The 470899-nt window shown below is 49.3% G+C and overlaps 2 protein-coding genes and 1 long non-coding RNA gene across 3 annotated transcripts; 2 read left to right on the top strand and 1 right to left on the bottom strand.

The window, feature by feature from the left end:
* The first annotated feature begins 10253 nt into the window (after nucleotides 1-10253).
* PRKCA (protein kinase C alpha) lies at nucleotides 10254-371914 on the top strand. The gene is made up of 17 exons (XM_037070270.1): nucleotides 10254-10519; nucleotides 13759-13790; nucleotides 158641-158723; nucleotides 263732-263843; nucleotides 267007-267135; nucleotides 294437-294593; nucleotides 295672-295806; nucleotides 296045-296141; nucleotides 322481-322612; nucleotides 323321-323494; nucleotides 325485-325576; nucleotides 327851-327913; nucleotides 328711-328849; nucleotides 344622-344702; nucleotides 352756-352863; nucleotides 354513-354653; nucleotides 365630-371914. Exons 1-17 carry the CDS (start codon nucleotides 10347-10349, stop codon nucleotides 365792-365794), a joined length of 2013 nt encoding a protein of 670 aa, XP_036926165.1. The 5' UTR covers nucleotides 10254-10346; the 3' UTR covers nucleotides 365795-371914.
* On the bottom strand, nucleotides 140650-146644 carry LOC119003730 (uncharacterized). The gene is made up of 4 exons (XR_005070014.1): nucleotides 145563-146644; nucleotides 144421-144478; nucleotides 141554-141609; nucleotides 140650-140818 (listed from the first exon to the last, which is right to left on the bottom strand). It is a non-coding gene; the product is annotated as an uncharacterized LOC119003730 (long non-coding RNA).
* An 18077-nt stretch (nucleotides 371915-389991) lies between the features above and the next one.
* On the top strand, nucleotides 389992-421629 carry CACNG5 (calcium voltage-gated channel auxiliary subunit gamma 5). Its single transcript, XM_037070232.1, has 6 exons — nucleotides 389992-390142; nucleotides 413988-414240; nucleotides 416219-416305; nucleotides 417239-417379; nucleotides 419450-419595; nucleotides 419865-421629. The coding sequence occupies exons 2-6, from the start codon at nucleotides 414045-414047 to the stop codon at nucleotides 420120-420122; spliced, it is 828 nt and encodes a 275-aa protein (XP_036926127.1). The 5' UTR covers nucleotides 389992-390142; nucleotides 413988-414044; the 3' UTR covers nucleotides 420123-421629.
* Nucleotides 421630-470899: the final 49270 nt, after the last annotated feature.

The following is a 470899-nucleotide window of genomic DNA, read 5'->3' as shown; positions in this document are numbered from 1 at the left end:
TTTAAGTATAGAGTTCAGTGGCTTTTTCAGTTCAGACTTTTATTGAGACAGTTTCTATATCATATTACAATTCGCCCATTGAAAGCATACAATTCAGTGTTTTTTGAAGTATATTCACAGATATACTGACTGTAGAGCAACCATCCTACAGTCAGTTTTCTTCAGCTCAGAAAGAAACCCAGTGCACATTAGCTTTACCTCTATTCCCACAATCCTCTCCTCCCTAGGCAACCACTACTTATTTCTATTGACTTTCTCGTTCTGCACAGTTCATGTAAATGGAATCATACAGCATGCGCTCTTTTGTGTCTGGCTCCTTTCACTTAGCATGCTTTCTGTCTTCATTCATGTTATAGCATGCTTCATTCCTTTCTTCCTTTTTGTGGCCAATTTTCCATGGCATGCATCTACTGCATCGTATTGATTTGCTCATTGGTCGATGAACATTTGGGTTGTTTCCACCGTTTGGCTATTGTGGACAGCACTGCTGTAAACATTCGAGTACAAGATTCTGTGCGGACAAATGTGAGCTTCGGTCTATATTGTTCCTCAGCTGTTCCCCAGTGGGATGGAGCCTCGGTGCCCGAGCCATAAGCAGCTCAGGGAACACACCCTTCCCTGGAGCCTCCTCCTCCACCATCGCTCCTGCAGGTTCGCTCCCTGGCTCACCTCCAACATAAACTCTCACACCCGAGTCCTTGTCTCTGGCTCTGCTTTTAGGCAACTCAAACCAGATATGAAAGCCCGTTCTCGGTCACACCGGCTCACACACTTGTCTTCCATGTGTCAGGGAGAAGCAGCAGGTGTCCCATTCACTTTGCATGAAGGGAGATGGGGCCTGCTGCCCCCGAGACTCATGCCTGAGTAAGAGGGCTTTTCTGATGTAAGGTAGGAAAACCAAAATAACACCACAACCAAGAAAAGACAAAAGTTCACTACAGGGCGATCCTAGTGGGTGGAGAAAGAGAGCCAGCACGTTCGGTGCACACCAGGCACTGCAGGTGAACAGTCCTATTTAATTCCCACATGGGTCCGAGAGGTAGGTGCTCTCAGAGAGGCTGGGGGTGAACAGTCCTATTTAATTCCCACATGGGTCCGAGAGGTAGGTGCTCTCAGAGAGGCTGGGGATTTGCCCAGAGTTGTTCAGGAAGCGGAAGAGCTCCTATCGACAGCCAGGTTTGTCAGGTCGCCTCGGCTCTCCCCCTTTCCCTGGCCCCGCCACTCCTACAGGGCTGCTCACAGCAAAACTCCCATTCCCTAATTTCACCCGAGCAAGAGTGCCTCTTGGGCTCCACATCCACTGCAAATAAAGCCAGAGGCTTCTTTCTCAGCCCTAAGAACTTCCCCTTCTCCCTGGACAGAATGCAGTTTCCATTCACTTTTCAGCAATCTTACTGATCGAACCTGGCTCTAAACATTTTCATCCTCGACACATTGCCTCCAGTGTAGCCAGCCCTGGAGGGCAGGGAGCATCTCTGCCGAAGAGGAAAGTCCTCAGGATATGGTAGCATTTCCCGCGTAAGGAGCTGCTGTCGCTTATTCCCTGGTTAGACTGGGCATGCCATTTGTTGCTATTCAACTCTGACAGTGTCCAAAACACCACTCCTTCTCACCGTATTCTACCCATAAATTAAATTCCTGCAAATAAGAGGAGCATCCCCCAGGTGCCTGGTCACAAAAGCTCACATCTGGTTCCAGTTCTTGGTTGACAATTCTTTGCTGCTTAGGCTTTTGGGTTACAATGGATATAGTTTTAGAGTAACAAAGTACCCAGCGTTAGAGGGTGCGTTCACTGACATCATCTTCGCCTAGTCTAAGTGCCCTGAGGTACATTAAACATTCTATCAAAGGAGAGAAAATAAAGCTACTAGCAAATGGGCAGTGCCTGCAACAGTCGTGTTGAAATATTGGTTTTGCTGATTTCTTCATTCTTTGAGCTGCCCACAGAAGCTCCACATTCAATCGCCACAAGTTACTCTCACACCACTAGATGGAAGACTGGCTTCTTGCTCATCCAATATGTACGTTTTGGCAGCAGCAGCAGCAGCTTTGGTTTGTCACCAAAATCTCCTAAATTAGAAAAAAAATCCCACTCTGTGCCTGAGAGGACCATTTTGGAAGAATTCTTCTTGTCAAAAGCATAGGGTTGACGTGAAAAATGTCAGTGATACTAGCCATGGATGGCAGACCACTTAGCAAATAGTTTAGGGCATGGGCTAATAGGCCAGGCTTCCAGGGTTCAAATCCCAGCTCTGCTGGTGACCAGTTGTGTGATCTTGGATATGTAGCGTCACATCATCGTACATCTCAGTGTCCCCTTGTCTGTCATAGGTTTCATAAGGATAATATTAACATTTATTTCTTATGATGTGAGTTAACACTTGCCTATAAAGAGCTTGAAATAATTCCTGGGACACAGTTAATCACGCTATAAATGTTCAATGCATTTCTCTCTTATTAAACTCTATAAGTCATTACATCAGTTTAGGTCAGTTAAAGAGAACGAAATTATCTAATATCAATTCAAGGTATTTACTAGACACAGTGTTTAGGAATTTAACCCTGATACTGGGCCCCAAAGGAAGGAAATGCCGTCATCTGCTGGGCTCAGCAGGCCTTCCCTGGATGTCATCGCTTTCGTGGGCGAGCTGCTCTTATGGAACAGTGTGCTTTCTGTATCCACTTAATTCACTCCTTTGAAATTCCACTAAATTTTTTTTAAGGTGATGAAGCAATTTGGTGGGCCAGATTCTTTCAACATTAAACCTTCATTTCTCTACATTTTTCTTTTTTAGCTCCAGTCATTTTTCACTAACTGACACCCAGACTGTTAGAGAAGCAGCCAGTTCCAAAGGTAATGAATCAAGATTTGACAACTTTAGTCCAATTCACTCTGAATGTGTGTTTGATACTGTTAGAAAAACAAGACAAGCCCTGTTAGAAATGTATGTGTTCATGGTCCCCTAGCTGCGAGAGTTGGGCTTCTCCGTGGTTTCTGGACCCCTGTTAAAAGGGCAGCGGGAAAAAAATGACTTTAAATAAATAAACATGGGTGTAAGATGAAATTTCACACAAAACTGTCAGTGTGAGTTTTTATGTCCCTGAGGGCGACTTTTGTCATTCTTTTGTTTTGTCCAGAAAAATAGTCTCGGAAGGACATATTTTTAATATTCATGTTGAATTCACTAGAGTTACAGACTTTCAAATACACTTATTCTGGAAACTCTTAAGTTCAGGTTACAACTCTTATTCTTCTGTTTAAAAATCACTTCAGAAATGCTTGTGGGAAATAATAAACAATAATAAATGGCCAACTGCCTGACAAACGAAGGTCTTCCGGTTAAGACTTAAAACTTAGGTAAGTTTTTTGTGTCTAAAATATTCAACTTACAAAACTGGTGAGTCTTAAAATTCCCTTAAGTGTTTTAGTACGATTTACCAAGTCAGTAAGATCTCAACATAAAGTCACAGTCTAAAGCCATTACTCAGTTGCACATTGTAAATCAGAATCACAAAGTAAATCTCTTAAACCCCCTGATATGCGGAATTCTCATGAACACAGCACATGGTCTCTTTCTGAACTTAACTAAAAAAAAGATTTAAATGGAAAATAATAAAATAAAGACTAATCAAAAAAGAGATTTATTTTAGCATCTGTACAGTTTATTCTAGATTTCCCTCTTTTAACCTGTACAGTTCATTCTCGGAAAATGTAGAATGAACTGTGTAGATGATAAAATAAAGTAAACACTTACCATCGAAGAGAAGACATTTGCACTATACCTGGGACTTGAGGGGCTGTCCCCACCTGGCCGTCTCCACTGGCCAAGGCTGTTGCCGGACATTCCCAAAGGAACCGCAGGCTGGAACTGTGACTCCGAGAGTGGCTTTTCTCGTGCCTGCCCCTGGAGTTGGGCTTTTTAAAAAGAGTCTCCCTGTTATAGACTCCAAAATATAGGATATGCTACTGTGGCATACAAAGTATTTTGAACCGAAATCATTTGAAAATTGACAGTTACAGGAAGAGGCTTTTTTCTCTGAATTCCCTGTCTGCCCAAAAGCAGAATTTTCCAGAAGAATTTGGCTACCATGAATCCCCTCCCGATGTGTTTCACGACTTCGTCACCGGAGCGAGGTCTCTGAGATCACACACACAGATCTTGTCACCGAAATGGTGTTTTCTCCTGTTTATTCTCCTGAGGGTCCCTCCACCTTTCCCCCAAGTCATTTGCTTTCACCCAAATGCTCTTTCTCCCTCTTCCTGTCCATATCTGGACAGTATAGAAGCCCCAGAGTCTAACTATCCTTCTGAGTCACACTTTTTTCTGTGTGCTTTGTGTGTGTATGGGAATAAGAATTGGTCTTTTTTTCCCCTGTTCATCTGTTCTTGGTCAATTGAATTCGCGCACCCCCTGCACTGAACCTAAGTGGGTGGAAGAGGAGGCTTCCTTCCCCATCACCTATCAACCGTACTGAGTCACCAAAACGAATGGACGTATCTATTTCTAGTCCCTCTCCAGGGTCATTCCTATTACCATGTAAACATAATGTTATTTATTTGTCTCATAAAAGATGTATTTGGAACTCACTGACCACTCCCCTCCAGTTTTTAAAAACTCTTATTTGCAACAGCAGTCTGTGATTTCTGACTTCAGTTTCTCTTCTAAACCCCCTCCAAACAAACCCCCACACCTCTCCACCGAAACAATTGGGTTCACTGTTCATTTCCAATCTCTGTAACAGTGCCTGAGCATGTAATAAATGCACAATTCGTATTTATTTAATAAAACGTGTTTCTGAATACTTCTTTTATATTTCCTTTTATATTTGTTAAAGCCACACCTTATGTAGGTGTGACTTCTGAGTGACATTCAAATGGATTCCAAGGCTCTGGGAGGCGTCACCACTTTAGTTCTAAGGCCAAGGCAATCACAGACACAAAGGCAGACCGTGCAGTTTGCCAGAAAACAGTAAGCGTACATTCAAAGGAAACAGGCTGGCATGACCGCTCGGTGCTCGTGAAACGGCCCCACCCAAGGGGAGGCTGGCATTCTGCGTCCCCACTGATTTGCCTATTTAACCCTGTTGGACACACCTTCTGAGCTGCTTCTCCAACCAGCTGTGGGAGGTGTGCTGTTTTCACTCCATTACCATGTGCAGCATGAAACCTCCTAAGTAAGGCAAGATCAAAGTTTTGAACGTGTATTAAATGACGGGTATCAGGAAAGCAGAAGGGAGCATAGGTAATGCGTGAAATTTTGCTAGGTGGAAGTGTCCACAAACTTCCCTCTCCCACTCACACCACCCAAGAGAATGTAAATCACATAAAGGCAGAGATTATGTCTGTTTGGCTCATCACTGCATCAATATACAGTAAACACACACTATATTAATATTCCAGGACCTAGCCTTCATTGTTGAATCAATAGATGAGAATCTGGTAATTGTCAGCACTCTCCCTTTGCTCAGCTATCCTGATGCTCGCTTGCACCCTAACTGATCCTGTTTAAACCAGTTCCTAGACTTTTTGTCATGCAAGATCATAGGAAGAGTACAGAAGGACTTTTTCTAAAGGGAGAGGTAGGGAGCGGTCTTGTCAAAATTGGTAAAACAACAAAGTGTACAAAAAATAATATTCATGGGAGGAGGGGGAGTCAAAGCTGATCTAGCTGTGGGTAGAGGAGAAAACATTTTCTGGAGGGTGAGGAGGTTTCTGAGATGCTCCTGAGAATGTGGGAGGTCAGAGTGTACATTAGGGGTAGGGGAAAAAAGAAGAGAGGAAGGAGGATTGAAGAGTCTCGTCTCAGGTTCTGACTTGCATTTTGTTTGATGCTGTTGAAGGACATGAGAAACAAATGAGGTTCTTTTGTCTTTACCCACCTCCTTCTGCCCAGTTGTGCCGCTTTAAACGAGACCCTACTCCATGTCCGAACCTCTCTCCTTCGCAGCTGAGGTCCTGGAAGGCGGGAAGCTGGTCTTCTTTGTTTGGTATTTCTGGGGCTAGTGGAGTGCCCGCCGTGGAGTTGGAGCTCAGTGGGTGTTTTTGGAACGAAGCAAAACTTGAGTCTCATGCCTACTGGACAGAATGGGCTTATTCTCCCTGCCCGCTCCCCACCCCCAAGGGAAAGGCAGCTGAACGCCCCATGGGAGGGCCAACTGGTTCTTTAACTAGCTTTCTAGTTTGTCCATAAATAGTGCATTTAGCTATTTGGCTTTAAAAAGTCACAGTTTTGTTGAGGTATGATTGATTTACAGTAAACTATAGATATTTGAAGTCTAAAATTCAGTGAGTTTAGATATGTGAATATCTATGAAACCAACACATAATGAACATAGATGTTATCTCAAAAGTTTCCTCTTGGTGTTGATGTTTTGCTGTGTTTCAAGGTTTTATTGTCTAGAGAGAAAGAGAGAAGGCAGGGGACAGATAAAACAAGATTCATAAGGAATCGGTAACTTCTCCCCAGCCAGGTTTGGGAAAGCACCATGAGATATAACTCTTACGTACCTGCTCCCATTAGAGGGAATGGAAAGCAATGGGAGTCACTTGGGTCCTTGTGCAACTTGCATTTTCAAAGAATCCAAGCATTAGGACCTTTGCCAAAAAGCAATTGAAAAGTGAGGGTTGAGAGTGATGTTGGAAGTTTGAAACGTGGACTTGCAGGTAAAATTTGTATACTCCCTCTATCTGTGAGCTCTTGCTTCCTAATTCATAGCCACTGTTTTGGAGGAAGAATGGGCTTAGAAGATGGGAGCCCTTGACTCAGTTTTTCTCAAATGCAGACTTGGTAAAGGAAAGGAGGATCAAAAGTACCTTGCATTCGTACAAGATTTTAGGATTTACTAAACACTCTTTTCTACACCATCTGGTTAAAGTCTTAAGAAATTCCTAGGGTAGTTATGAATCTCTCCATTTTTAGATGGAGAAATACAGACTTGAAGAAGTTTACTTATCCACATGACACCACTTTCTCTGCCGTGGTTCTTCCTGCTTCCCCTTCACTTCAGTGCACCGAGGGGGTTTCTCAGGTGGATGGCATGGGCCAGCTGTGGCTCACATTCCCATCAGTACTGGCTAAGGGCAGTGTTACACGGATTGATAATTCCCTGCTCCAGGTGCACCCCTCCCTACAACTGAGCTAAGCTATAGGCAATTGACTACTCAAGCTCAGTCCAGCTATCAATCAACAAACTTCTAGTTAGTTCTCTCCACAAGGAATAACAGTAATACATGAGGCAAGAAGGCAAAGCCACAACCTGAAAGGAAAGATATATTGTCTCCATCTGGTCTACTCACTGCTGCAGTCAGTCACTCTGTACACACATCTCCAGCAGTCTGCTGTCAAGGTCCACTGGTTCGTAGCTCATCTTCCCTACGACTTTGATGAGGGATTCTGCCACTAACACCCCCACCCTCCACCTCCTCCGTATTCTTCCTCCACTGTTGCATCGAGGCTTCTTGGAAGTAGAAAGAAGCTCATTTTCATAAAACGTGTGAGAACCTCTGTTTAGACAACGATGGCTGTGAGGAAAGAATTCTGTGTTTCATTCTACTGTGCTCTCTTTGATTTATGATTACTAGGCAATTAACAAGCATGACTTGAGATGCATACAGTGTTTGGTGGAGAATTTGATCTACTTTCCCAATATACTCTGCTTTCCATTCTTTTCCTTGCCTTTTTTTTTTTACCTCCTTGGACTAGAGGAGGCCACCAGAAGTGGTGAAATTTCTGATTGAATAAAGTTTCAAGAAGGTGCAGTCTCTTTAAGTACCAACTACATTGGCTCAAGAGATTAGACATGGGACAGCAAAGTGCATGCCCCCTGAATGGCCAGTCAATAGCTTACGCTTGTTAAAATATAAAAGTCATTCCTATCAGTTAGCATTCAATGAGGCCATCTTAAAAAAATAGTAACCTGACTTGGTCTATGTGAATGCTTTAAGATAGTATATATCTTACAAAAGCTTTCTTTCTTTTTTTTTAACTTCTTGAAGGGTTAAACAATGTGTTTTCTTTTTCTCTTCCTTTCTTTCAGTATTTATGGATGTCAATGGCATTTTATGATTTTTTTCCCCATCCTCCAGCTCCCTCCCCTTTGGCAACCATTAGCTTGTCCTCTGTATCTGAGGGTTTATTTCTGCATTGTTTACTCATTTTTTTCTTTAAGATTCCACATATAAGTGAAATCATACAGTATTTGTCTTTCTCTGTATGACTTATCTCACTTAGCATAGTACCCTGTGGGTGCATCAATATTGTCACAAATGGCAAGATTTTGTTCTTTTTTATTGCTAAGTAATATTCCAGTGTGTGTGCATGTATATGCATATCTCACATCTTTATCCACTCATCTATTGATGGACACAGGCTGCTTCCATATGTTGGCTACTATAAATAATGTTGCAATGAACAACGGGGGTACATACCTTTCTGGGTCAGTGTTTTTGTTTTCTTTGCATACTCAAAAGTGCAATTGCTGGGTCTATTGACAGCTCTATTTTTAATTTTTTGAGGAACCTCCATACTGATTCCTGTAGTGTTTGCACCAACTTTCAATCCCACCAGCAGTGCAGGAGGGCTCCCTTTTTTCCACATCCTCACCAACACTTACTTGTTGATTTTTCTGGTGATAGCAATTCTGACAGGTGAGAGGGGGCACATTCTCTTTCTTGATGTCTTCAGCTTGTAAAGTCAATTTGGGAACCTAGTGAATCTGACTGTGAAATGAAACATCAGACACTGGGAGATGATTGTTTCCCTTATGTATTTTAGCATCCTCCAGGCAGAACTGATAAATATTCAACAAGTGATTAGTTGGCACATGGCCCGTGCGTCCTTTGCATATGCATACAAGCTACCCGTTCACAAGCAGTTTTACTTGGTAATTTACAAATGGACTGGCTGCACCTGCCAAAATTGAAGTAATTAGCTTAGATGCGAACGATTTCTGAATTAAAGTTCTGGACTTGTAATATAAAGAAAGGCTGATGATCCACATCATAACTGTGGCAGGCAACAAGTACGGGGATAAACAACTAAAGACAAGTCCTTTTTAACTAACCTACGTGCAAATCAGAGATCTATAACAAGGCGCAGCTGAAATACAGGACAATCGGAGGAAGGTGAAAGGGTCAATATTCAATGATTTATTTTTTATTTTATTTTCCAATTAAACTTACTGGTGTGACATTGGTTAATAAGATTATCTGAGTTTTTGGTGTACAATTCTATGACACACGATCTGTATATCGCATTGTGTGCCTACCACCCAAAGTCAGATCATCTTCTGTCACCATACATTTGGCCCCTTTTGCCCTTTACTATCGAACTTCGTTCCCTCTGGTAGCCACCATACTATTGTCTGTGTCTATGGATTTCAGTTTACATACCACATGTGAGTGAAATTTAAAGTCTCTCCCTTTTTTCCTGCCCTCCATGTATAAACAGCGTGAAGGTCTGGGGTTGGGTTGGGCATTTTAGGGCATAAACAGTTGGAGTGGTTTACCCAGGTGAAACTTTGATCGGTAGGAGCTGATAAAACCTGGAAAACCCGGGAGGGGCAGCTGCGGTGCGTGCAAAGCGGGAGCTGGTCGGACCAGGCGGCGGGAGGTGGAGGCAGCGTGGATCCCAATCCCGGGACCCGGGGCTCCTCTCGGCCCTGCACCGGCAGCGTAGACCTCCCACTGGAGAGAAGAAAAGAGTAGCGAGGAGGAGAGAGGAGCTGGAGACAGCGAGTGGGAGTGGGAGGAGGAAAACGGGGGAAGAGCGGGCAAAGCGAGAGGAGCGGAAGCAGAGGCGGGAGGAGGAAAAGAAAAAAAAAGAGGCGTCGGAGGAAAACGGGTCTGCCCCGCCCAGCGTCCGCCTCCGCTCCCAAATTCGGCCTGGCTCTCCCCAGGCCGCCGCCGCCTCCTCCAGTTTCTGGACTGCTTCGAAAGCGCTGAGGCTCCAACTCCTCCAGCAGGCGCGTTCTCGCCGCGCCGCCTCGCGCGCTCCCGCCCGCGCGCCCCCGCTCGCGCGCGGCTCCGGCGCTCCGGGCATGCGCGGTGGGCGGCGCCGCTCCGGGCCGCCTCTGCTGCTGAGAGTAGGAAGCGCGAGCGCGGGTCGCCGGGCTGTCAGTGAGCGTGGTGCCAGCCTGCGAGTGTGCGGCTCCGGCTCCGGCTCTCGCTCCGCTCCGGCCCGACTCTCCCGGCTGCCGCCGCCCCTCCTCGCAGCGACCCCTGCCACCAGCCCGCGCCCCACGCCCCACGCCCGGGGTCGCCCGCGGCCCCGCTGATCCGCCCCCGCCCACCCGGCCCTCCCCGGCTGCTGCTCCCCGGCGGAGGCAAGAGGTGGTTGGGGGGGACCATGGCTGACGTTTTCCCGGCCAACGACTCCACGGCGCCTCAGGACGTGGCCAACCGCTTTGCCCGCAAAGGGGCGCTGAGGCAGAAGAACGTGCACGAGGTGAAGGACCACAAATTCATCGCCCGCTTCTTCAAGCAGCCCACCTTCTGCAGCCACTGCACCGACTTCATCTGGTAGGTGCGCTCGGGGCGCGGCGCGTGGACCGCCGCTCGGGACCCTGCTCGCGGCGCCCCCGGGTGCGGCCGGCCCCTCGCCCCGGGCCCTTTCGCCCCGGGGACCCTCGCTCGCTCACCCAGCCCGGGTTGCAGGCGTGTCCACTCCAGGGCTGACTCACTCAGGGAACTTGGAGAACCGGCGGGAGTCCAAACTCTCGCTCGGAATGACACGCGCGCGCCCGACCGCCCGGGCCACTTCCACACACGCGGGCAAGACTCTTAGAGAAGTCATCGCCCGGTCACACACACCCCTGCCGCGGGGGGCGGGGGGCTGGCCGCGCGCGGTAGTGACATTGATCCCCTCTACGGGTCTCGCTGCCCGGCTTCCCCAGGCGCGCCCGCCGCCTTCCGTGCAAACAGCGAAGCAGCCGTTTGCCGGGTGTGAGCGAAGGGTAAAGTGGAAAGGAGAATCCAGAGGGCAGAGTTTCCCGGGGAACACGCCCGGGAGTCACCGGGGCGGCCGGCGATTGCGCCTCTGGGTCCAAGGTGTTAGCGAGCCAGGCTGGGCGCGTTCGGGGGTGTGTATTGTATGTTTCCCAGCGGGCGTGGACTCCACTGGAACCTTGGGTTTCTGCCTACTGTAGTTTGTATCTACTGGGCACGGAAAGGCTTGGACTTTTCTGGGTGAGCCCAAAGAGAAGAGAGGCAACAAACTGTTGAAAGCTTGCAGCGCGGGGGGGGGGGAGGATAAAACAGCAGGCAAATGGCAGAAGGACAGAGGGAGTAATTTAAAATAGACCCTGTCAACACGAGATTAGATCTGTAACCCTGTGGACGAGGACAGAGGCCTTATTTAAGGAAAAATACTGTAGGAGCTAAAGGTGTCAGAGTTCAGGTAATTCCAATGAACTCAGCTATTCTTAATTCAGGGACCTTGGGGTGTCTGCGAGGAATTGATAAATGAATGGGCTTCAGACGCCTCTGAACCCTGTAAAATTAGGTGAAACTGCATGTGCTTTTAAAAATATTTTTTCTTTTTTAAATAAAATTTATTGGGGTGATATTGGTTAATAAAATTATAGGTTTCAGGTGTACAGTTCTGTAATACATCGCCTGTATGTTGTTTACCACCCCATCACCATTTATCCTCCCTATATCATCTTCCATCCCCCCCCCCGTTTGTGCTTTTCTTTGGTGAGATAATTATAGCTTCATTAGTAGATTCTGGAAAGATCGGTGGCACCCCTTCCCCCCAAACCCCCAAAGTTTAGAAAGCTGGAACTCCAGGTGATGCAGTTTGAGGACCTGTAGTTCCCTCCCCCCACCCCCAGGTGGCCAGATACCCTGCCTGTTCTTACCTTTTGTGCCTGCATACCTTTCCAGGTCCCCAGGTCTGAGCCGTGGCTGGCGTCCCTGAGCTCTTCCCTCACAAAGATGGATGGAGAGCTGCACAGAGTGCACCCTGCCACCAGCTGGCTGCGTGTCTTGTTTATCTTGTTGGGGCCCTAGGGAGAAGTATGGGTAGCTCTGTGTGAATCCATCCCTGCTGGGGAAAAACACCTCAAAGGGGGAACCCCATGAACGTGGTGCTAATCGTGTTTAATTTTCCTCTTATGGGTGGCTTTATTTGAATCCATCACACCTGGGGAGTATTACCTCTAGGGGAGAGTCCCCCAAAACGTGGTGCTGATAAGGTGCTTAGTTTTTGTGGGGATGGCTTTATTTGCATCTATCACACCTGGAGAACATCATCTCTAAGGGAGAGTCCCACACTCGTGGTGCTAAGGTGCTTCACTTTTCCTTTCCTTTTTAGAAATCTGTTCAAAACTACACTTACGAAAAGCACAGCTTCCTCTATGAATGATTTCTGTCGTGTAGTCAGCCTAAGAAGCGATTGAGCTCAAAGGAGTAGTTAATTGTAGATAAGGCCATTTAAAATAAGTTTTTGGAGCACCAAGGAAAAGATCATTGGTGATCTGTCCCTTCAGTTAAGGGCAGGTCTTCAGCCTCCCCTGTCGACTGTGAAATCCAATGAAAAGGGACAGTCAGACTGCTCATGACTCCTGCAGGAAGTAGGTAAGTTAGAAAAGGGACTGCAGCACCGTATACGCAGGGTAGCAAATGTCTTTCCACTATCAGTTGCCCTGAAGGATTAGCCCCTAGTGGACTGATGTGGGGCGTCTGGTCACCAGGTATAAGGTGAAGTGGAAAATAAAGGTTGCCCTATCTTCTCTTCCCTGAGTAACCCCTGCAACATTTCTCCACTTAACTGTAAAGCAGCCACTCACAAGTTCCAGGAAAATATCCCCCAGTCTCGTCTAGCAGTGGTTTTAATTTCTCAGTGTGCTTTCATCATTGTTTCTCTGGGCCCTTGAGTTGAGTTTTATTTAAATATGGAAGCACTGATAATTTAAGTGTTTGGGTTGTAAGTATGGTTTTTTGGGGTGTGTGCAAATGACTAAGTTAATGATAAAAATATGTGAGGTGCTTTGTAAATGTAAAAAGCTACACAAAGCAAGACAGTATGACTAATAATCTGAAAAAATTAAAGCAGTTCATCCTAGTTAGGACAGTGTTGGCAATTTAATACCCATGTCAAGTTTCTTCACTTAGAGAGTAAATTCTCTAAAGTAACTTTCAAGAGCAAAATAGCCTCAGTATGTTTCAAATGCTGTTTGGTATACAGTAAAAATTAAATCATAATCTCAAATACAAAAATAAGAATACTTTATAAATTCTGGCTCCTTTAAGCCAAAACTTTAATACCTTTAATACCTTTAATATTAAGAGGGGTGCTGTTTGGCAATTTGTAGACAAATATTTTAAACAAATTTGTTACAAATGAGGAAGCCACTTTTTAACTGTCTTTAGGGAGAAAAAAATAATTTTCAGTTGGTCTTTAGGGACCAAATTAAGCTGCTTAGGGTTTCTTTTCCCCCATGAGGTCCTTTATGTTATTTGAATAGTGTGGCCAACAAGTCTGAATGTATAATTATGTCCTTGCCTTGAAATGGAAGTATTGATAGCAGTGTAAAACTTGGGAAAGAATCGGGTGCATCGACACAGTTCCGGGAGCCTTTTCTGAGTTGGATTTGCACAGTCCTCCGAGCTATTTAGGCGTGTGTTTCCTATCGAATCACTGGGTTTTTCGTACATACCTTTAACTCTGTAAAATGCTTTGTCACATAACTGGCTTAAAATGATGGCATCCCACACAAAATATGTTAAGATACTTTGTTCTCATTTCTGTTTTTCAGGGGGTTTGGAAAACAAGGCTTCCAGTGCCAAGGTAAGCCGCCACACTCGATTTCCGCTTTCCAGCACGGTATGAAGTAAGCATTTCACACAGGAACCGTCCTTCCAGCCCTCCTTTCTTTGTCATCCAAAAAAGTTATTTTTATATTTTCAAAATATGAGGGCTGTGCGTTAAATTTGGCCCTTAAAAAAATCATGCGGTATTGCCTAGTAATCTACATATAGAATTGCCTTTTTCTCATTGAAAAAAAAATTTTCCTGTAATTTTATCTTTTGCCAAGAACATTCTTGTCAGAAACTGCTGTCTTTGTGTGGGTGTTCAGGGAAAAAAATGGAATCACTTTACCGTCATGGGGCTTTTCTGGTTCTTCCTCCATTTTTTTGTTCATCCTTTACCCATGTGTTAAGTTCGACTCCTAATTTTAGGCTGCACGTTAATTATACTGTAAGTTGTTTGCTATTTGATTAGTGATCATCATCCAGAACAAAGTTTACGTGTTTTAAAGTTGTGTAGATCCTTTGATGACTCTTTGCTGTAGTGGGAGGCACATTTTTTTTCCTTCAGCTTAAATATGTGACAACATATGATACTATCCGTTTCATCCAGAAAGAAATCAATTATTCTTTTTCTCTGATTTGTAGTTGCATTTTATACATGTCATATATATATATATATATATATATATATATAACTTTTTATGCTCTTCATTTCATATGTCACATATATAACATTTTGTACTTCCATTCTATTTCAACTTTTTAAAGCATTTTCTAGGTTGTGAAGGCATCCTGGGTTTATTAGCCTACCTTCTGGCTCTCCTGTTCACTGTCTATATTATGTTTATTTAGTTCTGGTTACATGTCCCATCTGGGCATAGGTTTATTAATAGGGCAAGTGGAAAGTACATCCTAGCCTGGAAAATATTATCCTAACACTGTTTAATGTTAAGTGCATGAGAGGGAGAGAGAGACACTGTGTGTGCTTTTTGTACCTTTACAGTTATGTACAGTTACAGTTTTAAAGGTAATCAGCTAATAAGTTGATTACCTTTAACATTTTCTGCAAATATGTGAACCTGTTTTCTACATAGAGGTTGGGCAAAAGTAGGTTTATAGTTGTGAGTACACAAATCAGTTTATTTTTATTTATTGCATTTTCCATATGAATAATTACAAACCTACTTTTTGCCTCACCCTGTACATTTTCTAAACATTTTTAGATGCAGCTATTTTATGCTATAATTAATACTTTATCTCCCTTTACAATGTTGCTTAAAACCCCTATTGAATAAACCATTTTGAGAGTTACATGGGTTGGTGGGGGGGAATCAAGGAATATTCCTTTAAGAAAGAGAATAAAGAGAAAGGTGTGTCACACCAATATCTTTATAAAAGATGAAGGTGTAACTCCTCCAACTTCTGAAAGCTGTAGACCCCAACTTTGTAGGCAACGTTTGAGTCTGTGCTTGAGCGTGACTTTAGGTTGTTTACAGATATAAACTTGTGACTGGGCTAACATGGTTCACATCGGTCATGTGTTCGGTGGAGACCCATGGAAACTTATAAGAAAAAGTACTTACTCAATTTCCTAAATAATACTGAGTGCAACGTGGTATTTTATTTTATGAACTATGATTTTCTGCATATAAAGAACCTCAGGGTCACGTTGGTCCCTTTCAGGCCTGTTGTTCTGAGCAAACTTTGTTGGTAAAATCAGAGCGGCTGCGTTATTAGGCTACAAGGGAGAACCTGAATGGTTTCTCCCCATGGAGCACCTATTGAACTTTTAGTGGAGGAGCAGGTTAGTAGTCACAGCATAACTCCCTTCTACCTAAATCACACACACACTCACAACACACACAAAATGATAGTTGCAAAAATTCTGAACACTCTAAAAATGTGTACCCTCCTCCCTTCCCACCCTCAGTGATAACTTCTGAGATACCTATTTGTTCACTCGATCATACATACTTAGTGCTTTTAAAAACGGATCAAACTTTTAATCATCTTGCAACTTAATTTTTTTGCTCAGCAGTATGCGGTGGGTATCTTTTTATGTCAAAACATCAGTTCTACCTTCCTTTCGCTAGTGGTTGCGTGTGTGGCTGTAGCTCTTTATTCACCCATTTCTCTCTTGATGGATATTTAAATGGTTTATATGAAGTTGTTAGTACAAATACTACTGTTGATAAAATGCTTGGACACTTGTATAGGTGCTCCTATAATAGATACCTAGAAGAGTGTGTATGCATTTAAATTTTAATGAGTACAGCTAAGTTGCTCTCCAAATAGTTTCCAATTTACATTTTCAGTATTAATCTATGAGAAATACTCTTTTCCCTTCACTCTTACCAGTATTGGCTCATATCGGTCTTTTTCACTTTTACTCTGGTAGATGAAAAGGTGCCTTCCCTGCGCCCCCTACCCTGGTCGTCCCTTCCGTCTCCAGGGTGAGGCCGAGCCTGTGTTCAGGCATGTTTGAGCCATTTGTATTTATTCTGTGAGTTGCCTTACTTTACCTGTTGTTTGAATGAATGCAGGGTTTACAAATGAGACAAATTAGAGCAGTGTCTAGGTACTTCATGCACTGTTCTTTCTTCCTTTGGTGAAGAATTGAAAGTCAAACATCGTTGACAAATTCCCCTACTGCATTTACAAATTTTTATTCACAGAAACTATTTCAAGTATGTCTATTTGTAACATGCTGTCCGCTTGTCACAATTTCAGTATGTATCATTTGTATTTAACTTTGACATGCTAATCAATCCATTGTATCTTGTTTGTTGTAACTTAATGATCTGTTAGCTCTGTACAGTGGTTTTTAATGCACAATAGTTACCCAGTGTTTCCTATTTTGCTTCTCTGCTTGAAATTTTTATAAAATCTGACCATTTCAGAATGTTTTCTCAATGCTCTTCTCTAATTTGAAGCGTTTCCTCTTGGTTCTGTTTGATAGTCTCATTCTTATCCAGGGGAAAACTCATTCTCATCCGTGCCTTTGGCGGCACACCCTCTGACCAGGGCGGCTGGAGGGGGAGACTGCTTTTTGTCTTCCTTATCCATCAGCGCGTTCTCACCTGATGGAGGCAGCATCTTCTAGCTCTCAGTATGTTCTGCTGCTTCGTTCAGTAGGTACACTGTTTCTAGGTGCATGTGCTCCAGGTGAGTCCCACATTCATGCAGTGAGATAGCTTTCCATCCAAAATATTTGCCATCGTTTCACTTAGTAAAAGTCTAGTGAGGATTGGAAAACTAAAATGAGTGAGTTTTGGTCCTTAAAACTGGGTTTGTAATCTATGCCCAGAAAGCATCATGAATCATTTAGAAAGCATTATGTTTTACAAACATGTACAAAACATGTAAGTTTATTTCCCATGTCTTCCCTTCTCCAAGATACAACGTAAATGGAAGCAAGAAACTTTACTGAAGAGGGATTGGTGCGCTTGAAAACGTATTACAAGGGCAGGGAACACAGGAGGGACCCCATTGTGAGATTTTGCTGTCTGAAGTAGTGAAACCAAGGGCCTTAAACGTGGGGGAGAAGAAGGGTTCAGGCTACACCTTGAAGCCATGAAACATTTTTCTTAAAGTTTTTAGAGATGAAGACAAGCTTTCCCTTTGTAGATCTGAAATAAGCCTTGAAATGACATGACTTGAGTTTGCCTTTTGATTTTTCTCTGGCGTAATGTGGTTGCTTGGCTTGGTCCGCCCCATGCTTATTTCATCTCTGAGGCTGGCTGTCCCTGCCCCTCTATTTTTTTTTTTTTTTTTTTGAGAAAGAAACGTGGGCTTGTCTGGCTTGGTCGTTGATGAACCTGAGATTCAAACTGGAAAGGTCTGCCTCCAGTCGGGGGTTCCCGTCCTGTACCGACTACTGCCAAAGGCAGCCCTCCCAGATCGCAGGGCTGGACGATGCACTGAGCTGCTCCGAGGTTCTCTTCCCTGGGGGCAGTGGAGCCCCGGGCCATCTGATCTGCTGCTTTTACTATTGGAAGAGGGGGTGAGCCAGCTCGCTTTTTCCCTCCTCAGCATCAGCAGGACCCACGTGCTTCTCTAGTTACAGTGATAGAAGCAGCCTCCCCAAGTGTGACCTGCTTAGGGGACGTGCCAAACCTGCACCCCCGGTCGGTTACCTCTGGTTCACCTCGGCTTGTTTTTCCTGCCTTTTCTATTCTTTCTGTCTTGTTTAATGGTCACAAATGAAAGCTCCTGCTGAGGCTCTTTGATTAGGATACCCTAAAGAGAGAGCATCAGGCTTAATCCCTGTCAATGACCTTGAACAGCAGGGGACCGTTGGCTCTGAAGAGGAACACTGGGATGTTTGAGGGGGTCTGCCTGCAGAGGGGATTAATTTACATTTGTGTGCTTTCAGTCCGCCACCGGGAAGCACTTTTGAATCTTGAGGCCTTTCCCTGCTATGAACATACCAGATATTGCACTTACCCTGTGCCTCTCACTAACTCTGGATTTTTTCAGTATTTAAGGGTTAAGAATCAGCTTCCCTTCGCCTCTGCGGATGACATTCCATGTTGAAGGCCTGCTTCGGGCTAGATATTTACATCAGCTCTGCTGAACAGGATGGTATTTTATATTCCTTCTGTAAGAGTGAAATTTGACGTTTCAGGGAAGAAAAAAAAAAAAAGAATGCGTCTCCCCTGGCTGCACAAGCTGAGGAATTCCAGAAAACCAGGCCAATTTAAGGGAGGGTGACCTTTAACAGAACGGAGATTTACTTGGCAGCTTTTCAGAAAAGGATGTCTAGTTATTCTCATCAGTCTTCAGGGCCTGGGAGCCAAGTGCAGACACCAGGTGTCAGGAGATAGAAGAGGGATGAGGATGGAGTTGGGCGGCATGTGAGGTATTTGCCCTTCCTGGGGGCGGCCACCCCTACACTTTGACAGGCCACTGATCTGCAAAGTTGAGGCCAGGACTTTTTTTTTTCTTCCCAATTCAAGTTAACATTCACTGTTTTTATATTTGTTTCAGGTGTACAGCATGGTGGTTAGACATTTATGCAATTTACGAACTGAGACCCTGATAAGTCTAGTACTCACCTGATGCCAGGATTTTCCATCCTTCAGTTTCAAAACGGGGGTCAGCCTCTCGGCACCCCACTTTTCATGAATTACCTCACATTCGAAGCCATGCGAACCATAGGGGAACTCTTGGGGTTATCTGGAGAGTTGCAAATAGGCCCGTGGAAGAGCAGGAACCATGTGAACCTGGGACGTTTTCCCACTGAGGTCAGATCAAAACGTTATTTCAGCTGTGAACGTGAAGTTGTCAGTAACACCTAAAATACGGAAACGTGCCCTGGAGGTGGGCAGTTAAAGCTGCTTTTGTTTTCACCAGTTTTATTTTTTTTCTCCACAAAGATGCATGAACACGTGTTAGAAATAAGGACACCTGGATAAAATGAGTGTCGGGTGTCCCCGTTTGGTGCTCTGTACTTAACCGGGAAATGACTTCGGATTAATGGCCTTTGGAATCATACAGGGTGCATTCCATCCCCAGCAGAAGCTGGTGCTGTGGCGCGTAAGTGGCTATTCTTCCTACTAGGCAGGAGAAACTTAACATTGGGGGTTCTTTTGAGGATGCATCTGACTTTTAAGTTTCCATTAATTTTATGATGAAATGATTTCCTTCCCTCTGAGTTTTTCACTCCCCTGGATGTTTTTACAATTTAATTTGGGGGGGCACATTAACCCTTAGCTTGCTCATTCATTTTCCTTCAGAGTATTCTCATTTCGAAATAGCGTTCATTTCAGAGCTTCTCTGTCAGATGCAATCTGGCTCCTCAGCAGGACATTCTGTCTCTTAAATCCTGCTGTCTTGCTTTTTCAGACTCCTCTCACGAACTTCCCATCCTCCCAGTCATTCTGAGCAAGTTGCACTTTCCCAGAAAGGGTTTCTTTCTTTAGCCCTCGCCCGCCCTCTCTCTGCCCAGGTAATGCCCGTCTCACCTGCGAGTCCCAGCCCAGGCCTCTCCGTCCTCCTGCCATCCTGGCCACCCTCCCTGTCGTAGTGTTCTCACCGTGTATCTTTTAAAAAAAAATTTGCCCCTCTGCCAGCCTTGACGCCAAGAACTGAGGCTTATTTCTCTGTCTCCGGTGTTGAAGGCAGTTCCTGGTGCTCAGAGGGCGTGATGTAAATATTAGGAGAGGTGTGACTGTCCATAATCAGAAGGGTCACAGTGACTTCTGCCCACCTACTATTTTTTAAAATCTAGTTCACATTCCAAGGGTGTGTCAGCTAGGCTAGATCTTCCGATGGCTTAACAAAAAGTATTGTACTTTGTGAAGCTAAGCATACTTATTTGAAACATGGAGCATGAAATTTTAGTTGTATCTGTAAAAAGTTATATGTAATTTGTGTCTGTAATAAGTTATGTGTTAATTCTAAAGTTACAAAACTAGGGCAGTAGGAACAAACCACTTCACATGCTATCCTTCTGTCTTTAGAAAGGAACCCAAGCATCAGAAAATGAATCTTATTGGCCCTGGCCGTGTGGCTCAGTCAGCTGAAGCGTTGTCCCATAAACCGAAAGGTGCCCGTTCAACGCCCCCGTCAGGGCACACACCTCAGCTGCGGGTTCAATCCCCAGCTGGGGTGTGTGTAGGCAACCAGTCCGTTTCTGCGTCACATTGACGTCTCTGTCTCTCCCTGTCCCTCCCTTCCTCTCCATCTCAAAGCAATGAAAAAAAATTGTCACGGGGTCAGGATAAAAAAGCGTTCAAACAAAGAGAAAGAAATGAATCTTATTGTCACAAACAAAATGAGCTTGTTATGGGCCACGGCAGGAGGGGGAAGTGTCCTGGGTAGTGCGGGATTAAAACCAGCTCCAGTGCTCGTCTGGTGCAGTCACTTAGAATGTTTTCTTTTGTGTCAGACTGCTAATAGCTGAAACCAGACTGCCATGCTCCAGAGGGAGTCGCAGTCACTGGATTGACTCTGGTATTCCTAAAACTTCTTGTGCCCGAAAGGTCTCTGTGCCTTGCCGTGGGAGGAATGGATGTGAGTGGCAGTAGGGGCACTGAAGGAGGAGGGCGACACCTGACTTACAATCACTTTCAAGGTTTTCTGCAACCGAAAGGAAAGACAAGCTAACGTGAACTAAGTGGTGCAGTATGCTGGACCTTCAGGGGCTTTCACATTGTATACACCTTCATTCCCAAAGCACCGCGTGAAGCCTGGGACATTATCTCCCTTTTAGAAACGAGAGTGCTGAAGAATTCACCAGGCTGGTGGGTGGTGTAGGGCCTGGATTCCTATTCTAACGGTTCTGCGGAAAACATGTTTTAGAGCCAAGTGGAAAGTTTTGGGGGTAAGTACAAAGCCTGGATTTAAGTTAGGGAAAGAAGGATGATGTTAAGGGAAACATGAACCGTTTCTTGGCGACAGAGAATTAAGGCTTCACTGTCCTCAGTCAGAATTTCCATGATATACCCTTTATTTAAGGTCTTGTTTTCTACCAAACTTTGAAACCTCATGTTAGACTTTTTGACACATAAGCATCTCAGTATTGGTGTAGTGTTAACGGTCAAATCTAATGGAAATAACTAAGGCTACATTAAAAACTCTCTATTAAACTTTTTTAGACTTTTAAATAATGGTTATGCTATTACAGTTGCCCTGATTTTTTTTCCCGTCGCCCTCCTCCACCCAGCACCCCCTCATTCCCTCAGGCAATTCCCCTACCACTGTTCATGTCCATGGGTCACGCACATAGGTTCTCTGGCTACTCCACTTCCTATCCTGTACTTTACATCCCCATGGCTGTTCTGGAACTACCTATCTGTACTTCTTAATCCCCTCACCCCTTCACCCATTCCCCCTTCACCCATTCCCCCCACACCCTGCCCATCTGGTAACTATCAAAATGCTCTCTGTATCCATGGTTCTGTCTCTGTTCTTGTTTGCTTAGTTTGTTTTTTAGATTCAGTTGTTGATTTGTATTTTTTGCCATTTTATTCATGGTTTTGATCTCTTAAGTACCCTTAACATTTTGTATGATAATGGCTTGGTGATTATGAACTTCTTTAGTTTTTTTCTTGTTTAGGAAGCTTTTTATCTGCCCTTCTATTCTAAGTGGTAGCTTTGCTGGGTAGAGCAATCTTGGCTGTAGGTCTCTGCTTTTCATGACTTTGAATACTTCTTGCCAATCCCTTCTAGCCTGCAAAGTTTCTTTAGAGAAATCACCTGATAGTCTTATGGGAACGCCCCTTTAGGTAACTAACTTCTTTTCTCTTGTTGCTTTTCAGATTCTCTTTAACCTTTGGCATTTTAATTATGTATCTTGGAGTGGGCCTCTTTACATCCATTTTGTTTGGGACTTTCTGTGCTTCTTGGACTTGCACGTCTATTTCCTTCACCAAATTAGGGATGTTTTCTTTCACTATTTTTTCAAATAGACTTTCATTTTCTTACTCTTTCTCTTCTCCTTCTGGCATCCCTATGATGTGAATGTTGGATTTCTTGAAGTTGTCCCAGAGGCTGCTTATATTATATTTTGGGGGGGGGATTCTTGTTGTTTTTCTGATTGGTTATTTTTTGCTTCCTTATTTCCATATCATTGATTTGATTCTCGGCTTTATCCACTCTAGTTTCCCTGTAAATTGTTCTTTATTTTAATTAGTGTATCCTTTGTTTCTGACTGGGTCTTTTTTATGCTGTCGAGGTCCTTACTGAGCTTCTTGAGCATCCCTATAACTAGTGTTTTGAACTCTGCATCTGATAGGTAAATGAAATGGAGATAAGCAATCTTTTTCTGGAATTTTGATCTGTTCTTTCATTTGGGCCATGTTTCTTTGTCTCCTCATTTTGGAGGCCTCCCTGTGTTTGTTTCTATGTATTAAGTAGGGCTGCTTTTACTTTGTGTCTTGGTAGTGTGGTCGAATGTAGTAGGTGCCCTGTGGAGTCCAGTGGACCTGCCTCCCCTCTCACCCAAGCTGGGTACTTGAGGTGCACCCTTTGTGTGGGCTGAGTACACCCTCCTCTTGTAGTTGAGACTTGGTTGCTGTTGGCAGATCAATAGGAGGGATTTATCCAGGCCAGTCAGCTGCAAGGACTGGCTTTGACCACTGACCACAAACGTCTGCCCTCTGGATAGGATCAGCTGTCAGGGACTCCATGTGGTGCTCTGACATGGTCTGTGGCTGTCCACTGGATGTGTTGGCCTTGCAGTTTACCATGTAGTACAGGCCAAGGTCAGCTTCCACCTATGTTTTGCCCAAGGCCATACTGCCTTAGCTATAAGGCAATCTGAGATGGCTGGTACTTGTGCTGGGCTTGGAGATTCCCAGGTGAAGCCAAGCTGTGAATCTAGGCTGGCTGTTGTTAGTGACTGGCCTGGGGCTCACTGAGGCTGGCTATTGCTTATTTGATAGGATTTAGGAAGTTGTGAAGCATGAGCCAAGACCAGCCATTCAAATGGAAAAGCAGCTTGGGTGGGCCTGTAAATTGGGTTGGGCAGAGCTTCTGGGGATCTCCACGGCAGGTCAAATAGTGTTAGCTAGGTTGATGGAGTCTCAGATATGGCACCAGCCTGCTGGCTCTATGGGGTGGGGGGGCAGGGATTTAGAAAAGGGACAATGGGCTCTGCTCAACTTGATGCCAGATACTTCAGTTTCTCCTTGTATACCTTTGGTGCCTTTCAAGCTGCTACCCCCATGTTGGAGGTCAGAGGGAGTGAATCTAAGTCAAGAGGAACTGCTTGGGACTCCAGAAGTTTCTTTCATTGACTCAGTTTCCACTGGTTTTTGTAGCCAGAAGTTGTGGGGACTTATCTTTCTGGCACTGGAAGCCTGGGCTGGGGGGCCTGGTGTGGGGCTGGGACTCCTCACTCCTGAGATATCCCTTGTGAATTTTTATGCACACACATGTGGATGTGGGACCAGCCTGTTCCGTGTCTGTGCCCCTCCTACCAGTCTGGATGGATGTGGTTTCTTTAATTCTGTAGTTGTCAGACTTCCAGTCAACTCAGTTTCTGATGGTTGTGTGTGCTAGTTCTATATTTTACTTTTAATTTTGATGTGGTTGTGCAAAGAGGTGAGACATGCCACCATCTTGACCGGAAGTACCCTCTATTAAACTGAACAACATGCAAGATGGTTTCTGGAAATAGATGTCTATCAAGAAATGGATGGAGGGGAATGATTTGATTAGTTGTCAACACAAGACAAGAATTATTTAAAAGGGAGTTCGCCAAGTAAGATTAGCATGAGGGCAGTTCATCTTTAATGCTGTTACTTGCTATTTTTTTCCTGTCATATCTCTGCTTTTGGCACTTTGGGAAATATATGCCCCATCTATATTATTTGGGGTGACTCCAATAGTCAGGAGATAGTGAAGGTAGAAATACAAAATTGAAGGCATAAGTTTACCTCCAACTTGGACAAACCTGTATGAGAAATGGGATGAGAGGAGAGTCCAGTCAACAGCTGAATCCTGAGAGCCAGGTTCTTTTTTAGAGATGCTCTAATTTCTCTCGCTGACAGCATAACTGGTGGCGAGACCGTGACTGCTGCAGGCGTGTGTGTACCAGCTCGTGCACAGCAGTGCACAGTCTGACGTCGGTCACTTCCTGTCCTTGAAGTACTAACAGCCACCCATGCGCTCACTGTTCTACACTGTTCTAAGCACTTCTCATTAACCTGTTCGATCCTCACAATTCTGAAAAGGATAAGCGGTGTTATTCCCCACCCCCCCAATTTTACAGATGAAGAATCAGCCACTGAGGCACAGAGAAGTTTAGTAACTTGCTCAAGGACACACAGTTCAAAATTGGTAGAGTTGGGATTCAAACTCAGGAAGGACAGGTCCAGACTCCATGCTGTTCACTCAAGTGCTCTGTTGCCTCGCAGTTCCCCTTGTTTCAAACTTAAACTACAGCACTAACTGGATTGTGGAGGGTGGAAGGATGAGGAGCTGTTCAACTCAGTAACTCTTACGTGCTTGCTCGCTGTCATGGGCACAAGGCCAGGAATGTGGACCTCCACTGTCTCCATTGTGCCAGACACTGTAGGGCGTGGGGCAGTCTGGTATCGGGGAGCTTAGAGGGAAACAAGTTTATGAAACAACTCGTTGTAATATATCTGAATGAGATAGTGTTGAAGCAGGTGAGGAGGAGGAGGATATATTCTAGGCTCGTTAGGAGGTGGCTTTGCTTTGATTTGGGCTCTGTAGAATGCATAGAGTTTCCTTTGGAGGGGTGTGGGAAGATGTTCTAAAGTGAGAAAAACAACAGCAGAAAGAGAGAGGGCTGAACGTGACTGGTGCATTCAGGGAGCCGTTTAGGCCAGGAGGGAGGTCAGACTGAGATGTCAGTGCCGAACCCCAAGCAGAAGGACGGATTGGAGAAATGCACGTGGGGTACTTTGTGCGATTCCCCATATATTGGTTCTTCTACAAAAATACATAATTTTCTTTTGTGTCTTTGTATTTGCATGTCATGCTTCCCTTTCAGAAAAATTTTGCAATTATAGGAGATTAAAGCTTGTTATCTCTATGAAAGATCTATTGTATCAAAGCGTGGAAAATAACTTGTTTTAGAAAGTTTGCTGCTTCGATGCTCTGCCAAGGGTCTCTATTACCAAACTGTTGCTGTTGATCACAGCATCACGTTGGAAGTCTAGAGTCTCACTGCATGGAAATTGTGAGTGGAAGTGATAGATACGTTGAGTTATACTAGATATGTTCATATTCACTAATGAGGGAAATGATAAAACATTTGCATATTTAAAGTCAGCACTTTCTGTTTGAAAAACTGCATACTGACATATTCCATCTGAATTTCTGGTTCATGATGAATACTTATGCCTTCCTTCTCTGTGGGCCCAAACTCAGGAGAATGTGTTATAACCCTAATCAGAAACCTTTGTAAAGAATGGCAAAGGGTACCACACAGCACCCCAGGTTGGAGCGTGGGGTGGATTCTTATCTGATTTCAGGTTTGCAAAATAAAACTTCCCGTCAGCTTAGCAGCAGTATTATGTACTTAGCGATATGCCACCGCTGTATGGGAGCGGCATTCCTGTGCCCACTCTGCAGAAGCAGATGCTGGGACCTGGAGTGGTAGTTGCCTGAGGTCTTGGGGCTTTGAGAACAGGCAGATTTAGTGTGTTTGATGGCAGTGGATCTGAAGCTATACCCATAAGTAGCTAATCCCTTTTACTGTTAATTTCATGTGTCTTTTTCTTCCCTCAGGTTTTCTAATAAAGTATGGAAATGGTGCTGTTTGTTATAATTGACAAAACTCTCATTGATTCAGGAAGTTAGGCTCATGCTTGTAAACGCTTCCGGTAGCTTTCATTTGCACGTGTCTTGAAGTTTAGTGGCAGTAAGTGACTTTAAATTATTTTCCTGTTGAATTTATGCATCTACCTAGGTGTAACTATCCTAAAACATGAAAACAAAAGTTAACTCATTAAAACAACCCCAGATACTGTAATTTGATAACTATTTACAGAGTAAAAAGTAGTTTAAATCATATTTTCTTATATTCTAAACAAAAATGCTTTTAAATGCAGTCATAATCATAAAAGGTTGTGTAAGGATGTTTACCATTTCATATGTGGATTATAAAATACCATGTTGTGAGTCATTTGCCGACTAACTACTTTGGAATCTTCTTCTGAGTAAATCTAATTCTTTCACAGGCCGAGTTTGTTTGGTCACTGAAGTGATTTTTGTCGCCTTAGTTTCACGTTAGTTACTTTGATCTGAGTGACTCATTAACATGGAAAACTTTGTCATTCTTCTGTTTTGATTTCATTTTATCTCTCTCCATACCACATGTGTGCCTTTAACAATCAAATGATCACTTATTTTATTTTTATTTATATTTATCCTCTCCTGAGGACTTTTTTTTTTATTGCTTTTAGAGAAGGAGGTAGAGAAAGAAACATCAGTTGGTTGCTTTCTCATATGTGCCCCGACCGGGATCGAACCTGTAACCTTGGTATGTGTCCTGACCAGGACTAAAACTCAGTCTTTCAGTGTGTGGGATGATACTCCAACTGAGCCACATGGGCCAAGGTGGTCCATTTTAAATAGTTCAGAGAATGCAGGGCTGATTTTATTTATTTATTTTTGCTATTCATTCATTCATTCATTCTTTAGGTCCAAAATCAAAGTTAGGAATAAAGACTGAGATGTATTGTCCTTATTTTTCCTTTGTAGTCTCTTAATCCCACCACAGCACCTGCTGGTATTGAGCCAGATTTGTGTTCCTGGGGTGCAGATTAATTTGCAAGATTCCATTTTTTTTTTAAGATGAGTTATTGGTTGGGAGCTGGAATAGTTGGTATGCTTACGACTTACCTTAGTGTTCTAAGAGGAATCTAACGATTCCTCTTGCTGTTGAAGGATAATTAAGATAAAAGGTAAAGTACTAGAGAGCATAGGATCACTCGTGGGTGAGGCTCTGGGCTGATTAAATTCTTCAATTACTTTGATAATGAGAGGTGTAAAATGCTTTTCACAATTTATTTTAAATTTACAAGACTAAACTTGGGAAAGATAAAGCATTCCTGCTACTGAGTTTGATAGGATCATTTGTGAACAGAGTGCTTTTGGCTGACTTTCCTATCAGTGGGGAATTAATGAAGGCCCACGTTTTGTCTTAACATTCTGAAGAGCATCATTAACTGTTGGCCTGTTTTTACTTATTTCCTATGTGTTCCTTTAATGTCAAGTTATGTTTAATATTCTGTATATTTTGTCTTAACATCCTGAAACTGAGGAAGCTTTTTCTTAGGATTTTTAAAAAGTTATTTATTTTGTTGTGGTAGAATATATTCATGTCACATGCACAAAACTTTTGGTCAATGAAAAAAGAACCTGGATAGCTCTCTTGGTAAATATCAGCTTTAAAATTGCTTAAGTTATATATTTGTAGGTGATAAAAATATGCTTGCGTTTCAAAGCAGGTTAACATCTGAATTCACATACATTTAAGCACTGGCTTTTCTTGACCTTTCTGCTGAATTCTGGAGTCTCAGGTTCAGAAAGAGCCGTGCTCTTAGAACTTAAAGCAAGAAAGGACTGTGGGGACTGTGTAGCTGAGGTCCTTGAATCTACAGCTGTGGAGCTGGCCAGGAGAATTAAGTGACTTGCTTTAAACCCACCCACAAGACTGACCACCTCCATCTCTGGCTGCCAACATCCGTGTAGTGATGCTGCCTTCCGATACCTTTCAGCTTCTTGTAGCTCAGAAACCTCTGTGCTTACCTGCACTTGGTTCGCAGTCTTGGATCTGAAGGGCTATTGCCAGTGAGGAACGGTGCTCATCCAATAATCTCTATTTTTTAAAAAAGTATAAGGAAATCTGCAAACAAAGAAGGTTCTTTTTATTTTCTTTGAAAACTAGCAGTGTGTTTTAGAGGTAAGTGTGTATTTTGCTCTAAGTGTTGGGATTTTACTGAGTAATCATCGTTTTTCTTCGATAACTTATAGATTACCAGAATGGAAATGACATGTAAAGACCTCATTTAAAACATTGTTTTAGAAATCCTTAAGTCTTTGCATTGATGTTGGAGAATTCACGGGCAAGGAAGATGAGTCTATTTGAAGTGATGTTTCGACTTTTGCCTAATTTTAACTTTTACCATGATTTTTGGGGAACAGGCTACATCTTTGTGTTTCTTACTCTACTTATTATCTTATATTGAGATATTACATCAGAGCTGATTTTCTATGTCTTACATTACCTGAAAATGTATGTGTAAATTAGTGTTTAATCTGCAAATGTAGTAAAATATGTTTAGTAGCCTCCTAAAGAAGATTCATTCCAATGGTGACTTAATATAACTGTAGAGTTTAGTATTTGGTCATTTTGCTTTCTGTAGTATAAGTAATGCCACTCTTAGAACTGAAATTATTTCTGGACAGTGGAACAGCCAAATACAGAAATGAAGCCTTTATTTCATAGCTTTAGTGTTGATTTGAGGTTCTGCTCTAGGAAATACCGATACCGTAAATGCACAAAATATACAAAGTGACAGATCTAATGATAACAAGCATGGACATTTATGCATGCCTCTTTCAATGTGTCTTTTTCTAAACCCATACACAATGTATATCTTAGAAATGTTTTCTTGGGGAATTTTCCTTCATGTCCCAGGTTACTAAGTTGCTTCAGAAATGAGCCCAAGAAGATGATTGCTTCTCTACCCGCCCCTCTTGGTGAATTTCCCAGCAATACCCTTGGCCATATTTATTGTCCCAAAAGTCTTTGGACCATGCCCAAAATTAAGAAATGCTAGCTTAAACATTACCAGGGCTGATTTGATATGTATGAATAATTTTAAAAATTTCTTGATAGGACTTAAGTGCTAAGGATAATCACCCCCCATGTCACCTTTATAGCTCCTTTGTGCCTGCTGTATGAAATTTATCACCAGCTCAGAATAATACCCTTTCTCCTCAATTCAGTTCTGTTTTCCAGAAAAATCTGATGGGTCTGGGGCAGGGGCAGGCGCTGACACCAACCACACCCCATCCTTGGCGCTCACTGGGGTTCTGCCTCCCTCATGCTCACTCTTACACCTTTGGAAGAAATCTTTTCTTCCCTTCAAACTTTTAATTTGAACTTATTTTAGATGCAGAGAAATTGAAAATGATACAGGGAGTTTACCTGTGTCTTTCACCTCACTTTCCCCACTGTTGACGTGGTATAGTCATCAAAAGCAGTGGTATAATCATCAAGAACAGGAAACTAACTTTGGTTCAGTATCATCAACTAAACTACAAACCTTACTTGAGTTTCCATCAGTTTTTCCACTCCTGTCTATTTTCTGTTGTAGGATTCTATCCAGGATCCCAGCTTGTGTCTAGTTATTTCTCCTTTGTCTTGGAGATAACAGGTTTTTGCCAGTTGTCTGGGGCGGGGGTGGGGGGGTAGTGTATCTGATCATGCATCTGAACAATCAGATATTTTCCTTGATCATACATCAGCTCTGGCTGGTGTGGCTCAGTGAATTGAGCACTGACCTGTGAACCAAAGGTTCGCTGGTTCAATTCCCAGTCAGGGCACATGTCTGGGTTGCGGGCTAGGTTTTCTGGTGTGGGGAGCACAAGCGGCAACCACACATTGATGTTTCTTTCCCTCTTCCTCCCTCCCTTCCCCTCTGTCTGAAAATAAATAAATAAAATATTTTTAAAAATCAGACCACTCCCTTGAAAAAAGAAGAGACTGTTAGTTGCACTGGAGTAACTATTGCATCACTGCTGCTATTCCGGGTGGGGTCAGCCTTGTGGTTGCTGTGGTTGCTGGGTGGCTGTCACTAGAGTCCATGTTGCTTCTCATCAGTGGGATCTTATTTACAAGCAGGAGAATAGGAATGGAGGCTTATTCCAAAGGTCAAGGGTCCCATGCTTGGTCTTTTCTGGGGAGGGGAGTTAGTAATTCACAGAGCTTCAGAGACCTGGAAAGCCGGCTTATTTTCTGGACAGTGGCTGTCCAACAGAATTTTGTGTGAGAATGGGAATCTTCTTTAATCTGCATTATTTAGTGTGTAGCCACTAGCACTGTCTGTTAAGCACTTGAAGTGTAGAGCTGAATTTTTGTTTTATTTTTAAAGTTTAAAGTTCAGTGGCCACACGTGGCAAAGTGGCTACAGCCACTTTGGAAGAGTTCAACTTTAGAGCATCCTTAGGGAGTAAAATCGAGTGATACTTTAAAACCTTTCCTTGTAAAAATAAAAATAGATGTATAAAATGATACAGAATGTGTGGTTTAATGAATTGTTTTAAAGCTAGTAACTCCTGTAACCACTACCCAGGTCGAGTGGTAGAGCTTGGCCAAGTCCTCCATCTGCCTTGTTTCTTCCCCCAGAGAGACCACCGCTGTGCTTTTTAGATTCATCAGATATGTGCGTTCCTTTTATCACCCGAGTGGTTAGGCTTAGACACTGCAGTGTAGTCTTGCACATTTAGAAATAATTGTAACGTCCTTGAGTCTTGCAGTCTGCAGCGTCATCCTCTGTCCCTTCTTTTCCTTGTTATCTATCCGGTGGAGGGTTGGGGGAAGGTGGCGGCCCTGGGCCTTAGGACCTAGGAGTGTCCTGGGGACTTTTGCGATGACAGGCTTATGGTGCAGTGCATGGCATCCCTCTGCACATTTTGCGGATTGGCAGCTAGATCAAGAGAGCTGATTGACTGGACTCTGATTCAGTCTGGGTCAGATAGTTTTTCTGTTTTTAATTCTTTAAAAAAGATTCTTGCACACCCCTTATTGGGAACCTGGTCTGTAACCCAGGCATGGGCCCTAAGTGGGAATTGAACCAGCAACCCTTTGATTTGCAGGCTGGCATTTAATGCACTGAGCCACACCAGCCAAATCTAGGTCAGGTAGTTTTTTGTTTTGTTTTATTTAAATTATTTTATTGTTCAATTACAGTTGTCAATATATTCTCCCCACCCCTCTCCTCCACCCCTTCCAAACCCACCTACCTCCCTTGCTTCCACCCTCCCCCTTGGTTTTGTCCGTGTCCTTTATAGTAGTTTCCCGAAAACCCTTCTTCCTACTGTAGTTTTTAAGATGCCTTTTTAACTTCATGTGATTGTTGGTTACATGTATGTCAATGTGGAAAGAACACCAGTGGAGTGTTTTTCCATTAATTAAAGTACCCAAAATGGAGAACAGTCAACCTAGTTTAACTCGTGTATGCTAAATTTTGCAGTGTACCATGGAAACATCTGCATGCTACTTGTGGGAAAACCAGGTTGTCAGAGGTCTTTCTAAATGTGTGGTGTTCATAATGCCTTTATGGAAATTTTAGTTTTTAGTAATGAAGTACTTCTATGAGCAAGAGGTGTGTTTGTGTGTCTGCCTATTGGGGGTGGTGGAAAGAATTGCTAATTGAGTTGTAATATAGCCATTCACCTCACCCACATGGCTGTACATACTCTTTTTGTTGTTGTTGCTCTTGGTCTTTTAATTTTCGACAGAAGACCAAATCAGGCTTTAGAGTTACTTTTGTGCACTGTGCTATCTAGGGGCAAAGAGAATAAGCGTGTGAAAGGTGCGTTTGGTGTGTTCTTACTTGAAGAAGTGGATGGGAAGCAGCTCCTGGGCCTGCTGGGCACAGAACCACACTCCAGCAGTCAGTGTGGAGGAGGAAGGGGTTTCTTGAGAGTTGGAAGGCCTGCTCACTTTTATCAGGGAGTTTAAAATATAACTAGATAAGTATGACTTAGACACTGAAGAGTTCTTCTATTTAAAAAAAGTCAACATGTATAAGTGTGTTTAAAAAAATCAAGAGACCTTTCTATGTGACAAGTGCTAGAGGAGAAAGTAGTTAATCTTGGTTTGAGCTTAGGCCTCTGTCCGCTTTGTAATGGGGGAGTTAGACTCTGTTAATGGTAGTAAATGTGACATTCTTGCCAGTTGCTATGGCAGGTGACACTAATTCCAGTCATCACGGTCCTTTTTCAGCTTTAGAGCCCGTCTCAACTCAGTACTGCAAGCAGCCATTACATATCATGTGGTTGGAATTGACATGGAAGAGCAAATCCATTTGTCAGTCCTGGGCTGGCTTGTTTCCAAGCTCCCTCCTCCTCGTCAGTCTCCTGAGGGTTGGAGATCCTTGGAAGCATTCAATCCCCTTGTCACTTAGTTTTCATGTATTTCCCCTTTTCTTTTAATTCTTCCATAGAAACATAATAGTTTAAAAAATAATCATACTGAAATTTGTTCCCTAAAAATATTATCATGAAATATTGAAAGTTTCATGCAAAAACAAACTGTCGTTTCTGGAAATTGGCTGTAAGCCAGAAATTGAGTTGGTTTAGGATGAGGAAAACAAACCGTGTTCATGCCTTGATGTTGTTTTTCTTTTATAGCAACATGTAAAATGTTAAATATTTCTGACTTCTGCTGAGTCCAAGCCAATGATTTTTTACTATCCAATTTATGTGACCTCCTTACAGTCGAAATCCGGTATTTGAGTCATGTTTTGGTTTCATGGTGTTTTACAGAACTCTGTGACCCAAGCGATCACTCTGTAGTCCCTCTTTTCCCCCTCTAATTTGGAGAGGAAATAAAATACTAGTAGAGCTTTGTGTTTGATCTTGTAGGAACCATAATGAAGGCTGAAATAATGGTACACTGAGCCCAGAGATGGCTGCTGATAGTGAGGATACAGATTGCTCTATTCAGAAATGCATGGGAGAGGAAATTATGTTGGAAGCGGCAAGCCAGGATGCAATGTTCCTAAAACTGTTTGAGAACAGAGTTGAGGGAGAGGAGAAAAAACTCAGAAGGATGGGTAGCTGTGATTTTTTTTTTTTTTTGAAAGCTTGCTTACAATCCTTTGAGCCAGATAGAGCCCCGGGATTACTTGGAGTTCGTGAGACTGCATGCTTCTGCATGCACAAATCCTGTTTATGCGAATTTGACCTTTCAAGTGATTCCCATTACTGTCTCCTATCCCTCTCCTCCTTTTCCCTTTTTAAAAAAGCTGGACTTTTGTGTGAAGTTTTAGGTTTTAGGGTTAATGTTAAGTCCCTAAGACCTCCAAGTACATATAGCTGGCTATCAACCATCTACTTAAAATTGTATGTTCAGTACATATTATCTACCAAGCACTGTGCTAGTTGCTGGGAATAATAATACCTAACACTTATTGAATATCTCCTTCATGTATGGTCCAGTGTTAAGCATTTTACATATATATCTTATTTAATAGTCACAAGCAAATGAGGACAAATTATTTTATGGATGAGGTCAGAGGTGATTGCCTGAATCACACTACTAAGAGACTGGTTTATGTTAGTATTGGAATGTAGATCTTGATTGTTGATTCATTTTTGTTGATTTTTGTGAAATGTCACCTAAATTATTATTTTCAATGGGTAAATTCTTCATGGATTTATAGATTTTTTCAAAGTAATTTCCCCATTTTTATAACTTGGCTGCAGGTGTTGTCTTCTCCCCCAGCAGCCCCCAGTACCCATCACACAGCCGACTGCAGAACACCTGTCTGTGAGAACATGCTCTTTGAGTTCCTGCTGTAGATCCTGGTGGTCTGCGGGGACGTGGTAAAACAAGTGTGGTCCAGCCCAGCAGACGTGAGGCGGGGGAGGTTTCAGAGACACAGGGAATGGATTTATAAGTTAACAAAAGATAAATTCAGTCCTAATACTTTATTTGCTAGGAGCATTCGCTTCTGTCCTTGGCCAAGGTTGGGAAACAACCGGATGATTGTCTGTCTGCTGTGTGTCTGCTCTGTCTGTCCTGGCGCCATGGAGATCAGTTTTGCTGAACTTAGCCTGAGTTGGGAGGGAGATGCACTGTGGGCACTCACTGCTGCTGTGCTCCCCAGGGTCCGCGTGGGGTTTTTATTTAGATAGGCTCCTCACCTATTGGCACTAGTACAGTCTTGTTTTAAAGTTCATGAAGGGGAGCTCTGCTGAGAGTGATATCAGATGGTCCCTTCCTTTTACATTTGATCATTTATTTGATAAATAGAAGTTCATTTAAAAATAATCCTCTATTTTTGTGTCATTTTCTATTTCCATAACCCCCAAATATTTAGAATCAGCACTGTAATCATGACTTAATTCTCTAGTTAAGAGAATCCTTTTAGCTCTATATATCTTTTTATTTCTCATTTCTCATATTTTTTATTTAGCTTTTATTTAAATATTAATATGACAGATTTGGAGGAGAATTAAAATGAGGCCTAAAATTTTAGGTGACTGTTTATATATAATATATAACATATATTTTAACATTGCTCTATCTGCCAGGCATGGTGTCTAGTGCTGGAGATATAAATAATCCAAACTGAGACTATTTATGGTATTATCCCTTCAGTAATGGACCTGGCCACTGATCCAGTAATCGGGAGGGCAAATAAGGAGAGGCTGCTTATGGAATCATAAAGGAAAGGGCCTTAGGCCTCTGGCCGTGAATAACAAATGAGGGGTCTAACTTAGTCTGGGGGTCAGGAAACTCTCTCCTAAGGAAGCAACATTTGAATGAGCTCTGAAGGGTGGAAGGGAGCTATCTAGGTGAGGAAGAAAGGAAAAGCCTACTACTGGGCAAGGCAACCAGCAGTGCAAATACAAAGGCTGGGAAAGGAGGCTGTGTGTCCCAGGAACCAAAACAGCCCTGTTCCTGGAGTGATGAGAGCTGGGTGAGAAAGGGCTGGAGAGGAAGGCAGGGGCCATCTTGCAGGTCTTAGGCCACTTTGAAGATTTCACCCTTTATCCATGGGAATCCATGGAAGGGCTTTAAGGAACGAGGGATGGCCTGATCAGCATTTCCTTGGAAAGGATTATGCCTGCTGTTATATGGAGAACTAATTAGAAGTGGGCAGGAGTGAATGGGGCAGTTATTTGCAGGCCAGTCTTCATTCTAGTGAGAGATTTGGTTCCTGAGACTGGAGGGGTGGCAATAGAGAGATGTTTACAAATCCAGGGGCTGTTGCGGTGAAATCACCTGGGTGTAGAAGGGACGAGGCAGGTCAGCAGAAGGGTGGTGCATTCACTATTGTGTAGCAAGCCAGAGGAAGGAAGACTAGGTTTTGGGGAAGAGCACGTGGCTTTGAACCTGTGGAATGAGAGGTGCCTTCAAGGTCTCCAAAGTGGAGGGGGAATGCTAACTGGGTTCAGGCACTGGAGAGGGTGGGCCAGAGTCATCTGCTCAGAGGTGGAATTGAGTGAATGGTAAGGATTAGCGTGCCTGGGGAAGAGGGCACAGTATGTAAAGACGATAGGGCCAATGCCGTCAGCACAGTAGAATCCTGCCCTAGTAGAATTGGTGTGTCAGCAAGAATGAGCCTTAAAAAGAGAGGGGTGGGGCCTGGGGGCCAACGAGGCAGGAACAAAACCAGAGGCTGTGGATGAGGAAAGCAGAGGGAAGAGGAGGACCTGTTGCTGTAGGGAGGGTGGGGTTTCCGGACAGGAGTTGTCTGTCTGGAAACCGGTGGGGTTTGGAGCTTTATTGTCGTGGGGCTGAGGGTAAAGGAAATAGCAACAGTATCTGAGCAAGAATGCTGTGAACAGTATGAGGATCACTCAATGAAATGCATCCCAGTTGTTTATTGGGATCATTCTTGCCTCCCATGCATTGCCGTTAAGGGTATGGCCCGTCTCTATCAGCCAATCAGGGTAAACATTGTTACCCTGCTTTCATTCTTTAGAAAGAAAAAGCTAAACTTGAGTTTTAAAAAAATTTTATGCATTCAACACCCATTTTTTACTGAGCTGATCTCGTTCAACCTTTTGTCTGTCTCTTGGGTATTATATTAACACAGAAGGAACAGCTGGGAGGGTAGGCTGTTCCCCGATAATTAATTTGTATGTGACTCAGGGAGGTACGAACCCCAACCACAGCCCTCTGCCTTTATTTGTTCAGCCAGAACATTTGTATACATCAGTAAAAGGACTATTTGATCATTTTTTTTTTTTTAGTTAGACAGCTGCAATGCCTGCTCATCCTATCAGAAAAGATAAAACGGATCAGTAGGCAAGCAAACATTTGTCAGTGTTTGGAGGAGATTTTATTAAGCTAGAATATAGTATTAGAGACTCAACCCCAATTTCAAGTATTTTGTTAAAAGGGTCTGAGGATGATTGCAGAAAAAGGGGTATTTGGAGGGTCATGTGCCCTGGCATTAACTAGATGACAGAATTCTGTACGTCACAATGGACTTTAAATGGCCATGGGGGAACCGGTTTTGGACTTGTGTTGGGGAGGGGGCGGTGAGGCTGGTCGGAGTAGGATTAATGGGCTCCGACTCTGTGGGGATCCTGGGAGGAATGAAGAAGCCACATGGTTGCTTCTACTTTCTTTCTAATCTTAGACTATTTATTTTTGTTCTTTGTTCCTAAGAATTTTCTCTGCGTTGGCAACTGCTCCATATTCTGAGTCCTTGAAGCCCTTCCATGACCTAACAAGGGGGCATGTCTAAGATGGCTGTTGATAGAAGCAGCCTTGAAGATGTTTGGTTAAGTGCTTGGGGTGATGGGTAGAGATGAGATGTCAGAAAGAATAATTTGGAATCACAGCTCCCTGCTTCTCGGGCTGAGATTATCAGGGGAAAGGGGTTGGGTGTGCGACTGTTTTAGTTGTGTGTCCNTTCTCTGCGTTGGCAACTGCTCCATATTCTGAGTCCTTGAAGCCCTTCCCTGAACTAACAAGGGGGCATGTCTAAGATGGCTGTTGATAGAAGCAGCCTTGAAGATGTTTGGTTAAGTGCTTGGGGTGATGGGTAGAGATGAGATGTCAGAAAGAATAATTTGGAATCACAGCTCCCTGCTTCTCGGGCTGAGATTATCAGGGGAAAGGGGTGGGGTGTGTGACTGTTTTAGTTGTGTGTTCCAACAACCTGGTCTTGGTAGTTTGGGTGGAAAGACCGTGTGGGTCCCATGCTTCCTGTCCCCCAGCCATTCCCTAGCCTTGATTCATTCTTCTGAGCGTAAGTACAAATAGAACCCCTTTGCATCTCCCCTCTCTTTAACCTCTGAAGACTCTCACATACTTTTAATTGTGCCCCCCCATGTTGGGGTGGATGTCGTGCCGTGTGTTTTGTAATCATTACACTCTCATTGTATTAGTGGAGATTGGTCATCTCTAGCAACACATTAATCCCTGAGTCTCAGTGGCTTGACACAACAGAGGTTTGCTTTTTCCTCTCTGTACACATCCACTGTGAGGTGACGAGGGTGCTCTTCTCCTCGGGTTTGTATGATTTTAGCATCTAGAACATCAGGCTGCCTCCTTCAGAAGCTCTGAAAAAGGGTAGAGTATCACGCGGGGACTTTCTGTTGCTTCAGCTTGGGAATGATACTTCCGCTCACAGCTCACTGGTCAGAGCAAGTTACATGGCCTTCTGGTACGGGCAGGGGAAGAAATGGAACATGCAGGCAAGGATGGGAGTATTCCCGTGTTTTCATCCCTGTCACATCTGTGATATATTTCTCTAAAGGAGGTTTGTGACAACTGTGTAATCTCTTGGTTGCTAAATGCATTGCCGTGCCTTTTCTCAAGGGAAACTGTCTTAAAGGCAATATAAAAGCACACATGCTCTGTCTTGTCAAAGCACTTTCATGGTTATTTTTCCTGTTATTATTGAATATTTGATCCGTATTTTTCTGTTGCATACAAGGGTAGCAAGCCAATTGTTTTTGGTTCAGAATAGACTAGAGCAAAAGAAAACATTTGCCACATTCACAACAGGATGTATGAATGCAATACGTCTTGGACTAGAACGTGTGAATTCTGGCCATGCCAGGGCATCTGATTTGTTCAAGCGGTTTCGGAGCCTCTGCTGTAGGGTTTGGTGAGGTCGGGGGGCTGTGGGGGAGTTGGAGGGAGAGGGACCTTAGCATTTAAGCCTGTTGACTGTCATACAAAGTATGTTCATTCTTCCATTTTCTATGAGGTCTAAGTCAGGTTCCTGGTATTCAGGGATCTGTTTGTGATTTGGGTCTGGCGCTATTAAGGAGGCTGAAGCCTTTGTTCAGGTAAAGTGAACCCTCGGGTTTTCCTTCAGCTGCCTGGACCCACATGCTGTGCGTGGCAAGACTTTGCCCAGTGCAACCAGCGTGGAGGTGGGAAGTCTATCAGTGGGGCCTACATTATAAATAACTTAAATATACTAGGGTTGACTAATAGAGAATCTAAGAAAATGTAAGAAAGACAAGTGATTGTTAATGGAAATGGTTTCCTCTAAACGCTGAAAAGTTCGCCCTCAGTTCGTACCTGTCTCGTTATGGCTTGAATCATCGAGCTGTTTTCTGGTGAATGTTCAAGGCTACAGTGGTCTCGTCTGAATCATGGGTCGCTATTAGAGGGGTCTTCCTTAGTACGATCTGAGGCACCTGTTTGTGTGGTCATTCAGTTGTGTTTTATGTAATATCTTTGCCAGTTGTTGACAGTTTCATCTTGTTTGATCTCACTTTCAAGTTCTGTGAGGAGAGAGAACGTGTCCCATCGCCCTGTGCCATGTGCTCATTTGTGGGCTGAGGGGGGCAGAGCCTGGATTATGTAAAAGGCGGGGTGACCGGCCTGGGTGCTGGCCAAGGCAAGCACTCTGTCAGCGTCCCCCAGAGGTCCTGGAACCCCTCCAGTGCCTGGTCCCCTCCCGGACAGGACGGTCACAAGTGGAGTCTTTCCTCCTCCTGAAGTCCAGCTTCAGAAACCCTTTGCTCTTCAAAGACACCTTGACTTTGTGGTTGGGTTCAGGTTTTAAAAAGGCACTTTTAATACCCCCTTCCTTCCTGATTGTACTATTCATAGATGTTCCTTTTAGGAACATTGTAAATAAAGTGTATAGAAGTTAGTCATACATAACCTTCCTATCCAGAAGCAACCATTCATCTTGTTATGCTTCCTTTCTCTTTTAATGTACACATGCATAGTTTTCTCTGTTTTTAGACCCTACTTCTGTCACTTAATGTATCGTGACAATCCAATTAAAAAAGGCCAGTGGACTTGGATAAACATTTCCCCAAAGATGTGCAAATGGCCAATAGCACATGAAAAGATGCTCAGCATCACTAGTCCTCAGGGAAATGTAAAACGAGACTACAAGGCGATACCCTGGCACGCCCATTCCAACGACTGCTGTTAAGAAAACAAAAACAGTGTAGGTGAAGGTGCGGAGGAGTCGAACGCTTGTGCTTTGCTGGTGGGGTTACGAAAGGGCGCCGCCTCTGTGGAAAACAAGATGGCGGCTTCTCAAAAAATCAAAAATAGAAACAGCATTTGATATCACATTCCTATTCTGGGTGTATGCCCCAAGGGACTGAAAGCGGAGAGATGAACCGATATTTGCACATTCATGTTCATAGCTGTGTTATTCACCATATAACCACAAGGTTGTTGAAGCAACCAAGTGCGTGTTGATGGAGGAATGGATAAACAAAATGTGATATGAGCATCCATGGAACATTATTCAGCCTTAAAAGGGATGAAATTCTGACACCCCCCACAGCATGGATGGACCTTGAAGACATTATACTAAGTGACATAAGTCAATAGCAAAAGGACAAACTGCAGGATTTCTCTGAAGAGGTACTAGAGCAGTCAAATCCAGAGAGGAGGGAAGGAGGGCGGTGGTTTCCAGGGCCTGGGGGGTGAGGGGGGCTAGTGTTTAGTGTGGATTGCAGTTTGGGATGAGGTCTGGGGAGGGCATGGTGATGGTTGCAGAGCGCTGGGCATGTGCTTAATGCCACAGCACTGCCAACTTAAATGCTTAAAATGGTAACTTCTATGTTATGGGTACGGTACCAAAATTAAAACAAATAATTGCCCTTTCCCACGTCATTAACTATTCTTTGAAAACACAATTTGTATGATAGTGCATTATATAGAATATCTCTTACCATTTTCTTTACCGTTATACATTGACAGTGTTCCATAACATGAGCAATGCTGTGATACATGTCCTTGTGTATCAGTTTTTTCTTTATAGCTAATTACTTCTGTTAGGTCCTGAAACCTGAGATCACAGGCTACGTGGTATGAACCTCTCGAAGGCTCTTGATCCGTATCATCGCTTTACCTTCGAAGGGTTATTAAATTGTATTTCAACCAAGTGCTCATTTCATCGTATCTTTCCAGACACTGTGTATTATCATTAAAAACAATTTGCCTAATTAAGCCAAACAATGGTTTGTCACCATTTTAAAAATGTGTATCCACTTTATGACTAGTGACTTTAAGTAGTTTTCTCACTTTCATTAATAGTGCCTGAAATATAGGGAGCGCTTTATTTGTGGAATGAACTTGAGGACCTACTAGGTGCCAGGTCCTTCTGCAGGGGTGCTACACATACTATGGAACTGATGCATGTTATGCTTTCCTCACTGTGCTTACAGTCTAGTGGAAGCGGCAACTAAGCAATTATGGTAACATTGAAAGGTGCTGTCAGATGAGAAGTCAGTCTGCCATGGGGACAAGTATTCCTGGCTCTTAACCCAGTCCATAAGAGATGGAGAAGGCGTCTGCAACTTAAGGGTGATGGGAAGTATCCAGGTGGTGAGATGGAACCCAAAGGAGAAGGGATGACTGCCCCCCTAAAAGGACTGGCCATATGTATGTATGTGGATTTGGCTACTCATTGTTCTTTGCTCTGCCTCCATCCTCCAACTGACTTACTTTTTTCCTGGTTAATTTTTAAGTACCCGTATAGTAAATTATTATCCTTCTGCCATCCATATATTTTAATTATTTATCTTTCTTCAGCCTATTTGCCCTCCCACCCCCTCCCCGCTGAACTTTTGCATGTGATTTTTTTCATGGCAGTCTGTGGTGGTCTTGCCTCTAGAAGAGACTTGAGAGGAGGGGACAGCCCCAGTGTCCTTCCCTTTACCTCCTGGAATTGTCTGCAGTGTGGGGCGAGGACAGGCCGAGTCTCAGGTGAGCGCCTGTGTGCTGGGGCTGGGCCAGCACCTTCTTCCTGCGTGGCCGACACTCCTGTGCGAGGCCGTGCACTGGACCTCTGCAGTGTGAAGTCCGCTTCTCCCAACCACCCGTGCTCCTCAGGCTCTGAGCTGTGCTTCGTTCGTGCCTGTTCTGCATGTGTTTCTTCTTCCTGGGAGTGAGTGACTGCTGACGGACATGTCTCCTTGATGGTTTGTAAGAATCTGTCTAATCAGAGTACATAACTATTCTCACTTCTACAAAGTCAAAGCCAAACATGCTGAGGGAAGGGAAGACTTCGGGGACAGGGGGCCCTAGGGGACCCTGAGTTGCCAAGGGCTGGGAGAGGATAGTAGGTGAGGGAGTGGACGCAGAAATACAAGCCGTTGACCGAGAACCCTTTCATGTTCTCTCAGTCCTTAAATTCTAAGTTTCTCCCACTTTACAAAGTAGGAAACCAAGTCTCTGTGAGGTGTAAGTAACTTGCCTGACCTGAAAGAGCTATTGTTCATGGTGGCCCAAAGATCGAAACCTGGTTGAAATGGATAACGAAACTTAAATCTTTTTCTGATAGACCTCAATGCTTTTTGTTAAAGGAATCCCAGCAAAGTTGCCATTGACCTTTGACTTTGAGCATTAAGAGCTTGATTCAATGTAATTCTTGAAGAAATCCTAAATGCTGAATCTGTAGTCAGTGATGATTAATCATTTTTGTGCTTTCCCCTGAAATGTGAGAGTCAGTTCTTTAACTCTTGTTGCAAAAATGTGAAAGCAACATAGGTATTTTTTTAATCTGGGCTTTCTGCCCCCCCCAATCCCCCCAATATTCCCACTTATTCTTGGTGAGTTAGTTTTAACCCTGTGGATTCCTCCAGGAAGGCATCCAGTTCTTCCTAGTGGCTTCCAAAGGCATTCCAGGGGAGCCTCGCCTCACCCTTCATCTTTCTCCCTTGCGGGGACTGTTTGGAGTGGGTGGTCTGAGGCCGCCAGGTCTCTCTGTTGCAGTCACCAGAAAACATTGGGTTTCTTTGGTCGCTCACCAGACTTGTTGCTTTTCCTTTCTGCCTGGCTCTAAACTTTTGATCCATCTTTTAGAACCGGCTGTTTTGACTTACTCTGCACAACCTCGCTCTGGCCGTGACCCACGCTCTCTGCACATCAGCAAAGGCCCCTGATGGCCCTTCACTGAGTTGTCCAGATGAGGTGATGACCAAAGGCTGGCATTGGGAGTGTCTGCCCGGGCAGTAGATGGTCCTCGTGTTGGGTTTTCTGACTTCGAGGACTTTTTTCATTATGCAACTACTAAATAAGCAAACTCGGTATGCTGAGGACATCACATTTCCCCCCACGCATTTTAAACATACAGGGCTTGGGGTTGTTGTTCAAAGCTGTCTTATGGAGTAAAATTTTAAAATATAAATGAACCGAGATTCTGCAGCTGCATCTGGGCTTTCACAGAGTCCTGAGGAGGTTACAGTGGGAAGAAAGGGGGGGAGCATATTTTGTGGAATGGACAAATCAGATGTTTTTGCAGTTTTCATTGGTTCTTCCTGGGAGAGGTTGCAGACAGCTGTTTCTCAGACACTGACCCAGACTGTTCACAGTGCAGGTGGCTGTCCTAGATAGCCACAGAATTCACAAGCTCGCCCATTACTGCTCCTTTCGGAAACGTGCCTCCTGATGTTCAAGGTAGTAGAAGGAAATGCGGAGGACGTATTTGCGGCCACCATCTGGGCTTGCCTATGTCTAGCTGTGTTTTAGTTTCATATTTATTACATGTTAATTGCTGCAACACTCACACAGGCTTTGATTGATCTTGCTGGCATTCCTTAGATATTTGTTGAAGAGAGAACACGTGTGCTTTAATCAGAGGGGAAGGAGATAGGCAGGGGCGGGGGGTAGATGCTCACTCTGCTTCCGATAACTAGCCAAGTGGAATAGGCACAACTTAAATGGTTGCTGCTACAGTGTCAACTGGAAAACGGGGGAAGGCTGGATCTCGAAGCCGACTCTCAACACTTAAATCTGGAGCTGTAACCTTCCAGAATGTCACGGGAATGTACTTCGTACATCACTGCCTCAGTGAGCTAGTGTTGTGGCTCTGCTGTTTGTTTGTCCTGGTATGTAATCCATCTTCCCTTTAAAATTAGGCCTTCTGAAAACTCAGTGGCTCATAGGGGAAAAGGAGTCTTTTGTAAAACCCAAATTTGTTAAGCTTACATGTGGACTAAGATCCTTCTCATTAACTGAAGGGTTTTTCCTCTCTTTTTTTCTTTTCTTTTACAAACCACTTTGAAGCTGACTTAATTTTACTTTTAGCTTATGCTAAATTTTTTTTTTTACATGACTCCTACAGTTTCCCTAGAGTTATTGAAGAACCATTCCTGGGAAGGAAACCTAGTTTCTCTTCCGTTGTTCATTTCAACTACTGAATATTGTTTTGCCATGACTACTTGAGTGGGACTCAGATACAAAGAGACGTGACAGCCATGAGCACCGTAAAGATCTGTAAACTCCAGAATCTGTTGTTTTACTTTGACTCTCTCTCTCTGCCCCAAAGACCTTTAAATAGAAGCTGTTTCCTTTTGCTGCATTGACCCCAAACCCTCTCTGACTTCTTCCAGTTGCCGAGCAGAGAATGGCAGCTCGCCTCTGAGGGCCACCAGAAAGGACAAAAACGTTTTATGGAGATAGACCTGATGTTAACTTAGGTCGTCAAACTGGAAAGTTCCCCCAAAGCAACAAAACAACCTAATACTAAGGGCCTATGTTGAAATCTGCCAACTATGACATGAATGCACGCTTAATCAGATTTTCAAATGCTTTTACAACAGAGGCGAAAGTGAGAGGTCTGAACTACATAACTTTGATAGCATGAGCTACAGGAAGCCTTAACGTTGCCGGGTACTTTACTAATTCCAGGCTTAACGGGAGGACCGTTTTTGGGGGGGTGGGGTAAAAATGGTGTGGATTAGTTCTGTGTTACATACACATACCTTCATCTGCTTTACTTATTGCATTAAACTCTCTGGGGGAACAGATAAAAAGGACATTTAAGCCTCAGAGCAAGCCGTACACAATAAAACGTTTGTATCAGGCAGTCGTTCAGACAGTAGCAATGGACTTTCGCTTGAAGATAATCTCAGTAATGGAAAACAATGACCAAGGCCTCGGGGAGCTCGACTGGGGTGGGCGGATTGACCTGGGGCAGGCACTGGGGGATCCTGGCTGGTATCAGCAGCGTCAGATGTAGTTTGTCAGAACATGAGGCCTGTTTGGGTTAGGTTGTGAATATTCCAGAAGCTCTCGCAGCAGACAGGCCAGTGGAGACTTGGTGCTTCTGACATGCAAATGCTGTTTTCCCTATAGATGGACTTGGTCTAAGTAGAACCGTGGTTCCATAGTTTCTTTAAGGAAGGGAGAACATAAACATCCAGGGAGAAAAATCAGAGCATAAATATTAGGGTAGTTAAAATGTTAAGGGAGGGCCAAGAAAAATGTCATAATTAGATGGTGGTATCTGGTTTCAGCAGGAAAAGCCTGTCTGAATTTGAACATCGCAGACATCCTTCATCTAAAAGTCATTCCTATTTATCATTAATAAAGCAACTGTGAGCGCTGTTAGGTTGGGGCAATAATTCTGCTGAAATTATTTGGCAATTAAGAAGGAGCTATTGTAGCCATGCAGGGCCCAGGAGGAACTTGACAGTGAGTTCCCGGTAAAAGGGCCAATGCCAGGAGTCAGGGAAGCTTTAGGCTAGTTATGTGGGAGTCAGAGGAGGGCCTGGGGCTCCTCAGGTCCTTTACACCTGCAAGGGGGATAGATACAGTCTTACAGATCTGAAAAATCACGTGCATGGGTCTTCGTAATTCTTTATTCTTTTTTTAGGAAGACTTTAAGAAAAACATCTCAAGACATCTTGTTGAATCTATCTTTTGCTGGTCCCAGACACCCGTGTCTAGAAGGTTGCCAGCTTCCTACTTGGTGACACAGTCGTTTAGGGATATATGGCAAGGCTCTTGGGGAGTTCACCATGACACTGTTTGCTGGCAGTGAATTGAAGCAACCTCTGCAAGTTTCGATCATGGCCATTTTTCTTTTTCTGCATTTAATCTTTAAGATGCAAATTGATAGGTATTAAGTAATTTAAAAAATTAATATCTTTGTTCAGTATGAAGTCTCCTTTTAGAGAGGTGCAGAATCGAGCCAGGCATATTGTTCAGAAGTGTGTGCTGGTGACTTGCAATGTGACTGCTTGTTAATTTTGAGTATCTTGCCTTGAAAGACATCTGAAAGGGTCAAAAGTACTTTATAAACAACCTTCCAGCTTCGAATTTTTGAAGAGTGGTTATAACTAAGGAACTGTTTTTGATGACATGAGTTATAAATGGTAATCAGTCACAAATAATTAACTAGATACTTGACCGTGCCAGTATAATCCTAGCACAGTGTGATAGCTGCTTGGAATTTGAAATTGAACTTGACCTGGTTATCTTCTGGATGTTAGTTTTTCTTTAATGTGAAGAAACATCTTTTTTGCATGTTGCCTTATGCATTTATATTTAAAAAGCCGCCTTCAGTATATTGCAGATTTATTAAAGAAGTCTCAAACAGGAGGCAGCTTATAAAATTCTGATATTCTTAGTGAATTCCTTTCTTACAGCTCTTCAACAAGGAGTTCAGGATTTTGAATGACCTTTTACTCGTGCCACAGTTACAATATGTGTCATTAACAGATAAACTATTCTCACACTGTTCAGCAGTTATAAATTCTACCATATAACATTCCTGGGGCACCTACTATACACAGTAAGAGTGCAGTGGAGGGCCCTGTGTTTAAGAGTTTGCTGAAATCCGTGCACTTCCAAGCTGTGAATCAAAGTCAGGAACCCAGAGGTGGGGGTACTATAGGAGGCAGGCTGAGCATCTGAACTTATTTAAATGTAGGGGAACCAATGGCAGGCAATTAAGGGAATTACGGGAACACGACAGTGTGAAAATGGCAATTTTTTTTTTTAGTCTTTAGCTTTGTAACTGAACAAAAGTGTGGAGGCAGAGAGGTTAGCTCGTGGACAGAGAGGATAATGTGCTGAAGGCCAGGGTGGGGGACGCAGGGACTGGGTGGAGTGGGGGGGAAATGAGGGTCATGTGTTAATAGTGTCAATAATAAAATAAAAAATGACTCCAGTTTAATTTTTTAAATTATTTCTTCATCTTAAATTTTATTTTGCTATAGGCCAGCAAATTTAAGTTTAATATATAAAAAAATAAAATAGCATGTGGAATGTGTTCCCATTTTCATAACATTATTTATATCTACCTATAGCTTTATCCATCCATCCTTGTATGTATGTAGAAAGATGCCTAGAATGGTTTTTGCCTAATGTTAATGATATTATTTTTGTATTGGTGTCTGATTTGATTTATTTTTGCATTTGTTTCTACTCTGCATTGTATAGATTCTTTAAAAAAATAGTTAAAAATAAAAATGTGCAAATATGCCAAGAGCTTAAAAGTAGATAATTCCCGGTATTAAGGATATGAATATCTATTTTTTATCTTTTTAATTTCTAAAATTAGAGAAGGGGGAAGTGGGAGGGAATATCGCTTACCATACTGCCCATTGGTTGTGTGTAACATAGACCTAAGTATCCGAAGTAACGGAGGATGGCTGTTATTTTTGATACATGATTCATTGCTTCCCTGCCATGTTTAATTTTTTTCTGCATCACTTTCCTCCCTCCCGCCCCCAATCCATTCCAGGGTGTGTACCACTCAGAATGGTATGGCTTCCTTTCAACTAAAACATTTCTTTGTTTTAAGTGGGTGTGGGGTGGTTTTGATATGAAAGTTTGAGGAGTTGGCTCAGCCTGCTGTGCAGAGACCAGGTGACAGGGAGACCAGAGAGAGAGAGTAGACCAGTTACGGCATTACTGAAGCGGTTTTGCTACAGGGGGACAGTGACTCGGACAGAGGGGGTGGATGTGTGAGGCCATGCTTGAGAAATGGACAAGACCTGTTGGAAGATCAGTTGTAGGAGGGGAAGAGTCCAGAGTGACTCCTAGGTTCTGAGCTTTCGCAGTAGGATGGATCGTGGTGCTGCACACGGAACAAGGTGTGACGCACAACAGCCTTGATATTGGTACCCCTGACTCACCACGCTAGGTCAGGTGACCTTGGGGTTCATCTCAGAATCGATAGCATCATTGTGTGTAACACTGTATGTCTTTATTTAGTTAAATTAATTAATTTATTTTAGATAGGGAGTGACAGGGAGAGAGAAACATCAATTTGTTGTTCCACTTATTTATACAATCATTGATTGATTCTTGTATGTGCCCTGACTGGAGATCAAATCCATAACCTTGATCATATTGGAACTTCCCTGTAACCAGCTGAACTACCTGGCCAGGGCCTAACATTGTATGTATTTAGCTAGGGCTCGTGAATGAACTTTTTGGGGCCTATCCCTCGCAGACTTTGAATGATTGTCATCAGCATTTTCTGGGGAGAGGTTTATTCCATATCTTTTATTTACCCAGGGAGCACCATTTTGACTCAGGAAAGGTGAAGAACCACTAAGTATGTTTCATCACAGTTACCATTCAATAAATACCAGTCGTAGGCTCATGAAGCACGAGAGACAAAACTGATGAATGGGAACTTCCTGTTCAGCTTTGTAATGGAGTATGAACGGTTCTTCCCTGACCACCTGAGACCAGTGATCTTTCCACCTCTTAATTTCTTTAGCAGTTGTTATGTTTATTATTTATTGCCTTATTTTTATTTGAGTGCATTCCTTAGTCTTTGGAATAGAAACAGCCAGCAGCAATTAGCATATCCCTGTGAAATTAGTATTGGCATTCCCATTTTATGGATGAGGAAACCGAGGCAAAGAAAATGCAAGTAAGTGGTAGGCAGTAACAAGTGGCAAAAGTAGGATTTGAATCAAATCCTGTTGACTCCGAATCTCACTGCTTTCCACTATGTAGTCAAGACCTGTTGGCTGGCAAAAGTGATGTGTGTTCTTTATATCTTAACTAGCGCTCTGTACTCAGGTCTTTGCTGAAAGAACGAATAAGCACACTGCCGTCTGATGAAACCTCTTTTATGCAATGCCCAGAGTAGAAGATTACCCCTTTTATTTCTCTAATTTGTTTCCTCTATCTTGTGTAAACAAAATGCCCTTTTTTATCCTCTCTAGCTAGGTTTTCTTAGCAACTTACATGCCCTATCTTGCTTCGGCAATAGCAAACTTATTCAGATTCACAGAGTTGTTATACCCTGTGTCACAGATGCAAGATTTATTTCAGTGTGACCAGCCTTCCCACTCCAGTTTCTAGCCAGTTTTTATGTACATGGTGGTGCGGTTGGGTTTTTTAAAAAGCTGTGATTGAATTAAAAACCTTGTTAGGAGGTTGAATTTCTAAAGTGCTCATTTAAGTTCAGCCTGTGTAACTAATGGACAATTATCTTTCAGTTTTCTCTGGAATCTTTAATGATGTTCGGAGTCGTGTTTATGTATGCCGCTGCTTGCCTGATTGATTTTATAAGGAAATCTCTGCAGTTTGGGGACAGCCTCTGTTTCTCTTAGCCCTGACAGGTGCTCTTTAGTCCCCCTTGAAGTTTTGCAGACTGGCTCTTCCCAGGCCTCCATGGAAGAAGGGAGCAAGTGAGTGACAGGGCTGGCTGAGTGTGCCAAAGTCTTTCTAATTGTCAACGAATCTCTTCCTCTTACCATGAAACTGTGTCTGTCATGAAATTGTGGATGGCAAAAGTGAATAGAGCAATAGCCTTCAGATTTAGGGTGCAGAAATCTCAACTCCTTAGAAGTGTGGAAATGAGCAAAAATGGAGAGCATTTGGAAAGTATGGGTAGCTCTGATGAAAAGTGCAGTGAAGTCCATCAACACCCAAACTCTGAGAAGGTGGCCAAGCTTAGTTCCTGGCACATAGCAGGTGCTTAGTTAATTGTATTGCGCGAATGTTGTGTGAGTAGATAGGTGGTAAATGCCACTGGAGCGTGAGCTCTGGGAGAGCAGGGGTGGCTGTATTTTTAGCATTATGTAGAAGGTATTCAATGAGTACAATGTGAATGCTAACTGAATGCATGCCAGGAAAAGATAAGATTTGTTTTAGTATAAAAACCACAGAACCTACAAGATAACAAAGTATATTTTAAAAAGTCAAGCTTTTAAGACATATCACTATGTCATATCACTGTGTAGTGATATCGTCGATATCACTTTATCATAGTGCAGAGATGCACTATGATACCAGAAACCTATTTCTATATTTGGAAATAACTAAACTCACATTTTGGATTTTGGATATAAATTGTATTAAGGTTGTAGTTCTTCAGCTTTTTGGTCTCAGGACCCCTGTGTTTTAAAAAGTTATTCGGGACTTAAAACTTACATAAACAAAGCTCTTTTATCTACCAAAATTTACCTCATTAAAAAGTAATTCGCCCTGGCTGGTGTAGCTCAGTGAATTGAGCGCGGGCCTGCGAACCACATGCTCGCGGTTCGATTCCCAGTCAGGGCACACACCTGGGTTGCAGGCCAGTTCCCAGCAGGGGATGCATGGGAGGCAACCATACATGGATATTTCTCTCCTCCTCTCCTTCCCTTCCCCTCTAAAGATAAATAAATAAAATCTTTTACAAAAAAAGCAATTCGAAAACGTCCATTTTATAACAAAATAAAAAGGCCTTTTACGTGTTAACATAAATTATATAATTTTATGAAACAGGATATTTTTCAAAACACAAACCAGTTTAGGGTGGTGGTCTTTTATACATTGGACGTCTCTCTGGTGTCTGATGTGAATAAAACACGGTCAGACTTGGCTGCCTTTGCGTTTGTTCGGTTGTGGTCTGTTGCTTTGGGTGAAGTTTATGTCTAACACAGCTGTGGTACTGGAAAAGGGAGCAGTATTTTAACAACCTTTTCAGATGATTGGTGACATTCTTCTTTGGTGTAGCGATAGCTGGCAAGCGAGCATCTTAACACTGAGTTAGAATAGGAAACCAAGAAAAAAAATGAAACCACATCTGTGCCCATTGATATGCCCGGAGAGCCTCTCTCACGTGCCTGTGTGACCTCCTTCTCTTTGGTCTGGGACACGTGGTATCACTGGGCTCTGCAGGCCTTGTCAGTGTGGACACATTTCATTACACAACATCAAACATCGGTTGTTAGAAGATTGGCATCAATCTCATAAAAAAAAAAAAAAGTACGAAGGAGCTGTTAACCTCAGGTTTTCCGAAGTTCTGTTTTTCCCTTGAAAGCTTGCATTTCATCATTGGCTGTAAATACTGTCAGTTATTTTCCATGAAGTGACAGGCCCTCACTTCATTTCGTTTGCAAGAAAGTTATCTGCCAGATATCCTGGTCTGGATAGGTGTAGCTTGTAGCACCTTCAAATAATGGTGGTTTCCCACAGGAAGAGCGACCATCCTACTCGGGGTGCAGCCTGAGCTGAGCGCTTGGTGTGGCAGACAGAATATTAGCATAAGATGAACAATTTTTAATGCACCATCAAGATGTTCCTGAACAGGAAACTGGCACTAAACCAAGCCAAACCCTGGGGCTTCATGGCGGGAGGAATGTCGCGCTGCACAGTAAGGGGCCGCCACCTTGGTTCTTGCTAAGTCCCCAGCAGGCTTACCAACATTGCTTTCCCACCTTCGGGACAGATATCAACCCAGGGAAGATGGCAAATAATGACTTAGCAGTATCAGGAAAATAGTTTCGGTCACATTGAGCTTTGGAGGTCTGAGGGGTATACTCTAAGAGTTTGTGTGGAGCACATTAAAATTCATACATAACAAATCAAAATTCTACCAATTGTCCAAAATTCCTATTTGTCTCGGAGAAATGCATTCTAGGCATTTGGCATCACTGCCTTGTTTTGCTTCTGTGTGCATTGGAGTTGGTTTGCGTGCCCTTAGCCTACGTCGGCAGGCCGTGGACACGTGACCCAGGAGCAGGATGGACTACAGAGCAGGTGGGCAGCCTGAAGTGACGATAATCGGACCAATGAATCATCCACATGTGGGTAATGGAGCTGTAAATTGCTCTTAGCTTTAGTCAGCAGCTTAGTTGAAAAGCAATAAAACTATATATAGTTAAAAATTACAGGTCTCCAAAACGGTTTGTTCAAACTTTTAATGTATCGCTTAACTAAGAATGGCTCTAGGGTTGGGTTGAGAATTTTCATAAAGCCTTTTTCTTTTGGAATGTAGCTTTGTTAGTGGGAGCTTAAGTAGTTTCTCTCGTGAAGCATTCAGATTGCACCAGAGGCTGCACAGATGTGAAAAGCTGAGGTCGCTTCTCCAAGGATCTCCCTCATGTAGAGAACACTCGAACCTCTTCCTGCGGGTGATTGGAGAGGCCCTGTTAACTGTTAGTGGACAGTTGTTCAATAAAAAAATTACTTTATACCTATAGCAGCAGGTATAGAGCAAATATTTTATTTTTGCCAGCCACTAAAAATTTGACAGTAAGGTTTTTCTCTCGAGATCTGTATTTTAAAAAAGGAGAAATGTTAACATTCCTGCAGCTTCTGGGCCTCTCAGAGCACCCCAGCCTTGGGCATGTGGCGCGCTCCTTAGGCACGAAGCAGCAACCCAGTGGCTTGCAGTGACCCGCCTCTCAGACCCCTCTCAGGGACTGTGGGGCTGTGCAGTGGGTTGCACGTAAGTCGTCACATCCTTTGTGTCCCTCCTCCTGTGTTTCACTTTTCTCAGGGCCTGATGGATGGAGGAAATGAATCATCCTTTTCTACTGGTTTGGCTGTGAAGGGCTCGCCCACGTGGTGGACTTTGGCAGGGCGGAGAGGGTTTTCCGGGGCCTCCCTGTTGTCCAGCTCCTGTGTCCTTGCACCTCCTTTGGGCCGCTGACTGCGCACAAACCCTGAATTCATTCCTCCGGCAGAAAAACGTTTGGCCTGCTTCCCAAAAACTGCTAGTGCTCTCTCCTCACTTGTACAGCTGTGATTGAGTGTTAGGTATCTCTTTGGCTGCCTCCAAGTGTCTTTTATTTTTAGGGCCTTCGTTAATGTCTTCTGTGTGTGAAACATGAAAAGTGAGCCATAGTTGCTGGAACTGGAAACTTAGGGTTTTTAGGCCACCGTTCCCTTATCACATGGCCCTATCAGGTTCTTTAGTTACCGAGGTTAAAAAAAAAAGTCCACCCTAGGAGCTGGTAGCTGTGTGTGTGTGTGGGGGGGGGGGTGAGCACCCAAGGGGCAGTGAAAAGAGATATTGTAACTAAAGCTCCACCAAATGTCCTCAGAGCTATGGCCTTTCAGGGGCTGGCAGGAGTCTGCTTTCAGCTCCTCCCAGTTACAAATAAGGGGACGAATTTGGGATAACAGTACTTTTTCTCTTTGGGAACTGGCTTTTCACATGTTAAAATGGTGCTGGAAAAAATAACTTTAGATGCTCAGTAAGGGGCATGTGTTTCTCACTTGAAGGGCTCAGGAGAGGCACAGTCAGGCGAGCCACGTGGGTGGCCGCTGGAGCGGTCAGTGCAGCCCTGGGCACACCAGGCGGGGAGCTGGGCTCCCTGGGGTGGATATTAGTGGACCTTTAAGATACAGGGAAGGGTTGGTTATAGGGGTGATGATTTCATCCTCACCTCGCTAAAACAGAAAAATGAAACAAAGTGAAAATATTTAAAATTTTACTTTCCACTTTCGGAAGGCTGAGCAACTTCATTGGGGCCAGCTCGTTGGTAGTCGCTGCAGCAAAGTGGGATCCATAGGCAAGTTCATAGAGTCCCACGGCCTGTTCGTTCTGCCTCCCTCCCTGTCTCCCTCCCAGCCTCCCTGCCAACCTGTGGCGCTGCATACCGCTTGCTTTCTCTGTGTCCTGTGGTATGCTGTGCTTCTCTTCTCACCTCATCACAGACCACAGCGTATTGTAATTGTGTCTCTGTTTTCTCTCTCTGACCAAAGTGTAAATGTCTGATGGAAGAAACTGAGTGGACAGAGCCTGTATTCCCTACTACATGGTACTGAGCCTGGTAGAAGGTGGGAGTGGACATGCAGTGACTATCTGTTGGGTGGGTGGATGCTTAAATAAGTATAGCCACATTCACCGGCCAGGACAAGCATGGAGTGTCAGCATTGTTCTGATTTTGTTTCTCCCTCTGACTGTGGCTGCACGCCCTTTACCAGGACAGGGGCTGTTATGGCTGGAGGCTGCATAGTAACCTAACTTACAGCGCAGTTTGGGTGCCCCCTGCTTCTGAGACTTGAATAGGCTTTTTCATCATTTAGCAATTTCTTTGGTCTGTGCTTTAAGTCTGTGAGACTCTCTGAATTTGAAGATGTGGAAGTAAAACCTTGAAAGGTTTAATAGCTCAACCTTTGGGACAAGGAGAGTGAGAATAAATACTTACTTAAATATCCTCTCAGGCATGTGGCTGTGTTTTAGAAAGGGCTATAGGGAAACTATAAAATATATTTTGAAATTGGATACATATATTTCAGTATATGCTGCTAAAGAAATAGTCTTCTAGGTTCTACTGGGGGGTTATAAATCAGTAAATGTTAGCTTTTAAATGATTAAACATTTTAGTACATCTGATTGGTTACAGAAAAACAAATGTCTATTCAAACCAGCATAAGCTATAAAAGAGTTTATATAAGGATCCATGGGGCCCTTTACAGGGGCAAGGACAGGAAATGCCACTGGCCTCCGGGGGTCTGGAAGCGCCAGAGCCAAGGACCTTTCCGCCTGAGGCTGCCTGCGGCTCACCCAACTTCCCTCCCTGCATTGGCTACATACTTCTCTAGGGTACAGTTGGGCTTTCTCCACTTCCCTGCTTATAAAATCCAAAATGGCCAGGTCAGATCCTGAGTGTACCCGCCCCCAAGTTCGAGAGCAGACAGATGCAAGTCTCAGTTTAAATTCTTGGGGGAGAGAGGCTAGTCAGGCGCCTAGCTGAATGCATGGAGGAGTCTGCGGAATTAATGTAGCTTAGAGAGCTGGAGTAAGATCCCAGCATTTGGAAGCCATCTATCAAAAGTCTGGAAAGAGTCAACCGGGCTGCAATACTTGCAGCAAGCCACAGGGTCTGGCACCCCCTTAAGTCCTTTCCTCCCAGCTGTTTTCCACGGTTTCTTTAGGGAAACTCAGTGTCTGTCTGGAGACCCGTTCTGTGCGTGAGATGGAACTTTCAGAGCTGGCACGGGTTATGCCGACATCCCAGACCGTCCCTGCCACAGGGTCATTGAAACAGTCATTCTGTCAAAGTGGTAGAATTTCTGCGGACAGCTCCTGAGTGAATGAAAGGGGAAGAATGGCAGGAAGGAAAACATGTTGAGGTTTTCTTTTAATTTTCTGAGTTGTGGTGTTTTAGGGGTTTGGGGAGAAGGGAAGTGGGGAATGGTATGTGAGGGGCGTTCTTGAATTTTCTCTCAGACTACATAGTTTTATCAGCCACTTTATGGTTGAGAAACATTTCTTAGATATGACCCTTCGGTAATGTTTTTAATATCATGTTAGACATTTGTCAGATTATTGTTGATTGTCAACTCACTTTACCTGGCAGCAAAGGTACTTTTGTTTTCATGCCAGGCTCTCGGGCAGCTATGGTGGCGTCAAACTAACAAAGTCCTCTGGTTGAAGGGGTGTGTCCTAGGGTTAGCATGAGAAATCCTTCCTGTTAAGTGTGGGACAGGCAGATTTTTCTGCACATTTCAGTGAAGCTTAACCATGTCTGATGACGCACTTGGATCCTAATCTTTATTTTAATTTTTATAATGGCTCCCGGGAACCTCCTCTTCCAGCTCTCTGCTGAACCTCATAACAGGCGTCCCCGCCTTTTCGCAGCAGGTGTGACTGGCTGGTGTGATTCAGGAAGGGGAGTCTCCTTCCCTCCTGACTTCGATTAGGAAAGCGCAGAGGAATCCCCAACGGAGAGACGAGTAACATCTAGAAATGAAGGACTCGAGTGTCCAATTTCCATGGCCTGCTCTGTGTCCTGTGGCCCTGGGGAACTGCTTTCAGAACCTGGGAACAGATGCTAGCACCTCTATTCAGGCCTCATAGCGTTGCCCCTCCATTGTCCTGAGTTAGAATGTCAAATAGAGAGAGGCTCATTACCACTTCACTTGTATTGGTTTGTGAAAACTTCTCATTTTGAAATTTTCTGATGTTTTGGGTACCAAGTTCTTTTTTTTAAAAGATTTTATTCATTTATTTTTAGAGGAGAAGGGAAGGAGAGAGGGAGAGAAATATCAATGTATGGTTCCCTCTCATGTGTCCCCTGCTGGGAACTGGCCTGCAACCCAGGCATGTGCCCTGACTGGGAATCGAACCACGATCATGTGGTTCACAGGCCCGCACTCAGTCCGCTGAGCTACACCAGCCAGGGCTACCCAAGTTCTTTAAAATAAACTTGTGTTGCCTGTTTTTGTGGGCAGATCTCTCGGCTGGGATTATAGACATACACTCCTTGCTAAATTTTGTTCTTGAGTTAGTCCACACACATCTCTGGGCTTCCATTTTTTTGTTTATCTTTTGCAAGATGTAGGAGGGTGGCTGTAGTGATGTGAGAGACAGCTTCCCACCCCACCCACCAGGACTTGAGTTTGAGATGCTTAGTTCTGTGTCATTAACGTTCTTACTGGGCAGAAACACCAGTCAGTTATGTTCGCTCTGCTCCCTGCAGGTGGGCTCTGGGTCTTGCACCCCTGGCCACACAGCGCCTCGCTCATGTGGTAGTTGCCTAATAAGCGTCAGCACTGCCGGTTGAGCGAGTGAGTGAACAGATGCGTGGTGGCCATCCTGAAGCTGCATGGTGAGACGGAAGCTGTGTTTTGAGCCAACCTACACCTGACCTCCGTCATTTGGAGTCTGTTTTGAAAATGGAAGATTAAAAATCCTCCCCACATAAATCACAGTCTGAAGTCCTGGACCAACCTTGGATTGAGCAGGTCTCACTCTGCAGGACATTTACCCACAGAAGACCTGGGCTGCTCCTTTTTCCTGCTTATTTGCCCGGGGACTGCCTCTTTGACTAATAATCAGTTTAAGCTCTTCCCTCTTAGGCTGCTAATCCTATTTCTCCAGCCAAGAAGCAGCAGGATAATAGTAATGTGTCCCGCAGCTATTAAAACATGATATTGCCTTACAGGTAAATAAATAAAGTGCTTTTTTTTTTTCCTCTGGAAAAGGATGATTAAGCAGGAATTTAATTTTCATTTGTGCATTGGCCTTTTTTGTGATACTTCTTTATATCTCCTAGTGTAGTCAGGGGAGAGACATAATTTTTGTTGTTGTCAGTGCTGACTATATCCTGCCTATTTTCAGTGTCATGATACAAGGCTGCTTGCTTTCTCCTGTGTTTACATTTCACCAACCCCTTGGGAACTCGAGTTGCCAGAGGGGAGACGACAGTGAACATGGAAGTGATGCTTGGCATGTGGTAGTTTCTGAGACACGGATTAATTTGAAATAAGCACATTTCATGGCATTTGCTAATGACAACATTCTCCAAATTCCTACAGGTCAAATTCTCTTTTTTTCCAGTTTACATATGCAGAAAGGGCTTCATTAAAACTGAGATCATTCTAATTCAATCGTAAGCAGTCAGCCAACCCAGATCCTTCAAAACCCTGCTGTATGTGCTAATGAAAACCTAGAGAAGTGCTAATGGAAACAAGGTGGTGAGACTCCTCTTGGTGCCTGTTGCTTTAACCAGTACGTTTCTAGGATTCTGGGGAGCGAAGTATTGCAGCTGCTTCTCTACTGGTGATGAAGTTCTGCTGTTCGTCATCTTTGGCTCCTGGGCCTTGAATTCCCGTCATTCAGTTTCTGTCCGGCAATGAGTGCCTGAGTGTTTATTTCAGCAATTCTTAGAATTTTTGTGTATGTCTGAAATAGTCTTTCGTTCTCATTATCACGGTCATCTTCATTTTGGTTTGAGAGTCATTCTTTCATCTGATCCAGCTTCTGGGAATCAGCCCTTATGAAATAATCTAAATTATGGAAGCTTTTGCACAGTTGCTTGTCCATGGCCGGGTTCCTTACAATAGCAATAATGTGGAAACATCTTTATTGTCCAGTTTGGGGAGAAATGATTCAGTGATGATTGGTACTGCGTGTTCAAGTAGTCTGCGGCTGAAGTCTTTCAAGTCACTGCCTAGAAGGAACACGGGAAAATACTCATGAAAATGCTCTGCCACTTACAAGATGTTAAATTATATTCACAGTGTGGTTACAGCAATTAACAACAAAATCTGTAGGTAAAAGCCAAATGGTGATTGTGGTAACTGATGAAATGATGGATGACTGTTTCTCTTTTCATCACTTTCTATACTTTTTGTATTGTCCAATTTTTTTAAAAAAGAGGACATTATTTGTATAACGAAAGGCCATAGATGAATACTTGAAAATGAAAAAGACAGACAAAGCAGGTAGAAATGGATGCGTTGGTAAGAAAAGTAGCCCTTAGAATGGATCCTTCTGAGTGTAGAGGTTTTGCCTTTTGGGAAGAGTTTTATGGGGACAGCGTTGCCAGGAGGCGAGAGTTCCCATCTAACAGCCCTGATGGTATGTGTCCCAGCTCCTGAGTGCCGGCCCTGGTCAGGGCTGCTCCTGCAGGTCAGAGGAGGCCACCAAAGGCCACTGCGGCCTCAGTCACACTTGTGCCTTGGACCAGCTATCTTGCTTGCATTTAGCTTTCTGTTTTTATTGCCATTATATTTTTATTGCAAAGTGAGCCTGGAATTATAAGGATAGTAAGGTCTGTCCTGATAGTAGAGGTAGCAGAGGTATAAACTAACAAATCTCAATAAATAATAACCCCAAAACTTAGAATATATTTTGATCTTTATAGAAAGTGTCTATTTCTAATTCTATTTAATGGAGGTAGAATTTCTCCAGGACTTTGGGATTAGAATAGGGTTGGACACTGGCCCTGCTACTTACTAGCTCCAAATTTTGGACAAGTTACTTAACTTTTCTTATTTATAAAAATGGGAAAATAATACTACCTTTCTCATAGGGTTGTGTGCTTATTAAAGAAGAGATAATGCACGTTTAAGCCTTACGCAGAGCCTAATTCATAGTGTACTTGATAGATGGCGGTTATTGTGAACAAACAGTGAAGTGAGTGCTATTTAAAGACCCGCCGAATGCTGTGTCACCAGGACCACGGTCTGTACTACAGTAGCTCAGAATAGAAACCGGGTCCGCACTCCCAATGTGTCCTTGGAGGTTCAGTAGACAGCAGAATTATTGCTGATCTGTTCCTTCTGAAGGCAGTCTTTCTGGTGAACTTGGAAGCCAAGAAAAGTGTAACAGACTACGCACCGTGTAAGGGTGTTAATTAGAATTGATATGACAATTATGATCTACTGATCTTTTGTTTTGCTCTCTATTCCTATTTCGCGATTTATAATTCAATCTCTTGAGCATTTTGAAAAGCAGAAATCTGGTGAAATATACTTGCTTTAAGTGTTGATGTTTAGGCAGAGTTCTTACATATTTTTTGAAGACTGAGTTTAAACCTTTTTCCCAGGAAGGCGAAGGGACTCCTAACTGTAACGGGAGTAATCCATGTCCTGCTTGGTACCAGGTAGGCTGAACTGGTACTCTGTGTGGGTGCTCGCAAAATCTATAAGTTCTTTGAGGTGGGAGACCAATCCATTCACATTTTGTCCTTCCAGTATCTAGAATATTCTTCATGCACAGGAAGAGTAGATGGCAAACTCTAATGGTGCACGCAGTTCCCTTCGGACATGTTCAAGCCCGAAGCTAACCTAATACCCAGAAGGAGAAGAAAACACAAGCAACCACTTTACTCCTTCCAGTGCAGTGGCAGCAGCAGATTCAATAATCTGCGGGATGACAGTACTGTTGCTCCTCATTCACTCACCACTTTACTCATTCATTGGCACAGAAGACGTGTACCAGCGCCTTCCTGCTTGTTCTTTTTCATTTTTTTCCCCACCCAGAGTGATGTTGGCACATTTGCTCTGTTCACATAAATCCAAGATCTCATCATGGCTGATTCACTTTGTGATTAAAGTCCCAATCGCCCCACTCCCACAAAGAGAAGTGTCTCATTTTCACACTAACAAGCATATTCTTCTGTTGATTTCCGTGGTTTTATAGATGGTGTCAATCTGAGGAGTCAAAACGAAATTTAATAGGGTATTAGGATGAGAGGACCTAAATAAATAGTTTTGTTAAGGAAATGTTTCACCTCTGTGAATAATGAAATGAGCCTGAAATTTGCGATGGATTAATTATGACTTTTGACCTAGTCTTTGTTATCCTCACCTTTCATTGGTTGGTTGCCTTCTCATCTCAGCTGAGCTCACTTTAAAACTGAAAGTTGTCTGGGAATTTAGTAGAAGATCTCATTTGTCTACAAACTTGCCATTCCCAAAACACATCTGGGAAGAGCCAAGTAAATTAAAAATGTGCATTTAGACATTAGGGAAACGGAGATGGTCTCCAACAAAGAGAGCTTCTCAGAAGTCTTCAGCAGGCACCAACTTTCCTCACGAACAGCTCAGGATATGCCTCGGTTTCATTGTTTGAACACCAAACCTCATCACAAGTCATACATTTGTAAATGATGTTGGAATCTGCTGCAGGTGTCTTTTAAAAAAAAACCTATCACAGTGTCTTAATATATTCAGAACTGAATTCAACACACTGAAAACTGGTTGTCCTGCCTCCTGACAGATACCATGCCATGTAATGGCATAGACATTTCAGTAGCTGTGAAATGGATGGGATTAAGGTCTCATTTATAGAAGAGTCCCAGCCTGGCCACGTGGGCCTTGAAATTCTGGAGGTCTCACCATCATCTAAAGGGAAGGCTACTAAAGGGTATCTAAAGGGTATCTACTGCATCTAAAGGGTATGCAGTAGAATACCTATGGGGTGTGCAGATTATGCAAGGGGTAGGGTGAAGGGTGTTGATGGACAACTCAATAAATTGTGTCCCAAATGCTAATAATAACAATTCATTCTAGGCCAACACCAAAAATATTTCAGAGGTTTTTTTTTGGCTTCTCTCAAGGAGCTGGGAGCAGAAAAGGATTATAGAAATATTTATAGTAGGCATAAACTTGCACATAAACTCAAAGTACTTTAAGCAAGCTAGTTGCAGTTCTTTTAGAAAACTGGAACGAATAATTATTCTTTGTAGCCTCTATTTAACTCCTACTAAACCATACTCACTGCTTGAGTGTCTTATTTGGCCCTGTCTTTCATCCCGTGAATGCAGTGTTCTCCAGACCAGAGTTATAGCGTGATGGCCAGGCTGTCTCCAAGGACAGTTAGATTGTGAGGAGAGAATTTGTATGTAGACCTGGAATGTTTTCTACTTCTCTGTGGTTGGATCAGCATTTCAAAAAAACCCCTCATGTTTCCACTCAAACATTGTCAGACTTGGTTACCAAGACCCTAAATGTATTTTGCTTTGTATTGTTTGAACTTGGAGGAAAAGCTTTCACAGCCGTCAAGTTCAGCAAACCAGGAGACCCTTTCGCACTGGCTGCGGGTGAGTGGGTCTTAGAAGTGATACTGACCCAAATGTGGTCCTCCTTAATTGATGGGGACTCCCCTTCAGTATGTGGGGGTGGGGCAGGGGAGGAAACTGTGCTCCATGTGACCCTTCATTGCTAACCAGATAAATGCCCTCAGTTTCCTTGTAGCTGGGACACAGGAACCCCTGATGTGTGTTTAGCAAGCGTGGCCCTGGGCTTGGCCCTTTCCCTCAGCCCTGCTTAGAAGCCGGGAGGTGGGGACAGGGCTCAGAAGAAGCTCCACAGTGGATGAGGAGCCCTCAAGCATTGCTTGTGGCAGCAGGGAGCACGGGCGATGGGAGGAAGGACCAGCTTTGACACCCGTGGTTCTGGAGTGGCAGGCAGGTCAGATCCAAGGGGTCAATGGGGCTTATTTGCAGCATCTTTTCTGTACATTGCTTTGTGGAACGTCTCAAAGCTGCACTCACAATCTGAATGGATAATGCAGTTCTCTGCTCTGCTAGCCCTCGGTTGAATCCAGCGCTCAGAAACAGTTTAGCTGGTGGGTGGTTGGCGCTAAGGTGGCAATGAGAGAGAGTGAGTCCCTGAAGTGCAGAGGGAGCTTAGGGATGAGTTGGGAGTAGTTTACTGTTTGGGGGTAGAAGGAATTTAGGGTGCAGTCTTTGTGTGGTGATGCTTGGCTTTCCCTTTTGTTTTGGGTAGGTGATTAAAAACAGAAAGGGGAGAAGGAGACAACGTGAGGTTTCAGCAAGCACTCAATGGTCTCTGACCGTGTTGTTCTCACGAAAGGCCATTTACAAGGCTGGGAGGCCTTGAATGCTGCTTGGCTGGGTCCAGGGCATTAGACCTGGGGAGTATCCTCGAAGGGGAGCAAATCCCTCTGAGCTGGTGAAGTTGTCCATGTATATGTCAGCAGTTACATTCCAGAGTCTAGATACCAATGATCCATTCACATGAAGCCTCCTTTTTGGATCTTGAGACTTTGGAGGCCAGACAGATACTCTTTATCCTTCTTTTATGGTTCTCTCCATAAATGCATACATTGGACTCCTTTTTTTTTTTTTCCTCCAGTTTTGGCTGACAGCATGGTATCTACCCAGTCTTCCTTGTTCTGCTTTTCAAATAGTTGCCTTTTGTTGAAGGTGGTCGCTGCTGCTTTAGTGTTTATAGATGAGTAGGTTTACTTTTTCTTTCTATTAAGACAGCGAGTAAATCAGAAGTATTGGTCTTAACATAATTGAGACATGTCATCTATAGGTTCTGCAACTTGATTAAGGAAACCAATTGCACCGTAGGCCAGTGGGTGAAAACAGAAGTCCCTGCATGTGTATCAGCCCCACAACGAAACAACACTGAATGGAAGGACGGTTCGAGGACCTGCTGTAGTAATCGTGGTCGTAGTTTGTGCTTCCTGAGCACGGTCTTTGTGTCGGGCAGTGTTCTGAGCGCCCTTGGACTCGGTCCTCACAGCATCCCTGTGGGACGAGGTTCACGGAAGACAGCAGTGTGAGATCTCTGTTCACCTGCGGCCTCTCTGCCAGGCTCCACCTCGTGGTGTCTCCACTCCTGCTCTCCTGAGCCACCTGCATATTCTAGGAGGAGGTGAGCACTCTCTTCTCACTTCTTTGCCTTTTATGGCTGCTTCCTCTGGGTGGGACCCTCACGTCCCTCCCCACCAATCCCTTGCCCCCCAACCCCAGTCTGCTGGCTAACACCTCTTGGCTCTTCAGGTTGAGTGTTTTTTTTTCTGTCCTCTGCCCAGTTGTCCCATAATCTGCAGTGTCTGCTGCTATGCCTCTATGTTGTAATCACCTGGTGTCTCCCGCCTTCACCTAATCCTGAGCTCCTTAGGGTAGAAACCAAGTGTTATCTTTGTGTCTCTTGGGTCTGGTTCACAGGAAACAACAAGTAGAGTCTGCTGACTGTTACTTGGTGGAGAAATGTATTTTTCTGTCCCCGTCAGTGAGCATGGGGCCATGCAGGTTTGCAGGTTCCTCCAACATGTCTTAGTTTATGATGACAGCATCCAAGAGACCTTGTCCCAGAAATCTGATATGTTGGAAACAGGCTCAATGTGCCCAACACGCCCAGCAATCATGTTTTCTTTCATCACCACTTAAATTCATCTTGTTTTGCTTCTGTAGATGAGAGCGGTTAGATTAAAAGACATTGCAGAATTCAGTACGGGCCGGCCCAAGGCGTGTGGCAAACCCTGGGGTATGCGGTTGCATCAGCCAACCCTTGCGTTGTTTTTGCCAATTTTCTTTACACAGGACTGTCTTTTCCCTTTGCATTTGCATGGAATGAATCTTAGAAGAACAATGAAGTAAAGTGTGAAACTAAAAAAAATGAAGCAACTGCTTTTTTTGAATTATTGTCCTTTATTGTTGGTAAACAGACAAAGACTAGAACTAGCCCTCTGAAGGAAGACTTCTCCTTACATTCCACAAGTAATAAATCATGCTGCTTTAATGAGGCAAGCTGTCCATTAATGACTTTATAGTGTTTATTGCAAGTAAATTCATTAAGAAGGAACACTGTTCCAATAACGCCAGTTTAATTTCACAAAAAAATAAAGGGGCATCTTCCCTGTGCTCTGCTCTGTGCTAGCCGTGGGGAAGACTGAGATGGGCAAGCCAGCGGTGGGCTTTTTGAAGATCATTATAATTTCTTGGGATAACAGACAAGGAGAAAGCCTACAGCCAAAAAGGGAGATCATGATAAATGCCACCACAGACATAAAACCAAAGTGTTCTGGGACCAGAGAGTGGGAACTGAGGAGGTAACATTTGAACTTGGTCTTAAAGAATGATTGTACTTTATGCAAGTAGCCCTGTAGTTGGGGAGGGGACAGCGTGAGCAAAGGTCAGAGGGGCAGGCTGGAAGACACCAAATGCGCCAGAAGAATGAACAGTCATTCAGTGTGGAGTCAGTGTATTGAAGTGTAGGGCATGTGGGAGAAGGGAGCGTTCGATGCCCCCCCGCTGACCGTGACGGTGACAAGGGTGACTCTTCCCTGAGTTGGGAGGCTCTCCTTCTCCGTGGCTGTTACTGCTCCTCGTGCGCACGCACGTAATGTATTCTTCCAGCCGGCGATTTTGGTATTTTCTCTCATTTCCACTTTTCCATTCCATTGTGGGCTTGTGCAAACATCTAATTTTAGACCAACCAATGTGATTTTTTCCCTATGCATGCACAGCTCCATGAACCCTTTAGAATAAGGGTGTCCAATTCATTTTCACCCGGATCCACATCAGCCTCACAGTTGCCTTCAAAGGGCCAAATGTAATTTCAACTCCTCAACAATGAAGGAGTCGTTACATTTATACAGTCCTAAAATTATTTCAGCCTTTTGAAGGCGATCGTGAAGCCAGTGTAACCCCCCAGTGAGAATGAGTTTGACACCCCTACTTTAAAATACTTTCCCCCCTTGCAGACTATATCCTAACCGAAGAGTATGCAATCTAATCTCATCAAGTGATGGTTTTCATTATATATATTTTCCAGATTCAGCCAAGGTCTCTCTGTAAGACTCTGATGAGGAACAATTACATCCCAAATGTTAGGAGAAAAGAAAAGGGGACTCATGTTACAAGCAATATTTATCTTCACGTCTTAATGTTCCTAGGATAGGCTCTTGCCTTTATTGTGAAGGTTTCTTGAGGCTTTTGGGGTGAAGACCAGCTGGAATTAGGAGGGCAGATGTTCTGGGCAGTCTCCAAACTCAGCGTTATGTTTGGATATGTGATGTGTATTATGCAAGACAGTGGCTAACAAGCCATGGCACTGGATACATACTGCGTGAGAGGAGGAAGAGGAGAAAGCTTTTCCAGTCTTGTGGGCTACTTGCAGCCGAATGCAGGAGAAGCAGAAAACGCAGAGGGTGTGAGCGGATGACCCTGCCCTGGACTAAGCACTTTGCACACATGATCTCATTTAATTCTGTCAGAGGAAATTAGATATATTTTGACCCAAGAATGTACGCTGCTTAACCACCGAACTCTTCTCTTCACTAATGATTTTACTTTTTCCTTAGTGGTGTCTTTACTTTCTCCAATAAATGAATTCTGTCTTTATTCTGTACCTGGAATAAGTCTGCTACCATCCTGAATGTTCAATGAACATTTCCTGAAATGAAGACAGTTCTCCTCGACAGAAAACTGATTTTCTTCATTGTATATCCATTGAGAAAACAGACTTACGGTGTTGCATCCTCCCTGATCACCATAGACGTCCTTAGTTAAGCAGAAGCACGGAACTCATGCCAAAGCCTAACCTAAATAATTTATTATGCACCATTTAATGTTATCCGAGCCATGGTGTTTCATTGTTGATATGAACCGAGTGTTGACAGTAACATGTCACTCATGTTCTTTTTGTTTATATACAGAAAGCATTTGAAGTAAGTAACTGTTACCTTTCCCCAGTAGTCAGAGAAAGTATAAATGGAGATGTGTATGTTCTTATGTGTCTGTATTGGGACTGTGATACTTGTGTACTTTCCAAGTGGGCTGTGTAGTTACAACTGTGGGAGCTACAGATGTGCCACTGAAACCATTGCCATAGTCTTCCCCATGACAAAAATAGCTGGATTCCTGCATTTTTTGATTTTATAGCATTAAAGATAACTATCACATAGATGACCTTTTAGATGTTAACACAGATGACTTTTTTTTTTGTATTCATGATACAACTGTAGTACTTTTAGGGAAAAAAATGCTTCTGAAACCGAAAGTTTTAGAAGATTGTCAATAAATAAAACATAGATTTTTACTGATGGAAAATGTGCCTTAAAGCAAAACGTACTCTGTTTTCTGAGTAATTTTCCCAGCCAGGCTTCATGTAGTGATGTGCACCTGACTAGCTTATTAAAAATAAATTGCCCTTGGGTTCTCATTTTCAGGTCCTGGTACTAAGGTTAAAGCAGATTGAGAAGTTTTCCTTTCTATAGCGAATCCAAAAGAGACATTATAATTGACTTGAACTGAATTGGGCCCGTGAATTGTTGGAAGTTTGTCCGAGTTAAATAATTGCCGTGCATCTGCAGGGATGAAACAGCAGGACTAGACAAAGCGAAGAATGCTAAATGATCGCAGGCAAGCTGCTGCGGGGGGAAATGACCGGTGAGCGGCCTGCCCACTCCAGCTGGCTTCCTGGATGGGAGGACAAGGCTGCGCTAACTCCAGTGAGTCTCAGGAGTTTCTCATGGAAGAAATTCCCGTCGACTCAGTGTGCTTGCAAATCAGAACAAGCAATGTGCGTGATCCTAAAGTCAGTCTTGAAAGGCCCTTCCTAGTGAGCAAAAATTTTAATTAACTCATTATCTAGATTTATTAAATAATTTGAGAAGCACATTTGGGATTTTTATACTGTATTGGCCTTTATAGAACAAGTGTATGTCAAAGTGGTCTTTTCAGGTTGCCCTCTTCCCTGCCCCTCCCATCTTTTGAGAATATTGCTTTCATGGCGCTTAAAATAAAGCATGTGTAAAGTAGTCTCAATTTGCAAACAATTTGAAAGGTTTTTTTTTATTTTTAGAGAGAAAGGGAGGGAGAAGGAGAGGGAAAGAAACATCAATGTCTGGTTGCCTCTCACGTGGCCCCCACTGGGGGACTTGGTCTGCAACCCAGGCTTGTGCCCTGACTGGGAATCAAACTGGTGACCCTTTGGTTCGCAGCCCCCGCTCAATCCACTGAGCTACACCAGCCAGGGCACAATTTGAAAGTTTTTAACAGGGTCACACTGAGTTGGAAAAATTTGATTTCCTTAAAAGAAACAATAAAGGCCCAAGTGTTCTTTGTGGAAATCAATGTTAGGAAGTAGAAAGAAAGAAAGCTGCTGTCCAGTCCTTTGCAGAAGTGGCTGGGCCGTGGGCCAAGTATTCCCTGCCCTGGAACCTGAGCTAAGAAAAAGCCCTTGGTCACGATGGTGGATAAAAGACGAATGAAAGCTTGCAGACAGGTGGACAATTACGGTCTGAAAGCCAGAGGCTGTTAAGTAGAAATCCGGAGGTAACAAAGATACCCAGCAAAAACCACAGCCATACTTAAAATAATTTTAAAATTCAAAGTTTTAGAAATCTGGGGCTTTGGTATTTCAGTCCTGTTCTGAATTCTTTACTGAGTCCTTCAAAACCTGTTAAGCTGTTGTCATTCTAGCAGGCAATCTTGCCAGTAAGTGGGGTGAAATGGCCGTATAAGGTCTATTTTTCTCGCCCAGTGAAATGACCAGTTTGGGTGAAGAAAAGCAATTGTTATATTTGAAACAACTAGCTCTTAGTGTCCTGACACCAGGGCTGAATCTCAGCTACGTCCTTGAGGGCCTTATGGTACTGGGCAGGTGGTCCGCATTCGGCTTTGCTAATTTGCCTCGCCGATTTGCAACCCTGCGTGCAGTGATGGGTCAAAATGATGTATGTGAAACGCCCTCCTGCGGAATGGGCGCTCAATATGCTGGCCTGCGTACTAACCCTAAGTCAGCATCAACCCTTAAGAGTATCACTTGCAATAGTGTCCCTTGGTAATGAGATCCTCGACAAGTCCAGTCACCCTTCCGGGGGGTGTAACGTGAAGGAGAGGACAGGAGATTACGGTGCTGTGCTCAGACGCCCGGCAGGTTGTCCAGGCTTCGGGGGAGTGTGGACTCCGCCCCCCAGCTCTTGCTCCCCAGCTGACTGCTCAATGGCATTTCTGTCAGGACATGTTTAAGGCAATGAAGATCATACAGTTTTGGTGTTTCTTACCTTATGTTGAATTCTGTGCATTTAATTTAAATTGCTGTGGCCTACTGGGCATTTTAAAAATCAAGGCTCAATCATTGGGTGTTCCAAATCTCATTTGGTGTTTTTCATTCATAGTATAAGGAGGCTTTCTTTGTATTGGGGAAGGTGCATGTGAGCATAACTTTTTAAAATAATAAGTTCTATAGAAACTCAAAATACAGTGGTTTCACATTGAGCCTGCTGATTGGTTTAGTGGATTTCAGAGTGAAGAGGTCAGGTAGGGGCCTGGGTCTTGTCCCTGGGCCCCAGCTGTCGTACCCAGGGAAAGTGTCTACATCTCTGAAGCTTCAGCTTGCTCGTGAGTGAATTAGGGAGTCTGGCTAGCCAGCTCCCCTGAGCCCTTTCTTCCACCTTTCATTCTAGTCGATCCCAATGACCCTTGGCTGGCGCCTTCTCCCCCAGGGTTATAAGAGGGTGGCTATGTCTTATCTGAGATTTGGATACTATTGTTCCTAACTCAGCTTCTGTCGATGAATCAGAAGTTCTGCCCAAGAAAAGGCCAGGAGAAACAGGTCAGTGCCAAGGCCACATCCCAGAATCCCACTCCAATGTTTAGCCTCCCCTGACTGTCACCGAGCCTCAGCGACTGTCCCCGTCTAGTGGAGTCTAAGACGTTTTTACATTTCTGTAGGAGGGGTGTGTGAGGACTGTTCCGTGGTTCCAAGATTCCCTCAGGAAACAGCGGGAGAGGTGTTTATGGGGAGGAGAGACCAGTGACAGGAGAATTGATTTCTTCTCTTCCCCTTCTGAGTAACGTTAATTCCCTGAGGCTCACTTCAGCCAGATGCTGATGAGATTAAGGCAGTTGATGCTGAGATGAATGATTGATTAACTTGGGGGCCTTGAGAGACCCATTTAATCTCCCAGCATTTTCCATCTCTACCCCACATAGTCCAGTAATATTTGTGGAATCCTGTGGCCTCCCCCCCCCCCGCCACCGCTGTTGAATGTGGTACAGTCCACTCTTGCTGGGCAAATGGGAGAAGTGGAGTGACATATAGTGTCATCTTCACTCTCCCCCTGAGCCGCCTGTGCCCAGGCCCTGAGTACCTGCCGAGGCCTGGCTGAGGCAGCCCCTCATCCCAGGGTCCATCCTGGTTTCCGTCCCGTAGAGCGTGAGCAGCCTGTTTGCGTCTCTGCTGTGGGACCTATTAAACACTGCCAGAGAGTAGTGGTTTTTTTTTCAGGTATCTTATCACTCGGGTGCACATATAATTTATTATCCAAACCAGGACACTTTTGACAGTGCGCCGGGCTGTGCTGTGAATTGTAAGCCGGGACAGCAGGTGTTAACCAGGACTGTCTGGGCGACCGTAGACATATGGTTTCCCTGCTTGTCCCTTGTATTGATGGAAGCCTTCCTGATGGGAAGGACAGTCCTTGTGTGCCTCACCCTCCACAGTGGCACAGAGGTAATTAGTTTATTGAATGAAATAAATAAAACAGTTTGGGAAACGTTAGGAACAGGGATGGTAAGTAACCGGGGTGGTTAACAGTCAACGGGCAGTGTCGCCAGGTATCAAAAGACTTGGGTCGTTAGGTGGCACGTTTCTTGTCCTGCTGGATCACCTAGCGCCTTTAAAAGGCAGCACGTGAGTTAGACGAGACGGTTCCAGCACTTTGTGGGGGGGGCTCATCCATACTGAGCACGTACCCGGTGCAAGCTGCGAAGTGGGCACTTCATATAGACCAATTGAATCCTCAATAACTCTGCAGACTAGGCACTATTATAGTCTCTGTTGTGTGGCAGAGGACACTGATGCATAGAGAAATTAACTCACCTGCAAGTGAGTAGTAAACAGCTGAGCTGGGGTCAAACCCATAGTTTAAACCTATAGTTGCTTTATTATACAGCTACTACAGATATGGGGGGAAATGATACTCAACAAAGGAGTATGAATTTCTGATTATATATAATTGTTGAATGCAGGTAGCAAATAAATGATTATGCATTTATTTTTATAGTTATTCTCTTTGAGTTCCCCATCTTTGGTAAAAATGTCACATCTTAGACCTGTGGAGAGTTCAATCTAGAGTTAATCACTTCAAATCAACAGTGAAGCCAGGGTTCTCATCTCCTGATTTCAACCTGCCAGCCCTACCCTGCAGTCACTAATGAGGTTGAGAGGCGTTTGAGAATTAAGAGAATTGATTGTTGTCTCTCCTGAAGTTCAGGAGGTGGCCATTTTAAAAGTGATCTTCCTCAGTGGAAATTGGGGGTGATCTTTGAACCTCAGAGAGTCACTCTAGGCTGGTAGCGAAGAGTACAGCCCTGAACCCAGACTGCCCAGGTTTAAGTCCCGTCTCTTCTATTTTAACTCTGTGATCTTGGATGGGTCCTGTGCCTCCCTCTTCCCTTCAGTTTCTTCATCTGTGAGACACAGAAATACCACTGGCTGTGTTGGCATTGTCATAGGAATTAAATCAGCCTATGGGAAGATCTTAGAATACTAGGGCCCAGCATAGAACTCTAGAATTGTTTTGTCTGTAATTCACATGCTCCCTTTTAGGGGACACGAGGTGATGCAGTAGAACAAGAAAGGTGCCGTCTAATGGCTCAAATCTCTGTGACATCTGCCAGTGCTGCCTAAACACCAGATGGTGGGTTTTCTCCTTAAAAGTGTTTCTTTGGGCGTGAGGCAGTGACTTGAAAGTCCCTACCCAATGCCTGGCACATAATAGGCATCGGGTACTTTTTGTTACATTCAGCTGAGGATTTAAAAATGCTTAGTATTTAAACAAGTGTGGGAGAGTAAGAGGCTATATCCAGAGGCTGAAGTTGGAAGGATCCAAAAAGTGAATACAGGAGGGGGATGCCAGTATTTGTGTAATCACAGGAAGATAGCACCTGCTGTGTCTTACTGTTTAAGAGTCTCCTGGGGCCTCATTTAAAAAATGCATCCTCAGCATCTGAGAGTCGGACTCGGTCTGTCTCAGTGGGACTTGGGAATCTGCACTGTTACGGGGACCTGTGGACCAGGCGTGGAGAAAACTGTTTCAGGTCCAGAGTCCAGCATCTAGGTGCACATGCACAGAGAGAAAGAGAGATGCATATACAAATGGAGAAAGCTACTGAGTCTGCTTATTAAGAAAGCGTTTCAGAGCCAAGTTAATAGATGCTTGGCACTGATGACTCTTTGAAAGGTAAGCAGTGATAGTGGGTTGGCCAAAAAGTTCAATGGGTTTTTTCCATACACTGGCTCTAGTGACACTTACTTGTCTTTAACTTCATTCGAAACAATTTTGTTAGATTGTATTGTGACAGCTGTCACATCAGCGTGCTTTAAAAAAACTTATCAAAATTGAATTTTTGTGTAGCCATTTTAATACCGAAAGTGGAAGAAGTTATGCAACATTTTCAGCATGTTTGTCATTCAGCATATGCTTTATTATTTCAAGAAAGGTGAAAATGCAACTGAAATGCAAAAAAAAGATCTGTGCAGTGCATGGAGAGGGTGCTGTGACTGACCGAAAGTGTCAGAAGTGCTTTGCGAAGGTTCACGCTGGAGATTTCTTGCCGGGCGGTGCCCCTCGGTTGGGTAGAGCAGTTGGTGTTGATAGCGATCAAATCGAGACATTAATTGAGAACAATCAATGTTATGCCTTGTGGGAGACGGCCAACATGCTCAAGATATTCAAATCAATGAATGATGAAATCATTAGCGAAAAATCATATTCAAATCAATGAATCATTGGTGAAAATGAAAAATGCCTTTTATTTTATGGCAAAAAGTAACCAAACTTTTTGGCCAACTGGATACATTTACAAACACTTGCCTGAGAAGCAATGGCCTTGGTTACACAAAAGTGAAGGAACTTCGGCTGTTGGCAGAGTCTTGGTGACTCCGGTTCATTTTACGTTAGGTGCATTCTTTATTGGGAACACCTTCAGCAGTCCTTACATTTTGCCTCTTAAAAAAAAAAAAAAGGCCATGTAACTACGTAAGTATATTTTTTCTCAGCAGTTCTCTCTGGAGAGTTTCCCTAAGAAATGAACTGGCTGGCTGAGCCGAGGTGGGCGAAGGGGGGGGCTCATTGCTGTCATCTCTCATAGGGGAGCAGTCAGTGACAGTGTTGAAAGGGCAGCAAGGGACACAGTTAATTTATGGCCCACCCATGCAGCAGGTACTGGTAGCTACCACGAAAACGCAGAACTCCATTTGTCGTCCTGGGAAGATGCTTGACACCTGGGCAAATGAAGAAGCAGGGGAAGGAGCGTCATGAACTGGAGCACCGAGAGAGCCAAACACTCAATGGGCACTTCTTGTGTGGCAGACACTTGACATGTGTCAGTCACCTCCTTTAATCCTGCGCTAGACGATGAGTTTGACGTGTTGTCCCTGTTTTCTTATGGGTAGGAGGCTCAGAGCGGGAAAGCGACTTGCTCAAAGTCACACAGCCTGTAAGTAGCCACCACCGCTGGGTGCTTGAACTGTCACATGACACCGTTGCTACACTGATAGGCACACAGTTTCCTGTTTTTAAAGGCCTGTGAGGACGTACACCAAGATGTCCACAGTCTTGGGTAGGAATATGGTGATTTTGTTTTTTCTGCTGCTGTGAATTTTTTTGTTTTGTTTTTCTCCTGAACCTCCAGGTATTACTTAAATGAACCAATAGATCATCCTAAGGGCTTTCTAAATGTGTGAAATTGGCTATTGGTATGGCTTTTGTCATTCGGGGATTTACAGGGAGACCATCACAGAGAAGCTCAGCCAATTAACTGCTGTAAGGAAGGTGCCCTGTTGAAATCCCTCCTCCTGTTTTCGTTATCACTTTCCATCCTGTGCGAGATGGTAGGTTACCTCTTAGTTTGTAGCATCAAATAGTCGAGGCTATTGAGACTCAGATGTAGGTGAGATGCCACATTAAATGGTCTTCGGGTTTTTAGCAGCTAAGCAGTGAACCCCAGGCCATAAGCAGCCCTTTGACTTAGTAAAATTGTCTGCCTCATTTCCCAATGCGGGTTGGGCCTGGGTTCCCCCTTCCCTCCCCCTTCCCTCCCCCTTCCCTCCCCCTTCCCTCCCCCTTCCCTCCCCCTTCCCTCCCCCTTCCCTCCCCCTTCCCTCCCCCTTCCCTCCCCCTTCCCTCTCCCTTCTTGAGTGCCTGTCCTCTGTCCTCATGAAGAGAATACTCCCCTTGCTGGTGCTGCCAGATCTGTCTCTGGGGGTAGGGGGCGAGCACCCGTGCCATCTGGATGGGCCCCAGCCGCCTTTGCTTTCTCTTGGGGCTTTTTCTTTACCACCTCCTCCAAGTCTCCCCACTGGACCAGCTTCCTCACCCCCCTTGTCACCTGACGTGGTGCTGAGTGCTTTGTGTACCTTTAGAGGCTGGTGTGTTTGTCCTCATAAGAGACTGTTAAAGGCCTGCTTCTCCCCTCCTGGGCTTAGTGCTATCGAGGTCATGTGGATGTATCCTTGCTCTCCTCTGCTGTTCACATGGCCTCTTGCACATTCGTTACCATGGCACCCATCCAGCCTAGAGGAGCCTCCACAATCTAATTTCCTTCCTCGTGCTCAGTCCTATCTGTACCTCAGCCCCTGAATTAGTTACGCAAGCAAACAGGTTCTGGTTGGCACTGTAAAGGGGGAGCTGGATTCTGGGGTCTGAGGTCCCAGTCCTCAGGAGAGGAAGTGATGATGTCATTACATCTGCTGTTTTACGGAAGGTCTGCTCCGTGCCCCACACCTGCGGAGTGCATTCTTTCTACATTGAGTCTGTATCCCTCTGCGTGGTGTGTGGCCTTGAGGTGGGGAATAGTTTCATGGAGGTCTTAGCTGTGTAATGGAAGGATCTATCTTACCTGTGTATGCCGTAGAGGATTTCTGGGCACCAGGAGTTCTGGGAGGATTTGGCGTGGGTGAAAAGCGGTTGGGCAGAGCTGAATTAGAAATTGTTCCAGTTGTAGGTAAAAGCATTTGAGGAAAAGGAAGTTCCTAGTTCTAGTTAATGAATATTTATTGCCTGTTGCCTGGAAACACCCACGTCTTTAGACGTGAAGGGCCCTGGCTTTCCACACGGGCAGCTTTTCCATTTGACTTGCTAGCTGAAGACAGGCAATGACTCAGGGGCCGCCTGGTGATGCATGACTTATATCCCCCGCTCTGTTTTTTCAGAAATGGAGCCAGTGATGCTCTTGGCTGGGCTTCTCACCTGTCTGCGTTTTGTCCTGTTAGCTGCGAACCCCGTGGTGAAGCCAGTTTAGCATCCCACATACACTGTGTTCCTACTTTTCTGCGTGAGCCATACGTTTCTTTTACAGATCATGTGTTATTACAGCTTTTGAGGCTGTGTGTATCTTTCCTACCATTTTTAAGAGTCAGTTTTGTGTTTTTTCTGGGCCTGTTTTACCACTCGGGTCATCTACCAGGGAAATGCTGAACTGGGGAGAAACAGGTGCAGTGAAGAGAAATACAGAAAGATGCGGGGGCTCAGGGTAGTGCTCATGGAGACCGCCCGGTCCCTGGCTTCTCAGGCTGGTCCTGCCCATCGGAACCATATGGAGTTGGCACGTTGCTTAATCCTTCTAAGCCTGGGTCCTTCAGGCAGCTGTAAAGGGATGCTGGTACCTGCCTTGCTAATGTGTTGAGTGGTAAAAATCGGCCGAGGTCACAGACAGTGAAGTGCTGGACACTTGTAACACATGATTTATGATATGGGTGAAGATCCCTTTATTTACTCAACACACATTTATCGACTTCCTTCCGTATGCTGGGCAGAGTGCTGTATACCAGCTCCTCTCAGGGTGCAGTCCCAGCCACACCAAGTCAGCTTGATGGACGTGCCAGTTCAGGGGCTCTGCTGGAAGCTGCTGAGTCGGAATCTCCAGGGCTGGAGCCCAGGACTCTGTGTTTTAGCCAAGTCCTCCTGGTGACACTGACACGTGCTTGAGTTTGAGAAGAAGGCCTGGCACAGGAGGATGGCTACAGAGACAAAGAAGGTAAACATTGTGGACAAGGCAGGCACAGGTAGCAGGAGCAGGCAGGTGGGTCCCCAGTGTAAGATACTGTTAGTCTGATGCACTGTCCTGGGCATTGAGTGGGGAGAGAGGAGATGGATGGCGGGTCCTCTTGTAAATCCTCACCCCAGGCTGCAGTACCTGCAGGGCACCTCACCATGCGTGGAGAGCGCAGAGATTTGGAGTACACGCAAGGCAAGTAAGTTGAGGCTCCTATCTGCTGGCTTCAAATGGCACAGGGAGCAGAGAAGATGCTGGAAACACATCAAGCTAGTGTGGAGCTTGAGTTGAACCTCTTACTAAAGGGTCCCCCCAGTCACCACCACCAAAGCCTCTCTTTCTTTTTGAAGAACAGTTTTAGGCTCACAGGAAAGTTGAGGGGAGAGCAGAGATTTCCTTCCCTTCTCCCCACCACACACATGTAGCCTCGCTCACTCTCAGCATCGCGTCACCAGAGTGGTACACTTACTGCAATGGATGAACCTACTTGGATACACATTTGCCAAAAGTGTTAAGTTTACATTAGGGTTCATGCTTACCGGTGTACATTCTGTGGGTTTGGACAGATGTATAAAGACATCTATCCATCATTATAATATAGAGAGAATTGTCGCTGCCCTGAAAGTCCTCTGAGCTTCGCCTGTTCATCCCTACCCCTCTATCCTCTGGGAACACTGACTGTGTCACTGTCCCCACACTTTTGCCTTTTCCAGAATGGCATGTAGTTAGAATCCTACAGCCTGCAGCCTTTTCCAATGGGCTTCTTTAACTTTGTTTTATGCACCTAAGTTTCCTCTGTGTCTCTTCACAACTCGATAGCTCAGTTCTTTTCAGTGCTGAATGATACTCCACTGTCTAGATGCACAGCAGTGTCTGTATCCATTCACCCACTGAAGGGCATCTTGGTTGCTTCCAGGTTTTGGCAGGGATGAATTCTGTAAACGGTTATGCCTGCTACCGTCTCAGAGCCTCAGATTCTAGAGTATTGTCAGTCCCCTCACGCTGTCACAACCACTTAGAAAACTGAGGCCAAGGAATGGGACCTCGTGTCAGGTCCAGTGGTGACTGGGCTGGTGTAGAACCCAGGTACCCAGCTGCTACTTTCTGATGCCACTGTTCGTGCGACAGGATAAAGGGGACGTGAAGAATCATTGACAAGCATAGTTGCACACACCGTAGTTGAATGTAAAGCTTCTTCTGACTTTTTTTTTTGGCACATTTGCCATTTTAAATAAGGTTTATTGCTATCATTCACATACCATAAAAGTCACCCTCTTGTGTGTACAATTTAGTGGTTTGTAGTACAGCCACGGGGTTGTACAACCATATCCACGCCACCTAATTTTAGAACATTTTCATCATTCTAGAAAGAAACCCCACACTCGTTAGCAGTCCCTTCCCAGTGCCCACTCTTCTCCAGGTCCTGGTAACCATGAATCTACTCTCTGTCTCTTTGGGTTCGCCAATTTTGGACGTTCCATATAAATGGAATTTTGTAGAACATAGCCTTTTGTGTCTGGCGTGTTTCAAGGTTCACCCATGTTACGGCATGTATCGGCACTTCGTTCCCTTTCATAGCCCCGCAGGGTGTCAGTGCGTGGTTATACCAGTTTGTTTCCCCTTCATCAGGTGGTGGTGTTTGGGTTGTTTCCGCTTGTCGACTGTTAGCGGTAACGCTGATGGGAACCCTCACGCACAAGTGTCTGCGTGGATGTGTTTTTCATTTCTCCTGGGTGTACGCCGGGGACTGGAACTGCTGGGCCACGGTATTTCTATGTTTAGTGTTTCCAGGATCTGCCAAAGTGTTTTCCAAAGATGCTGCCCCACTTCACTGTCCTACCAGCAATGAAGGCCCCAGTTTCTCCACATCCTTGTCAGCACTTGTGATTGCTTGTCTTTTTATTTAGTCATCCTGCTGGGAGTGAAGTGGTGTCTCGCAGCTTTGGTTTTCCTGATGACTTATGTGGTTGAGCATCTTTCCATGTGCTTGTTAGCCATGTGTGCTTTGGAGAAATGTCTCTTCAAGTTCTTGGATTGTCTTTGCTACTGTGCATTCTCCATGTAGTCTAGGTACAAGTCCCTTGTCAGGTATGATTTGTAAATATCAGACCCCGTTCTATGGGTTGTCTTTCTACTTTCTTAGTGTTGTCCTTTGAAGCACAGACATTTTTCATTTTGATAAAGTCTAATTATGCATTTTTCTTTGATTGATTATGTTTTTGGTGTCAGATAAGCAACCATTGCCAAATACAAGGTCAGGAAGATTTATTCCTTTGTTTTCTTCCAAGAATTTTACAGTAATAGCTGTTGTACTTAGGTCTTGGGCTCCCTTTCAAGTTGTGAGGCTTTTCTTTGTTGTCGTTACTGTTAAAATAATCTTTGGTTGGGGCTATTGAAAGTACATAATGGATAAAAAATAAAGCACTTTGATTTTTCAGACAAGGATTGATGTTCTGCTCTGTCCTGTTGTTGAAATTACTAGTCACAGGAGACCAAAATTATAGGTTTTGTTTTTCAAAGGAATAAATAAATGCCCCAGTCTCAAATTAGTTTTATTCTAAAATTGAGCTGCCGACTAACACAAGATCCAGTTTGGGAAGTGTTTTGACATGGCCCCCAGTGAGCGTTTCAAGAAACACATGTTATAAAATAAGAATGTAAACATTCATGCGGGTTGCTTCATAGGGAATTTTATGAGTATTGTATTTGACTTTATGGGAAAGACTCGAGAGTGTGTGACTTGGTCGTCTGCCCACACTCACGTGCTCCTTAGATGTGGAAATGGACCACACGGTTTTAATCAGTAGCACATACAGCTACTCGGGTTCCTTATAATCACTGTGTTTCATGGGAAGTTAATAGTGCATATCTATGGCATTGCAAGGGTTGTATTAGTTGACATATTAAAAGGCTTAGAATAGAGCCTAATGCTTAGTAGATGCCCAAGAGCTTATTGTTAAATGTCATTTATTTAAAACTATTTCTAGTATACCATTAAGCCACCAGCATGATTTGTACTTCCAAGTTGAATGTTAAATACTACGATAATGTTTTTGACTTGTTGGGTAAATATATGTTAATTATTAATTTTGCCCACAGGAAACGTTGCTTTTATGAATAACTTAATGAGATAGTCTAATAACATTTCTATTATTTATAACATTTTTTGCTTCGTTATAATCTAGGCTCAGAAGAGCAGCCGTAGAACCCAATGGGAGAACGAATTGGTGTGTCGGGTTCTCGTCCTTACTTATAACAGCCCGAGGGATGGGTGCTTCTGGGGCTTTCGGAATGGCACTGATGATGGTCAGAAGCAGAGCCAAGCAGGCAAAAATGCCGTCTTGTTCCTTAGAAATCACCTTCAGGGAAGAATTCTCTACCAAGGTGCTCTTGTTCTCCGAGCCCAAACATGAGGAAGGTCATGAATTTGAGAGAGGAGTTCATAGGGCTTTTTGGAGATGGCTTAAGGTCAATTACAAGTCAGCACTTGCAGTTTGGGGTTCCACCTCTGTCCTCAGGGAGTTCCCAGTTTTGGGGCGCTGGAAGGGTGTGTCCGGTGGGTGACTGTGGAGGTAATCGATTCATCAGGTGGATGCATGTAAGGGGCGAGTCCATGAGCATCTTCTAGCCAGGAAGACCTGACTGCTAGGAACGGCCTGAGGAGGAGGGCCGAGGAGTTAACACCGAGGGGAGGAGGAATGAGCAATACAGTGGCGATGGAATCTGAGGCCGGTTTGGACTTTATTGTACAAGCCATCACAGGGATTTACCATTAAATGTCATTAGTATGTGGCAACAAAATGCACGTGAATCTACCGATACATGAAGTTAAAGTGTAATGAAGATGCCCCCCATCTCATCCTACCGTGTGTAAAGTACTGATTCACTCACCGGGTTCTGAGAAATAGTTTAACTTGTTTTGCCATCATTTTTTAGCGCTTTGTGATTTCTCTCAGACCTGTTAACTCAAAAGCAGCAGTACGTGGCCAAAATGCTCTTTCATTCTTATTCGTGGAGTTCAGGAGTTAGGAAGGGCTTTTTGAAGCGCCTTTTGAAACGTGCACTGGAGACACGGTCGTGCGTTTCGTGGTTTCTCGGGAGACAGCATGGCAGCAAAATACCAAACGCTGTGAAAGAGGCGGTACCATTTCGTGACTCCCTGCGTTCATTTCCACTGCGAAAACTTTCAGGTGTGGGTTAGTGTTGTAGGAGGGGAGTCCATGGAATCAGGAAGGGCTGGACTGGGAGAGCTTCTTTGGTGGAGAAAAAACCTGGTGTCCTTCCAAGCCTCGGCCTTCAGAGAGGCCACAGGGATGGGCCACAGAGAAGGGCAAGGCCCTGGGCGGAGGCTGAACAAAGAGCCCACCCGGCTTGGGTTCTGGACTGGAGGCAATGCACACAGGCTTTCTGCTCGGACTACAGGATAAGTCATTACATGTTGGCTTCTGCTGCTACCCTTTTTATTTAAAAGTTCAATGATTTTAATACTATAATTGAAAAATGAGTAGAGAGAAGAAAAAGGAGCTTAAACCTAGTAAGTCGTACTCTGGTGATTCTGTCCTCCCCCAGGGACAGTTGGCAGTGTCTGGGGATGGCTTTGTCACAGCTGGTGGTGAACGTGCTACCGGCGTCTGGTGGGTGGAGGTCAAGGGATGCTGCTGGACATCTTTCACGCGCAGGACAGCCTCCCCGCCCCCCAATGGAGAACGGCCCAGGCGCAAGTGCCAGNTTCTGCTGCTACCCTTTTTATTTAAAAGTTCAATGATTTTAATACTATAATTGAAAAATGAGTAGAGAGAAGAAAAAGGAGCTTAAACCTAGTAAGTCATACTCTGGTGATTCTGTCCTCCCCCAGGGACAGTTGGCAGTGTCTGGGGATGGCTTTGTCACAGCTGGTGGTGAACGTGCTACCGGCGTCTGGTGGGTGGAGGTCAAGGATGCTGCTGGACATCTTTCACGCGCACGACAGCCTCCCCGCCCCCCAATGGAGAACGGCCCAGGCGCAAGCGCCAGCAGTGCTGAGCTAGAGAAATCCTGTCATAATCCCTCTCTAACACGCAGTAATCCCGCCTCTGGTTGCATCGCCATATTGGCTTATTTTCTTTCACTATTGTGTGTGCACATATATAATCGTGCACATAGCTTTTCATCCATAGGTCTTTTCACCAGGCACTGTATCCTAGTTAAAAGGGTTGCTGTGCAGGCTTCCAGACCTAGTAACCCATGTCTCCTCACTGCAAATGTTCTAAGTTACTGCTCTTGTGAAGGGCCTGCAATGACCAACTTTGTGCATTTGGCTTTCTGAATTCCCAATTATTTTCTGAGGGTAGGATTTACAAGTGTTCATATTTTTCTAAGGGGTGAATTTGTTTGATGGTTCTCAGTATATATTTCCAAATTGCTTTCCAAAAGCGTAGTCTTGATTTCAGAATATCATTGGCAATGAATGGACTTTTTCTGGCCTGTGTTTTTGTCCACATCAAGCATCCATGCTATGAGAAAAAAATTTTTTTTTGCTAATTTAGCAGGCAAAAAAATAGTATTTCTTTGATTAGTAGTCTTTGTGAAGTGCTTTTTTGAGACACATATGCTTTTAATTGTCTGGTATCAAATGTCATCATGCAGCATCTGTGAGCCTCCGCAGGGTCAGTGGGCCAAGGCCCGTAACGACTGCGGGCCATTGAGAAAACTGACTGCAGTTACTGTAGCTGTCCTGGAGGGCTTCGGAGAGAGTCAGAATCACTGGGTGCATGATGGGGAATCCTGTCGAATTCTGAGAACATAAAATGGACTTTGGTGAAATGATTACAGTTAGTTAAAATATACTTAAGTAAAAGTTTGGGTTCCATATCACTTTCCTATTTTGGGTTAGTTACTTTGGTACTTTATGGGCACTAAGCACTCTCCGGCATTTCTTGCATGGAGTGTCTTTGGCGCACAGAATGGGCCATCCATACGTGTTAAACACGAGTGAGCAAATTGATGGCCACACTGCAGGACTTAGAGTATAGCTGTCAAGGGTAATGGCTTCACGGGGTTACAGGTGAGTGTTGCCTTTGATGGACTCTCGGTCCGGGCTATGATTTATTCGAGGTCGAAGTGTTGATAGAGATAAGATTCCAATTATGTCGGGGTTTTTTCCCCAGTGGTAAACCTGTTTCCTGGAAAGGTGATTGGTCTTAGAACAGGGCTTCAGGAATTCATCAAAAGCGCAGCTTTTCTCATAGGTTTTCTAAGTTTCAAATGTGTAGGGAGAACAGTACAAATTCTCTGGTTTCTGGAGAGTTGGTTCTTTTTGCAATAAAACAGCAAAACCACTCCCAAGTTTTACAAATACTGTTCTTTAAATGTTTGTGCTTGGAAAAGGCTGTTTTTCTCCTCAACTGAGTGCTGGTGTGTGGAAACAGATGCCTAACTGGGATCTCGAGAAAGGCCTTCCTCCTCCTCGACTTCCAAAACGCATTTCTTATGCGGGATCTTTCTGAATGGTGCAGCGGTTTGTTTACTGGGGCTGAGGTGGGCTCACGTCTGCGGGACAGCCATGTGACACCGTACTGTTGGGACAACTGCTGTGGACTGGGACTGTCCCAGGCAAACGCTGTGAGTGGGCCATCCCCTTGCCGTCCCCGTGTTAGGTTGTGCACCCCCACCTTCTGCTACTGTCTGTCCTTACCTCATCAATCTGGACGTGAAAACAGGAAAGAGCGCACTGAATCAAGTGTTTATTTGCTCTGCTTTGTTTCACATTTGCTGTAGAACATCTTTGAAGGCGATGTTTTTTGCCGTTTCGTGGAGCCAGGTGCAAGACTTACTCTTTAACCCGAGAGTGGCTGCTTCTGCATCACACACACACACACACACACACACAGGATTGGATGGTATTTTATAAGACTTTGCCCTTTTTAATACTCCGTGTTTGTAGCATGAAGCTCAGAGTTCTTTCTCCCTCTCTGATATTATGGATAGATATCTAATTTTTTTGTAAAAACACTTTCAAAAACTAAAATGCATAAATACTCTTGATAAAAAATGAAGCGGATGGAAGAGCACAAAATGTTCAAGCTCCTTTCCCATGTCACAGACCCATTTCACAGATGTGACCACCAGTGAGTCCTCCCGTGTCCTTAGAACTTTGCTTTTCACGTGTCTGCCTCTGTTTTACTCTCTCCCTTTTGGTTTTTAACCCACGGGCTACCGTACGAGCCCCCAGTTCTGCAACGTCCTTCTTCATCAACAGTGTGGGCCCTGCACCTCTCCCCACACCGGCACATAGAGACACAACTTCTTTCTGTGGTAGTTATGAAGTGCTCCGTTACGTGGATGTGCCGTGACTTATTTAGCGGTTTCTTACTGATGGACATTGAAGTTACATGCTGTGTGTTGCCTTTTTGAACAAACAACCGGCTGGGTTTGAACCTTGGCTCTGCCAGCTGCTAGCTCCTTGACTTTGAACTAGTGGCTTTCCCTCTCTCGTCCTTGGGTTTCTCCTCTGTAAACTGGAGGAGGTTATGAGGAGTGAAGTGGCCGATGCACTTAGAACAATGCCTGGGACATGGGGAGTGCTCGCGGTCACTAGCACCGGCTCTGACTGAGTCCGCCGGGGCACTCTGGACAGTATGTGCGCGGGACAAGTTTCTGAAGGCAGCTTGCTGGTTGAAAAAATAGTGCTGTTCCAACTGTGATGGGTGTTCCTGGGTGCCCTACACAGATGTTACACCAGGTTACTCTTCCACCAGTAATCGAACTTCTGAGCTTTACAGAGCGTAGTTTTTCTCCCAACATAAGGAGGCTTAGAAGCTAGCAAGTTTATTATGTCCTTTTATCTGTCTCTCGTTTTGAATACATAGTGGCACCTGTTGTGAAACGCCGGTGTGGCAATCCGAGCGTTGTGTGGCTCTTCGTGGAAGAATGGATGAAAAACATGAAGAAAGTCAATGGTGCTTGGACTTGCAGTTGAAATGTTCTCCTTCATTGTTTGAATACAATGGGCTTGACTAACAGAAAAGGTTATTTCCTGCATATTCAGGGTTGATTGACATTTGCATATGAGCAGGTTCATCCTGCCTGATGAAGTGTGGAGACCTGTTGGGATGGTTGATATCAGCTCACAGTAGAACAGGAACCCGTTCTTAGGTTCGTTTTCCTCTTCACTGGGTAGGGTTGGAGGGCAGACATAAGTGAGATGCCATGCCGTGGTGAGATGCGCCGTCTCTGCTGATGAGGAAGAGCATGGCAGCCCTGTGGGCAGGAAACTGAGGTTTCTGCGTGCCATGCCTGGTGTGGCAGGCCTTGTCGTCCATCACCAGGTCAGACCAGGCCTGCTAGCTGGCCGGCCCCACTGTAAGGGAGAACAAGGGAAGGGAGAGAAGACTGCATGAGAAGCAGCTGAGGGGCTCTTGGCAAAGCCTGGGGGAGGACCTGGCATCCGGGGAGAGCTGCCGGGTCCTGGAGTTGGTGACAGCCTTCTCCTTGGTGCAGAGACTCCTGCTGGTCCAGTCAAAGGGGCTCTTCATCTTGACTTCCCTGCAGGCCTACGAGGGAAGGATTGTTGGGAAAGTGGCCTTTAGCGAAGAAGAAAGGTGGTTCTCTCACCCACTGGCCTTGCTGCTGCCTGTTCTACCACCATCACCAGCATCTCCCGCCAGTCCCCGATTCCCTCTAAGCAGTGGGGCTCCTAGCTGCTCACCCCGTGGGAGCCTTCAGCCGCTGTAGTAGCTCCCTTGCTGAGGCTGCGCTCCAAGAGCAGGGAGAAGGTGGGCGGGAAGTCAGAGGAAGCCGTGGCATGGTGCTTAGGGCCTGCCAGCCTGTGCTGTCCATTTTCCAGACTCCTACTCATGTCCCCTTGGGTGGGGGGCCATTCCTCCCATGGCGCTCAGCCTGTACTGCCTCATCCCTGGCTCCTGTCCCACTGCTCCTCCCCCACGGTGCCTAGACCTTTGTTTCCCCTGTTGGCTGTCTCCTTTCTTGGTTAGGCACTAGTCTCCTCTTGAAATCTCAGCTTCCAGGTAGTAAAGCAGAAAACCTGTGTCTGAATTTGGAGAGGGGGACGTGACCATGGAGCAGGATGGGGTGCAGTTGAACCTGCAATCCTTGTCTGGGCCAAGCCCCAGCTGGAGCTTCCTCCACAGTCAGCCTCATGGCCAAATGAGGCTGTGGGCACGGAGGAGACAGTGAGGGGTGCGGTTTTAGCTTCCCCGGGATCATGGACATGCTTCTTTTTCTTCTCCATAGTACTAAAAAATTTTGGAGACAGATTGGACTTTAGAGATAATGGGCTCAGTGATACTAGCTTATTGGTCGCAGTTCTCTTGCAGAATTTAGAGAAAACGGTGACCTTCTACCTGGAAAAAAGGCATTTACATACACATACACACATGCACACAAAAGTGTGTGCAAGTCAGAGCATTCACAAGTCTACAAAGCTCATCTGCACCTGTGCTGGGTGGCCGCACCGCCCCCACAGACAACTGAGGGCAAGGTAGGGTCGGTGACTGGCCCAGGGTCTCAGTAAGAGGTAACGTGCCGGGAGGCATCAGTGCAGAGCCCTGTCTCGGCTTTTCTACTCTGCCGTTTACCTCACTGGGGAGGGTAACATCATTTTTTGTTTAATTTTAAGACCTGAGACTCATCACTAAAGGACATCTTATTTAATGTCAAATGATGACATTGCTAGGAAAGAAACAGAGTCGTGGAAGGAAAGGGAGAAAAGTGTGGGAAGTGGTGAGAAGCTCATTTAAGCCATTGGTGGTGACTACTGTGATTTCATTTAAGAAACAGCATCACATACCCAAACTGTTTTAAATACTGTGGCATCTTCCCACTCACCTCACAGCTGTGAGGCTGGCCTGAGATAGAGGCCAGCGTTCTTTTCCTCATGTCTTCCTTGGGACATCCGTCAGCAGGCCTCCCACACGGAAGGAGCGTGGTAGGTAAACGTCTGTGGGGTTGAATTTCGCTTTTGTAACTGGGCTGGCCAGAAGGGGAAGGAGGAGAAGCTAATGGCTCCCTGCAGCCTGTGTCTCTGTAGAGATGGGCCTCCAACCCCCTCCTGCAGCACGGCATACATGAGGGACATCGCTGACCTTGGTTAGACTCTTGGGTGGGGGTCCTCCCGCTCTGTGGCCTGTGGACTTCTGCCTCAGTGTCCCTCTCTGCAGAAGGGCCCCTCAGGAGAGTAACTGTAGAGGGGTAGAGAGAGTGTGCGTGGGGCAAGGAACAAAGCCCAGGTAGTATCCGGTTCTTACCAGGGCTCCAGGAAACAGGGGCCAGCACCAGCTTCAACATCAAGTTTTAGTATCTCCGTGGTTGATGTCCTCACCCTGAGCCAGGGTGGTTGACAGTGAGTAGGTGTGCTTTGCGATGCTCTGGTCGTGTTTGAAACACGTGACCATTGTTGGTCATATCCGGGCCAAGGTGCAGAAGGTCACCTCTGGTGACCTGCACCAGGCTGATTGGTTTGAAATAGTCATCCATTTGACTTGGGATGAAAATTGCTGACCCTATAGTTTCATTTTTTTATATACAGTTTTAATGTTCTTTTGTAGAAAGTCAGAGGTGTAAGGAACTTACTCATGTCAAGTGCACACAGTGGTGGCTTATCCAGTGTGGATAATTGTAGAGAAAATAAATAGCTTGGAACAACGTGAAGCCATGAAGGGCAGGCCACTTTGTAGGGTCTGTTTCTCCTGTGTTCCGGGTGCCTGTGACTGTGATGTACGTACAGTAGATGTTCATATTAGTAGTTGTGCTTTCCTGGTTGCCTTTGACTGCAAAAGCCAAAGATGGTTCCTTAGAAGTCATTTTCATAACCGACATCCGTGAACCAACAAAGCACCAAATAGGAGAGAAAGGGAAAACATAAGGTCGACTCCCACTCAGCTTTGGGTTTAAGGAACACAGCTTTTTATCTTGGTCGGGAGGAGAAAAACCAACCCGTTTCCCCACATGTGCTTCTCTGTGGTGTCGGCAGCACCTGCTGTGACTTTGTGAAAGGTGCAGGGACATGCCGCAAACTTTGATTTTAGAATACCCTGTGTTGGGGCCCCCAAGAGGAGTTTCGCAGGGACTTCCGTGGGCCTCTCCCGTGTTGGAGACTTTAGGCACAGCTAGCAAAGCCATCAGGGGCTTATTCTCTAACAGGACAGGCAGCCGTGAGGCTCCAAGCAGGAGGGAGGGTGTGGGCAGCTCTACCAGCCCAGCTTTGGAAAGGGAGGCTGGTCTCACCTCTGTCTCCAGGAGCAAACAGCTGGGGACCACTACCTGGGGCTGCTCACACTTGAAGCTGAGGAACCAGATCTGTGTGCCGGTGGGGAAAGCAGCAACCTCCCAGTGTTTGGGAGGTGAAATCAGACCTTCCTGAGGGCTCCTGGTGGAATCCAGGAATGAAAAGGGATTTCCCATTTGACAGATCAGGTGGCCTTGTCTCCGCCAGCCTTTCATCAGGGTATTAAAAGCCCTAACGAGCCTACAGACATTTTCCACTCTCCACCCCACTGGCCATGAACCTTGGCTGCTTGCTGCTCTGTGTGGGTCCCCCAAGGGGTGGGCTCCTAGGATGGAGCGTCAGAGCCATGTGCAGGAGGAGAGCAGCCTGTCCCTTCTGCTTTTGGTTGTGTTTCACCCTTTCAGGGGTGCTCACCCTGTCCCCCATGCAGGGGCACAGTCTGCTGAATGCTTCGAGGTGCCGTTCAGCTTTCACGTACTTTGTCTTCATTCATTCATTCATTCCATGGATGTTGGTTGGTTGTGATGTGTTCCTTGAGTTTCATGGCTCCCTCTTCTTACCCCAAGAGAAGGTGGGTGCCTCCCCCACTCTCCTTGCACAGCACCTCCTACTTGCCCCCAGCAGAGTGCCTGGGGCCTGACTGATCGGGTCATCTGCTTCTCCCAGTGGCCTGGTGGCCCCTGGGGTTGGGACAAAGGCTGGTTCGTGGTTTCATCTTCTGTGTCCACGCCAGTGCCTGGTGGCGGGAGCTTCCATGCTTGTTAAATGAAAAGCCCCCAGAGTCCTCTTTATGCAGCACTGAATGGTCATCTGGCTGTCAAAGTACAGCACTCTATACTCTGCCAACCAGTGTTCCTACTGTGTGTCACTTTACATTTTTCCTTTCACTTTCGAAGCTTTCGAACTGACGGAAAATTTGAGAGAGCAGTGCAGTGGTCGCCTGTGTCTACTGACTGACTACCTGACATTCTCACTCTCTCCTCCTATCTCCACGCACACACGCATGCACTGACACACGCATGTGTGTACCAAAACACATGTGCACTTGCACACACATGCACACACATACACACATGTGCACCGAATCATCTGAAAGGAGGCTGCAGGCGTGGGGGCACCCTACCTGCCCCTGAGTATCTGAGTGCTGTGAAAGAAACAGGACGCCCCATCAGAAACTGCCCTGCTGAGGGTCCCAGTAGTTCGGGAGTACAAAGTGGGAAAAACTACTTTTTTAAAAAACTGGAACAATTAGAAATAGTTTCATTGAGAAGCTAACATCTGAACTGAGCTGTGTGCCCAGAGGCCTTCTGACAGTACCATGTCTAAAATTCTACAGCCTTTCAAAGAAGAACTTACTGTCTCCCTGAAAAACTCACTCAACTTGACCATATTTGGAGCTTTCCCTTTTACGATTCCTCTGTGGTTTTGTAATAACCACACTCATTATTTCCCTTGCCTCTCGGGGGCTGTCATTGAAGAAGTGCCTTTAATTTTGCTTGCGTTTGCTGGCAGGTTTATTAATGTGCGGAGGGGCTGTGTAGACCAGCAAAGTGTTTAGTCAGCGGGGTTCTCCGTGCTGCATGACATGCCTGTGAGAGCTTAGAGCCTGGAGCAAACCCAACTTCTGCATTTTAATATCAGCTGTGGCTTGATTTTGTGATTAGGCTTAGAATTCTATACATGCATAAATAAAAGGCAGTTGTAGGTCGTTGCAAGTAGTCAGAACTTCAGTTGTTTCCACCATGGACTAGAGGGCTTTGCTAAATCTAAAAACGTGTCCTTGAAGCTGAAAGGCTACCTCTGAAGCGCTTTTGGGGCGACCATGTCCGCTTTCCAATTTCTAGAGGTGAGCAAGAGATGCACCAACAGCCTAAACCTCAGACGAGCAAGAGAAAGGTACTTCCAGACTGCTGGGCATTTCACTGGGTAAATAGACAGGAAACTGTGGAAAGTAACTATTCGGTATCAGTTTCGGTATCAGTTGAAAGTAACAACTAGTGTGAAATGGAGGTAAATCCAAACATGGACCAGTGGGCTCTAGGAACATAGTGAACCTTGAGGACAGACAGGTGGAGGCCACTCCCGGAGAGCCTGGGTCTTGATTTTGATGTTCCAGACCTCTGTCTGGGTTTGGACCGTCAGAGCAAGACTAACCACTGTGGGGTTCATTCAGCACTGTAACAGGCTGATTTCCCCCCACCGGGAGGAGATAGGTAGAAGGTATAGAGAATGGGGAGATGTAGATGGGCGGACAGCCGGTCCTAATTAGCCCTGGCTTCTGGTTCTTTCCCTCACTCCAGGTGTGGAACCCTCTGTGGGCCTCAGGCGCTAGCCTTCATGACCTCATTGATGTGTTTCTCCCAGGCACACACAGTGCGAGTTGTCACCCAAATCCAATTTGTGATTATCTCAATTCAGTAGGAGAAAAAAACCCACCACCAACAAAAAACAACAAAAAAACCCCCAAAAAACTAGTCCACCTTGCTGATGAGGGAGTGGCCGTGATGGACAGGAAGCGGCCTGCGGTTTCCTGTCACAGACCTGAGCGAGAGGCCCAGAGCCCGAGTTCGTGCAGAGTGCAGGGCGGAGCCCGGGTCAGGACCTTATGTCCCCCAGGGCCATGGGCAGGCATGCAGGGCTCAAGAGTCAGAGCGATGGAGGCTCCCTGGGACCCCTCCAGGAAGGGACGTCTAGTCCATGCTTGAGAGAGGGGCTTCTCAAGTCACTGGCCTTCAGAACAGAGGAGACCCCCCGGTGCCAGACCGACATCTGCAGAGGGCACTCTGAGAGGGACGTGCGGCCCCCACAGGCGTTGTTTTGCACCGGGGGAGGCAGCGGCCATGGGTGGGGGTGGAGGATCTTGGTTTACATTTTACTTAAAGTATTACTATTGCTTCCCGAAAGCAGAGGTACACAGAAGCCAGGACATGGCTAAGCTCAGAGTTCTCGCAGCTGATGCTCGTCTCACGCCCAGCCCCGGCCCGTCTGGGATCTGCTGGTGTGGGCGCGGTCAGAGAAGAAGTGAGAATGAGTTTTCAAGGGTAACTCATATCCAGAGGAGCAGGTTAGAAGATGAGCTTCTGTTCTGTGGGTGGGGGCCTTCATAAAATAAGTCATCCCCACACGTGAACAGGGTCGACTCCCCAGGGCACAGTCTGAAGGAAGGAAACAGCCAGGCGGCTGAAGGCAACTCTGCTAATAGACACGCAGTGTGAGCCACATGGAGTTTTATACTCTCTAGTTAGTAGCTGCGTGAAAAGGAGTAAAAAGAAACAAGTGAAGCTCATTTTTAAAATATCTTCAATCCTATATGTATATATAATGTTATCATTGTAGCATGTAATACCAAAACAATCAAGATTTCTTGCACCAGGCCTTCTAAATCTGCTGCATATCCTACACTTAGACCATCTCCATTGGGCCAAGGCTGCATCTCAGGTGCTCAGCGGCTTGGACAGCACAGGCTCGGAGAGGGTAGGGGGCAGGGTGCAGGCCCACTTTACTGCGGGTGGTGGTCTTGTAAGTGATGTTGTGCCAATGGAGGACAAGGTATAGTTCCTACAACTCCCCTCTGTTGCATGGTGTTTGTCGCCACTACACCCACACATCACTGTGGGTGAGTATTCTCATCTCACTGCCGCTGATTAGAACATCTGGCTTTCCTGTTTTTAGCAGTCTTGCGCTGAGCCCTGTTGGGGGGGGACACCGTGAGGACAGGCAGTAAGAGACTGCTCAGTGTGATAGTAGGTGACAGAAAGCTTTGGGGCCTCCGGGGGCCACCTTTGGTCAGAGACCTCATTTCTCACACAGGGAAGCTGGTGTCACAAATCCTGTGCTCTCCACCCCCTTTCCTAATGATGGGAAGGACTTCCACTAACATTCATGCTTGACCTGAAAAGTCTCCCACTGGGGGAAGTCATTGGCGCAGGCCGTGGACTATTTTTAGCATTATTTCAGTACAAGTTTAAACTGTTATTTTATTGACTATTGTAGCTATTCATTTTGAACTGAAACGAGGGTAAGGTTACTAAGTATAGTTTTCCTCCCACCTACTCAGTCATTTGGATGGATGAAACACTGTTTGTCAAATGGCATTAAAACTTCCTTTTGAATCTTGTCGGTTCAGCTGCAAATCAGGGGGTTGGTGTAGAGTCCATGGGTGAAGGAACAAACCCCAGATGAAGAGTGTGGTGTGTGCAGGCCAGGGCTCTGGGGTGAAAGGAGCAGCAGAGAACACTTGCGAATAAAAGGCAGACAGTTTTTACAGATTACCTTCCCTACCTTCATGTGTAACAGTGAGGTGTATTCTTTGGAGCCAATTTGAAAAAGACAAGAATGAATTATTTATGATCCCTTATCTTTTCTTTTTTCCCCAGTACCTCCAGTCATCTATTTTACAGTGTGATTTTGTGTAGTTTTCATCCTGCTTGTTTAATAGTTAATGTATGATCAGTATTTATTTCATTCATAAGTATTTTTTAAGAATATAATGGCTGCACAATAGTCTATCTTACATTCTGTCATTGATTTAACTTTTAATGATCCTCTTGTTATTTTCCTTTTTTATTGTAAATAAGTCTGGGATGAACGTTCTTCCACATAAATATTGATGTGAAAGTTGAATTACTGCAGTATAAATTGCTAGAAGCAAAATTATTGAGTTAGACAGTATAGATTTTTTTATACTGTCAAATTCTCTCCCCATACCATAGCGCAAGTTTACATTCTTTCCTTCACTTAGTGTGGGCCCTTTTAGCCCAAGCCCAGCCTGTGCTGGGGTTTCCAGTTATAAAGGAATTCCTAAACTGGTAGATGGCAGGCATGTCATTTTCATGCAAGATTTTAAAATTAAAAAAGATAATACATTAAAGGCACATTCTCTATTTTTCTTCTTAGGCTGTCTTTTGCAGCCCTTGTCCTTGACTGATAAGGAGGGAATGTCTTTCTGAGACTTATCTGAGGGATACTGGGACGGGCCATAGTTGGGTTTTACTGACTTTTTTTTTTTAAGGTGTCAAGGTACTCTAGGGCTTTGTGGTGACCTTGACACATATAATCAGTAATATGTCACACGGAGAGTACGACCCACTCACAAGGGGTTATTCTTGAGAGCAGCACATTCGCGATGCAACATCGATGGCTGTGTCCTAAAGATGCCACTAAGTCTGACTCCTGAGTTTGGCAACGTGTCCCTGGCCTCTGCAGGGCGCTGGAGCTCAGCAGGAGCGCGCTGTGACATTGTGTAAACTCCAGGGGACTGTAGCTAGCGTGCTCCTTGAGGGATCAGGTGTCCTCTCTCACTGACCTTCACTCAGTGACTCTGCACCAGGCCACGAACCTCCGCACTTCATTCTCCTGACCACTCCTACAACGGCACATGTGACAAGTACTGTGTTGTGGTTGATGCGACTGAAGCTCAGGGTGGTTAGGTAACTTCCTTGGAGTCACAGAGCTGGGAATGTGCAGGCCTGGAGATGATATTGGCTCCACACCCCATGTAAGAGTCCAGGCCCAATGGCCTTGATAACTGGAAGGGAACGAGGCAGGGATGCAAACCAGAGTGACCCCCAAAGACGTGGCAATTCCAGCTCAGATATCTTCTCTGCCACGTGCTGACAGCTTATCCCCATAAACGGGTGGGTGGCAAAACCTCATTTTTCAAGTGGACAGTGGTTCGGGTAGGGTGGCTTTCAGATGTTGCTGGAGAAGCACCCGTGGCTGTTGGGTTAGTTTGGAAGACTAAGTGGAAAACATAAGTGGGTAAGAAGAGGTGGTTGGGGAGAGGAAGGTGTTTGGGTGTGGGGTGCAGTAAGGGGTGGGAAAGTTCCGTGAGCCTTGTAGACGTTGTAGGGAACTAGCATATTCATGGTTGGATCAGGCAGTTAGGAAGCAAGACAGAGAGAAGGTTCCCTGGTTAGGAGGGCGTCTGTTAGCATTTAGGATAACCAGGACAGGCGAGGCGGAAGCGCGTGCAACCGATGAATGGGAAGAGGCAGATGGATGATGGGAAGGTGGGCGGTGTTACACTACTCATATGTTCTTTTAATAAGTAAAATTATAGCAAAATTCCACGGACTCTTTTAAAACAAGGTCATGTAATTGGAGCCCTGCCACTGTTAAAAGCTTCCAGAGATTTCAGTGTGCTAGGCAGACAGGGTTGTTATGTTTACTTTAAGAATCACTCGTGCTCCTTCCAGAGACTTGATTTCATTTAATGCTCAGTTTTTGTGTTTACTGGTTCTTCCTGTTGTCTTGTAGATTCAGATCCAATTTAGACATGAAATGTGCAGGTAGCTTGGCTGTGAAAGGGACGGGGACTGATCCTGTGGGCACGAGGGACCGCTTGTTGGACATCATTTTCATATGGTCATGTGGAATGTTTTTACGATTTTTATAAGAAAACAATGGTCATATGCAAAAAAAGTCATAATTTCTTTAAACCAGTACGTGGAATTTTTGGATGTTTTGTTTGAATTTCTCAAATTTTCAGTCTGCAAGGTTGTGTGTGTATGGTGATATAACACACAACACAAGATTACCGTCTCAGCCATTGTGAAGTATACAGACCAGTGGTGTGCAGTGTACAGACCAGTGGTTCACATTGCTGTGAACCAAGTCTCCAGAACTGCTTTCTCTTTCAGAGCCGCAGTGCTACGCCCACTAAACAACTCCCCATTTCTCCCGCCCCATAAGTCCCTGGTAGCCACCGTTCTACTTCCTGTTTTCATGGATCTGACCACGTTAGGTGACTTGTCCAAGTGGAGTTGTGCAGTATTTGTCTTTTTGTGACCGGCTTAGTTCACTTAGCACAGTGTCCTCAAGGTTTATCCACGTTATTGCAGGTGGTTTTCATCGCTTTTTTTCTCTTTTAAGCTCTGTCACAGGATTTCCTTTTTAAGATTTAATAACTTATTGCACGGATAGACCATCCTTTGTCTACCCACTCATCTGTGGTTGGGCAGTAGGGTTGATTGCGCCTCTGGCTATTGCTAATAGTGCTGCTGTGAACATGGATGTGAAAATATCTCTTTGAGACATTGCTCTAAATTCTTTTGGATATATACCCAGAATTGGGAGTGCTGAGTCATACAGTAGTTCCACCTTTAATTTTTGAGTAACCTTTATACAATTTTCCAATTCCACCAACAGTGCACAAGGCTTCTTTTTGTCTACATCCTTGCCAACACTGGTTATTTTATGCCTTTGTTAGTAGCTGTCCTAATGTCCTAGTGGGTGTGAGGTCCATCTATACTTACATAGCACATCAATCTTCTACTCATCGTTATAAGCAAATCTTAAAATATCATTTGAGATTCATCTGCATTCGCTGTTATAGTCCTCCAAGGGGCAGGATGTTTATAATGCATCAATATGTATTTGAGTACTTAATTGCACAAGAATATTCCAACACTTTTCTCCAGTACTTAACTACATGGAATTCTTTTTTGCTCATTTAGTGTAAAAATTGAATTCTGTAAATAGTCCTGTTGAGAACACAAAGATGACCAGGACACAGTTCTTGCCCTCAAGGGACTGAAGAGAAGAAGCCACATGTTGTGGAAAGAGGTAAATGCAGTGACAAAGGACGCTTGGCATGGACTGCAGATGAGAAAAGGGGAAGGGAGACACTAACCAGGTGAGTTTGTTGAGCGAGGGGCTAGGCAGGTGGAGCCAGAGCTGAACTGTGGAGAGTGGTGGGAGTTCGCCTGGAGATGTGGGCTGGAGTCCCACGACAGCCCAGCCGCTTCAGCAAAGGTGGGCTGCGTGGGAGCCCCCGGCAGCCATGTAGACTCAGTGCTCGAGGAGGCGAGGGGCAGAAGGGGAGGCCCCAGGCGCTGGTTGCTGCGTGCCCAAAAGCTTGGGTGTTACCCTATCGCAGGTGGAAAGCCAGTGAAGCATTGCATGATGGGAGCTCACCAGTCTGGTGGCAACGGGGAGGTGGAGGCAGAAACATCAGGTGGCTGGTTTCTGTGAAATTTCAGGGGAGGCAACAGGACTGAACAAGGCAGTGATGGTGGTGGGGATGCGGAAAAGGACAGGGGCTTACGGAACACTTGGAAAAACCAGCAGCCGTTTGCTGAGTGAGTGAATGTGTGGGTGGCAAGGGAGAGGAAACTCGAACACAGTGCCCCGCTTCCCGTAGTGGTTCCCCAATCTGACATGAGGGACGGACGAGTGGGAGCTGGGGCAGACGTGATCCATTTCTCTTCGGGCACAGTGAGGGTGGTGGGTCTGTGTGAGACACAAGTGATCACGTCCAAGTCACCTTGGGTTTGCGTGTCAAACTTGGCCAGGAGGTGCATTCTTGGGACTCACTGGCTGTACACAGTGGTGCTAAAACAATGCAGGGGATTAGGGAGCCCTCAAATAGGACACAGCAGAAGCAGTGGGCCTCGGAGCAGATGCTGCGCTGAGGGAGCCGGAGAGGGAGCCGTGCGAGTCAGGGCTGGAGCAGTGTCACAGGGCTGAGAAAGGAGGCAGGTTCCAGAAGAAATGGCCTCCACCCCAGATGGAGCAGAAGGTCCAAAATGCAAATGCGAAGTCATCTGGACTTCGACCCAACCCGTTTTCATAGCTTGATGACTGGGGGAAGCTAATTTCAGTTAGATATTTAGTGAGGAAGAGGAGACTGTGTGTGTAAAGTACTCTTTCAAGAAGTTTAGCTAGAAAGGGAAGAGGGAAAGATGAAAAACAAGTCAGGGGATTTTTTTTTATTAGGAATCGGAGAGATGAGAGCATGTTTCAGTGGAGGAAAGAGGTCGGGCGTCACTAAAATGGCCCACACTGTAAGGAGCTTGCTCTGTGTCCGCCACATTCAACAGCTGCACATGAATGAATTCCTTTAATCCCCACAAGTCTAAGAGATACAGGGTGGTGTTGTTCTCAGTTTATAACTGAGTAAACTGAGGCACAAAGAGACTGAGTGGCTCGAGGTGTCACAGACAGTAAGAGACTCCTGGGTCATATAACGTGTAGCTCTCACTTAACTACAATGCTAAAAATATTTTCTGCATTTGGGGAAGAGACTGAAGATTTAGGATAAAGAGAAAATGGCTGATAGATAGAGGTCCTAGGAGATTCTGGAGAGGGTGGGCCAAACTCGTTGTGAAGTCAGTATTTTTTAAAAGAGATCTTGGAGAAAGACATTTAGGGAAAATGAATGACACTGGGTAGAGGAAAGCTCCTGAGTGTAGACGGACTCAGGGGTAAAGAAAGATGCTTGGAGGGTCATTTCTGTGATGAGTTAGTTCCTGAGTCCGGTTTTCCGTCAACAGCATTGTCACCGGCCCCCGCAGCAGTTCAGAGCCCACTTTCTGCCCATCCTGCTATAACACCCTCTGCAGGAGCGGTGGTTTGACGTCTCCTGCCGCGTGTGGTGACCCTTTGTTTCATGTTTATGGATTGATTCTTTAGTGCCAAGATTCAGCTGTCACAGGGCATGTGGCACTCTGTCATTTGAACAGGCTTGTGTCAAGAACCTACTGGGGTTTCCTTAATAGCCTAGTGACTTAAACAATAGCATACCTCACATTTCTGTCGGTGACCTATGCTGAGAAATGTTATGCTGGGAGCATATTGCAATTATTGTAATATAGTTTATTATTACGTGTTTTAAATACTAAGAGGCTCCTTATACCTTCTGAAACATACCTTCATTCCAGTCTAGCCTACAGAAGAGATGTTATTCCTGATCCTAAGTTGGTGGGAAAAATAAAGGGATGCCCGTGTCCGACGAGGTACCCTTCCACAGACCCTGGCACAACGCTGCAGTGGAGTGCTTCATTCAGTAATGGGCAAATAAGTGTGTGCCTCTCACACCGTGTTATGGTGCCCAAGTAAGATGCCGGCACTGTTTAATTATGAATTTGCCCTGTGAGCTGTAATTCAAATCCTGGCCAGTCAGATGGAAGAATGAATCACTGGGAGGAGTGCTTTACTAAGAACCCATTAAAGCCATTTAAATGAAACTTTTCCAGGCATGAACGCCCAGCTCTCTGCAGGAGGGCAGGTGGAGATGTAGGAGTGTCTAGGATGCTCTTGGGGGGAGAGGGAGAATGTGTACAGTGCAGGCTGTCAATGGACCACAGCCGTAAGTCCATTTAAGAACCGTCCAAGTCATACAGCTTTGTGGCATAGTGCTAGTTTTCAATAATGTCATTAAAAGAAATCAGAGGTTTAACTACGGAGAAATGGGACCTTGTAAGTTTTAGTAAGTATGTGTTCATTTTCAGTGGTTCGTGCAGATTCCGTTGTCATTATTTTATTGTTCAGGTTGTTGAATTTAGGTCGTTCAAATAGAAGACGAGGTGGATTCCAGAGAAGAGCCCCTGGCCTCTGCTTTGTGGGGGAAAGGCCGGCTGTGGCTTTCGCGGAGCTCTGCGCACTCCACCACGGTGCCGGAGAGCAGAGGAATTGAGGAATTCAGTAGTCCATAGGCCGTTCACTTTGTAGCCCAGGAGCTAGGCCGCAGGCGAGCAGTGAACGTGTTATTCACCCTGAAATCTCACCCTTCGCTCCTGGTCTCTGACCCAGGCACTCACATGCCGGGCACCCCGAAGGAAAGTGCAGTGGGCATTAATTTATTCAGTTACAGTATCCAGTCTTGGACCTTGCAGGGTCTAAGAGACTTCCAGGAGATGTTCGTTGGTAGTTTTCCCTTTGTGTTCCTGGGAAAGCCTCCCCAGCATATCTCTACCTGTGAAACATCGTTTTTTCAAATAATCAGGCAGGCACTTCCTATTCCTGACTCCTCCAGGAAAAAAAATTTTAAAAACTGTCTTTGATAATGCATCGTAGCATTGCACAGCTGAATGTGCCGATTGTGGCTGGGTATTAGTCTTAGTGCGTGTGTCTTGAGTTCTTGTTGGCCTCTTATTTTTGTCAGGTCGCTATTTATAGGCTATAGGAGGTTAGCCAGCCACAAGCTGGTCCTCAGCAGCACTAACGTTCATGGAATCTATTCATCTTGCTATTGCTACCCCAATACTACATTGCTTGCAAGGCCATTTTGATGTCATTGAAACCCATCTTCCTGGGATTGCAGCCCATCCCTTTCCCTCCAATCAGGAGGGAAGGTGGAGAGCAGCGATTCTCCTGTGGATAATGTCTTCACTTTGCCGAGAGGGCCTACAATGCACACGTCCCCGGATTTGTGCGAGGCTGGTGTGAGAGAAGACCTGCATGCGGGCTGGGAAGGGTCGCATGGCTAGCTGGCCACCACGCAGTCCCTGGGTGTCATTATGGACTGCCCTGGGCAGTCCCTGGGCGCTTAAGCTCCTGGTTTGGCCGCTCACTTCTGATTTGCCTCAAGTGGCCTAGGACACAGTGATGATGAGCTGTGTTCCTCTGTTGTCCTTGGGCGTACCTGTGGACCACCCTCCTCTCTCTCGTGATGCTTTCTGGATCAGGTCCAGCTGTCATTTCACTTGGAAATCTCCTGCTTATATTTAGCATCACCGCGAGATCTCTCAGCATGGGTGTTCTGTTACTACATATTCATTAATAACAGGGAAAAAACCCAGCCCTCTGTGTAATTGCTATTTGAATTTCACAATTAGACCGGGCATTTAAAGATTTAGTTGGCTTTAAAAAGTAAATTTAGAAGTTTTAATCCAATGATTCAATCCCTGTTCTTTTGCATGTACCTTCCCAATAGGTGCTGATGCCTAAATGGCAGATGGCTGTCTGGGCTCTTTATGAGCAACTTCTCCTTTTTCACTTGCAGGGGTTAAGCATGTTGGTCGGAGAGTGCGCTCTGCTGGGCTTCACCAGGCTTTCTGTGGCTGCGTTCCTGTTAGTGGGATTGGGGGCTTCCTGTGGGCCGTGGTTATGGTTGGTGTGGAGGAAGAACGGAATACGCCATTCTCACCTCCTCACCCAAGAAGGAGAAGAGCGCAGCTTCCTTCCCCCTTCCCAGCCAGCTGTCGCGTCTGAATGCCCACCCCAGTTTGCGGTGTCACTCACTGAGTCCGAGGCTGAGCTGGGAGAGCTGGCAGCGGCCTGTGAGCGGGATTGCCAAACACACCCCCAAACCTCTTTCTGCAGATGTCTAAGAAAACAGGGTGACAGGCATTTGTGTTGGGGTTTCAGTGCAGGCACACCTCGGGGACAGTGCCAGTTCGGTTCTAGACACACCACAGAAAAGCAAGTTATAACTTTTTTGCTGGTGGAGGGTCCTGCCTCCAGTTTTTAAAAAAACACAAAATGCAACATATGTGAAGTGCAATAAAGCAATCACGACAAACCAGGGTCTGCCTGTACCTTGAGGTCTTGCTCACTTTGATTAGCGGTCTCCCATTAACACAAAGAAAAGGCTGCTGTGAATTAAAAATGTGACCTCTTTACTGGTTTCGTCTCTTTCCTAGGATGACTTGCCATAAAAAAGTTTCATTGGATGCTCTCAGGTATTTATTTGGTAAAAAATAACCCCACTGCACAGACGCTGACAGCACTCCATGAACAAAAGACCTGAGTCACCTGAAGGTATACGGTTGGATTCCAAAATAAAATTGGCTCCGGTGGCTAATTCTCACCTTCTATATCATGCCTGCAAAGTAGCCGCTTCTCTTGCCAGGAGCGGGGTTCTATGGCAGGGCCCAGAACGCTGCCCAGACAGCTTCAGGAGGCTGTGGAGAGCTTTTCTGGGTATTCCAGGCCTTAGAAGAAATGAGGGTGGATAGGAATCTGTTGTGCTGCTGTTAGACGTCAATTTTAAAGTAAAAACTTAAAATTCAAGAAATGCATTTTATCATTTGGACTGGTTTCTGTGTTTGGTTGGGACCTGATACCAAGGAGGTCAGAATAAAGGCCACCCACCTTCATTCTCTTTTGCTCGCTCCCGATGCCGTTGAGTGGACGAGGAGCCCGGGAGTTGGGTGCAGAGTTTTGTCACTGCCGGAGCGAGAGCTCACGTCTGCTGCTGGCTCAGAATTCTTGGCGGCTTCGTCTGTAGAAGACACTTCATTTCCAGGAAATCTAATTCCAAGAAAATGATTGCATTTCTGAAAGTCTTTTCCATGCAACCTCTAAACCATCTTCCTTGCTTAGAAAAATGCAAGCCTCGGTGCTAATATTTTACCCCACTGTGCAGATCCAGTGAAACTGATTGTGTGCTTATCCAATGGGCACCCTGTTGAAATGAGTTAAATTTATGAATTACGATCTTTAGTCACATTTTTGTTTTATCCACCCATCTCATATTTATTTGGACTTAAACATGTACCAGGAATTGTTAGAGACTCAGTGTAACTTTGTGTGATCCTGCTACTCCGGGAAACCTTTCTGCATTTCTCGTTAAAAAAGTTATAAATAAGAAACATGTCCTTTATAGTTATATCAGCACATGAGTAAAAGTGTTGCCTTGAATGGTACATGAACAGAATTTTACAGTGTCTTATCTTACAAGGCTTATGACGTTCATTCTTGAACATTGCAAGCAGCATTCAAAATCTGTCTTTACACATAAAAGTAAACACTTTACTTAAAAACACTGTTTTTAAGTAAACACTGTTTCTTAAAAATAGGCACTGGGTAACAGTTAAAATCATTATTTTAACAGCTGAAATCCATTGTTTTGAAACGGGGTAGGTAGGATTTGAGCGTTTATGTAATCTGTTGTTAGAACCACCCATGACTCTAGGAAGGTTACGCTCAATTACATATTATAGAAATTGGCATTGACATTAATTCACTTTCTGTTCTTCTTTTGGGTAGCTGCGTGATATGCAGCATGAGAAAGATTTACTGTAGTCAAAATAGACTGTCAGAGGCAACTGTAGATCCACAACATGTTATTGGTGGGTAAACTGAAAAGATGCGAAAAGAAGAATATTTGGAAGGAAAAGAATTTTAGTATTTTAATATTATTTCGTGTTTAAAAAGATCCTCTAGTTATGAGAATGTGTTGACTATATTTCAATTGTTGGTTAATTAGTGCCTTTGTAATGGCAGGATTTATTCAAATCACTGCATTTTAGGACAGCATTTTAGACTAGCGGGTGTCAAACATTTAATTTCGTAACCGGAACTTGGAAGACTAGTTCGTAAAAAGAGAATACATTTAATCTATACCAACCGGCCATTCGAATCAGTGGTTTCCAATCCAGGTTGGGTACCACAGCTCTGTACGTGTGCTTGAGTGCACCCATCCAAGTGGGGATGTCCAGACCCAAAGTCTGTTACCTCACTTTGCATTTTTTGGTTTATCTGCTTTTTTAAAAAAAAAAATTGGCTTTCGTTTCACTCCCTTCATTTCAATGCAAGTATTCATTTTATTTTACTTTCACCAGCGATTAGGGCAGAGAAAGAGAAGGTCAATACCGACCGGTGCACTGGCTGCTCATAAGTTGCTTTGATGTGGGGGGAGTGGAGCACTTCGGATAGAATGTGTAGTAGTTATCAGAAAGCTTTGAGTGTGGGGACCTTTTGGTTATAGCTGTAAGGGATGGCTGGAGGAAGTCTAGAAAGCATTTTTGAGGTCCACTCATGAAATAAACGCATGGACTCATGAAATAAAGGGGGGGTCGGGGGGAGTGGGGGTAAAAGGGTTTGGGGGCCTGTGCCCCCCGTCCCGGCTGCTTCACTTGTTGAAAACCTTGCACCAGGTCTTGGGGTTGTCCTGTGCATCTTGTGCCTTCTCTGTTGGATTCATTGGCAGGTACAGTGTTCGTTCCATTGATGAATCATAATTTATAATAAAGATTATTCATTTTTCTAGGGAAGGGAACAGTTAGGAAAATAAACGCATTAATACATCCAATAGACTTATGTAACATATCTTCTCTCTCAGATGTATTGGAACTGCTAGAGATTATTTGCATCTCAGGAGAATAAATATTTGAGAATAGTTTAATATTTAGATAGATAGGTGTTCTCCAGTCCTTTTTAAATAGATGAAATCAGAAGTCCCCCGAATCCCGAGAGCTCCCGTCGCAAATCAGGCTGTTGCAGATCCTGCCGGTCTGTCTGCCAGCATCCACTGTGTCCATTCATTCACTTGTTGGTTCATTCATTTGTTCAACTAACAGGGTGCTGATGGGACTCCCGCCAGTGTGCCGGGTGCGATGTTTGGAGGGAGGGACGGCGATGACTGCCAGCATCTCCCTAGTCCTTTTCCCAAAAGGTCATGCTCTACAGGACTGTGGATTTTTTTCTGCCTTAGCACGTCATTGAGTTTGGTAGGGCTTATTAAGAGGGATTTTAAAAATCACCAAAAATCATATCTATCACCGGCATTTTCGAGAATGCTTTTTCTTTTACATGAGAAATATCTGTGACTCCTGTAATTTGTAAGCATTGCAGAAAGACCTCCCAGTATGTCCTAACCACTCCTGAGTGGCTTTGCAAGTGGAGACTTGGAAATGGCTCGTCTATTACTTTACCACTGAAAATTGTGCTAAGTTATTCACTTTTCTGGTTTGAAAGACAGTGTACAGTTGTTCAAACTGTAAACTTTTAAATACTTTAAGGAAGCTGCGCCTTAGACTTTTTTAAAAAGTGATATATTGTAACTTTTGGTTTCTGAGAGCAATTGTGTAAGTTTCGTTCCAGTTCATTGAGGTTCTCAAGTAGCTGCACTTTTGAACTTGACCAGCAAACAACTTCCTCAGATGTGTGCTTCCCAGGACTGAGGGCTTACTGCTGCTTCAGCTTCATGACGCAGCCAGCACTCACTGAACCAAAGTGAGCCGATCTTTGCATGGAAGTAGTATTTTCTGTGTTTGATTATTGTTTGTTGTTCCAGAAGCCTTAAAAGAGCAAGTTTGGTTTTTTTTAGACACCCTTAAACATTTAAAGGTTATTTATGGACTTACTATAAAAATAAAAGGAAAAACCATCCTGAAGTTCCTTTAGTTTTCCTGCCCTCTGGGCCAGTGGTCCTCAGAGTGTGGTCTGCAGATCCCTGGAGGTCTACAATGACGTTCAGAGGGTCCTCGAGGCCACACTTATTTGGATTACATGCAGATGCCTTTCCCTTTCAGTGGTGTTGACATTGGCCGTGATGGCGCAAGTCAGCGCTGCAAGAGCAGGTCGTGGACAGAGCTGCCGGTTCCTGGGCCTGCACTGCACCAGCAGCTGTAAAAACGTCCACTTAATATCCTTGATGAAGCAGCAAAGATGATTTATTTTATTAAACCTTGGCTCTTGAGTTACATTTTTTCACATTCGTTGTAATGACATGGGAAGTTCATATAAAGGGCCTCTGCTGACGGATGTGTGCTTTGAGAGAGAGACTTGTACGAAATTGAATTATCAGCTGCTTTTCTCATGGATCATCATTTCTACTTAGAAGTGACTGATAAACCGTGGTTACTCAGACTTGGGCATTTGTCAGATGTTTTCTTTAAGACGAATGAAGCAAAACAGCTGCTAGTGTCTGTCCTGAGCCCGAAGTGTGAAAACTGCGGCCCTAGGAAAAAACGAGGTCTCCACACAGGACCCCACAGCTGTATGAAACCCTTGTCTGAGTCTCGTTCAGTCTGCCTCCCGGGGTCCTTCCTGGGTGAGTTTGCCAAGCACTCCTTACTGATGTGATTTGTGTCTTGGCTAATAATCTCATCACAATATACTGCTTTTCCCTGTTACGTGTGTATATAACCAGGAATGTGTTTGCATTGCATGAGTAGGATGACCAGCTTGACAATGGTTCTGGTCTTCTGGAGTTTTTGCTCCTGATTCTGTGTGGTTTCTGTTTATGGATGACAATGTTACAGTTGACAGCAGGCGTGGTCCAGGCCAGGCATTGTTCTAGGTGAAATAACCAACAAAAGAGGCTGTTTTAATACATTGTGACATAGTATGAGGCCACTGAAAATTGTTCTTAAAAACTAGCTAGTGCCATAGTTAATATTTTTTTAAATGGCAGGGTACAAATCTCTGTAAACTGACCATAAAGGAAACATATTTACATATACTCAGGAAAAAAGACTGGAAGGAAACATAGCAACATGCTAACATTTATCTTTGGGTAGTAGCATTTTTTCCCTTAATATCCTTATGCACTTTCCAAATTTTCTAAAGTGAGCTTGGGTTACTTTTATAATCAGTAATTCAAGTAGGTTTTTTTTTTAGACCAGCTCATCTGCATTTTTTTTAGTGAAGTCCATATCATCTTTGCTGACCTTGGGTTTAGCAATATTATATATTTAACCACAATTGAGATAAAAGATGTTGGCATGTAATTTAGATTTTGGTGTGTGATTTTCGTTTAGAAAATAGCAAGGTAGAAGGGCATCTCCTGTGGGCTTTCTTCCTCTAAGAGCAGCGTATCAGATTAGCATGTAGTTGAGTCTCAGCTGGCTTACACTTAAGGACACGCACTCCATAATTTTCACAGTGATCCATGGGAGACTAGAAACCTGCTGTAAAGAGGCAGTTTACCTACATTTGCTCAGCTGTCAATTATTAACTTTTGGCCCAGAAGCAACCGTGAGTGTCTGAAGCTATTCATTTAGGATTACCTTTGTCAGGGCCCAGAAGTTTTAAAGACCAAGCTGCCATATTTTAAAAGCATTCTTTTTTATAAAGACCAAAGATTGCCTCACATTGGTGTTAAAGAAGGTTTATCTTCACAGAATGAAGTCTTACTATTTGTTACAGCATGGATGGACCTCGAGGGTATTGTGCTAAGTGAAATAAGTCAGGAAAACATCATAGGATTTTGCATACATGTGGAATCTGGAGAACAAAATAAATTAACAAACGGAACAGAAACAGACTCATTAACGTAGAACAGACTGATGTCTGCCAGATGGGTAAGAAAAGTGAAGGGACTAGGAAGTACAATGGGAGTTACAGAATGGCCCCGGGGATGCCAAGTACAGCATAGGAAATATAGTCAATAATATTGTAATAACTATGCATGGAGCCAGGTGGCTACTTGAAGGATCAGGGTCATCACTTTGTAGAGTCTATGTTTGTCCAATCACTATGCTGTACATCTGATACTAACACAAAATAGTACTGAATGCCAACAGTAATTGAAAAATAAAATTTAAAAATGTAAAAATTGCTCTTCATGGCAAAAAAAAAACCCCACAAAAAACCTAATTGAAGCCTAGGCTGTTGTGTCACAGGCTCTAAGATGCACGGACCTGGGATTTATTTTTAAAACTACTTCGCTCTTCTGTTTCTGTTCTAATTCCCACACTAGAAATGCAAACCACACTGACTTGCACAGCAACCTTGGACACAGTGTGCACGTTTCTGTTCCCCAAATGATCCACATTTGGGCGTGGTTCTCTCTGCGGTCAGTGTAGACAGCTCGGCACACATGGCACTGGACTTCAGTGAGCTTCAGTTCTGTGTTCTCCTGAAGCGACGTTCTCCCCCATTTGGAAGGAAGGGTGGGAGTAAAGGAAGGATGATGGACATGACTTGTTGGGGAAGATGAGGATGGTTTAAAAGCTCGCAAATTTCTGTGGATTAAGAAATTCTAAAAGCCCCAAGAGAAAACCGCCTACTTGCACACAGACCTAGTTTAATGAAGTCTTGGAGACTGAAGTAGAAATCATGGGAGGTGATAGGGAAAGTTTTCAAAGCATGTATCTACCCATGTATGCCATTCTTTATTTGCGACCACCTGTGCCCAGCACTTACTGAGCTATGCAGACACGCAGTAAACATAAGGCGTCCTCAGTCAGTATTTGCTGAATGAGTAAAGAAACTGCCCCTTTGTCTGGGGACTGAAACACCAGCTTTGTCTAAATTTGGGGGTAAGTATAAACTAGTTACAGTAAGAGGGAGAGGAGACATTTGCAAGGCTTCTGACAAAGTCTTACACTTTGAGGCCAGTTTTGGGTCAAGAAATGTTCAGATGGTCTCTGTTGGCCTTTGCTTCGGGAATTCAGTAATGTCATTGTACCCTGCTCTCCTCCCTTTTCTTTTCTCTTGAAAAAAAAATGTATTGATTTTTAGAGAGAAGGGAAGGGAGGGAGAAAAAGAGGGAAAGAAACACCGATGTGTGGTTGTCTCTCCTGAGCGCCCCACTGGGGACCTGGCCTGCAACCCAGGCATGTGCCCTGACTGGGAATCAAACCAGCGACCCTTTGGTTCACAGTCTGGCACTCAGTCCACTGAGCCACACCAGCCAGGGCTCCTCCCTTTTCTCATGTTTCAAAATCCTCTTTACACCCAGAACTAATACAAATAACATTGAAGGAAACTGTAATAAAAAATAGTTCTAAAAACCCCCCCACCAAAAGAAAGGATTGGAATTTCTGATAGCTTATTGGGAATGCATTTCACTGAAATGAAATATTCTTAGGTTTTAAATGAGGACACGAATGTTTGAAGGTCACAACATTGAAGATGGTGAATTTTGTCCCAGGAGCCAAAAGAACCCACCCCACCTCTCTCCCCCCGTGAGTCCATGTGCCGACCACCTTCTTCTGCTTTTACTCTGGAAGAGAAGTGAAAGTGAGAGCATTGGGCTAAGTAATTGGGGGGGGGGGCTACAAAGCATCTTCGGCGTTTGTCACAGGCGTTCCCAGGCTGTTCTGACAGACAGGGACAGGTGGGTGCTGGGGGCCGTTTTCAGGCTCTGTCCCCCCGGGAGACAGGGGCAGTCCCTTTGGCTGTCAGTTTGTGTACATGCGGCACAGTTTGGCCGAGGGACTTTTTTAAAAGTAATTTTCGGAGTGGTTTTCTGTTTTACAGGGATGTAGTTCTAAAATACCCTTTTCCATGCCATTCACTTTTTACTCTTCTTCCTTTTGCTCTGCGAATCCGTCACTCTGGGACTCCCGACGTTGGCTTCTGTGTGTCTCAAGAGCTCAGTTTATAATTACTTGATGTGGCAGGAACTCAGAGGTAAACACCACGCGGCAGGGGTTTTGTCTGCTTCAGTCACGCACCGGTGCTCCTATCACCGAGAGCCTGGCGCAGACCCGCAATAAATATTAAATATTGTTGGACAGATGCCCACAAACATGTAAGAAAGTTACAGGAGTGCCACGAAACCGTGTTAGTCTCCAATTTCTAAAAAAAAAAAAGGACCCAAAGGCAGTGACGATTGTCATCAACCTCAGGGCTCTATGCAGTGGTGGTGTCCTTGCACTGGAGACCACAGGACAGACTAGTCTTAGACAACCTTAGCTTTATTGTGTCAAGAAATACAGGATGTAAGAGACTCCATATCAAGTCATGCATTTTTTTTTTTTACTGTGATACGATATTTAAAAAATGGTGATGGGATCATTGATAAGCAATCCGTAAAATTTCTTGAACCACCAGAGGGAAGATGTGCTCTGACCTCATTTGACTGAAGCATGACTGTGGGGGAATAGGTATCGTTGGGGTGGTGGACTCTTAGCAGAAGCGCTGGTGAATTATACTCACGATACGGAGACGGTGCCGCCCACCCACCCAGAGAGCAGAGCGGATTTCGTCCCTGTAGTTATCCAGGTAGAACTTCCTTTTCCGCCCAGATCCCTGCTTCACGCAACCTTTTATGCACCGTAGAAAAGAGCTGTGCTTATCCTTTTTATGATTCCATACTTGGACATCTTTGATCATTTGAAATTTGCAGGTTTGAGACTTCGATAGCTCAGGGAGATTAGACTGAAATTCACCTTTATAAATGAGAGATTTACTGATGAAATTAATATTATAGAATGACACTATTATGAGAGGCTTAGGTTCATTCCACATATCTTTAGAGGCATCATTTACATACAATAATTGTTAGCCTGACTCACAAGACACCACCTGAGAGACACCACCTGCCAGTTCCGGTCGCCTGCCTGTACTTTAAAGTAGGCTGTTACTGAGGCTTTTAATGCATCCTGGTGTTCCTCCCAGGTGATCTGCAGTAATTATCGTTTCCTTCAATGGCCTGCCCCCAGTTGAGAAACACAATCATATTACACAGTAAAAAATATTTAAAGCCCACTTCCACTTCTAGAATGTTGCATGGATTGCTCTAATTAGCCTGGAAGCACTTCTCTGAGCTGAATGTGTTCAAGAATTCAGTCTTCTAAGTGCTGGGGATGTCAGGTTTTCAAAGAGCAGCGTGCTGATCATTCCACCGTGAGTCCTCCTCTAGCTGCTGTGCACTCTAGCTAATAGAATCAAGTGCTTGTGTTCAAGTTTTCCAGGAGCATGAAAACCCCGTGGATTAAAACAATTCTCTTTGGCACTCTATAGCATTACGCTAATGCTGCCTTCGCAGAAGTGCAGGGGAGCTGGGAGCTGCTGCAGGAGGCTGGCGAGGAGGGCGATGCTTTCCTATGGGCCGACTCTGGGAGAAGCAGCATTTCCTCCATTTCTCTCCTTCGCCGGGGGCTGTCAGCTTGCACCCTTTCAGGGCCTTTCCGGCAAGAAGGAGCAGTGAGCACTCAGAGATCAGCCATGATCCCGTGCTTATGTAACATACACTCCCATTCTTCTAGACATTTCACATTATTTCTAAAGTAATGTTACTTGGGATAAGAGTTGGTGATAGGGCTGTGGCCTGCTAGCTCAGCTGGTTAGCACATCGTCTCGGGGTTGTGGGCCTGATCCCCCGGGAACATGCAAGAAGCAACCAGCAAATGCTGGGAAGTGGAACAACAAATCAGCTTCTCCGTATCTCTTCTCCTCCCCCTTTCTCCCCAACTTCCTCCCTTCCTGTCTCTCTCTCAAATAAATTTTTTAAAAACCTAGTGTTAGGGAAAGAAGTGTTGTAAACCTGCGAGTGTATTTATGGAAAATCCATAAGCAGCCCGAGTTGCCTCTTGTTCCTGTGCACCGTGCACAGGCCTTTGCGGTGTGTTCCTGTGTGGTTTCCACGTGGAACGGTTGAGTGAAAATGCCCCGCGTATGTGGACATCCAAACCACGGCCACTGGTCCTGTTGCTTGTGGGAACTGTGTAAAAAACTTGCACGATTTTTGAGCCGACGTAGCCGAAGCACGCCGTCACTGAATGCTGCTGGCTTCTTCCCTTTTCTGATTAATGCAGAAGAGTGCCATCCCTGTGAGGGGCTTCTCTTCAGCCTCTGGCAGCATCCGCACGCATCTCACATCAAAGCCAAACCACCGGGCCTCTTCCTGCTGCCACTGTACCATTCAGGGGACTCACCTGAGTGTGGTTTTGTCCGCCCTGCCCTGCTCACCCAGGCCAGGGCTCCCCATGGTGCCTGGACATGAGTATTGCCATTTACTCGCTTACTGTGGGAAGGAAATTTGTCGGCTCTACACCAACCTATTGTTCAAGGCTTTTTCGTTTTCATTATCAGAGTTGTCAGAGATTGTACGGTGGCAGTTTAACTGGAAAATCACAGCTGAGGGTTTATTTGTGATGGCTTCTAGGGTGAGAGGAAGCGTGGACTTTCTGTGGCCCATTTATCTGATCCTGAAACTAAACTGGACTGCGTGGAAAATGACCACGTGGAGCTCAGAAAAAAGTTTTTGTATCATTTTTCAAACCCTGTGATTCAAAGTAGCATACTGTTTGTTTGCACGTAACTTATGCTTTGGAAAGCCCTCAGGTGTCCACAGTAGGTTAACTCTAATTAAACATTAATGTTAATTGTGGGAGCAGGAATGGTCTTGAATCTTAGCCATAGCGTGAATCTTAGACACTCACTGCACAGTGGCAGCGAGTCCCGCTGGAAGGGTTGGTTGGTGCAGGGCTGGGGAAGGAATGGCTGGCAGGAGGAGGTCAGAGGCTGGTGCAGACTGAGGGGTCCGTCTCTATTGGCTCACCCGTGTGACTTCAGCGGTGAGTCCTGGTTGGTCTAAGACAATGGGAATCCTCCTCAGGCTGGGCATGTGATTCTTGTGAGACAGACGGCTTCTAGTAAAGGTTTCCTCACCCTACAAGGGGGCACAAGGAAGAAGCCATTTGTCTTTCTGTTGGATGTTGCACATGCTTTTTGGAGTTGGGGCAGCCATCTTGTGAGCATGAGAAGAGCTGACTTCGCCAGGTGGCCAGGCAGAAAGTGGAGAGAAGCAGGACCTTAGGATGTGGTTGAGTGGCTGAATTAAACAACTGTGGGATTTTCCTGCTTCGGGCCTTGTTTTGTAAGATGGATCATCTTTTTTTGTTTGGGCTAGGGGTCAGCAACCTCTGGCCCGTGGACCACCCCCACCGGTTTTTGTAAATGAATCGCATTAGAACCAAGCATCGTTCATCTCTTTATGTGCTGTCTGGGGCTGCCTCTGATCCTGACAGCAAAGCACAGTGGCTGGGAAAGAACGTAAGGTTCACAACGCCTGCAGTATTTACTGTCTGGCCCCTCATGTAAGGCATTTGGAGATAGATTTTCTACTTATTTGCAGCCAAAGTTTCTCCTGTGAAGGTGCTGGCCTTGTTTGGTCCATGGTAACTGGACATTGTTATGTAGACAAGGGCTTTGTAAATTGCACACACAGCCAGACTAAACATGCACCTTTGGGAGTCAGTAGCACGTCTTGCAAACCAAGTGAAAAAGAGTTTCCAACAAAGGGTTGTCAAGAATGTGAAGTGCAGACTGGTTGCAATTTCAATATGATGGTGCAGAGCTGGAGGCAGACGGCAGGTGCTTCACCAGAGCAGCCGAAAAGAGTAGGAGGAGAAAGCCAAAGGGGAGATTAGTTTGTTCTGAATTGAGATAAGAGATCCAGACATTTCAGCCATGAAAGTGAGACATGTCTTGATAGTATTGATATGAAAATTAATGTTTAATCTGATTGTCCCAGACAAGGAAAAGTACATTTTTTTTTTTACAGTCTCATGTCCTCTGACCCTGTGTTACTGGCCCTAAGAGTTAAGAAATTCATGTGACCCTCAGTTCAGGACCATTGGACTGATGACCCTTAGCTTTTATGATCTCTGTTATTGTAAATAAGACCTTCTCCCTGCAGTAATGGTCCAGCTCACAGGGTTGGCTTCAACAGATGCCCCTTTGAACACCTGGCACTTCCCTGAGGACATCGGCACTGGGGCGCTGATGGGTGATGGGCTTGATGGCAGGGACGTGGGACCAGAGCAGGCAAAGCCGCAGGCTTTTGCAGGAAGCAGTGATTTTAGCAAGAAATCGAGCTGTCTTCAAAACACTAATGAACAGTCACTGTGAGATGTCAGAGGAAGACAGCCCGGATCAAGGGTGATGTATCTGATCACTTCAGCGGGGAGGCTGGTTTGTATCGTATCAGTATTCAGGGGAAAGCTGCACAGGACGTTTCAAAAAAAAAAAGTCAAAAGGTATTCCAGAAAAGTTAAGTGGAAAGGTGGAAGCGGAAGGCTGCTCTACTAGCGACAGATGTACTCTCGGTGCAACAGGGAGGAGGGAAAGTAAAATCAGACTTTGGCTTCAGCTTTGACCTTCTAAAGACCTTCCGAGCTGATCACACACATTGAGTTAGTAGCCAGAAGTTCTAGACGAGCTCTTATTTTAAAACATGGTTGGGTGGTCTTTGGGGATTATAAGGAATGCCTTTTTGCTTTTGGGAGCTTTATTTTTGTGAGTGCTTCTCTGCCGAGGCCCTATATTTCCAGGGAGTAGGGATGATGTCTGATTTGGGGCCGCTAACCTCTGGCGTAGGTCTTGGTAGACAGCAGGAGCTCCATAAATACATATCAAACGAATGTGTTGACTCCTCATTTTTCAGGAGTCCTATTTTAAGGTGCTTCTGTCAGTATAGCTCCATGTAACAGTAACATCCTCTGAAGTGAAAATTTCAGCCTGGCTTTGGTTCGGTTTGGTTTCATGAGTGTAATAAATGTGTGTGGTGCATATGTTGGGTTTTACTGTCTTTCTTTCTTTCCATGATCAGTGTTGGCACATTATTTACTCTGGTTTGATTTGGGATTACTTATTGAAGAACCAGTTAGTAGCAAGGGAAAGGTTGTGCGGACACTGCATAGATTGCCAGGCTGGGGGTGGGGGTGCCTTGGTGGCGGATGCATCACGTCTCTCTGATCTTCAGATGAGGAGACCGATGCTAACTTCCTGACCCAAGGTCCAACTGCCCGTTGTTTTTATAACAGACAAAGGAAGCTACCCTCTGCCTGGTCCCTTCTGTCCTCATTGGAACCGTGTACCTGTCTCCCTTGGCCCCACTGCCAGCCTGTACCTCCCTGCAAAATTCAGGCACAAGTATAGTGGGGTCCATCTCCGTAAGGGTATAGGTTGGCGAGAGGTCTTGATGTGTGTGGGAAAGAATGACTGTAGGCATGTTGAGGGTAGGCAGTATCTGCCTGTTTTCTGTTTAAGGTTTTTTTCTAAAGTGAAACTTTTACACTTACCAGGTTGGGGGACTGTGGATTTAATCATACACTCGGGACTGTGGCCAGCATCCCTTTGGTCTGTACGACAGAATGCGGCCTGTCTCTGCGTCCTCAACGACCCCGGAGCTGCACACTATTTTATGCAAAGATAAAAATAGAGACACACATGTCCATATTTTGGGTTGTTCCCTTTTCTTTCTGTTCACAGCCCCTCATGAACTCTGTCCTTCCAGGACCCAGTTACTCCCCAACGTCCTTTGGCTACCACAGTTCCTCTTCAGGTGCTGGATGAAATTCATGCAGAGGCAGAAAACCTCCTGCCTCTCTCACCACATGTCCCCCGAGCCCTGTGCTCTGAGGGCAGCACTGCACACAAGGGCAGAGAGCACCATGCCTTGTCCGGCAGCATCGCCTGCTGCAGCCCCAGTGTTCCAGACAGACAGAGACCCCTGGCATGCCTCAGGTCACAGCAGGTGTTCCTGCACAAGCACCAGCATCATCCAGGTGTGGTCAGAAGCTGTGCTCTGGCTCTGAGAGGTGGAGCCTGAATCTGGGGCCAAGGGGCTCTGCAGGGTCTGGGCGGGGCCAAACGCTGTGGCGCACTGCACCCCAAGAAGGGTTCCAAAACTGCCTCCAGGACAGCTTGATTTTCATTCGTGGGGAGAGAAGCTGCAGGAACCGAGTTAATTTACAGCTCTCTGCCAGTGCTGTGCTGCCCACACAGCTGAGAAGGGAGGGGTGGGTTCTGGAGACTTTCTGGGAGCACCAGGGAGTAGCCAGGTGGGCATAGGGTTGAAGATGGCTATTTTAGGTCCAGGCTCCCAGCAGCATCCCCCAGTTACTGTAGATTGCTCCCATTCATTTTCACCAATCCTTTGCTTTCCACACAGAGAGGAAAAGTCCAGCTTGCTGACTGGCACAGGGCTTTCCCAGGAAATTGCAGGACCCATGGTGAAATGGAATCTTTATTTGCTTCAAAGGTTGGGACTGCTTTGGGGCACAGGGTCTGGACCTCAGGTTTGTAATGAAATCACAGCCAGCCCCATTATTCACGCTGGCAAATATGTTTGTGTTTGTGCACCACGAATAACTAGCTTACAGAATGCTGAGTTTCATCTCATAAATGCCCACTAATTCACTATCTTTCTGATGTATTTGGTCACCACTGCTTCTACAGTGACTGGGTTTAGATATTTCAAACACGGACCTGAATGTGGTGCCATATTCATATTTATTAGGGCTATTTAATTGCAAATGTAAATGAGTTCAGTGCAGTTGTTCTGGACAGTAGTCCAGAAAATGAGTTCATTTTGTTGCCTTTCTTTGTTTTCCTTTAATAGTCCAGGTCTTTCCATATTTTTCTTTTTTAAAAGATATATTATTATAGAGAGAGAGAAATATCAGTCTTCGTTGTTCCACTTATTTACCCAATCACTGATTGACTCTTGTATGTGCCCTGACCGAGGCTCGAACTCGCAACTTTGGCAAATAGGGGCGACACTAACCAACCAAGCTGCTCCTCCATTGCCTGTTCGTAGTCTTCCTGATGGGAGAGACCAGGCTCTCAGGAAAGGTGACCTCGTGTTTTCCTTTGCCTTCAGGGAAACAGTTTGGGTTTCATTACATCCTATGGTTCCTGAGTAGAAATTGCTTACATCAGAAATATTTTGCAAAAGTTTTGCCTCAGCTCTCCAGAGGTCTGCAGGGAAAGCTTTGCTCTGAATAAAGCCAAGTGGGGCTTTACCCCTCTAGGTGCCAGCACCTTTACAGTTTTGTTAATGGCCCAATCCTGACTGTTACAATTCAGTTCCTTTTGAAACTGAGACCTGAGGACTAAATGGAGTTGACTGCTGAGCTGGATGGGTATGTAGTTCAGTTTTTAGAGTCCTCATGTATTATCTCCCTTGGTTGCCGGCTTCTTCCCTCCGCCCTATTTCATTTGCAGCTTTTAATCTTCAGTGAGTATTGAAAGCCAATAATTGAGCATGTTGAATTATATCTAAAACATAGCCAATTTGGCACTGGGTGAACCTAAGGATTTGTCCTATGAAAAATCCAGTAAGTTTTCCCCCACATCCTTTTGTCATTTGTATATTCAGCATTTCCAAATCACGTTCAGGTTCATTTCTCATTTCATCCATAGACTGAAATGTACCCAGAGAGGCAGGCAAAAATGTTTTTATGATTCATGCTCAAGAAAGAGACCTCCACTCCGTTGTGAAGCAATAAAGTGAATTTATTACTCATGTGAGTAGCAGGGAGAGGTCTGCTTTGCAGACAGTTTCTCTGAGCCAGTCTGGGAGCCGATCCTGGGGAGGGTTTGGGGAAGCATGAGGTGCAGGGCTGGGCAGGCATTGGGAGGTGGGTCTGACCGGACTTCAGCTGTGTCAAGGTCATGTGTGTGCACCTGTTGTTGATTGGCCCCCTGACAAGACTTGGAGATGGCACAGCCTGTGTACTAGTGCTGAGCTGTCATTGATCATTTAAACTGGTTTCTTGTTACCATGACTACAGTTGTTGTTTTTTTTTTTTTGCCACCAGGCACACACCTCTCTCCCTTTTGGTGTATTCTCAAAGCTGCAGGAGACTATTAGGGAGAGTCTCTCTGTCGTTATTCACTCTCCTTCCCAACAATATTTCGTATACAGGGGTCTGATTTTCATCACACTAAATATTTGAGAAAACTGAGGCAGAAAGAGATAACGTGGCTTTTCTAGGTTCCCACAGCTGGTCATCAGGTGCACACAGTCACTGTAAATTCTCTGAATCTTAAGCATCCTGATGTCAGGGCTGTGCCTTATTCGTCTGCGTCTCTTTAGCGCTTCTCACACAGTGGGTGTGCAGTTCACGTCTGTTGATTGAATAAAGCGAGGCTGCCAGATTTTATCTCTTAAAGCCTAAGATGACTGAGGACTGATGAAACCCTCATGCACCCACCTTCACAATCCACATACTGTCTACCTTTCAGTAGGTGAGAGGGCGGCTGGGCAAGCCAGGCAGGTTGTGAGGTGTAAGGTACTGAAGGCGGAATGCCCAGAGCAAGCCTGAGATCTGTGATTAGCCCAGGGAAGGAGGAAGCCCCATAACGGGGAGGGCGGCCGACTAGAATTAAGAACTCCTAACCTGGATATATTATTACTGCCTTACTTTTATTTTTTTAAAGCAAGGAGAACTCTAGAGATTAAGTGTTGCAATAGCTGGGATGCTTTCCGGAGGCCATGTGTGAATCAGTCTGTGTGTTCCCAGCAGTTTGTGCCCTGGAGGAAATCCCAGAGCTTCCCCTGGCCCTCGCCCCGGGCCCCTGAGGCATCTTGTAATGAAATTACCTCCATGGAAGTTTCTCATAAACACGGTCTGGAGCAGCCCCTCTGCCTGCTGAGTTATTATGAGCCTCTCTCCCTTCTGGTCTGTTCTGTGAACACAGTGAATTTGTTTTAAGCACAGAGGAGCCGAAGGACCAGGGATGGGGCTTGAATCCCTCTGGCCCAGAGGTTCCCCCAGGAAACCCAGGAAGTGTTTCTAAAACGTCTGACTCAGAGCCTCTGGTGGCGAGGCCTGGGCACTGGCTTGTCTTTGTAGACCTTTCCAGTTGGCAGACCTAGTACCNTCTCTCCCTTCTGGTCTGTTCTGTGAACACAGTGAATTTGTTGTAAGCACAGAGGAGCCGAAGGACCAGGGATGGGGCTTGAATCCCTCTGGCCCAGAGGTTCCCCCAGGAAACCCAGGAAGTGTTTCTAAAACGTCTGACTCAGAGCCTCTGGTGGCGAGGCTGGGCACTGGCTTGTCTTTGTAGACCTTTCCAGTTGGCAGACCTAGTACCTCCTCATTAATGGGCTCTGTTCTAGCCCCTGAATTGGTGGGCGGAGCAAGTGGGGCCCACGGGGGTGAATTTCCTGGCCCAGGAGCAGCGCAGCTGGGGTGGAGCCTGACTTCTGCTCTTTCTCTCTTAACCAAAGTCTTCTTGGGGTTCTAGCGGCCATCGAGGGCATGTCAGGAGCCAACAGAGCCAAGGGGGCCAATGGATCTTTATTCCTGCTTGAGCCTTAAGGTTTGAGCAGCGTGAATGGGAGACAAGACAGTACCTGGAGCCTTCATCTGTGCAGCAGCTTTATTTCAGCCCAGTGGACAGTGCTTTGGTGCCCAGACTCCCATCCCTTGGTGAAGGGCTGTGAGTGTGAATGAAAGCCAGCCCCTCTACACTGGACTTTATCATTGAATGCAGTTTGCGTGGACCTCATTAAGCTGTCACAGGCCTCACAGTGCTGGTGGGGGGACCTGAATAAAAGCACATCTAAGGATTAACATGATGATTTGTGAAAGGCAGATAAATGCATTGATCTGGTCTTGTAGGCCCTGCCCACGGGTGCAGTCCGGGAGTGCAGAAGCCGGAGGGACTCACTGCAGCTGCTAGAATGGTCTGAGTCAGGCCCTCATTGCTGTCATCTGCCCTGGCATTTTGATGATTTGCCCCTTTGTTTCAGTAATCGGGAAGTACAGGCCCCCACCGTCATTTGGAAGTTGAGTCGTCCATTTCTGACATCTGCTCTACATACAGCTTGCTAGCTGCGTGGCCCTAGACAGGTTGCCCAACTTCTCTGTGTCTTGATTAAAATTACAGCACCCAGCTGTCACAACAATTTCTCAGGTATATGGATACTGTCTACCTCATGGGGTGATTGCAAGGATTAAAGCACAATAATAATGTCAAGTGCTTGGAGCCTTCTTCAAGCACAGTGACAGTCAATTAATGTTAGCAGAACCACCACCACCGGGGAATCTTAGCTTTGAATATCTGAATTATTTCCATCTCCCAAACTGGATTTTGGTTTGATCCATATTTTTCCTAATGCTGATTTTCAAATGTGTTTGTACTTTGCTATTTGTATTCTTGTGGGTGACCATGTGTGAATGAAATAAAAATAAATTCAAATACCAGGCTCCTGCTGCAGAGTCCAGTGTGCTTCGATTCGGAAGGAGGAGGAAGGCTTTTCTAAGCACCAGGGCAAAGATGGGCTGGCACTGTGTCCTGACCTCCTTACCTTAGGACTGTTGTCTGGGTTTCTGCACCATCCCAGTCCTGTCCCTTCTTTATTCAGGCCCACATGAGGTCTGGACCCACCCCTCGCCACACCTAGCATAGACTGAGACTTTTCCTTTCTTATTCTGGCCTCCTTTGAGAGTGCAGTTTATATTGTCAAATAAAAATCCCCAGATGACCGTGGCTGGTGTGGCTTTAGTGGATTGAGTGCTGGCTTGTGAACTAAAGGGTCGTGGGTTCGATTCCNAGGCTTTTCTAAGCACCAGGGCAAAGATGGGCTGGCACTGTGTCCTGACCTCCTTACCTTAGGACTGTTGTCTGGGTTTCTGCACCATCCCAGTCCTGTCCCTTCTTTATTCAGGCCCACATGAGGTCTGGACCCACCCCTCGCCACACCTAGCATAGACTGAGACTTTTCCTTTCTTATTCTGGCCTCCTTTGAGAGTGCAGTGACCGTGGCTGGTGTGGCTTTAGTGGAATGAGTGCTGGCTTGTGAACTAAAGGGTCGTGGATTCGATTCCCGTTCAGGGCACATGCCTGGGTTGCAGATCAGGTCCCCAGTAGGGGGCGCACAAGAGGCAACCACACACTGATGTATCTTTCCTTCTTTTTCCCTCCCTTCCCCTCTCTCTAAAAATAAATAATTTTTTAAAAAGCCCCAGGTGTTGTGATAATAAGGCTTGGCACTCTTTACGCCTGGCAGCTTGTCCTGTTGGTGCAGTGGTGCGTGTGTGCTGCGTTCTTACGAAAGCTATGGGTGGCTCACTTAGGACCACAGGCTGCCACAGGGATCACTATGTTCTACAGACAAAATCAGGCTGTTAGCTCCCGACTGGGGGAGGTGGACAAGTACAGAAGAGGAACCGTCTGCTACTTGGACGAGGGGGAGGATATGTTAAATCGGGGGCATATCAGGTAGTAGAAACAAGAAACTGAATAGATGTATTTAAAACAATACATACTAAGCACAAAGCCCATGGAATGGTTCTCATGAGCAGGGAGGGAAGACTTTTTAGGAGTCAGTGATTCTGAGCTAGATCCTGAGGAGAAGAAAAAGGAGGGAGAGCCTTTTGGATGGAGAGAATGGCACGTGTTAAGTCGGTGCAGGCAGAGAGCAAGAATGAAGGCGGGTGTTTGACAGGACCACCCCAAGGACCCGTACTCTGTTGAGCCTAGTAGTGAGGGGACAACTGGGGAGGCTGAGTTACAAGGTAAGGAATGGAGACTTGTCATCACGGATGAGGGGAAACCACTGGAGGGGTCCATCTGTGATGCGAATAGAGGTGCCACGTGCAAACTTTCCATCAGCAGGGAGAGAGCCGGAAGCCGCTGTCATGAGGCAAGAGGAGGCTGATGATGGCTGCGCTGGGGTGCTGGCCGTGAATAGGCGGGACCCACTTTTCAGGTGTCTTGGGGAAACGCCATCAGGATTTGTTCCGAAGTTGAATAGCAGAGAAAACAAAAGCGGGGAGAAATATAATTCTAAGTCTCCAAAGCTCAGGAGTGACGTGTGGTGGTGGTGTTGAATGAAGATCACATGACCTTGCAGGGGAAATCATTGACTCTTTTCAAAGGAGGAGAGGAAGTTCATGTCCTTGATTAGAAGCTTGAACCCTGAACTCGAAATGCCTGGGTTCAAACTAGTTCCACCAGCTATTAACTGTGCAACTTCAGTCAAATCTACTTCTGTGTGCCTTAGTTTTCTCGTTTATGAAATGGGGGAGATGATAGCACCTACCTCATAAGGTAGTTATGAGGATTAAATGAGAGCACGTGAAAAATGTTTGGAACAACACCTGGCATGTAGTAAGTGCTCAATGCACATTAGTGCCGTGCTACTATCAGTACTTGTCATCCTGAAATCCAGACGAGTAGGTATAGGATCAGATGCAAGGGTGAGGATAAGGAGTCTGGATTTGGGAGGTGCAGACGATAAAGCTCTGAGAATAATGGATATTCCCAATGGAGTGAACACAGAGGTTGGTAAATGGGGGGATCAATGCAAATGGTGCCTTGGAGGAATACCCCTGTCGATTAATGGGAGGACAATAAAGAACCAGGAAAGACACGGACGATGAATAGCTGGAGAACTAGGAGGCAAATCAAGGGACTGTGTTGTCATGGAAACCAAAGAAGAGGAGCGTTGGTTTTTTTTTCTTTCTCTCAAAAGATGTCATCCAAGTCAGATACACTGAGAATTGAGTGAAAATGGCGAGGGGACAATGTGCCACTGATGAGGCCTGGAGGTTGTTAGAGATGCTGGAGCAGCTCAGCCGTGGGATGATTTACAAGCCGAGTTCAAGGAATATGAGAACCCAGACGAGAGGTGAAAGGCAAGTGATGAAATGGTGTTAGAGGAACCAGCAGAGCAAATGCAAACCCCGACGACCCACGAGAGAGCTCCCTGTTTTAAAGGACAAGGGAGAAGCAGCCCTATGGAGAACCAGAGGCTGGAAATGCAGGAAGGAACACGTGTGGGCTCCAGGTCGGGAGTTGGTAGCACAGTGCTCGCAGAGGAGGAAGAGGGGGTGAGGAGCTTCCCCTGCAAAATGAGGGAGAGAACGCAGGTGTGCAGGGGGAAGGCGCAAACAGGTTTTCTCTCTAGGGGGAAAAAAGCATTTTTGACTTGCATGTTGACGTGTCTCAAGCCTTAAAAAAACTTCTGGTATTTTCCTTTTTGCAAATGATGTTTCTTATTCATAATGCTTCTAGGCACTGGGAAAGAAGTAATTTGGAGAGTTTTAAAACTTTTATTTTGGAGCAGTCTTCTCCTAGGAGACGCAAGTTGGGAAACAGTTCCTGAGTCTGTCAACTGGAACAGTGGAGCCAAAGGCCCTGCCTGCTGGGCGGCCCCAGTACAATTTAGGAATAGAGAAGCCAGGCGTACCTCGAATCATGATGCTGCAAATTCCGGAAATAAGTGGGCAGTTCTTTTAACTTCCCTTTTTTGACTTCAAATAGATTGGCCAGATGAGGAGGCTAATCCCTTAGACAGCCTAAACCCGAATAGGTGAACTCTCCCTCCCTCCCTGTTTCTGCTTAGTTTTCTGAAAATCCTTTACCTGTCAGTCAGTGCTTTCTAAGAACTGACTCACGCGTATAAATATCTTTTAGCAGGTCCCCTTCCTCTTTGGACACCACGAATAAACGCATCATGTGACTTCACAACTGTGCAGGCAGGCTTCTCGAGGAGGCCCTACTGTGCTGTTTCTAGGGGCTATTGAGAGTGGACAGCAAATTCCCAAACCTGCAAAGACGTCAGGGAACAGTGTCCTGGAAGAACAGGGCTTAGTGGGCAGCAGCTAGGGGTCCCTTTCCCTCCGCCCTCACATTATGAGACTGGGGTTGAGACAAGCCCACAGATTTTCAGGACCCGCTGATCTCGGTTCCGGGTCTTGGGTGGCACTGAGGGTTCCGAAGCGTCTCACTCTTTCAGTTTCCCCACCCGCAAAGCAGCTCTGTGGGCAAAGGGCAAATGCAGGCTTCTCAGTGCCTCCCACACTGGCAGCCTCGCTATGTCCGGTGGACACTGTCTGGACAGGTGTCCTTAAGAGATGAGTGATTGGTGTGAGAACATGGCCCCATGGTGGGAAACAGCCAACTGGGCCTTTTCCTGGCCATAAAACACTAAAAAAAAAAAGAGTACTTCAGAAAGGAAACACATTTTCTTAACTTTGCTGGCCCAGCTTTGATCATTTGTGGTTAGTTATTCTTTTACACCAGTTGCTTCGTTGAAACCATACCATAAAGAGAAGATGGCGGGGGCGGGCACCGGAGAAGTAAGCACCCCCTCAAAACCTGACATTTAGTGAGGACCTCAGTGCATAAAGCATCATAGAATCACTTAGAGTTTGTGTCTCGTTTGGTGTCCTTCAACCCTCCCCATGACCATAATAAATTAGACGACATCGTGCCTGTACTTCATAGGTGGAAAACTCTGTTGCTCCCAGCCTTCCAGCCCCACAGCAGCTGGCCTCATGCTGTGTTGGTCTGCAGTGGGTTCTCTTAGGTGGCTTCGCAGTTTTTACAGGGCCTTTCATTGTGCTTTGAGGTTCCTGCCTGAAGGTTGGAGATCCTTTGAGGTTTGTTGGAAAAGAGGGTGTGGGAGTCCCCGCTTCCCTCCATCTTTGTCAAAGACTGTGACGAGCCTTGGCTCACACGGTCTTTTGCGGACGTCCTTTCCAGCCAGAAGCACCGTTGTCATCACTGGACGAGCAAGCTTGTCGGCCGTGTGAGCTGAAGGGCCTGATAAGCTTAGGCAGAAAAAGGGAATCAGCATCGCTGTTTCAGGAAGTAAAATAAGGGTGTTTATTTTGTTTTGTTTTTCACCTGTGCCTACACTCCCTGGAAATCCCAAAATTAACGCAACAGCCTTCTGCTGATGGATTTTCTACATCACACCCAGAAAGAGCTTGGCGATATGTAGGCCCCTTCTAAATAAGAGGCTTGCTTTTTTTCCCCTCTCCCAAAATGTCCTTTCCTTATGAAATACCAGAAACATTGAGTCCTAAAATATCTTCAGTCATTGACTTCTAAGTGAATGTAACTGCACTGAATTGATAAGCCCAAGTTTCTTATGAGGTAAATCAAAGCAAATATAATTATGATATATGATATGATATATGATATAATATAATATAGTTCAGGCCCCACAGTTTTAAGAGCCCCCCCACCCACCAAAGCTACAGGACAGAGAAGACTCTTAGTCCTCTGTAATTAAAGGGGGTGGCGACTGTAACACGTAGTGAGTTTTCATTCTTTTTTGATTTTATTCAACTTAGTCACTTTTGAATAGCTTGGTTATTCAACAAGTGGACAAATATTTACTGAGTTCCCATTCTCTCAAGTCCTGTGGTAGATTCTGAAGACAGGAAGATGTGGCCTCCCAGATTTTTGAGTTCAGCAAGGATGGATATGTGACCATAAATCCAAATATTTATAGAGTCCTAATGACAATGAGTGACATGAGGGTGAAGCACAGAGCCCTGAGCATGCCTCTGATGGGGTTGTGACCTGAGCTGGGGCTAGTGGTTGGGGGGCATGGGGAGGCCTGGACGTGGCAGCCAGGGGCTGAGGGTGGGCTGGCGAGCGCCAGTGAGGTGACACTGGTCCTCGCAATGCAGGACAACAGCGCTGACCTGATCGGGTGTTCTCAGTTCACAGCCCCCACCGGCTCCTTTCCGGGGCAGCTGGGGAATGCTGTTCTCAGGGGGCGGAACCCACATTCCCCTTTCTCCTTAAAGTCTGCTTCTGCATCTAAAAATGAAGTGGGGTCCCATCTGTCTTCTGGTTCTTTTGGAAGCCCTTGAAAATGTTTGTTATTTTTACACAGCTCCATGTGACTCTCCTGCCCCCGAGAGAGCTGCTCGTCCCCCTGAGGTGGTTTTGCTGTCACACTGTCTTCGCAGAGGAGTCGAGAGGCCTGGAGTGCCTCCTTCCAAAGGGGCGGGGCGGGGGGTGGGTGGCGAAGTCGTAGCTCCTGGGCTGTACACAAAGCCTGTTTTCCTGTTGTCTTTGTTCTGACACAGTGAGCTTAATCCAGACCAAGACAGAGCATGACCGTCACACAGAAACGGTCTGCACCCTAGCACGATCCCTGAGGTTCTGTGTGTATTTGCGTCATAGGAAACACTAGTGGGTCATCTCTGGGTGATGGTTTTCTTGGAATGAACCCACGCTGGCTGTGAGCTTCTTGTGTTCTTATCCTATACGGCCTCACGCCCCACTAGGCAGAGTGGCCTCTGGTGAGTGGTGGATGGCTGGCTGGACAGGTCCCAGCCAGGTGGCTTTATGGCTCCAACTCTACCATGGGGTATTTTTTATGTGGTGTCATCTTATTTCTTCATGGTGTGAGTCTCTCTTCTGGGTCTGTCCCCTCAGCCTCTCAACGGGTCTCCCTGCCCCCCAGTCTCTTCTCTAGCAACTGGTCTTTAAAGCAGCCAGCCCCCTCCGTGCTTCCTGCTTACAGTGATTGAGAGGCTTCCATTGTTTGCAGGATGAAGGTCAGAATCCTCTCCCCGGCCTGCAGGCCGTGCCACCTGCTCTTTTCTGAACCCCCTTCCCTCAGTCTCCAGGGGCCATGAGGGTGCCCTGCCCCCTCCCTCTGTCCCAGGCCTTCACTTGGGCTGTTCCATTGGCTTTGAGTGCTCTTCGCCCACCGGTCACCTGGTCCTGGTGGCTGCTTCCCTCCAGTGCCCAGTGGAAATGTAGCTTTACTCTGAAGACCTTTCTTTCCTTGGGTCCCAGGCCATCTCAGGTCCCTCCCTGATTTGCTCTTGTATCCCCCACATCTTTTTCTTCCTAATGATCACGCTCGGTGTGATTATATTTAGTCTTGTAATTATTTAGTTGACATTTCTCTCTCCTATCAGACTGCAAGCTCAGTGAGGCCAGAGGCCATCTTGCTGTTTTTTACCCTGAACCCCAACACTTAACACGTATACCTGCTCAACAAATACATACCCAATATTTACTTTGAATATGCATTTTTGCTTTTTCGTACACACACATGCACACTCTTACGTTTCTGTCTTTGGGGAAAGCTGTTCTGGAACTGGGTGGCTGTGAGCAGTTCCTTTATTCCTGTTTGCCTGGGAGGGAGCCACGTTTCCACACTGTGGGAAGCACAGCATCGCAGCCGTGGACGTGAATGGGAGACAGCTCTGCCCGTGGCTCTCCCACCGCCTCTTCCCGGTGACATCCCAGGCTGATGTGCTTCTTGCACGGGGCAGTTAGATCCCCTGGAATTCCCAGTGGTTATCAGGGACCTCATTTTATGAGACCAATAGCTGGAGCTCAGAGAAGGTCAGCCCTTTCTCCATTGTTGCAAGTGGTAGATGAAGGTGTTGAATCAAGGTTTTCCAATTCCGGTCTGATGCCGGGGCTGCCCTTTCTGAATGGTTTCCATGCTGGTCAATTACATTCTATAACGATGAACAGGCTGGTGCCTCACAAGCTCTGCACTTGACTTGAGGCTTGAAAATAATGAATGAGAAGTAAATTGGGGGACAACTCTGATGAGGTGGTTGGCATCTGCCCCTCCTGGGAAGAAAGCCAGCCTTGGTACCAGAGACTGAAAAATATGGTTGGACCTCTTACATGCCTTCATGTACGGAACTGAGGTTGTGTTTGCTCTGGCTGCAGAGAATTCCCCTGAGAGCCGGTGGGAGGCAGAACTTAATAAATAACTCACTAAATAGGTTATATGCTTTTCTTCAGCTGCAAGTAGATGCCTTCGTCCTGATGAGTGACAAACTGTGGCATGTTGGGATCCATGAACCCAAGTCAACACAAAGCCTGCTGTGAGCCTCCCCACCCCTGGGAAGTGGGAGAACTGGGCCTTGGTAACTGACTCACGGCCACCCGGGCTCACTGTCGTGACGTGCGTGGCCCACTGAAAGGGAGGAATAAACCGTACAGTGGATGGAGGAGAGGTTGAGCTAATATTAAATTCCTGACCACACACAACCTAAGGAAAAGGAATACTTCCTCGTTGCCAGAAGCCATGAATTGGGCTGACAAGATACCGAAGGAGAAGGGAAAACATGCAGGTAGATCCCTGCTTCCCCTGGAGAAAGGCCCAAAATGCAGGCTGGAATGGGAATCACGGGCTTGGCACCCAGACAGACCTGAGTGGGAATTTGTGACCTGCCTCCTACCAGCCTCGGGAAGTGATTTCGCCTGAGTCTGCTTCTGATTTGGTAAAGGGGGAAGGATGAGCGTGACTGACACCTCCCCGGGTCGTTGTGATACTCAAATGCCACAAGCATGTGACGGTCCTAGTATTGGTCCCAGCACGAAGCTTGGTGCATATTTGTTGAGTGAGCAGCGGGAAGGAGGTGCCAGGCCACAGAAGTCAGCCTGGAGCACTGCTCTGTGGGTTCTGGTCCCCGCAACCCAGGGAGGGACTCCTGGAACAGGCCGGCCTTTGTGTTGCCCCGCTGTCTCATTGTATTCAAGGCACATGTGTTTTCACACCTCCGTGTTCTAGAATCTCACAGTGTCTTACAGTCAATGGCATGCAATAGGTTCACTGGCAGCGTCCTTTTTTCTTCTTAGAGGGACATCTTAGCCAGGGATGGCATCTTGGGTTTCCCAAGACCCATCGACAGGTGACTCTGGAGAGTAGTTGGCTGTCTGGGGGGTGAGGCCTTCAGTCTCAGAGCACTCCCCCTCCTGACCTTCAGGGAACAGCCCCTTTTCTGGAAGAGGAGGGATTTCCCTACTAAGTTGGCGGTTTCCACAAGTCGCTGGTTAGGGGGTTGAGTGTCAGAGAGCAGAGGCTTATCTTTGAGGCTGGGGTTCAGAGGGTCCCTTTGGAAAGGTGTGTTGGTGATAAATTCCGGGGAGAATCTTTCTCTGTTGTCTGCCTGTGTAGGAGTTTGATTTTAGCATTTGGGATGGTGAATTTTTTTGTCGAAAGGCACTCCCACCTCTGGAACTGTGTCTGCACCTGCTAGAGAGAATAAAGCTTTTAAGAGCAAAATATAATTTTCTTCCCTTACATGTTCCTTTTCTCAGTGTTTTAGAAAATCCCACTCAGTTTTCGGAGTCCTTGAGTACCTTTCCCCACCTCTCAGGACACCCACCACATGTACCATAGCATGCACACACCACACACCACACCACACACACTACACACACTACACACGCACACACTGGCTGACCTCAGGGACCTTAGTGAGCACTGGGGTTCGTAGTGACACCTACCTGTTCCTGAATTTACCACCTGGACTCTCCTTTCGGTGTCGTGTTTGTGACCCTGGCCCAGGATGGCACTTCTGAATAAAGCCAATATCCCTGTTTCTCTGGTCCCTTTCTCCCTGGGGCTTGAGTTCCTATTTACTTGTCCAGGCATTAGGGGTGCTTCTGGGCTGGAACCCATATAGGACTGAAAGGAAAATGGGGGTGAAAAGAGCTCTGCTCCCTGTGGAAGAGCCTCCAAGGCCAACAGGGCCAGGCTGGCTGAGAGCAGTGGGTCAGGGCTGTTGTTGACACTGGGGAGTCCAAGTATTTGAGGCTAGAGGTCATTCAGAGCAGTCACCTCTGAGTGGAAGGCTTCTGATGCCGTGATAAGGGGGGATCCCTGGTTACCAGGGTGCAGGCCTAATTGACATCATCCTGGGAAGAGAAGAACTAATTAAGTGTGACCCTCTGAGGACCCGAACAGTGTAGAAACACTCACTTTGTGGCCTTACACACATGGTGGGGTGCTGGGCCCACACTCAGATACACCTGCTACCCCAGCGCTCAGGGCTCTGCAGAGTGTGCAGGGCGGTGAGCAGTGCAAACAGCGGCCATGCCCGTGTTCCCATGACCTTCACAGCGGAAGCCTCAGGGTTGGGTCTGTTGTCTGTGGCAGTGGTGGTGAGGGTTTTAACGTCTGTGTTGGGGCTGGGTTTACCTAGCCTTACACCAGGAGCTACAATGGGCCTTTGAGCCTGTTTTTTTCTGATTCCACCAACCTGGGTCCTAAAAGGGGTGCTGCTTTCTAATTTGATTAAGTGATACAGACTCGCTTCCCACTACCAGTGCCCACCGCCCTTCCGGAAGACCGGGGCTGTGGGCTGTGGGCTGCGGTCCTCCTCACTGCGGCCTGCCCGGGGGTCCAAACACTGCAACACCCCGGTCTGCCTTCTCTGAGAGGGAAATGATCCCCGTCCTTCCTCAGCAGCTTTGCCCCGGGAAGGTGAGTCCGGGCACTTGCAGGATCTCTCGACTGGATCCTGGTGGGGACACAGTGTCATTCTGTTTAAAAAATACAGACTGAGGTGGGTTTTCATAAGCTGCTATTTTGTACCTTCATCTAGATTTGGGTAAAGGGCTCTGAGCTCCGCCTGCCCAGGGCACTGGGGTTTGGACAGGCCAGTGACTCACTGCTGTCTGCACTCAGTGGTTGAGCAGATCCTGACCGTCTGCTGTGACTCATCCCCAGGAGGCTGGCCCAGGAGCCCTGAGAACTGAGGTTCCTTCCTGGGGCTGAAGTGAAGGAGCATCTCAGGGCCCCAGTGATCCTCCAGCCCTGCAAGCAAGGGGGCAGCTGAGATGAATAGAGAATCTGATCAGGGGATGGGGGGGGGGGGTGTCTTCCTGCACTGATCTCAGGATGGAAACTTCTGGCTTGTTCTGCTTATCACACGATTGTTTCTGAGAACATGCAAAACCCCTTTAACAGTCAGCAGTTTGCTCATTATTTACTTTTTGTGAAATAGACTTAATCCATATGCACGTATGGTCCATATGTTTGTGAAATTCTTAAATTAACAGAATCACTTTCTTTTTTTACTCAGTTGGCTCCTAGCCCAGAGTCCCCTCTTCTCCAGACAGCACCAAGCAGGCACTGGCTGACACAGTTCAGATGGCAAGCCTGTCCCCAGGGGCAGCGGAACAGTGTCCGCTGTCCACAGCCTTTTGTCGACACATCTGCTACTCTCCTGAGCACATGCCCAGGGGTGGGATCCTTGCGTCGCACGGCAGCTCCACATTTAACTTCTCGAACTACTGCCCAGTTTTTTTCCAAAGCAGCCACGCCAGGCTGCGTTTCCGCTAGCGGTGCATGGTGCTTCCAGGCCCTCCACGTCCCTGGCAGCGCCGTGATCCGTGTTTCCCGACGGCCTGCTCTCCTGGGTGTGACGGGGCAGCGCACTGTGGTTTCCATTTGCCTTTCCCTGTGACCGACTGTAGGGAACGTCTTTTTACGCATTTCTTGGCCACTTAGATACCTTTTTTTGGAGAAACAGCTCTTCATATCCTTTGCCCACCTTCTGATTGGCTTGTCTCTGTGTCACTGAGGTGCTGGAGTTGCACATACAAGCCCCTCGTCTGACGTCGTATTTGCAAGTATCTTCTCCTGTTTTGTGAGCTGTCTTCACATTCTTGATGGTGTCCTTTGAAGCACAAACGTTTTAAGTTTTATTGATGTCTAATTTTTTTTCTTTTGCTGTTTAGTATTTTGGTGTTGTAGGTAAGAAGCCAGTGCCTAAATCCGAGGTCGTGAAGATTCCTTTGTTTTGTTCTAAGCGTTTTGTAGACTGTGCTCTGAAATGTAGGCATATGATTCATTGGGAGGTGATTTTTACATTCTGTGCAGTAGGCAGTCCGAATCATTCTTTTACATGTGTGTTTGCCCCAGCATCGCTTGTCAAAGAGACTTTTCTTTTAGTTCAGTGTATTTAAACAAAAATAAAATTTTACCCATTTTTCTCTCTCCTGCACCTGCTGCCTCTGGTAACCACCAGTCTGTTCTCTGTCTATGAGCTTTGGTGTGTGTGGTACATGTATATATATTTAGATGAAATAAATTTGTATGTTATATGTGAGATATATAACTTATTAGATTCTTCATATACCATCTTTGTTTTTTGCTGATACATTTCACTTAACAAAATGACTCCCTTTTAATCTAAAAAATAGTTTACTGTAGTGTTAAGTTTCAGAACAACTTCAATATCAAGCCATCAGAAGACGGGATAATGAATTATTAAGAGAGTAAGTCCTGTATGTGGAGGGCTCCCTCCCTGAGAATGTTTTGGCTGGAACCTTAAAATGTTAGTAATGTGTGGACAGTGAAGAAAGTGTCATATTCTTGCATACGGGATGGTGACAGAGCTGAGAGGTGGCAGGGATAACTAGAGAGTAGGGGTGTTGGAAATAAGAAACAATTAACCTGTGTCTTTTGAGTCCCATTTCATTTCCCCCAGCGCTCTGCGCTCAGCCTCCTGCACGCAGCGTTGGCTGCTTGTCCGGGTGCGGCCAGGTGAGTGCTGAGGGGAGACTAAAGGTGTCCATCTCTGTGCTCGGGCATCCTCTGATGCAGTGGACATCTCCCGGAGGCCGAGAGAGAACCGGTCCCTTCAGTGCCTACTGTCTAAGCATCGTGTGAACACCACTCCCGTGGAGTGAGTATCTGGTTAATTTTCTGTGTCTGCTGGGCAGTGAGCCTCTGTAGGCGAGGCTGTCTTACTCACTCTGGGGTCTGTGGCTTAGATGTACACATAACCCAGAGAAGGCACTCAATGAAAAGTTAGTGGATTGAATTAAAACCTTGAATTGCATTATAAAATTTAGGTTCTTCAGAGTGAAGTCTTGGTGAAAGGTGGGAGTTGTGTTTCATTTTGTGCCTTTTTTTCCTAGCAAGTTGTTGTTATATCACGACTTTGTTCTGTTGGTATCAGAGTGCATACTCAGTATTTTTAAATGTTAAGGTAACATGGGTCATTAGTTACCTGTCATTATTGCAATTTGTCCTAATACGGCATTGTGAAAATAAGGTCTGGTTAAAGGGAGCAGTGGATTTTGCTGCCTTGGAACGCAGTGAAAGCTGAAAGTCAGTTTGGGACTCAAGCTGTCTGATGGAAGTTATCGCGGCATCTCAGCCGTGCTATGCTCTTTGAGACCTATTCGGCCCGGTGCCATTAAACTGCTAAATACAATGAGGGTGGCGAGTTGGTGAGGAGCGCAGAGCCCCATAAATGGCTTTAATCTTTGGAAACTCTATCTGTGCTGGCCCTTTATTTTGAAAATTAGTTGCACAAAAATTCAAATGTAGTGGTCAAATACATTAGGAGCTGATTATTCAGGTTATAACAAAAGTCTGTACTTTAACAAGAACCCACTGTGGGGTTCCCGAACTCTTTGATTTGCCCAGAATTAAACCAAGTGAACAACCCCCCCCCCCCCTCACATCACAAATCCCTTTAAGCAGTCCATGAAACTGTTCAGACAACTTTACCTGCAAAATGTGCTCTTGCAGAGTGAGGTGACACTGTTACCATATAATGGTGCTCTGTGGACAGGTAAAAGAAAAACTCTGGCCAAAAATTTTTTTTCTGGAGTATTTTAAATTTATTTAATCTGTCAGTTTGCTCAGTTTTTTTCCTGAGTTATTTATATTATTTTAAAGAAAATTATCTCAGCTTTGGGGAGGAAAAAAACTTAACATTAAGAAAACAAACATTCTGTATGAGCTTAAAAGAAATGGATAGGTAGGAAAACTGAGGCATTTTTTGCAACTCCTTAACCATATTGCCTTTGAAAACCAAACATACATAAAATTGCAAACAAACTCACATTGGTCTCGTTCTCTTTCTGGGAATCAATAATCTTTCATCTTTGCCATCTTCAGCCCTGGTCTCTGCCCCCAGAACTGACTGTGTCCCTTGCACTGTGCAAACACAGAGTGACTTTGTTTTGGCCATCGTTCAGGTGCAGCTCTGTCCAGGGCAAAGGCACCTGGGGATAAAGCAGGACATCTGGGGCCCAGTGAGGCAGGCAGCACGGAGGTGGTCCAGCACCAGGGGCTTGCTTCTGGGCTCCAGCTTGTTCCTCCAGCTTGTTGTGCGCAGGCGCGGACCCTGCGTGTGCTGGCAAGGGGCAGAAAGGGTCAAAGCTGGGGTCAGCCTGTCAAAGCTCCTCCCACCACTGGTGCCTTGGCTCACCTGTTGTCCTCGGGTGTGGGTGATGAGTGTGTCTAGTGTTGCTAGAAGCTTCAACTTGGACGCAGCATGTCTGTACTCGTGTATCGATTACTTTTAAAAAGCGATTTCTCATTTTGTTTGTTTTCATTATCAAGGAGGTATCCTTTGGGGCATGGGAGGGGGGTTCCCTTTCTTTCTTTAAAGCGTCATTTGCAGCCTTGACAGGCTGTCACTGGGAGGGAGGGAAGAATAGAGGCTCTGGAATCACATCTTTGTCCGTCGTGAACTGGGTGACCTTTGTCAAGGTAGCTGATTCACGCAGCAGTCACTGAGTGGATGCCTGTCGTGTGCCTGTTTGGTGCCCGGCACCAGGCAGGGCCCTCCAAAGCCTCCTGTGGTGGAGAGGGACACAGGCAGGGGCGTGGCTAAGGAAGGCCCACAGGACGTGAGGCAGGGGCATCCCACCAGTCTGCAAGGATTGGAAATGGCTTTCTGGAAACCGGGAGACTTACCCTTGGTCTCAGTTTCCTCTCTGTGGAGCAGGTATAACTACCTCAGAGGTCAGTGCTGAGTCTTAAGCAGGACAGGCAGAAATGTCTGCTGCACAGTCTGCTGGCTCATGTCCACTCAATCTGGGAAGGGTGGGTGTCTGACAGGGGCGTGGAAGGAGGGCACTCACGGCAGGGTTTCCCAGGGGACACAGGTGGAGATGGACAGACACTTCCTGAAAAGAGGAGGTACCAAGGGAATGGAGGGCTTGGAACTGGACAGAGGTCCCAGGGCAGGTGGTGGTTTGCCCCTGTGCACTAGTCCCCAGGTGACTTGCATCCACACCTTGGCACCTTCTTTGCCCTGGGGGTTTTGGAGGAGTGTGGGTGTCTGCTTTTATGCAAAGGGATGACAGCCTGAAGTTCTGGTTGCCCAGTAATGGCCTCCTGTACTGTTGTCTACTTAGCTCGAATAAATTGTTCTGAGTTACTTATGAAAACCACTGAGTCGTGCAACTGCTGAAACATTTTGATCTTCCCATTTTAACTTGAGAAGAAAATGGTGCTGTTTGGAACTGCTGTGTGGAGGTTTCCTGCGGAGCGAAGTTTTAGAATTGGGCTGAAAGGAGAACGACCCATTCTGTCACTCTACCTAAAAAAAAAAAAAAAAGTTTAGTGATGGGAAGAAAAAGAGGTGAATGAGTTTCCATTGATTCAGGCAAAACCCCAAAGTGCATGTAGCCTCTGGTCCCCCACTGTTCAATCTTTGATTTGTCAATTCATTAACCAAGTAGCATATTGATTAAAAATTAAGAAATTTGGAAAATTGGACATCAGTACTCATCTTGAAAAGGAAATGAACAGTGTGCATGCTGGTCTGGTGAAGCTGCATGTTAAATCCTCTTATTGCTTCAGCTATGAATACTGGGGTGTTTTTTCAGCTTTGATCTGTAAGTGGTGGTTCTAATGATAGAATATAATAGAAGTTAATAGTAAGGAGTGGTATTAAGTTCAAATTTTTAAAGCCCAGAATTAGAAATAATTTTTCCTTCTGGGATAAGTTGAATGAAAGATGTTTTCTTTGTTTTGGTAACATGCAGGTCATGTGCAATCTAAATTGTTACTTCTCAGAACGGTGTGATGCGCTTTTCTAACCAGTGTATGTCCACAGGATGTTAGTTGCCGTATCTTAACATCATTAGAGAGTGAGCAGTTATTTTGGAGGAGCAGCTGTGTTGCAATCCTCTGAGCGTAGGTTTTTCTGTCCCAGTGGAGCCAGAAAGCGAAGTCCCTGCTGGGTGGAGGGGTGAGGAAGGATCCCTGAACCCTGTGTTCCAGCCCACCAGCCACGGTGTGTCCATCGCAGGCTCACGAGCTTTGGGTTTCCTGTGCATTCCAGCCGACTCTTGGGCGAATGCACTCTTTATTATCACTAATAAAGACAAAGGCCAGGGACAGAAATAATTTTTCTAGTCCTCTTGGCAAATACTTTTTGGATTCAGTCTCAATCTAACCGTCCAGAAAATGTGATTGAAAGCAGGACATTGCTGGGAAGTAAATCTGATTAGGGCTTCCTGCGTCGAGGTCTACAGCAGCCATTTCATTGTACAGGGCTCATTCCTCACTTATAGAAATTTGTTTTATGGTCCCACCTTGTAGCAGGGACACTTCCAGACTGACCCAGGGGGCGGGGCCTTGGGTGACCTTCCGATACATGGGGCCTGGGTGATTTCATTTATTGAAAATACTACTAGTACTTTCATTTTGTCTAGAGAAGTGTCTCCAATTGCTTGCCTTCTCTTTATTTGGGTACTCATATTACGCCACTGAAGCCTTTGGCTCTTCCTCGTGGCCTGTGTAGCATTTTTCCAGATGGGGTGGAAGTGGGAGCCCCAGAGTTCAGGTGCAGCACAGATGTCTCCAGAGGTTAGCCTTTTACTTGGGTGCTTCTGGAAAGGGTAATAGGCTTTTGCAGGCTTTCCCAGGAAAGTGGAACTGGTGTAGCAGAATGAGGGACTGACTGCCCATGCTTCTGCCTTAAGCATTTTATTTCTTCTTGAGATGTTGTACATTCTGGGAACCGCGAGGAGCCTCCTCACCACTAGCCATGCACCCACCCTGTGTGTCCCTGTTACATTGAAGTCTGTGGCAACTGGGCCAGTGTGCTCCTGGCTAGAACAGTGAAACCCATGAGCGGGCTTCAGACTTCATTCCCACACTGGCTGACGGAACCACAAACACAACTGTCCTTCAAAGATGATGGGACCTGTGATGGCTGTGTTCTCAAACCACAGGGCCCATTTAACCCCCCACCCTGCCTGAACCACACCGAACCATGTGGGTGTGGAGAGGCTCACTTAGGGGTCCTGTCCGGAAAGTCAAGGGCATTTTTTCCTCATGGCAGCCTGTGAGGAACAGGAAGTCCTCCTTCCCCTTACTTCCCATTGGCTAAGTGATAGTGGAAGTGGAATTACCCCAACTTGGAAACCATTCATGATGGAGCTGTGGCTTGGGGCAGGAACACTGGGGTTGGCAGGGATCAGGGACCTCAGGGGACCCCAGAATGAGACTGGAACTGGCACCCATCTACCATTACCGATCATTCGCAACCCCCTTTTCCTCTGTTCACCCACAATCTCTAGAATCCTTCGACTTGCTTCCCTTTCCACTCCCCCTATCAGTTTGGGGTTGAACTGGCTGAAAGCAGGACATCACTGGGAGCTAGATCTGATTAGGGTTTCCTACAACATTTCTGGGGTTTCTTCTACAAAATTGGTCTCACTGTTTTCCACTAGCTTTCTCTCTGATGGAAACACATATCTTCTCAAGGCTTTGGAGATAACCATTTAGCTTCCATGGGAGTCAGAATAGGTTTTTTCCAGACCCATATCAGGGGCATCCAGGCTTTTAAAATCGTGGGATGTGATGATTAAATCGATCCCTCCATTCCTATTTAGCTGTCAGTATTGGACATGAACCCAGTACTTACGGAGACTTTGGTTTCTTTCCAGAAACAATTCTTCATCATGTCCTAATTGTATGATGTGATTTTAGTAGAATTAATATGAAATAACGTAAAATTATACAATTAATGGCATTCAGCTTCAAATTACAGCCTGTGCTCCCCGTGGGGCGGTGGCTTGCGCGTGGCAGCCGTGGCAGGCGCCAGGGCTCTGACTCCTTGGTCCATGTGCCAGCTTCCTGGGGGCAGCACTTTGGGGCCGACAGTCTCGGAGAGGCAGTGCCTCGGGGGCAGGCAAGGTCAAGGTGGACATGGGTCTGAAATGCCTGGTTATGTAAAGACCAAGGAGGTCAGTACTGTAGACTTGGGAGTGAAAGACTCAACATTATTTTCTTTTTTTGAGAAGAAAGCTCAGACTGAGGCCTTCAGGGTGGGAGGAGGGAGGATCTGGGCAGGTTTCGGGGTTGCGAGGTAGCCACCCCCGGGGCAGGGAAGTTCCTTGTGAGGTAGGGAAGGCGCCTTCCCTTCCTCCTTCACCGCTCACTGTCAGCTGGCCCACCACTGACCCCGGGCCACGCCAGGCAGGGACAGGTGCCTGGCCAGGGCATGGAAAGGCTGGAGACAGTGGGCCCAGGCAGTAGAAGGCTTTGTAGAGGGAGGAGGGAGCTGGGGAGGCAGATGGCAGGGAAACGCTGAGTGTGTAGCTGGAGGTGGGATGTCTCTGGTGGTCTTGGCTGCAGGTACGGACTTCTTTTTCTCAGCTGAGGGCTATCTTTAGATTAGCATTAATAAGTCGGGGACTGCCTGCATTCAACTTCTGCGGCTTCTGACTGTTCTTATTTTCTTCACCAACTGACTTTATCCACACTGTTTATTGGGCTGTGCATGACCAAAGAAGGAGCCCAGTTCTTTTTGGCAAGAAAAGTTCATTAATTTTAGTCAGCTCCCCACACGTTTTACAAATGTGCCTGAAGTGCATTGCCTCTGTGGGCCACCCAGACGCCACCACGCTGCCAGGAGTGCTGTGTTTTCAGACAGCCAGGCCGGCCTTTCCCGCTGACACTGCGAGAAAAAGGGGCGGCCCTCTGGAGCGTCTGGAACTACAGCTGCCAGGAAAAAGAATGTTCCATACCGAAGTGTCGGGCAGTATGCAGACTTTATCTATCATTCCCGGCTTTCTGAAGATTATCTTCATTTCTTAGATTCTGTAAACAGCGATCGCCTTATAAAAGAGATGGAAGGTTGGCCGTGCCAAACTCCCTCATCCGTCATCTCAGTGCGCTCGGAGAAGAGTCCCACGGTGGCATTTCGACTTACTGGGGTCTTACCTGTGTGGGCTTCTCCTTCTACTTAGCACCTGGGGCCTCGAAGCTGGGCCGAGACTGCATTCCCCACCTCCCTTCTACTCTAGTCTGGGAAAGGGTTTGGGAAGTTCATTTAAACCTTGTATGTTGTAGGCCCAGCCGTGCTCACGTATTTACTCCCCTTTTCTTATTTCTCCCTGTCGTGGGTTGACGGGTGTCCCCTCTAAGTTCACATCGACTCAGAATCTCCCAGCGTGACCTCGTTTGGGAAGAGGATCTTTGCAGAGGCAATTCATGAGGGTGAAGTCATACCAGATGCAAGTGGGCCCTAAATCTAAGGACTGTTGTCCTTATAAGAAAGCCATGTGAAGACACAGGCACAGGAAGAATGCCACCTGTCAGCAGAGGAAGAGAATGGGGTGATGTGCTGGCGAGCTAAGGGACACCCAGGACAGCTGGGAGCCACCAGAAGGCAGGAGAGAGGCTGGAACAGACCATCCTGCAGGGCTTCCTGGAGGAGCCAGCCCTGCCAAGGCCCTGGCCACAGACTCCCGGCCTCCGGGGTGGTGAGAGGAAGCACGTCTGCTGCGCTAAGCCACCCCATTTATGGTGCCTCTTTACAGCAGCCCTTGCTGTCAGATACACCGCTCGCTCCCTGTAGTTCTGCGTCGTCTTTGCCCGCTTGAATAGGGGGGCACACTGCCGCTCACTTGGCGTTCTTCTTGTCTTCCCCTGGGGGACGAGAGTGACAAGTTCTTACAAGCCAGTTTGAGTGGCCTAAGCTGGTTTTCCTTCCTGCCCAAGACTTTGTGGGAAGCCGGTGTCCCCAGACCCAGTCCAAATAATCCGAAGCCCTGCCCAGCTGTGATACAGGGTCTTTTCTCATCTAGACGATAAAATTGTCATCCACTTGGCCAGCTTCTGGCCACAGCTTCTGTGCTTGCATCCAGCTTTCTCCTCTGCTGCTTGAGATAATTTGGGGCTGATTTAGAGGTATGTTCAGGTGTCAGGAGAAGACAAAAGCCAAAAAAACCCTTCTTCACATCTCGCCCTGCCTTTCAAGACTAGGGCATGGAGCGGCTTGGGTCCTAGGAGAATTGGACCATGCCAGGTCCCCATCACTGAAGGGTACACACTAGCCTTTCCAGGAACAGCTTTCGTTGCTGAAACAAAAGCGCAGAGTGGGAGTCACAGCAGACAGAGAGTCTATTCCGGGTTCAGGCCAGCTACAGGATCCCAGGTATGCCTGGAATGATAAGGTTTCCACCAGTGTGGCAGTGGTGGGTGCCAGGCTGGGATGGAAAGCTTTTTTGCCTGGAGTGATCACAGTGAAGTGATTTAATATTTCAGTGAGAATTTAAGGGATAGTGTCATCTTGGAATCCTCTCCTTTGCCTGGAGCATCACTGCTATTTTAGGCGTTTGTCTGAGAGAATAGCTGAGTTCTTTGTCATGTATTTGGGCCTCTATGGATCAGGAAATTAGTACCTATTTGTGCCTCTGCTGAGCAAGACTGCCTGTGTTTGGGGTAAAGAGATGTGCGGGGTTTCCTAGTGTGTGTGTGTGGGGGGGTGATAATCACCTACCTGGAAGTCGGGGAGGCTTAGGTGACCCAGCTCTGCTTCCAGCTCACTGCTTGCTGGAATATCCCTGTCGGAAATGATGACCATGGTGTCACTCAGAGCTGGTGACAATGTCAGATGTACAGAGTGAGGTCAGCGTGGGTTTACAATTGTTCATATGGAAAATAATGCAACAACTGATAAACAATAATACAAGAATAAACTGTGTCGCGTACTCACAGCTGTCAACCTACTTTGGCCCCACCCTATCAAGCCCGAGCACGACTCCTGGCCGTCTGTGAGTTCTCAGTCATTACCGTTGGCTGCCGGGTGCTTCCCCACCACAGCCTTCTCCTTTACAGGAGGGACAGGCGAGGCCTGGCACCTCTCTGGACTCCTGTTCAATATTCAGACCTGTCGCCTCTCGTCTATCAAGTCTGGAGGGAGCAAGCAGCCCGACGTGAATACTGCAACCTTCACAAAGTTCTGTCGTGAGGGCAGTGACTTCTAAAACTAGGCAGCTTAAGATGAGGTCTCCAGAATACTTAGTTGGTGGGGGATACGGATTGTCCTTTTTAAATATTGGGATATTTAAACACGATAAAGAACGGTTCTGCAGGATGCACAGTGAGGCTCTAGGGTGTGAATTGATGTGCTTTCTGTTTAGGGCATTGGAATAAAGTTATAGCTAAAGGATTTCAGTTTCAAAGAAATCTACACCTTTCTGAAATAGAACCTAGACTCTGGGATTAAACCAAAACAGCGTACTAGAGACAGCTAGCATAAAAGCCCTAATGTCCCATTCTACGTGTCGTCGAGTCCCCTCTAAGGACTCTTTCAGTATCTTCTGAAAATTATTTTATCATGATATTCCTTATGGGTTTGGCTACTGACTTTCCTAGTTTATATGAATTTGGAAAAAGCAAAGGGTAGAAGGAGGGAAGTAACATTTATGAAATGACCACTATGTGCCAAGCCCTTGACATGGCATTTGTGATCTCCATTTTACCGATGGGGAGGTAGAGGCTTAGGGAGGTAAGGTAACCTGCTGAAGTCGACACAGCTACGCAGTGGTGCCGTGGGGATGTGAACCGGAGTGGGATTGCCTGCGTGGCTTTCCCCCTCTTGCCTGTGGACCACCTGCATGGAACAAAAGGCAACCTGACGTCAGCAGACGCACTGAAGCGCTCATTGCGACCGACGCTAACCAAAGACCAGCATGGTCAGTCCTCACTGGGAGATGGAATTAATGTTCTGCACCTCCCATGTGAGAAGGCGAGGAAGCACACACTACAGTACCCCCGAGGAAGCAGGGGTTCAGCTTATTTGAAAAGTTGTGGTCTCCCAATCGGAAATTCCTCCGATTGGAGACCTTGTCTCCTCCTGAAGCAGGGTCAATGCGATTCTGCAGGGTCTCACTCTGCAGATAAAGCCATCTCGTCCAGTTCCTCCTTGCTGAAATTCAGAAGCAAGGAGACAAGCATGGTCATGGGCTGGGAGATGTTCTTGCTTGTTTTTCCTGTAGTTGTGACCGTGTTCTCTTGGGAGTGTTTTTAGGAAAATAGTTATTTGGGACATTGCTGCTGTTTTGTTTTCTTGCTTTTAGTGTACAAACATTGCTCTCCACCTGTTTCCTGGCACTTTCTTTTTTCTTAAAGCACTACCACTGGAGAGTGCATGCGGCCGGCTGGGCGGTGGCTGTCAGTGCCCCGTGGGGCATGCGCGGGGAGGCTTGTGTCAGCCAGCCTTGAGTAACCCATCCGCAGTCTCTAAAGATGAATCATTCATGAAAGCAGGTTTTCCACCCCGCTCACTGGGTGCAAGCTTTTCTTGCAAAGTTGATTTTGTTTTTCAGTATTCCCTTTGTCTTTCTGCCTGTTTCCTCACACAGTTTCTGAAATATGAAGTCCACAGTGGCTTTTTCTTCTATTTAGTAAGGCCAAAGGAATGTGCGTTCTTAGCTTTAATTGTCATGCCATGTAATGAGTTCTATAAATGAAATCTAAGATTAACGATTGTGGACTTAGAAATAATGCTGCCGAGTTGAATGCGGCGTGTGGGTTGGCGCGTGCATGTGTGTGTATGTACATAAATATTCATGACTTGAATAAAACTCATGGTTCTTAACATGATATCATGGTTCTTACTGCTATGTAGGGGTTTTTCCTTTGTAAATTAGCTCCCTCGAGATTTTATTTCATTTAAACTCTTCAGGTGTGTGAAAAGGGTCTTGTGTACAAGAGGAAAACATATGTACTGAACACGCAGGGTTGGTACACAAAGGCAGGCCCCCCCAAGCCCACCTGCTCCAAATCTCACTGCCTTTCCGACCCTGTGCACGCCTGTCGTGCGTCTGTTGGTTCTGAGTTTTAACAGTGCAGAAGGGGAGAAGGACAGAAATCACTCTCTCTGGCTTCGGGCATTTATTGAGGTTCAGTGGAATACAACCTTGTCTTGTCCTCCCAATAATCCCTCTGCCGAGGCTTCGGACAGCCAGCCGAGCTGCACCTTCGAATGTTACTGCTAGGTGTTGTGCCCACCTGCCAATTGACGGGGGGCAAACACCAGGCCCTAGCGTGTCCTTTACTGTAGAAGCAGAACGGTGCTCCCTGGATTTGGCAAGTGGGAGCTAACGAAGACCAGCAAAGCAGCGGCCACAGGCTTCACAGGTCCTAGCTCCTACCCCAGGGTTTACTACAGAAGAAGGTTTAAGAAACAAATATATCCAGCCTTCTCTGAGCCTCTGTCTTGATATGTTTTTGAAGGTCACATGCCATATTAAAAATTTAACTGCTAACGTTTCTGCATGTGAAAATATTCTTCCAATTAGACTTCTGCCAGACTTGTTGATCAAAATCAGCTCAACCTGAATGCGTTACCTTGCACATTAAAGAATAAGTAGATCAGCATCTAGACCAGAGGTGTCAAACTCATTTTCACCAGAGGCCACAGCAGCCTCGTGGTTGCCTTCAAAGGGCTGAATGTAGTTTTAGGACTGTAAATATGTTACTACTCCTTAACTAGGGGCAAGGAGCTTGGCACTGCCGCCAGGTAGAAACAAGGTGGAGGGCCCGATTCAGCCCACAGGCCTTGTGTTCACCACCTGTGATCTAGTGAAATGTTCCAGTTAAAGATTCTCAGTGGAACAGCAGGGTAGCGTGAGTTGTGATGACCAGTTTCAGGAATCCTTCATTTTTTGATGTTCAAGATGAGACAATGACCTCAAATTCCATTGAAATAATAATTGCTCTAATCGCTTTTTATGCCCATTTTGTGATGCAGTGATTGAGGTTTGGCGAGCTGACGTAATCTGCAGACAGAAATGATGTAAAATGTTAACAGAAACCAGTGTTTACTGGGCACTTAGGTTTACATTATAATAATAGAGCACAAAGAACATTAACCTGAGTACCGACTTGATGTGGAAGCAATGTGTGGGTTTCCTGGGAGCTCGTGAATTTATTGGCCATGGGGTGTTTGATAATTGGCAACTGTGGAGGATGAGCACGGGATGGACGAGGGCTCCTAAGTCCTGAGGACATCCAGCAGGATGTCAGTGAGGTGTGTCGGTCTTCATGCATAGTTTTCGGTTCTTTTCTCAAATCTATAATTTATCACTTTTTTAAAGGAAACCTGGATTGTGGACCAAGGGTGTATAATGAGTTCACTGACCCAGGACAGGCTGGCCAATTCCTCCAGTGGATGGAGGCTGAAACCTCTGGTTTCTGAGATGGGCACACAGGACCAAGCCTGGCTCGTCAGTCATTCCTTCTCATTGTTTCCTCATGAAACAGCGTCTATCTAAATCAAGGGTGTCACACTCATTTTCACCGGGGGCCACATCAGCCTCGAGGTTGCCTTCAAAGGGCCGAATGTAATTTCAGCTCCTTGACAGTTAAGGAGTAGTTACATTGTGTACAGTCCTAAAATTATTTCAATCCTTTGAAGGCAACCACGAGGCTGATGTGGCTCCTGGAGAGAGTGAGTTTGACACCCCTGAGCTGGAAGGACACAGAGGAGGGCAGGTGAGGGTAGAGAGCGGCGTACAAGCAGCCAGCGGGCCCACTGGCTCATCGGCGGGGCTGCTTGACTCTGAGACCAGAAAAAGGCATGCACTATCTGTATCCATGCAGAAATCGTGTTTTTCTAAATCTTGAGTACCTTGCTATATAGCAAACCAAGAGTATTTTATAACCAGACCTATATTATCTGTAAACTTTTTCATTACATCGATTTGTTTCATTCTCACAGTAGATGAGACTTATATCAACTGTCTCTTTGAATTTACTTGAGCACATCGATAGTTCTCGTCAATTTTAGATCACTGCTCTCTCAGCCAAGACACAGGCCGTCTTCCCCAGCGATGATGGCAGCTTCCTCGGAGGCAATTTACAAAAACGCGGCCACCCCTTCCTACCACCTATGGTTTTTGCTTTCTAAAAAAAAAAAATACTGTTTTGTGCCTCAGAGGAATAGAATGTCTTCTTCCAGAAAAAAAGGCTCTCTTACTAGAAGTAGATTATTGTTGTTTGCTGATGGCTTCATTTTCCCCAAAAACATGCATGACAGAAATGGCTCCTCATTTAGTAACTCCTGATTCCCCCCTTTTTCCCAGCATCCTAGAGAAGGGCGATGGCCGCCCGTCTTGCCCTGGCTCACAGGTAGAGGTGTGGGAGATCTTCTCCTACAGTGATCTGTCTGCCAGCCCGCGCTCAGGCCGCAGGGCAGCGCAGACCCCTTACGTCGAAGGGGCTTGCAGACACCCTTGTCTCCGACGGGGTGATGTTAACAGTGCTCCAGTTTCGTCTCCCATAACCAGATTTCTTGTAGCTTATCTGGAGTTATCAGCACTCACATTATGATATTTTGGTTGACTGCCTCATTTTTCCTCATCTGTAAATGACAGCTTTTGACTAAAAGATATTTTAGATTTCATCTGGAGCAAAACACTTGAAGAACAGTTAGCTTTAGCTGGGCAAATGTTATTTTGTGGAAAAAGAAATCTAATGAATAGTCAGCTCTAGTGCATTTCAACATTAACGTGAAATTTATTTGCACTTTTGCTTTTAAAACTTTGCTCTGATGAGTGTTGGTGTGACTCCTCCTAAAGCCGGGCCTCCTTGCTGAGGGCTCCGTTTCCCGGAAAGCACGTATTCCCGAATGGTCCTCCTCTTAGCAACTCTCAGTAGCTGCTCTCAGGAGCTGTGCGGTCTCATTTTGACACTTCTTTCTTCTGATCACCTAAAACACAAGGTGCCACTATGTCTCTGAAATGATAAAGTTATTCCAATAAGTGTGTATTTGCCTTTTGGTGCATGTCGGCTTAGAGAAATGAAAACTGTAGAGTGACTTTTTCCTTTACTGGGTCTGTACTGTATAGCTACCTATCAGAAAAGATAAAATGCACCAGCCTCCACCCCCCCCCCATTGTTGTAGTGAACTAGAAGTAAACAAACCACTTTTTGTTGTCCTTGAATCCTGGCAAATACTCTTGTAGCCACATGGGCTACACATCCCCACTGGAGGGGCTGGTTGAGTCTCCTGGCTGTTGTTAGCTCACATTTGTTATCTCGGTGCAGCAGTTTGCAATCAGCTAGCTGGCTTTTTCCTGTGGATGCATTTTTGGGAAGCAAACCATAATTCATGCTTTTCCCAAGGTCCAACACTTTTGCAAGTGACAGAGCATATCTGGCTGAGAAACCTGCTTCCTGCCGCCCTTGCTTCTGGTTTTCCGACATGTTGGTGCACTTTCAGTGGGCAGCTGAGCTGGAATAGACACCCAAGGCTGCCCCTCTGAGCTCTCCAAGTGGAGGACGTGCTCTGAAACCCAACAACTAGGGCATCATTGCAGCAAGAGCCCCAGAGTAGGGCCAGGGAGGGAGTGGGGAGCATGGAAGGAGGGCTGACGAGAAGGGGAACCCACCCTGGTGCTGTCAGGAGTGAAAAGCCGGATTCCCACTCACAACTTTCTCTTACCTCCATGGATGACATTCCTATCTGTTCTTCAGCTCCTTCCCTTTCGTTCTCTTGTCCTAGCAGAAACATTGAAGGGCAGTTGCTCAGCTTTTTTCCCTTTTGGACCATCACTTTCAACCTAGGCTGTCTCTCTAGTTGGCACCAAGAAGGATATCATGATGTCAATGATGATGGCCCATTCCAGAGTCAACATTGGGCCCCACTTAGTCCAGCTGCCCCTGCAGGTACCTTTGTCTCCTCCAAACGCAGGAGAGTCTCTTGAGGGGCCAGACCACAAGGAGCGCCCCCTGGTGGTAGCAGGCTTCAGGGAGGTCTGCGCTCCCCTTTCTCCTTGGGTTTCCAGGTGTGTTTACTAGTGATGGCACCTGCCATCTTTGCACAAGGGCTTCGTTGGAACACACCTCCCCCACTCTCTTTGGGCTGTGTAGCCAGCATGGTGATCTGTTTGGTGGAGGATTAAGTATGACAGGCACTGAACTTTTAGAAACAGTTTTTAGTAACACATGTTCATTGGAGAAAATATGATAAAATAAGTAATGTCGAAAACACAGCACAGTCCCTCTACCGGGCGGTAACCACAGCACCACACCTTGGTGCGCAGGTGGGCTTTGGTGAAAAAACCCATCTGTCTACTTATCTGTCGAACAGTTGATCTATAAGTCTGTGTAATCTTTATGGGCTCACAGGAATGGTATGACTTTGTATATTGGAGAGTCACTGTGTTTAAAAAAAACTTTTAAAGACCATTTTCTATTAATTTGTTCACCGAACTGCTACATTTTGTCACTTGTTGCGTTATTGTTGAAGCATTTGGAAGCAGAAGAAGTGACTGTGTGCGCACATGCACTTGGGGGTGAGTAGCTGTGACTCCGTTTCTGACAGAAGCACCTGATCCACTGGGTTCCATCTCCCAGCCCCTAAGTGCAAGAGCTCATGGGTTTTTGCTGTTCAGAGAGAAACTCTGGAGGTGGGTGATAAGTACCAAGGCCTCGTGGCCAGAGTCTTGAAACCGAAAATTCAGGATTATGTAAGTGTCCGTGACGTTAGAGGCCTAGAGAGAAAATGTTGGTTTAGCTTTTTAATGGGGAGTTTTGTGTTTTTTTTAATATTTTATTTATTCATCTTTAGAGGGGAAGGGAAGGAGAGAGGAAGAGAAACATCAGTGTATGGTTGCTTCTCATGCATCCCCTGCTGGGAACTGGCCCCTGCCGGGAACTGGCCTGTAACCCAGGCATGTGCCCTGACTGGGAATCGAACCGCGATCATCTGGTTCGCAGGCCCGCGCTCAATCCACTGAGCTACACCAGTTAGCTTTTTAATGGGGAGTTTTAAAAACGACTTGGAAACTTGTCCTCTTTCAGGCAGCGACCCACAATAAATGTGTCTGTTGCTGCATCATGCTGCACATGTGTCCTATGTGTGTGTGTGTGTGTTTTTTTAGTGGGCTTATTTTTAGGGAACAAAATAACAAGGTTTGGCTACATGTCCCAGGAAGAGGCCACAAAAATGAAACTCCAGCATCACATGCCAAGAAGGGAATTCCCCTGACATATTTCAGAGCTGATGCTTAATGGACCTGAACCCCTTTGCGTTTGTTCAGGGCCGAGAGGGCACCTCAGGGGGAGCTCCCGGCCCCACCCAGGTTTCGGGACCCGGTGGGGCAGACCCAGTAATTCCCTGGGGTAGTCGTGCAGTTCAGCCTTAAAGGGCACCGGGAGCCCTGCATTTCAGCACCAACAATCGCCTTTTTGAAATGGTATTCAAGGACTTGGTATTTCAGGATTTAATTATTCGGGAGACAGCGAAGGCAAGGCCGTGCAGCTCAAAACAAATGTCAAATGCTCGAGTAGAAGAGGAAACGGAGGGAATTAAAACCTGAACAGCAACCTTCTGGTCTGCTTTCCCCTCCTGGGCTGACTAGGCAGCGAGCACCTCCACCTGGGTGTGTTTAGTTAGACGGCCCTGCTATGCTGCAGGTCGTGGTTCCGGGGAGCGCATCCTTTTCTAAACCTTATGTCTGGCCTGTGCTTGGTACCTGTGTTTTTAGTTTCTTTTGTTACGTTTATACAGGTGTTCTTTGAGTTCTAGAGCTGGAGGAATTATTGAATAAGTGAGATATCTCCAACCTTATTTTGGACATATTCTCTAATACCTGAAACTTCAGGTTCACTTTGCATTTATTGGCATAATATATTTCATTTTCCTAATGCTTTTGTTCCCATAAGTAGCATTTGCCAGAGCAACTTTTATGGTTTTGGGGTTTTTTTTGTGTGTGTGTTGGTGACATCAGTAAGTAATACATCACAAAGAGAAACTGAATACTCTGGTGTGTCAAATAGAGTTTGAACCCTGTTCTCAGGCAGAGTGATACATGGTAATTCCAACTTGTGCCCCTGGGAGAGGTTTATCATTGATGAGCGTGTGTTGTATCTGTTCCTAATTAGCTCCCGAGCGCCCTCAGGTTATTCATCTCAGACACAGCCAGTGTCTGGGGCATAGATACCCAGTAGAGGTATATTGAATGGAATTGAGAGGCAACAATGGGTATAGACAAGACAGTTGCAGGAAGATACTGTCATCAGAGAGCAGAACTGTCAGCCCTCCGTAATTGTAGGGGAGAACAAAAATAAAACTCACTTTCAGGCTGGTGAGTCTGAATGAGTTTGACAGATGGAATGAACTGTTTCCTGCACATGGAACTTTGAAAGTTACTTTTTGAAAGTGGAATGGAGGACTAGAATTTAACTCTTGACTTCTTGCACCTGCAGAGGGGAATGTGTCTTGCTGTGTTGACTCCCCGTCCCTGCTTGGTTTCATGAAAAGGTGTGGGAAAGTTGGACTTGACCTCCGGAGAGAAAGTGGTTTACCTTTAGGGTGGCTGTGAACCGCTCAGTGATGGGTGGGGCAAACCCCTATGGAATGACTCTAAAGGATACAGAGAGAAAAGACCAGGATGCAGAAGAGTCAGAATTGGATCTCAATCAATTTGATCAGCTATTTTTGTAAAGCTAACACTTTGTTCACAACCAGTGAAGCCACCTCCATGGAGCCCAGGATGGGGGTGGTGGCAGGTTCTAGAAGACCCGGACTTCACCTCGCCAGTTCCAGAGGCTGTGGTCCCCCGGGGAGGAGCCCTGCTTGCTCGCAGCCCACCCAGCTGGCCACCTGCAGGCATCCTCGGGTTTGCTCGTCGAGGGCAACAGCGTGGAACTGCCCTAAATCATTACTTAGATCCCACGAATCCTATTAGCATTTCTCCAATTTTCTCTTTAGTCAAGGGAATAGATACCCATTATCAGAATTGACCTGATATTCCCTCCCTGGGTTTAGTGCTCAGTTGCCAGAAAGAAGTGAAGAACCGGCAGTTTAGGTCAGTCTCTAGGGGCACATGTCTTCACTTGAACCAGACTCAGGACCGACCAGCGCCCCCGGCCTGCAACGCCCTCCGCACACAGGCACCTCCGCGCCACGGAGGCTGTCGGAAGGGAGATCCGCCTCTTTGGGGATGCTGCTGCGTGAATCCCAAATGAACAGTGGGGATAATCAGGTCACGTGTGCAATGGCTGTGGGTCATTTTTCAGTTTTCAGAGAAACTGGTGTATTTTTAAGAGGCAGGGGCTTTTTCTTCCACCATCTGAGGTGCTTGAACCCGGGCTTGCCTGCCCAGGTGGGGAAGGAGGCAACCTTTGTTTTGTCAGGCTGACGTCCTCTTTCTCCCTGGGGAGGTCATTGGCCAGAGCTGGGACAACTGCCTGCCTCTCACCCCCCAGCCTCTGTTCTCTCCTGTTCCAGCAGCAGGTATTGTTACCTGACTGTACAGGCAGGCCACACCCCCCTGCAACCCAGAGCTTCGGCATTGGGTCCACGGAGCTCTGGTGCCTGCCGTCCACCCCGGGCCAGGATTCTCTCGGTCTCTCTGAGTGTCCTCCAGCCTCGGGTTTCCCTGTCGCCTTGCCTGCTCCCTCACACCTGCAGGGATTACCTGGGTTTGTCCCGGTTTGCTACCCACCTGTTCCTCTCAGCTAAAGCTGCTGTGCCCAGTTCAGGACTCTGTCTTCACACCTGGGTCCTGGCACAACACTTGGAACACCAGCCTTCAGAAAGGGAACACCTTGCTGTCTGGACCCCCAATAACCATGGAGCCCCTCTGTCCAGCCAGCCTTTTACCGTCCTCCTGTTCAAATTCAAGGGAACATTGGAGCTCCACGATGACCGAAAACAAGAGCCCCAGGTGCTGCAGTTATGTCCTGGTGGAAACCTGAGCCCTCAAACCAGACTGGCAGGTTGGAACCCAGCCTCCCCACATATTAACTGTGTGACTCCACAGTTTCCTTCTCTCTGCCCGCCCCCTTTCCTCATCCTCAGTGAAAGTATTTAGTGAGTATTATGAGGACTTTTATTATTGTGCCTTATTTTTCTTGGGTGAGCAATCCAGTTCCAGTGACTAGACATCGCACGACGTAATTTAGAGACCCTTTTGCCACAACACGTCCAGACCAGGACACCCATGGTGCTGTTGACTTTAGCAGAACTCCCCAGTGACGTTGTCTGCTGTCTTGTGTGTATGTGTGCGCATTCATGAGCGCTTTAAAAACTGCCAGGAACCCTGGACTGCCGGCACGGTGCCTGACAAATGTTGTCTCAGCATACACTGGATTGGCAGAGGCGTCAGCCTGGTTGAAAGGCTGCTGTTGCTGGGCGCACTGGAAAAGGACGCTCTCGGGAGGTGGCTGGGGGTGGCAGTGCATGGGAGCCGCACTGTGCAGGTAAAGGCTGGAATAAATCAGGTGCGAAGGGACCAAGCCTGCAGCTTCCAGATCCACATTCTGTTGTTAGCTTTAGAACGTGCTGAAGGCTTTTTCCCATCCCTGAAGGTAAAGCTCTTTTTCCTAAAGTCTTCTTTAGATGGGTTTTATTGTACCAGAAGTTTGTTTCTTTCACGTTAAAGACACTATTAATAGTAAGCAAAGCCATTATAAACAGGGTTGCTGCAGTTACCTGCTCCGGTTGAATTCAGTTGTGGTAGGGCTTCTGGGTAAGCCTTCCAACTTCACCTGCAATCCGGTCACGTAGAGCAACTGAACGTACTCACAAAAGTGGCACCCGCAAGCTGCCTTCCTTTTCGGGCAGCCCTTACATCATCCCTTCTCACAGTTAGCTGAAACCTGATACTCCATATCTGTCTTTATTCCTCTAGGGTTTCCATCCTTTAGGGACAAACAGAACAAGCTTAATCCTTCCTGCAAATACCAGACATTCAAGTATTTGTACCGCTCAGCTGTAGGCTGAGCCTTCCCTCAGACAGACAGACCCCTCCCTCTCGTCTTAGGAGGCGTTTCGGAGGCTCATCATCTTACTTGTATTTAGATACCCTAAACTGAAGAGGGGCTGCAACCACAGTTAACAGAAGCCCTTGGATCCCTGAACCGTGTCTCAGGAGGAATAGAGTTGTGTGGAATTTTCACCTCCTTCGTTCTAGATGATGTACATCTGCTAATGCAGCCTCTTCTCCCAGAAGTTCTTTTGGCAGCCATACCACTCGGTTTGGGCTATCAGTTAAAATGCCTCACTCTTTTCATCTGTATGGTGGTTGATCCGTCTCTTCCTCACTCTATATCCATGTAGTTTGGAAGCCAGGTGTGGGAATGCGAATTGCCCTTATTGTTCAGTGTCATCTTGCTGGGGTCTGGCTTGTGGAATCAGCGTGGTCTAGCTTTGGAGTTTTCTTTGAGTGTCTAACTTGACCGGCCAAGACATGTACTGACTTTCCCAGTTTCCCATTTTTTGCCCAGTTGGGAAAGTTGCCTTCGGTGGGTTCGCCCGAGTCGAGGAGGTAAAGCCTGTGAACAGCCTTCCCCTCTCAGAAGGCCGTCTCCCTCTCGGTGCACCTCTAGAGTGGATGGTTTTGTCTCATCTACTTGTCAGCTGTTTTCTGTCACAGACACAGACACACTGTAGTTGTGGATATTAGTGTCCGTAGACTCGAGCTGTGGAGTGAGGGCTTTGGCTGCCCTCGGTGAGGATCCGAAGGAATGCGTGGAGCCGAGGAGCGCTCCCCGCTGCTGCGGCGGGTCCTATTTAGTCTCCCCCCCCCCCCGGTCCCCCGCACGCCTGGCCTGGAAGAGCCCACTGCTGCGGACTCCCTTGGCAGCTGACCTCCTGAGACTGACATGGTCACACTTCTGGAGCCCTCAGCTGTCCAGGTTGAGGATGGGGCGGGCCTGAGCTTTGCTGGCGTATCCCTGAGGGGCCTGTGCCTCTCTGTGCCATGGCACCTCCTCTGCTTGTCCTGGCCCGGCTTCCCCACATGCCTGATTTAGGGGAGGCCCTGGGCTTGGGGTGGGGGCGGCACTCTGAGAGCCTGGGCTGAGTCAACAGCTGGCTGTGGGGTACCCTCAGTCTGAGAGGTGGCTGTTTGGTTTCCCTGGTGTGTTTTCTCCCTATTTTGTAGGAATAGGAGGAACTGCCTCATCGGCTTGTGGAGGCTGTGTCTTCTACTCATCGGTTTCCATGTCAGCCAAATTCTGTCTTTTCTTACATTTTCTTCATTTGAAAATACCCCATCTTTCGCTTTTCTCAGTCTAGTCACAAGTTCCAAATTAATTCTGAACCCCTGCCAAAATGACTTATATATTTTTAAAATAAATTTTTGTTTTCTCCCATCTGGACAGAGGGAAAAAGAAATGTTTGTGGAGTGCTTATGATGACTCAGGTCTGGGCTGGAAGTTAATTCACACTACCCTGTCTGGCCCTTCACAACTCGGTGAGGTTGGTGGTGTCAATTTCCCTTGTAGAGTTCAGAGGTTCTGAAGCGAATGTGCCCAGGGTCATGAGGTTGGTGAATAGGATGTGGGCAAGGGGGGCACAGGACTCTGCCCCCCTGTCCTGCCAACCTGAGAGAGTGCCCTGGAGTCACACTGCTCAGGAGCCACCTGAGGGTAGCCATGGACCAGACGCTTCAAAGATCCACACTTAGTCCCAGAAACGTAGGGAAGACATCCCAAAAGGAGTAAAAATACGTTGTTTCAAGGTTAAGAAAATGGTTTAAAATTTAGAAAGAAACATAAAGGTGAGCGGCGTAACCTAGTCAGTATTATTTGGGGTCATTGCTTAACAAGGCCATTGAAGGGCTATTTAATTATTTAAGCTGTTGTACTGTTTGTTTTCGGCTTTTTGATTAAATTGGTTGGCGTGACTTTGGTCCGTGGGGTCATACAGGCTTCAAGTGTGGGAACTCAATGGCGTGTGATTGGCGTATTGCATTGTGTGCCCGCCACCCGGAGTCTAATCAGCTTCCATCACCGTACATTTGCCCCTTTATCCTCTGCCACCCCACCCCCTTCTCTGGTCACTGCCATGCTGGCGTCTGTCTGCGTCCCTGAGTTTCAGTTTTATATCCCACATAATGCACTAGTTTTAGCTTTTTAAAACTAACTTTGATATCGTGTAATTTGCATAGTATATGATTCGCTCATTTAAAGTGCACGAGTCAGTGGTTTCCAGCATTGTCAGAGTCATGCCCCCATCAACACAGGTCCCCCTTGGAACACTGGCCTCGTCCTGCTCCCCGCCGCTGCCAGCCTGGTTCACAGTGCCTTTCCGGGTGGACTCAGTTCTCCTCGAGCCCACCAGCTCTACCAGCTTAGTGGTCTGCTAGTTAACAAGGTGAATAGTTTCAACACCTTTATTCTGTATTTGTCTCGAGGGTCATGTTTTGCATTTTTGGAAATTGTGTTGTGACAGCACTCTCATCCCACCCAGTGAGGGTAATTACAGTTCCCAGTTTGATGTGTGGCTTTATATGTGCATTTAAAACGTATACCGTGCTCCTGCAGCCAGTTTTCCTTCCTTCGACTCAATGATGCCTCTTAGTTGTCTCCTTGAGGCAGTAAGCGTGCTTTTGGAACAGTCCTACGGTAGTGTTTTATCAGACGGATGCCTGCTAACCTACATTTCCATTTGGACTCTTAGTTTCCTTCTAATTTCTTGACATTATATGTAATGTTGTTATAAACATTCTTTGGGCTGCATTTTAATGCACATCTGCCATCATTTTCTTTGAATTAATTGTTGAGTGTGTTTTGCTCTTACATTTGTCTCAGTTACTGTCCTCAAGCATTTGTGAGTTGTTTTCTAGTTTCTGTCTACACCCCATGGCTGAGTATCTGGCAGCATGAGTCATGAGAACTGTATTAAATACCTGATGGGCTTACAGTGTAACAACAAATTCCAAATATGCACTAAGACCTTTTTTATGGTGATGATTCAGAAATCACTTCAGGAGCTCGTAGCTTGTTACTAGGAACATTATCTTTAAGGTTATATTTTTAGTTAATACATCAGTGGTTGAAAACAGATATGAACAGAAAGAAAGAAAAGTAAGATGGAATCATCTTAAGCACCATGCTGGGCACAATCCATTCACCACTGTGGCCTGTATCCTTAGCAAACACTCCCCCAGGGGAAACACAAACTAACCAAACAAGCAAGCAAACAACCACCACGTGCACATCTTTTAAAGTCGGTAAATAGCTCTTTGTGAAGATTAATGTCAAATGTAAGGTTTTTGAAGCTTCTAAGTGTAGATTAAAAAGCCACTTGGTCTTAACATTCTGACTAACAATTCATATTTTTAAAAAATTTACTTTGCCTTCTAGTTTCTGGCATGCTGTTTAGAAGTGCAGCGCATTTGTTTTATGGGGTTGTGTTTTTTTTTTCCACTGCTTCCCTGCTGCTGTCCATGCCTTGTGTCCTTATTTGTATGAAAACTTCCCAGGTTCCTTTGTGCAGAGTTTCTCCCAGTTGCTCACCACTGTTACCCATGGGCATTGGAATCCCTTGGACACCTTCCGATTTCCTTTTTGGAAATATTTGGCCGCATTGCTTTATAATTATGTTGTATTCCACATCCCTGATGCTTTATTAGTTCCCAACATATTTGATAAAAAGGGGACAATTAGTGTAGAAAGGCTTCTTTTGAACTGTTCTCCAAGATACACAGAAGGAAGTGCTACCTGGGTAAAAATTTACATAATAGGGACAGATTTTCTCACACACTCCATGTCATTTCGAGAACATGAAAGCATTTTATTCATGGAAACTTTGCGCATGCATTTATCTCTAAGAATTAAAAATTACCCTTGCTTGGTGGTCGCTCTGTAATTTCAGTAGTAACACTGCACCCTGTTTCTTTTTGTTGCGTCCTACTTTTGTAACTAAATGTTAACATCCTCTTTCAGTCCCGAGACTGAAATCAAACCAAACCCTGTAAAACACTTTTTCCCTCACTTAGCCACAAGACCTTTGCAATTATATGGCTAAAACAAACTAACAAAATAATAGTAATAATAGTAATAATAATAAAATAAACCTCACTACACTCTAAAATGAGCACATTTATTACAATGTTTGGAACAACTTCGTAACTTCCTTCCTTGAACCGTGACCAAAAGCAGTATTTTCTTGGTTGAGATATGAATGGAATTTCCATCAGTGCTTGCTTTTCCTCTGACCTGCTACCTCCCTCGTAGTCTGCATGAGGGGGCCACGCCCATTTTCATAACTTTACATAGATGTTACTGCAGACTGTCACATGACTGCCTTCACTTGATGGGGACAAGTCCCTTGACTTTTTGTCCTTTTCCGGCCTGGCCAAGATCGTCATTTCTGCCACGAGGCTTCAGTGAACTTGAGACTGGGATGAGAGCCAGTCCCTGGGTGCTCACAGGCCATAGGGAGACTTGACTGTACTGCCTTTACAATCTCGAAGTTTTCCAAACTAGACTCTAAGCTTGTGGAGGGACCTGAACCATGTTGACTTTGACCATCCCCAGGATGGATGGGATGGACCTATCACCATTTGGGGCATGTAATTGTTGCTCAGTAAATATTTGTTGACCAGAATTCAACTGAACTGAATGTTCCCTACCCATTGCCTCTGTTTTACTACCAGATTTCTTGTTAATCCCTGTGTTCTGTTTCTCTGTTTTTACCACGGTCAAAACCATGGCTGGTATATGGCCCTCCAGTCCCTGGTCGACTAGACTTGCCTCCATCAACTTCTCCCTGACGTCTTGTGAGAGCGACACTACTGAAAACGCCTTCCTCCTTGGAACACCCCACCTTTCTGTTTCAGGGCTCTGCTTCTCAGCCTGCCCCTCTCCTAGACTTGCCTCTGCTCCCTTGCCGACTCCTTGTCTCACCAACCAAGCCTGCTGTCTTCCTAGACCCTGCATTCAGGATGCCCACCCATTCTTCTTAGTGGCTTCCCCATCTCTACTAGGCAGACACCCCGAACGTTTTAGTCCTGTAATTGCAAAGCTCCCTTTGGGTTATTAAACCCCAAGTCCTCACACATCTGCCAGCCTTCCTTCTTTCTACCGGGAGCTTCACATGTATTCCTGTGAAGGGATACCTTTACTCTGCCCTTGACCTTCAGCTTTGTAACCAAATGGTTTGTTTACTGAACAAATATGTGCTAAGGCTGTTGACTGTTGGTGTGGCTGCCAGGATATCAGAACTTTAAGAATAGAACCGCAGCCTAGGACTGAACAAGGAAAGCACAGTGGCAGGGAAGAGGCACGGCCTCGTTATTCACCCACCCAGTCCCTGACCCGCCCACCCAAAAGGCTTCCTGTTTGGAAACCGCTGCAGTAGGTTCTTTCTGAGGTCTCATCCGATTCTATCATCGTCAGACCCTCAGTGGTGTCTACTGCCTTTTAAATCAGTGATATCCTTTGTGAAGGTGAATGCCGAAGGTCGCTTCTCACACCTGCTGGTGTGATTTGTCATAAACTTACCCTTAAGAGATTTTGGTTTTGTTTCCATGAAACAGATAGGCCATTGTACTGCAGTTACTCAAGGTATTAAGATTTCATTACTGTGTATTGGTAGTTGGTATCAGAAGCGTTTACTTCATTTCGGTTCTGGGGTGTGGAATGTGCGGTGAGTTGAACTGAGTGAAGGAGACTGTTCAGCAGTTGTCTGTCGGTGTTAGCTCTGTCCCTCCGGGTGTGTGGCTCTGGGGTGGTAATGGGCTGGTGATCCTCAAAGCTTGTCTCAAAATTGTTTTTTCCCTCAGCCCCAGGCCCCGGCTCTCTCCTGACTCTTTTGTCTCCCAGACCGCCTGCATCTTCCCACCAGCCACAAATGTGGGTGTCCCCAGGACTCCCCGCTGCTGCTTGGAGTCCTCATTCACCATGTTGCCTTCAGCTGTCAAATCACATAGATGCCTCCAAAACCTGGCCTGCAGTTCCCAGCTGTCTTCGGACCTCTAACCTTGACGTTCCACTTGCTTGTCTGACAGGGCTATCTGGGAGACCCAGCAGCACACTAAATCAAGTTGTACTCAACTTGCCTAAACTAAAACCTAGTTTGTACAACACAAAGAATAGTTTCTCCTCCTTCAGCCTGTGTAATTTCTGTGGACAGCTTACCCAGGCTGCGAGTCCCCAAGTCCAAGTTAATTCTTTCTTACCTCCTGGTCTCCTCCCTTCATTTCCCACACCCTGCCCTTCACTTTGTCATTTAGGATTCTTTCTGTTTCAAGTACAGAAAAGTCAGGTCAAACATGCATAAATGATAAAATGCATGTATGATATGATCTTGTGTGTTCAGGACATATAAATATATGCCACATATATGAAGGTGTGGGTATATGTGAAGAAAATGACATCTTTAAAGGGTATTTGATGGTTCCCATAACTGAGAAGTCTGGAGCTGAGAGCCCTGCCAGCATGGAGACTTGGTGTTTCTCTCTCTCCCCGCTCCCAACTCCCTCTCTTCCCCCCACTCCTTGGTCTTCTGTGCTCTCACGCTCATCTTAAGGCTCCCCTCTTGTTTCCACGATGGTGACACCACTTTCACAGTTGCTCTGGCTGATCACCTGGGGGCCACCTTGACCCCCCTTCCCCTCGCACCTCACAGTCGATCCCTCAGCTCCTTCTTCCAAGTGTATCTCCTATCCAGCCAGGGAGGGGTGCAGAAAGGAAGCATGAGTCAGACGTGGTGACGCTAGAGGAAGGGAAGTTGAGAAAAGGTTAGTAACGATTCTCCTGAGGAAGGGGGGGAGATGAGGGGTGCTGGTCAGAAGGGGGAACGCTGGGGTTTGGGGAAGCGTTTAATGCGAGCAGCACCCAAATGCATTCGAGGAGGCATCAGTGTGCTGCCTGGAGAATGGCCCTCCTAATGTTGTGTCATAGAGCACATCGATTTGATTTGTTTTTAGACAACGGTAATGTGTATCCCGCGAGAGGAATGCTTTCACTGTTACACATCTGAAACCAATAATTTTCTTTTAACATGCAAATATAAAATAAGCTCCGTTTTTCATTACTTTTCCCTACGAAGCTGAAAGCAGTTCACTTGCCTTAGAGATTTTCATTCTCCTTGTGTTCCGATGTGACGCTCCCTTTCGTTAATCCCTCCCAGCTAAGCAAAGTTTAATTAAAACCACCTCACACGATGGCAACCATTTATGCGTGTTAAAAAGGAGCTCTTGGAAGCTCAGCCCCCAGTCTTCTGTTTTAAACAAAGTTGAACCATTACATTTAGTAGGTTCTTTCTTGGATTCAGGACTTGTTACATAATGACTTTCACCCCATTAATTTTGGGTAACAGGGAACTTTTATGCACACAGTAGTCTCCATTTATTCACAGGAGCTGTGTTCCTAGACCCCAGAGACACCGAAAACCCGGGCTAGTACTGAACCCTGCAGACACAGAATATGCTTTTTCCTGTACACACGTACCTGTGATAAAGTTCCATTTATACATTAGGCATAGTAAGAGATTAACAATAATTAATGAAGACCCATTATAAAAATATACTCTAATAAAAGTTACGTGAATGTGGTCTCTTTCAAAATATCTTACTGTACTGTACTCATCCTTCTTATGGCGATGCGAGCCGATAAGATGCCTTATTAAGTCAAGAACTTTCACCTTCTCACTTACAGGAGTCACTTTACGGCTTCACTTTGGCCTATCTGAATTGCCAGAGCTTGGGGCCATTATTACGTAAAATACAGGTGATCTAAACACAGGCACTGCAGTACCCTGACAACTGATCTGTAACCCAGACAGCCACTGCGTGACTGACGGGCAGGGAGTGTCCACAGCAGGAAGAAGGGGTCATCTGTGTCCGAGTGGGCTGGGGCGGGGCAGCATGAGATCCCAGCACACTAAATCAGACCAGAGTGCAGTTTTAAGAGTTATACATGGTTCATTCTGGGGATTTCTCATTTAATATTTTTGGGATGTGGTTGGCCATAGGTGACTGAAACCATGGGTACGCAGGTGCGGCACATGACTATGACCTGAGTTCTAAATACTGCAGAGTTGAGCCTCCATGGTGAAATCCTGTTTTTTAGAGAAGTAGAAAGTGACACGTGAGTATGCAGTTCTTCCCCTCAGGGAACATGGCAGCCGTGGTCCAGCAGACACGGAGGCAGCGCATTTTACAGGCAGATTACGTGACCCGATGTCTCGGGGGCATGTCAGACCTTAGGTCATTCCGTTTACTTTTCGAGATACAGCCAACTCTTTTCCATGGCAACTGTACCATTCTGTGCTCTCAACAGAAATGTTCGAGGGCTCTAGTTTCTCCTCGCCCTTGCCATCACTGGGTATTTTTCTTCTTTCCTCTTAATAACAGCCTGCCAGTGGGTGTGAAGTGGAGAACCTTCAAGTTCTCTCTCACGCAGCAGCCACGGCTGCGCCTGCGTGGTGGGTGAGTGACCAGGGTTGGTGGCGGTCCAGAGGAGGAATTCGAATTGGTGAGCAGGAATCTTAGCTGCAGCTGACTCCTTTATACGTAGCACTGCTTCGCCCTAGTGAAGCTCTGTGCATGGATGGAGTACGGAGAATGTCTCTGGAGTTACCAGTTGCCCAAGGCCGTGCTAGCAAACATCGTTCAGTATCAAGAGTCCCAAGTCACCCATTTGTGTGATGACGACATCTGACACAGAGCAGTCTCAGGTCACCCAGGTGTGTCCAATGGGCCAAAACTCACTACAGCTAAATGGGCTCTTATCACATTCACCAGGGGAGGGGACGTACAGTCTCAGAAGAGAGTGGCGTTTCTCCCTCTCGGGGCGTTTGGCTGTCAGGCTGCCGTTTGCTGAGCATCATTCCTTTTGAACTAATGGGCACAACTGAGAACCAGCATCATTGTCAGCACAGCAATGGCACAACACACCTGCTATTTCTTTGTGAAGTTTTTATGAATTCTCGAGGCAAACGTAGGTGACACCACGGTTCTGTCTCTGAACCCTACTTTCAACAGGTGGCCAAAACTCTCCTTAACTTCCATTTTGTTCCCTTCCATAAGTAAGATTAGTGTGTGATACGGATCAGTAGACTGAGCAGTCTCAGTTTTAAAGCCACGTGACGTTGAGGAGCACGATTAGGCCAAGACGGTGGTTATTTTTGTCCGCCCGCGTCATTTGCTTGGTGCAATTTGTGTATTTCGTGTGTGAGGGGAGCCATCGCTGTTGGGCAGCATAAGCGTATCACAGCGAGGATTAGAGGAAAGCGGTTTTGTGCTTAGAAAATAATTGAATGGAGGTTTACTTTGTGACTTTAAGCTGCAGGACAGCTTCCTAGTTTAAAACCTCTCATTTGGTTATACAAGCAGAGGGGCCCCAAAGTCTTTGAACGTTAGGCTCCATCTCAGAGTCTGATTGGCCAGCCTGTGCTTGCTTAAGCAAGGACTTCTTCAAGGGCCAACGGTCCAGCTCCAGGACCAAGCACGGAGCAGGAGGAATCCATTGTGACTTATGCCTGCACATCTTCCAGCTGAGTGGTTGCTGTCTTAATGTGGCCTTTCCGCCAGCCAAGGCCAGGCAACTATTTATTGTGACAAGGGTGCATACCCTGTGACAAGTAGCACCTTATTCCCTCGCCTGCTCCCCAGTTCCCCTTGTTCCCCATAACATGGTGAGATGAAGACCTTTAGAACTCCAAAATAAAAAAGGTGAAAACCATAGCTCCTGATTTCAACCTCAGGAAAGTCTGTGCTATCCAATCTCCAGGTCGACCCAACGCATTCTCTTGCTTTATTTATTGTCTTTCCCTCATTTTCCAGTGACAGTAGCAAGACTCCTCAAATGTTCACATCATATGCAAAATATGCATTACCCAATTTAGTTTGGAACTTGAAACTAAAGGTCAAGGCCAGCCATTGGTGATTTTGGAATCTCTGGCCTTTCCTTAGTTTTCTGAGACAGCCTTTCCCGGCCAAAGCCGGAGTCAGCCAGTACCAGGGAGCTCCTCTTCCCTGCTCCCCTCCCTGGAGATCAGGTGGGGTGGGGCTAACCCAGCTGTCTCTCCTCAGTCAGTCACTCAGGCGTAGGTCTGGTCTGTAGCTGCCTTTGAAGACCACCTGTTCTGAATCCTCAGTCTTGAACAGACCTGCGGGGTCTTCATCCTGCAGGGAGCTCATGTCTACATGGCTCTCTGGGAAGACATGGCCCTTTTCTCCACATCCTGTAGGATACTCGGGCCCTGCTGGGTCCGAGACTTTTGTGGAAGGTTGGGGAAGCTTCTCTAAGGCAGGCTGGGAAGAAGTGTTTGGGATCAGTGGTGGGGCTTTTTGCTTCCTCATTAATTATGCTGTGCCTTGAGGGCCTGGTTTTTCGGATGAAGTTGATTTAATTTTGGGGGGGCATATAGTAGAATACTATGGAGACATATAATTGCATGGATGGGTAAGTAAGGGTAGAAAGGACAGATAAAAAAACTGTCCTTCCAAAGGGATTTGATAAATACAGGTTTTCTTAATAAACGCAGAGATGGATTTAAAAAAAGGAAAAAAGACGAAAGACCCTGCACATTTGAACGATTAAGCAGGGAATCAGAATGTTTATTTTCCCTTCCAAACGCCACGTCCGTAATACATGAGGACAGTGGAGCAGTGAGGCTCCTGTGAGCCTCCTTCTCTAGTAATTTCTTCCCCAATTCCAGGGAGTGAAAGGTGACTCTGTGCCCGGGCAGAGGGGTCGTGTGTGCCCTCGCAGTGCCACAGAGCTCTGGCAGGGATGTGGTGGAGAGGCCCTGGCCTGAGGGTCTGGGGGGCTCTCCTCCGTGGGCCACACCCACCGCCTCCCGCCCCGATGGTGCATGGCGGGCAGTGAACAAGAACCCTTCATCTCCGCCTCTAAAGGGATGCTCTTTTAAGAGACCTTCAGTTGTCAGGTTCTTAAGGTTGGTTCCCCCGAAGGCCCAACTCTGCCTGCTCGATAGCAAGCCTGCATTTTCTTTTTTAAAAAATGTACTTGCACCATGACATTGTATTATGAGCACCTTAAAAGTTAACTATTTAAAAAGGAAAAAAACCAAACAGCCCTTATTCTACTTTCCTGACTTGGCGTACCCACATCTCCATCCTCTGGGCTTTATCCATCTCCCCTCCCCACTTCCCCCATTACCTCCCCATTCTCTCTTCTCTTTCTCTCCCTTCCATTTTCTCCCCTTTCTTCCCCCTCCATTCTATAGTTATGGCAAGAAGGCAGAAACAAGAAGGTGTGAGGGGTTCCCCAGCCTTTCCTTATTTCAAATAGCTGTTCTCCGTGGACAGGGTCTGTGTCTTAATGAGTTTCTCAGGTCCGGAAGTTTGCTGAGGAGCTTCTGTAACCCACACTTAGGGACACCCATATATTATTTATAGTTATAAACTCTTTATAGTTTATGTCACCTACAGGGTGTAATACTTATAAACATTTATATGAGCATGATTGTGTTGGTGTAGGACAGTGCAAAGTAGATTAAATTCTGATTCTTGCTCTTTGTACCTTGAGAAACTGCCTTACACTCAGTCTCTAGCCTGCTCACCTTCAACTGCAAAGAAAGAGAATTTCAGGTCGGTTTCCGGGGCCTGTCAGTGCATGCATTGTACGGTTCCGGTATCAGAGCCCGGTCAACACCGAGTGTTGCTGCGTCTTGAATGCAGTGCCTTCTGACTGCCATTCAAGATTCTGTAGTGAAGTTAATTTTGATTGCGAATGAACAGTCCGTAACCCTTTTGGAAAACAGAGCTTGTATACTAAATCTGGTTTATTCTGATTTTGACTTTCTTTTCTCTCCGCCAGTTTGCTGTTTTGTGGTTCACAAGAGGTGCCATGAATTTGTCACATTTTCTTGTCCGGGTGCGGACAAGGGACCCGACACTGACGTAAGTAGTCTGAGAGCTGTTGCTTGATGTCAACGCGGATTTCTGAGTTTAATTTTTTTTTAATGCCGGTACAACTATTGTCTGGGCCTCTACTGTTGATGAGAAGACTTATCCGTTGGTCCAATCCTGTGTGGCTCGTACCAGTGAACATGTGCACTGTCCTTCTGAGCCCTGGCAGGACCGCCAGGGCGAAGGAGAATTTCTTGCTGAATGGTCCTCTTCAGTCTTCTGCTTTGGGCGGCCACATGGACTAAGTGCACCAGGTGGATAGGAATAGCTTTCCCAAACACAATGCAGGTCTTTCCCAAAGATGCTGACAAATTTGACAATCAGCATAAATCACTCTTTAGTTCATTAACTAGGGGTCTGTCATTGCTTCTGGCCACGGTAACAAACCTATCTAGTTTGCTTCATGAGATCCTTGCTGGCCTCTCATTCTGTGTTATAAATGCTCCTGTTGGTTTAAGTGAGTTAACATCTGTTCCACCGAGCAGATGATCTCTGAAGTTGCCTGTGAGTGAACATGTAACTTTGTGTATTTGCGTGTAATTCTGCCTGTCTCCGTGGAGTGTCTAGGATGCACCGAAAAACAGAACCAGCCCAGCAGAGTGGGATTCAGGAAGCGTGGGAAATACCCGCCTCGGAAATACAGGGTGGGACAAAAGCAGGCTTACAGTTGTTGGTATGGAAAATAATAATACAGTAATGAAAACAATACAAGAATAAACTCTGGGTTTCACATACTCACAACTGTAAGTCTACTTTCCCCACCATGTATATTGAACGGAAAGGAACATGATTTGTTTCCATGGAAAGTAATATTTTAACTGAAAAAAATTTTTTGCAGGGGAGGCCTTGAAGAGTAGGCATTTCTATTCTGAATTGCTTTCACTGGATCTCTTTAGTCACTGATACTTAAATTATGTGCTTTGAGTGATTTCTACCTTCAGCATTCATTCCCCTCAGGAAACCAGTTTCACAGCCGGGTTGGCAGTGGAGGCGGGGCCGAATTCTCCCCTCCCCAGGAGCCGGCATATTCCCCAGGAGCTCCGAGCAATTCAGCTTTGCATCTTTTAACACATGTAGTGAAGGAACTTACTGGGGGACCCCCAGTGTGTGGAGACGTGCTGTGTCTCCGTTCAGATGCTGGCGGAGGCAGTATAGAGGGGGTGCCTCAGTTCTGAGCCACCACTGTCCCACAAAGACTCACAATGCGGGAGCCAGGGGGACCCTCTGGGATGATCTTGTTTTATATCCTTGTGGACCAGGAAGTCCAGTCCACGAATGTTGAGTGACTTGCCTGCATACAAAAAGGCTGTGTGGTTTCACCCACACCTCCCTTTTCCACAATCCCCTTCCTTGTCCGTTTGGGGCAAGAAATAAAAAGAGAAAAAAATGGGCGCAGATGAAGAGCATCACGTAGTGGTCCTTTCACCTCCTTGGCTTGTTATTCTCAACTCCAACTCCCGTGTGAGCTCTGCTTGTTTCTCTTCCGTCTCCTCTCATACTGGCCCCACCAACAATGGAGTGGGGAGCAGTGGGGGTGGTGCAAGCTACAGGCTGTAAACGGCTTTTGCTTGGCTCCTTCCTCCTGCTCCTTCCTCCTTCCACCTCTTTGTTCCTTTAGTTAAATATGATTTATTGGATTCTTAATAATAGGGGAAGATATACATTAAAACAGGGGTGTCAAACTTATTTTCACCAGGGGCCACATCAGCCTCACGGTTGCCTTCAAAGGGACGAATGTAGAGCTCCTTGTCCCTAGTTATGGGGTAGTTATATTTTTACAGTCCTAAAATTATTTTGGCCCTTCGAAGGCAACTGTGAGGCTGACGTGACCCCTGGTGAAAATGAGTTTGACACCCCTGCATTAAAATAGCACTAATTAAAACACGATGCAGGCTCTCTGAGTGCGTTCACCTGAGGGTCCTGCGGTAGGGGGTCAGAAAGCTTCCCCAAGGAAATGCCATTTAAACCAAGCATCAAGGATAAGTAGGAGATGGGCAGCAAAAGGGACTTTGTGCTGGTGCATACATGGTCATGTGTGTACGCAAGCTGGGAAATATGGAACGCTGTAAAACACTCTTTCTACAAAGGGCAGACCAGGTGGGAACTCCCTGATGTGGGGAGGAGTTTCTGGTATGAATGAACCTAAGCGGGCTGGGTGTTCGACGTCTGGTTCAGCATTTTGAACACAGTCTTGGGTACAGTGGGGACCCAGGGAAAGGTTTTAACCTAGGGGTGATGTGACCCTAGTTGCATCTTATGAAGGTGGCTGTGGTCGCCTGGTAGAAAATGAACTGAGTAGGAAATGGGCTCAACGTACAGGTGAACATGAGGGGACATCCGCGGATGGAGAACCAGCACAGGGACCTCACTCTCCAGGGCAAGGAGATGGGAGCTTGGAGTAGGTGGAGGCAATGGGAATGGGCAGAGTGAACCCATTCATGGTACACTGAGGTGCCTGTCTGATCAGTGGTTCTCGGCCATTGTGGGGCCAGGGAGATGGAGATGTCCAAAAAGACTTCCAGGTTTCTAGCCTAAAGGGAGATCATCTTTGAGGCTCTGGGGTAAATTGGACCAAAGGTTTGACTTGGGCATTTGAGAAGTTGGACATCGAGAAGACAGTTGTGTGTGAATATGGGATCGGAAGTGAGAAGTGGTGTATGTCCTAAACATAAAGATTTTTTTAGAGTGTTATCTGGCCCAGACAGAGGGTATAGGGTGAAAAGAAAAGAGATCAGGGCCCAGGAGAGAGCTCTGAGGAACTACAGCAGACTGGATGGGAGCGGAGGGGCGGGAGGTGGGAGGAAATAAATCCAGGGGAGGGATGCTGGTGTAATGGTTTCCTGAAGCAGCACAGCCCAACGCTCTGATCACGTCTGTGGTTCTGTCATGAATTTGTTGTAAGCTCTTGATTTTACACCTGGACGGGCACTGTGCATCCCTGTGTCCACCAGACCGTCTTGTTGACAACGGAGAGTCTTGGTTTATGCCTGCTAGAGATCAGTTCATGCCTGTTAATTATTTTCCATGACGCCTTTCACACTCAGAAATTGTATGCTGTTTGGATGATTGCCCTGTGGTCCCCTTGCTCCTGGAGCCTGGAGCCAGGCAGGAAGCTTTAGGGGTGGTGCGCTGGGTGTGAGATGTAGTGGGAGGCGCCCCTGTGATTGAGGTCTGTTCCTCTTCCTTCTGTGTTGACTCGTTGTAGGTACTGAGCCTCACATTTTATAATCCTTGAAAATACAGTTGATATGAGATGAACCTTTTTTTAATGTGAGAAAAAAATGCAGGAGACATTTAAAAGAATCGGTGAGACTTGACTGACTGATTTGGAAAGAGTTGTGTGTTCTCTTCTAAGGAGGAAATTTTTGGTCCTTGGGGTCAAGGGACCTGTGATTAGTTTTCCACAGCCCTAGCACCGGAGGTGTCTTCCGTCTTTCATGCAGGGTGACTTTATTATCTTACAAACGTGCAAGGTGAACTGTCCCCCGGGGGTAGTGGGAGAAGCGTGAAGTTTCATTGCACAGAGCTGAGCTGAGACGGTAGGAATTTTCTTGTTTTGTCCTTTTTCCCCAGCAAGTTCAAAATCACAATTAAAGAGCTGGGAGGGTGGGACGGGGAAGAGAGAGCGGCCGCTGGCCTGCTTGTATTTCGGCTGAGCTTGTTGGAATCCACCTGTTGGTGGAATCGTTGGAAGTTCTGTTCACACGTTCAGGAAAGTGCTGAAGGATGCGAGAAAGGCCCGTTAGAGGAGCAGAAGACCAGGAAGAAAGAAATACAGGGCAAAAGTAGGTTTCCAGTTGTGAGCACATAAAATGCAGAGTTTATTCTTATATTATTATTATTATTTTCCATATGAACAACTGTAAACCTACTTTTGCCTCACTCTTTATAATGTGGGTGAAAAAACTACCTCAACCATTTTCTTCCCTGAAAATTTAAAATTCATCAAATAAGATTCCTTTTCACACTACACTGAGTACTTAAGATACACAGTTGACGTCAGGCTTAACAATACCCTCGGCGAGCTCAGCAGAGTCCCAGCGTTTGCAGGTGGGAAGGACCAGCCGTGTGAGGTCCACAGTCACTGTACCTGCTCCACCATCTCTCAGATGGAAGGGAAGGAAAAGGACTGAAAAAGAAAAGAGCAGAGGACCCAGATGACTGGAATCAGATAGGAAGAGAATTAAACATTGTTTTGAACAGAGATAATCTTTGAGGCTCCGAGAGCAGTCCTGTTGAACTGATGAGGAAGTTTGGGGCACCTCGGGGGAGAAGGGGCTCCGGGATTCAATGGCAGGACCCCCTGAAAACCAGGCCAGTCTCTGAGCCCGCCCACCCTGCTCCAGATGAGCAGCGTTCTGTCAGACTCTCCCTACCACCATGACTAGAGACGAAAGCCAAAGCTTCGGAAGCTTTAAGCACAGCCCCGTGCACACCAAGTAGCAGAGGAAAATGGAAGACTTTTGGAGCACCTAACATTAGAGGTTAACGCATGCACTGGCATCGTGAATCTTTAGAGCCAGGAACCACAAGCTGGAAAGAAGGGATGGACGTGGCTCACAGAACACGCAGGGCTCTTCCCATTTGGTGTTGGAAAGGCACCTGAGTTGGTGCAGAATTTCTGTCTCCAGGTGTGCGGCCCCAGCATCCCCTGCCCTACACCCCAGGTTTTATGTGACAACAGAGAAATAAGACAGAACTGGTCCGTGTGTAGAAATAGTTCTCCCACACCCACCGCCACCCCACCCCCCACCAGTTAAGACATGAACTAGGACATGGTGCACAGGTAGATAGGGAATATGGCCTTGCTTGCCTTTGGGGGGTGGGGTTGGAGAATGTGGCTTTGCTGTGGGCCACGGTGGTATGACGAGGCAGACTGAGGAGGGCTGGTGGGGGTTCAAGGGACTGGCTCTGTCTGAGGCTCCCCTTCACTGTCTAAGATTTCAGGGAGCCAGCCTCTTTGTCCCTCCGTCTGGAATGCCTCCTCATTCTTAGAATCATCTCCATTCAGCTTAAATTACGTCTGTTCATGAAGCCCATGTCGCTACAGGAAAAACAGGCTACTCAGGTCCTTCCAGATGTGTTTATGTATAGATTATTAGTACATTAAGTCATTGTCTTCCCTACTTTGTGTTCCTTAAGTGAGAAAAGCTACAAAGTGGCCCTTTCAGAGAATTGTACCCATCTCAGTCCTGCTTTTAAAGCCATAACGTGGACACACTCACACACACACCCTTTTGTTGTGTCAAGTTTTAGGGAGAGAAACATTCTTATGTGATATGTATAAAGTGACACAAATGCTAAACAGGTATTTAAACATTACCTTGGGCGCATTCATCCTATGCATTGGGCGTGTGCAGGTTTGAGGAAGTGAAAGGAGAAGGTAGTGATCCGTTACAAGTCTTTTTTAATTTTTATTTATTTATTTTTAGAGGGTAAGGGAAGGAGAGAGGGGGAGAAATATCAATGTGTGGTTGCCCCTCATGCGTCCCCTGCTGGGAGTTGGCCTGCAACCCAGGCATGTGCCCTGACTGGGAATTGAACCATGATCCTCTGGTTGGCAGGCCCGTGCTCAATCTGCTGAGCTACACCAGCCAGGGCTGCCATTACAGGTGTTAATGCACTTGGAGGTAACAAGCTTCCCTTGCATTTTTCTTTGCATTTTTGTTTAACCCTCCTTTTTTTTTTCCTTGTACATTTTCATTAGCACCCCGGCCTTATCTGGGGAGCAATTTGTCATGTAGGACTTTGCACTTCTTAAATCTGAGCCATACAGTTGCACAGAATTCAGGTGACTTAAAAATAACTTCCTGGGTCATCAGTGCCCCTCACCTGGGAGATGGCCGACATCCACACAGGTGGTGTCACATGTCAGCGTGGTGCCTCCCAGCGCAGGGGCACCGATGCAGTTAACGGGTAGAAGGCAGGGAAGCTTGCTTCTGATCTGGGTACAGCTTCAGGCCTATGAAGATCATAAAACTGAGCCATTTGAAGAAGCCGAGAGCGTTGACTTATAAACAGAACCAAAAATAGAACCTATTGAGCAAATTGCTGCAAAACAAAAGCACTGTCTGGTCCGGAGCTGGACTCCATGGAGGGCTGCCTGTCCAGAAAGCAAAATTGCTCTGTTCTTGATGGTAATCTTGAGACTGCTCTGCTCTGGAGTTCCTCTCGGTGTCGTAGAAACTGATTGAGTAAAGAGAGGCTGCTCAGCTGTTTAAAACCCAGCATTTCAAAGCTTCATTTGTAACAAAACTCAAAACATTTAAAACAAATCTAGGATTTAATTTGATTCGTGAATCCGTTTTCTCAAAGTGTGCTTTTATATTTACTACGGAAATCAGACAATTTTCTGAGCGAACCCAGTTATACCCGAAAGATTTTTCTATGCTTGAACTAAGTAAAGTGAGCTTTGCAAAAGGTGCTGGCACTAAAAAGTGGCATTTGGAACTCAGCAGAGGGAACGCAGGGGTCCTGGAGTGGGAACTGGCCGTCCTGCCTGCCCTCCCACAAAGCTTTGCAGACTTTGGTTTTCTTTGATAAACATGGAGGATAAACTCAGTGGTCCTTAAAGTTGTTTTCAGCCCTAAGTTCTATTCCTTCACCAAATATTCATTAAGGGGTTTATGCGGAAAAGATATGAAGGTGAAGGCAGTTTCATTTCTGCCCTGCCAATACAGTCTCTTGCATCACACGGATGAGCCAGCATGCAAATAATTACCCTAGAAGATTGCATATGATAGCTGCATAGGAGGAGGGGAAGTAAAATGCTGTTTCGTTTAAGCAGAGGGGAGGAGAGCATCTAGTGGGAAAATGAGGGAAGGCTTCCTGAAAGTGGTGACATTTTCAGATGGATTGCAGTTCTTTTCAAAAATTACTTTTACAAACAGACCAGTATTTTCATGTTTCCCTGCTGGCTTGAGGGAGTTACACCTCCTGCCAAAGGCTGCTATTCGGTGGCACACAGACTTAAGTGACGTGTGTTTGCAAGAAGCCTGGTAAAAAGAACACCTGTAAGAGACATGGCAGTGTTCTGCACACCCTGGAGGGCTCAGCCCTGCAGCCACCTCTGAGGAAGCCCGTGCTAGGTCCTGGGATCCCCTTGCAGTCACCCACAGGTGGCATTCCTCACGTGCTGTGGTGCCATAGGAAACCTTAACAACAAGTTATTTCAGGAAAGTAAACCTAGCAAATAATTCCTGTGCTAACTCTGGTCCTTGGTGGGTAGCTTCTTCTCTGTACCAGATTCACAGCAGCAGAAGCATTTCCTATGAGGCAAGGGACTCCTGCTACTTTTGCAGCAATTAATCCAGCTGGGAATTGAAAGGGGCCCCAGAGATTTGCCCCCTGGTCCGCACTTCTGGTGAGAACGATGGGAGGCAGCTGGGCAGTGGAATGTCCGTTCTCTCCGCCTCCCGAGATCTGGCCAGTGAGAGGGGGCATGTGTGTGATGACAGGGTGCCTCATATTTTAGCCAAAGGCCTGTTTTCAAGGGCTCCTGGGGCTTTCCAGCTTAGTCCAACTGTTTAAGTTGTCACTGCTCAAACATCTTAGGAACTCCACTCTTGGAATGGCATAGAAGGCCAGTAGCACATTCTTTTCAAAATCTCCGCTCTTGGCAACCTTTTAGGCTTTGGTAGTGTTATTTGGGGAAGCTGCCAAAAGTCCGGTGGAACCAGCTGGGAGAAGGGGCATGATTGAGCACCGTCATGGGTCCAATAGGAGGTGAGAGGGTTAGGTTAGAAAGTGGTCTTCCTCGTGCAGGTTGAGAGAGACGTGTTTGTGCGAAGTGCGGAGGGCACACAGGAGTCACCATGTAACCTCCACGGGGCACTTCTGGTTAACACCTGTATGGCTTTCTGTTTTTGGAATTGTTGCGTTGCTTAATGACTACGCCTACACAGTGAATTCTCTGTGAGCAGATCTTGTCTTTTCACTTTAAAAGCCGAGAGCCCAGAGCCTAACTTGGCACAGAAAAAATATCGCTGATCCACAGAGAATGCGTGAAGGTCTGTTAACCTAACTTGATCACCAGTTGTTTTTGTCTGGTCCCCAGTTACATGAATAGTTTTAGCTGCACATGAGACAGTTAATGACCAGGTCCAGCCCCTAGGAGTGGATGTTTCATCACCATCATTATCGTGGCACCTTGTGGGGGTGGGGGAGCCACCACTGATGGATTCTCCTGCTTTTCAAAATAGCCATTTGAAACCATTGTCTTAATTCTTGGATTTGAGTTTTTAAAATGGTGCATCTGGATAATAGCCTTTGGGCTGGTTTTGATCAAAATTAGTAGGATGGTTTCCTCATTTATTTTTCCTGGCCTACACAAGAGACTTGGGACTATCGGACAGTCAGTGGTGTTCGAACTATCAGAATAACCTGTACCTGAGAACACTTGCCAGAAATGTGGCCTGGGGTCCGAATCATCGGGAACCCAGAGCTACAGGTTTGTTCTACAAGTTGCTGCAACTTCATGACGTTGTCTGACATGTGTTTAGCATGTCTTGTGCCTGGGGCTACTCTTGTGTCTTTTCATTACATGTCATTCAACATTTCTTGATCGTTTATTCTGTGCCTGGGGCTATGAGATGCAAAGGTTAAAAAAAACATGGTCCTTGTCTTCAGTTTATCCCTAGGGGGAAGTCACACATATGAATAAACATGGTTTTCATTCAGGTAATTACTTCAGTGGATCACATACAAAATGCACAAGGCATATATTATTGTTCCCGTTGTACAAATGTGAAAAATCAAGGCACAGGGGTGGGGAAGTGACTCGCTGGGACCCAGGAGTAAAGGGCGCGTTAAGCGTTGAACCAGGTCACGCCACTTGCAAGCCTGTTCTCTTTCCTTAGTACCACATGGTTGATCAGCAAAGCCAACTTAAGGGGCAGTTTTCTGCCTATGAAGGCTCTGTTTTTGTGGACAAAGTCCGGGGAGAGTGTGACTAGGAGAAATCTTAAAACAGTAAGAGAGATTTGAAGTGATGAAACCCTAAAATATCAACAATAAAAGCACTCATAAGCAAGATCAACCTTGCATCCTAGTTTAGACTAGAGCACACTGGGCTGATGGGGCCAGGTGAGAGCCTGGAGCAGTTTGGAGAATTCGTTTGAGTTTTTCTCAAGAAAGCGGAAGGTAGGGCTTCCCAGGACACTGGGTTTCGGGAAAGACTCGTTTCAGGTGGCTTCACCCAAAGTTGAAGACCAGCCCACGTAGCTTTGGGGCTCACGCCACAGGCTCCTTCCTGCATCTCAGTGAACCACTTTCCCACAAGCCAATGTACGAGTCCCGTTCAATGAGCACCTTCCTCACCCTGGCTCTGTGTTCTGTTTCTGCTACTTAACAAATTTCCAGCCAGAGACACAGGGAGAGTCTATGAACAAAAAGCAATACATTTGCTAGGGGCTAGGAGAGGCAGGAAGGTTTATCGAGGATTTTCTAGCTAGCGTTATCACTGTGACATTTATTTGTTTACAGTGAGGCTAAGGACAAAGGGAACCATCCAAGCAATCAAATGAACCCCTTACTAGGCATGCGGTAGCCTTTGATAATGGCTATGAGAGATGAAGCAAGTGGGACCCTCCCCGACGGCAGCTCTGTGATGCTGTTGTACCCGAGCTGTGCGCAGGCGCTGTCAATCACAGAGTCCAGTGCTGGCCAGAGAGGAGATGGGAAGTGGGAAAGTCAGTTGTCATAATCGTTTTATTTATTCATGGAACACTTCCATTTTTATAGTCCAGCATATTCCCCAAACATATTTTGAGACTGACATGCCAAAAGCAGAAGCCAGATTCTTAGAAGGATGCCATTGTCATGATACCTGTCACATTGCCATTAGGCGTTGACTAGTCCTGACCATGTGAGGGTTTTCCGGATGGCATCCTTGATGTGGAAAGAGTGCCCAAGCTCTTTATGTCAACTGTGTCTTGCTTGATGGGTGTCGCCCTGGACATCCTCCTTGCGTCTCTTCCACTTTCCAAGCCGGTGCCTACAAGTCTGCCTTAGAACCGCGCCAGACCATCAGCCTTACGCAGTCTCCTGAGCCAGCAGCCTTGTGATTAACTTGGTTGTCTCCATCTCCTTTGTCTCCCACAGCTTAAGACATCCCCAGGTTCTGTGGGCTCTGCCCCTGTCTGCCATCTCCATCGTCCCAGCCCCCCTCTCACTGATGACCTCATCGTGTGCTATGACTTGGCCTTAGTGAGCTGGACTCTCTCTCCTGTATGCGGCCGGCCAGCCAGTGGTACTTCAGGCGTTATACGTATATGGTCGTGCTGCTCTCCTATCTCATGTCTCCCAAGGGGTTTTGCAGCACCCACAAGATGACTGCCAGGGATGTTGGCTGGGAGGCCTTGGTTCTGCTTCACACTGGCCTCTGCAGGAGTCCAGTAGCACAGGCTTCTGACATGGGGCTCTGCTTTTCCCAGAGGGCAAGCTGCAATGCACAGGCACCTCATGAGCTTCTACTGGAATCATTTCCTGATGTCCCCTTGGTCAAAGCATCACATGACCAAGCCCAGAATCCCTGTGAAGGCAGATTCATCAGGGTTCTCCAGAGACACAGAACCCATACACTGTGTATGTCTGTCACACAAAGAGGTTTACTATAAGGAGTTGGCTCATGCAACTATGGAGGCTGGCAGGTCCCAAGATCTATAGGATGAGTTGGCAAGTGAGAGACTCAGGACAGACTCAGTGCAGTTCCAGGGTGAAGGCCAGCGGGCTCGAGACCCAGAAGAGCCAGTGTTTCAGCTGGACCCCAAAGGCAGGAAAGTCCATGTCCTGGTTCTAAGGCCATCAGGCAGGAAGAATTCCCTCTTGTTTGGGCAAGGGTTAGCCTTTTTGTTCTATTTAGGCTTTTATTAGGGAAGGCAATCATCTTTATTCAGTCTACTGATTTAGATGTTAATCTTATTCAAATATCACATTCTCATGGAAACACCAAGAATAATGTGACCAAATGTGTGTCTGGGCGTCCCCCAGTCCAGTCAGGTGGACACGCAGAATTCACCACCACAGAGGGTGCACACACAAGGTGTGGGTCCTGGGAGGGGTGGGTCCTCGGGCCATTGCTGTCCAGTTTACCACAGGCAGACTTATTTTGGTTATGTTATGTTGTAGTATTTCTTTCCCCTATAGCTTGTTCATCTCTGTGTCTCTACTGCTTTGTATGATTTCTGACTCATAGTAAGTGATCACTGTCAAATGAGTGAATGAGTGAATGAAAAAGCAAAATCTCTGATCCCAAAATAGAATGTAAATCGTTTCCTTGGTTGGAGTAAAATGTCTAAAATGTTTCATGAGATTCTCTCAGAATCAATACCAGCCACTTCCTGATTAAAAGTTAGTCTGTAGATGGTGAATTTCCTTATGTTTAAGAAAAAAATATTTTTTTTCTTATTGAGGGACTCTTCAGTGCTTGAAAAATATTTAAGCCGAATAAAATCGTGCACGATGCCCAGTGAGTCATACTTGCTAACTGTGTGACCACTTTTAACCTGGTGAACAGATTTTGGTTAAATGTTGATGGGAAGAAAAACTCCCCCCCCCCCAAGAGGAGATGCTTGTTTTGTCAGCTGCATATTTTAGATTTATAATCCTTGAAGTGATGCTAATTATACAGTTAATTTGGAGAGGTTTTAACCAGTCACAATTCGCAAGGCCACGAGGTGACAGAGAGCCCCGGGGACAATACCTACGCTGTGGTCTTCGGTTTCTTTCCCGTTTGACCACTGCTTTCCTGGGTACGTGTCTGCTGTCTGCCGAACTGGGCCAGGGTCACTAGTCTGTGCAGAACTCATGCAGGTCGCTTGCTCTTCACGCTCCTGAGAAATTTATCTTAGTGTGAGATTACTGTGTAAAAGAACGTGTTTTAAAATGCGCCGATTCTGAACTGTTTTATAACAGCCAAGGGGTTTTCTCTGTCTTGTTGTAAACCTGTCTAAGACAAAGGCCTTTCTGCCGGCAGTTTACAGGCTGCTTGCTCTCTGTTTGTGGCACATCCCGAGCCTGTCTTCTCTAATCTCTCTTTCAAGGCAGGGAGCTTTGTAGTGTTCGCACGGGGTAGAAAGATTGAGAACACGAGGATTTCATATCTGGGAATGATAGTCTCCGTGAAGGAGGGTGATGTTAGGTTTCTAGATATTAAGCTGTATCATGACTCATTTGGGCTTAAGTGGGTCATTCTCCTGTTACTAAAATTAATCATGAAAGACCAGGGACACTTGAAAAAGGAGAGGAGTTCACACAGCAGGCCTTAAAATTAGAAAGGCAGGTTGTTCTCTTTAGCATTTTCTAAGCTTGACATATGTACCAAGATGAAGGTAGTTCAGTTTGACTTTTTTTTTTCAATACAAATCTGTAATTTAGAAAACGTAAAGCACAGAACTAAAATGGGAAAGAAAATGGTAAGTTGAAAATTTGAAAAGGAATTGCATGCATAACTGAAAACTTCTCTGCGAGTCTGTGTGCCCACTCTCAATTTGGAGGTGTTTACTTAAATTCGATCATATTTGCACATAGTAAATGTCTCATTCAGGAGCCTAATGATGGGAGACTCCAACAAAATAACCTCTGAAAAAATACACAGTTTGCCTAGTGGCCTCCTAACTTGCTCCTCATTTCTTCTCTTGCCTCCTTCAGTTTATCCTCTACACAGCAGACACAGTGGATTTTTGCATGTATTTGACAGATTATATCATTGTATTGCTCTGCCTAAACCCTTCAGTGGCTTCCTTTGATTATTAGAATAAAATGTGAACTTCTTCCCTTGGACAACAAGGCCCATGATGGCTGCAGTCTGGCTCCTCTCCACCTCCCTGACCAGAACATGCCAAGTTCATTTGCATCTCAGGGCCTTTTTGCATGTCGGGGCCTTTGCATCTCAGGGCCTTTGCATCTCAGGGCCTTTGCACAGGTGGATGCTTCTGCATGCAACTCATTCCCAGGGGATGCTCACTCATACCACTCAAGAATCTGCTCAGATGACCCTCCTCTCATTATTTTCTATTAGACTTTCCTCCTCTGTGTACTTCATAGCCCCCATCATCACCTAAACCATAGTAATTATTAGTTACTTGATTATTGTCTCTTCCACCACCCTGAAAGCAGGGACATTGTTTTACTTACTCTTCTATTTAACCTAGAACTGGCACATAATAAGTGCTCAATTAATATATGTCAGGTGGATGAATGAATGCATGTTACTCTTACGAGAGACATGAAAAATCTGAGTCTTTTCTATTTGATTCCTTCAGATAATATAACCTCAAGGAAATGCCTCAGGGTAAATAGAGACTTTTCCTTTTCTGTGATTATGGCATCATACCAAATGGTTAACCAACTGGCCGTGCCACTTAAACCTGAGCCCTACTGTGTGACTGGGTGTATCTTCAAAATAACCCAACAACATGTTCTTCATAATTTTTCCCTCCAAATTTGCTTCGTGTAATAAGTAGATATAAATTAATGAACAAAAACTTAAGCAAGATATATGTAGCAACTTAACCTGATAACCTAATTTCTTCTGGGTTTTTTTTCCTCAAATTTGTCTTTAAGCCTTTTCATCATGGGGCTCATAAGAAAAATTCACCTCCCAATGGACACTGTGGTCAAATGTCGAATCTTCAGGCAGTGCTTACAACACACTACAGGCCTCCATAAAGAAGGTTGAAGAACCTTCAAGGTGCTTGTGTTTTGTATGTAGAAAACTGTTAGTGTTGAGTATTCAACTCAATATAAAATAAACATTTCCTGTTTGTTAAGTTGAACTTGCTTCTACTTTTCCTGATGAATGGTTATTTTTAGCTGTAGTATCACCGGGCTGAACAAATACATCACCTCTGAGTATGTAAGGAAAAATAAACACATGCTAAGTGAATAAAACATTGCAACTACATCTTTACTAGACTATCTCTACCTCTCTTACTTCAGATGCTTAGAGACTCAGTATTCTTCCATTAATTGCGAAACAAAAGATACAGGAGAAATTCCCTCTTTTTCGAGATCACAGCTATGAAGTGGGGTTATACAGATTCTGCATTTGTGTGCAAAACATGAAATACGTTCATCTTCATTCTCCTTGCTTACTAGACTTGTCGCTCAGCTAGCAGGACTTTCCAAGAACAGACCGAGACACGTTTGGGGTGACTTCTATAACCTCAGCCCTGTAATAATAAGAAACACAGTATCCTTTTGCTGTGGTTTGAGACAACAGGGAAAGAGGTCACAGGAAAGAATAAATCATAACGGGCAAAACTGAGAAACTCTTCTCAGTTCACCATGGTGCCCCTTTCATTTCTACATCAGCATCATGGTATAATTCAAGCTCAAGAAATCAGAAATCAGAGTATTTAAAATTTACCTGGACTTTTCCATATTAACCAAAATAATTAGATAAAACACATAGGAAAGGGTATTTTGTCACTGAGGCCGAAGAGCCAAGGTTGGGAATTAAGATCATGCACAAAAGTTTCCTAAAAAATCCCTGCGGGGCTGCAGATGTTGGGGAGAGTATGCCACACTTCAGAAACGTGGGCGGGGAGGGAGGACGGTGTTTTTCTGTGAAGCCTTGGTCCAGGGCTTAAATGTACGATTGTATTTAGGTCTTGCCTCTGCTGTAGCACATAGGGATCGTGTAAAGTGTTACAGCTAGCTGTATATGTTTAAATTGTGTGTGTTGAAGATTAAAAGAAAAGATAGTGGTGGTTTTTCCTAAAGGAAACAACTTTCTCCTTCCCCCCACCCAGATTCTTTTCTGAAGTTGCTGGCATTTGGGTCAAGGTTTTATTAAAAGCTGCATTTTTATGACCCTGGCAAACACACACAAAAAAATTTGTTTTAAGCTTGTTTGCACCATTCTTTTTTTCCATTGGAAATGGAATTCATTGCCTTAGGTCTTTTAAAATAGTATACAATTATCAATGGCTCTATGCTTGAAAACCCATTTATTTATAACATGGTATAAGGGCTCTATAGGTTTGCAGTTAAGAAGTGCAGAATTCAACGTGATCTCCTAGTTTGTAAGCAAACTGAGATGCACTGTCCCTTTTCTATTAAAAAAAAATGAGTTAATGTGTCCAGAAACCAGCTCTAGTAAAGTAGGGTTTAACGTTCTTCATAATGCTAACAATATGGGGTCTGTAAAGTTCATTTAAAAATAATATGTCTGTTATCGGTCTCATTCAGCTAGAATACCTAATTAACTGCCAAACTCTGTGTATCAGCCATTTTGGATAAGTGAGATCAGTGTCAAATTTAAAACCTTGGGAATAATTTATGTCTAATAGGATCTAAGCATCGAAAATTGTGACATGGCTGAATATTGGCAAGGAACGGTGTTTCTTCGATTTCCCTGAGCAGCTATCGTTTTCTTCTACTCACTCTCTTGTCAGTCGGCAGGGAGTCCTTAAGTCAACTGTGATACATCCGTGTGATAGAATGCAGGTGGGCATTAAGAATGATTATAAAGACATGGAAAAATGTCTCTATGACACTCGGTGCAAAAGCTGAACATGAAGTTATTACTCTGATTAGCACTGTGGCAGAATTTATGTGATGGGAGGCAGGAGCTAGAAGGGACCATAGGAAATTGAAATCGTGTGATAATAATTGGATTTTTAAGATCATTAGACTTACATCATTTTTCTGGGTTTAATCTGGTTGGAATAGTACAATTTTTAAAAAGTTCTCAAATTCTCGTTGAAGTATTTGCACCCCTCCCTAGTCCCATCCATATATCATTGTCCGCAGCCAAGCGCAGTGTTCTCCTGGAATGTGATCTCAGTGGAGCATCCCCGCCCGTCTGAGAATGTCTCTTTGCCCAACAGTGTGATGGCAAAGCTCTTTGTTGCCTGTGTCTACACGGCTGCATGCTAAGCATTAATTTGGGATTGGGTTCAAACATGAGCAGTAGAAAACCCGACCAAACAGTGGCTTGAATGAAATAGGGATTTTTTTCCTCTTCATGTACAAAAATATCTGAAACTGGGCAGCCTTGGGCTCACACGCTCCTGCGTGTGAGATCAGAGATCCCGCGGAGGACCCGGCTCCTTCTGTTTTTCAGTGCCGCCGTCTCATCTGGCAGCTTTCGTTTCTTCGTTCTGACTGTTGTTGCCCTACTTGTCAGCCAGCTGCTCCAGTTCCATCCCATCATGTCCCAAGCAACAGGAAAGAGAAAGGCGAAGGTCCAAAACACAGATGCCCATTGAGTCTGCTCCCTTTCAGAGAACTCCCCCCCCCGAAACCCAGTCCAACAACTTCCAGTCCCATCCTATTAGCCACCCCTACTTGGAAAAAAATGTAGGTTTTGGTTTGTTCTGTTTTAGCCTGGGTATAGTCCTACCCAGAACAAAATCAAGGCAGTCCAGTAACAAAGAAGAGGAGAATGAGTATTAAATAGGCAACAGTGAATTCTGTGCTCAAGTTGTTGAGGATGGGTTGCCTCCTGGACGTAACTGCCTGCACTGTGTGTCTGGGAATGTGTCCCTGTCAGTACTGCTAGTGCTGTGACTTCGTCTCGGCAGCAGAGGGAGGAGCCTGTTACTCACCTGATGTCAGGAGGGGTTTTCAGATGCAATGAACTGAGTTTCTTATCAGTTGATGACAGAAAAAGACAGGAGTGAGAAAGTCTTACGATGAGTCCCCCTCACCCAAACCAGTTGTTGGTTCTTTGGTGATTGTACTTCTCAGTCTTTTTTCTTGTCGTTGTTGTCATTCTTTGTTTTTTGACGAGGAGCATTTTTGTATTGAGATATTTTGAGTTTCAATAACTATGTGCTTTCAGTCATAATATTATTACATAGTAGTTCCTGATAGTACATAATCAGGGTGGATTGAAGCAAGACAGGTATCTCAATAACTCACTGTTGATTCGAGTGGCTTTGGTCATCAGCAGGGCTCCCCCAGGTCGAGGGTGGTGGCACTCCTCTGTGGGGACCAAAGTTCCATACAAGCATCAGATCTTAAGGAGGTATGGAGACAGGGGTGTGATCAGGAAACAATAGTATGGAGCCCCAGAAAATGAGTCAGAAATGTTCAGCTTGAAGAAAGGAATAAGTTGTAGGAGTTGATAAGAGCTGTCTTCCGTTTTAGAAAGAAGGGTGGACTTGACTTTGTAATCCCAGGGGCTGACCCAGATCTAATGGGTATTATAAGGCAGAGTTTGGCATAAACCCCAAGGAGAACTTCCAAAGAGCAGATGTTTCTACCAGGACAAGAGGGACCCCAAGGAGGCCCACGAAGTGTACCGGGGATGCCAGGCCCGCTCTGCCCAGAAGGGCAGCAGGGGCTGCACTGGAGGCCGGGTGATGCTCTGGGAACACGGCTCTTCTCTGTGCCTGGCTCCCGGGCCGCCCGACCAGCGCTCAGCCGTTGTTTAAGAATCCCATGTGACATCTCCTCTCTCTGACCACCCACTCTATGGCCCCAGGCTCCTTTCCACCCCCCGAGTTCAGCCACCGCCCCCATTTCATTCTCCCTGTGCTACCTCTCTGAAGACCTCTGTAACATGGCACCGTAACGGTCTCTGTCATGACCACACGCTGCAGCCCCTGCAAACCCTGTCTTTCACCCCACAGCCTCAGCGCTCACCCTCAATCTGCCATCTGGCTGGCTCTCAGTAAAAAAATAATTATTGAGTTAGCAAGTACATGATCAGGAAGATTCACCTCGAGGTAACCCAGATGTTACACAGAATTCCTGTTTCTCCCGAGCCAGCTGTGGCCTCTCAGCATAATGGATGGTTCCTGAGAACAAAGAGAAACAGTTCTTTGTGCGAGTGCCATCTCATTTGATGTTGGACCTTTATACCTGTGACAAGGTGGAAAAGCAGCCACCGTGTTGTTTGCACGAAGCTTGTGGGCGAGCGTGTGGGCCGGGGGTACCAGAGGCTGCAGCCTCCCTTCGGTTTACCAAAACAGAATAAACAGAGAGCAAAGGGCAAGGGTCAGAAATAGCCTGGGATGCGTGGAGGTGAAGGAACCTTACCCCCCAGTGGCTGAGAACAAAAGAGGCCCCGATTCTGGCTGTGGTTCCCGTGTATTTTTAGTCAGAGGGTCCCTTTCTTCTCTGATGACCAGTGTGTGGAAAACCATGGGAGAAACAAGTGTCAGGGAAAAGGTTACGCCAGTTGCCCGGCGTTGCGTTTTATTTTCCCTCCTGTGTGAGAGAAAAGCAAACATGGCCGGCTGAGAGCAGGGTGGAAAGGGAAAACGTGACCTCCCCGCTTGTGTTTGTTTATATTGCGTGATTTAGACACAACACACAGTGCTGTGGGTTATTTTCAGTGTGCGGCTTGGTAAATGGTTTGAAGGGCCTTCTCAGGAAACTCCTGTCTCATAAGATGTTTTCCATTTTAATTTTATCCAGGAAAAATGATGGTTTGGGGAGTTTTCTATAAGCTTGTCATTGTTCAGTGAACGCTGTTTATTGTGGCTGTCAGAGAGAGTTGATCTGTTTCTGCTAGAATCTTCTAAGGGAAATTGATGAACCTGGTAACCTAATTTTAGACTTGAAATTTGGCAGATGGGTGGTATTTATAGTGTTCTGAATCAATTCCTATTAGGTGTTTAAAAATAGTCACTTTATTAGAGGATGCATTCGAGAAAGAAAAGATTTCAACCTCAAATCTAATGCACAAACATTGTTTTTAGTCTCCTGAACTGGATATGCATTTTGGTACCAATTTCTAAAGAGCCTTTCTGTACTCTCTTCCTTCTCTTTCCTGTGTGATGCTGCCGTTGTCATGGAAACAGATCTCGGAGTTGCTTTGTTACACAGTGGCAGGGACTCCCTGATAATGGAGAGATACTGCAGGTCATTATCAACACAGAGCCTTTATTAAGTGTTGTGCTACGATGCACATTGTACAAAGCAGGGAACTCTTGTATTTTTGGAGCTTACATTAAAGATATAACTTTGACACCTACAAACACAAAAGAAACATGCGGGTCATCAGCCATAAGAGCCTCAAAAAGCATAAGCAATGGGCCCTTGCTGTTTGAAATATAGGTGGTGAGTTCCATCCTTGGTCAGGGGCAGGTCATTACCATGTGCCAGTGAAGGCCTGGGGAGGTCGTTGAGTGGAACAGGAAAGCAGCGAGACGAAAGTTAAAGGGGATGGGGTGGAAATTGGCTCCTTGCATGAAAAATGCCTGTGCGTGATTGTTTGAATGCCCTGAGGCTTCCAAGTTAGAATGTTTTATTCAGCAAGTCTGCAAGTCTCAAGGTAACCCAATCAGATACTAACATAGGGTATTTTACCATGTATATGATTTTATTGATTAGGGTCTAAGGTGGATCTAAGGAAGCAACTGGAAGGTTTTGGGGGCCCCCTCCCTGCCCTGGGATTCTCTTGCCTTCTTACTGCCCACCAACTACTACAACTGTTCTTGGTGTCCGTTTACTCACCTTTCACCTGGTGATGCACCTGGCAGTTGCTCTGAGGGTCAAATGGGGGAATGATGATAATTAACGAATCTGGTGCTGGGTAAGTACTCAGTCTCCTCCTCCCATGGCCCTCAGTGTTCCCTGGGGCAGTGTTCTCAGATCCGCCCCCTCCAACCTCATTATTACCTGGGCACTTGCTGGACCGGCACATCAGGTGTGAATGGGCACCCTGGCTGTGAGTGTTTAGAGCGCTCCAGGTGGGCTCACTCTGTTTGAGAACCGGTCCCCTAGCACACGTTTCTGGGTTTACCTTAGTCATGGTTGAGTACAGTTCTCGTTGCCGTGTAGGACTGCTGGTCACTCACAGAACTCGCCTGCTCTGCTGTTATAAGAAGGGTATTGAATAAGGTGGCTTTTGGATTTCTGACCTGTCACGGAAGAGCAGGATGACTTTGAATGAAAAGGTCTATTTATATTTATCTTGCAATCAAAAAGCACTTTTAATTCAGCTTACCAAAGTTAATGCAATGAGCAACCATTTTCCCCCTGAATTTCAGGTGCCCATACTTATTATTATATAATTTATACTTTCTGTTTGAGCTAAAAGAACAATTGACCACATTCTTTTCTAACTCCAGGATCCTGCCTTTTTGTTCCCAGTGACAGTTGATGACTGGGCTTCTGAAACCCAGAAGATTTGCCCCAAGACTGAACAGAAAAAGTAGTGATTCCAGTACCACCTGCACCTGCTATTTTAGCCTCAGTGAATTCTCCTGTGTCTGCTGTTTCTGATTTAAAAAAAAAAAAAAACCTGCTGTAGAATACTAAAAAAACAAACAGTACCATGATTTCAGTCTCAATCCAGGGCACCGTTGGTATATTGGGAGGCCAGGGGCCTAAAATGATGAGACACTCCAGATTCCATGTGCCACACAGCGTCACCAGGACTCTGTGAGGACCGGCCCACTCAACACCAACCGAGTTGTGCTTCAGCTAATTCTGGTGTGGAAATTACCCACCACCCAAAGAAAAGTACTAAAAATGTGTGACATTTACAGGGTTTCTGCTGCAGTCTGCAGTTTCTCTAACAAGTGCATTCACAGATATTGAAAGGATGTGGCAATTTCTAACTTGTATTTAGACAGTGCAGGAGTACAAATATAGTCTTAATGGTATATTATAGTGATGGGTATGCAGAGTGTAATGACTGTCAAAATCAGAAATCTCATTTTTATCATTTTTAAATGTTTTCAGCATCCAGATGTAAACTCATCTATGAGGATAATGATAGCGCATGAGCACAGAGAATTTTTTTCTCTAATTCTGAGTTGCTTTTCGCACTTATTCTCTCTAGGATCCCAGAAGAGTGGTATGCATGACAAGATTTTTTTTCCTTTTGGTTAATGAGGACAACTAAAAGTAAACATCCAATTATGGAGTGACGAGTCTAGTCTGGCTCAGTTTGTATTCTTCAAGGAGACCTAAGTTAGAAGAGTGTATGTTGAAAAGAGGGCCAATGTAAGGCAAATCCCAATTTCTAGGAGAAGATGAAATAAATCCCCTTGGTTTTGCAGAATTTTACTGCGTGTGTAAGAACAGGAAATAGGGTCAAGGATTGGTTTTATCCTTTTACTCTGAAAAACAAGAACACAGGCTGAGGAAATAGCAAGACTTGGTTTCTACTTTTAGATTAGTCTCCAAAATACTGAATGTTCCTTGAAATAAGAAAATACTTTAGAGAAAAAAGTGAGGAACTAACTTAAATTTAGCTCTGGAAGAACCCTTCCTTTGAACTACGGCCCCTTTAGCTACTATTCAACCTCTTACTCCCCTCCTGGCCGTATTTCGGCTCCCATTCTTCATGACAGGGACCCCGGGGTCTTTCTCTTGGTCTGGACCACAAATCCCTCAAGATGTCCAATGGGGAGCTTCCAGGGTCCTAGATGGGCATCCTCCAGGTGGATGTGGGCTGGGAGCCTGGAGACAGGAGCACAGGTAGCAGGCCTGTGAGGTTGTACTAGACCTTGGAGAGGAGCTAGTAGAAATCCCAAGACTTCATATGACCTTGGGCAAAGCCAATGAAGCCGGCTATGGCAAGATGGAACACCTATTGTTTACAAAGCATTCCCCTTTCTAATTGGCTTCTGTAATTTCTGTTTGTTTCCTTTTAGTATTTCATAATGTCTTCATGAGTCAGCTATGCTAGGCAGGAAGCAGTTCCTGGGTATTTGTCAGGGACTGAAGGAGAGAACGGCATGGGGAGAGAATAGTAATTGAAGCAAGAGGGAGCCCCTGATGAAGGAGAAACTTAGGGACTGTTTGAAAGCACGTGGCTGTGATCTCCTGGAGAACCTTAGTCCTGTGCTAGGGATAGTGTCATTACGTGGGCCAAGTCACTCTCTTGTGGGTGGTTTGCACTGAACCCCATGTGTTGAGAACTGTCCTGCCTGGTTTCAGAAGCTATAACCACCCCCCATGGCTAAGGCTGAGTGAGTGACCTTTGGACCAGAAGCCACTACGGAGGCAAAGCTTATCTCCCTGGTAGGAGCACTGCTTCTGCTCCTTTTACTTCATCCATAACTGGCCCCCAGTGCTTGATCGGTTAGCCAATAATGGGTAAGATTCCCCAAGGCGGGAATGACCTAAGACAGGCATGGTCATGTGGAGGCCCCAGGGAAGGACTTGGAGGCTATGAAGAAAGGGGGTGATGGACCCTCACCCCCTCGGCTTTGATATAGCCTGAGTCATCCTGTCTGTGAGAAGTCTCCTAATCTCTTGGCTGCCTTACTTCCCCTGCCTGACTTAAGCCGGCAACAATGACGGAAGGCAGTGCAGCCCTGTGCTGGAAAGGGCGGGTTCCCCAGGTGATCAGGCCTAAGAAAGAATACATACATAAACTCCTGTGAAACCTGCTTTACTAAGAATGCTCTCAATTAAATGATAAAGGTCTGAGCAGGAAATGAGTTGGTTTCCCAATGTTTTATAGCCTTTTAGCTAACAGACCCTGACTCAGAATAAGCCCCTCGGAGTTCTTTGTGTGTTATCTATTGTTTGATCCTTACTTCCTGACCATGATTAATGAACTTTACCTGTATCCCTGTGCTAATTGAACCAAATAAAATCCTGTCCAGGCAAGGGTCAGCACGCTGTCCCCTTGAGGGAGTAGCCACTCTATCCCTTTTCCTCCACAGGACTCGGTAGTCCGTGTGAATTTGTCTCATGTTTCATCCATAATGCTGAGGACACTGCAGGCCGATATCTGTGTCACCTATGGAGTCCTTTGTAGAGGAAGGAAGGACCAGTTGCTCCAAGAAAATTTCTTAAAATCATGCTTGGGGGTATTTTGTAATGCCCAGTGTTGGGGCATAGCAGTGAAAACCATAATGTCTGTTCTGAACTTGGAGAAAATGGTGTGAGACTGTGTAGCTGGGCTTGTCATTGGATGATGTGTGGGTGACTCTTTAAAAAAAAGACCCCAAAGAAGAGGGCCTAGAACGTTATCTTGAGATCCACATGAACCTGTGTGGCCTTGAACTCTGCTGTCTTCTTGGACTGTGTTGTCAGGACTTCCTTGATAGACCCTCAGCACTGCTCCTACAGTAATTGTCTGGTGCCCTGGCCGTGGAGGGTTCCCGTGGAAAGGGGTGAGTTCAGGAGAGCAGACAGCACTCTCTGCTGTGTGCACGACCCGAGGCACCCGAGGAGAGCTGACCAGATTCTGGTTGTGCCTTCGTTCCAGTTTCAGAAAAATGTAAGCAGAATCCATCAGTGTAGGGTTGTGCAGAGTCTAAGGCAGTAACCCCCAAATCTGGTACACACCTGAATCACCGGGCCCATTTCCAAATTGCATTTTCTGGGCCCCACCCCAAATTCAGGCAGGTCTTGGTTGGAAAGGACCAGGATTTAGCATAAACTTTGGAGATTTCAAACAGTCTCAGGGTTGAATCTCAGCCCCAACCACCCTCACTGGTTGGGTGACCTTGAGCAAGTTGGGTGACCTTAAGCAAGTCAGTTAACCTCTACAGACCAATTTCCTTATCTGTGGGCAAAGGACAAAGAATCCTATTTATAGAGTTTGGGGATGAATTAAATGAAATGCTTATAACATGCTTAGCTCAGTGCCTGTCCCATGGTAATCATTCAGTATGAATGTTACCTGTTACTACCTTAACCAAAATATGTGTGTCGGACGGCTCTCAGTACTGTGGGAATGTGCAAAGGAATTATAAAAAATAATGCTCCCTGTCCTGACAAAGGACCTGATGTAGGTGGCTGTGAAGAGCAAGTGCACACGAGTATTCGGCAAGCTTTGGGAGAAGAGGGGACATTGTGATGAGGTTGAGATTGCTGGGAGATGCTGGAAGGACACGGTCTGGACCTGTGGAGGTCCAGGGTGGTGCCAGTGGAAGTGACGGAGGCAGTGACTCGAGAGCTGTTTCAGAGCAAGCATCAGAGGGGCTTGTGAACAGAGCTGCTTTCTGGTGATGTCAACATATCTAATACAAGGCTCTGACTAACTGCTATTTATAGTTGCTTCTGTTCAAAAGCTTGTTTATACTGCTGGAAATTGTCAACAGGGTGTAGTGGAAGTTGCTCAGTGCTCGGTCTCACCTCCTGAACTCTTGTCCCAACTCTTCCCTAACTCTCTGAGTGACCTTAGACAAGCCACTTCATTCTGAGACCTCAGCTTCCTCGTTGTGAGAACAGGGGTCAGGCAACTGACAGGGGTCTTCTGGCTCCAATTGCACTTCCTTTCCACTTATTTGGTGCACCCTTGATTTTCAGTTCCTGGTACTGTGTAAGATCCTTTGTTCGGTAGAAGACTGTGTGTTTTGCTAATTTCTTGCTCACGATTCAGATTCCTATGAACTTAGCAAAGCCAGAAAATTCCACTTACAAGAGCATTCTTGTTTTGTTAGAGTGATACAGAAAGTCTACTTCATTATGCTTTTGTCTGATTTCTAGTCTCAAGAAGCTAATGTCATTCTGGAAGATTAATATGGGAACATCTTAGCACATCGTTTTTCTGCTCTCGTTCTAAGTACTGGTAGTCCCCAACTTATAAACAGCAGACTTCCGATGATCCATACCCACAAGTTAGTATTATCCTGGACGTCAGAAAGTCTTCATCTTCCACTACAGGACAAGCAGGACAAGCTACCACTGGGTAGCTTTCAATTCAGAACCCCTAGGAGGCATTCACGCTTTCATTTCAAGAGCTTCATTGCTTGTCTGCTATGGGTCAGGCCCTCTTCTGTGCCTTGGGGATCCATCAGTTGAGCTAAATAGGCGATAATCCTTGTGCTCATGGAGCAGGTGTTCTAGGGCCATTAGCCTGGAAGTGTGCCTGCCCTATTGCCCCAGGTGAGGACTAACCTGTGACAGGTGTCTGGGACTGCCTTCCTTTATCTATGATCCCTTCCCCCAGCCCTCTGGGGATCTTGCAGGTGACTATGCAGGGAGGCGAAGTTGTGAAAACTACATGCACTTTTACATAAGCAGTAGAACATGTAATTGTTAGGTACAGGTGGTATGATGCCAAAAATGACCTCCAATTCTCTTGTCCTTGTGGGCAGCTCCCTTGGAATATGACTTTGCCCCACACCCTTGGTCAGGAGGGTGGAGTCATATCCCCACCCCAGGAAGTCCAGACCAGTTCCATGCCACCTTTGACCAGTAGAATGCAGCATGAGTGTCACTGCAGAGCTCTGAGCCGAGAGGTCTCACAACGCCCACTCCTGCTTACTCTCTCGGAATGAAGAAGCCTCCTTGAGGCTGGGATTCCACGTGAAGCAGAAATAAGCCTTGTGACCGAAGAGCCCCAGGCCAAACCAGCCCCATCCTCCGGGCCGGAGAATGAGGCCGTCATAGACCACCTAGTTCCGCCACCTGACCGGGGGGACACAGCTGCAGGGGGCCGCACCAGCCTGAATCTCAAGATGCTCACCATCAGCATCAGCACACATGGTTTTGTTAATAACGGTTGAAAGTTGTAAAGATTTTATTAACGCAGGGATTAATATAATTCCCATTTGTTATGAATTAAATAGACTTTGCAACATTGGCTTTGGAAATGCCTCTCACATTTTTAAATCACCCACTTAGAGACAAGCTTTTGGAATAGAACCACCTAAACTGTGGTGACTAGCTGTGTGTGTGTCGCTGAGAGAGAGGGATTAGCTCAGCAAGCATGATACTGCAGCCACTGGGTGGTGAAGACTTCCTAGGGTACATGAACCAGCTTCACATGGATGTGGATGGCTGGCTGTCCTTGGGAAGGTATGGGTTAAAGCTGACCCTGGCTGGAATTTGGGCAAGTGTGTGTTTATTGAACCCAGTCCTTCCTATATCCTTACTTAGAAGTGTCGATGGATGTCATGACTCGGTGACATCAGTCCAAAGTGGAGAATGGACATCTGCCCCCATAAATTAAATGGAAACGTGGTAGGGCCATAACACACACTTTTTTCTCTTTTCCAGAAAATGGGGTTTTTATTTAATTCAGATGGAGGCCTAAGAATATTCTCTGTGCATAATTGCTTTATAAACATTACTTTAGTAATGCCCTTGCTAATAATACCTCCTCTGAATGAGCAGGCAGAGCCAGCACGGTGCCAGACTGCTTTATTGTGATGGTAAACCATGCTTTGCGAAGTGGTCTAAAAATGACCCACCGCTGTGACGGAAAAATCTGGGGGATCGCATACATTAACTGCATGGCTCTGTAGATGCCTGTTTGGATCAGTGGGTAAAAGCAGCTGTGCACTACTATGAGGAAGTACTGAGAAAATTTATTGGTAATAAAGTTAGAATGAGTAAAGCAGGTTTTAAAGTAAATATGTACAATGGATGTAATCTCAATTAGAAATCATTCCATAGAAGGAGACACGATTTTCTATGGAGATGATTTCTGTGGAGATGACTGGGTGGGCCTGGAAAAAAAAAAAGACATAGTTTGCTTTGTGAATGACATGCCAACCCCCTTGATCACCTAGCAGACCGACCCCGACGTCGGTGGCTTTGAAACAACGGCATTAGCACTCACGTCGTCTGCAGGTCCTATGAGGCTTGGCCGATTTCACCTGAGTGCCTCTGGGCACCTGGGTGTTTCTTACTGTGGGGCTGGGCGTCAACTCTGCCCCACGAGCCTCCCATCCCCTCTGACCAGGTGGCCAGCCTGGGCGTGTCCTTCCCAGAGCTGGGGGGCGCCCAAGAGGGCACGTGGAAATACCAGGTCTGTTTTGTGGGAGGCACGGAACCAGCATGTTGGCATTTCTGCTTCATTCTGTTGGCCACAGCACGTCGTGTGGCTGAGCCCAAAATCAGGGACAAAGAAGCATACCTGACCTTTATGGGAGGGACCCCAAAATCTACAGGGAGGTGTGAAAAATTGGGACCATGATGAAATATATCACCTTATCCATGTGACTCAAGACAATCCCAGACTTGCTAAAAATGTACAAACAGATGACTTAGATTAGCAGCAGGAAGGAAAGAATTGGGGGATAGTTTGGTCTTCGTACAACTTAAAGACACCTGTTCTCCTCTTGTACCAGGGGTTGCAAATTTCAGCTGGTTGGGCCTCATCCTGTTCACGGCTTACCTTTGTAAACAGTGTTTCCCTGGAGCAGAGCCGTGCCCAAGCGTCCGTGTCTGTGTTGTATGTGGCAGCTTTGCCTCTACTGCAGGAGCCGTGAGTGCTTGTGACTGAGACCGAATGGCCCATAGAGCTGCAAGTGTTTATTGCCCGGCCCTTTCCAGAACGTTTGTGAACCCTGTTTTATACAAGGCAACCGAATAGTTTATGGGAAGCCAATTCAGTTTCAATCTCCACCTCTGTGCCCTCCCCCAGCCCCCCAGTTCCTTTTAGGACTACATTCTTATTCTTGTGGGTCTTTGTAACAGATAAAATGGGGAAATCAAGTAACCCTGGCCCCTGGACTGTGGTGTTGGCAGCCAGTCCAGTTTATACCCACAAGCTACAATCCTGAAACCAAAGTGAATGAGCCGACAAATTGCAGCCTGTAGGACATACAAACGAGAGAGCCAGGTGCTGCTGCCGCCTTGACTGTTAATGCCTGGTGGCTCTGTAGGTCCTTGGTGATGTTAGACAATAGGACAATTGTTCTTGCTCTGCTGAAGACAGTCTGATTGTGCTTTCTGTAGAATCGAGTGCAAAGCCTCTCACCTCTGCTCCCAGGAGGAACGCTGCAGACCGTGGTCTGCTTAGACCCCCCCCTCCCCACGACAGCTTGGTGCGGGGGCCATCGCCCCCAGGGTCAGCATGGAGGCCTGCTGCTTCTTATTGCCCCTTTTTTTAAATTAATAAAATGGCTTTTGGCAAAATATTACAAAGAAGGTTTAAAGAAAGAAAATTATATATAATACCTGTCACCCCCCTGGCATGTATTTATAATGGGTTTTCTCAATCAGGAAGGAATTTATATGTTTTAAAACAATCTTGATAGAAATACAGGAAATCCTTAACAGTTAATGTTCCATAAAAAAAAAAAAAGATCATACAGAACTGTAGCCAGTAAACTGTTGTCACCATGTAATAAGTGTGTGTATGTAGTAATAAACTAAGGTCCCCCAAAAGATACCCACGTCCTAACACCCAGAAGTGCTGAGTAACCTTTCATGGCAAAAAGCACCTTGTGGATGTGACTGCGGTAAGGATCTTGAGATGGAGAGATGATCTTGGATTATCTCAGTGGTCCCTGTGCGAGTGAAGCGAGAGAGGTCAGAAAAGGGTATGGAAGCAGAGGTTGGAGGTTTGCGCTTTGAAGATGGACCAAAGGGCCATGAGCCAAGGAGTATAGTGGCCCCTAGAGGTCGGACGAGGCTGGAGACAGAGGCCTCAGAAGGACCCAGCCCTGCCAGTGCCTTGATTATGGGCCTTGTCAGAGTCCTCGTGGACCTCTGACCTGTGGAACTGGAAGATAGTAAATCTGTGCTTTTCTAAGCCACTACGTCTATGCTGTTTTGTTAGAATAGCAGTAGAAAACTAACACAGCACATATAACTGGAAGGGAAGATATTTCGAAATAAAAGTTGGAGGTTATTTTGTGTGTTTTAGTTGGCTAGTGTAGTTTGACTGGGTGCTTGCTAAGTTTATTTTGGTCGGGTGGTTAAGACTAAGAGGCATCAAGGGACCTTTAAATGTTAGAAGAGGGGGAAAGGGTAGAATTTGAAGTTCAAGATCAAGGAAGTAATGCATAAACCTAACAAAATTGTTCTCCAATTCAGGTGTTACTGTGTCAGGGTGGCAGATGGCTCCAGCCGTCACAGGAAAGCCAATTTCTTTTCTTGTTTAAGCCTCTTTCTGGCTTTGAATAGACTTTTTGAGCCAAAATGTCATCTTTGATCACTATTGATATCCTTGTAATTAAGATCTTTGCAAAAGTTTGAGTGCAAGCATTAAGCTCAAAACATTTACAGATTTCCATCAAATTCTGTCCAAGTGACTATAACATTCTATAACCTAGACGTTAGGTTAAATGCCACTTTTCTCTCCCTCCCTGGTTTGTCCCACTATTTCCAAGGTATCAGAAGCTGTTGTGAGTTAGGCTAGCTGCTCACTTCCCCCAGCTTTGGCGTTCAGTCAGTCATTTCGTAGTCCCGCCTCTCCTCTTCCAGAGCCCTGTGACCTGGCAGAGCCTGGGTCCTCACTGGTAAGGGGAGCACCTCCCACATTGGATGAGCTCTTTGTTGCGGGGCGAATGGCCCACGGGTGGAATTCCAGAATCCCATAGTTGTCTTTGCATTTTCCCGCCACAGGTAAAATGAGATTTTGAAAATGTTCGTGTGTCCCGGGGCTAGTTTTACATATTTTGAGTAAGTAAGTGAAGGTCATTCTGACAGCATCCTTATGGACGTCCTCTGTATGGTTCATTTTGCGAGTCCTCGTGTGACGTCCTCAACATTGCGGTCATTCCGTGGCTCAGCTGGTTAAATCAGAACCAAAGGCCCTTCTTAAGCCTCAGGATCGGCCGCTGCGCATCCCCCCTGACAGTGCACAGGCGAAGGGAATAGACTCAGCATCTCCGCTGCCTCACTCCACATCCGTCCTGTGCTCCTCCTCTGTCCGTCCAAGCCTGCACTACGCAGTAAGGAAAACTGAGTCAGCGAGATCAAACTCCTTCCAATCCCTGCCAACCAAACTGGGAACCATGCCCTTGGCTTTGATCTGGCAATATACAGTTCTTGGAAAGTGACGTTAACTTGGCTCCTGCTCCAAGTTCAGTGCCCTCTGATCCCCTGCATGACGTCCTGGCTAAAATCGGTTTATTCCAACCCTTACTGTCCTGAAGTTCATAAAATATTTTGAACTCCAAAGTAGGGGGTGTAAGGTGAGCACATTTATTCCAAATGAGATCATCTTTTCACTTGAGAAAGGGAAAGAGGGATAAACACGGAACCAAGTTTTCATTAAACTGAAGACCATGCAGTCTGACATACACAGATACAAGGGGCAGAATGAACTTCACCATTCCGTGTATTATCACTGAGGTTCCCCCAAACAGGGTAATTGGAAACTACTTGGGCAGAAAGAAAATATCAAATAACACGCTTTCCAGCCACAGAGGTGGCCAGCTATAAAAAGCAGAGCAGGACCGTCCCAGTTTGTTGCCCAGTTCACAGCCCCCAGAGTGTTCTCAGTTTCCACGAGGGAGAAGACGGCTGTCTTCCTGGCATCTTTTGTTCTCTGTTTGGAGAAGCGAGGGAAGTGATGAGTCCCAAACCCTCTGGGTTTTGGATTTTGGGTTTGTTGTTGTTAGACGGATGGACTAGTGGGGCTCAAGCCCGGGGACCCCCTGACCTAGGCACCTCGAAGCCAGGCGGGAGAATCTGGGTGCTGTCTCAGGTCTCCTGTGTGGTGCCTGGGCCGCCTGTGCTGGAAATGCCAACATCCCTCCCCTGACTCTCTAAGGGGTGCTATTGGGGCAAATACTGGAGAGTTAGAAAAAAATCACCCTTGCGCTCCCACCTTGCCCTGGCTGTGGAACACACAGCCAGGCCCCTCACCTGCCACCTGTCTGTTTTGTCCGTCTCCCTCTCCCTCCCCTGAGCCCTCCAGGTCCTTCTGATAACACTCAGTGGCTTAATTGATTGCCTAGATTTTTGTTCACAATTAGGAGATTTTCAGTAACATTCTCTGCCCCAGTGGGACTCTTTGCTGGCTCCTGTTCAGCCAGCACACGTGAGTGCAGGGCTCCAGGAAAGCCTGCAATTAAACGGGCCTGGGATTCGCACGGGGAAGCCAGGACAGCCAGCCCACTGTTCCTTTGTTTGGTGGAGACCAGCTGAGAGGTGGTGGCTACAAGAACATCAGGATCTGCAGCCTGGGAGCCAGCCCTGCCTCTGCCAACCCCCACCCCCACCACCTTCCACCCCGCCCCCGCCCCCAGGACTCTGTCCACCCATGCTGCTCAGCCCCGAGTTTAAAAGAAGGGCCTAGGCCTGGGTGATCTCCCAATCAATTAAATCCTTATCTCCTTCCTGGGTAGTAGTTTGTGACGTCAGGGTTTTATCAGAGGCCCCCAGGTGATCCTGCTGAGAAGCGGGAGCAGAGAAGCCGGCTTTAGACTCGGTTATCTGCTTGTCTGAGAGAGGAGGTCGACTCCTTTGGTGGCTGCTGTCAGGAAACAGGAGTTGACACCGGGCGGCTGGTTCCCTGGGTCTGTCCTGTCCTTATGGTGTGACTGTTTCAGGTGAGAGGACCTGGCCCATGTTTCCACAAGTCACCTTAGCAGTGGCTCCTGTCTTCGCCATCGCCCTGTATGGTCTTAGCCCTCAGTGCTCAGCAGAAACAGCCAGCGGCAAAGCGAGGTTCAGGGTCAGACCTCTCCACTGCTCCTTTTCATGCCAGCTCATCCTCAGCCAGTCCCAACCTTTGGGGCAGCAAGTAGAACACACAGAGACCACCCATCATGGGTGCCCACGCGTCCCTGCTTAGCAACCAGGATACAGAAAAAGTAGGCTTTCTTCTTCAAATGATTGTATTAATGCTTAGCCTCCCCAGACTTCACAGTCTGGAGCCTGCATTTCCAGTGGTGAGATTTGATTTCCCCAAGAGGAGCTGCGTGTTCTGGCTCCTGGGCCGAGGAGCGAGGCAGCCAAGCGTCCCCACCCAGCACCGACAAACATCTCCCAAGCCTCCCTTCTGTGCACTTGCTTCTGCATAATTTAGCTCCTTCGCTGCTGGAGCACCATGTTCCACTTCTGAGCCGGGTGAATTTCCAAGAAGGCAAACTGCAGATGGCTCTGCCCAGGGGGATGGGTTCCTCCCCTGCCTCTCCCCCAACCCAGCGACTCACTTCTGATAAAGACCTGGCTCCAGCGTGAGTCCCTGGGGTCTCTCTTTCAGCCACCTTTGTGCAGAAGGAGTTACAGAACCAGCGGAGGGCTTTTAAAAATCATGTGATAATTCATTAGCTTTTTGCTGGTTGTTTTTAACCAGACTCAATTCTTTTTTTTTTTTTAAGTATTGTTGACGCACTCCCCCCCTCAACCCCATAAACCTCTACTTGTCTTTTTAATCGACTTACAACCCCACCATTTTTCCCCCCGTCTTGGTGTGGGATAAACCATCAAGGATTGACTTGGACTTGTGTTTGCACCCACTGGTGATCTGGCTTCATTGGTGCCTGTGGCCCAGCCCCCACCTGCCTTTCCTGAAGATCAGCCATCTAGAACTCCCTCCCAGAGGGTGCTGAGGCTCTGACTGTCCCCAGCAACTCACCCGCTGCTGCAAGGGGCATCAGTCTGCACACACAGCCCACTGTGGGGTAGGTACAGCGGTGCCTTCTCGGCACGACACGGACACACTTGCTTTCCCGCGTCCACACTTGAATGCAACTATAACTGTGCACAGTCAGCAACACTGCAGCCCTTTGAAAATAAATTTCGAGGTCTATGAAATTCAAACATTAGAGCTTTTTATGACATGTCTTAGATGATAACCACTTTATTCTCATACTTCCTCTCTCCTCCCTAAGCAACACTTAAAGGGCTACCCCAAAATGTGCGGAAAAGCGATATAGGCTTTTATTTCAGGACATCAGCCATTTTTCTCTCCCAGCCCCCTCCCCGAACCAGTGTGACCTTGGTCTGCATTTCCTCTGCTCCCACGTGTGCTGTTACTTCAGACAGGACATGCCTCTCTATAGCCTCCAGAAGGCAACAGAGCCCTGGCCACACCCTGTGTCCTTTCCTGAAGCCCAGTGGTTTGCTTCATGCTAGCGATTCGGCCACGTGTCTCAGGACACATCATGTCCACAGCTGGGAGTCCGCATGTGAATGACTTGGTTTATAATTAATCTTAGCTTGGCTGAACAGTTGTAAGGACCATCCTTCTGCTTCCCCTTGAACTACAGACTAGTCTTGCCCATTATGTTTCCCCGCTAAGGCTTTATTTAACTGGATACCCCGTGGGCTAGTCATGAGCAGCCCAGACAGATCCAGGCGACAGTCTTCATGCTGCCTCTCACTCTGACCAGGCAGAATCTCTTTCCCCTTCAACGTTCCTACTCAAAGAGGCCATTGTCAACTTCGGAATGCTGCCTTTGACAGCTCAGGCTTATTTCTGCCACGGCAAAGGAATCTGTCTCCCTGAGGAGGCCGCTGGAAAGGGCAGCCCGGACAGCCACCTTCTCGGGCATTTAAACAAGTCATCGGAAGATGGCTGGACTTTGTGGGGCGGAAGTGACCCTGTCATTCTTTAACACAAGTATTTATGGAGCGCTTCCTCCCTGGAGAGGTGGGAGGCGGAGCCTTGAGTTCCAATCTGTTTATTGAGCGTCAATATGAAAATCATGACAGCTCATCCCACACCCCCCACCACCCCAGTGTGAAAGTGACTGGTTTTGATGACCTTGGCCTTGACTGGTTTCTTCTCTGGTGGAGCTGACTGAGGTTTTGTGTCGAAGTTTCACACTTGCACCTTCCCCTTGGATGGGAACTGTACAGGGCTTGGTGTTGATTGTTCTTCCAAAGGGCACACAGCTGGGGTCTCTGGCCCATAAGGGAGAGTCCGCTGTCTTCTGTTGAGTCTTGGTGAATCTGATGCAGGTTTCATTTTATTCCTACATGTCTGGCTTCCTCTCGAGTTTTGTAACCTGAATATTGAAAGGCACAGGTTGATCTTCCTGAACTTTGGGCCAAGTGTATGTGGGTAATAAATTTCTAGCGTGAAGGCAATGGGCGAATAAACTCAAAGACATAATAATTTGGCCCATGCCTGGATTATTGTTACTGACAATGAAATAGAGGAGGATCGCTTGGCACACTTCAGCCTTCTCGTGGCGTATGCTGATTTTATTGATCCAAAGGGTAACAATTTGAAGATATTTCAATTCCATGAGCTCCGAGGGCAGAGTGCTTCACTGTCATCGTTTGCGCCAACACCATCGTGAGTGAGGTTGGTCAGCACTCGGCGTGCGTGTATGAAAGCACCAGGCTCCGTCCTCTGTCCTTTATGGGAATTGCTTCCTTGAATCTTCCCCGGACTCTGACTTGGCCCCCTGGCCACCCTGGCTTTTCAGCTGAAGCTGTGACTTAATGAGGTTTAGTAGCTCATCCACGGTTTGGTGAGTGGCCGCCACGATTTTAACACAGTCCAATTTTCGAATTCCCACTTGTGACTACTCTTCACTGTCCATGTATACTGCTTCTTTCATGTCACGTGCATTTTACCAGATGGGGGAACTCACCAAGGATGAGGCTACTTACAAGGTTCTTGCATACAGATAGGCCATCTGTCTGTTGATTCATGGTGTCCGTCGGGCTTTTACCTCAAGCCAACACCCGGCAGAAGGAGAGCTGCATTGATGTCTTGCAGGTTACTTAATGAAACCTAAACAGGCAGGGCAGCTTCTTTAACTTGCCTTATCTTGGACTCAAATCTTGTCACCCCTGCTGCCTACGGACCTCACCTTTTTGCAAGTGTCCCCTCAGCTCTGTGCTGGCCCAACTTCTCAGGCCTGGTGCTCTCACCAGGGTAGGAGGTGCACAGCCCAGCTCTGAAGGGGTTTCTGCAAGCTGTCTGGGCCACAGAGACCTTTTCTTGGTGCCTGGTCCCTGGCCCCTGTTTGCTCTGTCCCTCCCCTCTGTGTTCCTGGAAGCTCCTCCTCTGCGCCATCGTCTTCAGCTTGTTCTCTTAACAAGGGAGAGACAGCTACAGGGTCTCATGGTCTTGGAGACCAGAGCCTTCTAGTCCGTCCCCTCATTTTAACGAGGGGCCCACACAGCTGGGTACTTGTGTCTTCCAGGCCAGATCTCCAGGCTCCTGGCTCACCCTCCTTTAAATATGCTTGGATTTCGCCCTGGCCGGGCTAAATTGGTACCTGGGGTGGCTGCCAATTGGTGAGAGTGGCTCGGTTGGTAGGAGCAGTGTCCCATAACCAAAGGATTGCGGGTTCGATCGTCCGTCAGGGTATGTATGTAGGTTGTGGATCTGATTCCCAGTCTGCATGCATATGGGAGGCAGCTGACTAATGCCGCTCTCTCAAGTCAGTATTTCCCTTTCTCCCTTCCTTTCTCTCTAAAAAGCAATGAGAAAAAAAAAAGTCCTTGGGTGAGGAGGGAGGAAAAAAGCCTACATTTAAGCAAAAGGGAAGATTTAGGCCAAAAATAGCATCATACTAAGAACATATTGGGCAGTCAGATTTTATTTTCTTCCCTTCCTCACCCCTGTGGTTAGTGATGACTTGCCTGGACCTTGGATCGCTCTTGGCTCTGCCCACTGGTATTTATGCATTTGCAATCTCTGTTCTTACCTGGCTTTTGAGTCACTGTTTTTTACAGACATCTTTTTTTTCTCTTTAAAAAACATTTTGCATGTACCCCACTTTTCTGATCCCAGCATTTATTTCTCGCAGTCCCCTCAGCCTGCTGCTAATCACAGCCCTGACTGAGAGCACTGTTGTGGTATTGAGAAGCCTTGATAGGAAAATGTCTCAGAGCTCTCCACCTGGTGGCTAGAACCTTCCATGCAAATCCAGTTGTCTGGTACCCAGATCGATCCTCTATTGACTGAGGAAGGCTCCTTTGCAGAAGAGTCCCAGAGAAACACACAGACGGGAAAATAAAACCCACAGGGAAATGCTCTTGTGAGATTACAATGTGTATTAGATCATGCCATCTGGGCAAAGAAGGATAACACAAATTAAAATAGCTAGGATGTTATTAGAACAGTACTTAACATGGCCAGCGTCAGAGGCAGAAGGACCTGGCTTGAAGTGGCTTCTCCAGGTCAAGCTTCTGCAACCTTGGGCTTCTTGCTGACCGCCCCCTCTGAGCTGCAGAATGGGCAGGGCAGTAGCTATCATTGCCAGGGCCTCAGGCATCGCTGAGAATACATTTAAGTACCGTGCTTCCAGAGGTTTGCCGTGGGGCTTCAAAGGGCAAACCCATGCACATGCTCTGCACAAACCTCAGCTCACAGCAGGCTCAGGACTGAGCTCTGCTTTCTCCCTGTCCCTCCCTGTATGCCTTTAAGCAGTCAGGGAGATGTCCAATGCCTTTTAGAAGAAATTTCATTAAACGGAGTCCGGTAGAGTTTTGCAACTCAAAAGCAACACACTTTAAACTTTCTGGCACATTACTGAAAAGCAACACCTTCCTTCCCAGGAATTCAGAAGGTTTACCTTTTCCATCAGTTAGTTCATGTGTATGCAGATAAGCCGCATGCATTCCCAGGCAGAGAAGGAATTTGGCCTCGTCATCTTTGCATCGTTTTTACTGGGAGTGGGAATGTTCTTAAAGCCACGACGCTTCTGTCTGCCTGTGGTTAGTCATCGGGAGAACACTGTGGACGATAGCCGGTAGGTCCCCATCTCACAGGCATTGTTGCTGAGCACGTTTACAGCTTCCTCCTGTTTGTCTGTGACCTTGACAGGACTGACCTTTTTGCACCATCATCACCTCACCAGTTGGGAAATGAGTCAAGAAATTTTCATTAAGGAGTGGGTGGAGAAGGAATTGTGGGGGGGGAGCGGGGGACTGTGTTTCTACCCCCTCAGCTGGGAACTGGGTGGGAGCTTCAGAATCTGTAGAATTTCACACTTTTTTCCAAACCAGTGTTTTGTTTTTTCTGGTAAATTAGAATCTCTCCAGGTCAACCTTGGGTAGAGCACATGCAGGGGCAGCTTGAGTAGATAGATATGAGCTACTACCCTTGAGAAGCTTATAATCTAGGAATATGGATTATTTTGGAGATAAGTCAATTTACATTTTACAGATAGTTAAATTCTTCCTTTGAACTGGTCACCCGAAGCTTTCAATTAAAATATTATGTATTTCATTAACAAAAGACTAAACATAGAGTACCGTGTGACCCAGCAGTTTCACTCCTGGGGGTGTGCCCCAGAGAGATGGGAGCGTGTGTCCACACAAACCCTGGCACTTGAATGTTCACAGCAGCGTTCTCCAAAATAGCCACAAAGTGGAATGAGCCAGATGGCTGTCAACTGGTGAATGAATGAGTACAATGTGGGCTATCCTTACAGTGGAGTATCACTCAGCCAGAAAAAGGAACGAGTGCTCATACACACCACCACGTGCACGAGCCTGAGAGAGCTGTATGTGGAAGACACCGGTCACGCGAGACTACGTATTATATGATTCCACTTACGGGAGATGCCTAGAGTTGGCACATTCGTGCCTAGAGACAGAGAGCAGATAAACAGTTGCTCAAGTTTTGGGGTCAGGAAAGGGAAAGAGGTCACGACTGCTGATGGGTATGGGGGATTCATTTGGGGGAAAAGGGCTCTAAGATGAGACTTTGGAGATGTTTGCACAACCCACGAAGGTAGTAAAAATCCTTGAACTGAATGCACCAAATGGGCGAATTGTGCACGGTGTGCAAGTTTCATCTCAATACCAAGAAGAGTTACCAAAAAGAGTTATGTCATTTCTACATAAACCTACTTACTATGAAAAAACCATGCGCCTATACAGCCCCCTCCCAAAAGCCACATTGTTGACTTGGGTATTTAAATCGACAGCAAGACAAAATAAACCAAAATGAAGTGAGTTTTGTGGCCCCAACAGCCCTCCTTTATTGTGGTTTTACTGTTCCAAGTTCCCAAGGGTGTCGATGACAGCGGCACTTGGGTCCTCAGCGGCCCTGTGCCGTTCGTTCCACACTGCACTCTGGGAAACAACGCGTGCAAACGTGGACCCCGTTCCCATCTGGGGGGTTATGAAGCACTGGCCTGCACTATTGAGAAAGAGTGTGGACGTGAATTTTATGGCTCACCAACCACCTACTTAGAGAACACTGAAGAGCTTCAGCTGCTTCCCACCTCCTTGTCCTCTGTGATTCTGCAGTTTAAGGTTTTGCATCTTGTTGCTGCAGCGGTGAGCGGGAGAACTCATTCTCCACAGGTGGAGCGGTGTCGTTCTTCCCACCATTAACCCTGAGTCTGAGAGACTGGCCGCCCTGAAAGAGCCTTTCCGGAGGGCGGTGCTTCTCTGTTTTAGTCATTAGTTCTCCCGTCCCACCCAGCAGTGCCTTTGAGTAGACTCCCAAGAGGTCATTGAGCATGTCCACCCCACCCCGTCGTCCCCAAATCAAAAATGGACAGTGAGATGTTCAGCAGTAACAGAAGAGAGAGAAGCAATAACTGGTGCTCTGAGAGCACCCAGAATGAAAAAGCAGACACTGGGAAATTCAAAACTGAAGTGGGACAGGATGGCCAGCCACCTTGCTGAGACCCCATTCACGCAGTAGAAAGCGCGCTGCTCCAGGCCATGCAGCACGGGGACGGCAAGTCGGGCTCTGCGTACCAGTCCCTGTTCTGCCGCTTGCGAGCTCTTTGACCTGGGGAAATTGACTTGAACTCTGTGCCTCTTTTCTCCTCTGTAAACCGTGGATGACAACAGTAGCGCTTTGCCACAGGGGTGTGGTGGGGATCTAATGGTGCTTCCAACAGTGTGTAACTTTGCCAGGTGTCCAGCAAACAGTGGCGGTGCTTGTCGCTGTTGCTGTCATCGATGTTAACAGGCAGGACTGACAAGGAGGCTCCAACAAGGGGGAACTTCCTGTGGCCCCAATACCCCTCCTGCATCTGTTAGGTTGAGAACCGCTTGGAGCCATTCCCTGCAGAGGGCGCTGGATAAGGGTTGTATGTGTGTGTTGTGAGTTGGGGGGGGGGGGGTGTATGAAAGAATGATCTACCTGGAGAATATCTTCCTGTGATATTCACAGTCAGAAACTGCAGCAAGAAAGGACAGATTTCTAGTTTGTGAATTATTCGTGCAATTCCACTTCTCAAGCCTGATAACTTCATTACTGAATTTAAGCTTTCCATTTTAACAAGAATGGTTCATTTTCACCTGAAAGTGTGACACACGAAAACCACATTGTACCTCTAGACGGTGCTTTTAATCCCGTCGTGAAGGCCTGCTCTCCCCTGCCTTGGACTCCACAGTTCACTCCGACACCCCACACTAATGTGATGTATAGTCTTAGGCTGCACCAATTAAAGAAGAGTGAAAAGCATAAAACAGTTTTCGAAAAGGTCACCACGCTCAGGAATAGGAATCCAGCATTGCTCATGCAACCAGAGGGATTTAAAAGTAATTTGAAAAATCAGTTTAAACGTGTAGGCCTCCCATCTTTTCTCAGAGAAATTCGCTCTGCATCTCTCCTTCAGACAGGGTGTCATGGAACTGCTGCCTCTGTTGCCAGGAAGGCGAAGTTTTCCCCACTGGGAACCCCAGGCCAGGAAACTTCTGGAAGTGTCTGTGGCAGCGTTGAATGCTGCTATTTAAGAGCTGATGAAGAGGCAGCTTGGAGAAAAACCTCAAAAATAAATACTCTGATTCATCATTGTTGTTCAGGCTTTCCAGCCGCCAGAGCCAGCCCAGGGCCTCCAAGACAAAGGGTGACATTCAGCACTGGGCAGGTTCAGCCCAAGTTGGGAGCCTCGACTGTCAGTGAGGGGGTGGAGAGGGAGGCAGCTGACTGCGGAGCCCGGAACAGGGCTCCGCGCAGAAGGGACAGCCTGTGCTGGTTCTACTTCATAGGGGGGAGTGAATAATCCAAAGATGGACGCCTTAGAGCGAGGACTGTCTCATAAATAGCCCAGCGCAGTCAGCTGCATAGCTGCTGCAGGGCGGGGCTGCAGGCAGAGGCTCGTCTGGAGCAGGGCTGCTGGGGGCCTCGCAGCCCCGGATGCTCCAGCAGGCTGCTAGGGCCACAGTGGCGTCGTGGAAGGCACGCCAAGCTGGAACATCTGGGTTGTGAGCAGACAGTGTCTAGAACTTGGGCTGAGGAGTTCATTAGTCCCGTATCAGATAGCTAATTCAGCCGTCACTTCTCTGACTCCGTCACTGTCTGCATCTCCATTTGTCCCCCTATCTGTAAAAGAGGGGTGACAGACCTCCCTTGTGGAGATTGAATATGATGGTATGTGACAAGTGCATAGTCAGTGGTAGTTATTAGTATATCATTTCACCTCTAGGTCTGACATTCATTGGTGTGTTTCCTTGTGCATTTCACTCTAAACCCTGTAAGCCTCTGTTTTCTCAGCTGGAAAAAAAAAAAAACGGCAGCCCCTATTCCATCCCTGCAGTGAATAACCCAGTAAGACAAGGTATGTGCAAGAGTTCGGTAACACCCTACAGAGGTAGGAAGTGGCTGTTAGTAGTTTTCCCTTATGTACCTATTCTCCGGTCATCACCGGCTAGCTAGTGACTAAGGGTAGCTACAGGGGAAGGCAAAGGTTTAGATGAGACTCTCAAAAGAGTCTGATTTGTTTTTGCAATAGTTATAGTGTGATTTTGATGAACTGAGATGTGCAAGTAAGGGTCGGTTGGCTTTTAGGTTTTTAATCTGTTGTGTGATGCTTTTGTGTTGCAGAGATAAGTGGGAGCTGACGGTGACAGTGCAGGGAGGGCTTGTGGAAGGTGCTTGTGCCCACCCCTCATGCGCTCCTGTCCCTCCTGCTCTTACAGGGGTGGACGAACCTCTGCAGAGCCAGGGGACACCAAAAGATTTTGGAGGTTAGCTTTCTCAGTTATTTTCTTCCCCTGTGTCCTGACTTAATTTCCGCAACAGGCAAAGAGCAGTTGACTGGGGTTCAAAGCCAGTTTGCCTTGCTGGACCTGGATGTGGAAGAAGAAATAATTCCCACTGTCCAGACAGAGGCAAACGCAGAGGCAGCAGATGGCAGCCGTGGTTCCAAACGGGGAAATTGCGTGCACAGAGCAGAGCTGGCTTCTGACCCACACCTCACAGCACTTTGGAAGTGCTGTGACTCTCAGTGCCCACGGTGTACAGAAGCCACATAGTGAGGTGACTTGTTATGCTGAAAATTAAGTAAAAATATCGCCACTTTGTATGATATTTGCATATCTATTCTGCGGCTTCCAGAAAAACATGTGCCCTGTAAAATGCATAATTCTGTTGTTTAAAACTCTTTTGAGTCTGTTCAGATTTTCAATCATTGTATACTTCTTGGTGATCAATTAAATATCAATGACCTAAGCATGCATGAGCCACTGAAATATTTTTGGGTCTCACAGCAGATTTTTGTAGCTACTTTGACCATATTTGTTCTATGCAAGGCCAATAATAAGGCACCATGTGGAATCCCATAGAGGGAGTTTAATGTCAGGCACTTACAGTGCCCGAAGCTCATGTCACAATTATTAGGATTCTATATAAAGCCACAGGGGAGAAAAAGTCATTCCATGCTTTTAAAACTTAGTAGTTCACATTAAAGAGTTTATGCAGAGTGAGTTACGCCAAGCGTTTCCCTAACCTTAATATCGCCACAGAGAGGTTACGAGAAACTGTAGCAGACAGTGTTGAAACTAGGGTCTTTTTTCTTTTTATCATTTCTAGGGCTTCCATGCTACAGTATGTAGTTAATCTACCCAGGTCACATTTATTAGCATCCTTACATGCACGAGCTTCATGGTAGTTTCTGTGGACATTCAGTAGTTGTACTTGGCCTCAAGAGCTTCCTGTACGTGAGTAGGAAGCAGGCAACTGGTCAACCCCAGCCATGCGGTAATAAAGCCAGGGCATGAGCACTGTGGAGAAGAGAGCAGGGAGGTGTTTCTTCTGCCCAGAGAAGGTTTCTGGAAAAGAGAGCAGATCAGAAGGACCTGGAAAGATGCTACAGTGAGACTCAGGTGAAGGGACACCGTGGTGTGTGATGTGTGGGGTGCGGGGCGGGGCAGAGCACTGGGGACAGGGGCACAGTGGTAGTGAGTGTGAGGACTATTCAGAGAGGACTGGTTGGGCAGAACTCTGCAGAACAGGCCTGGGCTGGGAGGTGAGGCTGGGAGGGCAAGTGGCTGCAGCTTGGAGAGACCTAACATTCTTGTGCTTCTGTGGGTTAAGCGTTGTCTTTGTTTCCCTTGAAAAATACCACCGTGCTATTAAACAATAAAGTGCAGATGAATGCATGTGTTCTGTTTTATTGAAGTAAAATTATATTTGGCAGGTCATCTTATTCTGGTATGTGAATGTCATTTTCTCAGAATGGGAGTAGCGTTTTAAAGATAGCATTTGATGAGTCAATGAGATCTTTCAAATCAATGACTGTGTTTGGAAACGATAATAGTGATAAAACAACTTGGAGTTGCAGCTAAAGAGTCAATTATTGTTTCATCTGTAGGCATCCAGTTAAAGTTGAATTATGGTGTTATTTTCACACAATTACCAAAGCTACACACTTCCATAATTTCTGCTTTTATTTATAGTCCGTAAAATTTTTAGCACAATAGGCTTGATTTAGTACCTGGCATTTAATAAACTTTGCCTCATCAGTGGTCATCTACTTGTTTCTTTTCCATGGCAGCAGGCTTCTGAGCCGAGGATGGAGCGGAAGAGTGTGTATAAAATGTAACTGGGGGTTTTCCTTCCAACAGTTCAAGTGCATTAACTGAAAGTTCAAAAGAATGCCTCTGTCCCTTCCCTGCCTGGCAATCCGTAATCACCGTGTGGCTTTTTCTGGACCTTTTCACCGAAACTCCACTCGGCTTCTTACCTGTACAATGAGCAACCGTGAGATTTTAGAACGTGTTTCTGTGAGATAAGGCTTTTGGTGAACACGAGGTGTTGGCCGTCACAACGGGGGAGGGGCGCCCCAGGGGCTTCCTCTCCTGGCAGAATGGCGAGTTTCACGCCACGAAAACTTGTTTCGTGAAAACCCGCTGAGTAGGTGAGATCTGTGAAGGGGCTTATTGTCTCCTTTTGCCCTTATATATTTTACATATAAGATGCTTAGGTCCTAAGTGCAAAGTATGATGTGTTCTGAAAAATACATGGGATTTTTTACTTTATAATAGATGACCATTTGTATTAAAGTGTAGTTGGCATGCAGTGTTACACGTTGTTCAATGTTTATATACCTTCCAGTGTGATCACCATGATAGATCTGGTGCCCACCTGTCGCCATACAAAGTCGTTAGGGTACTGTCGACTGCGTTCCCTCCCTATGCGCTGTGTCACCTCTGTGACTCATTTCTCTTACAAGTGGACGTTTGCACCTTTTATTCCCCTTCGCCTTTTTGTCCATCCCCCCCGTTCTAATCCCCTCTGTCACCTCGGTTTGTTCTCTGTATCTGCGGGTCTGTTTCTGTTTTGTTGGTTTTATTGTTTAGATTTTGCATATGTGTGAAATCATATGGTATCCTCTTTGACTTATTTCACTTTGTACAATAGCCTAGACGATGAGATTTTTTAAGTCCCAAATACTGTAGGTCTATTTCAGAGACTATGTTGCTGCAACTACCCCACAAGTGGTTGAAAGCAACAGTGTTTGTGAACTCACGGCTGCTGTGGGTCAGGAGGCCAGGCCTCACCTGGGTGCATTGAACTCTGAGTCTCTCACTAATCACAGCTGAAGAGCCGGCTTGGAGCCTCCTCGCCTCAGGGCTCAACTGGCGAAGGACCTGCCTCCAAGTTCACTCCTGTGATGCAGCTGTTGGGGTGGGACCCTTAGTTCCTCACTGTGCATTGTCTAGAAATGGCCCTCAGTGCCTGTCTCTCAGGCCACTTGCTTGCTTCCTGAAAGCAGGCAGTATCAAGAGAAAAATGCCAGTAAGGCTGCAGTCACAGTCTTCTGTCACCGAGTCACAGAGATGACAGCCGAACCCTTCTGCCATATTCTCCTAGTTAGAGGCAGGTCACCAAGGGCACTCGAGGGCAGGAGTCCACACAAGGGCACAAAGACCCGGCGGTGGAAACTCCTGGGAGCTGTGTCAGAGCTGCCCACCATTGTCTATGATAAACACCTGCGTACCTGCTCGGGAGCCCGGCAGTGCTGTGATGTGGGTCTTTTCAGCGGAACACCGGATGAGTACAGCTGTAAGAGAGACCTAACTCCGTGCAATCTGATGAGTGATTTTTAGCTTAGGACTCCTCTATTCTCAAATGTACTTGGACCAACAAATGTGGGGGGGTGGGTAGTTTGTTTTTGTTTTTTCCTTAGCAGATAAATGAAATAATGGGCTGGATAAGAAGAGATTTCAGTTGGGTCATCAGTTACTGCCTGACACGCCTTCCTTTCACACGTCTCCAGGGCTTCCCCACTGAGATTCTGAAATATTTTCACAAATCCTTCAACATCCCTCCCTTGAAGAGGTGGAGCTTAAATCTCATACCCTTAGGTGAGGGCTGCACTTAGTGATTCGCTTCTAATAAGCAGCATACGGTAGCAGTGGTGGCATGTGATGTCTGACACTCAGTGTGAAAGGCATCGCAGCTCCCTCCTTGCTCTTTCTCGGATCCCCACCTTGGGGGAAGCCAGGGGCCCTGCTGTGAGGACACTCAAGCAGCCCTTGGAAGGTTGACTGGCAAGGAGCCAAGTCCTCCCACCAGCAGCCCAGTGAGGAAGGAAAGCATCTTGGAAGTGAGTCCTTCCATTCATCAGGTGCCCTGTTGGAGACTCTTCGAAGAGACCAAAAAGTGTTGGATGCGGCCCTTCCGTCCACGTTGCTTAAGAACTGGGTGCATTATGGAAAGCTTGTTCTGTCTTGCGATTATTCAGAAGGTGACCTGTGTGGTTGCAGTGACTGGAAAGGCTTCTTGGAAGCTGAGGAATAAGCTTTGGGCTTGGGATAGAAATGAGGGGCTGATGGAGTGCTGAAGTGATTCACAAGCTGAGATGGGACGTGCGACCTTTAAAGTTGCAAAGGTGAGAAGCACAGAGCTCCTCGGGGGAGTGCTGTGCACCACGTGGAGCGGAGACAAGGGAAAAGGACACCTGTGTTTGGAGAGGACCCAAAGGCAGGGTTCAGACTTCTCAAAAAAGGAGCTTTGAACTCCTTTGAACTTGGAACAAGGGTGAACCTGGGGTTGCAGAGACCCAGGCTGTGTGGCAGAAAGCCTGCCTAACACGTCCTTGACCTAGAAGATTCTTAGGGCTTCCATTCGTAACCATGCTATGACGTGCTTCTGGTTCCCCTCAGGGCCTGTGTCTCAAGCTTCGGGCTGGAAGACGACACCCCCTCGAGTCTGCTCACGCCTTCCTGTTCCTAGACCACTTCTTCCTGGTGTTGCTGGGCCCGCTTCTGCCTTTTAAACCCTACCCATCCTCCAAAGGCAGGATGAGCTTTTATTTTAAAGGATTAAAAAAATTGTTTTCTGCCCCTAACCAACAAAGTAGATGTATGGATGTGAAGGTAGTTTGGTCATGACGTCTGCTGCCCTGTTTGCGGCCTCTCCCTCCCTCTCGGTTCCTTAAACTCTGAGGTCTGTTGAAGAGCAGATTTCTCCTTGCTGCAGGACCGGACCAGCCAGGTAGGGCTACCTGTAGCCCCCGAACACGTAACGCTGTTATGTTGGTACCATCCCATAGTGTTTGTGATCGCGTAGTTGTCTCCTTTAGTGGGCTGGGAACTCTCTGAAGGTGGGGATTTTGTTTTGTGGAGAAGCCAGCACAGTGTTTTAAATGTTAACAGGTGCCCAGGAGGGGCTGTTTCTCCTTCAGGATCCACGGACCTGCTGGGTGGAGGCAGAGCCACAGGGAGTGTGTGCTGCCCTTTCTGCACGGCCAACTTCCTGGCTGCCGCACACGAGAGACCTCCTTTGTGGAGATCGCCTCCCACGGACTCCTCACCACCAGGCATGCGCCGTTCCACCATATTGCAGAATCCTGGCGGAGAAATGCTTTCTCCCTTAACTCTGTTTTGTGTTGCTCACTCCCCCATGTCACTTGGGTGCCTTTGGACAAAGAAGCAAGACTGCTGCCTCCCCACCCAGTGTAGAAGATACTCTTTTACCAATATCTTATAAAATGTTCCCCCTCGCGAGTATCTGCTGTAACAATCCTAGTTTCCAACTCCATTTGAGAACTGTCTGGGCAATGTGGTGGCTCATAGCCTAGCGTGTTCTTGGACAACCACCTGCACTGCCGGAGAACCAGGCCACCCGGACTCTCATTTGAGTTACGGGGACAAGAAGTCTTTGGCTTCATTTCTATGATTATTACTGGCACAGCCATTATGAACTACAACCATTGACAAACTGTCTCGTCAGTAATTTTAGACTGTCGTTAGGTGGAGGGGGTCCTCCAGGTGCTGTTTAAGATTTAAAAATGTGTGGCATCCAAGAAGAATTCATCAAGCATTTCATTTGTCATCCGTGGCAATGAATGGGACTACTTATTTTTCTGTTCCTGTCATTAAATATAGAGCCGTCTTATTTGTTTTGCCGAGGGTATTTTCAACTGCTACCTCTTTTTCTGAAGAAAAATGTTCCCTGAAAAAGTAGGCACTTGTCCAGCGCTGCTGAGCGTGGGCAAGCCACCCAGGGCGCCGCCTCGCTGAGGCCGGGGATCTTTTCCGCCGAGCTGCCTCTGCTCAGAGCACCTTCGGGCATCGAGTTTCTGTTTACTGCCTGGAAGCTTTCCATTCTGAACACATTTGGGTCTTTCACCGAAAGGCACTTTAAAAATTCAAGATTTCGTTTTTATCACCAGAAAACATGTATTAAATATGCATTTGCACCTGGAGTTGTATACCAGTGAGTTAACTCTTGTTCTCCAATAATGGCCTTTGTTTTTTTCTTTTTTTTTTTAAGTCAAGACAGTAGTTTTTAATGGGCATTAGGTGACAAAAGCTATCCAATTCCATTTTAGTCCATGACGTATTGCTCAAAGAGATCATTGAAAAGTGGACTCCTGGAGCTAAAGAAATGGAAATGTTTAACCAAAGAAAGAGAAAGTTTGAAAAGTGCAAAGACGTGTGACAGGCCGTTAGCTGGGTGTGGAAGAGAGTGTGCTCACTCCCCAGGGAAGGACCACGTAGGACCAGGGTCGAGGGGGGAGGAGGAGGCCCAGCAGCGTGATGACTGGACCAGACCGGTTCGCAGCATCCAGAGCCCCTGGTCTCCATAGCTACTCGGAGTCCAGTGCGTGACTTCTTTCCTTCTGTGCCTCCAGGGACATTCCTTCCACGGGTAGGAAAAGGGATGGATAGGACTCATTTAAGGGATAGAGTATTGAATGTGGTGTCTCTGATTTTTTTAAGGGGCTTGAGGAAGATACATGATGAATTATTCAGAGACACTTCTCTGTGAGGCAAGGTGAACCAAGACAACTTGATACAAATTACAATTCTGAAATTGTTAGTAATATATTGTATTCAGGCACTGTACTTACAATAGCATTTGCCTGCTGACATTTCTTAGACCTGTCACTCACACTCCCTTAGTTACTCTTTGGGTGCAGAATCTGACTCAGAAAAGAGTGCGCACGCTCCCATGGGTTGTGCGAGTCTTAAAATCTGGGTGGGGTGGCAGATTACACATTAGGATCTTTAAGTGCGTATATTCAGTGTAATCATTGGTATAATAGCTCTATTCGTGGAGTAAATACCATAATATGGTTTATGTTTTGTAAGGGGGGGAGGGACTTTTTTGAAGAGTTTTAGCCAAGGTTAATCCTCTTTTAGGGTACTTGGTAGTAGAGCCGACAGAGATTTCTTCAGCAGACACAATGGTTTTTCATCTCATATTTTAAAACTGGAAAAATTTTTTCCAATATTTTTTCCCGTAATGAATGGTATGCCCCACCTTGGTAGGTGTTCTGCTGGCCTGTGAGGGGGCGTTTTGTAGAGAGCAGAGTTTTGAGTTCGTGTGCTGATAGTTGCCCCAGGTCCCAGAGGGCGCCCCTTCCTCCAGGCCCAGGTTCTGAACCGGCCGATCACACCATCCTCCTAGGTACCTACCAGCAAGCACGCTCATTGCCGACATCTGGGGGGCCTTGTGATGCAACTGTTGCTTCTAAGTAAAGCCCATGGCTGCCAAACTCTGACATATTTGAGTCTTCATAGCCCTAGCCAACATGGGAACAGCTGTGCATCCAGAAACCTTCACGAAGCGTGGCTGGGCCCCTCACTGCTAGGTTTGATTGTTGGTTTGGTTGGTGGTTCATTCAGAGACCAGATGTGTATTTAACAGCAACTACATGCCAGGCATTCTGTAGACACTGAAACAGACATTTCTGCTTCCAAGGTTTATGGTCTGGCTGAAGAGACCGACTACAAACATAGATGTGAACAAATACATTGAAGTCATCCTAGGTGCCTCATAAGCCAAAAAAAGTGAGGTGCCCTGATAGAGAACAAGAGAGAAGGGCTTGCTGCTTTGGGATGTTGGGTACAGCATTGCTAGGATTGGTCCTCGACGCTGAGACTCATAGGATGTCTAGCATCATTAGGGGAGAGCAGAGAGGAGTGCATTCCAGGTAGGAGGGAGCTTGGCCGTGGGCCTGAGCCCTGTGGGCACAGGGGAGCAAGGTGGGCAGAGACAGGGAGTGCTGGGAGTGAGGTGGTCAAAAAGATGACCCCGACTACAGCCTGGAGGAAGAAAGAAAGGGAGAATGGGCAAGAGAGAAGGTGAGAACAGCAGTGAGAATGTTCACCTGCAGTTGTTCAGGTGAGAGTTGATAAAGCCCACATCTGGGGTGGTGGCCATCGAGGTGGAGGGAAGTGAAGGGAGCCAGAAGGTTCGGTTAAGGGTCAGGGGCGGGCAGTCCTGCTGTGCAGCTGGGACTGGCACACGGCAGCCTGGGCGTGCCCTTCAGTGGATGTCTGGAGTTGCCTTACTAGAGGAAATGGGTGGGTCCAGGCCAAGGCAGAAGCGATGCTGGCGAGAACTGAGTGAGTTTCAGGAGGAACTTAGTCCTGGGGGTTCTCTCCCTCACTCTAACTTCACATTTAGGCTCTCTCTGGGCTCCAGAGGAACAGGTCAGGGAGCCACACATTTGAATCTATTATAGATCTCGCACTAGATCATAAACGGTCAGGGCAGGAGAGTCCTCGAATCAGAGACTATCTGAGCAGGGACAAGGTGCAGCAGCCCCTGGCACTCTCGTCTTTAAACATTTAGGAACTGAGGCTCGGAGAGGTTGTGGTTGTTCGCCCAAAGACATGCAGCCAGGTGGGGACGGAGCTGGAGAAAACTGTCCGCTGAAGCAACCTTTCTCTTCATGAGAATTGGGTGTGATGCTTTTGCGACTCTTCGTTGTAAGCCTTCTAGGGTGTTTTTTCACAAATCCTTTCAGAATTAATTTATATAAGGATTAAGCCCATCCAGAAACAAGCCTGGGGGATTGTGACAAGTAAACAGCTTGAAGGTGGAATCCTGATGTTCTCAAGATCATCTCCCTCGTCTGGAACCCCGGTAACTGGGCTGCAGGGTCTCTGCGAGACGTCAGTTTCAGGTCTAATGAGATCTGGCCCCTGGGGCCGATAGATTTTGAAATTCTCTACTCATAGTGTTTCTGAGTGCCCCTTTCTCCTTTTCTTTTAGTAAGCTCTGAGCTGTAAAACAGCCCATGGAGGCTTGGAGCATACAGAGGAATGCTCAAAAAAAATTGTGGTGGGCATGTCGCAGCTGAATGGTTTCTGGTTCACACTTGGAGGTGAAGGTTCCATTTAGGATGTTGGCTCTTCCTCACCAGCAAGGACGTGCTCTCCCATGTAAACAGCAGAGCAATCATTTACAAATCGGAGAGCGGAGGATGTGGGTGTGCTTGACAGAGGGCGACGCTCCCTCCAAAGACTCGCAGAGACTGTTGTGTTTTGAGCGCCGAGGAAAGTTGCATAATGGTTACATCAGAATCCTAAAGAAATGTCAGGGAGGCCCCAGCTGAGACCGCAGGAAATCAGGAATAGGAGCAAACAAGAACACAATTTCGAACATTACATGCAAACTGCAGTTGAAGCCATTTCTATGGAAAATTAGGAACATTCGTAAGTATTATTATGCAGGCTCAGGAAAATATAAAAGATTGTCTGCATTTCAAGCCCATCACCAATGTATTCCTCAGAGGGGGATTTCTGATTTTCGCCAGAAAGTTTTCCCTGTTGCGAAGCAGCGTGATATAGAGGGCGGAATGGGGGCTGGCACTGTGCAGCCCTGAGTCAACTGCAGGATTCTGGGCATGTCACCCAAGCTCTCTGAATCTCCACTCCCCATCTGTGAAACAGGCACAATAGCGTCAGCCCACCTGGCCGAGCTGCCTTACTGAGAGCATCAAATGAGAGCGGGTACAAAAAAGCCATTTGTAAGCAGTGCAACATCGTTGAGACAAAGTCTGAATTTCCTTCTAGCTCTGTTTTTTAAATTCAGGCTGTACTTGGAGAACTTAAAAATAATACCAGCCCCATCTCTGGCATTTTCCTTCCATTTGATCTGGGTTGGCACCAGATCTTGGAGCTTTTCAGAGCGTTTGGGGTAATTCTGGGCAAACCTGGCTGAAACCACAGAGATGCTGTAAGGAGTTTGAGGGCCTACCCTGGCCTCCATCTTTAGGAGCCAGTCATAGGTCTGGGAAGATTGTTGGCCGTCTGCTTGAGGCAGTGCTTCCTGTCTCCTCGCTTGTTTCTGTCCCTCTCAGGTTTTCCCCAGAAGTCTCCCCATTTAAAAATTGATTCAGCCAAAGCTGCTGGGGTTTAAAGTACCAGTGAGACCAGTGTGTGAGAAGGTGGGCCTGTGGAGAGCAAGAGCTACTGTGTTCCTCAAAACATATCATTTTACATGACTCTAAATCCTGTTAAATTAGACTGATGAGATTAATCTGATGAAGTGGTAGCAGGTTAGATATGCAGAAATGATCATTTTCACATGCTTTTCAACTCAGTCAAGATTAACGAAAGATCTTGTGTTTACCCACAAAGCTGGAGTTTAAAATTTGGAGAATTCATTATCCTCTTATAACGAAGAAATCCAACTTCCCTGTCAGTTTGTGAAACTGAACTGGAGTACAGCTCAGTGCCGCTTTGAACTCTGAAGCTCAGAAGTGGGCAGGCAGAGGGAGCTGAGTTTCACACTGAAGCTGGGTCAGCTTGAATCCTGCCCCTGACACTGAATGTCCTCTGAGCTGGAGAAAGCAGACCCTCTGGAGTCTGAGCTTTATGTTGTCATTCACTGGGTGTCATTTCCACAGCTGGGGTTAAGGCTGCTCTTAAGGTGGGTGATCCAGCATTTCCATTTGGGGCTACACACCCAAAGGAAATGAAAGCAGGGTGTTGAGATATTTGCACACCTGTGTTTATAAAAGCATTAGACACAATAGGCAAAAGGTGGAAGCAACCGAAGTGTCCATCAACGAATGAATAGATAAATAATATCCATGCAGTGGAGTATTATCCAGCATTTAAAAAGAAGGGCATTGTAACATGTGTCACAACAAGCAAGAACCTTGAAGACATTGTGCTACTATTTTTTTTTAAAAAGCCAGGCACAAAAAGGACAAACACTGTATGATTCCATCTATAGGATGGACCTAGAGCAGTCAAATTCTGAGAGACAGAACAGGGATGGCCAGGGCCAGGATGGGGCTGGCGGTGGAGAGGGGAGTGAAGGGTTAATGTTTGATTGACACGGGATTTCAGCTGGGGAAGATGCAAAAAGGTCTGGAGACAGCGATGGAGACGATGACACCGCTGTGTGAAAGTACTTAATGTCTCTAAACCACACACTTAAAAATGGTTGAAATAGCAAAGTTTATTTTACCACAATGAAAGAATTGTAAGTAAAACACTGAAAGGTGTATCCCCAGGCCTTCTGTACCTGAATTCAGAGGGGTTCTACCCTGGGAACGGTGGACTCTTCAAAATTTTTGCCTGTGGGGAAGCCACTGTATTCATCCTCCTCATTTAAAGCTCGAGGTGGAGTTGGGAGGGTTGGGGGGAACAGTAGTTACTGAGATATGTTTGGGGCCTCCTGGGAGGAGACCTTGAAGGAACCCAGAGCGTGGTGAGGAGAAATGGGGGGAAAGTTTCTCAAGAGGTCCATTTCTTCCCTTCTCAGTGGGTCACCCAGCATTTTTGCAGGTCCCACGAGCTGAAGCATTGGGAGACCGTCTGAAGAAGCACCACCCGGGGCAGAAAAAGGACCCTCCTGGTGCAAACCTGAGGCCACCAGTCCCCAAAGCACTTCCGATCTGTCGCTCCTGCGTTCTGCTAGCACAGTTTCATTTGCCTTCATTTTATACAGGAAATCCCACTGTATAACTCCAGAACTACAATTCATAGTTTGCTTTAAGGCTTTTCACTGAAGCAGAGATTAAGGCTCAGGCAGAGGCTAGTGGGGGCCTCAGATAACAGGCCTCCTGGGGGATTGCTGGTTGAGAAAGGAAAGGTCAAGAGATGTAAATGGAGAAGACACGATGGATGCTGCCTTAACTTGGAAACTCAAATGGTCCTCACAGGCAGGATGGATTTCTGCGGGGTATAATCCCACAATGGACTACTATGTAACATAATGAGAAACCTATTACATGCAATAAAATGTGATTCTCTTAGACATAATGTTGAACTACAGGATGCAGGCACAAAGTTACCCATTTTTAAAAATGATTCCATACATTTAAAGTTCAAAAACAGGCAAAAACTCGTCAGTACTGCTACGCATCAATATAACCATCACCTTGTCCGGGAGGATGGTGACTTGAAGAGGCACAAGGAGGCACTGGGGTCCCAGACCATTGATTGGATTGTGGACACACTGGGGAGGGTGTCATGTCATAATTCATCCAGCTTTGCATCGTACGTGCATTTGAAAATTCTGTAAAACCTGATGGAGACAGTTTATTTTAGAAGTGCCTTCAAACAGCACCCAGGCTACTGTACATCTCGATGATGGTGTGTGCACGGTGCCCACTCAGCACTGGTGAAAGGAGGGGAGATGCCCATGTGCCCAGAGTGAACTTGTGGTGTGAAAGACTCTGCTTTCGCTCTTTTTTCAGGCTTCTTTGGCACCCTTTACTTGATTTGGCAGTTTTCCCATTAAAATTATATGTAATGTCTTCCTATAACTGCTTGCCTGGAGCTGAGTATTTAAATAGCTATCAAATCTTCAACCTGAACTGTGGGAGTGAAGTTTTCTCCAGCCGACTGACAGCATAATCCAGTGGGATGAGTTCTGGGCTGGAAGCCAAGAGCCCTGGGTTCTAGTCCAGGCCCCGGGACAAATAACTTGGCTGTTCTTTATAGATGCTCCCCCGCCCCTAGAGTGGAAACATTAAAGCTGCGTGTGAAAGCTACACCCCTGTCTCTAAGACTGCTGTGGGGATAAAGCGAGGCAGTGGCCGTGAGCGTGTTTCCAATTGCGACAAGCAGGGAACACGCCTGCTCGCATAAACCCACCACTGCAGCGAGGGTCTGATCACGTGGACATGTTGTTTTAAATTTCCTGTTAAATGTCTGTGGATGCACAAGGTGTGAGCAACCAAAGCCCAGTTTTAAAGAGTCGGCATGATGGGGGAATTTCGGAGTGATCTCAAGGTGCAGAAATTTCTCGTCCCTAATGCCCGTCCCATCGCAACATGTCCCGCACTTATTTCTCTGTTTCATGTTAACAGTAGCTCACGTGGGGCAGCTGAATGTGTAGGGAAGGAGCTGGCTCTGGGTGACATAGGTCTGCTACCCGTGTTTCTACAGTAATGTTTGCCAGCACAGACAGACATGTTTGAGTATAATTACTTGTCCCTTAACAAATCATAGTATGCCAAATTAGAAATAAGTGTCACACTGCATAATCATTCTGTCATCACTGATATTTGGAATGGTCTCCTTGATGGGAGAAAAAGCTAATTTGGAACTTCTAGTCAAATAAATTTGTCAGGAGAAATCTATCTGAAAAGAGGGGAAGAAAACCCACGGTTTAAATTCACTTCAGTTTAGTTGAACAACCTAAGCGAACTCCTTGGAAATTGTTATTCCTAGAACACAGATTACTGATCTAGGCCAGTGGTTCTAAAACTTTTGTTTAGCGTAAGATGTACATTTCTGCAAATAAAACCTTCCACTAAACCTCAATATAAAGGGCAGATAAAAGGGAGGTCGCTCTGTTGGAAGCAGGGGTTGGGGGGTAGATGAACCTTCCTGCTGAGACTTGAAAAGGATGTTGGACACGGTGGACAGCTGGGTGACTGCTATTCCTGGCTACAGTGTAGGGACCGTTCCGCACGTGTGATGGTGCTGTGTCGGTGTTCTGTCCCAGCATGTCACCCTGCCTACCTGGGGTGCTGCCTGTTCAGCACGCTGACAGAGGCGGAATACTTGTTGACTGGCGTCTGCGATGCTGCGGCCCCAGACCAAAAATGTGAGGTCCCCAATATCTCTAGATACTCATCAATTAACCTTCAATCAAATTTATATACTTTTCAGAATGTATATTGTGTTTTGAAAGGCTGTGAAAAATATCGATAACTACTCTAAGAAAATGCCCAAGGTGAGCCAGCTTTCAGGAATGTTTCAGTTAATCAAATTGTCCAGGTAACCTACACTTAACTTCCTATCCACTGAACCTTCCTGGGAAACTCTGTGACTCAAAAATATGTTACATAATTTGTTTTTGTACTGGTTTTTGCTAATGTATGAGGGATGCATCTTTGTCCCCTTTTCAGCCATTTTTATTTTTTTTAAATGCAGCATTCAGTAATTCAATAGTAGGGGAGTTGGGGAGACCTTACTCGGAGACTCAACATGTGACCAATCCCCAGTCATTTTTGAAAAGGTTCCAAGAACTGCTGGCCGGGAATTTTGAAAAGTGTGCATTTGCCTTCATGAGTTTGAAAGAGCTGTGTTTTGTCTGCAGAGGGGCTTTTTCCTGAGCCCCCCTGCCCCACGACGTTTCACATAGAAACACTGGGTTCATGACTTGAACCAGTTGGACAACTGTAGATTCTGACTCCAGGTCCTTAGAGCGATGTTGACGCACGTTTATAATAAAACATAGCACCGCTCCGACTCCATGCTCTGCTGCTGGTTTTAGCGAGCTCTGCCTGGCTTCACAAGTATCATCTTTCATTTTGAAGGGCCCTATCCTCCCACCAGCTCAAAAAGTTATTCCACCATCTCAAAAGATGAAATACCCCCTGTAAACAACCATCTAGAAAAAATGGACTTAAGGGTGATAAAACAATGTGAAGCAAGATCCCACTTACGCGACGAAGGAAATCACAGCACCCAGGGTCGGTAAGGGAGGCAAAATGAAAATGGCAATCTCGTGTCTCGTCTGTGACCTGCAAGTTTACACGGTCTTTTGGAAATGAATTTGGCAACATGTATTGATAAGCTTTCCTATTTATAACCTTGACCTAACAATTTCACTTCTGCATTCATTTACCTGAAGGAAGAATCCACAGTTTAAAAGCCAGATTGTCAGGAAAACGTTGCAATGCTCACCCCAGTGGGGTGGTGGTGCTTTAACCACCCAGATGGCGGGGAGGGTGCACCTCAGTTATACATGGGTTCAAACAGTTGTCTGCCTGCTCTGTGCCTTGGACATGTGACCCAGCCTCTGAGCCTCAGTTTCTATCTCGTCAAACGGGGGTGACAGTAATCTCTGCTGCTGACTTTTTAAAAATAAAATCTTAGCCCCGGCTGGTGTAGCTCAGTGGATTGAGCGCGGGCCTGCAAACCAAAGGATCGAGGTTCGATTCCCGGTCAGGGCACATGCCTGGGTTGCAGGCCGGTTCCCAGTGGGGGACACATGAGAGGCAACCATACATTGATATTTCTCTCCTTCTCTTCCCCTCTAAAGGTAAATAAATAAATAAAATCTTTTTTAAAAAGCTTTCTATAAAAAAATAAAATAAAATCTTAATGGGCAAAGCACTTAGACCCTTGTCTGGCACATAGAAAATACGCAGTAATCATGGCCTAGTTAGGGGCTGGAAGAGATTAGACAAAGAGCAAAGATGCACAGCCCATGGACACAGACAAAGGCTGAGAGGGGGTGAGGGCTGGGTGGAGGCGGACATCTGCAATACTGTCAATAAGTTTAAAAAGTTGTCTGTTATATCGCCTTAAGCATTGTTTTGAGTACTAAATGAAGCAACACTTTAGGACGATGCCTGGATAATAGGTATTAGTGTTAATATTAGTACATAAAATTAGAAACACCCAATCATCCAATAACTGGAAGAAAGGCAAAATAAATTATAGTGGTTCCAAATGGTGGCTCAGACAACTGTGTCACAACAGGGAAAGTCGCTTCGACACAGCGTTGAGAATAAGGGCACCAAATTTTGCGTGCACTGCTGCACCCACACCGTGCACAGGAGGACACACTAGAAGAAATGTCACAGTCAGTGCCATCTTCTATGGTGACTGACGAAGCATAAGGGAGCTTGGGTTCTGACCTCGTGAAGTTCGTTTAGAGCACAGGAGAGACTGAAGCCCCTGTTCTAGATGGACCAGTGTGGTGAAGGAATTCTAGACTAGTCTGTAATTTGAAATGAATGCCTTTTGAAGTGCCAGAGCCCGTGGCTATTTACTCTGGCACATAATTTGCTTCCTGTTGATTTTTGCAAAGAGCCGTAGGACTTTTTTCATGCTGAAATATCATTTCTGCTGTTCACAAATCCGGAGAAATTTGATATCTACGTACGACTTGACCAGGCTTGAAATTTCACGTTATGTAATTGCCCAGCGAGTCACATGGTCAGTTAGCAGATTCAGCCTTCAGCGGGGAACACACACAGGGGAGCACCCGTGTTCTTTCCTAAGCAAGGAGACCTCAGGGCATTCTTGTCACTTCACGAAGGGTTTGTGGTGGGTGTCATGGGCTCCGTCTCTCATTTCTCCCTTCTCAAACCCTTAAGCTGTTTTTGGAAAATAGCAACGCACTTTGGATCACAGCGGTCATTAGTCGGAGGGGTTCCTAGCTGCTGAGACAAACAGACCCTTCAGTTGGGGGCAGGTGGCAGGGCACAGGGGGTCTGCCATCGGAGTTCTGGAGACAGGGACTTTTGCTTTCCTTGCTCCGGTTGACAAGGCCTTTGTTTCTGCATTGGGGTTCACCTCCTGGTTTTGGCCTAGGAAATACAAGTTCCCTTTTCAGACTAGAATAAAAGTAGATCTTGTCTCTGAGGTCAAGTACCTCCCAAGATGCATCCTATGGCTGGGCGAGAGGGTCAGCCACAGATTCCTTGCAACTGGACTTCAGCAGCCCCTCGCCCCTTGCTCAGCCCCTTTTAGCCTCTCTTTCTGTGGGAGCCGAAACTGCCCACCCCTCGTCTGCTTCAGATCTGGAGCTCGGCAGGCCTGCAGCCTCTGCTCAAATTACACCTTGGGGTTTCTGCTCGGTTTCTGGCTCATGGAGATGCTTAGTTTTGTATAGAAGTAGACACCATTCCAATTTCCTGGTTTTTGGTATTTTTTTTTGTGTGTGTGTGTGTGTGTCTATGTATTTGGTGCTGAAGGGAGGCCTAAAGTATGCATGTACAATAGCATCTTAACCAGAAGTCCCCTGTCACATTTATCGAGAGCAGAGAGAATGACACTCCGTGAAGGTGGGAGTGACAGGAGGGGAGGGGGTGCTCCTCTCCTGTCCCCTGATGCCACATGAATTACTATTTTCAATCCTGTGCACTTCACTTCTGATTCTCAGCACCTGCCACCCCTTCCCAGCTGCCTGCTCCACCCGTACACCTGCCCGTCAGCAGCCTGGACCAGCCTCGATGCCGGGTTTGTGCCGGACAGACTCCTCCTCCACCCCCGTCGGTTCTTTCTTTAACCTTACTCCGTCCACTCCCCCCGCTACCTCCCAAATGCCAGGTTCAAAAACTGTTTTTCTTTTCATCTTGGAAGGAGAGACTGATTTTTTAAAAAAATAGAAAACACTATTTTATAGTGTTTGAAATACATAGAAATAATAAACAATAGAAATAGAAAAAAGAAACAATCCAGTGTTCATTGTCTGTCTTTGGTATTTGCCTTTCATCTCTTCCTAGAGTCAGGGCAACCCCAAGGTCAGCTCACGTGTCAGAGTGGACAATGGTCACAGGGTCGTGCTACCACATGTCACATCTCCAAGGCTTGAGCAAAGAAATCCTCCAATTCAATGGGGTTTCAGATCCTCAGAGAAGGAAAGCGTGGAGGAGGAATTCAGCACAGAGGAGTCTATGCCTGTTTATTGTATTCACCACCTGTAAAATGATGCGAAGCCAAAAAATGCACCTTTGGGCCCCAGGGAGCTCAGCAATGCCTTTAGCCATCTGGTCAAGGGGCAACACGGCTGAGGCCACAGGCAGCATCCGGGGCTGGGCTGGGCTGCACGAACTGCCCCTGCCTCTGAGTGGGGTATAAATGAGGAAAACAAAACAAACGAAATTAATTCCCTGGCCATTCGAAAGAAGTGGCCTTGTCCAGGAGTCCCCAAGTTCCACCCTCTCTCCATCTTTCATTTCAAGTCACCTCTGCATCCTAGGCTGGTGGTTCATGTCCTCATCCAAATCTGTGACTGCTGGGGAGTCTGCTACTGGCCACCTGCCTCTACTCTTGTTCCTCCTCCCCATCATTCCCTGGCCCCTCTGTACCGTGGATGCCACCCCAGGGCCAGAACTGCTGTGTTTCACATCTCCTGGTGACTTCCCTGAGCACGGCTCGCAGGCTGATTTAACCCTGGGCATCTGCTCCAGTCCTTCCCTCGCTCTCGCCTTTTGTAGGACGCACCAACTGGTGAGGGGGACAGCTATCAAACCAGTCTCTTGGCAGTAATTGCATCATTAAACATGGTGACATGAGCATGAAAGGGACAGGAGAGAAGCAGACCAGGATTCAAGGGTGTGACATCCTAGCTGAAACCAACATAGGAGGCAGCTTTGGGTCAGCGTGTGAGCTTGATGGAAGCTTTCCAGGACCCCCAAGCTCTGAGACAGGAGAAGACTGGCAGGGACCACGCAGAGGCCACTGCATTGCCCACATAGCGGGGTTTACTCGGTGCCAGGCTCTAGCCTAAGGACGCCGAATCCTTGTAAAATTCTCCATGGTAGGTGCCTCTGTGGCGCAGAGGAGCTAGCAGCGTGGTGGGCTTTGAACCCAAGGCGTCTGGATCCCAAGCTCGTGGCTTAATCACTGTGTGATCTTGCTTGGCCTGGTCAAGGCCTTGAAAGAGGCCTTTGTGCCTGCAGCTTAAACCAGTGAGCGAGCGAGGTGAGGCTGGAAGGCAGAGAGGAAGCCTCGTCAACTGCTTCGGGGGTGACAGGGTCCAATTTGCATTTTAAAGTGATCTGTCTGCTTGCCTGGCAGGGCAGTGGGTGTGAGGGAAGCTCCGGTTGGGAGCGAGGAGAAATTGTGTGCTGTCACTTCCTAGTTTAGGTTAAAAAAAGGGGGATGAATGGATTTCCCTTCTTTGATCCCCTGGTTCCCTCCCACTCGTCCCTCAAGCCCCAGCGCAGGCGTCACTGTCTGTCACTGTCTGTCGGGGCCCTTCCTTCCTCCACGCCCTCGAAGCTCCTTAAGACCAGGGAGGTGTCATCTTGGCAGGTCCAGCATCTCTCTGGTCCCCCATGTACCGTGGACACGCCCGTAGGTTTTAAAAAGCTGGAAATAAATCTACAGAGCTGTGAAGTCAGGTATTTTACTGAGTAATTTCATTTCTCAACTTACTCTTAAAAGCTCTAACACAACTTCCGCACTGTAGCTGCCTGTGGCTGTGACAAAGATCCTTCCTCGACCAGACTGTGGTCCCGGGCATCCAACCTGTGGCCCGTGGGCCGCCTGCCTCCAGGGCGGCTGTGCATGCGGCCCAACACAAAACCGTGAATTTACTTAAAACGTAATGAGATTTTCTGTGTGTGATTACGTGCTGCAGTGTATGTAACGCGCGGCCCAGACACACCAAACGGTGGGACACCCCTGCTAGTCATTCTCCTCCGAACTCGCCCCCCAACCAGCCCCTGATGCACGGGCTTTGTTGTCTGTGCATTGTCCAGTTTCAGCCAGAACCGCCCATCCTCCACATCCAGCCCCCCTGCAGCCCACAGGGTTCCCCGTCCCCTGGCCTGCCTGCAGCAGGGACCGCCCTCGCCCCTGGAGCTTCCTCAGTGACCTTCCGCCCGCTGCCCTCCGCTCTGCTCCTTGGCTGTAAGTTCCCATTTTTTCCTTGTTCTCCTGGGAGTTGAGTCCAGTGTGTCTCCCCTGCGCCAAAACCCTGCCTCAGTGGTCCCTGTACCTACTGCACTAGGCCCCGGAGTAAAGTCTGCCTGTCTGCTTTAACCAGTGTCATAAATAATTCTTTCTTTAACCTTGACCCTAAATAAAATAAATTCCTTGTGGGGGACCCGTGGTCTGTTATTAAAGCTAAAATTTCCACTTCCTTAATACCACCAGGAACCGGGATCACTCCTCCGGCTTTGCATTCTTGAGGAGTCAAAAGGTTCCTTGACAGCAGGCCAGTCCGCGCACTGCCTGCTGGGGCTGCTGCATTCCTGCTCTGAGCCCCAGGACTCAGGGCTTCTCAGTCCTCTGGAAGCCAGCAGTGTTTGGCAGTGGCGGGGAGGTGGCTGGGACAGGAACAGGCTGACCCTCCCGGCTCTCCTCCCGAAACTCAGCACCCACATGGCCCAACACGAGACCACGGAGCAGTGTTTGGGCTCAGGCCTCCAGGGTTCCGTTCATCCCAGCCTCTCAGATCTAAGGACAAACACCAAGCCCCTTAGCTGCCACGCAGCCAAGTGTAAAAGAGGCCACCCATTTTTTGTACAAGCTTTTACAGGCCCTGCCAGTGGGGCTCAGTTGATTGGAGCATTGTCCCATTCAATTCCCAGTCATGGGACACACCTAAGTTGCAGGTTCAGTCCCCAGTTGGGGCATGTGCAGGAGGCAACCAGTGGATGTTTCTCTCACATCAAGGTCTGTGTCTGTCTGTCTCTCTCCCCCTCCCTCCCTCTCTCTCCCCCTCCCTCCCTTTCTCTCCCTCTCTCTCCTTCCCTCTTCTTCCCTCTTCTTCCCTCCCTCCCTTCCTTCCTCTCCCCCCTTACTGGAATATATATACATAAACTTTACAGACATTCAAATATATGTATTTCATAAAAATTGCAATATTATTAGCCTGCATTAACCTACACTTGTCAAATGAGTGTACCCTTGTAATCTGCACCCACATCCAAAACCAGAACATTGCAGCACCCCTTGTGTCCCCCTCCTGTCCCTTCTGTCCCCTGCCCGCCCCAGGTGGGTCACAGCTATCCAGCTTCTGACAGCCTGCATTGGTTTTGCTTGTGTTTGAACTCTATGCCAGTGGAATCACAGAGTGTGTTGGAGATTGTACGTCTAAGACAAAATGTGTGTTTTTCCCCCGCAATCCTCAGTTGATCTTTTCTATGTCCTAGAAACCAGATACGTGGAAAGTCAGTCTCGGTAGAAGAAGGCTGTCCATCACAGGTTGAGCACACTCCGCATGGAGACACCCTTTCAGCTTGTAGAAGTTAGTGATTACAGTGACTGTGTGATTTGCAGATTGTTTTATTATTATGTTACGTTCTTGCTCATTTTTTAATCATCAGAAAAAGAGTAATTCTTTTAAATAAATTCTCTAGGTCAGCGGCCAGCAATTTTTTCCTGCAAGGGGCCAGAAGGTAAGTATTTCTGGCTTTGCACACGTGTGCTCTCTGTCGCAGCTACTCGGCTCTGCCGGCAGGTTGTAGAACCAGCCACCGGCCGCATGCGCACATGGGTATGGCCGTGCACCACACACGGGATTTACAGGCACCGACGTGTGAGGCTCATATGATGTGTGCTTGTCACAAAATATTATTTCACTTTTTTTCAGTTCAACCATACTTGAAAGGGAATCCCTTTAAAAATTTTAAACACTTATTCATATTCTCAGAATGAGCCTACAACGTTTTCTTAGAAAATCTGGGCCACACGTTATAGGAGTCTTGGCCCTGTCCTCTTCTGTGTCTCTTGGGCCGAGTTACTCGACCCCCTGGGTCTGTTGTGTCTTCTGTGAAGTGGGGCTGCAGGCAGGGTATGCAGCTGGTCACACCAGGACTGCCGGGCCAGCACTGGGACAGACTCCCGTGCCGTCGGCAGTACAGGCCCAGCCGCGCCCTTGCCTCGTATTCTGGCCGTCAGCCGTGGTGACGCAGTCCCCTCTCCACGGGTCTTCTAGGCACCACCCCAGCCAGTGCCTAGTATGTAACCATTGCACTTCCTCCTCCACCCACAGAAGTGGCTCTAGGCATTCTTGACTAGGAGGGACATTTGGCTTCTGTGTCAAACTCCCCCACCCTGGAGGGCCTTCGTGTGAGTGCGTCTGACTTACCATTTTCTGTTCCCCTCGTGGCCATGGGGTTTGAGCTATAACTTCGCCTCGCCTGCCTTCCAGTCCACCTCCTCCATCAACTCCGCCTTGCTGTTTCTCATTGGCAGCCTAAATAAAGCTAAGAGGAGAGGTGAAAAACCTTGCTTTAAACCCTCTCAGCTGGGCTCTTCAGAATGTGAACTTTATATAACGTAGAGGTCAAGGGCACAGACTTGGGAGCTGGTCTGGTGGAATCCCAGCTTACCACTCAGGACATATGCATCACTCCCCCTTTCTGTCCCTCGGTTTCCCTGTCTGCAGAATGGGGGAGAGAGAGGCTCTGTCAGGTAGCGTTGCTGGCAGGGCTGAGTGAATGGAAGCAGGTGAGAACATTTCGAACAGTCCGGGTGCCGAGTAAGCCCAGCGTGTTTGCCCCCATTCTTGCTGTCACTTAGCACACGACTGCGTCGCTCTCATGTCTTGGGACCCATCGTTGAGGTTCCCAGATATATGACCACTAAGTAAGTTAAGGGTTTGGGGTTTTTTTTTTTTTAAGGAAAAATAAATCTCATGAGTATTGCTTTATGATTTGTCAATTTTCTATCATAGCTCATTTTTTAAATCATGCTAGACATCCTGAAATGGTCTGTTTCTGTTTGGGGGACTCATACTAAACTGCAGGGTTAGGAATGGGTGATAAGCTGTCTAAAAGGACTTAGTTCCTGTGAGGTTTAAAGTGACATCCTGAAGGAAGTCACAGTTCCTGGTTACTTTCCTTTGGGGAAGCTGCCTTAAAGAATCATAGTGGTGATCTCTCATATCTTTGACAGAAGTCCAACAACCTCTGGGTTCAGGATTAGCTGAGTGAGCATCTTCGTGCCCTCCCAAAGTGCCGCTTTCCCCGGTTAGGAGCAGAGGAAAATCATTTTACTTGAGAGGTAATTTTTGAAAATGAGAAATAATTGTGTTAATGTGGTGGAATGATGGGTTATGTGTACTATTCCTTTTCTCAAGGTAGATTTGCCTTTTTAAAAGGCCTGAGGCTATTACAATCGATCTCCAAAGTCCATTGTCTTCATCGCAACTCTAAGGTTGCAGAGGTGTGTATCGTGAAATTAAGATGCACGGCCTAAAGCCTCCAGTAGCTAAGAGCCTTCTGAGAAGCTGAGGAGATGTATTCTAAGAGCTCTGACATTTCAGGCTGTTGACTTCTCTGGTTGACTTTGGTCTCGGTTCAAAGCAGAAGTCTATGGGGTGGGCAGAAAGGAAAGAAACACCACGCTTGCACATGACCTCCCTGTCCCTCATCCTTCCTCTCCCCTGCGTTCTTCCTGACCCCCTTTCACTCTGGCTCAGTGTCAGGCAAATCTGTGAGGTCAGGTTTAGTGATCAGTCTCCTGTGGCCGCTGTAACAAATCCCTTTGCACTGGGCACCCTAAGAAATGACAGAAATATCTCCTCTCACAGTTCTGGAGGCCAGAAGTCGAAAATCAAGGAGTCAGCCAGCCCACACTCCCTCCAGGGGCTTTCAGGGAAGGTGCGTGCTTGCCTCACCTAGTTTCTGGTGGTTCTTGGCTTGTGGCGGCTTTCATCCTCCGTTACTACATGGGCTTCTCCCCGGTGCCCCGGTCACACCTCCCTCTTTGTTCTAAGAACACCAGCCTGTGGATTTGGGGCCCACCTAAAGAGATTTTGAGATTCTTAATTAGACCTGCAAAGACCTCATTTCTGAAGAAGGCTACATTCCAAAGTAATAGAGTTAGGACTTAGATGTATTTTGGGGGGCAGGGGCCACTGCTGAACCCACCAGTCGGCCTCACAGAGACTTTAGCAGACTGTCAGGGAGGGCTTCCCACCCCGGACCCACTCTCCCATCCCTAGAACGCTGGCAGTCTGGGTGGGCATAGACTGTGGGGTGAGGAGCCGGCCGCTTCCGTTTGAAAAGCCAGCTTCCCCCTTTCTACCCTGTGGCCACAAGGGTGTTACTAAGTGTCTCCCAGCCTTGGCTCCTGTCCTTTGTAAAATGGAGCTGATCCTATTTTCCTCTCGGGTCCTGGGCATCGCATGGGGGACGGCGGGTGTGGCTGGCATGGTGCACAACTTGTGGCAGGGACTCTGAGTGTCGTGGAATCTGACATCAGGCCCTCTGTGACCCCACAGTAACTCCCTCGTCCTCAGGTGGGTTATGTCTGACGACTCACAGATCTGTCAGGCAGCTCCGGACAAATGGGGGCCAGGGCCTTTCTAGGTGACCCAGGTTGTTGACAGGACGCGGTGAATTCAGTGGTGAGTTGTGGCAGTACCTGGCCACGTTTTAGTGGTTGTCGGGATGGGGGTTGCTGTGGCGCTGTGCTCCTGTGGGTGTGAGCCAGCAGAGACCAGGCCTCCACAAGGCTGCTGGAGATCACAAGTGGGACAGCCCTGAACCCACCCCATGACACGCAGGGACAGTGGCTGCCCACTTGGCCTTCACCTGGTGTGTGGCCTCCTTCAGCCCAGGACTCAGCACCTAGCTAGCTCTCAAAAAAAAAAAAAATCTAGACTCAAAAGAGTTATTCCAGGTGTTCAGGTAAAGAGCAGAATTAGCATCATGCCCCCCATTCATACCTTGGGAGGGTGTGATGAGAGTCAGGTCTAACCAAGGTCTCCGCAGAAGACAAAGAGCACATAGACCGTCTGTCCTTTTAGGAGGAAAAAGGCACCTCTACCCTTTGGACCATAAAGCAGTAACCAGTACCTTCCAGAGAGAGTTTAGAAGAAGCCTTTGCCGCCGAGGTTGGACCTTTACAGGGACATTGCTGCTGCAGCGCTGCCAAACGACACGCTGCGTCAGCTCCAGGGGACTTCGCTCGGTCCCTTCAGCAGCTCATCTGCTCCTCAGGTGGTGGTGCCGTGTTTCGCTGCCGTGACAGGTGCCCCGGGGGAGCCTGGGACTGTCATCCGGTATGATCACGTTAGCCAGTTACCATCGACCGAGTATCCGCAGTGCGCCAGGCTCAGGACACGGAAAGGGGACGCTGTCCCCGCCCGCAGCTGTGGGCCCGAGAGCTATGGGAACCCGGGACTGGTGCACAGTCACTGGTGAGGGTGTGGAGACACGGCAGAAGTAATGGGAAGGGCCTTTTTCTTTTTCTAACTCTATTGCCACGCTGCTCATGTGTTTCTGCTACAAGCAGTCTCTGTGAGTCTGGCCAGCAGATAGTGTCCGCGCAGAAACCTAGTGAGTCTCGTCTCCGTGGAGTAGAAAATGAGCATAGTTCAAGACTGGAATCATGGGCACTGAGCAGGACAGTCGACTGACTTCCCAGCATCGTCACGGAGTCCTCCTCCCTTCCCTCATTCCCACAGTCCTGTGGCAGTGTCCTCCCCAAAATATTTTGTGTCAAAGTTAATTTCCTTATCCCCCTCCGTCCCCCTCCGTCCCCCTCCGTCCCCCTCCGTCCCCCTTCCTCCCAGGGCAACCACTTTCCTGAAGCTGATGAGCACCACTGTCATATACTTTCCCAACATTTGCTTACATGTCTAAAGAGATCTCTGTCTAGCATCATTCTGTGCTTTTTCAATGATGTATGCACCATACTGCACTCTACAAACTCTCTTACAGCTTTCCCTTTCGACACTGTAGATCTGAGATGTGTCCACACTGGTGCACGTTGGATCTAGTTCATTCACGTCACTGGTCCTATAGTGACAGTGACTTGTCCGTCCCCCTACTGGTGGATGGCCAGGTTGCTTCTGGAATTATGCCCTGTTAAACAGAGTTGCCGTGCACACACGAGGATGTCCCCCGGGCTAGGGCACACTTGGAAGGGGTGTGCTGGTCCTAAGGTGGGCCTGTCTTTAACTTGACTGGGTCTGGCAGCTCGCTCTCCAAAGTGCCTGAACCATTCAGATTCCACCAGCAGGGTTGGAGGGTTCTGTTTCCTCAAGTCCCTGCCGGTGAGCACCAAGGTCGGATTTACCAAAATGCTCCCACTGACAGGTGTGAGACGGCAGCCATTTGCCTCTCTGGGTTGCTGGGGAAGTTAAGCACCTTTTCATGTGTTTCGTAGCCACCAGGGCTGCTGTTTTAAAAATTGTTTTCTGCCCTTGGCATGTTTTTGCCTCCACCTCTTTTGGGAATGCAGGGGAGGGATGCTTGTTTCTCAGTGATTGGTAAAGATTCTTTACACACTCTGGGTATTAATTTTTTTTTTTGTTGATTTGGGTTGCAAATATCTTCTCCTGGTCTGTAACACTGTCACTGAAGTGTTTTAATGAAAGAAAAACGAGATGTGGGGAAGTGCAGTTCAGCCATCCAGAGAAAAACTTCTGTAAAAGGGTCTGTTGATTCTGCTTCTAAGACTGGTCCGTGGTTGCTAAGCCACCATGGTTGTAGTTCCCCGTCACTGAGATGTTATCAGGACAGGGCTTCCGGGGTTTGGGGAGTTTGTTTGTTTGTTTGTTTGAGTCTTTGTTTTGTCTTCTAAAGCATTGCCTTTAGGAAAATGTCTTTGTTCTTGTTGGTTCTTCGTGGTCCCTTGCTCGGGACTTTGAGACTGAGTGGCTGATGCCATCGCCCATGCCACAGGTGAACACAAGGCTGACAACTCACAGTTCAGTGTCACAAGTGCCTGAGATCTCTGCCCATGTCTGCCAGTGCCCACCAGCACAGGGTGGGTCTGCTGTAATCCTCCCAAAGTGGACACCTGTTTTTCTTACTCCAGAGCTATCCAGGCTCGTCATAAGTCCCACTAAAGAGCCTAACCCCACCCACCCAAACGCAGCCACTTCCTGTCCTCTGAGTAGATCCCGCTTTTGTTTCCCGGATCTGGGTGTGGCTGGGTGAGTGTGGCACAACAACAACAGGGTTCGTAAAGAACACGGGGTTTTAGGTCGTACATTTAGGTCGGGACTCTCTAGGTTAGTAGATATACTTCCACAGTGTCAGCTTGAATGGCTGCATCCTTTGTATCTTGAAGATTTTTTTTCTATAAGAAACAGCCTTGGCATGAACATGGATGTTTGTGAATCTCTTTAAGCGCTTCCTAGTGGAAAAAGAAATCTAAGACCCGGAATTACGGGATCAAAGCCATGCTCACGTCCAACACTGTGGCGGACAGCCCAAGTCATTGAGTGTAGGGGTGGGGTGGGGCTGTTCACTGACTCCCAGGATGCTTGAGTGCCTGCCGCGTGCCAGGCCCCTTCTATGAATTGGGAATGTGGAGGAAATTGACACAGCCTCAGTCCCTGTCCTCAGTCCCTCCTCTCATCGTCTGGGGAACTGTCAGAGGCCTGGGACCAGCGAGGTAGCAGGTGCAGGACATGGGGAGCTGTCACTAGGAGGAAGGCAGTTGGTCTTCAGTTAAGAGAGGGGACAACGGCAGTCAGAGATTCTGTTGGGACGGTACACGCGGCCCCCAGCATCACACATTTGCTTTCTATCTAAAGGATGTAAAATGCTTACCTTGACTGACAGTGCAGCCCCACCTCTGCTTGAGATGAGTCACAGAACCTCTTGTCCTTCAGTTTCCACCCCTACCCACCAGGAACAATAATGCCGGTGGCCTCATCGGCCTCACAAATGTGAGATTTGTCACAGAAAGGGTGGAAAAGCGGTTTGCTGGCTGTCAGGTTCTGTATAAATGTTGACTAAACAGCATTGCTATTGGTGTCCTCGGGTGTGTACAAGGGCATCAGGTAAGTAGCAGGTCCAGAGGACATTAAAGAGGGTGTTGGTGTTCAAATGAGACCTCCCCTACTGAATGGGAGCGGGGCAGCTTCAAGCACCAACTGCAGAGCTCGGGGCTTGGAGTCATGCTCAGCAGAGCACAGCGGGGAAAATGCAGCTCTGCTCTAATACAGCCCTGGGTCAAATCCCGGCTCTGCCACTTACCAGCTCTGTGTCGTTGGACAAGTGACTTAACCTCTCTGTGCTGGAATTTCTGCATCTATAAAATTGGGATGATGATACGATCCTTACGAGCATCAAAGGGAATAAGGCATGGACAGTGCTTTCCCCAGGACCTGGTGAGACAGTTTTTATTCATCACTCGGGAACTTCCTAAACACTTTTTCCTAGGGAAAGTGCCCTCCTTTGGGGGGTTAGTTACGGCCATGAGGATTTGCTTTTTTTGAGTAAGGTTTGAAGGAAGAGCTGGCCTGCAGCTACAGAACAATGAGTAGAAGCTCTGTTGACAGCCGGGAAGCCTGCGTCCAGGGCTCCCCTCCAAGGTGGCCTGGTGCTGGGCCACGCTGGCTCCCTGGGAGACAGGGTCCTTTTATATAGGCCTGAGCACTGGCAGAGAGCGGTCACCCCTGACAAATGTGTTTCTTCAGTTGTTACTAAAACACCAGTCACCTTTGCTCTGAGTTTAACTTTGTGTACCCAGTGATCGTAGCATATTAGGACTTGAGGCTGGTCTAGATTTGGGGAGTTTCAGGGCCTAGCAAGTAATTTTTTTGATGTGTGGGATGAGCATTAACGTGGTCAACTCTTCATTTTTCTGTGTAAGGACCTTCTTAAAAGTTACTAACAGTCCAGCCACCATTTTATCAAAGAAAGCCCCTTCCCTCCTTCAAACCGATAAAAAGGGGGAAGGAGAAAGCACTTGAGCTCAGTATATTTCCAAAGATTATATCAATTAATTTCATGGGAACACTTGTTCCTTTGCTATTATTTTGCCTCCTGTGCATCCAAGGAACCCTAGATCTCATCCACATACGGAGGGGGGCGGGGGCGGGGAATGAGTTGCTGGGGTCTCGAAGTAAATCACACTCAGGCGAGACTGGAGCAGGGGCCTCCAGAGGCGCCTTTGCAGCCTTCCAGTCACGGAGTTACTGAAACCGACTCCACTTGTTATGCTGTCTAGAGGTAAACTGTGATGCAGTTGAGTTACGTGATTGGTTCTCCAAATTGTTTGTAACCAAAGAACATTTATTCATCAAATAAAGGATGCATGTATTAGTGCTTAAATGTCTGATCCCGAAGATTAGTTAGGGGGAAGGCTAAGCCGCTACAGTAGAGATTCCAGATCACAGTGGCTAAGGTCGAGAGTTTGTTTTTCCTCTTACACAGCAGTCCTGAAGCTGGTGGGGGCAGCTTTGTACCATGTGGTCCTTCAGGGAGTTCTGTTTCTCCCATCTTGATGTTCCGTCCATTCTCTGGGATGCTTTCCTTGTTTGCGGAGTTGAATCCAGTTTGCGTGGAAGTGAGGAGGGAGGGTGGGGCACTGAAGCTCGGTATCTGGAGGTCAGGACCCAGGAGAGTCGCACAGCACTCCTTCCTCTACACAGCCCACGGGCCGCCGCCCAGTCCCATAGCTGCATCCAACCGCAGGGGAGGCAGGCACCTCCCGGCCTCCCCCGAGCAGCAGCCGCGCAGCCGAAATCTGGGGGCGGAGTGGGGAGAGGTCTCTGTCACTCAGAGGAGAATGTCTCCTGGGGACACAGCATTCTGGGCCCGCAGACTTCAAGGGGTTTTCGATCCATATCACTTTTCTCTCTAACAAAATTGGAAAAGGAAATTTCTGCTTCTTACCTGTCCCCATTTTCAGTCCGCCTTACCATCCCTCCCTGTGTTTAGAAGGCAGATACCCCGGAAGGCGTGGTTGGTGTGAGAGCAAGTCTGTCCTATGTCAGTGATGATCCCCAGAGACCTGGTGCAAGGGAAGACGCTAAGTCTCTGTCCTGTGCTCCGAACACAGCTCTCTCATTCAGAGTGTTTCACGGGACACCCAGGGACACAATCTGAAGAAGTCCTTGGGTGCCCAGATCCTAACCCCTATGATGTCACAGGTGTTAGTTAGCAGTGACGACTCGTCCCAGCATGTGTTAGTCGTGTGGAATGGTCTAACAACCACAGGTTTGAGACCTGTGTTTACCAACTCTTGGCCCCTGCGTGCTGCTGCGCGGCAGAACCAACACAGCTGTAGATGGCTCTCCCAGATGGCTTCCTTATTTTTAGTTCAGCAAGAAATTTCTGGAATCTCTTTATTTTTTCATGGCCATGGTCTGAGTGACTTTAATGAAGGGCAAACTCAGGCAGCCTGGGGAAGATATGTTACTTAGCCTGTTATTGGCCAGCAAATGCAGGGAAATTATGGGAAGATTGTGTTTGTTTACAAAGTATGTGGGGCTTTCCCCCCCTTGGGCACATTTCCCGTTGAATTCCCTCGATCCAAGAGACCAATCTCCCAGTTCCAAGGGAAAATAATTAAATCATAAATGAGAAGGGGAGCTGGCTGCTGTCTTCTGAAGACGGCCCTGCCGTTGCACGCCCCTACTGCAGAAGTGCGTGGTTCCCGTGGGGCTCTGGAGCTGCAGGTGACTCCCTGATCCACATTCCCAGTTTGAGGACCAAGAGAGAAACCTTCTCGAACACTCCTACTAAGGGAATTACCATCTATCTGTATTAGTTGCCTGGGATTGCCATGATAAACTACCAGAATCTGAGGGCTGAAAACAATAGAAATGTACCTCTGGAAATTATTTCTGGAATAATTATTTATTAAATAATATTATTATTAATAATATTATTTCTGGAATATTTCTGAAATAATTATTTCCTTCCAGCCAGAAGCTTACGATCAGGTGTTGGCAGGTTCTTTCCGCTCCATCAGTCTCCCCTTGCCCCTGGTGGCAGCCGACAGCCCATGGCAGTCCTGGATTTGTGCACATGTCACGCCAGTGTCTGCCTCCGTCTCCCCTCGATCTTCTTCCCCAGGTCTCCGTGCCTCAGGCCGTGCTCTCCTTTCTCTTACAAGAAGACCAGTCATTGCGTTTGGATTTAGGGCCCACCCTAAATCGCAGATGATCTCACATCAAGATCTTCAACTTAATCACCTCTGCAAAGACCGTGTTTTCAAATAAGCTCGCATTCACAGGGAGTAGGGGTTAGGGCTTGGGCCCATCTTTTCTTTGGCCTGGGGGTGGGGGGGGTGGGAACACAATTTAACCCGTGACACACCCTAGCAAACAGGCATTAGAAGAGGTTGAGTCCCTCACCACCAGGCCCCGTTCTGAGGGCTGCAGAGGTTGGCAGGGCCTTGTCAGTGCAGCGGGGCCTCCTTCCCAGCTGCACGCCCGGAAACGCCAGGAAGCAGGCGGACTCGTCCTGTAGAGATGGGCCGTGGGTCACCTCCGGGCATGTTCACATGCAATCCATCTGCACAGCCACGCGTGAACAGGTGGGCTCACGGTGACACATGCCCTGCATGCACTCGCTTTTTCCGGCTCCGTAATTAGCTGGGGGATGTGGTGCCCGTCATTCTGCGCCCACGGCTTGGTAAGGGTTAATTTACTGCTTGATGGGCACCTTCTGGTGTGTTTTCCACTTTCTATCTGTGCTGTTTATCGTGGTTCCTTTGAGCCATAAAAGCACGATTAAAAAAAGTGGGAACAGGATGGGAAAAGTCAAGGCTGTAATTTGGTCGTGTGAGGTTCAGTTGGAAGTGTTTTCCCTGTGCCCCCCTGGCCTCTGCCACTTCGCTCTCCCAAGCCAGGCTCCGCGCCACATCCAGCCCGGTGACAGTAAGCCGGTCCCCCACACGTTCCCATCCTTGCTGGGGTGACTGGTGTCTTCCTGGGCGCATGATGGAAAAGGGAAGGTTTTCATTTCCACCCGTGTTCAGGACCTTTGTAGGAAATTAAAGAACTTAAAAGAGCTCGCCCCCACCTTTGTTGTTGTTGTTGTTGGCTGGTGCAGTTAGCTGCTGTAGAATGATGACAGGGCTATCAGATTTGAACAAGATGCGGGGGTGGGGACATCCCAGTTTTAAGGGGCACCTTAGAGATTCCTGCTCTGATGTACCATCTGGAGTTCTCCTTCCTGCCCCGGATTCTTTAGAAGCCACTGGAAACTGCGTCAGAAGGAGTTTCCTGTAATGGGACAAATGGAAGGCCAGGGCCAGCTCTCTCTGGGGGGTGGCTCTCAGCTGCACTTACTTGGAGTTCTGGCCTTTGGCCCGTTCCCGGGAACATCACGTGGGTCCTTTACACACACACACACCCAGGCGCCGGTCCAAGTGGAGCCCTCTCTAGGCCTTCCTGAAGTGAGCAGCACAGCGAGGGCTTGCAGGTGCCTCTGCAGTGGTGGGCGCAGGGAGCCAGCGAGGGGGAGCTGAAGGTCCCTCTGGCCCTCTTCTTTTTCAGTAGATGGTGGTCAAATACCCGTAACCAGAAACTCACCGTTTTAACCATCCCGATGTGCAGGTCAGTAGTAGTAAGGGCGTTCACGTTGTTGAGTGGCCATCACCACCCTCCCTCTCTGGAACTCGCTTCGTTTTCCCAGACTGAAGCTCCGCGCCTGCTAAACAGTATGTCTGCATTCCCTCCCTCACAGCCCCTGGCCGTCACCATTCCACTGTGTGTGTCTGTGAATTTGGTGACTTTAGGGACCGCATACAAGTGGGGTCACACAGGATTTGTCCTTCTGCGACTGGCTTATGTCACTGACCATGGTGTCCTCAAGGTTCACCCACTGGCATGTGTAAGAATTTCCTTTTTCAGGCTGCATGACATTTCCATGAACCCCGTTCCTTTTATCCCCCTGTCCGGTGATGGGCACATCAGATGTTTCCACCTACCTGCTGCTCTTGCCGAAGGCTTCCTCTCCATCCACTCCGGCTTCCATACCCAGCTTCTTTTTCATGATACCCAGAACAGAATGTTGCCACTACAGACCACCTCTAAAAACAAGATTTTCCAGAGTGAATTAAAAGAAAAATAGGAATTAGTTCCACATAAAAACCTGCTTCACACAAGCTTTGGTGACATCTGTGAGGAAAAAAAAAAAATACGCGACCTAGGAGACAGTGAGTCTTCCAGGCAGGAAAAAGCGACTCCTGGTTTACATGGGAATCCCAGGGTGGCTGTGGGAGTGAGTGTCCAGGAGAAAACCTGATTTGTGAAGGCCATGTGCAGCTATTCTGTTTTGCCGTGTGTTGCTTTTGTTTGTGAGAAGAAAACGATGGAGCGGAGAGTGTTTGCCGGAGCCGAGGATGTCTCCTGTGCTGGGTGCAGGCTGAGTGCTGGACGAAACCGTGCCTGCCCAGCTGCTGAGTTCATTGCGGCAGCATATGCGTGGGACAAAGTACAAGTTCACTACCACGCTGCTTAATTAGAGTTTTCTCGAGGCATGCCACTAGCATCTGTTTCTCAAAAGACAGTGTTGATTCTCTTTTTTAATTTTAGAGGGAAAGGGAGGGAGAAAGAAAGGGAGAGAAACATCTATTGGCTGTCCTCTGTATGTGCCCCGACTGGGGACTGAACCTGCAATCCAGGAATATACCCCGACAAGGAATCAAACCTGCAACCCCTTGGCTTGTGGAGTGACACCCAACCAACTGAGCCACACCAGCCAGGAAAAAGAGTCTGGATTCCGAGTACGACTTGATTTAGCCAAATCCACAGGCACACTTCTTTAAAATACAGAAGTTGATCTTCTGCATTCTCTGAGGGAATGACTATCTGGGATTGGCTTAAAACATAGCATTCTGAAAAATAATGCAAAATAATTACTATTCTTACTTTACTTTTAGGATTCAGTAAACCTTGAATCACCAAGAGACTGAATTTGTGGGTGTGTTGCCTACAACAGAGGCATTTTGGCAGGAGCGTAGAGACTGTCTAAGACGGTGAAGGGTGACCTTTGTCTGGGCCACCTCCTCTGTGAAGCCATCACTGTCACCCCTGCTAGAGGTTCTTTGTGAATACCTCATGAGCACACTTATCGTATGGTCTTGGACTCGTGCACGCACAGGGTTTGCACACTAGACTGCGTTGTCTTACTCCAAGCCTGGGGCCAGGGTATGACAGTGATGACCGGCGCCCACTTACTAGAGGCCCCCTGCAGGGTGGGCATCGTCCTGGGGACCCAACATGGGGAGAAAGGCGTTGATACCAGCGTTCCATGGCCGAGGAGCTGTGGCCCAGGAGTTCAGAACGTCCCCTGCTCACTCAACCCAGGAATGGTGACGGGGCCGCACAGACTCTGAAACCAGTGCCTTTCCCATCAGAACACGGCTTCCCCGTTGGCGGGAAGACACCAAGTGTGTCCTGGAAGAGTTAATGATCAAAGCCACAATGAGATATTACAACACACCCCCTCGAATGGCTGTGGTCAAAAGACAAATGATAGGTGTTGGCAGGGATGGGGAGAAATTGGATCCCTCCTAACTTCTGATGAGAATGTAGAATGGTGTACCTGCTTGGGGAGCTATTTGGAAGTTGCTCAAAGAATCACATAGATTTTCCATGTGGCCCAGCAATTCTACTCCTAGGCGGATATCCAGGGGAGCCGAAATCCTTGTATGTTCAGACACACACTAGTACGGTGGTCATAGCAGTGTCACTGTGACCATATAGTGGAAACCACCCAAATGGCCATCCACCACTGAATGGATAAACACATGTGATACATTCGTACAGTGGAATGTTACTGGGCAATAAAAAGGAATGAAATACTACACATGTTGCAACATGGATGCACCTTGGTGACATCATGCTAAGTCGAAGAAGCCAGGCACACGCAGAGGCACGTGTTTCATGACTCCGTTTGGCCAGTGTGTAGGGTCAGAAAGCACACGGCAGAAGCCTAGGGCTGGGGTGAAGGGGAGGTCACGTGAGAGCGGTGAGCCACTGCTGGTGAGTTTGGGTTCTTTGTGAGTTGGTGCAAATGGTCCAAAATGGACCGTGGCCACGGCTGCAGGAGTCTGAGCTAAAACTATGGGATGGTTCCTTGCAGTGGATCGCGTTCAGTGTATGAGTTGTAGCTCAATATCTGTGCGTGCTTTTAAGGAGGACTGGCGAGCATCCTCGCCTGCCTCAGCAGCCCTCACTTGCAGTACAGAGCTGACATCAGCGTGTAGAAGCCTGGTCTAATCTGTGCCTTCAGAGCACAGCTCATGTGCTTCTGCGTCGCTGGGGACTTGTTCCTCTCTTAGTGTTTAATTGCAGGAGGGATTCCTCCCAGGGGCAGCGCTGATCATCAGTCACTCACGTGTGCCTTTTTCTTTCACCGTCACCTTCCCAAGGGCTCTGAAGACTCCCCTCACATGTCCTGTTTCACGTTCCCTTTTAAAGAGACCCTTTCTGGCCAGAGGGAGCCGCCGACTAGACCTGGAGCCATGATTCTAGAGCTTCAGGGCAGTGAGAGGTGTAAGCAATGAGTCATGCAGACCAGCTGCAGCCACGATGCTGTTTACACTCGGTCTTTGCAGAGAGTCTCAGTCGGGCACGCTCAGCAGACAGAGTCGGGGAACAGGCCCCTTGCCTCTGGTGCCTTCCTTCCCCTGCCATAAACTCATAAAAATCCATGCTTCTGTCACATTTTCACTACCTCACCAGGGGTCCTGGTTGAACAACCCCCTCTATTGAGGCGATGTCAGAGCCCCTTGCCACCGACCCTTGGTTACCCCCAAGTGCGGTGAGATTTCTGTGAGACAGTTATTAGCAGAGCAGCATTCCACCAGAGGCCATTTGAGTAAAGATGGGTTTTGTGTAGATGGGCGTGCAGTGCCGTTAGATTGAGTTTTAGGAGTAGAATCCCTCAGCAACATTCAAGGGCTTCCTTACTTAGCAGGTGCCCGGCACTGCGCTGGGTCCTGGGGGGAAGCTCAGGTCACGGAGCCTGTGTGAGGACACGCGCAGCAGTCAGAGGACAGCACAGTTGCGTGGTGACATGATATGAGCTCGCCACCCCTGGGAGAGGTCGGGAGAGCTACCTGCACTATGCCCAGGAGCACTCGGCCTTCTGATCCTGCTTTGCTTTCCACACCGCGTCAGTCTGTCTAGGTGCAGGTAGAGGGGTCACTGCTGGGAAGACAGTTTGATGAGACCAGGGTGCTTGTCAGGTTTTTCCCATTGATTCACCAACATTTATAACTGTACCTGACACATAGTAGGCACTCCACAGTTACTTGTTGAGTCAACAAATGATGGAATGTTATATAGTTCCCCTGTAGTGAAAGACAGAAATCGAGGCCCAAGAAGAACAAATACTAAGGGTATTGCACTAAACATCTATGACCAATGTTAGTAATGAATATCAGTTAATGTGATGCAGATGCTGAAATCACATAGATGGCTGTGTGTTTCTCTGTCTTACCACCAAATTGTTTTAATTTGGTCAATCAGACCCAGGCCATAGACTCATGGTCCAGTTGTCAGCGCTGTTGTCCCATTCATATTTGCTCTCAAAATATTTTCTTCTGTTTAATATGCATGTAGGTGTGCAGGTACACGTAGCCACAGACGAGTTACCTTGTCTGTCTCTGCCCTGTGCGTGTCTGTGTGTACAGGCACACACACACAAAGTGCACACACACGTAAGTGCAGTCATCAGTTTGTGAGATGAGTGAGCAGTGATGCAGTTCTGGTCTCTTCTTCCGTGCGACTCAGATTTTTCCAAGAGTGTCCTTCCTCGCCTTTGTTGGAAAAAAATGCTGTTGAATTTCATCGTTGTCCTTTAAATCTAAGCTGCTACTTATTAATGAGGAGTGAAGGATTATTCAATAAATGCTATCTGGAATAAATTCCTCAGTAATTTAGGAGAATAATTAATTGGATCCTTATTTTGTACCATGCATGAAAATAAACTTAAGAGAGATTAAAGGGTTAAATATAATAAGTTAAACCAAAGAAAAGCCAGGAAGCCACAGGATTGAAGAAGCCCTGTGGGAAGCTCATACAGGGCTCCAGCAGATAAACTGGCAAAAGATTTTAAAAGGAGAGCTCACAATAGAGGGACTCTAACTAACAAATAGAAAATATTCTGGTACTCTGACAAAGAGTACCAGAATAAAAGTGAAAAATAAAGTATCATTAGCAGAATTTTATGTAAGAGCAATATTACTGATAGAATATATCAAAGCAGTATTTCTCCACGTTTCAGGTTGTTATAACTTGGTACTATGCTTGGAAAGTGTGTGGCAATATATATTAAGAGCTATAAGATGTTTGTGGCTATTCTACTTCTAGAAATTTCTTCTAAGAATGCAATAATGTAGTTATGTGCATGAATGTGTCTGCTGCAGTGTTACCTGACAATGATGAAGGAACAATGGTGGAAATTATGACCCATTTGTGTTTCATTTGAAAATTATTCTAAAGTCATGGTCACATGACTAAATTCATCTCATATTAAATGGAAAAGTAAGATTTTAATGTATATTTATTCTTCTTATAACTTTACAAAAGGAGGCATGTTTAAAATTACCAAGTGGAAATATACTAGAATATTCCAGTGATTGAGTAGTTGTTAGTGGGACTCTGGACATTTTTTCTTCCTTTTATTTTGTAATACAGTGACTTTGAAAATTTAAAACATTTTTATAAATAGACTTTATATTCCTAAGGATTATGTTCCCTAGAATATTTATTTATTTTATGTAGATTATTTCAATCAATAAAACCCTAAAGATGCAGGTTTACTTGACTGACTTTAAAATTCAAATAATAACTAGGCAGTATTATTGTAATGAGAAAAATGCTTAAGACACCATGAGTCGATTCTGCCTTTGCAAAACCACTCTAGGGTTAAACGATTCTCCCACTTTTCCAATTCTCATGGTTTTGGGGGAAAAAAGTTCAGGCATCTAATCAGTGCAGACTTTGTTGCAAGCAAGCTGTGAATCACCCTCTGAAAGCACCTCCCTTTGGGGGAGGGAGGCAAGCAGTGCCTCTTCCAACGCTGTGTTAAAAACATAAAAGTCTGAGTCTTGTTTATTTAAAGGTAAACACACTTCATTTTTAAAAAAGAGTGATTGCGGAGGTCCAGTTCAGAAAACACACCCTGTCATTTTCTCCTCCTGTATGGGTTGGCGTCTATGTCAAGGAGCATGTATCAAATTGTAAGCATTATTGTTTTACTTTATTTTTTGTAGCAACATCTGGTTCCCTCGCCACCTCAGGGTGGATGTGCCCGAAGCGTTTGCTGCCGTGTCCGGCTTCTGCCTCCTGCCAGCTGCTCAGGTGCAGCCTGGTTTCTCTGGGGCACATGCAGCCCGACCTGAAAGGGCAGGGGGTGTGTGGGTGCCCACGGGGCCCACCAGGTCTCCCTTCTGCATTCCTGTTTAATTCAGGGGACACTGTCCTTTTGATTGTGCCTGCAGTCCAGGTCAAGGAAGTGAGAAGCGATGTTTAAAAATGAAAAGACTCACCATCAATTTGGGTAGCTTCAGGACTGTGTGATCCTAGAGCAAAAAGAAGGCTTTTTGCATTATAGTTGGGAAGCTGAAATACCGGCTTTTGAACGCAACGTCCTATAAAGATACAGATGGTTTCTCCTGGAAAAGACACCATCAGAGAGTTAGATTAATTTGGAAACCAAAGTGGTCATGGGGCATCGTCTCAAAGATTAAGACGCTTACCCACTCAGAACGTTTGGTGTGGACAGTACACGTTAGTGTTTTGGAGGTGCCAACTGTGGCATCCACGGGTTGGCCCTGGTGTCTGTCTGCATGTATTGAGGCACACGAGTTGGTTTAAAGTTGAGGTCTGGGTGCCGTGCAGCCATCTTCACTTTGCAGTGGCGGCCCTCGCTCCGGTTCCAGGCGAGCCGTCAGCATGGAACCGGAGTTACTGCGAGTTACATAGAGTTACTGCGTTGCGTAACTCTAACTTCTGGAGCACGGAGGTTCCTCCTCCGCAGCCCGCACCAAGCAGGGTTGTTCCTTTTGGAGGTCTGGGTCCAGATGTAAAACAAACAAAATCAGCTTCTTCAGCAATGGCTTAATGCTCTATAAAGTACATACACTGCACATAAGATGTATCTTTATCATTCCATAAACCTGACCTTATGGCATTTGTAGCTTCGTGCATCCTATGCTGATAGAATTTTCTTGCTGGAAAGAAACTCAGTGGTCCTCCCGGCCATTGGTTTGCAAACTGACTTTAGGAAAAAACAGTCCTGTTACAGATCTGATTAATCTCTGGCCCAGGAATCTGTGTCCCTGAAAAGCGCACCCGTGGGGTTGGAAGGCAGAGGGGTGTTCTCACTGCAACAGAACAGGCCAATAGATGATCGTGTTTGAGCTGGTGATGAGTCCATACTGAGGACTCATTGTTCTGTCTACTCTAAATTTCCGTGTTGGAAATTTCCCATGATGAAAAGTGTTTTTTAGGCCTCCCAAGTGATCCTGATAATCAGCCAGGCTTGGGAGGCCCGATCCACTCCTGTCGCTTGACAGGTGGGTAACTGGAGGCGAAGGTGCGTTTGTGGGACCAGGAGCTCCTGGGCCTGCCCCAGAGGCTGGGCTCTTCACGGCGGCTCCTCAGCCCATCTTTGGACTGACCTTTCTGGAATTTTAAAGCACCGTGAAATCTGATTTGTATGACTCAGCTATTTGTAAAAACACGGAATTTTGTAAGATTTGTTCCTTCCTTCACAAATTCGCCTCTTGAGGATGCATGTGTAATCATTTTGTTGGACTGCAAGATAGGCATCAGCTTTTCAAGTGTCGTCGGTGGTGCTTCTACGTTGCCAGTAAGTCCGGTGGTAGAAGGTGCGATAGAAGTCCACGCCAGCCCACCGGCCGACGAGTGAATTAAAGAATGAATGGCTGGTGAACCAAACAGCCAAACCCAAAGCAGAAATGCAAGAGACCAGCCACAGACTGGAGACTCGGGATGGCAGGACCAGGGCTCTGCCTGTTGTCAGTCCCGTTATTCTGGCTTAACCCTCCAAAGCTGGTCAACAAAACACACAGTCGCAATGCCTGTCACACACATACCATTTGCCGAGTCAGTTAAGCAGCTGGCCAGTTCCGTGAAAGGTGTGACAGATTGAATGATTTGACCAGAAGCCCCAGAGAAGAAGGAGAAAGAGAAGAAGGAATGGAGAAAGGGAAACCCCACATAATCGAAGTTGGAGAGAATTATCACAGGGACTGCTGGATTTTTATTGTTTGGACAAGGGTCCCCACTGGTGAGCTTTTCAAGGACACATTTTTTTTTAATTGTGGAAAACGAGTATTATGTTACTTTATTTTGGGTTGTAAATATTTCTTTAGAAAAATACAATTTCCCACATTCATTATTTTTATGGGTTTATAGACATATAGTTTATATAACATAAATTTCAGCTGCTTATCATAAATAATTCAGTGGGTTTTAGTAGTATATTCACAGAGTTGCATGAGTAAAACCTTCATTCCAAAATATTTCATCACCCTGAACAGAAAGTCTACACTCATAAGCAGCTACTGCCTATTTCTTTGCTCTTCCAACCCCTGGCAACCAGTAACTACTCTCTGTCTCTATGGAATTGTCTTATTCTGGCCAACTCCTATAAACAGAATAATAGAATGAGTGGTCTTTTGTGACTGGTTTCTTGCACTTAGTATGATGCTTTCAGGATTCAGCTATGCTGTAGCATGTACCAGCACTTCATTCCTATTTTACGGCCAAATAATACTCCATTGTACGCTATATCACATTGCAAAACTCCACTCATCAGTTGGTGGACACTAGGGTTGTGGCCACTTGTTGTGAATGGTGCTGCCCTGAACATCACTGGGCAGATTTGGGGTGGACACGTGTTTTCTGTTTTCTCGGTTATCCACATGGGGGTGACTTGCTGGCTCATGTGGTAACTTTGTGTTCAGCATTGGGAGGCACTGCCCAACAGTTTTCTGAAGGGGCTGCACCATTTCGTAGTCCCGTCAGCAGTGGGTGAGGGCTCCAGTCTCTCCCACATCCTTGCCAATGCTTGTAATCGGGGATCTTCTTGTTTCTAATCATCCTAGTGGGTGTGAAGTGGTATCTCATGGTGGTTTTGGTTTTCGTGTCCCCGATGGCTAGCGATGCTGAACATCTTTTCATGCGTTCATTGGTCGTCACATGTCTCTTTCAGAGAGATGTTGATTCACATCCTTGACCCATTTTATAATTGGGTTATTTATCTTTTCATTGTGGAGTCAAAAGAGTACCTTTTTGTATTAAGCATATCTCGCCATGCAAGTAGAAAATGGAAGGAGAACTAGCAAGTGTTTCAAACACCACAGAGGTGTTAGGAACACTGTGATCGACTCACAATTCCATGTCACCCACTTTTGGGAAACATTCTGGTCATTAGAGAATTCTGACACTGATAATACAAACATGTTAAATATAGCACACATATAGAATTCTGAATCCTGGGGGGCGGGGGGGTGAGTGAGTGAAGACAACTGCTTCACACCGAGAACATTTTGATGTTTGTGCGGTTCTCACACACACCACTTTGAAAGTCCTGGGTTCAGTGGAGAATATTTGACAGATGCTGTTGGAGGGTTTTTGTCTTTAGCTAAGTTGTATGGAAACTGGAGAGATAAGTATCTCATTTGTGGCATTGTGAAACTTTCCAGGATAAGAAAACCTTTTTTTCTTGCAGACAGTTGAAGGAAATTATCGCTTCTGTCTTTAAATGATCATAATTGGGTCTCTCCATTAAAGGCTTGTAAAACTATGGAGTCTGTACAAAGTCATGTTTATTCATTTCATATTCTGAACATACGTATACTAAACTTGATTATGTTAATTTCAGAAGAATGGAACAGTACATTTAAATTAGGCACATATCTACAAGTTGTAATTGGATGCGCGGACAAAATCAAGTATTTCCAGGATAAAATCCAATCTTATCCCAAAATCTAATCAGCAGCTGTTTGTTGGTACACTTGACCTACAGCAGCTGACGTCTCTCACCTTGACAACTAGCCCACCATCAACAGATGAAGGAGAGCATTGACCAGTGAGTGGAGTTCTCGGCCAGAATCCAGAGCCTGGTGCCGGCTCCCAAGAGCTGAGGCAAGGCCAGCACAGCAGTGGCTGGAGGGACAGAAACTGGAGGTCAAAGGCATGGCAATCTCCATGAGGGAGGCAGTTTTCAGATACACAGAAATGGATCTCAGTATTATAATCACTTCCAGCAGTCAGCTCTCTTTGGTACTCTAAATCCATGTCCAGGGTATTCGTTCCCTAGGGATGCTGTAGTAAATTACCACAGCCTGGTAGTGCAAAACAACAGAAATTTACTCTCTCACAGTCCTGAGGCCAGAAGTCCGAAATCAAGGAGTCGGCAGGGCCATGCTCCTTCCTTGTTCTGGCGGCTCTGTGGCCACACGCGGCATCCCTTGGCTGGTGGCCGCATCCCTCCGGTCTCTGCCTCTGTCTGTACTCGGAGCTCTTCTCTCTCTGTCGCTGTGTATCCTTCCCCTGCTTATAAGGACACCAGTCATTGGATTAGGACCCACCCTAACCCAGGATGACCTCATCTTAACTAGTGACATCTACAAAGACCCTATTTCCAACTAAGGTCTCATTCTGAGGTTAGGGATGGACATGGATTTGAGGGGGGTGCTCGTCAACCTAGTACACAAACCTGGCCACTTCATTTTGGGGGTACAACTTCTTAAATGACTGTAGGACCCATCTATATTGCCTCCCCAACAAAATCATGTAACAAAATACATCTCAAAAAAAATTGGGAGGGCAGGGGGAGCAGTATATATTTCAGGAAGGACTTTTTAAAAATCCGAGTGGAAACTGATATTTTGAGAGTACCCCAGGATGCATACCTTTAAGCATATTACCTCATTTAATTCTGTCAAGTAGCCTCTTTATTCTAGCCTCCCCATGTAATTGCAGTTTACTCAATTTGGTGACAAGTTCTTTAAAAGTGTTACCATTTTCCACCTGTTACCACATCCATGTTACCTCCTGCCATGTAACTCTTCCTCAGCCACTTCACTGCCTTGGGACAGACAGATGCTCAAGCTCCTTGAACCTTCACCTCCCCATTTGTAGAAGGGGGGCAGTCATTCAGAGCTATTATGTATTTGTGGTGGCTAACAAATACTATGCTTGTCAAATGCGAATGTTCCACAAATGTTAGTTCCTGTTGTTATGCTTTTTTTCTGGCTGCTTTGGAGGTGTGTGCATGTTCTTTTTGTTGTCCTGCCAAAGAGGCCTTGGGGATAGGTGTATTGTAGACATCCCAATTTCCCGTAGACACGTTGTTATTTATGGGCATATTAAGAATTGCGCATGGCTGTGTACGGTGGAAAACTTCAAATAACAGCAGAGCATTTGTTTCCCTCTGTGTGGAAAGCACATGGAGAGAAGTAGGCCAGGGCTTATGAAGCAGCTCCACGAACATCAGGAACAAAGCTCTCTCTCTACTACGTCATATGAGCCCATGGTTTCTGTGCAGCTCCCTCTGTAGTGAACTGAAGCTATTAGTTAAGTAAACGGATCTCAAGGCACCTCCTTCTACGTTTGAAGATGGATTTGCTTAAAGGTAGTCAGCTGCCCGGTGTTGTGGCAGAATTGGAATCCAAGTCTGATGCTTGAACGTACAGTGCTTTTTCTATCATCATGGCTGGGCTGGAGGTGGGGGTGGGGCCAGGATGCACAAAGCCACGTAAATGTGCTCAATTAACTCCACGTAAGTGAATTTCTATATTCCAGACAGCAAAGTTCATAGACAAGTAGCAAGTGATGATTTGTCAGGAAGGGCTGGGAATTACAAAAAAAAAGTATTTTTCTTGCCATCTTAAGCCAGGAGGATCCAGAGCAGTGAGAGATGTCTGCTTGCCTAAAGCCTCGCCCAGCAAAATGGCTGAGTGAGGTGCTGAGAAACTTTCCTTAGTTCTTGATCATAAGTAAAACACCGAATAGTCACATACAAGTAGCTCACAGGGCCCTGGAGTTCCAGCCCCCCCCCCCCCCCCCTGTGCAGGGAAGGGATTGCACTTAAACCAGGGTCACGACTCCTGGTGCATGGTGTCTTCCCCGCACTGGGATGCTCTGCTTTTAGCAGTTATGGTGTGTGGATTTGCTTTAAACTGGGGGCAGCTCTAACAAAGCTTTGTTTTGTTTTCCTAGAGCATGTGCAGGCCTGGACGGACCCATGGGTACCATGAGAAATAATCAAAATGGCAATGCAAATTATTCATTTTCTCTCGAGTGTGGGGTATCAATAGTTCTCTACTTACGAATGGGTTGTTGTAAAATCATTCGCTAGGCTGCTCTTCTAAATCAGGATATTTTTACCCCAGGGCTACATACCTGGTCCACTTCTCGGATCAGACCCTCAATCCCAAAGTGCAATCTTCAGGCCCCTACGGAATATAACCCATCACAGCAGAGAATGCTGGTTACCCGCCCCAACGCCTACTTCTTCTCTCTCCTCCCCAGTAGAATCCCCATGTTCATTGGGCACACTGAAGTCTGTAGCATCCAGGCATGGCCATGTGACAAGTGAGATAAAAGTGGGAAGTGTCACACTGACTTTGTGAAGTGCTGCCTAAAAGCATCCTTCAGCTGGGAGGGGTGCCCTTTTTGCCCCTCTGTGGCATGCAACACAAACTCGAGGGCTGGAGCTTCAGCAACCATTTTGGAGCAGAGGGGGCTGCATGGAAGCCGTGGGCTCATATGACGTAGTAGAGAGAGAGCTTTGTTCCTGATGTTCGTGGAGCTGCTTCATAAGCCCTGGCCTACTTCTCTCCATGTGCTTTCCACACAGAGGGAAACAAATGCTCTGCTGTTATTTGAAGTTTTCCACCGTACACAGCCATGCGCAATTCTTAATATGCCCATAAATAACAACGTGTCTACGGGAAATTGGGATGTCTACAATACACCTATCCCCAAGGCCTCTTTGGCAGGACAACAAAAAGAACATGCGCACACCTCCAAAGCAGCCAGAAAAAAAGCATAACAACAGGAACTAACATCTGTGGAACATTCGCATTTGACAAGCATAGTATTTGTTAGCCACCACAAATACATAATAGCTCTGAATGACTGCCCCCCTTCTACAAATGGGGAGGTGAAGGTTCAAGGAGCTTAAGCATCTGTCTGTCCCAAGGCAGTGAAGTGGTTGAGGAAGAGGGAGGAGAACATGGCAGGAGAACATGGATGTGGTAACAGGTGGAAAATGGTAACACTTTTAAAGAACTTGTCACCAAATTGAGTAAACTGCAATTACATGGGGAGGCTAGAATAAAGAGGCTACTTGACAGAATTAAATGAGGTAATATGCTTAAAGGTATGCATCCTGGGGTACTCTCAAAATGTCTTTTGAGCATCGGCTGTGCCTTCAGGCACTGTGCTGGGCACTGGGGGTAACAAAGTGATTAAGGCCGGATGGCTGGTTCCATCCACCTCGGCGACTTGTGCAAAGACTGGGCTTAGGGCTGCATGCACAGGCGCAGGGGTGCACAGGCGCAGGGGTGCACAGGCGCAGGGGTGCACAGCCACCAAAGTCTGCGATGGCCACTGGGTGGAGTCTACACTTCAAAGAGACAGGTTTGCTCTGAGCCATCTTCACACAATTAGTTAATTAGTTACAATTGTGGTAAGTGCTGTAAGCTTGTATTCCAAAGGGATCCAACTGGGAGAAAAAGGGGAGAGGGGCTGGAAGATTGGGCAGTGAGGAGGCAGGAGAGGCGACCAGGCCCAGGAGAAGCCCTCGAGGGCCACAGGGAGCTGGCGGCTGTCGTAGGGTGGGGCGCAGGGGCTGCAGCTTTCCCCTGGCTGCTTGGGAGGGTGAAGTTCGGGACGCAGGCCCGAACAGCTCACAGTATTCAACAAAGTTCCTCATTTATAATTCTGATTAACACAGCACATTTATAAGCTACAGCTTCTGGAAAAGCACGACAGATGCAGTACAACCTGCCAGTTCTCGGTCTCTTCCTGGCGGAAGGTGTGCGGGGGCCAAGATGAAAGGGCCCAGGTGCTCGGGGCCTGTTTCATCTCGGAGCCCGAGGGGGACAGGGTGATGCACTGGGTTTTGAATATGGACTATCTGGGCCTTTTCATGTCTTATGACCTACCAGGTATGGGCTGTTTTTCTTCATGTTTGTAATCTAGTTTGGGGGCTATTTTCCTCTCCTGGCCCATCAGCTGGGTTTGAAGCCCAACTTTGTTCTTCAGAAGGACCCTACTCCATCTGCCACCAGATGTCTCCTGTCATTATCTGACTTACACCAGCTTCATGGGTATCAAAGGGGGACCATTACAGAGCCATTGAGATCAAAGAGAGAGCAAATTTGATGATGAGCCGGGGGAAACAGGCCAGGGTTTGTCCCTAGCGGGCCGGTTCCATCCACTCAGATGCATTATGCATGAACTGGCTGGGACTCGAGCACAGGCAGATCTGCCTCCAGCTACCAAAACCCGGACCTGGAGATGGAAGAAACCACCAGGCAACTTCCCAGCCGTGGCCACAGATGGGCGTGCCGCTCACCTGTGTTTCTTAAAAACCTATTCAAATTGGGGAGAACGCTCCAGAACCACCTGCTGACCACCAGTCCTTCCTTTGTGAAGTTCTTGTAAAGAACAGAAAGGGCTTTGGGGAATAAAACACCATCTAGTATAGTGGGAACTCCCTGTGTTATGGTGGAAGAAAAACTCGCATTGTCTTGAACTGATACTGAGATTTCTATCAGGCTAAGAGGCAGCAGGCTAATTTTTCAAGAAAAATTAGTGCCAGAAACATGGTGTGTCATGCAGGTTTAGTTGGCCCCACCTGGCCATCTATTCGTATGGGATCAGAAGCGCTACATTAATTTCTAAGTCAAGGGTAACTTTCTTCTTTCAATTCACTATTGAATGAGTCTTGCCCTCAATAGGGTCATGAAACTTAATCATTTAGCTGTTTATTCATGTATTCTCATGTATTTTTAGCTCCCTAAATGTATATGTATAATTTTTGCTCTCTATCTAGACTCTCAATATACACATATTACAAGTATTTGTTTATAAAACAAATAGATTTTTGGGGGGCCTATCATTATGACTTTTCAAAACATCAGTATTAAAAAAAATTCCTAAATTATCTGTAGCCAGGTGCCCCAGTTGACTGGAGCATCATCCCGTACATTGAACGGTTGTGGCTTTAGATTCCCAGTGAGGACACAAGCCTGGGTTGCAGTTTTGATTCCTGGTCGGGATGCTCAAAAGAAGCAACCGATTGATGTTTTTCTCTCACATCAATGTCTGTCTCTCTCTCTCTCTTCCCCATTTCTCCCCCTATCTCTCTCTAAAATCGATAAACATATCCTTAGGTGAGAATCAAAAAACAAACCCTAAATTAGTTGCAGGCACCGTTTTGGGAAAGCCCTGGGCATGAAACAGCATTATGGTTCCCAGAGACAAGTAGCAGATGTCAAGCAGCGAGGATTGTGGTATTTGAGACGGTACTCATGAATTTTAATAAAAGAATCTGTGACTCGGGCGATTTCATACTGTGGGAAACGCTGACATTCTGTACTGCGTATCTGCCTTCTGCAGGGACACAGGCCAGGCGAGGCACACAGACCTTTGCAGAATGTCCACGGGGAAATACAGCCGGGGTGGCTGGGTTCCGCTTCTTCATGCACAGATCGCTCCTGCTTCCCTTCCCAAACATCCTCCCATCCATGCGTTTGTTCATCCTTTTGTCAGTCGTCTTTGTTCTCTCTCACTGACTTCTGCAGCCTTTAGACTCTCGCCGGGACCCAGGTGAGGATGGAGCGCGTATGAGTCAAGTGGGTCCCATTGAGCATGGTTAGCCCTCAATATTACATTCCCTTCTTTCAGTAACTGAGCAAGTGAGATTACAGGTTTGTTTGGGGGTTTTCCATATCTGTATACTTTAGTTTTAATTAAATGTATTGGGGTGACATTGGTTAGTAAGATTATCTAGGTTTCAGGTGTGCAATTCTGTGATGCATAATCTGTATATTGCATTGTGTGGCCACCACCCAGAGTCAAATCTGCCATCACCATAAATTTGACGCCCTTTACTAACCCCTCACCCCCTCTTTCCTCTGGTAACCACCACATTGTTGTCTGTGTCTCAGTGTTTGTTTTTCATGTTTGTTCATTTGTTGCTTTCAGTTTATATCCCACCTATGAGTGAAATCAGTACTATTCAGCCATAAGAAAAGATGAAATACTGCCACTTGCAACAACGTAGATGGATCTTGAGGATATCATGCTAAGTAAGTCGGACAGAAAAAGTTAAGCACCGTGTGGCTTATAGGTTTTTAAAAATCGCATCGTCTTGGCAGTGTGCTCTGGTATTGTAAGTCAGTTGGAGGAGCAGGGGTCAGGAAAGGAACCTCGTAATAGTGGCATTTCTTGGAGACAGCTGCACCCGAGTCTCTGTCGTGAACGTTGCATTATGGAAGTCAGAGCTGGTGGCAAAGAGGGACAAATTGGAGCCTCTCTTCCGTCCTGTCGTCTTCATAAACTGTTCTAAATTGCTGTGTGACTCTGGCAGGTGTCCACCCTCCAAGTGGCCGCAGGTTGCAGGAAGCCCACCAGCCAAATGTGGAGGCGGCAGCATTAAGAGCTTTGAGCGGGGAGAGCAATTTCCATCTCCATCTAAGTAGGACTGTTGGGCTTTCTGTTTCCTTTTTCCCTGGGAGGAAGCAGCAGTTGAAAGCCTGGCATTTTCACAGGGCCTATTTTTCCCGTGGGAAGTTCTTTTAAATATCCATTAAGGCTGGTTTGTATATGCAGCAGAAGGGCATAATATGCCCCTCAAATGAATGTCATTATCTTCATCTGCAAAATGAAGCCTCTGAAAGACGACAAGGCTGTGCCCGTCTCTCAAAGCCAAGGGTTTTGGCAAAGCTCAACTGTGTTGAAACCAGTTCCTGCTCTTCCCCCCACTCAGTGTCTCAGGGCAAAGCCTCATTAAGCAGATGTTTTCAGAAGTTTATTATAGTCTCTTTTAAACCTCTGAAAGGGAGGGAAGGAAAGAAGGAAAGTGGGAGTGAAGCTGCCTGTATAATGTCCAGAAAACTGTGATTATTTTTTAACCTTGGCTTTGCTTTCCTGCTCCCATTATGAGGTTATACAGTAATGGAGGGGGCTAGATTGAGATGTAGGTAGTTGTTACTAAGGAACAGCCCAAAACATCTAAGAAAACAGGCTTTTGTAGGTAATTAAAGTGTTTTTTCAGGTCAGCCACACTGTCACGTGTTCCCTTGAGTGGCCACAATGGGGTCATTGGGAAAGCAGGCATATAAACACGTCCCGTACAGAAGGGATCGCACAGCGTTCAGGGAGCAGGTGTCCCTCCGTGAGCTGGGTCGCCCTGTCAGGTAAACAGCAAGTGATACGAGAAAGGAGCAACAAGTTCTGCTCCCTTCTGACTCAGTGAAAACCCGGTGAGGTGGATGGAAGCCGCAGAATGGCTCGTGACTCATTGGACGGCCTCTGTCAGCTAGTGCCTGTTGTCCTAACAGCATGAAAAAAATCCAGCTCCCTTTCTAAGAGAGTTTCCCAAAGTCTCCATGTTTATGGAGGGAATAGGATTTGCCTCTGGTCATCAAATGCCTATTCCACCTCCAGGTGGGAAGATAAAAAGGGAAGCAAGGGAGTTTGGAGGGGCACAGAGATTGGGACTTTCTTAAAAGTGACCCCCAGACTGTGTTCACATCGGACTGGCCAGACCTGTGTCTCCTGGCCACCTGTGGCTGCAAGAGTAACTGGGAAGTGTATTTTGTTTGTTAGACATGTCTTTCCAATAAAAACCAGAGATCTCTCCATAAGGGAAAAAGAGGAGCAGATTTGGATCAGGGACCTAGGAATGTCTGCCCCTTGGAGGGAGCTCAGGTCCCGGCACCTGGAAGCTGAGCGATTCTGAGAAATCAAACCGAGCACCTTGTCAGCAGCCCGCTGACACTGTCAGTGGCTTGAGTCCCACGCAGCTGTCTCGCCGTCAGCTGTCCACAGGAAGTGTGCAGATGTTCACCTGGAGAGGCCCAGTTTCTGCCAAACCTCTCTCCTAATTATTCCCTGCTTGTTTTGCAAGGAGAATAGATCTATCTTAGGAGCTAACAAAATAGCCTTAAGGGTTGGCGTACATTTTGTCATGGAGCATCTGAAAATAACTCAGCTCTGAAGTTTCATGATGAAGTTGTCCTCTGGCGATCAAGTAAAAATAAGTCTTTATCCACTCATCAGCACGAGCAGAGCCAGGCTCTCTCGATGACTGAGCGCTAGCTTATACGTCTTCTAAGGGGTATTAACTCCTAGTAGCCTATCTACAGAGAAGACTCGGGTTGATCTTGGTGTTCATCAGGAAAGGGGGCTTCCTTCTGTTTCCAAAATTCTGGAATCATTGGTTCATCCCAGTCAGTGAGAGCCCAGCGCCCTGGGCTTCGGAGACCTACCAGGGTCAACCCAAAAGAATGATCCTATTTGAGTTGCATGCATGGCATTTTCTCAATAATGATTTTGCAGTTCAGGTCTGTCTATAAGCATTTCTGTTTGAAACACAACAAAATCACAATTTGGCCCATTGAGGCATTTAAAATTTATGTCCTCACCAAGGACTCACTGTCCCCATTTTCCTTCTTTTCTTTGTTTACCGACATACTTTGTTCAACTTACCACCGCAAAACCTGGTGCAATCAGTGAAATGATACCACCTGTTTTGGTCACTTAGCATGCAACCAGGAGGAATTTTTGCTCCACTTTGGAAATTCATAGCAATCTTCTGACATCTTCATTAGAACCAGATTCCTTTATGAAACCTTCGGTTCTTGGAGAGAGGGTTAAGAGAACACATTAAAAATAGATGCTTCCGTGAAGGAGTAGGATGCACTTTCCAGGACAAATACTCATAGCTGATCCGGGGTTTGTGTTGATGTTTTCTCTTAGAAAATGCCATAGAAACCTCAGAAAACAGCAAGGATAGGAACCTATACCCACGCTGGCTGCATATAGCTTCCAGATATGATCAGGAAAATCACTTTTGAAACAACGTGCTTAGTTATGTCAGAGTAACTGCTGATCCTCAGACGTGTTTGTAGTAGTAAATAAACCTTAGCAAGGATTTTCAACTGAATTCAGAGAGTCCACATTTTAAAAAAGGGGGGTATTTAAAAAAATATTTGATAACAACTGTTAAAAACAACCTAGCTGTAGATTTCTCAGGAACAGTGAACTGTTCATAGTTAATTGCATGCAGACAATGGCCATCTCCATCTGTAATCTAAGAAATGACATTAACAGTAACCAAAAAAAGCTGATTACAAACAGATATGCTCAGAACCAACATTTTAGCCCAGCAGAGCGGATCCCTGCCCCCGAAGGTGGTGCACTGCTTTCCATCAGTGCTCAAGGACAAAATAACAGTGTGAGCAAATCGTTTCAAAGGGAGCTGTAATCAGACTTGACTCTGGTGGTTATCTCCCCTCAGGGCTGCGGTTTTAATTTCCATGTGGGAAACTGACATCCCCAGAAAATGAAATGTCAGAGGATCACTTGTCAGGTGATTAGCTCGCTAAACTAGAGAGGACTGACCTTTCCCAGGAAGCTGCTGATTTGTGACCAAGTTTAATGCCAAGACAAGGGCCACAAGCGAGGTCGCATTTCACCCTTCTCTCCGTTTCCTGAGGGACACACTTTAGAAGGTTTCTTTTCCTATCTTGCACGGGTGGGAAGTCTCACCACACCTCATTCCTTTGGTAAAGGAAGTTGAAGCACTCCTCCTTCCCGCCAGAAAACCTACGGCACCACTCATAGGGGTGTAAGTTCACAACCGAAATCAGTAAAAATTTCTAGAATGTTCCTAAACAGGTATCAATGTAACTATCACATGATTATTCCATCCTTAAAATATTGACCTTACCTAGATTTTTTTGGTCTAAACTTCACCTTCTATGAGACAGGCATAAATATCAAAGGTAATATGTTTGTTTAGAGACTTTGGAAGGTTCATTTGCAAAGTACCTTCATTTAATGGTGGGTCACCTGTGAGCTAGTTGGTAGAAGGCTCACATTGAGTGTCACTGTTGCTATGATCTTGCGCAAACCTGTACTGAGCCCCCAGGAGGTGTGACCTCTGAGTTTTCCATCTATCGGGAGGGCTCACTATAGGACTCACTCACCTGACAGGTGTTCATGCAGAGCCCACTTTAATGCCAGGCCCCATTCCAGGCCCCAGGCAGACAGGGTCCCCTGTACTCGTGGAATTTACATTTTAAAGAATAAAAATACAGAATTTAAACAGGTAACAACTAAAGAAGAAAAACAAGTTCAGATCATGGCATGCAGCATCTGGAGGGCTTCTTTAGATGGGAAGTGAGGAGAACCTCTCAGGGCGGCAGGCTGAGCTGAGCCCACCCCGGGTGACAAGGGAGGAATCCATTGAAGAGCCAGTGCCTGGTTCCAGGCACAGCAGCAGCAAGTGCAAAGGCCCTGAGATGGAACGAAGAAAAACCTGTTCCAAGAACAGATAAGTCACAAAGACCCTTCACAAGCCTTCAGAAAATGGTAGCTGGGTGCAGACTGTGAAGCAAAGGAGGGGAACTGTAGGTGGAGGCAGTCAGAGAAGGCCTCAGGAGGAGGCGGCCTGGGCGGGGGCCTTGAGGCGTGTTTGGAGCCCACACTGAGAGGAGGTGGGGTTGGGAGAGGGCTTTTCCCTGTGCGGGGAGAGGCCTGTGAGCACAGACACCAGGGAAGGCTTGTGGGTGGGCAGTTCACAGAGTCCTGTGGTGAGGAAGGACTCTGGACAGTTAGATTGTGGCCGGACTGCAGAGGCAGCAGGAAGCCCCCAGGGGGCGTTGAGCAGGGGAGTGATGTGATGCTGGGAGTGGATCAAGGAAAGTAATCTGATCGGGCTGTACTGCGGAGTGTCCCCCGGGAGACTGGTATGTGGCCCTGTGCCCCGGCTTTCGGGTGGTGAAGCGGGGTTAGCGTGAAAGGTCCAGTTCAAGAAAGATGTCCAGTTACCTGCAGAGAGAAGGAAAAGCTCTCCCAGCAGGTCTCTGCCCCATGGCACTTTTGAGGAGGAGCAGGAAAAAAGGACCAAACAAGGTGTCTCAGGAAAGAGTGTTCAAAATGTACATTGTCCGTCACAGTAACCACTAGCCATCCGTGGCTATTTAAATTCAAGTGAATTGAAGGTCAGTGGAAATTCAGAAGTTCAGTTCCTTAGTAGAAGTCACTATATTTCAAGCGCTCAACATGTAGCTAGTGGTTACTATATTGGACAAGACAGATAGGAGACATTTCTGTCATTATAGAAGGTTCCAGTGGACACTGCTGAGCTGGATCGTTAGTTCCTCTCATGAACAAACCTTTTTCTTTCCGTAGAGCCTGAGAAAGTCTCCCGCAGTGTTCTGTGCCACACACGGCCTTCCCTGCTGCACCTCCGGTTTGTACAGATCATACCCACTCACAGACACCAATTAGATTCTTTGTGAAATTTCATTGGTTGGGCTGTCAGACGCTGTGGGCTTGACAAAGGGTAATAGAAAAATTACCTCCAGGAAGAACAGAATGTTTGAATTGCATGTATCCTAGAGGCGGAGTGAGACCTCAGCCTGATTTAATTTCTCCAGAACAGACTGTGATCAGAAGAGGACCACACGCTCTGAAACCGAGATGTGTCAGAACAGCAAGGACAGCAGGAGTCTCCCTCCATTGCCACGTGGCCATCTTTAAGGCCCTTTGACCTGCGTCCTTGACCCCAGTCTGTTGCCCTCTAGTGGAATCAAAGGGTATCTGTTCTTCTGCTCCAGCTTGGACATACTGAAAAAGGTGGAAATGGAAATCTAGAGATACTAAAGACTGCTAAAGCCATTACCGTTTATGTCCACCTCATGACAGGCTGCTGCTTCATATTTTATCTTTTCTCCTGTCCTCAGAGGAAGATAGTTTGCTCTGCTCTGTGTCCCTTTGAGTTCCTTGAAGGAAAGTAGGTCTGGGCATCTGTACTCACACCCGGAGTGAGTCTGCCCGCCCGGTCTATTATTACATCTGCCCAGCGTTGGTCCAACATCTGGCACAGGTTTGGACCCATCAATTGAGTTAAAAGACATGAGCTGAAATCCTGCTTTAACTACTTACCAGTTTTGGCTCTTGCTGAAATCATTTACCTACCTGGGCCTGGATTTCTTCATCTGTCAACTGGGGACTGTCCCCCTTTGACCTTCCATGGCCATTGCACAAGGTGAAAAGCAGTAACTCAAGCCCTTTGAGAATGAAGCCAGGCTCCACTAAGTTTCTCTGACCCCCTTTCCGTACCTTGGTCCCTGTCAGAAAGGACGGATGGCCAGGTTAACAGGACGCTTGTTTCCCAACCCTCTGCCTACAGGTGGAGCACCAGGGGTGGGAGTTGGTGACGGGCCCACAGGCTGCCATTTGGGTTTGCTGTATAATACTTCCCTTTTCTTTTAAATGTCGACTTTTTCTAGGGGTAAGCCAGTTAACAGGAAGAAAAACACTGTTTTAGAATACTAGCCATCCCAGTACTTCTATATATCCTCAAATAAAAAGAGGTATGTGCGCAAATGCACTTTAATGGGGCGTCCCTCCCCCTCTTTGTTCTTGTCACACTGTCGTAGCCTCCCTCTGCAGGGCGGGGACAAATGAGCACCGAGACTAAACCCTTGGGGGAGGGCAGACAGCCCGGAATTTCTGCCTTAATTGTAACAACTGTTTGCTTCAAGGGGAGATATTAGCATGTTCTATGTGATATTTTTGTTAAGATGCTTGCTTAACGTAAAACAAGGAAATAAAACAGTAAAACAAATTTCAAATGTGCATAGTAGGTTTCCACTGCCCTAAGGGCAAACTTCGGGTATTTTATGAGAGCCAAGCACAGAGCCAGCCATTTACGATGAGGGCTTGGAGGTGCCTGGTGTAGTCCTGGGAGGCAGCTGAATGAGTACTATTTTTGTCACTCTTTAGATTGACCCCTGGGAGGCATTGCTTAGGATGCATTTAAAGTCACAGTGGGAGGAAAGCACATTAGTGTCAGCTCCTAGTGTTTAAAAAAGGAGAGAGAGTGAGCAGAGAGTGCATGTGTTTGGCACGGGTGTGCGTGCCCCAGAATCACCAGCACACAGCAGCCTGAGGCAGAGATGCTGGACAAAAATTTGAAGCAAGAAGCAGAGTTTGCACAATAGGCAAATGCTAAAGGGCAATCCAGTTGAACCTGTGATAGTGCTTTGCATGCGTGAAGGCCAAGGTGGAAGTCTGTCACCCAGTCAAATCCACACACCCAAACCCGGGACACCAGTGTGAGATTAATGTCGGAGACTACAGCGGGCCGAAATGGTCTTGTAACTGTGTAAGATGGTCTGCTGCCTCACGGCTTCAGCCCAGCCATCCTTAACTGATAATCAGTTGGAGATTCACTGTCCAGAAAATGCGCCGTCACTGCTTCTCAGCTCCCGGTGTAAGAAAAAGGAATGAAAAGATGTCAGTAGAAAGAACAGTAAATCCTTGAGGGCAAGGAGGGAAGACAACGTCAACCCTCATTCTGGGGAGGCTCTCGGCAGGCACCCAGCGAAAGGGAGCAGCAGAACTCAAGGACAGACGCCTGCACCCGACAAAAATCAGGTCCAAACCTGGAGTCCAAGCGCTTTTTAGCTGAGATACAACACTGGCTGCTTGTGAGCTCACCCAGAACAACCAGCGTAGAGCGCCTTGATCAAAAACAGATTGGGGGGTTATAATGGATGAATAGCTTTTAAATTTAGTATTTTCTGTTCATATTTTTGGCCCAGGATTTCCTCTTCTGCCCTTTATCCTGAGGAGCTGATAAGACCCTTGCATAGCACATGCTCACGGACACTTGTGGTAGTATTGTCTGAAACAGTATAATAGTGACATTGGGAATAACCTACATGTCCAGGAACGGGGGAGCAGTTAAGTCAGTTATGGTGCATCTGTGTGATGAAATATCACACAATATGATACTGCTTTATAATTAGCAACATGGGAAGATGTTTAAGATGAGCTATTAGTTTTTCTTTTTGAAGGGAAATCTAGAGACCCAGTCTGTTTAGGATGATTCCTAAGAAAACACGCACACACATTCATATCTTTCTTGAATGAAACATACCAAAATATTTACATATCTATAGTTTTCCTGTCCACTTAACCACATTTTCTTATAACAAATAAGATTTTTATCTACATCAATGGACATGTGAATAAACAATTGAAAATTAATAAGTGGCGAAAATGATTAATATTTTACCATATGCTGCACATTTTAAAAAATAGGTTATGACTGAAAACATCCTTGGACATAAGGAAGTAAATATCTCTTAATGTAGCCAGTGCCAGGGAGGGCGTTGACATTTGGGGAATATTTATTGAGCGTGATGAGCAAACTGTATAAAGCATCAAAGGTACCTGAGGAAAGAAAGAGTCCTGCCCCCTTTGGACTTGGCAGTCAAGAAAGACGCAGGGACGCACCTCCTGCCTCCTCCGTTGTGTTTAATCAGTTGAACAAACACCAGCTGCTGGAGAACCCCCCAACCTCACAGGGAGGCGTAAAGATCAGCCTGCTTGCAAATGGTGTTATGCTTTTTCAAGTCTGTGGCAAACGTAAGTGCCGCATCTGGGGCACATTATCTACCTGCCACCAAACTCTGGGCTCCAGAATTTGTCCTGTGCTGTCTGTGAGGGTCAGACCAGGTTTCTCACAGGGCCAGCAACCCGATCCTGTCTTTACTAAATTAAAGGCGACAGCGTCTTAGATGTCCTCGAATAAATATGTTGCCATTTATCCCTGATTTGTTCTTCGGTGTCACATAAACTTGGCCATGGATTTCTTCTTTAGAAAGCAGCTAACTTTGTTCAGGGCTGGCAGGGCTGCTGCTCATGTTCCTGCTTTATTTTCCTTTCGAACTATGGCACTGGTGCCAACCAGACCCTTAACTGGCACAGACCTTACTTGGTGCTAAAATAAATTGCTGTCAAAGTTTATCTAAAGAACAGATCAATGATTGCCAGAGTTAGGAACGGGGGAGGGTGTGATGACATCCGGCAGGAATAAAGGGCTTCTTTGTAGTGATGGAGCTCTTCCGTGTCATGGCTGTGAGTGTGACAGGATCTCATAGCACTAGACAGGCAAGCGCACACGATGACAGCACTTAGAACCTGGGGGGATCCATTGTACCCGTGTCCGGACTGGGGTGGCGGTTTGGTGAGAAGCTATCGAGGCGGGGGGGGGGGGGGGGGGGGGNCGAGGGGGGGGGGGGGGGGGTTGTGGCACACACGGAAACTTTGCACTGTTTTCATCACTTGTGAGTCTAAACGTATTTCCAAAAAGAAACTTAAACTCTCAGGCAGACAATAAGTCATTTAAAAAGTGAGATGAAGACATTTGCTAGCTAACTAGGAAATAATAGGCGTTGTGATTTGAATATCTGCCCCCTTTAAACATCATATTTTAGTGTTAGAATTTCAGGCTAAACCATCAACGATTCTTTCGTAATTGATAAGACATCGGATTATGTCAAGTTTTTGTCTGGAGATGGTGACAACACAGAAAATTTTCTACAAATAGGGAGATGTGGCTTGCATATAATATAGCTTTTAATGAAGATTCCACCTTTATTGACGGCGGGTGATACCACTCATCTGCGTTGTCATCCCGTCTCAACCCCTTCTTCCCATCAACCCCGTTGTCATCCCGTCTCAACCCCTTCTCAGCAGGTTGCTGGAGAAGCTGTACACACAGCCATTGACCACCAGGTACATCAGTTGTGCCTCAGCTTCTTGAACACACGGAGGCCGTCCCTCTAACGGCATCTCACGAGCCAGTTAAAACACAACCTGACACTTCCAGGTGGGAGTCAGGGTAATTCGGATTATATAGCTCATGGATGAATTCATTTTTTTTTAAACATGGACCTTTTCAGATGATATTTTATGGCATCTCTCACCGTCGTGTACAAAGCCGATCTGTCCCTGCTCTTCCCCAGAGGCAAGTTACTGATACATCTCTCCTGCTACGTTGTTACTCTGTGTCTGGAGGTTGTATTTAATCCTGGTTTTGAAATAAATGTCATTACATTTTATGTTTCACTCTGTGGCTTGCTCTTTTCACTAGGCACTTTGTCTTGGGGAGCTATGTTGTTACTGGAAGATCCAGCTCATTTGATTTAGCTTGCTACATAGTGTTTGTTTAGTGTAAATATATTACGGTTTATTTAGTCATTGCCTTGCTGGTAGAGATTTATTTAAAAGAGTTGTCAATTCACATATAATGATTAAGGCATCTTGTATAGCTTAACAAAGGACCTATACGAATCTTTCTACCAGCAAAGCCTGATCTGACGAGTTAGTCCAACTGCAAAAGGCGAATGTTGTTCGTGAGGAAAACGTAGGGTTACATTGAGACCAAAAATTAACTGTCGCCAGGCCTGAAAGTTCCTCAGGTCTTTCTTAGAAAAGGCAGCATCCAGCAAGACCAGTGCAATCTAAGGCAGAGCGCGATGCCTCGGCCCGAGTGAAGATGCAACCGGGCGGATTCAGAGGCCAGAGCAGGGCTGGGGGTGCCTGGCTCAAAACGTGACCGCCAACGTAACCAATGTAGTGACACCTAAGTTACATGAAATCATCGTGGTCATACGGTCTGCTGTGGGTAATAGTCTCATGTTAACAAAAATTTTAAGAAGGGATTTTTTAAATCATGGAGTTAAAAAAAAACAAACTTGCTTCCCAAGAAATTTAAGATCACAGAAATGTTGCCAGATTTGCCCCAGAGCAATGTTGTCTTGGTGTCGCTGTGCAGTCAGCAGGTAGGTGACATTTAGACCCCAGCTTGGCTTACAAGCGTGATTCATGAGAACGCGTCAGATGGTGAAAGTGGGGGAAGTTTTCCTTGATATTCAGAGGGAGCAGTGTGAAGCAGCCACGCCACTCCAGGCGACAGAGGAAGCCACAGTGCAGGGCCTCGCGCCGATAGGGACCGCCTCTCCCAGAAACCCATGAGACCTGAACTCCAGCCCTTGATGGCATCTGCTTAGGTGCTGCAAGCGAAACCTGTGGGGGTTTCAGAAACATTCAAATGTGGGTGGAACACTCAAGCCAGGAGGGCCTCTAGCAAAAAGCCTGCCATTATTCTCTTCACGGAATTAAAAGGGCATTCAAAGCCATGTGCATTCTAACAGCAACATCCTCATCAAAAAGCATCCCTGAGTGCGGGCCTCCTGGTACCTGAGAGGTGCCCATCACGCATGGCTGGCTCGTTCTCCGCCCACGAAGACTGAAGTTCAACTTACCTGGAATACCCCTCCTACATGGTTATAGTTAATAAAAAAAGACACCTAAGGAGATTTAAGGCCCAAACAGCATCAAAATTTGGGGCAGTGCAGATCTGTGGGATTATTTCTGACACACTTCAAAACGGTGGTGATGGAGGTGGTGGTGCTGACGGTGAAAGACTTTGGAAGTCCTGGGAGAGATGCCAAGAGCTGATTCTGAGGAGGGCTCACGGCGTTGCTCCATTGCAAAGCTGAGGCGTGAGAACTGGACTCACAGGTGCTTTCCACAGAGCTTGAAATTTCCGTTTGTCATTTTTTCAATTAAAGATTTTAGCTAATCAGGAGCATCCAACTTTTTGGCATCTCTGGGCCACACTAGAAGAAGAGTTGTCTTGGGCCACACATTAAATACATTGCGACACATAATCACAAAAATATATATAATGTTTCGAATAAATTTACAATTTTGTGTCGGGCCGCATTCATAGCCATCCTGGGCTGCGTGTGGCCCACAGGCCGCAGGTTGGACACCTGTGAGAGATTTGTGGGTTCAAATTCATTCATGCTTATGAACACTGGTTTAGTCAAAAGTTTCCTTTTCTCCTCCCTCCGTGTGTAGGACAGAAGCATCTAAGCTGAGTGTTTTTCACCTTCTTTGTAAGGTTATGTCAGGCTTGTGACATAAGACAGCAGGTTTCAGACCCCACCTCACAAGAGGCCTCCAGGTCCTGGACAAGGCACAGGGAAGGTTCACGTGACCGGCACTAAATGGGAGTATGTGACGAACTTGGTAATAGTCAAGGCGTGGTGTGTGTTGCGGCCCTAGGTGTAGCCAGACTTAACTTACACGGAAGGTAACTTGACCGAGAACCCTCCAGGGAGCAGTGGCAGGAGGACGCTTGTAGGTTTAGTGGTCCTTCCGTGGGTAGATGGTCCACCATGCGTGAGGCACGAAATGATTTTTGGAGCACACTGAGACAGATTTCTGCCTCTGGGGGGCTTTGCAGCCCCAGAGGAGCCTGCTGTGTTTTTTCCCCTTTTTTGCTTTGGTTACCGGGAAGCTTGGAGATCAAGTTGCTACTTAAAACTTAATTGTCAGCTTCGGTTCCGGTCCAGTTGCAGATGCAGCCCTGTGCTTCCCAGAACTGTCAGGCTGCAGCAGCTGAACCCCAGCAGGGTGTTTGTGTGTGTGGGGGNGTGGGGGGGGGGGGGGAGAGAGAGAGAGAGATGATGAAAAGTGGAAGCAAAGGCACCTGGAGCAGTGACTGTCTCCAGGACAGAAGGTGGAAGTGGCGTGGAAACGACAGACATGAGATGCCGTGGAGGGAAGAGGAGGACTGAGGAAGTGTTCTGCGAGGGGGCAGCGGCCCTCGGGACTGCCTTTTTCAGGTGTTTCAGCAGAGGGGCTCTTGGCACGGGGTTATGCCAGGTAGAGGGAACAGCCAAAGCAAGATGGGAGAGGTCCAGGTGCTCTCTGGGCATCACCCAGTGAAGGATTCTGCATCAGGGTCTACAGGTGCAGGATGGAATCTGCAAGCCCCATTACCCATCAAACGCTGCATCTCACAACCTGAGGACAAGGGCGACTTGGCCTGCTAAGGACTGTCCCCACGCTCCCCCTGCCCCTGCTCCCTGGCCACCCGGTGCCTCCCAGGCTGCCTCAGCACGCACCGTTCATGTGGTTCACGAACACCTGCCCAACACCTCCTCTGGAGCCGGTGGGGGACAGCTCGTGCCTCAATGTCCTTGTCTTCCTTCAGGTTACAAGTGTCACCATAATTTACACACCTTCCACTGCCCTCTGACCCCTGCTGGCACCTTCTTTGTGTGAGGCCTCAGGCAACCTGGGCCACAAAATGGTTTTGGTCTTGGAAAACTGATCAGAAAATTTTGGAGAGAGAGTGAGTTTCCTTTGTGGAGAGAAAAGCCCGCTGATTCCAGTTTTCAGACGGATCCTCAGACGCGTCCTCCCGTGACCCCTGCAGGGGACACGCAGGGAGTGCATCGGACGGACAAGCCGCAAATGGTCTGCGGTGGGGTTCTGATTGAACCCGTGAGGTGGACCCGGCAAGTATTACTGTAGCCCCCACTCAGTAAACGGTGTACATCACTCATAAGCTGCGTGATACAAATGCCTGCACTGGCGTTATGCGTGTGAGATCCGGTGGAACACTGCCGTTGTCGTTGGAGGGAGGCACGGGTGGGTGGTCCCCATGCCGACCCGTGGCCTGGCTTTGCAAATGTGCTGTGGTTACGTAAGAGGTATCACCAGGGAAGGCTGGCTGAAGACTGCATGGGGACAGTCTGTGCTATTTTTGCACATTCTTACAAGTCTTAAATTATTCCCAAATAAAAATAAAGAGTTTGTTGTTTTTGAGAGCACGATGACAGGATCAAAGAGATCATCTAGTCCAGTTTCCAAGCGTTATTTAGCAGTGGCCTCACTCTTGCGCCCTCCCCAGTGGCCCCCCCAGCAGCCCCTGGCCACCCCCTGGCCACTGCAGGGCTCTGTGAAGTGCCACTTTGAAGAGGCTCATCCAGCCCAGCGCTTTCCGGCTCCAGAGGAGGCAGTCAGGGCCCAAAGAAGTGAAACGCACTGCTTCTCAGTGACTCCGGAGAGACGGAGCCCGGTCGTTCTTTAGTGCAGTCGCGCTCTGCAGCCACTGTTAACTCACAGCTCCTTAGCCAACGCTGTGGTTCCTTTTCTCAGATGAGGTGAGGCCATTTTGGCCGGAGGCTTTATGCTCCTGCATTCCATCTCTGGTGTGTGGGAGATGTCCTCCTCCATATGGTCGATCCAGGGCACGGCCAGTGGGGCCGGCAGGCGGTTTCACAATTTACCCCTCGGCCTGGGAAGGCGAGTCTTTGGCCCACGGCAGGAACTGGGGACCTCAGAGGAGGCCCCTGGCTTCTGGCCACCTTGGCATCTGCTCTGACCACCGATCAGGACTGAGGCTAATTAGCTTTCCTCTTCCTTCCGATTCAGGTCCAAGTCACTAAAGGAAGGGAAATATTGTGCACCTTGGCTTGCTTCCTTCCAAGGATAATATAATTGCAATCATCTTCTCTTGTATTTGTCTAGGGATTTCCAGGTTGCGAAGCCCTTATATGTTCCCCTGGTTAAGCCTCAATCCCAGCCATCACAAAGGCAGACTGGCTTTCTTTCTGCTTCATAAATAAGGGGCATGACCTTTCCAAGGTCACTCACTGAGTCTGTGTCAAGGCCGGAGTCAGAGCACAGGTCTCCAGGGTCCTGGTCAATGGTCTTATTATGGGGGAGATCTCGGTCATTGTGAAGCACCTGCCCAAGAGTGATGATCAACGGGCAGGTGGTGTTGTCCTTGTCATCGTGAGCATGATCCTTGGCCATTCATGATTTTGAAGTATGGGGACTCCAAGACTTGGTCATTCTCCAGACTTACCCAGGAGCTGAAAGCAAAGGTTTCCTCTCTTCCTACACCTCCAAATGGTTAGAGCCCGAAGATGCCAAATGGGGGGTACATGAGTAAGACTTGGATTTTCCTGAAAAACGAAACCGGTTACCCATGTGCCATACCCATCGGAACCCCTGTTCAGGACGGCTGCCCCGGAGCCGCTCGGCACACCCAGGCTCCGGCAGGCTGCGTGCCCACCGGCACGTTCATTTACTTAGCACGCGTGGTCGGCGCCTTGCTTCCATAGGGGCAACGGGCTGTGTCCTTCCCTGGCACCCTCTTTGCCCTCCCCATGGTAGGACGCGACCTTGGCTGTCCTCATGGAAACAGTAATGGAGACTGTCACGGGCCTCTTCCCTCGACATCCTGACGTCCTAGCACACGGAGGGAAGCGGAGGGACCACTTTAAAGCCCACATGTACTTCAGACTGTATCCACAGCTGCTACCGACCAGGAAAACTAACCTCCCCAGGAAGGTGCTGACTTCTCACACCTGAGAGACACCTAGAAACTGAATTAGTGAACTAGAAAGTGAACTAATGACTGCCTTGAGAATATCACTAAGCCATCTACGCAGGTAGGCACCTAGCGCCTGTTAGGCACCTACTGTGTACTTGGTGGGTAACCTTCCAAAGCAGCAGTTCTCAGTCTTCATAGTTAGTGTGCTCGCCAAACTAGGACCCCCGGCAGGGCCTCTGCTGCAGAGGTTCCATTCGGGTGCTCCGGGGAGGGGAAAGTAATTTCAGTTCCGACAAGTTCCAGGTGGTGGTGGTGCCAGGTAGGGACCACATTTTGGGAACTACGGTCGCAAAGCAGAGGTTGGCCCTGAAGTAAGGATTTTCGGCTCACAGGGCCTTGGAGGCTCTGTCACCGCTATGCCACTGTAGCAACGGAAAATGTGTAAATGAACGAGCATGCCTAAATTCCAGTGGCAGTTTATTTATAAAACAGGTGGCATTCTCATTTCCCAAAAAAAATTGTGTTGCAAATATAAAAATAAAAATTAAAGCTGTTAAGATGAGAGCCTCGTTCTGAATGGATTTCTGAAAACTCCTGGGTAGGAATCAGTGTTAAAGGCTCAGATGCATTCACATCCCATTGCTGGGATTCACTGGCCATGTGACTTTGAAGGTCATTGCCATCTCTACAGAATGAGGATAATAATTATGCAGTGAAAACTGGGGAAAACATTAACGTTTGTCAACTCTGGGTGGTACTTACATGAGTGTTTGATTTATTATTATTTATATTCTGCGTGATTGAAATATTCCCTAATTTTGGAATGTATGTCTTTAAAAAGTATGTGGCTTGTATGTGGCTTTGACCTTAGGTTCCAAAGCCAAACAAGTGATCAGTTATCTTATAAAGTCAAAATCACCAGCACCCAGGCTCTTAGAAAGTCAGAAGCCAGAAACATCTTTGTGTATGTTTGCATTTGAGAAACCCTAGACTAAGGAATAGCTTGAGCTGGACGCATCTGAAATGGGGCCTTTGGTCTCCTTCCCTTCCCCAAACCCTACCCCTCGGTCTCCTTTCTTAATCCCATTAATGGCAGCACTGTCTTCACATCTGCTCAGGACACAAAAAATGTCATGCAGGAGGGGGCATATGATGAGGGAGGGTGGAGGACATGGACATGTGGAGGACAGAATGGTTTCATAGCTCAGATAGGACAGAAATGTCTTGTAGCTCATCCCCTGCTTTTATATACTAATCAATGGAGGCCCGAGAAGCAGGGGAACTTACTCTCTCCGTGGATTTACCCATTTGGCACCTTACTATGGTTGACTGGTTTTGCCCACATAGCAGCCACCTGAGACAGGTGCTGTTAATTTCCTGTTTTATAGACGAGGCAGGAAGGATAAGTCATGGGTTTGGGGTCACACTTCTGGGAAGAACAGAGCTGGGGCCAGTACCCAGGCAGCCTGACCGCGGAGGCCATGAGCTTGGATCCCTGTGGCGTGCTCCATGGAATGCGTCCTTCCCCGTCTACGAGCGATCAGTGGGTTGAGGAACAAAAGCGCTACTAGAACATGAGCTGCCTGGCTGTCCCTCCAGCGGCGTGTGCGGTGTGCTAGGGGACGGGAGGAAACTGCGGCAGGGGCTGTGGCAGCTGTGCTCCATGCTCTTCTAACTTCCCCCGATCGTGCTGGTGCTTCCCCATGCAAATGCATGGGGTACTTTGGAAACAGTGCCAACGTAGGAAGATGTCCCTGTTGGTGGGGACACATATCTGCTCCTATGGAAATCTTGCCCACAGCAGGTTGCCTGAACTCAGTCCAGCTTCACAAGCACACCCCGATTTTGTGCCGCCTCTGTGCTGGGCACTGGGGGTGTAGAGGTACTGCAGCGTCTAAAGCACTATGACTGTCCAAGTACTTGGGTGACTATGGGCCAGAAGCTATAGCTTTGGTGGGAACCTAGCAATATGCAAATTACCTCAATGCATCCCATAAAGGAAGAAACATGGGTATTGGTTACATGGCCCAGAACAGGCAGCCTATTAAAATGTAACATGGACGAGTTGCCACCACCCATCGTATGGCCCCAGAGAGCAGTGCACACTCTGGTCCCACCGAACCTTGACATAGGAATGGGGAGTGGTGGGGCCTGACATTGGCTTAACCCAACCATCTGGTCCTCTCATGCCTGGAATGAGCAGTGTGCTTCTTCTCCCTGCAGGACCCCAGGAGCAAGCACAAGTTCAAAATCCACACCTATGGCAGCCCCACCTTCTGTGACCACTGCGGGTCGCTGCTGTACGGACTCATCCATCAGGGGATGAAATGCGACAGTAAGTAAGTTTTCTTCTCCAGCGGGTGGCGAGGCTCCGGAGCAGGCGCCCAGAGCTCCCCACGCACATCAGGTTCAGTAATATTTTCAGCGCCAACTCGTCCAGAAAGAGGATCATTCAGTTTTATGGCAGGCCGATAAAGCGCAGGATTTTTCCACGGTTAACGTTCTGGTTTATCAAACGACTTCACTGCCTAATTATGAACCCCCCAAAGCACCCAATTTATAAGTGAAGTTGGTGCTATCCCAGTTTTTCGTGGCGGGAATCTGCAGCCACGACGACGTGCAGGCTAGTCAAACCCCAAAGCAAACGCCGTGTGCTGTAAAAAGACTCGGCACCCCCGGATCCCACATTTGGTTAGACTTCAAAATCAGCAATGCACCATAGTCATTATCTTCCTATGTTTCTAATTAGTGGGCGGACCATGGAAAAATCCAGTAGATGCTCCTTAAACTGAAACCACACTGAAAATAAAACCCAGGCTGGTGTCTCCTTAAGTTTGCTCGCCCTGCATGGCCGTGGGCAGCTGAGACTCCTATGAGCCCAGCTGGCGGTGAAGTCACTGAAGACACTGATGAGGGAGACCTCGGTGTCCTCCACCCTCCTATTCTGTTCTGTGCTTATCTCCATCAACCACCAGGAGGAAAGAAAAACAACTGTGGAAAGTCTTTGCTTTGATAATTCTATTTGAAATTCATTTTCCAGGCTATTTATTTGCTTAAATAAAAGCATATACTTTTAGGATATGAAAGGACTGTGTCTGTTTTTCTAGTAGACAAGAAAGTGTTACGGAAACATCAGCATGTTGTCACTCATTAATGGTTACTGTTATGGCCAAGAGCTCTCCTACGTGTATCCTATATGGAGCAAATGCAGTATATGAAAACAAAGATACATGCACGTTACAGAGTAGCTGGGTGGTTTCCCAGAACACAGGGGCCCTCCCCCTCCCAAGGCTGTGGAATTCAATAGCCTAACAAAACCTCTTCAATAGCCTAACAAAACCTCCGTGATGATCCAGACCTGTGGCCTGCTGCGTTTCAAGAAACCCTAGGATTCCCAAGACGTGGTTTGCAGGGGTTTTGCCAGCGCAATTCTAAGTGCATTTGTAAATATACTTTTAACTGCTTGAAAACTTGGAACAAAAATGAACACTTGAATGCATCACACACTCAACCTTGACAAGTCGAAGACAGCGTCGGAGACCTGATGTTGCCCAGCGCCACTCACCAGGAAGGACATGCAGTCCAGTTTCTCTTGCTGCACCCACTGGACCGAAGGGCCTCGGGGCTATGAGCACAGAGTCCAACAGCGGGACTGCTGGTGCTCACTCTCCTGTAGGAGCTGGGGTTTGGGGCGCCGTATAACTTTAACAAGATGCATGCGTTCTCCCGGCAGAGCTGAGCATCCTGCAGCGCTGGCTTCACAACTTTGTTTGAATCAGTAGGCCTTGTGGTTTGTCCATGAATGTCTTTATAATAAATAAATGGCATAAATTTGAATTTATTAACTAAGTTTATGCTAACAAATTAATATTCATCTGGTTTATATTTTAGGATTCTGCTTAAGATTTTGTTTGAAAAAATGGGTCCCACTGCTAAAAAAAAAAAAAGTCTAAAAATCAGTGCTTTTTGTTTCGTTTTAAATTCTTCTTGGAGTCCCAGGGTGTCTGGGGCGGCTGCCTGTGCTCCTTCCTAGAGGAGGAGGGGCACCTGGACCCGACCCCTCCCCCAGCTTCTCTGGGAAGAATCCTCTGCCTGTGCCCTCACACACTGTAGGGTCATAACACCATGCACAGTTCTGCTTGGTGGGGGGGAAAAAAAGCTTATCAACCACTTGTCTGGGCCAGCCTCTTTGTTTGCAGAGTAAGAAATGGCATCAGAAAGAGCAGATAAGCTTCCCAAGATTCAAAAGCTTCTCGTGGTGGAAGCCAAGGCAAGAACCTAGCCCAGTGCCCTTCAGCCCCTGCCCATGCCCTCCCTGCTGTCCAGGCCCTTCCCAGAGCCTGTGGCCTTTATTGCCTTTACATTTCACATTCTTCCTAGGCACTTAAAGATATTTCACAAGGCTGTATCTTTGCTAAGTCAAGGTTCACAGCTTTGAACAGGGAGCTTTGGAAGCAGGTGCGTGACCAGAATCCACGTGTATGAATCAGCCAGTTGTTCCCTCCACTCCGTGTCCAGTGTCCTGCCTTCCGTGTTCAGTCACAGCAGACAGACACCCTGCACCGTGCTCTCTGCGACTTATTTCAGCACAGGAAAGTCAAACCTTCAAAACAAAATGGCATGAAGGCTGCACCTTGACGGTCCCAGAAGAGCCTGCCTGCGGCACCCCGTCGAGGGCTGGCGAGGGTTGCAGGGGCCGGTCCTCCTCTGGAAGCCTGAAGGCACAAGGGCCCGAGAGCTGCGACGCCCCCGCAGAGTCTGAGGTTCGCATTCCGCACACAGGAGTCTTTCCACAGAGCCTCCAGTTCATCGCGGTGACTAGTCTTTTTCTTCAGTCCTCCCCCAGTCTCACCCACGCACTGTCGGCTGGTAAAGAATGGCGTATCATGCCAGGCGTGTATTTGTTTTACTTGGGATAATATTTAAATATTTGAAGACAGGTTTAAAATACCAAATACAAGTTCTTAAAAAAAAAAAAGCAAAAGCGATATATTTAAGCCTTCTTGAAAATACAGACTTAGCTCAGGGAAATTTTATGAATTTCCTATGCGCAACCCACAGATTCTCACCCTTTCTGAGTGGTGAGCAAGGAAGGCACAAGAAGTGGTTTTGCAGAAAAAGCGTCCTCTGGTTAAAATGTGCATATTATTTGCCTCTGTGTACAAATTAGGAGCGAGGCTGTGCTTTGTATGCGTCTACCTATGTGAATTTTGTCCACTGTTAAGTATTTGAAGCCTTACAGAAGACCAGGCAGGGGCGTTGTGCTTCGGCTGAGACTGGACAAACATGGTGTAGATATTTTAAGGATATTGTCACTCACACGAAGCCTGTGCTGTGGGGGACATCTGCTAACAGCTCTTTATGTCACCAACAACATACAGCAAAGTATCGAGTTCAAGGGTAGCCCGTTTTCACTTATGCTCCTACAACCAAAACACTGAGGAAGCGATGGTCCGGGTCCACATGCCCAGCTCAGCCTGTGCTTTCTCGATCCACAGCCTGCGACATGAACGTGCACAAGCAGTGCGTCATAAACGTCCCCAGCCTCTGTGGGATGGACCACACCGAGAAGAGGGGCCGGATCTACCTGAAGGCTGAGGTCGCTGATGAAAAGCTCCATGTCACAGGTAAGGCATGCTTGGGGAGGCGTCAGGCATGAAGCTCCCCAGTGGATGGAGGTAGGGGGGACACCGCAGTGGGGCTCAGACACCTGGGCTGGTTGTGGCCTCCGAGCTGGCCCCTGTTAGCACGTCTCCTAGGAGACTGCTCTGTACGGGAGTTTCCAAAGGCTCCATGCCATTCCGAGTCATAACTGTGACAGCGTGGCGGGTGCATTATCCCCTGGGGACAAGGGGCCAGGGAAGCCAATGAAGCAGAAATGCAGTGGGTGAGAACAGAACTGGGGTGAGGGGAGGTGATGGATGACCCCCATGCTTCATGGCATTGGGCTGTGCCAGCCTGGGAAGTCCACCTTAAGGCCAGTGACAGCGAGCAGCCACCGAGCGTTCATGTTTCCTCTGCCGTAGGCATCGTGCTAAGAACTCCACATAGTTAGTTTGCATAGTGCTCACGACCACCCGAGGATGAGCCTCATTTTCCAGAAGAGGAAGCCGAGGCTCAAGGAGCTCAGTAACTTGCAATGTCACAGAGTAAGTGCAGAGCCAGGGGTGGAAACAAGGCATGTGGACTCCGGACCCTGGGCTTCTAATTGTCCCTCCACATGCCAAACAGCCCTGGTACGGGACAGATGCCCCTTCGTGGTCCAGGGCACTGCCTCCCCAGGGCTGTGTCTGGGTGGGCTCTGCCGCAGCACGGCTCTTCCTGAGGTTGGCCCTCCACGTCCCCGGGGGATAAATCAACGCACTTGACCGAGTTATGCTGGAGCCGTGCTGGCCCTGGGCCGGGCCCGGGTCCACAGGTACTTGGCGCACCTGCTGCGACCTGCTCCGTGCTGATGTGTGGTTCAGCTCTCAGGTGTCAACCCTGCCTCCTCCTCGTGGGGCTCCCTCCCACCCCCTCTTTCCTTTGACGAAGGCACTCGTCCTCAGTTGAACAGCAAAGATAGCAATGCTGCCATTTGCACTTAGGAATTTTAAGCTATGGTGAAAATAGAAAGGCTAACTTTAATGTTCTTTACTGGTAAATAAAAAGATATTATGGGGGAAGAAGATCAAAAAGGTCTATTTAAGGGGAAAAAAAGAGAGATGGAATTCAGGGAAAGCTCATTTTTTAAAACATCCTCACTTTTTTAATTTAAAAAACAAGCATACTCTTGCCTGTGTGGCTCAACGATTGAATGCCGGCCTGCAAATCAAAGGGTTGCTGGTTCGATTCCTGGTCTAGGGCACATGCCCGGGTTGCAGGCCAGGTCCCCAGTAAGGGATGTGTGAGAAGCAACCACACATTGATATTTCTCTCCCTCTCTTTCTCCCTCCCTTCCCCTCTCTGAAACATAAATCTTAAAAAAAAATAAGCAAACTTTTCGCCCACAGCTGTCCCCATTCAGGGAAAATGAGGGGATCTGGAGGAATCTCCAGGAGAGGGTCAGCACACGGCCTCTCGGTCACCTTATGAAACACAGCAAATAGAGCTGCCAGACCAGACCGCATTGTGAACAAAATCCCCGTCATAGGCACGGATGGGCCCCTGAGCGCATCTGCACGGTCTTGGCCTCACTCCTGTTTCTCTCTCCTTTCTGCTGAGACTCCTACTTTGTCAAAGTCATGTCCTGGGGGCAGGGAGCATGCGGTTTAGGAGAAAATTACCCCAAAACATTGTCTCAGTCAAAAGGAAGGGATTGAGAAATATAAAGCGAATGCCTACTGGCAAAGCATTTCAGCGTTCTCCCTTAGCTTGCTGCAGTGAACTGTCAGCACTTAACTGTGAGGTCCATGGCCGCCCCCCCCAAGGCGAGAACGCCTGGGCAGAGTCTGTAAAGGCTCAGCTCTCCTTCGTTTCCCTTCTGGAGACAGCAAAACGCACACCGTGTGCCGGGCCTGGCCCGGGGGCTGCCCTGTAATAAAAGCAGCAACTGGGTGGTGCTGCCCGTGTTGTCCAGTCTCTCTCTCCTACGGGCCTCAGAAGACTCGGCACCGACGTCAGCCTGCACAAAGGGGCACAGAAGCCCTGGGCGGGGTGGCACGTGCTACACAAGCGGAAGAGAAAGATCAGGCCCATCTCGCAAGGACAGCGAAGAGGGTTCTCCCAAGGCCTGTCTGCTAGTGGCTGCACCGCTGCTGGGCACTGAGCTGGGTTCACAGTGCCCAACCGTCTTAGGGGACAGCGCCCTTCACCGAGTCAGACACAGGCTCCTCACGAAAGCCACCAGTGGACCTTAAGGCCATAATCTAAGTCAAGTCTCTTGAGAATTCATCTGAAAATGTTGGCGTAGATAGAGCTCTGCTCTAGGAAGGTGAATCCAGTAATAGTTTAATAAAGCAGCAACAGCAGCTAACGCTAACTGAGCCCTTTCCACAAAGGGGCACTTTCCACAGCGACTTGTTTAAACCTGTGTAGAAGTTTCTGTCGTTATTCTTGCTGTGTAGATGAAGAAACTGAGGGACAGAGAAAGTAAATGACTTGTCCAAAATCACACAGAGAAAAACCAAACTCAGGCAAAATAGTCATTTCTCTAAAACTTTTAATGTAGAATTACATTTAGATTTTCAGAATTAAAAATTGGTTTTAATGGGAACACAAATGTAAATAATCAACTGCAAAGAGTAGAGCTTATGATCCAAATGCAAAAAAAGAAAAAAATAGGTCGTGAAAGTACATTTCCTGTATACCCTTCACCCAGCACCCCCGATACTGACTTTCTTATGAAACTATAGTTTGAGTATAAAAGTAATCATCACATTTTTAAATAATATTTGATAAAGTTGTGAAAAAGAGGTACCCGTGTTACTAGAAATCGTGTTAAAGAGCCAGAAAGCATCAGACCCCGGTAAGGAAGGGCTGCAGGGGGCACACAAGGCAAAGGTGCTTTCGCGAGCAGCACCTGCAGTGCCCCCTCCCGACCGGGGCTCAGGCACGCGTCCGTGTCGGCGCACGGCCTAGACAACAACAGCCGCCGTTTACTGAGTACTCACAATACACAGACTGTCCATAGACCCGGGCCTTTTCATCATGCGGAGCACTTTATATCTATTGTTTCATTGACCCCCTCAAACAATACAACAAAGTACTGTTATTATCTTCCTTTTCGAGATGAGCCAATGAGCAAAGGGAAGGAAATTGCTACATATTCTAAGGTAGGAATTGATGGGGTGAGGACTGGATCCCAGACCTGACTCCCATCCCTACAGGCTATGAACCTCCTAGGTCTAATTTATTAAAGAGTCTCCTTCACCAAAGACCAAATCCATAAACATCTGCTGGACCCCTACTCGGCACTCCACATGTTCGTTGAGATTACCAAAGGTCCAGATGTGGGCACAGAGCCAGGGGAGAAAGGAGAACCCGTGAGCGAATGAAAGGGCAACCCAAGTGCAAGTGTAATTAAATGCTCAGGTACGTGGGGGCTAACCAGGGCACCACGGGGAGGTGCTCAGAGTCATGGCCATGAGCGAGGAGGAAGGACGCCACAGGAGAGACCGAAGGGCTGCGGATACTAGACCTGCAGAGGGAACGGCGCTCCACAGAGGGCTTGGCGGGATGCGGGAGTTAGCCTGGCCTTCATGCAAACCGGGGTATAAACAACAGACTGTAATGAGGAGAGCGGATGGTTCAAATGCGAGTGATTTCTTGGAAAATGCACTTGAACTCTGAGCAGCTGTGCTCATTGTGGGTCAGCTCCCTCTCCAAATCAAAAATAATTTCCAAAGTAAAACAAACTCCTAGTGGACTCCTGCTTTGGGACGGAAATCACCCTCTTGAGATCGGAGATGAGTTTCCCGTCTAGATTGGTGTGGTATTTATAGGCAAGGCCTCTGCTTTCCTGCCGTATTTTTATTTTTTGCCCTTGGTCAGTGGTGCTGATGTTATCTGAACAGTGTCATTTTTTTAATATGCAATTTTAATAGGTTTTCTATGTTCTTGTGTGCTTTTTTATTTGATTTGGGGGAGTGGTAAAATCCCTTAAGGGAACCAATTTTTCATATTAATGTTGTAAGTAAATGGAAAAAAATATCATATGTTTTACAACTGTTTTAGGAACACATCTCTCCCACAAATAGATTATCCTGCTGAAGAGTCTAATTTTCTCTCCTACTTTGGGTTGTTAATTTGGCACAGAGATTGAAGTTCTAAAAGGTCACACGGGGAGAGAAGGACTTCCTGCGGGTCCCGAGCTTTTTCTGCGCCCTAAGGGTTGCATCTTCTGTCTACCTTCCAGGACTATGTGCGGTTTGGTGCCCGTGTCCTAACACCCCAGCCATCGACACTTACCATCGTGTTGCTGTGACTAAAATAATAACATTCCTTCTGTACTTTTCCACCCTATGGTAATAGCATGCTTGCTGTGGAGTCAGGGCAGTGAGACTCAGCTTCATATAGTAACCATGTATCCTTTCAGTCATTCATTTGTTACACATGCACTGAGCATGCTGCCAGCTCTCTACCAGGCCCCGGGATGCTGAGATCATCAAGACAGGGCTCTCATCACGGAATGGACGGTCTTTGGGGGGAATTAAGACATGAGAGAGCAGCAGGGCAGTGCTCCAGGGGCCTTTAAGTGTGGCAGGAGCTTGGGAGAGCAGGGCCTCACCTGAGAAATGTGCAGGTGGTTTCACAGAGAAAGGGACAGCAGAACAGGACAGGTGGGGAGGGGCCTTTCCGGGAAAGATGCTGAGCCGTGGAAGGGCAGCAGGTGTTCAGGAAGCTCGACACAGCCCGGGAATTGGGCGAGTCTGAGTGTGCGGTGGGGAGAGATGGAGGGAAATGTCTTTCTATTTTCGGGATTAGGGCTATAACCATCCTGCCTTACACAATGCGCCGTTCTTAGGAGTCATGCGGTGCAGGCTCCAAGTTAAACGCTTCTTTCAAATGGGAAGACTTTTTTAAAGTACATTCCTTTTTTTTGTAATCCTCACCCAAGGATATGTTTATTGATTTGGGGAGCGGGGAAGAGACAGACAGACAGACATCGATGTCAGAGAGAAACATCGATTGATTGCCTCCCATATGTGCCCTGACTGCAGATCAAACCCACAACTTAGGTATGTGCCCTGACCGGGAATCAAACCTCAAAACGTTTGGTGCACAGGATGAAGCTCCAACCAACTTGGCCATGTGGCCAGGGCTAAATGCTGCCATCACTATCATTTTGTAACTGAGGAGGCAGGGTGGGTGAGCTCCAGTGGCCTGCCAAGGTCATGCAGCTGCCAGGTGAAGGGCGCTGCACCCCGGCACCCAGACACGCCCCTCCCACCCTCTTCCACAGCTGATTCCCCGCTCTGGCCCAGGGGAGGCGACTAGCCAGTTCACACCCCTCTCCCTGTAGCAGAGACGGGGCCCACACCCCTGCTGAAATGTTTGCAATTTCACGTCTCTGTCCTGTGATTCGTGGTTGAGGCTACTCCAGGATGGCCCTTCAACACCTGTAATTACTGCAGTGTTGCTGGCACCGTTGTGGCTGGGGGTCTGTCATTATTTCTTCCAGGCGCCTCGTGTCCCAGGGCTGAGATAATGGCCGGAAATGAAAGTGGCAGCAGGAAATCTGGCTGAACTCTTCCCTGCCTTGCAGTGAAGAGTTAAAATGGGCGAGGATGGAAACAGACCCCTTTGGGTTGTGTTCTTACTCTGTGTGTGAGTGGGCCAGATGTGTGATTTGACGACGTCCTTTCTCAACCTCCACAGCGAGCTTTCTCTTACTGGCCCTGGTTCTCCCCCATCACAGACTTGTCCCTGCTCACTAGTGCCCACAGTCTGGGAAGAACCCACCTCCAGCCATTGTCCCTGTGCTTAACATCCAGGCACCTCCTTTTCGAAAGAAAACAGGAACTACCTCTCAGCCACAGGCGGCAAACACAAGGCCCACCACCTTGTTTTATCCAGCCAGCACCTTGTTTCTACCCAGCAGCAGCACCAAGCTCCTTGCCCCAGTGAAGGAGTAGTTGCATTTATACAATTCTAACATTTGGCCCTTTGAAGGCAACTGCAAGGCTGTGTGGCCCCCGGTGAAAAGGAGTTTGACGCCCCTCCTCTCAGCCAAACCAGTGGCAGCTTGCTGGTACCAGAAGAGGGCTAGCATGTTGCCCATTCAAATGCAGGTGCTTCTCAGTGATGCTGGAACATTTCCAGTGGATTTATCTCCTCCATCTTCTTCCTTGGCCGGTCATTCCTAAATACCAGGCATCACACATCTGTGTGACATGGCTGTGTCATGTCATTCAGCAGCTGGCCCCTTGCCTGCCTCCCCAGTCTTTATCCTTTATGCCCCCCCCCCACCAACCGTGTCCCTTAATCCCCTGACACTCTGTGTTCCAGTATCAAAGAAAAGCTAAGTGTGTTTCCTGGTGGGCAGGCGACTTCCCACCGCCTCACCTTTGCGCTTGCTGTTCCTGCTGCTCCCTTGGGGGGACATCTTTTTGACATTCTGTTCCAGTTACCTTTATGAAGCCTCTCCTAACATTCCCTGCCTGGCCTAAAATTGCCCACTTTCTCCCCAAGCACTTATAATGTGATTTCACTGGCGTGTTAATTTATATGTTGATTTCCCTCTACCAGACTCTTAGCCCTTTGAGGTCAGAGACGATGCCTTATCTCCTGGTCCCCGCCGAGTGTCTGGAATCTGCTCCTAATTTATGTCTGTTGAGCAGGGATCGTGAGGATGACGATAGAAGTATCCAGTAGGCTCAGTGTAAACAAATCACTCTGAGCTTTACACTGTGCTCCCCAGTCCACGTAACTCCTCTCGTTCTAACCCTACATCTGCATCAAGTTTAAACGATCCTGTTTGAGCCTGATTCACAAAGCCACACGGCTTCAGGGGTCCTTTAGAGAAACATAGCCAAGAAACAGGTTGCATCCTGTCAAAGAGACATTTCATTATTTGCATCCTGACTGCGGTGCCTCGTCCTGACCTATCTTTGGCAGAGCTAAATGTCAAATATGTACTAACTAGCCACGCGCCCTCCTACAGATTGTTATTCCTGTGTGGTTCTCCGTGCAGTGATTCCAACATAGATTTCCACCCTGGGTGCTTAGTCACTGGGCGTCCGTGGGAGGCAGCACAGCTAGGGTGAGGGGCAGAGTCACCAGTGCCATTTCCTTAGCGTGGTGTTTGCCCCTTTCTCTTCAGCTGCCCAGGTATTCAGGTTGGAAGGGACATGGCTTCTCTTCCACCTGCTTAAGATGATTTCAAGCCCCTGATTCTTTACGGAGGCCCCAGGCTTCTGTCCACTGTGACTTCAGTGGCTCTTTCGATAAAGAAGTATTCTTAAGATGGGCTTTGAATGCCTGCATCCCTGGGAAGAGGAGAAGCACATAGTTCCTGGGGCCTCTTTCAAGATTACCCCATTAGCATATAGGGATACTGACATTAACTGAGCAGGTCATTCTTGTGTAGGATTTTAATTGCTTCTAATTATAGGATTATCATTTAAGCACAAGATTAATTGCCATGAAATTATTGCAAAGAACTTGATCTTCTTCTGGAAAGTAAATGCATTAGCCAAGTGAGAAATCTCTTAGAAGCTTGAAATTGATGTGGTTTTTTTTTAATCCCTTCTGTGGAAACTTTCTTTTAACTCTTTGATGGGTGAGATGTTACAGGGATCAGGTTGGAAGTGGAAACAAAGAGCAAGTCAGCACCCCATTTCGGTTCCCCACTGGAAGGTTGGAGAACTTGAACCTTTCAGTGTGTGCAAATCATTTGGTTCACCAAGAGACAGTGTTCACCAAATAAATGCAGGCATGCTTCCTCTCTGATTCATTTCGTCTTCAAGGGTGGGTGAGAGTGGGCCCCCCAAATGCTAGCAGACACGGGTGCCAGCTCCAACACCCAGCTGTTCTGATGTCCCCCAAACATTCATTTTCCAAATGTTTTGTAAAGCAATCTCCAGTTCACGTGTGCACACACAGCCTGGTCGTGGGCATGGAAATGGCGCAGAGAGACAGCAGACTGTGTTCACCTCAGTCTTAGGCATTTCCACCTGGAGAGAGTACAGAAGACCAGTTAGCTCCCGGGGAGGCCCTAAAATATCCTCGCTTGAATGGAGGGGGCGTGGCCACCTGCACAGCGCCCCGCACCAGAGCTTGCCCACGGGGACGTTCTCCACTGAGAAGAACAGTGGTTGTACTTTACCACCCATTTGGTAATTAATGCAAGGTTTATGGTTAATTAAAGACAGTCAGGGTTCCTTTTAAAACCAAGGCAGGCATTTTCCCCCTAGAATAATGAAGTGAGAACAGATGCAAGGCAAACTTCCTCTCCAAGTTTCAAGGTGGGCGTGCTGGATCTGGGGAAGGTACCAGAGGGGAAGTGCCACTTCGGCAGCTCAGACCCACGGGAGGCAGGGGATGCAATCAACAGAAATGCCTGCTTCGCTGAACTCCCAGTAGGGAGGCCAGGAGAGGAGGGCCCTTGTTCTGGAAAATCCTGTGCTGACCTCTCTTTCTCTTTGTTAGTCACTCTGCCTGTACCCAGACGTTGCTGGGAGTTGGGGGTGCAGGGCACAGGGGAGGGCATGTCGCTTGGGCTGCACTGCCGCTCTCGTTGGACAGGCCGCCTTGGTGGCTACTGCAGGGGTCCTGTGGGCAGACGTCTGCCCAGAAGGCCAGAGAGAAAAGTGTGTGCACCACACGTGATCAACAGGACCAGCCAGCCTCATTACTGCTTACTAATTCCCAACGATCCTGAGCTGATGTCGGTCTGCGCTCCCACCCCCCACCGCACACCCCTTCTCTGTTATCTCAGAACTCTGGGCTTCTGGAGGCTGCCAGTATATTTTGGAAGAAAAATCCTCAGCACACTGAAATGACTAGCACTCCGTGAAGACAGGACACACATGGGGGGTGGGTTGCTTATGTGTATCAGATAGTTACGTGATCTGGGTTTAGAGGAAGCTGGTGTGGGTTCTGGAGTCACGTAGACTGGATTTGACTCCCAGCTCTGCAGCTGACTAGTGCTCACTAAGCATTAGGGGTTGTTCCTCTGTGACTGGAGTCACACATGTCCCTGTCACACTGATGCTGTAGAGCTCAGCGAATCGAAGCGTGTCACTTTATTGACACATTAACACTTTCTGTCCTGACTTGTTTCCGACATGGAGTCACAGTGGAGCCTAAGATGCACCCAGCAAAGGCTGGCGCCGGGTTTCATTTGTTTTGCCTTTACCACGCGCGGCCAGGTGCCGCCCAGGAAACAGCGTGCAACCTGCACTCTCGGAATCGAAAGGGCTGGTGAGAGGGGGACGGTTGCATGTGATGCTCAGAGTATTTTCTAGCTTGCCACCCGCCTTAGCCTCATCACTTAACCTCTCTCTGTTTCTGTTTCCTCATCTGCAAATCAAGGCCCTTAATTCCCAGGTTCCCTCTGGCTCTAGCATTTTTGTTGCCGTGAGAGCCATTTCAGAGAGAAAGCTAATCAGTGCCGGTCAGCAGGGGCCCCTTGGGCCAACAGTAGACTTGGAGACCCCAGGAACTCCACAAGCGGGTGAGGCCTAGTGACTTTCAAACTAGTGCGAACAGCATATGCCTTCACGTGACGTCTCGTGTGGAGTGATAGTCCATTTGAGGGAGAGGATGCGGCACCCGCCTTCCTCCTCCTCCTCCTCTGTGACCCGTGAGAAGAGTCTGTAGACCAGTTTGAAAACCACTGCTGACCCAACCCCTGCATTTTATCTGTGCCAAAACCAAGGCATGGGAAATGTGACTACGAGGTAGGTGTTTTGGATTGTAAAGGACAAAACCAAACTCCAACACACTCTGAGGAGAGTTATCAAAAGACATCTGGGGCCCCGGCCAGGTGGCTTAGTTGGTTGGAACATCAAGCTGTACACCAAAAAGTTGCAGGTTCGATTCCTGGTTGGGGCCCGTATAGGAGGCAACCAATTGATGTTTCTCTTTCACATCGATGCTGCTCTCACATCCAAATCTGTCTCTCTATCTGTCTCTCTCACTCAAATCAATAAACATATCCTTGGATGAGAATTAAAGAAATCTGGGACATCTTATGGAACTCAAGGGTGGATGCCCTGGAGCCGCAGAAATAGCTAGAAGCAGGGACTAGCTCTTGTCCCTCCTCCCCTCCTCCCTCCACACGGCTGTTATTCATCTTCTCACAGCAAGTCGGGGTTGCCCCGCACTGCAGACACATGGCCGATGGCCGATGGCCGCGGCCGGTTCTGCAGCTTTGTCCCACAGCAAATCCAGAATCCCAGGAAGGGGTCATTGGCTCCCTTTGGGTCGTATGCCACCTCTGGGCTGATCGACGGTGGCCAAAGGGCAAGGTCTTCTAAAACGACAGGTAAAGGTGAGGGGAGGACATCCAGAGGGCATGGTGCTGAGCAGACAAACCAGTGGGTACTGCCGACACCAGGGTTGTGCGGGAAGGGGCTCCGGGAGCAGGGGCTCCGGGAGCAGGGACTGGAGCCAGGCCCCTGCCCTGTGCTTTGGGGCATTTTTCTTTCAACCGCATTTCACATCCATGGAACAACCGAAGGGCAGTGCTGGAGCCTGAGCTTCAGTACGAGAGTCGGACACGACTCACAAGTCCCTTTTGAACAAAAGAACACAGTCCTGGCCTGGCCGGTTTCCAAAATCAGCCAAGGATAAAGAAACAGCTTGGATTCAGCAACATGTGCCCAGTTCAGCCCCCTGGACCATTAATTGCCTCCTCTTGTCTAGAAGCTACAAAAATGGTGCGCTGGGTTCTAAGTGCAAATGGTGCTGATGCGGAGGAGGGCAGTGATGGCCAAGCCCACGGGAAGCAGAGCTCTTTGAATGGGGCCTCAGTCAGAGTGCAGAGCAAGTGACCCAGGAAAGATGGCGTGGCCGTGTGATTAGGGCCTGCATTTTGAGCTTTTTGGCCTGAAAGGACCCTCCCCCTGGGCAGCTTTGTCTGCAAGCCATTTGCTCGCTTGGTCCTGGCAGCCCTGGGCCTCTCGCCCCTGGAAATGGGCTTTCATGAGAAATTCCAGCTGCGAGAATAAACTAGTTGGCAACATGCTAACAATGCCCTGGGTTCTTAGCCTCTCCCCAAAGACAAAAAAGAAAAGAAAGAAAAGCCAGCTGCCTGGCTTTCCTTCAGCCAGGTGTATTTTGTCTGTGAATCAGCCATTAGTCCACCCACAGTTAGGGAACTGCGGTGTCTCTTGCTTGGTTTGTAGGAGGTGGGAATTGTGGAGAGACATAGGGTCCCCTCTCCATCCTGCCCTCCCCAGAGCCCCCAGACCTCAAGGCCGCCTCTTAAGTTCTCAGATGACTAGAATCTTCCTCCTGTGGATAGTCTTGGACTTGTGGCTTCTACAGCACTGGCTGTCCCCCTGTTTAATCCTCTTTCTGCTCGACGCCTTGGCAGATTCAGTGGCCGCCTCTGCGCCACGGCCTGGCGCTGTACAAGCACCTTGGTTGTTTCACTGGGTTACAAGTTTGACATCCAAGATACTCGGTCCCCAGCCCCGTCTTCCCAGAATCCATTTAGCCCCGACTGGGTCTTACACCCGCAGCCGCCCGGTGCTGGCCTAAGGTGCTGTGTGGACAGATGGGCCCAGTCGGACGGAGAATCCAAAGTTCATGAGAATGTCCAGATTTGTTTTTTATTTTTGACTGTGGTTGAGGTGATAAGAGGCTTTGCCAGGTGAAAAATCTCTTAGCCTTGGCAGCATAGGTTTAATTGATGTGTATCTTCAGCTTCGTAGTCTCAGATTAAAGGCTATAGTGGTCCAGATAGAAAGGCTGCAAATGGCTCATCGTTACAGTTTCCTCTCTCTCCAAGGACCGTGGTGTTCCAAAGACAGACACGCAGAGTCTCTTGTTCACATGAACCCCCCAGTAGCCCTGATAAGTGTGCCCCTCAGAGAATCGGCTATGAGCCCCTGTTTGGTGACCAGAATGAACGGGAGAGTCATTGGTCCTGCAGGTGCTGGGAACAGCCCTGAGTGGAGCAGTTGACCCCTTTCCTGCCAACTGAGGGAGCACGTGGGCTGTCGCTGGCTCACCGGGCATCTTGCGTGATGCTCAGCCAGGACGTTCCTGGCAGGAAGCCCAGCAAAGGTGGCCAGGAGGTGGGGTTCCCTCAGGTGAGCTCAAAAGAACAAGTTCGTGGGCTGACCAGCCTCAAAGGTTTCTGCACTTAATCCCTTGCATAAAGGTGATAGGAGCACATTGGTTTCCTTGGGCTTTGTCTCTTAAGGATTCAGTTCCTCCAGGGGAAGAGAAATAAAGAACCAATAAACATTTTTGTCTTTGTCTGCCATGCTGATGTGAATGGTTATGATTCTATTAGCAACAGCCCCAGAGCCAGGTCTGATTAAGTTTAATTTAATCTCCCTGGTTATTTTCAGTTCAGCTCAGTCTATTTTAAGCACAGATGAAGGGGAAGCAACCAGGCTGAGGGGGCGGGAGGCATTTCCCCTCCCCAGTTACTCAAGCTCAGCCCCTCCTGGTATGAGTGAAGCCGGTGACCACCAGAGACAAGTCGTCCAGGCCAAGTTCCAGTTCTCACTGCAGATTCATCTCGGTGTCATTTTGTTCTTCTAAGAAAGGAGACGTTCTATCAGCTGTGGTGGGGAAGGGACAGTAATAATTACGCCACCAGAAATACAAAGGGAGCCGTTTCCTCTAGTGCCCGGAGAAAACTGCATACACCTTCCCCTGCCCCTCCCTGTCCCCTTTTGGCAGACTCCGTTTGTCCTTGCGTGGTTGTGGCTCTTTCTCCCTGGGGTGCCTGGGGTGCCTGGTTTGAGGGGGTCATCTAGGTCAAAGGCAGTAGGCAGAAGCTCCCTCAGTGAGACCCAGAACCAAAAGGCTTGTGGCCTGGAACTAGAGGATTAGCTCAGTATGTAATGGCATCAGGCTAAGGTCTCCAGATAGGGGCAGACGTGACTCTGGGACCGGGAGCACTTCGGTTAAACGTTCAGACACTTCCCCTTGGGCCCGTCTTGCAGACATTCCTGGAGTTTGCCAAGGTGCCTCTCCTTTCTCTCTCTCATTTGAGTATATCGTGTTAGACATGGTTGTCCTACAAGTCTGGGAAGCTCCCGTCATCTGCAGGGGACTTGGCAAAGCTCTGAAACTGGTGGAGCCAGGAGTTTGTGTGACAGCCCCAAGTGGAAGAGGAGCCATGTTTATCTTACAGCGGGGCCTGAGCTCAGATCTGTGGACATAAGCCCAGCCCCACCCTAGCTGCCTGGGATCAGGGAGGCCTCCAAAACAATGTGCAGAATTTTGCATCTACGTCCTGGGAGGGAGAGCAGCCACAGCTGTCATCTTCTCCAAGGCATCCCGTGACCCCCCGAAGTTAGGGACTGTATCCAGGATGAAGGGCCATGCAGAGGACCTCTAGCTGCCTAGTGCCCAGACTAGGAACATACCCCTTTGGGCATAGGCGATGTGTCCCTGAAAACAGAGGCATAAACATATGCTATCAATTCTCGGCAGCCTGTGATCAAAGTAGAAGGAAGCTTAGAGATTTCCTAGTCCCACCAGCCCCATTGCTTTCTAGACAGATTACATGGTTCACTGGGGATTGCCCAGGGAAGGGAGTGGGGGGGTGGCAGCAGGGCAGGCTGGAGACCCACTATCCTTGCCCATGGCATTCCCTGGCCTCTCCTACCCATAATGTCCTGTCTACAGTGTCTGAAAGTTGAATAACATCATAGCTGGGGGGGTGGGGGTGAAATGACTGCTGAGATGACACGTGCACCAGCCTGCAGTGCCCGCAGCATCATGGATGAGACATGAGACAAATTCACACGGACTAGCAAGTCCTGTGGAGGAAAAGGGATGGCACGGCTACTCCCTCAAGGGGGGGGTGCCTCAGAATGGCCTGGCCACTCTCAAGGGGAGAACGTGCGTGCCCTTGCCTACACAGGCTTTTATTTGGTTCAATTAGCACAGGGATACAGGTAAAGCTCATTAATCATTGTCAGGCAGTAAGGATCAAACAGTAGATAGCATACAAAGAACTATTAGGGCTTCTTCTGACTTAGGGTCTATTAGCTAAAAGGCTACAAAACTTTGGGGAAAAAACTCATTTCCTACTCAGACCTTTATCATTTAATTGAGAGCATTCTTAGCAAAGCAGACTTCACAGGATTTTACATATCCTTTCTCAGGCCTGATCACCCTGGGGAACCCGCCCTTTCCAGCACAGGGATGCACCCCCTTCTGTCATTGTTTTAAGCTTAAGTCAGGCAGGGGAAGTAAGGCAGCCAAGAGATTAGGAGACTTCTCACAGAAAGAATGAGGACTCAGGCTATTTCAAAGCCGAGGGGTGAGGATCCATCACCCCCTTTCTCCATAACCCCCCAAGTCCTTCCCTGGGGCCTCCACATGACCATGCCTGTCTTAGGTCATTCCCGCCTTGGGGAATCTTACCCGTCATTGGCTAACTGATCAAGCATTGGCAGCCAGTTATGCATGAAGTAAAAGGAGCAGAAGCGGTGCTCCTGCCAGGGAGATAAGCTTTGTCTCCTTAGTGGCTTAAGGTCTGAAGGTCACTCAGTCAACCTTAGCCATGCGGGGGGTTACAGCTTCTGAAACCAGGCAGGGCAGTTCCCAACACTGAGAAGATGTGGAATTGAGTTAAACAGACAGCCTTGACCTTTAAAGGACAGAACACACCAGGGGAAGCACATTGAAAAGGTATCCAGCAGGGACATGGTGACAGGTAGACCCTTCGCCATGAGAAATGACAGGGGCAGCTTAGTTTCAAACCGAGGGTGGTCAAGGGGAATTTATCTGTCTTCCAATTAACCAGGTTTTCTAGAAACAGTGGGATTCCAAGAGCTGCTTAAGGAATCAATAGATTTCTGCATTGAATGAAGAAGCTGGTAACCTCTGAACTTCAGCCTCTCTCATGTTCCTCTGAAAAGTCGGGGAGACCTGGGAAAAGACAGAAACCCACATTTGAGATAGACCACTCACTGCCACCTTAGAGAGATTCTGACTGTTGGCCTACGTGGGTCTGCATTAAGACAAAAATCATCAGTGGCCTGGCCATACTTGGTTCCTGAAGCAGCAAAGCCCTGTGCTCCCGAAAGGAAGCAGGAAGATTCTTTAGGCCTCCCATAGACTCAGAGAAACAGGGTCTTCGCCAGCCAGAAAACCTGGGAGGCTTCCCTTTACTGCAGAAGGTCTCCAACTTTGGGCAGCCAAAATGCGGTTCGTTCTTATCCTTCCACACAGGGTTCTTTCCAAAGGAAAGGCAAAGGATTGACCATAGGACAGGGCTGGTCTGGGTGCCATGTGTCCTGAGGGTTAGGAGCTGGTATGAAGTGTGATGGACAGGTAGGGAAGGAAGAAGAACCATGGTGTTGGTGGGACTCGAAACAATACCGTTGACTCCGTGTGTGTGATGACCATGCGCTAGGAAGTGGGTATGCTCCCACCTGGGTCCGCAAAGACACGGTGATATTGGTCCAAGGAGCCTTGCCCATCAGTTGGAGTTAGTTTTGAGGGAAGAAGTTGGCCAGTCGCCAAGTACACAGTAGACAGAGCCAATGAGAATCCAAATGGAGCGTCCTTAGGCAGTCACCAAGTCTGAATGTAGCTCTCTTTCCTCCGTTGAAAATGGGTAAAGAAAGACAACATTGCATAATCTGTGGCCCATTAAAATATGTGTATATTGAGGAATGAAAGGGAGGGAGTATCATCACGGAGAACATGTTTGGAAATGGACTACTGAGTGAAAACAGAAGATTTGAGAAAACTCCATGTAAACTTCTACAGAATGTGAGACTACACCATCCCCATCAAACAAGAACAGGGGGTTGTTTAAACAAACAAGTTGAGAGGAAAGGCAAACAGAATTGCACACACACACACACAGATACAAAGGAGATTTTATTAGGTGAGCAGAAAAAAAGCAGCTGAGTGGAATTTCCCTGACTCAGGAAACCGCACTTGGATAGAAATGGCTGTATTTCAAAACCAGTTGAAAATCTGGAACAATGTACAGCATAGGCTTGTTGTAGGAATTAGCTCAAGGCTGACTCTCTTACAGTAGACTCCCGAATGCGAACACGCAGAAGCCCGGTGGCCCAGTGCGAAAGACAGGGCTCACTCCCCACATGTCACTGGAAAAGTGATCTGAACCTTTGGAAGAAAAAAATCAGTTTGATCTTCCCTCACACTGTACACCAAAATAAATTCCAAATGGATTTAAAAGTTAGAAGAAGTAACAGAACAAAGTAACAGAACAGCCTTAGAAAGGGCAAGGGTTTCCCTAAATGTAAAAGAAGTGGAGGAAGGTTTTTAAATGTTTAACTGTGAAAACTTCAGTTTCTGGGTTCCTAGAATCACGGCGAATGGAATCTTAATGCATTTAGCAGCAAACACGGCAAAGGGCCAGCCCATCTGAGCCAGTCAGAGAACACTTTGCCAGACACCCCGTGGGAAACTCGCAGAGGGAGTAAGTCAAAGAAAGGTGGGTGGCCAGATAACCACATTTAATAAAAAAAATAAAAATAAAAACGTTAAATCTCAAAGATCACCAAAAAGCCAAAATTACGATGTCATTTTTTTACTTCTCTCACCCTCCCTTTGATAAGACTTCGGTACAGTGTTTGAGAGAATACTTTGCCAACATCTGTAGCGTCTTGAATGATTTTGTACCCTTCAGTCCACTTCTAAGAATGTGCCCTGAGGGGAAAAAAGAAATCCAGTGACGATGTAGTTATGCATGAAGATGATCAGTTACTGTGTTATTTGCGAAAGTGAAGAAGTTTAAACTAAGTAGTTGACCCCAGCACGGGGTTGATTAAATCAGTTACCACATGGCTGGATAGTGGGACGTTAGGCATTTGAATGCTTTCATAGCATGCTTAGTTATGTTGTAGAGACAGGGTCTAAAACTGAATTTGTAGATATAAGCTCTATAAAAAAATTAATATCTCGAACCAGTTATATACAGAGCAAAGAGACTGGCAGTCGGTACACCAGTGTGCTGACAGTGGTTCTCTCGTTCCAGCAGGAGTATAGGTGGTTTTAATTTTCTCCTTTAAACTGTATGTATTTAGATTTTTGTATAATAAGTATACATTAGTCAAATAAGAAAAATATTTCTTACGTTTTTTCTATGTTGTTTGTGGAGAATCGTACCAGTCCCTCGGTACCTGAAAACTGCTGCTTCACCACCAGATTAGTCTCCTCTCAGGGCATCAGGGGCAGAGAACTTTAATGAGGATGTTCACTTTGCACTAACTGTGCAAGAAAAAGCGGTGGAATGATTACAGTCTTCCCGAGGCCCACGTGCTACTTTTCTCAGCCCACACCACACCTGCCTCAGTCTGCTTTCATCAGGTTTATTCCAGCAGAACTTGGGTCGAAGTGTTGCTGACTGGTGGTTTGGGGTATGTGAATGGCCCCCGAATTCACTGGGTCGGAAATTATATTCTTATCACCAAGCAGGGAGACTCACCGATGAAACAGAACATGCCATGAATAAGTCCGAAGGGTGAGATTACTTACGTCCCTGAACCGAGATTTCTGTGTGGATTATGTGGACGGGGACGGCTGAGCAGGTTTAGTTTTAACAGCTCTCATTGTTCCTGCCTCTGTCCTGGGCAATGAAAGAACAAGTATCGCAAACTTGTGGGTCGTATTATAGTCACGTGGAAGAGATCGCACCCAGCGTTCTCTGGATTTTATCAGCACGGACGGTATTGGGGGACTTGACACAGCAGAATTGGAAGAGATGGGTCTCACCAGGCAGTCCGGACCCCAGCTTGTCCACAGACTCTCAGTCCAGGCCTGCCCGGTCAGAAATTGTGCCTTATTGTTGGTGACAGCCTTGTATTTTACTCTTGAAACTGTGAGAATTTCTACATGGTCATTTTTTCCCCCAAGAGTAAACTCCCCTTTCTGATATGCTTTTCCTGAAATCTGGAGCTGTGTCTCATACAGCCTTTAGTCTTTGTGGGCTCAGTGATCGTTTCTTCACAGTAATGACCGTGGCCTAGAAAAGTGTCGACTGACTCCTCTCAGACCTGCCTTTATTCTCCACTGCACGGCCTGTGAGGTTTTTCCTGGTCCAAGAGTCCCTCCAAATGGACACTTCATGTACTGCAACCAGAAGACGAAGTGTTGGCAGGCTTTCCCGTCCGCGTTAGCTCTTCAGCCGAACAAGAACCCATACATCCATACGGGTTTTGCCTTACCCTTAGCTAACCCTGGTGGGGGTGGGGGGGGTGTGGGTGTAGGATCCGATGCAGCCCCTGCTCAAGTTGCCGTCGATCTGTAGAGCTGAAACTCCGGTGGGCTGGGCGGGCAGTAGACGGAAGGTCGGAGAAGATGGGTCTTGTACCAAAGTAAGGGCTAGTGGTACTGAGCTGCGTGGAGGGGTGTGCTCCTGCTGGCTCAGAAATGGGCAGTAGGAACCCAGGAGCACAGGACAGGGTGGCCTGGAGCTGCGTGTATTTAGCAGGCAATTACTGGGTGTGAGTGCATACCACAGTGCTGGGCCGGGCAGTTTGGGCTCAGCATGAGTACCAGCAAAGAGACTGGCCTCATTGGTGTGGAGTGGGTCTTCGGGTTACGTAAATAGTGGATGGGATAGGTTGGGTGCAGTTAAATATTAACATCTTTAACAACCAACCAGTCAGAACCGACGCCAGCTCCTAAGTCATGCCCCCATGTAACTAGGTGAATGTGGACCCGAGGATGGAGAGTCCCTGTGTATATAGAATTGTTAAAATAACGGAGAAAAAAACAGTCTATTGGCCTCGGGTCTGTATCTGGGATCCTCAAAAACACTGTCACTCAGCTGCCATTCAGCCTCTCCGTTCTGATTTGTTTGGGAGAGAAGAATATGGCTTTTTGTTTCTCCTAGCTAAACAATTCTGTTGAATCAGCCTGATAAGTTCATGGTCAGCTCTCACCTAGCAGCACTTCAAGGTTGATTTTGCCAGACTGAGCTCTACCACTAGTGGGCGCCCACTAATATGTGCCTGCATCCGGACTAATGGAGAACGGCCCACGCTGCCATGGACCTACAGACAGCCAATTGTCCGTCCCCATCGCCAGGACCTCTGCCCGGGGCTCCCAGGCTCCTTCGAGTGCTCAGCCGAAGCAGGAGTCACCTAGAGGAATATGGCCTGTTTCCCTGTACGCAGGTTCTGAAAGGTGCACTCCAGCTTCAGAGAGCCAGGCTTCCACGGCTCGCACAGCAGAGGCCTCCCCCCGGGGCCCATGTGTGCCCTCACACTGTCTGTCATAGCAACTACAGTGTTGTGTTGAAGGACGGACTGCTTATGGAGAATCGAGTCTGGTCTGAAATCTTTCAGGGTGGACCTGTGACCAGAGTTAAAACCTGTGTGCATCAGGAATGTGACTTGGGAGCTGTGCCTCTCTGTGTCCACATCCTTGGGCCAGCTGGAACCTGCCCGGTGTCCTTCTGTGGTGACCTGTTATGCCAGCCTGATGGCCTGTGGCCTCGCCAGGTCTAGTCCTTCACAGGGTCCCGTGCCAACTTGTCTGCCACCACCTGTGACGTGCTCCCCTTTGCCGGGGCCTGTGTGTCTGGGGGTTTGAGAGGCTCCAGCTCAGGCCGCCTAATCCCGGAACCTCACACACTGCTAGACAGGTGGACCACCCCCAAAACATCTTGCGAGGAGGGAGTTCGGTAACTCCTGTTCCGGAAGCAATCTGTCAGGCCACTAGTTTCCCCATCAACATTTGGAGGGCTGGCTGCCGGCGCCGGGTGCAGAGCTGACTTGTGGCGACGCCAGGGAACTGGCAGCGTCTCCACACAGCGTCTCCCTCGCAGCAGCATCAGGAGAGACCTAAAGTGAGGCGAAAACAGACCTCGAGAACAGGGTGTTCTTCCTCGTAACGTGACCAGGGAAGTGTAATCTAGAGGAAACATGAGAACTTTGTGGTGTGGCTGTGTTTCCACATGATTAGTAGCTTGGGTGGGGGGGTCGGGAAAGGGTTTTACCCTTTTTCTATCTGATCCAGCCCACGGGCCTCTTGGAGTGCTGCCCAGGCCGTCAAGAGAGCAGCTTTCCCAGCAGGACCGCCCAGGGCTCTGCAAGGTGCAGCCAGGTTAACCGGGAAGCGCACAGGCCCCCAGCCCGCTCTCCTCTGCAGGTCAGCTTTTCTGCATCCCAGTGCGCTTGGTACACACTCCTTCAAGTTCCCATTTCCAAAGCAGCTGTTGCATAATTAAACAATGGCCTCATTGATGCCTTATCGTGCTCCCTGTTTGCACTTGGCCTCTGGGTGGGGCCAGGCCTTGGCTGCCTAGGGAAGTGGGATTGGCACACAGCAGTAGGTTGGGGCCAGATCGATGTTCCAGGGAGGAGGCTGTGAATCAGGTTTGTCCAGGAGTGAGGGCCACTGCCCCAGAAAAGCCCGATGTAGGCTCATGGGGAAAAGAAACAAACTTCAGCACACGCAGGAGGTGTCGGCCTCCTAAAGGTCCGCTGAGACAGGAGAGAACAACAAAGGACAAGGGTGGGTTCCAGTTCCTCTTAGAACACACACCCTCCCTCCTCAACCTCAGCCAGGACCCCTCCCAAGCCTTAGGACCAGGTCAGAGTTCTGGAGGCTCAGATCAAAGCAGAAGGAATCTGGAGGAAGCAGTAGAGTCCCCTCTGCCCTGTCTGTTACTCCTCACACTGTCCAGTGTGGACCTATGTCAGGGATCATGCAAGTGTGGCCTGGGGGCCAGATCTGGCCCACTGCTTATGCCTTTTTAAATAAAGTTTTATTGGAACACAGCATGTTCATTTCCTGGCATATTGTCTCTGGCTTCTTTAACTCTCCAACAGCAGACTTGAAACTTGCAGTGGAGGCTTTGTGGCAGAGCCTAAAATATGTCCCATCCGGTCCTTTCTAGAGCAGGTTTGCTCCCCTGTTCTGTACCAATAGCTGTACCTGGACGCAGAGGCCACCTTGGGAGGACCATGTGGAGGTTACTGCTCAGGCCTCAGAGTCAGACTCAGCTGTACTCTTGATTCCATCACTTACTAAACGCCTGACCTTGAGCTAGTTGACATCTCTGTGCCTCAGTCCCTCATCCAGAAAATGGGCATCTGACTGAATTTCACAGGACAGGTTGGGAGGATTAAGTGAGCAGGTACAATCAGGCAAATGGACATCTATTGGTGAGTGGGCCTGTTGAGATACAAGTCACCCACCGTAAAGTTCATCTTTCAACATGCACAGTCCAAGGCTTGTCAGCGCATTCACAAGACAGTGCAGCCATCGCCACTAAATTCCAGATCATTTTCATTTCTCATCACCCCAAAGAAAGACCCCTCAGTGGTGGGCTGAGTAATGACCACCCCAAAATACCAACCCTCATCCCTGGCATCTGTAAATGTGACCTTATTTGAAAAACTGGAGGTGTGTCCCAGGGTCTCAGCTGAGGCAGGATGCTCCCCACACACGGTGCAGTGGAGAAGCCGGCCTCGGCCAGCCGGCATCAGTTTGGTGGAGGACAAACATCTGGCAACCCCAGGCCTTTCCCTGCTCCAGTCTTTCCACCCCCATGTGGAGCTGAAGAATGCTCTTCTAACAAAATGCACAGCCCCAGCCAGCAGGCTCCTCGCGGCATGCGCCTGGTTGATATTTTCAGCATTCTTGTGGGGGAAACGAGTACACTCTGGGATTGTTTGGGATCCAGTCATGCGGTTCTGAGGAATGTCATCTCTGGTTTTGATATTTGTGTTGTGATCTGAGGCATCTCTGTGTTTTGTGCGAATGTGTCCGGTCCGCTTTACACCCACGGCCGTTCACTTCTCTCTGCTGTCCACGTGCCGTTTGTCCTAACGTCTGTATCGGGGTGAGAGAGACAGAGCGTGCTCCGCGCGCCCTTTCTCAGTGTGGAGGGGCAGAGCCTTCCCTCGGGGCCCCTTTGGTGTTATGGCCACTGGGTGCTCTCGAGCCCTGTGTCTTGGTGGCATTACTTGAGTCGGGCACTAACCATCTGTTCTGGCAGATGTCAGCGTGTGCCAGAGGCCCAGCTACAGAGACCACTGAGTGGCCAAAACACCCCAGTGTGCTGAGTGACCTAAGAATTTTCACCCCAAGATCTGCACTCACGTCTTCAAGTCAGGTGCTTAGCTGACTGCGTTGGTGGCGCCCAAGCAGCAATGTGGTTGTAGATACACTTTGCCTTCTTTGCCACCCGGCCCCGCGGCACAGCTGGCCCTGGAGGTGTGTTCCCTTCACCTGGGCGTGTTCTGCCATCTCCCCCCCTCCAGTGGAGGGGCAAGTGCTTGCTCCCCTTCCTCCCCTTCTCTTGGGCAAACGTTCTCATCCCCTCCTAGCCAAGGTCAGCTTTACTGCCTAGCACAAGACTTGTTCAAGTCATTTTTATCCAAAACCAAGCGCAAAGCTGGGTTTTATGCAATCACACGCTAACCACAGTTTAGCTACCTGGTACCTTTGTGTAGTGAACAGGTAATAACACCTCTCCCTGCATCCGAAGGCCTCCATCTGCCAATGGGCTTGGGAATAGCACCTCTCTTATTACAAAGAACTTAAAACAGCACATGCCCAATAGTAACCTCTCCAGGAATGTGGTCCCTTGCCATCTCTCCCATCGCCACCATGCTCACTTGCTTCCCAGCGTGTGAGGGACCTGGCCACGACCCCACTGCCTTGCAGGTCAGATCAGCCTTGCTCCGTGGACAAGTGAGCGATCACACACACACACCCATCTCTGCCTTCTCGCTGAAGGCACACCTCCCAGAAATGTTGCCCATCGAGTTTCTCCAACATTACAGTTATATTCGAACGTGACTATACTTTTATAAGAAATTAACACATGAGTCCAAAGTTTTTTGAAAAGATGTTATGGCCATCTAATAATTACCAAAATTAATTCCCTGGCTCTGCTCAGAGGCGTGGTTTATGGCCCTGGGAAGCCTCCGCCACTCTGTCCCCTGAGAATAAGCAACTACAGGTCCTTTCCTCACAGACACCAGAGCCCGGCTCATGGTCTGCACCAGCTGACCCCTTGGCATTTTTGCATTCTTTTTTTTTTTTTTTGGCTGTTGGTAACTTCAAACAGAGAAGAGTTTGTGTGTTTTTTCTGTAGTGTCAGGAAACATAGTGTTGCTTTTGCACGAGGTGGGGTAGCATTTTAGAATCTTGTTTACTCTTACTTTTTCTGTCTAGCAAGGATGGCAGTGGGAGGGGTCACCAGGTCAGCATGCACTGAGGAATCCTGACTTTTGCAGCAAGCCCCTGTTTTGAGCCTTTGTCCTTTTTGGCTTTAAACAGAAACCATGAACAAAGGTGCTCTTAGAGGAAGGAAAAAGGCACAAAAAATAGAGAATTCTTGTCTAAAGCAAAACAAGTCATGTGAAGGGCCATGCTGTCCTTGAATTTGGAGGCACTTGATTTTCACACATCACCAGACAATGTCTGCTGCAGGCGAACTCTGCGATGGGCAGGGTCACCGGGGCGGGGCACTGCAGACCAAAGCGGTGCAGGCAGAGGGGATCCGGCTGCGTCCTCAGCAGACCTTTCCGTTTGTGTGTGGTGGATGAATCCCTCCGAGCCCCCCAGGGCTCTGTGCCCAGCCAGAGTGCCCTGAAGCAACCTCAGAGTGAGGTTCAAAGTGCCCAGGGTTGGGGGAAGACACAAGGTGGGTTCATCGGTGTTGGCCTTGACCCAGCTTTTGTGTCAGGTGGTGACATGCAGGTGGTTAGCATCATTCATGCTATGGCTATTCTCTGGGTCATGAGACCATCTGGGCCATTCTGAATGGATCAAGGATTGCATTGGTTTTGTTCTCTTCTGTTTTTAGTCCCAAGCTCTTTTGGAACAACGAAGAGCTCCCTGTTGAATTCCAGCCTAACCCTGAGGTCTCAAAATTCTAGTGCTATATGAACTGCCCTTAAACGTACTAGGTTTCTTTACCCTGAGGAATTGGCCCCACCTCCTGGCCCAGACAGGAAACTGGACGATGGTGGAGGTGGTGGTGGTAACTGCGGTAATGAAGATAGCAAACTTGCAGACATGACTGGTAGTCCTAAGAGGTGCTTCTGTAACACTTCGTTTGCTCCAGGTCCTCTTCTAAATGCTCTACGTGCATCAACTCATTCAGTCTTTCCAATGGCCCTGTGAGCACTATTATTGTTCCTGTTTTACAGATAAACAAACTGAGAAGTGGGGTAACTTGTCATATAGCTAGTAAGTGGTAGAGCAGGGATTTGAACCCAGCTTCCAGCCACCACACCGTGCTGCCCCTCGGAAGCCAGCCACCGTCTGCAGCCTCCGTCCGAGTAGACATATCCTCAGATGCACGTTAGGCAGTCGCTTGCCTGCACGTCTTTGTGGGCCTAGCCTGCCTCTCCCCAAGAAAGCACGGCAGTTGCTGCTTCCTGCCTGCCCACCTCCTGCCTGCATCCTCATCTCCGCTTCCCCTCATCAGGCATGGCCTTGGCAAAAATCCCTGGCTTTGTTCCTAAATGTCAGCTGTTCTGTTTACCACGAGGCAGTTTTAATGCCAATTCCCAAGTCTGGCGAAGCTGCCCAGCCGGCTGAGCTCATGACAAGATAACCCCTGTGCCTAAACGCTCTCAGAACTCGCAGGTTCTGGGCGGCCTCACCACCTTGGTCAGGCGTCTCCTAGCACCACTGGGGTGTTTCTCAGCCTTCCTGGTCTTAATGTGAATGGATTTTGTCCAGAAATGGTATCTTATACTCTCAGGGAGTTAAATAACCTTTCAACCTGGGCTGCTTTTCCTCACTGCTGGGCTTGATAGCTGGGCTTCAAAACAGGCACCTGAAGCCAACAGATGGTGAGATAACCCACGTTCTGTATTTCTGTTGGAGTTAGAACAGACTTGCGTTCTGAAACAGCCAACTCCATGGCCCCCGACGCATTTGTTCCTCCAGCAGATGTGTCCTCACCAAGGCGGCGGAACTGCTGATCGGATGCAAAGGGCAAGCGCTCTCACCTCCTTCCCACCTGCCCTCACGGTGGGGCCCAGCCCCCGGGGGCAGTCGGGCTGCAGCAGCCCGAGGGAGTGAGACAGATGTGTTCTCTGCTGCTGAGTTTAGAGACCGTCTACCTCCAGACCTTGGGCTGACATGACAGAGCTTTACCCTCCCCTCCCCCAAAAGTCTCCTTCACACTAGTTTATTTATCAAAGCAGTGTGGTATTTTTCCTGCCCTAATTCTGTGGGTCAAAGTAGTTTGGTTCTTATAGAAAATGAGAAATGAGCCCTGGGCCCTGTGCTGGGTCTGTTCTTGGACCTGCTGGGTCTCCTAGACCGAAATACCCGACACCCTTACTGTCTCAGAATTGGCATCCCCAGCCTGCCCCTACCCCCGAAATACTCTCCCTGTCTGCACCAGGCCACCAGTGGGCTATGACTGTTGGTCATACTAGAGATGATTTTAAAAAGTATTAAATTACATGGTAAGAAAGGTTTCCCTTTTCAATTTTCTTTCAATCTAGAAAAAGACTCTGAGGCTGGAATATTCTGAATACTCTTAGTCTTGTAACCCCTCTGTAAGGACTACGAGCAGGCCTCAGGCAGTTGTATCAGCTGGAAATAAGGAACGCTGCTGGGTTGTCACTGGGTTTCTTCTTATGGTTACTTTCAATTCATGGCAGACAATCCTGGTTTTCCATTCACCATAGTGATCCATTTTGAGTGATCAGTTTTTAAATGCTGAGTGTTCGAAAGTAAGGACTCGTCTGAGTCCTCAGATGGTGCCCAGTGATGCCCATCCCGGGGCCACACTTCGGGAACGACCACCAGGTGCATTGAATGACTTCACATGATACTCAGCTGGGAAGCTTTCTCGATGCAGATGGCTGGGCCTCAGCCCAGACCAGTTAAATCAGACTCCCCGGTGGGGGCGGGGGGCTGGAGCACACGTCTGTCAGAGCTCACTAAAGCATCCTGTGAGTTTCCGGTGCTCAGCAGGGGTGGAGACACACTGCCCTGGAGCACGGGAAGGGGGGGGGGGTCACGGGTGTCTGACTCCACACTATCATGGCATTTCTCTTCGTTCTCTCTCCTGCCTCTGGCCCTTTTCCTCATCCACTTCCTCACTCATTTGCTCTTCTTTCCCTCTCCCAGCTGCCCTCTCCCAGCTCCCCACAACTGTTCTCGTTAGTGGCACCCTCCGACACTGCTGCTCAGGGTAAGGCGTCCCTGGCACCATGCCGTTGCAGCCACGTCAGAAAATTTCCTCATTGCCTTGCTCTTCCCAGCATTTGCTCGCCAGTTCATAAGCTGTCAGTCCAGTTTCTGCACATCCCTTTGGGTTGTGTTCTCTGCCAGGAACTTGTATTAACAATAACGATCATAATCATGAGCCGGCTCTGATGTGTGCCTATCACACTGTCCCAAGTACTTTGCACAAACCTACAGCACCAGCCTCCAAACGCAGGCAGCCTGGCCCCAGAGCCCACGTTCGGAGCAGATGGGACCCCCAGTGCATTGCCCCTCGTCCCGATTCAGGTAGTCCAGCATGCCGTTCTCTGTGCAATAAGAAATTGAAATTTGGACCCACCGCTTACTTCAGTAGTATTTGGAATTGATAAGTTCTTTAAATTTTCAGCTTAAATGCTTATGCCTCTGTAGGGAGCCCACAGTTTTAAATCCTGTTGGGACTTTGAACTCATCACCATTCAGAAGAGATCTGCCCCAGACTATCTGTGTGTGTGCAGGTGTCTGCACTATAACCTGCAGCTGATGGAGCTGCACCCACACTTATTCTCCCACCAGCACAACTCTTGGCAGCCTTGGTGGTCCTCGTGAGCTTGTCCGGGATGCAGCCTCAGCGTCAGCCATTCGGGGCTCTTTCTGCCTTTGCAAAGAATCTGATTCGCATCCCAGTGCTTAATTGGAGAGAGACCTTCGGCTCATTTCCATTCCTCGTGGGGAGCCTTATTCTTATGCTCCCATTTTTAATCTTTTGTGGTACTTGGGTTGCTGTTTTAGGAGACTAGTCCTTTTCTGCATTGCATTAAAAACCTTCTGCCTGAGTTTAAGGGAGTTCTCGGGCGGCCGGGTTCCCTGGAGTCCACCTGGAGTAGTGGGGGTGAGTGCAAAACACTGCCCCAGCACAGTGGGCACTCACATCAAGGAATTGTCGGTTCCCTCTTCCACCTTCCAGGCGCACCATGTGTAGTTCTGCTGACTTCTCCCAGCAGACCTGTGCCGCTAGAACCGTGCCCCTGGTTATTTGTCTGGACGTCTGGTCCTTGGACTTCTGGTCCTTGCCTCCTGTCCCCGTAAACACCATCTGGACATGCCTCTCATTCAGCCCAGTGCTGACACCAGGCGATACGAGTCAGGTCTCCTTTTTGTAACATTTAATCTTTCTTCCTTCTCTCTTCACAGTGCAAGATGCAAAAAATCTAATCCCCATGGATCCAAATGGACTTTCAGACCCTTACGTGAAGCTGAAACTTATTCCTGATCCCAAGAATGAAAGCAAACAAAAAACCAAAACTATCCGCTCCACACTAAACCCCCAGTGGAACGAGTCCTTCACGTTGTAAGTTTTGTCCTCTCTTCTCGAGCCAATGCCCTCCCTCCCCACCGCAAAACCGCCTGCCTCTTGGTTAGTGATGCCGAGGTGGGCTCGTTACAGCTGCCTGTACACATCACTTCGTTCCAAAGACTTTCTCAGATGACTGCTAGGGAGAGGTCTGTTGTCACTCCCATTTGATGGACAGCAACTTGGTGTGTCAAGAAGTACATGATGCTGGCCCCAAATGATTATCAATATCTACTCTGCACAAGGATTCTCGTACATTACAGATGATATCAAAACACCATGCTGAACTTGGGATCTTTTGAGGCTTAGGGGATGATGTAAGGCAAGGATGATACATCCTTTTTGATACATTTGAATGATAATTTTTAAGAAATGAAATTAATGAATAACAGACATTGTTATTGCCACTGAAATGGGAAGATCCTTACCTTTAATCAGGGAAGACTTCTTGGAGGAGGTGGCATTTAGAGCAAGCCTTGAAGGAATACAGGATTTCAGAGATAGATAGTAGACAGGAAAGAAGGAAGCGGGTACTGGGAGGAAGGAATGGCGTAAGTAAGTCAGGGGTGGGAAGGCGCTGGCTGTGGCTGTGCACCAACACGTGGTCCTTCTTGCAGACTAGAGCACAGGGAGCCATTTACGTGGACAGCCAGGAAGGGAGCTCTCAACCGGGGGGTGGGGGGGTGGCGGGGGGAGGCCAGCAATCCTGGCTCTGTAAAGGGCCAGATAGTAAATATTTCAGACTTTATAGGCAGATAGTATCTGTCACAGGTACACAATTCTGCTGTTCTAGAGTCAAAGCAGCCATTGACAATATGTATGGCTATGGTCATGTCCCAGTAAAACTTTATTTATAAAAACAAGCAGTGGGCCAGCTTTGGCCCATGGGTCATAGTTTGCTAACCCCTAGTCTAGAGTGTTGGTTACCTGGAGGCTGGTACTTTGTTGGCAATGGGCAGTCACAGAAAGAGCACTGAATGTACTTTTTAGTTTTTAATTTCAAGCTCACAGTATGAGCATGGGGTGTCTCCCGGGAAACCATGATCAGCATAACGGTGTATGTGTTTGTTTGTAGCAAATTAAAACCTTCAGATAAAGACCGACGACTGTCCATAGAAATCTGGGACTGGGATCGGACAACAAGGAACGACTTCATGGGATCCCTTTCCTTCGGCGTTTCAGAGCTGATGAAGATGCCGGCCTGTGGGTGGTAAGGAAGCCCAGGGTCACTGTGTGTCCATGTCAGGCAAGGGCCAGTAGTCTCAGGACATTGGAGCAGTTAGAGATTTGGAAACAAGCTGGCTGAAATCTAAAGTGACCATTGAATGTATAGCTTTCTGACTGTCGTCTCCCCATGGGACACATTTCAGAAGCAGCTGGGCTAGAGGCTGCGGGAGATGGGTCGCTGAGCCCGGGGCCCTCACGCTTCTCTCCCCTGTCTCTGAAAGGTACAAGCTGCTCAACCAAGAAGAAGGTGAATATTACAACGTGCCCATTCCAGAAGGAGACGACGAAGGAAACATGGAACTCAGGCAGAAATTCGAGGTAGGCATCCCCACAAAATCATCGGGACCCCTTTCCTTGAGAAAGCTTAATAACGTCAGGCAGAGCCAGACTTTTGAGGTCACCCTGCTGAAAGGGAGAAAGTAGCTTCAGTGTTGACCTTTCTTTTTGTTTAAAACCAAAAAATGCTACCTAATCACCTTCCTTTGCAAACTGTTGACATGCTGGGTCTATTCTCATTTAGAGAATGGAAGTGTCCCAGAAAAGGACATGGTTGATTTGTGCATAAGAAATTGGTTTACACTTCTTGGGGAGATGCGCAGGGTCTGAGTGCAATGCTCTCATTAGAACGAAGGGCTCTGCTCCTCCCAATGGCAGGAGGTCGTTTCGGCCTCAACCCGGGAGCCCGTGTGGGAGTAATTGGTTTACTGTGCCAGCCTCTTAACTTTTGCTCCAGAGCTTTAGAAAAGACCAAACCAGCTCGCTCCTTCCTTCCCACTGGGCATCCGAGTTCGCCTTCTGTCCCAGGTTCACTTGTCTTCCTTCCCCTTCCTTCTTCACCTCTCCTCTCCTCTCCCCCTCGTGTGTGTGTGTGTGTCTTTTCTCCTCTCTGTCCCTACTTCTCTGTACTCACCAAACTTCTCCGCTTTTCACAGCCGTTCTTTTCTCTGAGCACCTGCCTTAAGTTCCAGGTCACGGCTTCACATGTTGTTCTGTTTCTGTAATCACCTGCATTTTTGGCTTTTTGAGGGAAACGTATACCAGCCAGTTCAGTCTGTGGAACTGGCCGATTCGTTTTTGAATCATTCTCATCCTCCGGCTGTTTAGAAGTCCCTGAAATCCTTCCACCCTGTTGAAATACACTCACGTGCGGGCTGCTCTTGAACAGTGATCGAAACGCTGACCCAAAGGGGATGCTGGTCTTGTTTTGGCCCTTCTATTGTTTCCTTCTCCCAAATAAAATGTTGTCCCCAAGAAACATATAGGTCATATCCAGGTAGAAGGAATTCCAAAGGAGGTAAAACATACAAATGTTGAAAGTGTTTTGTTATACTGGTATTTGGTTAAAGTGGATATTGATGGCAAATACCTAAGGGCAGGAGCTGTGAGCCTAGATGCCCTCAGGAGCAGAAATGGGTAGAGTGAGTCACAGGTAATACACATACAAAGCACCTAATGGCTGGCCTCAGGGCTGATGAGACAATAGGGAGTGGTAGAGACTGGGGTGAGCTGGTAAGTTCAGGCCTGTCTGAAGGTGGCAGCTGCTGCTACTCAGCACCGGGGATTACTGCTATGCGTAGATGAGGGTCCCCTGCTGCCAGATCTTCCGGTTCTGCAAGAGAAGCCAAAAACCCACATTTTTTACGACACATTCTGATTCCTTTTAATACTAGCATCAAAGTAAAACTTAAACACTGGGTAGGTCTAACCTGCAACTGTTCCTTCAGACAAAGGTAGAATTCAGCCAGTGGGAACCAGCTTACGATCCTGCTCTTAAAAGATATAGGAGAAACCCTGACCAGTGTTGTGCAGTTGGTTGGGCAATAGGTTGCCAGTTCGATTCCCAGTCAGGGCACATGCCAGAGTTGCAGGTTCGGTCCCTGGTCAGGGCAAATGCAAGGAGAGCAACAGATGCTTCTCTCCCTCTCTCTCTCCCTCCCTTCTCCTCTCTCTCAAAATAAATAAATAAAACCTTTCAAAAATATAGAGCAGAAAAAGAGGCAGGAATATATAATATGTTCTTTCCAAAGAGGCCTTGTAACACTTAGAGGCACACAAGGATGAAAGTCAGGGTCTGGGGGAGCTTCAGGTACCTATGCCAGGCATAGCCCTTCTCCTATTTGCATTTTTCTTCCACTTGTTTGATTGCCCACTGCCACCTCCACCCCACAGCTGAGGACAGGAGCCCCATCCCCAATGTCACACCACCCTTAGGAGAGACGAGTCCTTCTAAAGAGAGTTTGGGGACACTGGGCACCAGCATCACTCAGATGCCCAGTCAGGGGAGAGACCTGAGGAGCTAAAAAGAACCTTGCCGACTGCCATGCTGTCGCGTGGCCATTGGCGATCTCAGGGTCAGGAACCTCTGGGACAGAACGCATTGGAAAGAGGGACAGCACTGGGCCATCATGATGATGCCACCTGGGCTGGTGTCAGACACTTCACTTTGCTGATGGAGAAATACCAGCCCACTTTTAATGCTTCATTTCCATGGCTTCCTGGGGAGTGACCTTCCTGTGAGTCCAGCTTTTTACAAAGGTCAGGGTTCCCAACCCAAAAATAAATACATACATACATACATACATACATAGGAAATAGGCCAGAGGGCCTGAGGCCAGAAGCACAGCATTTCTCTCCATTGGCCAGCTGGAGGCCATGTGTGTGTCCTGCTGGTGACTGTCCTCCCTCCAAGGAGAGCTGGGCCCACTGCCCAAGGGCAAGTCCCGTCAGTGGGGACAGGTTGTGTCAGTTGAGTTTCGCAGGGGGCGGGGCCTCTGCTGACCCGGCACTGAGTGCGGTGCTCAGAGCGCCTGCGCACACTCACAGTCCCACTTTCCCTTGATTTGCCCTTCAACTCGGACTTCCCAGGTATTATTGGGATTCAGTTAGCTCATTTGCTGAGAGCTTTGTAGAACCCTCTGCTTGAGACCAAACAGGAAGCCCTAGGTGATGGGATCAGAAAGATGTCACCGGTTTTGTGACAACTGTGGTGCTGCATTTTAACTGGAACACTCAGATCGGATTTCAAGCAGGGGGTTAGTCACACAGCAGCCCCTGGCAGAGGCTTGTCAATGTGACAGTGGGTACTTCCCAGTGCTGGCTGTTGGGATACAGCGTGCCGCCATGGGCCAGGGCGGGAAGGCTGTGTCGGCATCGAGTGATCCTGGGTGACAGCCGCCTTCCCAAATGGAGTGCCATTAGGCATCAGGGTGTGGTATGGGGGCACTTCCTTCAACCCCCACCCTCTCAGGCCCCAGGCACAGTGTGATTGCCCCCCACTAGCTGCAGCTTCCCCTCTGTGTGCCGTCCTCTCCACAGAACTTCCGTCCACATGTGCTTTCCATCACACTAGTCCTTCCTCCCACCCTCTGGTGATTCCACTGAGTGCATGTGTTTGAATCTAAAAGTCAGTGGTGAATCAGGATGAAACACAGCCCGATGGCTGGTCCCTTTAGAGCCAGGGCCCACTCAGCGAGGTTGTGCAACGTCTCGCCTCCTGGGTGGTTCTTTCCACGCCCAGCCCAGTTTCCCAGAAAGAGCTCGCTAAACGTGGTTTTCAAATCCTCCTCCAGAAATCAGAAGTCATTCAGTGTGAAGAAAGGAGGACGTAAAAATAAAACACCTGAGCGTTTATAGCTCTGTCTCTGTGTCAGTATTCGTCTGACAATAACATGGAAAAGTTACAAGTTTATCACTGGTTTGAAAATCGTGGCCAACAGAATGTGCGGTGGATGAAGCTCTTAGGAGCCAAGAAAAGGCCCTGGTTGGTGGGGAATGACCTTGCTGAGTCACTCATTGTCCCACTAGAGCAGTGCATTTGCCCGAGAGACAAAACAAACCGGAACCTTCACCGACATCTTCACGGACAGGGTGTCTGTGGTCCTTTAGCCTGTTCCCTGTTTGTCTTTAAACAAAGCACAAGTGGTCTCTGAGTCACAAACATAAAATACATGTCTGTTCATTTGTTCAATAGTATTCCATAAATAAGGTGAACAGCCCCTCCTGCATGGAGGTGGCTGTGGGCCCTGCTTCAAGGCTCTTTGGTAATGATGCAGGAAGCTACTGAACCGTGAGCGCGCAATGACCCCTGTGCGGGTCAGCAGTTTCCCCAGACCTCCCGTCACCGGTGTGGACATCAGGGCTGCCATCCTTCCTCTGCCAGCAATGAGGCCCCCGGCCAGAGTCAGAGAAGAGGCCTCTGTAGAGGCGACTGAGGGTGGGTTCGCCCTTGCTCAGCAAACCTTCTGTATAGGCTCACACAATAAATATTTTAGGCTTTGCAGGCCTGAGGTTTAAACTAGTTAACAAATTAGGAATCTCACTGCAGCTGCTCAACTCTGCCTTTGTAGCATGAAAGCAACCACAGGCAATATGTAAGTAAGTGGATGAGGCTGTGTTCCAATAAAGCTTTATTTACAAAAGCAGGCAGCAGACCGGCTCGGCCCATGGGCCACAGTTTACCAACTCCTGGCTCAGCCCACGGACTCCAGAGTCAAATTCTGGCTCCTGCCTTTTGTTAACATCTGCCTGCCCTGTGCGTGTTTTCTCTGCGAATGGGAAGTTAGCAGGATTGACTTAACAGTAGTGTTTAAAGTTTCCATTAAGTAGTCAATAGGAAAGTCCTGAAGGCAAACTTACATACAAGTGTTGGCTCTTATCACCATCATCATCGTCGTCGTCAATATGTTTCATCGTAGAAACTGGATTAGAAAAGGTATTTTTTTGTTATTTTTTGTTTTTAATTTCCGAAGCTTCTCTAAAAACTATTTTTTTCATGTTGAAAGACGGCACTCTAAGAAGTGGGCATGTTCCATACCCTGTAGTCCAGCCACATTATGAAGCAGAGACATGTTAGTGAGAGCGTTGCCGCCATTTGAAACATTGTTGGGGGGGAATAGAGCTCCAGGTACATTTAGATGGGTTTCTGGAACATAGTGGGTGTGTAAATTGGGAACTTTGTGTATCTGGCAATGGATCGGATAATCACTGGACAAGATCAGGTTTAAGTGGTTGTCAGGAGTCACTAGTCTCCTGCTGAGCCGGCCTCTGCGCCCACCGCGACACCTGCTTTAGTCTCCTCGTTAAAGACTCAAGGTGAGCACCTCTGAAAGGCGTTTGCTGTCACACGAGGAATGAACACAGTGTGAGGACAGTAGCTGCTGCAGGTTAACAACAGAAACGGCACAGTGTAGTACTGACTTTATTCATGTGAAAGCTCAGGTCTTCTGTTATGTCTGTGCTGCTGTTTTGATCTTTTACAAAATCTGGCATCCGGACCATTCGCCTCTGGAGCTGTGCCTAGGGAGTACGTGTGACATTCAGCTTCCCAGTTGGAAGAAAGGGGATCTTCTGGCCATGTGTTTTCCTTGTTTCAAATATATCCGGAGGATCGTACTGGCACTCGTCCACTTCCGTGGGTGTCGGTAAGCTTGAGCATATCCACGTTGTGTTCATCAGGCAGGTGATCCTTCCCCTGAGCCGTTCAGACCACATCTGCCTCCAGACTTGGGGTTGTCCCAGAATGAAGACGATGGGAGGAGACTTGGGGGAGGAGGACGGTGAGGCCAGTGACAGGGTGACTCTCTGTCCCTTCCTTTGGAGCCCAGCCACTTTCTTCCCAGGCCCTGTTCCTGCCTCTATCCCCTTCTGCTCTGATGCGGAGCCCTCCTCCTGAGGCTGGGCCCCTTGTCCCTACCACGACTCACTCTAACCAAGACCTCCTCCCGGATCCTGCTTCCCATAGACTTCCTTATAGCGTCCATAGACTCTATAGGAGTCAAGCCAGAAGGGCTGGTGGCCCTGGACCTGGCCTCCTCGGGCTGACAGTGCTGGGCACAGCTCAGGGGTCCCTTCTCCCTCCATCACTCTTCATATTTCTGTGTCCAACAAAATCAAACCTAAATTCCCTCATTTTACTCTGTATCCCAATCACTGCTTCTAATTTTTACTCTGATGACTCCCTTAGCTATAAATGGACTCTAAGTGAACCCACTTCCACCCATGGGGTTGCCTGTCTCCTCCACACGTTGTTGGAGGTTCTGATGTAGGAGCTGGGCATTTCCTTAAATGAGGTCACGCCGTTCTGTTTCGTTGATTGTCAAGGCTTTTCATTGTTGTCATCGCTTGTCTCAGATCATTCATAAAATAGAACAAGTCAGCTAGAAGCACGTGAGCCCTTTTCTGTTCTTACCCTTAACTGTCACGCATGCCTGCTACCGCTGCTTCACCCCAGGGTGTTAAAACCTAATGTTGAAAAACGTTAAAGAGCAACACAGACGCCTCTGTAGCTGAAAGGCCGCGCCCTTTGGTCTGTATCTGCCACGGAATTGTCACGTTGTCAGAAAACAATGGGATGAAGTAATGATGGATCACAAATAACTCTTTGGGGTATCAGGACTCAAGAAAGCAAGATGAGTTTATTCACATTGCAGTGTCGCTTGAAATGTGCATGAGCGCTCTGTAGGGAAGTACGGGCACACCTGGGGGATACTGCGGGTTCAATTCCAGGCCACGGCAACAAAACGAGTTGTCACCTTTTTGCTGACAGCTGGTCTTCCTGCCTTCAATTTGGAAAATATGCAACATCTGTGAAGAGCAATGAAACAAGGTGTGCCTGTACTTTCAGAGTTCTATAAAGGGAGAAGTTTAGGATCAAGTGTGAAATACAGTAACTGCTCTTGGAGCGCGATCTTGACGACTCCTCCCTTGCCACCCCTCCCCGGGAGCAGCTGTGCAGTATTGATGGGGACAGTGACGGACGCAGCAGTGACAATAGGGAGCAGCAGTGAATGTGGGCTAAGCTCCAGGCAGTGTCCGTGCTGAGTGCTTGCACCACTTTCATTGGTGCAATGCTGCTGCGCCCAGTGAAGGGCCCCTGGAGCCAGTGCTGCTGAGGTTCAAGTCCGGGGTTACCCACCACCAGCTGCATGAACTGGAGCCCGTTACTCAGTGTTGCACTGTGGTATTCTGGAAGGGCTGTGCAATTTGAAATAATTAGCTGTAGTTTCACTCCCAGGCTCTACCACTTACTAGCTGGTGAGCTTGGGTAAGAAGATTCTTTTTTTAAGACTTGAATAACGTATATTTGTAAATGCAAAAGAGATGCTTCTGAGAGGCATTTCAGAACCCTGTTTGGTGTGTTAAAAATTTTGTCAAGGAATCATTCCTGAGAAGAACCCTGGGTCCGTTGTCCCAACAGTCACGGCTTTCTGGAGCCCGAAGCTTAATTCAAATTCTCCTCTCTTGATGATGTTTTCAGCTGTAGGGCTCCCCAGTTCGGCTCTGCTTCGACTCGGTCTCCTGTGTCCCACGGCACACAGGAGGCGTTTCACAGTTGTCTGAACTGGGACTTACCTGATTGGCAGCTTTGGCCGGTCCGAGGGAGCGGCCCACCACCCTCAGCTTGGCGCCTGCCCTCCAGCCATCGGTGCTGTGCCCCAGAACCCCAAGTTGGCCCCTCACACTAAGTCTCATTCTCTCCCTCACTGACCATCGTCAGCCTTTGCCTCTGGCTCCATGCCCAGCCTTGGTCTTCAGGTGGTGGAGGAAAGCCAGAAATCTGCTCATTGGCTCGGCCAGCCTGGGGAGCCCAGCCTGTCCCTCTCTCTCGGCAGGACTGCGTTGTCAGCTAAATAATCTCACAATGCTGAATCCCAAAGAGTGAATAGGCCTCACTTCCTCTTACTTTGAAAATCCTCAGGGAGCAAAAAAAGAAAATCCTCAGGGGCCACACTGTCTAGCTCAGAAGCCACTGGCTCCTCCTGTCTGTTAAGCACGTGAAGTGTGGCCAGTCTGAACTGAAACAGGCTGCAAGCATCGAATCCACCCCAGGTTTCCGAGACTCAGTAAAGAAAAGAGTGTGAAACACCTTGTTTGTGTTGCCTTTTACATTGGTTGTGTACTGAAAAATAGGTTTGATATATTGAATAAAATAGATTTAATCAATCCATTGGTATAGGTATATATATTAATAAATATTAAAGTATTGATATTTCATAGAGATTAAATACCTATTAAATTATATTTAATGTATAGTAACTTGGCATTAGGAGATATATTAAATGTTTACTGGTATTTAATAAATATTAACTATTAATAAATATAAAATAAAATAATTAACAAATCTATTAGTAATTATATCATTAATTAAAATCTAACATAGAATGTTAACATAGTATAAATATTGATATAAAATATACTAACTAGATTGAGTTAATATTTAATAAGCATATTAGTACTAAGCCTAATATTATTAAACATAGCATTAAACAATATCATTGTTGGAATTAACTTCACCTGTTTGGTATATATGTAATGAGGTTATGAAAAAATTTGAAATTGCATGTGCAGCTCACATTGCATTTCTATTAGGGCCGGTGTCAACCCTTCCTCCCAGTGAGAAAAATAGTTTGCTGGCAGGGGCATGTTGGGGGACTGAAATGCAAAACCCATGACTTTCTAACATATTTCTCCTGGGCTTACAAATCACTTGTTTACAAGAAACCTGGACTTCAGAAAGTAGATTCCCTCCAGATCCTCAGCCTGTTCCTGGGCCTAAGAAGTCGGGGTTTTGCATGGCTGAGTGACTATGTTAGAGACACGGGCGTAGCGCAGCTACAGTAATAGTGGAGCTGCCTATTAATGAACAGTACACACGTCTGTCTCAGCCCCAGAAGTCCCAGCGAAACCCACCGTGTGCGTGGGAAGCTGTGAGCAGAGGGGTTGGCGGCAGGGCAGACACTGAGAGCTCGTCTGTCCCGCCCTCCAGTCTGACCTCCAGGACCCCAGTAAATGTGTCCCCTAATGGCTGTGGGCCCATGAGCTACATTCATGGTAACAGGCATTTTGGAAATAGGTGACACGGACCTTTTATGGCTGAAATGTTTTTCTGAACAGACTTGTTTGAATAGATCCTACAGATAATCGATGGATCAGGCTCTAAAGCTGGGTTATCAACAACTTCCGTCAAAAGTATGTGAGGTCTGTGACTTTGCAGTTCTTGCATTTGTCACCATTCAGAACCACATCAGGGCCTAAACACAAAGAAGCCAGAATAGAATTGACGATGATGGCCCATGAGCCTGAGCCGCGTTGCCGGGTACAAGTCTGGGATCTATAGAAGGACCACCCTGGGGCCTGCACGTCGCCTGGAGATCACAGTGTAGCTCCTTTTATTTATTCAGGGGGGACGTTTTGAGATTATTCCTACTACTGATTAGCAAACTCATATGATCCAATTACTATTATAGTTTAGATACTTAAATAACAGATGACACTCTGGGGCCAGGTTATTTGTGCAAAGAGCAAGCAAGCACTTTTCCGTTTACCATTTTTGAAATTGGATTTTCTAAAAGCTTCCTCCCACTGTCTTTGAAGACTTTATCTAATTCAGAATGTTCCTCTCTTGATGGGGAAAAGAATAGTTCATTGGAGACCCTCAGATACATTGAAGCTATTTGTTGATTTGATCAGGTCTGCTACTGTTACTATGGAAACCGAGTACTTTCCAATGACCTTTTGGACACTAAACAGAAAATGTGTATTCCCACTGTGGAGTCCATCTTTTTCCCCCTCTCTCTCTAAATAGCTTTAACCACTTATTTCTGAACTGTGTGATGGTGGAGGGGGGTGCGGGGACCTGTAAGTGCGCATCTTTGTCCTTCAGTTCTGTCTTGGAAGCAAAACCTTCTTTTTAAAGATTTTGAGCAGAGTAATCTTGTATTTATTTTTTAAAGATTTTATTTACGCCTAACCAACTGAGCCACACTGGCCAGGGCCAGATACAACATCTTAAACGGAAATGGGACAAGGCTCAGTGTTGGACATCATTTCATGCGTTCCTTACATCCTTGTCCACTGAGGTCGACACTGCCACTCGGCTGAGCAAACTCAAAGGCAGGCTCTGAGAGCAACTGCGGTTGCGATGAGCCTGGAAGGGAGGGCGAGCGCATTCTACCACAGCATGGGTGGCGTGTTTTCTCTTGAGCTTGTCTCGTGGAAATGGCTTTGTCGAGAAACAAACAAAAAAGGTTGTATATTCCAGTTGTCTGTTTCTTCCTCGTGCATTCCCGAAATGACATAAAAAGCCTTGAGTTTATAGCTGTGGGGGTGGCCGTGTGGGCGGATGTTGGGCAAGCCTAGCATTAAATGTTAGAAGCAGCTGGCCCTGGAACCCACAGGGGATTAGCAGGTGCCAAGGATGCTTCCCTTTGTGGGGAAAAAATTAAAAGGAAGGTAGAGCCAATGTCCATTGTCACTGACACAGACAGGCCGACTAGGCACTGACACAGGTCTTTATGGCTCTATCTGGTGCAGCTAAGAAGTTAAAGCTCCTAAAAGAGAAAAGCCTAGAATAAGGTTACACCATCCAGAATGAGGTGTGCTAGCTTTCCCCAGGAATTTGTCCTATAAAGAGTTCAGATTGGGGGCTCTAGAGAGGTCAGTCCCAAGATTCCGAACTCCCTGGGTATCTTGCAAAAGGAAGCTCTGACCACCCTGGGGCTCCAGGTCCTTGTGACTCTGAGCCTGGAACATGGGCAGCACCTGGGAGCTCATTAAAAGTACAGATCCCCAGACCCCATCCTCCACTTCCACCGAGTCAGCATCTGCATGTGAACATTCCCCAGGGGATGCCTGTGCCCCCGTCGATTTGAGAAGTGCCGGTCCAGAGGACATGACCTGCTGGCTAATGAAAAACGAACTCCAATTCTCTGGTGCCTGTGCAGGTCGTGAGGGACTCCATCCCCACCCCCACCATGACCATATTTACACAGGGTAGGATCGCAAGGAAGCACCTGTGGTTTGTGACCTATGACCTAAGAACAGTTTTAGTATTTCTAAATGGTTGAAAAAATCAAAAAGGATATCACTTGTGACTGTTGAAAATTAGACAAAATTCAGATTTCAGTGTTCACAGGTAGAGTTTTGTGAACAAGCCGAGTCTGTGTGCTCACCGATTGGCTGTTCTCAGGCTACAGCGGCAGAGCTGAGTCATAGCAATAGTGACGGGACAGCCCTGAAAGCCTACTGTGTGCTGTCTGGTCCTTTATAGAAGACATTTTCTGACCCCTGGAATAGGGGACAGTAGGATGAGAGAACTGGGAGGGTGTCTAACCTTACCTTTGTGGTGGGAAAACGAGCACAGAGGGGATGTAGTCAAGCTGGTCTGCAGCAGGACCGCATCTGTGTGGAATGACGCTTCTCTCTCATTTCCAGTGCCCAGCCCCCTCCCTGTGACACTGGGTCTCCCCACCGGCAGACACACGCTCTTTCTTGCATCTCAGTGCTTGCTTAGGTTCCGTGGAAAAGACCCTCCCTTCTCCTCCACTTCCCTCCGTCTCAAGCTCTTTGAATCTCAGCCACACCTTTACGTAATCCTCAAGGCCTTTCAACTGGTCTGAAATTTCCTTGTGCAAACTAAAGACTGCTCACTTGCTGGACACACCGGTAAGATCTGTCACCTTCCTGTTTGCAGGCAGAGCACCCTGGGTCCTGCTTTGAAATCTACACAGCAGACCCCAGGAGGAACGCACCTTTCACGCCCCTGTCCTCGGCGTCCCAGCAGAGGACGCCTGCCCTTGTGCAGCCCAGAGAGCCAGCCCAGAGTCTTCCTCTCCTTGTCTGCCCACATCCCTTTAGCAGTCGGCAAAACCAAACGTGATGAATGTGGTCGCTCTTGCAGATGGACCAGCTCCTTTCCCACACTTTTTGCAATTAAAGAAATGGGTAGTCCCGGAAATTTCTGGCTGGCGAGTGCTGCATCTGTTCTGTGTCAAGCACAATTGCTGGGGACAAAGAGTTAAGACACGAACCTTGCTCTTAAGGATGTTGCCGAGTATAGTGTGGGGGGTGTGGGACCGTTGATCCCCACTCTGGCTAATTATTCCTACCTGGAGGTGTTCGAGCAGAGGCTGGGTGACTCTGTCGGGAAGGTGCGGGGAAATGCCAGGTTACGTTTCCTTTAAGGTTCTTTCCAAGATTCCTATGAGGATGTTTTTGTTGCCATTGTTAGTTCCCTTTCATCCTGATGTGGATTAAGGTCTCTAGCCCAAAATAGAGCTTTGGGATTAGAATAAAATGGCCTATTTTGAGAACAATTATAAATAAATTTGTGATGACAGATTTAAAGGACCATAATTATAAGATGTAATGGAAGATAATCTGCCCGCACCTGTTCAGAGATGCAAGATTCGCAGTCTGACCTGTGTCCCAACTTAGGAAGCAAAGCCTTCCGAGCACAGGGCGGAATCTATTTGTCTCTGACTGTCGGTCTGTTCAGGCTCAAGGGCGCTGTGACCCTTTGGGGCTGTGGAGTTTGGTTCTGGAAATCAGCCGCTCTCGCAGGTCTCCTCCCGGACGCTGACTCGCACGCTGTCGGAACTCATAGGGTTCGTCCCGCGCCTGCTCTTATGGAACTCTGCTAAGAGGGTTTCAACTTCGTTTTTTCCACATTAGTATGTGAGAAAGTGAAGTTATCAAGTTATGATGGGTTATGTTCGACAGGAAAGGGGAAAAGAGGTGTGTCTGAAAAACGAAACCTGGTTACCTGGCAATCGGTTTGGTGGTTAATCAGCTGCCTGGCCAGTTTGTTTCACCAGTAATCTTGGGCACTTCAAGATGCTGAATAGCCTTCTGAGTCATGGAGAAAAGAAATTTGGCTACAAATAGTTCACATGAGTGGATTTGGCTGTATTCTCACTTATGGAACAATGGCAGTCTATGTATAAAATGGCCAGGTAACTAGCTGTGTACCACCTCAGACACTTGATTAACCAAATACCCCATGACTCCAAGCTGTGAGTCATGAAGCTGCCAGAAGCAGGAGAAACATCCACGAATGGGGTGAGGCTGTTGACGTGATGCCCTGTGTAGCCACGAGGAAGAGGAGAGCAGGGCCTCTGCTCCGCCTGGTTTGACTCTCACCCTTCCCTGCTCATACAGGGGCAGAGTTCCTACCCTCACGGGGCTGGTGCTCCTCTAAGAGGTGGCCTTCCGTCTGCACTGTATTGATTATTTTTAGAGAGAGGGAGGAAGGAGGAGAGAGAGACTCATTGATGTGTAGTTCCACTTATTTATGCATTCATGGGTTGGTTCTTGCATGTTCTTGACTGGGGATCAAACCCACAACCTTGGCGTATTGAGACAACGCTTTAACCGACGGAGCGGCCCAGCCAGGCCCTCCTGCCTGCACTGTAAATATAACCAGTGGCATGTGGTTCTCCATCTTTATTTTCTCACAGTGCTAATCATTTTCCTGCATACCTAGCATTTCCCCTACTAACCTAGCAGGTCTTCTCCTTCTCCTGTCTCTCACAGGGTTGTCACATCCACTTCTTAAAGGTAGTTTGGCCAATACTCTGTCCTCTGCCACCTTTTCTTCCACAAAAACGTCCGCCCTGGTTTTTGTGACTCCCCAGCCTGAGCCCTGACCATGCTGTCCATGCTCAAAGATGCACTGTGTGTTCTGGGAGCTTGAACCCCATGCCCACCTGTGTCCTGGTCTCCCTGCCCCTGTCCCGAGGCTGCAGCCCCCCAGTGAGGGAAGATGCCTGTGTGCCAGTCACCCAGAGAATACACCCGGCCTCCTCTCTCTTCAGACTGGGTCCATTTTACAGCTCTACCCAGGAAATACTGGAATCTCTTCTGAGTGCTTAAAGATAAGTTCAGGTCTGATCAGAGCATGCAATGAACGGAAAGAGTGCATCTTTAAATCGACAGCCCATCTCCCTCTCTTTCTCCCACTGTGTGTGTCTGGCCACATTTCCAATTATACGTAGGCATGCATCGACCTGAGTGCGCAGCCCACACGGGCACGTACCCTGCCTGCACCCTGCGTGTCTGTTTATGTGGGGGGTGCAGGGTAACACACCACAGGCCGATCCCCTCGAACTGTCCCCACGTTCTTCATGCCTAGCTTAATACGACGCGCTATATTCCATTTTCTCTCATTTTTTACTTTCTTCCCAACTCAATTAGCTGTCGTAACCTAATCAGCCATTCTCTCCCCGAGCTCTCCAATGGAGCTCTGCCACTTGGATGTCGGTTATTTTAAACTCTGGTCTATTGTCATTTCTGACAACACTACTCTCTTTGGGGGTGCTGGCTAGGGCCGCATGCCAGCTGTGCCCTCCACACCCTGCTTTTGTTAGTAATGAAAATCGGCTCTAGACCATTACGGCATTTCATATTGGAACCGAGTGGAAAATTCTAACACTCAAATACTTGGGTGGAAGATTGGCCGGGGGAAATTCTACCCCCACCCCTAAGCTAGGATCAACATAGAACGCTCTTCGAAGAACATCGTGCTCAAGATGACATCTGGGAGCTAATGTTTGGGCAATTTCTCATCTCCAGAACCTGTCCCCGACACTGCAGATGGGTGCCATGAAGGGGCCACAAGAGATTAGTGACCCAGAGTTATTGGAAATGGGAAAGAAAAAAATATTCTTCGTGGCTTCACGGGTCTCGGGGAGCGTGGTGGTAATCGGGGTGAAAACCTTAGTCTCCCAAGATGCCTGCCGTTGTCACTGCCTCCGGGTGTTTGCCTTCGAAGCCCTGCCCCAGGGCGTGGTCCGTTCACTCGGGGGCTTCCCTGAGCACCGGCCGAGTGAAAGCTTCCGCGTCCTCAGAGTAAGCGGGTTTTTGCCAATTGTTCGGGGACATGGAGACAAACACAAGTGAGCCACCTGTGGTCTCAGTCCCTGTTGCTCAGAGGCCACTGTGTTCTGATGATGCAAACCCACCCTCAGGTCCTCTGTTCCCAGCTGTGACCCAGATGTCCTTCCCCCGCCTGCTGTGACGTGCCCATGCAGCGTGTTTCCGTCTTTGTTCTTTGGTTGGAAACTTTGTTACTCCAGGGAGAAAAATACACACATTACGACAGGTCTGTGTTTCCCTGTCAGGGAAAACAGGGCGCTGGTGCAGAACCAGATGGGGCTGGAAAGGACGTAGAGGGAAAAAGAGGAAAGGATTTGGGCAGAGCCTTCCCTGCTCTGGGACCCTCCCTGGCTGGTAAACCACGGCTCCTTCCCACTGACAGGGGACTGTCCCCTCTTGGGAAGGACTGTCCTCTCCGCCCGCCTGCTGGGCAGCCTGGCTCTCACCTTGTCACTCCGAGGAAACGGCACAGTTAAGGTCAAACTCAGATCCCAGCTCCACCACCTCTTAGCCTTGGGCCACATGCTTGTTACCTCTTTTACCTCAGTTTCCCCATCTCTGAAATGGGGACAATCAAAGCACCTCCCTGCTAGGGTTGCCATGAGGACTGAGTGGTGACCGTAGAAGGTGACTGTAGAACGGCGCCTCCTAGATAAGCATTTGTGCTGCTGTTACTTCCGGCACTCTCCCTTTGTCTCCCCACCGTCGTCTTCCCTCGTGGAAGTGCCCCTGTGCATTGCTGTCGTCTGAGAAGCCATTGCCTGCTGAAAGAGGACCCTTCGTCCTGCTCTCTGAACCAGTCGTGGGCTCCGTCAGCGAGGAAGTGTGACCCCACTACCCCTGCCCACTGCATCCAAGGAGGGACGTCCTCGGGTCATTTAAGAAACAGGGTGGAGAGTTCTGGGGTCAGCAAAGCCCCTGTGCGACAGGCTTTGTGTGGGTGCACGTTCCTGACATTTCCTGTGCTTCTGGTTATGGGTCTTCAGGCGAGAAACACAGATTACTCTACCTGAGAAGGGAAACGTCACCTGCGTGGGGGAAAGTCACCCTGGCCCACGCAGTGGAAACGGAGAGCCGTCCCCGCCTCCCACAGCTCTTGGAAAGTGGCCTTGCTCCCTCATTCGTGGGCCAGCCTTCACCTTGTAGCCCTCTCTGAAAACAGAGTTGTCAGCGATCAGTCCATCGCTGTTCCCCGGGGGCCACTTCCTTCTGCCAACAGGCTGGGGAGGAGCACGCCGGAGGACTGCCTTCCTGACTCCGGGGAATGGCTGTGGGCGGCTCTTGCACGGAACTGACGGCTTTGGGGAGTGGGAACAGCCATGGTCTCGTTTCTCACCAGGGGTGCTCCTTCTGTGACCCACATTTCCCCAGGCCCCAGCGGCTTGTGGTTCCTCTGAGAGCACAGTGGTTAAGTTATTTTACATTTTACTGGCTTTTCCTTGGTCTGTGGCATTCCCCCATCTGCTTCCCAGGCAGGGAGCATCCTGTCTGTCCCCCACCCTCCACCCCCACCCCCCACCCCTCTGACTGTCACCCTCCCCCACCCCAGAGTCTGACTCTCACAGCAAACACTGTGGACTCTCTGAGCCAGCAGAGAGCCCCCCAGGTTCGATTGTGCCAGGTCCTACTTGCCATCCCTTTGCTTCCTCCAGGGGGGAATCTCTCTTCTTTTTAAAATAATTTTAAAAAGATTATATGTATTTATTTTTAGACAGAAGGAAAAGGACAGAAAAAAAGGGAGAGAAACATCAATGTGTGGTTGCCTCTCATGCGCCCCCTAGTGGGAGCCTGGCCTGCAACCCAGGCATGTGCCCTGACAGGGACTCGAATTGGCCACCATTTGGTCCATACGTAGGCTGTCGCTCAATCCACTGAGATCCAGCCAAAGCTGAATCTCTCTTCTGAGGCCCCAGCCTGGCAGCAGCTACTGGGCTCCGATTGCGCCCCTGTCACTGCAGGAAGGAAAAGCTCTGCACAGGGGGAGGCGAGGAGTTATAGTCCATTTTACAGGTGAAGAAACTGAGGCCTTGGAGAAGTCAACCGTGCTGTAGCTGGCGCTCCAGCACATGTCTGCTGGACTTGAACTCCTATGCTCTTCAGCAGTTGCCTCCCCCATCCCGCTCCCCCACCCCCGCCCCTTGGCTTCCCTGTCAACCCACTGCCACAGGGGCCCGGGAACCCCCCAGAACAGTGCAGCTGCCGCCAGCCTTGGAAGCAGGTGTCCCATTGAGCTATAATTAGGTCCCTTGTTTTTAAAAACTGGTGTGGCTTTAAAACGCTCAGTGAAGGTAGGATGAAATCAACAATTATGTAAATTTTGATTATGCTAAATTTAATTGCCATCGGCCGCTTTCGGAATGCTAGCTGCTGTCAATTAGAGACATTTCTAAAAACCTCACATTGAGTAATTGAGCAAAAGTAATCAGCATTTCAGGAGAAGGATTTTTTTTCTGTTTTTACCTCCATGTGGATGAAGCTTGGATCCTTTTTTGCCAGGTGCCAAGTCCTGCCTACGTTCCCCATGGCAGCGGTGTAGTGATGGAGAGAAGTGTCTAGAACTTCCCCCAGGGATCTGGGCTTTATTGCCAGTTACAGCTTTTTTTTTTTTTTTTAATTCAGGAGATGCCATTCTGTGATCATTTAGCTTCAATTGAATTTCCCCAGTGGTGGCTTTTTTATTGAATTCTGCCCTTATGTGACTATCATCATTTCTTATTACTTCTGAAATTGCTCCGTGTTTCCGGCCGCCCCAGCCCCCCTGGGAAGTCCTCACATCCGCCCTTTCCCCGCTTCTTGTATCTGTGATTTGCAAAGCCTGGGCCCAATCAAGGGTTAGATTCAGGAGACACAGAGCTTGTGCCTGGTTGGTGGCTTGTTGATTTCTAGAAAGAAAGCCCCTGGGATCCCAAGACGCACCCCTGGCGTCAGTCCACACTCCGCTGGCATTGTGCTGAGGCCCAGCCGTCCTGGTGGAGATTCGAGTTCCCTCCCATGAAGGTGCAGCTGGGGAGATGGAATTTCTGCGTTGTCTGTGCCGCTTTGCAGCTCTTAGGGGAACCTGACCTCTGTGGACCTGACTGGTGGACTGTAGGCAGGTTTCTGCTAAAAGGTCCGGATCAAAGTGCAATCCAACTCAGACAGATACCACAAGAGGGCAGTAAAGACCTGCAAATAAAAGAGTCCGTGAAAGCTTGTTCCTGGGATAGCAATGAACTTGTGCCTGCATCTCTACTTTTTGATGGATGTGAAGAGGGGATTGCCTCTGTGCTCCCAACTGCTCCATGGTCTTAGGGACTCATCAGGGTGCTGAAAAAAGGCAAGACCTCGGGGTTTCTCCAGATCTGCGTGGCTCCTGCAGCCTGTTCTGGCTTGCATGGGCCGCAGCACATTTCATATCCTCTGCTTCCTCAGGGCAGAGAAGTCCCCAGTTCTGAGCAGTGCTGTTGGCCGTCAGGAAAACCATTTACTTTGCTGGCATCTTTGAGTGCCTGTGGCTTCTGACCCTGCCACAGCCAACTCCCAAAGCCAGTGTGGTGTGAATTCCAAAGGGGTGCATTCCTGGCAGAGAAAGGACATAGGTTTCAAAAAACTACTGAGTGCCAAAATATTCTGACAGCAATGTGCCATAGCCAGGCCTGCTCACTTGGGCCTTTCTCGAAGGTGGACAAATGCCCGTGGTCAGAGAGAGAAAGGCAGTCTTTTGCAGATGGGAAAACTTAAAGAGGGTACTCTCGGTCCCAGCATCCTCATGTAAGTCTGGACTCTCAGCAACCAGGCAGAACTAAGAGCAGCAGCCTGGCCTGGGCCCGTGTAGTGGGTGAGACTGGCCATGCTACTGTGGCCCGGCAATGACCGTCAGCCAGCCTAGGAAGACGTGTGTCAGCACTCACTGGACACCTCCAGGAGGTGGGAGGAGCTAGGTGGGTTGAAGAACAACCCAGCAGAACAGGGAGGTATATAATCAATCGTTGGTCCGAGGAGAACTGAGCCCTCTGTTTTCCACTTCGGGCAAAGTGCTACGCCCCAGGTCCCACATTTGTCCTCTTAGAGTGTGGCTCAGTTGCCATGACAACAGAGGCTTTCTGGCTTCCTACAAATTCATTTCCACAGTGGCAACAGGGTAAGTGACTGTGTCTGTAAAAATATTTCTCGTTAAGAAAATGACTTAATGTGGTTTCCCGGAAATTTCTGCTCCACGAAGCACTTCACTCACCATGCTGTCTGGCCGTGAGTCAGCTTTGGCCAGTACTAGTCGGCCGTCCAGCATGGTGGAGCAGACAGAACAGTAATTTAGTTCACGTGCATGTGAGGTTCTCAATTCGAGCTGTTCTGATAAGTTAGTGATGCAATGCAGATGTTCTGTGTAAATCTCACTGCAAATGAGGACGGACCGTTTGTGAACCTGCATCATCTAGGCAAACTGCAGCCCACCAGCCACGTGCTGCCTGTTTCCTAATGCAAGGCGGCATTAGCGCACAGCCGCACGCACACACGCACGCACGCACTCGCTCACTCGGGTGGCTTTTCCACCAGACCGGCAGGGCTGGGCAGTTACAGCAGAGACGGTGCTTGGCTTGCCAACCCCCAAATGGAATCATTTGGCCCCTTATATTTTCCTACCTTCTAAATAGGAGAATGAGCCCTGCATTCAGAGAACAGAGTTCTGGGTTCAGAGCCCAGGGAGGACAATCGATTCAGACACATCACTCAGCCTCCCACCCCCAGGCCTCAGTCTCCTCATCTGGAAGGTGGGTGGCCTTGATTAGCTTATCTCCAACCTCCTTTCACATCCTAAAGGCTCCCTCCCCCTTGTGCGGTAGGTTAGAGGGTACATCCCAGGTGGAGCAACCCTTGGCACAGGGGAGTGGCGCTCTGCAGGATGACCCAGGGTCCTGTTTCAAGGACCAATATAGAGGAAATAGCATTCCTGTCGTCCCCCACCACTCCCCACCCCAGCACTGGCCTTACCCTGAGCAGCAGCAGGTGGTAGAGTCAGTTCTGTAGGCCTGTGTCCTCACCTCTACCCAAGCAGGTCCGACCTCTGCAAGGGCCCGTCTGTGGCTGACAGCCGCTGGTTCCAAGGCCACCCCTGTGGTTGCCAGTGGGAGAATGACTGACACACACCTGCGATGTGCTGCTCACCTCTGAGCCCCACCACAGAGAAAACATAGGTGCCGACACAGTCGCTACCTAGCCCTGCGCCTCCAGATCAGAGCGGCAGATTGGACTGCCGACTCTGACAGAGGAGCACTGCGGGGAATCCCGATCATGACGTCGGATCCAAGGCCTAATAGAAGCAGAGACCCTGCCATCAGGAGCTAGGCAGCCTCTTCAGGCCCCCCCTTCTCTTTGACTTCACACGGTCAGGTCGAACTGTCTGGCTTCCCCCATCGTCTCTGCAGTGCCTACCCTCTTGCCCTGGAAATCCCACATCAGGAAATCTATCCTGGGGAGATCAGGGATGCGCAGAGAGATTGGGTGACAGAATCGTTTGCCTGCATGTTATTGGATACAGGGACAACTGGGACCAAGCTAGATGTCCAGCCGTGGGGGAGTGGTTAAATCACCCGCAGGGAGCCCACCGTGGGGCAGTGTGGGGTCACCGCAGTCAGGTGGTACAGGGGCACTTGGGAACAGTTCACATTCTCTGAAGGGGTGGAGTGGGCTACAAGTGGTGTAATTCTATAATGTCAAAGAAGAAAACATGAAGCCCTGGCTGGTGTAGCTCAGTGGATTGAGCGCGGGCCTTCGAACCAGACGATCGCAGTTCGATTCCCAGTCAGGGCACATGCTTGGGTTGCAGGCCAATTTCCGGCAGGGGTCAGTTCCCTGCAGGGGATGCACCAGAAGCAACCATACATTGATGTTTCCTTCCTCTCTCCTTCCCTTCCCCTCTAAAGATAAATAAATAAAATATTTTAAAAAAGAAGAAGAAAACATGAAAAAAAGAACTAGAATATCCAACAGCCCTGACCAGTGTGGCTCAGTGGGTTGGCATCGTCCCGCAAAGCAAAGGATCACCGGTTCGATTCTCAGGCAGGACACAGGCCCGGGTTGCAGGTTCAGTCCCCAGTCGGGGACCGCGGAAGAGGCAGCGATCAGTGTTTCTCTCTCTCATAGATGGTTTTCTCTGTCTCTTTCTCCTTTCCCTTCCTCTCTCTCTAAAAATAAGTAAAGAAAGTCTTTGGAAAAAGAATATCTAAAATATTAACAATGTTATCTCTAGATGTTAAAATTACAGATATTTCTACTTGTCCTTGCCCGTTAAATTTTCTAAAATGAACACTATTATTTGTATGACAAGCAGCATTATGGTAGAAATTTCATAAAGGCAATCATGCTGCCTTTTAAAACATTTTATCTTACAAGGACTGCTTTCCCCACATACACATTCATGCATTCGTAAAAGTGTTGGAGAGCCACCATGCCCCAGGCTCGCTCCTGGGCACTGGCAAGCCATCAGCGCCCAGAGCAGATGAGGTTCCCAGCTCGGCCCAGTGGAGGGAGAAAGAGAAGCACATGGCGGGTAGTGAGAAGGGTGTGAGGGAGAACACACCACGGGAAGGGACGACACTGTGGGGTTGGACAGGGCTGGCGGGGAGCAGAGACAGCCCGCGCCTGAGTGGGTCGGAGGCAGCAGAAAGCGCGAAGGCCTTCCAGCAAGAAGCCTGCTTGGCGTGTCTCAGAAGATGAAAAATTGGCCAGAGAACAGTGGGCCTTTTATTTTCCCCGGCTGTGCTCCCCAGGAGGCTGTGACGGCCATTTAGTAGCATCATCTTAACCCGTCGCCTGGTGACACAGTGGGATGTGATCAGTGTTGTGACTCAGGGCTTGTTAGAAATGCGCAGGCTTGCTCCATTAATGGGGTCATGAGACACCTTCCTGGTTCCTTCGTGGTTGTCGTCTCCAGAAACCGTGTGGTTTCTCTTAACTCATGTCGCCGTGGGTGCAGGTGAACACGTGGTTGCCCCAGAGGTGAGACGCTGCGCTGAGGTCCTGGTTGTTTATGACATGGCTGTTTCTGTTGCCCACGGAGCAGCATGGAAACACCCCCGTGGTACATCACCAGGGTTGTTCAGCTAAGCCCCGAGCACAGAGCATTTTCACCTTACATAAAAAAAGTTTGGAAGAAATCCACAGTATTCATCTCCTGTTACAGTTGCTCACTGTTGCCCATCCGCCCTCAGAACCTTAGAAGTAGGAAGAAGCTTCCATTGTTTCAGGGCCATCTCTACAATTTGCAAACATCTTTGATACATATATCCTTCAGAGCCGTAATTTCTGTTAGGCAAGGAGATACAGTATTGCCAAAGGAACTCTCTCAGGTGCGAATGGACACAGTTGTAGTGGAATAGAGTTAAACAGTATAGCATTCTTCCAAGGGCTGCCCAGAGGTTCGGTGGTTCCTGGGCAGGCCCTCTGGGAGACTTGCAGGGAGCAGTCTCTGTGTTCCCGCTGGGGACGAATCTCTGGGCTTCGGTTCCTGCTGAAGGCAGGTCGGCACTTCTTAGAAGTGCTGCTGGGCCGGGTACGTTGTAGTAGGAGGCTGGTGATGTACGACTCGACAATTTCCCCGTGTCTTATTCTGTCTTCCCGCCTCCTGGAGCTAACATATAATCATTATGCAAAATCTAAACATTGCAGAGCATCTACGGCATTAAGTTAAGCCACCTGGAATTGCCATTCATGTGGGTCAGGTTGTCACATCTCAGCTATTGCAAATAAATGGTCCAGCCTCGTAGAAAATTAGCATCTCCTGCAATTGGATCCTCATAGCCGTGCAGTGCAGTCCTCGGGTGCATCCACCACTCAGCTTTAATTTGAAGAGCCCCCTAGCAGTGCGCCAAACATGGGGCTCACACAAACGGCGCCTCAGACACGAGAGTTACCCCTGCACGCCGCGACCCCAACCCCTGAGAATCTGGGCTCGCACTCCTGGGGTTCACTGTGTGCTGTGCTTTACAGAGACGCCACCATCAGAGTCCTTTGAGTAGAGAACACCATCAGTGACCACGCACTGTTGTGGCTTTTCAAGGATGTGTCTTGTGTACAGTGAGACACGTGTTGATTAGTAAATGTTCCGATGGGGGGAGAAGGCTGCTTGTTCGCACACTCTGGAAACCTCGTCGGCAGCTCGATACCAGACTGGGCCTGGTGCTAACGAGCCATCTTTCATGGAGCCTGAAAGTCTGAGTCTTTTGGTCACAGCCAATAGTGAGCCATGCTGAGTTTTCATCCAGTTTTTTAAAAAGCATGCTAAATCTTCAGCATGTGAAGTCATTTTTATTATAGTTTACAGCACCATTTTTAGTTTCTCTTTAAACACTTTCTATGCCATTTTAATAAGCCTCAGCCTTCCCCTGCACAGTCCTCGCCCTGGAGGGGCTACAGAAGATGCTCTGAAATCAGGGAGAACCACTGGAGGTGAGGTCCATCCCCACCGCCCGCCCCTGTGGTGTGTATGATAAGGTGGGGACTCAAACCCCAAGCTCCAGCCACTTCTCTCTAAAGAAGTTAACAGACACCGTCGGAGCTAAGAGGGCATCCCCTGTGCTCCCTGTGCTCCCGTGATGGGGTGTGGGGGGAGGGGGTGGAGGAGGGCTTCATGGGAAGGAGGGTGGAGGCACAGCAGGCAGCAGGCCTGTATCTCTGCCCCATCGGCTGCTGCCCTGAGCCTGGCACTCCATCAATTCTCCTTTCACGAGTGTTGAAGATGCGTGAGGTGGAACTCAGGGTTTGGGATTTATCAGCAGGTGCGTTACCGAAGGACTAATGTGAGCTTTAGGTCCCCAGCCCCAGCCGACGTTCTGTCTGTCTTCCAGAGACATCCTGTCCTCCCTTCTCTGAGGTCTGAACCCCAGGTTGTGCAGGTCAGGGTTTGTGTGCTTTAGTGAAGGGTGTCAATCGGGCTTATTTCCATTCCGACACCTGCGTGGGTTCACCAGAACCTCTGTGGTTTGGCCGTCGGCTTCAGCTCTGTTGCTCCCAGGTGCTGATTTTATTTGCACTCTGGGCGAAGTCTGAAATACATCCATGACCGCCAGAGTTAGGTGAGCAATGTGCAAGCCAGGAAAAGCAGGTGTCTACCCACAGGGAGACCAGTTGCCAAACAGCTCATTGCAACGCTCGAAGAAAGAAATGGTCGGCTCAGAGGCTCCCTGGGCCCACAAGTCAGAGATTGGGGCTGGGCCTGGGGCAGGCAGGACTTCTCCTCTGAGGAGGGTCCCTGCAGACAAACCCTTTCCATGGCCTGCCCTTGGCTTGCTGGCCCGGTTGCCAGCCTTGCATGCCCCCTGGGGAGGGTCACTGCATGGCTGACCTCCCGCCCTCCACCGGCCCCCCCGCCGCTGTGGCTGTCCCCAGACAACCAGGGACTGCTGTGGGAAGGAGATGGGCTCACATGTGACCGCCCGAATGCAGGGCCCAGGGGCTGGTCCCTGAAAGGACCCACCTAGTGGCAACTGCTTGTCTGACCAGTGCTGGCTACAAGTTCACTGTACTGTTTATGATTTGGCCTCTTAAATTCTGCCAGTCCTCGGTTTGATGAAGTCATGCTTTGGAATGAACGAGTGAATGAGATATTCAGTGAGTGTGGAATTATGTACCTGGTGAAGTGCCCGGTCTAAAGATGCAAAGATGAGCGGGCAGCCCCTGCTGTTCAGGACCTCACGGTCTGTACGGAGGCCAGTTCAGTAAGTCCAGGAAGAAGGTATGTTCCGCCACAAGGATTCGAGGAGCCTCCCATATGCGGCTGTGGGAGGACCGCCCCTCCCGTTGGCAGGGGAGCTGCCCAGGGGCCCCGAGCTGCTCTGCCCCTCGGTCCTGCGGGCAGGGGTCTCCTCTGTCTGTTCCTCCCCAGCCCCACAGGTTGACCCACTGCAGTTTAAGGTCGCATTGCAGTGGAGTCCGGAAGTAGCCAAATGCAAAAGTGTGTTTTTGCATTCACATCCCTTTAGCCTGACTGTGGGGAATACCCTGTACCTATCACTCTCCTAAGGTCGTAGCACAAAACCCACAGAGCTCTTGTTGGGTTGCAGTCCCCCGTGCTGGCACAATAGGTGCCTGGGTGAAAAAGCCCGTCTCTGTTCTGGGGGCTGCCACACACATCATCCCGAGGTTCCTTGACCATGGCCTGTGGCAGTGAGGTGTGCTGAGGGTGCCGTCTCCGTTCAGGACTGCCGATGGGTCGGGGACACCCGGTCCCAGCCCTGGTCAGCTCCACAGGTGGACACGCAGCAGCTGCTCCCAGCGCCCCCGAGCCACAAGCCCCTCGTGTTTGGGTCCTCCCCGGTGCTGCTGTGGATTCCCGATGGTGCCAAAGTAACCTCTCTGTGCCTGTCTGATAACGTCTTCTCTTCGTAAATCACAAGAACAGAGCCGAGCGGCTTAGTCGGGATCCTCACCTCACACCTGAATTTCCCGATTACTCGTTTAAAGTTAGACACAAACCAGAAAGTTTCTCAACTTGGAGTCATTCTGGGGCAGCTCTTTGGAGGACACGGGGCTGGCCCTGAAGTTGAGGGAGGATCTGAAAGACCCCGAGTCCTGGTTTTTTCTTGCAAGTCTGTCTAAAAATCCCTCCCATCCTCTGTCAAAGGGGAGGCCAGCTTACATGTCACTGCAGTTCAGGCTCTGCCTTGACCAAGCATCGTGCCCCCAGGGGCCCCCAATACCCGTGGTTCCCGCCGTGCACTGCCACAATAGGGGTGCAATCCAACTGTATTTAATACTTTCAGCCTTGAGGCAGAAGAGTTGGGGCCATCTTCCCCCCATGTTCTGATGTCTCTGCTTAGCCGGGTGTGCGCACTTTACACAAGCACCCACTCAAGCCGTGAGGTCTGACCTCCTACAGGCCAGTTGTTTTTATTGGAGAAAAGCATGGCTTCATAGCACAGCCTCTCACGGGCACAGTGCAGCTTCATTTCTTTATCCGTTCAACCGAAACGCTGAGTGTGCACCCTGTGCCAACCGCTGTGGAAGGGACGTCTTCAGCAGAGCCTGGCACAAAGCGCCTTGCTCGTCCCCCCCACCCCCAGTGCTAAGAACCCATGTTGCCAGTGCTTTGGTTGCCGGATGAGGCCCCAAGAGCACCTTCTCTGCCTCCTACCTTTGTCCGTGTGTCCGTGGTAACCACGTCGATTTCAGGGCTGTGCTGCCCAAAGCTCAGCTGCGCTCGGTTGCACCTGCTGCACCTCTCACTGAGAATGTGTTCAGGGCTCGAGTCCTGGCCCTGCAGCCCCTGGACCCTGGCCTTTTCAGCCACCAACACATCCAGCAACTGGCTGGATTTCACTGTCAGGTAGATTTCAAAGTGCAGACTCTGGTGGGGGGGGGGGGGCTTCTCCACCCACTCAGGGCTCCTCTACATTCCCCACAGGCCCCTTGGCTGATGGTCGAGATGCGCCCCTGTAATCCCAGTTGCCTCTCATGTTCTGCTGAGCCTCTTGTTTTTCACCTTGAACATGAAACTGACTCCCCCATGATGAGGGTGCGGTCTCTCCCAGACCTCTGTGTGGCCCGGGTCTAATTTATAGAAACTCCTTTCAGTAATTCACCTCACTGACCACACACTCTCCAGGCTCCAAGGGTGGAGTGTGTTTCCAGGGTGTGAAACCGGATTCTTGGCATATCACCGTTTCTTCTCATGACTTAAAAAAAAAAAAAAAAAAACACCATTCTGTTCTTCTTATCCTGCCTTTTAAAGTAGCAATAACTCATCCCCACAGTTGCCACTTAAGCATTTCCTCTCCTGAGGACACGGTCCTCCCTCTTTGCAGGGGTGCAAATTTCCATGGTAAGGGCCGTGTTTCGGCATTCCACAGACGCTGCCCCAGGACGGGTGCAACCACTGAGCAGGAGCAGCTGTGTCAGCTCAGGCTCTCTTCTCGCCTCATGCCACCTCCCCCTCCCCGCTGGCATCCAACTTAGTTACAGCATTTGCTGTCAATCTTTCCCCTCGGGGGAAAAAAAGACTGACTGTTATCACCTGTCTGTCTGTTGTCCAGAAAGCCAAGCTTGGCCCCGCCAAGAAAGTGATCAGTCCTTCAGAAGATAGGAGATTTTCCAACAACCTGGACAGAGTGAAACTCACTGACTTCAATTTCCTCATGGTGCTGGGGAAGGGGAGCTTCGGAAAGGTAAGGAGGACTGTGGCCTGTGACATGGCCAGGCTTCTGCACGGTGTGCTGGGACCATCCTGTTCTTTCTCACAGCACTTCCGGAGCTGCCCATCAGGTTTCCCTGCCCCCTGCACGTGTTTCTCAAAAACAACTGTGTCCAAAAAGCTCAAGAGGGGTCACCGTGCCACCATGTCAGAGTTCAGGAGGACAGAATGGGTGCTCTGCAGGGTTGGCTTCGTGCATAATTTTCACAACTAAAAATTGAACGTTGACTTGTAGTAAGTGAGCGTAATAATTACGAGAGATTGAACTGGGTTTCTTTAGCCTTTATATCTGCACCTAGCCCAAAATCTCACCATAAATCCAGGAACTGATTTCTATCCTGCCTGTTTCTTTGTGGTAGTAGCGGCCTGGTCAGAAGCTTATAAAGCTCAGCCACTTATTTGCGGTAAAGATGACCATGAAAAAATGCATAATTCAGCCCTAACGCTATAATGCTGCATGTTCCTATTAGTGGCCACAACAGCGCCACCGTGTGGCCACAGCCTGCACAGTGTGCAGATCCTGCCGCCTTAGAAATTACACAGTGCGGGAGGAATTGAACCGGCAGCGACCTGCAGAATCTCACAGTCTGCGCACGATGTGGAACTTTATGACTGTTTTGATACCACACGTGTCCACATTTGCCTGCACTGCGAACGCCTTGCCGTTTTCCTCTGTCCTCAGGTGATGCTGGCTGACAGGAAGGGAACGGAAGAGCTCTATGCCATCAAGATCCTGAAGAAGGACGTGGTGATTCAGGACGACGATGTGGAGTGCACCATGGTGGAAAAGCGAGTCCTGGCCCTGCTCGACAAGCCCCCGTTCCTGACCCAGCTGCACTCCTGCTTCCAGACAGTGGTAAGGACCCAGGCTCACAGCTGTGGCTCAGCACAGGGTGCGCTCACAGGGCTCCCCGGGCCCCAGTGCCCTCTGGCACCTGGTCAACTTCATTCCTGCGGAGAAGGCTGGAGAAAGGCGTCACCTGGGGACCGCTCGGCCCCAGGGTCTTCTCTGCCACCCACAGGCGACTGGAAACAACCTCTCAGTCAAGTGGCACTGGTAAATTTGGAGTGCCCCCTCCCTGAGGTGTGTCCTACTTAGAGACTTGGCATTAATTCCATTTAATTCAGCAAATGTTTTATCAAAGGCTTTCCTCGTGCCAGGCAATGTACTAGGACTCAGAGACACAAAATAAAATAACTCACAGTGCCGGCTGTTTGCAGGCCAGCTCACCAGCTGCCAAGCACTGCACTGGGACCCATGGAGACTCGATGCGGTGAAAGAGTGTGCTCTTTCTCAGTGTACACAGCATGGGTTGGCAATCTGGCCTGTTTAGCACAGTCCATGAGCTCTAAGAAAGGTTTAAAAAATAATAAAACATCCTATTTCATGGCATGGGAAGAGCAGGTGAAATTCAGATCTCAGAGCCCCAAACAGGTCTGTTGGAACACAGCCACGCTCAGTCACTCACCTGTCATTTACAGCTGTGTCCGTGCCACGAAGGCAGAGTTGGGCACTTACAAGACACACACAAAGCCTAAGAGGTTACCCCGTCTGGTCCTTTAAGGAAAGAGTGTCCTGGCCCTGTCATACAGCAGAGCCGTGCAGAGGGTGAGGAAAGCCCCAGAGCGCCAATCAGCCAGTGGCGGGGCCAGGGCCCTGGCTTGCTGCTTGCACTTGGCCTGCAGGAGATGTACAGGCTGAGACGGACTTTCCAGCCCTCAGCCACTGTCCTTGTAACGTATGACTCAAGAATCGATGGCTGTAATTGTTACTGTTGTGGTTATTACTATCTTCATGTTCCCGTTGGCCAGAAATTGACTTTCCATGTTCTCTCTCCCTTTAAAATCTGTGGGGAGGTGCCCCTCAATGCTCTTGCATTTTAGAACCTCAAACTGGCAGGGCGGCCACAGTCTCAGCGTGGGCTACAGAGCCAGGTGCCGGCCGCCGCCTGTGGGCCTAGCGCTGGCAGCCCGCCGCTCCCTGCTCCCAGCGGCCCCTAAGTAGTGCTGAGGAGAGAGGAGCCCTGAGCGGAAGCCGGGCCTTGAATCCCAGCCCGGATCCCGTAACCCTGGTTACTCTGATTACGCTCCAGAAAGCTACAAAGCAGAGAAATAACGACGAAATTAAAGTTCGTAACAGGAAAGCTAGACATCGAAGCCCCCAGAGCCCTTTCCTGCCCGTCGCCTGCCGCCCGTCGCCGCCATCCTCCCTGAGCGGCACTTTCAGGTGCAGTGACCTCTGTGAATCGGCAGAGGTCGGCTGTTACCTGGGTGTGCTGTGCTGTTGCTTATTTCACTGTTAAACCCGTTCTGCTCCGTATAATGAGCAGCATAATGTCCTCATAAATATGCACATTTACTTGGTTCTGTGATGCGCACCCTTCTCGGGGCCAGCACTCAGCATAGCAGCGACAGGGGACGTCAGGAGCCACATTCGGGCACATTCTGGATGCAGAAGGACGTTTGATTAGCCTCCCCATCGACCGTCCCCTCCCCCACAGTAAATGTCACTGAGCCTGAGGTTTGTTTTCGGAAGCAGCCGGTTAAACACGTGACTGCATTTCTCTCCCAGGCCTCCTAGACGTCGCGAACAAGGAACACTCGTTAAAATTAAATAATTGGCCCGTGTGGATTCTTCACATCGTCCCTGGCTTAGACATGAGTTGTGTGTAGGAGAGCAGGGAAGACCCTCTGAGGCAGGGAGAAGGGGCAGACCTGGGGACACACGCGTGGCGGGGGCTCACGTTTCACCAATGCGGGAGCAGACCCGGGTCTGGGAGAGCGAGGGGCACCGCCCCGCCCACCCGAGGAGCAGCGCGGCTCACCTGTCGCCCCTTGGCCCGCAGGACCGGCTGTACTTCGTCATGGAATACGTCAACGGCGGGGACCTCATGTACCACATTCAGCAAGTAGGAAAATTCAAGGAGCCACAGGCAGTGTGAGTATGCGTTCAGGTCCCTTCGCTCAGACAAGGCCGTCACGGCGGGGAGCTTCGGGAGGCGCGGGGGGACTTCGCACACTTGGGGTGGAGCACGGTGACTTGCGGTGGGCGCGGATTTATAGGCACGGATTTATAGCCGTGGCCATCTCGGCGTGTAAGCCTCTGGAGAGGTGCAGCCCACGTCTGGTGAACCAGAGAGGGACTCAGCCGGCCACTCGTGTGTTGCGTGTGAAAGGAGTGAGCGCCAGGCCCTTGGGGAGCCCGTTGTCGGACCCGGAGTGGGAAAGGTCGCCGGACCACGTGGTGCATTGCCACTACTGTCTAGGTGACGCTGGACACCACGCAGAGCCCCCGAAGGGGGGAGGGGGGAAGACCGTCCCCAGGGGGCGCCCCTTGTAGAAGCTCGGGGAGATGGAGCGAGATGTGGAGGGCGGTGGAATAGAGGTGTGGGTGTCGAGCCCCGCGGGTGTCCCGAGCCCCGCGGGTGTCCCGTGGATGTCCTGTGGAGAAGCGGGAAGGCTGGACGGCGCGTGGGTGGGCCTGACAGCACCAGGCTGAGTTGTCGCAGGGCCCTCTGGCCAAGAGGGGTCGGGAGGGAGTGTGTGGCTGGTGAAAATCGAAGGAGAGGAGAAGGAGCAGAGCCGCAGGAGCCAGTGTTTTTGAGGATCCTTCTGGAGGAAGAAAACCAGAGACACGGGGGGGGGGGGGGGGGGAGAAGAGAGAACCGTCTTCAAGTGCCGCCCCACGGAGCATCTGGGGCAGCCACCAAGGAGGAGGCGGTTCAGGGGGAGAACCAGGTGCTCTGTTTGAAGGCGTCATTGGGATGCGCCTCGGATGCTGGGATGTGAGTCAGTAACACAGGAGACAGAGCTGGGCTCTGGGGACCTGAGGAGCTGAAAAGTCATCCCATTTTCAGGGGCCAGGCAGCCCCCGGAAACTCAACAGGAGCCAATCTAAACAAATATCAAATTCGTTTCCCTCCAAGAGATGCGCGGTGGCGCGTGCTGGTGAGTTGGGTGTGTAGGGACCGGCCTGTGGCCATGGGAACATCACAGCCCTGTGGAGGGTGCGTCCTGGGGGAGGATTGCAGAGGCCGATGGGAGTTCTTTGGTAGCGAGTTTAAAAAATCTGGAGGCAGGTTTTTCTGTCTTCCTCCTCTCCAGTTTCCAGAAACGCCTGCCCTCACCCCCACTCTCATGTCCTTACTGAGAGAGGGGTAACACACTCGGGTGGCCGAGTGAAGGGAGAGGGGGGCAGGGAGCTAAAGACCAAGCGGCAGAATAGCCTCTTCACGGTATAAATAACGTAGAGGGCAGTCCCCTCTCGTTGTATTGGTGTGGTCGGAAAGGTATTGTTGTTTGAAAGATAGGAAAGCATGAAAAATAGTGTGAAAGTCACCTATCATCCCACCTCCTTTCCTCTCCGACCTCTTCCCCTCCCACCAGCCCTCGGAGGAGGAGCCTGCTCCCCCCTAAGAGCCTGGTCCTAGTCATGGGGGGTCCTCTGCCCCTGCAGACAGAAACTCGAGCTCCTGCCAAGCCTCCTGGGTGTGATGTTCGCACCGGCAGTTTTACGGCATCTCAGACTTCAAAGACTCCTAAATACGATACAAATTTTGAAACATCCTTCGGCATTTATACTGAATTTCAGATAATAACCTGTGAGCAATTTTGAAATCATGGCAGTAACTGCTTTTTGTTATGAATTATTCAAAAACAGTGAACTCGGGTATGAATCACCGCGTCCCATTTATCCTGGTGCTCGGGGTCGGTGTGAGGGGGGGGAGGTGAGAAATGCAGCTGAAGAGCTCACCGCACACAATGCTCTGCCTTCCAGGGAACGGTCGTGTGTGCAGGCACTGATGCATTCTGCCCGTGAGTGGGCAGATGGAAATGCATTCTGCCATAGTCCTGACCGGAAGGCATCTAATATCTGCTCTTTAAAAGGTGGTATTAGGAATTTCTCTTAAGCAGTAAGTTACCCGTCCACCTGCCCCAGATAAGAAGTGCTTGTTTCTGGGCAGGAAATAAACTCATCTCGTTGATTTTATTAGCTGTATCGTCCGTACAAGTTGTAGTAATGAAAATGGCAGAGGGAAGGGTGAAGGGTTGGAAGAACAAGTGAGGGGTGATGCTGACCCCTGAGGGTCCCAGGTCTTGCATTGTTTTACCTCTTTGACACCTGAACTGCGGTGGGTGGGGGAGAGCAGGGGAGGGGGCTTACAAAGAGTCCAGGAGTCCGATGAGGCCTGACGACCTTTTTCTCTTGCAGATTCTATGCAGCAGAGATTTCCATTGGATTGTTCTTTCTTCATAAAAAAGGAATCATTTATAGGTATGTGAAGAAGCTCTCCCACCATCCATGCAGTGGAGCATGTGGCTGGGCCCCTGGGTCTCCGTGGGCATGTGATTCTGTGATGGGGATACTAGGTGTGAGGTCGGTAACCCCCGAGGCAGCAGAGACCTGCTGGGACCCTCGAGGAAATCAGAACCACCTTCTGATCCCTGGGCCTCCAAAGAGTCCTCTCGTTTCTGGTTCCCACAAGGAAACACACTTTTCTCTCCACTGACAGCTCTCTCCCCGCCTTTTACTTGGGAGGGAGTTCAGGCAGCAACGACTAAGCCTGCATTTCTGAGAGGTGCCCAGATAGATAAGCTCATGGGGAACCGGGGAGAGAGACACAAGGGGAAAACCAGGTTATACTCCTCTGGTTGTCAGCCCTAGTGAAAGTCTGGTACCAAAGAAAGAGGAGAATCTTCCAGTATTACGTGGAAAGTGACAAAATGGATGTATGGCACGGGGCAGAAGAGAAGGGACACGTATGCAGCCCAAACCTGCTAAACCAGAATCTCGTGATTCGCTTGTGCAGCCGTGGCTGGGAGTTGCTAGTTCAGCCATTGAGTCTTCCCGTCAGCGTGCACCTGGGAATTAACTCCTGTATTCCCAAGCAGCACATTAGGCTCTAGAGATTAGTAATAATAATAATTCCTGGTCCCAACTCCCCTGGGACTTGTAGTTCAGATGCCAAAGAGACAGCAGCTAGTCAAGTCAACTATCCCGAGTCTCCCCCCTCCGAAGCAAGCCACGCCCCTCTGTGGGAGGGGCCCTGACGCTGTGCCGCCTCCTTGCAGGGACCTGAAGTTAGACAATGTCATGCTGGACTCGGAAGGGCACATCAAGATTGCTGACTTCGGGATGTGCAAGGAGCACATGATGGAGGGGGTCACGACCAGAACCTTCTGTGGGACCCCAGATTACATCGCCCCAGAGGTAGGGCCCCCATTCTCCTTGTTTTCCAGACCAGCACCTTCAAACCACCACCACAGCTCCCTGGTGGGGTTGGGGGTCATTGGCGAGTCACTAGGTGGGACCGTGACATCAGAATGGACCAAACTAGACTAAACAGAGCAGAACAGGCGGGGGGAGGGGGGGGAATGTACCACTGGTGACACATAGTGTGTCTTGGTTTTTGGAACTTTTGTTTTCCTCGTGTGCACACGTTGGCCAGCTGCCTGGAGCAGTGTGTCTCCCACATGGTCACGGTCAGAACAACTTAAGAAATGCCACTGGGCGGGGAAATGGGGATCTTGCTTGTGAAAATGTTCTTCGTGGGAAAACCGGGTCGGAAGTTGGTCCCAGCGATGACTCGTTAGCAAAATCAGAGCGATTAGTGCTCTAAATGACGCCTTGGCCTTGACCGCAGTGTCTGTTCTGGGAAGAACGTATCCACGTGGTTGTCCAGGCAAAGTGGTTCTGAGATCTGGATGCTGACCGCGAGGCCATACTGCTTGGCCTTCGTTACAAGGCTCCTTGAATGACTTACTTCCTATTTGATGAAGCTTCCTCCATGCCAGTGACAGACTGGGCCATACCCCAGGGTCACTGCATGGCCAGCTTTGTCCCCACACTGCCCCACGGATGAGACCGTCTTTCCCAGCTCCGCACCAGTGTGATGGACTCAAAGTTAGGCCATCCTTCGGCCCTTTAAAGAGCTCTTGTGTTAGCTGTCGGCAGCTTTCATGATATTTGTTTAGTAAATTGTCCCCTCTTGGAGGCAGGCAGTACCTTGGAAAAAACACAAGCTTAGAACTCAGATCAAGGTGAGCTTCAGTCCTGACTCTGTTATTGGCAGGCAGGGGCGGCTCAGGTGAGCTGCTTACCCTCTCTGAACCCGCGGGTTCCTGCAGCAGCCAGTCAGAATCACAACCCTACGCTCCGAGCAGGGTTGCGGGGGGGAATCAAGTGCCTAATACAATGTTTGGCACCCAGGAAACCCTCAGTAGTCATTGTTCCAAACGGGAAACTAATTTATATTCCTTTGTTAAGAGCTTTTTGTTTGTTATATTCCTAGGCCATGTGGAAACAGGCCATTTATTTAGAAACTTAAATTCTGAATTATGTGGCCAAAGGTATTGTCTTATCTTGATAAGTAATTTGTTGAGGTTTTCCCCCCAAAAGAACTCACACATCAGTATCTCCAGGCATAACATGAGCTTGAACAGTCCTGTTTTCAAGCATGAACAGTGAGATCTTACAGTAGACACACCCTTCCCCCCTCCCCCCCTCCCCCCTCCCCCCCCAACTCCCCCACTGCAGTGTTTCTTTTGAAGCCATCCACTGGCCGAGGAGGATTCAACGGGCTGTGATTATGAGCCGTGCCAGCCCTGGTAACACCAGTGGATGCTGTAAACGCTTGGGAACAGGGAGTGGCAGCATTTTCAGGACTATAGGTGGCTTTGAACTTCCTTAAGACAGGTGTCAGCTGCTCAAATAGCTTCCTGTGCTCACTGGCACCTCAGCCATCCGGTCTCACCAGGGGTGGCAGTGTTCCACATGGGTGGACTTTTGCAAATAGCTGAAGCTTATTATCTTTTTAAAACATCTCCCTCATTGTATTGTATTAGTTTCTTGTTGCTGCTGTAACAAGCACAGGCTTAGTGGGTGAAAACAATACAAATATATTGTCTTACAGTTCCTTAGGCCAGAAGTCCAAAATCAGTCTCATAGGGTTAAAGTCACGTTGTGGGCAGAGCTACCCTCCCCGGGGAAGCTCTGGGGGGCTCTCTGCAGTCCTGCACTCCAGGTGCCTTTCTCTGTCCCCTGTGCCCACGGTATAGTGTCTTCCAGTCTCTGCCTTTTCTCACTCCAGCCCTCCAGCCTCCCTCTCCTAAGGACGTTGTGATGACACAGGGCCACCTAGGTACCCAGGATCACCACCCCGCCTTAGAATCCTTGACTTAGTCACATCTGCAAAAGCCCCTTTTATGGAGTGACGTGAACAGAGTCACAGCTCTCGGGGACGAGGGTGTACACTCCTGTGCACTACACTCATGGCAGCATCTAACTACACTTGGTAACCTCCCACCGCCTTCCAAAGTGCTCTTCAACATACTGGTGATAGGTCTTGGATCTCAGTTAACTCCTGGCCTTTTTATTTTTTGCTTGTATGCAGTTGTGTGTATGTCTGTTCCATTCTCTGCAACTTGATCACGGGTGTAGGTTCACACCCCTGGCAGCCCAGGGAAGAGGAGGTCAGTTTCACCACCACTTTTATAGCCACGCCCACCTCCCCCCTGACACCCCTCCCTGCCCCCTGCCAACCAATCATCTACTTTCATCCCATAACTTGGTCATTTTGAGAGCATCCTATGATGGCGCCATACGGCAGGGAACCTTTTGAGATCGTTTTTTTTTTTTTGGTTGAGCACCTTCCAGAACCACAGTCACCGTGTTTGAGCACGGCTTCTCCCACTGGGTGGGCCTTCTCTCCGAGGGTGCTGTCTGTATCTTGGAGTATTTTTCTGTCCTGGGCAAGTTGGTCCTCCCGTCACCGTTGTGCATTTGGCTCATTTGCCCCACTGGACGGTGACCTTCTTGCAGCCGTCTGTTATGGCCCCTCTGGGAAGCTCTGGCTGTTGCTGTCCGCATGGTCTTTTCGGGGGGCCGCAGAGGCCAGGTTGGCCTGGGAAGACCTTCGAACGGAAAGTTGATTGCCATTAGAGGACACGGTGCCTGTGTGGGGTTGGCCATGTCATGCTAGGAACCTGGGAATGAGCTTTCAGGAGGAGGGACGGAGGCGCATGCCGTCACCGAGGGGGAAGCAAGGTACCATGGCCTGGCCCTTATGTGGGGGCCAGTGAGAGTCCTTGCCGGGACCTAATCCCCCATCTGAAAGTTAGTTCTTTGCGGCGTGCAAGATCCAGCCCCAAACCGGGCATCTCCCCCACCCACGGCAAGGACTCTGCTCACTAGCGTTGTCCACTGGTTCCCAGGAGAAAGAGGAGCAGCAGGAACAGTGCTTGCTTCTGGCTGGAGGAACTTGGGCAACTCCTGCTGCCATGGGGGGGGGGACGCTCTTTGAAGACGTGCCACGTGGAATCCTTCCTCGGTGCCTGGCTACGCAGGGCATGTTAGACCACACGCAGAGGATGCCAGCCACGACGCAGTGGCCATCTGCCCTGTGCCACGTCCTCTGAGCGCATCCTCCAGCGTGTCCTGTTTTCTGCAGGTGCAGATATTCAAGGGACTTGCCCAAGGGCACACAGCTGATAACAGGCAAAGGCAGGGTCAGGACCCAAGACTTTCCGACCCTGGAGCCTGTATAGTCTTTCCAGGTGCATGCTCCTCCCAGAAATGGAGAGAACCTCCCAAGAGACAGAGAGGTCAGATATGAGCACTGGGATGTTACAGACCATCTTTTTCTCGAGGTCTTTTAGGCCAAGGTTCACAATCACCTGTCTGAACTGGAGTCGGGGGCCCGGGGTGTGGTCAGAACTTTCCACTGCAACTCGAGCAGTGAGTTGGGGTCGTGTTCCAGCCGTTAATCCCAGGCAGGTCCCTCGGGAGCCGTGGGGTGAGCCAGCAACACTTAAGTCCCTCTCCCTCACATGGCAACAGTTAATCAGGTATTCAGCAAGTGCCTACTAAGTGCCTAGGCACGCTCGGCAGGAAAGGGGAACCCAGAGGGACTCAGGAGGATGCTGGGAGCTAGGCAGTGAGAAATAGGCCACTGCATCGAGGGGAGGCGTGGTGTGGAGATGTGGGGAGACTGCATTCCCCTTGGCAAGAACAGATGGCACCTCCAACGCGGCCAAAATCACGAGGGCAGAAGCCTGGGCACCTTGCCACCCCCAGCCAGCTGGCCATATGCAGATGCGCAAACTCCTGGGAGTGCTGGGGGCCAAATAGTGTCAGAGACCTATCCCCGGGGCTCCTGGCATCTCCTTCCAGCCCAGCGTTGCCCGGACGTCTGCATTTTTATGTGAAATTGGCCTAATTGTTCGCATCGGCTCTAAATATATATTAAGAGAAACGTGTCCAGGGAAGATTCAGCCAAAGGGCCATCAGCTGTGACCTCTCTTCTGGAGGGAGTCAAGGGTCACATCTGGGGAGAGCCACATTTTAGGGATGGGAGGGAAAGAGGGCCAAGAGGTGTACACAGAGGCAGAAGACGCGGGGAGCTGTAGAGTCTACCTGCAACACTGCACCCCAGGTGTCCACGTAGGACCCTTCCTCGCCCCCTTCAAGCCTCAGCTCTGAGGTCACGCCCAGGGGGACACCTTTCCTGGTAATGCTGTTTAAAACTGCAGCCCTCCAGCCCCACCCAGCCAGCACCCTGTCCAAGCTCCACACCGCGGAGTCTTCTTTGTGTTGCGCTCACTGATGAGCCCTGCCCCGGGTCTGGAGTCATGCCCAGGCAGGCAGCTGTGTTGGGGACAAACCACTGCAGTCTGCTGCGTTCCAAGGTGTGACGGTGGCAGAGGAGACGCGTCAGCAGAGCAGAGTGGATGGCTCTGGAACTGAGAGGCCAGGTGCCCTGGAGGCTGGTGTTGGAAGGGGCACCCCCAAGGCTGCCACTGGGGTGAGGCCGATGGCAGGGGACCGAGTGCCAAGGATGGCCACGTGGCTCACCTCATCGACTGCTGGGGAACCTGAGGGTCCGACGGTTGGCGGGACATGGCCTGGGCCCCCAGACAGCCAAGGTCCCCCAGTTTTAACATCCCAGAGACTTTTCCTGGCACTGGGGAAAGCGCCATAGAGAGGGAAAGAAAGGAGGAGGACATAAAAGTTAGGTGAGAAAACAGCTCAGGGGCGCACACAGCCAGGCGGTCAGGCAGTGAATTGCTTGGCAGACGGAGAAGAAGGGGAAATGAGAGAAAGAGGCCAGTCAGCTCTGGAGAGGCCATTTCTGGATCAGCGCTTCTGAGCGGTGGGCCCCACGGCCAGCCGGCACTGGCACTGATGAAAGAAAGAGGCCAGTAAACCCAAGGGCGGCTTGCTTTAGGTCAGAGGCCAACTTCCCTCCATGGAAGGTCACAGGCCAGTGACTCCAGCAAGAGAAAAGGAAGCAGCCGCTGCCCCTCCCAGAAATGCTTGAAAAGCCGAGGCCGGGCTTTCCTCTTGGTTCCTCCTTAAATTGTGTAACTCTGCTCAGATCTTGTCAAGGAATTACGTTGGGATATTAGCTCATGTATTTCGCCATCTGCCTGCAGCTCTTTAACTGCCTCGCTGTTCTCCCGGCCTCAGGGTCTCATCGGTTCAGTCCTGTTCTCCTGGAGCATTCGGCTCCTCCAGTACTCCCCGCACCCCTGCTTTCAGCTCCTCCTCCAGGCACAGCCGTCTGCTGTGGGCGCGGGTGCGGTGCCCTTGGCAAATGCCTAGACCCAGGCAGAGCGCCTCACTGATGTTCTGTCATTAGTTCCTTCATCAGCTCTGCGAAGGTGGGGTCACCAGCCCTGTTTTCCGGATGCAAAGAGATTTGCTCATTTTTCCCACAGCCCCAATTCAAGGGGGTCCTTGGCTTCGAACCCAGGGCCATTGAGCTTCTCCCTGCAGGGGTTCTTGTCCCAAGAGGAGGGGACTGCAGTGTGGGCTGAGCTGCCACCCAGAGAAAACCTCCTTCCCCGCGAGCAAATGAGCGGATCTCACAGGCCTGGTCCATGTCTCCAGAGCCCCGATGGTGCCCTGTGATGAGTCCTGCCTCCTGATGGTCTATGTCTGCGCTCATCTTGGCCCATCATTTGGGGATTTGTCTAATTCCTGTAAAAGTGGGTCAGAGATGTCTGAATTCTATTTCATCTTTTACTTTGTAAAATTGCCTGGGCGATGGGGAGGAGAGGGTAGGTGCCTGGAGAGAGAGAACCAGCAGTTGCTGGCTTCCTGGTGCGTACCCTGCACTGATACCTGTTCTGCGTTTAATTCCAGCAGCAGTCCTCTCAGGGGAGCGGAACTGCCCTGTTTAAGGACGAGGAAAAGGAGACGGGAGCTGAGAGGTGGCCCGTCCAGGGCTCATAGGCAGCGAGCGGCAGGGCCGGGACCCCAGGCCGCCCGGCCCGTAGTGCAGGCCTGTCGCAGCTGCGACAGTGTGGCCATTTTCAGCCTTTCTGTTGCACGGCACCCACACGCCAATCACTGACATCCTACAACACACCAAAAAGTATATTTTGTGCCAATCTGACAAAAAAAATGGTATAGTTTTGATTCATTCACACCGACTGCTATTGTTGTGTTAGCTAATTTTTTATTTGACAATCTAAGGGAAAGGGAGTCAGTGCCCCTGACCGCCTCCTCAGGCATTGCGTCCCTCAGCAGTTCTCGGGGCGCACCAGGTGACAGTCGGCACCAGTGGCCAGTTCCCACTTGGTGCCTCACTGATCACTCCGTTACCAAGAACATCTACAAAGACCCACTGGGCTGTGAGACCTCCCAGTTCCAGGAAATCTTTTATGTCAGCTAATAAAACTCTTATAAGCATAAAGTCTATCGCCAGCTCCCAGCCGTTCCTTTAGTGCACAAGTATTTACCCCGTTGGGATGCACAGGTAGCATTCTGAACAGCTCTCCGCTCGGCGAAGGAGGCCTGAGGCAAGCGGGGCTCCAAAGTGGCGGCCCAGCCGTGAATCCTGCCCTGCTCTTCCCTAGCACCAGCCCTGTCACCGGCCACCCAGGAGAAACCAGTGACAAGGGCTGCAGTGACTGAGGTTGAGAGCCAGCTGACAAGAGTCTAGAGGGCCCGTGCTGATGTACGGGACCCCAGGTGGACTCAGGCCGCCTGTGCGTTAGCCCCACACAGACAGTGTCCACCCTAAGGGTGAACTTCCTGTTTGGCTCCAGGGGCTTCTTCTTCATTATTGCATAGTGAACTCGACTGTCATTCTGCTCCTGAAAGAACTTGGGGTGGCGTCTGTAAAGTGGGGTAACCATAGCACCTTTCCCCAAGTACAACTCTGAGGGTGGAGTTCAGCGTGTGATGAGCCAGCCTGCCTCAGAGGCAGGGCTCCACGCACTGCTGTCCCCTCTTTGACAGTCGTCTCAGTTGCCTGTCACTGCGTGACTGCCCCACACTTCCCGACTCAAAACGACATTCCTGTTAATACTGTGATTCTGTGCTCCAGGACAGTGCAGGGGACTCGGCAGCCGGGGCGTCTGAACACTGTCGGCTCCAGGCCCCACTGCCCCCAGGCCCAGGTGCTGTGGCCGAGGCGGGTGGGTTCCCCTCCGCACGCTGTGTCTTTCTATGCAGTCTGTCCTTCTCATCATTCAGTGGGTTGTCCAGAGCCTGTGGACGTGGTGGCTGGTTCCCAAGAGGGCAAGAGCAGAAGCCACAAGGCCTCTTCCTGAAGCTGCCCCTGTCACTGAAATGTGGCACTTCCACCACATTTCCTAGGTTGAAGCAAGTCTCAGAGCCAGCCTGGTCCCAGGGCAGGGGCAGCAGGGGCAAGATGACTGCCACATTCTGGTGGGAAAACTGGCATTGTCACACCGCAAGAGGGCACACAGGATGAGAGGGGCCCTGCAGCCATCCTCAGAGGCAGTCCATCTTGGGGGACAGCTGGTTTTGCTGGGTGTTGACCAACGAAAGGATCCTCAACATAGCACCCCGAAGGGGGGTCCCTGAACACTCAGGCTAGCAGGGGCCCCCCTGTGTTTAGAGCTGAGATCAGCACATTCTTCCTGCAAAGGGCTAGAGAGTCAATATTTTAGGCTTTGCCTTAATCTACATTTTAGATTTTGCCGAGAGGCAAACCCAGTGACTGTTCATGCCAGAAGACTGACAGTCTTCTTCCATTTTCATTTTACTTTTAAAAATGTGAGAACCATGTTTAGCTCACAAGCTGTACACACCAGGAGGCAGGCTGGATTTGGCCTAGAAGCTGTCGCTTGCCATCCCCAACTGTGAGGGCTGTCCTCTGGCCCGCCTCGGCCTTGGCGTTTCCCAGTAGGGTCAGGGGTCTGTTGGGACAAAGGAGCATGCCCACCCAGGGCCTGAGAATTCCCTCCAGGACCTGTGAGGGCCTCTTCCTGAGCTCTGTCAGTCCTGGGACACCAGCCTGCTCCCCTGTGCACTCCGGTGTCCGGCGGAGGGGTCAGTGGTAGCTATGGACAGGGGAGAGTGGACAGGGCTTGGATGTGCAGACAGGGTGCACGAGGCTCTTCATGGGTGTGATGAGCAGGAACTGGAGAAGGAAGTGGAGGGGACCCGGTTTCCACTCAGCAGAGAGGACTCTACGGAGTCCGTGATTCCAAAGTCAAACTTGCCCTCCCAGGACTTGGGGGACATTAATGGATGGACTTATACTCCCCCAATCCATGTGTTGTGCCCTAACCCCCAGTGCGAGTGTAAGTAGAGACAGAGCCTTCAAGGATGTAAAGTTAAATAAGCTCCTTATGAAGATAAAGGGAACCTCCGAATGCACGCTCAGAAAAGGCCAGCTGAGATGACTGCTGTCTGCGGCCGAGAGACCTCCCCAGAAACCGGCCCTGCCGGCTCATGAACTTGGACTTCCAGCCTCCAGAGCTGTGAGAAAATGAGTTTCTGTTGTTTAAGCCACCCAGTCTGTGGTGTTCTGTCACGGTGGTCTGCGCTGACTGGGACCGGAAGGGTGCAATTGTCAAGGGGAGGATGCGCTCTGTTTAACCGTCTGTTAGCTCGGTATGTGACATATATTTAGATGTTTTGTGTGTAAGCCCGCCCCACCCTCCAATGTTAGAGACGAGCCCGTCCTAAGGCCGTATGGAGTCCTGGCTTTGGACCAAGTAAATTATGTTGTGAACCAAGAAGTGGTTTTCATATTCACAGTCTGCGTCACTGTCTGCTAATCACACAGAACAGAAAGAAAGAGTAAATAGAGAGCACACAGGTAATACGTCCCAGGTCTCTGTCCTGTTCCTGGCTCCTGCTTACACAGAGTGGGCACCACGAGAGTGGAGGCCGGGGCCAGGGGGTGGCCACACCTGAGCTTGCCGAGCCCCGACTTCCCCAGTGGTCCCTTGGAGCGGCGCCCACACGGTAGGGATCGTGCTCGGGGTAGGGGATGGAACGTGGCCTCTGTTACTGTCAGTTTCACATTGTCAGGATGTCTCGCCGTCTCAGAGGTTCTTGAGAACATCAGGTTGGGAGCTGAGAGAGACCTAAAGAGGTGTCTGGTTTCCTTGCTGTAACCAGGAATCACGGAAGAGGTTGGTGACCCAAGGCCATTCGGGTGGTGTTGCCCAATCCCAGTCATTGCATTGTCCCCTTCCTTGCTGACTTCTCCCATGACTCGCAAGTGTCCCAGAGGAGCTAGAGACAGCTCGGTCCAAGTGAGAGGGTAGCTCCTACCTGGAAGAATTACACAGACTTGGAATGGGGGTACTTTCTCTCCAAGGAACTCGTACGGTGAGTGCCTCACTGGAGCATCGTGAGAAACCACATCCCACCGTTCCCTGGTCCACATTCCAGAATCAGGGACGTCTTTCCACCAGAGCGGGAAGCGGGCACTTGACTCAGAGACCTGCATGTGGCTCCTTCAATCCGCACTGCCCTTTGGAAGGTGGTCTGGTGGTTTCCGACAAAGCTGGGCGTCGTGGTCTCTGTAGTACTGCCCAGCATCTGTTCTCCTAGGCATTCACCCAAGTGAACTGAAGGCACATTCACACAGAAACCAGGGTGTGGACAGCAACTTCGTTCACAATTGCCAAAACTCGAACGCAGCCGGGACGCCCTTCACAGGGGAATGGAGGAACTGGGGTGGGTAGATCTAGGGAAGGGGATAGTGTCCTACACCACAAAGAAATGGACTGTCAAGCCATGAAAACTCCTGGAGGAAACCAAGTGCACGTTACTAAGTGAAAGGAGCAGACCTGAAAAGGCTACAAACTGTGTGATTCCCAGGAAGGTATAGGACATCCCGGAAAAGGCAATCCAGGGAGACAGTAAGAAGATTAGTGGTCGGTATGGGTTGCGGGGAGGGGAAGGGATGATCCGGAAGGGCACAGAGGATTTGAGGCCAGAGAAACTATTCTGTGTGATACGTCAGTGGGGGGTACATGTCACGATACAGTTGTCAAAACCCATACAATATAAAACACCAAGAGGAATCCTGATAAACTCTCTGGTCTCTGGGTAATAATGATGTGACAATATAAATTAGTTAAACATGCCACTCTGGCGAGAGATGTCAGTCATAGGGGAGAGTATACGTGTGAGGACCAGGGGTGGGTGGGAGCTCTGTACTTCCCACTCAATTATGCTGTGCACCTAAAACTTCTCTTTAAAAAGAAAGTATTAGTTAAAAAAAAAAAACACAGCCTGTGTGGCCTTTCCCCTCTGAGCCTCTGGAGTAGAACAGGGAGTAGGATCCGTGGTCAGCTTCGGGCTTTGCTGTGCTTTTCTCTTCCTCCCTCCTCCCTTTGTTTCTTCCTCTGCTTTCGTTAGCACTGGCTGCCCTTTAAAGCCAGTGTCAATCCTCACAGACCGTCCCCGTACCTGCTGGGGGCACATACCTGCTGGGGCACGTACCTGCTGGGGGCACGGTGCTCAAGTTGTCCTGCCCTGCCCTGCCCTGCCCTGCCCTGCCCTGCCCTGCCCTGCCCTGCCCTGCCCTGTGGCTTTCCGCTCTGGCCGTGTAGCGTGAACCACGGCAAGGTCACTATGAGTAGATTTGGAGCACTTTTATTACCACTAGAGAAGTCGTTTTCTGTTCTCTCCAGTGCTAGAGAGAGCCACAATTTTTGTCTAAGTAAAAAATACATAATTTGGGCTCTAGACTTTCTGTTCTCATCTTGTACACATTTTCTGTATACTTATATAATGCCTTTTGTCCAAGGGTTTCAAACATCGCTGCTATTTCCCTGTAATACACTAAGATCCCTGATCGAAGGTGTCCCATTTTAGTGCGTTTGGAGCATCTTGGCTGAGAGGTGGGGTCCCCCACCCTTGTCCCCCACCATGGTGCTTCCTGTTTGTCGCGTTCTGGTCCAGGCCTGGTGCTGCAAGAAGAGGACACGGTCAGGAGACCTGCCACTGACCAGCCCAGTGGCCTTCAAACAAGCCACTTAGCTACTCTGAGCCTCAGGTCCTATTCAGAACCCTGAAGACACCCCCTAAATCACGCCTACGCCCCTTCCCTCCTTAGCAGCCCAGCAATGCTGCAAGCACTGTGGTCTGTGCACCGAGGAGGTCAGCGGTGTCTGCAGGGCGGGCTCGGGCCAGACCGTCCGTTTCTCCAACACAACCTGATGGACGGCCTGCTGGGCTGGGTGCGGGCCTGGTGCCGGGTGCCCCGATTCTGGGGAGACTCGGGGGTCCAGTGGGGTTAGATAAGCAGTCTCAGTAGAGCACGGCTCCGGCCCAGGAGCTGCGTGCCCAGGGCTGTGTGCCCCAGAGGAGGCGGTGGAGGAGCCGGTCCCAACTGTCAGGACAGAGCCCTCAGAAAACAGACCCCCCTTCTTTCTGTCCAGACAGCACCGTTTGGACATGTCAGTGTTATTTTTGATGAAAGAAAGAGATATTCTAGGTTTCCTTGAGACAGTAAAAGGGCATGGGCATGTTTTATGTATAAAGGCCAGCTTTTTTTTTTTTGTGATGGCCACCCAGAAGTAGGCTTCTGTGGTCAGGCCATGTATTTTAGAATGGGCTCTGGAGGTTTGGCAAGTAAATAGAACAGGAAAATGAAGACCCGGGTCCAGAGAAAGTGCACCGAGAATGGGAGGAAGGCCCCGCCCTTGCACTGACAGTCTCGTGGGGTCCTTCAGGACCAAGCCTTCGGAGCCAGAGTCCCTGGGGAGTGGGCATCTTGGCAGTGTTGAGCCTGGTAAGCACTGGGACCCTGTTTTTCGCAAGTCGCCTGAATCGGGCCAGTTGCCACCACAGCTGTCTAGGGAACCACACAGGGTGCAGAGCTGATGAACCAAATGGTCAAGAGGGTGGGTGCCGAGCCCGGACCACCAGGGCACAAGTGCCAGCGTTGCCTCTTCCTGTTGGTGAACCTCTCCAGGGTGTTGTGACGCCTGAATGAGCTGACAGAGCCAGAGAGCCTTGGCTCTCTGTACGATGGACAATGCCGTACTGGTGACAGTGGCAATGGTCACTGGGTACAGCCACTGTCGCCACTGCTACAACATCTCCACCCTGACCGTGTGGCCCAGTTCTTCCAGAAAGCTTCCAAAGCCCCATCCCCTTCGGGAGGCCTTCCCAAGCCTGGCCCCTGCAGAGGGTGGAAGGGTGGGTGGCCTTAGGAAGACGTCCTTCCAGCCGCCGTGGCCTCTGGCCTGGTCAGAGAGGAGAGGCTGCCCCAGCCCCCCATTCCTGGTTCTGTGCCCAGGCTGGAAGAAAGCTCATTCACAGCTCACTTTTATAAGACAGGCAGCCATTTACAGCATCCTGACACCCGCCCCCCCAGGCAGTGGGCCCGTATAATGATGATGATCATGATGACAAACAGCAATAAAACTGAGTGGCAGTGGCCTGGCTGGGGGGTCTGTCTTTGAAGCTGAAGTTCAGCCTCCCATGTGCTACCAGAGGTCTGCCAACTTGCGCCCCTCTTGCCAAGTCCGCCTCTCCTTTTGTGAGTCCTCTGCTGTGAGAAGCCATCACACCCCTTGCCTGGGGTTTCGGGATGTCAGGCAGTGCCCCCACCCCGCCCCCGGGTTTGGCTGTAAGCCTCCATTGGCCCACAGGTGCCAGAGGCACCTGCTCCAATGGGGGCAGATGCGAGCAAGCCTGCCCACCCATTCTGTGGCCTCCGGGCCCAGTCCTCAGCCCAGGGCTGGCTCCCTAGGCCACCTGGAGCCAGGGAGAGGGTCCGGTCCAGCATGTCCAACAGAAATAAATGCAAGCCAACTTCACGTAGCAGCCACATTTGAAAAAGTTAAAGGAGAAATAAGGGGAATGAATTTGAATGTATTTTAGCCCAAGATATCCAGAATAAAAGCTTATTAATGAGATGTTCCGCGTTTTCCGGCCTCTGCATCTCCGGGGTGGGCAGTGCGTCCACCCAGCGCACACGAGGCACTCAGCGCTCGGCAGCCATGCGTAGTCCGCACAGCGTACAATGGACAATGCAGCCAGCTTCCTAAGCCTTGTGCATCTGTTTCCATCAAAGGGGGCTGGCTAACGCTGTTTCCCTTTTGCAGTGAGAGTTTGGGTCATGAGCGGGATGTATGAATAGCAGCTGGTCATTGAGGGGAAAGTATGCTTTGTTCTAGAAGTGAATTTGCATTGGTGAGTTGCCCCTTGGATTTGTGACAGACCTCTGGGCCATCCTAGGTTCTCTAGGGCACAAGCCGTGATGACAGACAGTGGGCTTCTCTTTTGAGGGGGAGTGGAAAATGCTCCCGTGAAATCCTGAGTCCCGCCCTATTGCTACCAGGCACCGCTGTGATCTGTGACTTTGTGTCCTCTGCCCTGCTGAGCTGGCGGGCTCTGGGGACTGACCAGTGCTGTCGCCAAAAACAAGCCCTTGGCACAAGGCCTTCTGCTCTGGAAGGCCGTGGGGGAAGGAGGGGACCTTAGCAACAGGAGTCATGGAGTTTCGTGCTGTGGGAATTGAAAATGAAGAGCAAGTTAGACCAAAGTTGATCAAGTCAAGAGAGAAAAAAACTTCAGGTGACTGGCTATTAGGATTTGTGAATCATTTTGACCCTTGACTCCTAAGCTTTCCAACCTTGGGCAGCCTTTCCCACCACCCACGTGGAGGGGTCTGGTCGGTACAACTGTGCGGGTTTTTGTAGAATCCTGGAGATGAAATATAGTGAGCCCCTCCCCCACACCCCGTTCCTCAGCGTCATAATTCACACAGCAACGTGGCACCTCAGCTGTGCTTGTGTTAAAAACCAACTTACTGAAACACTGGTTGTTGAAAACAGATCTCAGGGAAGCTTTTAATGTAGTTGCAAGAACAAATTTTATTTGCATGCTTTTCAAATATAATTACTAAACTGAAATGATGCCTTCAATTTTTAACCCTCAGAGCCCTTTGATTATCATTTTATTAATCCCATAGGAGTGATTACATGTATTTGAAAGCCGTAAATTGTATTTTTAAAACAAATACGTCAATATTCAGAGCACCCCCTGTGAACAAATAGGCTTTCAAGCAAGTGTCCCAAACTTCTTACTCCTCGTTTGTCTCGCCTGTAAAATGGGAACCATGGCAATTTCTGCCTCATCCGAGTACACACAGTGTGGAGGGCATCAGACGGATAGTCAGTGCTCGGCGGGTGTACTTGTGTCCTCCCAAGGGCAATCTTTGCGGTTCTGTGGCTTGGCCATGACAGGCTTTGATCCAGTGATTTCCTGTCTGGGAGCTCCAGTCATTAGGTAATAGATTAGAGACTCATTTTGGCAGGTTTTTCGGGTGCTTTGTGTTTGTGTATGTGTTTTCCAAGTTTCCAAAAAGAACAAATGTAATTTTAAAAAGAAACGAAGGCCTCCTTTTGTTTATCATTTTCTTGTCCCGGAAATGAGCCATAGAGCCTCGGAATGCAAATCCTCCCGCACCTAAGTGAGCCCGGGAACCTGCCCCTCTCGTCCCACAGCGGGAGGTCCTCGGGGCTCATTAAAGGAAGGGAGGTGGGCAGGCTGGCAGGAAGTTTATGTCCTAGCACATTTGATTAGACCCTCTGGGCCAATAAAAAAAAAGTACTCTACCACATTTCCAAGTCAAATTTGCATGCAAAGCAGCAGAGTGGTCGAGCTGGGTCTCTATTAGTCTGTCTGCGCATCGCATCCTGGGCGTGATCCAGGCACCTGGGAGTTGTGCGCGTTAGGGACACGGCCTGCCTGCACGGCAGCGAAGCTGGCGTTTTAATAAGCCGGTGGCACTTAGAAAGTCGAGCCAGCACCACGCCCTGCCTCAAGGGGAGGTTGCGGGGCTACTCCAGGACTTCTGGGGGCCACAAAGGCAGAGGGCAGAGGAAAGGGAAGGTCCCCGTCGGCCCATCACCCAGCTTCAACGGCTGCCTGCTTCTCATGTCTTCTTCACCTGTTTTACTGACGTATTTCAAACAAGTCTAAGATTTCATTTTACCCATAAATACTTCACCCCTCACACATTCCACTCAAAAATGCACTCATCGCAGACCGAAAAGGGCACTGTAATCACGATCCCGTTCATCCTGCCTAATACTTCCTATCACCTGGTATCAAGAGCAATTTTCCCGGTTTCTTGTTTCCAGTTGGTTAGTTAGAATCAAGATCGTACAAACCCAGGAATTACATGTGATTATTGCACTTTATGTCTCTGGGGAAGCATTTTGAAACCTCGGTCACTCAACAGATCTTGCGCCTCTGTGTGCCTCACGGGAAAACTAGCGCTTTGGTTAGTCATTCCTCCTCCTCCCGCCCCTTGTTGCTGTTATCACAGTCCTCATCGTCTTCGTCACTTTTAGAGAAATTCTGTCACGTAGTTTCCTTTTCTTATTTATCAGACCCTAGCTTTGAATGACCTCTGCTGTTTCCAAAAATGAAACCCACCTCAGTGTCCAAATATTTTTCTCCCACGAGGATTGTCAAATCTACTTTCAAACAGCGCTGCGGCATCTCAGCCGGGGGTGGGGTTGGGGGGGAGGCAGAAGGCGAGTTCCAAACAGGTTTTGGGCAGTGAATCAGGGGCCAGTGGTTCTCAAGGTGCCTGATTTGATGGGGTGCTCTGCCCTGGGTTTAGAAATCAAAGACATCGTCACCCCTCATTATGCAAATGCCCACAGGTGTGACTGACACCTGCGCTAACACAGGCTTGTTGGTTTGCCACTGACTGCCATCAATGTTCGTTTTCCCACAGATCATTGCCTACCAGCCGTATGGGAAGTCCGTGGACTGGTGGGCCTATGGCGTCCTGCTGTATGAAATGCTGGCCGGACAGGTAACGTGTCACTGTGTTCTCCTGCTGCCGCATCGCCATCCGATGTGAGCACGTCGGCTGGGGCCGGGCCAGGCCGTGGGGCCGGGCCAGCTCCCTGGGCCCAGGTGGAGGGTGGGGAAGTTCCCCTGAGAGGGGGTTCTGTTCATAGGGACAGAAATCAGCTTCTCATCTCGGAAACCTGCACTGACGGGCACATCCCGGAGTACAGACAGTGTGCAGCTTCTACATTGTGCACAAGAGCCCCCTGCACGTCGATAGCGACCGGGGCCTCTGTCGTCCGCAGTGTCTCAGACCTGGGCTTAGGTCCCTGCGAGTGCAACTGCAGAATGCCCGGTGCCACCCGTGTGTGTGTGCGTCGTTGTTGAAGACATGTTCCAGTAGCTTCTCCCACCCCCTCTTATCCCGCCATCAGCAGTGCACCTGACTTGTGTAAGAGTCCAGTGAGGCTGAGCTCCCAGCTAAGGAAAGGCACGTTTGGTGTTCTCTTGGGAATGTGATATCAGATAACCAAGCATGTCACTGTCTAACATGGCGCTTGCTGAGGTAATGGCTTCACATCTGCGTCGGAATAAGTCACAAGCTTGTTGTAACAAGCCACCTCAGAATCTCAGTGGGCTAACGCACAACACAGGTGTATTTCACATTCTCGGTGCAGGCCTATGTGGGGGCGGGGGACACGGATCCCACGGTCATTCGAGGACCCAGGCTCCTTCCATCCATTGGCTCCACCTTCTGGAGCCTCGGATTCCCCCACTGACTCTCATCACTCAGCCGGCCAATGAGGAGAGAGCTGGGGGACAGCTGCACCTGTGCCCTCAGGCCCAGGCCCAGGGGTGGCACATGCACCCCTGCCTGCACCTCACTGCCCCCCACAGCCTCGAGGAGAGGCAGAGGACTGGAGGTAGCATGCACCTGTGAGCTCGGCAGGGGGAAGCGGGTTTGGTGAGCATGTACCCAATCTCTGCCGTTGCACCTCAAAATGATTCTGTTATGGCTGCTTTTATAGTTGCCAGCCCCCCCCATAATTGAGAACCTGAGTAAGGAGAATAGAAAGAAATGCTTGTGTTGAGTAGCATAGCTACCCCCCAAAAATCTTTAAATCTTTGTTTCTGAAAAGAAGTTACTATTTCTGACAACTTACATCCATTGACTCATTCATTTATTCATTCCACACACACTTACAGTGGTAATAGCTGTGAACGAAGATCTGGACCTTCACAAAACTTACAGTATAAAGAAAGACAATAGGCAAGATAAATAAGGGAAATGTGCAACAGTTGAAAAGCTAAGCAGAAAAGTAGCAAATAAGGAGAAGAAGGCGTAGTGTTGGAGAAGGGTTGAAATTTTAGCTAGGAAGGCCAAGGAGAGTCTTATGTACAAATCAAGACAGAAAGGAAATGAGGGAATGTCCATGTGCATATCTGGGTGGGGGGGAAGCAGGTGCAAAGGCCCTGGGGTGGGACTAAGCGGCCATGTTTAAGCAACAGAAGAGAAGTTGCCAGCGTGGTTGGAGCAGAGCAGGGAGGCCTGCAAGGGAGCAGGTGACTGGAGTAGGAGGAGGAGGCTCAAGGTCAGAGATGAACAGGATGCACCAGGTCACGCGTGCGTGGGGATCATTGCGAGGCCATTGGCCTTCCCGCCGGGGGCAGAGGAGGCCACTGATGATATGTCTGTTTCATCGTATCTTACATCTTTCAGATACTAAAGTAGTCTTTTAGATGTGAAAAGATATATGGTACTAGCCTACATTTGGTCATTATTTCTCAGTGATGTTAAGATGGGATTTATAGTTTAAAAAGTCGTTTGAGTATTATTTAGATTTTTGTCCCTACTACAGTGTTTATTTTAGGCCAAATGCCTCCATTTGTAGACACAGAAAAGCAGGTTATACAGAACAGCTGTCAGACAACAGCTGGCAAAACTCAAGTCGCCTGCCCCCTAAGTTAATTTCCCCTCTTTAGAACTTTGACACTAAAATCGGACTGAATTATCGGCCCCGTGGGAGTCGTGCTGTTCCTGAAAGCACAGGAAGCTGAGTTCCCCTCCGCGATCCCACTTGCATGTCCTGACTCTTGAGTCCAGAAAACAAGCCCTGCTTTCATGAAGAGGCACATTTGCATATGCCAACAAACAAAATGGGTTGGGTGGAAATAGGGTCTGTTTCCAAGGGCGCTTTGCAGGAGATAAAATGAGCTGTCTCTCTATTGGCCAGCAGGAGACTAGAATTTTGGGACCCAGGCCTGCAGCGAAGTCCCCTCCACCCCATCTTTCCCCTTCTCCAAACCTCCTGGGTCTGTGTCCTGCAGGGGAGAGCTCAGGGACGTCCCCTTCTGGGTGCATTGTGAAGTCCTGCCTCATTTGCAGACAGGCCCTTCCTCACGCCCCCAAAGAGCCCAGGGCCCTCCCCCACTCAGTGGTTTCACAGATATTCTGGCACATTTTCACGATTTTTAATCCTGTTCCTCTGGGTCAGTGAGCCTGCCTTATATGATTTCTGGAAGTGTTCATCATCTCTGTTGGAAACGGGGAGACTCTGACTGTGGCACCTTAAAGTTGGCCCACGTTAGGGCGCACTGGCAGACGCAGCCACTGTTCCTCGAAGTCCCCCCTGTGCCGCCACCACACGGTGTCTCCATTTCAGACCCCCTTCCTCGCCTTCCTCTCCAGCCTGATGCAAATTTCAGCATACTCCTGGGCTGTGACTCGGCCCAAAAAGGACAATGAAGGCACCACATGTAAAGGCACCACACAGCACCCCCCCATCCCCACCCCCACCCCAAAGCTGCAGGAACCTGTTATTGAAAAGTAAAACTAATTAGAAAGTTGCTGGTGGGGTTGTAGTCTAAATCTGTCCTCTTTAATCAAGAGAGCTGAAGATGAGCAGAAGAAGTTTATTGCCGTTTTCTTCTTATTTGCTTTATTTATTGTGAGCAGCCAGCAGGGGCAGTTGTGTATAAACAGCCCGAGGCCGTCTTCAGTTCCCGGATGGTTTGACAAGCCCAAAGGCTTCAGGGCACAAGTCCTGTTTGCCCAGCTCTCTTAACAGGCTCCCACTGTTTGCAGCTTTCGTGGGTATTCATCATAAAGGGGCCAGCCCTCTCCTCTCCCGTCCCTTTCTGCCAGGGTTACTGATGCTTTGTGCTTATTCCCGGTGAATCAGTAATGGGCACTTCATCCCAGAACATCAGCCTGAATGTCCCCGACCCCGGTCATCAGTGACCTGCAAGTGAACGTGGCGGGCCCAGTGGCCACCTACTAGTGAGTGACCTTGGGATCATTTTGGAATGAGTCTTTCATCCTTCATTTGCCTGTTTAAAATTCACAAATTACATATTGTCAAGGAAGGCACCCCCAAGCCAAGGCTTGGGCTTAGCTTGAAACATTGCGTCCAGATTTGTAGAAATTAAAAAATAATCCTAGGAATTGGGGAAGAGGGGAGAGAAGCCATCCAAGATGGTAGTGCCCTAAGTACCTTGGCAACACATGGCCCCCTGGGGTCCCCAAGCTCTGTAGCTGGCACGTCTGGGAAGGAAAATGAACGTGATTATAACTCCTCAGCATGGACCTGCCTTCGACACCCAAATGATTACCTATAAGAACGTTCCAGGGGTGACCAGGAGAGACTGAAGGAGAGCCAGAAAAATGCTCACGTCCTTCAACTGCTTAATCCCATGTCTGGGAAATCGTTCTAGGAAGTAATTCAGAGAGGAAACAAATGACACACAGAGACATTTATAGTAGCAGTTGTTAGTGCTGGAAGCGATTACAAATGCGCTTGGACAAACGAGTCAGCCTAGGGTGGCGTGTCGCCCAGCGGCACTGATCTGACTGGGAACACTGGTAGCTGTGGAGAAAATGTGTTTGCAGCAGCGAGTAAAAATCAGACTACGCCAAATTGGGTTTCGCCACTCGAAAATGATATGAAAAGCCGCAGGGTCCACGGGAGAATAAGAGCCATGTTCGCATTCGCATTGTGGATGCTACTTCCATGGACTTCCCCTCCCTGCAAGAATCCATCATTTCAGCTTAACACAGGGTTCCGGGAACTTTTCCGAATGTCATGGTCACTACTGCTGTTCCCCAGGCGTTCGGGGTCTTCCTTCCTTCATAGAATTGTACCCCCGGCTCACTCGTGATTGGGTGGGACTCGGGACGAGTTCTGACCAGTGAGGCCTGGGTGGATGAGCTCCCGGGTGGAGCACTTGAGGGCTTGAGCGAGACACCGAGGAGCCCCTGTTCCGGGTCTGCCACAGCAAGACCGGGGTGGCGCTGCTCCACCGGCGTGGGTGCCTGGGCGCCTCTGCTGACCCACAGCGGATGCGTGGCCTACGGGAGATAGATAATCCACATTTGGGCTGGGGAATCAGGTCAGGCCTCTAGTCTAGAGGTAGTCACGCTCTTCACAGTGACCTGAAATATCTCAGGCCACAGTGCCTGCCCCCCTTTATTTCCACAGCTCACCACTACCCTTGTGCAGGAGGCAAATCGGGCTTTTTAAAGTTTACCAGAACAGTCTCGCCCAAGCAGTTGAGTCCTCCTCCTGTGCTGGGTGCAATGCAGCCCAGCACCGCCCCCCCTCACTCCGACAGCTGCAGCACCAGGGGCATCAGCATGGTCTGACCCCCAGGGCATGCGTGGGAAGTGGCATTGCCCAGACTGCCTACAAGTCCCAGCTTCGAAGTCAGGGTGCCTGGGCTTACTTCCCGGCTCTTGGACACCCCAGTTCTGTAACCCTGGCCAGAGCACTGGAACCCCAGTGACCTCCACTGTGCAATGGGGTTAATAGCACCTACGTCATGTGGGGTGTTTGGAGGGATGAGAGAGTGAGGCCTCCCGACCGCTCTGCAGCGTGCTGGGGACGGAGGAGACAGAGCCTGGGACGTGAGTGTGACTGCTGCCGTCCTCCATGCTGCTCTCTCCCAAATGCCGGCCGTTCTTCCATGTCGGGCAGTGCAGACTCACGGAGCGATAACGGAACTACAGGGTTTGGGGCCTGTGTCCCCGGCCCGGGGAGAAGCCCCAGTCCTTGGGGCCACACAGGGATGGGACGTGGGGTAAAACCCCAAGTCTCTGCCACAAAGACAGGTGGTCTTGTGGCTTCTGTTACAGCCTAGGAACCTTATTGCAGCAGGTGAGCCGAAGGGGCCTCTGCAGAGCCCCCACCCCACGCTGTAATGATCTGCGTTGGATTAGACAGCTCTCTCTGCTGCATGATTTCTCGGGGCCTTTAGAATGTACCCATGCGAATCTCCGGAAAGGAATGTAGATGCAAACTCTGACCCGGAAATACCCTGCAGAGTCAATATCCTGAGGGATGCTCTCTGGGTATGTCAGGGGCCACCTGTCCTGCCCTCCGTGGGGGTACGGCTGTTGCTGCATGATCAAAAAAAAGAAATCTTCCTTTGTCCTGCAGTGGGCCTGGCCCAGCTGTATCTGTTTCAGAAACCAGCTCACATGGGGAGGCTCCCTGAGCAAAGCTGGTTTCCACACCAGGAGACCAGAGGCAGGAGTTAGAGCCATGCCCAGAACATCCTCGACAACTCCTGTCTTTCACATCACGGGAAAGAAGGGCTCTGGCCGCACTGACCTCGTGGTCTTCCAGTGAGGAGGGCCTTCCCGCTGCCTCGCTTGAGGAGGATTCCTGGGAAGTGTTTGCAGGAAGGATTCCTGGGAAGGATTCCTGGGAAGTGTTGGATTTTTCTTTGGAGAAAGTTTCTCTTAGGCCTGTGGCTTGGATCACCTGTCACCCGGCCCCTGTGGCGTTCCTGCCACTGGTTCTGAGCATCGCCAGGGAGGCAGGGTGAATCCCCCTGGTGTCTTTGTCATTGTCAGCAAAGCACACCAGCCACCCGCCTTCAGCCAACTTCATGGGCATGTGACCTGTGTGCTCACACAGGGCCCAAGCTCAGAAGACACCTGCACGTCAGGTTTAGTCCTCTGCAGTCTAGTAAGGGACCCCTCATTTTCATTTTGCCCTGAGACCCTCAAATTATGTAGCTCGTCCTGACCAGTGGCCCTGAGGGGCCACACTGGGAGCAATGATTGGTTATCCAGAAGCAGGGGCTGCTCACCGCCAGGGCGCTGTGACCTTGCAGAGTACGGACACAGTGAATTCAGAGCAAGTGGGGCCCCTAGAGTGTGCAGGTCACAGCCCTGAGCAGAAACCACACCACGTTCATTTGTTATGAAAATCTCATTAGCCAAAACTCGGCCACATACATGGGTCGCTCTTCAGGGAAAATAAGGTGTCTCGTGGTTGGCATGCAGCGGGTGGTCAGAGGAAGCAGGCTGCAGGACATCAGGGCAGAAGGTTCTGTGGGGTGGACCGTAGGACTGGCCTCCGCTGGAGCCCTTGCTGGCTGCAGCCACGCCAGTCCCCCAGCCTGCCCTGCCCTGCCCTGCTCTGCAGGCAGAAGCTGCACGTCCCCTGCCAACGCAGGTGACCATCCACAGCCTGAGCTCCCAGTGGGGTGTCTGCCCCCAACTGACTTGCCTGGTGGGCACCCCAGGTGCTGTGGCACTTCTGTTCCTGCTCTGCTCTGCGTCACTCGCAGGCAGGCTGATTTTCATCCTCTCTCCCTCCTGCGTGCTCCCACTCAATTAGACATTCTCAATGCTAGGCACTCGCAGCCAGAAAACAGGCCTATTTAGATATTTTTAGAACAAGGGAAAAAGGCGTACGTGGCATCAGTCACCCCACTCCTGGCCCCAAGGTAGGGTCTTTATGAACTCAGCATCTTTCCCACCGGCGGGTGTGGCTCCCACGTGCTGACCCCACTCCCAACGCCTGTTCAGGGCTGTGGCTGGTGTGGAGGGGGAAGGTTGGGAGCCAGCGAACAGGTCGGGGTGGTTGTGAGTAGTGGGGAGGGGAGCATTCTGCTTAGTTCAGTTGGCCTCTCTCACTCAGGGGGGCTGTTTGACAAGAAGGGACAGCTGTCCCACTGACGACTGCACAGTTGTCTTTGGTCACGAGATAGCTCAACCGGAAGCCCAGCTCGGCTGTTGTCTGAGTCCTAACCTCATCAGCCGCAGTGACCGTGAGCCCTCCCCACAATGGGAAGGAAAATGCAAGGTGAAATAGAACTCTCTAGACACGGGCTGACCCTGGTCTGCCTTTTGCATGCTAAAGTTCAAGGTTAGCTAAGCTAAAGGAGAACATTAAGCCATTTTTCCTAAGCTCATCGATGCTGTGCGTTGTCCAGAGTGACGGGTAATTTGCTATTCTCAGGACTGAGGGCATATTAAGCTCACCTGTTCCTCCTGAGGTTCCCAGCAGCCCCCGCAAAGACAATCCATCCACCTCAATAACAATACTAGTACCGCTAAGCACTCTTCCCTGGGCCCTTACTGGGTACAAGACAAATATCAGGCCCTTTACAGACTCACCAGGGAGCCCCACTGTACAGAGGGGAACACTGTGTCTTAAAGAAGTGAGCCTCTTGCCTCTGTACAACCAGCTAGGGGGCAGTGGGACTGCAGTTCTGGTTTAGACCTGCCTGACTTCAAAGCTGTGACCTCCCGCAGTGCCTGCGTGCCCCCCACTCCCCACTCGGGGACGCAAACCCTGCAGAAAAGGACAGGGCAGCGTCCAGGGCAGCTCTGTGTTGGGTCCAGGGGCCCTGAGGAAGTCCTCTTCGTCCACATGCTGGTGTCCACTTAACCCCGTGTTCAGAATCCGAAAACATCAGGGTTCGCCAGGCTCCCACCTTCTGATCAGTCACCTGTACGCTGACTTGATGGTAATTAGATTTTTAACACATAATTACAAGACTAATGGATGAATTACAATTCATTTGCAAATCATTCAAAGCATTGCGCAAAGACATTTTCTTAAAGATTGTTTCGAGTTGCCCGGGGTAAGCTAATTAAAGGCACAGGAAAAATAGACACACACACACTGCAGCCTAATTACAGATCACCAAATAAAGCCGCTGGCTGACCGCGCTGCCTCTGCAGCCTGTGGAGCTCCTCGGGGTTGGCTCAGAGCTTCAGGCGCCGTGTTAGTAAGTGGCCCTGCCCCAATGTTTTGCCCTCCTTTTCTTTTCCGGAATAGCCTCCGTTTGACGGTGAAGACGAAGACGAGCTCTTCCAGTCCATCATGGAGCACAACGTCTCGTACCCGAAATCCCTGTCCAAGGAGGCTGTTTCCATCTGCAAAGGAGTAAGTGGGTTTGGGTTCCCGTTGCGATCACAGACCGGAGGGCTCCATGGGCGCCCCTTCCCCGCTCTTCTCCACAGGAGGGCGGGGAGGCCACAAACCCACGCCACTGCCTTCGGCCAGTAAGAGCTAGAGCTGGGTGACATGCAGGGCGTGGCGGGGAAAGTGAAGGCCTGGAAAGTGGGTTGACACCCCAAAACCTCTGGAAACCCTGGCCTGGTCAGAGTTAGTTCCCTGTCCACCTCACGGATTGGGGTGCAGGTTATTGGAAATGACCTTGAACAGTTAGAGAATGTTCACGCTCTTTGTGGCCTCACTTGGCAAGGCCTTGGTTAGTCCCGTGTTCGCCTCCCCATTTTTGAGATGTGCCAGTAATGCACATGTAGAAAAGGGCACGAGTCCCTGGCTGGTGTAGCTCAGTGGATTGAGTGCAGGTCTGCAAACCACACAATCATGGTTCGATTCCCAGTCAGGGCACATGCCTGGGTTGCAGGCCAGTTCCCAGCAGGGGATGCATGAGAAGCAACCATACATTGATGTTTCTCTTCCACTCTCCTTCCCTTCCCCTATAAAGACAAATTTTTTTTAAAGTTAAAAAAAAAAATGGCACGAGTCATCAGTGTGCAGATCAGCGAACTGTCCCAAAGGAACACACGCACATAACTGCTCGTCCCAGCACCCCAGGAGCCTCCCCCTCTCCCGCCTTGCCATCCCTCCCAGCCTGTCCCTGCAGGGGTTGGCTGTGCCTGTTTGAACTTGGCACACATGGGGTCTTGCTCCCTGGGCCTGGCTTCGCCCCTCGGTGTGGTATTGGTCAGGCGTCCCGGCATCCTGCATGTGGTTGTGGCCTGCCTTCCAAACCCTGGGCACACCCCCTTGTGTGAACACAGCTCAGCCTGTGTGTCTGTTCTGCCACTGGCGGGCATGTGGGTCGTTTCCTTTTGACTCGGGCTGTTCCAGGTACACTGCCCTGACGCTTGTGGGTTATGTGTTTTGAGGAACACATGAACAAATTTTCTTACTTTTTTCTGCTTTATTAAGGTATCATTAACAAACTGTAATATATCTAAAGTGTACAGTGTGATGACCTGATATGCGTGCACAGCTGGCCCTTCGTATCCACGTGTCCCTGCTCTGCAGACTAAACTAACCACGGGTCAGGGAGCTTCCAAAAGAAAAGTTACATGGTTGCTGACATGCATTAGGGAGTTAGGCCCACGATGGCCGTGTCTGCACTGAACATGAACAGGCATTTTTCTCGTCACTGCTTCCTAAACAGTACAGTGTAACAGTTCTTCACACAGCATTCACGTTGTATTAGCTATCATAAGTAACCTAGAGGTGACTTAAAGCATTCGGGGGGGGGGGGTGCGCACAGGTGATGTGCAGACACTGTGCCCTTTCACACATAAGGGACTTGAGCGATGGGGATTTCGGGGTCTACAGGACAGTCCTGCAACCAGTCCCCTGCTAACAAGGGACAAGTGTACATTATAAAAGGGTCCCACAGTCAAGGTGACTCACTCATCACCTCGCAGAGTTACTTTTTTCCCTGAAGTTCCACCCCCTTGGCAAATTTCAGTCATATAATACATTATCATCAACCGTGGGCACCGCGATATACATTAGCTCCTCTCTCTCCTGCCTTCCAGCTGATGACCAAACACCCAGGCAAGCGGCTGGGCTGCGGGCCCGAGGGCGAGCGGGACGTGCGCGAACACGCCTTCTTCCGGAGGATCGACTGGGAGAAACTGGAGAACAGGGAGATCCAGCCGCCCTTCAAGCCTAAAGTGGTGAGTCAGGGGCAAGCCTGTTTCTGAGCCTCGCTTCCCCAAATCCTGGAGGTGTCCCACCCACCCGTGTGTCGGGAGGGATGCAGCCAGTGACCCCCAGCCTCTGCAGGGGGGAAAAAATGGCCACATATCTGCCTTGCCCTCGTTCTGAGATCTGAGAAACCAGGATCCCTGCTGACTCTGAGCGTAAGGACAGACCAGGCAGCAGGGGGGTGGGGGGCTGTGCTCACCATGCCCTCCAGCAGGACAACTGCCCAGCGCCCCCCCAAGACTCTTAGAGAGCCAGGGCAGGTCTGCTCTGGGTTGGGATCTCATGGACTCGCATTCCTTGCTCCGAATCTCCAGCCGTCCTGGATTCCCCTCGCACCTTTGCCCCACCCCCCCACCCCCCCACCCCCCGTGAGTGCCACAACACCAGACCCCATTGCTGGCTGCAGCCTGCGCTTGCCTTTCTGAATGTTTCTATCTCTGAAGAGAAACTAGGAGCCTTAAGACATCAGCCTCTTCACTCACGCCACCTGCCACTTTGCAGTGTCCCCAGGGCGGCTGCTTTTCCCTGCATCCCACGTCCGAAGGCCGGAGGGGTCTGGGCCTTGCAGCTCCGCCACCAGCTTGGCCAGTGTTGGGTCATCACCATGCAGTCTCTGCTTCCGAGACTGCAAACAGGGCGGCGTTATCTCGTGGTTCCAGAAGCACTTGCTGTGTTGGTGCAGCCCAAATCTCTCCTCACGGGGCCCTGTGAGCAGGCAAAGGGACCTCCCAGGGGGGCTGAGTTACTGACTGGGCAGAAGGGGGTGGTTGTGGTGGGGGGTGGGGTGGTGCAGTTCAGCTTTATTCTTAGAGCAGCAACTTCCTCATCAAAGATGCTTACGTGTCCTCTACTCCAAGAATAAAACCGCGGGTGGTCAGTCCGTTGATTTTATTTTTCCAATGCATTTTTAGCACAAACTGAAGAAAAACTAAAATTAATCAGGTCGGTTGACTTTCTCCCGAGTCATCATTTCAAATAGAGACGTTATGTCTCTGACACCCCACTTCGCTTTAGCCAGTCCTGGGCCCTGAGTTCAAGGGCTCTCATAAGGGCCCTTCCCTCCAGTTTACAAAGCCTGGTTTTAGGGCCAAGGAGGGGCGTGGGGCTGAAGACAGAGATAAATGGTCCTGCCGCCTGTCTGCGCAGAACAGTCTTCTCGGGACTTTCCTTTCCTTTTCACAGCTAGCCAGCCTTCTGAAACTGACTGTTAAAGGTGCACCATGGCCAGGGCTTACTCACAGCTCAGTTCTTCTTGGGGACAGCAGAGAGACCCATGGGGACCCTGCTCCAAGTACTCAACAACATCCCCTTTCCAGAAAGAGACCAGGTGTGGCCAAGTTGCCCTCAGACGCACCTTTCTCTGTGTATTCCGCCTGGCTTTTGGCAGGACGTTGTCCATCTGCATAGTCACCTACTTTCTGTGGACACTGCAGCCCTAAACGCACATGCAGGGAAGCCAGAGTATGGCTTGGCTCCGGCAGCTCGAATATACATGGTTCCCCATGGGCCGTGGGAATCGCTGGAAGCACAGTTTTGTGTGGAAGGCCTGTGCGATGGGAGCTCTGGTCGGAGGGANAGGGGGCGGGGGGGCTGTGCTCACCATGCCCTCCAGCAGGACAGCTGCCCAGCGCCCCCCCCCCCCCAAAACTCTTAGAGAGCCAGGGCAGGTCTGCTCTGGGTTGGGATCTCATGGACTCGCATTCCTTGCTCCGAATCTCCAGCCGTCCTGGATTCCCCTCGCACCTTTGCCCCACCCCCCCACCCCCCCCCCCCCCGTGAGTGCCACAACACCAGACCCCATTGCTGGCTGCAGCCTGCGCTTGCCTTTCTGAATGTTTCTATCTCTGAAGAGAAACTGGGAGCCTTAAGACATCAGCCTCTTCACTCACGCCACCTGCCACTTTGCAGTGTCCCCAGGGCGGCTGCTTTTCCCTGCATCCCACATCCGAAGGCCAGAGGGGTCTGGGCCTTGCAGCTCCGCCACCAGCTCAGCCAGTGTTGGGTCATCACCATGCAGTCTCTGCTTCTGAGACTGCAAACAGGGCGGCATTATCTCGTGGTTCCAGAAGCACTTGCTGTGTTGGTGCAGCCCAAATCTCTCCTCATGGGGACATGTGAGCAGGCAAAGGGACCTCCCGGGGGGCTGAGTTACTGACTGGGCAGAAGGGGCTGGTTGTGGTGGGGGGCGGGGTGGTGCAGTTCAGCTTTATTCTTAGAGCAGCAACTTCCTCATCAAATATGCTTACGTGTCCTCTACTCCAAGAATAAAACCGCGGGTGGTCAGTCCGTTGATTTTATTTTTCCAACGCATTTTTAGCACAAACTGAAGAAAAACTAAAATTAGTCAGGTTGGCTGACTTTCTCCCGAGTCATCATTTCAAATAGAGATGTTATGTCTCTAACACCCCACTTCGCTTTAGCTGGTCCTGGGCCCTGAGTTCAAGGGCTCTCATAAGGACCCTTCCCTCCAGTTTACAAAGCCTGGTTTTAAGGCCAGGGAGGGGCGTGGGGCTGAAGACAGAGATAAATGGTCCTGCTGCCCGTCTGCGCAGAACAGTCTTTCGGGACTTTCCTTTCCCTTTCACGGCTGCCAGCCTTCTGAAACTGACTGTTAAAGGTGCACCATGGCCAGGGCTTACTCACAGCTCAGTTCTTCTTGGGGACAGCAGAGAGACCCATGGGGACCCTGCTCCAAGTACTCAACAACATCCCCTTTCCAGAAAGAGACCAGGTGTGGCCAAGTTGCCCTCAGACGCACCTTTCTCTGTGTATTCCGCCTGGCTTTTGGCAGGACGTTGTCCATCTGCATAGTCACCTACTTTCTGTGGACACTGCAGCCCTAAACGCACATGCAGGGAAGCCAGAGTATGGCTTGGCTCCGGCGGCTCGAATATACATGGTTCCCCATGGGCCGTGGGAATCGCTGGAAGCACAGTTTTGTGTGGAAGGCCTGTGCGATGGGAGCTCTGGTCGGAGGGAGAAACCTCACCCACCCACCGAGAGGTTTTCTAGGCAGAAGCCGGAGAACCTGGGTTCAGAGAAGGAAGAAGCAGCTAGGAGAGTGCAGAGGGCAGGAGGTGGTACTGCAAGGGAGATGCAAACGAGAGTGGAGGTGGAAGCCCGTGGCTGCAGGACTGAGCAGCAGACGTGTTTTCCCAATGCAAAAGAGGGCTGAGGGCAAAGAGATCATTAGGGCAGCCCAGGTCCCCGGGAGGGCTCAGTTTCCACCTGCCCCCCCGCCCCCCGCCCCAGGCCACTTGCACGGCAGCAGAGCTGGCTGTGAACCTCAGGTGAATCAGGTGAAGGGAGCACTTAGGCAGCTTCCAGGACATCACTCTGACCTCGCAGTGCCGCCTGGAGTGGAAGGACCACACACCAGCAGCAGAAGAAGGCCATCGCTCCATGAAGTCCACAGGTCGAGGAGGCGGCGGCACGTGCCAGATCAGCGCCGCAGCTGAGGGGAGCAGAAAATTATTCCGCAATGTTGTCATTAAAGGTCAAAAGAGCTTACAGATAAAGTACAAAGCTGAGTCTTCTCTGACAGGCGGCTTTGTTATTTCAAAGATGCGGCAGCACCGGCAGAGCTTTTGCTGCTGAAAAAAACAGTCGGGCAAACGTATTGCTGCCGAACGTGTGCAGCGAACCATTTCGGAGAGCATCTCTCCTCTGAGCGGTGCCGAAGGCCCTGGTGGACACAGCTCGGCTGTCTTGGAGCGCGCTCAGTGCTTTTTCAGCAGGTGCCAGTGAAGCACTTTCCCCTGAAATACAGAGCCTTTGGTTATTTGGATGCCAGCAGGAGGACTCGGAGTGCCCACAGGTATCTGCAGGGTGCTTCCGGAGGCTCATTTTGTGTGTGTGAGCTCAGGAGTCTCGTGTCATTGGTTCTTTAGCATTTTGGTGTTTTATTTTTAATTCTTGGATCTCCAGTGAAAGATGGTTTCAAAGTCACTGGCTTCCCTAAGAGAGTAGAGGAGTCCTGTCGCCAGACCACCACGGAACGTATCCTGAGCGATCGGGGTTCCCACGGCGTCCCACCGTCTTTCTTTGCCTGCCTATCGAGGCAACATCACGGAAACCAGACTCAAGCACCAGGGAAACGGACCTCCTCTGGCTCCAATGCTGGATCACCGCGCTGGTGGGCCTGTGGGAGGCTCTTTCAGGACATTCTATGGCCTGGGTTCTGTTTAAGGTCTCACATCAAGTAGAACAGAGAGAGGAGGGCGACTGTCTCCCAGGCACAGAAGTGGGAGTGGAGAGGGAAGTGCCCGCAGCCTGGAGGAATAACGTGCGTGCGGTGGCCCATCGTCAGGAAGGACCCTGTGTCCCCAGAAGGCCACCAAGTGCAATTGTGAAGATGAAGATGATTTTTTGGAAGATGAGGGAGATCGCCCTGGGCTGGTTTATTTTGTAAAACAAAATCGTCTGTGTTCTGCTCTCTGGGAGATGAGACAGCCGGGGAACTCTCTCTCCTTTCTGGAAAAAAGCGCAGGGCAAGCTGGTCTCCATGTCCCTGCAAGAAACACATCCTGGAGGAGCATCGTGCCACCGGCCCAGGGCCATTGGCTCAGCGTGTGGCTAGTGCTCTGAGCCAAAAACTGGAGTCATCAACAAGAGGCCCGTTCGGAAGATCCCATGGAAGAAGCTTCCTTTTTTAAGTCTAGAAAAGAGGTCGCCACGAAGTGGTGACTGTAGCTTCTGAAAGAGAATCGAGGACCCGAGGGGGTCCTGGCTGCCTGCCGGGCTCCAGGTGACCTAGCCGGTGACGCACCAGCGTCCTGAGCGGCCGCTGAGGGAGAGGACCGCCGCCTTTCTGCTCTGCCTGGAGAGCAAGAGGCCCTGTGCTCACGGGGCCACCCGGTGTCGCTTCCAATTTTGTCGGCTTCTATCCCAATTTATTATTCATGGGAATATAATGCCCTGCAAATTGCCATTCTTCCTGCCTGTGATACAGAACAGTTCATACAAATATTGGAAGTGGAAAGTTAATTGATTTTCCATGTTTGAATTCCATCCATTGGCACCAAGGAGCAGAATATCTAGTTCACAGGCAAGACCAAAGCATTCGCTGTACTTAAATGGTTGTGGGCGAGAGAGAAATTAATCTCTAAAGTTAACACTGAGAAATAGATCCCAGAGTTGATAGATGAGCAGAGAGCTTTGGAGATACGCCTGTCGTTCACGGGTAGCCTTTCTTGGGAAATTACTGTCGTGGTATCAGAAAGAGACAGGAAAAAATAACGACTCTCATCAGGACGTTGTCAGTCTTGCAGCAAGAGCCAAGCACGTCGAGGGCCCGAGGGGGTTCCGCTGTGGCCCTGGAGTCCCTCATTTCACCATGTCTTCCTTCAGCTTGTTCGGAGAGTTGGATGACAGTTTAATTCACAAAGTCGGGGCAGTGGTCCTTTTAATTCATTTTACTTATTTTCTTTATTATAATGATTTCTAATTTCTGGCTTGCAGAACAGTTGCTGTGGATCCCATACCCAGAGGCCCTAAACGTAACGTGTTCCTGCATCGGCCCTATCAGTCCTTTCTGTGCATCCCCCTCTCTCTCCCCCGTCTCTCCCCCTCTCTCCCTCTCCCTCCCCCTCCCTCCCCCTCCCTCCCTCCCTCCCTCCCTCCCTCTCCCTCCCTCTCTCCCTCCCTCCCTCCCTTTCTCTCTCTCTCTCTCTCCCACACACACGCACGCACGCGCACGCATTCTTTTCCTGAATCCTCCGAGGGTACATGGCAGGCCTAGTGTCTCTTTCCATCTAAATAATTCCGCGTGTGTTCCCTACGCTCCGTGGCGCTATGTTCCTCATCATCGCTCTGAAGTTACCTGTGCAGAGCCGCAGCTGTCCAGGCGAGGGGCTGTCGGACAGTCTCACTGCCGGCTGCATCTAATCAGGCCTGTCGGGCAGTGGGCAGGTTCGTTCGCTGCCTCCCCACGGAACCAGAAGCAGGGCTGCCAGTTAACAGTGAGACTCACCAGACTCAGAGCCTCACTGGCAATGTGGGAACACGGACCCTGGGGACACGAGAGCCTCCACCAGGTCCTGATGGACTTTGGGTAGATTTAAGCCTCGAAACCAGCCCAGGATAGCATCTTCTGCTTGGTTAATTAGAGGCAAGAAGTCTTCCTTTTCTTTGCTAATTACTCTCCCAAATGTGTTTCCACTTGAAAGAGAAGTGGGAAGAAAGGAGACATGTAAAATAATAATCGATATAAATAAGCAGGTCTGGGCAAGGCTCAAGGAGCTTCTGAGGTGGGGGGCGGGATAAATTCGGACCCTGTGCATCCCGAGTCACGTGACCTGACGAGCTCCCGTTGTCCAAAACCGTGGTTCGATCACAGCGGTCACTGAGTCCTCTCAGCTGGCCACTTGTGTAAAGACGGTCCGAGCGGAGGGCGTGGTGTGGCTCCGCAGAATGCAGCCCGGCGTGAGCCCCAGTCTTTGCCTTTGTGCCCACGCACAACCACTCAGCTCACAAGTGGCTCACAGCCTGTGCCCGTCCACAAACCCGTCATCAGAGCCGCTCCCTCCGGCCAGAAGTGGCCCTTTCTGAGGCTCTAAGGCCACAGGTGGGAAGAATACTGTTTAACTTTGTTTTGTTGGGAACTGTAGCCTGCTTCGTCTCTCACCACAGTTACTATTAAATACTGGCTCTGAGTGGGAAAACAGTTAAGCAGGAGAGATGGACAGAAAAGAAGACTCCCTCCCCAACTACTAATGTCATTGTTCACTGTCTTTTCTGGAACTTTCTGGAAAGTTGTACACGCACGTGAACATATATACAAGCGAGATGGCGCCACACACCCTGTTTCTCGCCTTGCGTCTTCCAAACAACAGTGTATCTCAGAGGTGTGTCCGCGTCAGCTCCTGTGGGTTTGTGGCATCCTTTACACAGGCCATTCCGATTCTGGAGTTCCTAAGCCGAGTACTGACTGTTTCCAAATACTCTCCCCTATCCGTTCTTATTCTCCAGACTTTCTGTACCAAAGCACACTGGCTTGAGTGGGCATCCAGGCCTTCGGTGAGCACGTTTCCAGAACCTTGGGTGACTGACTACATGAGCAAGCTAACCTCACTTCTTAACCCGTGGCGTGTGTGCCTGCTTGCACTGGCCATGCACGGAAGACCATTCCCTGAGCATGCTGACCTTCTTAGAAAGGACAGGCCCAGGGCTGCCACCCAGCAGCCCCACACCCTCCCCAGATTGTCCTGTCGTGTGGACATGACCTCCCAGGGGGCCCATGGCAGCATGTGCCCGCCCCCTCTGCCACTGGTTGTTTAAGTAAATGAAGATGACCTATGACCGTGAGTCCAGGCGCTGTGTACAGGTGTTGGCAGTGTTCTCACTAACACGCTGCGCTAGGACCATGGCACAGGGCTGCGGTCAGCCCCCAGAACCAGGACTTGGAACATGGCTAACGTGACCCTGAGACAAAGCACGTCCTGCTGCCCCTAGGGGCTGTCAGAGACACGCCCACCCTGATAAGTCTCCTTTCTCCTTCCCGTTGCTCCACGCCTGTTCTCTCAGTTTGTCGCCCGTTCTTCCCGCTCTCCTGGGTTTGTGTGGATTTGCTTTGTGATGGCAGTGTTTCCATGCTACTCACGCGCCCCCTAATTCCCGTGCCAGTGACTGTGGGGTTGGAATCCACACAACTGAGACACCAAGGTAAAGGTCAGGACTGAGACCTAACCCCTGCGCTTCACGCTCGGTGGCCCCTCCAGGTAAGAATCACAGCCAGGAAGCCGACCTCCATGGTGCAGGCTCAGACTCCTCCCCACGGTCCGCTGCCCAGGAGTCAGGATGCGAAGCGTTGTGGGTGGACCATGTGCCACATGGCAGGGGGAGCATGGCAGTCCCACATGCCACCCGAGTCAGCATCTTCCTGTGCCTTGTCTTTACGTGCCAGCTACTCCTGGGTTCGGCTCAGTGATGCTTTCTACCAGATGGCTAAAGAGGAGTTAAGTCCTGGCTGCAGAGCCAAGGAAGGAAGGCAGACGATCCATGGTGGTCATTCTCACCGCACGTGGCGATCCCGGACCTTCTCCCTGCCCGGCACCTGTTGGTGTCACACCCGGTCATTTAGAGAGGGCGGCACACACGGTGGTTCCTTCAGTCCTCACAGTAGGCTTGGCAGGTGGACATTCCCCTCCTCATCTTCCTTTTACAGTGAGTGGCCCAAAGCTGTACCCTGGGCTTTGAACTCTGGTCGGGTCCTTCACCCCATTGCGCCTCCCATTTTTCCTTCGGGAGTCAAACGTGGCCCCATGAATGCAGACATGGTCTGGTCTCGGGACTGCCAATGGGACTGTCAGGTTTGGGCCACTTGCTGCTGCCCTCCCCACCCCCATCTTTGTCCTACATCCCAGGTGCCAGAAGCCTCAGCTGGTGGAAGGGATAGGAGGCCCTTATTGCTGGAGACTGCGCACCAGCCAAGGAGTTTTGCTCACAAGTAGCACATACTGCCTTTAGCTTCTATGGGTTTTCAAGTGGCCTAGCACTCTCAGGCCAAGGGCAGCTCACACCTGCCTGTTGCTGTCATGGACAGTGGCGGAGGCTGCCCTGCCAGGGGCCATGGCAGCCACCTTCCCCTTCATCCCTAAGGACTGCTGCGAGGACATCTGCAGTCTGGCCAGCTGTACTTTTCTGTCATACTGTCACTCGTTAATGCACTCGTCCCTGCATTCCCAGGCACAGCCAGGGCCCCCAGGCCTTTCAGTCTCTGTGCCGCCGCCACCTCCNCCCCCTCCGCCCCCCCCCCTCCCCCCCCTCCCCCCCCCCCTCCCCCCTCCCCCTCCTCCCTCTCCCTCCTCCCTCTCCGACCCAGACAGCACCTGGGCCCTTCTCCCACAGGCTCACAGTTATGAGTACGGTTGGCTCGCAGGTGGTAGGCAGAATCCTTTCTATCTTAAAAATGCAGTAGCTTGGTGAAGCCATTGTTTGGTGTTTGCCCAGGGACCAAAGAGCTCTGACTTCCATGACACTGTTCAGTAGGTAGCAGAGGGTACAAGAGGAGTGTGGGTTCCCCACGTCTAGGAAAACAAGCAGTTCAAGGTCTTCTCCAATGTGACTTAAAGGAGAACGTCTGTCTCTAAGCCTAATTGCAGTGAGAGCTGTGGAGGCTCATCTTTCGGGCATTAAGAGACCCTCTATCGGGGAAAAACTAGCACTGTGTCTCCTAGTCCTGAACCTCAAATAAAAATAGCTGTGCTCCTGCTCCTGACCTTCGTTTCCACGGCGCTGTGTGCCCTCCCGAGGAACCACACCGTGGAAACAGGCAGCACGGAGGGCAGCCTCTCCCAGCACATGTGCGGGAGGCAGGACCCACGTGGTGAACGGGACTTACAGTTGGCGTGGCCTCCATAAAGGGGCCAAAAGGGGCTCGAACAACTCTGCCCCCACCCCATGTCTCCCACTCACCTCCCCCTCTTCCCCAATAACATACACGCCGCTCGTTTCCACCCACCAGTCACTGGTCCGCACCCTCCTCCAGTTGAGAGCATGTGGTCGCTTCTGAAAATGAAAACAACCCCAGAAAGGAAACCCCCCATTAGGAAGGCCTGACTTTGAGTGTATGGCATGCCTTCCACTGCAATAGGTACCTAGGAGCAGGTATTGTTGATGAAAACGGGAGGGGAAAGCAAAATGAAGCTAGATCCTCAAGGAAACCTTCTGGAAGATGGAGAAGAGGTTTGGAACAGTGGCCCAGGAGACCACACCGGCCTGACAAAGATAACAGACCAAGTGCTTCACTGTCGCCACCAGCTGGGTTGTGTGCGAACACCGTGCGTTCAACCTCTGTGGCCGTCCAGGCGGAGGTTGACTGTCCTCCCATTTCACCAATGAGGGGTGGGGTGGCCCCACTGCTGCTACCTAGAGCCGTCCTCTGTCAGAGACCCAGTAACACCCGGTCCTTGAGGAACTGCTGCTGACTCGGAGTGAATGCACGCTGCCCGGGGGGCCAGCGGGGAAAGGCCGAGCCTTCGCAGAGTGTGGAGGACGGGATTCCTCTTGCCCACGCACCTCCCGGCACTCCCGGTCTCGGAGTCGCCCTGGGATCCTGGGCACATCAGCGTGCCCCGCCCCTCTGGGTGGCTGGGGAAGTGAGGACACCCCTTTGCTCCACTGGGGGTCAGGCTGCCGGCCGTGGTCCTCCAGCAGCTGTGCTGCTCAGAGCCTCTCCCAGGGCAGCTCTGCCACAGCCCCGTCTGCACTGAGCACCATGTGGACCGGGAGGAGAGGTGCATCTGAGATGGACGGCAGGCCATGCTCCACCTCCCTCTGGCCCCAGGGCAAACCTCCAGCCAGAGACCAGCCTGCAAACGAGCTCCTTGGTGACCACGTGCTGGTCCCCCAGAGCCATCCAGATAAGCTGACGTCCAGCCGGCCCCAGGGGGCATCCCTGACAGCCCATCACACCTACCTAGGGTGGGTCACGGGCGGACTTAGGGGTTGAGGTTTTAGAGCATCCCAGCTGGAAGACATGAATAGCACAGTTTTTGCTTTGTTTCAAATGCGGTGCAGAAAAACAGATGTGGGTCAGTGAGCTTGACCTTTCAGTTTGGGGCGGGAGGGGTCGTGCTGCCTGTATCCCTACCCAGCATCCCGGCAGGGACCACGACTGCCGGCCATGTTGTGTGGCATCTGTGCTCAGGCCTTGCTTGCTCTGGGGTGGAAACACAAGAAGCTGTTCCTTTGTCACCTTACTGTTGACAGTACATTTCCCCCGAGCGGCCACTTTGTGGCGGGCGGGTATGTGGGGGTCAGTAACTGCGCGGGCCTCCGCCATTGTTGGCTGTGCCTGGCTCTCCATCCAGTCGGCCCGCACGCCTCCCAGATTCCTTCCTGTCTAACCACCCGGCCTCGCTCCTCCCGCAGGGCGCACCTCGAGAGTGGCCTCCCAGTGTTTCGTGACACTGACTGACCTCTCCTCTCTCTGTTTTCTCCACAGTGCGGCAAAGGGGCGGAAAACTTTGACAAGTTCTTCACACGAGGGCAACCGGTCTTAACGCCTCCGGATCAGCTGGTCATCGCTAACATAGACCAGTCTGATTTTGAGGGGTTCTCCTACGTCAACCCCCAGTTTGTGCACCCCATCTTACAGAGCGCAGTATGAAACTTGCCACGGAGAGCAAAGGCCGCCCCACCCCTGCCCATCCCCCCCAGCAGCAGGAAATGATCCTTCACCCTCAAATTTTAGGGCCACGGCCTTGTTTCTTGTTCCAGGCGGAGGCCTGCACATCGTAGGGTTGTTAGTCCAAATGTGACCAGCTGTTCAGGGTCTCTCTCCCCCAACCAAGAGCGTTCTCTGAGTGGAAGATGGTACAATGTACAGCGTCCAGTTTCATTATGTACAAGTCACTCTGGCTGTAGGTTAACCCTGCCTAGGCAGCAAACAGGCTCTTGCCCCTTTTTTGGTACGATTTGGTATGTCCCCCATATCCTCTGTCTGTCGGCTTTCACCATCAGGGTACCCTTCCCCCCTCCTGCCCCCCACCACAGATGTGGGCTGGACACACCCCCACCTCGGCACCATGAGAATGAAAGAACGGGGCGCCCCGAGGGCAGAGAAGGAGCAAGGCAGGATTGGGGGTGGGGAGGCTTTTGCACCTTGCCGCTTCTGTTCTCTGCCTCCATGGAAACCGTCCCTAGAATCAAGAGGCCAGGATATCATTTCCAAGCTCACTGTCCCCAGACATTGCCAGTCATAACCCAATCAAGGCCCGGTGGTCACCGGTTTTAAAGAAGAAGAAGAAAACCTCAGATGGGTGTTCAGTGAGTCTGTCCTCTTGTGTCCTGCGTGGTTGAAGCCTGTCTTGATACTTGCATTTCTTTGTAAGAGGCCAAATCTTCTAAGGGCTTTGCTGCCGGAGCGTGCAAAGTCCTTTCAGATCAAGGATACAGCAGTGTGTGCGCACGTGCGTCCGTGTTAATCTCTGGGAGATTACCCTGCGATCCAGGGTGCCATCGGCAATGCCAGCACTCACAGTGTTGTTAGCCAACCCCCCAGCCCCCAGCATTTTGCTTCCTACTTCCTAAGAAGCTGAAGCGTGCACCCATCCCCTTTTGTACTTATTTATTTAACCGGCTGCAGTGTCGTTTATGAGGGTACGATGTACAGTCACTTCAGGCGTTGACTCTAGGATCAGTCCCTACTGACGGATTCTTCTCCTGTCTCTGGCCCTCCACGTCCTCTTAGGGATGAAAATCAATGCAGTTTTGGTCCCCACTTTCCAGTTCATGTCGAGTGACACACCTGGAGCTGTAGAATCAGGAAACTTGGATACATATCAGCTCAAAGATGTTTTATTGCAAGAAGAATTTTAATATGTTTTGCAAATGCATCATGCAATGAATTTTGCATGTTTATAATAAACCTTAATAACAAGCAAATCTATATTATTGATATAATCGTATCAAGCATAAAGAAAGTGTTATAATAATTTTATAAGACACAATTGTGCTATGTTTGTGAAGGCTCTTGTTTCTAATCTGCTTCTATGGTTAAGTCTTGGTTGAACCCTTTGCTGCCCCACTTCCCTGCCCCCACCCTGTGTGTCCCCTGTGCATTGACATCGTATTGGACATACTAATTTTTTAACATAGATCTAATTTCAGAAATGAATGGCTACTTTACTTGATTAATTAGGCTTTATATGTATATATAAATATTTGGTTCTACCTGCAAACAAAAATTTTAGGGGATTGTCTTTGAGATGAGACTCTCTCTTAGCCTCTTAATGCCATCTTCTGTTCTGGCTCCTATGTCACTCTTCCCCTGGGGGACGGCAGGTTTGACTCCCATGTGACTAGTCCGGGCAGACTCGGTGTGAGCCCAGCCTCTGGCTGGACACAGCAGTTCTCTTCCCTTCAGCCTCGTCACTGTGAGGGATTGGGGCGAGGTGCCCTTGCAGACAGCACACAGTGTCCCCTGGGAGGCCAGCGTGTTTGTTCTTCAAGGGCAGACGCCGTGAGACAGACCATCGGCAGCCCCTGGGTCCAGCCATTCCCTGGGGCTCTCCGCAGACTCTTTGCAGAGGTGACCGAGCTTCTCCCACCTGCCGCAGGAACCAGCCCGGGGAGCCCCTGTGTCAGACACCACCCGCACCAGGCCCTCAGAGAAGCCAGTCTGCTACAACGGAAAGAACATTCCAGGTGGAAGCTACGTCCACTCCTCGCAGAGGCCTGCTCTGCGTCTCTTCGTTCCCCAGAAGCATCTCCCAGCTAAGTGCTCCGCGATTGACTTTCAGCTGTTTGCCCGAAGTTCATGGAACACCTTACCACTGAGGAGGCTGTGACACGAGAGGCTTGTCTGTCCTGGGAACCCCTGAGGGGAGGAAGGGCTGGGCAGGGAGTAAGTCAGACCCGAAAAGAGCACCGTCTCTGCCGTCCCTGACAGGCTGTGGGCTTCAGAACCCCTGAGGAGCTCCGGCACACTCGGAGCTGCAGCCCCTGCCCCAGTCGGTGCGCACTTTGGGGACAGGTCCTCACCAGGCGCACCTCAATTGGATCTGACAGAAAAGGGACCAGTTTACAGAAAGGGCCTAAGAAACAAAAGAGCCAATCACCGTACCCCAGAACAGGGTCACAGCAGGACAGGTCCCTAGCCGAGCCCCCGGAAGGGGAGGAAGGTCCCAGCAAAGCACACGGTTGGGGACCGTTTGTCCCGAGCCCCACGCTCCCCACCTGTTTAAGCCACAGCAGCTCAGGCTTCCCAGGAAAGAGCCAGCACATTTCCAGAGCATTCATGTCTCCCTAGGAAACATATCCAGCATCTCAGCTGCCTTGTATTCTTTCCAAATGTGTGGCACCGCGTTCGAAGAAAGTTCCCCGTCTGTGGGCCCAGCACTCTGCCCCAGGAACAACAGGCTCAAGGACAAACAGTAAGCACGTGGGCCCAGTGATGTGTCCCCACGACATAGCCGGTCTGCTTCCGGGCTGCATCCTGCGCCTACTGCCGAAAGACTAAGTCCTGTGGTGACCATTCTGCACCCATCTGCCACAGCACTTGTGGAGTTCTGCCGTGTTGGCCCCTCCGCGGGCATCGTGGGAACAAAAGCACAGGGAAGAGCCCGGTGGAGGCCGGAGTGAGCAGGATGCCTCGCAGGGTCAGGCGGCTGGGGGACTGCGGGTGGTTCCGGGCCCCCAGCAGGGTCTCGTACGATCCTCGTCTCCACCAGACTCCTGGCTCTGTGACTCCAAAAGGCGACCCGACTTCCCTGTGTCGTTTTCCCTCGGAGGGCAGCTGCTGCCCAGCAGCGGAGCTTCCCTGTGAGGTGCAGGCGGGCAGGCGCCTGCTCTCACGCCACTGGGTGTTGGTTTGAACAGAGGGCCTGGGCTGCCTCCCTCCCAGGTTAACGGCACGTTCACTCAAGGCGAGAGCGGACTGAGAAGGTCGATACGAGCCCCTAGGCACTGGAATGATTGCTCGTCAACACATCCAGTCCTCTTTCATCCCCACGGCCTGGCACAAGTCATTGCAGAACCGCTGTCTGTCTTCTCTTATGAGGCTTTCTTACTAGGAATTTTCGTAGAAGATCAGAGGGTTCAGGGCTCCCTGCAAATGACTTGAGATGGTTGGTTGAAGGATTATGAAAGGCCAAGATGAATGAAAGCCGACAAAGGACTGCGGAGCACCTCCCTGAGCCATGGGTCTCAGAGGAGTGTGCTGACTTCCGGGGAATGGGGGTGCAGACCCCTCCTAGCAATGTGCTGAGAAGCGAGAGGTCTGCAGAGGTGGGTACAGAGTTGAGAGGAGCGGGGTTTGCATGCCTCCGGAAGGAGGCTGGTGGCAGGAGGAAGACAGGAGGGAGGGGAGGAGGGGGTATCCTGAGAAGGATGCTGTTGCTATTTCCAGGGGCTTTCCATTGGAGGTCGTTGGTGCAGAAGACAGTCACCGCCTGCTGGCTCTGGAGAGGGAGTTTGTTGCCAGGGACACGGTCTAGTCCTCCTCAGAAAACATCTCCCAAATGCCAGCAGCATCCTCACCAGCTGCTGGAAGCCTCTTCCCTTGCCTACATGGGAGAGGCCGAGCCGAACCACCCACCTGCCCTCGAAGGCAGTAAGTCCCCACCCACTGCCCTTCTGGGCCTCAACACGAGTGCCGTGGCAGCCGGGGATGGATGGGGAAGTTGCAGAAACAGCTAACAATGCCATTCCCACCTGGGTCCACTTAGCAAGAGAAATGAGAGGTGTTTTGCCGGAATTTGCTTTCTCTGCATTGAAGAGGGAGGAAAGTGAGAGTCTCAGGTTTTTAAAAGCCTCAGGAAGGCAACACCATCTGACAGGCATTTTCTCACTTGGGTCTTAGGAAGTCGCCTAGTTCTTATGTGTGCAGTTCACACCATTTCCTATTTCTTTAAACCCAGCCAGGGCAGGGGACCGCCCCCCCCCTACCGAGCGCACCAAATAATCATGACCATGAACTGGACACTGAGCCAGGGACCCACGGGGCTACAGGAACAGCAAAGGCACGACGGGTCTGGGGAAGGAAAGGGACACTCTGGTTATCGGCGACTGCACGCTAGTTTGACAAGGAGTGTTGGGAAGTATTTTTAAAAAACATTTTTCCAGAATTTCTTGGGTTACACTTTATGAAATATACAGCAGACCGTGAATATTTCCGTCACTTCCCATTGGGGCTGATGCCGGGAGCGCTGTATTTCTCATCTGTTAGAAATACGGGCGACTGGGCGAGGTGGCCTGTGTTGTACATGGGCGAAGGCTGGTGTCTAGGAACAGTGTTGACCACAGTTCTGTTCATTCCACAATGTCAGGGCCCTTTGGGAGGGTCCCCTGTGCCTGTGCCTCTGAGCTGTGTGACCGAGTGCAGTTAACAACCAGTAGGCCCGACTCAGCCATCAAACAGCCTTACAGTGCCCCTCCACGAAGGCCCAGAGGTTCCAAAGACTTTTTTTTTAAACCTTAAGGAAGAAATGAATTTAACTCCAGTGAAACAACTGGGTATGCTGGGCTCTTTATACTTTTTTATAGAGAATTTTAATAACTCAATTCTTTAAAAACGGGCTTTTAAAATTACTGACAATTTGATACAATTCCAACCACATGGACCTTGTAGGAGGCCTCAGCGGCAGCTGGCATCAGCACCCCCCCCCCCGCCCCTGCACGAGCTCTGCAGGGTCTCCCATGCCGGTGGGTGTGGAGTCCTCATCAGGATGACTGGAGGTTCAAGCGAAATGCCCTGGCAGACCGCCACCTTCTGTGTTTTTAGTAGACCCTGGGGACAACTGTCTAGGGCCTACAGACTCTCAGACCATAGCAAGATGGCCTCATTGTGCCCCATCCAGTTGTAGTCCTAGGACAGTATCCCCAGGGGTCCCTGGGGCACCTGTCCTTGCTCTGGTCTGTCACGGCAGACATGGGAAGGGGGTGCTTGCTCAGGTCTGTCTGCAGGCCCCAGGGGTCCCCAGGTCTCTCTCACACTCGGTGAAAATGCGGAGCTCTCCTGTAAGGGTTTTGCTCACTGGGCAATTCAGAAGCACTTCCACAGCCCCGAGAAAGAGGCAGCAGCAGCAAGCACACCGAGGGCGTCCGCGTCCACGTTCTTTCTTACGTGAGTAGACAGAACCCTGCTTTTTCAGAAAAATAAGTACCAAGGCCACTTTATAAGAAGCTCTTTTTCTACAATAAGACAAAGGGTGGCTTTGCAATTTCTGATTAAACAGCTGTGTCTTCATCTCCTCCGCTGAACTTTAGGAGTATTTATTCCTGTGATTGTAGATTTCTGTTGATGTTCTTCCTGAAAGAATGTGATTCTTTTCTTGAGCAGATTAGTGGACTCTTCAGAGTCCCACATGAAGGTAGTTTTCCTCCAAAGTCTAAATGGTCTAGGAATTCACCTCACGTCCCTTCTGTTAGGGTCCTTCAGAATAACTTTTACAGATGGTCAGAAACATTTGAAGTCATTGTTTTGCTGCCTAATATTGTGTGTGTGGAGAACATGCCATGTTTAAGTCGTTCACTGAAAAACGTAGTGTAAGACCCCACGTGTGTATGAAGGAGCAAGAGACAGAGGTTTTCCTTCTGAATAAGCCCGGGTGACAGCTGCAGGGGCCACTCAGCTGGCGAGGGACCTCGGGTGCGCAGCAGGTGAAGTGAACGAGCAACTTACTGCATCGCTGTCCTCAATCCGTATGCCCTCTAATCTTTGTTTGCATGATACGCTTCGTTAGAGACATTAATTGTGTATGAATAAATATGATCATTCCTCAGTGCACTTGGCCTCGTTTGCCTCGTTCGTGGCGTCTCAGTTATTCTTCCAGTGTTCTTGTCCGAGACCTTGACTCCAGGACACTTCCTGAGCACCCACTCTGCTTACGCTCCCTGTTTTCTTCAGTGTTTACGGTTAGAAGGATTTTTAAAATTTTAGCTGAATTCATTGAGGTGACACTGGTTAATAACATTATATAGGTTTCAGGTGCACAGTTCTATATACTGTGTGTTCACCACCCCAAGTCCAGTCTCCTTCCATCACCATTTATACCCCTTTACACTCTTCTTCCTCCCCTCACCCCTGCTCGAGTTTTTTCTTAAAATAGGTTTTGAATTGAAACCCAAGCAGGTACTGGGATAAAGTCATGACAAGTCATTCATTCATTCAGTCAGTCAGTCATTCATAGGCAGTTCATGGGGCAGCCGCTTGGGGCAGGAGCCTCACCAGGCACTGGGGATGTGGGGGAGGGGGGGCTGGCACGGCCCCTACCTGCATGGGGCTTATGCTCTCGCACCCCCACACTAAAGGGGTCACACTGCAGGGGTCACACAGCGGCTGGTGAGGACTTTGTCCAAGGATGGGCTGTCGCCTTCACTGGGAGGATTTCAGAAGGAATTGAGCTCAGATCTTGGGATTTGCCTCCAGAAACACACACGGTTCACACGTCCTGTCGGCCGCACCAGCGACTCAGCTGCAGGGCCGTCACCACGTTCCACTTCAGCAGCCCTCGTCCTGTCCTTGCTGCTGGGGACGAAACAGGAAGCACTCCCACACACCCGGTGTCTTAAAACTCAATGCTCTTGAGGGAATTAGCCTCAGAAAGAACTAAAAACCAGTAACAAAAGTAGCACTCCTAAAAGCAGGGGTCAGCAGCCTCGATACAGTTCACCTCTGCCTGCTTCCTCCACTCCTTTGGGGGACCACATCCCCACGTGCTCCCTACCCCAAGCCCCCACCCTGCCCGCCCCTCACTGTGCATTCACACCTGCCCGTGCTGTGATTTCTCTCCTTCGGGTGCTGCTTCCCACCCACTAAGTCCCTTTGCACGTGATGGCGACTGCAGTGACCACATGTGGCTGGTCGTGGGGCCAGGGCGTGACCTGAGCCCCAGGAGGTGGACAGGCAGCCCCATCAGGACTTGATAAGCCACCAGTCTCAGGACTGCGGATCCCCAGCTGTCCCTGAAAGCCTGTCCCTCCCTCTACCCTACACAGCTAACACCTGTGACATAGAGAAACCTCTGGCCAGACTGGCAGCCCACTGCCCAGTCACCTCCGGCCATTCACCTGGACATGGTCCCTGTAGGCTCGCACAGCCACACCCAGGGCCTTGCTGTGGGCCTGTTACCCACACCTTCTCCCCCCAGCAAAGCACCTCAAGCTGCTCCCCACCCCACCCACACCCCTTCTTCCCTCACCCGTCTCTGGAGAGGCAGCCTCGGTGGCAAGAGCAAAGCCACACGACCTGGCTTCCCGCTTGTGATTGTTCGATCAGGGGCACATTCTTTGGGCCTGTCTCTGCCTCCGTGTCCTCACGTGCAAAACAGCACGATGATGAGGGTGCCTGGGGGGTGACGGTGGAGACTGCAGGGTGAACCTGCAGCGTTAAAGCAGACCCCCCCCAACCCCGAAGGAAAGGGGCAGGGCTCCTTACAAGGGCAAGGAATGGCTGGGACCCAGGGGGTGGGGGGCAGGTTACAGCCAGAGAACGGCCCTGGGTTTTTCTCTCTTCCAGGCCCATTCGAGAAGGGGGTGGGGTGTATCAGCTAATCAGGGGATTCCTGGTGCGAAGATAATTATTGAGCCAGCCTCAGAGAGTCTAGGAACAGGGCTGCATGGAGGCGTGTGGGGACCCCCGGCAGGCTAAAGATGGATGTTCTAGAAATAGGAATTCAGTTTTCACAGAGGAGCAGCTGAGCAGCGTGGGAGGAAGAGGCGAGCAGCCTGCCAGGGCCCAGCTTCAGCGCCCACAGCACATCTGTGCCCCGCGGTCGGCCGGGCTGCTGCCCAGCCACCTGCCCCTGGGCCGGCTCTGCGTGGGCTCCCGGAGACAGCCCGCGCCACCCGAGCACCGCTGCGCCCCGCCCCGGGAGCTCCAGGCCTGCCCCCTGCCCCAGGAGGCCGCTGGAAGAAAGGGAGAGCCTCGCGGGGGCAGAAATCCAGCCTGGGTCTTTGCGGCTGGGGCGGGCTCCCTGCGTGGCTGTCCTTGCCCTGAACGGACGGGCAGCGCCGCCCTGGTCGGGTGGCGCGGTTCGTTGCAGCACTGTCCCACACACCAAAAGGTTTCGGGTTCGATCTCTGGTTGGAGTGCCTATGGGAGGCAGCCAGTCAATGTCTCTCTCTCCCTCCCTCTCTCTCCCCACTCCCTGCCCCCGCCGTTTCTATCTCTATCTCTCTCTCTTCCCTTCTCTCTAAAATCAGTAAAAACCTATCCTCAGATAAGAATTTTAAAAAGACAGTCCTCTGTCCAGTACTGGCCTCACCAGCCCGTGTCCATCCCTGCCCACCTATGCCCAGTCCTTCCGCAAGTCCTGTCGGATCAGCGCTAAAGCCAAGCTTCTCAGCCAGGGGCGATTTTGCCCCTCAGGGGATATCTGGCAATGCGCAGAGACGTTTCTGTGGTCACACTGGAGGGAGGCATTACGGCCTCTAGAAGGTAGAGACCGACAGCGGGGCGGGGGGGGGGGGGGGGGGGCAGGGGGGCGCTGCTAAACACCCGCGATGCCCGCCCCCCGCCCCCGCCGCCCCACCCAAGGATCCAGACCAAACGTCGGCGGTGCAGCCGCTGCTGCAAACCAAGCGCCAAGTCTTGGCACCTGCTCCACGCCCACTGTTCTGTCTGCCCATCTCCTGGAGGTCCCCCCGGATCCCCTTGGATCCCCCATGGCCCTCTCGGCACAGCAGCCAGTGTGACCCTGTCCAAGCAGGTCTCTCCCCTGCTTAACGCCCTCCCGTGGCTCCCACAACCCTCAGATGAAACCCAAACTCTCGCCCAGCCCGCCAACCCCATGCGCTCTGGCTCGTGGCGTTGGCCCAGGTGACGAGGAGGGGAGCGCGCAGGAGTGCGGATCTCATTCTCGTTCATCCGCCACGTGCCGCGTCCCTTTCCCGTGGGAATGTGAGCGCTCGGAGAAAGGGGCGCGTGGCGGGAACTCGGCAGAATGTTTGTGGACTTAGGGAATGAACACATGGATCTCAAAATTGCCAAGTCCCGCAAGGTGTTGCCCAGACATCACCATGCCGTGGCCTGGGCCCTCGAGGCGGTCACCCAGTAGCTAAGGAGGCCCGCTGTATGCACAAGAGTTACCTGAAGATCAGCTCTAGAAACTTTTCAGAGCTCCTGCGGAAGAAACCCGAGATCCCAATCTCTGACCGTGGGCCCAGAGCCTCGAGGCCATGGCTGCCTATTGCTACACTTGCTTGGTGAAGTCACAGTTCAGCTAAAACGCTAATACGCTCTCGCCGCCGGCAGAAGTTACTGTTTTCACATTGTGTCCCCACGCTGAGCGCCCACAACGCCAGGGGCAGGGCCGTGGCGGTGGGAGCACGCCAGGAGGGCTTCTGGCTCCGAGAAGGCAGAACTGGATGTCTCCCCAAGATTCTTTTTTTGAAGCTAATTTGATAAAAAAAAATACTGCAGAGAGGCCTATTCTGGGCATGAGAAGGAAAAGAACAATATGGTTCTAAAGAAACAAGAGCTAGCGGTAGCTCAAGGACTCAGACACAGATGAAAATAGCAAAGAAATGTATATATGTATGTATATATATAGATATAATGCACGTTATAAACACACACACACACACGCCAAGTGAGCAATGCCAGCCACTTTTCTGGTTACTTTACGTGCATTTATTTAAAGGCCACAGTGACCACTTGAGGGAGTGGCCCATTTTCCAGATTAGGAAAAGTGAGTCCCAAGCAGTCAAATATTCCCTGGGTGACTAACACCAGACTGAGCCAAGTGGAAGAGCAGAGATGTGAGCCACACCAGGGGCCTTCCTGGAGGAGACAGGGAAGCTGTGGTCCGTTGGAGGATAGGATGGAAAGGGAAGAAGGCGAACAGCAGAAATCAGCAAGCAGGTGGAGGGGAGGATGGGCGTAACCAGCATTGCACAGTCCAAACGCAGTCATCCCACGGGCCCCTGTGACCCTCTCGCGGAGGAGACGTCAGTGTGCACATCTTACAAATGGGGAAACTGAGGCCCAAGGTAACTAACCAGAGTCCAGGTACAGAGCTCCTCAGTGGCACAGTGAGGCTGGGCACCAGGCCCCTGACATTTCTGACTTTGCCACACTCTGGAGACCAAAGAAGCTGCTTGGACGAGGGGGCAGGAGGATGCAGGGCCATCCTGGGGCCTTGTCCCCTCCGTGGCTTCTTTCAAAGCCCACCCCATCTCTCCGCTGCCTCTGCTGCCTACGGGATTAATGCTCTTCTGTAACTGTGTCTGGAAGCCTCACTCCCACCTTCACCTTTTTTTTTTTTTTTGAGCTGTCTGGATGTGGGTGGAGAGAGAAAAATAGCGCTGTGACTCTCAGAACCTGGCAGTTCCCTTTGCAGCCACACACCCCCCCCCCGGGTGCCTCTGGCCTGGAGAGGCCCTGAGAGGAAGGAGCAAGTGGCCCACCCTCTCACCATTGCACAGCCCTGGCACTACCCCCCTCAGATGTCAACAACTGGCAGGGATGTGTGGGGCGGGGGGGCGCTGAGGGCTGGCCAGGTGAGGCGACCATCAGGAAGTGTAGGGCTTATCAAAATGAAGGNAGAAAATAGCATAGATGGTAGGCAGAAAATAGATAGGGGGGAGGGCGAGAATAGTGGGAGAAATATAGAATCCAAAGAACTTGAGACACGTGGTTATAAACTAAGGGGGGGAGAATGGTGGGGGAGGGAGGGTGTGGGTGGAGGGGATTGAAGGGGGGGAATAGAACAACTGTAATGGTATAATCAATAAAATATATTAAAACAAAAAACAAAAAAAAACAAAATGAAGGCGCCAGTATCTTTGCACTGGGCATCCCGGGGAGGCAAGGACAGAGCAGAGTGCTATGGGAATGCTCTTAGGTTATTTTAGAAAAGGCTTTTAGAAACATCAGAAAATTTACAAAAACGGTGCCTGATCCTTCTAGCTAATACAGATAAAGAAAGGAAAATCCCACCATCCCCAGATAACGGCTGCCCTGCCGAAACTGCTTGCTCACTTCATTTAGTCTTATTCATTATTTTGTTTTCCTTTTCCTGACTGGACCGCAAAACCCTCTTCCTAAACTGCACGGGACCTCAGAGACGAGCCTCTAACGCAGGGAACACAATGTCGATACGCACACGTGTCAGACGTTTCGTCATCACGCAACGCCTGTAAATGCAAGGCCTCTCAGAAAGGGCGGAAACTTCCTGAGTGGGTATCTCTTTCTTGCATGAGCTATCATACCCATAGTGCTCAACTTAAAATTTCCAGTTCGCGTTTATTGGAAGAGAAGCAAAAGACTCACAAAGCAACCTGAATGCCGTCTTTCTAGATTTCTGCAATAGTTTCTTGTTTTTTGGAGTTGCCCGCAACTAGCACTATGAATTTTAAAAACTTACCTCTATTGTCTTTCTTGAAAACTCTATTTCGTGTTCATCAAAACAACTCCCTTCTTTCGCGTTGTATTTCATCCGTTTAGGTGGCATTTGCTTAAATTACTACTTAAATACAGAACCATATGTTTTGTCAAAAGCCTTGGGAATAAATTGACAGGCTCGCGGGAAGTCGCAGTGAGAGCGAAATTGCATGGAGACGTGAGAAAATGGGAATTTGAGGAAAATAAGATGTTCAGCATGTCATGGGAATTATTTCATTTTGGGTACAGAAAAAAAACGTTGGCTCATCCAGGTCATGTAGTAGATATCCACTAAGAAAGACTCCACTACAAGATATAGACGACTCCACACAATTATTCCCAGGGCCGCACAACATCCCCTTCTGTACACACGCATTCTGACGCGTGCTGGCCCGTCATCTCCTCTGTCCTAGCATTCAGGTGATTCTCAATGTTTTACCATCATAAACAACATTGGGATGCATATTCTAATCCTTACATCTTCACATACCTGGCCAATTCTTCCATGTGTTTATTCATCCATTCCAAAACTGTGCGTTGTGCCCCCACAAGGGACCACGTGCGTGCCATTCCAGGTGTTGGAGAAGCAGCTCGAAGCCAGACCACGCAAGTCCCTGATGTTGCCGACTGTGCTCTTCTGGGACGTTTCCGTGTCCTCGGGGCAAATTCCACAAAGTTGGATTCGGGGTCAGCGGCTATGAACCTTTTCAGGGCTTTTGATACACGAGGTCAAGATACAGTAAGAAATAAAGGAAACCAAGGGTTCTAATTTTTACCCAACTGAGTCACTTTGAAGCTCCTTACCCACACACCCTCACACCCTCCACAGCTGCGCACAGTCAGTATTTACCTACACATCCGTCCTCTATTGCTGTGTGCCATATTACTCCAAAACTTAGCAACTCAGAACGACAAATATATATTATCGCACAGTTTGTGTGTGTCAGGAAGTCGGCAGGAACTCAGCAGGATGGGTGGGCTAAGGATCCGTCATGGGGTTGTAGCCGAGGTATCTGTCACCCAGAGCTGCGGTTGCCTGAAGGTTTGCAGGAGCCGGAGCTTCTGCCCCGAAGGCTCACTCTCACTCCCACTGCTGAGGAGCCTCAGGTCCTCTCGCGTGGGCCGTCAGCGTCGGGCTGCTCACGCGAGCTCACATCACGTCAGCGGGCGGCCCCCAAGTGAACGAGCCCAGGGACGGCGAGGAAGACGCAGGGCCTGTTACAGTCTACTGTCGGACGCCCCTTGTCACTTCCCCCGCATTCCACCCGTTAGACGTAAGTCACTCAGTCCAGCCCATAACCAAGAGGAGAGGAATCAGGCTCAACCTTGGATTTCAGAAAGAAACGCCACACCACGGGAAGGTGAGCCCTTCAGGGCCCTGGCTGCCGTCAGCGAGGGAAGCAAGAAAACACTTCAGCCGCACTTTCCATGGGACAGCGCCCTTGTTCCGAAATGCATTTCGACAATCTCAGCATGGCTTTGTATCTTTTCCTGTTCTATTTCTAATTAGGCCTTTTCTCTTATTATAAAATGGATGCTGATTGTCAAAAATGTGGAGAATATGGAAAATTCCAGATAGAACAATAAACTCCACCCATCATCACACCCCCCGGGGACGCTCCTGAGAGCACCACAGTTCGCTGTCTCCCTTCTGTGCTCACTGTCTCACCCGGTAGGGAACATCCTGGACATCCAGTCCCGTCTCCTGCTTTTCCGAGTGATACTGTTGCACGCAGTTTTCTTGAAGTCCTGAAGAACTCTTTGTACCGAACATTTTAGATGGCTGCAATTTTCCATTAAACAGATCACCATCATTCTCTTACTAATTCCCCTCTTACTGGACTTTTAGGTTAGTTCCAGTTTTTACGTTATTTTAAACAACTGGGTAATGAACCTCCTTGTTCCTGAAATTTTGAAGGCATTAGGGGATGGGTCATTTTTTTAAAAATAATGCAACTGAACATTTTTGAGACTCTGTGTTCCTTTCTCCTTTTGCTTTGCTTCTGGAAGCCCTACTTTCCATGGTGACATTTTCGGGCTCTTGGATCAACAGGTACCTCGTGTTTCCTTTCGGTCAGTGTCAATGCCTTTGCAGTTGGTCATTGTCAAGTGTGTTCATTTACTCATGTATTCACTCATTAAACAGACATTTATATTAGGAGCCAGGTCTGGTCTATGTTATAGGGACACGTTGATTACAAGAGTTTATCATCAAGAGAAATTTGGGCTTTTGCCTTTTTCCACAGGATTTGAAATGACGTGAAAGTAAAACCCTCCACGCGAATGACAAAATAAAAATAGACCAGGATGGAAGACAATAAAAATGTAAATCTATGTCCCATGAGAGTTAGCCAAATTGCTGTCACGGATCCTCTAGCCGGGCTTTGTGTTTCCTAGCAGCGGAGAAAAAGTGGGGCATGATCAGTCCCCCAGGGGGCAGACATAGCCTATGGGGACCACAAGCCTCTCTCAGCGAAAGTTTCAGAAGAAACTTCGTGGATACAATGTTATTACCTAGGCGAGAGACTGAGCAGCGATGTCCTCACCAGTTTTAAAAGGCTCAACTTCCACGTGGCCTTTCCTGAGTGGTTTTGACCACGTCAGGGGCATGAGAGTGAAACACAGCTTCGTGAAGGCAGCCGACTGACAGGCTGCAGCCCAGTCTCCAGGTAAGCAGCCAATTTCATGGTCCAACTTGGTCCCAACAAATAACTTAGAATTCCTGGAGAAAAAAAGAACAAATGTTTTACCAATCAACTGAGTAAAGATCAAGCTTTGTTTAAAGATTAAAACCCAATTTTGGCAGAGTTGGGGACGCCAGCACTGTCCCGCCCTGAGGGAGGCAATCACAGGATTCCATTCTCCTTCCTAACCGCTGGTTTGGGCAAGAACACATGACTCAGTGGGACCAGAGTAAGGACCCTTCTACAAACCGGCTCAGCCAGTGAGAGGCCCGTGAGAATGAGCCAGGTAGGGGGCAGGTCCCGGGGATGGGTGGAAATCAGAGAGCTCCTGCCCGCGGCGTGGTTCTTGCAGAAGGCCGTTCCTGGCACAAAACCTGCCGCTGCAGCAGGAACAATTTACAGCAAAACAAATCAATAAGAACAGAAAACAATAAAGGCCAGCGAGTAGATGCTGGGAAATTTTATTACACTGCAAAAAAAAAAAAAAAAACACACAGAGTAATCATTTAGGGAGTGAGGAGGGTCATGTGGTCGCAAAGGCCCTGAGGGACTCCTGTGTCTCTGTGAACGTTCCGCCCCCACCACCCCCCCAGCGCCGGTCACTCACCTGTCTTCAGGCTGTGCTGTCGCTGGAAAGGAGCAGAACTCTGTCCCTGTGTTCAGGGCCTTTTACCTCCATAGGGGTGACGATTGCTCGCGCCTGACCGTAGGGTGACTGTGTAACAGCTGTCCAACCAGGACACTTAGGAAAGTGCAATGGAGACCCCCTCCTCCTGCCAGGGCCATGGACACCCCCCCCCCAGGTCCTTCCAAAGCAAACCGGACCAGGGGGTAATCCCTCGACCTGTGTGCTTCTTCCGTGGCCCTCACTCCACCCTGCCTTACCTCCCCTTGGGAGCTGCATGTGAACTGATATTGTATCCATTTTGCAATCTCTCAGCCTTGGCACTGTGATATTTTGGGGTCGTTATTCCGGGGGACTGTCCTGTGCATTGCAGGATGTGGAGCAGCATCCTTCGCTTCTGCCCACTGGGTGCCAACCACAGCCCCTTCCCCACGTTGTGACAACCAAGATGTCACATGCTCAAATGTTCCTTGGGGAGATAAGCCGCCCCCCCGGGTTGAGAACCACTGACATCGTCCCTTCTCCTCATTCTTTGGAGAAAGGTCTTCGGGCCAAGGGTGTGCTTAGGGGTTAAAATTTACCTGGGGAGTTAACAAGCCTTGTAATCTCAGGGCCTGAAGAGGGTGAGTCCCAGGACAGTCGCTAACAGGGATGGGCCTAGTGGGGCACAGGAGGACCCAGTGAGGAGGGACAAATAGGTCCCTTCCTCTCCCATGTTGTTCAGGAAACTGCTGTGACATGCCCCCGGAGCTGGTGTTGGGAGCCCCGTTGGGGTCCAGTCCATTGGTCAAAAGCACGTTGCTCCTTCGATGGGCAGCTTGCAGCCGATCCCCCCCATCCCTCCAGGCACAGGGAGTGAGTGAGCGAATGAATGAATGCCGGTTCAGTCTCAAGCTTTCAGAGTGACCATGGGTGAGTGCATTTAGTCCCTCGGCTCTTTAATTTGCTCATTTAAATAACAAAGAAAAGAACACAGATCTGCCTTATAGCATCGCAGGAAGAACGGAGACTCCCCCTCCCTGCCCCGCCCACCCCCTTCCTTCCATCAGAGGCCATTGAGAAGACCCAGAATGTCCGTCTGGGGACGGCCACTGCTGGCTGCTGTGGGGTCTTCATGAGGAAAGCAAGGCCCGGAAGGACAGCCATGACCAAGCTGTCATCACGCAGGGAGTGGGTCAGTCAGGATGAGAGGAGCAAGGCTCTGTCCTCTGGGGTCCCAGCCAGACCACACTGTCCTCGGGAGAAAATTAAGACTTGCTGTAGTGAGGTGTTTGCTTCTAAGTAACTAAAAGAATTGGGGGGGGGGGTCTTTCACTAGTGCACAACTGTTTCAGATTCAGATTCGGGTCAGCCTTTCCTACATGGGGGCCACTGCCCACCCCTCTTCTCCACCTGGAAGCCAGCAGAAGTCTGGCCAGAAGTAGCCTCAGCTGGCGTCTGGCCCAGTGGTCTTCAACCAGGGGTGATTTTGCAGCCCAGGAGACATTTGGCAATGACTGGAGATGGGTCGGTTGTCACAATGGGGGCGAGGGTGTACCGACACCGAGTGGGTGGAAGCCAAAGAAGAGGCTAAACTTCCTAAAGTACACAGCCCAGCCCCCACCCCCAACCCAGTGTGGGCAGTGCTGGGTTGAGAAACCCCAAGAAGGCCCAGGCAATAGAATTTGTCCTACATTGCAGGGACCTGGGGGCTGCCTCCCCTTCCCTGGGGGAGCCGGGTAGTCTCTGCCCTCCCCCCACCCCATGAAGATACAGGAAAGAGCTGGAGGTTGAATCTCCGTCCTCTGAGGTTGCCCTAACCCCTCATTGGAAAACTGCGTAGCCTCACCACAGAGAAGGAGGACCTTTCTGACTCTCAGCACAGGTGGGCACTGCCTACACACCCTCGGGGGACCCCCAGCCAGGCGGAACATAAGCTGGTGTCCCCCGTCCTCGCCTCTGGGCAAATGGCACCTACCTCCCCAGCGCCCGCCTCCCAGTGGGCCTGCAGGGGTCCAGGCTCACCCGAGTGTCTCACTGCCCGACAAGGCACGAGCCAGCGGTGCCCGGAAGGCACTTTCACCCCCCACTCCTGGGAGAGTGCCTGGCACTCTGGAAGATGACAGTGCCCTCCCCGCAGGGATTTACAACAGGGTGGACTTAGAAACCTAAAACAGAAGTTACCTGTTACTTTTTGCCAGACTGGGTCTACACATTTTGAATGTATTGTCTCCTTTATTCTCTCAACAAACCCTGGAGGCATGTCACGGGCATTGTTTTCAAGTAAGGACACCAACACTTAGAGGGATCAGTCATTTCTCCAGCCGCAGAGCAGCTCACTCCAGAGCAAATGCTGGTAATCCCACTGCGCGGAGGGACCGCCTCCTGGAGACCCAGCCGTCCGGGGGCCCTGTCCTTTTACCCCAGTGGGCCACCCGTAGGTATCACTGTCTCGAAACAGTGATACTGTTTAGCTGAGCTAAACCTTCTCCTGAGAGGGACCGGTCTGCCAGGACGTCTTAGACATTTCCCAGTACACGGCCGTGATTGAGGGAACCGTGGGGCTCGGCTCTACCCCAACGCGGGAGCTGGGTCTAGGACCTTTACAAGTGATGGATGAGGGATTTGTCATTCTTCATCAAGGTTTCCAGAAGCTAGAGGCTTCTAGATAACCTCAGGCAGGTCTGTTTTTGGAGAGGGCAATTTATCGTGCCCAGAGGGAGTGTCACGTGGCTACCAAGCCCCAGTGGGTGCGCAGACCTCCGGCTGGTCCGAAAGGACAACAGAGCCGCAGGAATGCGCGACAGCCCTCGGATCCGGATTTCGGGGACCAGCTCCCCCATCCTCGCCGTCGCCAACCATCCCCTAGAAAGGGGTTTCATACATGTCGCACCCAGCAGGAGGGCTGTGGTAAGAAAAAGGGAACAACACGTGTTCGCAAGGACGCAGAGAAATCGGAGCCCTGGGAGGGGGCCTTCACGCATTGCCGCGCTGCGGTGGGAGTGGAAAACGGCTCCGCCCCCGAGAAAGGCAATCCATCAGCTCCCCCGACAGGGACGCGGGGTTACCATTGGACCTAGCAATTCCGCGCCGAGGCACAAGGACCTAACCAACAGAACTGATAACAGGTGTTCAAGCAAATGAGGTGCCCACGTGTTCATAATAGCACCAGTCACAAGAGCCGAAAGGGGGAACAATGCTAACGTCCCCCAGCAGATGAAGGGGGGAACAGAGTGGGGTATGTAGTGGTACAATGTAGAGTGATAGGGGGTCGTCAAAAAAGTAGAACGGGGGCGTGCTACAATGTGTATGAGCCTTGAAAAGCAGGCTAAGTGTTGAGAAGCCAGACAGAGGGTTATTTATTATCTGATTCCATTTATATGAAGTGTCCGGGATAGGTCAGTCCATAGAGACAGAAAGGGAATTGGTAGCCGCCAGGGGCTGGGGAGACAGAGTGGGAAGGAATTGCTTAATGGGTACAGGTTCCCTTCGCGGGGAGGAATGTGGAACTAGACGGGATGTGACTGCACAGCATTGTGGGTGCACTGCATGCCCCTGAAAACAGCATTTAAAATGGGCCACCTTATGTTATGTGAATTTCACCTCAATTTAAAAAAATCTTAATTTAAAAAATGGTGTTGTTGTTACTGCCGCCTTGGGCAGGGGGCCGAGCTGGCGCATCACAGGTGTCCCGCCTTAGCTCCCGTGTAGCAAGCATCTGTGGATGGGGAAAACGACACCTGTCCCTTCTCCCAGAATCCGCTCCCCAGTTGCGCACTGTGCACCTGTTCCCACCACACTCGCTCAGTCCAGATGCCAGTTACCTGAGTCACGTGATTCCCTCTGCTGATCGTCTCTCATTTGCCACCAAAACAGTCCTGACCAATAGGTTCGATGCTTCCGGGAAGCAGACCGTAGTTTATGTCTGAGTGAATTTTGGGGGACGGCCCAGAGATGTTTATGCTGCGGTTTGTTTGAAAACTCTGCCTTCCAGCCCTCTACTTTCATCTGCACAAAAAACTCTCAAGTTTCAAAGTACACTTAAAATGTTACTTTTTTATGATGGTGATGGTTGCACAGTGACATAAATGTACATTTTATGTTATGCATGTTGCACCATACTTAAACTAATAATAAATGTTATTTTTCCGATTATAACATTGTGTTCATAATTTTAAAAACTTTGGAACAATATAAAAAAGTATGAAGAAGAACATAATCACCACCCATAGTCTCTCTTCCAGAGTTAACAATGGTGAACACTCTGATATATTTCCTTGTAGTTATTTTTCATGGTGTGTCTATGTGTATCATTTTATTTTTTCACAAAGTGGATCATAGTATATAAATATTTTTGTGCCCAAATGTTCATGTAACTACCTGATAAATATATAAATATAGTGAGAATTATATATGGTGAGCAACATTTTGTATCCTTAAGTTAAAAACTTGATTTTTAATGACTGTATGATATTCCATCCTGTGGCTATAACCTGTTTAGCCTCAGAGATTCCCAAATAGTAGATATGGGTATTTAGGGGTTTCCTCTTTCTGTGCATCATAAATAAGGCTACAATGAATACAGATGGATTCGTGGAAGAGGGGTTACTGGGTCAAAGGGTCCTAACAGTGGCAATGTTTTTGCTGCCCCTGCCAGATGGCCCCAAGGAATGGTGTTCCTTTTCTCAAGCCTCAGCCTCTTCCTGGGGAGGGGTCTTACCCAGCTCTCTCAGAGCCCAGGGGCCTCTCAGGCTGGCCCAGGGCTCAGGGACTGTCTAGCTGGGGGGCACATCTGTGTCCTCCAGGGCACACACAGCCACCTTCCCACATGCAGCCTACTTCAAAAACCACCCTCCTATTCTTCAAAGCTTGTGTCATTAACTTCAAAGCCAGGAAGTGGCTCTTTATGACACTATTTTCTGTCATCCCTGGAGCCAGGTAATTGGGGAGATGGCTGGAGCCTGCACCTGCTTTCTTAGTTCTGAAACAGGAGCTCATGTCTCAGCTCCTGGCCTCCCTTTCTCCTCACTCCCAGCCCACCCGCCAGGGCCCTGGACCCTTTATCTTAGGAGCTCCCGCCCCACCAGCCACTGACAGTCACAGGGCAGCTGCCCTGCAGGAGGTGACCTGCTCAGCCACCTCACCTATTTCTCAGAAGAGCTGAGCTGCCCCTCACCCCTTGGAGCCTTCCGGAAGTGTGCTGGGCTTGCAGAGATTCCCCCACAGCCCTCTTCCGGTGGCCTGAACCTCTGGGAGTGCTCTAAGGAGCTGCGATGTGTCACCTGGCCAACTGAACACCTCGGCTCCTAATCTACACCGTGGTGGCATGGATTAACTCATAAAATGACACTGGCATCTCCCTGAGCCCCAAGGGCGTGAACCACCAGACCCACAGCTTTTACAGGCTTCAGTAGAGAACAAGGAGAATCTAGGGTTAAGAAGCAGCAATCACCTTTTACAAAGATCCTCCCCCAGACACCTGGCTCCCTGGCCCTGCAGGGAGCTGTCCAGGTGCTGACCTGGGTGAGCACCGTCTTCCTGGGCCACCTTCAGACCTTTCCTGCCAAGCTCCCTTTCTTCCCCCTGACCACGCCTGCCACCCCATCTTCAGTCCCATCAGGGCCTTCATTTCAGTGTCATTTCCTGTGACACCCAGTCACTTCTCAGCAGTTGAAATGGAGAGGAGTCTTCTTTCCGTTGAGGGGCTCCCCTGCCCTTGAACTGTTGGATAAGCAATAACCAAGCTGCCAAGGGGACAAATCAGGAGAACAGAGGCTGAACAGCTGGTCTTAGCAGAGCAGGGGGTGCAAGTTGGAGAAGGGCCAAGGGGAATATGAATGGCCACCCGACCACCTCGCAGGGAACTCACCAGGCTTTGCACTCCGCTGCTCCAGGGCAGGGGTGGGGGCACATTCTAACTGAAGAGGAATCAGTTATCAACAGGCCCCATGTGGAGGCCTGATGAGGCACTTAGGGGCCTGAAGAGAGGTGTCAGCTGGGGGCATGGAAAATGGCTCAGACAGAACTGGGAGGTGGCGGGAGAGGACAGACGTGCTGGGGTCTGAGTGATGGGGACCCAGTGCGGCACAGTCAGTGTCCCTGCTGACCCTGCCCCGACCAGCAAGGTCAAGTCCTAGGAGAAAAGAGGGAACTTATAGGGCTGAATCCATGGGCGAGGAAGGGCAGGTGAGGAAGTAATCCCACTTGGAAATCTAGCACAGTCCGCCATCTAAAGGTCCCTGCCAGCCCGCTGGCTAGACAAGAAACATCACCTGGTGACCCAGGCTCCCTTGAGGAAAAAGAGACTCATTCCCCTGCTTCTTAAAGTCCAGTGTTCCCTGAGCCCTGGATACCCCATGGCCAGCGACCCTGTCGCCCCAGCCTTCCTGTTTGCCCAGTCACCCAGAATGTGCGGCCCCCAAACAGCTCCCCGGTTCCCCTGCTGAGACCAGACCCTTCGTGCCTGGGTCCTGGCAGCTGGCCTGAGGGTTCTGGCTGCTGTGCCCACTCACGGCCTGAGAGATGCCAGTGCAGATGGCGCCCAAGGGTGCATTCTCCTGCGAGTGCTATAACCTGGCCATTTCTAGGTCAAATTATGTCTTATAGCCTCCATTTCCTCACCTAGAAATAGAAACTAGTAATGTCCTGGCACATAGGGTTGTTGCCTCATGTCTCCACAGTCCCAAAGACACTCAGTGGCTCCTAGAACTTCCTTGGAAGTGACACATGTCCCTTCTGCTCACATTGCATTGGCGAAGGCAGGCTCTGTGGATGAGCCTGACTTCCAGTAGGTAAAGGAGGAAGCTCCTCCCACAGGGAGGGTGCTGAGCACCAAAATAGACAGTCTCTTCTGGGGAGTGCACACCCCGAGGACCCTCCCCACCAACCCTTTCCCCCCAGGGCAGCCGGCGCCCACCTCCACCTCCTCCCAGGGGCCTGGCTGGACCTGCCCCGCCCCCACCCGAGATGTAATTGGGCATTTTCCTTGACTTGATCACAAGGCACATTCCACACGGCTGGATGTGCTCATGTGTATGTATGTTTCTAATTAAGACCTAATGCATGAAGCGATCAGATTTGCTCAGACTGGCCCAGGATTCAGAAAAAAAAAAGATGGCGTTTTACGAAACTTCTCAATCCATGTGGAATGCATGAATTATTGAAAGAGTTGAAAAAGACCCAGGCATGAAGGGCTGCTCCATTATTTATCGGGCCCAGAATCCCCAAGTCCCCAAGTGCCGCTGCTGGCTTTGACACCTACAGCATTTTCCCATTGTGTCGACAGCGAACGTCTCAAACACACCACATTGGCAGCCTCCAAGCAGGGCTCCTGCCCACACCATCCACTGCCTGGCTCATTATCTGAACCAGTCCGAGCTGAGATGTGGGCTAAGGGTGGAGGTGTCAGTGCCCATCTGCCTCCCCTTCTTAGTGCTCCCTGCTCACAGGCTCCCAAGCTGAGGTCCAAACTCTTTAAAAGAACTGGAAGCCCTTTCACACTGACCCCATCCTGCCTGTTTGGTTTCATCTCCATTCTCCACCCCCCACCTGACCCCAGAGCATTTATTTGTCTTTCCCTGGATGTAATTTCACATTCTCGGGCCTTTGCCCATCCTGGCCCCTCTGCCCGATACTCCCTCCCCATCCCTTTGCCTCCCTGCTGAAATCCTACTTGTCTTGAAGACCAGATCAGCGGAAGGGAAACCCACGTGGGAGACATTATCTCAGTGAGTGTCACAGTAACCCAGTGAGGTGGGTCTTATAACCAACGCTGACTACACAATTAGAAAGGTCCAGTGCAAGCTGAAAATGCTGCACCTTATTTAAAAATGATTAAAAATTTTAAGATGGCCAAAACAGGTCATGAAAGCAGGCATAAGGCCTTTCTAAGAGCAGGGCTGTGTGCTCAGGTCACATGTCCATGAAGGCAGCCCTGGTTATAGAAGAACCTGAAGCTCAGAGAGGTCAAGTAACTTGTCCGAGGTCACACAGTAAGTTAGAAGCAGAAACATGTTGAATCCCAATTCCTTTTCTCTCAACTACCTACCACATGAGACCCCCCCACTTCCCCCGACAGAATGACTGAGGGGAGGCTGTGAGCACCCCTAGAAACTATTTTCCTTTTAAAGGGTGCCGTCTGTTGCTTCACCGTGGACAGTGCAACATGACCGGCGTCACACAGATCAAAGAGGACCTGGGAAGCAGGTGCGCGTTCTAACATTCCCCAACCAGCCCACGAGGGCGGACACCCACTGCCCCAGCCATCTCTGCCCGCAAACCCACTCCCAGGCAATCCGCTGGCCCCCAAACACACTCTGCAGTTGTCTGAGGATGCGGCTGCTGCCCAGCAGAGGTGACCCTGCAGGACATGGATCCCGGGGCAGCGTCTCTGACCTCTGCTGGGAATATTAAATGCAGACCCGGAAGAAGATACGTCCTGGCTGCTATACCCATTTTTCATCTTCGTGTCACTGATCCAGCTCCACCAGTGTGTTTTTCTTTTTCTTTCTTTCTTTTTTCTTTTTTTTTTGGTAGTTTCCCCCTTAACAGCTTTATTCATTCACTCAACAATATAACTAAACACCTACTATGCGCCAGGCCTTCTACCTTTAAGGAGTAATCTGCTTAACACCACACAGACAGAAAGCACGGGGAGGCTTTGATACACGGACCCTGAGCCACAGGAAACCTGAGCTGCAATCCTGGCTCTGGCGTTTTCCAGCCGGGTGTCCTGGGGCACATCCAGTGGTTGCTCTGTGCCTCAGTGTTTCCATCTGTAAAATAGGGTTAATGTTGGGAGGTCAAGTGACTTAATACACGCAATGCGCCTTGAACAGTGCCTAGTGCACAGTAAGTGATCAGTGAATACTAGGTGTCATGTTGTGGTTTTTCTCAATGAGCAGCAGTAGCAGTAACAGCTGGAATTTGAAGGTAAGTCTGACCCAGGGCTCGGGGGTCTCAGCTAAGCCCTGTGCGGTCTCTCCTCCCCACCCCAGCCTCTAACTCTCCACCTGCAAACCCCACGAAGGTGCTTCCCCCAGAGGGCTCAGATCCCGGGAGGAACCCAGCGTCCGCGGGATCCCAAAGCCGCCGGAGCTCGCAGCCGGGAGGCGGGGAGGTGCGGAGGCGGAGAAGCGCGGAGGCCCCGCCCCCAATCCACCCTCCCTCTCCGAGTTCGCGGCTCCCGCAGCGGAGGCTGCGGCCACGGTCACGGGCGCGGAGCGGCTCGGAGGGACTACACGGGACCGGCGCCGGGGGAACCTCGAGCGCATCCTACCGCCCGACACGCGAAGCCGGAGAGGAGCCTTGCGCCAGAATCGGGGTCGCCGCGGCTCCCGCGAGGTAAGAGCAGGGAAAACCGGGAGACACCGGCTCTCCCAGCCGGTGGAGTAGGACCTCCCGCGGGAGCTGCTTCCACGGCTCCGGGCCAGCCCTCACCCCCCCCCCCGCACCCCATTACCGCGCAGCCGGGGCGGGAGCCGGCTTGCCCCCTGCGCGCGCTCCTGGCCGGGCGCGGCGAAGGCGCGGGCAGCGCGATGGGAAGCGCGAGCGTGTGAGCGAGTGTGCGTCTCCCGCTCCGGGATGTGCGGGGAGGTGCGGATGCCTCCTCTTTGCCAGCGCCGCGGGGCAGGGCTGGTGCCCGCTCCGAAGCTGAGGGCAGCCTCCCTGGGCGGACTTGAATGCTTGGTAGGAATTATCCGGATAATTCGGACGGCAAGCCCACCGCCACCTGTTGAGCCGCGCTGTCCACTGGCGTCGCAAATCCCACGTGTCGCAGCCCGCCTGCTGGGTGGTCTCACTTCCCCAGCTGTCCGATCGCCCCGCCGCTCCGCCTGCCCCCAGGCAGGACTCTTCCCGCGCGCCCAACGGGACAGGGAGGGCGCCTGGGTCCCTGCCGGCTGCCACGAAGCAGAGACGGATAAGCGGGAGAGAAGGCGGTGGTGGCCACAGGGAATCCACAGGAAGATGCGCCCCCAAATTTCTCCAGCCACCCCAAAGTCCCCACATTTTATTTATTTGGTTTATCTCTTTGCTGTCATCCTAATTTGGCCATTGATGAAGATGCAGTTTAGTACAATTTTGTAAGGGAAGTCAAATTGCCACATCCTGGGACTGAAAGAGACTTAACAGAGAATTCGGGGACCTGGTGGGGAAGGAAAGAGGCTGGTGTTCTGAGCCTGGCCGGTGCAGACAGGGCGCCCCTCACGGAGCTGGGTGTAGTCACTCACTGCCCCCTAGAACCTGCCAGGCAGGATGGTGCCCCCTTTTGTGGTGGAAAGGCAGTCACCCACTTTGCACTGGATTATCAGTGACTGGATGAGAGCAGGTCTCAGGACAGGATCCCCAAATGGATGTGACACTCCAGCTGTCACGGTGCTGGCTCCACACCATCCCCAGAAGCCCAACATGGGACCACCCTCCCAGCCACCTCAGGCTCACTCCCTCTTCTCCATGAACCCTGGGGGCTGATGAATTACGATCCCTGATTGCACCGGAGGCGGGCGAGGGGTGCCTGGCCTGGATCTGATGTCCCGCTTTCAGGACCTAACAGGACCACAGGCAGCTTGGTCGGCTGCATCTTTCTGCTGACACCACAGCCAGCCCTGCCTGCCTGAGTCTGCCTGCGATGCCCTAGCTGCACCTCACTTTTCTGCTAACTTGGCAGCCAGAGGTAGCTGGGGGCATCCTGTGTCAGGGCCAGGTCCCTAGGGTGCCTCCCTCTCACATGCAGGAGGTGTGGATATCCCAAGGGGTAGGCGGAGCCAGGCTGCCCTGTCCACACAGGTCCAGTTTGTGAGGACCTGGCATCCTGGAGGGCTGCACCCACAGCCCAGCCAGCAGGAAGCAGGCTTGTGAAACTCGACCATTCTCAGATAGTGAGTAGAGAGGTTCAGCGATTTGGGGCTGAGATGGGGGAGGGGAATGCAGAGGGAAGAGGTTGGCCAAACTATTCACTCTCAGCTGCAGGAGGCGGGCCTTATGTTGGGGTAGAAAATTCGGGCTCCAACCCCAGCTGGGCTCCTGACCCGGAGACTCAGTTTCCTCATCAGTAGCATGGGGTCGGGCGTTGTGTAAAGCAAGGACACAGATGTCTGTGTCAGCTCCTGCAGGTGTCCAGGGCTGGTTGTCTCTGCCTCCTATAGTCCCTCACCTGACTCTCAGCCATTGAACTTGAGGGAAGTGACCATGCGCCTAGGAGCCCTCATGCCACCCTCGGAGCCAGAGGAGTGGTGTAGATTTTTGGGCAGGTCACAGACCAAGCTTGGCTTCCCAGAAAAAGAGGACAGAAGACTCGGACCCCAGTCTCCACTAAGCCCAACCCTGGGGGGTGGCATTTTGCCTCGGGCTTCCAGCCCTTGCTGTTTTTCTGGGCTTCCCCATTCAGCCTCCCCCCACCCCTCTCAGTCCCAGGCGGTCACTGGGCACCAGCCTACTCTTTTATTTCATCCTGGGTTTGGGGTCAGCCTGTCTCCCTGGCACAAGTGGGGCCAAGCTACCTGTGACTTCAGGAGCACCAGGAAAACCCTGGCCCACCAAACATCGTCCTGTCCTCCAAAAACTAGCTGTCTGCTGCCGAATATTCCACCGTGAGAGAGTCATTCCTTTGGCCCCTTGTACCTGGTAATGTCAGCTACTAAACCTTAGCATTAGTGACTTGTTTCAAAGCTTTCGGGACCTGTAAGGGGAGAGGGAAAAGACAGAAGAGAGGGGGAGGCAAGACAAGGTGGGGAAGGGAAGAGAGAGAAGGTGGCACTTTCCCAGCCTCAGGTTTTGCAGAGAAAGGCCCAACTGTGAGCCCAAGAAGGCCCCTGGGGGGGGTGGGGCAGCAGCAAGCAGGGAAAGCTATGAACCTCAAGTGGGAATTCCTGGTGGGAATGCAGGCCGGGCAGGCTGCTGGGGACACAGGTGTTAGACAGAAGCTTCCAGAGGCTTCCAGTCCTATGGCTGTGTCATTTCTGGAGGTGAGAGAGCCCCCTGCTCTCCCTTCCCCTTAGCGAGGCCGTGTGGTGGTTAATGTACCCCATAGGTGGTGTGCTCTGCGTTTGCGGAGCCTGGGCTAGTCAGCTGGTTGTTTAAAACTGTCGCAGTGATTGGTTAGGCCTGCAAACCGAACCAACCTCCTCCCACTGTGACAACCAGAAAGGTCTCCCAATGGCACCTGGTGGGGGATGCGGCCACCCACTGTTGAGAACCATTGGGAATACAGCCGTGAACAAAACTGACAACATTCAGTGCCCTTCCCTTAGGGGTCAGCGTTCCGTAGAGGGAGGCGAACAGCAAATATGCTGAAGGAGGAAAATGTACAGCAGGCTGCGAGGTGAAAATGCAGCGAGGGAGGCAGGGCAGGCTGGAGGTTCAGAGAGTGTGGGGGTGGGGTGCCACTTTCCAAGGGGCCTCAGGGAAGGCCTCACTGGCAGGTGACATTTGAGCAGAGACGAGGAGGAGGGGAGGGAGACAAGGAGAGGAGGGAGACGCACACAGCTGGGGGGGGGGAGGGCATCCGCGTCCACCCCGTCAGCTTGTGTGACCACTGACACCGCTGTTGAGACAGAGCTTAGCGAGGGGCAGGGGCCGAGGGCGGACTGACAGGCCTCGGGGTGAGTGGGACAGAGGACCCAGCAGCGAGTCACTGTCTTCAGTCCCACATGTCAGGCAAATGGACAGACTGATATTAGGACATTTCCAGGAGATGGTGGCTAATGACAGTGTCATCCCTTCTGGAGCGTCTGGTTTGTACCTGGCACTTCTGCGCTAATAATAGGAGTGAACATGCAGCGGGTGCTTATCACATGCGAAGCTGCCCGTGGGTAAGCCCCCTGCCGTCCAGTCCCGGTGAGACACACCTCGGTGTCAGGCTGGCTTCCCAGTCCAGGAATCAGGCCCAGCTGGGAAGCTTTGGCCTGGGGACACAGCCCAGCTCTGCCTCTCCAGGACCCAGTCCCCAATACTGGGCGGAGGGTGGGTGGAACTGGGGCCTGGAGCTCAACCGCCCTGTGTGACCTTCGGCAAAGTATTCTGCCTCTCTGAGCCCCAGTTTCCTTAATTCTAAAATGAAGGGGAGAGCAGTTGCCCCATAGGGTTGGTGTGAGGATCAAATTAAAAGGAAGACAACAGACATCACACAACCTCAAGCCGTGACGAGAGGTGCCACGTACATAGTGGCCACTCACTTTGTCTTCCGGGCCCTGTGGACACTGGGCCCGTCTTGCCCACTCCATGACGTCTGCAAGAGGTTCTGTCGCACTTGATGGCTGGGAAAGAATGAAGCCAATGGATCTTTATAGGCCGCCTTGTCAGTTAACCAGCCCAAAGCCACGGCCAAGTGTAAAGGGAGTGGATACAATGACAATAGTTCCTATACATGTCCCCTCCTCTTCATCTACTGTTCCGAGTGTTTGACCTTACCTAGCTGTCAAGCAGCTCGTTGAGGTCCTTGTCATCAAACATATTTTATAGGTGAAGAAACTGAAGCACAGGTAATGTGCCCACAGTCACCCAGCTCATAAGTAGCAGAGCCAGGATTTGAACCCAGGGAGCTCAATATGTTTACTGAGACTACTCAGTAAGTAGGCGGATTTTGTAAAAGAAAGGATTTGGGGGAATTTGTAAAAGAAAAATGTAACCAAATCACTGGGCGCAGGGTCTGACTCTCCCAAAATTCTCTTCCCTTTCCCTTCATTTGAAATGAAAACTCTTTCCCAGATAGGAACCAGGTGATGTAATGGACTCAGCTCCAGTGCCACCTCCTCCAGGAAGCCTTCCTAGATGTTCCCCAGTTAGGGTCCCTTGTTTGTGCCTCTGTGCCATCACCTCCATCAGTCAGCTAGCCTCCAGCACTGCCAGCATCTGCTCCTCTTCCCCGACCCCCTAGGACAAGGACTTCCCGAAGGGGTACTCACAACCTGCTTTTTAAACGACATTTGCTCCCACTGGTCACTGAAATCAAAGCCCATTGCTTCCTTTGCCCTTTGTAGGTCTTGCCAGACCCGCAAGCTTGTGTTCACCAGTGCCGATCACACATTTCACAGGAGTCAGGTGCCAGGCGTTACAGGCGAGCTCTGGAGTTTTGTCCCTGGGGTCTGGGCTGCTCAGGGAGGCAGGGAATCATTTGATCCACAGGAGACAGCGAGGGACCTGTCCCGCCTACCTCTGGGTGCAGGATGAGGGGATGTGTGGAAGGGCATGGTCAGCAGAGGCCGGGCTCTCAGGCAGGAGAGGTCACGGGAGGGAAGTGCAGTGTACTGAGCCACTCCTCTGTGCTCAGACACCTCAAAGCCAGTCTTCCCTCGTCTCCTGCAGCCCTCCCAACTCTGCCCTCATTGCTTATGTGCATACATCTTCCTTAAATTGTGGTGAGTCATCATCTTTGCTATAAATCAATGCAATCCGTAGGGGGTTTTATTGTGGTAAAACACCCACAACACGAATTCCACTATTTTAACCATCTCAGAGTATTCGATTCAGTGGCACTTAGTACCTTCAGATGCTGTGCAGCCATCACCACTGCCGAGTCCCGGCACATGTCCATCGCCCCCTGGGCCCCGCCCCGTGTGCCTGGCAGCCACGCATCTGCTTTCTATCTCTATGCCTTTGCTTGTTCTGAACCTGACCTTGTGTGCAAATGGAATTGCAACGTGTGGGCGTTTTCCACTTTGCGTTACATTTTCTGAGTCCTCCCATGTGGTGGTGTGTTTCAGCACTCCGATCCTTTTTCCTGGCTGAATAATACTCCGGTGTGGATCGACTACATGTGTTTATCCATTCATCAGTTGATGGACGTTAGTGTTATTTCTGCCTCTTGGCTGTTAAAAATAATACTGCTATGAACATCCAGGTACAAGTATTTGTCGTAACACCCGTCACCGAGTTTTTTAGGCATATCCCTAGGCATAGAATTGCTGGGCCATGGGGTCATCATATGTGTGATTTAATCGAAGCATCACCAAACTGTTGTCCACAGCACCATTTCACACTCCCATCACCAACTTCCCTACATCCTCGCCAAAACTTACTATTTTTTACACCGTGATTACCCACATTTTTTGTGACCACGGAGGCTCTGCACTCTTGACTGCTGACCTCTTGTCTTCCAGGACTCATATGACCCCAGGGTCAAGGGCTTAATGTTCCCAAGCGTCACGCTGTCCCTGGCTCGTGAGTGCCCCTGTTCTCCACTGCCCATACGGCTTTTCCTCTAAACAGGGGCCCCACAGACGATGGCACTGGCACTTGTGGGCAGTACGAGTTGTCATGCCAGAAAGCAGCACCTTCCCCATGGACTGGCACACCCAGACACCCCCAACCGTTGCCCTAGGATGCAGGTGACTTCTTGGGTAAATCTCACTTGGCCTCGGAATAGGGGACTGCTCCCTGGTGGGTGACCTTCACTTGCACTTTTCCATCCCAGAGGCCCCAGCGGCCTCAGCCAGCCTCTCCCTGCTCTGCAGAAGGAGCTCGCCAGGTGCTCCGGGGCTGGTGGGCACACAGCACCAAGGCCAGCCCCACCCCGCCAGGGCACAAGGCATCGCTGACCCCTGAACTCACAGAGAAGAAGACAGGCCGGGCCCCAGCTCTGGGTGCGGTGGCAGCACGGGGTGGTGGTCGGGCCCCACTTGGCTCTCGGCCCCCACATGCTGCCCCTCTCTGAAACCTTCCTACGGGACGTTGCTCCGAATTTCAGGCACCCCTGTCCCCCTGTCTATCCTACTCCCACAGATCACTCTGGAAACTTGAGGGGGAACAGCTCCTGTGTGCCCAGAGCCAAGCCGATCCCTGCCCCGCATAGGGTCCCAGAGCTTGGCTTTAACAGCAGTTGATGACAGTACCAGGCATGGGTCACCTCATGCACTCCTCACCATGTCCCTGGACAGGGCTGTGACTGTCCCCATTGAGGCCCAGGCTCTGTAAATTCAGACTGAAGTGTTATCATGAGCTGATAATGCTGCTCGTACCACTGGGATTTCGCTCAGCCCACGCTGAGTAGGAATTTCCATGCATGCAGAAGAGAGGAGTCTGGGTCTGCGGCGTGGCCCTGGTTTCCCCCTTTGACCTTCTCCCACATCGTGCCGCCCTCCAAGCCGATGGCTTGTGTCTAGACCCTGCTGAGCAGGCCCCAGTGCTAGGAGCAGAGAGGAGCCGGGACACCCCAATCAGATCAGTGGTGGCCGTGTGCACATTGATTGAGAGCTCGTTGTCAGCCCTGGGCCAGCAGGTGAACGTCAGCCCTTAAGGGGCCACTGCTGGGTTCACCCAGCTTCAAGATCAATTAGCATCAGAAACGCAGCCAACATTTTTCCCCTGTCCTGCCTCTGCAGAGGGAAATACCGCACAGGAGGCACAATATAGAGACATCACTCTCCGTTATTGATTTCCTCCTCTCCCTCTGCCTTCCCTCCGGACCAGGCGTCTGTCTCCCTCCTGATGAATGAGTTGTTGTGAGAAGAATGAGGAACACTCATCATCCTGTGGGCCTGTGGACACCGCGCTGGGGAGCGGCGGGGGGGGGGGGGGCTGCAGNGCCTGTGGACACCGCGCTGGGGAGCGGCGGGGGGGGGGGGGGGGGCTGCAGGGAGTGCAGGCAACTGAGAGAGGGAGGCGGGAGGCAGAGAGAACACCGAAGCCCTTCTGTCCTGCCTTCCTACCCCCGGAAGGGGCAGATTCACCACAGATCAGCCCAGGGTGCTCCCCGACCCCAGGTCCTGGGGGTTACACTTCCTGGCTGACTGGCCCCCAGGGCTCTGTGCCCATGGTTCTACCTAGGAAGACCCCCTGCCTCTCTGTAGGGAGAATGGTGAGTCCAGGCTGAGGACTATGCTCCAGGAGACACAAGTTCAGGTCCCGTCCCAGCCTCCCTGGGCAGGACGCCTCCTCTCCTGCCTTGGTTTCCTCACTTGCCAGATGCATCATACCTTCCATGACAACATCTTTCCAGGCTTGAGGAAAGCATCCAGTGTAAACATTTGGTGAAACATTATGAATGCCAAGGATCAAGGTCAATGCAGTCGATCCACAAACTCTTCTGAGCCTGTTTGCCTGGTGACTCACCCCATTATTTTCCAGGCAACTGGGTGTATGACCTTTGTGGGGTCCGATGGTCCAAAGATACAGTTAAGATCACTGCCAAGGTCCAGAATTAAGTGACCAAAAAGAAGATGAGGTGGAAGCATGAAAACCCCTTAGTCAGTCTGGCCAGGAGCTGAGTTCGGTGAATGGTGAACAAGCCAGCAGAGGTAAGAAAACAAATGGATAGTCAGCCACCTGCAGCCCCACGAGCCCCTCAGCTCCTGAGAGCAGGCTGCAAGTGGACGCGGCTCGCTTCACTCACTCCTGTGCCCCTCCTAGGCAGCCGCATCCCTGTTTTCTGCCTCGGACCAGAACTGACTGGGCGGGGCGTGCCAAGGAGCCGGCTAACAGCCTGCAGAGCCCCACGTGACTTGGGCTTTTGCACACCGAGGTCAGTTGTCCATTAAGCTATGGAGCTGAGCACTCCGCTCAGCAATGTATACTGGACACGGTTAAATAATGAAAATGAAAATAGAACACTGCAAAAGCCTGGAGCAGGCTGGCCTCTGCCCCAGGAAGAAGCAGAGAAGGCCATGCCAGGAGAGGGGCTGGAATTCACGGTCTGGCTCCCTCTGCCATGAAGTGGCTCTGGTTTAAAAGTATTTTTTCCTTACATATAGGGCAGCTTCTGTTAGTTTTTAGGTTCACGTTTATATGTGTGTATACACTCACGTGCATATGTACCCCAGTTGGAGAAATAATCTGTGCTTGGTATGGCACGTTGGGAAATTCAGAAAAGTAGAAAGAGGCCGTCTTCCCTTCCCACCCCCACTCCGGAATGCTGGGTGGGGTGTTAAAGATTCCTGGTACCACCTGTAGGCAAGAGGGGGCTCAAATGTAGGTACTGGATTAGACACACCCAGTGTCAGCAACGGAGTAAGCTCAGCTAACGCACACCCATCCGCCTAACAGCACTTAAGGTGTTAAAATACACAGCAGACTCTGAAGAAAAGACTGAAGTGCTCAAAAAAACTCAAACCCAGAGCCTTCAGCATGTGAACTGACCCCAAGGAGGACCAGGAGGCGCTGGGCCCAGATACGGCCATAGGAGCTCAAGTCTGAAATCGAATGCCCACCGAGAAACAGGGAGAGGTGGCCTTGGGCCCTAGCAAGGCCGGAAGTTGCCACGCTCCTCTGTGAACAGGAAGCTAGAAACCTGCCCGCTCAGGAGTGGCATTGCCGGGTTGTGCGGCAAGAGCCCATTTAACTTTGTGAGAACCTGCTCCAGTTACTCCAAATCTTGGCCCACACTTACTATTGTCAACCTTGTAAATTTTAGCCACTCATGTGTGTGTGTGTCATGGTATTTCATTGTGGTTCAGATATATCCTTGATGAGGACATTAAGTAGGACAGTGGGGGAAATGATAAGTCAGTCTCGCTCATGACTGTCAACACAGATGTCATCGATGTAATAATGTTGGGCTGGCCTTTGTGTTGATAGTCATGAGTGAGATTGACCTATAATTTATATGTAATATCATATATCACACCAAAAACAAAATTTATTCCAATAACGCAAGAATGGTTTAACATTAGAAAATCTACTAATGTAATTTACCTTGTTAACGGATTATAGGAGAAAAATAAACATGCAAATCTCAATGAATATGGAAAGGACAATAAAAATCAATATGACCAAAAAAGAAAAAGGAGACAACGTCCTTTCCCTGATGAGCTGTATTTTCAACAAATATCCTACTTGGGGGTAAATGTTACAATCGTTCTCTTTAAAATCAGACCACCCACGTCCCTGACATCCCCCCGGTGTGCCTTGATAGTGCACTAATGTAAGAAAAAGAAGTAGGAGGAATAAGAATGGGAAGGAAAAACTACAAAAGTGTCAACATTCATAAACTATAGATCTCCTACACAGAAAATCTAAGAGGCTCCTGTTTAGTAATGTTACTGTATACAAGAGCAACATACAAAAATCAGTAATAGTACTGTGCATTCGGATATATTTAAGAACTTCTCAAAAGATACCACTAAGTGAAGAGAAAAGTAGCAGACTGTGAGATGTTTTAGCACATACATATGGCAAAGGATTGATATCCAGAATATTTCAAGAGTTCCTATAAATTAGTAAGAAACAAGATGAACCCCAGAGAAAAACACATGGGAGAAAGACCTAGGCAGACGCTTCATAGAAAAGGGAACAGGAAAGGGACTGGACGTGAAAAGATGCTGCACGTCACTAGCAGTCATGGAAATGCATGTTGAGATGACAGTGGACACCGGTCCCTCCGTGTTTGACAAGCAGCTGACCACACCTTAGGGAGCAAGGAGAAGTCCCCCTTCTCTTACACGCTGCAAGGGGGAGTGCAATTCCGGACAGCTGCTTTGGAACGCGGTTGGCATTATGTAGTAGAGTGAAACACACCTCTAAACTGCTGTGCTCCTGCGCCATTTCGTTCCTCCGTGGCCCCCTCACACAGGCGTTACAGTGCCACCACTTTACATCTTTGCTGAACGAGGCTGAGTATCTTTACGTATCTCGCCAGAGTTCACATAAGCTCTGAAGCTGCAGATTCTCCTTTCTACCCTCTGAACAGTCAGGGGTTCTCTCAGTGGCATTGGGGTGGGGACCCGACTCCGAATTCGCCTGCCCGTACTTCACGGTACCTGTGACTGCTCTCCTAGCTGTGCCCTGGGGCCCCAGGCTGCACCACCGCGGTCAGCCAGCAGGGGGGCAAGTCTGCCACCCACGCTCTTTCCTGGTGGGGCATTGTGCCTTAGCTCCAGGAAGACAGCTCATTTAAAAAAGGGAAAAGATCCTAGGTCACTTAAAGAAAAATGTGGTGCATATTTATTAAACAGTAAAAGAAAAAGAATAAACAAATTCATCCACAACCCTACTACCAAAACACCACTATTTGTTTTATTACTTTATTGTTGTTCAATTATAGTTGTCTGCATTTTCTCCCCACCTCATTCAAACCCACCTCCCTCCCTTGCTTCCACCCTCCCCCTTGGTTTTGTCCATGTGTCCTTTATAGTGGTTCCTAAAAACCCTTCTCCCCACTGTCCCCTCCCCCCTCCTCTGGCTATTATTAGATTGTTCTTAATTTCAATGTCTCTGCTTATATTTTGTTTACTTTTTTCTTTTGTTGATTATGTTCCAGTGAAAGGTATGATCATATGGTATTTGTCTTCCACCATCTGGCTTATTTCACTCAGCATAATGCTCTCCAGTTCCATCCATGCTGTTGCAAAGGGTAGAAGCTCCTTTCTCTCTGCTGCATAGAATTCCATTGTGTGAATGTACCATGGGTTTTTGATCCACTCATTCGCTGATGGGCACTTAGGTTGCTTCCAGCACTTGGCCATTGTAAATCGTGTTGCTAGGAACATTGGGGTGCATAGGTTCTTTTGGATTGGTGTTTCAGGGTTCTTAGGACATGATCCTGGCAGTGGAATTGCTGGGTCAAAAGGCAGTTCCATTTTTAGTTTTCTGAGGAAATTCCATAGTGTTTTCCACGGTGGCTGCACCAGTCTGCGTTCCCACCAACACTGCTTTTCTCTGCACCCTTTCCAACACTTGTTTGTTGATTTGTTTGTGTTGGCCGTTCTGACCGGTGTGAAGTGATATCTCATTGTGGTTTTAATTTGCATCTCTCTGATGGCTAGTGATGGTGAACATCTTTTCATACATCTCTGGGCCCTCTGTATGTCCTCCTTGGAGAAGTGTCTGTTCAAGTCTTTTACCCATTTTTTAATTGGTTTTTTTGTCTTCCTGGAGTGAAGTCGTGTGAGTTCTTTATATATTTTGGAGATCAAACCCTTGTCCGAGGTATCATTGGTAAATATATTTTCCCAAATAGTTGGTTCCAAAACACCACTATTAATGTTATTATATTCATCATCCCATGTGTTAACAGATTTTTTGTTTTACAAATTAGCGATATTTTGTATTCTGCTTTTTTTTTTCATTTAACATGATCTTACCAGGATTTTCCATTAATGACTACATGGTAGCCCATTGAGTGGACAAACCATAGTTCCTACACCCCCTTCTCTTTCGGAAAGACTCTGGGTGGCTGTGAGCGCTGTGCTATTGCATACAACAGAGAATAAATCCCTCTGTGTACCTGTGTACTGACATCCATTTCCTTAGCAGCAATTCCCAGAAGTAGAATTTGGGGGACCGAGGGGAGTGGAAATGGCTAAGGCTCGGGGCATGTCACCAAACTGCCTGCCGAAAGGGTCATACTGCCTTATGCTCTGGCCAGCAAAGCACAGATGCGGCTGGGTCAGAGGTGACACTGTCTTTCTAACTTAACGTCTTATTTTGAGGTCATTGTAGATTCACACGCAGTGGCGAGGAATCATACGGAGAGATCCCGTGAACCCTTTACCCAGTTCCCCCGGTGGTAAGGTCTCGCAGAACCGCAGCACAGGCACCCCAGCCGGGTGCTGAGTAGCCAAGGCGCAGAGCGTCCCACACCTCGAGGCCACAGGGGCCTCCCCCGCCCGCCTCCCGTTCCGATCCCAACCACGAGTCTGTTCTTCATTTCTCTATTGTTGCCATTCTGAGAGTGGTAGATAAATAGAATCATGAAGTGATATTCCTATAAAAAAAAAAACAGATGAAACTAACTTACAGATAGAAGAACTACAGGAAACGCATTTTTGAACTGGCTAGTTTCAGACCAGCACTGTCCAGAAGACTATAATGAGAGCTGCATGACGCGATGTAAATTTTTCTATCATACATTTCACTTAGTCCCATATGCCACTTCAACATGTAGTCGGTGTTTTAAAACATTGTCAATGAGATGTTTTACTTTCTTTCTCCGTACTACGTCTTAGACATCTGGTGTGCGTTCTGGGCTGATGGCACGTCTGGGCTGGGACTGGCCATGCTGTGCGTCTCCAGAGCCCCCTGTGGCTGGTGACTGCCATGATGGAGACCTCAGCTCCCGTCCAAACCGAACTAAGATCCAGCCGTGAGCTCAGGGTCTGTGCCTCTCCACGCTTGTGAGGGTCCCCATGTTGGGTAGTGGTTCCCAACTCCAGCTGCACATTGGAATCACCTGGAATTTTCTGTAATACTGACGCTTCACCCTCCCCTATGCCAGGAGGTCCCACCCCCTGCCCCACCAGAAGGTCAGGTGTAGTCGGTCTCAGAAGCAACCATCTTTGGGATTTCTGTAAAACTCTTCAAGATGACGCTCCTGGGTCTCAGGGATTGAGGCCCACTGGTACAAAGGCCCGGGGTGTGTCCTGTTCGATCCCATCATGCCATGGGGTCCTGGGAGAGGTCCCCTTTCTCCTCTCAGTTCCTGACCTGACCCCTTGGAGAGCAGGCACTTTCCTCCCTAGCAGTTCTGAGGGCTTCTGTGCGGCCCATGCCCACCACGTGCCGCCCCGATCTCTGCTCATTCAGTTGGGAGACAGTCAGCAAGGCTGGTCTTAAAGTTAGATGCACACAAGCATGTCCCCCTTCCTGCCAGCGCCACCTTGTGACCCCATGCATTTTCCGCATGGGGGTCAGCCCCCTCGGTGGCCGGTCCAGCTTCCTTCCTGGATCGAGGAATGAAGATGAATGTTTGCCGAGAACCCCCAACCTACTTCATGGCACAGAAGCCGCCCTGAAAGGCAGTCATTCCTGGGTTACGGATGAGACTCCGACAGGCTGAGCCGGCAGCCGAGGCCCCATGGCCAACCCCAGCAGACTCAGGACTCGAAGCTAGAAGCCACCCCCGACCCCAGCCCAGGGCGTCCAGGTGGCTTTAGTGGGCTGATGTCCTGAGCAATGAGCCACAGGGAAAGTGATGGCTGGTCTGAGGTTCACACTTGTCCTGCCTTTGCTTCTTTTTCCAGGCCAGTGCCCTCCCATGCCCAGCGGCTCTGGGCCTGCAAGGTGGTGTCACTGGCTACAAAGCAGAGAGTGCAGTACCCTTGCCTCCTCATCCTTGTCCCCACCTGCCTCCTGGGGGCCTGGTGCACAGTGAGGCCATTCCTGTCTCGCCCTCAGTTCCCTGCCCAGATTGTTAGTTCTGTCATCCAGTCAGGAGATATTGAAGTCTCTTTTAAAACATCGTAAGCACCTTGACTTTGCCTGCCAAGAGTCATGCTGCATCCCTTGGGGCAAGGACTGTTGGGTCAGCAGCAGGAACCCCCAGGGGCTGCTGGACTTTACTGAGTGGCCCTGGACCTCCTCGCCCACAGGGAGAGTGGGGGACGCTCCGAACCAGGCCCCTGGGTCTCAGGGCGGCCCAGACATCATTTCATGCCAAGTGACAGGGGCAGACGGAGGAGCGGGCAGCGTCGTGTTGAGAGCTGACTCCTCAGAGAAACACATCAGCCCTTTTATGCTTTTCTCTCCTGGTGCCTCTGGTTCAAGGCTCTGTCCCCAAAGTGGCTGGCACTTTGTCTTGCTTTTTGCACTAACGTTGGGAGGGCTGGAACCCTGGGCTTGTGGGTGTTGCTCCCAGGCCCACAGCCACCTGCCTGGCTCTCTGTGTGACCCAGGGCTCCGGGCTCAAAGGGGCACGGATTCGGGGTAGTGGAGAGGAACAGGCCTGGGCATGTGTGCTACCGACGATCAGAATCCTGAGTTAGGGTAGAATGTGCCAGAGGCAGGAAAACGGATGGCAGGAGGTATTTATAGAAACACACCCACGGCCTGGTAACCGAGCCAGGCCACACTGATTGTCTCCCAAGGGTCCTTCTGTGGCAGGGTTTCTGCAGCGCACTTCCCCCGGCTCCCCGGCCCCTCCTCCCTCCCTTTCCCCAGAAGGAAGAATCAGCAGAAAAAGAAATGTCTCTCTTGCCCTGGCGGGTGTGGCTCAGTGGATTGAGCGCCGGCCTGTGAATTGAAAGGTCGCTGCAGGTTCAGTTCCCCGTCAGGGCATGTGCCTGGGTTGCAGGCCAGGTCCCCAGCTGGGGATGTGTGAGAAGCAACCCATCAATGTATCTACCACATGTGGATGTTTCTCTCCCTCTCTTTCTCCCTCCCTTCTATAAACATAAAAATCTTTGAAAATAAATGCCTCTCTTGAAACTTGAATACTAACTCCAAGCACAAAGAAGGGATTGGACCGAATGAGGATAACTCCGAGGCCAGCCGGGACCACTCAGCTCCTTTCCTCTCCCTCCCACTCCAACCGCACACTCACCATTTCATGTGAAAACACCCAGGCTGTCTGTGCCCCTGAGCGAGCCAAAGGCCAAGCAGAAAAGGAATGAAACCGTCAGCCCTCTTATCTTAAGCAAGAGGCGGATGGTGCTGAGCCAGATTAGGTCCAAGTTTCCTTCCGACAGGCAGGAATCTCCACTTTCTGGAGGCGAGGATTTCCAAAGTGGTGGGCTAAGCACTCTGTCGAAACGACTTCTGCCGCTTCACAGGATAAGAAGAGCGAGAAGCAGTTCTGCTTAGCAGGTAATGGGGCCAGACTGCTGGGTTCAAATCCCTGCTCCCCCATTTTCTATCTGATGACCTTGGCTAGGAGGTCCAAGCATGAACCCCCTCATCTACAAAGTGGAGATAATGACCACAGTTAAGATTGCTGTGTGTGGCCAAGTTGGTGTGGCTCAGTTGGTTGGGCATCATCCCACAAAGCGAAAGGTTGCTGGTTCAATTCCTAGTCAGGGCACATGCCTGGGTTGCAGGTTCAGTCCCCAGTCAAGGCATGTTGAGAGGCAACCAATCAATGTTTCTTTTTCACATTAATGTTTCTGTCCCTCTCTTTCTCCCTCCTTTCACCTCTCTCTAACAATAAAAGAGTACAATCTTTTTTTAAAAAATTGCTTTGTACACTCACTATGCACTAGGCAGGAGCCCCTGTTTTAAGCTGGTTACATGTGTTGGCTCACTTAATCCTCTTCCCCCTTTGAAGAAGGCACTAGTAGTATCCTCATTTTAATCGTAGTGCTGGCCACAAAGCGTTGTTTCGAGGACTAAGTGAATTAATACGTGTGAGTTGCTTAGAACAGTTTCTGGCCCGGAGTCCTGATCCAGCAGATGTCAGCTGGCCAGAACCGGGGGCGGGGGGGACAGCAGCACACAGGGGAGCAGCAGACCCCAAATCAGGATCCCCAGGAAAGCAGAAACCCCTGGGCTCCACGGTCCCTGCAGGCTTTGGCGGCCTGGGTCTGATGGATGAACAGCGTCACCAAAATGAGATCAAGTCGGAACAGTTTTCCCGTCTACACGTGTGAAGGCCCAGGGCAGGAAGCCATCTTCCATTTCTCGCTGGCTCTTCTTGTGCCCGGTAGCCGTGGGGGCTACGATGCTACAGGCGCAGCAGGCATCTCTGGAGGCGTGAGCGGGAGGAGGCAGCTGCAGAGTGGGCGTCTCATTGCCGACAGTTATGACTTCGTGTCGCTGAGGGACGCATCGTGCAGCCCTGGTCGAGGTTGTGTGCAAGTGGGGTGGGAGGGAGGAAGGACGTGTGCAGCTCTCTCTGCCTTTTCTGAAGGGGAGTTTGGCTTCTACAACAAACAAAGATAAAAATCCACTTCTGTTGGGCTGGAACTTCGGGGGTGGCTGCTCTCCTGTGGGACTGGTGTTCAGGGGTGGCCAGGACATCCGCTGTTGCGTCTCTTCTGCTGCCAGGGTCCCCGATGTGGTCCCCAGCTGGGGTGTGACGTAGCGGGGCAGAAGGGAGGGTGAACCTGTCATTCCTGGCTGATAGCAGGGCTGGGAACGAGGGACACCCCAGGTCAGAAGCACAGAAGCCCAGAAGCCCCAAGGTACAGACACGTTTGCTCAAACGCAGTAGATTCACGGGATGGTCTTATGGCTTGTTAGTCCACATTCCGTAATATATCCCAATATATTCCATATATTTTATTATTCCATAAGATATAAACTACATTTGATGTAAAATAATAAAAAACACAGCTCTGCATTGTTGAAGAGAGGGGGCAGACTGCTTTACACCCCTGGAGTAAGTGGGAGAGAGGCCTGCCGGCCACAGCAGCCTGGGGGGAGGCATGGGTGGAGCTTGGGCTCAGAGCCCGAGCCTGGGCTTGGGGCTGGACGCACCTCGGTTTGAATCTAACCTCTGTCAGTGTGAACCGGGTGACCGCCACATCTCCATCCTAAGGCCCCTTCATGTGAAAAAATAACCGTAATCCTCATGGGGCCTGTCCAGGTAGGGATCAGAACGAGAATGTGGATGCTCCGTGGATAGACCAGCCCGATACTGGGCAGCCATCATCGCCCTCCCCATGGTGGTCACTGTGGGCCCCGTTCTCACGCTCGCGTCCTGTGAGCCTTCCGCACGTGTTGCACCCCATGTGCACCCAGCCTGCGGGCCCAGGAAACAGGAACCACGGTCTCCATGGCCTGCAGAGCTCCTAGGTCAGCTGTGGGCGAGCGCCCTGTACATCGTTGTGCGGTCTAGCTCCCCCAACAAGAAAAACCTAAAATCTCTCCAGTCCAAAGCCTTTGCTGATATGGAGGTGAGAGGGGAGACAGGAAAGCTGAAATCTAGTTCGGGAGGGAGGGGGCGGAGGGGGAGCGGGGTGTGAAAATTCTGCAGGGACCAACTGCCAGGATGAGAGGGAGGCTGGAGAGCTGGGTAGTGATGAGAGGGCCCAGGCCCTTTTGTTCCTTTTCAGAGACAAAATCACCCTGCTCCACCCACCCTGCTGGTCAGGGTGTCAGGGTGTCAGGACTGCCCTTTGGGTGTCAGGGTGTCATGTTGTGACTGCAGCATTCACCAGGCTGGCACGCAGTGGCCCAGCCTCACTCAGGGATGCTGTCACAGGCCCTCGTGGTGACCCATGAGAAGCCAGCCCTGCTCTCCGATGAAGAGACCAAGGGTCAGCGTGCGTGAGGGATTCCCGCAGGATCTGAAACGAAAGCACTGGCGTTCCCACTCAGGTTTGCCCAAGCCCAGAGCCCAGACACCGTTCCCTTCCCCACGCAGCTGTAAACTCCAGGGACTGAGCCGCAGCCCTCGGACCCTCCGTCACTGAGTCACAGTCTCAACAATTGCACCTGGGGCAATGAGAAGAACACGCTTATCACTAAGCAATAAAATTGTCTTGGGAACTTCTGCTGTATGACAGGTTACCTCAAATCATGATCGTATAAAACAACAGCTAATATATTTCGCTTGTGATTTTGTGGGTCAGGAATTTGGGGAGTGCTCAGCTGGACAGTTGGGTGGGGTTTTTTAAGATTTTATTTATTTATTTATTTATTTATTTATTTATTTATAGAGAGAGGGCAAGGGAAGGAGAAAGAGATGGAGAGAAACACTGATTAGTTGCCTCTTGAACACACCCTGACTTGGGGCAGAACCCACAACCCAGGCATGTGCCCTGATCAGGAATCGAACCAGTGAACTTTTGCTTTCCTGGACGATACACGACCCACTGAGCCACACCAGTCAGGGCTCCGCTGGGTGGTCCTTGCTGGGGTTTCTAGTGCAGGTGCAGTCAGAACATTGGCTGGGGCTGCCGTCATCCACAGGCTCTGCTGGGCCGGACGTCCAAGACAGCTGGAACCCAAGGCTGGCAGCTGGTTCTGACGGTTGGCTGGTCGCTCAGCGGGTCTGCCAACCAGAGCACCCGAGAGCAGCCCCCGAAGCAGTGTTCTCAGCCCGAGGTGATTTGCCCCCACCCAGGAACACGTTTGTGTATTAACAACTGGTGGGTAGAGGCAGGGGTGCTACCGAACACCCACACTGCCCACGACGGCCCCGCCCCACAAAGAACTGTCCAGCCCCACATGAGGTGGGGCCCAGTCCGAGAGCCCTTTTCCCAGGCATGGCCATCTCAGGGCGTCGAACTTCTTACCTGGGGGCTGGCTTCCCCCAAGGGAGTTCTCAAGAGAGCCAGGAGGCAACTGCATCTCCTTTTATGACCCAGCCTCAGAAGTCACACCGCATCATTTCGGTGTACGCTGCTGGCTGAAGCAGTCACAAACCTCCGTGGACTCAAGGGGAGAAGACGTGCGTGGACCCCACCTCCCAACAGGGGAGTGACAGGAAATTTGTGGTCACTTTCTAACCGCTGTAGAATGCATTGGCACTCGGCACAGTGGAAAGCACACAGGACCATAGAACCCCTGGGGGGTGGACGGTCACCTGCTTGTCCCGCTGGGAGCCGGCCAAGTGGATGCCGAGTCCCTAGACCAGCTCACAGGGGCAGCTGCTGTGATCCTTCAAGCGCCGCTAGGGTTTCTCTGGGCTGGTAGGAAACTGAGATGAGCGTTCCCACTGGACGGTCCTTCCACTCTCCCTCCCTTTCCCTCCTGTTAAACCACCGTCTAGTCCTCTACCTGGGCTCCCACGCACACCTGTGCCCTCACCTGTCTCTGAGCCCTAAGCATGCCATTCCAAGTCCTTTTATTACTGGCTTGGGCAGGGAGATGTGCCGTTAGTGATTTGCTTCTCCCCAAGACATTTCTCCCTAATTGCTAGTCATGGGATGATAATTAGCAACTGTTAATTCCTGATAATTAACAAGCTAATGCTTAGAGGTAATGGCACCCGGGTAATCATCTTAAAGCTGCCAGACTTCCACGTCTGGTTCCCGAGCCCCAGAGGGTAACCCTGCGTTTCAGCATCTCTAGCCCAGGCGTTAGCGGGGACCCTGCACAAGAGGGCAGCAGTTGGAGAATGGACCACTCTCGTCTTTACTTCTGTTCTCTACTTTGGATATAAAAATAATCCATGTTTTTTAGAAGCTTTGTTGAGCACAGGAACGTGATAAAGAAAATCGAATATCCATAACTTTATTACCTGGCAACACCCACCATTCCACATTTTGGTTCACTTCTTCCCAGCCTGTGGATTTTTTTTCACAGTTGAATTCTTGGTAGACGTGGTCTCACATCCAGCTTTACTCATGTAACATTATGGGACAAGCATCTCTTCAGGGTAGCGGCTCATAAAAAGCATCCGCCTTCCCCATCAGAAAAGTCGAATGAACCTTGTGGATGGAGGACAGGCTTCATGGAAGAAGAGACGGTCGTGTATGAGCAAGGACTTGGACAAAAGCCTGAGGGTGTGGGAACCGGGACCTCCCCCCAGACCAGTGTCTCCTGCAGGACCCTCATGACTGCTGCCGCTGCCAGAAGACATCGGGTGTGCACATAGACAGTGACATCAGACGACAGGCAGAAAGGCAATGAACTACGATGCAAGTTCATTGTTTTCAGAATGGGGCGGGACAGGTAATTTCCATCTGCTGCCTCGTTATCTTCCATGCAGCACAGGGGGGAAAAGCATTGAATCAGCGTTCAGAAAAATTACCAGTTCACACTTCGGTCCCTCCAGGGGCCTGGCTGGGTGACCCCCCCCTCCAGGGGCCTGGCTGGGCAGCCTCAGGTACCCCTCCCCTCTGGACCTTGGATTTCCTACATGTGGTTTGAAAGAAACATCAGTCCTTCTCCCTACAGGGTGTTTTCAGAATCAGAAATGCCGAGTCAGAAAGCATCTCCTGAAGACTACATGGGAGGGTCAGCTGGGGGCTGCCAAGAGTGAGCCCGGTAGGATCAGCCAATGGCCCTTAGGTAACGTGGTCCTTTACAAAGACCATCTTCCAAGTATTGTATCACATACGTTTCTAGATGCCCTAGTGGCCCAGTTGGATACATCTCGTCACCCCAACACTCCAGAAGGGTCTATTTCCTCACTAGGGAGACGGTGCAGCCAGTGGGGGTAGCTGTAAGGTCCTGATGGTGCTATTTATTTGTAGATAAGTACGATTTCATGATGGAAGCACAACTAGTCTTGTGTCATGAGTGGGATTGTTATTTCTGCTCTGTGAGGAGCCCATGAGTTTGTCACCTCCTCTGGAAGGGGACTCCCCCTCTTCCCACGCCCACTCCCGCTCAGGCTCTGCTGTCACAGAGTTCCACAGGTCAGGCCAGCCTTGGCCTCTTCTTCCGCTTCTCGTGTTTGTAGATTCGGATCCGGTCTGCTCTCCACCTTCATCTTTGTGATGAAGACCCAGATCCGTTCTTTGTCTCGCTGCCAAGCTTATCATTGAAATGGGCTGTTCAGCTGCGGCCGGCACCGGCTGTTGTATCTCAAAAGCCCTGATCCATCTGCCTTAAAAGGACAGGGGCTTATTTGCCCATCGGGGCTTAAGAATAATTCCTTTCACCAGGACGATGCCTCAGATTTTTCAAAGCCCTGTCATCGCTGCCGTGACGTTTAATCTCCCGGCCGTTCTGGGGGGTGAGCAGGACAGGCCTGGTTGTTCTGGGCAGCCTTGTCCCCAGCGTGGCTGTCTCAGAGCAAGGCACGGTTGTGTGGACAGATATGTGGGGAAAGCCCTGGAATGCATGAGGTTTGGGGTCAGACTCGGTGCGCGGTGGGCGTAGATCTCCGAGGCCTTAACATCTGCATGTGCAATGGGACTCTTCAAGACCTACATGCAGCGCTTGTCAAGGCTTTTTTCACCAGAGTCTTTTTTGCTAGACTATTCCAAGGCAGTTTTGCTCTGTGGACCCCACTTTGGAAGACACTCATAGGGGTGGCATGGGAAATGTCTTGAGAATGAAGCAGGGTGAATTTCAAAGGTAGGGCCTCCACCCGCCAGCTGAGTGACCTTGGGTGAGTTTCTTAACTTCTCTGATCCTCAGTGGGCTCACCGGTGCAGGGAGGCAGTGGTAGAGTTGTGAGAACTAAAACAGAGGGTAAAGTGCTTAGCAGGTGCCTCACGGTCGTGGTAAACATTCAGTAGACTGTACTTTTATTATTCTCTTTCTCTGGGTTACCCCGGAGAAAAACAGGCCGCAGAAGGTTGATTTTCAGGTCTTACACAGGGATTTAGTGACCGGGTTGAGGATACGGCCCAGGTTTCCTGCCTCTCAAGGCTCTTTGCAGTTTGTGGGGCTCTGTTCTCATCCAGGCGTCTCATCCTTGTATTCTCCTCCCCTTCCCTCCAGCAACCGTCCCTGGGTTCTAATCACATCCTCTCTGGAAGATATGGGGGCCTTGGGAGCTTCAAATGTAAGTGAATGTACTTAGCCAACCATCAATGAAAACCTTAATTATCATTTCCCACGTCACTCCCCAACCCACCGATCCACGCAGCTGTCTCCAGGGTCCCTCCGGGCAGCTTGCTCTGCCCCCTCCCCACTGAGGTCCACCTGCCAGGTGTGTCCCGCCCCAGTGTGACCACCCTGATGCTGTTGTGTCCCCCTTTCCCAGCAGATGAATTCTGCGCACAGTGCCTCTGATGCCATTGCCTCCCCCGTGGCAGGGAGCAGGAGACTCCACACACAGTAGGTGCTCTGTGACATACCTGCAACCCAGTTGGGAGCCTAGCTGACCAGCTCTGCCCCCGACCCTACTGGGTGGAGAGGGACTTGGCTAGGTGGGGAGGGCTGGCTGGTTTGCATTTCATTTTTCCTTCTTTGTCAAAGCTGCTTCAGGAAGGAGTGGCTCGGGTTAACCCCGGGTGCTCTGGGCCTGGCGGACAGGGTGCATCGGTTTCCACGGGCTCACACGAAGCTCCAGGAAGCCTTCCCATTGTATAGGTCAGTCAGCCCTCCATGGTCAGCCGATAGGGCAGGGCCAGTGCTGTGGACTCAGTGCCAGACGTCCCCCGCTTCCTGCAAAGAGCACCCATTTACCTCCCCTGCCTGTCTCCCCTCCTGCAGCCAACTCAGACCCTGCAGATGAATACACTAAGACATGAGGCCATGCCCTGAGCAGGGTCCTGGGTCACCGCTGGGTGGCGTCCCTCCCCACCACAGGTGCTGCGTGCCTGACACTCGCGTGAACATTCACCCTGTTTCAGCATTTCTGGCTTTGCACTATTGCACAGGGTTCACGCTTGGCAACATCGAGAGCACGACTGGCTTAAGTAAGGCACGCTGAGTTGCCCAGGCCCACCCTCTCCTGGAGTTGGCTCTGCCTGACCCCTCGAGCCCCCCGGGGTGACCCTCTTCTGGGCTCTCATCACATCCTGGGCTTCCCTGTCACCTGTTTGGCCCAGTTCTTTGCAGACTTCAGCAGGTATACAACTCACCTGGATCCCGTTGCAATGCGGATTCTGATCAACAAAGTTGGGAGAGCTGAAGCATCCACATTTCTAACAAGCTCCCAGGGGACACGACTGGTCCGTGGTTCACACTTTGAGTAGCAAAGTCCGGTTCCTCTCAACTTGGGCTGCACATTAGAATCACTGGGGACACTTGAAAAACACTGTGGCCCTCATCTGAGCCCAGCTGCACCAGGATCTCTCGGAGCGGCACCCAGGCAGTGGGGATGGCTGGGCAAACCCTGGGTAACTCCACATGGCAGCCAGTGGTCAGAACTCTGAGCTGGGCTCTGGGCTCCATGGGGGTCACCATCCCTCGGCCTTACCCCTCAGGGCTCCCCAGCTCCCAGCCCAGTGCCTGGCCCTGGCAGGTGTCAGCAAGCAGGCTTGAAGAGACTCTTAGCTCCTCCCTGGCTGTTTCAGAGCTGGCTCCTGCCAAGGCAAGAGTCAGACAGCCTCTGATTAGGTGGGTTTAGAAAGTCCATTGAGCTCGGACTGTGTGGTGTGGCTTCTTCACTTCTGTTGACCTAGAACTGCACCTGATCGCAGCGCTTCCCAAGAAGACACCTTCCCAGGAAGCCTTCTCACCCTCTGCCTCTTCCCAAGGCTGCTGCCCCATCCCCTCCTGGTTGCTGCAGCTCTCTGCCAGGGTGCATTTGACCCTCAGAGTCCTTCTCAGCACCCAGAAGCCCCCGGGCAGAGCTTACTCCTCCAGCCCTCCTCCCCGCTTCAGAGCTCTTGGGCAGATCTCTAGCACAGCCTCCCGGAAGCTGCATTTTAACTGCTTTGTGGGACCCTCTGTCCTTTTAGGTGGGAAGCCTTCAAGGGTGAGGATGGTGTCCTGTTCAGTGTTTGTCTTTTCATCTCCCATGTTGGGCACAGTGGACTGCTGGGTGGATGGATGGATAGCATTACCCAGCAAGGGGGATTCCCACAGAGGACAAGCTGGCCCCTTGCAGGAGCCTGGCAAGAAAGCTGTGAGTTCCTGGCAGGAAGAAGAAGAGGGTGCACCTCGGCCCAGCGGCCTGACCTCCAGAGAGCTGGCCTATTGCTCTTGACTCATCAGTTTAGCCAGGGGGAGTTCACCTTAGTTACCTCCCCCGCCTGGGGCCCCTCACCTTGACATCCTCAAAGGTACAGCCGCTACTTGTTCCCACCCCCAGAGCTCGCCCCCTGCTGGCAGGACCAGGTCTGTGGGCCCCCACTCAGCCTTCGAGAAGATGAGCGCCTGCGGGAGGAAGGCCCTGACCCTGCTGAGCAGCGTCTTCGCAGTGTGTGGCCTGGGCCTCCTGGGCATCGCTGTCAGCACCGACTACTGGCTGTACCTGGAGGAGGGCGTGGTCCTGCCGCAGAACCAGAGCACGGAGATCAAGATGTCCCTGCACTCGGGCCTGTGGCGTGTCTGCTTTCTCGCAGGTAAGGGCACCCAGGGTGTAGACAACTCTGCCCCGGGGGGAGGAGCAGCCCCACCCCCGGGAAACTGCCCAGGAGCCCCTCCCCCACCCTTGGGGGAGGTGCCGTACGGTTTACTAGACAATCCTCCGGAAGCCGAGGCAGTGTCCCCTGCAGCAACCGGGACTCGTCCCAAACTCGAGTCCTGATGTGTAGCGTCCATTTGAGCAAGCGCTCTCATCGCCGGGGACCTGGGTCTCCCCACCTGAAAGGAGTGCGTAACCACGCCTTGCCCACACTCCACCTCCAGGCTGAGGGAGGCTGACACCGCACGGGGCTCAACGCGCCTCCCATGCCTGAACCCCCTGCTTCATTGATCTCCAGGCCTCCCCACAGCCCCGCAAGGCAGGACTGTTGGTGCGTCCACCTTACGAATGAGGCAGTGGGCTTGAGGGAGGGGAAGGACGTCTCCCTGACTCAGTAACACTGGTTCTCAGGATGGGCGAGGCCTGGCAGCCTCTGCGTCTGTGTGCAGGGGATGGCGGGCGGCCTCCCAGGTGCAGGTCGTTCCCACTGTGCAAGGGGGGCAGGTCCGTGTGCCGCCCCCACCAGCGCTGGTTCTTCTAGAGGCCACTGCTGGAAGCCTCGGAGCCACACTATCGTCCTTTGTCCCACCGTCAAGGCCGGAACCAGCCTGCACAAAAAGAGCTTCTCTGTCTCCATAGCCCGAGATGGGCCACAAATTTGGGCTGACTGGAATCACCCCAGGGTGGTCACTGGGCACTGCTTGGAGGTCCCTGTAACCTATGGGTGCCCTGGGCAGAGGGGCAGAGGGGTCCTCCCAGCTGCGTGGTAGGGTGTGGGGTTGGTGCCCACATGTGTGTGTATATGTGTCACCCTGGTGAGCAGTGCCGCCCACCGACTGCCATTACACATGTATTTGACTCTGTCTTAAAGAGTCGCTGCAAGGACAGAGTTGGAATGCAGTGGAAACCAGCAACAGCACACGGATTCTTTTATGTTAGACATTGTTTCCTTTCTAACAAGTTTTCTAGTTGGGGAAGCCACCGCCGTGCCCTGTCTGCATCTCAAGACTATGACCAGCCTCCTGGGAACGGCCCTCCCAGGGAGGCTGTTGGGAGGTTTCCTCCTTTCCTCTCCAGTCACGGTCATCCCTCCCATCTCTGCCTCATCTTCCCCACCCTCCCCCAGGCACCTCCAGATTGGGCCTGGCCTCCAGCTTCTGCCTGGGTGGTCTCACAGGTGGCATCCGCAGCCCCACCTCCCCCACCCCCACCACCCTGATGGACTGCAGACATGCCAGAGACCCCAACTTCGGTCTTTGGTCACTAAAGCTCCTTTTACCTCTTCTTTTTCCCTTTCTTTTCTTTTTTAATTTTATTCTTCCATTGCAGTTTGCATTCAATATTATTTTGCATTAGTTTCAGGTGTACGGCACAGTGGTTAGACAGTCATATACTTTAGACAGTGATCCCCCGTATTTCCAGTGCCCACCTGATGCCCACCAGCATTTGACAGGGGGGACACCTCAAGGCCTGGCCTGCTGGTGACTTGCGTCTGTTTTGGGAACTGACCTCACCCCTCACTGCCTGGGACTATGTGGCATCATCGGGCAGAGTTGGAAGTCACCAGGATCGGGCTTCTGAAGTGGTTGACAAGGCTTTGGGGGTTCTGCTCCGTGACGCCCACACCAGGGAATCTAAGCCCACTGTGCACTGAGTCTGTCCCTGAGCAGCAAGACGGCCACATCGTGTTACTCAGCCTGAGTTTGCAGTCTGGCCACTTCTCACGCGCCTCTCGGAGCTCGGGTTCAGGAAGGGCATGCTGTGAAGGATGGGACCGCCCAGGGTCTGGAGCTCGTCCAGGCATGAATACACCCAGGATCAAAGATCCTAGAAGCATTTGGAAATACAACTTGAATAACTTCAAGTCCACCTTTTCTGGAAGGACCCAGAAAGGTAAACGATTCTTGTCTTTGTAGGCGAGGAGCGGGGACGCTGCTTCACCATAGAATATGTGATGCCGATGAACACCCAGCTGACATCCGAGTCCACGGTCAACGTCCTGAGTAGGTGCCTCAGATGCTCCACGCTGGGCCACTGGCTCCGCAGAGCAGAGCAGGGCAGAGGGAAGAGGCAGGGCGACCAGCTCGGTTCCCAAGAGCTGATGTCCTTGGGCTCAGCTGGCTGTGCTGGCCTGAGCTCCCCAGAACTTGCTCTGTCCATTACTTATCCCAAGATGGTGACAGATTGCTGGAATGTCCCAGCCTTGTGACCCAGGCAAATGAGAGGGCACCCATACCCAGCATCTTAGTCTGCTTGGGCTACTAGAACAAAACACCACACACCAGGTAGCTCATAAACAGCAGAAATGTCCTTCCCTTATTCAGGAAACTAGGAGTCCAAGATCAAGGCTCTAGCATGGTCACATTCTGGTGAGGGCTGTCTTCTGATTCATAGCGGGTGCCCTCGTGCTCTGTCCTGTACAGTGGAAGGGTGAGGGAGCTCCCTGGGGTCTCGTTTATAAGGGCACTAATCCCGAGCAGGAGGGCTCCACCCTCCTGACCTTAACAACTCCCAAAGTCCCCGCCTCTGATCCTATCACAATGGGGAGTAGGTTTCAACATACGAATTTGGGAGGGGGGATGGGGACAAAAACATTCCAACCGAAGTGCTCAGAGAACTGAATCAAGCCCCTCTGGCCCCCAGCAAGATTGACCGTGGCCTTGGCCTCACCAGAGCTGGTTCTGACCCCTAAAAAGTGGAAAGTGAGCTTTCCATGCAATTCTGACTGAGTTAGCACAGACTCCACAGGCTAAGGGCGAAGGGACAAAGGCTCTGGGAGCACTGGGAGGTCCCAGGCCAGCCAAGGAGGGGACGGAGCCTGGGGAGTTTGTGCACAGCGCGGCGTGGGGACCAACTGGCAGTCTCCGCCAGGAGCACCCGGCTCAGGAGGGTGAGGCCAGTGGAGGCTGACGGTGTCCTCTTGTTCCCTCAATTAGAAATGATTCGCTCAGCCACACCCTTCCCCCTGGTCAGTCTCTTCTTCATGTTCATTGGCTTCATCCTGAGCAACATCGGACACATCCGTCCTCACCGGACAATACTGGCCTTTGTCTCTGGCATCTTCTTCATCCTCTCAGGTAAGTCTGTGGTTTTCGTGCACTCTGGACTTTCGACACCCGAGCAGCCATGCTCTGGGCAGTCCTGGCTGTGGCTGTGGGTCCGCCCCCAGCGCCAGACCAGCTGAGTGAGTGACCCAGGCACCTGCAGTGTCCTCAGCCCACCCTCAGCGTGGTGCTGTTTCCACCCAGGCCAGGAGGTGGGGACCCAGGGTGAAGCTCCTCCTCCTCCTGCTATGAACCTGACCTTAGTCAAGGCTGTACAGTAGCTGGGTGGCACCTGAGATTTTTCAGCAGTTGGATCAGAAACCTCAGGTCAAACTGGGCCGAACGCAGTGGTTCGACAAGAGCAGGGGCCGGGGTCCACGGGACCAGCAGTGACACAGACGTGAGTTAAGTGCCCAGGAAGTCTGGAGTCACATTGATTTTCCTTGAACATTCATCCTTCAAGATGCCCTGGTTTAATCATGTGAAAGGAATTAAACCTGAACAGCTCAAAACAGGGTAATTAATTGTGTGCTGATTCAATTACAGTCACTCATTGACGGGACCAGTGCCTGAGGCTGTCATTTATTTGCACAATGGCAGTGGGACTCTGGACCCCCACGGGACCCCCCACCCCCACCCCGACTGAAAGGTTACCAGAATCAGGACAAACTCTCCTTACGTCTCTTGCCTGATGACCTCCTCAGGTCACACCCAGTGGTGGGGCGGAGGGGGGGGCAGCTGCTGCACAAACCAGGAGCCACTGGTCTCCGCAGCAATGTTACCCACTGCGGCCGGAGAGACGGGGGAGACAATTTTCTTCCTCAGTTTAGCAAAAGCCCCCTGCTAGCTCAGTGGTTCTCACCATCATTCACATCAGCGTTCACATCAGCGTCATCGGGGGATCTGTAAGATACTACAGTGCCAGGGCCCCAGCCCTGAGGTGACTCAGAACATCCAGGGAAGGGGGCGGGCATCTGCATCTGACAGGTGAGTCCAGAGAGCACAGGGGTGAGAGCCACCAGCTCAAGAGGAGTCTGGCTGAGAGCTTTTTTTTTCATTGACTATATTGNCACGCAGTGGTTCGACAAGAGCAGGGGCCGGGGTCCACGGGACCAGCAGTGACACAGACGTGAGTTAAGTGCCCAGGAAGTCTGGAGTCACATTGATTTTCCTTGAACATTCATCCTTCAAGATGCCCTGGTTTAATCATGTGAAAGGAATTAAACCTGAACAGCTCAAAACAGGGTAATTAATTGTGTGCTGATTCAATTACAGTCACTCATTGACGGGACCAGTGCCTGAGGCTGTCATTTATTTGCACAATGGCAGTGGGACTCTGGACCCCCACGGGACCCCCCACCCCCACCCCGACTGAAAGGTTACCAGAATCAGGACAAACTCTCCTTACCTCTCTTGCCTGATGACCTCCTCAGGCCACACCCAGTGGTCGGGTGGAGGGTGGGGGGCTGCTGCACAAACCAGGAGCTGCTGGTCTCCGCAGCAATGTTACCCACTGCGGCCGGAGAGACGGGGGACACAGTTTTCTTCCTCAGTTTAGCAAAAGCCCCCTGCTAGCTCAGTGGTTCTCACCATCGTTCACATCAGTGTCACCGGGGGATCTGTAAGATACTACAGTGCCAGGGCCCCAGCCCTGGGGTGACTCAGAACATCCAGGGGAGGGGGGAGGGCATCTGCATCTGACAGGTGAGTCCAGAGAGCACAGGGGTGAGAGCCACCAGCTCAAGAGGAGTCTGGCTGAGAGCTTTTTTTTTTCATTGACTATATTGGGGTATCATTGGTTAATGAAATTATGCAGGTTTCAGGGGTGCAATTCCACAATACATCATCTGCATGTAGTATTGTGTATTCACCACCCCAAAAATGCACAAATGAAATAGAGGCAGGGAGCTTTCTTACCTGCACATGCATGCTTTCCAGAAGGTCATGGTCTAAACAGGGTCCTCAGGAGGCCAGCTCCTCCTCTCCCTGGACCCCAGAATGAGTGCCCTGTCCTGGGCTTCCTTCCTGAACCCCGAGGGGAGGCGGGTGTCCCACCAGCAAACTCCAGGGCCTCCTCTCTGAGCCCCGCTGCCCGCCCCCCAGGCCTCTCTCTCGTGGTCGGCCTGGTGCTCTACATCTCCAGCATCAACGACGAGATGCTCAACCGCACCAAGGATGCAGAGACCTACTTCAGCTACAAGTATGGCTGGTCGTTTGCCTTCGCCGCCATCTCCTTCCTTTTAACAGAGGTAACTCTTCCAAAAGGCTGGGTGGGGAGCAGGGCACGCCCAGGCCCAGCCAGAGGAGGAAGGCAGGCTACGCACACCCTGGACCCACCACTCCACCACCCTTTGTCCCCAGAATATGTCATGGTTTACCTGCTTGTGGCTGCTCCGGCCAGGATGGCCCAGGGCCCTACTCCTGTCCCCACCCCCAGTGGCTCTCATCACTGTGTCCCCCTGCGGGGAGCAAGGCCAGGCCCCCAGCATGAGCCTCCTCTGCTCCCTCCTCTCCACAGAGTGCGGGGGTGATGTCCGTGTACCTGTTCATGAAGAGGTACACCGCCGAGGACATGTACAGGCCTCACCCCGGCTTCTACCGTCCACGGCTGAGCAACTGCTCTGATTACTCAGGCCAGTTCCTCCACCCAGATGCTTGGGTCCGGGGCCGCAGCCCCTCCGACATCTCCAGCGACGCCTCCCTGCAGATGAACAGCAACTACCCAGCCTTGCTCAAGTGCCCTGACTATGACCAGATGTCGTCTTCCCCCTGCTGAGCCTCACCACCTGCCTCCTGGGACTGGACAGCCAGGCAGCTTCTCCAGAGCTCCCCTGCTGGCCTGTGAGCCCCCAAGCTTAGCTGTTGTCAAGTGACCAAGATGTTTCCCTGCTTCCCCCGCCCCCACCCACCCAGTATCTCTAACTGCCCCATGGTAGTGTCAGGAGTCTGGAGCCAGTGGGCAAGCAGATTGGCTGAGAGAGAGCATGGGTGCAGCCCCACCTTTTGAGTGCCAATCACACCAGCCACCCCCTGCTTTCCTGGAACAGGTGGGTGTTGCAGCCATGTACTGGTCCCTGCACACCCAGCTTCATGGCTCAGGCCAAGGCCAGCTCTGAGATGCCAAGCTCCTTACACAGGCCCAGTGGGACTTGTGTGCTTGCCAACTGGCTTGGCCCTCACATTCACGATCTGGACCATGAACCGAAAGGTGACTCTGATAAAGAGGTCTGGCTGGTTCAGAATTATCAAGCAGTTTTCCTTGTGAAATCTTTTATTCTTTCTGCCACCCACCTCCCTCCATACAATACCCCCCACTCTGTGCTCTCCACCCTCTGCTCAGCCCCCCAGACTGTGAATCCCTCCCCTTCTCCCTCATGAACTCAATTGCCCTAGGGAACTAAGGAGACTCTGAGGCTGCTGATGAAGTCACAAAGAGGTGTTAATGGCTGATGATGTCTTAATCTGTATGGCCCCTTCCTAACATTTAACAGGGGTCTTTAATGCCTTAACCCAAAGAAGTGACTCTGATAATAAGAATTTCATAATTTTCCTGGCCTGAGTTCATACTCCCAGGCACTGTTTCAGGCTCCGGGGATATTGTCCCTCCTCACGTGGGCCGTATGTCCAGTCCAAGACCCTCAGACCCAAACACGTAGACAGATGTCTGTACCACCTAAGCAGAAGGCAGTGTTCAGAGAGGCTGCGTGGGACCCGGAGCTGGACTTGCCGACACCTGGTACATTTTGGATCTAAACAAGCCAGGCTGGGAATGACCTGGCTGCTCTCCCGAGGATGCCCGTGAACATGGGAGAGGGTTGCCAATTTAATCCTAACATAGGGCCACATCTGCCTCCTGGGTGTGGTACATATGTAGGCAAACAGATGTCCCCAGAAGGTGAGGAAGCCTGATGCCCATTTTCCTGGTAGGAAACCTGAGCTGGAAGGTGTGGAGCACCTTCTGCCAAGTCCACGGGGCAGAAAACGGTGGCAGGACCTTGACAGAACCCAACGCCCCTCAGTTCTCCAGGGGTCTCAGCCTCTGCAGTTTCGGACTTGAGGTTCTGACCAGCAAAACAACGACGGGCTCTCTGCTGTATTTTTGCTCTGCCTGCTTTTCTCTCTTTCTCTTTAAGATAGTGTTAGGTTCTGTGTGCACAAAGCCACGGTGGGCCCCTGGTGGGCTCTGGAAAGTTGTACAGAAAAGCGCAAGTGACATGTGAGGCCTTCCAAAGGACAGTTTTGTGGGGTTGGCGGTTTTTTTGTGTCTGTGTGGTTTTTTGTGGGTTGTTGTTTTTTGTTTTTTGTTTTTAGCTTGGCTGCCATAACAGAATGCCCCAGACTGGGTGGCTTCAACAACAGACATTTATTTCTCACAGTGCTGGCAGCCAGGAGTCCAAGATCAAGGTGTCAGGAGATTGGGTTTCTTTGGAGGCCCTTCCTTGGCTTGCTGATGGCCATCTTCTACACCATGTCCTCACGTGGTCTTTTCTCTGCACGCGTGCACGCCCCTGGTGTCCAAATTCCCTGTTTGTGAGGACACCAGCCTGAATTCCAATGATTCGGCTTCACGTGGAAAGCTCCAGATTGCCCTCACTTTTCAACCCTTGCTTATAAACCAGTAGCAACTGTAAGACCCCAACACTCCCTCGCTGGCACCTGCGATGGCTGTTTTAGTCTTTGGTTACCGTGTACGGAACGACCTGGCAACCGCGTCCTCCCGCCGCAGAGGAATCGGTGAGTGTACTTGGAGACAGACGAGTAGGCAGCTTTTCCAAACTCACAGGTGTGTGGATACGCTCTACCCCCATTTTTGTCAGTGTAACTAGGCCGTAGGATGCACGTTTCTCTCCGTAAAGCGCTCCGGTCCTGTCACCACGCCGCCCCGTCCTCACGCACAGGGGAAGCCGGAGGCTGACCCCGGACTAGGCGGGCGATTGCTGTGACGTCACCAGGGTGCGCCCATCCCGGCCTGGGAGCTGAGCTGCCAAACTGCAATCATCCCAGTTTCCTTTCCAGCTGGACATCGGTTTCAGAGCTGGACCCTGTTTGCCACCCCTCCACAATCAAAAGATTTTAATCAAACATTAAAGTATATAGAGTCAACTCAGAAATCATGAATTACGGCCCCTTCCCCAATGTACTTTCTGATCACTTTTGTTTCCTTGAGCACTTAAAAAAATACATTGATGAGCGCTTTTATTTTTTTTCTCTCAAAAAATGGGAGGGGGGCACTCATACACCAAAATCTGAGGAATTTTGCAAGACAAATACTTGGGGTTACCAGTCATGGGACGTTGGCTCCCTCCCACCTGGAAATCACCACCCTCCGTCTTGCCTCCCCTGAGTCCAGATGCCTCGGCCCCCAGCACCACAAGATAGTCTCCAAAGGCGTGGGCTGCGGTCAGGGCTCTGGGCAGAGTTGAGGGGAGGAGTCACTGGCGAATCTGCACAGTGACGATCCAGAGGAACACGTGGGCAGAGTCCCCTCCTTAATGTTTGGGTAGCTTGTGTGTTAGGGGCTAACCAATGGAATGTGTATCTATAAGAACGAGATTTATTTTACGGAACTGGCCCATCTGATGATGCAAGCTCAACAAGTTCAAAACCTGATGGGGGACATCAGCAGAGGGTAGACTCGGGGAAGAGTTCCAGTTCAAGTCTGAAGGCCATTTGTTGTCAGATTTCCTTTTTGCAAAGGGGAGGTCAGTCTGTTCTACTCAGATCTTCAACTGATTGGGTGAGGCCCACCCACCTATGGAGAGCAATCTGGTTTACTCAAAATCCACTGATTTAAATGTTAACTTCATCAAAAAATTCACAGAAATACCTAGAAAAGAATAATGTTTGACCAAATACCTGGCACCATTGCCCATCCATGTCGACACATATAATTAACCTTCATAAGTAGATAAAAGGAAAGCAGGAAAGCAGGGGTAATGGCATTCCACCTTAAGAACTGCAGGGTTGGTGTGTGGAGTTTAGGGGTGTGGGGATTCAGCACACCCAGGCTCTGTGCCTTCCCAGGCTGCCCCTTTGGTTGAGGCCATCTGCTTGGTGAGCACACAGAGCCCATTTGCAATTCTCCCAGTCTTGACTTTTATACCAAACTCAGTGTACACACTCTCATATGCTAATATGACCCTTAGGAAGTTAATTAGCTTCTGGAACACAAACACTTCACGTCTTGAGTAGGTGCAGAAGTGGATGAACAGTGGATTCTGCCAAATGCAGGGTTGGTGCAGAATGTGGGTGTGTGGGGAGTCAGCATGTCCATGCACGCGCAAGCCTGAGCTACCAGTGTGGGCTCAGCCAGGCCGGCGAGGCTCAGCAGCCCCTACCTGCAGGTTTGACGCTCCTCATGGAGTAGAGGGAGGTGCCCCATAGCCAGGACATAGCTCCTCCAGGAACTGGGGACTTAACTTTTTCCTTTGTTCATGAAGGAGTTGGATAAAATCATCCCCCGTCTCTGTCCTCGGACTCTGCCTCTAACTCTAAAGGTGGTTGGCTTTACAAGCAAAACCTAACCAATCTCAAGTGATGGGCCCTCTCACCCCTGAATCCCCTGCCTCCTTCCTGGAGCACCTGGAGGACAACCCAGAGAATATGGAATTTAGATACAAAATCAGATACTTGGGGGGCCCCAAGAAAGAACAAGATTGAGTGCAAAGGGCAGGCCCCCAGAGCAGCAGGAGGGGGTCTCATTCCTTCCCCTGAGCTGGGGAGGAGGGGAAAAGGGCTTCTCCAGCCAGTGCCTGCTCCCCATATTATGGGGAGTGAGGCCCTAGTTCAGCCAACCCCAGAGGTTCAAGAGCAGATTCAAGGTCAAGAGGCACCATTTCCATGCCCAATGCAGAGCGAAAAAGATGCTTCCCTGCTGAAAGGCACCCAAGATGTGGTTGTGTCTGTGTCTGTTGGGAGACAGAAGTTTCGAGATGGGAGTTGACTTAGAGGAGGAAAGTGATGGTTTCTGTGGAGAAGATCACCCTGGATATTGATGTGAAAGGCTTAGCCTCATCCTCAGACCCGCAGGTAGGGCGCTGGCTGGTCACACAGGTGGGCTGAGTGTTTGGGGANAGGCACCACTTCCATGCCCAATGCAGAGCGAAAAAGATGCTTCCCTGCTGAAAGGCACCCAAGATGTGGTTGTGTCTGTGTCTGTCAGGAGACAGAAGTTTCGAGATGGGAGTTGACTTAGAGGAGGAAAGTGATGGTTTCTGTGGAGAAGATCACCCTGGATATTGATGTGAAAGGCTTAGCCTCATCCTCAGACCCGCAGGTAGGGCGCTGGCTGGTCACACAGGTGGGCTGAGTGTTTGGGGACGTGACCCGCAGCTTCCTTTGCCAAGTCCCAGCCAGCTTCTTGCAGGCAAGAGGAAGGACTTCGGAGCCACCACTCCCCCTGGGCGAGCCCATGGCCCACTTTGAGCGTCAGTTCCTCCATCCACAAAATGGGCAGCCTCCTCAGGCTTCCTTTCATGGGAAGGAGCAAGCCTGTGTGAGAACTTACTTGGGGTTTCCAACGGTTCCTGGTGGAGAAGACACGCCGACTTGGGGCTGAGAGCTGGCTCAGAGTCACCCTCTCTATGACCCAAGCTTAGCTGACTTGTCCCATCATCAGCCCTGCCCTCCTGAATTGCTCAGCCTGCTCCAGGTTTAGGAGGGACTCCCCGCCAGCTCTCTCCTCACCAGCAGGAGGAGCAGTTCTAAGGAGACAGCTGACACTCCATTGCCCAGTTGACCTTGGCCTTGAGATCCTCCCTTTTCAGAGCTGGTGGAGATTGGCTTCTGGTTTCCACACTGAAACAGAGAAGACACTTCCGACAACAAGTAACACTGTGACTCGAACTGCTCTAGGTGGTGAGTGGGATCATCATTCACGTCAGGAGAGCCAGGAGAAGGTGTGGACTCGGGGGTCTGTTAACGCAGTAGCTCGGTGATGCCTTCAAGGACCCAAGTTCTTTCCACATCTCCGCTGTGCTATCCTTGGGGTTGACTTTGTCTTCAGGCTGATAGCAAGAGGTTAGTAGCCGTTCAAGTGTCATATCAAGATGCAGCGCAGCAGAAGGAAGAGAAGGGCTGTCTCTTCTTCTGCCGCCTTCTCGGGAACAGAGACGGCAGCTTTCTCAGAGGACTCCGCCACGTGTCTTATTGGCCCAAACTGGGTCACATGCCCATCCCTAAACCACCATCTGGCGAGGGCGGGGGGGCCATGGGCCCCAGTCATCTACTGATGCTAACAAATCGCCCAGAACTTGGCAGCGTAAGACATCACAATCACATTACTGTGCATATCGAGGGCTTGACCGAGCTCTGCAGGTGGCTCTCGTTCCGGACTTCCCGGCAGCGGGAGTGCGACAGCGACCGTCTTCAGCAAAGCTTCCGAGCTCATTCGCCTGAGAGTTGGCGCCGCGGGGACCTCAGCGAGGGCTGCCAGCTGGAACTCCTGTGCCGTCTGATCACAAGGCCTAGTCCCCCTCCAAGTGTGACTGCAGGGTTCACAGGGCAGTCCGATGTCCTGTCCCAAGAGACAGGCAGCCCTGCAGTCCTCTGAAGTAGCCTCAGGTGTTACCCGGTGTCATGTCCACCAGAAGACCAGACCCCCCAGGTTTCGGGGGACGGAACACAGGTCCTGCTGGTTCGAAATGAGAGGGGGCGTCAGAGCCCCATGGTGAGGCAAGTGTGAGAAGCAGGACCTGTCGTGGCCCCATCGCTGGGAAGTGCATCTGCGCCATGATGATTGGCTTTGACTAGTTGTCCTCGAGCCCAGAGATTCTGACTTTGTTCTCAGGCAGGACCTGAGAGTCCATTTCTCTAACAAGCTTCTAGATGACGGTGCCACTGTGCCCTGCTCCAGGCTCTAGACAGGGCTCCAGTCACACAGTGATCTCAACAGGACACCAGGGTGAGAACCACTGGCTTAGACCCACCAGGATTTACCTTTAGAACTGGGGGTAAAGCCCCTTCTCAAGAGTTTTGTTGGAAGTCTAGANTGGTTCGAAATGAGAGGGGGCGTCAGAGCCCCATGGTGAGGCAAGTGTGAGAAGCAGGACCTGTCGTGGCCCCATCGCTGGGAAGTGCATCTGCGCCATGATGATTGGCTTTGACTAGTTGTCCTCGAGCCCAGAGATTCTGACTTTGTTCTCAGGCAGGACCTGAGAGTCAGTTTCTCTAACAAGCTTCCAGATGACGGTGCCACTGTGCCCTGCTCCAGGCTCTAGACAGGGCTCCAGTCACACAGACTGTTTAAACATGATCTCAACAGGACACCAGGGTGAGAACCACTGGCTTAGACCCACCAGGATTTACCTTTAGAACTGGGGATAAAGCCCCTTCTCAAGAGTTTTGTTGGAAGTCTAGAGGCTTCCCAAACAAACTCAAGAAAGGAAGAGGAAACGGTGCTGGGTGGGCGGGCAACCAAGGATGCTTAAGGCCCAGGCATCCTCCTTGCTTCCTCCCAGCCTTCACAGGCTCTGCCTCCTTAGACAACGGCTGTGCCTTGGGCAAGCTGTCAAGTCTGTGGGCTCAGGCCCAGCCTCCCTGCTCTCGGGCCCTTTCCCTGAGGAGCTGGTCTTCATTGGGATGCAGCAAGGGCCTGCCCTTGAGAAAGAGGACAAGAGCGCTCAGCACTCTGGAGTCAGTGTGCTCCCTGCCCCCACTGTCAGGGCCCAGGGATGAACTTTGGGCCCTGAGCAGGCCTGATGGATGTTCGGAAATGACCTTGCAGTTCCAGGGCTCTGGCTGCAGAGTTGAAGCCAATCTTCATCACTGGTCTTTGAATAATTCATCTCATACTCAGCAATCATAAAAAGAACAAGGCTTCAGGGCTTTGGAGGTTTCTGATCAGGCAATAAAGAGACCATGTATTACAGTCTCTTCAGCACACTGATTTTGGGTCCATCCTAATATTAAATCCACCCACACTCACACGTCCACCTCCTATCCCAGTTCAGATACGATGAAATCTGCATGAAACACAGTGGAATCTATGGGGGCGGGGAGTATGTATGTAAAACATAAGTCCTTTTCTAATTGAGTTTCCTTTATGAACACAGCAGTAAAGAGACTAAATAAAGCAAGCCCCGCACGAGGCCCCAGGGGAGTTCCGTGTGTTAAATCCACAGCAATTCTTGGCACCCTAAATGGCTGAGGCTGGATGGACTGTCCTACAGCATCAGTCTCAGGTTTCAGGAAAATGGATTCACTGTTGTGAATCAAGGCCAGTTTCTTGTGAACGTCAGTCTGGACACTATAACCTCAGCGTCAACTCCAGCAGAGGGGCATCATCACCAGACATCATTGTCAACATGCTCATAAAGCCCTGTGCAAGCAAGCGGTTGGTACATAGTAGGTTCTTTGCAAGCGTTGTCCCATTCAACCCTTTTGGCCGTGTACATAGGGAACACTGAGACCTGGAGAGGGTTAGGGGCTTGCTCGTGACCACACAGGAGGTGACATATCACTGCTCTGCCATTTCCTGTCTCAAGTGCCGGGTGTCTTCCGTTCACCGCCCGGCATGGCCACGGCCTGGCATGGCCACGGCACCCACCACCATACTCAGAGAAATAGTCTAGGCTTCCATTCAAAGGTGGATGGGGAAGGAAAGGTGTCGGTAATGGGAAGGGTGGAGGGGTGTCATTCCCCTGAAAGCTCCCTGCTTGTTAGTCCTTTTTGTCACCTCTCTATTCATCATGCTCAGTTCTCGGTGACACCAGCTGGGTGTCCCACAATTCCATTCGATTCTGACACTAACCAGAGTTAGAGCAGATGCCCCGGCTCCAGGGCTCCGTCCTACCACACAGCCCCCACCCCAGAGGCCGGTCACGAGAAGAGGGACCCGGGTTGCTCACCACTTCTGCCCAACCTGGCTGCAAAGCAGAGGTTCCCACCACGCGCCCCCTTGGATCCATTGGTTCTGGAACAGCTCACAGACCTCAGGGAACCGCTTACACTTACCACTTTACTGGAGAATAGAAGGTGGAACAGAGGGTACAGGCGCACACCCAGATGAAGAGCTGTGTAGGGTGCAGTCTGGGAGCCGCCGCCTGTGGTGGTCAGGTGCGCACAAAGCAGGATGCGCTCCCAGCTGCTCACACTGCTGGCTCCGTGGGGCCTCATCCTGCAGCATGATCAGTAACGAACTCATCCCCCGGCCCCCCTCCCCTCCCTGGAGGGCGGGGTTAGGCTGTACCTTCCAAGCTTCTACTCACAGCTTCCTCTTTTGGCAACCAGCCCCCACCCTGAAGCTGTCCAGGCGCCCACCGGGAGTCACCCTATTAGAACAAGGCTCTGCTGTCACCCAGGAAATTCCAAAGGACTTAGAGCGCATGTCAGGAACCAAGGCCGAAGGCCGAATAGCAGAACAAGAGATGTCTCCAGTGCCCTTGGCATTCCTTACCAGGGTTTCAGGAGCGCTGTGCTGGGAGCCACGGCAGAGACCCTGGAGCCAGGCAGAGACCCGGCCGTGCTTCCTGTTATCGCACACAACCAGAGTGGGTATGGCGGCAGGACAATTCCAGGTTTCCCTAAATGAGGTCGGTCCGTGGTGGAACCTCATTGGGCCCTCCTTGCTTGGTAGTCACTGCAGGGAGACTCAGGGCAGGTGCTGGGACTGACCACGCAGTGAGGGACCAGGGATTACCTGTCACACCCAACACCCCAACCCAGCCGAGTGTTGAGGAGCCAGGCTCCGATAGTGCAGAGGAGCTGGCAGAGGACTCTGGCTTTGGGCCCCAGGAGCCCTGAAGCACGTGGCCAGCAGCAGTGCCCTGGGCAGTGAGACCCGGACTACGGGGCCCATCAGCTAGTGAGGAGAAAGGAGTATTTCTGTGTGTTCAACAAGACACTTTCTGAAACACCTCATGTGTGAGCTCCCCCCTCCTCCAGCTGCGGGAAGTGCAAAGAAAAAAAGTGGAGTGTGAATGAGTTTCACTGCACCACACTTAAACGCGACAAGCATCACCTTGTTGCTCTGAATCAAACTAATCTAACGTTGAGCCATACCCACATGGTTTGTGGGGAATTCAGCATTCCCCAGGGCTTCCCAGAAGGCCCGGGGTGGGGGGAGCAGGTGGCAGAGGCTACCAGGTGGCCGGAAAGTGTAGGTGCCTGGGCCCTTGCAGAGGCAGGACCCAACTCCTGGTGGCCACTGTCCTCAGAAACCCCACACCACCACCCCTCTTGGGCCCTGCAACGCTCTCTGGTCTCTACCTCCATCAGAATTCACCAGTGGTGCTTGCTGGCTCATTTCCTTCCCAAGAGGCATGGGGAAAATTCCCAGTGTGGCGGACCTGGCCAGCAGAGTGCACCAGTTGTGGCTTATGGTGAGAATGAATGCACAGGCGACAACAATCCTGTGGAGAGAAAGGAAACAGGCATGACTACTCTCTCAAGGGGAGAGCGCCTATGGGTATCTCAACCACGCCTCAAGAGGGGAGCGCCCCGACCCTTGCCTAGACAGGCTTTTATTGTTTTCCTGGGGTCTTATATCACAGAAAGATTTATTATCTATTACATAGAATATTACTGTCTACATTCTAGGTACAATCAAGAAAATGAACATAACATGCAGAGGGGAATGACAATAAGCTGATTAGCTCTGTCTTTGAGAGAACTCATACAGGCTTTGGAAATTACCTTGAAGACAGACAATACACATTTGTTGTTTTAGACTAGGGTGATGGAGTTTTAGCAAGAGCAAGCCATAGCAATCTGTATGCATTTTCTAGGCCTGATTCCCACGGGGAAACTCGGTTTGAAGCTCTGGTTTGCCCACCACTTCACTTCTGTAGGTTTTCCATACAGAGCTGAGTCACATTTCCCAGGCCAAGATAACCCAGTCCCCTACATCCCAGGGTTCGCTGTTTACCCGGACCTCTGCCAAGGATGTCCTTCCAACCTGTCCCTTCAGGAAGACCCTCTATATTGTTCCTCAGCGAGTCCCCAGGAACAGAAGGGTGAACTCTTTTCCAGGACCGGGGAAGAAGAAAAAGATGGGGGGAAAATGGTCAAAGTGTTTTTAATAATCTACCCTGCTAGCCTATTAACAGTAATTAAAAGAGTGCAAATATATTCTTTTGGTTGTTGCTAGCATTTATTTAGTGCCTACTGTATGCCTGTTGCTATCCTAGGCAGTTTATCCTTCATGACTTTGTTTACTCTGAACCCCAGAGGGATCATCACACCCCCCAGTTCGCAGTACCTGGCCTCATTGCTCCACACCAATCTTGGCTCCTGGGTTCTCGTTCATTCATTTTTTCCTCGCCCCTCCCCTCCCATGGGCAACCATGAAATGCATATCCCAATGTATCCGTTTGTGTCGTATGTGCTCCTTCAAATGTGTGTTGTTGCTCTTTGCACACACACGTCCATCTGAACAGAAGGCACCACATTGCGCATGCGTTCTCTCACTTCTCCGCCCAGCACTGCTTTCCGAGGGCTTCTGTTTGGCTCCGTAAGCACGGAGCCCATTGCTTCTAGTCAGCCTAGGGCGCCGTGGCTGACTGCCTTTGGCCTGAGTCCCAGGGAAATCCCTGTGACAGACACCAGGAAAATGGGATTGAGAGGCCAGAGTCGTGAGCCCGCCTCCCAGTCGTGACCACAATTCCACCGGCGCATCTCCTGGATCAGGTGGCCTCCGAGGCCGCTCCGCCCGCAAAAAGCGATGCCGCCACACAGCCTTCTGCCTTGCTCTGCAGGCCTCGGAATGCAGGCAGCACAGGATGCTGCGCGCGCTCCACGGGCTCCGACGCTGCCTCGCTGCCTTTCAGAATGGGGACTGCGATTTTCACCCCACGGGCACGGCCTGAACGCCACCAGTGCTCATCCCCCTCGATGGTCCGGAATTCCTCAGGAAGACGGGGCACCGAACTCCCTGCACCCGTCACTCACCTTCAACTACAATTAACACTTGTCCAATCCCGATTATTTTAAGGTTTTTAAAGAATTTGTTTTCAGAGAGAGGGGGAGGAAGGGAGAAAGAGAGGGAGAGAAACATCCGTGTTCAAGAGAAACATCAATCTGTGGCCCCTCACACCCCCAACAGGGGACCTGGCTGGAAACCTAGGCTTGTGCCCTGACCGGGAATCAAACCGGCAACCCCTGGGTTCACGGGACAAGGCCCAACCCACTGAGCCACACCAGCCAGGGCTAATCCCTGATTATTTGAGAAGCAAATCCCAAACATCACATTGTTTCTTCTGTAAATATTTTACTGTGCATCTGCAAAAATTAGTGTTCCTTAAAAAAATCACAATGCCAATAATAACACACTTAAATTATTAACAGTAATTACTTACTTTCATCATCTGAAACTAGGCGGCACACAACCTCTGGCTGCCTTTCCATTGTGAGGTCAGTGGCCGTGGACAGTCATGGCCACGGTCCACTATTTCATTGGTGGCTGCAGAGTGCGCAGGTTCTAGAACCACTCTTGCCTCTTTGCTGAGCTGTGGTGCTGCTGTTGAGAGAAACCCGCCCTTGCCTGCTCCCTGCGCACTGCACCTCGGTCATCGCTTAGTTCACAGCTGCACACGCCCTGTGGCACGGATGTGCCCGGTCTCCAATGGATGGACTTCTGAGTTGATTCAGCAAAGCATCCCCTAGTCACATTTTGCCAGCCCTCACTCAGAATCCACTCTGTCGGTGTCTTCATTGTCAGCACAAACCTCCGAGGCATGAGCGTTAGTGTGATTATTCCTTCTGCCCCTTGGGCTCCCCCTCAGCCACGGGGCCACTGAGCAACCACATCACAGGTCCCCCCCTAAGAAGCCTGCCCTGGTGCAATGGCTCAGGAATGGCCAGTTCTTTGCCAGCTTTCGGAGAGGCCCAGAGCAAGGCCAGGGGCCTTTCCCTGGAGGCTGAGTGAGTTTCAGGTTCACCCCTCACAAGTCAACATTGCCAGCAGCTCACGCCCCGCAGAGCAGAAGGGCCTCTCCCGGAGGTCCCCTCCAGCTGTGAGTCAGCAGCTCCCCAGCCCAAACCCTACAGGAGAAATGCAAATGGATTCTGGTGAGTAGAGAACTAAAGCCACCTCTGTGTGGGAGAGGATGTTATAATATCAGGCTGTCGCCAAATGAACATTATTAAACTAGTGTGCAAAAATAGCAGCCATAATTATGCCTATACGGTTGCTTGCGCTGAGCCTCCAGCACGCCTTTGTGCCCCAGAACACAGGGCCGTCACTGCTCTTGCTCCTGTGGTTCTTCCCCCTTCCCTTTCCCCAAGATGCTGCAGAGGGAAGGGGCCCCAAGCAAGCTCCCAGAACCTCTTTGTTTCCTTGGGACACAAGACAAAGATGGGAAGTGAGATTTCTTCAGCACTTAACTACATTCCAGGCCCTTTACACTTGGGGCTCTGTGTAACCTGCAGAACAAGGTAACGAAGGGAGTGCTGTTACTCCCATTGGAAAGATTAGCAAACTGAGTCCCAGAGATACCTTGTCGCTTCCTAATGGTCACTGGGCTTGTCGATGTGAAAGCCTGGGTTTGACCAACTTTGAAACCTTTGCCCTTTGCCCTTTGACATGCTGCTCCAGGCTTCCTCTGACCAATATCTCCCCAATCTCCTTCTCCACTGCTCTACAGAGAACCTGAGTCAAAGCTCATGCTCACAGCTCCTTGGCTCCTAGAGCCAGCTCTGTCCCACATGAACTCCGTGTCTCCCTGCTCATGGCCTGTTCACGGCTTCAGTTCAGCCCCAGGGCCAGGTGTGGGCCACAGCCACTCACAGGAGGACAGAGCAGGTGGCTTGGAGGGAGGATGAGGCTCGAGTGCAGGCTGCCTTCCCAGCAAGTGGTGTGAGGGCACCGGGTGTGGCAGGCAGGCCAGAGGCTCAGGAAGGGGTGGTGCTGCCCTCTGCAGACCTTCCACATTGAAAAGTCTCTTTTACGTGTGACTCAGCACTGATTCAAAACTCCAGCACCCAATGCTGGTGACCAGCCCCTTCCTCAATGCAGGCATTGTCCGTGTGTTCATGTTGTTTGGTAAGAAGGTGCCGTCACCCTGTCACCTAAGGTTCTCGGCAGGCCAGCAGGCCTGAAGCCCCTCTGCACCAGCCAGTGCCTGGAAGAGACAGTTTGGGGACTGAGAGTCAATCCTGTGCGTTTACCTCTTTCTTTATCCCATTCTGCGCTTGTCCATTCAGCCTGGAACCTGCACCCACAAAGAAACCTTTTTTCCTTCAAATTTCAAATGCTTCCCCCACTTTATAAGGAAAAAGGCTAACAATGCTGCCCTCGTATGGCCGTTTCTCCTTTTCCTCTTTAATATGTGGCCTCTGGATAGACTGAAACAGGCCAATTCCTTTGGTGGCTTGGACATTGTCTCGCCCACACTTTCTTCTGAGTAACCCATGCCTGTTCGTGGAAACGCAGAAGAACCTGTCACAATGCAGCCAATGACAGCAGCCCCAGAGCCTGGCTGGCCAGCCACTAGCCCAGCACCCACACACCACAGGGGAGCCCTCTGTCCACACGGAGCCTGAGGACCATGAATCAAGCCCAGAGCTTCCTATTTGATTTTGAAAGAATCAGAAACTCACAGAAAAGTTGCAAATCCAAAGCAAAGAGTCTTCTTCTAAATTAAAGATTCCCAAACCTTCCTGGTAAATGGCACCCTTGGGGATCTCGGTAATATTTACCGGCACTCCTAGGCCAGAGGCCACGTGCCTCCATTCGCTCTGAGCACAGAAAACCCCTGGCCTTGGTTCCCTGTCATCTTCAAGGACAGTGGGAGGTCATGGGAAGGTCTTGTGTCCTGAGGTTCAGGCTTGGCGGGGGGAGGGGGGCAAGGGGGCAGGGGGTGCCACCACTGGGAAGCCTGGTTGAGTCCAAAGGTGATTAAAATCAGTTTCTTTAAAAGAAGAAGACAAAAAGCCCACCACCATTTAAATGCTTTTACCTGAGCAAACAGAAAAATTTTAACAAAAAAAAAGCTGCGACACACACACACAGCCCGAGAGCCAGGCCTCGGAGGCAGAGCAGGTCTGACCCGCTGGGAGGGCGCTGCAATTGGGACGCGGATACTTGAGCTGGGACACGCACAGGCGCCTCCTCGGCCACAGAACTGGCTGGAAGGCCACCAGCTCCAGCCGAGAAGAAAAACAATGTGGAGAATCTGGCAGTTACCTCCAAAAGCTTTCACCAGCCCCGTGGTCGGAGAGGAAGAAGGCAGGGAAGGACCGTGACAGACAGGCCAGGAAAGGGGGCCGGACCCAGGGCATAAGCCCGGTGTCTGAAGCAGCGGGACAGGAGGCTGAGAGGAGTGGGTGGGGCGGGCTTCCCATTTCTGGTTCACGACATTGGATCTGAGCACGCTGCTCATTTCCTGTTGCCTTTCTGTCTTTGAGAATGAATCTCTCAACAGCCAGGATCCAGCTCTATGAATTCACAAACTATAACTTTCAAACAAGTTGCCTGCCTTAATAGAGGCGCATCTGTAATCAACTTGGGGGTCATTTAGGAAAGCAAGTGCTTGTTGCCAGCCCCAGCTGGTTGGCATGGCAACGCCCAGCACACAGATGCAGGCCCTGGCAGGGTCTGGAGAGCATATCTACACCACTGTTCTGATGCAACCATCTTGGTGCCTCAGATCCTCAGACTGTGGCTAAAGACTAAACCACTTTAATTTTCAGATATTGTCTACTAACAAGTTCTCACGCAACAAATGATGGGAAAGCTGGCCATTGAGAAAGTAAATGCAAGTTCTAACAGCAAAGCCTAAAGGACACAGCTGATCCAGCAGAATCTGTAATCAGGAAAGCCTTCCCGGAGGAGGTGGCATTCAAGCCCAACCCTAACAAATAAGAGTTCTCTGGGGAAAGGCCTCAGGCTATTGTTCTGGGTTCTTTGCATATGGGACCAGCATGTACGGAGGCTCAGAGATGGATCTGAGAACCTGAGAGGAGCCCAGGGGAACAAGCAGGAAGAAGGAGGGACATAAGGGATGGACATTGAGGTTGAGAGTCCAGATTATAATAATGATGCTCATTACTTGTTATTTTGGAGAGAAAAGAGAGAAAGCGTTTTATAGAACCATTTTCCATAAAAATTGTTCGGACAAAACTTCTGCCCAAGCCAGACATCCCTGTTCCCCAGGGTCTGTGTCTTTTCTTCTCCGCCAGGTGTTCCAAGTTAATTATTTCTGTATTTCTGAACACACTGAACACAGTCAGCAGAGAAAAATGCCAAGGTTTTCATGTAAATGTTATATTTATTCTGAATTATTCCCCTGGGAAAGGGTGACAAGCCGTTCACCTTTCTTAGGGGCCAACCATGTGCCACCCACTGGCTCTGTCACTCAATGTCCGTTACCACCCACCCTAGCTCCAGAATAATGGCCCACTAGTGACCACCCTCTCCCACTAGTGACCACCCTACGCCAGAAGGCGGGTCTTAGAGAACCCCAAATCCACCTGGCCAGCAGACTCTGGGGCCTGACATTTGACCTGTCATCCTCCCACGACTGCCTGCCACCTTCAACTAAGTTTTTACTGAAGGGCCACTCTGCCATTGAATGACATTTGTGGGGCCCCTACTGTGTATCAGAGGCTGTTCTAACCAGAGGTCCTGCCCCTGGGGAACTTACCTTCCAGTGGGCGGGTTTGGGAGCGAGACCCGGAAACCTGCTGAGCACACGCCCAAGAAAGGCTCGGGTGCAATGACAGCGATAAAAGAGGATCGGGGAGGAGAGAATGGGAGCAGCCTTTCTGATGAGGCGACATTTCATTTGAGACCTGAATGGTGGGGGGCTTTTGTGGAATCTATTAATAATAAAGATTTGGATTAAGTTCAGAAAATGGTGGCGAAGGTCTCCGAGTGAGAAGCATGGTGCAGAGCTATTGTCAGAGCTGCCTGCTCAGACACAAAGGGAGACGCTCCATCTAGTGGCCAGATCCAGCAACTGCGTAAATTGAGCCTGCCCCTCTGGGAAAACTCAAGAGCAGTTCTAGGTTTACAAACGAACATAAATTTCAAAGTAACATTTCCAGAAAAGTCCTCAAGTGCAATTGTTCTTCGAATTTTATTTCATGACCTCAGTCCTGATCAGACTGTAGAAACAGGTATTTTTCTGATCCACCTGGGGACTTGAGACAGGATTGCTGGACATGGTAGCCCAGACAGGGGCCTGGAGCAGGGTGGGATGTCAGAGCAGGCGGCTGGGATTTACCCGCACATGTCCGGTGTCAGGTGTTCCCACGCCATCACTCGCCGGGCCCCATTCCTGGCCCAGGTGCTGCATTTCCAGGAGCAAACGACCTGGTTTGAAAACCTGATTGGGAACAAGAACAGGAAAAGCAGGCCCAGCCCACAGGGTGGGAAGCAGACACTGAGGTTCCAAAGGCTGAAGAAGGACAGGTTGTTCTTCCCCCTAAGGGTCCCTTTCTGAGCATGGGGTTCCCACAGGACCAAGAGGGGCTCTCTCCTGCCTCCCCTGGGCCCTCTCCACGGGAGACAGCGGAACTCAGCATGCTGGCAGCCTGGATACCAAGATTTCCACCTCTGCCCAACTCCATGTGCTTACCTGTCTGCCAGCTCTGTTCTGGAAGCAGAATCTAAAAGGACAGTGGCCTTGAGGTCTTGGTGGGGGAGGAGAGCAGGAGAGGCCTGGGAAGGGCTCAGTTCCTACATGTGGAGGGTGCAGGTGGCGTTCGCACAGAGCTCACGCCCTTGCAGAGGTGTGTATCACACCTGCTGACTGAGAGTGTACAAAACCCACCAAAAGTCACTAGGAACTCCGCAGTGCTTTGGAATGGGCTTGTGGTTGATTTATCATGACAGCATTGACACAAATTTGACAAACAGCCATCTGTATATGCACGGAACACAGTAGTGACCCTGTGGGAAGAGCTGCCTCCCCACGTGGACTTTGAGGCCCTGACAGTCACTGTCCCTTCCGGGTCTGTGGTCCGGCAGTTGGGGACCTCTGTCTTTAGGTTATTTGTAAAAATAACACCTACATCTCAGGGGAGCCTGGAACAGGACCTCTGCACCCCACCTTTGTTTTGTAGTTCTTCTCTTTTTAACCTCAGGGTTTGTGGCTCCAGAATTTTAGATCAGGCAATTGCTTTGGATTCGTGGGCCCTTAAGAGCTTCCCTCCGCTGGCCTGGGGTCTGGTGCCCCTCTCTGCTCCAGCACCTCTGCCCTGATTGATGCCAAAGACAGCGTGCCCTTTGTTGACCCAAGACTGGGGACCAAGAATGGTGACTTTGCCAGGACAGGTGAGAATTTTGTCTTGTACATATTCTGATTCAAGTAAGTAAATTCTAACTCTTTGTTCTTTTATTCTATCAAAAATGCTGTAATTGCTATTCTGCATAAAAATATTTAATTTGCCTCTGGTTGTTGCTCAGTGGATTGAGTGCTGGCCTGCAAACCAAAGGGTCACCGGTTGGATTCCCAGTCAGGGCACATGCCTGGTTTGTGGGCCAGGTCCCCAGTAGGGGGCATGTGAGAGGCAACCACACATTGATGTTTCTCTCTCTTTCTCCTTCCCTTCCCCGTCTCTAAAAATAAATAAATAAAATCTTTTTAAAAATATTTAATTTGTACATTACATGCATATCAAGGCAGAGGTTTGCGGGCATAAAACAGAAATTCTCCATTTATTGGGCACAGTCCATTATTTTCAAGGTGTTTTTTTTTAACTGTGTTTTTTCCTTGGGTGGTAACTTTAGAACCTGACCCCTAAGACAGGGTTAACTTTGCAGCATGAAACAGAAGGGGGTGATGGCTACCATATACTGAGGTCAACAAAAGTGAATGATGCGACAATTATGAGGATTTTTAGTGACACTGGGAGACACAGCTGTATGGCACTGGGGATTGAGTGTAAACATTGCTCAGTTATTTAGAATGATTTAGACAAATTTTTAATCCCTCCCAAGTAAGGGATTCTACCTAAAGTTTTATATTTAAAACTGCTACAGATACAGAAAATCGCAAACCACTAGTATACCCTGTGAAACTTGAAGGCCGGAATCAGTCCATTCATTATTCATTCAACAAACACTGATGACATTAGTGCACAGCTGTTGTGTGCCAGCTCTTCGATGGCGCTGGGACAGCCCATGGCACCCCTTTGCCAAACGCTAAGGCCCCAGAAATCCAGGTGCTGGCACCAGTCCCGGCACAAGCCAGAGGGCACGAGACAGACTTCGCATCCCTCCATGGACACCAGTGGGTGCAGGATGGGTTTACTAGACCAAACCTCGGGGAAGCCACCTAACCCGGTCTCTCCTGCAGAGAAGCCCTGGTCCCTCACCTCAGCTCTGCCGTGAACACTGGGCCTCCCTGCTCTTTGCACGGTTTAGATCCCACGCCCCAGGCCTGGATTCCCTCCCTTGGGCCCGCACCCTGCTTCCTGTCACCTCTCTCGTCACCACCCTCAGCTGGCAGAACTCCAGCCCTGATGAACTCTCACCTCGCATTCAGAACCAGGAGCCACTAATGACCCTCTGTCCCCACCCTCCTGGAGGACTGTTTCAGAGCCTCAAATCCCCGGCATGCTCCCCCTGTTTGCTCTCAGTTGCAGGGGGACACCGTCCTGCCCAGGATGCCCAAGCAGCCCCGGTCTGAGCCCCTGTCACCTCCTGCCTGAACTGTGGCCGGCTGTGGGCTCCTGCGTCCCAGTCTCATTTCACCTTTATCTCCACCCCGTGGCCAGAGGCTCTCGATGAGCCTAGGCTGAGTTCCCTCTGCCTTCTAGACCCGCACACTTTGCTTTCTACTTTTCCATATTGTGTCTCTCCCCCATCCCCACCACCAGTAAAATATAAGCTCCTGAGGCTGAGGGTTTTGTCTGTTTTGCTCACTGACATACCCCAGTGCCCAGGCCTGGTGGGTACTGGGCACTCGGCAGATTTTTAATGAATGAATGAGTGAGTAACACCCTGGGCAAGTGACCTCACCCCACTGTGCTCTCAGTATGCCTTCTGGAGCGGTGCTTTATAAATGTCAGCAGCTGTCGGAATCACTCGGAAAGCTGGTTCAACAGACCCTGGACCCCCACCCCCACCCCACAGAGGTTCTGATGCGGGAGGTCTGGGGAGCAGGTGTTCAGACACAGGTCGCTGGTCCAACACTTCACTGCCCGGTGTTGCTGGCAGGGTTGGGGGTGGGGGTGGTCAAAGGACTGCCCCAGAGCGTTATATCCTCAGGCTAGAGGAGACTGTGGAGCAGGAGGGACACAGGGCTGGGCAACAGTCCGGTTCTCCTGGCAGACGTCCCACCTCTCTGTGTGGCTGCTATGCTCCCACTGGCTTTGCAGGCCCAGGAGAGGGAGCCTCTGCCCCGCTGTCAGCTCGGAGGGAGGAGCCAAGCAGAGGCCGGGGCACTGCTGGGAAACCGGCCCTGGAGGCTCTCCCCGCCCCTCCTTCCCGCTCCAAGTCACCAGTGCCCCAACCTGCCAGGTGTCCAGGCTTGGCTCATCAGCCGGGAAACAGAGCGGGAAAAGTGCCCTCTGTGCACAAACAGTATGACAGGGGTGACAGTCATGAACGCCCCTCTGAAATGAGGAGACGCAATGACCCCCATGCACATGCCATCCACAAAGCCCAGCTGTCTTCGCTGAAAGAGGTGGTCGCGGTTGGAGCCACGGCAGCGATGAATTGCACGTGCGCAGTCTCTCTCTCTCTCTCTCTCTCACACACACACACACACACACACACACACGGCATACACACCTGGGTCCCTGGACACAGAAGTAAATGCCTCCAGCACAGGCCCCGGCATCTGGCTCACTCACCCTCCCCGACCAGCACGGCCTGTGTGTGCCTCAGCCCACGAGCCCCCTCTGCCTCACCGCTTGCCAGAAAAACGCATGTGCACCCACATGCCACGACCCCTCTCCCCCCCACACACCACCCCTCTCTACATCTTTCCTGAGAGTTATCACCCCTAATTTTCTCTGACATTGTGAAGACACGCCCTCCAGGGCAGACTTCCTCACCCCAGAAGCCCAGGAGGCTGCCCACCCCCCGTGCAAACGTCTGGTTGGAGGCCTACTCTGCCCACCCAGGGGCCGTTAGTTAGCATCCCCCCACCCACCCCCCAGGCCCCGCACTGGGAACGGAGAGGCCGCTTCAGGACACACTCCAGGAGGGGTTGCCAGGTGGTACTCTGGGATCAGTCTGCATTATTTCCTCCTGCGAATCGGCGCCTACAGTGTGCAGGGTGCGGTGCTGGGCCCTGGGTGAGCAGGAAGGAGACACTGCCAGCCCTGTTCTCCCAGCACTCATCGGGGGGGGGTCACTCTGGGTGTTAGATGCTATCACACAGCTGCTGGGTACCATGGGGGCCCAGAAGGGGGGTCCAAGCTACTTGGATGGGTCACAGAGGAGGGGATGCTTGGGCTGGCCTGCAGAGAATGAGCCGCCACTTGGTCAGACAGGGAAGGAGACTAAGACAGCTAGGCGGCAGAGAGAGGTTGTCCAAGGTGGCACGCCAGCTTTGGGAGGGGTCTGCTGAAAGCCCGTTCTCTGCCCCGCCCGAGAATATCCTGCGTCCCTAATATCCTTCCAACAGACTTCCTCCGATTATGTTCACCATAGCACATTTTTTATCTCCTATCAAAGTAGCTTCCTCTCAACTCTGCTGTGAACCTAAAGCTGCTCTAAAAAATTAAGTTTTTTGGTTTCTTAATGGGATGAAAAAATAGCTCATTAGATTACCAAGAAAGGAAATCACATGAGCCCTCCTGTCCCCACGTCCTGTACGATGACACCTTAATTGGGTGTTTGTGCGTCTGAAATGACTAGTCAGAAGATTGCAGCCACCACCCCAAGCGAAGGGGTTTTTGTCCTAATCCGTCATTCGGGCCGTAGGTCCTTGGCTCGCCTGATGAAGGGGGCACCGTGGACCATCGGGTGCCCGTCACTGCCTGGTTGATTGCTGGCATGGAACGAGCTCTGTGGGCCCCAGGGGTACTTGACCCCCCTGTTGGGGACAAAGATCCAGCTCTAGCTACTGTCCCAGAAGCCAGAGAGGAACCAATAAACGTCTGATGGCTCCGGCCTGTTCTTCCCACGCAAAGACGGTAGAGTAGAGGGAGGGGAAACTTTTCTCCCAGCCCAACCCAGAGCTGCTCTCAGGGAAGAAAGACCCACCTTTGAGTCCACCAGATCCACCCCACCGGGGCGGAAACGGAAGCCCCAGGGGAGGGCTAGATCCAGACAGCGAAAGGGAAAAGTGCACAGATGCCTGGTGGCGGTGTGCACAGAGGAGAGGGTCGTGGAGAACCACACACATGAAGGTGGCAGGATCCCAAGTCAGCGGAAATGACCAAGGGACTGTTTCAAACAGCCAAGTCAACTTCCAGTGGTCCTCCTTGTAATGCTGATATGGGCCTTCCTCTTGCCGTGACCTCGACACACAGGTGTTACGGATGTGGACATGTCCAGGCCTTGCTGCAGGCACCTGCGGGAGCAGCAGGGGCAGGGAACTCAGACCCGGAAGAAATGCTGGGAGGGGCATTCAGACTCGGACAAGGAAGCACAAGTCTAACACAAGGCCAGTGATGAGATAGTAACCTAAACACCGAGCATTACTTACCTAGTTGCGGATCCAGGGAATCTCAAGAAAGGAAGACAGCATCTGTCCACCCACCACTGAATCCCCCCTACACACCTTTGCCAACTGGTTACCAACCTCTGCTTGAATATCCCCAGGGACAGGACACTCATACTGCCCCAGGGAGTAACTCTCGGCTCTGGAGAGCTCAGCAGGGCTAAAAGGTAACATAAATGCACCACCTTTCCCAGTCTCACTCTGCCCTTGGAGTTGCAACCCCCCCCCCCTCCAGAATGGGAGTGGGGTGTCTAGGGTCGAGAACCCAAAGCTAAGGTGGGTCTCAGAGACCTGAACATTGAGGTCCCTCTTTGTACCTTAACACACGCCAACGTCCTATGGCACTGCAGTTCATTCAGCGCGGGCTGCTACACCAAGAAAATGACAGACTGGCTGACTTCAACAACAAAGGTTTATTTCTGACAGTTATGGAGGCTACAAGTCTGAGATCAGGCTGCCAGCATGGTCGGCATCTGGTGAGAACCCCTGTCCCGGTTTCCTCATCGGGTGGAGAGAGAGAGGGAGCTCTGTCCTCGTCTCCTTATAAGGACACCAGTCCCATCAGAGAGGGGCAGCCCCACGACCTCGTCCAAAGGGTCCCACCTCCAGCTACCATCATGCTGGGAACTAAGGCCTCAACATCTGAATCTGGAGGGGGACACAAGCCCGAAGTCCATAACCCTATTGTTTTCTGAGCAGTTATTATATGCCCAGTGGACATGATTATGATCCTCATTTCACAGACGGTAACAGAGAGACGGGCAAGGTTTGGTGACTTGCCCAAAGTCAGCCCAGTCGGTAAGTGGCAGACCTGTCAGGATCCACCGTTCCCTCTCTTAAACCTGCACACAGTCTCACCCAGAGCACCGGCTGGGCCTGTCTGCCCGCTGTTCCTCATGACCAGCCTCGGCCCCTTGGCCTTGCAGGGAACCCACTGTGCTCTGCACCTGTTGGCTACAGGAGGACAGGGCAGAACGGGCTGGACCCTGGGTGTCCCTGTCTGTATTCTGTGAGCTGCTGTGAGCTGCTCAGAGCGAGGGAGGGTCTGGGTTCTGCGTGGCACAGGCTGTGGCCACGTGTGTGTGGCCCCGCCTCAAGGCGTGGCTGCCTCACCAGGCGCAGGGCAGACAGTGGACAAGGCAACGGCAGATGCAGGAGCAGCTGATCCAACCTTCTCCTGGGACAAGTCATCAATGTTTTTTTAGTAAATACAAAACCCAAAGCAATGCAACATCCTCTGAGGCATTCTGTGTTCTGTTCTTAGAGATGAAGCTCCTCACCTCCCATACTTGCTCTCTCTCTCTCTCACACACACACACACACGTGCACACACACACACATGAGCACACACACACACACACACCAGCCTCTAGCCCCATGGCCTCCCCCTCCCTCCGAAGCTTGTTTGTGGAGCTCAGCTTCGTAAGGCTGTCGTCTAAAGTGTCTAGACTCTATCAGTGGCAACATCAAAGAAGTGTATTATTTAATAAGCTTGTCTGCTTGTGTCTAAAATCAGAATAATGATTTTGTCCTCAATGAATGGATCTGTGCTTTTTTTCCCTCCCCTAAAAAGTGGAGCAGCCAGCAGTCGGCTTGTACTGGATGCGGCATTTCCCCATGACAACTCAGCAAATTGTTTGTTTGTCTTAGAAGAAACCCTCTGCCTTCACGGGGAGCGCGCCTGCATGATTTGCTGACGCACCGGGGGAATAATGGTGGAGCTTATCAGTGTGGTCGGTAGGCAGGGCTGAGGCTGTCCCAGCTCAGTCTCTCCTTCCACAAATATTCCCTGACCATCCACCATGTGTTTGGTATTCAGGTGAGACGTTTGTGTCTCAGCCCCATGGAGACCAAAGACGGTGTGTCCAGCACAGGGCACTAAACATTTGTCAAATAAAAGGAGCCTCAGTATTACTATGTAGGAAATGGGTAAAGTGTCGCAATACCCTGCAGTTTCATTAGGAGGAAGTAAAGTCAGTCTTGCCACCCCTTAAATCTGGGCTGGACTTGTCTGACTTGGACCAATGGAACATAATGAAAGTGACATGGGGTTTCCCAACTTGAACTTCAAGAGGCTGGGCACCTTCCCCTCCTCCCACTCTTGCTGCTCTTGAAAGCCTGAGCCATCGTGTGAAGGAGTCCAGACTGGCCTGCTGGATGGGAGACCTGTGTTCCCCCATGACCCGGCCAACAGCCAGCTGGCTTCCACCCACAGCGCCGCCCAGCTCACGGGCAGCTGCATAAGGACCCAGGTGGAAGCCAGGCCAGGACCCGACCGGACCCAGCAGAGATCTGCCGAGTCAGACCAGCGTATGGGAGAACTGTTTATTTAGCTAAGCCCAGTCCCAAATGCCAGCTCACCAAATTGTGGCCTAAAGAAAGTATTATTGTTTTTTTACTATTTTTCCATCACCATTTATCCTCTTTACCCCCCTTCCCCACCCCGCCCACCACACTGTTGTCCCCGTCCCAAGTCCTTCTCCTTCATTGGAAAGCTGTGGGAAATGTTATTAAAGATTAAAAGAACAATAGTAAGAAAAGAAATCATTATTGCTTTTTAATCTTTAATAACATTTTCTGCAGCTTTTCAATTAAGAAAGCAATGCATGTTTTTATAGAATACTTTAAAAATGCATAATACTACTGTTAATGTTCTATATTTTTTGTTTTATGTAAATGCAGGTGAACAACTTTCTTTTTTAAAAAATGGGATCACATTCTACACACTGAATCCTATCCTCTTTTTTTAACTAAATAAATTGTGAACATTTTTATTAAAATAAAATACTATGTTGTACTGTTATTTTTTATTAACAGTATATACTCTATTACATAGTTGCAATTTATTAGAACGATTCCTTATGGATGGACATGTGCATTGTTCTGACACTTGCTGTCTTAAATAATATTGAGATGCATTAACTTGCAGAAATATCTTGAGATATGTCACTGATATTTCCTTAGGACAAATTGTTTGAAAATGGAAACACCACAAAGAGCTTGAGGTGTTTAGGTGAGGTTATTTTTATCAATACTGACCACTTTAGAATTTAAAGCATAGAGATTTTTAAAACATTAATACTTACAATAATAAGTAAATTAACTCATTGCATGTTAACATAAATACTATATATAATCAAAACATAATTATTTTACAAAACAAAACTCTTAGTGGAAAAGCTGCCATTGTTTTACATCTTGGCAGGTTTCATCAGTCGCTGACTTGATACGAGGAGCTGGGCTCTCCATCTGCTGCTGCGTCAACACGTTGCACTGTTTCAGCTCATGAAACTTCTGGAAAACTCCATCGTACTCTAGTGAGAGAACAAGACTGAAATAGGTAAATAGCATCTCAATGTTATTACGAAAATAGTTTTGATCTCCCAGATATCCTGAAAAAGCCTCAGGGAGCTGAGTTCTAGAGATTTGTGAAACATTATCTTTAAAGGAAAAAAAAAGCTTTGCTAATGTGTTAAGCAAAGAGCAAGATCCCTTTGTGACTATTTTTTTAAACAAACACCCTTATTGAGATCTAGATTACATCCTATAAAGTTTACCCATTTGAAGTGCAAACCAAGGAAATCATTATCATTTCAAGCCACTAAGTTTTGGGGTTGTCTGTTACAGAGCCAAAGGTAACTGATACAAATTACATATTCATATTGACCGTGAAAGAGAAGCCTTAAATAATGCACAGAATAAATAGCTTCTGTACAGTCAAGACAGCTACATCCATAAGTGGTATTATGATTTTATTGTTACTATTTGTAACAGTCAAATATTTATTGAGTTTTTGCTATACGCATTTATTATTCTCTATCACATTCAGATTGCTCAGTAACCAACCTCTGAAAGAGGCTTTATTAGCTCCGTTTCTGTCCCCACAGATTTTAAGAAAGTATTACCGTCCACCACAGTGGTGCTGGGAAGAACCCAAGAGAATCAGATGACACCAGCTCTGCTCTCAAAGGCTTGGCAAAAGGTACAAGCGTGAGATGTGTAAAGAACACCACCCACTCATTCTTTCATCTGTTTGTTTCCTAAACGTTGTTGAGTATGCACTTTGCACAAGGCTCTTTGCGAGACCCTGGGGGAGACAGAGACCAAGAATGGATCCCCCAACCCCACCTGCTCCCACCTGAAGGGGTCTGACTGGTGGTGGTCTGCACGCACAAATGTTGGATTGCCTATCGCAACGCAGGGAGCCCCCAAAGAAATAAAGGTCAGTGCTATCTCGGTGACTGTAGGCAATTTCACGTCGGGGGGCGGGGGTCGGGAATGGTGCAGCTGGGCGAAGAGAAGCGAGGTTGCATTTTAGGGAACACCCAGGAGCAAAGGCGATGAGTGTGGGTCCTGGAGAAAAAAACAAGGGGGCTGAGAACTGATGCTGGGGGAGAGGGAGACCAGACTGCCGGGAAAGGCGGGCCGGATCAGATAATCCGGGTTCTAAACATTTCAGTGGAATAGCCCAGTGGAATAGCCCAGAGACGGGTGTGACTGCTGCCACTTCCTTGTTCTGAACGGCAAACGTTATTCATCAACTACCTCCTCCCACTGAGCCGGGGTCCTTTTCCCCTGCCTGTGTCCCAGGCAGCCACAACTAAGCAATCGGAGCTTGCATACAAGATGAACCCGACCCGCCATTGCTACATAGTCACTCTCCCTCCTGAGGACAAGGACCGACACACTCAGCTGGCTGGGGGTCAGATGAATCACATGAAAGAAAAGAAAACGGGCTGTGGAGCCAGGCTTCCTGAGGTTGAAAGCCTGGTTTCTCCATCTTCCCCATCTGGGACCTCGTGCAGGATAATTTGATCTCTCTGTGCCTCTGTTTTCCTGCCTGTAAAATCGAATTACTGGTGTTGCTAAGAGGCTTAAATGAGATGCAGTCAAAGCACTAAGAACAAAGCCCAGCACATCATTAGTCTATTCAGGGCTCGTTCTCCGGATTTCTTCCTCTTTCTCCCTTGTAAAGTCAGCCGAGTTCCAAGTGCATTGACACGAGAAAATGGAGTTAGCCGAGGTTAACTAAGTGCATGCATGGGGAAGCATGCGGTGATTACAAGCTTTGCTCTGTAGACAAGGACAGAGCCCGTGACTGCCTAAGGCCTCTGTGGAGAAAAGGCCATACAAACCATCAGGCTTGGAGGAGGTAACACCTTCCATCCCTGGCTCACAGCAGAAACACTTTTCCTGCCACCAACACAGACACCTCAGCTCATACAAGTGCCTCACATGGGCGTCACCACCAGGACCAGCACTGCTGTTGCTCCTGAAAGCTCCACCTCTCTCCACTGAATAGTAATTCTCATCAGGGCCACTCTGTAGCCTAAAAAGTCTCTGCCAATGGAAGGCTCATGAGGTCTGATGGGTGGAGTCCAGGTCACATGACCATACCATAGCTGCAAGGGAGGCTGAGCAAGTGCATCTGGTTTCTCCCTGGGGGTTGGGGGAGGAACTCATGAGTTGGAAAGCTCTCCAAACATGGAAGGGGCAGTCTTCAACATGACAAGTGGAAGAATTCACACTTAGCTTGAGCCAAGAGATGAGAAAACTGAGACCCAGAGAGGGGAAGCAGTTGGCCCAGCATCACACAGAGAATGAACAGTCACGACCGGGACCTTCACATTGGCTGACCTCTGGTTAGAGCACAAAACCATCATTCCTTCTTTCTGCAGGGACAGAGTGAACGCCTGTGCTAGTGAGGCCTCTCCAAACCACAGCTACCCAAGTGACGCCAGTGCTGAGACCTGGACCCAGTGTCAGACGTGTTCCTTCTGCCTTCAGGAAGGTTCACTGTGGGAGGGAACACCCCCAGGTAAGTGAGCCAGGGGCTAAGGACACCCTCTCTGCCACTTGACTCTCTGTCCCAGCTCTGGGACCCTCCTCAGAAGAGCCTTCTCACCAGCTCAGCCTGCAGCTGTCACCTCACAGGACCATCCCTTCTTCAACCAGAGTTCACAGAGCACCCCACACGCATTGCCAAGAGATGAACCTGGAAACCCCCGAGACCCTTAACAAGCTTATGGGTGCCACAGTGTCCCAGAAAGGGCACTGGAGGGAGGGCTGCATACTAACCCTGAGGGTCTGAAAACTCTTCCCGGAGATGATTCTTGAGTTGGCACTCCAGCAGTAGAGAGGTGTTTTCTAGGCAGAGGAGGCAAGGGAGAGAGTGAGCCAGGCAGGGAGAACAGCACCAACATGGGTACGGGGCTGGGGGATGGCCTTGAACTCCACACCAGTCACGTGACCCTTGGCAGACACTGCCGCAGCGGTGGCGTGTTTCTCCAGAGCCCTGGAGTGCAGGAGATCCCTCTTTCTCCTGCCCCAGGGGTATTGCCGTGCTTGGGCCTCCCAGACCCCTGCCTGTTACCCACATGGGGATGGCTTACACCCTGAGTGAGAGGCATTTTCTTTCCTTTCCTTGTCAGGTAAAGCGTGGCACCGCATTTCCGCAGCCCCAACTGCTCTCTGGTGAAAATAAGTAGATAAATAATTTTTCACAAAACTAATTAGCAGAGAGAAACATGCTAATGTGTTTTGCCAACTGTATCTCTCCCCAGTTTGCTCCCGGCCAGCCTGGTGTTGGGAGGGGCTCAGGCTGCTTGCAGCTGGAGCCTCCAGAGGTGGCAGGCAGTTCGGAGCCCGGGGGAGTGGGTGCTTCTCTTCACCCACTGGTTGACTGGCCACCGGCTGACCTGGTGGACTCTGCTTTCATGTTGCACGAATCCTGTGCTAGTGGAAATGTCTGTGAGGACCCGGAGCCCCAGTTCTGGGGCCATGCGGACCTGGGTTGGATTTCTACAGCTGCTGGTTACTAGCCCTGGGTATTTCTTAGCCTCGGTTTGCTCATCTGCAAAGGGGGTTGCTGAAGATGCCAGTCTCTCGGGGTTGTTGTGAGGATTCCACACAGTGATGCATGGAGGGCTCCAGGGGCCAGGTAGTGTGATCTCCACCATCTGGAGAAGAACCCTGAAGTTCACAGAGGCAAAGTGACTGTGCCGGGTCATGCCAGCTCCAGGTCCACTCAGTCCAGTGTTCATGGTCTCCTGGTGAGCCAGCTTCCTGCTTGGCAGAGACCAGAATGTCCACTGACACAGCGCTGATTCTCAGGCCCTGTGACAGCTGACAGTGAAGGAAAAGCCATGCCCTTCCCTCCAAGCAGCCTTGGGCATCCTGCCCCAAAAGGGCTCTGAATGCAGAACCATACATTCCAACCAGCCCTGGGACCCGGGGTCTTACCTTTGACATCAGGAGGCTCCTGGAAACCACTGGGATCAGGTGACCTCAACAGGGGCGGTGGGGCCAGCTAGCACCCAGTGAGCCTCCTGCCCTGGTGGAAGGCTGCCTCTTTTCTTTAATTCTCTGGCTGAATGGGAGGGTTCCAGCAGGTGGAGCAGGTTCTTAGAGCTTTCCTCTGAAAATCGGCTTGTGCACATTTGTCACTTGCTATGGAAGCTGAGGAAGGAAAGGACTGACATCCTCATAGCAATAAACGTGCATCAGCACCACGCTGAGAACCAACTCCCACGTTAAGATGAGGAAACCCAGGCCCAGAGAGGTGAAGGACCTTGCCCAGAGCCACACAGCTAGTGAGTAGCAGAGCCGGGTGCAAACGCAGGACAGCCTGGCTGCAAAGCTGACCCCCTTGCAGCAGGAGGCAGCCTCCCTCCCAAGCAAGACCCCTCAGTCACGAGACAACAAGCCAAAGGCCCAGTGACTGCACTTCTGGGGAGGCAGGAATGGCATCTGTACCAGGTTATGCATGGCAGCGCTCTTTGGAACAGCAAAACGCCCAGGTGCCCCCCCAAAGGGGACGGCTGAATCCACAGGGGCACGCACACCCGTCTCTGGGATCCTGCACACACTTGAAAATGGCCGGCAAGCCCTTTGGGCAGAAATGGAAGGATTTCTAGGACGTAGTAAGTGGGGAAAAAAGGGCAGAAAAGTGTATTAATATATTATTCTTATATAAATATTAGGGAAGAACCAGCATTTCCATTTGCATTTGCTCGCACGTGCGAAAGTAAATTCTGGCAGGAGGAGCAAGAAATGGCAGTGGTTCCTTGGGGTGGCGGGGGGGCAGAGACCAGCCAGTGGGGAGGGTGGGGAGACAGATGGAGATTTCATCCTTCGCCCTTCAGTAGTTGTTTTTCCCTGCTTTTCTTAGCTTGGTTATTTCGAAATAATTAGAGACTCACAGAAGTTGCAAAAATAGTACAGAGAGGCCCCCTCATGCGCCCTCACGGCCCCTGCCTCTCACTGCCTGTTCAATGTCGATCGCCCCAATCGACACCAGCCTTACGCACGAGCGCACACCCTGTCACTTCTCCCCGAACACGGCACCTACGGAGGAGGTCGGGGGACAATCAGGAAGCCCCCCATCCTCCAGGGAATAGAGCGAAAGCCCTTGACTCGGGTCCCCTGCCTAGGAAGCACCGAATGAAGGAGCCACGGGCAGACACACACTGACACTTAGAAAACCAAGCACTGCCCCCACCCCCCACGCAGCACCCTAAGGCTCATTCTTTACCAGGGCCAAGACCAAAGCCTGCCACCCAAGGGACCTTGGGGGCACGGGCTGCCCCCCAAAAGATGACGGCAGCCTGGTGAGGGCCCTGCTTCCTGGGGAAGGGGAAAGGCGCCCAGCTCTGCCAGCTGGACTGTGGGGACCCCCGCGAGACCGGGGCTCACCCCTTCGCTTCTGGAAATGGGGAGGGGGAGGCAGTTGGGCGAGGGCCCCACAGCTGGGGTTTGCAGGTGACAGGAAGGCACTGAGGAGGGCGGGGGCTCCTTCCTCCATGTGGGGAGGCTTGGAAGGAGGGGATCCCTGGGGAGAAAAGGGTAGTGAGGGAGAAGCGAGCCGGAGTCTCTGGGAGGCCTCCGTGGAGGGGTGGGGCCCCCCCCCCCGGTGGGGCCCCCCCCTTGGGTAGGACGGGGGCAAGGCTGGCACCAGGGGGTCAGGAAGCCTTTGCAGGCGTCCTCCTCCCGAAACTGCTCTGCGGGGCCACCCAACAGCACAGCCCACAGAGGGGGCACAACGCAGGGTGCCCCGCAGGGCAAGGGCAGGGCTGCTCCCCAGTCATCTCATGGGGCTCTGTGGGGTGCCCAGGCCTGGGCACTCGGGGAATGGGCAAGATCGCCCAACCATGAGGGCAGGGGAGGCCCATGCGGCCCACGGGAGACACCTGCGTCCCCTGAGGGCTCAAGAGGCTCTCCAGAAGCCCTGGCTGGTGTAGCTCAGTGGATTGAGCGCGGACCTGCGAACCAGACGATCGCGGTTCGATTCCCAGTCAGGGCACATGCCTGGGTTGTAGTCCAGTTCCCTGCAGGNAGTGAGGGAGAAGCGAGCCGGAGTCTCTGGGAGGCCTCCGTGGAGGGGTGAGGCCCCCCCCTTGGGTAGGACGGGGGCAAGGCTGGCACCAGGGGGTCAGGAAGCCTTTGCAGGTGTCCTCCTCCCGAAACTGCTCTGCGGGGGCCACCCAACAGCACAGCCCGCAGAGGGGGCACAACACAGGGTGCCCCGCAGGGCAAGGGCAGGGCTGCTCCCCAGTCATCTCATGGGGCTCTGTGGGGTGCCCTGGCCTGGGCACTCGGGGAATGGGCAAGATCACCCAACCATGAGGGCAGGGGAGGCCCGTGCGGCCCACGGGAGACACCTGCGTCCCCTGAGGACTCAAGAGGCTCTCCAGAAACAGCCTTCAAAACAAAAACTCGGGGGCCCCACCTGACCCAGAGGAAAAAGGACAGAAAGGAGGGTGGAAAGGAAGAAACAGAGGTGAGTCTGACATCAGCCTGTTGACCACAGATTCAACCTGGACCCTGAGCAGGACCCGGGGGACCGGGGCTCCAGTGCCCACGTGGTCCCCTGGGCAAGCCACCGTGGGAAGGAGAGCACATGGGGGCCGGGATGGGGGGAGGCGGACGGCTCGGGCTCTGGGACCAAGCCGCCTGGATTCCGACTTGGGCCGCCACTGTGAGGCTGTGTGACTGCAGGAATGTTGCTCAGCACTTCCGTGCTTGGGCGCCCTATCCCTAAACTGGGGACGCCAGTCCTCGCCTTGGCCTGTGGAGTCATCGGGGATGCGGAGAACGGCTCACTCACAGAACGCACTCCCGCTGCCGCCATTACGTCCACTCTGCAGACTTCAGTTTGCCCTGGGGCTTTCATTCATGCGGGAGAGAAGGGCCAGGTTCAACGGCCTCTGGGCTGCCCTCCAGCCCGGGAACTGGTCACCCCACGTACATCAGTTAGGTGATGTTGGTTGTACGTAGAAAACTTGCAACTCGGGCTGAGCTCTGCAGAAAGGGGTTTATGGGATGGGAGTGGGGCGGCGCCCACAGGACTGAGGAGGGGGACGGGAGCCAGGGAGGGGTCAGAGAGTGCTGTGTTTACCACCCTCCTGTGACCATTACCAGAAAACAAATTCTCACATACACACACACACACACCAGCCTCTTCAAAGACAGGCGGCTCCGTTAGCATCCCACCAGGAAAACATAAACCATTCTGAATACTTCACATAGAGAGACTTTGATCCAGGGAACTGGTTAGACTGGAAGAAGAAGTGCTGAGAAGCCAACCGCAAGAGTCAAGAGACGCAGAACTTAGCGACAGCAAGAAGCCACCTTCACTGGGCAGCAGGAGGGACAAGGAGGGGAAGGCCTGGGGCCAATCAGAGGAACTTGGAGCCGCAGCAGGCAGGAGCCAGGCCTGCAGGGAGGTGCAGCCCCTGGAGCCAGAGGTGGGAGGTGGGAGGTGACTTCTTCCCCCCCCACCCCGCCCTCCAGTCTCCTCCAGAACCTCCCATTGGTGGAATACGCTAGGAGCCAGGGAAACACAGCCCTACAGAGCAGGGGAAGGGCAAGGGGTAGATGTGACCAGAGGTCCAGGCGTCCTCCCTTCAGCTCCCAGCTCCCCATAGCCCTCCAGGGCAGAGGCTGCTTTCTCTCCACGTCCCACTTACCCCAGGACATGGGACTTCGCTGCTTTCGCCCTTAACTCGCACATCGTGGTTGGGGACATTGCTGATCCAAGGCCCATTCCCAATTCCTGTCTTCCTTACTTGCCTCCACTGTCAGTGCTGGGAAAGTTAAAAACTCACTTTCCCAGTCTCCCTGTAGCTAGGGATGATCACTGACCTACAGGCAGAAACTTCTGGGAAGGATTTCGTCCCTTGATTAAAGAGAACAGACATGGCTCTGGCCACCTCTTTCCCCTTCTTCTTGCTTTGAATGCCATGGAAATGTCTGGAGCTACAGCGGCCATCTTGCAACCGTGAGATTAAAAAGCCAGCACACTGAAGATGGTGAGCAGAGAGAAAAATGCTAGGCCTTTAATAACACTATTGAGATGTTAAACCGGCCCAAGATGGCTGACCTCCAGAATTCTCAATGTGGGAGATAATGAAGTGCCTTTACTGATGAAGTCCCCGTTAGGTTTCTATCCCTTGCTGCCAAAAGTGTTTCTACCCAGCTCCCCAGGCCAGGATCCCAGGAGTAAAATTCACTCCCTCTTTTTCTCTCACCTTTCATGTCTTGTAAGTCACCAAGGCCTGGAGATTTTATCTCCTTGGTGCCTCGTCTCCTCCTCCTCCTCTCCTCCCATGCTCACTGCCCACATCCTAGGTCAGGTTTTCATGCTCCCCACCTCCCTCTCCGACACTTCTCTCCACTGCAGCCAGAAGGATCTTTCTAAAATGCATACATTGCACATTGGATAGTGTCTCTTTTTGGCTTAAAATTTTGTACTGGCTCCCCATTGCCCTCAGAATAAAACCTAAACTGCTGAGCAAGGCAGGCATAGCCCTCGTGATTTGGCTCAACGAGCCTCAGCCACTTCCCTCCCTGAACATCTGCTAATCGTCCTGTGAGGCCGCCCCACAAGCCTTTGCCCACTCTGTTCCCCTGACCCGGCTCAGAGGCCAGCCCAGACGCGGGAGCGTTCGTCGCGCCCTCCTCGGCACCTGCTTCTGCCTGTCCGCAAACCACGCATGCTCTGCTGCTCTTCTGTTGGCTCGCTTTTGTCTTCCTCCCCAGCCAGAAAGTCCCTTCCTTGACAACAGGGCCACGTGTGCGATTCATCTCTGTATCCCCGGTGCCTGACGCACTGCAGGAGCTTGATAAATGTGTGTGGAGTAAGAGAGTGAATGAGTGAGTGAATGAATGAGGCCGTGCACTCAGGAGCCTGTGAAGCCAGCTGCAGGAAGAGCTGACTTTCTGCATTTTTGCAGGAGGAGAGAACAGTCTCTGAAAACCTGCCTGGAACCTGGCTTCCTTGGAGCAGTGCCCAGCTGGCTCTGGGGAGAGGCACACCCTGCCCACGTGTAGATATAGCTGGGTCCTTTCTCCTTAAATAAATGTTGTCTCGAGTCACCTGCCACAGGGGAATCACCCTGAAGCATGACTTTCCCCCAAATGTTACCATTTATCTTAGAATGCCGGGGGGTGGGGGGAAGGCGACTGCAATTTCAGATTCATCCCTGAGGTTTCCTTGGAAGCTTCCAGTTCCCTTCTTCCTGCTCCGAGGGGAGATGGCTTGCTCAGCTCTGAGGTTGGCACACCTGTCTCGAATGGGAAGAGTGACAGCCTGAGAGCCAGGCGTCCTCTTAGTGACACAAAGCACCGTTTGTCCTGCTGGTGAATAAATGACTATCGTGCGGATCACACAGCCTTCCTATCACACAGCAACTCAGCACTGACGCCCCCCCGCCCCAGTCGTACACCCAGTAAAGGGAAAATCGGAATCAATTAGTTCCCTTCAGACGAGAGCTGCTCATAGAACATTCATTATCTTAGTCCTGCTGCGAGGGGCCTGTGTGCACAGGGGACCCTGTTTTCTTACAAGTGGCCATTGTCACCCTCTGAAGAGCCTCCCGCTCAGCTCAGTGCTCTCTCCTGTGCTTGTGCCTCCCCCTGGGGAGACCCAAGAGATAACAGATCTGAGGCACAGTGATTAACTCCGGCGATGGTCCCCAGCGTCCTGACGCCACCCCGGTTTATGCATTTGAACTAACCTCCTCAGCTGCACTGCAGTCCATGAGATTTTAGGTTTCATTCAGGAAACTGCGGTTCCTTAGCTGTGCATTAAGTCAATTAGACCCCCCAAGCGCTGGTCCCAGGGTCCATGAATCACACAAGTGCCAGGACAGTGTCGCTCGCTCATTTCCCAGTGGTGCGTCCTGAAGGCGCGAGACAGGGCGTGAAAACAGACGTGGCAGCACGTGCTGAGAACCAAAGGGATCAGGAAGGAGTCTGGCCTCTAAATGGTTGTTTCGCCTCTTCTATCCGAGAAGAACCCCCAACACCACCTCCAAATAAGCCCGAACCTCTCCCATCCCTGCCTCCCCATTGGCTGTGTGGAGTCCAAACCAGCACTTTCTTTGCCCAGAGGCCCACAGACTCTTGCTCAGGGTCTCGCACTGGAGCGCCTTCCTCCACCCAAACCCTGGCTCCATCTCCCTGAAAGGTTTGCCAAGTTGCTCAGTCTCTTGCTTCTAAATTTCTTCAGTGACATTTCACGGCAAGACAAGACTCACTCGTCTTAGTCCATCCAGCTCAGCTGTCTCCCCTCCCACCAGCTCGCACCGGTGCAGTCATTTGCAGGTCCTGGAACGCCCCGCCCTCCTGCCTGGAGCAGACCTGCACACTGCGCTGGGCACCTGGCCCGGAAGGCTCTGCTCTGCTCTTCCCACGATTTTGGGAGTTTGTGTAAATGTCTACTCGATAGACCTGGACAGGATATGGGGTCTTGCTCATGAGGATGAGAACAAAAGTAGGGGTCCCGGAGCTCAGTCACCAGATGGAACTTGGGCTCTTCCTCAAAACCCACTTGCAGGCCCTGGGGCTTGGGCAGAGGACAGGGGCTTGAGTGTCTGGACTTGTCCTCAGCCTCCCAGATCCCAGATTCTCACCCTCCACTGACCTCCCACTTGCCCAACCAGCTATGCAGGTCCAGACTCAACTCAGAGCCGTCCTGGGCACCCAGCCCATGCCCCCAGGCAGCACCAGGCTCCAGAGGCAGACCCCAGGCTGGGACATCAGCTCCTCAGGGTCAGCCACAGCCCGAGTGGCCCAAGGCAGGCCCCCACTCTGTGGGGACTGATTTTCAGCAGGCCCATGGAATTAATTAAACGCCTCTCTTCATTGTGGCTCATAATCCATCACAGCATCCATCCCCTTTTTTTATTAGAAAATAATGGCAATTATGCCTTGAATAATCGATTTTTATAGTTTACATTTAATTTTTGAAGGGACGGCAGACCCAGTGCTCTGCCTGTGAAGAAGGGTTCGTTTTGCATTTGCCTTTTCATCCCCACCCCACCCCCACCCCACCCCCCTCCTGCTGCGCCTGGCCAGTTGTGAAGAGGAAAGTGCTGGGAAGTGGAATTGGGGGGCGGAGCTGGTCTGCAGAGTTCTGACCACTTCTTTGAAGTAGGTCAAGCAATAGTAAGGGCTGCAATAGTAAGGGCTGCTGACTCAGCTGGGAAGGGAACTGAGGAGGAGCAAGCGGAGGGCAGGGTGGAGCCCCCAAGAGAGAGAGACCTCTGTCTCTTTCCAGAAGGGTGACCCTTCCAGGCCCTGATCAGAGTTCCTTTTGATCCACTCCCCATGCTCCGCCTGGGGCTGAGCTGACAGAGGTCAGGTTGATCCAAACACCTTGGCTCCCTGCTCCAGACCCTTTAGACGCTCCCCTGAGGCCCCCAGGCCATCTCTCCCAGGGGAACCCACCCCCACCCAGCTACTCCATCTCCTGCCTCTGTCTTGGCCTGCTTCCCCAGGGCCCTTTTCACTTCCATATCCCTCAAGTCCATTCCTCAAACATTGGCTTTAAGAAGCCTGCTCTGAGCACAGCCCTCCGGCACCCCACAGTCCCCAGAGTGCCCACTGCCTACATCCCCGGGCCTCCCCTGCTGATTTTCCTGGCTGCCCCCGACTCAGGACTGTTGACCAGCTCAGGGTAAGAGCCCCACCCCCCACGACTCTGCCTCACCCCAGAACCCAGTGCAGGGCCTGCACTTAGAGGGCGTATGGGTGCCTACAGCTGCTGTAACACACGGCCACCAGCTCAGTGGCTTCAACAACACAAATCTGTCATCTCACAGTTCTGAAGGTCACTGAATCAAAATCAAGGTCCAGGGGAGAATCAACTTCTTCGTCCTCTCCAGCTTCAAGAAGCCACCTGCAGCCCCTGCCTGGAACCCTCTCTGCCTTCAGAGCCACCACAGTGGGCCCAGCTCTTCTCCGCTGCGCCCCTCTGAGCTCCTGGTGAGCCCCCCTTTTCCACTTTCAAAGACCCTCGTGATTATATTGGGGCCCAGATAACCCAAGATAATCTCCCTATCCTAAGGTCAGCTGGTCAACAACCTTAATTCCACCTGTAGCTTTAACTCCCCTTCACCACGTAATGTAATTCCTACGCTCGCAGTTTCCGGGGACCCGGTGCTAGGTGTCTTTGGGGAGCCACCACTCCGCCTCCACAGAGGAGAATTGGTAAGTGCACGTTGAAGGAAGATGAATAGTGAACCGAACCTACAAACTTCACGGGTGGTACACCACCTGCCAAGGGCCTTCGACAGGAACATTTCTGCACCTGCTTGCCATTACCGAACCCCTGAAAAGTGCCCCCTTAGACTTGAGGGCTCGGTCGATAATCGGCCCAGAGAAAACTAGCTGAGGCCGGGCTGCTCACCCACTAGACCCACTGTGTTTCATCAGACACAGGGCCAAGGGGAGGGGCGCCTGTGTGCCGCCCCCGCCCCCACAGCCAGCCCCCTACGCTGACCTTCTCCCCCAGGAGTGGGTGATCATCCCCACGGATCCCAGAGGCGCCATCAAGAATCACCTCTGAGAGTTCACACCCAACTCCTCTGGCACAAGTGGGTGGATTCCACTCTCAAAAGCCAGGTGTGTAAAAAATATGAATTTCTAACGAAAGACTTTGAGAAGATGATCACTCACTCCTGAAGGACCCAGCCCAGGGTCTCTTTAAAGAGCCAGTTACCAGGAGCACGTCAAGGTGGGAGCCAATGGACAACTTTGAGAGGGACAGGCGGCCTCATCCACAGGCATCACTCGTTTTGCTGCGCACAGGAGCCAGCCAGGAAGGCAGTGGAAACTGGGGATCAGGCTGGGGAAGGGCGCTCGTGGCCCACACCAAGGCAAGGCTGCCAAGTGTCATTTTACCCTGGGAACGTGAGACGGACGTTTCACAGTATCATCCCAGGACTCTATGTGGACAGCTCCTTCTAACCAGAGTTAGCTGACGTTTCTCCTCTCTTCTCTGTTTTTCTTCTGGGGGAGAACCAGGGCTGGTTGCTACAGCAACCAATTTATTTCTGCAAATGCATTGTAACTTTCACCAGATGTTTTGTTTAACAGGAAGTGTTTCCTTTGGCAGGGGGGTGGGTCTGACCTTTGCCAATGTGCTCTTTAACTAAGCCAACCTTCCCCTTCTGCTGTCCTAAGGGTTAACTGCCCATCTATATAATCCATGGAGCAGGGGAACAAACTTTAAAAAAGAGAATATGGGAGGAGAGAGAGAGAGGGAGAGAGAAAAGAAAAAAGTAACTCCGTTTCCAAGGCTGTCTCACGCGATAACAAAGTCCTAGGCTCTCGGGAGAAGTCTGCCACACCAGAGTGTCTTTACTCCTCCCCTCCCCGACAGGGCGCAGGAAACCTGTCCATGATCTTTTCATGGCACACGTGTACACTGCGCCTTTCCGTGTCCAAGGCCGCATGCTAGGTGGTGGAGAATTAGGAATGAATAAAACGGAGATGGCCGCTGCCCTGCTGGGTGGGTGGTGTGCAGGAAAGACAGACACCAAGCATATCGCCCCTCCTGTCACTGAGTAACTGTGGGGAGAAGAGCTAAGGAGAAAGGTGCCCGGTGAGGAAGAAGCCAGAGGTACTCGGTCCTGCACGGGCGGTCCTGCACGGGCGGTCCTGCGCAGGCGGTCCGGAAAGATGGCATTGAAGTTGAAACCAAGAGATCAAGTGGAGACCCAGGAGTAGAAGGAAGAACTTTCTAGATGGAAAGCAAACCATGTGTGTGATGGTCCTGAGTTGGAAGAGCTTGGTAAATCTGTGGAAGGAAAGGCGTCCAGTGTGACCAGCTCCTCAGGGTGCAGAGGGACAGGCAGGGGCCGCCGGTGGGCCACGGTCGGGCATTGGGGTTTGACCCTCAGGGCTTGAAAACTAAGCTGTGGTTTCCAGGGGAGTGAAGTACTGATATTTGTCCAGACCCCTCGGTTGCCGAGGGGAGAATGCACTGGAGCAGACAGTAGGAGGTCAGAGCCCTCGAGGGACATAAATTAGTTCCAGGAGGGTCGAGGCGAGAGATGGGGACTCAGCCAGGAGGAAGCCCTAAGACTGGGGGCAGTGGGCAGGGTCAAACATCCCGTGGAGCGGAGACCCACGCAGAATCAGAGGGCGGCCGGCTATGGGGTGGGGGTGGAGGGTGGCTGGCAGGCTTGCGGCGTGAGCAACGGGGCCAAGGCTGATGTCGTATTAAGACAAAGGCTCGAGTTTCGAAGGAGAAAATAGGTGCCACGTCACTTGCAGTGCCCTCAGAACCCTCGTCACACAATTCCCTCTGTCTCTTTTTCGAGAGAGGAAACTCCAAGGGGGGCGGTCGCCCTTCCGCTGTCCCCCGCTGTGTTCCAAGGGATGAAACTGGAGCCTGGCACGTGGGCCCTCGAATGTCCATTGCATTCATTTCCTAGGGCCGCTGTCACCATGGGTCACAAACTGGGTGGCCTAAAATACCACCAATGTGTTTTTCCACACTCTGGAGGCTGGAAGTCTGAAATTAAGGCGTCGACGGGGTCAGCTCCTTCTGGAAGCTCTGAGGAGGCGGTTGTTCCATGCCCCTCCCGTGGCTTCCACTGGCTGCCGGAAATCCGGGGCCCTCCTTGAGGCGTAGGTGTATCGCTCCATCCTCTGCCTCCGTCTTTACGTGGCCCGCCCCTCTGTGTGCCCCCCCACACCCCCATCCTCTTAAAAAGACACCTGTCATTTCAGCTAGGGCCTACTCTAATTTAGGATGATCTCATCTCAAGATCCCTATCTCAATGACATCTACAAAGACCCTTTTCCCAAATAAGGTCATATTCACAGGTTCCGAGGGTTAGAACACAGGCGTATCTTTTGGGGACCACTGTTCCAACTGCTACGTCTATCAACTAAGTGAATGAGTGAATCATATTTACTCCTCATAATCGCTCATCAAAGAAAGTGTGACCAGCCCAGCACCAGACGGGGGGGGGGGGGGGGGGGGCGGAAACCTGACGAATACTGCAGAACCAGGTGTCACTCAAACTTCCGTCGGGAAGCAAACTCTTTGCTTTTCAACCAGCCTTCTTCTCAAAGTGTTTATAGCGACCATCCATTTTTCTAAGTTGGTTATTTAGAAACGTGTCCAGCCCTGGCGGTGTGGCCCAGTGGATTGCGTGCTGGCCTGCAAACCAAAGGGTCACTGGTTAGATTCCCAGTCAGGGCACATGCCTGGGTTGTGGGCCAGGTCCCCAGTAGGGAGCATCTGACAAGCAACCACACATTGATATTTCTCCCTCCCCCTCTCTCCCCTGTCTCTAAAAATAAATAAATAAATAAATAAATAAATAAATAACTCTTCTAAAGAAAAAGGAACGTGTCCAGAACACAGCATTTCAGGTAGAAGTGAGTCCGAGTCAAGCTACCAGAGGGAACCTGAGTCCTAACCTAAGGCAGATCTCACCTTCCCGGGGTGAGCACCGATCCTCCTTCCTGGGAGGTGGAGACAGACAGGGGGGCGGGGGGAGGCGCCATCTTTAAGCCCAGCCTCCAGGGCCTCCTGGTCCCCACCTCCTTCTAGAAGCAGTGAATGTTTCCAACACCTGAGGAGGAGGCAGGTTGTGATGGTTAATCCCACATGCCAGTTCATACCAGATGCTAGTAAAAGATTGTTTCTGGGGGCATCTGTGAGGGTTTTTTCAGGAGAGATTAGCCCTTGAGCCAGTGGACTGAGAAAAGATGCTCCTCACCAATGTCAGCGGGTGCCATCCAACCGGCTGAGGGCCCAGCTAGAACACAACAGAGGAGGGAAGGTGAATTCTCTCTCTCTTCCTGAGCTGGGCCGTCCATCTTCTGCCCCCAGACGGCAGCACTCCCCATTACCACCAGCTTTCCCGGGGCTCCAGCTTGCAGACGGCAGCTCATGGGACTCCTCAGCCTCCAGGATTCTGTGAGCCGACTTTCCTCATAAATCTCCCCTGATATCTCAATTGGTTCTGTTTCTCTGGAGACCGCTAATACACAGGCCAACAACAAACACTGCTCCAAATGTCTTGGTCAAGGTCAAGGTCCCTGTGGCTTCCCGTCCTACGCTGGGGACAGATATCTCATCACACACACCACAGTCCACAGGCAGCCTCCTGTCCACACTCCAGCCTTTGCCGGAGGCCCCCTCCATGTGACAGCACCCACTGTGGACACTAACGAGTGGGAAGCTTGTCTGTGTGCCCCCTTTTCCAGCACAGAGGCCCCAGTACAAAGGGCACCTTCCACAGGATACAAGGGCCTTCAAAGGTCAGAACACGTCTGCCTTTTCAAGTTCACCACAGACACCAACTCTTAGACTCAGGAATCTTCTTCTTACCTGAGAAAGTCCTCCCTGAGGTTTTGTCTCCTGGAGACCCTGCCCCGGCCCAGCTCCTGCCCCTGCTGCCCATCCTCCCACCCTGCGCAGACTTTGCCTGCAGTGATCTGAGACAGGCAGGAACCGCCCCGGAGTCAGGCAAGCAACCTCGCCCAAGGCAGACCAGAAGGTGTGGGCTGATCCCAAAGGCTGGCATGCACGGAGTGAGGGGCCACAGCTCTGTTTCCAGGGGTGCACGGGGTGGTCTGGCCAAAACTGGGACTGTGGGCAGGGAGACCATGGTGCTCACTGCGGGTAGAATGTTCCTTTGACAACGGTTCTTTTCATGGGGAATGCTCAAGACCACTGACACATTGCCTAGCCTTTAAACGTCCTGTCTTGCCCTGGCTGGTGTGGCTCGGTGGATATAGTGCCAGCCTGCCAACCAAAAGGTCACTGGTTCGATTCCCAGTCAGGGTACATGCCTGGCTTGCCAGACCAGATCCCTGGTTCGGGGTGTGCAAGAAACAGCTGATCCATATCGATATTTCTCTCCCTCTCCTTCTCCTTCCCTTCTTTCTAAAAACAAATAAATTTTTAAAAAAAATTTAGAGAAAAATGTCCTGTCTTCCCATAGTGGAGCCCCTCTGGGTGGAAGGTGCCCATCCCCTGGGCCTTCTAGCACCGGGTGCCCCACTCGTTTCTCTCTGTTTGGACACCAGCACTGCCCTATCAGTTCCTCAGCCCTCGGGGCCTCTTACTCTTCTCCCAGGGGCTCTTCTAAAAGCCACTCTAGCCTGTGCTCCACTTGTAATAAAGTCCCAAGGCAGTTGAGTTTAAAGGCACAATTATGCATTATGGATAAAGGGCAGCCTGGCACCTGCACATGCGCCCTGGCTTCCACCAGGGGCCAGGGCAGGTCTGTCCTCTCCCCCAGCCACGGGGCAAGCTAAGCGGCCCCTCGATGCCGGAGGCCCCTGGAGGAAGCACAGGCCCCGGGCTGCTGGGCTGGGATCACGCTACAAACTGATGAACATTAGGGACCTGCATCCCCTATCTGCTAGCCGTAGTCATTAAGACGCTCCCAAACACTGGGAGTTTGGGGCTATTTCTTTTTTCTTCTCCCTTTTGCCTTTTTTCAAATATTTATGAAGAGGTTTTCCATTTATCCTGACACATCTTCTCCACTGTGGGTGTCAGCTGGGAGCGCTCAGACAACAAACTCCAGAAGGTATTTTCCCTAAAGCAGCATCTGGCTCCGTTGGCAAGTGCCGCGGGCGCCTTGCTGGGAACCGGAGGAGGCAGACGGAGGAAGAGCCGCGGGCAGGCCGCCACCCGGCCCCGGTCCTGGGTGCTGGGCTCTGGGATGTCCCAGGGCCGGTTCGTCCACCACCTGACATCCCATTGCCCCAAGGCCCTGAGTCAGCCAGGGAAGAGGGCCAACGTGAGTGTCCCCCACCCCCCTGTCAGCCTTCAGCCCTGTGGTCTGAGGCCAAAGCTCCCTGACTGTCCCAGCTATTCCAGTTACCAATGGGGCCAGCTGCTGGAGGAGAGACACTGGCTCAGTCCCTGGGTCCCCAAGCTCTCCCATACCAGGAGGCGGGCTGGAGGCAGAGCCAGAGCCCTGCCTGAAGGGCCAGACCACCTGCTGGGTGGAAAGGCAGGCAAAAGGCAAGATGGGGTTGGGGGCAGGGGGCAGGGGGAGTTGGCTGGGTGGCAAGCCGACAGGTCACCATGAGAGCCTCATAGACACCCCCAGATCACAGGAGCTGAGCAGCTGCCTTCCCTGCCCCACCCAGGGCTGGGGGCGGGGCGGGGCGGGGTGGGGGGAGCAGGCCCACGTGAGCCCAGCTGATGGCAGGAGCCCTCTGACCACCATCCCTGTCAGTTGCCGCAGAGACTGAGCCAGGCTGTAGGTGCTGTCGACGAATTCAGTGGAAAGCCACTTTCCAGGAGAACTTGGATCCAAAGAGACCATGGCCTTGTGCCCTGGTTCTCTCCCAGACTGCAAATTAGAAATCATTTGGGAGCTTTAAAAAATATCAATGCCTCGGCCTTACTCCAGAGTGGTCAGGCTGCCTGGGAGGGAGGCATGGATTTGTTAAATATCCCTAGGCCATTGTCAAAGGTACCCAGGTTGAAAACTATGGGGCTACGGGAAGAATCTGTTCTCAGGAGAAGGTCCTAGACTGGAATCTTAGCTCTTCAATTCATCAGCTGTGACCTTGAGCCCGTTGCCCTCTCAGCGCCTCTTTCATCCTCTGTGAGATGGGATAATGACGTCCTTCTTTGTAAAGTGCCAGGCACACGGGGCTGTTCGATAAATCGGAGCTTCTCATAGTCGTGTTCCACCGTGAGCCCATTTTCTGAGACGAGAGTTTGTTGGAGCTGGCAGGCAGAGGAGCCTGGGGACAGCAGCACCTCGTTCCAGGAGCCACAGAACGGGGGCCCGCCGAGCTGGCCGTCCCCGGCCTCCCCTCTGGGCGCAGAGCCTGAGAGCCAGCACTTCAGCCGCCCAGCAGGTGCCACCTGCCAGGTGAGGACTCTCTCCACAGACACAGTGTCAGTCAGAGCACATTTCCCCGGAATTTTAAAAGATCTAATGCATTTAAAATATCTCCTCTAGGAAGGCAATTCATTTTCCATCCCCTGTTTATCTGGAAATGGTCTGTTATCAGATCCAGCAGAGCCCGGAGCCAGATGTGAGGGTCTGAGAATTTGCTCTGCCGGTACCACCTGGGGCCGGGAAGGGGTGGGGGCGGGGCAGGGAGAAGGCCTGGAGGTGCACAATGCCCAGGCCAGGGAGCAGGTATTTCTGGACAGACATGCCCGAGAAGGCCCCAGTGAGTCTGCAGAACACTCGGAGAGGACCCAGAAATTCTGGGTGCATCACTCATCCCTACAGTCAATATTACTTATTTCATATTATGTGCATCTTACAGGGACATCTGCTGATGTCAGACCACCTTGCGCGGGTCAGCTGGGGCCGCACACCTCATGCGTCATTTTCAAACTCCACAACAGCTGTGAAGGTGAGCTCTACGAGGCCGAGTGACAGCTGATGGGAGTCGAGAGTCTCCTATGCCACTGACTGCCACAAGCCCACTCTCCAGCCATGAAAAGATGTCCCAGAGTGTGGGCAATGGAAGACAATGATTTTAATTAAACCTGTGTCACCCAGCAGACCCACAGTCATAGGTTCCCAGGGGACAAAGTGGAACAACAGAGGGGGTGCCCTGAGGAAAATCCAGTATTTGTGGTTTGGATAAGTTGATGGACGATGGTCTGTATCACAAAGGAAGCTTGAATCTGGTGAAGCCAGTGATTGTTGGTGGATGAGCACACTGAATAACTTAAGGTTCATTGTTAAGGAGTATTCATGAGCAAGATAATAAAAGCTACTCTTGCCCTGGCGGCTGTAGCTCAGCGCATTGAGCATGGACTGTGAACCTAAGGGTCGCCAGTTTGATTCCCAGTCAGGGCACATGCCTTGGCCACAGGCTAGGTCCCCAGTGGGGGCGTGTGAGAGGCACCCACACATTGATGTTTCTCTCCCGAGGTTCGCCCTATTCCACAACCCCCCTTGGCAAGTGATTTCCCTTCTCGGTGCCTTCATACCTCCTTGGTCAAATGAGACCAAGTGTTTGAGGGGAGATCAAATGGGTGATCAATATAATGGAACCCGGTATTTATGAAGTGCTGAGTAACCACTGTGTCCATGCCTTACCCTGGCCCCAGTGAGTCCCCACTATACCAGGGCCCAGAGTACCAGGGTCCAGAGAGGGGCAGCCACTAGTCCAAGGTCACACAGCTGCAAATGGCAAAGCAGGACTGGAAACCTGGGTCCACCTGAAGCCAATGACCTTCGCTTTCCTGTTCGGAAGAAAAGGGGTTGGAGAGAAAAGTAGCAAAGACCCAGCAGCTCCTCAGTTACAAAGTGAGCAAGCTAACAGAGGAGGCAAATGCAAATATTCGATTAATATCCATGGTTCAAAAAGACGTCTGCAGTACAAAGCCAGCCCTCCCACCCAGCGGCAAGCACAGCTCCGAGAAGGCCAAGAGTAGCCTCGGCCTCAGTCCCCCAGCGGGCAGCAGCAGACCACGGGGGGCAGATGAATAGGAAAGTGTACTTTAGAAGCGGGAAGTAGCCAGACCTACCCTGAACCGAACCTTTCATTCAGCAGCCAGGCACTTTGCAGCAAACACTTTGCATGAAACACGGCCTTTTCTTCCAGCTCTGCACAAGGCTGTTATATTTTAGGAATTAAAGGCTTTGGTAAAAAGCACCAATGGTACAGTTGCTCGCAGAATGCCCCGTCACTGACCACCTTCCCCACCCCCATTTCCCGATGTCCCTGCCGATTTCTTTCTTGGTTTTTCTCAACTCTCTGAGAGTCGGCTCAGTTTTTAGAGGCTGGCTGTGGACAAAGGAACTCTGGGCCTATTTGTCCTGTTGAGTGTTTTGAAAAGATGTTCTCAGAATAAACCGGCTAACTATCCAGCGTGCTGGGCCGGAAGCGTTGGCCCAGCCAGGCCCTTATTAGCAATATGCTCATCATCCAGCCTGGTTCCAGAGAAAATTCTAGTGGGGAGACGGCCCAGCACAGCACTGAGCGCGACCCCGAATGGGATCAATCTGGGAAACACAGGCATCTCGAATACGCCCCCATGGACTCCACTCACAGGGCGACGTTTGAGTCACTGCTGAGGGGGCCTCATCCTCTGACCTCAGTGCAATGAAAAGTACCCAGGAGAGGGTGGCAGCGGGAAGCCAGAGTTGTCTCAAAGAAGCCACTGGCCTGGGGTCAGGCTCTGGCCCTCTCCACCACTCCAGGCAGCACCAGGACAGGCGCTGGGGTAGGGGCCAAGAGGGAGACGGGGGTGGGCTCCTAAGGCTGATGGCTTCCAGCACCTGCCATCAGCCTGGCTCACCCTATTGTCCCAGGAAATGAGAGCCTGTGCCACCCCACCTGGGAGGCAGGTGCAGCCTTTCCCTAACCTCTCCACCCCCCGTGTGACTTCGATAGTTATTTGATAGTCCCTGATTTCATCTGGATAAGTACATGAAGGCGGGGCAGGGGGGGAAGACCCAGACACGGGCAAAGACTTGGAAGACCTTGAGCTTCTGCACCCTCCAGGGAGTGAGGTGCCGAGAGTCGCCAACAGAGCCTGGCTGTGCTCCAGGCAGAGCTGGGTTCAAATCCCAACTCCATCACTTAATCTGTTTAACTACGGGTTTATCTTCTACATAATGGGAGCAAAGGCATCCACCTTGTATAGTCACTGGCATGGTTAAGTGACCTGCACACAGAGTGACTAGCACTCCGAAGGCACCTGTGAAATGCTGCTTCATTTCCCTCTGCACTTCTAGGGGCTGGCCCGGTGTGGGGGCTGTGAGCACGCCACCACTTTTTTTCTGGCAGAGCTCAGAAAAACCCTGCGTGTCCAACTCCCATCACCTGGAATAGCATAGAAGTGATAAGCAAATGAAATGGAATAAACTTGAACACAAAAAGCCAGGTAGCATTTTCTGAGCTGCACGCTCCCTACTGAAACACCGAGGAGAGAACAAAGTCATTTCGGCAAAGTGCATAATCCGACGGAGGGAGGCCGTCAGCACCCGGCCCAGAGGTATTCTTCTTGGATTCCAAGCAGCTTGGATGGGTTGCAGATAAGACTCCACACTGCGCCAGGCCCTGGGACCTTCTAAGACTCGTCCCCCAACCCTTAGCTATCAAAATTCACAATCACTCTCTGTGTCTATTCGCGTTCATTCTCTCCCAAGCTCCCAAAAATCCCCCCACTAAGCCTTCTAAGAAATCAGCAGAACCATCTGCTTGGGCATGAAAATGAGACATCACAAGAAGTTGCCACACAGAGGTCGTTATTTCTGGAGGACAAAGGAGGGAAACAAAGATGGTAATAAATGCTTTTGGAGCCGCAGCAGAGAGGGACTGCGTTCCCTAGCTGGCGGAGGGTCCCTCCCTCCCTTCCTTCTCCCTGTGACTGCACATGCAGCCTCCTCGCCGCTCTGTCATGCTCCTTACACAGCACAAGTGGCCTGACACTGTATTCCTCTCCCACTGAGACCGCCTGGCCGCTTCGCCCTGGAGTTGAGATGGTCGGAGGGTTCTGAGTTCATTAAAGCTCTGTCTTCACGGCCAAAGTAAAGTGGAGAATCGTGGTAATTACCCCCAAAGATTCCATGATGGCGAAAGAAGCCACTTTGTGTTGAAAAAGACAGCTTTGGAGGGCAGGTCCCAACATCGCCACCTTCTCAGCCGTCCAGAGAGGTAATATTACCAGGGATGCCGTCTCCTCCCCTGGCAGTAAAACATACACTGAGTGGCTCCCTGGGGGACGATGCCCAGTGTCCAGCCTCTCTGAAACTAGGCCAATTTAGAGCCTGCTCCCGAGCAAGCACAGGATACATCCCTTGCTCACATCTGGAAATGCCACGGGGGAGAAACTCCAGGGGCCCCGGGCAGCGGTTACCTACTGCCATTGAGAGTCCTCTGATCCGGCTGAGCAGAATCTCCAGATTTAAGTTGCGCTCATCCGGGCGTGACGAATGGTCTCAGACAGTCTTGAGTTCGCTCCAGCTCCCCGCGAAGGCAGTCAGGCCCTTATTGGACCCCACAGTCTCCGGACTGAGCATGGTTGCCGGTTGGGTGTCCACAGACAGAAGGGCAAACTGCCCAGCCCCCACTGGAGTTCCCAGTCCCCAAATTCAGGGGTAATAACAATGCAGTCAGGGGGTCTTGGACAAGGACCAAGAGGCTGTTTAGTGTCCTTGAAAAACTCTGGCCTTGAAGGCATCGGGACCTGAGCTGGGATCCTGCAGATGGGAGGCCCTGCGCGAGTCACACAGTTTCCCCCTGCCTTGGACTGTCTGGCTGCGGTAAGGGGGGGCTGAGAGTGAGAATTAACAGAAAACGTGAGATCCATCCGCGGGATGGTGTCCGGCTCGCTGTCTCCAAGAGAAGGTAGAAAAAGGAGTATTTATGACAGATTCTGCAATGGTTGCTAAGCGTATGCAATGTGCAAGGCTACTTTATTTGACCCCCAGAACAACTCTGACGTGCGGCGCAGAGGAGTCTTTCTCCCAGGTGGTTTTGGAGCCCTGAGGTCACCCTATTTGTTGTGGAGACAGCATGACATGGTGACCATCTTGGCTCCTAGTCCAGAGCTCTCACACGTCTCCCACAGGCTCCTGAGAGTGGAGGGGCGGGGACTGGTCCAACAGGACTGAGATGAATGAAGACCTCCATTCTGCCTCGGTGGGGTCAGCACGAGGATCTGTTGCTTGGAGGAGGACCCCACCACCCAGGTGTCATCTCCAAGTGATCCTGGAGCTGTCTCAAGATGACAGGGTTTTCACACCATGTTTCATGAAACTCTAGATCCACAGGAGTGCCCTGGGGGCTGCAACTGGTCTTAGGTGTGGGTGGGAACAGGTCCCCGATCCACCCAGAGCAATGCTCGCTCTTACCTACAAGGCTAACTGGTGGGAGACCTAGTTTGTTTGTGTTGAGTTTCTGTTTAAGATTTAATATGACAAAAAGATTTGTTCCTTGAAGGAGGAGGAGGAGGAAGGAGAGGAGGTGAAAGGAAAAGAAAGAAAATAGAAAAAGAAAGCAAAGCTTGAGACCCACCATTCTGGGAGCTTCTGAGAACGGAACCCAGAATGTATCCTTGTGGATATTAGGGACAGAGGTGCAACCCCGTTCTGAGCCACAGTGAGCCCTCTTGCACCTGCTTCCGGTCTTCAGGCACATGCGGGGCACCTGCTGTGTGCAGAAGCCCCCGGGCCAGGTTCCTGGTGGGTGGAAGTAACACAGAGGTGATGACTCTTGTCCTCTGAGACTTCGAGGAAGCAGAACAGACACCCAGAACACAGAAGAAGGGGGCCAGGCCAACAAGTGCTAATTGGTGCTGCCAGTCTGGTCCTTGCGCTATATTCTCTTGGAATTTCCCCCCTTTTATTATATGCTCTATTTCCCCAAACCAGACTATAATTTTCCAGGGGGTGAGAAACACATCTCACTCAGCAATATTCCCTTCTTATATTTGTCAGATGTGAGAAAGGCTCACAATCTTGCGGGTGACAGACCAGCCGTTCCAGCGTGGAGTCACTGACTTTCTCACAGTAATGTGGCCCCAGGAAGGTTCCACAAAGAAGGTGAAACTTAAGCTGCATCTTGCAAGAAGAACATCAGCTCCTCAAATCCTTCTTTCACTTGTGGGGGGCGGGGGGCGGGGGGGGGGGCAGTGTTCCAGGGCCACAACCCACGGGAAGCCCATCAGGGATGCGAACATGACCTCTGGGAAGGTAGGGAGTAAAGGCACGTTGGACATCAGATGCTGGTCTGAGAGGCTCCTGGAAGGAAAAGTTTGGAGCTGGCTTTTGAAGGAGGAGGAGGCTGAACTGGCTCTGAGGAGAAGGGAATGTGTCCAGGTTAAGACCACGCCAGCAGCGAAGGCAATTACGGGAAGCCAGCTGGGCTTGAGGCAAAGGCTGGCAACACAGGGAAAGCTCAAGTAGAGCGAAAGGCAAAAAGAAAGGTACTGGAGAGCGAGCTGGGACTAGAGGGGAACAGCTCAGAGCTGGGAGGTTTCAACCTAGCACAATCGGGGTGTCCCTGGTTTCGCAGCAGTGTACTGTGAGGAAGGTAGTGATGGGGGAGCGCCCCCACTTCAGTCACAGCCTCACCACCTCCCTAGAAAACAGGGATCCCGTATTCTTCCCACAGGACCTCTGGCTGACACCTCCCTTCCGCTCAACCCACCGGCCCTACAAGCGGGTCCGGATCCGGGACAGCCAATCCCGGACAGCCGCGGGAGGCAAGAGCCGCCCGAGTGCGGGAGGAGAGTGGCAGGGGCCTGGCTTGGCCTGCAAAGTCTCCCAGCTGTGACTCCCATCTGGGGTTTCTAGAAATCTGACCGGAACATTCCCACACTCGCTCTTACACATTAATCGCCAGGCAAAGGCATGGATTCATACATGGGGAAAGAAGAGACACCACACGTACACACCACAAATCAAAGGGTCCTCGGGGCCGTCCAAGGGGAGGCTAGGCGTCCTGAGTTGGGTAAGCGAAGTAGCTGGCAGCAGTTTCCCTTCCGCGCTCCTAGGGAACCGGTGCCGCGGCTTCCTTCGCTCTAATAATGTGAATGAACCATGGGAGACAGAGGGAGCGCGCGAGAGCCGGGAGGGGAGACGTGGGGAGGGAGAGAAAATCCGGGCCGGGGTTGGGGGAAGACAGGGGAGCGCACTCCCGGGTGGGGGCCGAGGCGCGAGGGGCGGTGCCGAAAGGCGCGGGGCGCGGGCCCGGAGCGCGGCGGCGACAGCGGGCGACGGGCGGAGGCACGGAGGGC

This window comes from Sturnira hondurensis, unplaced genomic scaffold (genome assembly GCF_014824575.4).
Source record: "Sturnira hondurensis isolate 20B ecotype Veracruz unplaced genomic scaffold, ASM1482457v3 Scaffold0018728, whole genome shotgun sequence".
NCBI lineage: Eukaryota > Metazoa > Chordata > Mammalia > Chiroptera > Phyllostomidae > Sturnira > Sturnira hondurensis.
Note: the sequence above shows the minus strand (reverse complement) of the source record. Positions and strands in the feature narration are given on the sequence as shown.

What these genes read in the sequence shown, in the direction of transcription:
- PRKCA (XM_037070270.1), top strand. Translation starts at nt 10,347, where the DNA reads ATGGCTGACGTTTTCCCGGCCAACGACTCCACGGCGCCTCAGGACGTG. An exon ending in TGAAAAGCTCCATGTCACAG is followed by an intron (nt 267,136 to 294,436) that starts GTAAGGCATGCT and finishes CTCTCTTCACAG; the next exon opens with TGCAAGATGCAAAAAATCTA. An exon ending in CGCCCTTCAAGCCTAAAGTG is followed by an intron (nt 354,654 to 365,629) that starts GTGAGTCAGGGG and finishes TTTTCTCCACAG; the next exon opens with TGCGGCAAAGGGGCGGAAAA.
- CACNG5 (XM_037070232.1), top strand. Translation starts at nt 414,045, where the DNA reads ATGAGCGCCTGCGGGAGGAAGGCCCTGACCCTGCTGAGCAGCGTCTTC. An exon ending in GTCCACGGTCAACGTCCTGA is followed by an intron (nt 416,306 to 417,238) that starts GTAGGTGCCTCA and finishes TCCCTCAATTAG; the next exon opens with AAATGATTCGCTCAGCCACA. An exon ending in TCTCCTTCCTTTTAACAGAG is followed by an intron (nt 419,596 to 419,864) that starts GTAACTCTTCCA and finishes TCCTCTCCACAG; the next exon opens with AGTGCGGGGGTGATGTCCGT.